The 525,766-nt window shown below is 38.8% G+C and overlaps 4 protein-coding genes and 1 non-coding gene across 21 annotated transcripts; 2 read left to right on the forward strand and 3 right to left on the reverse strand.

The window, feature by feature from the left end:
- Positions 1–11,686: 11,686 nt before the first annotated feature.
- rint1 (RAD50 interactor 1) lies at positions 11,687–63,065 on the reverse strand. The gene is made up of 13 exons (XM_059987167.1): positions 62,694–63,065; positions 54,516–54,757; positions 45,143–45,316; positions 42,805–42,954; positions 41,688–41,844; positions 40,917–41,027; positions 38,872–39,097; positions 36,803–36,940; positions 28,847–29,046; positions 26,719–26,933; positions 21,981–22,161; positions 14,436–14,554; positions 11,687–12,547 (listed from the first exon to the last, which is right to left on the reverse strand). Exons 1-13 carry the CDS (start codon positions 62,901–62,903, stop codon positions 12,334–12,336), a joined length of 2,337 nt encoding a protein of 778 aa, XP_059843150.1. The 5' UTR covers positions 62,904–63,065; the 3' UTR covers positions 11,687–12,333.
- A 2,888-nt stretch (positions 63,066–65,953) lies between these two features.
- Positions 65,954–122,788, reverse strand: pus7 (pseudouridine synthase 7). 5 transcript variants are annotated; one of them, XM_059987170.1, is made up of 17 exons: positions 122,699–122,788; positions 117,175–117,666; positions 116,282–116,369; positions 115,263–115,364; positions 110,686–110,830; positions 98,846–98,957; positions 94,489–94,566; positions 87,573–87,701; positions 83,605–83,730; positions 78,650–78,711; positions 78,388–78,548; positions 77,865–77,991; positions 76,882–76,983; positions 75,065–75,194; positions 67,510–67,601; positions 66,706–66,785; positions 65,954–66,361 (listed from the first exon to the last, which is right to left on the reverse strand). In XM_059987170.1, exons 1-17 carry the CDS (start codon positions 122,704–122,706, stop codon positions 66,341–66,343), a joined length of 2,055 nt encoding a protein of 684 aa, XP_059843153.1. In that variant the 5' UTR covers positions 122,707–122,788; the 3' UTR covers positions 65,954–66,340. The 5 variants fall into 5 exon arrangements, 4 of the variants coding, with proteins under 4 accessions (XP_059843153.1, XP_059843152.1, XP_059843151.1 ...); XM_059987169.1 differs by lacking the exon at positions 66,706–66,785 and having other exon boundaries at positions 65,960–66,361; positions 78,388–78,545; XM_059987168.1 differs by lacking the exon at positions 66,706–66,785 and having other exon boundaries at positions 65,961–66,361.
- Positions 122,789–132,151: 9,363 nt separating this feature from the next.
- Positions 132,152–359,319, forward strand: LOC132403659 (SRSF protein kinase 2-like). Of its 5 annotated transcripts, XM_059987182.1 has the most exons (19): positions 132,152–132,217; positions 132,377–132,437; positions 154,045–154,102; positions 184,982–185,045; positions 224,280–224,419; positions 235,345–235,453; positions 243,808–243,895; positions 259,969–260,056; positions 270,711–270,817; positions 280,999–281,164; positions 289,467–289,492; positions 300,390–300,627; positions 301,062–301,544; positions 318,617–318,717; positions 331,793–331,900; positions 333,558–333,627; positions 339,882–339,974; positions 340,540–340,632; positions 357,539–359,319. In XM_059987182.1, exons 4-19 carry the CDS (start codon positions 185,008–185,010, stop codon positions 357,721–357,723), a joined length of 2,133 nt encoding a protein of 710 aa, XP_059843165.1. In that variant the 5' UTR covers positions 132,152–132,217; positions 132,377–132,437; positions 154,045–154,102; positions 184,982–185,007; the 3' UTR covers positions 357,724–359,319. The 5 variants fall into 5 exon arrangements, with proteins under 5 accessions (XP_059843165.1, XP_059843163.1, XP_059843164.1 ...); XM_059987180.1 differs by lacking the exon at positions 154,045–154,102 and having other exon boundaries at positions 132,155–132,217; XM_059987183.1 differs by lacking the exons at positions 132,152–132,217; positions 132,377–132,437; positions 154,045–154,102 and adding an exon at positions 211,747–211,781 and having other exon boundaries at positions 185,001–185,045.
- LOC132404329 (U6 spliceosomal RNA) lies at positions 278,115–278,221 on the forward strand. The gene has a single exon (XR_009515499.1). It is a non-coding gene; the product is annotated as a U6 spliceosomal RNA (small nuclear RNA).
- A 6,433-nt stretch (positions 359,320–365,752) lies between the features above and the next one.
- kmt2e (lysine (K)-specific methyltransferase 2E) lies at positions 365,753–491,702 on the reverse strand. Of its 9 annotated transcripts, none has more exons than XM_059987174.1 (26): positions 491,384–491,698; positions 464,824–465,002; positions 448,349–448,463; positions 442,556–442,785; positions 437,718–437,798; positions 437,572–437,630; positions 427,006–427,178; positions 421,671–421,709; positions 419,363–419,602; positions 417,782–417,912; positions 412,102–412,219; positions 409,747–409,856; positions 408,611–408,875; positions 408,359–408,457; positions 403,330–403,491; positions 399,468–399,836; positions 398,655–398,900; positions 398,163–398,313; positions 394,194–394,447; positions 392,333–392,389; positions 389,125–389,688; positions 386,119–386,423; positions 375,733–375,821; positions 369,998–370,141; positions 368,530–368,630; positions 365,753–368,367 (listed from the first exon to the last, which is right to left on the reverse strand). In XM_059987174.1, exons 2-26 carry the CDS (start codon positions 464,886–464,888, stop codon positions 366,580–366,582), a joined length of 5,955 nt encoding a protein of 1,984 aa, XP_059843157.1. In that variant the 5' UTR covers positions 464,889–465,002; positions 491,384–491,698; the 3' UTR covers positions 365,753–366,579. The 9 variants fall into 9 exon arrangements, 8 of the variants coding, with proteins under 8 accessions (XP_059843157.1, XP_059843158.1, XP_059843156.1 ...); XM_059987175.1 differs by having other exon boundaries at positions 427,069–427,178; positions 464,818–465,002; XM_059987173.1 differs by having other exon boundaries at positions 368,530–368,627; positions 464,818–465,002.
- Between the last annotated feature and the right edge of the window lie 34,064 nt (positions 491,703–525,766).

The following is a 525,766-nucleotide window of genomic DNA, read 5'->3' on the forward strand; positions in this document are numbered from 1 at the left end:
AATAATTCAAAGCTGCCGATTATGATGACAGTTATTTGAATTCAGTATATATATTCTGCATTAGACTTGTCACCTCAATATTTATCCGCATGGCTTTTTTTTCCACCACAAGTTTCAGTAAAAAGAGATATATAGTCAGAATCTATCTTGGTTAACTGTTCAAAATTAAGAAGTTTACAATAAATTGCATTAATGCACTGCTCAGTAGACCATTTGGCTCCTTCAAATCAGACTTTTGCTCAGGTTTCCTCATCTGTCTCTTCTCCCTGCTGCACTGTTTGTTTGTTTGTTTGTTTTCTTTAGTGAATTTCTACTATTTGCTTGAACAACTAGTGACAGGTTCCATATTTTCATCTATCTCTTGAAATGTTTATCTTAATTCCACATTTGGTTTTTACTTATTATTTTATTGGGCTCTAGCCTTGACTCCGCTCATGGATGGAAATATGAAATCATGTTCCAAGTATTTCATTTAAAAGTGAGCCATTTAATCCTGATTTTAATATAGTTAATTGGCCTGGACTGGAGAGAGCCACTGTGCTCTACCTTGGACTTTGATTATTCCTGTTGCAGCAATGAAGGGTAAATATTGTATAAGGTCATATTTAATTGTCTTTAAGTATATTAAGTTGTTTTTTTCTCAAAAGCAAAGAGCTTTGATTTAATAGTTTTTGAATGTTTATGGATTGTAAATAGTAAGATACAGTCTACGATACCTTTGATAGCCATTTGGTCTTTTGTCAAAGTCCATTGTAAAAAGGCCTGTGCAGCATTGAGTATTGCTGATAATTTTGGATCTGGCTTTCAGAAAGAAGTTCCTTCTAGGGGAGCTACTCCAAGAAAGCACAGGTTTAGGAGGAGTAGTGATCACAAATTCCTTGTAGGAAGGTTTGAGCCCCTAGTTCTCCTCTCCTGACCAGTCCTGCACTCTTAATAGCAGAAACACAAACATGCTCTGCACAACTTTGTGGGCTGAAGGGCCTGTATTGTGCTGTAGGTTTTCTATGTTTCTATGCTGCTATCGTAAAGCTCAGGGACTTAAAAATTTAGGTTTTGCATTCTAGTCTTACTCAGAATCTGGCTAAACACTTGTGCTGACTTTGCTGTTTGTTTTCATTTTTATGTGTTGTCCTGTTTATCTCAAACTGGTTCTGTTCAGACTCAGACTATTTGTGTTTTTTCCAGGGATAACTACTTGATGTTAGGCCTGCCCTTTTGTAGGTTCTTGTTATTGTGCAGACTAGTTCAGCTATGTATTATACAGCAGCAGAACTTAACGTTTTGACATAATATTTGTTGATTCTGAAATTTGAGGTTTTTTTCTTTTTTTAAAAGGAGGAATTGGATTTCAGTTTTATTTCTCAAGTATTCCATTTTCAAGTTAATTTGCTTCATTAATCTCCAAGAAACAGTGTTAGAGCTGGTCCTGGGTAAAGAACTTGGCTATGTTCCAGCAACTCTTAGACCATAACACATAGGAGCAGATTAGGCCATTCAGCCCTTTAAGTTTGTTCCACAGCTCTTACTTGACTAAAATCTACAAATCCTTCCTTGCGTTCAATATAGTGAAATTTCTATTACCTACTTTCCAGAATTTGATAGTAAACTTTCTGATTTATAGTAATAGCTTTGCTTGTAGGGCTGCATTTTTATTGGAAAGTGTTGTCTATGTTATTTTGGCGCAGAGGCTGCTCCAATAATTTCACACAGATTAATCCAGCTGCTCCCTATCAGCCTAGTTGCTACCTCCCTGGTCGTATAGCACGCCAAGGCAAACAGTTTGGAATCCAAGACAGTTAAGTGGAATATTATACAGTCAGTCTTTTGGATTCATAAATATTTTGATTGATTAATGAAAAGTAACAATGTTGATGCAGTTTTAATCTTTGCCAATCTAGCATTAAAATCTAACAGCAGTTAAAGTCACTTCACTGCTGGGCTGTCATGGGGATGGCTGTCCTGCATTTAATTAAGTTTCAGAATTACGTTTATTGTCACTGGCCTAAATTGTGAAATTTGTTCTGTGACAGCAGTACAGTGCAGGCATTAACAAATTATTTCAGCTAGAATAAAAATAGTGTGTAAAAGAGGAATAGCAAGGTAGTGCTCATGGGGTCTTCACCCATTCAGAAATCTGAGGGCAGAGGGGAAGAAGCTGATCCTAAAACATTAAGTGTAGTTCTTCAGGTATGGTCCCTCCACAATGGTAGTAGTGAGAAAAGGTCATGTACAAGATGGTGAAGGATCTTAATGATAGTTGCTGTCTTTTTGAGGCAGCACCTTTAGAAAATGCCCTCCGTGGTAGGGAGGTTTGTGCCTGTGATGGACTGGCTTTTTTACAGCCCTTTTCATTTTGGTTTAGGAATTCATTGCAATGCATTCTTGAGACTATTACTAATAAGTTGTTTGTTTTTACTTCTTGCCTAAGCATTGTACTCTGGTGCTCCTCTTTTCCTACAAGATGTTTTACTTTCGTATATAGACCATATTTATTTTCCAACAGTGTAAGGCATCTGGGCCATGGACAGAATAGCTGTGTCCCTTTTCCTTATCCTATCCCTTTTCCCTAAAACTGCTACAAATATGCAGCTAAGAGTAAAACATGAAAGAGTTCATCTGGACGAGGACTAGCTGGGAAGTGAAAAATCAAAGTAAAGAAGATCAAAGGTCAAGGGCAAATGCTGCATTCATGCTAAAAGAATGAAAGCACAGGAGCAATCTCAACTTTTGTGCAATCATTTCCCCAGCTGCCCATAAACCGACAGATTGCTCACGTCACATACTAGCCAATTTTAGATTGCATTAGCTTCCCACCAGGCACATTAGGTTAAACATACTCAATTAAAATTCACACACCAAGACTATTTTGGATCGTTTAGAATAAAGAAAGTTTTGTCATACATATGGCCCATTAAACTGCAATTTTCCACTACTGCAGTCTCACACATTTCAGAAAACTCCCAAAGGTAAGTCTCCTCCTGATGACCTGTTAAGTGCCACATACCAAATTGATATCTAAGTGTATGAAAAATTAGAGAACTTCATTAATGGTCCAATCAGACAGTAGAACAAAAATTTCAGTAAACTAGCACATAAGGAAAAAGAAAGACAAGATGGTGCTGGTGCAAAACCACAACACTTTGCAGGCAGCTTACAAAACTTATAATTACACTTTGGAACTACTCTCACTGCGATCTGCAGCCTGTAGTTTCCCTTTAAGCAACATACTGTACTTTTCAACCATTTTAACAAACAAACAATTTCATAATCCTCTAAAGGACATGGCAGACTTAACTCTCAAGAATGAAGGTATGGCATGTTTAAACAGAGAAGAGAGAGAGAGAAGGGGAGGACTCCAAGGCAGACTAAAACACTGGGGTATGAAACTTTTTCTATCCAGTATCCTGTTAGCAAATCTATAGTCACTGGAGAACAAGACTGAGAAGGTAAGGGCAAAGTTGTTTCATCAGAGGAAAATGAGGGATTGCCACATTCAGTATTTAGTGGAGAGATGGCTAAATCAAGACCCACCATATTCACTGATGATACCTGAGTCCTGATGAAAGGTCTCGGCCTGAACTGTTAACTGTTAAATCTTTTCCATTGATGCTGCCTGGCCCTCAAGGTAGTGAGTGCTGCAATCAGCAAACAAGAAACAGCCGATTATTTTTTCCTAGGTACACGGTTGTTATATTCCGTTGCTGAGTGTGCGTATGACGTCATTGTGCTGTCAGATCATGTGCCTGTGAAATTAACTCTGAAGCTCTCTGATAATTTTTTGAAAATGTCACAGTGGAGATGGAATCCCGTATTGTTACAGGGTCCAGCTTTTGTTAGTTTTATCAAGGAGCAAATTTCTATATTTTTTAAACTTAATACAACTGAAGGTATGTCAAATTTGGTTATATGGGATACGATGAAATACTTTCTCAGGGTACAAATAATTTCATATTCAGCAGGTTTAAGAAGGAAAACCAAAGCGGAACTTTTAGTGATTACTAATAAAATTAGAGAGATAGATAAAGCGTACTCAGTAAGACCTAGTGAAGATATATATAAGGAAAGGGTTGAACTCCAAAAGCAATATGATCTGCTTTTGACCTTCCCCAATGAGCAGCAAACTTTTAAATCTAAAAGTCAATTTTATATACATAGTGATAAATCAGGTAAACTGCTGGCTGGTCAGTTAAAGACAAATATGGTCAGAAAACAGATTTTGAAAATACATAGATCAGATAGAACTGAAATATTAGACCCTTATGAAATTAGTAAGATATTTATGAATTTCTATTCTGATCTTTATAAATCTGAATTTTCTGATAATACTATTATTATGAATAGAGTTTTGCAAAAATTAAATATTCCTAAAATTTCTATTCAATATATTAATATACTAGATGCACCTATTAAACAAGAGGAAATAGCTAGGGCTATATCCTCTATGCAATTAGGGAATGCTCCAGGACCAGATGGATATACAGTGGAATTTTATAAAACCTTTAATGAAATGCTTACATCACATCTTTGTCAAACTTTCACTGATTCTATATCCCCTGGGAATCTTCCGAAAACTTTTTATGAGGCATCAGTTTCACTGATTCCTAAAAAAGGGAAAGATCTATCTGAATGTGCCTCCTATAGACCAATTTCCCTATTGAACGTGGATTTTAAATTCTCTCTAAGATTTTAGCCAATAGACTTGAGATTATTTTGCCTGCTGTTATCTCAAATGATAAAACTGGATTTATTAAAAATAGGTATTCACATTTTAATATTCAAAGATTGTTAAATATTATTTAATCTCCCTCAGTCAAAGAATCTGAATGTATTGTTTCTCTCGATGCAGAGAAAGCTTTTGACAGAGTGGAATGGCTTTATTTGTTTCAGGTTTTAGAGAGGTTTAATTTTGGTCCGGGATTTATTTCCTGGATCAAACTGATTTATCAAGCCCCGATGGTTGCGGTTATAAGTAACAATCAAAAATCTCCTTATTTTAGATTATATAGAGGAACTCATCAGGGTTGCCCTCTTAGCCCTTTATTATTTAATTTGGTTTTAGAACCACTTGCTATTGCTCTTAGGGATTCTAATTCTGTTCAGGGTATTAAGAGGGGATAAATTACATAAGGTTTTGTTATATGCAGATGATTTATTAGTTTACATTTCAGACCCTAGGAAATCTATTCCCTCTATGATATCCATATTTACTGAATTTAGTATTTCTCTGGATATACATTAAATTTACATAAAAGTGAATTATTTCCTATTAATAATTATTCTGATTACTATGATCAAATACCTTCTAATATTGCTAAAAATTATTTTACTTATCTTGGTATTAAAATTACTAAAAATTTTGAAGATTTATATAAGTATATTTTTCTTCCTCTATATGAATATACAAAACAAATACTTTCCAAATGGTCGCCAATAATGATGTTGTTAATTTATCGAATAAATGCTATAAAAATGGTAATTTTACCAAAATTTCTATATACATTTCAAGCTGTTCCATCCTTTGTCCCAAAAACGTTCTTTGATAGAATAGTTTCTATGATCCTGTCATATATCTGGAATAATAAGAGTTCTAGACTGAGTAAACATTTATTGCAAAAATTGGAAAAAGTTGGAGGATTGGCGTTACCAAACTTTAGATCTTATTATTGGGCAATTAATATTCAGTATATTACTTGTTGGATTTACGATAGAGATAATCAGGACTGTCCTTCATGGTTGGACTTGGAGGAGAGCTCGGTAAGGGGGTTTTCTTTGGCTTCCTTACTCGGAGCTCCTCTTCCTTTTTTGTTTTCTAGGATTGGTAGACAAGATTTTAGTCCCATTGTTAGACATACATTAAAAATTTGGTTTTAGTTTCGTAGATCTTTTGACTTAAATAACTTTGTTCTTTCTCGTAATATCCATGTTAGCTATTTTTTTAAGCCATTAATTCTGGATAAGGCCTTTTTAACATGGAAAACTAAGGGAATAAAAACTTTTTTAGATTTGTTTTTAGAGAATTGTTTAATGTCTTTTTCCCAGCTAGTGGATACATATGATATATCTAACATACAATTTTTTAGATATTTACAGGTTTGAAATTTTCTACAAGATTTGCTACCGAATTATCCATTTGCTCATTACCAAATATGATAGATGTTATTTTTCAGCGTAAACCATTTATAGCCATTATATATAAATGGCTCCTGAATTTATGAACGATGTCTAATGATAAGGTTAAACGTGCTTGGGAACTGGAACTTCAGGAGTCACTTTCAGATAATCAATGGAATAAAATCTATCATTTAGTTAACAATTCATCTATCTGCGCCCATCACTCCTTGATTCAGTTCAAGGTAGTGCACAAGGTGCATATGTCAAAAGATAAACTAGCGCATATTTTTTCTAATATAAATCCACCTGTGATAGGTGTAATGCTGAGGTGGCTACCTTAACTCATATGGTCTTGTATAAAGTTAAATAATTTTTGGAGAGGTGTTTTTAGAACATTATCAAAAGTCATAGGTTTGGTCCTACAACCTAATTCACTTACGGCAATCTTTGGGATCACTCCGAAGGAAGCAGGAAATGTTCTTGTTTCTGCTCAACGTATTATAGCTTTTTCAACTTTATTGGCTAGGAGAGCTATTTTGTTGCATTGGAAAGATTCTAACCCACCTACCGTTTGTTTTTGTGGCTCTCCTCCATTATGTCATGTTTAAGCTTGGAGGAAATTAGAAGTCGGACGTTTGATGCATCTTTTAAATTTGAGCAAACCTGGCGACCTTTTGTTCAGTATTTTCATACGATTTAAATTTTCTTTTACTTTTTTTAGGTAATTTTTTTTCTTCATCTCTGTCATGTTTCAGATTTGACCAGGTTTTTTTTTCCTTTTTTTTTGTAATTATATCCTCAAATGGACTGTCCAGACTTTTTTTTGTATTAGGTTCGTTCAGTGGGTTTTTTTTGCTTCTCAACAATAGAAATTTTGAGTCTTTTTTATGAATTGTTAAGAGGAGTTGTGGTTCTTTTTATATATTAGCTCAATACTACTCTATACATGATTTTGACTTTCTGTCTTTGTACTTTTATTGAAATATGTATTTGATATAACTTCTGATTTGTATTTATTCTTATATTTTTTTAAATCAATAAAAAAAGATTGAAAATGAAGAAACAGCCTACCCCAACAGCTTTCAAATCATTGTTCGAGACTTCAATCAGGCTTGTTGGAAGAAACTTCTGACCAATTATTGTCGACATATCACCTGCAATGAAAAGGGATCCAACATGCATGACCACTGCTATATTAGCATAAGGAATGCCTTCTGTTCAATCCCTAGACCATATTTTCAGAAATCTGATCACTTGGCTGCATACAGAGAGAGATTAAAAGAGCAAGTTTCCAGAAAATTGGGACTGAGAGGGAAATGGATCAGCCATGATGAAATGGCAGAGCAGAGTTGATGGGCCAAATGGCCTAATTCTGCACCTATATCTTATGGTCTAAGTAAGGATAACAAAGAAGTAGTCACAGGAGGTAGATGAACAGCTCCAGGGTTGCTTTGAGTTGGTGGACTGGGCAGAGTTCAAGGATTCATCAGAGGGTATGAATAAAAATACCACAGTTGTCATGAACTTTATAAAAAGTCATAGACAAGTGTTTCCCCACAATCGTCCAGAATCCTCCCCAACCAGATGTCCTGGAAATCCAGGAGATCCACAACCTGCTGAGGGCCAGATGAGTGGCATTCAGGTCCAGGTACGATCTCCAGAAAGCTATCTTACATGCAAAGTGGCAGTTCTGGACCAAACTTGAATAACTGAAGGATACTCAACAGCTGTGTTAGGGCTTGAATGCTATCACCTACTGCAAACTGAAACCAAGCGTCACATAGGAGGTGATACAAATAAAAGAAAATCTGGAGATGCTTAAAATCCAAACAACACACACAAAATGCTGGAGGAGCTCAGCAGGCCAAGCAGCACCTATGAAAAAGAGTAAATGGCCAGTGTTTCAGGCTGAGCGCCTTCATAGTAGATGATCACAAGGTTTCACTCACAGATGATATCAATACCTTTTATGCTTGCTTTAAATATCAAAATATGGAGACAACTTCATGAATTGTCACAGCCCCCAATAGCCCTGTGATTTCAGTCTCTGAGGCCAACATAAGAGCATCCTTCAGGAGGGTGAACCCACAGAAACTATCCAGCCCAGACGGGATATCCAACCAAGTACTAATTAACTGACTGGAGTGCTGATATCTTTAACCTTGCACTTCGGCAGTCTGAGATCCTCACCTACTTCAAGCAGACTTCAATTATACCAGTGCTCGCCTCATTGACTATCGAATAGTAGCACTTATATCCACTGTAATGAAGTGCTTTGAAAGATTGGTGATGAAAACATATCAACTCCTGCCTGACAAGGAACTCAGTTCAACTCTAATTTGCCTACCATCACAAGAAGTCAACAGCAGATGCCATTTCATTGACTCTTCACTCAACCCTGGACATCAAAAATGTATACATCAGGATGCTCTTCAACGACTACAGCTCAGCAATCAATATTATCAGCCCCTCAAAACTAATCAATAATCTTTGAGATATATTGTGCAATTTGATCTTTGATATCATCACTTGCAGACTGCAGTCAGTTTGGATAGGCAACATCTCCTGCACAATCTCCATCAGCACAGGTGCACACAAGGCTGTGAGCTTTGTCCCTTGCTCTACTCGCTTTACACTTATGACTGTAGTGCTAAGCACAGCTCCAATGCCATATTCAATTTTGTTGATGGAATTGCTATTGCTGGCTGAATCAAAGGTGGTGATGCATCAGCATATAAGAGGAAGATTGGAAATCTGACTGAGTGCTGCCACACCAACAACCTCTTACTCAATGTCAGCAAGACCAAGGAGCTGATTATTGATTTCAGGAGGAGGAAACCAAAGGTTCATCAGCCAGTGCACATCAGTGGGTCAGAGGTGCAGAAGGGGATCTGTCCTGGGCCCAGCAACTGTGCAATTATGAAAAAAGGACTACAGCAAGTCCACTTTCTTAGAAGTTTGCAGATTCCATATCTAAAACTTTGATTAACTTCTACAGATGTGTGGTGGAGAGTATATTAACTGGCTGCATCACAGCCTGGTATGAAAACACCAACGCCACTGAATGGAAAATCCTACAGAAGTAGTGGTTACAGCCCAGCCATTCACAGGTAAAGCCCTCCCCACCACTGAGCATATCTCTACAGTGTTGTTGCAAGAAAGCAGCATCCATCATCAAGGATGCCCATCATCCAGGCCATACTCTCTTCTCGTTGCTGCCATCAGCGAAGAGGTAAAGGAGCCTCAAGATTCACATCACCAAGTTCAGGAACAATTACAGGTTTCCCCTGCTAACCGAAGGTAGAGCGTTCCTACGAAACCGTTTGTAAGCCGAAATGTCACAAAGCAAAGAAACAATTACCATTTATTAATATGGGAAAAATTTGTGAGTGTTCTCAGACCCAAAAAATAACCTACAAAATCATGCCAAATAACACATAAAACCTAAAATTACAGTAACATATAGTAAAAGCAGGAATGATATGATAAATACACAGCCTCTATAAAGTAGAGATAATGTATGTACTGTATAGTGTAGTTTCACTTACCAGAATCGGGAAGACAGCAAGCACACTGATGACGGTGTGTGAGTCATTGGAGGTTGGGTGCACGGAACACAATGGGAAGTGTTTTCTTATCAACACCTTTAAGTGCCCTCGGATTTTCTGAATAGTACACTAGTAGAGGCTTAAGGACAGCATCACCAGTGGTGTTAATCATAGGCATTAGGGTAAACCTGGCCTTCGATGCCTTGTGTCCCTTAGCCTGCTTTTCTTCCATCGAAATAAATGTCTTGCTCGGCAATTTTTGCTCGAACTTTTCAGCAGCTTCAGTATCAGCTGAAGCACTCTCTCCAGTAAACGTTAAACCACCCATGACTACCTTTAAATTCCACTTTTGCAACATGTTCATCACCATCGTCCAGTGCTTTCTGCTTCAGCTTATTAAAAAGACTGACTGATTTCTCCTCAAGTATAACTTAATGGAACGCCACGCTTCATACAACCATCAATCCACTCCAGCAATAGACTTTCCATTTTATCCATTATTGGATGCCGACTAAGAGAGACCACTTTGCTATGAGCAGAACCGACAGTTCTGAAATGAACCAATTTCAGAACCAATCGAAATGTTGAATTATGACTAGTTTTATGCTAAGTGTCACACCCTTACGAGCTCTCTTAGGCTTTTCCGATACCTTAGAACTCAACTTGCTAACGGATGCACAAAGTAAATCGACATAAAGCACAGATGCTCACAGGCACGAGTTTAAGCTATGGCAGCTAGAATGCAGTTCCGGGGGAGGAGCTGCCTTTCTCATAACAGTGAGGTATCATAAAGCGAACTTTCGAGAAACAGGGGCTACCTGTATTACCCTTCAACCTTCAGGCTCTTGAATCAGAGGTGATAACTACTCAGCTTCACTTGCCCCATCAATGAACTGTTCCCACAACCTACGGTCTCACTTACAAGGATATTCCACCTCATGTTCTTCATATTGCTTATCTGTTATTTCATTTTACTTTGTTATTATTTGCACATTGGTTGTTTGTCCATTCTGTTGGGTATGGTCTTTCTTTGATTTTATTGTGTTTCTTGTATTTAATATAAATGCCTGCAAGAAATGAATCTCAGCCCTTCCGGTCAAGCTGGTGCCTGTGAACAAATCACCTTCGGTTGACATCCTCACGTTAGATCATAAAACCATATAATTCACTTCTTTTATATCCTCTACATTTGTTTTTTGTCACGGATGTGATTCTGGAACAGTTGGAGCCTGTGATTTGCTGTTTGGAGATCGTCTGTGTACACCAGACCACTGCAGCCTCTTGAGAGAGATTCCGGGAGGCAGAGGCAGTATGTGTGATTATCATGGTGGGCAGGCTGCAAGCTCATGTTCAATTCCATTTGGCTGGTTAAAGTGATGAAGGAGATTGAAACGTCGAGGTGAATGTGGAAGTTTGGAGATTGTTTGGGTACTTTAGCACTCTGCAGTCTCTGAGAAGATTCTGGGAGGCAGAGGCAGCCTGCGTGAACCTTGTGTGGGCAGGCTGTGGGATGGGACATATTTAACTCCATTTTGTTGATTAAAGCTTCTATTGTTCGCCGATTGAAACGACGAGGGAGATTGGAGTATTGAGGCAAGTGCGGAGAGTAAGCACTGGCTGCCTGCCTTTTGATCGCTGAAATCACTCTGCTATACTGCGGTAGAGGGGAAAGCCTGATGCTGAACCCAGAGAGTGTTGCCCAGGTTTTTGGCAATTTGGATGTGGACTTCTTTCAGTCTAGTGGTTTTTTATGTTCTGTGTTTTTTTAGCTGATCTTTCTTGTTTTTTGTGCAGGAGTGGTGTGGGGGGGGGGGGAGACTTGGGGGTCGATGTGCCCGTTCTGATTTTGTTTTTGTGTGTGTGGGGGGGGGGAATTTCCGGTTTGGTGCCTTGTTCCATTTCTGTTCAGGAAGGGAAGATTTAGAAGTTGGTGATCATGTTTCTTTCCTTTCTTGGTTACATAGCTGCCTGGAAAGGAGGAATTTCATTTGTGTACTTTGATAATAAATTCACTTTGAATTAGAAAATCTGACTAAAATAGTTTATAAGTGAGCAATTACAGAATGGCAACACATACAAAATGCTGGAGGAACTCAACAGGCCAGGCAGCAGCTGTGGAAAAAAGTACAGTCAACGTTTCAGGCTGAGACCCTCTGTGTTACTTGAATTTCTAACATCTGCAGATTTTCTCTTGTTAATGATAGAGTGGAATTGGTACATATCTAATTAACCTTCCTCAGCAATAGAAACTTTTATTCATATTATTTATTAATATTAACTTCAATAAGATAATTGTGTATAAACTTTAAAGAAAAAAATATTTTTTCACATGCATTTTGTTATTCTGGAATAAATTCTTTAGCCTTGAATGATTTTGGAATAGTTTTTAAAAATATTCCATCATTTTTATAGATTCTGAAGGGCCAATTTCTCCGAATTCCTAACAACTGTTTAAAATGAACAAATTATGTACACAGGTTAGTCCATCATTTAAATACATTTTCTCCTTTTGTTTTAATACAATTGTTTTACATTTAATGGAATTTCAGACAACAATCTTGGCTGGCATTTGAGTCATTACTTACTTAACAAATTTTCTTCTGTTTACAATGCACAGCCTGCACATTAGCAGAGAAAGGCAGAGTTATTTTACTATTAAGCTTGAAATGTTCACTCATTTGCCTGAACTTGGCCAGTTTGTTCTTAGATTCAAAAGGATCTCAACATCCTGTGGGGCCAATTTATAAACTCCAATTTCATTCAGAGTTGCAATAGCAGTGGGCTGTTCGATGGAACCAGTCATGGAACCAGAAGTAGTCTGGAGGACTTCTCTCAGTAATAGTGCTGAACCAACATTCAGATTCAGGATGATACAAGCTTCTTTCACCCTAGAGGGAAAAAAATAAGTCTTGATCTTTTCAGTACAATTAATATAGATTTTCATTATGATATCACAATTTACAATTAAGGAAAATATCTTCAGGTCACAGCCTTGTTCATGTGTTTATGTTCTATAAATGAAACCAGTAAAGTGAACAATAAAAGATGGTATAAACAATCAATGGAGTCTTCTAATTAACTAAAATTGCAATAGAACTAATGGTGATCAAGAAGTCACAAACTATGAAAGCCAAGAAAAAAGTATAATAAGATTAAATACAGAAACACAAAGTGTACAGAAAATATAAGGCTGACAAAAGAAACACTAAGGAAGGCTTCTAATAGCAAAACAAAAGATAATGCAGTGGAACTCAAAGTGGAAAGATGGAAACCTGACGATTTAAAAAGACTCAGCTGCTTCATTAATTGACAATGTAACTTTTCTATATGTATTAATATTGAAGCACTTGAACAGGTGGTAGAATAGCGATTATTTGATTTAAAAGAGTTTTCCTTCAGTATAAATAGGAGGAACACTGTTACATGTTTTTCAAATATAGAGAAGCAATAGTAGAATAGAACATAAGGAAATAATATCAACTAAAAATTAAAGAAATATCTCGATAAGGGAAGGCTCTATTGATAGATAGAAAGAATGAATGATTGTTCTTACTTTGGAAAGATGTACTTTGCAGCAGTTCCACAATATATAACTAAGACTTATCTTCATCTTAACATTTATTTATTATGAAAACACGATTATAACAAAAAAAGGCAACATTCAGTGATAACATATGTGAATCCATTTGCCACAAGTACGTCCAGTTTCAGGGAAGATAGAAGATCTAGGCCATTCATACGATGGACAATTTGCAGCAACTCTGATAGGAAACAGGCAGGCCACTTGTTAAGTCTTGCCTCAGCTGATGAAGTGGCAAGTAACATTTACACTAAGGGAAGTGCCAGGCACCACCCACTAAAATAACCTACCCATGACATTTAATATCAATATTATCACAGGGAAGTGCCAGGCACCTCCCAGCAAAATAGCCTGCCCTTGACATTTAATATCAATATCATCACAGAGCTGTCTGCCATCAACTTTCTAGGAATCACAGATGTCCAGAAGTTAGATAAACTACATAAAATCCACATAAGTGACTTACCTCCTGCAAAATAAAATGTTGTTTACACAACACTATCTCTGCTTTTTTGTTTCTTTCTCAATATTGCTCTGATGTTGTACTGTTTATTTTGCATACACAGGTTATGTGTAATTTATGTTAACTGTCCTCGTATTGTACTGCTACAAGAAAAATCTAATTTTCACGGCATCCTGTGACAACAATAAACTTGAATTTTGAATTTTAATTAATTGCCACTACCTGCAGGCACAAGATAGGATTATGATAGAATACTCTCTATTTGTTCTGAATAAATGAAACCTCCCAATGCACTCAAATATATCAATAGATATTTGACACCCCATTCACGTTCCAGTGTGTACCACCACCAAAATTCATTGCAGGTACTCTAGCAGCAAGTATTAGTCTCTTCCATCAAGGAGGATGGGGAAAGCATGTGCATAGAAACTTCAACAACTGGGTGTTCCCAATCATCCTGACTTTGAAATATATTGCCATTCAAATGTCTGGAACAGCTGTGTGGGAATACTTTACCAGAAGGAAAACAACAGTTCACGAAGGTGGCTCAAGTTAGATTAAAGAGAAACAATAAATGTCTATCAGTGAAACATAAACAATATTCCCACTGTATCCTCTTCACCTCTTACAGCAAAATCAATGACTTAATTGGAGTGATTTTGACACAAAAATATACCATACAATATTATCAATACTGCTAGGAAATAATGAACTGACACTCAAGTTCACTTACTGTTTGAAGTAGTTTTCTGGTCTCTTGCAGTAGTGAGCAAACAGTGGGAAAAGATTCCGTGTCATGTCAAATTGCAGTTGTGCTGCTCCACCTTCATTGAAGTGATTTGCCAATATAACCTGTGCAATTAAAAATAAAGTAATTACTTTTTTTGTGTCAATGACCAAAGCTGTCCAAAGATTGTGCTGGGAGCAGGTTATGTCACCATGCTGCCAGCAACAACAAAGCTCACTAACCCTAACTGTATAGCTTTGGAATGTGGGAAGAAACTGGAGTATCCAGAGAAAAAGCCACAGGGAGAATGTACAAATTCCTTACAAACAGTGGCAGAAATCATACCCCGATTAGTGATTGCTGACACAGTAAATGAGCGTAACAGTTGGGCTCCTGTGCCGCCCACTGTAAAAATAAACTAATTAAAACAAAAAAATGTCACCGTTGCAACAAATGTCAATAAGGCTCCAGCCATTTGAAGTTTTATGAGGGCAGTTATGTAACTCCCCCATAGAAAATTATGGCTGTACGTTCAGTAAGAGAAGTTACTTAGTTTTCAAAATTTGAAATTGAGATCAAATGGATGAGTAATAGAATTTTTCACCCAGCTCCTGCTGATACAAATTGAAAACAATTCCCTGATAGCATTAAGAATGCTTTGTAATTGAAGACAAGTACTCAACATAATTGAAAATCACACATAATGAGCACAAATTTACCAACTCCAATAAAGGATCAAATTAGAAAATTGAGTGGAAAGATGATGGTGCAATGCTTATTAGGCTTGTAACTTTAAGTACATTAACTTGTAAAATACATTGTGACCGCCATGGCTATGAAGTTAAGAGAAGATTTGTGTCAATTTGGTAAAGTTCTGGAAATACTAATTGAACAATTAGTTCTTTTTCACAAAAGCTTTAGAATATCGAAGCTAAGAGTCAAAGGATAAAAAGTATTGTAAAATCACAGCCTACTAAATTCAGAGTTGCTGTAACATACCACAATTTCAGTATGCTTGTCAGAAAGAACAAGAAGCATAAAAAAAAGACTAATCGCTTTTGTTAGAATATGATAAGGAAACAACATGCATCACAACCATTTGTTTCATCATGTCTGCATTAATCCAAAAAGAGCTATAGTCTTAACTCCACTTACTAAGCACCAGAGGAATAGCTCTGTACATCACAACTCTTTGTACACACAAGTACTTTAAAAAAAATGTAATTAATGCTTGTTTCTACCACCCTTTTAGGTAGTGAATACACAACCCCAACCGTCACTGAGTGAAAGGTTTTTCCTCATCTCCTATCTAGCTCTTCTATCAATTTCTCTGAATCTATCCCAACTTCTTGATTCTTCTCTAAGAAACATAAATTCTATAATTTTCCATGTCCTGTCACATTTTTGCAAATCCCCTCTGCATCTTCTCCAGTGTCATCACATCTTCCCTGTAACATGGTGACCAGAATCATACACAGATTTCAAGCTAGGATCTAACTGGTATTATGAACAGTAATAGCATAACAGCTGCTTTTATATTTTATGTCTTAGACAAAAGGAGCCAGTATCCTATATGTCTTTTTACCTAGTTTATCATCCAGTTCTGTAGCCTTCACATCAAATATTTTTCAGCTTAAAGTAACTTGCTCTTGCCTTTTATCAGAAGTAACCATTTATATCTACCTTTATGTTGGCTTAATATTTCTTCTGTTTGTATAATCTAGCAGACAGAGCAGGTCCCATATGTTACCCAGATAAAGAAATATGATCTACTATCAAAATCAGAATCAGGTTTATTATCACTGGCATGTGACATGAAATTTGTAAACTTACTAGCAACAGTTCAATGCAATACATAATCTAACAGAGAGAAAAAAAGATAATAATAATAATAAACAAGTAAATCAATTACATATACTGAATGGATTTTAAAAAGGTATAAAAACAGAAATACTGTATTATTAAAAAAGAGTGAGCTAGTGTCCAAAGATTCAATGTCCATTTAGGAATCGGATGGCAGAAGGGAAGAAGCTGTTCCTGAATTGCTGAGTATGTATCTTCAGGCTTCTGTACCTCCTAAATGATGGTAACAGTGAGAAAAGGGCATGCCCTGGGTACTTTGTAGGCTCGTGCCCAAGATGGAGCTGACTAGATTTACAACCTTCTGCAGCTCCTTTCAGTCCTGTGCAGTAGCCCCTCCAGACCAGACAGTGATGCAGCCTGTCAGAATGCCATGGTACAACTGTATAAGTTTTTGAGTGTATTTGTTGACATGTCAAATCTCTTCAAATTCTTAATATAGCTGCTCTCTTGTCTTCTTTATAACTACATCAATATGTTGGGACCAGGTTAGATCCTCAGAGATCTTGACACCCAGGAACTTGAAGTAAATCACACTCTCCACTTCTGATCCCTTTATGAGGACTGGTATGTGTTCCTTCATCTTACCCTTCCTGAAGAACACAAATGCCAGGTTGTTGCTACAGCACCACTCCACTAGTTGGCATATCTCACTCCTATATGTTCTCTTTTACCGCCTGAGATTCTACCAACGATGGTTGTAACGTCAGCAGATTTATAGATGGTATTTGAGCGATGGTTAGCCACACAGTCATGTGTATAGAGAGTGGAGCAGTGGACTAAGCACACACCCTGAGGTGCTCCAGTGTTGATCATCAGCAAGGAGGATATTTTATCACCAATCCACACAGATTGTGGTCTTCTGGTTAAGAAATTGAGCATCCAATTGCAGAGGGAGGCACAGAGGCCCAGGTTCTGCAACTTCTCAATCAGGATTGTGAGAATGATGGTATTAAATGCTGAGCTATAGTGAATGAACAGCATCCTGATGTAGGTGTTGTGTTGTCCAGGTGGTCTAAAGCTGTGTGGAGAGCCATTGAGATTGCATCCGCCATTGTGGTGATAGGCTAATTGCAATGGGTCCAGGTCCCTGCTAGTGCAGGAGTTTAGTCTAGTCATGACTAAACCCTCAAAGCATTTCATCACTGTCGATGTGAGTGCTACTGGGCAATAGTCATTAAGGCAGCCCACATTATTATTTTTAGGCGCTGGTATAATTGTTGCCTTTTTGAAGCAAGTGGGAACTTATGCCCATAGCAGTGAGAGGTTGAAAATGTCCTTGAATTCTCCCACTAGTTGGTTGGTACAGGTTTTCAAAGCCTTACCAGGTAGTCCATTGGGACCTTCTGCATTGTGGGGGTTCAATCTCTGTCTTTAAAGACAGTCTAACATCGGCCTCTGAGGTAGAGGTCACAGGGTCATCAGGTGCAGCAGGGATCTTCACAGCTGTAGTTGTGTTCTTCCTTTCAAAGTATGCATAGAAGGCGTTGAGTTCATCTGGTAGTGAAGCATCACTGCCATTCATTCTATTGGGTTTCACTTTGTAGGAAGTATTGTCTTGCAGAGCCTGCCAGAGTTGCCATGCATGTGATGTTGCCTCTAACCTTTTTTCAAAATTGTCTCTTCGCCCTTGAAATAGACCTCCGCAAATCATACCTGGTTTTCTGGTACAGGCCTGGGTTGCCAGACTTGAATGCCACAGATCTAGCCTTCAGCGGACAACATACCTCCTGGTTCATCCACGGCTTTTGGTTTTGGGAATGTACAGTCAGTCTTTGTGGGCACACACTCATCCACACAGGTTTTAATGAAGTCCGTAATAATTGCAGCATACTCATCCAGGTTTAAAGAGGAATCCCTGAATATACTCCAGTCCAATGATTCAAAGCAGTCCTTTAGGTTCCCTAGTGCTTTCCTTGTCCTCTACCTCTGCTTTTGAGAGACTCTATAGATCTATACTGGCAGTGTGTAGTAAACCTGTTGATCTGGATCACTGCATCTGGTATGGAAGGGGTTAACCAGGATTCCATGAAACAAAGGACACATGCAGTCCTAATGTCCTTTTGATTCAACACCCTGGCTCTGAAATGCAATAGTAAAGTGTTTGGTCTCACCCTATCAAAGATATTCCCTTTGCTCTGTAATCCTATCCCACCTTATCTGCAACTGCAAAATAAGTTTGTTTTCTCTATTTCTTGGACCTGAAACACTAACCTATTACCTTTCCACAGATGCAAGCTGATCTGCTGAGTGTTTCTAACTTTTTGAATTTTTTTAAAATTTTGCAAACTTTGAGAATGCTCCAGTCTTCAGATCTTCCCATTTAGCATGTATATTCAGCCTTCCTTTTCTGCAAGGGATTGGTTCCGGGATCCCACACAGGTACCAAAATTCGCAGATGCTCAAGTCCCTTCTTCAAACTGTCTCAATTGGAACCCCAGACCTTATTCAAACTGTCTCAATGTGGTGGACATTAGGACCCAGCGTCAGAGCTCTGAATCCACAGTGTTTCTGTTCACGAAAATAATCACAATCACGATTGAAAATAAAGTGGAAATAATAAAGTGATTGGAGAGAGATGAAACGCCATCGGTCATTGGAAAAGCGTTAGCTAAGTTGGTCAACGGTCGGAACAATTTTAAAGGATAAAGTGAGAAAGGCTCTGACCTGATGAAAGCTACAATTATTACTAAGCAACACAGTGGTTTAATTATTGGGTTTCTGGTTTTTGATCCTCCACATCAACCTGGCACGGTGGAGAGCGCACTCGAGAGCGGTCTGTCACTGGACAAACCAGCGCTGAAACATACGTTCTTAAGTGTTTTATATGCATAGAAAGGTAAATAATATGCTATGTACTAAGACAAACGTTTGACTAACTGATGCTAAATAATACTGGATGTACCTGTTCTGACTTACTTAGTAAGAGAACTTCCAATTTTTTTCAATCCCGATCCACAATAACTCACACACTTCCTCCCGTATACTTTAAATCATCTCGAGATTACTTATAATACCTAATACAATATAAATGCTCTGTAAAATAGTTGTTATAGTGCATTGTTTTGGGAATAATGACAAGAAAAAAGTCTGTACATGCTCGAACAGCAAGTGCTGGAAGAGAACTTCCGGGTTTTCGTGATTCGCAGTTGGTTGAATTCGCGCGTGCGGAATTCGCAGATAAGGAGGGCCGACTGTATTCCCTTTTCTTGTTATGCACTTTGTCACATTTCTCAGGAGTGAATCTATTTGCAATGTAGTTGCTTGAATGACTTGACCATTTACATCTATGTTGAATCTAAAATTTTCCTTCTCTGGCGAATCTCTGGAATTCTTTATCCTAGATGGTGGTGGTAGCCAGATGATTGGGATTATTAATAGAGCCAGTAGACAAATTTTGAAAGATCAGAGACTTCAGAGCTAAGGGTTAACCAACACAGAAGAGGAAACAAGGTCTGGAGATGATCTGTCAGGGCTATATTAAATTGCAGTGGGAGCTTGAAGGACCAATTGACAGACCTCTGACTTCCTGTATGGTTGCAATAAACAAATGGATGAACAATAATTTCCTAAAACTAAATGAAGATAAAATTGAAATACTTTCAGTTAGTTCCAAAGCCAAAAGAGACAAACTTCCTGATAAACTTGGGAACTTGGATCCCTTTGTAAAATCAGAAGTACAAGCCTAGGTGTTACCCATTATTCAGATTTGAATTTTAAATTCCACATAAAGAAAGTGACTAGAGCAGCATTTCCATACTTAAGAAATATTGCGAAGGTATGCTCGTTTCTATTACATAATGAAGCTAATAAACTAATTCATGCATTTATATCAAATAGACAAGATTACTACAATGCACTTTTTACTGGCCTTCTAAAGCAACCTATTAACAAACTTCGGCTCATTCAGAATGTCATTGCTAGACTTTTAACTAAAACCATGATGAGGGAGTTTATCACTCCTGTGATGGCTACTCTGATTGGCTTCTTGTCTCTTTTATAACTGATTTAAAGTTCTCTTACTTGTTTTTAAAGCTCTTAATGGAATATTTCACAGAAACACTTTTGTTTTATAATCCTGCTCAAGGATCCCATTGTAATCCTTATCCCATTGTAAAGCACAATTGAATTAAATTGTCTGTACAAAAAGTACTCTATAAGTTATTATTATTACTCCAGTTTCAATTCTGCTCTTATATTCTGTTCCTGTTAACCCCCACACAGCCAGTCTTTGAGTTGTCTGCAAACATATTTATTGTGTCTCCCACAGTTAAGCCTAAATCATTAATATATATGACAAGAATGGAATAGCTTATCCAGCTAACAACATTACATTCACAATAACCTGCCAACAACTGCCCTCTGCTTTCTGCCATGCAGCTGACCCGGATCCAATCTGTGACTCCCATGGAGAGTATTTCACACATACTGCTCTCATCAAACCTCCTCGTCATTTCCTTAAAGTATTCAAACATCCGTTGACATGATTTTGCTTGAAATCAGCATCACTAATTAATGTGTGCCTCATTTAAAATGAAGGTTAAAGCCCCTGAGAATTGCCTACTTCCACAGTTAAATTGGACACACAAGAGACTGCAGATGTTGGAATACAGAGCAACAATCTGCTGGAGGAAATCAGCAGGTTGAGTTTCATTTCAGTATGTGGGGGAGGAGGGCAGGAGGGGTTTGGAGGAGGAATTATTGACGCTTGCGACAGTACCAAGAGTAGAGATGACCAGTATAAAGAGAGAAGGAGTTGTGAGATGGGACCCCGAGGTGACTGGTTTAATGAGGAAAGTTGAAGGATAACAGGAAGGTTTGTCCCAGGAAGGGAAGTGGAGGGAGGGGGGATGGTAGAGTTGGGAGACAGTAACAGTGGAGGATAGATGGAGACAAAGACAATAAAAACATGAAGTTAATGAAGTAAGATGAAGGTCAGAGACAGCTACTGAAGGTGATAAGCAAGAGTGTAGTGGGTAGGTGGAACTGGAAAGGGAGAAGAGATAAAGATGGGTGGGGTGAGAGATGGGACAAAATGCATGGTCAGAAGAGGATCGGAAGGGGAGAGGGAGTAAAAACACTAGAGGGGAACGTTACCTAATGTTCACATTATTGGATTTTAGGCTACATGGGTACAATATGATGTACTGTTTCTCTAGTTTGCATTGGGCTTCACTAAGGTTTTTCTCAGTTAATGAAAAGAGTTTATTTTTTTATCTTCTGATGATAAGGATAATTAAATAAAAAGGAAAGCTCTGAGGAAAAAGATTTCACTTCCAAGATTAACGCATGAGACAGTATGTTAAAATTCAAGTTTGATTGGATAGGCTGATGAAATGAAAGAGGTTGGATGACGATGAAAACAGGATTATTTACTTGTATGAGAAATATATGGCTACAGCAAACTGTTTGAGCCAAATGACCTGGTTCATTGAGCGAGAGTGACCTTTCAATAGATTGTTCATTGGTAATACTGCACTGAGTGACAGACACTTCCTGGCTCAGAAGCAGTCACTGAAACAATTTACAAAGTGCTTAACTGTTTTTTTTCCTGAAATCTTAAAGCACAGATTAAAATTACTTCCTTCAATTACCTATGATTCGATGTACAAGGCCGATTAACTCAAGCAAGTTTAAATAAGCTGTAATCACAGCATCTCATTTGTCTTTCAAATAAAATGAGCTTCTTACATCTTGGTAGATGAGTAAGTCCAACTTCTCAGCAAGCATTTGCCAAAAAGATTTAAAGAGTGAATAACAGAGATCATGCTCCAACCGTAGTAGTAGATCTCGAAGAGTCAGTAACATTGGGCAGGCTGAACTAGACAAGGACATCACTGCTTGATCCAGCTGAGATGGCAAAAATAACCACCTGTGACACAAACAACTTATTTTAGTGATTCCATAATGCAGATGATATACATAAATGCACACAAAATCAAATAATGTTAAATTCCTATTCCTTCGAGATTATAAACCTAATCCAGTGAAAAACAGTTAATCCTCACAAAATAACACAGATACTTTGCATCTGATCAAACACTGCCAGCAACAGCTTGTAATTTAGTTAAATAAAGCAAAACTAAGTGACTCTAATTGTCCGATCTGACCAGATCTGGGATCACTCAGTTAATACAGCCATGATCAATACTTAGCATTTATTTGAGCTGCAAAACAGTTGTATCAAAAATAGGACCTTGAAAAATGGATTGTATATAACATTTCAAAATAACTGTAATGTATATATGAGTAATCGTGCTTGATTTCATGTGTAAACTAACAAAAAGAATACAAGTATCATCAAATAAGTAGCATCAGTGGTGCAAAGTATACAACACGATGGAAGAGAATTAAGTGATGGGGGGAAATATAATTGGAATTGGATTGGAATTTCACTAGTGATTAGAATTTAACAGATACAAGAAAGGAGAGATTTAAGAGATCTGAGGGGAGAGGGGAGGAGGGAGGCATGGGGAAGGGAAGAGAGAGGCCGGGGAAGAGGAGGGGAGGGAAAAGAGGTGGGGGAGGGGAGGGGGAGGGAGGTAGAAAGGGGAAGACAGACAGAGGCAGAGCAGAAAAAAACAGATAGATGCATGGATTTCATCATACAAGACAGCATATGGCATAGGATTCAGCATTGCTACCTTCCAGCTTGAAGACCTCAAGTGCTGTTGGATGTTTTTATCTGTTCTTGCATCCAAACATTTCCTCAAAGGTAGCATTAGTGCAAACTGGAGATGTTAATAGGGATGTGAAAGGAAAAGCAGAATTAGTGTAGAGGGTACCTGATGGTTGGTGTCAATGCAGTGGGCTGAACAGTCTGTTTCCATGTAGTATGACTATGATTCTAACAGCTTACAAGATACAAAATCTCCAACGCAAGTGCTGTGTAAATAGAAAGCTCAACAGGTAGTCATGGAACATATAATTTTTATGTGTTGGAGACTACAAAAAATACTTTAATTTCTTTAGAAGGAAGTTTAGTGGTAAAATGGCATTTTAGCAGTATAAACATGTTCAATTTGCATAATTCTAGGATAAATTTCTTTTACACACAAAATTATTAGAGCATTGAATATTTTGCCAAAGGAAGTGCTTAAAGTAGCAATGGTCACCTCTCCCCACTCAGTGATAACTTGCATTTATTTAGAATTTTGACATAGCAAAATATCAAAAGAATTTGCAGAGATATTCAGTCAGAGAAAATTTTGGATTCTCGGTCCTTTGAATAAAAGAACAAGGGACAATCAGGTAGCAAAGTGCTGGCCCTCATCATTATTTTAAACATACAATGGACTATTTGGTTTACTCCGGCTCTGTCTTAATTATTTTCTCACTAGTTAGTGTTACCAAAACGTGTTATTTATGGCTGATATATTTATAATACATTTTAATATATTGATACATATATTTTGATATATTTATGATACATTTATAATCTTAATCTTATAATCTTATAATTCAACAAGGCTATTTGGGACACTCTTAAAGAACAAAAATGGATCAAGAAAATAGTTGGGGTTCCCTTTGTTTATTCAGTACACTATGCCAGTAAATTGGGACAGGACACTGTTGCTCAAGAATTTTTAACTATAAAGTTAGTTGTGTGTACTTACATGGCCATTAGATGCTACACCGTGCTTAGAGCGATCAATTTTTAAGCAGCATTATTTGGATGTCTTCGTGTTCAAAAAGCAGTGATTTTTGTCACTGATAGTTGGCGAGAAATAAGCATGAGACAATTCGGAACTGTTTTGCTTTCTGTGGTTTCAAGCATTTAGGCTTGGAGGTGTGAGAAATGGGCAGGAGTGAAATTGAAATGATTTCACTTCTTCGACAATTGGGAACTACTAAAAATTTGGAAGTATCAACAATCATCTTGAATGTTACAATGAAGATTTGGAGGATGCAACTGTCAAAAGCATTGTATGAAGGCAGTCCATTATCTGCACTAGGAGTCTGTGCTGATTTTGTTCACTTATAGTCAATCAAAACAACCTAACAGCATACAATTCCTTCTATTAGGAACTAATACCGTTTTATAGTACTGTAGTGTATTAGTAGTGTTCTAATTTGTTCTGTATTTTATTTAAATACATAATTTGTTACTCAGTTAATACTAGTTAGTGTTTTTATACCTTTTTAATTATTTCCATTAAGTTCAGCTAGTTGGGCAGCCAGTTAATTGAGTCAAAATGTCCCAATTAACAGGAATCCACTGTAATTGCTTCAGAAGAAATGGAATGCACCAATCTGATATCCCCTTTGTATTTCTGAGTCAACACTGAGCTTATATATGGTCTATTCTTGAAGACATAAGCACATTGGAGAGTATTTTTTGTATGCAAAGGAATACCAAAACTACAGATCTTCTGCAATAACTTCAATGTTTGTAATAACCATGAACACATCTGCCACAAAATCCATTCCAATCTATAGAGCTATATTTGCTTTGTAATAGATCATGCAGGTATGACATTGAAAGTAATACTGAGGAACATGATCAAGCCCTAGCAGACGAACAGATTTCATTTTCCTTGATTCATGTAACTTCTGAGGGCTGCAGTATTGCTGTTAATAGCTGAGGTTAGATGTCTAAAAGCATTATTGTTAAAAGTTCTCTGTGTAATGACCTTGTCTGTGATATAAAATAGAACAATCGTTGCAATTTAATAAACTGATTAATGCTATGTCAAGTTTAACCATGCCAAACTTTGAAATCTTTGAAATTATTTCAACAGAGTTCACATTCAGCTATCTGACTGCTGCTCAAACTTAGTGTGCTTGACAGTGGAGACCTACAACTCAGCTTTTCCAGATTCCTTTGAGATTTGTGTTGTGAAAGAACCAGAAAAGCAAATTTACCCCATAAAGTCTTTTGAGCCAAGTACTTAATGGGGCATTTTGTGGAGGAGTAGAATATACAATGACTATTGCTGGACCTTAGTGTACAATTGGTCAATTGTTTATTTTTATTTATTTAGAGATACAGCTCGGTAACAAGCTCTTCTGCACCAACGAGCCCGTACTGCCCAGTTACAACCGTGTGACCAATTAACCTATTAAACCATATGAATTTGGAGTGAGGGATGAAAGTGGAGGGCCTGAAGAAAACTCACACATTCTATGGGGAAGATGTAAGGAGACTCCTTTCAGAGGATGCCAGGATTCAACCCTGAACTCCAACATCCCAAGCAGTAATAGCATTGCACTAACTGCTACACTACTGTGGTGATAATTAATGCACAGACTTATGAAGGGCGCCATGTCCAAAAGCTTTCTTCACCAGCCTGCCTACCTGTGACTCTACTTTCAGGGAACCAAGCAGTTGAATTCCAAGATCCCTCTGTTCTGCAATATTTAGAGCCCTGCTGTTCACTGCGAAAATCCAACTTTGATATGACCTTTCAGAATGCAACATCTCAATTTCTCCGAATTAAAACTCCATTGCTGTCATAGTTTTCTCCATTATTGATGTTACTTTACTTTATTATCACCAAACAATTGATACTAGAACATACAATCATCACAGTGATATTTGATTCTGCGCTTCACGCTCCCTGGAGTACAAATCGAAGTAAATAAAATAAAAATTTAAATTATAAATCATAATTAGAAAATAGAAAAGGGAAAGTAAGGCAGTGCAAAAAAACTGAGCGACAGGTCCGGATATTTGGAAGGTACGGCCCAGATCCGGGTCAGGATCCGTTCAGCAGTCTTATCACAGTTGGAAAGAAGCTGTTCCCAAATCTGGCTACATACTCTTTGTAAATTCCAAGGCTACAAAGTGAATTTCACCAAAGGTTCAGTGAGTGAGTGGCTGCCACTATGTTGCCTCAAGGTCATGATGCATGTAAAACTTGAGTCTCCAAAGTTCATATGTAGTCTTCATTAAGTTAACTAATTTTGGCACACTCCAAACACAGTACTCTGACTTGGAAAGTACACATAAGCATGTAGGACAAAGCCAAAAAATGATACTTGACTAAAACAGTGTACATCTAGGTTCATTCTTGGAAACTAGCAAACCTGGATGAATCCCAAGCAGCCCGTGGAGACAATGTCATCAGAAATAAAGAGATTTATGATACAGAGTACAGTGAAGTTGTGGGTGGGGGAAGGTACGGTGTAGATTTCTACGAATATCAGCTTTACCCTGACCTAAATAAGTTTGTTACGAGCACCAGATGATTTCAAGACATCAGCAAACACATTTTTAACTATTTCATCTACTGGAAGAGAAATGCCCACAAACTCTTGATTTTTATGCGCTTGCTCCTTCACTACAGATGGGAGAGAATTTAACATTTTTGATAAACTCTCTGCTACATATACCAACTTTATCTTATAACATTCAGCATCTTTTCCAAAGTCTCAAGTGACAGTCTTTTCTCTGATACGCTTGAAAATGTATTATAATAGTACTCACCTTTCTTTCTTGTAAGGCTTTACTTTGTCCTTCACTTCCCTGAAGACATGCTCTACTTGTCTTGTCAACATATCATGTCGGAGACGTTCTAGCAAGTCAATCATGTTATCAAAGACAGAACTTTCAAATGATGCTAGCTGGCCAAGCTGCAGCTCAGTCATATTGTTGTTCACTCCACAAGCCTCAAGTGCTGCTTGCTGAAGCTGGAGGAAGAACTAGACAAAAGGAAAAAACATTTCTGAACACGGAGAATAATCTCTGATAGAATTCCACCAAAAATATACAACTTATCCCATCTTAAGCAATTAAAAATTCAAATGTTTCCCAATACTTCTCAATATTTATTGCAATCTATTGGCACTCAATTACTACATAGAAATGAATATGTCTAGTTAAAAAATCATATTAATTGCAATTTTAAATTTTCATGAGGATACAAGAAACTCCAGATGCTAGAATCAGGAGGAAATTCTGTCAGAGCAGCTTAGTGGTATGAGCAGAATCTGCAGGGGGAAAGGACTCAGGTGAAAACCCTGCATGACCTGATGCACAGTGTCAACCCAAACCATCAGTAATTCCTTTCCCACCACAGATACTACTTGGCACACTGAGTTCCACCAACAGTTTACATTCAATTAAAATATCAAATCTTTTGACTGATTGATTAAAAAGACTGTAAGTCGAACAGTCTCTTGATTGCACCAGAAATCTTCCTCCCATACCTCCTCTTACCTCCCCACCAACTGTGTTTAGAGACTACAAATATACATTTAAAATATTGCATTAATAATTAGCACACGATCTATACAGATGCTTAACTAAATGTATAGTTTATTGGGGTTTCCTTCCAAATCAGTATTAAATCAAGATCATTCCTGCCTGTTCTGATATTTGGTGAACTCTCATCAACAATCATCTCTAAAGAGTTAAATGCGGAAGGCATGGTTAAGAAGTTTACTGCTGATTCATGAAAAAGAACTGATCAGGTGGAAATAAAGTGACAGATAATATTCAACTTGTAAAGCTGCAAGTTATATAGAAACCATCATGCCAAGGCAAAAAAAAATTCTGAGGAATGTTGACAACAGAAGAACTTGGAGTTTATGCCCAAAAATGCCATAAGGTATATAGAAAGTTATATGGTAAATGGGATACTTTCTTTCATTGACTACAGCACAGAATATAGCAGCAGGAAGTTAAAACACTAGATAGGTAACAGTAAGTGTCTGAAATTCTAGACACCAAAATAGAAGAAAGATGTGATAACATTATTATCCAGAAAATGGTAACAGATATATTAAAATAATTTACAATAATAAGATGGTTAAATATGTTAAACATTAATAAGTCCAACATAAATTGCAGTATGAACATTGTTTAAAATGCAGCTTAGTTTCAAATGGCAAATGTAAAAGTGTAAAAAAAAGTGATAATGAGTAATTACACATAAAGTCAGTAGGCATGCGTTTCTGTAGATCAGAGAGAGGTGAGGGCAATGCAGATTAAAATATAGAAAATACTTTAAAACATTTAAATAGAGCTTAACTTGAGTAGTTACAGAACTTCCCAGAAATTATTCGTTTGATTTATCAAGACTGCCATGGAAACAGCCACAAGGGATGGAAGAAAAGGACATGTTGGGAATGTTTGAGGGGAGGTCACAGAACCTGGAAGCAGCTGAGGCAGAAGACCAGGAGCTGGTTTGATGATCTTTCCCATAGTGTGGAAGCCTGGCAATGTAGAATTGGCAATAAAAGGATGATTTAGGGACTACTGACCTTATCAGAGACAGCAATAACAAGAGCATAGATTTATGGTAACACTGAAGGATTACAGGTTAATTGATTCAATAATGAACTAGCCAGTCATCCACTATTTACAGAACTGTATGTGTAAGCACCTGCCACATTGAAGGTTAACATAATGACTGAAAGATGAACATGATTAGGAATGATAACAAATTAAGCCTGACACAATATCATAATACTAAATTCAACCGATACCCAATCTATTTTACTCTATTAGCAAACTGAAGAACTATAACTATTATTTTGAAACAAATGTATTCTTTCTTGCTATCAAACACAAATTTTCATAACTATTATTGGAGAGATATGAATGTTCTTACTACATTATCTGCCCAGTCTGCCAATACTGCAGCTATATAGTTGACAGCATTTAGAATAGCACAGTATCGGGATCCGAGTGGCGAACGGGTTTCTTCCTTCATCACTTGAGTCAGACGAATCCTGAAATCATCAATAAGCTCCTTCTGCAGTTCCAAAAACTGAAGTTTTCTGCCATCTGTAGGAAGACCCTTATATCGGTCTGTTAAGATAAAATGTAAAAATGCAGCTATTCAGCAACTGTTTTTTAAAAAATGGAAAGAAGTTATCAACTATCCAAATAACTTCGTTAGGTTCTTTGGATTTAATATATTCATATGCTTTCTAATTTTAATTTAATATACAGATTTATTACCAACATTAATTTAAATTAAAAGGCTTATCCAATGTTACCAAAAGATTCACCCAGCAGAATTTTAAATGACAATGTTGCCTTTTTACAGATTAAGTTAAATATAAAATGCACTTATTGAAAATTAACTAAAAATAAGTTTGTGAAATAAAAAAAACAATTAGTTTGTAACAGTTTCTAAGTAATATAATGAAAACAATTTACTTGACCTCATACTCATCACCCTGCCTAACTAATAGTATTATATGATCAATCACAGCAAGTACTTGAAGAAAGGGCTCCCCTGATCAACATGAATGCTGTGCTGCAGAGCAGAATTATTTCTGTGCTATATATGACAGATCTAACAGGCTAGCACTGGGAAAATAAAGCACCATGAGCTAAAGGTGCAAAATTGTATGACACCATAATCTAAGGTTTCACATCCCAGGGTACCTCTTATATTTTCATTAACATCAAACCAGTAATGCAACTTTCATTTGACTGTGTAGAAAGTCATGTTAGCAGAAATGTCAAGTATTCATTAAAATGAAACTACATCGTGGCTACCTAAAGCTGAAACTCAAACATCACAAACTAGAGTTAAAGGTAGAGAGTCCCAGAACTAAGAACTCAGAAAAGACTTTGTTGTATTAGCATGTTCAATGCAGAAATGTATTGGACAAAGACACAAAAGAAAGAGAAAGGCCAATGCTTCCCCCATGGTTATCCTTGGAGTAACAGCAAGGCAAGCTGAAATTTCCAAGCACCTTCTGCTAAGTGAGCAATCATCCCTCTTTCCATTAACATCACATCAAACAAAGTCAGGAATCAAAAGATTGGGCATGGTACAATTAATGTTTTGAACTGTATATATTTCAATGCAAGAAGTATTGTAGGAAAGGCAGATGAGTTCAGGGCATGGATCAACACATGGAATTAGGATATTGTTGCCATTATCGAGACTTGGTAGCAGGAAGAGCGGGACTAACATCTCAATATTCCAGGATTCCATTATTTTAGATGCAACAGAGCAGGAGGGATTGAAGGGGCCGGGGTGGAGTTACTAATCAGGGAAAATGTCACGGCAGTGCTTGGTCAGGACAAACTGGAGAACTCATCTAGTGAGGCTTTATGGGTGGAACTGAAGAATGAGATAGGTATGACCACATTAATGGGGCTACATTACACACCACCCAACAGTCCGTGTGATTTAGAGGAACAAATTTGTAGAGAGATCGCAGACTGTTGCAAGAAACATAAGGTAGCTTCAACTTTCCACATATTGTCTGGGATTCCCATTCTGTAAAAGTTTGTCAAATGAGTTCAGGGAAGTTTTCTTAATCAGAACACAGAAGTCCCAAAGAGAGAGTATGCAAATCTTGATCTCGTATTAGGGAATGAGACAGGGCAGGTGACAGATGTTGGTGTAGAGAAACACTTTGCATCTAGTGAAAATAATGCCATTAGTTTCAAAGTAAATATGGAAAAAGATAGGTTTGGTCTGTGAGCTGAGATTCTAAATTGGAGAAAGGCTAAGTCCTGACGAAGGGTCTCGGCCCGAAACTTCGACAGCGCTTCTCCCTATAGATGCTGCCTGGCATATGAATAAAAAGGAGAAACCTTTATTCCCTTCTTCCTGTCCCAATTCCTGTACCAGATGCCTGAAATAATGAAGACAAACATGCCATTCACTTTCTTCATCAGCTTGTCACACGTTACCACATTCAGGGGAATTACATACTTTGGCGCTTAGGTCTCACTGTTCCTCCACACTACCTGAGCCCCTGTCATAAACTGTGTATGCTGCATCCCTTTAACTTTCCAAATTGCATCACTCTGAACTTGACTGAATTAAATTCCATCTGCCATTTCTTTGCTCAATTTCCCAGTTAATCCAGATCTTGTTGTAACCTAGATCCCATTGTAATCAAAGACCCTCCGTCTGGTCAACAGTCATCCAGTAACAGAACTTCAACATTCACCTGCACTCTTATAGTTAAGTATTGTTCCCAGAAGCAGTGAGTTGTGAATGCCAGAGGGGAGAAGAGAGAGTAATTGCCAAGATGAAGATAGGCAAAATTGATTGCATATAAATATAAATGGTATTGATCTGATACTCATTAATGAAACATAGTTGTAAAGAATCCCAGAATTCAGGATCAGGTTTATCACCACTGACATATGTTTTGCCATGCAGTGCAATGTAAGACAATTACAAAACTAAATAAATAATGCAAAAGATGAATAATGAGGTCGTTCATAAGTTCATATACAATTCAGAAATCTGATGGTGGAGGGGAAGAAGCTGTTCTTAAAACACTGAATATGGGGTTTTCAAGCTCTTGTAGCTCCTCCCCAAGAGCAGTAAGGCCAAGTGCGCGTGCCCCGATGATGAGGGTCTTTAATGGTAGATGTTGCCTTCTTGAGGCACTCCTCTTGAAGATGCCCTCGATGGTGGGGAGGGGTGTGCCTGTATTGGACCTTCTGAGTTTACAGCCATCTGCAGCCTCTAGTAATCCAACATATTGGAGATTCCATACCAAGCTGCGATGCAACGATTGAGAATGCTCCCCACTGCACATCTATGGAATTTGCTAAGGTCTTTGGTGACATACCAAATTGCCTCAAATTCCCATACTGAGTTTCCAGTACTTAAGAAAGGAATGATTCAGAAAACTACAGAACATTCACCTAACATCAGTAGTAGAGAAAAAATCTAAAAACTATTATTAAGGAAATAGTAAAAGGTTTTCCAGAAATAACAATAGAATTGATCACAGGCAACAGGTATTCATGACTGACATACTGTATCTTAGGGACTTCATAGGAACTACCAGAAGATTATACGGTGGAACAGGCAGATGTGGTGTATTTGAACTTTTGGAAGGTTTTCCATTATGTTTCCAACCGAAGACATTATTAAACAAAATCAAATCAGAGCACATGGTATTGGTGTGACACACTGGCAATAGATTGATTAATGAAAAGAAATCAGCAGGGATAAACAGTTTGTTCTCTGATTGGGAGGCTGGACTTGTGGAATGTTGCAAAAATCAATGTTGGTGCTCCAGTTGTTCATAATCTATAGTCAATGATTAATACATCTTGTAATATATCCAAGATTGCCTTTGAAGCAATGCTGGATGGCAGTGTACGTTGTGCAAATAGAACACAGTAGTAAAGTGAATCATAAATGGAAAACAATGTGGAAATTTGTAAAGGCATCAATTTTAGTGAGAAAAAAAGCAAGAAAACAAAGTGTTCTTTAAAATGGTGAGTGACTGAAGAATGCTGGTGTTCAGCTGAACCTAAAGGGTCTTGATTAATGTTTCCTCTAATGTGTAATGACCAGTGTGAGCAAAAATCTTGTTCTTTGCAAGTTTTTTGCCCAGTGACAACAAGTATGCACTAAAATTTATATTCATTTATTGTATTCATTTTAATAGCGAGCAAAACACTGTCAATAAGAACTTTGATTTTCTCTGGGTTTAATTGTTTTCACTCTGGTTCATCCACAGTCTCACAAAACATACGTAGCTGGACTGTAGTGGGTAATGAAGGATGTTCTCACTGGAGCTTCTGCACACTGTCCATATGTGATCTGCTTGCTAAATGACGCTTTAAAATGAAGAGTTTCCAAATCCCTCTCCACTTCTTCCCACTTGAAAATTCTCCAGCAACTTTTGCATCATGACAGTACACGTAGTTAACACCAGATTCTGTATTGTACATGAGTATTTCTCGTAGCTGCATGCTCCTGACCTCATGAGTTTTCGGTGTAGCAATTTTCTACTGTTTCATTACGCCATTCTGCTTTAAATGAACTAGCAGTTCTTTTGTGCTTCATGCCATTTGTTTTAGAATTTGATATTATGAATCAATAATTTCTTCAATAAAAACAAAAAGCCAGTTCTAAAATCTGCAGACAAATCATCACAAACTCCACACTGTCAACACATCCGCATCAGAAATCGGAAAAAGTTGGAAATAGATTCATATTTAACTATGGATTGTTGGAATAATTAAATATATAGCTGCATTCCACTTGAAAAAATGACTTATAATTTAAGAAATGAATATGATATATTTTTGAAAATTTGGCACCCCTATCTACAAAAGATAGGATTAAATATATAGGTCCATTGAAGATTAAATTATAAGTTATTTGGGGAAAATAAAAACTAAAGTTATTTTGAACTCCATGGAGCATGTGGGGATCCTCTGATATCCAGGCAATCTTTCTATCTTTTTTCTTTTTTTCCTTTTTTTTTCTTTTCTTTTTTTTTCAGATAGGGATCTAAGGGGGGGAGGGTTAAAGGGAGCGGGGAGGGCCAATATTAATTTTTCACTATTCTAATATTCTATTCATTTTATGTAATTCTCTTAAAAATTTAATTAATAAAAAAATTTTTAAAAAGAAACCGGAAAAAGAAATGTGATTGCATATGATCGTGAAATATACTTAATGTGCCAATGAGGTAGAGGGCGACAACTTTGTGAGTAGTTATTTTGTGCAGTAGTTGCAAAAGATAGTGTGTGAGCACATGATCTTTTCCTTAGACGGAACACTGATTTTGATATATGAATTACTCACAGTTAATAGTCAGCTGTAGCAAGAAATTATAAAGGCAAACAGTATTGACCTTATTCAAGATCACTTGGATATAAGAGCAAAGATATCTTACTGGAATCAAACAGTACCCCATACAGGTCAAATCATAGAGGGATCAGAAGTGGAGAGAGTGAGCAGCTTCAAGTTCCTGGGTGTCAAGATCTCTGAGGAACTAGCCTGGTTCCAACATATCGATGTAGTTATAAAGAAGGCAAGATAGCAACTATATTAGGAGTTTGAAGAGATGTGGCATGTCAACAAATAGACTCAAAAATTTATATAGTTGTACTGTGGACAGCATTCTGACAGGCTGCATCACTGTCTGGTATGAAGGGCTACTGCACAGTACTGAAAGAAGCTGCAGAAGGTTGAAAATCTAGTCTGCTCCATCTTGGGTACTAACCTACAAAGTACCCAGGGCATCTTTAGGGAGCGGTGTCTCAGAAAGGCAGCATCCATTATTAAGGATCTCCAGCACCCAGGGCATGCCCTTTTCTCATTGTTACCGTCAGGTAGGAGGTACAGAAGCCTGAAGACAAGTGATTCAGAAACAGCTTCTTCCCCTCCGCCATCTGATGTGTAAATGGACAGTGAACCTTTGGACACTATCTCACTTCCTTTTTAATATGAAGTATTTCTGTTTTTGCATGTTTTTAAAAATCTATTCAATATATGCAATTAATTTACTTATTTATTATTATTATTATTAGTTTATTTATTATTATTCTCTCTGCTAGATTATGTATTGCATTGAACTGCTGCTGCTAAGTTAACATATTTCACGTTACATGCCAGTGATAATAAACCTGACTCTGATTTCCTGATGTGTGGAAGGATTGTTGCAACAGAAGGAGTGCAACCAAAATTCACCAGCTTCATTTCTGAGACGGGTGTAGTTAACCATAATGGCTCTACAGCTCTCTGGAGTTCTTAAGAATCAGAAGTGATCACACCAAAACACACACAATCCAAATGAGTTTTGACTGGGTAGATGCAGAAACATCAGCTGCAGTCTTTAAGACCATGGATCATAGTCTCGAAATAAGGGATCAGAAGGCAGTAAATCTGTGGAATTTTCTACCCGAGAGAGCATGGAGGATCAGTTGTTCAGGATATTCAATACATTCAGATATTTAAAGATTTAAGACATATGAGTTCAATTAGGGAAGTGTCACCAAAGTAAAAGATCAGTCATAATTAAATAGGAATGGGGAGAGTGGAGGGAGTCAAATGACATACTGGTGCTTCTTTTTTTATGTTTTGAGGAAGAAAAATCAGTGAGAATAGTCACCCTTCAGTGCCTGGAACTAACCTCCTTAATCACATGCAAAATTCAAGTGAGCACCACCAGCTATCAACTCCCAGATGAGTACAGCCATACCCTGCAAAAAATTTATAAACCTTCAAAGTCAAGCAGAGTGCTTGACCACTAACTTTAATATACAATCTCTCAGTTCCACAAGGGCAGCAATTTAATAAAAACATCAGACCTCTCTTCAGATTTAAATTTGTCACTGGATCAAAACTTTGGAAATTTCCTTCTAAACACCATCTTGGGCTCAGAATAACAACACAAAGCAGCAAAACGAACATCATTTCATTCTATGATGGACATAAATGTAACCTTGCTTTACTCAGTTTCAGCGCATAACTAAGCATTTTGGTAAAAAAAAATGACCACATTATTCATAGTAACACTGTTACTTAGAAAATCGGATGAAGTTGAAAAATGACCCTCCCAGTTACAAATACGTGACTCACTGAAAGCTGTGATGACTGTAACTAACTTTGTATAAAACAAATCATTAATGATTATTTCAATACTGAAAAGCTATTAGACTTTTGTTATGTGGTAAAATTCATTAAACCACACATTTACCAGACAAACAAATATTACAAACTGTTGGATGATTGCTTTTTAAATAGTTTAACAGACAACTACTTCTTTCAATTTTAGGATGTTGCATCATATTTCAATGAAACTGGAAGTTTGAAGGGAGCATGAAGAACAGAACCAAGTATATTTTAAGGCAGTACAATTCACAGAACATAAGCTAAAGGCACAGTGGGAATTGGGCACCAGTGAGTGGAAGGGGAGGTAGAAATTGAGGCCCTTGCGTGTGGATGGGGGTGTGGGAAATTTGGCGCAAGTGAACACTCATGGACTTGAAGCCCAGAACCCTTTCTAGTGGTCAGGGAGGCGTGAGAACCTCAAGCCTGGCTAGTGAGTGGGGAGCACAACAATGCTGCTGCATATAGATAGGGAGCAAAGTAACTAGGCAGGCAGCAGCAAATGAACGTGGTGCACATAATCTAGAGTTCTGGCTAGTGGATTAGGAGCACAGCAACTAAAGCCCGGCTAGTGGACAGAGAATGCAGCAAATAGAATCTGGTAAATGGCATGCAATGCAGCAAACATTATTTAGTGAACTAGATTCCACGCTGCCAGGATTTTACAATGATCAGTTAGTCAATTATCAGAATTTTGCTATAAAGTGTAAATTCTGTAGTGTACAGGGTATAGTTTAATGGTCTTTGTACTACTGAATGCATAGAGGCAGTGGAGAGTTACACAACACATGTACAAAATTGGCAGAAAAATAAGTGGTATGGGAGAATGGCATTATGGCATTTTCATTTTTTTGGAGAGAAAAAGTGAGGTAAAATGTAATAAATTATTAAAGTACTGTAACTTTTTGAACAACAGAATATTTTAACCTGTGAAGGAGATCCAAAGTCTATCAATAGAAGGGTGTCATCAAAAGATCAAAAGGAGATACAAAAATTTCATTTAAAATTATTAAGAATATGGAACCTGTTTCTACTGGTAGGTGTCAAGGTAAATGATACAAAGGCTCTTAAAGGGACACTAGAAAAGTCTAACAGGAAGAAGGGAATAAAGGTTTCTCCTTTCTATTCATATAAAGCAGCATTGGATGAGACTCAAGTGCAACATCAACACTGGCATAAAATGTTTGATTTTATATAGTATATTCTTTGTAACTTCTTTACCTGTAATCACTAAAAGAAGTGTCATGAATGTTTCAGCACAATCTGGAGCTTTCATCTCATCTACATCCATAATGTCCTTATACTGGGATGTCCATGCAGCTTCTGAAGACAGCACTGAATCCATCTTTTCTAAAGCAACTGAAAGTCAAGATTGATTAATTATAAATTGTGTTCAATCAGCACTGGGTGCCTGTGACACGCAGTTCATTCTAAAAGCAAGCAAAACTTGCAATTTTCCATTTCAGTATGACTTACTACTTTAGACAATCAGAAGAATCAGGTTTATTATGACTGGCATGTGACGTGAAATATGTTAACTTAGCAACAGCAGTTCAATGCAATACATAATCTAGCAGAGGGAAAAAGATAATAAATAAATCAATTACAAATATTGAATAGATCTTTAAAAACATGCAAAAACAGAAATACTGTATATTAAAAAAGAAGTGAGGAAGTATCCAAAGGTTCAATGTCCATTTAGGAATCAGATGGCAGAGGGGAAGAAGCTGTTCCTGAATCACTGAGTGCCTGTCTTCAGGCTTCTATGTCTCATACCTGATGGTAACAATGAGAAAAGGGCATGTCCTGGGTGCTGGAGATCCTTAATAATTGACACTGCCTTTCTGAAACACCACATCCTAAAGATACCCTGGGTACTTTGTAGGCTAGTGCCCAAGATGGAGCTGACTAGATTTACAGCTCCCTGCAGCTTCTTTCGGTCCTTTGCAGTAGCTCCTCCATACCAGTCAGAATGCTGTCCATGGTTCAACCATAGGTGTTGTTGAATATATTTGTTGACATGCCAAATCTCTTCAAACTCCTAATAAAGTATAGCTGCTGCCTTGCCTTCTTTATAACTACATCGATATGTCGGGACCAGGTTAGATCCTTGAGATGCTGCTCACTCTCTCCACTTCTGATCCCTATACGAGGATGGGTATGCACTCCTTTGTCTTACCCTTCCTGAAGTCCACAATCAGTTCTTTTGTCTAACTGACATTGAGTGTCAGGTTATTGCTGCGGCACCACTCCACTAGTTCGCTTATCTCACTCCTGCAGGCCCTCTTGTTAGCACCTGAAATTCTACCAACAAAGGTTGTATCATCAGCAAATTTGTAGATGGTATTTGAGCTATGCCTAGTCACATATGTGTATATAGAGAGTAGAGCAGTGGGCTAAGCACACACCCCTGAGGTGCGCCAGTGTTGATCATCAGCGAGGAAGATATGTTATCACCAATACGCACAGATTATGGTCTTTTGGTTAGGAAGTTGAGGATCCAATTACAGAGGGAGGTTAAGGGGCCGAAGTTCCGCAACTTCTCAATCAGGATTGTGGGAATGATGGTATTAAATGCTGAGCTATAGTCAATGAATAGCATCCTGACGTAGGTGTTTTGTGCTGTGTTGTCCAGGTGGTCTAAAGCCGTGTGGAGAGCCACTGAAATTGTGTCTGCCGCTGACCTATTATAGCGTTAGGCAAATTGCAATGGGTCCTGCTTCTTGCTGAGGCAGGAGTTCAGTCTAGTCATGACCAACCTCTCAAAGCATTTCATCACTGTTGATGTGAGTGCTACTGAGCGATAGTCATTAAGGCAGCTCACATTATTCTTCTTAGGCACCGGTATAATTGGTGCCTTTTTGAAACAAGTGGGAACTTCCACCCGTTGCAGTGAGAGGTTGAAAATGTCCTTGAATACTCCCACTAGCTAGTTGGCACGCGTTTTCAGAGCCTAACCAGGTACTCCATCAGGACCTGAGACACAGGGTCATCAGGTGCAGCAGGGATCTTCACAGCTGTAGTTGTGTTCTCCCTTTCGAAGCTGCATAGAAAGCATTGAGTTCATTTGGTAGTGAAACCTCACTGCCATTCATGCTATTGGGTTTCGCTTTGTAGGAAGTAATGTCTTGCAGACTCATGTACAATGCTTCAAATTTATCTCCCAGTAGTTACAAACAACAATAAATCAATTATATTATCATTCAACTGATCTATCATGCAAAATATAGTAAATGTCCTATGGGAAAAAAGAGAATTACTCTTCTACAACAGTCCATGTTAATGCTTACATTTTCTTTCCACTGTCAACCACTTCTGAAAGCAGGTCTCTTCTGAGAGGATGTGCATACAGCTTGGGAGGCTGCTAAGATAGCCATGGGCACTATGCAGTTCTTTTTCAAATAACAATATTTCATCCACCATGTGACAAAATAGGCTATCATCATAGAGGAGCTTTGGAATATCAGCAGACATCTTCTCCAAAACCAGCATTACAAGACCCCGTGAGAACTCCATCTAAATAACAAGGACAGGTGGAAACAAGTTATTTGAATAAATTAAGACTAAATACTGCCAAGTATTTGGAGGTTAAAGTACACAGTAACCTGATAATACTTTATGTGATTGTAGATTTTTATATACTATTTTTATAGCTGTGTAAATAACATGTATTATTTAAAAAAGCAACACCAATGGAAAATAAAAATAAAGAAAAAAAGTAGCTGATGGTGGAAATCCAAAATAAAAACAGAAAATGCTGGGAATACTCAGCCCACGGTTTGCGGGAAGAGAAATAGAATTTATATTTTAAGCTGAAGATACTTTGTTAGAACTGACAAAGTTTTTTCAACTTAAAACATTTACTCTGTTTCTCTTCCTGCAAGTGTAATGTAATCCAATTCAGTTGTCCTATCTCTTTCAATTTTTATTTCAAAATTTGAATAATGACTTCATTATTCAAAAAATGAATAATTGAAAATCAATTCAAAGGCTGCCATTTGTTCAGGTGATTAAGCATATTATAAATATTACTAATGAAAATGGTTCCTTTAGACTGCAATAGCCATGGGAATAGTGGGGATAAGCTTCCACTACCTATTAAATGCTCCCAATGGTGTCTGTCTCAAATAGCCTCTAACAACCAACTCCACCTCCTGGCCTTCGTATGTAGCTTAGCTACTAAGCCACTAAGTCTGGTGGAACCATTTCTACAGGCAGAAGGGGCAAAAGCAGGTGATTGGTTTCTTAATACGAGTCTCTTCAGGCATATGGGGCTCGTCAGCCCTGGTTGGCAGCTCATCGAGAAGGAAAATGCTCATCCTAAACCTCCGCTTCCTTGTGGCTATACCCACTCATAGCAAAGGCTTTGGGAGTAAACCTAGAGGTAAAGATCGGGAGCTGGAGTCCCTAAGGCAATCCGATGTTGAGTTCAATGTTGACAGGCAACTCCTGTGATGCCACTGGTTCCAAACTGTATCAGCCTCTGCCCTTCCCTTGGATTCACCAGCCGCATTAAGAGAGGGAGCCTGCAACATGGGGAACAACTTGCTCTTTATATCCTACTGCCCTGCTTTACATATCACGTAGACAGCTAGGATATTCATGGTCAACCCCAACTCGTGGAAGACCTCATAATGAAAGTACTCAAATTCAGAATAATTTTTATAAAACTTGTTTCTAAGAATTTAATAACAGAAATATGGTTGGAGCACGTTTATGCAAAGGTTCAAAGGAAATAGAATGCTGGATTGAGAAATAAATTATCCTCACAGAACATTCTCACTAATTTGAAATATCTTGGAAGACAATTTTTAAGGGATAAATGAATAAACTATCTTTTACATAACTCAAACAACTCATTTTCTAACTTTTATCATATACTTCCTTTGTCATTCAACAATAAAATTGTGTAACATCTAGTTTATACACTTAAAAATCAAAATAATTTTTATAAAAAACAATATTAACAGTAATCCGCCACAGTACCTGCCTCTTAGCTCCAATAATGCAGGTTCAATACTGACCTCTGGTGCTCTGTGGTCTTTGTACACTTCCCCTGTGATTGCAGGGGATTTCTGAGTGCCCTCCAAGGACAGGCCCATTCATAAGTTAATTTTTCCAAGTGTGTAGCTGAGTGGTGAAATCTCGGGGAAGTTGATGGGAATGTTGGCAAAATAAAATGGGATCAATGCAGGATTAGTGCAAATGGTTATCTGTGCTCAGCATGGAACTGGTGGACTGAAAGATCTGTTTTGGTGCTTTAAAAATTCATAACTCAAATATAGCTGATGGCTAGAAATCTTAATTCTCTATATAAAACTATATAAAAACTTACCCTGGCATCTAAAGAAGAGCCTGTTTTATCTATAATGGGCTGAATTTTCTGTTCCAAAAACTTGGTATGGTTTCCAATCCACATTAGCACCTGCGTCAGATACCACTCTGGCTGCAGAAATAGAAAGTAACTTGTATTTTACCAGTTCCAACAATATTCCTGATGCTTAAAACACACTTAATATTAAGATTCCAACTTAGCACAACTTTTAGAATGTGGGTTAACACAATTCAAAAGCAAGCAGCATACAGTTCTCAGTAGAAGCTAGGTTAAAAATTCCATAGTCACTGGAATTAACTTTACTGAAAGATACTCAGTTCAAAATAACTAGTTAAAGTACTATAATGACAAATATAAATCAGCACTGTACATTTATATTAATGTAGAAATATTTTTTATGAAATATGTCCAAAAATGATGGTATTTTCTTCTGCATATTGACTCGAGGAAAATGTGAGCTATTGGAATGTTTACTGAAGCAAAGGCAGTGAAAAAGAAATCCAAGCTTTTATTTAAATGAATGAAGTTTACATAGTGACTCGTGAAACAAATATTAGTCAAGTCTTCATTTTGCATTTCATATTTTGCATACTCTTTAATGACACAAAATGAAGCCATTTGGTCCATCAAGTTTATGTCAGTTCTCAGACAATTTCTGCACTTATTTCCCTATAAGCTGTTGAGAAAGGAACAGTTTAAGAGGCATTTCTGGCTATAATAGAATTCATTACATTATTTTATATCAAATATAAGTTTCAAAAAATTTTAAACCTTAGTTAGCATATTTGTTTGTCTGTTGCCAGAAAAATGGTACTTAAATCTCTTCTGTAGTGGTAGTAACATAAGCTGAATAGGAATTGCAATAGGCAGAGACGGTGGAATATCATACTTCTCTGGTAACTGCTTCTGTTTAGTTATTAGTTCATCTCTGCATCAATAAGTTAAGGTTAATTTCAGCCCAAAACAAAAAGGATATTTTAAAAAACTCCTAAAAACGTCAGTGAAAGGCACCGTGTACTTGCAAAAATACAGGTTATTTTTCCAGAAATGCTTATATATAATTACTTCATTAAAGTTAGTTGCATTACAGTTGTTAATAAATAACAATAAAATCTAACAGTTGAATAAAGCAGAAAAATGACTCTTCTTATACTGTAAACTGAAAAATAAAAGGCAACCAATAAAACCCAAAACCTGAGACCAAAGTGCTGTTTGGGCATTATTTATGATTAACTAAACAATCAGATGCTTAGTGTTCGCAACATCTGCATTTTTTTTTGACTTTCAAGAAATTCCAACACAAGCTTTCGGCAACAGCACGATAGGAATGACAAATATTTATCACCATCTCCTGGTCTAAAGTAGTTGCTACATCAGAAAAGCGTAACCTTCAGAAACCATGAAGAGTAAAATCAAAATAAGTATTTCTGGGCTGGTCCTATTAACAATTTCAACTATATGCAATTTTGAAAATTAGCTAAAACATAGGTTAACATTTTTGAACATTTTCAAAATAAGTGTTATTACATTTCCCATGCTTGTTCTGCATATGTAAGCAGCACTCTTAATAAGGCATATTTACATCTTTTCTCCTATTCCACCTTCATAGTAAATAGAATTTGCTGATTTTCAAGTATCTCACATGTGTCTATTCGACTGAGGAGTCAGTTTGAACTGTGAAATATGGAAGCTCATCTGGCACAAGACAAATCTCAAAAGAGCACCCTTGTACTCACATTAGTTTACCTAATTGTGAATTTAAAAGTTAGTTCTTAATGATAACAAAATGTAATAGAACTATTTTTATATTTTTCCAGCAACTTGTGATTTGGAAGTAATTCCATATTTAAGTAAGATAATTTTGTTAGCGTAACTGAAAAAAGGATACGATGTCTGCAGCTTGAGGAGCTGAATGAATAGTGTTTCTAAGTTGTTGTTGAGTTCTGTTGAATTACCCACTGATGCCAGTGCAAGAGTCTGGGACTGCTGGGGTCCAATGAAAGGCCAATGCAGTTGCTTTAGAATTTCATCAAAATCACTATGTGGAAGAAATAGTCAATGAATCTTTTCAAACAGATTTCTCTCTTCCAAAAATTTATATATAATGACGAGTTATATACTGTATAATAAAAACATAACCAAATGCAGCAGTGATCCTGCTCCCAAACTGCAGTAACTTTTGGTGATTTATTTACAAGGACATGTAGGTCTCTTAAGTTTCCTTATAAACAATATAGAAAAAAAACTTTATTACAGTTGAAAATAGCTCGTTTTTGAAGCCTCTGCAGAACTTAGGAGTGAAAGAAGGAATATTACCAAGAATGCATAAAATTTTACAGTATCTTGCACTCTACCACTGTAAATAAATTTCTTATCCATTTCCCAAATAATTTATTTCTGTTGCAGAGTTTAAAAAAGATATATAACAACATGTTTTTTTAAACAGATAGTATAGAAATTATTTTAAAATATGTTGTTCAAAGGAATCTGGAGTACTTGTACATAAAACAATAAAAGTTAACATCCAGGTACAGCAAGCTATTAGGAGAACAAACAGCTATCATAAAGACATCTTACCAAAATTATATAGGACCCTGGTAATACTGCACCTGGAATATTGTGAATATTGTGTAGTCTTCCTACATAAAGAAGGGTATGCTTACAGTACAGGAAATGCAAGGTTTACTAGGTTGATTTCTGTGTCAGGAGTTTGTCCTTTGAGATGACATTAAATAGTATAGTGGCATACACTGAGTTTTGAATGAGAGGTGTTTCTGAGTTTAAGCTCCACAACTTGTGGGATTCAGCACATGACCTTCTCAAAGAATTTAAATAAATACAACACAAATACCAAAAAATATCTATTTTTAATGGGGGAAGACAATAGAAAGAAAGGAAGAAGACAGAGCAGCAATAGAGAAAGTGGGAACAGTAAGAAGACTGATGGGAAAGTGTTTGCATAAAAATGATGCAGGTAAGATCATATGTTTAAGTGATCATTGTGTCTGTCTGCTTGGGATATGCATGAATGCATATTTACATTTATATATCTGCAAGTGTATGCAGAGCCTGTTATCCACTTGTTTTGGACTTCCTTGCTTTTGGATAAAGTGCTTGCACTATTAGCACTGTGCAGCAGCAGGTTTGCAACAGCCAACTCATTTTGTATTAATTATGACACAGATATTTTTATCGAAGCAATTCATCCACAATCCTCTGGGACTACATAAGCAGAAATATTCAAGATATTTGGGTCTTGGAAATTAAGGGGATTAAGAGAAAAGGGAAATTGACAAGGAAGCAATGATCTTACTGAAAGGCTGAGCAGTTTGAGGGCCAAATAGCTTACTCTTTTTTCTTATGTACAATGTCCTGTGTATGTTACTCAAAATGGCTTCTTTGGTTTGTTACGAGCAGGAATGCTTCTTTGTCGGATAAATGCTTCTCTCGCCGTTGTTTCACTTTAGAATGGCTGATATGGTAATTGTATTCATTTGTTAATCAATGGGAAATGTTATTGTGTCTTGTGACGCTGGGAACTTGGGGGAGGGGTTTTTGCGGGTTTTTGGTGTGAGGGGAGTCGGGAGGAAGACGCCGAGGAAGATGCTGAGGAAGGTGGACGTGTGCTGGACTGCTCATAAGACCACCGGGGTGGTCCCAGGTGCGACGGCTTGGCGGTCGGATGGGTCGATTGGTTCGTTGATTGAGCTCCAACGAGTGCACTAAACAGACTGAACTTTGATAAGTTGGCGCCTTTTGTTTTTATATATATATATATATATATATATATATATATATATATATATATATATATATATATATTTTGTATTGCCTAATACTCTTTTAATTTTAGTAAACTCTTTAAAGTGTATTTCATAACGGTATTTGTTGTGGGTTTGATACTGTGGGTGGGTGCGAGGCATAAACTCGATTCTCACAGCACCTGCGTGAACAGGAGGTGGGTTGGTGAGTTGCTGGAACTCCGTTTCCCCTAGACATATACCAGCCTTTTGGGTAAGTGTTACACTTATATTCTACATTAAAAATAGTAGAGAATCTAGAAAATATTAACAATTGATAATTGTAGATATTTAACATTTAGAAGAAAAAATGACCACTTGCTTTTCAGAAACTTCACATCATGTTTTATTCTATTACATCCAACATCAAAATTGATAATTGATTTTATCCCTAGTAACTAATATTTCATTTTTTTCAATACTCACTTAGTCAATCTGTCCTTGAGAATTTTATGCCAAAATTTGACAGTGGATCTTATGAAACTGAGCAGATGAGTGCAAGATGATTCTTGAAGCTTTATGTCTAATTCTGCCATGGAAACTAGAGTGCTGGCAGCATCTGAGACACTATTTGTCATTAGGTGCTGTTGAATGCAATCACTGGAGAAAAAATATAATATTTTAAGAATAGTATTTGCAAGTTAAATACAAAAAAAAGATGCACAGAATAAATTTAATAATGAACTTGAGAAAATTCATGTTCTTGCCAGAAGTATAGTGAAGGATGATTTAAGTCATTGCCTAACTTCAACTCTTTTCAAAACGATGGGATTTAATACTAAGAGATAACCCAACAAACAGAGCCTCTGTTAAATAAAAATGAAATAAATAGTAGTAGCCTCCCTGCTTAACAGACAATGCCTTGCCCTCAGCATCAATCCAGAGAATCCACAACTTCAAACATAGATCCTTCTTTAGGTCCAGAAACCTAAACAATGTGCACTTACTCTGGTGTGTTGCCAACCAAGCCCAGTACAACTGCACAAGACTTATGTCTGTGAGGTGAGTACCTTACATTAAAGATATAGGTAACATTAACTTACCAAGCACGGTAGATTCCACTGAGCCAAAGGTTAATTCTACTGGATTATTAATCAAAAGAAATATGAACACAATAAACGAGGTACTCTAAATTAAGAATATACTTCCGTGAATTGTGAAGAGCAGCTGAGTGATAGAATTAAGACCATAAAATATAGAAGTAGGCCATTCAGCCTATTGAGTCTGCTCTGCCATTCAATCATGGGCTGATCTAATTCTTCCAGTCATTCCCACTCACCTGCCTTCTCTCCATACCCCTGGGTAGTCAAGAACCTATCTATCTCTGCCTTAAATGCACCCTATGACTTGGCCTCCACAGCTGCTCGTGGCAACAAATTCCACAGATTTACCACCCTTTGACTAAAGTGCTTTAAAGGATGAAAGCACAGAAGTAATGCGGAGGATGTTTAGGGACCACTTGTGCTGAGTTCAGGATAGGCTTGTCCCACTGAAACAAGGGAAAAATGGTAGTTAAAGGGAACTGAGGCTGACGAAACACATGAGGCAACTCATCAAGAGGAAAAAGGAAGCATATGTTAGATGTAAGAAGTAGGAAGTAGGAGGGGCTCATGGGAAATACAGGGTAGCCAGGAAGGAGCTTAAGAAAGGACTTAGGAGAGCTCGAAGGGGGCATGAGAAGTAAGAAGGATGGTGCAGGAAGGAAGGGTTCAGGTTTTTGGATAATTGGTCTTTGTTCCAGGGACATTGGGATCTGTTTCGAAGGGATGGTCTACATCTGAACCGGAGGGGTACTAACATTCTTGCAGGAGTATTTGCCAGTGCTGCTCGGGGGGGTTTAAACTAGATGTGCAGGGGGCAGGGATCCAGGTCCAGAGGGTTGGTCAGAAGGTGCATGGGGTTAAATGTGTACAAGGTTTGGGTGATCTTGAGAAGGTCATCAAAATTCAGGGTGCAATTTGCCCGATGGAAGTTCAAGGAGCTGGGTTAGGTACAGTAGACAGTGTTTTAAGCAAAGAGAGGAGGAATGGGCTAAGAATTCTATACTTGAATGCGCGTAGTGTCAGAAATAAGACAGATGAGCTTGAAGCTCAGATGAAAATGGGGAACTACGACATTGTTGGGATAACGGAGACATGGCTGCAAGGGGATCAGGCCTGGGAATTGAGTGTACCAGGGTATACGTGCTATCGTAGAGACAGAAATATGGGAAGAGGGGGTGGGGTGGCCCTGTTGGTGAGGAATGAGATTCAGTCCTTAGCAAGAGGTGACTTGGGAACAGGGGAAGTAGAGTCTGTGTGGATTGAGCTGAGGAACAGTAAGGGTAAAAAGACCCTAATGGGTGTTGTGTACAGGCCCCCAAACAGTAGCGTGGACATTGGGTACAAGTTGATTAGGGAGTTAACATTGGCATGTGCTAAAGGTAATGCAGTCGTTATGGGAGATTTCAACATGCAGGTGGACTGGGAGAATCAGGTAGGTGCTGGACCCCAGGATAGGGAGTTTGTGGAGTGCCAAAGGGATGTATTTTTGGAACAGCTTGTGCTTGAGCCAACCAGGAACGAGGCTATTTTGGACCTGGTGATGTGTAATGAACAGGAATTGATAAGTGATCTTGAAGTAAAGGAGCCATTAGGAAGCAGTGATCATAACATGATAAGTTTTTATCTACAATTTGAGAGGGATAGGGGCAGATCAGAGGTGTCAGTGTTGCAATTAAATAAAGGAGACTTTGGAGCCATGAGGGATGAGCTGGCCAAAGTTAAATGGGCAGATGCCCTGGCAGGAAAGACAGTGGATCAGCAGTGGCAGATATTCTTGGGCATAATACAAAAGATGCAAATGCAGTTCATTCCAATGAGAAGGAAGGATTCAAAGAGGGGGAAGGGGCCACAGTGGTTGGCAAAGGAAGTCAGAGATTGTATAGCATTAAAGAAAAAGAAGTATGACAGGGCTAAGATGAGTGGGAATACAGATGATTGGGAAAGTTTTAAGGAACAGCAGATCTTAACTAAAAAAGCAATACGGAGAGAAAAAATCAGGTATGAGCTCAGTCTAGCCAGGAATATAAAAGGGGATAGCAAAAGCTTTTTTTAGCTATGTGAAGAGAAAGAAGATAGTTAAGAACAATGTTGGCCCCTTGAAGAATGAATTGGGAGAAATTGTTATGGGAAACAGGGAAATGGCAACAGAATTTAATGCATACTTTAGATCTGTCTTCACCAGGGAGGACACAAGCAATCTCCCAGATGTATGGATGGGCCAGGGTCATAAGATATCAGAGGAATTGAGACAGATTGACATTAGGAAAGAAACTGTGATGAGTAGACTGGTAGGACTGAAGGCTAATAAATCCCCGGGTCCAGATGGTCTGCATCCGAGGGTTCTAAAAGAGGTGGCTCAGGAAATTGCGGATGCATTGGTAATCATTTTCCAATGTTCCTTAGATTCAGGATCAGTTCCTGAAGATTGGAGAGTGGCTAATGTTGTCCCACTTTTCAAGAAGGGAGGGAAGGAGAAAACGGAGAACTATCGCCCTGTTAGCCTAACGTCAGTCATGGGGAAGATGCTTGAGTCCATTATTAAGGACGAAATAGTGGCACATCTAGATGGCAGAAATAGGATTAGGCAAATCATGCTTGACTAATCTGTTGGAGTTTTTTGAGGGTGTAACAAGGATGTTAGATGAGGGTAAGCCAGTAGATGTTGTGCACCTAGATTTTCAGAAGGCATTCGATAAGGTGCCACATAGGAGATTGGTGAGTAAAATCAGAGCTCATGGCATTGGGGGCAGGGTTTCAACATGGATAGAAAACTGGTTGGCAGATAGAAAGCAAAGGGTAGCAGTGAATGGGTGTTTCTCGGACTGGCTGGAGGTGACTAGAGGGGTACCACAGGGCTCTGTATTGGGACCACAGCTCTTTACGATTTATGTCAATGATTTAGATGAGGGCATTGAAAACTATATCAGCAAGTTTGCTGACGATACTAAACTGGGTGGCAGTGTGACATGCGAAGAGGACGTTAGGAGAATACAGGGAGACTTGGATAGGCTGAGTGAGTGGGCAGATACTTGGCAGATGTCATTCAATGTGAATAAATATGAAGTTATCCACTTTGGAAACTGGAACAAGAGGGCAGAGTATTATCTGAATGGTGTCGAGTTAGGTAAGGGAGAAATGCAAAGAGACCTAGGAGTCCTAGTTCACCAGTCAATGAAGGTGAATGAGCAAGTGCAACAGGCAGTGAAGAGGGCAAATGGAATGTTGGCCTTTGTTACAAGGGGAATTGAATACAAGAGCAAGGATGTTCTTTTGCATTTGTACAGGGCCCTGGTGAGACCACACCTGGAATATTGTGTACAGTTTTGGTCTCCAGGTTTAAGGAAGGACATTCTGGCAATTGAGGAAGTGCAGCGTAGATTCACTAGGTTGATTCCTGGGATGGCAGGGCTGTCTTACGCATAGAGATTGGAGAGATTGGGCTTGTACACGCTGGAATTGAGGAGATTGAGAGGGGATCTGATTGAAACGTTGAAGATAATTAAAGGATTTGATAGGATTGAGGCAGGAAATATGTTCCAGATGTTGGGAGAGTCCAGTACCAGAGGGCATGGATTGAGAATAAGAGGTCAGTTATTTAAAACAGAGTTGAGGAAGAGCTTCTTCTCCCAGAGAGTTGTGGAGGTGTGGAATGCACTGCCTCGGAAGACGGTGGAGGCCAATTCTCTGGATGCTTTCAAGAAGGAGCTGGATAGATATCTGATGGATAGGGGAATCAAGGGATATGGGGACAAGGCAGGGACTGGGTATTGATAGTGAATGATCAGCCATGATCTCAGAATGGCGGTGCAGACTCGAGGGGCCGAATGATCTACTTCTGCACCTATTGTCTATTGTCTAAGTCCTTGGCATGTAGGATTAAGGAGAATCCCAAGGCGTTCTATGCATATGTGAAGAACAGGTGGATGACAAGAATGAAAATGGGGCTGCTAAAGGATAAAGAAGGCAACATGTGCTTGGAGGCAGAGCAGGTCCTAAGTGTTTACTTTGCTTCAGTATTCACAAGTGAAAAGAACCTTGATCAGGGTGAGGTCGAAATAGAACAGGCCTATGCGCTGGACAATGTGGAGATTAAGGAAGAAGTAGTGTTGGATCTTCTTAAAAACATCCAGACTGATAAGTCCCCAGGGCCAGACATGATATACCCCAGGTTGCTGTGGGAAGTGAGAGAAGAGATCACTGGAGCAGTAGCTATGAATTTTGAATCCTCTTTGGCTGCAGGGGAGGTGCCAGAGGATTGGACAATGGCAAATTAACTTGTTTAAAAAAGTTAATAGGGAGAATCCTGGGAACTATAGAGCAGTGAGTCTTACATCGGTTGACTGCAAACTATTAGAAAGGATTCTTAAGAATAGAATCTACGAGCATTTGGAGAATACAGTCTACTTAAGGATAGTCAACATGGTTTTGTGAAGGGAAGATTGTGCCTCACAAGCCTGATTGAGTTTTTTGAAGAGATAACAAAATAAATTGATGAGGGTAGGGCAGTGGATGTGGTCTACATGGACTTTAGCAAGGCATTTGACAAGGTCCCCCATGAGACTCATCCAGAAAGTCATGAGGCATGGGATCAGTGGAACCTTGGCTGTTTGGATAAAAAGTTGGCTTACAGGAAGAAAGCAGAGGGTAGTAGTGGAATGAAAGTATTCTGCCTGGAGGTCGGTGACTAGTGGAAAGCTGCAAGGATCTGTCCTGGCACCCCTGCTCTTTGTGATTTTTATAAATGACCTGGATGAAGAGTGAGTAATTTTGTGGATGACACAAAGATTGGAGGAGTTGTGGATGGAGCTGTAGGTTGTTGAAGGCTACAAGAGGATATAGACAGGATGCAGAGCTGGGCAGAAAAGTGGCAGATGGGAGTTCAATCCGGGTAAGTGTGAGGTGATGCATTTTGGAAGAACAAACCAGAAGGCTGAGTACAGGGTTAATGGTCGGTTACTTAAGAGTGTGGATGAACAAAGGGACCTTGGGATTCAAATCCATACATCCTTCAAAGTCGCTGCACAGGTTGATAGGATAGTTAAGAAGGCCTACGAGATGCTAGGCTTCATTAATAGGGGGATTGAGTTCAAGAGTACAGAGGTCATGTTGCGACGCTACAAATCTCTGGTGAGACCGCACTTAAGAGTATTGTGTTCAGTTCTGGTCACCTCATTATAGGAAAGATGTGGAAGCTATGGAGAGGGTGCAGAGGAGATTTACCAGGATGTTGCCTGGATTGGAAAACAAGTCTTATGAGGCAAGGTTAGCAGAGCTGGGACTTTTCTCTTTGGAGTATAGAAGGATGAGAGGGGACTTGATAGAAGTGTACAAGATTACGAGAGGCATAGATAGGGTGGATAGTCAGTACCTGTTTGCCAGGGCACCAATAGCAAACACCAGAGGGCATATGTACAAAGTTAAGGGAGGGAAGTTTAGGGGAGACATCAGGGGTCAGTTTTTTTTTTTTACACAGAGGGTTGTGGGTGCCTGGAATGACTTGGCAGGGATGGTGGTGGAGGCTAAAACATTAGGGGTATTTAAGAGCATCTTGGACAAGCACATGGATGAAAGAAAAATAGAGGGTTATGGGGTAGTGTGGGTTTCGTACTTTTTTTAGGAATATATGGGTCAGCACAACATCGAGGGCTGAAGGACCTGTACTGTGCTGTAGTATTCTAGTGTCTAAAGTAATTTCTCCACATCTCAGTTCTAAATGGACATCCTTCAATCCTGAAGTTGTGCTCTCTTATCCTAGAATCCACTGCCATGGGAAATAACTTTGCCATATTTAATCTTCTCAGGCTTTTAACATTTGGAATGTTTCTATGAGATGCCCCTCATTCTCCTGAACTCCAGGGAATACAGTCCAAGAGCTGGCAGATGCTCCTCATATGGTAACCCTTTCATTCCTGGAAACATTCTTGTGAGTTATCTCTGAACCCTCTCCAATGTCAGTATATCCCTACTAAAATAAGGAGCCCAAAACTACACACAATACCCCAAGTGTGGGCTCAGAAGTGCCTTATAGAACCTCAACATTACATTCCTGCTCTTATATTCTACACCTCTAGAAATGAATGCCAACATTGCATTTGCATTTTTCACAACCCACTCAACCTGGAGGTTAACCTTTAGGGTACCTTGCACAAGGATTCCCAAGTCCCTTTACATCTCTGCATTTTGAATTCTCTACCCATCTAAATAATTGTCTTTATTTCTTCCATCGAAGTGCATGACCATACACTTTCCAACATTGTATTTCATTTGCCACTTCTTTGCCCATTCCCCTAAACTATCTAAGTCTCTCTGCAGGCCCTCTGTTTCCTCAACACTACCGGCTACTCCACCTACTTTTGTATCATCAGCAAATTTAGCCACAAATCCATTAATGCCGTAATCCAAATAATTGATATACATCGTAAAAAGCAGTGGTCCCAACACTTACCCCTGTGGAACTCCAGACTAACCAGCCAGAATAGGATCTCTTTATTTCCACTCTCTGTTTTCTGCCAACCAGCCAATGCTCCAAACATGCTAGCAACTTCCCTATAATTCAATAGTTTCCTATCTTGCTAAGCAGCCTCATACGTGCCACCTTGTCAAAGGCCTGAAAATCCAAGTACACCACATCTATTGCATCTCCTTTGTCTATCCTGCTTGTAATTTCCCCAAAGAATTGCAGTAGGTTTGTCAGGCAGGATTTTCAGAAACCATGCTGGTTTTGGCCTATCTTGTCACGTGCCTCCAGGTACTCCGTAATCTCATACCCAACAATCAATTCCAACAACATCCCAACCACTGATGTCAGGCTAACAGGTCTATAGTTTCCTTTCTGCTGCCTCCAACCCTTCTTAAATAGTGGAGTAACATTTGCAATTTTCCAGTCATCCGGTACAATGTAAGAATCTATCGATTCTTGAAAGATCATCGTTAATACCTCAGCAATCTCTCCAGCCACTTTCTTCAGAACCCAAGTGTGCATTTCATCGGGTCCAGGAAATTTATCCACCCTCAGATTATTAAGATTCCTGAGCACCTTCTCAGTTGTAATTTTCACGGCACAAACTTCACTTCCCTGACACTCTTGAATGTCTGGAATACTGCAGACATCTTCCAGTTAGGACTGAAGCAAAATATGCATTCAGTTCCTCTGCCAGCTCTGCATCTCTCATTACAATATCTCTAGTATCATTTTGTACTGGTTCTATATCTACCCTCAACTCTCTTTTACCCTTTATATACTTAAAAAAGCTTTTAGTATCTTCATTGATATTAGTCGCCAGCTTCCTTTCATAATTCATCTTTTCCTTCCAAATAACTTTCTTAGTTTCCTTCTGCAAGTTTTTAAGAATCTTCCCAATCGCTCTGGCTTCCTTGTATGCCCTCTCTTTTGCTTTAACTTTGGCTCTGACTTCACTTGTCAGCCACAGTAGTGTCCTTCTTCCCTTTGAAAATTTCTTCTTATTTGGAACATATCTGTCTTACACTTCCCTCATTTTTCACAGAAGCTCCAGCCATTGCTGCTTTGCAGTCCTTCCTGCAAATGTCCCTTTCCATTCAACTTCAGCCAGTTTCCCTCTCATGCCATTGTAATTTCCTTTATTCCACTGAAATACTGACACATTGGATTTTACAGTATTTTTTCCCTCTCAAATTTCAATGTGAAATTGATCGTTTTCTGATCACTGTTCGCTAATGATTCCTTAACCTTAAGCTCTATTATCACTTCTGGATCATTGCACAACACCCAGTCCAGCACAGCCGATCCCCTAGTGGGCTCAACAACAAGCTGTTCTAAAAAGCCATCCCTTAGACATTCGACAAATCCACTCGGCAATCCTGATCTCCAATGAAGTCTCTGAAGTTTGCACGTGACTGCACAGGTTTCTCCCGACATCCCAAAAGTATGGTAGGCATAATTAGCCTTATAAATTACCTTGTACATAGGTGAGTGATAGAGGGATCAATCGGAATGTGGGGAAAGATGCTTCTGAGAAACTTAGTGGGGAACTGGGATTTCTCTGTGAGTTTGCATAAACTGGATGGGCTATGTCACAAGAAAATATGAAAAGTAATGAAAAGTTTGTTTCGGAATTTGATCAACCAAGAAGTATAACAATAAACTGAACCTTCATCAAACACTGGACTGACTTCAAATGAAATATCCTGTTTAAGTTCTGGTCACCACATTATAGGAGGTGAGAGGGCACATTATAGAGGTCTGGAGAGATGCTAGGACTATTTTCTTTGGAAAGAGAACGCTCAAGGGAGACTTAGTAGAGATATAAAAATGAAGAAAGATCTGAATATTGTGGATATGGTGGAGAAAAAAAATGCAAGGCTTGGGAGAAAAGGCCAGTGGGAGCAACCAGAGTTGTTATACTGGTAGAGTGCTAATACAGGCACTATGAGTTGTTAGGCCTCCTTCTGCACATAATCTGTCATAAGCAAAGAGCCAGACTCCTGGAGAGAACTGAACTAAATACAATAGACAATTAATACTCAGTAACACTGCAGACAGTATTAGTCTTTATGTTAACCTAAAAAGCGAAGCAGAGGTGAGACAAATTGACAATATCACCAAAAGTAGCACTATCAGGTCATCATAGAGTTATTCAAACAGCATCCCTGACATTCACTCTATACATCTACTATTATCTTTTTTTTAATCTCACACTGAATAGGATTTCATAAATATGAATTCTTGTAAATGCAAAGTCAAAGATCCTTTCTCATAGTTTCTGAGGCATATTTACCTTAACTCTTCTATCTGTGAAATCCATTTCAAATACCAGAGGTGCCGCTCAATTTCTTCAATCTGTCCAATCAATACTGTCAATTCTTCCATTAAAGGCTGGGCTGTAAGTAGATGATTGTTGATAGACTCAGCTAAGGCTGCCTTTTTCTCAAGAATGCCACTTAGTAACTTCTTGGAGTTTTCAGCATTCTTGAAAGCATTTTCAATTTTCTTTGGCACTTCAGATGAGACAGTAAGAACCTATATCAATTTTAACACAAAAGTTAAAATTAGATAAATGACATTAGAGATGTGTGCTTTATAAATCTTCACTTCAGCTTAAAAATGCATGGAATTCCAAATATAGTTTTTGGGCTAACCTTGCAAGGATTGGAATTTGCTCACAGGCATATACAAAGGGCAAAATTCCACATCACTGTTTTAAAATCAGAAATTCACCTACATCTTGGGACAAAAGCACCTTCACCCAGAGACTCCATTCTAAATTTCAGGAAGATATCCAGACAAGGAATGATAACAGTGTAGGGTGTGTATTTTCCAGAGACAAAAAAAAATGAAGCGGCTCTCACTCCAAGCCATCTGCACTTAATTTGGGGATGCAGTCCCAGTATGCAACATTTCCGAGAAGAAATTAACTGCATTCCTGAACACTCCTGAGGAGTACTTGTCAAAACACTGAAGTTATTGGAAGATTTTCATGACTGAAACTGCCCGTGTTTCACATCCAATGCTAGAATGTCAATTTATTTTTAATTTCTAGTAGATTGTGCTGGGAAGTAAGTTCTGGCAGCAACACACACAAACTGCTGGAGGAACTCAGCAGGTCAGGTAGCATCTGTAATCTGTGCCAAATTAGATATAGCATGTATCTGGCTTTACCAGCTGCAAAAGCAATTCTGGTGACAGGGCTCAATTCCAGCACCGTTCTTTAAGGAATGTACATCCTTCCTGTGGAATGTGTGGGTTTTCTCCAGGTCTTCTGGTTTCCCCCCACAGTCCAATGATAAATCGGGTAGATTAATCAATCATTGTCAAGGTTAGAGTTAATTGGGTTTGTCAGGGGTGACTGGGGCAGCAAGGCTCGAAGGGCCGACTCCAAGTTGTAAGCTAAATAAAAATATACACAAATTCCTGACTGGAAGGAACCTGAAGAGCCAACCTCAAGAATGAAGTTTTCATTACAGATTTCAATACAAGTGCTGGACTAGGAGCTGTTCACCACTAAGCAGGCCAGACTGAATCGTCAAATGGGGCTTTCATGGCAGGCAGCACACATCTCTATCATTATGTGAAAGAGATGCAAGTCACTATTAAGATTCCCACTTTCAATGTTATACTAATGTTTAATATCTCTGAAGTACTTTTAATGGGACAGTTTTGCTTATGTTTAGATTTACACTGAATGTTTAGGTCTCAGTTCAGAAAGTTCTACTCATTTAATAAGGTAGGAAAAGCCAGGAGGTCCCGAAGAGAGACTTTAGGGAGCTAGGTAGAAAGCTGAAAAGCAGGACCATCAGCATATCTCTAGATTGCTACCTGTGCCATGCACCAACGAGGATAAGAATAGGATGATTTTGGCAGATGAATGCATGGCTGTGAAACTGGTGCAGGCAGCAGGGTTTCAAATTTCTGGGTTATTGGGATCTCTTCTGGGAAAGGTATGACCTGTACTAAAGGGCCAGGTTACAACTAAAACCAAGAGGGACCAATATCCCTGCAGGCAGGTTTGTTAGATCTGCTGGGGAGGCTTTAAACTACTTTGGCAGGGGAATGGAAAATAGAGTGATAGGGCTGAAGACAGAGCTGTTAGTTTATAAGGAGAGTCATATGAGGTGAGGCTTTCAGGAAGAACAGGCAGGTGATAGGTCAAAATTGCAATCAGTGAGAAGAGCTGTAGTGTCAAAGGCAGACAAAATCAAAATGGGTGACAGTTACAGGACTGAAGGCATTATACATGAATGCATGCAGTATACGGAATAAGAGATTATCTTGTAGCACAGTTAGAGATTGACAAGTATGACGTTGAGGGCTTCATGGAATCATGGCTGAAAGAAGAGTACACCTGGGAGCTCAACATCCAAGGATGCACACTGTATCAAAAGGACAGGCAGCTATGTAGAGGGGATGTCGTAGCTCTGATGGCAAAAAATGAATCAAATTCTTAGAGAGTTAACATGGAAGATGTTGAATTCTAGTGCGGAGAGTTGCAAGGGTAAAAAGATCCTAATGAGAGTTATATACAGACCTCCGAACAGTATCCAGGATGTGGGCAACAAATTACAAGAGGAGATACAAAAATCATGCCAAAGGGCAATGTTACAATAGTCGTGGGGGATTTCAAACTGCAGATAGATTGGGAAAATCAGGTTGGTGCTGGATGTCAAGAGAAAGAATTTGTAAAATGCCTATGAGATGACTTTTTAAGAGCAGTTTGTGGTTAAGCCAACTAGGGGAAAGGCTACTCTGGATTGCCTGCTGCGTAATGAGCAGGGTTTGATCAGAGACCTTAAGGTAAAGGAACCCTTAGAAGGCAGTGATCATAAAATGGTAAGACTTCACCCTGCAGTTTGAAAGGGAGAAGTTAAAGTCAGATGTATCAGTATTACAGTGGAGTAAAGAGAATTACAGGGGCATGAGAGAAGAGCTGACCTAAGTTGATTGTAAGGGGATAATAGCAGGGATGACGGTACAGCAGCAATGGTGGGGAGCAATTCAGAAGGCACAGGATAGGCTCATCCCAAAGAAGTTTTCTAACCGTGGCTGACAAGGGAAATCAAAGCCGAGATGAAAGCAAAAAAGAGGGCATATAAGAGAGCATAATTAGTGGGAAATGAGAGGACTGGGAAACTTAAAAACCAACAGAAGGCAACTAAAAAACTCATAAGGAATGAAAAGATGAAATATGAAGGTAAGCTAGCCAATAATATCAAATAGGTTACCAAAAGTTCAAGAGTAAAAGAGAGGTGAGACTGGATATTGGACTGCTGGAAAATGATACTGGAGAGGTAGTAATGGAGGACAAGAAAATTGCAGATGAACTGAATAAGTATTTTGCATCAGTCTTCACTGTGAAAGACACGAGCAGTATGCCAGACATTCAGAAGTGTCAGGGGGGCAGAAGTGAGTGACGTTGCTATTACGAGGGAGAAGGTGCTTGGAAAATTGAAAGGTCTGAAAGTAGATAAGCCACCTGAACCAGAAGGACTACAGCTCAGGGTTCTGAAAGATACAGATGAAGAGACTGTGAAGGCATTACTAAAGACCTTTCAAGAACCAATAGATTCTGGTTGGCTTTGGGAGGACTGAGAAATTGCAAATGTCATTTCAACCTTCAAGAAGGGAGGAAAGGCAGAAGAAAGGAAATTATAGGCCAGTAAGTCTGACCCCTGTGATTGGGAAAATGTTGGAGTCAATTGTTAAGGATGTGGTTTCAGGGTACTTGGAGGCACATTATAAAATAGGCCAGAGTCAGCATGGTTTCTTTAAAGGAAAATCTTGCCCGACAAACTTGTTGGAATTTTTTGAGGAAATAACAAGAACAAACAAAGATGGTTCAGTGAATGTTGTGTACTTGAATTTTCAGAAGGCCTTTGACAAGGCACGGCACACAAGGCTGCTTAACAAGATAACAGCCCATGGTATTACACAGAGAGATATTAGCATGGAGAGAGCATTGGCTGATTGGAGGCAAACAGTGGGAATAAAGGGAGCTTTTTCTAATTGGCTGCTGGTGACTAGTGGTGTTCCACAGGGGCTGGGGTTGCAACTGCTTCCTTTTCCATTGTATGTCAATGACTTGGTTGACATAACATAAAGATAGGTGAAGGGGCAGGTAGAATTGAGGATGCAGTGAAGCTGCAGAAGGACTTAAACAGATTAGAAGAATGGTTAAAGAAGTGACAGATGGAAAACAGTCTCGAGAAATGTATGGTCAGGGACTTTGGTAGAAGGAATAAGATCATGGACTATTTCCTAAACGGGGAGAAAATCAAAAGGGACTTGGGAGTCCTCGGGCAGGATTCCTTAAAGGTGAACTTGCAGGTTGAGTTGGTCATGAGGAAGGCAATTGCATTCATTCTGAAAGGACTAGAGTATAAACACCGGGATGTAATACTGAGGCTTTAAGAGGACTGGCGAGGCTTCACTTGGAGTATTGTGAGCAGTTTTAGGCCCCTGATTTAAGAAAGGATGTGCTGACATTGGAAAGGGTTCAGAGGAGGTTCACAAGAATGATTCTAGGAACGATAGGCAATGTATGAGGAGCAATCAATGGCTCTGGGCCTGTTTTGTTGGAATTTAGAAGAATGGGGGGAATCTCATTAAAACCTATCAAATGTTGAAAGGCCTAGAGAGTGGATGTGAAAAGGATGTTTCCTATAGTGCAGGAGTCTAAGACGAGAGGGTACAACTTCAAAAGAGAAGGATGTCCATTTAGAACGGAGATGAGGAAGAATTTATTTAGCAAGAGGGTGATGAATCTGTGGAACTTGCTACCACAGGCAGTTGGTTGTGGAGGCCAGGTCTTTGAGTGTACTTAAGGCAAGGTTGATAGATTCATGTTAGTCAGTATGTGAAAGGTTATGGGGAGAAGGCAGGAGAATGGGTTTGAGAGGGAAATGATCAGTCATAATGAAATAGCAAAGAATAAATTCTGCTCCCATGACTTACAGTCTTAATTAAGTATTGTTTTACTGAAAATTTCTATCACACACAAATATCTCTCAGGCGCACAAAATGCATCAACAAATGAAAGCTAAATGAATTGAAATACATTATGTCCAGATCACAACCAACTAAATAGGATCAAAGTCAAAGAACACTTATTATTGATACAAAAAAGTATAAATTATACAACCTTCAGATCTGTCTGCTTACAGGCAGCCTCAAAGCAAGAAACCTGAAAGAACCCGACTGAAAAAGAAAATCCAACATCCAATGCACAGAGAAAAACAATAAACCACAAATCATGCAAACAATAGAAACAAGCAACAGCATTCCGAACCAAATTGAATCCATAGACCCCGAATCTTCAAAGCAGCCAGAGTAGGCCAAAAGCCTTGGTCCTAGTACATCATTTAGTGGGCAAATCGCTGTGAAGCTCACAGACACGAAGCTCATAACAGCAGAAGCAGTCCCATGGACTCAGTGCTGCAGAGAAAGGAGCAAACATTGCATGAGAGCAAGCAAAATCAGCCCAACCCTCGCCTCCAGATCGGACACCCTGCCTTTACAGTTAATGTGGGCTGATGTTTAAATCATCCGAACTAGCAGCAATATGCTCTGGGTCTAGATGTACTCATCTAACAAGCAGATTTGACACTATGTATTTAAAACACTATGGTTTAAGTGAGGTATGACAGTGTTAGGACTGGAACAGCATGGGATTCAGAACTAGTTTAGAATCCCATGTCAGTTTCCAAGCCAGAAATAAGTATGAGAAGAGAAATAACAAATAAAAAACTAAGTTTTGTAAACAATATTTGATTTCAATTTCAATAGGTTTCAATAGGTTCATCTGCTGCATGAAAATAAAATCAAACAAAAGCATTAACTCTTCACTCTTTCCACCTTTTGATTTTATGCAGCCTTTTCTGCATATTTCTTTAAAGGAAAGAGCTCTCCGTAAACTGTGGCTACGTCCACACTAGACTGGATCAGTTTGGAAAAAGCCGGTTTCGTGTAAAAACGACAGGCGTCCACAATGCGTATTTAAAAATATCTCTGTCCACATTGAAACGGAGATTTTGGCGAATCTCCTCCAACTGCATATGCGCAGGATGCATCTACCGAAACAAGCGACATGTTTGGCGTCAAATCTCACCATGAAAGTGCATGTTTGTGTAGTTACAGACTAGAAAAACTTAAAATGACAGACAGCTGTGGGCTCTCGCACAGGAGAACTTTAAAGTAAAAAAAAACACTGGAGCCTACGGAGGCAACCGTCAGGGAGTTCATGGACAGATTGACCCGGCTGATGACGAACATTGAAAAACTGACTAACTCTGTTGCATTAATAAAGCACCTTGTTAAATGTATAAAACATGTCTGCATCAGTATTATCTTGTATTTCCATACAATGTTACATTAGGCTGTTACACATCTATTGTCAGAGAAGTACTTGCATAAATAGGTAAACCACCTTCATACGAGCAAGGTCAGAAAACAGGGCAAAGTAAGTATACTTATTTATTCAGTAAGTTATGGGTCAAAGTATTTGGCGAGTACATTTCTAACTCTTCTGGCTTCAGTCTTGTTGCCATCTGTTCTGAAATTGTTAGGTTGCGTTCAAGAAAACAATGAAACAGTGCGCTGCCGTCTGACAGCGTTTTCAGATTTCTCTGATTACCCCATCCACACTGCTCCAGCCAATCTGGTGTTTTCAAAATTACACACTTTGGAGAGCATTTCTGAAAAGCTCCAGTTTCAGGGGACGAAAACACCATTTTAGTGTGGATGGAGGGTAAAAACGAAGAGAAAAAGCTTACTCCAATCTGTCTTGTTTGATTCTGTAAGATGTCTGAAGTGACTCAATGATCAATAATTCTTTTGGTTTTAAACAACTGACAAGATAGGTATCAGATACACTATCTACATCTTAAATTAAAAATTAAAAATGAGGAATTATCATTGAAGGATATATAGTATGTAATTCAATAGCCATTCACGATGAGGAAATTCAAAGCTCCAGTGTATCAATAATGACAAATAACATTTTAAAAAGACAAGAGATTTGGGAGAAATTTCTCACAGCTGCCCAGTCAACAGAGCTAATTCAATGCTGGTGTTGACAATGTAGAGAATCGTCAGATAACCTAGGCGGAGTCCAGCAAAGGAACCAGGAAGCAAAATAAGTTGCTGTGTTGATCTGGGGAGTGGGTTTGGAGTCACTGTGGATATATTAGCCCTAAGATTTCCTCTATGTTTGATTGGCTCACTTTGTCATGTCTTCTTCCATTTATTAAAGTTTTTATACAAATATTTATACAAATACTATCAATAATACTTACTCAACACTCCATTGCAATACTGGAGTGCTGTGCCCCAAATGCTGACTTAGATGAGGCTGACTTACAGCGGTAATAAATATAAATCCTATGTTACTATTATGTACAAGTTAAAGGGTTGCTAACCTGCCCATTATTTATCCTTGAACCTATGTAATCTGGTCTTTATCAAATGTGTATCATATAGGAATGTCATTTATAAATTACAATTCAGAAGTACTTCGGTGCCTGTATATAACATAGCACTTCCTGAAAAGGAAGCTAAGAATCACCACGTAAATATACAGTGTTCCTTTCTAAAGAATCATTCTAGGGTCCTAAAGTGAAAAGCACATATTGAGAGATTTAGTGAAAATTTATTCAAAGCCCATTAATGAAAATCAAATAAACTGCAGAGAGAAACTGAAAATATGGATCTAAAATAGAAAATATTGCAAAAACTCAGGTCAGCATTCATGCAAATTTAAGGTATTGGCTATTTATCTTTCCACAGATGAAGGTGAATTTCCGACCATTTTCTGCTCTCTATTCAATACCAGAATCTGTTTGTTCTGAATAATGTATCTTTCTGATATTAAGCTCAATATATAACGCAAACTCCATACAATGAATACAAAAACGTTTATCAACAAGTTGTTCTTTCCTTCATATGTATAAAATTAGAACTGTGTAATCTTTCTCAAATGAAACCTGTTATTTCTAAGCCTTTCATGACACAACTATGGACAAACTTGGGTACCCTCCCTCTTTCCCTTTCTCCTATGGTTCACTCTCCTCTCGTCAGAATCCTTCCTCTCCAAACATTTTCCTACCCCAGGCTTCACCTAACAGTTTCTAGCTAACCTCCTTCCCCTCTTCCACTTATTTATCCTGGCGTCTTCCCCCTTCTTTCCAGTTTTGAAGAAGGGTCTCGGTCTGAAACGTCGATTCTCTATTCATTTCCATAGATAATGCCTGACCTGCTGATTTCCTCCAGTATTTTGTGTGTGTATTGTTATAGACACACTTAAAGTATTTTTATAACCGTGATTCCATTTAATGGTCTTCATTTGTTAGTTACTAATGGTTTACATTATTCAAAGGGTGTTACTTTATGAATGAACGTTGGGGATGGAGCGCTGAGAAGCTGCAGAACCCCAATGAATCCAGAGGCCGAGGCCTGGGCATCGTACCTGTTCCTCCAGAGTTTTTTTGTACAGCGCTAGTTCCTCTGTTATTTGAGGGAGTCTCTTTAAAGCTTTGGGATCATTTCCCAACTCTTTCTCTACGAACTCGACTACGTATTGCGTTATCTCGCAGTTCTCGTTCGCCACAAGATCGCCCTTCGCGGCCATTGCGCTGACGTTTGTATCACCAAATCCGGGCACCCAGATGGTTACCATGGAGATCGGCGGCAGCTCCGAGCAAAAAAAATGAACGAGACCGAGACTACTGAGTAAAAACAGGAATTAATCGCTCACACCAATGACTTTTTCCTCTACCAACTGTTTTTTTTTGGCAAATCCGCAGAGCAAAAGAAAGACATTTTGTTTTTGCAACGATCCCCAGAAAGAGGTGGGAATGCACACCGCCTCCTGGCGCCTGTAAGAGGTAGCAGCAATTTAAATATGTATTTTGAAAGTATTTTGAAATCTTACGCATATATGCTTGGTTTTGCAATATTATAAACCTAATTCTGACGTCGGGTTGTAATTCGTAATCTTTAACATCTAAATAAATAACATTCTAATATATCTGTAATCACTAACTCGTGCCAATAAATAGAACAATATAAATTTATCAGAACTCCAGAATGCCGAAGTTTCTATGACCCTCCACATTGGATACAAATACTCTAGACTTATTGAGAAAAATCAATCTATTTAATATTACAAATTTCCAAGAAAATTAATAGGCTGATAAAGTAGATGATAATAAGACAAATTATTTTCAGAATTCTTCACTGGCTATAAGGAATAACATAAACATTCATGAATTTGTTTTAAATTCTTCCTCATTTCGGTGGATCCTCTATTAGCAGTTGAATTTTTAATCTCTGGCCACCTGAAAAAGACCTACAGGCTTCTTTTTCTTTCTGTGTTCTGATGTCATATCAAACATATTCTATTTTAGAATGCTTGGTGGCTAATTCATTTCCTTGCTGTTCGATGGGCGACACTGCCATCTTTTCGTCTATGTTACACAAGTGATGTTTTTAATAAGCAGGGAAAGTTTTCAATTTTATTAAAATGATTATTAGATTGTTTGATGGGTAAAGGGAGAAAAACATATTTGCATATTTTCGGTCTTGATTGAATTTGACCAGCATTGCCCACAGAAATGTTACCTTCTGATTACCTGCCCCACCAACCAGGTTATCACTCAGCTTTAGATTCCTAGGATAGCACCTTTACATTCCTAGAGTAGATTATGTCTTTGCATAAGAGCTTTCACCTTTAAGTATTCTTACATACTCTCCCAAATTCTCTTCAAAATGTAATTATCAGTACACTATATACTCGCCTCTGCGCTTCAAATTATGGAAAAGCATATTGAATATTGGGCTTTAGTGACTGGACATTTATTTTCATACAAGCCAACAAAATAGTCTTTTTGTCACAGTAAATATTTGAATCTGTAATTCTTTCTTAGTTAAGATCAGTAATAACTAGGTACAAGCCCATAACAAAAACAAATCATTAATGCAATGTATTAAATGACACATCCAATTTGAAATAGAATCTCAGAGAAGTTCATAACATGGAAGAACATTATGTGGCTGACTGAGTTCATGCTGGTAATGTGCAAAAGCAATTTAGCAGTTCCACTCCTATTCACTCTACCACCTAGTTTTGCATGTTTTTTTAACTTTCAAGTTCAAGTTTAATTGTCATTCAACCATACATGAATGCAGCCAAATGAAACAACATTCCTCTGGGGCCAAGGTACAAAACACAGTACTGACAGTCATACACAGCATAAGGCACATATAAGATAGGAATAAAACACAGTCACACAAAAAATCATAGTCTGACTCCATGAAAGTTGCAGTAGTCTGCAGACTCTTTTGCTGAGTGAACACTGAGGGACAGCAACAACTGCAGCATGGACACCACACCACCCACATTTGATGCCTTCCCTTGTGCTGGTGCAACCAGGGAACACCACAGCTTAAGGCCAAGTCTTTACTATGACCGGGGCCATGCAGCTCCCTTGCTGTTCGCCAATAAACGATTGAATTGGATTTGCAGTATTCCACACCACCAACGCCCAACAGGTCTTGCAATCACAAGAAAAACAACCGAGACAAGCACTCACTGTTAAGACTGCACACCTCCTTCACGCACTGACGCCTCTGTTGCAGGCAGCATCATGGTCCTTATCAAGTCCAGCTCATTCAGTTTCTCCTCCAATGAGAAACTCGCTGATGGGAGTAGACCTGCAGTACTTTAACTTTTTAATGTCTAGTAGGCTCTTGCAATAATATATGCACTTTAAAAAAAGACAGTAACGCCTTTGGTTGACCACATAGAAGCTGCTGTGCCTGAACATGCTGCCATCTTACCAGAGGTACTTATCAGTTTTCTGTTGCAATACAATGTCTGAATTCACATCCACCAGTGGTGCATTCCAGATGTTAACCATTGCATAAAGACAATTCATTTCACTTTGGTTTTTCATGAATTGCCTTCAATTTTGTGGCCAAGAGTGTCACTGTATCAGTAGTTTAAATACCTCAAATCAGATATTTTAACAACTTCCTCTGAGTCCAAGAATATCCAGATCCCCAAAAATCATTACTATTTGAATCAGTACCATTGGCCAAAATAGATAACATAAGCACATTCAACTGATGTTATTTAAAACTATTCACTCCATGCACGATGTAGTGTCTAACGCCACCCAAGTGTACGTGACTGATGCTTTCTAGAAACCGTTTGGCAACAATTAAGTGGTATAGTGTCCCAAATAAACAAAAGGAATCCTAGCTATTTTCTCAATTAACTTTTGTTCTTTAAAGATGTCTCAAATAAGTGGTTGCCCCAATTAACCAATGGCCTAATTAACCGTAATCTACTTCTCTACGCTTCTACTTCTCATTTCTGAATTTTGGAGAAGTTTTGGAATTACCCATTGTGCGAAGAGTCAAGATCACTAACCTTCATCATAGACCTAAAACATACTGGCAATGCACCATCTCACTGCCTACAAATCCATTTCTCAAAACTGACTGTAGTGTATAGGGTCTGGTATTTGTCTCATGGTAAGAACAGAAAGTCTTTCAAATTTTTCATGTAGGTCTCATTTATACAAGCTCTCAGTGGTTAGCTGCAGATAACAATGGAATGAGACCAGATAAATGGCTGCTGGATTATTTCAAAATTCTTCTCGCAGTATGATTAAAAATCCAGACATCATACCTTGAAAATCATTTTAATTTATTATATCTAAAACTGGTTATTTTAATACTGATACAGAAAATACAATCATTAGGAATAAAACTGCAAGAAAACAAGCTGTAATAATACTAAATATTTATTGATCAATGTCATTTTGCACTTAAAAGTCATTAAGTTTTACAAATGTGAAAAATAAAATCAACCCTTGAAGGTTAATAAAACAAATCTAAAAGATTTTCAGTCACATAACAAGCTAAATAAAAGTAGAACCTCCTTATACATTTCAGTGGCTGTTAAAAAAAACATATAGATATATGTTCCAGGTTATCGTAACCAGACTGTGTTTAGCTGAGTTTGATTTTTGATGCTTGTATCCATTTTGAGTACCTCTCGAATTGCCATAGTCGCATAAGTAGAGGGAGGAAGTGAGAAATCCATTTTCAATGCTTTGAATTTACCAGCTGCAATAAGAAATAATTATGATTAAATTTATTGAAAAAAACACACAGAAGTCTCAGTCACTTATGATCTGAAACCACTGAAACATTGATTATTACCCTTTGATTTTTTCCTAGGAGGTAAAAATTTACCTCCCACCCCTCACTGCCCTCAAGAAGATCATGTTAAATTGTCTTCTTGAACTATTGCAGTCTCTCAGGTTATCACTTAACATGTAGGAAGTTGCAGGACTCCAAACCCAGCAACAATGAAAGTAGAGCAATTTAATTTCAAGTCAGAAAATTTGGCATCTAGAGAACAACTTGGATCCAGTCCCTTTCCTTTTTGCCCATATATTTCTCATTACCTGAGTCCATGTTTTTGAAAATACTGTGAAGTGAGAATCTGCAGTGCAGCTTGTTGATGGTAACAAACCAATGTATGCCACTGGTGGAAGAAATACATATTTAGCATGACATACAAAGTGAATTGAATGTTGTCGAAGCTTCATTCATCCAGTTAAGAAGTCAGTGCACCATCACATTTTTTACTTTTACCTTTCATATTTAGAAAGTTTATTTCTATTTCTGTTTGGTTGGAAGAGGGGTGTTGGTTGACAGGTGGGGATTTATTCTTTGCACTAAATTCAGACACTCAATCTGCTCTTCTGTCATGAATTGTTACCAGTGTTTCTTTCTAAATTTGATGGACTGTAAATATAGGATATGAAGATACTTCAATTGAATGATTTCTGTCTTAGACCATCTGGGTATGTCCATTTATAGTTGCACAGCAAAGACAAAAAAAAAAATCCTAGCCATTGGAATACAAAACTGGCCTTTTCGTGTCTGCAGGTTGGAATAAGAAAACAGATCAGAGAACCCACTCTGACTGGAATCAAATATCACCTAAGGGTGTAGATACTGAATGAGTATAGGAATAAGCCCAGTTTAATGTTCTAGATCCAAACTATTTTCTGTCAGTGATTACATAGACTAAAAACAGAGCAACATTCATAGTGCTATAGCTGAGAAAAATGCAAGAACATCAGCAATGAGGAATTAGATGCAATGAGAAAAAGAAGCCTCTTGCCTTTCCATGTTACAGAATACACTGAACATTATTTAAATTCTTATATCAAGATCCATTTCCAAGTCAATGTTCAACATACCTTCGGAAGATTTTGGCAAAGGTACTCCTTCCAGCTTTTCCACATCAGTCTGAACCAAAGGAATTTTTTTATCATCATAGACTAGAATCTCCCTATGAAGTAAAAATTCCCAAAACAATATGTTTCAGTAACCAGAAAATAGGAAAGTCATTTTGCAGCTGGAGGTATTCTATAAATATTAATAAAAAAAACAAAGTCCACTACATATACAGTGGTACAGCTTTGCACTCCATTTCTGTCTCTTTCTTATCTCTTCAGAGAGACAATAAACAAAATCTTGGGAGTTTTGAGGTTCAACAAATGTGGGTTATTTTCTCTGGATGGCAGAGGGTGAGGGGAGATCCAATAAAGATTTATACGATTAGGAGTGGATTGCTAGTATCATATTTCCCCAGGGTTAAAATACATAATTTATGCATTTAAGATGAAATGGAGCGTTGGTTGCCCGAGATGTGTTGCCTGGGGTTGTGGCAGGGGCATATATGATAGAGAATTAAAAGAGGCTCTTGGATAGGCACATGAATGTGGAGAAAGTGGAAGGATATGGACATTGTCAAAGTACGTTTATTATCAAAGAATGTATAAATTATACATCTTGAGATTTGTTTGCTTACAGGCAGCCACAAAGCTAGAAACCCAATTTTTAAAAAAATATGAATAAAAAGACCCAATGCACAAGAGAAAGGGAATGCAAACACATATCATGCAAACAACTGAAGCGAGCAACAACATCCCGAACCAAACTGAGTCCTCAGATCTGGGCCTGGAGTAGGCCCAAAGCCTTGCTTATCAGTTCATCATATTAGAGGGCATGGAGAACAGCAGTCTTCACAGCCGCAGTGCCTTGAAGAGGGGAGTGGCCATTGCAGAGCAAGTGAGATTGGCTCTCGCCTTAGATCCCAACACTCTGTCTTTTCAGTCTATCTGTTTGGTGTTTAAATTGGTCAAACAACAGATCGTACCTCGCACTGAACCTGGGAACCGCTGTAGCAAAAGGCTCTGGTGGCCCAGAGAAAAGATTGAACATTGTGGAGAGCTCTCGCCTTCAATTTGGGCTGGCATTTAAGATGTCTAAGCAGCAGATTATGCCTCTCACTAGGACCCGGCTGCTACGAATGGGCTCAGGACTGAAGTCACACAACCCAGCGAATTGCTCTGGACCCAGATTTCACCTGCCAGCCCAAATCGACTCTAAAGCTCTTCAAACCAGCTTTGCGCCCAGAGCAATCCAACCTTACACCCATACCAGTTGTACAGGCATCAGAACTCCTTTGCCATGACCTCTCCTCACTGTATGCAGTGATAATTTAACACAATTTATCCCAGAAAAGGTGCCTTTAGTTTTGTTTTAGTCAAATTTCTTTCCATTTGAACTTCCAGTGAACTATCGCATGCATTTGGCGGCAAGCATGATCTTAACCAAAAGTCTTAGGTTAATTGAGTAGGCAAAGGGAATTAATTTATTTGGGCATTTACTTACTAATTTAATTAGTACAGCTCAATCATTTCCTGTGCTATACCATTGTATGTCCTATGTCCTAAGATAAAACCTGGGGCCAGTTTAACTAAGGTTCTAAAATGCATCCTTAACCTCTAAAGGTACACTGGCTAAGCTCCATTTGTCAAATTCTAGGCAGCCTGCAACTAATTAACTTGCATCTTGTACTAATATGGACTCTTTAGGCCAAGAGGGACAGAACTGCAACTTCTATTGATGAAGTGCACCTTTTTAGTCTCTTAGTATTAAAATTGCCAAATTTACAGCTTCCTTTTATTATAAACTGATACAAGAATAACCGTCACCTGCTATTATAGATTGGACAACCAAAGCAGTTGGGTGTGCAATGTTCAGAACAGTGGAACAGAGAACAAGCAGCAGCAATGTTGCCCATTGAGGAGGTGGGTGGCCAAAGATCAATTATGTGGCTATTCCCTTTTATCTAGCCGCAACAAACTGAATACACCATTCTCCCATATTACTTCACTGTTACCAACTTTTGAACATTACGATACTTGTTGTATTTCATTTGTTTATAGCAGCAGATGGCTTTCAATCACTGTTAGTGTTATAAAGAGTGACATAGCCTTTGGAAACCAAATGTGCACTGAAAAGTCACGCTTCTATTTATACTTATCATAAGCTCTTTCGTCTCTCTACAGGCACTTCAACACTCCACAGATGCTAACGTTCGCCTATACACTAGGAGCGATTGACAGCCAATTAATCTAGAAATCTGCATGTCTTTGAGACAAGTGAAGAACCATAGGGCACCTGGAGGAAACACAAGTGCAGGGAGAAATGGGCAAATTCCAGACAGCACCAGAGGTATAGATTGAATAAAGTCATTGAAGCTGTGAGGCAGCACCTCTATTAGCTGTTCAATACGCTGCCCAGCTTTTCATCCCCCATCCACAGTCATTTCTAGTAAGCCTCAAGGATCCATAATTAGTAATTAGTTATTTCATAAACATAGACCCAGATTCTCAATATAGACTTCAACACCTAGCTCTAACTTACCATGATTACCCCAGTGTCTCTCAATTAATACTTATCCAATTTACTAGATGAGCAAATACTTCTGCAGACCATATACTGAGAATATTAATGTTCAAGTTCAAGTTTATTGTCATCTGACTGTACATATATATAACCAAATGAAATAACATTCCTCTGGACCACTGGATTTCTGGGTAAGATGGAGGCACACGTGAATGCAGAGGTCTCTCAAAGTCCAATCATGGATGCTTTTTATCTTTGTAAAATATGTTTTGTTTTTAGAATCCAAAGACAATTCTACTCCAAGAACATCAGGAACCACAGGGCTACTCCATCAGTGAGCTGCTCAATGATTGGAGTAGCTGGACTGGTGTCAACTGCGGAGTCGGCCAAGGCTGGGATGGAGGAGAAGGAGCCAGCCAAGGTGTCAAAGGAGCCGGTCGGGATATTGGGAAAGGAGATGGTTGGGATATCGGAGGAGCTGACCTGGCTGTAGACCATGTTGCATCTGAGTTGGCACAGTATAACCGTGGGAGATTGTCTTGGGCATTTCACTTGCAATCACAAGACTGTTGGACAGTGACAATGTAAGCCGCTGCAGGCCTGTTACCCTTGTCTGGTGGAGGGAGAGTCGACATGGGAACTATGTAGCCTTGGCTGGAGTAAGACCGACAAGCAGATTGAAAAGCTTGAGCATACAGACATTAAGAAAGAGTTGGATAAGTTTCCAGGACCGGATGAGATGTACCCCAGGCTACTGTGGGAGGCGAAGGAGGAAACTGCTGAGCCTCTGGCAATGATCTTTATATCATCAATGGGAACAGGAGAGGTTCTAGAGGATTGGAGGGTTGCGAATGTTGTTCCCTTATTCAAGAAAGAGAACAGAGATAGCCCAGGAAATTATAGACCAGTGAGTCTTTCTTCAGTGGTTGGTAAGTTGATGGAGAAGATTCTGAGAGGCAGAATTTTTCTGGATTCAGAATTGGCTTGATTACAGAAGGCAAAGGGTGGTTGTAGACGAGTAATATTCTGCATGGAAGTCGGTCACCAGTGGTGTGGGACCCCTTCTCTTTGTGAATTTTATAAATGACCTGGATTAGGAAGTGGAGGGATGGGTTAATAAATATGCTGATAACACTAAGGTAGGGGGTGTTGTGGATAGTGTGGAGGGCTATCAGAGATTATAGTGGGACATCAATAGGATGCAAAACTGGGCTGAGAAGTGGCAGAATGATTTCAACCCAGGTAAGTGTGAGGTGGTTCATTTTGGTAGGTCAAATATGATGGCAGAATACAGTATTAATGGTAAGACTCTTGGCAGTGAAGGGGATCAGAGGGATCTTGGGATCTGAGTCCATAACACACTCAAAGCTGCAGCGCAGTTTGACTCTGTGGTTAAGAAGGCATATGGTGCATTGGCCTTCATCAAACGTGGGATTGAGTTTAAGAGCCGAGAGGTAATGTTACAGCTACATAGGTCAGACCTCACTTGGAGTACTATGCTCAGTTCTGGTCGCCTCACTACATGAAGGTTGTGGAAGCCATAGAAAGGGTGCAGAGGAGATTTATAAGGATGTTACCTGGATTGGGGAGCATGCCCTATAAGAATAGGTTGAGTGAACTCAGCCTTTTCTCCTTGGAGTGACAGAGGTGACCTGATAGAGCTGTATAAGATGATGAGAGGCATTGATCATGTGGATAGCCAGAGGCTTTTTCCCAGGGCTGAAATGGCTAACACGAGAGGACACAGTTTTAAGGTGGTTGGGAGCAGATACAGAGGAGATGTCAGGAGTAAATTGTTTTTACGCAGAGACTGATGAGTGCGTGGAATGGGCTGCCAGAAATGGTGGTGGAGGCGGATACGATAGGGTCTTTTAACAGATTCCGGGATAGGTACATGGAGCTTAGAAAAATAGAGGGCTATGGATAACCCTAGGTAATTTCTAAAGTACATGTTTGGCACAGCATTGTGGGCCGAAGGGCCTGTATCGTGCTGTAGGTTTTCTATGTTTCTAACCAGGCCAAAAGCCTTGGGCTTGCCTGCTGCTGCAGACCAAGTGAGGGATGCAAAAGCACAACAGCATGGTTGAGCTTGGCTGGGGCCTGGTCTCGCCTGTTGGTGCTGCCCTCCCGTGTTCGACAGGTGGAATGACAGACTGGATTGTATGTGCCTGAACACTGCCAGGACCCTGTACCATCGATTGGGACTTTGTCACTCAAGGCCTTGGACTATATATATGTTTCTTTTTTGAGTGAATATGCTTCTTTGAATTTGTTACTCACTTGTTTTTTGAATATTCGCTTGCTATTTTTGAATTCTTTGCACCTTGGCCCCAAAGGAACACTGTCTCATTCAGTGATTTATGTATGACTTGAATGATAATTAATCTTGATTTGATTTGAAAACATACATCATATACACCAAAATATCACCATAAATAAAAAGCTAATTCAAAATCTTCTAATGGGCAGCACAGGTAAACTGTAAACAGCCTAGTGTCCTAATGACAAGACCTCGGTAGTAGCAGGGTATTCATTAGTCTCACAGCCTGAGGAAAGAAGCTGTAACCCAGTCTGGTAATCCTAGTCTTGATGCTTCTGTATATCCTTGCTAACGGTAGTGGGTCAAAGAGACTGTGGGATGGCAGTAGGGATCCTTAACAATGCTTTGGGCCTCGTCCGCAATACACCTGAAAATATCACAAAAGGGGAGATCCTCTTGGAGGTTTTTACTATCCTCAGTTGGGTCTTGTGGTCTGATGCTTTGCAGTTTCTGTACCACAGACTGATGCAGCAAGACAGGACACTCGATGGTGCTCCTATAGAAAGTTGTTAGAATGGGGATGGGGGCCTCTCATGCCTCAATTTCCACAGAAAGGAACTTTGTGCTCTTCACTTCCTCCACGACAGAGCCATTGATGTGCAATGGAGAGTGGTTGACCTGTGCCTTCCTGTTTAACCAGTGGTATGTATGTAGAGATTAGCAAAATGGATATGTGGTCTGAGTATCTGAGGTGAAGGCGGAAGACACATACCTCAGTATGTAGGCTCCATGAATGTTGGTCTAAACCAGGTGTAATATGTTCTTTCCTCTGGTTTTGAAGTTGACATGCTGACAGAACTTCGGTAGGACCGTTTTTAAGTTGACATGATTGTAGTCACCAGCAACAACGAAGACACCATTGGAGTGAGTGGCTTCAGGGTTGCAGATACTGCTGTAAGGTTCCTGCAACGCTTCCCCAGCACTAGCATGGGGGGTGGGGGAAGAGCAGCAATAATCACAATGGTAGTGAACTTCCTTGGTAAGTAGAAGGTCCTCCACTTTACCATAAACAACTCCATCTGCAGTGAGCAGCAGGCTGTAACTACCAAGGCGTTCACACACTAGTTCTTACTGATGTCTTGCCAGGGGTTGCAGCATTTCTGTACGCCCAAAAGAAGGTTAAGCCTTCTAGCTGGAGTAGTGTCCTGGAGCCACGTTTCACTCAGCACAAGTGTGCAGCAGTTCATCTCCCGCCGGTTCAGATGCAGACGCAGGTAATCCATCTTAGTCTCTTGTGATCAAATGTCAGGGAGTAGAATCGTTGGGAATGCAGGCCTGCAGGGATCCACTTTTGTCTTACTTGAATACCAGCACGTTTACTGCACTTCTGCACTCTCACGCACCGGTACTGTTGACTTCCCTGAGTAGCTGAAGTAGGTAACAGTGCGAGGGCCTATTCTCCGAGTTATTCCATTCTTGTGCTCACCTGCGAGGTGGCATTGGAGATTTTAGTGTTCTTTATGATCAGAAGTGTTTTTTGGTCATAGAAAAGATGGACAGGACAAGAAATTTCACTGTTGATTAGAGCTGGAGTAGCTGATCTGTCCAAGTGCACCACCATTTTTTGACATGAAGATGCTAGTTTTTGTCTCACCTCTCATTGCTGAACAATCAATCTTCTTGGCTCCAGATTGTTTCCAGCCTTGATATGAGATCTGATTCAAAATGAGCTTCAGACTAAGTAGTTACATCATCACCAAGACTGTCCATTTCTAATTCAGCACTAACCAACTTGGCCCTTCCCCCATCTCATGTTAATGCTTCCACTTTTTAATTATCTTCAGATTTGATGACTATAATCTACTTATAGGTCTATTCCACCCAATCCCAGCCCAGCTGTACATTTCAGATTACCCAGAACTCTGCTTCTCATATTGTTAACGCACATCAGACTCTTTTACCCATTTTGCAGCTCAGTATTCAATTTGCTAACAAATGTGAAAATCCTATTTTGCTACATTAAAGCTGCTGTGTAAATAGAAGCATTCTTTCAGTTCACAGTAAATGGAAATGATTAGTTATCACTAATGAACAAAAGTGAACCCAGAAGAATTCTGAAAAGATTTATATATTGTGAAAAACCAGTGTAGTATAGAATTTGACAGATATATAGTTGTTTGAAGACAGTTCTCCAGTGGGGAGGGACTGAAATTTAACCTTCCTTAAGGTGCTTAGTTACATGAATCATGGAGAGCAAACAGAAATGGATTCACCCTAAACCACCTAAAGGTTTAAGACAACGAGAAATTCTAAGAGGCTCGGACATGGAAACAGCTTTAATTTCAAAATGATGGGCATGTTGGCAGTTGGCACTATGATGTTCTGAGATGTAAAGGAAACCATAAAGGTGACATGCAAAGTTAATGGCAGTGTATCTTCTTGACAATTTCTACTTTTGGCATTTTCAATTTAAAAATGTCAGAGAGACATAATCAGAGTATCTGCTGCAATCCATTTGGAGTATTGCATATGGTAGGTATTTCCTATAACTGTCATGATTAATTCCTATAATTCTTTTCCAGCTCACTCTGTTGATTTACTATGAGCAAAGGCACAGGGAATCTGCTGATAAGAAATCCTATTAAGTTTAAATGCACATGACTAAACTTTGTTTAGCAAAGGAAGGAATAACAACATTGTGCATTTCAAACATTATAAATGATTGCAAGATCAGTTATTTGACATTTGGCATTGCTGTAATTTTTTATTAAAATGTATTCAATTTTTATACTCACCAGGTAACATTCTGAGGACGAATAATGATTTTCCTGTATGCTCCTGATAATGAATAATCTCTAATTTTGTGTCTCATATTATTTATATCCAAGCTATCAGCAGCCAGCATTTCTTCATAGGCTTTCCCAACTTCAAATATAAATATACAGACATACATGTAACTTCTGGAAACGCACAAGAGTAGCAACACAATCAACTCCAACATTCTCCAAGTCACATCTCATCCAGCCTCTTAAACCTGAATTGTTACCAGGCAATATTCCTACTTAAATAACATTTTGCAAATATGATTGCTACAATGATTACAGAGTTTCAAAACTTATACTCTCACCAACACACCCTTTAACCAACAATGGGCCGTATGCATGACCACATCAGTATTGTTGCATTCAACTGTTTAATTCTTAGATTAGACTGTTTGTTATTTTCTTTGCAGTTTAACAATTAATTATCTGCTTGTGTTTTATATAGTGCCTGATCTCGCCTGTTGGTGCTGCCCTCCCGTGTTTGAGTGGTGGAATAACAGGCTGGATTGTATGTGTCTGTATAGTGCCAAGAGCCTGTATCATCGATTGTCGAACATTGTCGCTCAGGGCCTTGGACTATATATATGTTTTTTTTTAAAAAGTGAATATGCTTCTTTGAATTTGTTACTCACCTTTTTTGAATATTTGCTTGCCTCTAGTGGCTATATAAAGTATAATTCTGGAAAGCTCTGGAAGCTTCTTTGCACTGCAGCATTGAATATGTGTCTTTTAATTTGTTAATTCTTATCTATAGATTTGAATGGGATGTCTCTAATTTCTGTGGTATAAAAATAGCTGTTCAAGGCTAGGTGCCACCTTTGTGGTCTCTCTCTTTGTCATTATCAGTTCAATTTCTCTTTGTTCTATCAACTCTTAATAAAATGATTGTGAAGCAACAAGTTTTGTGCCTCTTTCTTGATTTCTGAAAGAAACTTGGATTTAAACTCCAGAATCCAACACTATATCCACATCCCAAGAATGGTTCAAAAGGAAATCCATTAAAAAGGAAAATGTTTGATACTGCCAAATGCTGTTCCAGCAGCAAAATCTCTATGTTTGGTCAGGCTACAAAGAATTCACTACCACAATGTGCCTGTCAGGTTATATTTATAATAGATTTCCACTAGTTTTACTCTCCCTCTTTCCCACACACTCACACAGAGGAAAGGCTCCTTCTGTATTAACCTTGGCAATATACATGGTAACAAAAAGCAGCAAATTACAAATAGTAACCGAGCGTGGGTCAATTAAAGTGGGCTAATAGTTGGTAAAGTCCCTGGCTCTATGATTGCAGCAGTAACACCATGAATGTCAGTAAGCTCATGTAAACTTTGGATAGATCTGCTAATCTGCTTCATGTGTCATTTCATCTTCTGTGCCAATTCCCCATGGCCCTCAGTTCTCTGATCTTTCAAAGTTTTATCTATTTCCTCTTCAAATTCCCCCAGTGATCTAGATCTCCCCTAGGGTCGAGGATTTCAGAGAATCACCTCTGTAAGTGGAAAAAAATTTAAAAAACAATAGTAATATAACAAAATGAAATACAGTGACATGAAGATTATTATCTTTCTGCTTTATTTGTTGAGAAAAATTCCCCCTAAATGCTGTAGTCAAAACCAGAAGCTAAGAAAATGAAGGTACAGTATTTACTCTCATTTTGTGGAACGGGCATATCAATCACATTGATTTATCCAATTTATTCAAACTACGCTTTTTGGCAAATCTAAAAGTTGTACTTTATCATTAGGTGGAAACACATACAAAGGAATTAAGTCTTCCAAATAACTTACTTTTGTGTTTTGGATAGAGAACATCAAATCCAGGCAAGGGCAACACCACATCATGTATGGTATAATTCTGTACATCAGATTCCTGAATTGGAACTGCTGTTCCTGAAGATCAATAAAACAAACAGTTTTTATTTCCTACATATTACAGCTTGGTTCTTGGTTCCAGATAATACTAAAAATATAACAATTTGACTTTAAGTGGAAATTAATAAAACTATTGCACAATTTGGAGAAAAGGGCAACAGACCCTTGAAACTATTAAAGAAAGAGATATGAAATCAGTATCAGAAGGTAGCGCTCACATAAGACATGGTATGTGTCAACCTTAACATGACCAGTCTGACTCAGTAGAAGTTTATAAATTGTTTCAATGACTTTCCTTGGGAAAACTTATTTCCTTTTAAAGTCTGGACTGTGTATGTCTTCAGTCCCATACCAATTTGCCTTTATGCAAAGAGCAGTACCTTTGCTAACACTAGATAACATAGCAGCACATCAGATTGTCCTGGTGCCTCATATCTCCTACAACCCAGTTTTGATTCTGATCTCAGGTGCTGTCTCTCTGGAGTTGGCATATTCTACCTGTAACCACATAAATTTCCTCCCAAAGATGTATTAGTAGATTAATTGGTGACTGTAAATTACCTCATGGAGGTGAATGGAAGGAGGATTAGGGGGACATTGATGAACGTGAGACAAAATAGGTTGTGAGAAAATAAATGGGGAAATGGCACTTTGGGAATGTTCTGCATGGTCTTTCTTTATGCCATGAGAGAAATATGAAAAGAACTGTAATTACTGTTATATTTAACAGAACTCTTCATGTACACAAGACTGGAAGTGTTCTACGTGTACAAACAATCACTAACCTTATGGCGCACAGAGCAGCATGACTCTTGGTTTCTAGCTGTGTATATCATGCAGATACAGGTCAGATTCTGGTGGGTTGTATTGGTGCAAATCTAAAGGAATATCCCATTTACCTCCTTTCAGTACCAAATCTCCTGGAATTGCTTTAAGTCCATATTCTTCAATCCGTTTACTCACTATGTTATTCCACACATAGCTCTGATAACTGTGAATGTACATTAATCGATTATTTCTTGGAATCTAAAAAACAAAAAAAAGGGGTTAAACAAGCAGATCTTGAAAATGATTTATAACAAATGTCTTTTAAAAAAAGGACATCCAAGACATTAGTAAATAATAAAGAAAAATCTTCTTCCCTAATTTTGATGTAGATTTGTTTTAAATTGACATCCAAAATTATTTATGAATAGATGTAATCAATAGAAAGAGGATCATAAGCTTTACTAAAATCAAAGAAAAGCTTTTAACTATAGTATAATACATTATACTCTTCCTTAAGATAAACTTAAATTCCATCAAAACTCAACAAAATAACTTTCTGTGAACTGATAAAAGATATTCAAAAAACATGTTTCACATGAGCAAACCATTTAACCATCAGTTAATACTCCATCTAACTACGTAGGTAAAACTTACCATTCCAAATGCAGAGACAATGTTCTTCATTCCATATTTTGCTAGACCTCGGAGCAACTGTCCTTCCACACACCTTTTCACAGGAAGCTTTTTTAATGCAGCTTCAGGGTCCTTAGTTCGAGCCCATTCTTCCCTGCATTTCACCAGATATCCTCTCTCTGCTAAAGGCAAGACAAAAGTAGTATTAAACATTTCCAAACTTTTCCAGGCTAGTGTGTGGACTACTAAAATTTGCATCTGCTTACCAACAAATTATTCCTACCTCCCGGCCGCGGCTTCAAGATCAGATCAATAACTTCAGTCCAATTGTTTTGTAGAATTGCTCTAAATAATAAATTACAATAATCAAAATATATAATAAAAAAGCAGCAACAGACTTTCTACCTGCAAATAGTTGAATCAAAGTAACAGAACAAGTACACTTTTGAATGAACGTACTTACTTTGATGGAATTTGATTATTTTAATGAATTCAAATATATTAGATTTTCCCTCTTTGCACACAACAATGCAGGAGGCCTCAAGTGCAGTGAAACAGTAATAATGATTATGCTGCTTTCAGAGATCTACTGTACAGTTGGAAAACTAATTTAAAAGACTAACACCCACAAGGTCCGGAATTGCCAATAACACATTGAAGAATAGATCTATTTGCAATGTCATAAAAAGTGAAATGATTTTCATTCCTATGAGCAAGTCAAGCTCACTAGTGAAAGCTTAATTCAGGAACTGGATTTCACGAACATACTTAATTTCTTTAAAATCAGCACAACACTCATACTTGGTTGTCCAGTGGGTGTGGTACGAAGGGAATGAGGAATTAATTCATTACTATATAGATTCATGTAAGATTCAGTCAGGATTTTTGATTCCCACAAAGTGGTTGTGTTCTTAAGAAATTAAAGAAACGGGAGATTATGTGTTTCAATATGGCCTTATGAGAAACTACACAAATATCAGAAAATAAACAATAAAAAAATACAAGTGGAAACTTAGGTTAAAAATTTCACTTGCCCATTTAATACTGAATATACTCTGCCCTGCAAATCAATGGAAATGGGGTGACACAGATCTTATGTAGGGCATTTGGCATTTAACTGCTATTTCCATACTTTGAAGGATTGTGAAATATAGTGCAAGGTTTGAATAAAGCAACATTGGTATAAATTAGTGTCAAATTAGATACAGGAAGAATGTATGACGGAGAGCAAGAAAGACAAAAAGACAAAGGGAAAAGTTAAAGATCTTAAAGATTAGCTTTATTTGTCACATGTACATAGAAACATACAGTGAAATGCTTCATTTGCATCTTATCGGCGAGGATTCTGCAGGGCAGCCATAATTGTCACCACGCTTCTGGAGCCAACAAAGCATACCCACAACTTACTAACCCTAACCATACGTGTTTGGAATGCGAAAGGAAACCAGAGCACCCAGAAAAACACATGTGGTCGCAGGAAGTCAAGTGTAAACTCCTTACAGATAGCAACAGGCACCAAACCCTGATGTGATCACTGGTGCTAAAGCAGTTGCGCTAACCAGTGGGTTATCGTGCCACCCCATTGCATTAAAAGATTTGTTAATAAACATTAAAAATAGAAATGTTACTTTTCTTTTAAAATTGTAAACTTTCATTCCCACTGAAAATGACAGGCTGTAATTAACTTTTTACATTTCATTTGATACTTAGACTGAAACTGCAAATTGTAACCTTTTGTGGAAAATTTAATTGGTTTCTGATGGCAAAACCCAAAATCCGTAAGATTACAAACTTGACTAAAATGGTGCCTCCAAGGCATTAAATTTTGGTTTTCCTAGAACAACTGCAAAAATGCCTGTGAATGAAAGCACTCCAGTAGTTTGGATATAAACATCTGCCTGAAATATTAGGTCCACTGTTATTATATTTAGTTTTGAGCCAATGCTAGTCACCACATTCTGGTGTTCAAATTTTGGCTGAAGTTGGATTCTAGCCCAGTGATGCACAAAGTTCAGAATGTACTTTTTTTTCTGTTAGCTTTGACATTATCTCCGTAAATATGCAATAAACGACTGACAGCCTTTTCACTAGTTTGGGCTGGAAAGTGAAATAGATGCATCGTTTTTAAAATGCTCTACGGCATGGCGATGAATTCTCTTCCTGCAAGATGCACGTGCAGCTTGAATTCAAATGAGAGGAAACCATGAGATTTGAAGGGCCCTCCCTTGGTTGGAGTCGATCATGAATGTTGCATCCCAGCTGTACACAAGCCAGGAAAGTACAATATGGAGAACAAACTGTTGCCCATGTAGCAGGCTCCCTCTCTCCATGCAGCTGATGAGTCCAAAGGAATGACAGGGTCAAATACAGTTTGGTACCAGTGTTGTTGCAGGAGATGCCAGTCAACGTAGGACCACATTAGGGACTCCAGTTCCAGTTATTTCTTCAGGGTTTACTCCCCAAGCCTTCACCATGAGTGGATATAGCTGCAAGGTAGTGAAGATTTAAGATCAGCGTTTTCCTTCTCCTAGATGAACTGCAAAAAAATGGCTGACGGGCCCCATCAGCCCAAAGTGACCAGCTTTAAGGCGCCAGTAACCCGTCTTTGCCCCTTTTCCTGTCGAAACAGTTTTGCAAGGTTTAGTAGTTAAACTACATGTGAAGGCCAGGAGCTAGACTTGGTTGTCAGGGGCTATTTGAGATGTACAGCATTGGGAGCATTTAATAGGTAGTGGGAACTTATCTCCACTACTCTCCCCCCACCCACCCCCTGCTCCTGGCTGTAACAATCTTAAGGAATCTTTTTTTTAAAGAAAATGTGCAGATAAAGTAAGAAAAAGAAAAAAATGGTGTGACAAGAAAGGAAAATCTAAAGATAATTCTTGTTATTAGCTCTGTGGCAGCTCTCAAGATGCATCGTCATCATAATCCAAGTCAGAAGTGCCTGACCACTATCGTAGCTTACCTGACTGGGTAGCACTACGAAACAACAAAGGCCATTAGAGAACTGAAGATCTACAAACCAATGAGATCAGCCAAAGCAAAAAACTGACGTGACTAGTATTACGTAACCAAATGTGCACGTAATCATGGTAGTATAAGGATTGTTAAAGAGACCTACACAGAAAGGTACTATAATTTCTATTATTTATGGGGAGAAAGAACCATAGAACATTACAGCACAATACAGGCCCTTCAGCCCTCCATGTTGTGCCAACCCATATAGTCCTTTAAAAAAAATTACTAAACCCACACTACCCCATAACCCTCTATTTTTCTTTCATCCATGTGCCTGTCCAAAAGGCTCTTAAATACCCCTAATGTTTTAGCCTCCACCACCATCCCTGGCAAGTCATTCCAGGCACTCACAACCCTCTGTGTAAAAAAAGAGGTTAAAAGGGAAATTAATCAACCATGATGAAATGGGCTAGATAGGCTAATTCTTCTCCTATGATCTATTCTGGCCTACTTGTTTTATTAACACTATTTGTTTTTGTAAATCTTACTTCACTTTCTCTTTAGTAATACAATTGAAGACCACCTCAATGGAGCTTTCAGAACCCAGGCTACACAATGCAAAAGTGAATGACAATCAAGGTGTGAAAATAGCAGTTATTTATTTATTGAGATATGGCATGGAGTAGGTCCTTTCAGCCTTATTGCCCAGCAACTCCCAATTTAACCCTAGCCGAATCACTGAACAATTTACAATGACCAATTAACCTACCAACCGATTCGTCTTTGCAATGAACACCCTGAGGAAACCCATGTGGTCACGGGGAGAAAGTACAAACTGCCTGCTCACAGGCAGCAGCGGGAATCTTTTTGAAGTACTCAGCAAACTATGACTTGAATTGCCAAATCTATCATGAGTGCAGAGTGTTTCTGAAAAATAACAGCCTGCTTCAAGCACATCATTCTACATCAGGAAATTGGCAGCTGCAATCAGTAACTGTAAGCATGTTATTGTTAAGGCCAAAGGATAGTATAGATAAATTGACAGTTGACAAATATAGTAAGACAGACAGACAGAAACAAGTAAAACCCTGGTTTAATTTGACATTTGTCTTTCTTATAGTGTGGATTTTAACTACATCAAACAACTTTGGACCAAATTCACTTCAATGAAGATTAATAATTTAACTATTTTATTTGTCAGTAATGGTATTACTTAATATGAAATGAAGACAATTAATTTTAATATTTGTAACTACCTTTTTTTAAAATCAAGAACATTGAAAGCTTGTGAGACAAGTTTTAAAATTTACTTAAATAAACAGAATTTGGTCAGAATAAGAGTCAAAAATGTTTTGGTTCTTACACCGAAGTAGTTTGAGGATTAGAAGTAGCTCAGCTATAGCACTCCAACCTCCAAGTTAGAAGTTCAGGTGTTCAATCACATTATGAACACATAATCTCAGCAGACTTTTCAATGCATTGTTGAGCTCTGCTTATCAGATTTACCATTTCCTGGATGAGGACCTATTTAACCACTTTCTTTAAATAACCTTATTTAGAGACACAGCGCAGAACAGGCCCTTCTGGTGCTTTGAGCCGTGCTGCCTAGCAACCCACTGATTTAGCCCTAGCCTAGTTACAGGACAATTTACAATGACCAATTAACCTACTAACTGGTACATCTTTGGACTGCAGGAGGAAACTGGAGCCTTGGAGGAAAACTACATGCACATGGAAAGGAGCATACAACCTTGCTTACAGAGGACATTGGAATTGAACTCTGACGCCCAAATCGTAACTGTGTCATGATAACTGCTATGCTACCATGGCACCCCATGTAGTTTAACTTGGAAAGATCCTCAAAACTACAAGATTTCTGTTGAACTTTTATCCTTCAACCAACATGAGTAAAATCAATCTTTTATCTCATTGTCTCTCTAGAGCTTTGCTGAATACAGGTTATCCACCAATTTATTCACATTGGCTCAATTTCAAAAGTACTCCTTGCTGCGAAGCACCCTTGGATATTAGATGAAAAATTCTTACATTGATGCAAGCTCTTTTAATTTTCTTGGCTGTTTGGTGAGATGCATAAGCTTCAGTTATCAAGAATGTTTTCAATTACAACAAAGACAAGCAATCAATTTGGGGGCCATGTTTAGGATCTACCATTTTTATTTTCTCTGGGAAATGAACCAAGAATAATTAGCTGTTGTTTTTATTTTCAGAGCAATATTTTATTCTGCAGTTTCTACAATTCTTAATGAAGGTACAACTTACTTTCCCACTTGGTAAGTAGGAACTGCTGTTGTTCCAAATCTTTGCATTCCATAGTAGTTAATAAATCCGATATCCCTGAGTGAAGTCATGGCATGCTCTACTTGCAAATCTGATCCAGTGATATTCCTAATAGAATATAAAACCAAACCATAAATACAGCTCCCAACACGTGATTACAAAATTTAACAGGCAAGATTGTCAACATGACTTGTCAATTTAAACACACCCTTGTGGTTTCCCTTTTCCTTTTAACAGTTTATTGAACAATTCACTGCCAAAGATCAGTAGTTTGTGATGCTAAACAGAGCCTCTTCCATTCTTCAATGATAATAAAGATAATGAAAGTTTAGTTTTATGCTTGTATGCTGTCTTTTTTTGCACTCAAATGTGAGATAAGTAACTATTTCTATAACCATCTTATGTGCAGTTAAGATAAGCTTCCAAATTGATAATTTTGTTTGTCTCAAGGACAATAGTATATTCGTTGACTATCAAATGTTAGTGTAGATAGCAATGTCTATCAAATCCTGTTCCAAAATATAGCCTATCTTTAATAAAGAGAAATTGCTGTGTTAAAGCTAATATCCAAACATCTACTTTTAACCAATCACACCATCTGGACCGTAGACTTAGTTTTCCATTGAGATTTAAAATCAAGTTCCCTTCATTTTCTTCTTCTAGGTTTAATGCTCAAAAGAACATAGAGGTTACAAATTCATTCGAGGATAGAATAACAAATAAATAATAAAAGTTGATTACTTGGCCACCTGCATCTGTTCCACTACAAACATGACCATGAATGTATTTTACTCCAACGCCACCTTCTCATACAATCTCACTCAATTATCTTAACATGAGTAAATATATCACACGGTATCACATCAATACTGGATGACTGAGCCTCCGCAAATCATTGGATAGAAATGTTCAAAGATTCACTTTTCTTAGGGTGAAGATAATTCTTCTCATCTCAGTTGCTTTTACTTTGAGCTTGTCATCCTTAGTTCTGGATATCCCAGCTCAGAGAAACATATCCCTTAATCTACCTGGTTAAACCCTATTGGAATTTTGTACATTTCAATGAGATAATTTCTCATTGTTCTGACCTCAAGGGTGAAAGTCTACTCTGACCCCAAGGGTGAAAGGTCTACTCTGGATAGACAATCCATATCGAACAAACCCCCAGTTTAAAGAATCAATCAGGTGAACATACACTACAGATGCAGGCATATCATTATTAAATAGGATGTATTATTAAATAGAGCTGTGCACAATGTCCCCAATGTGGTCTCATCAGTTCCACATATAAATGACACAGGATATTTTTATTCTTAATTCAAATCCACTTGCAATAAAACCAATGCACTATTTATTGACCTAAATGCTTGTTCTACCTGCATGTTAGCTTTAAGAGATTTGTATCAAGATCACCTACATTCCTCTGATCACAGACACCTTCCAATCTTCTACCATTTAAAAATAGTACACTGTTTTCTCTCATCAGCAACCCCCGCATCGGGGGGCAAGGCCTCAGCTCAGTTCACTTCCGGCAGTGAGGAAACGCAAGCACACGGAACAGGCGAGAAATGGTACAGGCAGAAGTACAGATCCGTGAGGAAGAGAAGCAGATGTCAAAGGCAGTGGAACAAGTGTCCCAGGTGCCTGGACAAAATGGGATCTGCCCAAGCACAAGATCTCATGGGCAGAGTTATGGAGACTGGAGCCCTTCTGTATTTCCTTTCTCTTGCGATCCGTGTATGACACCCTTCCTTCGCCAATACATCTGTACACATGGGGGATGAGAGAGGACCCAAATTGTAAGCTCTGTGGTCAAAAGGAGACACTGGCTCATACACTGTCCGGGTGTAAAACAGCTCTAATTCAAGGGCGGTATAGGTGGTGCCATGATAAAGTGCTGCTGGCTCTTACTGACACACTAGAGCGAGAGAGATGCAAGAAGAGGACGGCAGGCACAGATTTGAGGAAGGCCATCACCTTCATCAAAGAGGGAGCCAGGCCTTTCATAACCAAACAACCAAAGCTAAATCTGCTGCTAACGGCCAGGTCCTGGGAGACGAGGGTTGATGTGGGAAGGAGGCTGCAGTTCCCGGAGGCAGTGCACATAAGCCTTTGCCCGGACATTGTATTGTGGTCAACTGAAGACCGGAAATCAAATCTGGTTGAGCTGATGGTGCCATGGGAGGAGGGATGGGATGAAATCCACGAAAGAAAGGCCTTGAAGTACCAGCCCTTAGTGCAGGATGCAAAGACAAGGGATGGCAGGCATAGTTGTTCCCTGTGGAGATCGGCTGCAGAGGTTTCCCAGCCAAATCAGTGTGGTGATTGTTGTCAGCTCTGGGCCTGGACAAAAGGGAAAAAACAACCAGCTCGTAGGATGGGGGAAGAGGCAGAACAAGCTTCTTGTTGGATTTGGAGTAGGTGAGAGGAGGAAAGCTAGAAGCCAGGAGCAGATGGGCAGTGATTTGGCCACCAGTGCCGGCCCGACAACTGGAGAGGGTCATAGTTAAGGGCTGAAACACTCTGTGAAGGTTGGAAACCACCTGATGACATATGCTCCTGGCTGAAGGCTACGGTTACCTCATAAGGTATTTGGAGAATGCACCCTAACAGGTGTATGTAACAAGTGAAAGTGGATGACATTCCATACTTCTACATTACCATCTTCCTACTACGTCCTCGACAGCTCAACAAACCTATCTACATCTGCTCGAACCCTTTATGTATCTAAGCTTTGATTGTTGGCAAACATTAATATATTACACTAAGCTCCCCTCATTCAAATTAATAAGAGATTGTCAATAGTGGATGCCCAAATTGAAACCTTTCCCATTCCCTAGTAGTCACAACCATTCCTTCTGAAAACAAGTATTTTATTCCTATACTGTATGCTATCTGTTACAGATTTTGGAACGTGCTTCCAGTGTCTCAATATTCTGCTTTTTCCAAACCTTCGGATGCAGCTACTGAGGACTTTCAGAAAGCACCAGGTGGCTTTCAGTCTCATTAATTTCTTTACTACAGTTTCACTATTTTTACCGATGCTCATTTATTTCAGCTACGCATTCTCACAAGATTTATGGCTCTTCTGAGAAGATGAGGACAAACTATTTAATTTCTTTGCCGATTCCTTATCCCCAGTACAATTTCTCCTGTTTGACAATGAAGAAACAAATACATGGATAGAGGTCACCAATTTACACCCACCCCTTCAGATTCAGGATGAGACTTGCCAACAAAATTAGACGTCTAGAACATGGAGACACTTGCTATATTGCATCATTTGGACCCTGTCATACACATAACACAGATCTGCGCACAATGTTACAGCAGGTAAAGACGGAAACTTTTAACAGATTAACCTCCACCCTGCACAGTCGTAGAAAGGCAAGGACTTTTAAGAAATAATGCACGTTTGTATTAAGACTAAGTCAATTAATTAATTTAGTGATACAGCATGAAGTAGACCTTTTGGCCCTTTGAGCAATGCTGTCCCCAGCTACCCTCCACAAACCCAATTTAACCCTAACCTAATCACGGGACAATTTACAAATGATGAATTAGTGTGTCTTTGGACTGTGGGAGGAAACTGAAGCACCCAGGGAAAAGCCAAGCATTCCATGGGGAAGATGTAAAGACTCCTTGCAGAGGGTGCTGGGATTGAACTCCAAGCTCTGACACCCACAGCTGTAATAGCCATGCTAACTGCTATGTTACCATGGGACAACTGACTTTATCAAAATTCAAGATTCAAATTCATTTATCACCTGCACATCAAAACATAAAAATGAAATGTACTGTTTGCATTAACAACCAAAACACCTGAGAGGGTGTTGGGGATAGCCTGTAAGTGTTACAACGCTTTCTGGCACCAACATACTATACCCATGATACTATAACTTTAGCGATGTACTTACAACAGATTTCTCTTGTTTCCACAAAAATCTTACCTTAGAACAATTGTAAAATGATTTCCTTGCAATTCTCCCAATTTCAAGGGATATTTTTTGTAACTGAAATTGCCTAGCCTGAAGTTCATTAAACATTTGTTTAGATGAGAAAGTCTCTGCGCTGTGATTCTGTTAAGAAATTTAAAAAAATAGCATCAACATGATACAAATAGAAACAGGTTATAAAATTTCAGATTCTCATTTCAATTGAAATGATATTAATACAATGGCATGCATAAGTTTGGGCACCCCTTGTCAAAATTTCTGTTACTGTGAATAGTTAAGTGAGTAGAAGATGAACTGATCTCCAAAAGTCATAAAGTTAAAGATGAAACATTCTTTTCAACATCTTAAGCAAGATTAGTGTATTATTTTTGTTTTTTTTTATAATTTTAGAGTGAAGAAAAGGAAAGGAGCACCATGCAAAAGTTTGGGCACACCAAGAGATCTGAGCTTTCAGATAACTTTTACCAAGGTCTCAGACATTAATCAGCTTGTTAGGGCTATGGCCTATTCACACTCATCGTTACGAAAGGCCAGGTGATGCAAATTTCAAAGTTTTATAAATACCCTGACTCCTCAAACTTTGTCCCAACAATCAGCAGCCATGGGCTCCTTTAAGCGGCTGCCTAGCACTCTGAAAGTTAAAATAAATGATGCCCACAAAGCAAGCGAAGGCTGTAAGATGATAGCAAAGCATTTTCAGGTAGCTATTTCCTCAGTTCGTAATGTAATTAAGAAATGGCGGTTAACAGGAACAGAGGAGGTTAAGTTGAGGTCTGGAAGACCAAGAAAACTTTCTGAGAGAACTGCTTGTAGGATTGCTAGAAAGGAAAATCAAAACCCCCGTTTGACTGAAAAAGACCTTCAGGAAGATTTAGCAGACTTTGGAGTGGCAGTGCATTGTTCTACTGTGCAGTGACACTTGCACAAATATGACCTTCATGGAAGTGCCATCAGAAGAAATCCTTAACTGCATCCTCACCACAATATTCAGCATCAGAAGTTTGCAAAGGAACACCTAAACAAGCCTGATGCATTTTGGAAACAAGTCCTGTGGACTGATGAAGTTAAAATAGAACTTCTTGGCGGCAATGAACAAAGGTATGTTTGGAGAAAAAAAAGGTGCAGAATTTCATGAAAAGAACACCTCTCCAACTATTAAGCACGGGGGTGGATTGATCATGCTTTGCACTTTCACCCTTAAAGATGAAATTTTGAGGATACAGAATCATTATGTTCCTGTTAGATTGAAAGGAAAGGTTAAAAGTTTGAGAGAGCCATGGCTTTCAAGGGATATTGGAAACTTGGTTTGGAAAAAGAGAGATATCTACAATAAATATAAGCAGCATGGAGTAAATGAGGTGCTCAAGGAATATAAAGAATATAAAAAGTATCTTAAGAAAGAAATTAGAAAAGCTAAAAGATAGGAGGTTGCTTTGGTAAGTAAGGTGAAAATAAATCCGAAGGGATTCTACAGTTATATTAATAGCAAAAGGATAGTGAGGGATAAAATTGGTCCCTTTAAGAATCAGAATGGAGCCAAAAGAGATGGGGGAGATTTTGAACAATTTATTTCCTTCGGAATTCACTAAGGAGAAGGATATTGAATTGTGTAAGGTAAGGGAAACAAGTAGGGAAGTTATGGAAACTATGATGATTAAAGAGGAGGAAGTACTGGCGCTTTTAAGGAATATAAAAGTGGATAAATCTCCGGGTCCTGACAGGATATTCCCTAGGACCTCGAAGGAAGTTAGTGTAGAAATAGCAGGGGCTCTGACAGAAATATTTCAAATGTCAGTAGAAATGGGGATAGTGCCAGAGGATTGGCATATTGCTTATGTTGTTCCATTGTTTAAAAAGGGTTCTAAGAGTAAACCTACCAATTATAGGCCTGTAAGTTTGACGTCAGTGGTGGGTAAATTAATGGAAAGTATTCTTAGAGATGGTATATATAATTATCTGGATAGACAGGGTCTGATTAGGAACAGTCAACATGGATTTGTGCGTGGAAGGTTATATTTGACAAATCTTATTGAATTTTTTGAAGAGGTTACTAGGAAAGTTGATGAGGGTAAAGCAGTGGATGATGTTGTCAATATGGACTTCAGTAAGGCCTTTGACAAGGTTCCACACGGAAGGTTAGTTAGGAAGGTTCAATCATTAGGTATTAATATTGAAGTAGTAAAATGGATTCAACAGTGGCTGGATGGGAGATGCCAGAGAATAGTAGTGGGTAACTGTTTGTCGGGTTGGAGGCTGGTGACTAGTGGTGTGGCTCAGGGATCTGTACTGGGTCCAATGTTGTTTGTCATATACATTAATGATCTGGATGATGGGGTGGTAAATTGGATTAGTAAGTGTGCAGATGATACTAAGATAGGTGGCATTGTGGATAATGAAGTAGGCTTTCAAAGCTTGTAGAGAGATTTAAGCCAGTTAGAAGAGTGGGCTGAAAGATGGCAGATGGAGTTTAATGTTGATAAGTGTGAGGTGCTACATTTTGGTAGGACTAATCAAAATTGGACATACATGGCAAATGGTAGGGCATAGAGGAATGCAGTAGAACAGAGTGATCTAGGAATAATGGTGTATAGTTCCCTGAAGGTGGAATCTCATGTGGATAGGATGGTGAAGAAAGCTTTTGGTATGCTGGCCTTTAGAAATCAGAGCATTGAGTATAGGAGTTGGGATGTAATGTTAAAATTGTAGAAGGCATTGGTAAGGCCAAATTTGGAGTATTGTGTACAGTTCTGGTCACTGAATTATAGGAAAGATGTCAACAAAATAGAGAAAATACAAAGGAGATTTACTAGAATGTTACCAGGGTTTCAGCACCTAAGTTACAGAGAAAGGTTGAACAAATTAGGTCTTTATCCTGTGGAGCGTAGAGGGTCGAGGTGGGACTTGATAGAGGTATTTAAAATTATGAGCAGGATAGATAGAGTTGACATGGATAGGCTTTTTCCATTGAGAGTAAGGGAGATTCAAACAAGAGGACATGAGTTGAGAGTTAGGGGGCAAAAGTTTAGGGGTAACACAACAAACTTCTTTGCTCAGAGAGTGGTAGCTGTGTGGAACGAGTTTCCAGTAGAAGTGGTACAGTCAGGTTCGATATTGTCATTTAAAGTAAAATTTGATAGGTATATGGACAGGAAAGGAATGGAGGGTTATGGGCTGAGTGCAGGTCGGTGGGACTAGGTGAGAGTAAGTGTTTGGCACAGACTAGAAGGGCGGAGATGGCCTGTTTCCGTGCTGTAATTGTTATATGGTTGTGTTGCAGCCAGTGGCACAGGGAACATTTCACTAGTAGAGGGAAGAATTAATTCAATTAAATACCAGCAAATTCTGGAAGCAAACATCATACCATCTGTAAAAAAGCTGAAGATGAAAAGAGGATGGCTTCTACAACAGGATAATGATCCCAAACACACCTCAAAATCCACAATGGACTACCTCAAGAGGCGCAAGCTGAAGGTTATGCCATGGCCCTCACAGACCCCGACCTAAACATCATCGAAAATCTTCAGATAGATCTCAAAAGAGCAGTGCATACAAGACGGCCCAAGAATCTCAAAGAACTAGAAGCCTTTTGCAAGGAAGAATGGGCGAAAATCCCCCAAACAAGAATTGAAAGACTCTTAGCTGGCTACAGAACGCATTTACAAGCTGTGATACTTGCCAAAGGGGGTGTTAGTAAGTACTGACCATACAGGGTGCCCAAACTTTTGCTCTGGGCCCTTTTCCTTTTTTGTTATCTTGAAACTACAAAAGATGGAAATAAAAAAGTAATCTTGCTTAAAATATTAAAGAAATGTGTCATCTTTAACTTCATGCCTTTTGGAAATCAGGTCATCTTTTACTCGCTTAGCTATTCACAGTAACAGAAATTTTGAGCAGGGGTGCCCAAATTTTTGCATGCCACTGTATAGAAAGCACACTTAAAGTAATAACACAAATTTCAATCTCAACAAACTGTTAAAGTTAATAAGCTTTCAGTAAATGAATTGACTTTCCAATGGAAGTCTGAATGAGACATTTGTTTCTTTGGCTATACCAATGTACCTTTAATAATACAAGCTTACTCAGGTATAATTAATGGTTTCTTATTGATTAATGACTGTATGATGCAGTCATAGTGAAAATTCAACCCTCCCCTCTCCAACAGGGATTAAAATAGTGATGTACGATGTTTGTTCTTCATAATAAAAGAAGAAAACTATTTGTGCAAACAGAAGTCCTTAAATTCCTGAAAAGTCCTTGGGGAGCCCAGGAACAGAGCACCAACTCTCTTCCATTTATCAGTCGTTTTCCTGGCAAATCTGTGTATTGAATGCACATAGCTTAGGTGAAACCACTTAAAACAATGGGAAGGAATGCACAAGGCAGGATAATTAGTATTTTAATAATTAAATTAAATGTTTAACTAAGAAGGTTGCTGTAGTCTGGTGGACTGACTTTGACTTTGCTGAGGCCAGGCGACAGCTCTGACAACTCCTCTTACCCCTTGAATACAGGATCCCACCAGGAGCATCATGCCATTGTTATCCGCACCATTACTGACCTGATTAAATCTGAGGATCTCCCATCCACCACCACCGACCTCATAGTTCCCTTACCCCACTCCTCCTGTCTCCACCTCCTACCTAAGATTCATAAACTGGCTTGTCCAGGTAAACACACTGTTTCTACTTGTTCCTGCCACATCAAATTTATAACTGCATACCCTGACTGTGTTTTATCCCCCAGGTTCAGTCTCTTCCTATCTACATCCGTAACACTTCACACGCTCGTGATCTTTTCAATGACTTTAAGTTCCCTGAACCTGATCATCTCATTTTCACTTGAGGTATCCAGTCCTTATACACATTCACCCCCCCCCCACCACCCCACCCCCATCAGGAAGGCCTCAAAGCTGTCCATTTCTTTCTGGACATCAGACTTAACCATTTCTTTTACACCACCACTCTCCTCCATCTGGCAGAACTGGTCCCTGCTCTCATTAATTTCTCTTTTGGTTCCTCCCACTTCCAAACAAAAGGTGTAGCCATGGGCACTCGCATGAGTCCCAGCTATGCTGCCTTCTTGTTGGTTACATGGAACAGTCTATGTTCCAAGCTTACACTGGTATCAGTCGCCAACTTTTCCTACACTAAATCAACAACTGCATTGGTGTTGCTTCCTGTACTCATGCTGAGCTCGTTAAGTTCATTAACTTTGTCTCCAATTTCCATCCTGTGCTTAAATTAACCTGGTCCATTTCCAACCCCTCCCTCCCCTTTCTCTATCTTTGTAGACAGTTTATTGAATGATATATTTTATAAACCCACTGATTCTCACAGCTACCTGGACTATAACTCTTCCCATCCTGTCACTTGTAAAAACGCCATCTCCTTTTCTCAATTCCTCCATCTCCGCTGTATTTGCTCTCAGGATGAGGCTTTTTATTCTAGAACTAATGAGATGTCCTCCTTCTTCAAAGAAAGAGGCTTTCCTTCCTCCACATTCAACGCTACCCTCACCCATCCACCTGCCATACCATCATGGACGAGCTTCTCGTCATCACCTACCACCTCCCGCATCCAGCACAGAATTCTCCGCAAGTTCCCACTATCTCCAATGGGATCCCACCACTATACACATCTCCAGCACCCCCCCATCCCCGAAGTTCTGCTTTCCACAGGGAGCGCTCCCCACCTGACTCCCTTGTTCATTCGTCCCTCCCCATTGATCTCCCTCCACGCATTTATCATTGCAAGTGGAATAAGTGCCACACCTGACCTTACAGCTCCTCCCTACCATTTAGGGCCCCAAGCAGTCCTTCCAAGTGAGGCGACACTTCAGCTGTGAGTCTCTTGGGGTCATCCACTGCATTCGGTGCTTCCGGTATGCATTCCGTCTCTCCTGTATCTCGGTGAGACCTGAGCAGATTGGAAAGCTGCTTTGATGAGCAACTCTGCTCCATCTGCCAGAAAAAAGCGGGATCTCCCGGAGGCCATCCATTTTAATTCCACTTCTCATTCCCATTTTGACATGTCAGTCCATGGCCTCCTCTACTGTTGCAATGAAGCCACACTCAGGTTGGAGGAGCAACACTTTATATTCCGTCTGAGTAGCCTCCAACCTAATGGTATGAGCATCAATTTTGCAAACTTCTGGTAATGGCCCCACTCTCCTCTTCTTCACCATTCCCATTTCCCTCTCTCAGCTATGTCCTTACCTGCCCATCACCTCCCTCTTGTGCTCCTTTCCCTGCCTTTTCTTCCATGGCCTTTTGTCCTCCTTTATCAGATCCCCCTACTCTAGCCCTTTATCTCTTCCACTAATCGACTTCCCAGCTCTTTACCTCCCCTCCCACCTATTACCTACTACATTGTACTTCCTCCCCTTCCTGCACCTTCTTATACCGACTTCTCATCTCAATGTCCAGTCCCGAAAAGTCGACTGTTTACTCTTTTCCACAGTGCTTCCTGGTCTGCTGAGTTCCTCCAGCATTTTGTGTGTATCAATTTAAATGTTTTGTTTTCTTTAACCACTCAACTTATCTTGTCTTCAAATATTTAACAACATGATCAGTTCTAAGTATTTTCAAATGTTTTTAAATGTCACCAAACAGTCACTGATGTTCAAAAACTGCTGATAAGGCTCACCATTAATAAACTGGTTGGAAGTGGCTCTGTGTACATCATTTAAATCAAACTAGTGTCTATAAGTGTAACCATACCATAAAGCCCTGGAAATAAATACCAGTTTGCAAAAAGTTCTGAAGAAAAGGCTACCATTAAGGTTTTGAATAAACATCTCTAAAAACAAGCACATGCCAATTACATTCTACAAGAAATGGTGTTTAAGTGATTGAAAGGTTTATTGTTCTGACATCTTAATGACTATAAGCTCATTATCTGCTAATACTTACTTTACAACTGCAATTTCTTGAACAGTTATAGCCCTTTTATCTTTGGTTCCCATGTATGAAAATATGTTTGGTTTGACTCTGCAGAAATAGTAAAGAAAATGTTTCTACGATAAAATAGGAAAACAAAACTGAAAGGTTACATTTTAGTTTCATAAAAGGTATTCTTTCTCAAATTTCGATCTAAATAAACATAGGTCTATCACAAATCTCCCTACTGTTTTAGGGCAAAGGATATCAACAACTCAGACTTGCTTCAAACCAATTTCTAGCTTTGAACTTGATTTAAATAATAAAAACTGAGAACTAAAGTTTGCAGGACTACTTCACAACTTGCAAACTGATTTCAGAATTTTTCTCTGCAGTTTCAAGCTTGCAATTCTATTCCATATTCTAGGAATTTAAAAAAATTGAGCCACAAAGGTAAGACAGCAAGGGTTTGTTGTGATTTCTATATGCAAGGGCCAAATAGTGATTACTCTACAAATTATTACACTTAGTTTCACTGCAGTACAAATGATTTAAAGATTTATTGGTTCTACCATAGAAAATTGTTAATTAAGAAACTGTTGGCAGATCAGATTATTTTAAATTGATGTAAACAAATTCTGAAGTTGAACACATACTGTGGTACATATGCAGTCATGCCCCTAAAACCCTAAACATCGGTAGCTCTCAGAATTTTATTTTGGACTTAAATCCTAGGAACATATATATATAGGCTGTTTGCTTCATTACATACGGGAGTGTAAGAAATAAGGTGGATGATCTTGTTGCACTATTACAGACAAGTATGATGATGTGGCCATCACTGAATCATGGCTGAAGAATGGCTGTAGTTGGGAGCTAAATGTCCAAGCTTGCAAGTTGTATTGGAGAGATGGGAAGGTAGGCAGAGAGGGTGGAGTGGCTCTGCTGGTAGAGGATGGCATCACATCAATAGAAAGACGTGACATAGGATCTGAAGATGTTGAATCCGTGTGGTTTGAGTTCAGAAACTGTAAGTGTAAAAGGACCCCGAAGGCAGTTATCTACAGGCCTCTCAACAGTAGCTGGGATGTGGACCACAGACTACAACAGGGGATAGAAAAGGTGTGTCTAAAGGGCAATGTTATGACAGTCATGGGAGATTTCCACATGCAGGTTGATTGGGAAAATCAGATTAGAAATTGAACTCAAGAGATTTGAGTTTGTTGAATGCCTACGAGATGGCTTTTTAGATCAGTATGTCGTTGAGCCTACTAGGGGATTAGCTATACTAGATTGGGTGTTATGTAATGAATCGGAGGTGATTAAGGAACTTAAGGTAAAAGAACATTTAGGAACCAGTGATCACAATATGATTGAGTTCAACTTAAAATTTGATAGGGAGAAAGTGATGTAGCAGTATTTCAGTGGAGTAAAGGAAGTTACAATGGTATGAGAGAGGAGTTGGCCAAAGTAAATTGGAAGATGTTGGCAGGAAGGACAGCAGCGGAGCAATGGTGAGTTTCTGGGAAAAATGAGGAAGGTGCAAGATAGATGATTTCCAAAAACAAAGAAATACTCAAATGGCAAAACAGTACAAGGTGGCTAACAAGGAAAGTCAAAGCTAATGTAAAAGCAAAGACAGGGCAAGAACTCATCGGAAGGTAGAGGATTGGGAAGCTTTTAAAGCCCTACAGAGAGCAACTATAGGAATCATTAGAAGATGAAATATGAAAGCAAGCTAGCAAACAATATCAAAGTAAAAGTTTTTTCAAGAATATTTTAAAAAATAAAAGATATAGGACTGCTAGAAAACAAGGCAAGAGAAATATAGTTGGCCCTCCTTATCCACAAGGGATTGGTTCCAGGACCCCCCACGGATATCAAACTTCGCGGATGCTCAAGTCCCTTATTTAACATGTACCAATGCAGTGGTCTTTAGGATCCAGCGGAACCCCAGACTTTATTTAACAGTGTCCGTGCGGAGGACACTAGGACCTGGCGGCGAAGTTCTGAATCCGCAGTGTTTCTGTTCACAAAAATAATCATGATCACGATTGAAAATAAGGTGGAAGTAATAAAGTGATCGGAAAGAGGTGAAATGCCATCGGTCAGTGGAAAAGCGTTAGGCTACAGTCGGTCAACGATCAGAACAATTTTAATGGAGAATGTGAAAGGCCCTGCCGCAATGAAAGCTACAATTATTACTAAGCAACGCAGTGGTTTAATTATTGAAATACGTATGTTTCTTAAGCGTTTTATAAGCATGGAAAGGTTAAGTATGTACTATATACTAAGAAAAACATTTAACTAACTGAGACTAAACAATACCGGATGTACCTGTTCCGACTTCAAATCCGACTTAAAGACAGACTCAGGAATGGAACTCATTCATAAGCCAGGGACTGCCTGTACTTTTAAGTCATTTCTAGATTAGTTATAATACCTAATACAATGTAAATGCTATGTAAATAGTTGTTATACTGTATTGTTTAGGGAATAATGACAAGAAAAAAATAGTCTGTACGTGCTCAAGCAACGAGTGCTGCAGAGAGAACTTCCGGGTTTTCCAGATCCGCAGTTGGTTGAATCCGCGCATACGGAATCCACGGATAAGGAGGGCCGACTGTAATAACAGGGGCCAAGGAGATGGCAGATAAACTAAAAGAGTATTTTGCATCAATCTTCAAAGGTGCTCAAAAAGCTGAAAGATTTAAAAGTACATAAGTCACTCACACCCAGATGAACTGCATCCTAGGATTCTGATAGAGGTAGTGGTCGAGATTGTGGAGGCATTAGTAATGATCTTTCAAAAATCATTGGACTCAGAGGACTGGAAAATTCCATTCCATTCTTTAAGAAAGGAGGAAGGTAGCAGAAAGGAAATTATAGACCCGTTAGCCTGACCTCAGTAGTTGGGAAGATCTTAGAATCAATTGTTAAGGATGAGGTTATGGAGCATTTGGAGACACAAGACAAGATAGGACAAAGTCAGCATGGTTTCCTTGAGGGAAAATCTTGCCTGATGAACCTGCTGGAATTCCTTGAGGAGATTACAAGTAGGATAGATGAAGGGGATGCTGTGGATGTTGTATATTTGGACGTTCAAAAGGCCTTTGACAAGGTGTCTCACATGAGGCTGCTTATCAAGTTAAGTGCTCATGGTATTACAGGAAAATCATTGGCATGGTTAGAGACAAGAGAAAATCTGCAGATGCTGGAAACCCAAGCAACACGCACAAAATGCTAGAAGAACTCAGCAGGCCAGGCAGCATCTATAGAAAAAAGTACGGTCAACGTTTCAGGCCAATACCTCTCGGCAGGACTGGAGAAAAAAAGGCTGAGGAGTAGATTTAAAAGATAGGGGGAGGGGAGAGAGAAACACCAGGTGATAGGTGAAACCTGGAGGGCGAGGAATGAAGTAAAGAGCTGGGAAGTTGATTGGTGAAAGAGACAGAAAGCTATGGAAGAAAGAAAAAGGGGCAGAGGAGCACCAAAGGGAGGTGATGGGAGGGCAAGGAGATGAGGTAAGAAGAGGGAAAAGGAGAAAGAGTGGGGGGGGGGTGGGGGCATTATCCAAAGTTTGAGAAAGCTATATTCATGCCATCAGATTGGAGGTTACCCAAATGGAACATAAGGTGTTCTTCCTGCAACTTACGTTCCTGGAGGATGCCGTGGATGAACGTATCGGAATGGGAATGGGAAGTGGAATTAAAATGGATGGACACTGGGAGATCCTGCTTGTTCTGCCAGACCTGAGTGCAGATGCCCAGCAAAGTGATCTCCCAATCTACGTTTGGTCTCACAGTAAATGACTCACAGGTGAAATGTTGCCTCACCTGGAAGGACTGTTTAGGGCCCTGAATAATACTGAGGGAAGGGGTGTAGGTACAGGTGTAGTACTTGTTCTGCTTGCAAGGGTAAGTGCCAAGAAGGAGATCAGTGGGGAGGGATGAATGGACAAGGGACTTGCATAGGGAGTGATCCCTGCAGAAAGCAGAAAGTGGGAAAGTTGTGGGGGAGGGTAGACAAAGATACGCTTGGTGGTGGAATCCCGTTGGAGGTGGCAGTAGTTCTCTTAGCATGGTTTAGTTTTCTTTTCTCTTCTCCTTAAATATCCCCTTTGTCTCCATTCACCATTACTTTGTCAGCCATTCTTAAATGTCTCCCCTTTCATCCAACTCAACTTTACTCCAACTGTTCTCTCAATCTGTAATCCTGTTTAATCCAAACTTTCTACCTGTTCCACCTCTTCAAACCAATGAAAGTATGCTTAGAATTATTTAATCTATTTTAATTAAGATACTTTAACTAAAAGTAGAACGGCAAAATATTTCATTAATATGTATAAAACACTAAAAAAAGGCATGTTACAACAGACAACTCAACATACCTCAGAAATTTAGACAACACATTAATGGCATCCATTGTATCTTTGTTTTCCTTATACAGCACAAAATGGCAGTAGGTTCCCCTGTTTTTGGGCCACGAATGTTTTCTTGGATCTTTGGTGGGGGGGGGAGGGGAGGGGTGGGTTTAAAAAAAAAGTTGCTCATTAAACCGAGAAACATCACTGGAAAATCATTCATTTTCTTCTCTCCTCAAGTTGTCACACTACAAACACATTAATTAAGTACTTAACACTACACAAGGAATTGTGGAAGAACCTAATAAATTTCCCAAATTTGACTTGCAACCTGAAATTAAAAGCATGCCCTCTTAAGTATCTACAAGATTTAGAGTTCATTAATCATGCTTTATCTGATTTATGACAATTAAAGTCAAATTCTGGAATTCAGAATTCTTGGACATTAACTCAGGAGTGAATTCTCTAAATTATTCTACTTTTTCCTTGAACTTCATTAATTGGCAGCCTCGCGCATATATCATAGCAGTAGAGAATAACTGTTATAAACTGAACTTGGTCAATAGACCAATAGCTCTGATAGCACTGTCAGATGCTGATTCTTTCTTCATAGATGCTTTCCTTTCATTCAAATGTCTTCTCTTAACTTCTTGGTGAAACGACCCAAACATAGTTTGTCTGTACATTAGTTGGTTCTTGTTTGTCCAATTCTTGAGCCTGTACACCAGTCAAAACTTGCAAAATAAATTTTTTTAAATATGAAGAAGTAGTAATAAAATAAAACACTGTAAACAACCAGCAGGTCAGGCAGCATGTGGGGGGAAAAGAAACAGTTAATGCTTCAAGTCTCGGCCCCTGGTCATACCTGAAAATTATCTGTTTCTCAAAGATGCCGCCTGTGTTTCTGTTTTTATTTCAGATTTCCAGAAACTGGGTTCTTTGATTTGCATTAACTGCAGTTGATTTGCATTAACTTTTTTTTAGCAGTAGGGTACTGCTCATTGCAAGAAAGTTTTTATGTTGTTTAGGTACACATTCTGAAGATTCTATCATATTTTACCAGAACAAAAACTATAGTACGTTGCAAAATATTTACCATAATCAGACTCACATTTACTATCATTGAAATGTCATGAAATTTGTAATTTTCATTTTTTATTATGAACAATCTTATCTCACAATAGTCCCTTTTTTTGTACATTTTGCTACAAGAAAGATGCTCCAATATGTGGAAGCTGTTATTTGGTGTACAGTAATGTAACACACACAAAATGCTGGTGGAATGCAGCAAGCCAGGCAGCATTTACAGGAAGAAGCACTGCTGCGTTCCACCAGCATTTTGTGTGTGTTGCTTGAATTTCCAGCATCTGCAGATTTCCTCGTATTTGGTATAATCTAATCAATTTGTACCCTTGCCTGTGTCAGAAGGCCAATGATTCAAATCTATTCCAGGAGTTTAGTTCTGGGATCACAGTATTACAGTGTAGTACTGAGGGAATGGTGCAATGTCTGAGCAACTATTCTTTAAACTCAGATGTTGAACCATAATGCTATTCTTTGTGGTTCAGGTAAATGTAGAAAAAAACCAGACCTTATTAGGATTTAGGTTATGTTGCTCTTTAATCTCCAACCACCAAAAAGAAAACTCGCTTAGTGCTGCTTTATGAGAACTTAATTTTTCAAAAATATTTGACAGTTACCAGAAATAACATGCTTGTGACTTAAATTAATATGATAAAATGTCCTACTTGAGTTAACCAATTAAGTTTCAAAATACAAAGAGCATATATATACACACATGTAACACTTTACAAATGTCCTAAAAACTACAACATAGAATATTAACATTTGCCAAACAGAAATAATTAAAAACTTCGTGCATTTATATTCAGTCCTGCTTTTTTTCTTTCCTAAATCCAATAAGGTTTACTTTGTTTGATGAAATTCACCTGTGACAGATTTTCAATTAGCAATCCAATGGAAATCTGTTAAGAACATTATTGAATGTAAAGTGGTTGAAAATTAAATTTTCCAGTGAATTATCGAACATTCTTTGAAATAATGTCCATTCAAAGAGAAGCATAAAGATGGTTTTGTGTTCCTTAATAATAGATTGTAATTCAACTCGACTGTACAACAAATGTTCATCATTCCAGCTCACCTGTTTTCAATTGAGTGTTGTGTTACCTCCTTCTATGACAAAAAGCAGTTGCACCTTAGCAACTAAATGTTCTATTTACCTAGAGCCATACATTTCTCAGCAACATCAGGTCAAAACGTTATAAGGAATCTGTAATGCACAAACAATCCACCAAAATATGCTACAAGTATAATTGATAGTCATCCACTTGCTCCGTGTATTGATGGTTGTGGAAGAAAGTAATTTTTATATACAAGGGTCAACTACATAAAATAGTATTTCTAACTGTCAACCTCATATCACAATCTTTGGGACACAGTTTGGGACACTGCACAGAATGGCTGAAATTTCTTTTCAGTGGAATGAAAAGCATCTTACCTGCTGCTTTGACCTCTGTCCAACCATTGAAAAGCATAAGAAGTATAAACAGAACATTATTCAATTTGTAGAACAACATCCTAGTGTGGGTGTATTGCAGGTGGCCATGCAGGAATTGTAGCTATGAATGTGCAAAATAATGTCAGAAGAAAGGTCATTCGGCAGACCATTACTGTAATTCAAGCTTTTCCCTATTACCTTAGTGCATTAATCATCCAGAAAGTCACACTACTAAAATCTCAATCCCAGACATTTGCGGAGACCAATGCTTAATTCTATAGTTCAGTTAAATCACACAGTTTTCAAATAAAAATAATTAGTTATGCTTATAAAAAAGACGGATCGTCCAAGTTCAAAAACTTGGCACAATGTGTTTTGTCAAATTGGCCATTTCCTAAGGTATGTGGCTAGTAGAAGATAGGTGATCCTAAGAAAAAATAATAATCTGTTACCATCCTATTATGACTTGTATATTAGCTTTATTTTCCTGGTTCTGATAAATCATTGAATATCAACATTGGTCAACTTATTGGCTCAATGATAACCAACTTGCTTAAAAAGATTTATGCTTCCTTTCTCAGAAAATGAGAAATATTTCTTCTATGAATAGCTTGAAAACTACTTCTCAAAGAATGAGATCCTTTTACTATTTATATCTAGATTTATTAATTAGACTTATTAATTTAAGAGCCATACTCATTGTTTGAAACTTACCAAATGGAAAACTAAAGCTCACATTCTAGATCAAAAGGCTGATGGCTTACTGTCTAAGACAGTGAATGACTGAGCAAATAAAGAACGTTTGGACAAACAGCATGTCCCATTTACAATTAAATCACCAAGCTGTGCACATGTTTGTTTTCCATACTTTTGCCTCCAATTTGGAAATATTGTCCTGCATGTCCTTCACCCAAAACCAAAGGTGTGAGGCCACTGATTAAAGGGAATAGAATGAGTAGTCAAAGCATGAAGTTGATATCATCCTGTGTCCACACAGGCTCAGACCAACTGATAGAACAGTGGATTGCAAGCAGATGCATGAATGACTATCTATTCTGTAACTCAGAATACTGTAGCCAATTACTGATGATGTAACTGAGAACAACATAAAGGGAAAAATAACACAGATTCCACTCAACTATTCACCAACTCAATAACCAACTGCAGGCTGAAAAGTGGGCTGAGGATTGATTCAGCCTATTGTAACCAAATAAAGTAGATTCCAGTTAATTGGGTCAATGGTAAATCAAGGCAGCTGCTTACTTGGGACAACTCTTAAAGAACAAAAACTCATCAAGAAAATAGGCAGGATTCTCTTCATTTATTTGGGATGCTATGCCACTTAATTGAGACAGAAGGCTGTAACTGACCAGTTTCAAACCAGCGTCAGGCATGTGCACCTGTGTGGCCGTTAAGACACCATCCTTAGAGTGAACAGTTTTTAACTAGCATCAGTTATGTGTACTTGTGTTCAAAAGCAGTGAGAGTTGGCAAGAAATAAGCAGTAAGATAACTTGGAACTATTTTGCTGATTGCGGTTTCAAGCTTCCAGGCTTGGAGGTGCCAGAAAAGGCTGGAAGTGAAAATTAAGCAATTTCACTACTTCAGGTAGTTAGAAACTATCAAGATTTGAAGGTGACAATCATCTTGAATGTTACAATGAAAATGAAGATTTGGAGGATAAAATTGTCAAAAGCATTGTATGAAGGCAATCCATTATCTGCACTGAGCCGATTTTGTTCAATTACAATCAGACCAAAGAATGTACTAGCAGATGCTGAATGAATTCCTCCACTGATAATTTAGAAACTAATACACAGTTTTATAGTACTACAGTAGTATTGACAGTGTTTTAACTTGTTCTGTATTTCACTTATATACATAATTTGTTATTCAATAGCAGCTTGTCTTTTTTTATATATTTATTGAACTAGTTCCATGATACTTGGGCTAATTGGAGTAGCTGTTTAACTGGACCAAAATGTACTTGTCCGATGTGCTCCTATTAACTTGAATCCACTGTAATCTGCTGATCTCACATTCAAAGAATGACTACTCGGACAAGTCTTTGCTCCTATGTAAAAGTATTCCCCTACATTTGATACCTTCAGAATAGAAAGGGAAAGAAAATTTACAAAAAACAAATTTTATGGACACATAAACACTCACTTTAAAATAAAAGTACCACAAAAATTGCTGAGTTATGTGATGAACACAAAAAAACTGGTAAGAACAGATTAGGATGTTTTGCTGTCACAACACCACAAGCTTGGATTGTATTATTATTAGCCAACTCTGATCCATAATTACAAGGATGAGTTACTAGAAAATCTTGCTACTGCAAATTTACATACACCATGGTTCAAATGCAGCTTGTTAAGAAAGTAAAATACAATAATTTGCCCAAGTGATTAACACACTAATTACAAGCACCAAGTTTGCTGTATATACTATAGATAGCATCCACTAAACACCTTACAAGCCAATTCAGTGAATGGAAACAGCTTTGTTATCGCCTTTGCATACATTTGAAGTTAATCAGATTCAATTCTGTTGCAGCCAATGAATATCAACCAACAAGGGCCTGTCAGTTCCAAAAATGCTACATTCCAGTTTGACCTCAAGCAATTTTCTGTGAAATGAAATCTACAAAGCAAAAGTACACGACTGCAGTTTCTAATGTACTTTCAAACACTAGGAGTAATAAACACTGTGGATTTTATCAATAATCTTTGTCTTCAAACAATCGCCTTCATGTTGATTTGCAAACTTACAAAAGCTGCCAGTAATCATCAGATTACATTTCAACTTTGCCTTACTCAAGGGCATTATTGCCTCAAAAGTTCTCTTTGTTAAACAGCTCAAACACTGTTCTTGAATGCTCTGTTATGTCACTTAGAATTGTCTTTTTCCTGTCTCACAAAATCTGAAATCTGTGAAATCCGCCAGCAAGCTAATAAAAATATTTCATAAGAATCCTACTTTAATCAATATTTTTGGCTTCACTATTTTTATAACAACATTAATATGTTCACATTCTTATTCTCTCTCTCTCTCACCCAGAAATACAATACAAAGTAAATAAATGTGCAAGAGAAAACTAACTCTGAAAATACAAAAAAAATTTTTTATCACACTGTAAATAAATAAGCAATAAATATAGAGAACATGAGATGAAGAGTCCTTGAATGTGAGTCCATCGGTTGTGGGAATAGTTCAGTGATGGGGCAAGTGAAGTGAAGTTAGCTCTTCTGGTTGAACAGCCAGATGGTTGAGGGATAATAATTGTTCCTGAACCTAGAGGTGTGAGTCCTGAGGCTCCTGTACCTTCTTCCTGATGGCAGCATGGCCTGGAAGGTTGGAGGTCCTTGATGATGGATGCTGCTTTGTTGTGACAGCACTCCGTGTTAATGTACTCAATGGTGGGGAGGGCTTTATCCGTGGTGGACTGGGCCATATTCACTACAAGCAACACTTAAATCTAAATCACAAGGTACAAACAAGATTTGAACTTTGCTTTCCAATGTGCACTATGAGATAAAAAAAACATGAAAACATTCATTTTAAACAGGTAAACCACCCCCCCCCCCGCCCCAACTTCTAATCACTTCTTGCACTACCTAAACAACTCCATCATGGAGTTGCTGGACTGTGAAGGAAGAGGGTTGGGCACGAGGCTAGCAACCCCATTCCATAAAAACCTCATACTACAGAAACGGCAACAGAAGCTCCAAAGTCCTCATCCCTAGGACAGGAGGGATACACCAAGAAGATGGGCTACACCTGGGAAAACTTGAAAGACTGACCTAGGACAGAGGACTCTGGCAACCTGTTGTCAACAGCCTGTAGGAGTGACGGGCTTAAGAAGAAGAAATACTTAAAACAGAAGTGCCCCCACTCCCATCCAAGGAAAAGTAATTTTACCTTTGATGGAGTGCTCTCAAGCTCTACCATATTGATTCCAACAAAGAAACTTTTGCCCTGTGCTGAGAATGAGTTGGACCCATAACAAGTTGCACATAAAACAATTAGAGGTGAGCTCTTTGCCCTGATCCCCATCTTCCAGCCCAGCATTCATCAGATCATTCTCCACAAGAGCACCACCTTCCAAGAAATCCCAGCACCAGACACATCCTCCACTTTCAGTATTTTGCATAGACTATTCCCTTTGTGAGTTCCTTTTCCTACCAACTAAACCAAATGGGCTTATATAAAAAATAACAAAAATAAATATATAGTGCAAAACCAGACTGAATAATGAGGTGGTATTCTTGGCCATTTAGAAATATGATGGTGGAGGAGAAGAAGTGTGGGTTCTTGTACCTCCTCCCCTAAAGTAGTCATGAGAAAGTACAGGAGCATTCTTCATGAAGTAGTTCTAGCCTAAGCCTGATTAATCTTTTGTCATATTTGCAAGCTTTGAAGATTCTTTAAAAGCAGGTGACTTTTATTTCATTAAGAACCTAACAGGATATTTTCAGATTAATTATACAAGGTTCAGCCCATCAATGAGAGATGGATTCTTCTGTTCACCATCACCCAATTTGAAAAAATGTACTTATCAATAAAGTTGATCACTTTTTATTTTAAAAAATTGTGACATATTGTCTATAAAATTTAACTGCTCTTAAAATTAAAATACCAAATTCTTTGTAATTTGGGCAGTTTTACTATTTCAAATATTAGAAGCTGCACACAATTGCCACTATTTCTCAAATATAACATCACAGAATAAGCATAAATATAACACTTGTAAAACGAAAATAAAAGTCAACTCAATTGAAAAGCAATTCTAATTCAAGTACCAAGGAATAAACCCAGCAACATGTTTGAATGCTTCTTTGCAGAATTAAATTAGAAAGCAGCATTTGGTTTTTCAGTTCCCAATAGTTTACCTTTTAAGTAGCTTACCAATAAAATCTTAATTGTACCACCTTTTGATTAAGCTATGTTAATCGCGCATAACTGCCATGAGCTATTATTTTTCAAGATCTTCAGCTGAAGAAGAAAAATAATAGTTTATAGAAAATATGCATTATTAGCTATCTGAATTTTTAACCTAATTCTTCTGCGTATTTCAATTTGTTGCAAGGAAGCCTACTGATGGAAAGATTCAGTTGATATTCGTTTACACCACTATTATAGCTCTTGACCATGCAGACTTTATCATCCACAAAGTGGCTTGTTCACGACAGCATTCAAATCAGTCAATCCTGACTTATACAAGTAATTAAGATAGGACCTCTGTAAAGATATCAAGGAAGCCAAGACACAATATCAGTCCAAAATAAAGTCTCAGATCAACCATTAGCTGCAGAAGAGCTCACATGCTATAACAGACTACAAAATGAAGTTAGACAGCATCACATATCTTCCCAATGAGCTTAATGCATTCTATGTTTTGAACAGAAAGCGACTGGAATGTCACCACCCACCAAGGCAGCCTCTAATGCAACTGAACCCACAGTCAATGTTGTGGGTATAAAAATCTATCATCCAGAGTGAATCCAACAGAAAGCATCTGTCCCAGATGGTACCCCTTGCTGTGTCCTTAGACCCTGTCCAGATCAAATGTGTGTGTGGGGGGGGGGGGGGGGGGTGGTATTTGCAGACATTCTTGAGCTCTCCCTACTGCAGTCTGAGCTTCCCACCTGCTTTAAGAACACCACTATAATTCCAGTATTAAGAAAAGCATGGTAAAATGCCTTGCAACATGAACGGAGGAGCACTTTTAATAACAGACAAAGATAACTGTGTTGCTCCAAAGAGCGATATACAAGATCATTCTTACCGTCGGCCATTAGGCTCTATAATGAGTGAACTTACAGCCAGGGAATTGATGACTCCCTCCTGTTAAGACTGTTTGTAGTATCTTTTTTTTAATTCTTTCTTACTTCTCTTATAGTATTTGTATATCTGTGTACTTGTAATGCTACTGTGGCATTGTAATTTCCTTTGGGATTAATAAAGTATCTATCTGTCTACCTAATGACCACTGCTCAGTGGCTCTAACATCCACTAATGTTTTGTTTATTGATTAATGTACTGTTGTTAATGTATAGTTTATTGTATTAATTAATCTATTGTTTATTGACTACAACTCCACCTTCAATACTATAATTCCAAGCAAACTCTACTCCATATTCCTAGATCTGGCACTTTAACACCTCCCTTTGTAACTCTGCCATAATCACCCTTAATACTGGTGCCCACAAGGCTATGTCCTCAGACCCTAACTCTATTATCTACACACTCATGAAAACATGGCCAGATTCTGCTCTAACTCCATCTTCAAGTTTGCACATAACTATGAGTTAGAGTACAGGAAGGAGATAGAGAACCTAGTAACATGATGTCATGGCAACAACCTCTCTCAGTCTCTGCAAAAGAGCTGACCAGTTACCTCAGGAAGTTGGGTGGTGCGTATACTCCTGTTTACATCAACAGTGCTGAAGTCAAGAGGGTTAAGGGCTTTAAGTTCCCAAGAGCGAACATCACTGACAGCCTGTCCTCATTTAAACACATATATGCCACGGCCAAGAAAGGTCATGAATGTTTCTCCATAAACAGGAGGCTGAAGAAATTTGGCATGTCTCCTTTGGCCCTCAGTAATTTTTTACTGATGAGCCAGAGAAAGCATTCTACCTGGATACATCATGGCTTGATATGCTAACTGTTCTTGCTCACAATTGCAAAGAATTGTGCACACTGCTCAGCACACCACAGAAACCAACCTTGCTTCCAAGGACTCCGTCTACACTTCTTGCTGCCTCGTAGCAGCCAGCATAATCAAGTTCTCATTTACCCCAGATATTCCCTCTTCATTCTTCCATTAGGCATAAGATACAAAAGCCTGAAAGCATGGACCACCTGGCTCAAGGATATTGTCTATCCTACTGTTATAAGATGACTGAATGGTTCCTACTAAGATAATTCTTGACCATGGTCTACCTTGTTATGACCTTGCACCTTACTGTCTGCCTGAACTGCACGTTCTCTGTAACATTTTTTTCTGCGTTCTGTTAAAGCTTTACCTTGTACTACCTCAAAGCACTTGTAATGAATTGATCTGTATGAACAGTATGATGCAAAACAAGTTTTTCACGGCACCTTGGTACATGTGGCAATATTAAAACAATTTACCGCAGCTTTATTTTTGACCTGATTCAGAATTACAGGCTCCCATCTCCCATTTCAAATATTGTACCAAGCTTCATGCTCATTTCCAACATGGCCCTCATACAATAATACAAACTCCAGAGCTTGCCTAAAAATATTAAACTATTTCATGAAAGATTTCAGTAAATAAACTGAAGTAACTACAGCTTGTGATAACTAGTAAGACTTGTTTTCAAAATGTATAATACATACTGCAAGGAATACAGAGTGGAAATTTAACAAAATACAAAACAAGAATCAACATTGTTATACAACATTAGGAATGTAACCCAGCACACTATACTTAGAATGAACATTGGCCAATACACATAATTTATTCCAGATAAAGTTTAAGATATAGAAATTTCCAAAATTTGAACTAGAAGTTTACATGGAAACTAAGTGGGTAAAGAAGTTGTTTGCTAATCTACTATAGGTCATAAGGATGTCAATTAAAAGGAGTCCACATTCTTGATCCTCTTAAACTTCAAAAAACATCTCCGAATGGTGGGAAAGGAATTAAAAGGATAACTTGCCAACTCAATAGCTCTTTTTAATATTTCATATTCTGTACTCATTAATATTTCTGACCAACAGCTTTATAATCTTCTTTTAGGAAGCAGCTTAACACTATTGATACCAAATAACCACTACAGCAACTCTCAGTTAAATGACTACTGCCAGGACAAATGAAAGCATTTTGCTTAATTTTTAATTGAAGCCACTCTGAACAATATTTTTCATATTAAATTCCATGTCCCAGGTGCTGTTCTTGGGTGGCAGGTTATTTACCATAACATACAAGGCAATTATTTGACCAATTAGGTCCATGCCAGTTTCTAACAGAGCAATGCCTTCAATCTCTTTCCCTCTCTTACTTTCCTTATTAACTTGCATCTTACTCTGCCTCACATGATCTTGTCTTTTTGATTACCACTTGGAGTAATAGCTAATGTGAGTGAGGCAGCAGCACTAAAATTTGTGCCACTGTATCACACAGACCTTCTTCAGATAACCTGGCTGTCAATATTCCCAAATATACTTCAAATTTAAAATCCTATGATCAAGTTCAAAGAACTAATTAATTATACAACTTGGTCCAACTCATATTTATGGATTTATCCAGCAACATATTAGGCATTAACTATATGGCCAATTCATCAACATCACTGTATCCCCAGAAAGAAAAAAAATAGCTTCATTCTGCCAATTTCCTAAATGTATTGATCCAATATGGCTTTAGGATCATTTCCACATGTTTAGAAACTTCAAAAGACAAAGTTATGCCGTCAATTCCAATTTTCACAAAAGCACTACTCTGCAACTCCCTTAAAGACAACACAGTTAAATTGCAAGAACTAGCTTGGCAATCAATTACAATTGTAGAATATACACTGGACACAAATTCATAGAAGACAAACGCACAGTTCCACTCTACTGATAGTTCAGTTTTATCTTTCTGTCATATTTATAAGACTAAAAAGGCTAAAGTCAAATTACTTTCAACAAACCATGATAACTGACTCACTTAGATATGCAATTTTGAAACAAAGGTTGTCATTCCAGAGCCTTCATGGTGCATTTTATATTAAATGCCTAACTTATATCTGAATATTGTCTCTTCAGGACTGAAGGAACTACAGCTTGTTTGAGCTGATGCACATGTTCCACAATTTTTTTTTAATTGGAGATTCTATGTGCAAGGCCCTGTCAATACTTAGCACTGGGCTTTTTGCTTAAAAGTAGGAAAAGTAGATTTGCAAATACATCATGTCTTCACCAGGGATATGGTATATTATTTGAAAACATACATGCATTATCATGAGAACAAATACATGCATGTTACATGCAAAAGCAGTTAAGGATATTTAGCAGCTTGGATTCCAGCAAAATTAAGGAACTGCAATGCATTACAAGATGCAGCATAAATATTATCTCAAGATTAAACAAAAGCATTCCATTAATGTTCGAAATATATTGGTGAAAAGCATCCAATAAAATAAAAACTCAGTGACAGAAGTGTAATAGTCCTAGTTAGCAAATCATGTTCACAATACAAAGACAAAATTAATGTTTACGGCAAATATATGTTGGACATCACTTGTTTCAATTACTTCAGATTTCCCAAAAGTGATGTTTCTATTTCTCCTCCAGGCAAATCCATTAAGATCCATCACAGCATAAAACTTACTTGCCAGTGCAGTCTTCCCAGCAACATGGTATGCTACAATGAATTTCTTTCCGTCTCTTTCTTCAGTTTTAGTCTCAAGTCCAGGAAAGAGACTCTTCACAGCTTGATGAATAATTGTTCTTTTTTCTTTAGTATCTTCAACAACCTAATTATAAAGATCTTTGATATTTTAAAGAGTAAGAGAATGTAAAACAATAAAAAAGGCTCCATTGTACCTCCTTATAGTAAAAACAACTTAATCATTTTCTGCACTGGTACTTGGGAATAAGCACATGTGTGTAAGAAGTCACTGAATCATCCACATTGCCACTAGTAGCTGCTCTGTCATTTAATAAGATCATGATAATCTTCTACCTCAATAACAATTCCTGCACTACCTTCTTAAATATCCAAAAATCTATTTGCAACTAATGAAGAAACTTTTTTCTATCCCAAATTGCTGACTATTTATTTTGAAAAGAAGGCCAGGCATGGTAACACCTCTGCCAAACAAACATCATCCCTGCAAATTCACTGTCCGTGTCAAAAATTAATCTGGGGAAACTCTGCTGTACTCCTCTAGGACAAGTGTATTCTACCTCTGAGTTAAGGAAATGAGACCTGTGTATAATATTCCACATGCACTCTCTCCAGAGCCCTATCAAATTGCTCATACACTCAAATCCTTTTGCAATAAAGACCAATATACAATGTACAACTTGCTTTCCTAACCACTTCCTGTTATCTACACATTAACATTCTCAAATTCATAAGGACATCTAGAACCCTCCAGAAGCCAAAGTGGATCATTTCATACTTTTCCATATATTTCATCTGTCATGTCCTCAACCATTTATTTAACCTGTACGTACACTTCCTTGTGCCTCTCTGCATCATCCATCTAAGGCAGAATGGCACCCAGCTTGAATCATAAGCATACTTGAATAGATTAAACTTGGTTCCCTCACTTAAATCATTGATACAGTCTGAAATTGGGACTCCTGTGCCTATCCCTGAGACATCTTACTAATTACATCCTTCTAACCCAAAATATGGCCTATTTATTGTTAGTGTATGTTTTGTGGCCACTAATCAATTATTTATGTACGCCAGTATATATCCCCTCTGTGTCAAAGTCTTGATTAATAACCACATGTGCAGGACCTTTTCTGAGGTCCCCCAAAGATCCAATATACCAGATCAACCAATTAATTCTCGTTTATCTGATCTGACAGTTACTTCCTCACAAAACTCCAAAAGAATTGTCAAATATTATTTCCCTTTTGTAAATCCACCTTGACTCCAACATCGTTATTTTCTCAGCATTTGGTTCTTAACAATAAAATGAAGCATTTTCTCAAATAACGTGATTAACTAGTCTAACTTTACTCCTCATCATTTTTATTCTCCAGTCATGGTGAAGGGTCTCAGCCCAAAACTTGGACTGTACTCTTTCCCACAGATGCTGCACGGCCTGCTGAGTTCCTCCAGCAGTTTGTGTGTGTTGCTTGGATTTCCAGCATCTGCAGATTTTCTCTTGTCTGTTAACTGGTCTAAGTTATGTTGTTCATTTGAATATAATGGGATTACGTTTGCAACTTTTCAAACAGTGGGAACTATTTTAGCATCTAGGAAATTGTGGAAGATGACACCCAGTACATCAATCATTTCCAGTTCAAAATCTTGGGATGCAAGTACCTCAGTCCTAAGAAATTATTGGTTTTCAGTCATATTCACCTCTTCCATTTTTTTAAACTAACAATAATATCTCTTAGCTCCCCAATGTCTCTAGATCACATGGTCTCCACCATTTCCAAGAGGTTGTTATTCGAGGCAAAATATGTTTCAATTTCTCTACCATTCCCTAATATTACTTCTCCAGTCCAGGACAATAAAAAACTGTTTTTATTGTGACTTAAAAGGAATATATATTAGCTGTAAACTGGTTCTTATAAAGTTCTAACATATTTTATTAAAGACAATGGATGAGCTTAACACCTTTAGAATTTCCCAGATTTTAAACAAAGTTATGCAAGCAATTATAAGGTTTTGATTAATATTTGGAAGATAAAGAGAAAATAACACAATAAAATATATTAGATTGCAATAAATGGTAAAACATGAAAAATGAACCAGAGAAAACAAACCTAACAGCAAAGCAGCAACCCTTCCAATGAACATCCATTTGTCTCTTGCTACAATTGAATTCATACTTTGTTCATGCAGACCACACATGAAGAAAGAGCAATTGGTGTTGAATAAACATGGAGAAAATTATTATTTTTGATGGTAATGATGTCAAATATAGCTGTTAGCAACAAGAGAAAACTTACATAATCACACTGTGCCCAAGTCTGAGCGTAGCTGACCAGCAAGTACCATGTTCTCTAATTCTATTGATTGAGTGGCTGATTGATTTAGAGATGAGGCTTTGAACATGCCTTTCCAGCCAAAACGAGCTGCACTGCCTAGCAACCCACCTATTTAACACTAGCCTAATCACAGGACAATTCACATTGACCACTTAACCTACTACCTGGTACATCTTTGGACAGTGGGCGGAAACCAGAGCACCCAGAGGAAACATACACATTCATGGGGAGAATGTACAACTCCTTACAGACAGTGCCGGAATTGAACTCCAAACTCTGATGCCATGAGCTATAATGGTGTCTTGCTAACCACAATGCTATGTTAATCTATTGCTTCTTTTGCCTAATGGGCTATATCACGCCTCATAACAGTCCTTGCTTCCAACGAAGCTACTGCTGTGATCTTACGATACCTCAGGAAATACTGGAATTTCCATGCATGAAACACATGACTGTTCCCTACACAGATGGCCTCATTTGAGCAGAATATCGAGTATAGTAGTTGGAAACCTGTTATATCTGTGTAAAATGTTGGTGGAGCCACATTTGGATTATTGTGTGCAGTGTATAGCAAAAAAGTAGAGACTTGGGAAATGGTACAATACAGTTTCACCAGCATGTTGCCTCGATTGAATTGTGTTAGCTGTTAGGAAGTTGATACGATTGTTTTAATTTCCTGAGTTTTATGGAAGGTTTCATTAAATTGGAAAATAGCAAATGTAACAACTTTACTCAAAAAGGAGAAACATGGAAAGAAACTATTCTTCAGTTAGCCTAATAACTATCATTGGGAAAAAGTCAGAAATCATCATCACACACATTACAACTGGACACCTAAGAAACTCCCAAGATAAAAGTCTGCAGATGGTTTTATGAAAGGGAAATCATATTTACCAATTTATTGGACTTCTATGAATAATTAACACAGTACTGTGATTCTTGTGGATATGCTTTTGTGGTTTCAAGAGGCATCTGATAAGGTGCTGCAAAGGGAACTGATGATACATGTAGGAAGATTAGACCAGTTATAAAAAAACATTGAATTGACCAAGTTTGGAGTTTAGTTTACAGTATTGCTCTCCTTATTTAAGGAAGGGGTGTTCATTGTATTTATCTCCTATTTTAAGGCAAGATGCTTCTGAGTTGGAGGCAGTTACAAAAAGGTTTACTGGACGGTATTTGGAATGAAAACAGAAAATGGTAGAAACATTCAGCAGGCCAGGATAGAGAACCAGAATCAATGCTACAGGCTAAAGACCTTTTATTAGAACAATCTTCACCTGAAACATTTGACACTGTTTCTCTTTCCACAGATGCCATCCTTCCTGCTATGTTTTCTTTTTCTGTATCAGTCTTCCAGCTGCTGTAGGTTTTCATTTTCCAACCTAGAACTAGAGGGTCATCATTTAAAAATAAGTTACCCATTTTAGACAAAAATGAAGTGAAAGTTTCTGAAGGTCACGAGTCTCTAGAACTCATTTTCTCAAAGGCCAACTGAATCAGCATCCTTAAAACGGTTACAGAGAACTACTTAGAGTAAGGAAATAAAAGGTTTTGATTGGTAACTGGAATGGCAAGTTTAAGTTACAACCAGAATAGCTATCAACCTTATTAAATAGTAGAGCAGGCTTGAGAAACCAAGTAGCTACTTAGCTCCACTTAGTTAATCCATATGATCTTTCTGCATTTTGCCTGCTTAGTTTTCCTTCAATTTATCAACTTCTAACAATCCTTGAATATAATCACATTACAGCAACATTTTTTTTGAAAGAACAATTCAAAAAATAGTAATCTCGTGATCTATATTTTTTCAGGTATAAGGATAGAATCAAAACACAGACCAAAAAAATTCGAGTTTACTAATTAATATGCGAGAGGTTTGCTGCCTTCTCTTTCCTATGATTGAGTAGGCTGGATGTGAAGGGTGAACACGTTCCTATCCGTGGGAGAATCCAAGAACACAAAGGTATAAATAAATCCAACCCACAATACTGGACATATTTTCTTCAGGTGATTGAGATGTGAAATAAAATACCACAGGAAATATTTGAAGCAAATGTGTTTTCTTTTGAATGTAAATTAAATAAATAAGAAAAGGACCAGAAAATTATGAAATACTGCAAAATGTCAATGCAAAGTGAGATGTGTAAATTATAGACACAAGCATAAAACAGTTGACTGAATAGCCCGTATTTCCTTTAATTCTGAAATAACGTATGTACATACCTCAATCAACACAGAATCTTCCTTATTTTTAAGAAGCTGAAGATTTTCCAAACGTTCTTTATCTTGAGTTGATAATACTGAAAAAATATCATCTGAAGATTCCTAAAAGATTATTAAAAATGTCACAAAATAATTTATATAACCAAAATTTACCCTACAATCTACAGAAAGAAGAGAACCACTGAAAATTAGGAAATAAAATAGAAATGTCTTTTGCTCAGCATCTAATTTCTTCTAAGATTCCTCATGGTTTCCTGCTTCTGTGGCTAACTGGATCTTGGGGTCCAAGTCCACAGATCCCTCAAAGTTGCTGTGCAAGTTGATAGTAGTTAAGGCGTATGGGGTGTTGCCGTTCATTGGCTGGGTGATTGAGTTCAAGAGCCACTAAGTAATTTTGCAGCTTTATAAAACCCTGGTTAGGTCACACTCAGAGTATTGTGTTCAGTTCTGGTCACCTCATCTTGGAAAGATGTGGAAGCTTTAGTGGGGTACAGAGGTGATTTACCAGGAAGCTGCCTGGATCACAGAACACATCTTACGAGGAAAGCTTAAGCAAGCTACAGCTTTTCTTTTTGGAGCAAAGTGTAAGAGGTGACTAGTCTAAGATTAGAAGACAGATAAACAGAGTGGACAGCCAGTATCTTTTTCCCAGATCAGCAACGACAGAACATCCTTATAAGGTGAGTGGAGGAAAGTTTAGGAGAGATGTCATAAGAAGGTTTATTTTGTACAAAGTGCCTGGGATGATGGTGATAGAGACTGACCTGAGGGACAGTTAAGAGACTCTGTGAAAAGCACATTGAGGAAAGAAAAGAGTTAAGAGCTATGTAGAAAGGAGACATGGAGCAGGTTTATATAGGGTGGCACAACATCATGGGCTGAAGAGCCTGTACTGTGCTGTAGTGATTAGTATTGCAAATTAGCAGTTAAACAAACTTAACAATGCACTCAGTGTCCTCTTGCGCACATTCACTAATCATCACTGTTCAAATCCAATGCCTGGGCTGAAAAGTCCTTACCTCATCATCATCATCAGGTACAGATAAATCATCCAGAACAACTGTCTTTCCTTCCTTGTTTATTTCATGCACAACAAAATCTGAATACCTATAAGATGAAAGTGCAAAGTAGTTAGAAATAAACTTCAATTTTACTGATTTCCTTTGAAGATTCTCTTCATTACAATGAGTTTTTCAGTTAGACAGGAATGCAAACGTTCAGATGCTCACTTAACCAATTGTATGAGATCAATTTTTTTGAGGCTTTAGTGAGTGCACAAAGACACGTTCTGAAGTCAGAAACCAAAAACCATCGTATCATTCTACCATAACATGAATAAAATATAAACATAGATAAAAATTACTTTATATTGACAGTACTTAATTTGAAATAATTCCCCCAAGCAGCATCCACATTGAACTAACAGAAATAGATTAACAATTTTTATACAATGCACTTTAGATATATAATGAAAATTAATTGATAAAAAGTTTATCAATACTGAAAAGCAAAAGGGCATAAACTACATCTTATTCACATCCTGCTAAGTTAACTGTTATCGAGTGAGTTCTCTTTAAAACTACAACTAGTTTGAGAATTATTCTGGAAGCAAATCTTCTACCCCTGAACCACATACAAATATTGTAATGGAGTCATGCAAATAACAAAAGCAACGTTCTACTCAACATTAAAATCAGAATTTAGAAATTAAAAAAATCATGAAAATGTTTATTATATAACTTCAACTAAGTGTGAACAATAACAAGTTAGATGGTGAATGGACATTTAAACAAATTTTAAAAAGTAAAGTGACAGCAATTTTATATAAAATATATGCTGAATTTGCTGTTTTCTCAATTTAATTTCACCATAGTTAAATTTCATCTCTACTTAGTCCTACAGTTAGTTTTACCTTTCCTTCAAAATTCCTGAGAAACCTTCGTGTGTGCTCACAAACTTGATGATTCCAACATCCTGCTCAACTAAGCCATGTTTCATCATATCAGCAAAGCTGTCTCCATCGCCTTCTTCATCCTCTTGAAGTACACCATCATCTGTTTCTTCCACGGCTTCTTTTTCATCATTCTCATCTTTTCTGGATGACAAAGCCTGCAAACCACTTTCAATTCCTTCAGTGTGTTTACATACAACAGACTGATTAAGAGATGCACTAGGTTCTGAAAATTTGGTCCTTTTATGATATTCTTGCTCAGTTTGCTCATCCGCATGATCTGGGCAAGGACGCTTTGTGGAAAGATTAGTTGGTTCCTCCTCTTCCATGTTGCTAAACAATGTAGACAGAAGTTTACCTTTCTCAAAGGTAGTCCATACTTTTCTTGACTGACAGACTTTCAGAGACAAATGACAGAAACCATTTCTAAAAATTTGACAGAAAGAGGAAACCCTAAAGAAATTAAAAATAAAATTAAGAACATATTATATTAAGCAACAAGAATGTGATTATTTTCCCAACTTAAAGTGGGTAAGAGTTATGCCTTTAGAAAATATCCATGAGTCACTTCAAATTGCACAGGGATTAAAAAAAATACACAGGGGAACTTAGCACTTCCTTTCTAGCTTTATTTCTGCTGATACACCTTCCACACTTTAGTAGTAAGAATTGCAGATTTTATGGGCTAATGGATGTTAATCATAATACCCCACACACTTTTATTTCACTTGTTTATTTTTAAATATATTGACAGTGAATTTTCCAGTGATGAAACATATAAATTCTCCAGTTCACAAATCTACCCACATTCCTGACACCTTGTGTTCCAGATTCTAACACTGGTTCTGGCCACATACCCTGTCCACATTCCAGATTCCAACCTTGATCTACACCATGTTTGCACTCCGATGAGTGAGGCAGATTTTGAACTGTCAGGATTTCCATAAAACGAGATGCTGTTAATCAAAGTTTTACAGTATTTCCACCTTATTCCTCAACAGCAGCATTGTATTATCTTATGCAGGAGCTGAAGTCAGCCATTGCTTCCAAACCTGATCCACCTTTCAAAAGATCATGACTGCTTGACAGAGCTTAATCTGGACAAGTGAGAGACTTTGGGAGGTCAACTATAAGGAGAACGTACACAGTAAATGGCAGAACCCCAGGAGAACTGATGTACAAAGGGATCTTAGGGTGCAAATCCAGAATAAAAGTCAAAGTCAAATTTACAGACATGAGCACATATACACATATGCAGGGGTTCTTTTTTTTATATAATTTTTTATATTTTATTGAATTTTCAAATAGGTTACAGAAGGAAAAAAAATTATCAACCCTTCCCCCCTCCCCCTAACATACCCCTGTAGAAAGAGAAAAGAGAGAAGAAAAAAGAAAGAATGCCTGGATATCGGAAGATCCCCACATGCTCCATGGAGTTCATAATAGCTTTAGTATATATATTTCTTTCTTTCCCCAGATAACCAATAATTTTATCTTCGGAGCACCTATATATTTAATCCTATCTTTTGTAAATAAGGGCGCCAAATTTTCAGAAATATTTCATATTTATCTCTTAAATTAGAAGTAATTTTTTCAAGTGGAATGCAGCTAAAAATTTCATTCTTCCAACGATTTATACTTAAGTATGAATCCGATTTCCAAGTAACTGCAATAGCCTTTTTGGCTACTGCCAATGCAATTTTTATGAATTCTTTCTGATATTTATTCAGCTTGGATTTTGGTTTTATCCCTTCAATATCGCCTAGTAAAAATAATGTTGGATTATGTGGAAGTTGTGTTCCAATAAAATTCTTAAATTTGTCCAAAAAGGTTGAATTTTAAAACAAGACCAAGTAGAGTGTAAAAAAGTACCAATTTCTTGATTACATCGGAAACATTGATCAGATAAATTTGGGTTTAATTTATTTATTTATTGTGCTGTAATGTATAATTGATGTAAAAAATTATATTGCACTAATCTTAACCGGACATTTGTTGTATTTGTCATACTGTCAAGACATAGTCTTGACCAACTTGTTTCTTCTATTGTAATATTCAAATCAGTTTCCCATTTTTGTCTTGACTTATGAATTCCTTGTTTAATTGCCTGTTTTTGAATCAAACTATACATACAAGAAGTAATTTTTAAAATTTTTCCTTTTTGAATTAAAGTTTTTATTTCATTAGGTTTCGGCAATAACATTGTTTGACCCAATTTATCTCTTATTTGGAAATAACAAAAAAAGTGTTGCTTGATATTTTGCATTTATTCTTTAATTGATCAAATGACATCAATATACCTACTTCAGAACAATCTCCTATATATCGAATCCCTTTTTGAAAACAATTGTATAAAAGTTGGTTATCCATTGTAAAAGGAATAAGTTTATTTTGAATTAAAGGTCTCTTTGCTAATAAAGATTTCTTTATCTCGTCATCAACATTTATCTTATCCCATAAATCAATCAAATGTTTTAATATAGGAGATTCTTTTTTTCCCCATATCCATTTAGATTCCCATTTATATATAAAATCTTCTGGTATATTTTGTCCTATTTTATCTAATTCTATTCTAATCCATGCCAGTTTATCTTCATCAAAAAAAGATGCAATAAATTTAAGTTGATTTGCTTTATAATAATTCTTAAAGTTTGGAAGTTGTAACCCTCCTAGGTCAAATTTCCATGTCAATTTTTCCAACAATATTCTTGACATCTTACCTTTCCAAAGGAACTTCCTCACACATTTATTTAACTCTTGAAAAAACTTCTGTGGTAATTGTATTGGTAGTGTTTGGAATAAATATTGTAATCTAAAGAATATATTCATTTTTACAGCATTTACTCTGCCTAATAATGTTATTGGTAATGTCATCCATTTATCAAGATCTTCTTGAATTTTTTTCAATAATGGTAAATAATTTTTTATATAAATTCTTTATATCATTATCAACTCTTATACCTAAATATTTTATACCATTTATCGGCCATCTAAATCGAGTTTTTAGTCGACATTGACTATAATCTCCTTTAGTAAGGGGTAGAATTTCACTTTTATCCCAATTTATTTTGTAGCCTGATATTTTCCCATATTCTTCCAATCTAGAAGATAATTTACGCAGCGAGTACAATGGGTTTGTTAAATAAAGCAAAACATCGTCAGCAAGTAAATTAATCTTATATTCTTCCTGGTTAACTCTGAAACCCATAATATCTGGGTCCATTCTAATTAATTCAGCTAATTTCAACATCATTTCAGTTAACAAGGTTGTCCATTATCACCTGCTTTATTTGTGTTGACGATGCACGGGTTCAAAGAATAAGTTACTTACAGCAGCATAATGGGCATAGAACACCAGATGCACAAGAAAAACATAAAATTATACACCATTATACACTTCAAGCTCCCTCAAAGTGGAACACAAATTGATACCGTGATGTAGAAGGCACTTGCCTCAGTTCATCAGGGTGCTGAGTCTAAATGTTGGGAAGGTATGTTGCAGCTAAATAAAATTCTGTCTAGAACACATTTAGAGTATTATATACAGTTCTATTCACTTCATTACAGGAAGGGTATAAAGGAGGTTCATCAGGATGTTCCCTGAAGTAGGAAGTATAAACTATAAGAAGTTGTACAAACTAGGATTGTTTTCTTTGGATCTGGGAGGAGGTTTCAGAGCCTGAAGACCCACACTCAATGATTTAGGAACAGTTTCTTCTCTTCTGCCATTAAATTTCTGAATGGCCCATGAACACAAACTTATTTTTTTGCATTATTTGTGTAATATATAGATTTTTGTGTCTGCACTGTACTATAAGCAACAAACCGCACTTTGTACAAGACAGTGATAATAAATCTTTTTCTGATAGGAATTTTCCCCAGGGTGAAAATATCACATAATAGAGGACAGAGCTCTAAGGTGAGAGAAAAATTTTAAAGAGATTTACATACTTTAAAAAATTATAGCGTGGTAGATGCCAGGAAAGTGCTGCCAGAAGAGATGGTAGAAACAGATACGAGAGTAACATTTAAAAGGCATTTGAGTAGAGAATGGATGGATGATAGGACATGTGTGGGAAAATGAGTGGTTTAAATTAGCATCAACCATGGTTAGCACATAATCTGTGAGCCAAAGTCCTGTTCCTGTGCTACACTGTTCTATGATTGACACATCATTGAATCATACAGCACTTATCTTCTACTTCAGCATTACTTACCTGTCCTATCCCAGACCCTTAATTCCTTTATTATCCAAAAATGTGTTCTCAGTTTTGAATGAAATTGGTAACTAAGCTCCCAATGTTGTACAAGGTATCGATTCCACTGCCTCAAGCATGTTCCCCACCTCTACAAGATTCTTACCTCACCAAATTCTTATTTACTTTAATTCACTGCTACTTCTCTTTCAGGGACATGCTCTTCTTTCATCTCCACAGCTACCTGTTTCCTTAGCAAACGTCTCCAATCTCATCTTATTTCACGTGGATCCGAAATGAGATTCCACCCTCTACATTTCAGATCCACACATGTTCACAGGTATACTCAAACTAGTCATCATTTCCTGTTTGACTTTTCTAGTTGCATTTTGTGATCCAGATTTAATGCTGTATTAATGCCAGCATGTCTTGACCTGTGTGCAGTAGAATAAACTCACCATCTCAAAGACCCAGGATCAATGTTGATCTTGGATGCATGTTATCTCTTATGAATGAGCAGGTTTCAGTTCTGTTTATTTCTCCCACAGCCCCAAAACACTGTTAATAACTACTGTATTTCATTTAAACATACTTTAATTTCATGTATTACACTCAGTCATCATGAATCATTTTTCTATATTTCCGAGAAACTAGATAGATACCTCCTTCTTTGCTATCTTCCACATACTATTAGTGACTCAATTTAACAACCTCAGATAATCAGCTCTCCAATTTCACATCAGACCGGGTCAGTTTTGATATGTCAGATAAGGAATCTTATGTTATTGCAGTTTTAAATCCTAAAAGGACAGATTCCTTAGAAGCAAAATATTCCTTATAGGATGTACTTCCTTTGTATACAAAACTCCACTTTGAAAGGAAATCATTTCCCATTTTCTGCTCTTCTAGACAATTCTTAGACAACCCATCTGTTCTCGTTTCTCAAATCTCCAAAATTAGGACTCTTCCAGTTTCATATTAATAATACTTCTGATATTGCAACATAAGTCAGTGCTTGTAGAGTCCACATATAATTTATAAAGTGTAAAATATGAGAGGAAAGAAGTGGCTTTCACTACACCGCTTAAGCAGTCCTTTTTGACAGTAGATTCAGACCTGCTGTTGCCTGACTGGGAATGAAGGCTGCAAACTGTGCGATTTATAACAAGGCCTCAGCTCATCGCCCGATATCATATTATAAAAATTTTCGAGGATATCTAATCACCAGCAATGAGGTACCCTGTAAGTCAGAGTTGAAAAAGAGTTCCAGTAAATCTCTCATTACTCACCACAACATGCAGCAAACTGCCGACCCACGCACAGGAAGCACGTGCGGCGGCGCCTAAACCGAACAAACGACCCCCAACCCGCCCCCCGCGCTTCCTGGCCACTCATTGGCCATCGCCTAGAGACGTCAGCGGAACATCCGGCCTTGCCCTAACGTCCACCGTGGGTTCCAGCGGGTTGGATTAGGGAGTGCGAGGAGCAGAAAGATTGGGGATTTGGGAGAGAAGGGCGGTGTTGGAGCGAGGGACTGAGCCTGTTGTTGAAATTTGCTGCCAGTTGGGGGCGGTTAGAGAAGACAGAAAGACGGAGGTAGCGAACGTGCGGTGGGACTGCGTGATAGCAGTTGTACAGAGGCAGGCAAATGACAGAAACGAGGAAAAAAATAAAACAGTCGATTGAGGATTGTAATGGGTTATTGTCCAGTGATGAAGGCAGTGTACAGGATTTAAATAAAATAGGGAAGAGTTGAAGATTTTGGATGTTTCTGTTTCTGGTATCAATCTAATTAGATTACCTAAAGATTTGAAAAGAACGCATTTGTTGAAATTGCTTTCACAAATCCTTTTAAGAGATGGGGCACTCTTAGTATTTTGTAAATATAGTAAGCAATGTGAGAAAGCTTTGAGGTTAAAAGCTGTGGGAGGTAGAAAAGTATCACTGCTGTTCCTGAACCATTGAGTGTGTGCTTTTAGGCTTCTGTACCTCTTTCCTGATGGTAACAATGGGAAGAGGGCATGCCCTGGGTGATGGGGGTCTTTAAAGATGTCTTCAATACTACAGAGGCGAGTACCAAAGATGAAGCTGGCTAATTTTTCAACTTTCTGTAGCTTCTTTTGGTCCTGTGCTGTAGCCGCACACCCCCCCCCCCCACCCCCGTACCAGATAGTGATGCAGCCTGTCAGAATGCTCTCCATAGTAACATCTATAGAAGTTTCTGAGTGTTTCAGATAACAAACCAAATGCCAAATCTCTTCAAACTCCTGGTAAATAATGTTCAGACTTCAAAGGAATGTTTTTCTAATCTTGCAATGGAATGCTAAAAGCTTGTTTGCTAATGGTCAAGAATTTAAGAAATTTACTGAAGATTTAGCAAATAAACCTGCTGTTATATGTTCAGGAAGCTTGGTTGAAACCTTGCCTAAGTTAATACAAGGTCATGTTGATACAAGACGCGATTGGAACATGGGTAATGGAGGAGGAGTGGCTACCTTTGAAAAAAATGGGATTGCATAGAGAGTTATGGAAATTGAGGCTGTTCATGAGTCAGTTGTGGTTGGAAATTTGTGAAAGAGTGGAATAAAACTGTTAGGAAAGTTAGGCAGTTTTACACATATTCATCTTCCAAAATAGCTCAAACTACAGTCAGAAAAGTAGTGGGAAGGGTGCAGAAAATTTACTGGAGAATGTGCTGTGATAGCATCGGGGAAAGAAATCCAGGTAAGGGAAGTTTGGGGTTTGGTACAGAAAATGGGCAGAGTTAGAAAACTTGATGCATTTCTGGTTTTGTATGGTGAGCAAAAGGTTGCAGTTACTAACTCTAAAAAAAGCAGGATTATTAACAAATACGTCGGTGTACATAGTTGGTCAAATTTAAGAAAAGAGAAATCTTATAGAGAAACAGTTTTGGGAAGCGATCCTCAAATTGCTGATGAAAAAAGAATAAGACCATATATAGGAGCAGAAGTTGGCCATTTGGCCCATTGAGTCTGCTCTGCCATGCAATTATGGGCTGATCCAATTCTTCCAGTCATCCCCACTCCCCTGCCTTCTCCCCATGCCTTGGCTAATCAAGAACCTATCTATCTCTGCCTTAAATACACCCAATAAATTGACCTCCACAGCTGGTCATGGCAACAAATTCCACAGATTTACCACCCTCTGACTAAAGTAACTTCTCCACATCTCTGTTCTAAATGGATGTCCTTCAATCCTGAAATCAAGCCCTCATGTCTTGGACTCTCATACCATAGGAAATAACTTTGCCATATCTAATCTGTTCAGGACTTTTAACATTCTGAATGTTTCTATGAAATTTTCCCCTCATTCTCCTGAACTCCAGGGAATACAGCCCAAGAGATGCCAGACGTTCCTCATGTGGTATCATTCCTTTTCATTCCTGGAATCATTCTCGTGAATCTTTTCTGAACCCTCTCCAAATTCAATGTATCCTTTCTAAAATAGGCAGCACAAAAATGCACAGAATACTCTTAAGTGTGGTTTCACGAGTGCCTTGTAGAGCCTTAACATCACATCCCTGTTATATTCTATACCTCTGGAAATGAATGCCAATATTGCATTCATCTTCTCCACAGACTCAACCTGGAGGTTAACCTTTAGGGTATCTTACAAAAGGACTCCCAAGTCCCATTGCATCTCTGCATTTTGAATTCTCTCCCCATCAAAATGATTGTATTTATTTCTTCCACCAAGGTGCATGCCCATCACTTTCCAACATTGTATTTCATTTGCCACTTCTTTGCCCATTCCCCTAAACCAGCTAAGTCTCTCTGCAGGCTCTGTGTTTCCTCAACACTACCCGCTCCTCCACCCTTCTTTGTATAAATGGCAAATTTATCCACAAATCCATTAATCCCGTAATCCAAATCATTAACATACATTGTAAAAAGCAGTGGCCCCAACACCGACCCCTGTGGAACTCTACTGGTAACCAGCAGCCGGCCAGAATAGGATCCCTTTATTCCCACTCTCTGTTTTCTGCTGACCAGCCAATGCTCCACCCATGTTAGTAACTCCCCTGTAATTCCATGGGCTCTTATCTTGCTAAGCAGCCTCATGTGCAGCACCTTGTCAAAGGCCTTCTGAAAATCCAAGTACAGTACACCATGTCTACTACATCTCCTTTGTCTACCCTGCTTGTAATTAACTCAAAAAATTGCAGTAGGTTAGTCAGGCAGGATTTTCCTTTCAGGAAACCACACTGGATTTGGCCTATCTTGTCATGTGCCTGCAGGTACTCTGTAATCTCATCACTAACAATCAATTCCAACAACTTCCCAACCACTGATGTCAGGCTAACAGGTCTATAGTTTCCTTTCTGCTGCCTCTCACCCTGCTTAAATAGTGGAGTAACATTTGCAATTTTCCAGTCATCCAGTACAATGCCAGAATCTATTGATTCTTGAAAGATCATTGTTAATGCCTCCACAGTCTTCAGCTACTTCCTTCAGAACCCAAGGATGTATTCCATCAGGTCCAGGAGATTTATCCACCCTCAGACCATTAAGCTTCCTGAGCACTTCTCAGTCATAATTTTCACTGCACATACAGTACTTCACTTCCCTGACACTCTTGAATGTCTGGTATACTGCAGATGTCTTCCACTGTGAAGATTGATGCAAAATACGTATTTGGTTCCTCTGCCATCTCTGCGTCTCTCATTACAATATCTCCAGTGTCATTTTGCACTGATTCTATATCTACCCCCAACTCTCTTTTACCCTTTATATACTTAAAAGCTTTTAGTATCTTCTTTGAAATTAGTTGTCAGCTTCCTTTAATAATTCATCTTTTCCTTCCTAATGACCTTCTTAATCTCCTTCTGCACATTTTTATAAGCTTCCCAGACCTCTATCTTCCCACTAGCTTTGGCTTCCTTGTATGCCTTCTCTTTTGCTTTGACTTTGTCTTCACTTGTCAGCCACAGCAGTGTCCTTCTTCCATTGGAAAATTTCTTCTTATTTGAATATATCTGTCTCACACTTCCTTAATTTTTCACAGAACTCCAGCCATTGCTGCTCTGCTGTCCTTCCTGGTAGTGTCTCTTTCCATTCAACTTTGGCTAGTTCCTCTCTTGTGCTATTGTAATTTCCTTTATTCTACTGAAATATTGACACATTGGAATTTGGTTACTCCTTTTATAATTTCAAATTGAACTCGATCATATTGTGATCACTGTTGCCTAAGGGTTCCTTAACCTTAAGCTCTCTTATCACTTCTGGATCATTGCACAACACCCAATCTAGCACAACCAATTCCCTAGTCGGCTCAACAACAAGCTGTCCTAAAAAGTCATCCCTTAGACATTCTACCAATTCTCTCTCTTGAGGTCTGGTATTGGCCTGGTTTTCGCAATCCACTTCGTGTTAAAATTCCCTATGATTATCATGACCTTACCCTTCTATGCCTTTTCTATCTCCTGCTGTAATTTGTAATCCATATCCTGGCTGCTGTTTGGAGGCCTGAATACAACTGCCATTAGGGTCCTTTTACCCTTACCATTTCTTAACTCAACCCATAGAGATTCTACACCTTCCAATCCTATGTCATCCTTTTCTAATGATTTAATATTATTTCTTATACACAGAGCTACACCACCCCCTCTGCCTACTAACCTATCTTTCTGATACACTATATATCCTTGGGCATTCAGCTCCCAATGGCAGCCATCCTTTAGCCAAGTTTCAGAGATAGCCGCATGTCATACTTGCCAATCTGTAGCTGAATTTCAAGATCATCCATTTTGAATGCAATGTGCATTCAAATATAACATTTCCAGTCTAGTATTTGTTACATTATATTTTAACCTCTATTGCCCAGTAACTCATCTCACTGGCTGCGATTATGCCTCATCTCCTGCCTGTCCTTTCTATCATCTCTGTTGCACTCTATTTTTGATTTATTTCTGTTTTCACCTTCCTCAGTCCCATCACTCCATTTCCCATCCCCCCCCCCCACTGCCAAATTAGTTGAAACCCTCCCGAACAGCTTTATTAAACCTGTCTGCTAGGATATTGCATCCCTTGGGTTCAGGTGTAACACATCCTTTTTGTACAGGTTGTACCTCCCTCAGAAGATGCCCCAGTGATCCAGGAACCCGAGGCCCTATACCAGTCTCTCAGCCATACATTGATTTGCCTGATCATGCTATTCTTGTGCTCGTTAGCACTTGGCGCAGGCAGCAATCCTGAGGTTACTACCATGGAGGTCCTCCTTCTTCAGGAATGTTCCAGTTCCTGCTTGGATGGTCAATTTACATTGTCTGAAATTAAAAGGTGTATTAGTAGTGCTGGTCAGACAACACCAGGGAAAGATGATTTTTGTTTCACAGTTATTGGATTCAAAGTTTATGTTGGTTTTGAAATTCTTAAATACAATATGGGTTGAAGAGTGGCTTCCTGCTTCCAGGAAATTAACGGTAGTTATCACTATATTGAAACCTAGCTTCAATCAGATCCTTTTGGTTATGGACATGTTTCCATAACTTCACATGTATGTAAAATAATGGAACAAGTGGTTATGGCAAGCCTTCATTATTTTGTGGAAAGTAGTGGAAAATTAGCTGTATACCAATCTGGATTTCATAAAGGGGGAATGACCATGGACTTGGTGTTAAGTTTGGAATCTAATATTTATAAGTTAAGTATCATGGTACCAGTTTTCTTTGATGTAGAGAAGGCTTCTGATATGGATACAAGAGTTGCTGCTTAAATTGGGGAAGTCTAATGCTTTTCAGAAAGTCAAATATGCACTTAAATACATTAAGATAATAGTAATATCCTGACAAACTTTTCATGTTAATCGGTGTCTTTCAAAGATCTCAATTTAGCAATTAGATGTTTCATTTGCACCTCACAGGAAATGCATTCAAACAATATATGCTGCACAGTTTCTTGACAAGTGCACTCCCTATAAAAGCCTGTATCATACATATGAATTCTGATCAAGGAACTATTCAACCTGCTATGTCCAATATGCAAATCCATAAGTATAACTTCTTGCCTCCTTTTATATCCCAGAAGAGTTCCCACCATCTCTGAATTTTATATAAATGCTGTCCTTTTTTTTCCTTATCCCAACTTTGTTGCCACTGTGATTAAATAGACTTTTTAATTATGGCTTTCATCTCCCCCTGATGCAAAGACACTATCACATGTACGTCCTTAATTTTAAGTGATTGCTTATCTAGAATGTCTTCCACTTTGTTTCCTTAAACCTCAGTATGGGCAGGGAACCATAAGAAATACACAAGCCGGGATCCTGCAAACTCAACAATCTCAAGAAGATTGCCTGGCCTACAATTTGAAATACAGTACCTGTTTTAATATATATCAAAGCCAAGAACAATCAGAGCACAAACATACATAATCATAAAAATATACAATTCTTAATATTCAACTGAAACTTTGGAACATAAACAGAAACACTCACATGACTTATCACTGGATCTTTTGAAATGATATGCAAAAAGCCATAATATCTGCCTTGCAGAAATTGTTGAACTTCCTGTTTCACTGATCTTCATCATGGTCTTTTTCAAAAGGCTTAAATCAAACACAAGCAAAGAGAGAAATCGAGGAGGAAAAGATACACTGGGACTATATTCCACATTGAACAACCCAAGATTTTGTGTGCTTTTTTTTCCCAACCACCCAAAATGGAATACCTTATGGATGCAGTGCTCCCAACACTTCTACTGCAATATTGCCAACATTGAATGGCCAACTTTATGTCCTCTTACAGTAATCCAATAAACCATTGTTAACTGTAATCTGCATAGATGTGAAGGTATTTCACCTATTCCTACCAGTATGAAACTGGGGATGATTTAATAGCCACATAACAGATTCCCAATGCTTGATCTTGAAGTTTACCTCAGGGCTGTAAGAGCACTGGTGATGCTGACCCATAAACAACACATCCATAATCTAAGAATGATCTGATTAAAGCAGTATACATTTCTTTAAGTGACCTCCTACTTACACCTGAAATGCTTTTTTACATTTCTTTAAAATTTTGTTTACATGCACCTTCCATGTTATCTTCCTTGTGTCTATCCACATACCTAGAAACTTTACCACTGACTCTTGTTTAAGAGATTTACCATATAATTTAAGGAAAATTGTGGGCATAATACTCCTTTTAGAAAAACAATTAACTTGAATCTGCACAGCAGAAAATCTAAACCCTCATCAACATCTCCATTCCTCTACCTCATTAATAGCTGTCTGTATTTTCCTAACAATATAATTTATATTCCTGCCTCTCTTCCACACTGCACCATCATCAGCATATAGGGATTTGGCTATCTCTGAGCCAACATTTAAGAAAATGTAACTAATCATAATATTAAGGAATGGGCTATACACACTCCACAGTGGAGTCCCATTCTCTATCTCATACTCCTTAGAGAATGTTTTTCCACTTGTATTTTCCTATCCTCAGCTGAAGCTGTGGTTGGGGATGAGGTGGTGGTAAAAATGAGGAATGGAAGTGGAGATGAGTGATTGAGGTGGTATGGGGAAGAGGAGGTAAGCATTGAAGGATAGGGATATGGTACAGTGAGGGGTTTTGGGGTGAGGTGATGGTGTAGGGTGTGAGAATTGACATTAATGGGGTGATGAGTTGAGGAATGAGGTGAGAGGGATGGGGCAAGGCATGAGCCTGGGTGTGAGATAACGGGGTTAGAGGGTAAGGGGATGTGTTTTGGGTAGGAGGCAATGAGGATTGAGAGGATGAGAGTGCGATTTGGGTTGAAGGGGACGTGGAGACAAGGAGACAGGCTGACGGTTGTTGGGGAGAGGATGAGGGAATGGAGGTGAGGGGATGGGGCTCGGGGTTGGGGAGATGGGGTTTGAGGTGTGAAGGTACTTGAAGGATTATAGGGGGAGGGGTTGGAGTTGGGATGATGGATGATGACAGGGATTGGTTGAAAGAGATGTTGGGAGTGAAGTAAAGGAGTGTAAGGAGTTGGGGGTGAGGGGTTAGGGTAAAGGTGTAAGGCATTGGGGTGAAGGGGTAGGTTTGGAGTGAGGGGATGCATGAGAGCAAAAGGGGTTAGAGGTGGGAACTGAGGAGAAAGAAGATCTAAAGGGATGGGTGGGAGTGAGGGAGTAGGGCTAAGGCAAGTACAAATGCTGAGGTAGGGCCAGTGGGGTTGGGAATGAAAATGGGGCTTCAGGTTGAGGGATGAGGGGTTTGAGATTGAGTTTAAGGAAGAAATTTGGTTAAGGAAGGGTGTTGGGTGAAGCAGAAAGGTGGGTGGAGTTAGAGGAGAAGGATGTGGGTTGGGAAGGAGGAATAGCGTGTGGGCTTGTGGATGGGGTTGAGAGGAGGATTTGGAGTAGGAGGGGGATGTTGAGAAAGTGGTTTGGGAGGTCAGGTGTAAGAGGGTGGTGGAGAAGGGCAGTTTGGGGATAGGATGGAGGAGAGGAGGGGTGGGATGTAAGAGAGGAGTGAGTTGAGGATGATTTGAGATGAGGAGGGTGTTTGGGGTGGGGTAATTTGGTGGAAGAGGAATTTGAGGAAAAGGAGAACCAAGATGAATGGAATGGTAGAGATGGAGAGGAGTAAAGGTGAGGAAATAATGGAAAGCAAAAAGAGAAATCGAGGGGGAGTGGAGGAATAGGGTGGGAGATGAAAAGCAGGTGGTAAGGATGGCAGAGATGAGGGTAAGCATAAGGTATTATGGGAAGCAGGGAATGTAGAGGAGCAAGGAAGGGTTTTGAGACACTTGGAACAGGAGAAAGATATAAAGAAGAGTTAGCCGTTAAAGTAGGGAGAAAGTGGATGAAGAAGAAAGGGAGGGGTTAGGAGTGTGAGGGACAAAGATAGGATGATGTGGAAGTCAGTAAACACATGTAAAGTTTCTGAATTTTAATCAAATGCAAGTGGTAGCAGATGGAGGCATAATTTGGATAAGAAAGTAATGGATTTTGTCACTCTTCATAAATAACTAGCTCTGGTATTGTGCAGAATAACCACTATAGAGTTGGGGGAGCTGTTTTTTTCTGGAGGAAAAGAAATCCCAGAACAAGGGGGTTAAGACAGTTCTATCTTGCAATGAACATGGAAGATGTCAAAGCCTCTAATAAAGTTAAAATATTTTTAAGAGAAAATAGAATGACTAAGGTCATTGATGGAAATATTCTTGATATACAACTGTTCCAATCTGTATGATTCACACATTTCTTTGTTACATTCAAAGGAAGCTGGAGAAGCACAAAGGGGAGAAGGATCGACAATGATATGTTTATAGCTGGAAGAAACAGTTTGGGAGAGTTGTAAATATTTTGAAAGATCAGTTCTGATATCAGTTTGCAATTACAGGCCTGTGCAGTGCAGATCACAATGCAACTAAATACCAAATTGATTATTAATATGCACACAATAAACACTTGAGCCTAAGTAAATGGATTTCATCTTTCACAAACGGTATGTTAGCAGGAAGTTAAGAAAGCAAGTGAACAAGTTAATCAGCACATCTTCAATGAATGAATTATTTAACGTTTTATTTTTAGTCTTAACATTTGAAGAGAATATATTTGTATTTTTTTAATTTAAAAGCATAATTGGGAATGATCTTTAAGGAAAGTTTAATTGTGAGGAGCCAATCCATCTTTGATATTGGCCTTTTAATTACTGCCTTCCATGTAAGGCAAGTGACGTCGTTTGTATACCGGTCAACCGAGCTCACTTGCGCTCGAGCGCCTGGAAGTTGACGCTTGCGCCTGCGCGCGGCTCAGCGAGGACAATCCCGGCTGGAAAAATGAGTTCCAGGAAAGGTAAAAAAAAAGGAAATAGGTTGTCCGTCTGTCAGTTTAAACACCAGGCAGTCTATTAAACGTACAACTACAAATAATCCGATACAATACAGTTGAGAGAACAGTTTTTTTAGTTTCATGTTTTTTTAAAAAATGTTCTTGTATTTCTTGCCTTGTCAGTCCTAGCCATTCAAGCTCGGAAGAGGAGGCCGAAAGGAAAGAAAGAGAAGGCTCATAAAAAGTGAGTGGATAAGAGAGTGGTGTGTATTTGTCCGATTAATACTACTGCTCCTCCCCCTGCTGTTGCTGGATCTCATATAACGCTGGTTTGGGCTTGGGCAGAAAGAAAGGTTTTTTTAACTGGCTGATGGTGCAAAACAGTGGCATAATCTCTCAAAATTATTTAATGTTTGCTTATGTTTATGCACTATTGCATCCGTTGTATTGTTTAACGTTTTCTTTCATGTTAATGTTCATTTTGAGGGATATTAGCATTTCATTGTTATTTTGTAGAAAGTGTGCTTGGCTTAATTTGATAATAGTACATATAATTTGTTGTTATATTGCTTTAAAATATTTTCTCAAGAATTTGCCAAAAAAATCTCTGTTGAGTTGATGTGTGTATTCTTTGTAGAATGGTATTTTTATTTGATAAGCTAATTGGTTTTCTTGAACAGTTTCGGCATGTGAGGCTTCCATAATATGCATGTAATGTCACTTTGGTAACAGTACTTGATAGGCTTTGCTTTCCCAAAAGCATGATGGCTTCTGTTAATTTTGCATTGTATTGTTTGTTTTGGGTCATATTTGAATAGCTGTTTGTTCTGTACCCGTGAGTCTTTTCTAAACCGAGGAGGGATTTCTTTGTTGTAGTATATGAATGAATTGGACTAATTCTTTGCGAACAGATGAGGTTTTCAATGCTGATGAGTTGCTTATCCTTTCAACTTTTTCGTCCATTCTGTATATTAGGCCAAGAATAATCTACGAAGAGGGTGGACAAAATTGTCCAAACAGAGGTATTAAGTATTACTGGAATTATAGTAAAATGATAGCACATTACTCTCATGAAAGCACAGTAATATATATTGTGTGTTGCTTGATTAGGGTAATACATCCTCATGTCTGGGATGTTTTGTTTTTATTTATCAATGGCAAAAAATAAGAAAACAACCCCAGTGATTGTAAGCTAGAACTGAAATACCAAAGCTCAGTCCTATTCTTGACAGCTGTATGGATAATAACCTCTTTGAAAAGAAGTTGTGGAAAATAATTAGGAAGTGAAACTGGTTGGAGAAAACTGGCACAGTGTTGATGTACTTAGTTGGCTCTTAAAATGTAATTCTATGGTTCTATGATCAATTCTTTAGTCAATTTGATTCACAGTGTTGTGAAGATCTTCATATTAAGTGTATTTTGACATGTATGTACTGATTTGAAATCCAAATGGCAATCCTAATTCTGGAAACATTGCAACTCTGGGATGTTTAATATTTAACTGTAGATTTGAGTAATTTTTTGTTAATTAGTTTAGATCTTGTAAAGAAATGTTTGTCACTAGATCTTGAATGGAGGTGTTCCTTGCTATAATGACTATCATTAATCAAGAAACAATGTATACTGCAGAATGTGGAAAGTGGAGAAATTTCTCAGAGTAGTACTGGATGCACTGTGCATAATGTGAAGCAATATGATATTTTAATTATCTGGAATAACTAAAAAGCAGTTTTCTTTGTGCCAGTTGAGGTAAAATTAATAATCTTGTTTCAAATTCTGAATTTTCTAATTCAATTTAGTCAGTGTGCAATAAAAACAGAATTGGACACTCAGCAGGTAAGGCAGCAACTGTGGAGAAAGACACAATATCTCAGGTCTGGTGCCCTGATGTGTGCTACAACTGGGTAATGATTGCCATACAGCATGTCAAGACCTTCAGTATTTTAAAACTTTGCTTTGTTTTTCCCTATGTTTCAGATTTTCATTAACGTGCTGGACAATTTTTTTTAACAACATTTAGCCAGCACAGTTGTGTTTAGGAACCTTGGTGTGAAGAAGCTGAAGTGTGAAAAGCAGAATATCACTGTCTTGCTAGCATTTCCTTTGTAGTGTTAAGTATTGAGATGAGCCTTTAGTGATATTCTTCTGGAGTCATGGATACACAGACTCCTGATACAATTCAGTATTGCAGTTGGTTTGTGTTTTTGTACATTGAACAATGGCAACAGCTTAAAATGCAAATCTTTGCCTATTAAGAGTTGAGCTTTGCCTCAGTTTTTTTTTGTGTACCAAACTGAGTAAGCTTGAATTTTGGTTTAGATGATATGTACTTTCTAGTAAGTTTTCTGTAATCACCTAAGCAGTTGATGACAAAACAGTGAGTAAATGATTGATAGCAAACAACAGGCCTGAATTAGATGGTAGATCATTAGCGTGGTTTACTGAGCTCAGGACTAGCTTTACTAAACAGCTGATTGTTTTGGGGTATGGTTTAAGTTAAATTTGGACAAAAGACATTGATCTATCCCAGGGGTCGGCAACGTTTACCACTGAAAGAGCCAATATGGACCCATTTCCCACAGAAAAGAAAACACTGGGAGCCACAAAATGAAATAACACTGCATACAACGGGTTTTTTTTTTGCCTTTATGCTATGTATAAACAAACTATAATGTGCTGCATTTATGAAATTGATGAACTCCTGCAGAGAAAACGAAATTACATTTCTGCATGCAACAAAAACATTTTGAACTCCGAAAAAAAAGACGTTGGGTTGAAGGTTACTCCGTAGGTAGCCTACCTTGGATCGAAGAATTAAAAGAAAGCGCGCACTGGCGGGTGTCAGGCATTGGCAGTTGTGATGTATATTAATAGCGATAAAAAACACGTTGTAGCGGTGTGCTACACGCAGCGCTAAAATAAAGACTGCAGTCAAAGGTAACTTTATTCGAACTAAACAGCCTTGCTTTAAAGCCTCCCTCAACCCGTCCCCGTGGGCGCGGATGCTCCAAAAGACACGTACTCACAAACCCCCGTAGGCTATCTCCCTTAGTCGGAACGGTGGCTAATTGTGAGCCGGTTCGGATGTGCCAGGAAACGGTGTCTCCGCAAAGTTTTCAGATTGTACAAGATCACCATAATCTTCAAATTTCAAATTACATTTCAAAAGCTAACAAACCACGGGGAGCCGCATCACAGAGATCAAAGAGCCGCATGTGGCTCTGGAGCCGCAGGTTGCCGACCTCTGATCTATCCCAAAGTTTTAGAGAGGTTTGGTAAGGAAATTGTCAATGCTTTACCCTAATTCAATTGTTCTTTTTTTTGATTAAAACATTGGATATATTACAATACATTAGAAAGGCATCAAAAGGAAAGAAATCAAGGGATTTATTAATAAGTTTTGATGAAAGGTCATCAGTCTGAAGCTTTCCATAGATTTCATCTGATCTGAATGCTTCCATTTACAACTTTGACTCAGGTTTCAAGTGACTGCAGTATTTTGCTTTGGAACTATGGATCCAAAATCTTTTGGGGGAAGATATTGTAATCTATAAGAACTTGAGAAGTATTATTTGACAGTGAGGTAGTGTTGTTTTAGAATGTCTAATATCTAACTTAATTTATTTGTAGTTGTATATGGAGTGGTATGAGAGGATATAGTCTTCACACTTTTTGGAAGGCAGAGAATAGTCTGTAGTGGATAAATATTTATCTGTTTCCTACCAACAATATTGCTATTATTGTGAGTGTAAATGGTGTATAAAAAGAAGTGGGTCATCGTTTTTTTCGCAGAAGGGGAAATAAATTCAAGTAGTATTTAAATTATGAAATGGCAGCCACAAATCAAATGCAGAGACTTATGTAATAACATCTGAACTCTCAGGTCAGGACCAACATGGGATTTTTAAAAAAACCTTAAAGAATATTGGTTTTAAATGGAAGTTTGCTGTGGCTGTATGAAGCATCTGATAAGCCACACTTAAATTGTTCTGAAGAAAACTGGAATTGCATCTGAGTAAGAAAGTCCTGGCTTTTGACAGTGCTATACAAATTATCAAAATGTAATAATGTTGTAAGTGAGGAAACAGATTCGATAGGTCTTAAGGACAAGGATTCTGGACACGCAGCCTTGGTAGTAAAGGATTTTGTTTACAGAAGGCAAACATGGGAAAATGGCAACAGAAGGAACATGCACACACGCACAATTTACAGCAGTCGGATCGGCAGTAAAACACATGGGGACAATTACTAACGAACATAGGAAAATTGTATGGGAACAAGGTACACAGACAAAAACACACCCCCAAGGGAAAAGTCAATACGATACCAGCCCCCCCTTGACTCTGTGCAGGCATGGCTCTTATGCTACTAGGGACAACTATCAGCGCTCCCAATCCTATTCAATGTACAACTCACCAATAGTTTTTCCAGTGTCGCTATGGTTCTTGGCCTGGAATGAAGGGGGGTGGTCCCTTGGGGATTGCGAAAAAGAGAAAGGGTCCAGCACACATAGCACCCTTTATAATGCAGCGGGCTGGAGGGTCCCACCCAGGTAATTTACAGGAAGGCCAGTGGCTTGGTGCCAGCAGAGTTAAGCTGATTACAAAGGCCACTTGCCCGAGGCCAAGTACAAGGCTAATTAAAGAGGCCAATGGTTAGGTGTGCATTGATGGGTGTGAAGGCGGTCAAACCTTGATTGGCAGGTGGCGTGTCTTTCGACCAGGTAATGGGCAGTGCTGTCATGTGACAGTCACGACCCCTCCAATACAAATAAGGACTTCATAAATTGGCATTTAGGAAGAGCTTAATTACATAAGTAGGCGTGTGTTACTTAGAATATTGAATTTTAAGAGATGATTTCTATTGAGGATTTGAAACTTTGACAAGGTGGATAGATGTTTTTTGCTGGTGGAGAGTGAACAGTCATTTGGAAGGTCCACCAACTTGGAATCTGAGAGAGAGTAACCTTTTTTTGTGCAAAAGATAAAGTGAGTACCAAAGTTTCATTAGACTGATTGCAAGAATGGTGGTTTAATGTACAAGGAACAGTTCTTTAGAGCTGAGGAGAAGAGAGGAGATCTTATTAAATTATGAAAGGATCTGGCAGGCTTTGCAGTGTTCAAGTGCACTTGTCATGGTTTTGTCCATGTACTTTATGGCTAATATCCACTTCCATTTTTGGCTGTCTTGGATTATGCACTCCACAGAATTTAATTGAACATATGCCCTTTGTCATCTGCACAGTTCAGCTATTCATTGGATAAAATGCTATTAATGCTGTGTAATCAGCTGAAAGAGGCACTGTTTATCTTAGTAGAAATGTATTTCCCAAAAAGAAATCATTCTTTGAACAATCAAACTGTTACAATATATCAGAAACATGGTAGATACTTAGTAACTTTGTAGCACTTCCATTGTGTGCTTTTGCCTCAATTATAATAGCCTATTCTCTTGGGACTTAACATAGCTACTTTTTCCAAACACAAAATTACAAACTTACGGATTAAAGGAATTATAGAACACTTAAAAGGAGATAAAGACCCAGTTCAGTTCATAGTTAGCACCAAGTCAGAGAAGGCAAATTGATCCAATTCCCTTGGCCTTGCTATATGCACCTCCAAATTCTTTTCATTTGAACACTGCAGTTGCTTTACATGTAGTATTCGCGAAAGTAGCTGGTGGCTGTATAGAAGCTGTGCTCTGGAAAGAACTCTTACTTAACATGTAAGCAAGGAGAAAAATATGCCTGTTTCAGTAACTAATGTGCAATTGAATTTGTTTGAGATCAATACCATCCCATACAAAGGTTTGTACTATCTTCACAAAAGCTGTTGGTCAAAGACTTGCTTTTAATTTAAGTAAGTAGTTGAGCTGTCATATCAGAAGTAAATATGCACAGCATGGTTGGAAGTGAATATTTTGGGCAAACTCTCTTGCTTTTTCAAAAAAAAATCCTTGGAACTACTTGGAAATAGCACAATCCACACTTTCAGAAATACAAAACCTGCTTATTTGTCTTCTCACCGATGAGGCAATTTTCTGAAGGAAAGTTGCTGTGTGGCCTGGGCTTAGCTCAAACACCTTGTGTAAAAATTTGCTGATGACACAACTGTTATCAGATGGTGATGAGGAGGTGTACAGGAATGAGATGGATTGGCTTGTTGAATGGTGTTGCAACGGCTGTGAGCAAGGCCAAGGAATTGATTGTATTGTTCAGTAAGGGGAAGTCAAATGAGCATACACCAGTCCATAATCAAAAGGTCAACAGTAGATAGGTTAATCAGCTTCAATTTCCTGAACTTCAGCATCTCAGAGGATCAATCCTGGGCAATTTATAAAGAAGGCATACACGCTCGTGGCTATACTTCATTTGGAGTTTGAGATTTAGAATGTTACCAAAGACGAGCAAGTTTCTACAGATGTACTGTGGAATGCATTCTGGCCAGTTGCATCACCTCCTGGTATAGAGGTTCCAATGCACAGGATCAAAAGAGGCTGCTGAGGGTTGTATACTTAGTCATCTCCATCGTGAACACTAGCCTCTCCACCATCAAGGACATCTTCAGTATGTAGTGTGTCAAGAAGGATGTGTCCATCATTAAAAACCCTCACCATCCAGGACATGTTTGCTTCTCACATCTCCCATCGGGGGGAGGTACTAGAGTTGGAGACACAAACTCAATGATTTAGGAACAGCTTCTTCCCATTTGCCATCAAATTTCTGAATAATCCATGAAGGTGACCTCACTGTTCTGCTCTCTTTTTGTACAATTTAAAAAATTTCTTATTCTAACTTATGGTTATTTATGATGAATTGCCTTGTACTGCTGCCATGCAACAACATGTTTTGTGACATATGTCAATAATAATAAACCTAATCTGAAGTTTGTTTGTTCTTCTGATCAAATGCTGTTACAGGAAATAAATACTTGTACATGATGTTTTTAAGGTGTTTGTGAAGTTTCTGGATACTTGCTTTTTTTTAGCAGTACTTCAAGAAAATGTTATCTCTTGGTCTTCAATCATTTTATTGGTTCTGGTTTTGTGTTGCATTTTACAGGACACCAAGATTCACCAAAAAAAATAGAAGGTGTTCACATTACAGTTAATTTGTTGGCATAAAAATATTGGGCATATTTTATATATTTAAAATATATTATATATATTTAATATTGGGCTTCTGTCTAAAAAAAATTCAAACTGTTTCGTTATATGGTAGGCCAAACATTTTTTATAAATGAACTTTATTATACCCTGGGGAGCTACAAGAATATTTCAATGATTTGAATCAATTCAGTTCAATTAAAATACCATAAATGTATAAGCTGACCCAGAGTATAAGCCGACCCCTTTAGTAGAGGTTTTTGATTTAACTAGACAAGATCACAAGATCTCACATGCCGGTACTCAGCTTTGCCAGATCTGGAACCTGAAAATTTTGTGAACTGGTACCTGCTAAGAAAACAGGCCTACACATTGTAGAGTGTTATAATGAATTCTTAATAAATAAATCAGGGAGGGAAATTTTGGGTTAAGTTTCCAATGGAAAAGAACCCTCTGAAATGTAACTCATGTGAAACCATTTAGTGCCCATCGTAATCTGGTTAAAACATAACACGGGGTGGCGGGATCAGTATCTATACTCCGTATTGAGTTTGCGATCACCATGTACAAAAGATTAAAACAAATGCGATATGATGCTGGCTTCAAGCTGAAGGTTGTTGATTTTGCTAAAAGGAACAAATAATTCTGCAGCTGCTGAGAAGTTTAGTGTAAACCAGAAACAAGTGAGAGAGTGGAGAAAGACAGAGGACACGCTGAGGGAAATGCCAAAGACAAAATGTGCAAACCGGGGGAAAACAAGCCTGTCAAGTCAAACTTGAGTTTCTAGAACAGGCATGGGCAAACTACGGCCCGGGGGCCATATGCGGCCCGTTAAGCTTTTTAATCCGGCCCGCAGAACTTGATGAAATTTTATTAATAAACCTTGTTAAAGTTTTTTCCCCGCAATTCTGGTGTTTTCCCAATAGATGACGCACTCTATATACATTGACCTTTGTTGAGGTGCAGCGTATTACTCCACATTTGCGCTTTACTCTTTGTTCGGCTCGACCTATTTGTGTGAACAGGCGTTCAGCGTCATGAACATCAACAAAGCCAGCCACAGATCCAAGTTAACTGACCAACACCTCAGATCCATCCTGAGAATCGCCACAACAAAACTAAATCCAGACTTTGATGCGCTGGCTAGAAAGGGAGACCAACAACACTGTTCCCACTGAAATTAAAAATAAGTTTCTTCGTTGTGTTATGTAAAAAATGCATTTGAAAATATTTTTTTCAATAAGCCTTACATGTTATATGTCATTTCTGTTAAGTGATGGACATGAGTAGTGCGCAGGTGCACGTACGTTCTCAAAATAAAAAATGCGCTCCAGATCAAATAACGCGCTCCACATACTGGCGCGCTGTCACTTTTCTGTCCTTGTGCTGGTCGTTGTTGGGTTTTGGCACAGGGGACAATTGAATAAGAAGGAGCAGGACAAGTAGACCTGCATCTCCTACCGTTTTTGAAATAAAGACAGTCAGGAGGAGAGTGATGATGATAAAATCTTGAAGGATAACAGAATTTTCAGTGCTTTAAAATAATAACTGTTACTATTAAAAAAAAGCTGTATTTTATTCATTTAATTTTCAGTGTTTTAAAAGTCATTTCAATAAATAGCTAAATACCATGGGACTTCAAAGACAGATATTTTGTTGTAATGCATTTGTTCATTTTCAATTGAAATTAAAGCACATGTTTTCTACATATCCCATGATATTTTATTTTCTCTTATGAGGTGTATTACCAAAACACTCCGTCCATCAGATGGTTCAAATTTTAGAACCCTTTGTGGCCCACAAGTCAAAAAGTTTGCCCACCCCTGTTCTAGAAAGTATTGGGACCTAGAGGCAAAGGAAAATAAAATTTAAAAGTAATAACAAGAATCCATTAATAGACTGAATGGAACCCACTGCCTGAGTGTTGTTTCTGCCTGGAACATTTGGAGACCCCGCAGCAATCCGGGAGCCACATTGGAATCTGCAGTAAGATGCCGAACTTTAAATAACTTGAGAGACTGTTTCATGGAAAAGAGCACTGCTGTCACTGCACTTGGGTTAGTGCTAACTATGTCACAGGGATCATCACGCTCAGGCACTTCTCAGAAACGGTGCGAGGTTTAAGAAGAGCTTGCGAACCTTCGGGAAGGTTCGCCCGGTTTGAAAACATAACAGTCGGAGACCATAACGGTCCATTAGAGAAACGGAGACTGTGCAGGTTGGAATTTGTCTACAAAGTCTGAGAGGCAGCCAGTTTTTTCACCTAATGACTAGTGACTAAAGACTAAGGACTAATGACTGATGGAACTAATGGAACTATCAAACTGCTGCACTTGCGAAAAATAAAAGGAGGAAAAAGGAAAAGTTGTTTGGTCATTGAGTGGAATCTGGTTAAAAAAACTTTGAGTAGGCAGCTTAAATCCCTTTCAAGTGGGGAAGCTGTTCTTCAAAGAAGAACAAAAACTCGGTGACTTGACAATGCCAGTGGCTAGAACTGGAAGAAGAAGTGAATCACCAGCGATAGTCTGGATACATTGTTACCAGAGAAATTATTCGAGTTCAAGTGTTGAAATGGAACTAAAAACACCGTGAGGTCAGCAAAAATTTCAAAGCTACGCGAAGTTGGTGCACCTGATTTATGAATAGACATGATCTTGTGTTGAGATAAAAAACAAAGATTGCTCTGAAAATTCCAGCGGGGTGTTGTTTATGTTCAAGAACGCTGTTGGATGGACAAAGCAGGTTGCTTAAAGAGGTGTGGCGTCGACGTCCCGAAGGTTTCAGGAAGAAAAAGTCGCTACTTGTCAGGGACATGTTCAAAGCACACTTCTCAGGTGAGACAAAAGCAACATTGAAAGCTGAAAATATGGACATTGCAGTCATCCCTGGTAGTTTGATGTCTGTGCTCCAGCCACTAGATGCGAGTTTAAACAAACCATTCAAAGAATTCATGCATCGACAGTGGAACAAATTTGACTCAAAAATAGCCAATAAATACGACCTGTCTTCCGTGTATTCATTTTTCCGAAGTTGGCACCCTCTGTATAAGCCGACTTCCTAATTTTAGGACCAAAATTTAGGGCCAAATTCTTGGCCTATACACTGGAATTTACAGTAATACCGAATCTGCTTTATTATTTTAATTACTAATTTTTATTGCAATACCAACAAATTACATTCAGTACAATTAATTTGCTGATTACATTTTGACTGTTTAACCTAGCCACCCTTCAACCCTCATCTCCATTCCCCCCTCCACCCCTCATCCCCACACACCTCTCCACCCCTCCGCCCTCTCTTCCCCCACCAACCAACTGAGTAGTAGTGCATACACAGAGCATTACTATTTTAACAGAAGATCTTTTAACTCGGATATCAAATTTGTCCACATTAAGATTGTGTTTGGTTGTGCGTCATTTATTTTTGCTGATGATAGTTCCAGGTAAGAAATGTTCAAAAAGCTGCGAAACCAGTGAGTACTTGAAATATCATTGTGAGGTTTCCAATGCTGGACTACAATCTTCTTAGCTGTAGTCAGGCCTGCCAGCCAGACTTTGCATGTTTTCTTCATAAGGGAAAGGTGGGAGTCATCATTTAGAAGATGTACAGCGGGATCCATTGGTAATTGTACCCCTGTTAGTTCTATAAGAGTACTTCCCCCACAAACCAAAAACCCCTGGACATTCCCATACAACATGTATAAAAGAGTCAACTGTTCCGTGGGGGCAAAATGAGCAATATGGGTCAGGAACCAGTCCCATTTGATGTCTAATTCTCAGTGTTAAGTATGCTTTATGACAAAATTTCAAGTGTATATACCAATAATTTGGGTTTTTCAAAGCACCGGTAGTATTATCCCAAATCGCATCCCAGTCTAAGTCTTGTCCCAATTCAGAAATGTCCCTATCCCAGGCTTTCATTCCTGATGTGGGCATATATTTCTGGGAGTTTAATTTATCATAGATATATGACACTATCTGTCCTAGAGCACTCTGTATCCAAATTAAAATGGGATGGTCCTTTAAATCTGACTCCCAGGGAACCCCGTGGGCTTTACAAGCTGATATTACTCTAAAGTAGAAGAAAAGAAAGTGTTTATCAATATTATATCGAGATACCAGTTCTTGAAAGCTAAGGTTAGTACTTGCCCCATTAATATCTTGAAGAGTAATAATACCTTTATCCTCCGAAGTTCTGTTAGTGAATGGTTTCCCCCCAGATAGAAGATTATTTTTCCATAATGGAGAAGATTTGCACCATATGCTTTTAAATTTTGGGAATTTTTCTGCTGCCCGAAACACTGGTAGTATATGAGTTAAAATTGGACCGTAATATAAATCACATTCTTTGGTAGATATACCTATAAGGAGAAAGTCCTTCAACCTTATTGGTGCCATTAGCTCTTGTTCTATACTTTTCCATGATGAAACTTTATCCTCCTCCAAATCTGCTTTATCATGGTACTGGTGTGATTAGATTTACTTTTAAGAGGTTATTTTACTTAATTTATGCACGATGCATATAATGATATATGGTCAGGTATTAATGTATTATGCAGTGCTCTATCTTAGACATTTGCAATTGAAAAATAGATTTTAATTTTTATGTGTGCATCATCAATTGATCAAAGAATAATTAAAGAAGTTATGTGAATTATTTTACTTAACTAAAGATAGGGTTATTATAGAAGAAGTTGCTTTTAAATGTGCTTTTACAAGATTACAAAAGCTTCAGTGATCTTGAATACATGTGCATTGAAAAAGAGCAACATTTGATTTTAAGGCTTCATAACTAGTGGAACATTAGCTGCAGGAGCAGGAGAAGGCAAGTTAGCTTCTCAAGCTTGCACTGTCATGATCTAATTTTGGGCTCAATTTTTCTTTCCTACACTCAGAAATGCTCGACTTTAGATCAGCAAACACAAAATGTTGGAGGAACTCAGTAAGATAGGCAGCATCTATGGAGAGGGATACACAATCAATGTTTTGGGTCGAGACTCTTCATCAGGACTTCTCTATTCGTCTCCATTGATGCTGCCTAACCTGCTGAGTTCCTCCAGCATTTTGTGTGTTGCTGTGGATTTCCAACATCTGCATAATCCTCTGTGTCCTTGACTTGAGATATAGTGAGTGTATTACCAGGGTTCCTTGAGTGTTGTTGATTGATTGATAAGTAATCTTTCCGAGAGAACTATTTTAAGGGGAAATTTGAGTGTGAATGATTTTTGCCTTTATTAAAAAAAGTGGTACTTACAAAATATGAACAGATTTGAAATGGCATTCTCACATTAAGCTGGAGAATACAGTATGGTGTTTTATAACATTGTCAGATGACATACAGTAGAGTGTATGTAACTAGTGTATTCCTTTCAAATTATGCCTAACCACTTCGTTGAAGAACAGTTCTTTGTAGACTTGAGGGTTTGTTAGTTTGTCTTTCCTAAGACTGAGGTGTTCTTTTAACAAAACTTTGCATGGGAGAACACATACAAGTCCTCACTGAGGGTCAGTGATGGAAAGGGTGAGCATCTTTATGTTCCTGGGTGTCTACATTTCACAGATTGGTTCTGGGCCCTTGACACTGATGCAGTCATAAAGAAGGCACACCATCAATTCTTTGTGAGGTGTTTTGTTTTGTTATGTCAGCAAAGGCCCTTGGAAGTTTCTTTGTTGGGGAGAATTATGATTCGTTACATCACAGCCTGATATGAGGCTCCACAGCACAGGATTGGAAGAAATGCAGAGGGTTGTTGACTCAGCTAGCTCTATTATGGCACAATCCTCCCCACCATCGAGGATGTACCTGAAGAAGGTGACATCATTCATTAAAGACACTCAACATCCGGGTGTGCTCTCTTCTCATAACTACCATCAGGGAAGGAGGTACAGGAGCCTGAAGACCCATACTCAGTGATTCAAGAACAGCTTTTCCCCCCTGTCATTGATTTTTGAGCAGGCCTTGAAAATGACATTATTGTTCCATTGCACTGTTCTGGTGCATCAGCGCAGCAAATTTCACATCATATAAGACAATGATAATAAAGCCTGATCTGATTTTATCCCAATTCATGGAGCATTATATATAAAAAAGGTGTAGGACATTATGATAAAATAAATCCTTTTGATAAAAATGATTTGAAGGTAAATTTAATCTTTATTACATAGCCACAGCGAAAGAATAAAAAATGCTGCCTAAAGATACTGCAATGTAAAATCTTATAACTTATTTAATACTGCATTTTATGATGAAGTGAAATATTTTTTATCCTGGTGTTGGATATTGATTGCAATGCATTTTCTGTTTTTACTCTTGTATTTCAAAACCACAAAGCAGTTTAGAGCAGTGGTATTATTAAACAAAATCTGAGCAAGTTCTGTCTCATTCTCCTACTACTCTGATATTTGCATTGTATAATTATAATGGCTAATCAGGGCAGTCATTTGATCCAGAGGCATCCAGACGTGCAGAGTCCTTTGCAAGTCATAGGACCAAGGCTACTTGTTCCAAGAACTCAGCACTGTTCAAAAATTTTTTAAGTAATGTGTTTTGTATTTTCTGTACAAAATTTTACAGCATAATTTAAGAGGATATGGTAGTGTAAAGGTTAGCATAATGCTATTGTGGCACCAACAACCGGCTGCCTGAAAGGAGTTGTAGGTTCTTCCTGTGATTGTGCAGGTTTTCTTCAGGTACTCTGGTTTCCTCCCATATTCCGAAGATGTACGGGTTGCTAGGTTAATTGGTCACGTGAGTGTAATTAGATGCTGGGCCATAAGAGCCTGTTACTGTGCTGTATCTTTAAGTAAAATTCTTGTTGAGCTATGCCATACATACTCATTCATTGCGAATTAGTTGCTTCCAAAGCTTGGTTATATATTTGTCACTTTGTAGGTTGTAGTCTACATTTTCTATTTTGTCAAAGATTCTGAAAATAGATATCCTAGCTGCTCTCAGCATTTTTTTTCTTCCAAGTAGTACACAGCCAGATTAGACATAATTGAATGCAGTGTACCCTCAGTTGTTCTGGTTGGTGACCATTTGAGTTCTTCTAAGCTTTTACTTCATATTTGTCCAGTTGAAATCTATTTGCCACAGGTTTGCTCCTTTACTTAAACTAAATGCACTTAATTTGATACTACTGTGCACACTGCCTACCTATTCTTTTGTCAATGGCAAACTAACAATGAATAATTGCAATTTCAACATAGATTATTGTAGAACCCCACTTGTTAACAATTTCACTTGTTACCAATTTCAATTCCTGCCTTTTATCCCCCCTCTATTTCTTGCTATTAGACTATTTTCTAGCCAGGTTAATAACTTAATTAAATCTTGAGGTTCAACTTTAGCTAACAATTTTGCAAGGGGAGGGGGAGTGAAATTCATTAAATGCTTTTTGGACATTGATATAAATTAATTTTGTTGACATCTACCCAACTGGTTTTTTTTTAGCTGTCTCCTCAAACATTTGAGTCATGCTTGTCAGGCATTGCCCAACCTCTCAAATCAATACTGATTCTTCCTGATCAACTGAATATTTTTCTTTTAAATACCAGCCAAAACCTGAAACATGGATGTTTCCTTGTTCTTCCTTTTGGCATACATTGCTTTTTTTTAATCCATTGTGAATTTATTTTCCTCTTTAGGATGTAAATGTGTTTGTGAATAATTCCCCCCACTCTAATATTCTTGGGGAAAGTAACTGTTTTTGAGTTTGGTGGCCCCAATGTGGATGCTACATAGACTCCTCCTTGATGGGAGTGGGGCAAACAGTCCATGAACAGGGTGGGTGGGATCCTTCATGGTGTTACTGGCTGTTTCTGACACCTTTATGTATCTCTTCGGTGGATAGGCTGGTACAGGTATCCCCCGCTTTACAAATGCTTGCTTTGCACCACTTCACTTTTACAAAAGACCTACGTTAGTAACCTGTTTTCGCATTACAAAGAGGATTTTCGCTTTTGAGAAAATTTTTCCGGTATAAATTAATGGTTCTTCGCTTTGCGCCATTTTGGCTTAAGAAAGGTTTCATAGGAACACTGTACCTTTGTAAAGGGGGGGACACCTGTATAGGTGACGTGTTGGGCAGTTTTGATTAACCCATGTAGATTCTTGTTTGCTGCAGTGCAGTTTCCATATGATGTGGTGATGCAGCATATGTGGATACTCTCTACTGGGCATCTGTAGAATGACATGAATATAGATGTACGTGGTCCAGCACTCTTCAGTCTCCTCAGAAATTGGAGGTATTAATGAGCTTTCCTGATTGTGTGGAATGTGTTCTGGGGCCATGAGAGGTTGTACGAGATGTTTATTTTCAGGAGTTAGAAACTGCTCACCGTTTCCATTGCTGTGCCACTAATGTTAAGAGTGGTGCAAGTTATCCTGAAATTTGATAACTATCTCTTGTCTTGTTGAGCTATTTGCCTGGCACAAGGTTTATCATTGACCTGTATGGGTCAAATGGTTACTTTGCAATACAGGCAGTTCCCGGGTTACGAACAAGTTCCGTTACTGAGTTTGTCTTTAAGTTGGATTTGTATGTAAGTCAGAACAGGTACATCTGGTATTTAGTGTCAGTTAGTCAAATATTTGTCTTAATATATAGTATATATTTTACCTTTCTATGCATATAAAACACTTAAGAAAGAGACATTAAATGGGACAAGTGGGGGTGGTGCTGACTGAAAAGGAGGGTCAGGGTGAATCATGTTAAGAAAAATTTAAGCCAAGTACAAAGTTACGCACTCAACAAAGTGTTAATGGCAATGTGATCCGACTTAAAATGGTGAATGCCGACAAGTTTTTAATATAATAGGCTTTATGGCAGGCTGTTTGTAAGTATGAGTTGTTTGTAAGTCAGACATTCGTAACTCAAGGACTACCTGTATATTTAACAATACTTTACAAGTCTTTATGATATTTTACATAAGAAATAGGAGCAGGAGTAGGCCATCTGGTCTGTCGAGCCTGCTCTGCCATTCAATAAGATCATGGCTGATCTGACCATGGACTCATCTCCACCTACCTGCCTTTTTCCCCATAACCCTCAATTTCCCCTATAGAAAAATTGCCTTAACATTCCTTTCAAATATGAAGTAAGAACTTGATTTTAGGTCAAAATCTGTCCAACATCATAAATATATTTACTGAGGTAGCCTCCATCACTTTATTGGGCAGAGAATTCCACAGATTCACCACTCTCTGGGAAATCATCTGATTGAAACGTTTAAGATAATTAAAGGATTTGATAGGATTGAGGCAAGAAATATGTTCCAGATGTTGGGAGAGTCCAGTACCAGAGGGCATGGATTGAGAATAAGAGGTCAGTTATTTAAAACAGAGTTGAGGAAGAGCTTCTTCTCCCAGAGAGTTGTGCAGGTGTGGAATGCACTACCTCGGAAGACGGTGGAGGCCAATTCTCTGGATGCTTTCAAGAAGGAGCTAGATAGATATCTGATGGATAGGGGAATCAAGGGATATGGGGACAAGGCAGGGACTGGGTATTGATAGTGAATGATCAGCCATGATCTCAGAATGGCGGTGCAGACTCGAGGGGCCGAATGGTCTACTTCTGCACGTATTGTCTATTGTCTATAAATGCAGTTCCTCATCTCCATCCTAAATCTACTACCCCAAATCTTGAGGCTATGTCCTCTCATTCTAGTCTCACCTATCAGTAGAAATAACTTTCCTGCCTTTGTCTCATCTATCCCTTTCATAATTTTATATGTTTCTATAAAATCTCCTCTCATTCTTCTGAATTCCAGTGAGTACAGTCCAGGCAACTCAATCTCTCATAGTCTAACCCTCTCATCTCTGGAATCAACCTGGTGAATGTTCTCTGCATCACTTCCAAAGCCAGTATATCCTTCCTCAAGTAATCAAACCAGAATTGCATGCAGTACTTCAGGTGCAGCCTCACCAATACCCTGTACAGTTGCAGCATAACCTCTGTGCTCTTAAGTTCAATCAATCCCTCTAGCAGAGAAGGCCAACATTCCATTTGCCTTCTTGATAGCCTGCTGCACTTGCAAACCAACCTTTAGTGATTCATGCACAAACACTCCCAAGTCCCTCTGCACAGCAGTATGCTTCAATTTTAATAATTTATTTAAATAATAATCTGCTCTTTCATTTTTCCTGCCAAAATGGATGACTTCACATTTACCAACATTGTATTCCACCTGCCAGACCCTTGCCCATTCACTTAACCTATCTATATCTCTCTATCTTCTGCACAATTTGCTTTTCCACAAAATTTAGAATCATCAGCAAACTTAGATACACTATACTTGGTCCCCTCTTCCAAATCATTAATGTATGTTGTAAACGGTTGCAGGCCCAGCACTGACCCCTGCGGCACACCGCTCACAGCTGATTGCCAATCAGAGTATTACCCATATATCCCAACTCTCTGATTTCTATCAGTTGACCAATCCTCTATCCATGCTAATACATCACCCCCAACTCTATGCATCCTTATCTTATGGATAGGTCTTTTATGTGGCACCTTATTGAACACCTTCTGGAAATCCAAGTAAATAATATCCATCTGTTCCCCTCTATCCGCTGCACTTATTATATCTTCAAAGAATGCCAATAAATTTGTCAAACAGGACCTGCCTTTGCTGAATCCATTCTGCGTCTACCTGATGGATCCATTTCTTTCCAAATGCCTTGCTGTTTCTTCTTTAATGATGGCTTCAAGCATTTTCCCAACTACAGATGTTAAACTAACTGTCCTATAATTACCTACCTTTTGCCTACATCCTTTTTTGAACAGTGGCATGATATTTGCCACCTTCCAATCCGACAGCACCTGCCTGGAGCCCAGAGTCCAAAGCCCCTACTATAACCTCTGCCATTTCTTTCAGTGCCCTGGGATGCATTCCATCAGGAGCAGGAGAATTGTGTATCTTTAGGCCTACAAGTTTGCTCAGCACTACCTCTTTAGTGATAGCTATTGTATCGAGGTCCTCGCCTCCCATTGCATCCATAACATCTGTCTTTGGCATGTTATATGTGTCCTCCACCATGAAGACCAACACAAAATAGTAATTCAAAGCCCTGGCCATTTCTTGATTACCCAATATCAATTCCCTCTTTCATCCTCCAAGGGACCTACATTCACTTTAGCTATCCTTTTCTGCTTTATATAATTATTAAAAGCTTTTACTAAATGTTTTTTATATTTTGTGCTGGATTATTTTCATAATCTAGCTTCCCTTTCTTTATTGCTCACTTAGTGGTACTTTGTTGCCTTTTAAAGTTTTCCCAATCTTCCAGTCTCCCACTATTCTTTATATGCACGAGCTTTTAGTTTGATGCCTTTTATTTCCTTAGTTATCCAAGGTTGGCTCTCCCCACCCTTAATGTCCTTGCTTTTCCTTTTCCAATATTTTTATTAGTTTCTACATAGAAGAATACAGAGTACAAGAAAGTGTATATAAAAGGTCAAAAAAGATTTAAAAGAACTACCAATTACATTATATCTGTTCATAATAACAATCTCATTACCTCTTATTCATGTAAGTTAATCAATAATTATATTGAACTATACTAAATCATTACAAAAAAAAGAATCTAACCCCTACCAAGACAGTAAGTAGAAAAGAAAGTAAAGTACCTTATATAATAAAAATAATAGCCAACATCTGAGTTTAAACAACAAATTGGTTTTGAAAATAGTTCAGAAAAGGTCCCCACAATGTTTGAAAATCTTGATGAGAGTCAGAAATTGAACAATGCATCTTCTCTAAATCTAAACATGACATAATGTTGCATAACCATTGAGCATGAGTAGGAGGAAAAACATCTTTCCATTTGAACTAAAGCGCCCTCCTAGCTATAAGAGAGCTAAAGGCCAAAAGCCCTTGCTGTTCTGCTTTGACCTGATTTACTTTCATTTGCTTCTGCTAATGAATCGCAGATCAATTTGTCCGCAGCTAATGTGCCGATCCCCATGAAATGCTCCTTTTTTAAACTCTTTCTCTCCAAATCGATTGGTCTGCCGCTAATGCCAAGAGCTTGAGCAAAGTTCTGCAAGTTTTAATTTTTTTTTAAAATCAAGCGTAGAAAGCTTCATATAAATGTTAAATCTCAAATCATTGCCACATGGAGTTGAGAGAAGGCCGCATGATCTTGTAAAGTATTTCCAAATTGTGAAGCAGCACACACAAAATGCTGGTGGAACGCAGCAGGCCAGGCAGCATCTATAGGAAGAAGTACAGTCAATGTTTCGGGCTGAGACCCTTTGTCAGGACTAACTGAAAGAAAAGATAGTAAAAAATCTCTTACTATCTTTTTCAGTTAGTCCTGACGAAGGGTCTCGGCCTGAAACGTCGACTGTACTTCTTCCTATAGATGCTGCCTGGCCTGAAGCATTCCACCAGCATTTTGTGTGTGTTGCTTGAATTTCCAGCATCTGCAGATTTCCTCATGTATGCGTTCCAAATTGTGAAGAGTGTTCTCAACAGTGTAAGTTCCAGGAAGTATGCATCAATCATTTTATGATTGTTGTAAATTTGCAGATAGAATTTATGTGTAGATAAAAGGAGTTTCAACAAAAATACTAATTTTTTTTAAGGATTTATCATTCCTTGATTTACCATAACACTGCACTTGAAACTACAAATCATTTAATGGACTCAGTTTGGTGAATGTCAAAAATTATTGTCTTTGATAACTGCAAAGCCCTAAAGCTTTTCATTGCCGATAGTGGAAAGGCAGGAAAGACAATAACAAATGTGCACAAAAGTTTCCTTAAGTAACTCATTTAAGAAAATCACTCTCAAAGTTTGGATGTTGTTGGCAAATACAGTTTTTGTTGCCCATCAAATTTGACCCTCAACATGCCGCTGGTCAGCTTCCTTGAATTTCTTTAGTTGTCTTGAAGTCACCTTTGGATATTGATGTGATGGAATGCCAATACTTTAAAGTTTTGATGATAATGTGATATAGAGAGGAACTTGTATGTGATGGTGTTCCCTTGCAGTTATTGCCTTTGCCCTTTCAAGTTTTAGAAATTGTAGGTTTGAAAGGCTTTGAGAAAGATACTTTGCAAAGATGCTGCAGTGCATCGTTTTTCTTTTATACTGGTGCTTTAGGATGATCAACAGGGTATCACTCATGGATTGCTTTGTTCCAGGTGGGCATGAGTTGAGTGCTTTAAGACTGGTACAGATAACGGAAGAGTAATCCATACTTTGGAGTCAGAAGATTCCATATACTGTTACCTCTGAACCATCCTCACAGGTACATTGTGGATGTTTCTACACAGTTTAACTTGCTCTCAGGGGATTTAGTGAAGGCAATTTCTTTGAATGGGACTACTTCATTATCTGAGTAGTAGATGGTATACCTTTACAAAACTTGTCACTTTGGCTCTTCTGTTCTTCACTGAATACATTTAAATGTGTGCCATGTGGACAAACAATTTGGTTTTCCATACTGAAACATTAAAAGTGATTTGAATTAAGGTCCATATGCTTATTCTTCCTGTCTTTGAATAGTTTCCTATTAATGTCCAAACTTAATATAGATGTTCCTTAACAACTTTGAAGCTATTTTGGCTGAAGTTTCTTTTTCATTGGAAATTTCTTAATGGGTGTGTTAGATTAATGTAATCTTGGTGCAGCTGTGATTGTGATTCTCCAGCCTTTGGATATATGGTACTTATTAATAGTTATGATTTCAGTATTTTACATTTCTAATGCATATTTTGTAATGTGGATCTCTTTTAATGGAATCATTCGTATGTTAGTTAATTTTTCCATATACACACTAAAGTCAGTTTCAATTTAATTTCCTCATGTCCATTATTGGTTTTATAGCAGTCATTATGGTGGGATATATACTTTATTTTTCAAATGTCATCGAGGTGAAAAATTACTTACAAATACTGCCAATTCCTGAGGATCTCAGTTCTTTGGAAAAACCTTCTCTTGTTATTACGGGACATCTTTTTCATACATAAATGAAACCAATATACTGTTAATTAACATATAGTATTGAGTATAGAAAGAAGGGTTCTTGAGATGTGGTTTTCACTACCTCATAATCTTAGCCGTGAACTACTTTGGATCCCGTTATGGATTTCCTATGAGGTGTTCTTGTATATAATATTCTGGTGAGCATTGCAATTGGCAGTCCTTTAATGTTTTCAATCATTTTTGTTGCCACAATTATTTTATGGATATTTTACATAATGATTAATACCTTCTCCCATATTAGCAGAAAAATCACCTTAATACTCCTTTCAAATATAAAGTAAGAACTTGATTTTAGGTCAAAACTAATATTTTGACTGTGCTTGGTATGTCATGTTGTTCAAAGTTAACTTGCTGCTAGAACATGAACTTCCTTGCCTGAAAAGCAAGTTATGAACATAATGAAAACAGAGTGGTAGAAATACACAACACTTAATTCTGATGAAAAATACTGGACATAAAGCATTAACTCCTCCTTCTCCCACAGATGCTGCCTGACCTGTATGTCTGGTAATTTGTTTTTATTTCAGATTTTGAGCATCTGCATTTTTGTGTTTAAAATATATATTACAAAACTTTTTATATGCATTACAAAATACTTCTGTATTGACAAAAAAACAGAATCAATGAGGTGAGTCTCTGATTTAATTTTAGTAGTAGTTATTTGATATTAATAGTGATTTAGATTGAGTTAAGCTTTTATTACAGGGTCAGAGAAAATTGGTACAGTGTTTTTTTTTCTCCCCCTTTCTTTAGATGTCCCATGACTAGATACCATTTCTCACCAAGAGGCTGGGCTCCTGATGATAAGGAGGTGCGTGAAGGCAGTCTGGGATGTTGTCAATGTCTGCATCTGTTTCTAATCTAGCTTGACTTTGTTCCTATAGAACTATAACAATAGCTTAATAATAGGATATTTTGGCCTTGTATTGACAGCATATGCTCTATTTTGTAAAGTTACTAAAGAAACTGATCTTATTTGACTGGCTAGTAGCTGTAGTATCTTTAAGCTTGCCAAAAAGAAGAAATGATCGGCCTTTTTATTGTCAAATAGTATTATGTGTCAGACTATGAACCTTGCACGCTGCAGTCAGAACAGTTGTAATAAACAGCTAAATTTTACTATTGGGCAATAGGAATAATCCTTATTATGACTCCTCTAGGACAATTTTTACAACCTTTAGTATGATTTTTTTAGTCGATTTGTTTCTAGCCTCAGATCGGTGTTGCTGCTTCATGATTGTTTGCATTTTTAATGCATGTGCTTGACATTTTGGAGACCTGTTTTAGAATTTTTTGCAGCAAATGAAATAGATTTAGAGCAAAAAATTGTTCTGAACTGCTACCATGGCATGTTTTTTTGGCTGGAGAGCATTGTCATTTGCAATAAAATTTGGATAGAGTTGTTCTGTGTAAATATTATTTGCTAAGTAACCTGTGAATTATTGGAACATACTTACTAATGTAAGATTTTGAGATACTTTGCAAAGTAAGTAAAAGTACTTCAGATACTGTTAGTAAATTTTCCGTAGTTGCTTCAGAAGTAAGGCATGTGGGATGTTCTTTGCATGAATAGAGCTTTACTCAAAATAAGTATTTTACTCTGCAAAATTGCTTTTTCAAATAATCTCTGACAATGACCTCCAAACAGCTGCGTATACCGTGTGGGTTTATAGTCCATCGCTGAACAATAAAGGATCAGATTCCTCTATTTTTCAAATATCATCATACAAAAGAACTTTTATTCCCATGGTGCCACATAGAGCTCTTTTCATGTATTATCTTATATAATAGGTCCTGCAGTATTCAGTGTTTTAAATTGAAGCAGTTAAAGTAATTTAATATGTTCCTCAAGCCAAGCACCGGGGATTTTAGAAAAATTGTTTTACTTGTAAACAATATTTGAAGTCACTAGCATCGGCAGTATTTCAAAATGAATGCAAATAGAATGATTATACTTAAAGCTTGTTTGAGAAGAATCTTGGTCAAAAAGATGTCAAGAAAGTAGAAGGACCAATTTACGCAAAACAAGAAAAATAAAACATAGAATACTACAATGTTAGACTGGCCATTCAGTCCACAATGTTGTACCAATCTTGATGCCAATTTATACTGAATGTCCAATGTATCATCCATCTCCCTCCATTTCATATTCATATGCTTATCTAAAAGCCTCTTAAACTCTTCTGGATTGCCTGCTACCAGGCACCTACCAGCTTTATGCATTTGGTTTAAAAAACACTTGTCCCTTACTTCACCTTTAAATTTCTCTCCACTAACCTTAAAAGCATGCCCTCTGGTGTTTGACATTTTTGCTGTGGAGAAAAGATTCTGACTGACTATACCAGGGGTCAGCAACCTTTACCACTGAAAGAGCCACTTGGACCCGTTTCCCACAGAAAAGAAAACACTGGGAGCCGCAAAACCCGTTTGACATTTAAAATGAAATAACACTGCATACAACGTTTTGTTTTGCCTTTATGCTATGTATAAACAAACTATAATGTGTTGCATTTATGAAATTGATGAACTCCTGCAGAGAAAACGAAATTACATTTCTGCATGCAACAAAAACATTTTGAACTCCGAAAAAAAGACTTTGGGTTGAAGGTTACTTTTAAGTAAAATACTCAACGTCTATTTGAGTCCTTCTTGTATTTATGAAAATCGCCAAACTTAAATTTGCCGCCAGCAGCAAACCAAAAATAACGTCAGCCAGCTGTCAACCTGAAAAATAAAAGGACTATTTCACTGAACAATGAAAACATATGAATATACGTAAAATAATAGGCAATTAAAATATTTATCATTCTTGGTCAGGTTGACTCACACCTGCCAATGCAGTCGTATTCAGTAGGGATGGATCGATGCTTAGGGGAGTGACCGGGAAGGATAATGTGTTTTTTTCCTCTCTGAACTCACAGAAGCGTTTCCAAAACGATGTTTGCATTGCGATGATTGCAGAATGTAAATACTCCGAATTTATCATGTCGTGACCTTGTTTGAACTCTCTCAAATTGGGGAAGTGAGACAATGTGCCTTTCTGTAAATCTCTGGCAAGCACTGTCAACTTGCGCTCGAATGCCAAAACATCCTCCAACATGTGCAGGGCTGTACGTCCTTACCCCTGAAGAGCTGTGTTCAGCGTGTTCAGGTGCGCTGTCATGTCTACCATGAAGTGTAGCTTTTCCAGCCACCCTGGCTGTTCCAGCTCAGGAAAGGTGAGCCCTTTGCTGCCCAGGAAAGTTTTCACTTCTTCCAGACACGCGACAAAGCGTTTCAGCACCTCCCCTCTGGACAGCCAGCGATAAAAACACGTTGTAGCGGTGTGCTACACGCAGTCAGTAAACTGCAGTCAAAGATAGCTTTATTCGAACTAAACAGCCTTGCTTTTAAGCCTCCCTCAACCCGCCCCCCATGGGCGCGGATGCTGCAAAAGACATGTACTCACAAACCCCCGTAGGCTATCTCCCTTAGCCTGAACGCTGGCTAATTGTGAGCCGGTTCGGATGTGTCAGGAAATGGGTCGCCACAACGTCTTATTTAGATTGTACAAGATCACCATAATCTTCAAATTTAGAATTACATTTCAAAAACTAACAAACTAACATAAAATACATTTTAATTAAATACTGACCAATTATTTCCCAAAGCAACAGGGAGCCGCAGCACAGACGTAAAAGAGCCACATGTGGCTCCGGAGCCGCGGGTTGCCGACCCCCAGACTATACTAACTGTGCCTCACATTCTTCTGAAAACCACAATAGGCCTTCCTTCAGCTTTCGACAATCTAAGACAGGGGTTCCCAACTCTTTTTATCCCATGGCCCAATACCATTAAGCAAGGCATCACAAGTGAATCTGCAGATGCTGGAAAAAATAAAAAAACACAAAATGCTGGCAGAACTCAGCAGGCCAGACAGCATCTATGGGAGGAGGTAATAACGATGTTTCGGGCCGAGACCCTTCATCAGGAGTGAAGTAACATGGGATGGTCGAGGAGGGATAAGAAGTGGGGGGAGGGATAAAGTAGAGAGCTGGGAAGTGATAGGCTGGAGGGAAATGGGCTAGGGGAAAGGTGGAGAATTATGGGAAATAAAAGAGAAAGAAAGGTAGGGCTGGGGGGAGAGATTATAGTGAGGGAGAAAAGAGAGAGAAAGAGAACCAGATTAAAATAATAGATTGGGATGGGGGTAAGGGTGGGGGGCAGGGGTATCAACGGAGGTCAGTGAGTTGGATGTTCATGCTGGCAGGAAGGAGGCTACCTAGGTGGGGGATAAGGAATTGCTCCATCGACATCCTCTTGACAGTAGAGGAGGCCATGGACAGACACGTCGGAGTGACGGTAGAGGAGGCCATGGACAAGCAAGGGGTCTGTAGACCCTTAGGTTGGGAATCCCTACTCTAGGGAAAACAATACAAGTTTGTCCAATCTTATAACTCATAGCTTCTAATTCAAGCAGCATCTGGTAAAGTTCTTCTGCACCCTCTCCACAGTCTACACATCCTTCTTATAGTGGGATGACCAGACCTGCTTGCAGTTCTGGAGGGGACAGTCTGACTAAAGTGGTACAGCACGACTTCCTTATCTATATACTCCACACTCCTACCAATGAAGGCAAGCATGCTATGTACCACCTTTACCACTTTATCCATTCTGTACCCTCTTTCAGACAATTACGGACCTGGACTGCAGGGTATTAGGACAAAAAATATAGGAGCAGGAGTAAGTCACCTGATCTGACCAGCCTGTTCCGGCATTCAATAAGACCTTGGCTGATCTGGCCCTGGACTCAGCTCCACCTACCAACCTCTTCCTCAGAACCCTCATTTCCTCTGCTATGGAAAAGTCTTTCTTATTGTGCCTTTAATATAATGAGGCAGGCTCTACTGCTTCCCTGAGCAGAGAATTCCACAGATTCACTACTCTCTGAAAAAGCAGTTTCTCTTCATCGCCGTCCTCAGTCTATTCCCCCTAATCTTAAGGCTGTGTCTCCTAGTTTCAGTCTCACTTACTAATAAAATCAACTTTCCTGCCTCTATCTTATTTATCATTCATAATTTTGCATATTTCTATAAGATCCCTTCTTATCCTCCCTGAATTCCGGTGAGTATAATCACTGGCTACTCTTCTCTCCTCATAGGCTAACCTCCCTCCCCCTCCCCATCTCCAGAATCAGTTTGGTGTTCCTCTTCAGAACCACCTCAAGACAGTAAATCTTCCCTCTGTATCTGTGAAATCTACCATTAACTCTATACTTCCTCCTTTCATTTGATTTCCCAAAATGAAGCACCTCACACTTACCCAGATTAAACTTCATCTGCCATTTCCCTGCCTGTATCTGTAACTGGTCTGTATTCGACTATATTCTTTGATAGATTTTTTTTGCATTGTATGCAATTCCATCCATCTTGGTATCATCTACAAACTTGCCAATCTACCCATCTGCATTTGCATTCAAATCATTAATGTATATCGCAAACACCAGAGGTCCCAGCACCGATCCTTGCAGGACACCATTGGTCATGGAGATTAATCAAGAATAACAGCCTTCTGCTCCCGCTGTCTACAATAGGCAAGCCAGTACTGAATCCAAAGTTGCTATTCACCCTAGATCTTTGTACAATAATATGAAAGTATTCAATTTTGAAGTGAACTGAAATGCAAATATAAATTAATTCTTTATGATTTTGAGTGCTGATGTTTAGCAGCATTGTAAGGACAGTACTGTACTACTGTCAGTATACTTGGGGGAGAAAGTAAGCATCAGATTTGGGAGACATTGATTAAATGGATGTTTAATAGATTAAGTTCCAATTGTTTTAGGATTGTATAAAATGTTCATGAAATAACTTGTATGTTAATCAACCAAGGAACTTATTGGAACATGTAATATATTGATTGCTGATTTAGGTTGAAAGCCTGACTGGATTTCAAAATTTTTAGTGTTAGTGATTTTCATTTGCAGAAACATTAAGTTGCTAAAATCATTGAATATGAAAAGTTTTGTTTTCATTTTCTGGGGTAATATGGATTATTTTTATATTTTCAGTAACAAATGAATTGTACTTTAATGATGGCATAACTCTATCCAGTATTGTAATACAATAACTGAAACTTTAAATTTTACCCAATAATTTAGCCTTTTAAAGTTCATTATACGGTTTTATCTTGCATATAAAACATTTGTAATTGCCTTTCAAAGGACTTTATAAGCAGATGAGCTTTATATTAAATGTTACATAACTTACATTGTAGTGATCAGACAAAGACTCAGCTGTCAGTTTTCTATAGACTCGATATTCACATCAGCAGAGAAACAATCATTATTGGTTATTTTACATAAAATTGTAAGTAAGAAAAAAACAATTTGCTTAAGAGTGCATGTTTCTTGGATTATAGTGTTATGGAATGCAAACCATGATTGTTCTGTTACCTGTAGTAATTTTTATATTCCATCAAATCATTGTTATTTTTTGTTTTTATTTTGAGTATATTTTCCTTCTAAGTTTAGCAATGCATAAAATAAATTGAAATATCACGTCAGTACAATAACAAGAAAACATCAGCTTTTCCAGCAGTAACAAGTAAATACAGTATGTTTTCCATGGGGAGAGTGATACAGCTTTTATTATAATTTACAGGGTCTTTTGAAAATAACCATGTTGGGTTGTGTATATAATATGTTAAAACATCTTTTTATTAAAAGAGAGATTCTTTAGTTAAGTATCTGAAATCATCTTTTTGAAAATTACTTTTATTTTTCCTACTTAAGCTGCTGCATCACATTATGTTCAGTTATATAAGAGCATAGTTTAATAGTTTTCATTTATTGCGGTCATTTGCTCCTTCTGTATTTTGTTAAAGTCATGACAGTTTGTTTAAAATTAACTAGAAATAATTTATTTTGCTCTTTTCTTATCCCAAAGTATCTGGCATGATTTAAGGAAGAGAAGAATAAGGCTTCCAGTGTTATTCTTCTTCATGAGTCAAATGTGATAAAACATCCTGATATTTTGATGTAGAAAATTCAATATATAAAAAAAGTCATATGTAATTACTATGTTGCAGAATGTAGCTAAGCATAAGCAGTGAAGCAAGTTATTAGACATTAGTGATTTAAAAAAAAAATTAGTCATTGTTTGATATTCATTAAAATATTAGATAAATTAAATTTAAGTTGTTATTCTTTATCAAAGGACAAAAGTTCAAAGGTCCAATTTAATGTCAGAGAAATGTATACAATATATGTCCTGAAATTCTTTTTCTTCAGAAACATCTACCAAAATGGAGAAGTGCCCCAAAGAATGAATGACAGATAAACATAAGAAACCCAAAGTCCACCCCCAGCTCCCCTCCTGCACATAAACAGCAGTGATCAACAATTCCCCCCTCCCTCACCGGCAAAAAAAACCAAGCATCGGTATCACCACTGAGCACTCAGTGTGAGCAAAGCAATAGCAAAGACACAGATTTACAGTTACTCCAAAGACTGTGTTTCATCTGGCATTCGACATACCACTCTCCCTAATAAGGGAGGAGGAGGTGTCTCCATTTTTTTTTCCCTGGCGAATGGGGAGACATAACAAACAACTCGCTGGTTTACGATGTTAAAAGTCTGTTACATCGCTTTTTACAAGCTCTGCCTGAAGATCGCAAAGATCCCGGGTCTTCGGGCCCATAGTAGATATCCTGACTCCCCCGACAACACAGGTCTCCTGCCATGACACTGACCCTCGATCCGCTCATCTCCAGACTCCCAAGATCTTAGGCTTCCGAATTCGAGCTGATGTCACTAGGCCGAATCCTTGGCGTGCTGAACAATGGCCAGTCCTGAAACCCGGAGAATGGGTCCCATTCCTGCAAAGAACCAAAGTCAGTGTGTAACTCCAGGGTTAATGTTCTTTTGTTCTTCAAAAGAATCCTGAAAGGGAAAAATAAAGACATTAAAGATGGAAAAAGAGCTGTTTCTGAAGATGCAAACAAAGGAGTCGTCATTCAGCACCATCTTAACTTCACTCTGCCTCAAGTTATGCCTGCAAAGTCAGTTCTAGTTGGAAACCTTCTAAAATTTCTTTATTTCATTTTAAAATTTAAATAAAGAAAATCTAAGCTTTTCTTATCCTGTGGATCCCCATGCAAACTTTTGCCCCATTAATCTTCATTCATTTTATGCAGCAAGACTGCAGTATGAAACTCTACTTCATTATCTAGATAACCATTGATTTGTAATGCTCTTTATTTGAATTAGTGATTGTGCAGTTAATTATGTTTATGATAACCAGCATTTTAAAAGTAATATTAGACGTAAGTGGCATTTTCTCTTTTCACAAAATCTCTATGGCAAGATTTTAGCACTATAATCATAGTAGTTTACAGTTGAAAACTGTTCAGAAGTTAACTGTGAAACTAATAATTTGGATTTCATCCTTCATTATTATGGATGTTTTCTAAAAATATTGTTAAAACAGTGTTCTATTATTTTACCTGTCAACTGGCAACTAAATGTTAATTGTAAAAGAAGGTATCTGATATGGCGACAAAATGAGCTTTTATTACATAGCAGCTGTAAAGTGGAAATTGTTCTCTTTCAACAGATTTTTAAATAGTTGCTAGTTCTTGTGATTTTGGGGGGGGGGACATGTTTGAAAGCATATTGGCTGGTTAGATCACTTGTCTTTAATATTCTAAGAATATGGATTGTAGCTGACGTGGACTATTAATGTAGGTAATTGAGCAATCAGAAGAGTTCATTACAAAAAAAAATAGTTAAGGTTATGTCTGATTTTGCTGTTTCTCACTTGCCTTATGAAGGTTCAGAATTTGTCGACTTGGAAGAAGTTCAATGTAAAGATTACTACTTGAGGGTCTTTTGTGTAGTTCTGACAGTGAAATGAACTCTGGTGCAATAGTATGTTTATGTATGCACAAAATCTCTTGAACATCTTAAATGATAACTTTGCAATTTATTTCAGAATTTCTTTTGCTTATAAGCCTCAAGGAAACATTACCTTAAAAGGCTTCATTGGCACTTCCTTAATTCGTGTTTGTTTTGGGTGCATCAGTTACGATTTCTCATAAATTTCTTTATCAGTTATATTACAAATGTCTGCCCCAATCATGGAATGAGGACTTGAACAAAAAAGTATTGCACCATTCACTTTTATATTGAAATAGCCAGACCAGTTTATCAACAGCTACTTGGAACTTGGGTGGTAGATGTAAGCTGAATTCTTTCTGCTGAGGTAGTTGGAGAAGGACCTGTATGCTGTTACAATCTGATTCTGATGCCCATTCTGCACTATTTTAAACTGAGTAAATATCTCATTTGCTTTGGTCTTTGGTTTTACATATCTGATTTGAATGGCAAAATGTGCTTTTGTTTTATCTAATTTTCTGGAACGATATCCCAAGTTGAGGTTGGCATTCTCTGCTCCTGGATCCCAGTACAGGTAACAAATCAATAATTGGAAATGTTTCAAAAATTTTAACTATCGTATCAGCAGCATACAGCAGTATCAGAGCTACTCAGACCCTGATTTTAAAAAATACCAATGATGCGGCAAAGGATATTGGAATAAAGTGGTTAAGGGATGGGTAGTGATCAGATTGAATGTGATTTGAATTACAAGTTGAGTGATGTTAATAGAGTTTAGGGAGAAGTAGGAACAGAATGATTGGGTTTATTTGAGTTATTGATCATTGTGTATTTGTTTGTATTTATGACAAGCAGTGATCCGCCCTAATGGATTCTGTAAAACAGTCACTCTGTGCTCAATCCACAGCGGTCATCTTAGCTCCCAGTTGCAGACTAATTCAGCTCAATTTCCCATTCTCACACTGGCGTGTTCATCTTTGGCCTTCTCTACTGCCAGGATCTCACACTGGCGCATTCTTCTTTGGCCTTCTTGTTATGAATGTACCACAGCTCTGAGGGGCCGAAGGGGCGGGAGCAGCCCTCTCCTTTCGGAGAATCGCAAGATCACTATTAATTCGGGTCTTGGACCCAGGAAATGAGAGACAATGCAACGGTTTTGACCATTGTTCTTAGAGACACCTGTGTGAATTGCACCTCCCTGCTATGTGCCAGCTACCAGGGACGTGGACACCCTCAGGCAATGTGGGGGTGGGGATTGCATCACCCTACTTTGATGGACATCTACAACTCTGCAAGTCAAGATAAAAGGGGACTGCAGGAGGTGGTACCCCAGCGATGCACCAGAAGGACACACCATCGCTCAGCACTCCCGTGCTAGCGGGAAGCCATTCAAAGCCACGTGCGTTCTGTTTCTCCTTGGCCTGGGGAGCGGGTTGCTGATAACACTGAAAAGGACTTCGAACTAACAATGGGGAACCAACGCTCCCCTGATTCAACGGAGTTGCTTCATAAAGACCTGGGCAAGTTTTCCTTTTCTCACCAATCTCTCTAAAACACGTGAAACCCAGCAATTCCCAAAAAGGCTGAAGCCTGCAGACTTCTGAGTGACTTTTATTTTTCCAACGGACAATATATTATCCCCTAGACAACAGTAGAGCTTATTTCTTAATGATGATTGTTACTATACCCGTGCTTTAGATTGAGTATTGATGACGTATTTTATCTGAATGTTTGTAGTAACCTTACTTTTGTGCCCCCTTTATAAATAAAAACGTTTGAAAATAGTGCCATCAGACTTCAACGGACCTCTCTATCTTTGCTGGTAAGTTATCTAGTTACGGGATACGTAACATTCTCTACTGCCAGGATAAGGCCCAACAGAAAAAGGAGGGACAACACCTTTATATTTCACTTGACTAGTCCAAAACCCAATGGATGAATATTGAGTTTTCCAAATTTAGGTTGGCCCACCCTTATTTATTATAGTGCATTAAACACTTGTAGTTGTGATTTATAATAATGCATTATTTAAGTAATTGTGAAGCACTGATCTAAATAGGAGCAGTAGCAAATTGCTCTAAGGAATGCACACCTATATCATTCTAACAGTTTTGAAATTCTTGAATAGTAGAGACTCTAAAATCCTCTTGTTTTAACCATAATGTATCCATGTACTGTACAACATAATTCTGCATTGAGAGATGGCTTTAGGTATATTTGTGATGCATAGGGATTGGTTTCCTTCAGTAATGTATCCATGTACTGTACAACATAATTCTGCATTGAGAGATGGCTTTAGGTATATTTGTGATGCATAGGGATTGGTTTCCTTCAGTAAAGTAACCCTACTCTGGATATAAGTGTCCGAGTTAATAGGATTAATACTTCTGTTTGTTCAAAAACAGATTTGATGCAAAACCCGTGTGAGAAAGGCCCAATGAAAGACACCTGTTGTGATTACTAAATTTAACCACAAGTTCTTAGCCCAAGAATTACATGTCACATTGTCTGTTTATTCCTCTGAAGTTGGAAAACATCAGCTCTAACTTTTCAAGACTGACTAAAATAATTTAGTTGGTGATGTATGAAGTATTTTTCCATGTTTGTCTAAATTCACCATGACTTTCTCTGCTGATATTGTTTTGGGTGTACTTATGTGCTTGGATGGTATGCCTTTAAAGTTCTGTAATGAGGTGGATCACATATTAATTATTTTGACCAAAGGATGAAAAATGGCTCTTAAATGTGGAAGGTTGAAATCTTGCAACAATTTTGATCATCATTGCTGATCACCATACTTTGAATTTGTCTGGCATTACTAAACAGGCTTATTTAATGGAGCAGTATAGTACTTGTGTGGTCCATTGAAAACTTGGTTGATTCATGGCAAAGCTTCCCCAATGTATTTGAGGAATCCATCACTGCAATGAAAGTAATTAATGTCAAGTGACAAGTATTCCTTTAAGTAGCAATTGAAACTAAGTTCTTTAAAGATAATTGCATGTGTCATGAAAAACCGTTAATCAAATTGGTGATCATCTACATTCCAGAATTCCAGCATCTTTTATTTTTGCTTTTCAGGCTTCATTACCAAGATGAAATCTTGTGTGAAACATGAGTTAAAACTACATTTTAGCTTAAAATCTAATTTTTGGCTCCTATTTATTGCATCTAATTTTTTATCTTATCTGTTTATTAAATATGTATGATCTATTTTGGCATGTATATGTGCATGATGGAAATGTAAATGTTGCATCAATGGTAATTTTCCCTTCTGTGAATACTACTCATAACAAACTTACCTCCTCTATCTGTCAAATTTCAATTCCTTCCATGACCTACCAGAAGTTTAATTTGTGTTCACCTTCTTAGTTAACCTTTTGGCAACCTGCTGCATCAGAGCACAGAATTGTACTGGCTTTTTGAAATAGCTAACCGTATAGTTACTCCATCCACATTCTGGTTTTGGAGGTCTTAATATTTTTTTTACTTTTTCAAGTATATCTTCATTTGAGAACTACTGTTGATTGTCTTTTTTGACCATATGAGGCAGTACATTTCAGGTCATAATAGTGTATTGCTTGAGAAAGTTCTTTTATTACAAGTGGAACAGGGCAGATTCATAGATTATCAAGTTACCTTGGCCTGATCATGACTTTCAGAGTTTTGATTGTAGAATTGAGTTCACAGTTCATTGTAGTTGGGACATTTTCCCACATTCATCCTCCTATCTCTCTGCTTTATCATTTCTGATAACCTTTTTTTCCATTGATCTAAGCTGTGTTCGTACTTTGAATCTGACGCACAAGCTTCCTGGATATGTTCAAAATGAGGTAGTTGAGGTAGTTACAAGTTGAGTGATGTTAATAGGGTTTAGGGAGAAGTAGGAACAGAGTGGTTGGGTTTATTTGAGTTATTGATCATTGTGTATTTGATTGTATTTATGACAAGCAGTGATCCACCCTAATGGATTCTGTAAAACAGTCACTCTGTGCTCAATCCACAGTGGTCATCTTAGCTCCCAGTTGCATACTAATTCAGCTCAATTTCCCATTCTCACACTGGCGTGTTCATCTTTGGCCTTCTCTACTGCCAGGATAGCCTAACTCCGTGTCATCATTGTACTGCAGTTTGAGTACCAAAACTAATAGGGTGAGTAAATCTGCTCATGATATTTTCAATGTGGCCTAACCAAAGTTTTATACGACTGCAGCATGACTTCCAGGTACTTGATTCCTCAACTGATAAATTATGATGAGAGATTCTTATATTTTTTTGTTTTGGGAAGGGTCATTGTCTGGTTCATGCCTCTTATGAATGTTACTTGCCACAAATTGTCCTGAGTCTGGATTTATGTCATTTGTAGGTATGAGTTGCTTCTTAATCTGATGAATTGTGAATAAATTGATTATCGTGCACTCATCGACCTTCACTCTCACCAAGACCTATCAAATGAGCGAGAGAACATAGTATAATCAGGAGCAAGCTGTGCACTCTATATGTCTGTGCTGATATTGATTCCAAATAAACTATCCTAATTGCCTTCATGCAATCCTTATCCCTCTGTTCCCTGGGTCTTCATTGCCTGTCTAAATGCCTCTTTTAAAAGGTACCTACCACTTTAATTAAAAAAAAATTCCCCCTTGTATCTCTAAACTTCCTTTGTCTCACCTTAAAGAATGACATTTCTACCGTGAGGAAAAAGGCTGTCTACCCTGTTTATGCCTCTCGAAAAGTTCTAAATTCCTATCAGGTAATCTGTTAGCCTCCAGTGCTCCAGAGAAAGCAATCCAGACATGTCCAACCACTCCTTGTAGTTCATACTTCCTAATCCAAGCAGTATTCTGGTAAGCCTCTTCTGCATTCTCTCTGGAGCCTTAACATCCTTTATAATGAGCAACCAGAACTGCACACAATAGTCCCAATGCAGCCTCACCAAAGTTTCATACCAGTGCAACATCCTGACTGTATGCTGAGTGCTCTAACTGATGAAGGCAACTATGCCTTTTGTTGTCACCTTGTTTAGACGTGCAGCTCTAAATTTTAGGTGGATTTCAAAAATTGCCTATAAGAGAAGGATTTTCCTCTGATTTCATTGATCTGTAAATATCAGAGGAAAAATAAATTTAACTGATTGTTTGTCACCTGGTTTCTTCAATATTTTATATACATAGTCCTAGATTCTGAGTTATTCAAAGCTAGTGATCTTCATAATAATTCCTTAAATTCATTGAATGCCTTTCCAATCCATGCTAATATGCTTCCCTTTTCAAAATCTCTTAAAATTTGGCCTTCTGACAAATTTTAGTCACTTTTCTATTTTTTGTAGTTCTTTTATTTGGTATAATTCCTGTGAAGTTGTTGGGGACTCTTCCATTATAAGTGTTTTATAAATAAAATATAAATGCAGGGGGAACTTGCATGGATATGACAATACATTATTATGATAGAGCTCCTTTTATTTATTTGGACTTCCTGATTCTACTTCCATTGACATTAGCGTCCACACTTTTTCAGATACTTAGAAAACTTTGTAAATCTCATCTGATTTGGCAGGTTAGCTTATTCTCTCCGACAATAACAATGTATAATGAGCCCCGAGAAAAGGGGAGCCACCTTTCAGCAAAGGCAGGTATTGATAATGGCGTTTACAATTATCTTCAGTATATTGGTATATTATTTGATCATCTGAGAAAATGGGTGTTCAAATATCAGTACCTCATGGTGTGCTGCATAGCAGTGATCCCTTCAGATACATTTCTGATACTTGGATTGCTGTAAAACTATAATCTGCTAACACATAGTTAAATACCTTGGTTGTGCATTTGGATCACCAGAACCACCTTCCTGTTCTTCCTTTCCTATAAATCCATTGGCAGAATAAGCGATTATAACGTTAACATTCTCTCCCAAGTAAGGGGTTTGTACCACTGAATCCCAACTTGCACTGTTGACCTTATTGTGAAAACCACATTATTCTCCTGCCTAACATCAACCTCCCCTCCCCCAAAGAACAGGTTATTCTTGGCTCTGTAAAAGCAAGATGGGAAGATGGAGTTGGTGTGGGGGGGGGGGGGGGGGGGAAGAAGTGGAAACAGATGAACCTGAGGCCTGTGGAAATCTTTGGAAGATCCCTATTTTTACAGGTCCTTCAAGGTTTGTGATATTACTATTATATTGAAATTCTTTTTATTAAAGTTACTCCAGCCTATTGGTTGCCCAGCCTATCTTTTTATCTCTGAAAGTGTAAGATGCATATATAATTCATCTTTTGTTAGAATAGCTTGATAGCTTCTATACCTAATACAATTCTTAAGGACCACATTTTTGACTTGACTCTTTCGTAAAACATTGTATCTGGCATGACTGATACTGCACATCAGCTGAGGAACGTACCTCCTGCCAGTTTTGTAACCAGACTTTCTCTATTTCTTCCAATTGCCCATTTCTTCTAGTTGCATTTTTATGATATAATCTTTAAGAGCCCAGTAAACACCGGCAAATGTCCTATGCTTCTAATTTAATCATGACTACATCCATTTGTTTCTAAATAAAATTTACTACCTCTTCTAAAGTGGTGGATTCCTGTTCAAGCATTCTTCCAGAGTACCCATACTCTTTACAATATAAAGTTATGGCATTTTATAGACAGCTGTAGTACATTTGGCTCAAGTCATGCAGTTTTAACCATTAAAGCTATCAGTGTACAGTGCAGTTTCAACCTCCAAAATCCAATGTTATTAGAGAGCCATGGTCTCTTAATCTTGTTCTAAGATGCTAACTACACTGTTCATTAACAATTGACTATTTCACTAAACTTCCTCTCATTCCTTATGATTTGCAAGTACTTACCATCAAAAGATTGGAGTTTGAAAATGTGCAGTTGCAGGTGCTGGATATTGTTTCATTGGAAAAAGCTGCAGAAATTTGTCAACTCAGCTAGTTCCATTTTGGGCACTGACCTCCATAGCATCCAGGGCACCTTCAAAAGGTGATGCCTCAAAAAGGTGGCATGCATCATTAAGGACGCCCATTACTCAGGGCATACCCACCTCATTGCTACCATCAAGGAGAGAATACAAGATGCTAGAGACTTTTCGGAGGCATCTTCTTCCCCTCCACCAACAGATTTCTGAATGGACAATGAGCCCATGAACACCACCTCAGTATTTTTCATACTTCTCTTTTTTGCACTATTTAAATTTTTATATAGTTTATGTAATTAATGGTTTTTATTACTTTGTAATGTATGGCAGCTGGTGATATTAAATCTCATTCTGATAAAGAATGGAGTTTGTTCACTAATACAAGACAATTATGCCAAAAAGACCAGTACAAACCATGTCTGTGCAGAAAATAGATGATCCAAAGGATTGACAAGCTGGATATGCAAAAAGGAATAGAATGTGAAGATTAAAATCAATATGAAAAGCATCTAATGCTGTAGAAATTTAATTTATATATTTGGTTTAATTTTTTAATATTTCTTCTTCTACCCAATATGTTGTTTATTTCCAACAACAAAAAATGTATTACATAACATTGCATCATTTAATCTCACAATTGTCATAAAATGATACTTAACTGTGAGTAATTGATGATGCAAAATAAAATACATAGTTGAAGCATCCATGACACGTAGTCATCACCTGGTAAATTTGTGTAATATTTCAGAAAACAAAGCAGCATTCATTTGGATTTGTGCAAGATCCCCAAGTAATAGCAACTTCGATTGACACAAGATCATAAATGGCTGAAACATTTGAATAACTTTGTCAGAAATGCTTCCTAGAAAAGAAGAAAACTTGTTTCTCTCCAGCTGCTTGAAAAGGAATAAAGCTAATTTCACGGTATATTTATATTTAGCATCAAATAATATAGATTTTATTGCTAAAATAAAACTAGGATTGATCTGGAAACAATCACACTTATTAAAAATGTTATATGAATTTTAATAATTCCTTTTAAAATGTATTAGGAAATGCTCAGATCATCAATGGATATTTGTTTTAACTGTTAGCATTGTTCAGCATTTAGTTTTATAGTGTCTCACTGGTTTTGGAGCTGAAGTTCCAAAAAGACATGAAACACAAGGTGGCAGTGTAAGGATATCTTGGGCCTCCTGTGTTTTGTAGTTTCCGTACCATCTCACGTAATTCTTCATGCCCTATGCCCAGCATTTTGGTTTCCTCTATCTTTCTCTCTCCTTCCACTTCCCCAAACTTTAGTTCTATGCATTTCCCTCCTTTTGATTTCTTAAAATTAAAACTCTCATTACTGCTAGCATGCTTACCAAAACAACTTCTCATTTTGCAATCTGTGAAGTACAAAATGTTTAAGTCGTATTGGTTTGGGCCCTGGTTATTTTAACCTAGTAATCAGAAAGATATATCACCATTTATTGGCAATAATAGTCTGCTGTGGAGAGTTGGCTGGTAAGTAAGTTTTGTCTGACTGATGAATCAGATTCAGTTTCATTTATCTCATTTACATTGAAATGTGTAGTGAGATGTGCAATTTGCATTAACAACCAATGCAACTTAAGGGTGTGCTGGGGCAACCCTCAGGTGTTGTCACACATTGCAGTGCCAACACGGCATGCTCACAATGTTTAACAAAACAACACGAGCAACACCAAAAGCAAATCAAGCCCCTTTCGTTCCCCCTACCCACCCACCCACCCACTCACATGTAGGTAATCCTCCAATCCAAGGACTTCAAGCTTCCAGCCTGCATTGGACTTTGACTGTCCCCAGTGGACTTGCAGACCCAGAGCTTTGGCCATCGAGCCCTTACTCTGGACTTGCTGAATTTGGTCTTCCATCTTTAGTCTGTGATCCCAGGAATCCAAGCCTCAAACTTGCTGTTGACTGGACTCTGAACTCCAGTCCTTGAACCCTGTACTCACTGCCTTGTTGACCTAAGGAGTCACTGGCCCTTGTGCCCCTGCCTGCACAGATCTATGATCCCAGAATTTGCTGACCTGGGAGAACTCATGACCTGGCAGAGGGGGAGCCACCTTGTCCTTGCTGGTCTTCATCACAGCGCTTGCCAGCCTGACAGTACAAGTCTAAGTCACTAGACTTTAAATATGAAAAGCAGAGTGTGACGCAGAGCCTCAAAGACTCCAGCTTTTCCTCCAATTCCACCATATCGCTCTCCCTAAACCCTAACTTGATCCTCAACTCCCTTTGGTCCCCAAAGCCATCCCTGTGAACCAATAAAAAAACTAATTTGGAGCCATGATGTCGATTGAGACCACAGCTAATTGCCTTTTTGACTGGAAGATATTGCCACTCATAAAGCACAGACCATGTTTATGAATATGCCATGGAACTAGAAATGGAAAGCAAGCCATGAAGTTATGTTTATGGCTTCATTTTGTTTTGACCTGGAGTCGAAAGTTGGCTTCCAGCATAAATCATATTTTTAGAAAATGTTGTTATTCATAACCTTTAAATGAATTAGAAAACAACTTTGTGAAAGGGTAAGAAGCTGACACGGAAGAAGCAGCAGAGTACATTGATATCAATAGATATCCACCCAAGAAAGAAGAGATTGTTGCTGCAATTAAGTCACTAAAGAAGAGCAAAGCTCCAGGACATGACAATTTGAATGGTGAGCTGTTCAAAATTGAACCAAAAGTTGCAGCAGCTATCCTGCAAATACTGTTTACTATAATCTGGGAATGGGGGCAAGTACCCAAGGACTGGACAAAGGAAGACATTGTTAGGATCCCTAAGAAAGGAGTACTAAGTGATTGCAGCTACTGGCATGGCATCACATTTTGGTCAGTGCCCAGTAAGATCCTTGCCAAAATCATTGTTCAACAGATTACAGATGCTGTCGATGTGTGCTTGATGAAGGAACAAGCTGGCTTCAGGAAGAACGGGCTGTGTCGATCAGATCTTCACACTGTAACGTTATGTAGCAGTGCACAGAGTGGCAGAGACAACTGTATGTAAAATTTGTGGTGTTTGAAAAAGCTTTTGATAACATCCACAGGGAAAAAGCCTCTTGTGAACTCTCAGATCATACGAGATTGCTTCCAAAATTGTCCAGCACATCCAAAGTTGCTTTGCTAACTTCACTTGTACAACTGGGGACCATAACGTGACCTTTGAAGTGGAGAAATATGTCACAAGACTGTGCAATGTCAGCGATATTGTTTAACCTGGCGAATGATTAGCTTTTGAGGCAAACAATGAAAGATCAGCAGAAGGGCATTAAGTGATTCTGTTCTCTACTTTAGAGGACCTTGACTTTGCAGATGACCTCGCATTATTATCACATTCACTCCAACATGTGCAAGAGAAAACTCAGTGCCTGTGTACCTTTGGTGTGCAGGTTGGACAGAGTCGGCCAGAGAAAGACTGAGACCATGACCCTCAATGTAGAGTCTCTTTTTCCCATCAAGACATATGGCATTGACTTACTCTGCACCAGCTGGTTCACTTACCTGGGCAGCATCATTCAGCGGGATGATGGGACCAAAGGAGATGTGAAGTGCAGACTCAGAAAAGCTAGAAATGTGTTTAGATCAAGGAGCAACCAAGTACATCATTGACACCAAGCTGAAGCTATACCAGAGCTATGTTCTGTCCACACTCTTGTATCGGTCAGAATGCTGAATGTCCCTGCCATGCTGTTGTCATTTCACACCATGAGCCTCTGGAAGATCCATTGTATCTTCCGGCCAAGAAAGATGTCCAACCGTGCCCTACTCCTTCAGTGTCATCAAGAAGGCTTGGCCACAGTCATCACAAGGAAGGGTTGGAGGTGGATTGGGCACATGATGAGAAGAGAAGCAAAATCCATCATCAAGACTGCACTTCACTGGATCCCTGAAGGGTGGATGAAATGCGGGAGACCAAAGACAACTTGGTGCAGGACCATAGAGGCAGAAATGAGGACTCTGAATCACACCTAGGACACAATAGAGAAGGTAGCCAAGGACAGACAGGGATGGAGAAACTTCATTGCTGCCTTAAATGCCAGCAGGTGTTAAGGGCGATAAGTAAGTTTGTAAAAGACATGTAGATAAATGTATCATGGGCTGAATTGGTCTAATCAACACTGGTGCACCTCAGAGATTTGAGCTTAACCTACTGCTGAACTCTACATCCATGACTGTGTGGCTAGGTATAGCTCAAATGTCATCTATAAATTTGCTGATGATTGTTGGGGCATAATCTCAGGTGGAAATGAGAGGGTGTACAGGAGTAAGATTTGCCAGCTAGTTGAGTGGTGTTGCACAATAATCTTGCACTCAACATTAGTAAGACCAAAGAGCTGGTTGTGGACTTCAGAATGACTAAGATGAGTTAACACGAACCAATCCTTATAGAGGGCTCAGAAATGGAGAGAGTGAACAATTTCAAGCTCCTGGATGTCAATATCTCTGAGGATCTAACCTGGTCCCAACATATCAACGCAGTTATAAAGAAGATAAAACAGCACCTATATTTCATTTGGAGTTTGAGGAGATTTGGTTTGTCACCTAAAACACAAACTTGTACAGATGCACTGTGTAGAGCATTATAACAGGCTGCATCGCCGTCTGGGATGGGGCCTACTGCACAGAATTGAAGGAAGCTACAGAAAGTTGTAAAATTAGTCAGCTTCATCATGGGTACTAGCTTCCGTCGTATCCAAGACATCTTCAAGCAGTGGTGCCTCAGAAAGGCAGCATCCATTATTAAGGACTCCCATCACCCAGGACGTACCCTCTTCCATTGTTACCATCAGGAAGGAGGTACAGAAACCTGAAGGCACGCACACAATAATTTAGGAACAGCTTCTTCCCCTCTGCCATCTGATTTCTAAATGGACATTGAACCAATGAACACTAGCTCACTTTTTTATTACTTTTGTTTTAGCACTACTGTTTTTAACTTAACTATTTTATATATACATTCCATGCACCTACCACTCTCTATGTGAGAAAATTTACCCCTGACATCCCCTCAGTACCTATCTCCAAGTACCTTTAAAAATATGCCCCCTTGTTTTAGCCATTTCAATCCTGGGAAAAGATCTTGTAGATAAATGTATCACATGATAACAATAACAAACCTGATCCTGATTCTAATCTCTGATTCCCACGTCAATGACTATTTTGGAGTAATTTGACTATAATTCTATTACATCTATAAGTATTCAGTAACATTTCAGGTCAGGTTCCCAAACTTTTTTGGCTTTAGTACAGTATTTCTTATTATTTTTCTGTATCTTTGTCATCTGACATTGATCCTATATTGAACGGTGAATAAAATTTATATATAAACACGAGATTCTTAAGATGCTGGAGTTCCAGATGTAACGTTCTGTAAAGTTTCACTGCAAAACAAAGAAACTCAATAAAACCTATTAAGGAAACCCCACACAACAAAGACTGTTAAACACCAAATGTATGAAAAAAAGAAAAATCATGCAAACAAAAAGCAAGCAAATAACAGGACATGAACCACAGTTGCCAAAAGTGAGTCCACAGCTACTGAGCCAGTTCAAAGCTGTGATAAGCAAACCACTCGGAGTAATGAGCTGAACATCAAGTTATCCTTCGCCGTTGGCCTTGATGCCTTGATCTTTCTAATCTGGCTTGGTGTTTAAATCAGCCAAACATCAGTTTGTTTTTTGTTCTTCATCAGGACAAGCGATCGTATATACAATAGTTCCACCAGTGAGGGTCTGCTGCCGGTTCGAAAACTTGGGCTTGAAATAATCAAAATTATATCTTTTTAATGTTGTGATGCTTGTTATTTGTGAACTTAATGATCTTGCATTAAGACAGGCTTAAAAGCTGATAAATTTCTTCAACAATTTTCTCACTTAACCTCTTGAATGATGCATTTGGAAGTTGACAGCATAATTAGTCAAATTAGTTTATTATTAATGCTTATACTGACGTATGGAGAAAAAGTTCCCTTGCATGCTGTTCATTCAGATCAATTCATTGCACTGTGCAGTGAGATAGTACAAAGTAAAACGATAACAAAATGCACAAGGTGCACAAGCTGCGGAGAATGTACAGGATAGGTAGACAATAAGGTGCAAGATCATAATGCGATGGATTGTGAGTTCAAGCATTCATCTAATCTTCTTGTAGGTCATGTGACCACAAAAATGATTGGCTTAAATTGTGTCAACTTGAAATTTAATTTTCCAAGTTTGCAAATGTTTGGAGATGTCGTAAATAGTGAGATGGATAGTTGAGGCTTGCAACAAAACTAGCTGGCTTAATGGGTGACAAATGATAGATGGAATTTAACACACAAAAGTGTGGTATGATGTACTTGGGGAGAAAAACTAAAGGAGGACAGTGTTGACTGAGGCAGTTCTAAAGGTGTACAGGAACAGAAGTGCCAAGACTTGTGCATAAATGGGAAGGCCTATTGATACAACATATGGGATCATGGGGCTGAAATATAGTTGTCAAGAACAGTTGTATTAAACCCATATAAAAATGCATGTTAGGTCAGAGCTGGAGTATTGCCTTGGCTTATATACTGTCTTGTATATCAACTTAGGACAGCTAGAATACAACATCCATGGTTGACCCTGACCAATGGAGGCCAAGAAGAAGGAGGTGTAGACTCTAGGTTGAATGATTTTCTGTACTGTATGACCATTCTAACATTTTGTAAATGAGATTGAAAGTCTATCAGTTCCTTTTGGAATTTTACAGTAACTTTTGCATCGGAGGAAGAACTGAGTGCCAAGCAAATTTCTAACAAAAACTAACGTAATGATTTTAGAATGTATTTACCTGAATTTTTTGCCACTCAACCAATGGTCTTTAAAAAAAGAAGTTTACTGCTAAGCTATGTAGCTATGTAAAATTTTTAAATTATATCATTGCAGGTATGATAGTTGAAGAAAATGTTGAGACTTAATGAAGGATAATGCTGAAAAACAGATGTTCGTTTTAGCTTTGTTAGCTAGCAAAATTCATTCTAGTTCAAGTCTTATCGCTGTGTCATGATTTGCTCCTTAGCAAGTTTTCTGTGATACTTTAACAAATCCCTAAATCTCAACAGAAATCTGACGCCATTCAATTTTGGAAAGATGAGTTAAGTTAAGAGTTGCAATGATGTTTGTCTGACCTCTCAATTTATGAATGTGGAAGGAAATTACTCACAAAGTTAAGCAGAATAGTACTTGATGGGCAGCAGAGGATGTTGCTATAAGTTGAAATTAATTTGTTTTTTAAACTGTCATTTTCCTCTGATAGACTGGTTGTCCTCTTAAGTTAAACAACATGTATGCAGTTGTAGCACTGGATTAGGACTTCATTGATATGTTAGTCAAAATTCACATCAGAATATCTTGTGCAAAAAAAAAAGGATAACTTAATATTTTTCACTTTTGATCACAGATATATGTTGTGAAATTTATTGTTTTGTGGTAGCAGTGCTGGATATGAAAGAAATTACAAAAGTAGTGAAAAAGAAGAATAATTTGGTGCCCATGGACCATTCAGAAATAGAATAGCTTAGGGGAAGAATCTGTTCCTAAGTTATTGGATCTTCAGGTTCTTGTCCCCCTCCCTGAAGGTGAGGAGTCAATACTCACTAATGAGAAGAGGCTTTGTCCCAGATAGTGAGGGTCCTTAATAATGGATGGCTCCTTGAGGCACTGTCTCTTGAAAATGTCTTTGATGGTGGGGAGGATTGCGATGGAACTGGCTGAGTCTATAAACTTCTGTAGCCTCTTTTGATCTTGCACATTGAAGCATCCATACCAGACGGTGGTGCAAATAGTAAAAAGACTCTCCACTGTACATCTGTAGAAATTTGGAAGTGTCTTTCATGATGTACCAAGTCTCCTTAATGAGATAGAACTGCGAGTTCACCTTTGTAGTTACATCAATGTGTGGGTCCAGAATAGATCAACTGAAATGTTGAGGCCCAGAAACATGAAGCTGCTTACCTTTTCCATGGCTGACCCCTCAAAGAGTACTGGTGTACGTCATCCTGATTTTCCCTTCCCAAAGTCCACAATATATCTTTTGGTCTTGCTGATGTTGAGAGCGAGGTTATTGTTGCAGCACCACTAAACCAGCCAATCTGTTCACTCATGTATGCCTTCTCTTAGTCAGCTGAGGTTCTACCAACAGTAGTGTCATTGGCAAATTTATCAATGGCATTTGAACTGTGATTACTTATGCAGTATGAGGGTAGAGAGAGTAGAGCAATGGGCAAAGCATAAATCCTTGAGTTGTGCCTGTCTTGAACTAGTGACTCTATTATTGAAGCGCAGCTTGTTTCAGGAAGCTATGGACTTGGACCGCAAGATTCCTCTGTCCATCAATACTGTTAATTGTCCTGTAGAAGTGACTGTCCATTCTACATTTTAGCACCAACTGAACTATATCCTGTGTATCCTTTAGCAATCTTCTAACCATCCTCAACGTCAATCTTAGTATTGTCTCTGAACCTACTAACCCATCCATTCACATTTTCATCCAGAACATTTCTTTCTATCAGCAACAGCAAAGCTCCCAGACATTTCCAAATGGATCCTGAATCCTGGTACCTTTTAATATTCTCGATGAACTTACCAGGATGGACTTTGTCAAATATTTAAAAATGCATGTACAAGGTCCACAGCTCTATCTTCATCAATCACATTTGTTACCTCAGTCAAATTAGTAAGACATGAACTGCTGCTGTCCAAAATGGAATCGTTCTTAATTTGACCATGGTTTTCCAAATGCACATAAATCCTTTCTCTGCGATTGAGTTAAATAGAGCTCTTATAGATAGCGGGGTCAAGGGATATGGGGAGAGGGAAGGAACAGGGTACTGATTGTGTATGATCAGCCATCATCACAGTGAATCACAGACCTACTGTTTATTGCTCTCCAACAGCCTCCCACCGCTGGTAGTTTCACTGGTTTTTGTTTCCAAGGTTATTGCAATTTCTGTTCTTGAACAACATTAGCTGCTTACTAGACCATACCTGTGGCTAAAGATCTTGGTCAAGGTCCCAGCAACCTCATCTCTTGCCTCTCTTAATAATCTAGGTTATATTGTATCACATGAGGCCCTGCGGATTTATACACTTTAATGTTCTTTTAAGAGTTATAACAGCACCACAATGCTTTATGGTATAATCATGCTGCACATTGATCTCACAATGCTCCATCACCTCCACCTATGGATACAGAGTACTCATTTAGGGCCTCGCCCATGCCTTCCACTTCAAAGCACATGGTCCCTCCTTTATTGTTGACTGGGCCTACATTCTCCCAAGTTATCCTCTTGCTGTTGATGTCTGTATAAGAATGACTGATGAAATTAGGGAATTTCATGGTGAGTTATAGAAACAAGTCCAAAAAAGCTGGTGGTGAACTGGTTGTCATCAAAGTATTGTATGTAAGCTCATGTAAGTAGCAAAGGGCCATACAGAAATTTCAGAAGTATGCATGCAGAGAGACCTCTACGCACTCAAAATGATGTTACAACTATTATTTTTGTCAGTTGATAAATAATCTATTGAATTTTTATTTTTCCATGACCATTTTGCATTGCCAGACTGCTAAAGTATTCCTTAAATGAAAGAAACGAACATGCTTCAAAACCTTTAATAAAGCTGCTAGTGCCTCCAAATGAAAAATAAACAAGATCTGCAAAAGATGACGTAATCTCTCCTGGCTCAAGGCAGAGCTTTTGTCTCAGACCCTTCAAATTGCCCTAGTATTATTGCTTGGGACTACACCCTGAACCTTGTCTCTCCATTTAAAAAAAAATCACTAGAACGGAACATTTAAAGGCCCTTTCAGTTTTCTTCCTGTCTAATCTTCCAGTTCCTTTTTAAAATAAAAAAAACCTTTTGCAGTAGTTGTGGTTCATTAATATCTTTGTATATTTCTTTCAGTGTTAGAAGTAAAAGAATAATGTTTTAAATGATATGTGTCGCATTATCTTATTCATCTGGCTTCAGCAGTACAATTGACCTTTGATTAGCAGTCAGTGAATGGCATAATAACACAATAGCCTCTTTCTTAAAATAGACAGATACATCATTCATCAAAACATATAACAGCCATGAATTGCAAGAGCTTTATTGCACAGAATCTAATTTTTCATAGTAATATAAAGATAACCTCAGATTCTGACTACGTATATTATATAATGAAATATAAAATCTTCAATCTATTTGTAAGAAAATACCATTAAATCCAAAGGCAAACAGACCTTGAGATAATTTGCAAATAGAGGGAGGAAAGAAATCTTATTCAAGCAATACCCAATTCAAGCTTGATATTGTTTAAATTCCTACATATTTACAATAACAATGTATTTATTTAGAGTCATAAACACAGTAATTTCGTAAACCTCACAGGAACATTATCAATCAACATTTGATCAAACAACATATGGGGATATTAGATTGGAAGCTTTATTGGGGGGAAGTATAGTGATGTAGAAACTGAGATAGGAAATCTCAGGAGACCCTGACAGCTGAAAGCAAGAGGCTGAGTCACCAATGGAGGAATAATTAAATTCAGGGATGATATAATCATAAGAATTGGTGGAGAGCAGCTATGTCAAAGGATTATAGAGCTGATAAGATTACCCAATATAGGAAAGATGATATTAAAAGGGATACAGAAACAATGATATGTATTTTAAAATAGATATGTTATTTAACCAGAAGTATATGTGGGTCAACAAAATCAGGTGTAAGGGGTGAACAGGTCTCTATGTACTTGCAAATAATGAAAAATTGGAGTGTCTTCAGATTTATGAAGATTGGCTTAGTGGGGCTAACCAAGAAGCTCAACAAAATGAGCGCACACAAAATGCTGGAGGAACTCGGCAGGCAAGAATAAAAAGTCAATGTTTCAAGCTGAGATCCTTCAGGACTCGGGTCTTGAAGAAGAATTCTGGTCTGAAACATTGACTATTTACCCTTCTGCGTAGATGCTAACTGGCCTGCTGAGTTCCTCCAGCATTTTGTGTCTGACCAAGAAGTTGGAAGGTATCAAAGGCAACAGGAAGTAACCCCCATGTAAAGCAGAGCTGAGTAGCTATGCAGGTAAAAATAGACAGTTCTGGCAATGTTGTGGACAGGTGGCTCAAAATGTACCTTAAGATCAAAAAATGACAGCAAAGAGTTCAAACAATGGTTCAATTTTAGGCCACTGCTTGGGATAGGAATGGAGTCCATAGGTAACAAGCAGTTTGCAGTAGACCCCAAGTTAGTAGCTTCCCAAATTTTAATTGCAGGGAGCATTTACTCATTCAGTCCAAGATGCTGGACAGTTTAGGGATTGGACCAGATTTGCTGTAATATCTTGGCCAAAAGGAATGCCAACAGGAATATTGAGAGGGCACTATTTCAAATTTTAAGAAGTCCTTTGATCCTAATATTTGTCAATGAAGAACTGCTGACAGGAATCAATAACCTCATACTTCAGAAATGCCATATTTCTAATCATCTTTGAAATGAGACAATTCAATTGTGGTAACTACAGAGCATCTTTGATATTTGCCGGAGTCCTCAGAAGAGTGTGCCCTGATGATACCATCTTCCAGTGGTTGAAGAATTGATCCTCAACTTGCAATATATTTTTCCATCTGGAGGAGCAGTCAACTTGATCTTCACAAAAAAAAACCTCCAAGAAAAATGCAGGGGAAATGACAAGGCACCATACATGGTTTTTCTCAACCTTATTAAAGTATTTAACTCCATCATTCAGATGGTCTGTGGTATATTTTTCTTGAATTCAGCTACTCACAGAATATAACCTCAGTTGTGTTTTCTCTGTGACAACATGCCCCTACTTCCTATATCTCATAGCCAACACTTGAGAAAGGTGGGCTTAACAGCGAAATTCACCATTATCTTCAATGCAGCAGCATTGCTGTTGGTTGATTACAGAAGATATTTGAAGATTTCAAATTCATGATGTATTGGTCAGCAATGACCCTACTTCCCTTATAATTTTAAGAATTGAATTGAATAAATTGGACAGCACCTTGAGGTACTTGAGAGATCATTGGTCAAGGATTCCTCAGAGTCAGTGGATATGTTGCATATTCTTCAATAATGCTTTGAGCACATTCAGAACCATATGGATGTGAACCTGAAGAGCTGTGAACTGCAGTATTATAGGCCTGTATTACTTGCCTTATGAGCATGGATGGTATAGGCTAGATGGTCTTTAGCTTGAATATAGTAGAAAAGTCATCTGATATTTCTGCATGTTAAAAAAAAGAAAGGTAATAATTAAGTTTAAATCATTCTTGTTCACAACTGGGCAGCCCAATCTTGTTAATTAATCTCAAAACCCAGATCAAGAAAAATCTTGCCAAAATCTAAATTTGTGATTGCTAATTCCAAAGAAGATACATGTTCAAAATATGCAGTAATATGTAGCTAGTGGATCAAGCATCTTTTGAGGAAGAACAGCAGGGTTGATGATTTTCATAGCAACTAAGTATTTTTTCAGGTATTTACCATTACCAGGATTGGCTTAAACACTCAGTTGTTTAAAATTAGTGAAGAGTGTTGAGTCAGACTGTGGTGAAGTGGCTGGTTTTCATCAGCATACATGTAAAAATTGAGGCTGTGGTGTAACCCAGGAACAGCTTACAAATGAGAAATAGGGTGCCAACTAATAGATCCTGAGATGATCAAAGTTAATACCAACAAAGGACTAAGTAGAGCCCTAGAGCACTACGAAACAGAAACAAGCCCTTCAGGTTTGTGCCAGCCTGGTATTCTGCTAGTTATATCTACCCAAACTTCTGTTAGGTGTTTGACTTGAACACACATATATCACTTCTGCTGGCATCTTTTTCCATACTTGCACCACCCTTGGTGAAGAAGATCTCCCTCAGATTACCATTAAAGATTTCACCTTTCACCCTAAGTCTAAGACTTCTTGTTCTTGTCTCGCCCAACCTCAGGAGGAAAAAGCCTGTATGCATTCACCCTTTTTGTGTCCCACATAATTTTGTATACCTCTAGCAGATCTATGCTCATTCTCCTGCGCTCCAGAATAAACTCCTAACCTATTCAACCTTTTCTTATTGCTCAAGTCTTTAAGTCCCCGCAACATCCTTGTGAATATTTTTTCTGCCCTCTTTCAAACTTATTAATAACTTTCCTGTCAGTGAATGACCAGAACAGCACACAATACTTAAATGCCTTATAGAACTTCAACATCTATTGTCTACTACCATTCTTTAGCTTCTCCTGCTAAGCCAGTGTTGATTCCAATTGACTACTTCATTCTGAATTCCAAGAGATCTAACCTTCAGGACCAGCCTGTCATATGGAACTTTGTCAAAGGCTTATCTAAAGTCCATGTAGACAATGTCCACATGTCTTTCCTCCATCAACCTTCTTGATAGTGCCCTCAAAACTCTATAAGATAGGTTAGATGTGACCTGCAATGCACAGAGTCATGGTGATTATTCCTAAATGGGCACTATCTATGCAATACTTAATATATCTTGTTCATTAGAATACCTTCCAATATTTTACCCATGACTGACAACAGGTTTACCAGCCTTCAATTCCCTAGCTTATTCTTAGAGCCTTTCTTGAACAATGGAATGACATTAGCAATCCTTCGACACCTCACCCCACAGCTGTTTTAAAAAACTCTGCCAGGGCCTTTGCAATTTCTTCAATGCTCCCACAAGGTCTAGGAGAACATTTTGACAAGCCCTAGGGATTTATCCAACCTAATTCACTCCAGGATAGCAAGCACTCCCCTTCCACAATCTGGATATGGTTCATGAGATCACCGCTCTTTTGCCTCAGTCTGTAAAATCCGTCTATCTCTTGATGCAAAAAACAAATATCTCCCCCAACTCTTTTGGCTCCATGCATGGACAACCACACTGATCTTGAAGAGGACCAATTTTTCCCTTGCTGTTCTCTTCCTCTTAAGCTAGCTGTAGAAGCCTTTGGGATTTTATGGGCAAGTCAATATGGTTGATTCTGTAGTCAGTTAAAAATGTACCAAGTAAATCGGGATTCACAAAGTTGGGCAATGTTGGAGATATGTTAGAAGAGAATTCATTGTGGTGCTTTGTTAACTGATTATTTATTGCCATCTACAATTTATAGAGAAGATATCATAGTATCATGAACATATTATTAGGTGGCCTAAACTTCAGGGACAACTGAGCATAACTTTCTAAAATCAGCGGATAGGTATGTAGGGCAGTATCTGCATCAGGATTAACATTTGTCAGGGGAAAATCTGCATGGTGTGTATGTCTACACACCATCATACTGCCTCCAGGTTTCTTCTTTCATCTCTAATGAATCTTATTTTCACTAATTTTTAATTTTTAATACTTTTATAAAACTTTTTCCATTCCTCTTCAATTCTTTGCAGTTTATTACAAATTTTATTTATCATCGTTAGTTACAATGTTAGTCCCCTTGTAAAGTATACTTTATTTCCATCATTCTATTGATGAGTAACAATTAACCTGAATGACAATATACAGACTAAATTACCCCATGTAAACATTGCCCATTGCTTTTCCTCTGCTCATTGCAACTTTTTCAGTTGAGGTTTTTAAAAATGATTTTGTTCTTTAGATTACAGAAATTTCCCTTCCTATGCATTCTCTTAATTATCTCTACTTTTCAGTAATTTTGCATCCCCTCCAACCCCATAGACTTAATTTTCAACCATTTTGTTCTTTTCATTGATTATTTTTCTCACTTTATTTCTCAGAAGCAATCATAGCAATTGCTCTTTTCAAAAGTGAATGCTGATGCTGTTAGAAGTCTGAGACAAAGGCAGATTTCAAAAACAGAGCAATATCTGTAAAGAGAGCTATTGAGTCTCCGCAGATAAAATATTTTAGATTTCTAACTAATCTTGTCAACTTGGTTTCATCATCTGTTAAACACTTTAGTTGCCAGCTTATACTAGTATATAATACTTAAAGCAAATATCTTTTACTTGTTCTTTCCTTCTTATTTTGTCAGTGGTCAATCTGCTATATTTCATCTCTGATAAAGATATCTCACATGAAATGTTGACCTGTTTTGAACTGGAAAGGTATCATATAGTGAATGAGTTGCTGTTTGTTTGGATTATTTTTCTTTATTGCAGTTTAACAATATTTCCTGTTTTTTTAAATTTTGATATAACAATGCATGAATTACCTTTGGTCTACATTATTGTACCCAGGTGTACAATTACACTAACCAAGGAAACACAAGTTTAAATAATTGAGCATTTTAGGTATTCTGATCTCAATTTGCTTTTGTAAAATTTTGAACATTTATTATGTCTTGGCTTTTTAATTAGGCAATTCAAATTGCTTTGCAACAGCATTACGTAACTAAGAAGTAAATACGAATAGCTGGCTAAAATTTACTAGCAAAGGCACAGTGTAATATTTGCAGCATCACTGGGAGAGAACTGATATAAAATAGTTTATTTGGTGAGAAAACATTTTAATACACTGTCCATCTGATGCAGCTTTAAAAAAAAGCTCTGCTGATCCATTATTACTCTGTCTGGTGTGACATAAATTGTATGTTGGTACAGCCTGGAAAGCTACCCCTACATTGCAAAAAGTGGTACTGTACTTCCTGTTTTCATAAACGGTCATGTGCACATTTTAGTGAAGCTTGATTCCTCTGGAGCTTTCTCTCCCTCCCTCCCTCCCTCTATTTTTCAGAAGCAGTGAATTACAGTACACGCAGAAGCATTTGAAACCTGTGGCCTCAGTCTGGTTTAGCCAGAATATCTAAATTTTGAAGATAAGGTTTTTGCAAAGAAACCAGAGGTACTTGGCTCTGAACGTTTTCTAATTTTTCCAGAAACCAAGCAGAAGATTGAGCTGCTGATGTCAGTTAACTCTGGGAAGTCGTCCTCTTCAGAAAGGTACAGCAAACATCCATTGCACCCAGAATTGATGATAAAGGCAGACAGTGGGAAATCTGAAGGAGGGCGGGAGGGAAGGAGAAAGGAGCTGCCGATGTTGAAACGTCAGCTAAGAAAGCCTCACTGCATTGGTTAACGTACATTTTTCAGTATCTATTTTTATTCTGGAGGTTTGTTGCTTTTATTGAGGGTATCTGAGGCTAATTCATTTGTGTATTATGCTAGCTAGCTGCATTACTTAAATCAAATAGCAAACATTAATGTGCTGCATATTATTATACTAATGTAAGTTTTTTGTTCCTCCTGCTGTGACATGCACAGAACATGAATGCAGAACATCCCACTTACTATAATGCCTTTTAAGCCTGAGCCAGTTCTGAAAAGGAGTGTCTGTTTCTTGGACATGAAATCACCAACCCACAAATTAGTCAATGAGGCAGACATGCTGCTGCTTAATGGTTCTGTTCTATGAGAACATATTTATCTGATGCAGTAATGTTTCATACCTATGTGAAGATAACTGATTTGTAACGTTTATAAAGCCATACCTTGTTCTTTTTACCAAACAAAAATCAATATTAATTGAAAGAATTAACAAATGGAGGTTGTAAAACGTCAAAGTAATTTACTCAGTTAAGGGCTTTTAAATGGTTGAATTTACCATCTTGCATCAGTAATTAACAGCTTCTGTTAAGAGATTAGGAAAAATAAAATGTTAAGGTGTACATTTGCTTTTCAGTCAGCCATGGTTACTAATTGCATATTTTTGATGAAGCCATGCTCAAGATTTCTGAATGTACAGCTTTATGAGGTTGTAGGGAAGAAAACCTATGGACTGAGTATCAGACAACTACTCTGCTGTGACAAAACTTCGCATTCGTTGCTTTTGGAGAGTACTACAGCAAAATGTTGTATTGAAATGGAATTACAGGTTTAGTAATGGAGAATTAATTATTATTAACTTAAAAGCTTAATTATGTATTTGTGATTAGCAGGGTAATGTACATTTAAATGTAATAGAAGTGGCTGATTTGTAAAACTTACCAATCACCCAGTAAAGAAAAGGAATTCATTGAGGTTTACTACCAGTTAACTTGCTATTTATGACTTAAGAGAGACTTGAGTTGGCTGATCAGTGCTAGAATATGCAGTGCATTTCTTGATTTGCTACTTGGTGGCTTTGAAAATTGCTGTATTAAATTAATTGAACTCTTTAATGCTATTTTCCTCTTTGGATTCAGAGTTTCAAAAAGACAAAAGTATTTCACAATATTTCTCTACTTTATTGTAAACATTTTATAGATGGTGTTTCTCTCTTGCCATTGCTCAAAATAAGTTTGTAATGTTTCATAGCAGTAATGGTGATACAAACAGAATGTACCAGGGAAACCAATACAGAAATTAAATAGGACTTTTACAGCAGGACTATGCTTTATAAGAAAACCTGATGTTACATTGATATGTTTACATCTACATTACCCATTTAGATGCATTTGGCAACTTTCATTTGGAATAAAAACATAACAAACTCAGATTATTTCTCTCTGTAGTAACTCGTGTTGTAACTTTTCTCCCCACTTGGGTGATTAACTCTAAATAAATGGGAACTTCCGTATTTGTATTTAGGTACCATCATAATGCTTTGGAAAATTATGCTAGTCTGATTTTAATGCATATTTCTAACAGACTCTATTTTAATTCCAAATTCCAATACTCTTCTCTATAAGGTACTGAATTAAGCTGTGAAAAATGTTTGACAGGGTTAGCAGGATCCTTGGACGATATTGTTTGCAATTTCCTTCAGAATACTTTTTAATTACTCTTTCTAATCTTCATTTCGTATGTGGCTTCCGACAGTCAGGAGTCAAACTTGTAGGCTGATTCTTTTCTTTCCCTCTTCAGTGTTCCCTTCACATGGGAAGGTTGTGCAGATCAGAATGTTGTCATTCCTTTATTGGCCATGATTATGTTCAAGAAGTTTATATGACAATATTATGTTTGTACTTTGATAAAGGAATATGATGCTTATTAGTTACTTGGTGTAATATTGTCTAGAATGGAATGTATTTTCATCAAACAGCTACAGTGTGCTGAATGACCCAGTGTCTGTACACTCATAAATTCCTTTCATGCTGACAATTAAACCTTGATTCTTCATGGATAGCGGTAGTGTAGATAATCCAATTTATTATCACTGTCTCATACTGGTATTATGTGAAATTTGCTGTTTTGTGGCAACAGTGCATAAACTTAATATATTGTACAAAATAAAGAGCAAAAAAAAAAGGTAGTTTTCATGGGTTCATGTACCACTCAAAAATCTGATAACAGAGGGGAAAACACTGCTCTAAAATCATTGAATGTTGTTCTTCCAGCTGCTTTTCATCCCTGACAGTAGTATTGTGAAGGTCCTTAACGATGGATGTTTTCTTCTTGAGGCACCTTCTCAAGAAGAAATCCTTGATTGTGGGAAAAGTCATTCCCATGATGGAACTGGATGAGTCTGCAACTTACTGTAGCTTCTTGCAATCCTCTGCATTGGAGCCTCCATACCAGGTTGTGATGCAACCAGTCTGAATGCTCTCCACTGTAAATGTTTTGAAATTTGCTAGTCTTTGGTGACATACCAAATCTCTTCAAACTCCCAAAAAAAGAGAATCGCTAATATTGAGTCCTTGGTCTTGTTTATGTTGAGCGGAAGGTTGTTGTTCTGATATCACTCAACCAGCTGATTTATCTCACTCCTGTACACATTCTTGTTGCCATCTGAAATTTTACCAACGGCAGTGGTGTCATCTGTGAATTTATAAATGGCATTTAAGCTGTGCTTAGCCAGACAGTAATGAGTAGAGATAGTAGGGTAGCGAGGTATGCCTGTGTTGATGACCAATGAGAGATGTTGTCAGTGATCTGCACTGAATGTGGTCTTCAGGAAGTCTTCAAGAATTCCATACCAGAAGCCCAGGGTTATAAGCTTGGTGATTAATACTGACATATATTTTGTTGTTGTCTAGGCACGCCAAAGCAGAGTGGCGAGCTGTGGAGATTGTGACCTGTTGTGGTAGTAGGTAAATTGCTCAGGTCCTTGCTCAGTCAGGAGCTTATTCAGTTAAATGAAGGAAAAGAATATGCTGTAAATAGGAAACATTAAGTTAATGTAGAGGAGTATGTCAGTAACCTTGTGTTTCATGCATTTCAAAATTAATTGCTAAACTTGAATGTTACGAGGATATACACTCAGTGGCCATTTTTTTAGGTACAGGTGTGGAACCTGGTGTGATCTTCTGCAGTATCTCATCCATTTCAAGGTTTCATGTGTTGTGCATTCATAGATGCCCTTCTGCACGCCAGTGTTATTTGAGTTACTGTTGCCTTCTTCTCAGCTTGAATGAGTCTGGCCATTCTCCTCTGATTGCTCTAATTAACAAGACATTTTTGCCCATAGAACTGTTGCTCACTGGATGTAGTTTAATTTTTGCACGCCATTCTCTGTAAACTCTAGAGACTTACATGTGGAAATCTCAGGAGACGTGCAGTTTCTGAGATACACAAACCACCCGATCTGACACCAACAATCATATGATAGTTAAAGTCATGTAGAACACATTTCTTCCCTGTTCTGATGTTCAGTCTGAAAAACAAGTGAACCTCTTCAACATGTCTGTATGTTTTTATGCAGAAGTTGCTGCCACATGATTGGCTGGTAAGATACTTGTACTAACGAGATGTACAGGTCTACCAAATAAAGTTGCCACTGAATGCAGAGTCAACAGTTTTGGAGAATTTGCTTAGGAATTTAAACCTACTGTCTATTAGAAAGATGAGACTTCAAAGAGACTGGATTAAGGTTTTTAAGATTTTGTGAGTATTTAACAATGTCAAAATTAAAAATGAAAATATTGGAAGCATCAAGTCAGACAGAATCTATGGGGAAAGAAACTTTAATGTTTCAGATAAGTGTTCCTTTATCAGAACTGCTAAAGAAAAAACAAGTTGTTTCAAGTTCAGACAAGAGACAAGACAGTGTATTGGACAAAGGAAATATCTCTGCTAGGTTGCAGTGAAGGATAAATTGTACAGATTATCTAGTCAAAGGGTTAATCGGGGCATTTGGTCAGGTCAGCAGATGAAATACTCAGCGATTATGCAAAGTATAACAAGATTTACTTGAAATATCCAGAGCTATTTTATGGCAAGAAGTTAACTGACAGTCCACATTCAGATCAAAAGGTATTTGTAAAGAGAGAGAAAATTCCAAATTAACCGGAACAGCTAAGAAAATAAAAACCCAGATACAGTAGACAGTTTGTGGAGCTACATCTATTCAGTGATGCACTAAAAAAAAAGCAGTATTCCATAATGAATGAATCCCCTCTAAAACATGTAGTTGGAAGCTGAGGCTTGGAGAAGCTGTACAAAGATTTTATCATCATGCTTACAGCTTTTTGAACAGAAATAATATAACTTATAAGACCAATATTAGAGCAGAAATTCCATTGTGTACATATGCTGATGAAGGCACTCTCAAGTCTGAACTTAAATTTCGGTTTAGGTGGGTTGGTAATGACATCTGACAACTGAGAAGAGAGGTGTTTATAGATTGTCGGATGCTACTACATCCTTGATTAAAGCCTTTGGGAAATAATTCCTATTGGGAAAACTGAATTTTGAGTTTTGGAGCGCTCCTAGATATGTCTGCTGAAAAACGTTTTGGCTTGCAGTTTTCAATCGGTTATATTTTGAACACAATTTACATAATGAGGTAAATTTTGGAAGCAGTTTGGTACTTGTGATCCCTACTACATATGCACACTTAATAACAAGCAACCAGAATGAATTTCTACCTTTTTATAATTTGAAGACCACAACATGAATAAGCAAAAACACATTTTTAATTATCTGGGAATGTTGCATTTTTTTTAACCTATGCTTTGGAAGTTAGAACTAAGGGTACCTGGAGATATTCAGATATTCATCAGTCTCGTTCCAGGAGACTGTGTGGCCTGTGAGCAGATTTTACTATTTGAAGTCACTAAACCAGATCAATAAAATTAAGATGAATTTTCTCAAATTTAATTTTATTTTAAAGCAGATTATTTGGACAGTGTTTTTATGTTACTGAGTTAGTGCACTGACTATCTATAATAGAAAGCAGTAATTAAATGATGTTGAGGTATGCCATTTATCCTAAATTGCCTATAAATAGCAAAATAAGATTCTATAAAGCTTAATAATTTTGACTTCAACTGACCTAATTTTAAAGTTGTTAGTGCATATTTGAAAATGGTCTGTTACTATTTTAATCTTTGCAGAGATATTTTAGCACAAAGATAAAAGTTGGGAGGATTACCTCAGTTACTAATGAAATGCTCACGGATTTCCACTTGTATCAACTCTCATTTTACCTTGGCAAGCACAACAATATTCTCCCAACAACAAATGAGATGAATGAACACTTAACAAGATATTGCCTTCTGTATAAATCCTTATTCCATCTGTATTCATTTTAAAATGGATTCATGCTTCAAAAGCATTTTATCTGATTTAAATTTTTACTATTATTTGTACTGTTGAAACATACAAGTTCAAACAAGTTCATAATCAAAGTACATTTATGTCACCATATACTACCCTGAAATTCATTTTCTTGTGGGCATTCATAGTAAAGACAAAGAAACAGAATAAACTCAATGAAAAACTACACACAGTAAGACGGAAAAATAACCAATGTGCAAAAAGCAACAAACTACAAATATATAGTAAAAGAAAGAAAAACAAAATAACAATAATAAATAACCAAATAAGCAATAAATATTGAGAACATGTGATGAAGATTCCTTGAAAGCGAGTCCATAGGTAGTGGGAACTGTTCAGTGTTGGGGTGAGTGAAGTTAGCCCCTCTGGTTCAAGAGCCTGATGTTTGAGGGGTAATAACAGTTCCTGAACCTATTAGTGTTGGTCCTGAGGCTCCTGTCCCTCCAGTCTGATGGCAGTAGTGAGAAGAGAGCATGGCCAAGATGGTGAGGTTCTTGATGGATGTTGCTTTTCTGTGACAGTGTTCCTTGTAATGTGCATAGGTAATGAGGGCTTTACCTATGATGGACTGGGCTGTATCCACTACTTTTTGTAGGTTTTTCCATTCAAGGGCATTGAGGTTTTTATACCAGGCTGTGATGCAACTGGTCAGTAGACATTCCACCATGCATCTGTAGGTGGTTTGTCAACATTTTAGATGTTGTGTCAAATCTTCACAAACATGCCATGCTTTCTTTGTAATGGCACTTGCGTGTGGGACCCAGGACACATCCTCTAACGTGATAATGCTGAGGAAGTTGCTGACCCTCTCCAGCTTTGATTCTTTGATGAAGACTGGCTCATGGACTTCTGGTTTCCTGCTCCTTCAGTCAATTATCAGCTCTTTGATTTTGCCGATATTGGGTAAGATTGTTGTTATGGCACCATTCAGCCAGATTTTGAATCTTCTTCCTGTATGCTGATTTTCCAGCACCTTTGATTCAGCCAATAACAGTGTTTTTATCAGCAAACTTAAATATGGCATTGGAATTGTATTTGGCCCGAGTCATGTATAAAACGAGTAGAGAAGGTGGTGGCGGAGGCTAAGCACACAGCCTTGTGGTGCACCTGTACTGATGGGGATTGTGGAGGAGATCTTGTTGCCAAACTGAACTGCTGAACTGACTGAGGTCTGTAAGTGAGGAAGTTGAGGATCTCGTTGCACAAGGAGGTGTTGATGCATAGGTCTTGGAGCTTATTGTTTAGCTTTGAGGGGATGATAATATTTAAATGCAGAGCTGTAAGTCAATGAAGAGCATCCTGATTTATGCATCCTCACTGTTCAGATGTTCCAGGGTCGAATGAAGAACCCCTTGGGCAGGAGTTTCATCACCAACCTCTCAAAACGCTTCATCACAGTGGATGTAAGGTTCAAAGGTTCATTTTATTATGGAAGTATGTATGCAGAACTCAACTCTGAAATGTGTCTCTTTTCCAGATAACCATAGAATCCAGAAAAACATATAAGTAGATAAAAGAAAGACAACCCCCCACATGAAAAGAAAAAGAAACTAAAATTTGCCAACTCCAAACACCCCCAACCCCTCCATTGCACAAAATCTAACAGATGACCCAAACCCCCAGTCTGCTAATCCACAACAAGAAAGGTTGGGCGATAACACTGAAAGAGGCCAATATGAACTAGAGCAACACACACAAAATGCTGGTGGAATGCAGCAGGCCAGGCAGCATCTATAGGGGGAAGCGCAGTTGATGTTTCGGGCCGAGACCCTTCATCAGGACCAACTTCGTCAGGTCCTGACGAAGGGTCTCGGCCCGAAACATTGATGGCACTTCTCCCTATAAATGCTGCCTGGCCTGCTGCGTTCTACCAGCATTTTGTGTGTGTTGCTTGAATTTCCGGCATCTGCAGATTTCCTTGTGTTTGCAATATGAACTGGAGTTATTTTAAACTACAGTCTAATTCATAAATCTCACAATTTTGATAACATCTTCATGAGCATCAGGACACAGCAGCCCCTCCAAGTATTGCTCACTCTCCTCCGTATTTGCCTTGATGTTTCAATCTACCTTGGCACTTTAATTGGCAAGTAATGTAGTTGATCATTGCCCCTTGGAAGATGTTGCCTGAGGAATCTTTGTTTGGTGGCACCATCTTAACCAGAAACTGCTACTGGATGATAGTAATTGAGGCAGGTTACCATGCTCTTCTTGTACAGTGGTAAATATGAAGCCTGCTTGGAGCAGGTGTGTACTTCAGACTGTAAAAGTGAAAGGTTACTGAACAGCACAGTTCTTTAGTTCTAGGCCAGATCCTCCTGAAAGATGCTGTCACATCAGCCTTGGAGACTGAAGTCACAGAGTTGTCCGGAGCTATGGGAGTTTGTGAAGGTTTCTCCATGTTTTGTTGGTCAAAGTGGGCATAGAAAGCATTGAGCTCATCTGGGAGTGAAATCTTATGGTCACATTTGTTGCTTGGTTTTACTTTGTAGGTCATACCTCTGCCACATCGTCAAACAAAAACTAACAGATGACCCAAACCTCCAGTTTGCTAATCCGCAACAAGAAAGATTGGGTGAGAACACTGAAATCAGAGGCCGATATGAACTACAGTTAGTTTAAGCTACAGTCTAATCCATAAAGCCCTGCCACGCCTGATGAGCATCCTTCTATGATTCCATTTTTGTCTGGAACTGCCATTTCACATGTGAAGTGGCTTTCTGGAGGTCATACTGTTAACCTGAAATTATTAACCTGCTCAGTTGAGGAAAAACACCAGAGACACAAAATTACCTCTGAAACGGTTTTTATTCAGAGAGGAGTTCGCAGCCCCACGCACTTCGGGCGTCAGGTAGCCAACTCCCAATTTGTTGGTTTATAAAGGTCATACTTATACCCAAAAGCAGGGTACTACATTTGCAAATATGGTTACTGATTCAAATTCATCAATTGATTGGCTATTGCATAGCTAAGCATGTGAAGTACTTGGAATAAGCATAGACGCAAGCATAATACTTGGAATGGGTATGGACACAAGCAAAACACTCAATAGGTATATAGTTCAAAATACTTTGCCGAACATATTGTCTTGTGGTCGCAAAGTTCCTCTTCTTCCTCAACATGTGGTTGCCACATGCTGTCTGGCATCTTAATTTTAGCTACCTCTTCCCTGTCCTCCTACACTTCCCCAATGACGTATCCTCTCCCTGGTCCTGTCTACATATTTTGCTACGCTTACCCCTCGGCCACCCCTTCTACACGTACCCCTTACCGTCTTCACATTCTCAATACCTGGACCTCTTGTACTTTACTTGGCTGCCAGACGTTAACTCCTCTGAGCTGACCCTCAGCAGATTGCGAATCTGTTGGTTCATCCAGGGCTGCTAGCTGGGGAAGACTCAATATGATTTTGTGGGGATACACTCGTCCACAATTAACTTTATAATGTTTGTGATAATAAACTTGGTTATTTGGTTCAGATCCTCTGAGTTCTGGAACATGGCCCAGTCTGCTGACTCAAATCAGTCCCGTAGTTGCCCCTCTGCCCCCTGCAACCACCTCTTTATTGTCCTTATTTCTGGAGCTGTGTTCTTTAGCCTCTGCCTGTATGGAGGTAGGAGGAGGATAGCTAAGTGATCAGATTTCCCAAAAAGTGGTCTGAACTTGGAAATTTAGGCATTTCATATGGCAGTGTAGCAGTGGTTGAGTGTGTTGAGACCCTTGGTGCTGCAGGTGGTATAATGATAATTAGGCAAAGATTTCTTCAAGCTAGCTTGATTGAAGTCCCTAGCAACAATTTGAAAGGCATTGGGATAGGCTGTTTCTTGTTTATTTATGAGGGCTTGCTTAATGTTGGCCTTTGATGGTATGTGGACTGTGGACAGGGTCACAGAGGAGAACTCTCCCAGTAAGTAGAATGAGTAGAATGGAAGGCACTTAATCATTAGCGGCTCCAGGTTGGAAGAACAAGAATATGACAAGACCACTATATCTGAGGACCGTAAAGGGTTTATATTTTTCATTTGCATATTTCTATGTAAAAGTTTACATTTCATACTCCTAAAAGCAAAATTTCTGCATTTGCTAAAAATCTGAAATATTTATGAATACATGAATACAGTATGACATATTGGAATTTTAACAAATCACAGTATATTTAATTTCCATTTGTTTACATTGCTGACCAATTCATCAGCCTAATATGTTCAGGTTGTTTCTCTATTCAGAGACGATGCTTTATCTGCGAGATATTTAATTTTTTTTGTTCTATTTCAAATTTCTGGGCTTTTCGACAGAACTACTAAGATATCTTCGTATAGATTATTTTGGAAGTTTGTACATGGGACAGAGGTGCACTGATCCTCAATTTTTCTGTTTGATGGTAAATTGATTAATGAGGCTGAAATCAGGAAGTGAAAGGAACTCTGAAAGCGAGTTCACACAAACAAAATTATGCATATAAGATAAAAATAAGCATATTTGTTTGTATATTAGTTTGATTCTTTGACATTATTAATGTGCTGTCTAATTTATTTGTTGAGGGCCTGCCTAATTTGGGAGTAATTTTTAGGTAGGCTATGTTAGGATAGCCTTAATTATTGCAGGTGATTTTTTTTCCCTTTTATTTCCATTGACTGAGACTTGTAGTCAAGCAGCTTGAATCTTTGTTTATGTAATTAGTGAAGCAACCTTCATTTGAAAAAGAGGCTAAGGAAATTAATATAACAGTTTTATTTATAAGTACGTACATTGTAAATATATGGCTTATCGGAATATTGCTGTCTCCCCTCAAAATAGACTTAATGCACTCTACATTAATCTTGTAACAAAATAGATAAAAGATAATAATCTGCAATCCTTCAGGATTTTTATGCAGGTTAATCATTTAACATTTAAGAAGCTTTTCACACAATTTTCTTTCTTCAGCCAGCTCCTGCACTAGACATTTCTTGTGAATTTAGAGCCCTGTTACTTAATATGGTCTGTGTGTAATATGTTTCAAGGAAGTTGTCACACTCCACCAATAGAACAAGATAAATAAGAGTATCTCAAGAGTTGATGAAAACTACATTCATCTTTCAACTGATTTTGACTATCTTGTCATTAGCTATTAATACTAATGCTGTAGTTTGTGTGTATGAGATGCTAGCTGGGCGTTAGGATTTGTTCCTACGTAACTGCAAAATGTAAACTGTTTGGTGATGACTTGTCTTGAGTATTAGACACAAAATTTACCATTAATATTGAGGCACATGGGTTGGAAAGCATTTTATTAACCTTTTAAGACAGTATATGAAAACTTGTCAGTTGAAAATGGCCTTTAAAGGACAAGAGAGGACTATTTGAGGGATTTTGCTGTTAAACTTACGATTTATAAACAGTATGTTGGCCATAGACAATGATGATTGACCATCTATTCAAGGTATAAAGCATATGAAAAGTGGTAGGCAGAGTTTATTTAGGTATTAATATATTCATAATTTCAGCAAGATATAAAAGTATCTGTGAGAAGATGGTAGGTGAGAAGGGAGCAAACATAGACATAGCAGAAAAAGGATTTATAATTACTGCATAGAAATCAATGTGTTTTCTTACAAAAGATAGCTATTCAGATTGCATCCAGGCCAGTCAAAATCCACCACCCAGCAATAGAACTGCACATCTCAGTTTATTAAATACACATCCAAGTAATTTTTAAAGTGAAGAGAGTTTCTGCACATTATACCTTTCTTAGAGGCAGTGTTTCTAGACCCATACTATATATTTATCCTTTCCCATAACTAAGCTAAATCTAACTAAATTAAGACTATTAACAAAAAATTGCTCTTCCAGAAATGCACCTTCTTGTCCACCCGGTTTGCTTCCCTCAAACTAAATCACTCCCACCCATCCCTCATCTCTTTGAGCAGTTACATACATAAGTCATATTTTAGATATTTTTGTGTATGCTTTGCACCCTTCACACTGATTGCATTTCAGTTAATTTGTGGGTAATAGAAATTCTGCAGTTTTTCTGAACTATGGATTTTGTACTTGACAAAGTTACCTACAGATTTGTCCTTCTGTCTTCATTGTACTGTTTGGAAGTTAATAACACACTCCCTGCTGTGTAATTGTCTTTTTATTGTTCTTTACTTCAAGGCAGAAACCTTATTTCAATTTTTACATCTCTTTTACAGCTAGAATTATTTATTAGTTATTATTATCATCACGTTCCTCCCTATCATGTTCGTAAATCATGTAAGCAGTACTTTAGTAAGAAGTAAAACAATGTTGTTCTATGTTACTATCTCTGCCTTTGACTCATCTGCTTTATTCTTTGTCCTTCTTGCAATAAGATGCATTAAGTACAGCCAGATTCCTTTTTCTATTTTGCTTTTGTTTATTCTGCCTTTCAGGCTCTCAAATTTTTTTTTGTCTTCCACTTCCAGAATTCCTTTACTTATGAATCTATACTGAACTTCACATTCTTCTGCCGAGTTGGCTTAAGCCTTTCCCAATAGAACCAGCAAATGTCCCTGCTGGGCTATTGATACCTAATACCATAAGATCTAAGAACAGAATTCGGCCATTTGGCCCATTTTCTGGCCCACCATTCTATCATGGCAGATTTATTATCCCTCTCAATCTCAGTCTCCTGCCTTCTCCCTGTGACCTTTGAGGCCCTGTCTAATCAAAAACCTATCAACCTCCATTTTAAATACACTCAGTGACTTGCCTTCACAGCCGTCTATGGCAATGAATTCCACAGATTCACTACACTCTGGCTTAAGAAATTCCTCTTCATCACTGTTCTAAATAGACTTGTCTCTATTCTGAGGCTGTGCTCTCTGGTCCCAGACTCCCTCAGTCTTGGAAACATCCTCTCCACATCCATTTTGTCTAGGCCTTACAATATCTGAAAGTTTTCAATGACATCATCTCTCATTCTTCTGAACTCCAAGTACAGGCCCAGAACCATCAAAGGCTCCTCATACATTAACCCCTTCATTCACAGAGTCATTCTCATGAACCTGTTTTGGACCCACTCCAATGCCAGCAAATTTTTTCTTAGATAAGTGGTCCAAAACTGCTCAGAGTACTCCAAATGCACAGTCTGACCAGTGACTTATAAAGCCTTAGCATTTTTATCCTTGCATTTATATTCTAGTCCTCTCAAAATGAATGCTAACAGTGCACTTACCTTTCTTGCCACTGACTCAATCTGAAAGTTAACCTTTAGGGAATCCTGCATGAGGGATCCTAAGTCCCTTTGAACCTCTGATTTTTGAATTTTCTTCCCCTTGAGAAAGTAGTCTAAGTCTTTATTCCTTCTACCAAAGTGCATGACCATACAATTTCCTATACTATATTTGCTGGCCACTTATTTGCTGATTCTCCCAATCTAAATACTTGCTCTTGTAACACTACCCGCCCCTTCAGCTATCTTTATATCATCCACAAAGTTGGGCACAAAGCTATCAATTCTGTCATCCAGATCATTAACATATAATGTGAAAAGATCCTGTAACAGGCATACTACGGTACCAGTCATCTTATAAAGATCCTGCCCTCCCCTGAACTGGTCCTATTATTCTAAAAATGTAAAGCTGTTCTTTGTGCACCATCTCTTCCAATAAGTAAAAGTCACTTTTTGTTAAAAATGTAATCCATGATAAGAGGCATAGATAGAGTGGCCAGCCAGCATCTTTTCCCCAGAGCAGAAATGGCTAATGTAAGAGGGCATAATTTTATGGTGATTAGAGGAAAATATAGGAGGAATGTCAGAGGTAGGTTTCTGACACAGAGATTGGCAAGTGAATGAAACACACTACTGGAGGTTGTAGTAGAAACATATATATCAGGGACATTTGACAGATTCCTAGACATGTAGAAGGATGAAAGAAAAATGGGGGTGGGGTGGGGTGCTATGTGGGAGATTGGCCTTAGAGTAGGTTAAATGGTAGAAGGGTCTGCACTGTGCTGCACTGTTCAAAGTTTGAAGTATTCGGCTTCACTGTTCTCCTATTCCTGTAGTCACTTGTGTATGGTATTGAGATTAAGTTTTTGAAGTACTGCTTTATCTCTTTCTTAACTCCTTAACATCAACGTCCTTTTTCTACCAATACTGTTACTGATATGGATTGTGGCCTGCTCTGTTCACTTCCCCGTACAACATATTTTGCTGCTACTCAGTAATATCCTTGGCCCTGCAGCAGGGAAGCAACACAACATCCTAGAATTATGCATGCAACAGAAGAAAGACTTGCTAAATTGTCATCAGGAATGCCTACCGTCCCATCCTTTGACTGCACTTCAGGGAATCTAATCATCGAGCTGTCCTCCTCCTACTTCAATAAAGGCAAAGACAAAAGAGCACGGCACCAGGGATAAGGATGACAAAGAGGTAGTCATGGGAGGCAGAAGAGCGGCTAAGGGACTGCTTCGAGTTGGTGGATTGGGCCATGTTCAAGGACACGAGGGAATCTAAGGCCACATTGTGACAACTTTATAAAGACACATATGGATAAGCTTGTCCTCACAAAAATCTTTTGGTCTTCCCTGAACACAACCCCTGGATGAACCTGGAGATTTGCAAACTGCTGATGCCTAGATCAAGTCGTGTTCAGGGTTAGTGAATCAGTAAAATGCAAGAAATGCAGGTATGACCTCTGGAAGCCCATCTCACTTACAAAGTGGCAATTCTGGACTAAACTGGAATCATAGAAAGATGCTTGACAACTGGGGGAGGGCTATCTCCATCTACAAGGAAAAAACAAGCAACATTAATGGCAAGGCAGCATGCACATAAGATGTCGGAGGAACTCAGCAGGCCAGGCAGTATCCATAGAAAAGAGTAAACATTCAACATTTTGGGCCAAGGTCCTTCATCAGGACTGGAAAGGAAGGGGAAAAATCAGTAAGAAGTTGGGGGGAGGGGCAAGTTCTAGGTAGCAAGTGATAGGTGAAACCGGGAGAAGGGGAGGGGAGGTTGATTGATGAAAGAGTTAAAGAGCTGGAGAGTGGTGAATCTGATTGGACAGTACAGAAGGCCTGCAGAACACCACTGGTCACCAATCTCCATGCAGAATACCAACCATCTACAACCACCCTTTGCCATCCAGAACTGTCTTTTTGATTTTTATAATTGACCTGGATGAAGAAGTAGAAACACCTGCCTCTACTCCTCCTCCTCCTCATCCCTACTAGTCAGGGCCCTGAACAGTCCTTACAGGTGAGTCTGTTGGGGAAATGTATTGTATTGGTGCTCCCAGTTTTGCCTTCTGTATTTCTATGAGGCTTGACATACATTGGGAGATTACTTCTCCAAGCATCTGTGCTCCATGTGCCAGAAAAACCAGATCACCCTGTAGCCATTCATTTCAATTATACTTCCATGCCATTTGTATGTCAGTCCATGGCCTCCTCTACTGCCGTGATAAGGCCACACTCTTGTTGGAGGAGCAATACCTTGTATTCCGTATGGGTCGTTTCCAACCTGATGGCATGAACATTGATTTCTCAAACTTCCCAAATCCTTCACCATTCCCTGTTTGTGTTTCCCTCTTTCACCTTCTCTCCTTACCTGCCCTTCACATCCCTAACTGCCCTTCATCTCCCTCTGGTGTTCCTCCCCCTTCACTTTTGCTCTGTCTGTGCATTCCAGAAAAAAAATTACCCCTTCAATATTGATAACTTATACTAGTTAAAGTAAAATGTTCTTAAAAACAGTCTGGAGTTTTAACAAATTTGTCCACTCTTTCTCTTGGTTGCCTAGCATAGGTTAGTCAACACAATAGATAATAGGAAATTGGTTTACATCAACTTGTCCAATAACTGCAAAATTGTTATTTGATTTCACTTTTATAACAGTAGAAATGTTCCCTACCCCTTCAACGTGTCTGAAATGAATTTCTCTCCCTCAAGATCTACTACTTTAGTTACCAGTTACACTTTTTTCCCCAATTTTAATTCATTGTTTTCTTGTACCCCTACTTTCATTGTTCTATGTTTAAGCTTTCTCCCTGAACCTTGCATTTAATTGCACAGAACATCTGCTGACGTACAAAAGGCTATGGATGTACGTTCATTTGTACCTGTTAACTACCTTGCCTTCAAACATGTTTACTTTGCTGTACCTAGTGAGTTGTTTCCTCCTCCTTCCTGTTCATGACATAGCACAAAATGATTTCATCATTCTCAAAGCGTGTCCTCAACTATCACATTGTAACAGTTGAACTTGAACTACTAAGTTCTCATCTTGCCTGTATTTATTCAAAAGTTTTTGCAACACTCTCCAAACTAACATCAAAAATGAATGCTAAAATTTATCCCTCTTAACATTATCATATCTTGTTATTGGTATCAATTTACCTGTAGGCTCTTTGCAATCAGCTGCCTCCATTTTCATCTTTGAGTCAGGCGATACATATTACCCCATTTTTGCATTTGATCTGTAACAAAGTTCACTTACTTCCGGGTTTCTAATTTTGTTTGGTGGTCTGTTTTACCTGCCTGTCTTTCTTTAGTATTCTGAGTTGCTTTCTTCATCTTGAGGGCTGATCACCAAGGATCTTACAATTGGTGCCCTCCTCACTGGGCTCACTGTGATCCTTTGACATAATCTATGCTTATATCATTAATTTATTGTTCAACTCTAATATAGAATTGCAAATTAAAGATTTGCTTCCTGAGCATTTCTTGACACACTAATCCTCCACTGTATTAACTACCTCAACTAGTCCTCATCAGTGAATGTCACCACTAAACCTTGAAGTATTCACCTTCAAGGTTTCCTTCATCACCTGAATGGTTCAACGAACTTGATTCTTGAGAATGCAGGTATGGACCTTTGAAGATGCAGCTTGGCATTTGTTGGGTCAAACTTCAATCCAGATTAAAATCTCGAGATCTGAGAGTGGGGTTGAAGTAGTTCAGCCTCACTACTTTCTGCCAGCCGAGGTCCTTTTCCTGAGCCCGTGCCATCTGCCTACGTTTGACCTGTCTCTCTCTCTTCTCATTATTACCATTGGGCAGGAGGTGCCAGCCTCTTGGGCCCCATTTTCAGGAGAAGTTGCCTGCAACCATCAGATTTCACTTGCCTCAGAGCTGAATTGACTCTGCAGCTCATTTTCTATGTATTATTTGTTCACTTTTTTTTATTATTTGCATGGTTTGTCGTCTTTTGCACATTGGATGTTTGTTGATCATTGTTTGTGTTCTTTTGTGGATTGTATTGGTTTTGTTGTTTTCCTGTGGATTCCTGCTAGAAAGTGAATCTCTAAATTGTATATTGTGTGTGTGTGTAGTTTGATAATTTTACTGTGACTTTGAACTAAACCTACCAAGTGGTTTTCAAAGGGGATTAAATAATGGTCAAGTTTTCCATTTAACTTACCTGCCATTGTGGCTTCCCTGATGGAAATCAGAACTAATACACTTTCATATTACCTGAATGGTCTTAGGACATCAGAATTTGAAAGCAATGTATGAAGTTGCTTGGTAATTGTATCCAATTTAAGATAAAATCTTGGTTGAATTTAGGAGGATATTATTTTTGCATCATATTAATTGACCTTTTATACTGAGGAAGAAGTTCTTTTTAAAGGGCATTTCAAAATAGACAAGTGTTTTCTTAAATGCTTTAGCTATGAACTAGTTACGATGGAATGAGGAATTGCCAATACAGGTGAGAACTTGTAAAGGGATATAGCTTAAAAACTTACAGTATGTCTCCATTCTTAGTTTGTGGTATGAAACGTTGCATGTATCTTAAACTAGTTTTGATTTTTTTTATATGTTCTGTTTGGTCATGGAAATGCTCACCCAGAAGTGTAGTACACAACTTTATAAATTTTTTCTGCTAAGCATGCCTGTTTTTCTTACTTGTAATGCCATTTGGGTGTGGCACTGCTCCTGATTGAGTCATTATACAGGCTTGAGTACCCCTTATCTGAAATGCTTGGGGCTGGAAGTGTTTTAGATTTTTGGAATTTATGAGGTAGTTTGGGATCACCATAACACACAAATGTACTTAACATTAAAAATTATTACATACCTTTTAATATGATGAGAATATATGTGCAGGGTAATAAAAACAGCACAACAGCACCGGGAGGATACCGGAATCAGCTGTTTTGCAGCAAGAATCAACAGCAGGCTTTCAGTCTCCATCAACGATGCTGTCATTTAATTAAAAGGTTACAGTACATTGTATTTGTAGTTTACTTTTTTAAGGTTTTATTTAGGTTATAAAAACAATCAGAATTGTAGACTTGTTCTGGTTTTTAAGAATTTCATCAGTGACAATCTTCGCAAACTCAACAATGCATTTCTCTGTTGCTTCGTGATCAGCAGATGCTTTATCTTTAAACTTTTAAAAATTGTTAAAAATTTAATGCTGTGCCTTAAATTTCTGCAACCAGCCTGTTGAATATTCACAATTGCCTTCTATTTGCAGTTCGTCATGATAGATCTTTGTTGTTTCTTAACTAACATACCGTAAAGCAGCATATGTTCACTCCAACACTTGACAAATCCATTCTTTTATTATGTGATCAAGATTTATTTTTTCTGTTTTCATTATCTTCTGTTTATTACATATTTGAGATCACTTTTCAGAACTATTTGTGTCGCCTGGGAACCTTCCCAGTACCTTGTGGAGTTTTCCATTTATATCATCATGTCAGCACTTTAAAAAAGTTTGGATTTCAGAGGTTTTCAGAACTTGGAATATCAGATAAGGGGTACTCAACCTTGAATAAGCATTCATGAATACCAGTTGGTAGTTAAATTGCAGATTCTTAATCTGTAAATGAAATTTTATAAAATCTTGAAATATTATAGATATTTTCAATTATACCTTTACCCTTCATTAAATTTTTGTAATTATTTGTTAGCAATAACTATTTGCTTGTGTATTTAGTAAGGTTGGCCAAATGAAGTGCCTTACTTCAGAAGAACGGCACAAACTGCAATAGCCATATTATTTATCTTTTTGACATCATCCATCCTGTGGCTTCCTTCTCCTCAATGTCTGCACCCTCTAGTCATAACCCATTGCATGTTCGGTTGTTTACGTGTTTGAATTGATCCAGTACTGTGTCCTTGAAACAAAGTGAATACATATTATTTGCATTTTCTGCTTACAGCCATCAAAAGACATCATGTAATCACTTTGCCATAAACTCAATTACAGGTGAAAGGAATGTGGTGTAACCAACTGTACATTTGAGTACAGTTGGTCTACTTTAAAGCTTTTTGAGCAATAACCCTTCAGAAACGGATTACTATGCTAAGAGACTGTTAACATGTGACCCTTGAACGATGCACTTTGGCAGTTTTATATTTTTCAAGTTAAGGGTTGAAATTTGATTACACCCCTTTTGTTGCACCATGCTTATTGTGAGAAGGTTTGGATTTAACTGCAGAGTATGTTTGTATCTTTTTGCAATTCAGAGCATGAATATGTGACCAGTAAAAGTCTAGGGAAATATTTTGCTGGTCCCATGAATATATAATAGTGTGCTATGAGAAACCAGCATGATATCTTTGTTATGTGATGCCTCTTAGATTTTTTTGCATAATAGATCAAATATGTTACAATATTCTTTCATCCTTGCTGGCAAAGCTTCGTTGTATAGATAGTGTACTGGTAGAAGTGAAAAATCCAGGAATATTTGTATATTTGACATTGTGAGGCTAAAACCAAATTGGGCTGTTTAGTGTATATTAATTTTTTGTGGAAATTCAAACTGTCCATAACTGACAATTGTGAAAGATCCTCTTCAACATTCACACACAGGCGGGGTTCTTGATGAGTCCAGGATGAGTAGAATCAGCATATCTGTCATTCTCTCTGTTACTTGAATTTATATGTAGCCAAATCTGCATTCATGTATTAAAATAGTAATTCCCATGCTGGAAATGAAGGAAAAAGTATATTCATTTATTTGTATCTTTCTTGAATAATTTTCAATATGGCATTATTAGTTTTTTTATTATTTAAAGCAATTTTAAGTTTTATTTGTCTTATAGAATTTTTTTAAATGAATGATGTGTGAAGATTCATAGGCTTTGCTGTGTGGTGAACCTAAGGCCTTGCTACACCTCACCATGCATTTCTTGGAAATGAGGGTGGTCCGCTCTTCCAGCTGTTTGCATCCAGACTATGTGGTTGCAGTGACAGTGGGTTAAGCAATTTTGGGCTGTTAATTTTATGAGTATAAAGATTATTTAAAAATAATATGCACAGAACTAAGAGACAAGAAGTCAAGCATCTGCTCTTGTAATAAACTGATGTATAAAAGCTTGGCTTTTTCAGAAAGCATTTAATAACATATTGCACTTTAACAGTGGAAAAGCATGAGGCTTAGAAATGGTGTCAGTTTCATTTGTTCACGCTTCTTCAGCTGTAGACGATCAAATGATGCTTGGTGGATTCTTTTATTGTTTAGAAATAGCTTACTGTATTTATGCTTTTTGATTTAGCTGCAGTGGGCACATCCCTGTATGAGATTGAAATGAGTATTTCATCCATTTGTGATCATTTTGTGCCCTTATGTTTGAATTGCCCTGGAATGTACGAGTACCATATATCATACTTGAAAGTTTGTAGCTCTGTGTCAATGTAGTTTTTTTCTAGTCCTTGACATTTTGGCTGATTAGTATTTGGAATAAAAGGGACATAGATAAATTACAGAATATAGCATATATAATATTGAGAAAGTTGTTATGGAAATAACCTCCTACTAATTTAAATCTCTATCAATTATACTAGTGAAGATTGCAGCTATTTTGAAGTTCAAATATCTAATTTTCAGTCTTTAAAATAACATTCCAGGATGAACACATTTTTGCAGCGCTTTTAACAGCAGTAACACAAGGCTTAGATGATGGAAATTTGAATCAAAATAAAACCCCATTTGTTCTTTGTCTTGAAGCTAACCATACACACAATATTTGAAAATAAATCAATTAGCAACATCTGGGTAGCACACATTTGATTAAAAGTGACAACCTGCTAGTTACTGTCCAAGATGCAGTGCTGTTCTTTAAGTTCTATGTGAATGGCATTTCATATTATCTTTGTGGAGGTGAAAGATGACCACCATTCTGTTTATTTTGCTTTCTGTGCCACCTTTCATTGGATCCTTTTTTCTAATTTATCATTTTTGTCTCTAGTCCTGTCCTGCTTTCCTCTTTGTTCTCTTCAGCTAGGAAGTAGCTTGATAATTTGAATTTTGCTAGAATACAAGTATCTTACCAATGCTATGATAACTGGTAAATTGAGACTCACCTGCCTTCAGCATTGTGGATGATGGACTGTGAGGAAGGACCAATATCACCACATTACAGATTAAAGGCAGTGATGGGAAGAGGTGCGCTGTTGTTGTGTTACTTGGTTGGTGATTCTGAACCAATGATCCAGATATTTTTTCAAATTATGCATGTTAGCTAGCTACTTTATATTCAGTTTAAAGAATTGATTTGTGATAATGTACAAGTTTCAGAAATGGAAAATGTAAGATTATTTTAGAACTCTTAATTCGCTCCTGTTAGGAAACTTATCTTTACCTCATCCAACCTACATCTGATGTCAAACCCACAGCAAAGTAGTTGATTCTTTAATTGTGCTTTGAAAAAGTCTTCTGAAATGGGCTTTGTCAGAACAAAGCAATAGATCTAGGCATTGGAATTGGACTGCAAACTGAAGAGTCATTCCCATCTGCACTGGCTACCTCTAGCTAAACAAGGAAAATTATCTCAAAGGCTAGTCAAGCAAAATCCTAATGTAGTCTTAATTATGGAATCATACTTTATGTTTGTACTTTGTGCATCACAATCTTTGTGCAAAATTATCTTCCTTAGAAAACAGAGCAATGAGAAAATGCTCTTCTTCATGACTGCCATTTTCGTGCATATCCATTGACTTGCTTAATATCAAGAAATCTGGCTTCACCTTTTTCTGGCATATTTGCTACATCATAGCAAGGACAGTTGGGTCTGCCTGTTGATGTGGAAAATTGTCTTGCTATCACCTATGCACAAAATCAGCAGCAAATAAGTGATTGCAGATGTCATTGACTGTGCAGCCAAATTGTACTCTGACTATGTCATTGGTATGCAACTTGGACAATGATAACAACATTTGGCTCCAGACATTATGTCAACCTTGGTACAAACTTACCCGAGGTTTATTATTATCAGTATCTTTACTAGATTGCCATGTTACAAGAGGAGGCTAAAGATTGGTTATCCTGCAGCAAATAATTTATGACCTGATTCCTTCCATGTGTTCCACTATCCACAAGGGCTTAAGCCAGAGACTAACAGAATATTCTGCATTTGTCTAGATAAGTGCAGCTCCAATAAAACTAGAAGCTTCACACGATATGGGTCAAAGCAAACCCAACTAAACACCATACCTGCCACTCTGTTTACCTTTAAAGTAAGAAAAATTCAGTGTTTACACCCAAGCAGAGTATTGAGATTTTGTTCTTAAAAACTGCATTTGTCTTCTCTTTAGCAATAGATGTATTGATTTGGATGAAAAGTGTTGATCAAGAGAATTCTGTTGCTGTTCTATCTGGGAAGGAGTGGAAATGGAGGATTTCATTTGAGTGCTCCATTAACTATGGCAGAATGGAAGTCATCCTTCTGGAAGGAGGACATTTCAAATGCCCAAGAGCAGAATGTCTCATCTTGAGAATTAATGTATCAGAGCTGGAGAAATTAAAGGACAGGCAGGTTGATGAAGGAGTGGGAAAGAAAGTTTAAATGATAATGATATTACACCTGTTATGGCTGCAGAGGAAAACAGCAAGGGGATGGAGAGGGATGATGGGAACTCCCTTCTGATTCAGTCGTCACTCCCATCCATTGTTGCTTTCCCTCCCCTGTGAAGCAGAAAAATGGGGAGAAGGGAAGATAGAACTGTCGGTGGGATCACATAGAAGCTAGCCAAAAAGGCAGAGAATAATGTGTTGATTGGGGTTGAAAGGTGTGGACCAAGAGAACTCTAATGTTCTGTCCAGCAAGGAGGGTATTGGGGTGAGAGCAGTTATGCAGGAAATGGAGGGTTTTATTTGAGTGCTGCATTAACTATGGTAGAGTGAAAACCATACTTCTGGAAGGACATTTCAAATGCCCCAGAGCAGAAGGCCTAATCTTGAGAATGAATTCACCAGAGCTGGAAAAATTAAGAAAACGGGTAGCTTCTTTACATGAGCCATGGTGGGAGGAGGTGTAGTCTAGGTAATGAAGAGTTTCTGTTACTTTATAGGAAATATCAGGGGCAAGACCATCTCAGATGAAGATCTAGAAAAGAGAGTGTGAGAGATGATCCAGGTGAATCTGAGGGCAGGATGGAAGTTGGTGGCAAAGGTGATGAAATTGTTATGAGTGCTGAGCAGACTTGATGGAAATGGGGTGCAGAGTTAACCATCTCCCCCCCCCCCCCCCCTTTGAGAACTATGAACTATTACTATTGCTATGCTACAGATAAGAGAGAGAGACACACAGTTGATTTATGTATTCTGGCTCTTCACTGATTATTTACCTTTCACTGCAACGACACTTCTTTGCTCATTAACATTCCTGTGGAGACAGCAGGAGTGGCCTAGTTTGATGGACATAGACATGTGTTGATGGATGGCTGATACCCCGTCCATGGAGATAAAAGTCAGGTGTGGGGAGACACCCTTAGAATTACCAGTGGACACTGACCGAGTGTTGTGCACCCACAAGAAGGTGGGGGCTTTGAGGACCGAATCAGGAGATCGATCAACAAAGCTTACAGTGTGACGGCAGGACCGGTGGGGGCTTGTGTGTGTCCACTCATGCCAGAGTGATGAGTCCACCACAGAAGAACGGTCTAGCCGAGGACGGAGGGGTCATAACCGAAAGACCACAGCGGTATGACGGAATAAGAAGACAATGGAAGGTTTGCCTGCTGCAGCTGTTACATCTCTCTCTCGCTCTCTCTCTCTCCCCAACAAATTACAATACAATAACCGCAACTACCTCAGCACACATGAACTGAACTGAACTCTATATTCTCTCATGACAATTCATTTACCCCTAGACATTGATAGAGCTTGTTTATTATTGTCGATTATTATTTCTACACTTCTATGTTTATTATTGCTAACCTGTTTTATATGTATATTTGCATTTTTGATACTGTATTGTGTAGTTTACTAATAAGCACCTTTAGTTTTCGGTACCACCAGACTCCAACGGATTCTTCTATTTCTGCTGGTCTGTAAACCCAGTTACAGGGTACATAACAAAGGATTCTGCACAAGTACATTTGTAGTCCACAAGGCATAATCCAAGCGCGGTGAATATTCTGGATGGGTGCAAGTCAAAAAATTCTTAAGAAGGTCAATTCAGGATAAAGTAATCTCCATTCTTGGCACCACATCCACCAATTTTAAATATACTGGCAGTGCACAAAGTTTGCAGTGTTTTCCATCTACAAAATACTCAGCCTGGATGTTCTGGTGGTAACTCAAACCTGAACTGTCTTTTACCAAAAAGGACAAGGGCAGTTGGTGCACTGCAGTATCTCCTCCAAGTCTCCCATGACTGTGGTTTGGAAAAACGCTACCAGTCCTTATCATCACTGGGTTTAAGCACTGTGATGTATCTCACCAGAAGGACTGCAGCAGCTAACAATCACTTTCTCAAATCATGATTTTGATAGCAGTGCCTTGGTCCTGGAAAATGAACAAATTAACATGATGGACATGCAAGTGATACCTTTATCCAAACATTTGAGGACTAAGCAAAAAAAAAGATGCTTTGGTTTCTTTGCTGATCAATATACTTGACTATTGTAAATGCATTATTTCTGATGTGGGTGTGTACAAATATCCTGAGCCGCTCTAATGATTGCTTTAATGTATTTGAGTTAATTAATCATAATGCCAGATAATAGTTGTTCAACATACTAGCCAAAAATGTTTATCAGCTGGACTGGGGCTTTTTTTTTTAAGGGTTATTATTGCAGTTTCATGTAAATTTATAAACCAACTAGGCTATATCATTCATGAGGAAATCTGCAGATGCTGGAAATTCAAGCAACACACACAAATTGCTGGTGGAACACAGCAGGCCAGGCAGCATCTATAGGGAGAAGCACTGTCAACGTTTCAGGCCGAGACCCTTCGTCAGGACTAACTGAAAGGAAAGATAGTAAGAGATTTGAAAGTAGGAGGGGTAGGGGAAAATACAAAATGATAGGAGAAGACCCGAGGGGGTGGGGTGCTGAGAGCCAGAAAGGTGATTGGCAAAAGGGATACAGAGCTGGAGAAGGGAAAGGATCATGGGACGGGAGGCCTAAGGAGAAAGAAAGGGGGAGGGGAGCACCAGAGGGAGATGGAGAACAGGGAGAGTGATGGGCAGAAAGACAAAAAAAAGGAGGGGGGAATAATGTAAATATGTCAGGGATGGGGTAAGAAAGGAAGAAGTTAGAGAAGTTAATGTTCATGCCATCAGGTTGGAGGCTACCCAGCCAGTATATAAGGTGTTGTTCCTCCAACCTGAGTGTGGCTTCATCTTGACAGTAGAGGAGGCCATGGATAGACATATCAGAATGGGAATAGGATGAGGAATTCAAATGTGTTGCCACTGGGAGATCGTGCTTTCTCTGGCGGACAGAGCATAGGTGTTCAGTGATATGGTCTCCCAGTCTGCGTTTGGTCTCACCAATATATAAAAGGCCACACTGGGAGCACCGGACGCAGTATACCACACCAGCCGACTCACAGGTGAATTGTTGCCTCACCTGGAAGGACTGTCTGGAGCCCTGAATGGTGGTGAGGGAGGAAGTGTAAGGGCGGGTGTAGCACTTGTTCCGCTTACAAGGATAAGTGCCAGCAGGGATATCAGTGGCAAGGGATGGGGGGGGGGGGGGGGAGACATGAATGGACAAGGGAGTCGTGTAGGGAGCGATCCCTGAAAAAGCAGAAAGGGGTGAAGATGTGCTTGGTAGTAGGATCCCATTTGAGGTGGTGGAAGTTACAGAGAATTATACGTTGGACCTGGAGGCCGGTGGGGTGGTAGGTGAGGACAAGGGGAAACCTATCCCGATTGGGATGGTTGGCAGATGGGGTGAGGGCAGATGTGCGGGAAATAGGAGAGATGCGTTTGAGAGCAGTGTTGATGGTGGAAGAAGGAAAGTCCCTTTGTTTAAAAAAGGAAGACATCTCCTTCGTCCTGGAATAAAAAGCCTCATCCTGAGAGCAGATGCGGCGGAGACGGAGGAATTGTGAGGAGGGGTAGCAATTTTGCAAGAGACAGGGTGGGAAGAGGAATAGTCCAGGTAGCTGTTAGAGTCTGTAGGCTTACAGTAGATATCAGTAGATAAGCTGTCTCCAAAGATGGAGACGGAATGATCAAGAAAAGGCGGGATGTGTCAGAAATGGACCAAGTAAATTTGAGGGCAGGGGTGAAAGTTGGAGGCAAAGTTATTGAAGTCAACAAGCTCAGCATGTGTGCAGGAGGCAGCGCCAATGCAGTAGTCAATGTAGCAAAGGAAAAGAGGGGGACAGATACCCGTATAGGCTTGGAACATGGACTGTTCCAGAAAGCCAACAAAAAGACGGGCATAACTGGGACCCATGCGGGTTGCCCATGGCTACACCTTTGGTTTGAAGGAAGTGGGAGGAACCAAGTTAGAAATTATTGAGAGTAAGAACAAATTCCGCTAAACGGAGGAGAGTGGTGGTAGGGGGAATTGGTTAGGTCTGGAATCCAAAAAGAAGCAGAGAGCTTTGAGACTTTCCTGGTGGGGGATGGAGGTATATAGGGACTGGATGTCCATCGTGAAAATAAGGTGGTGGGGGCCAGGGAACTGAAAATAATTGAAAAAATTTTAAGTGTGAGAAGTGTCACAAACATAGGTGGGAAGGGATTGAACAAGGGGGGAGAAAACAGTGTCAAGGTATGCAGAAAGGAGTTCTGATATGCAGAGCTGTTAAGGTTGGTGATGGTATAGGAGACAGAGGCCTGGTGCTCCTTAGTGGGGTCATGATCAAAGGGTAAATAAGAGGAGGTATCAGAGAGTTGTCGCTGTGCCTCGGATTGCAGATTGACTAGATGTATTGTGTTATCCTATCAAAATATTTTGAGAAAGATTCCAAAACAGAAATAGTACTGCTAAAACTTGTATTTTTTCCAGGAACCTACATCTATCAGAAGGCATATGGCACTGAGGTAATTCACAACATTCATTCAAATATTGATTCTTAGAGATGTATTTCAGGCAACATTTCAATTTGTGATATAAGGCTTATGTAACGTCTCGGCACATGTATTTTCATGTGAATTGCTATTGCTGTATTCATTGAAGTCGACCTGATTGTAGGTTTGCCTACTATTTCAAAGCAATTTGGCAGGAAGACATTTTAAACATTAGATTTCAATCTTGACAATGTAGCTTGTATCAAGCTAGTATAACAAAATATGAATGTTAATATTGCCATTCAAATTATGATTTTAAACCAGATGTACAGAAAACAGGCACGATTTGACTTTATTTTGATTTATGTTTAAGCTAAATATAGGAATATTTTGATTTGTATTTAAGCTAAATGTAGGAAAAGATGGTAAGATGCCTTATCTAAGCAGAAAAGATTCTGAGTGCTTAGACATGGTAAATATTTTCCAAATGTTTTCAGAAATAGGTAGGCAATATTATACATATTTTGTTCAAAAAGCAGATACATATAATCAAGGAAATGGGTGTACTACCAATCTTCAGCGTATACATGTGGCCACAACTGGCTACTAAATATTTGTTAGATATGGATCATCAAGTTTTGTTGCAGCCTTTAATGTCATATCACTGTTTAGAATACAAACTGTGACATCGGAGTTTGACGTGTGCAATGTATCACAAGAGTTTTTATATCAAAGTGATCTTTTGGTCTAAATTTATGTTTTGTAATTCCAAAACATAATAAAAACTAATTGGAAGACAAACGAGAGCTGAAAGATTAGAATCGGGTTTAATAACACTCGCATATGTCATGAAATTTGTTATCTTTATGGCTGTAGTACAATGCGATACATAGTAATAGAGGAAAAACTGTGAATAAACAGCTTACTTAAATAATAGTGTATAAAAAAAAAAGAAAAGAAAGCCTAGTGAGGTAGTATTCATGGCTTCAATGTCCATTCGGGTCTCAGATGGGAGAGAGGAAGAAGCTGTTTCTGAATCATTGAATGTGTGCCTTCAGGCTTCTGTTCCTCCTTCCTGATAGTGGCAATGAGAAGAGGACATATCCTGGGTGATCAGTGTCCTTAATGATAAATGCTGCCTTTTTCAGACACCGCTCCCTGAAGATGTTCTGGATACAATGAGGCTTGTGCGCATGATGGGCTTGATTAAGTCTACAGCTCTCTGCAGCTTATTTTGATCCTGTGCAACAGTAACGCCCACTTCCTCCACCCAACCCCCACCAGACGGTGATACAGTTAATTAGAATGCTCTCCACAGTACATCTGTAGAAATCTGCAAGTGTTTCTGGTGATATACCAAATCTCCTCAAACTCCCAACGAAACATAGCCACTGTCTTGATAGCTGCATTGATATGTAGGGTCCAGGTTAGTTCCTCAGTAATATTGACACCCAGGAAGTTGAAATTGCTCAGTCTTTCCACTTCTGATCCCTCCATGAAGACTGATGTGTGTTCTCTCATCTTACCCTTTCTAAAGTCTACAATCAGTGCTGTGGTCTTGCTGAGGTTGAGTACAAGGCTGTTTCTGTGACGCCACTCAACTAGCTGGTATATCTCACTCCTGTATGCCCTCTCATCACTATCTGAGATTCTGCCAACAATGGTTGTATCATCAGCAAATTTATAGATGGCATTTGAGCTGGGCCTAGACACACAGTCATGGGTGTAGAGAGAGTAGAGCAGTGGACTAAGCACACAACCTTGAGGTTCGCCAGTGTTGACTGGTAGTGAGATGGAGGTGTTATTTCTGATCCGCTCAGATCGTGATCTTCTGGTTAAGAAGTCGAGGACTCAGTTGGTAAGGAAGGTATAGAGGTCAGGGTTTTGGAGCTTTTTGATCAGAGCTGTAGGAAGGATGGTGTTAAACACTGAGCTGTAGTCAATAAACAACTTCCTGACATAGGTATTTGTATTATCCAGGTGATCCAAGGCTGCATGGAGAGCTCGTGAGATTGCATCTCCCGTACACCTATTGTGCACATTGCATTGGATCTAGGTGCTTCCTGTGATAAGAGCTTATTCTAGCTGATGCAAGTCTAACTGCATGTTTTACTTTAAGCGAGGCATGCACATATCATGTGGTTGTGTCATGATTTATGCAATTTACGTAGTTTTACATATATGAATTATTTAAATGAACAAGAATGCTTAATCAAACAGTATATTTACAATATTACTGAAATTAAATGCACAACACTCCTCCCTGCTTAGTTATAAACTCCAACTCAATAGAGAGTATATACTATATAATACAACTACCATATATAGACATCTACAGCATTGTAAATTTTAAATTGTCTCATTCAGCTCTAAAGGTTTAATTGCTGTGGGGAGACTCTTACTCTTGTGGGATAACATCTTTCCTAATGAGGGGGATCACTTTGCTTGGCAGGTGAGACTAGTGGCTGTGAAACAACCTCAGGGATATAAGATGATGAGAGGCATTGATTGTGTGGATAGTCAGAGACTTTTTTCCCAGGACTGAAATGGCTAACACAAGAGGGCACAGTTTTAAGGTGCTTGGAAGCAGGTACAGAGGAGATGTCGGGTAAGTTTTTACACAGAGAGTGGTGAGAGCGTGGAATGGGCCGGCAGCCCATTCCACGCTCTCACCACTCTCTGTGTAAAAATGGGCTGCCGGCCCATTCCAACAGTGGTGGAGGTGGTACAATAGGGTCTTTTAAGAGACTCCTGGATAGGTACATGGAGCTTAGAAAAATAGAGGTCTATGGGTAACCCTAGGGAATTTCTAAAGGAAGTACATGATCGGCACAGCATTGTGGGCTGAAGGACCTGTATGATGCTGTAGGTTTTCTGTGTTTCTGTGTTCTGGAGACTCCTCCATGATGGTTGTAGAAGGTGATGCTGAGTCTGTAAAAAGTAGTTCTGATAGCTCTGGACACGTTTCTCCTTTTTTCAGCTTTTCTCTCTGGATCTACTTTGATTCTTGCTTCTGTCTGAGGCTTTTTTCCTCCCTCCTTTCTCACATTTCCTCTCTTTCAGACCTTTCTCTTTTTCACTCACATTCTTTCTCTTCTCTTACTTGCAACTTGTCTGTCTTTTTCTCATTTTTTTCTTTTTAAGATGTGCGTCTTTATGTTGGGAAGGTGCATTTAGTTCACTGGAGTATTCTGTCATTAATCCTTCTATTGCTCACTTTACGATCTGATCTCTCCTCTTAGTTTCCTCATCCAAAACATTATCTGATGAATCCTCTGGTTTTGTATCTCTATTGACTCCTTTCTTTTTGGCCTTCCATTCATCTAGCTGGCCTTTGGTCTTTGCATCTACTTGTACAAGCAGCTTTTTGTCTCCCACTTAAAGTTCATGCAGTACCTTAATGCTGGATAATTAATTCTTAATTCTGGTTCTTTATACTCACAAAAGATGAATGATTGCAACTTTCCTGAAGCTCCTTGAATTCTCTTCCAGCTTAAAACCAGGTCACACTTCGCAAGTAACTGCCTGATTAACACATCAGAGGTTTTCTCAGATATATTGCCTGCAGAAGAAACCGTTGTAGTCAGACCAGTGCTTTTGTCACTTTCACACTTTCTCTGAGCAGCATGGTCCTTCCTTGGTCCAATATGCTTTCCAACCAGAAGCACAGAGGTTGGCACCAACACCTGTTGCCCATAGTTACAGCAAGGAGACAATTGTGGCATCATCTAGTATCTTAATTTGCTTTTGGTTGGCTCTATTTCAGGAGATGTGGTATGCAAATTGTAGATGGATCTGCAATCAAGTTGCACTTATTTCAGCCGCTCATGCCCATAATGCTGGCTGTCCTGTTTAAATCATATGCAAGCCCAATGTGGGTTGTTGTATTTCACTTTTACGAATGTCATTCCCACAGGAGTTTTCTTTTCTCCAGCGTAAGTTCTTAGTTGGATATCTACAGGCTTCAGTTTAGTATCTTTGAAATGGCATTCAAATTCATTTTGTGGGATAGCTGGAATAGCCAAGCCAGTGTCCAATTACATTTTAAGTGATTTGCCATTTACTTTTGGTGTAAACCGTATTGTCTGCCACTTAGTAGTTTTCACACTGTAAATCTCAAGGCTACTCAGACTGGTGCCGCTGTCATCAGATTTTTCATCAGCAATATGCAGATTAGTGCTCTTTTTGAAACTGCATCTTGACTTTTTATCTTCTCTCCCTTGTGCAGTCCATTTATTTTTGTCTGTATGACTTTGTTCCACTTTTTGCAAGTTTCACCTTTAAACCTGCATTAATCTTGCGTATATGAACCCCTGCAATAATGGTAGCACAATTTGTTCAGCCAGTTTGGTTTCTATTTAGACGTTCCAATTTTGTTCATGCTCACTTTCATTCCTGACTGCAACTCAATTGTGTCTCTGTCTGCTATTTCCTTTGATACAGCAATTTCAACTGCTCTTTTAAATGTAAGTTGTGCATCAATTAGAAGCTGAATTTGAGTGCTTTCTTGTAAGATTCCACAAACTAAACAACCTCTCAGTACATCGTTAAGCCATTAATGAACTGTCAATGCTCAGTCTCTTCAATTCAGCCCTGTACACTGAAATGGACTCCCTTTTGATTCTGCTTATGTAACTCAAAAAGCATTTTGCAATCTACAATGCTTTTGGTTCTAAATGTTCCTGAATTACTTTGCCATTATCAGCAAAGCTCACTGATTTGGTTGGAGCAATTAAACTTCTAAGCAAACTGTATGCTTTTAAATCCAATGCACTGAGCAAAATTGGTACTTGTTTTTCATTGGCTATTCCATTTTCTTTAAAGTACTTTCAATACATCAATCTTTCAGATGTTGCCAGCCATTTCTGCTTTTTTATGATTATGATCACTTGGTACTCACTGTTTATGAACCTGTTTTCTGTCCTTTTTTTTAAAAAGACTTGATTGCCGCTGCACATGCTGCGCATTTTTTTTTACTCAACTGTTTCTTGCTGCACTTTAGTTTTAACTCTATTGTCTTGCTGTATTTCAACAGGTAGATAGCCGTCTTGGGTTTGTTTAAAACCTCCTCACTGTTAAGCTTTGTAACTCCAAAACACAAAAAAAGCTAACTGGAAGAAAAACAAGAGAGCTGGGAATATAAGTGTAACTTCATGTTTTTATTTTATGAGATGCATGTATTATTTGGTAGCATCATGACATATGCAATTCAAATATCTTTACCTATAACCTACAACTGAATTGAATTGACTTTATTACTTACATCCTTCATATACATGAGGAGTAAAAATCTTTACGTTACATCTCCATCTGATTGTGGAATTTATAGTAATTTGTAATAAATAGTATGGACAACAGGTATCAGTGAATTATTTAAACAAATATGAATGCATAAACAATATATTTACAATATTACTCAAATATTACTGAAATATTAAATACACAAAATTCAAGCTCTTCATGGGAAATTTATTATTTCCTATTGTGAGAAACCTGTGTGCAATATTATCTGTGGAAATCTTGTTTTTCTTGATCAGATACAAAGCAATAGGTTAGATTTTACAGTGAACTGCTGATACTTAATTCGCAAGTTTGATACTTTTGTAGCTACCTCTACAAAGCTGATATTAGTGCTATGGTACCCACAGAATGGAATGCAAAATTATAGCAGTTCCCACCACTTAGCTGCTAGAGTAGTTTATACGGTGTGACTGAGAATTCATGTTTTTAAGTTCCAATTCTTGAGCTTGTTTAAGTTTTCTAATTAATATTTCAAAACTTTTAGTGATTTAAAAAAAATTGTGGTAATCTTTAAATGTTTCCAGATCAGAGAAACAATCAAATAGGCTAATTGACTTCCAGCTGGCTAAGGAAAGAGATGTGGCCTTGAAGATGATTTTTTCAACAACTTGGTAGTTAGAACTTGTGTTTCCCTTCAGTTCGTAGTGCAGGTGGCCAGCCACTGTGGTGGGCATCTTAATGGAACACAGAATGTTGATCAAATGAGGGAAGTGCAGACACTTTCTTTCCCCCATAAATCAGCTACAAATTTATATAGTTAGGACTGACTATACAATTTAGCCTGTCTGTCTGCAGTGGCATTAGTTGTGGTTCTCTCTCAATATATTGTAGCTACATGTCTTTCTCTAAACAGTTTGTTATCTGGCTTGAGAATTGTATTTGTTAAAGAGCCAAGACAGTAATATATGCTTACATTTTTGTGCAGAAAAATTGATGAACTGAATGTTCAGTACAATTTTATGAAAAACACTTTGAAACTTGAAAGTAATTATTAAACTGCAAGCAGTGTATACAGTGGATTCCGGTTAACTGGAGCAGCTGCTTATTTTGGACAACTCTTAAATAACTAAATCTAGAAAATAGCTGGGATTCCCTTAATTTATTTGGGACACTATGCCTCTTAATTGGGGCAGGAGGCTGTTGCATAGCAGTCTCTAACTAGCATCAGTCGCATGCACTTGCGTGGCCGTTAGACACTGCTGTGCTTGGTGTGATCAGTTTTTAAATAGCCTCAGTTGTGTGTGCTTGTGTTCTAAAAGTAGTAATTTTTGTCACTGATAGTTGGAAAGAAATAAGCAGTAAGATACTTCGGAACTGTCTTGCTCTCCGCATTTTGGTTGAGAGATGCTGGAAATGGCTGAGAGAGAAAATGAAACTATTTCACTACAAGTTAGAAACTATGAAAAATTTGAAAGTATTGACAATCATCTTGAATGTTGCAATGAAAATAAAGATTTAGAGGATGTAATGTAGTAAATCAGTTCAGTATCTGCACTGATTTTGGTAATTTTCAGTCAATCAAAAGAACATGGCAGATGCTTCCTCTACCGATGACTGAGGAACCGTAGTACTGTAAAGGTATATGTAGTGTTCTAATATTTTGTATTTCATTTAAATACATAAATTGTTACTCAGTTAAACAGTAGTTTGTCTTTTTTTAAAATACATTTTAACTATTTCCATGAAACCTCAGCTAGTTGAGGCAGCTGCTTAATTGGGGGAAAAATGTACTGGTCTTCATGTCTCCCACTTAACTGGAATCCACCATATTTCACTGTTCTTTTGACTGATAGAAAACAAAGGTGTATTTTCAAATTACTTTAAATTGCATAGCATTTTTGTAATTTTGAATGTAGGTATTGACAGACAATGGTGATTTGCTTGTCATTCAAAATGGCTCCAAAAAAGAAAAGTGATTTTGGATGCTGTAGTGAAGTGTGCATTTATTATTGGAATTCCACCAAAGTGGAAATACGTAGCATATAATAAATTGTATTTGACTTTATAAAAAACAAACTTAAAATTCACTTTGTAGCCTGTATCATGTAATTGATTGCTTTGCAAAATTTATTATTTTTATTGCTGCACTGTTGGCAGTGATTTTACTAATGATCATTCCCTGTGCCCTATTCATAAATGCAAAATCTGTTTCTATGGAAACAATTTAGTGTTCTTATTCATGCAGTGTTAAATGTTGAATGGTACTCAGATGTATATTTATCTAAAATATAAATAGAAAGTGCTGGAAGTGCTCATCAGAACAGGCTTCGTATATGGGATGAAAATCAGTTCATTTTCTCTTTTATTTTTATTAGCACAAAAAATTTCATCTCTTTCATGTTCTACAGAGTGGACTTTGATCCCAAAGCACACTGATGCATGGTACAATTTTTTAAGAAGGCTGATACTTTAATTGTGAATGCATTCATTTATTGTTTGCTTACTTTCATAAGAGCTCAAGAAGTCAAGTCTGCATCATATATCACAAACAAGAGAAAATTTGCAGGTGCTGGAAATCCAAGCAATGCACAGAAAATGCTGGAGGAACTCAGCAGGCCAGGCAGCATCTATGGAAAAAAGTACAGTCGACATTTCAGACCTGAGATGTCAACTGTACTTTTTTTTCCGTAGGCGCTGCCTGGCCTGTTGAGTTCCTCCAGCATTTTGTGTGTTTTGTCTGCATCAAATATGTTGTCTTCAACAACAGTTAACAAATTAGGAAATTAAAGAGCTGACAAACCTAACGCATAAAACTCTCTTGTACCGATTTAAATAACTTATAGTCAGCAATTAAACTCAGGTGAATCTGCTTGGTTATTACTTTAGTTCACTTAAATCTGTACTGAGAGATTGTTTTCTCTATACTATTGAAGCATAACTTGTTGATAATTTAAGTATTACAGATACTAAAAAATCTCCAAATGGCATTATAGTATGTTAATAAGCATTGTCATTTTTGTGATTTTTTTAAACCCATTTATGAAAATAATTTTGACATGGGTACTCTGATGCAGTATCCATCTAGTACACTGGAATGTAGTATAATTCCTCGGGAATTTGCTTTGAAATGTATCTGTTTGAAGTTTTTTTCCGTCGTATATTATAACAGATTTAATATATGAGAATCTGCTTCTGTCATCACTAGCATCATTTTGTTTTGAAACTCATTAGTCAATTCATTCTTTGGAATAAAGCAAAAAGTGCTGGCCATACTTAAGGCAACAGACAATATCTGTAGACAGAAATGGAGTTAACATTTCAAGTTATTCAGGAATGTTCTTATGGTTATGCTTATGGACCTGCAGCCCACCTGGGTCATAGAGGCACTGTACTGATGAGTGTTCTTGGTTCTAGGCTGCAGCAAAGCTCTCTCCGGTCTACTCAGTAACGTTGTCTGCCCATTTCTTCCTCTGTGTGCCTGTTTTTTCTTTTCCCCTGTACCATTCCCTGAAGAATGGTCTTTGAGAGTCTGATCTTGTTATGTGGCCATACCATCTCAATTTTCTCTTTTTTACTGTGGACAGTAGCTCTTCATAGTATCTCATGTGCAGGGTGATGGTTCTTCGTATTTCATTGTTTGAGACGTGGTTTGTATAGGAGATGCCTAGAAGTGTTCTGAAGCATCCCATTTCAACTGCCTGGATCTTTTTTTGCAGTTCTGCTGTCAAAGTCCATGATTTGCATGCATACAGGAAAATGGAAAGGACTAATGCATACCGGAGTTTCAACTTGGATCTGAGAGTGTGTTATTGTCTCTCCAGATTGGTTTGGAGTTTAGCCAAAGTTGCCATTGTTTGGGCTGTCCTTGCAATGACTTCAGGCTTTGATCCTTGGTTGATGAAGGCGCCAAGATACTTGAACCATTTGACAGTCTCTAGCTTTGTCCACTGACTGTGATTTTTGTCGTGATTGCCTCCTGACTGTTTCTCAACAGCTTTATTTTCTCTGCGCTGATTTCATCCTCGTTTCTTGCCAGCCCATCAATGTCACCGGCGAATGTGAGGTTGGATATAGTCTGCCTTCTGATGCTGACTGTGCCGATATGGTCTTCCAGGGTATCTGTCATTATTTGCTCCAGGAAAATGTTGAACAATGTGGGTGAAAGGAGGCAGACTTGTCGGACTTCAATTGATGTGTAGAGCTGCTCTCCAAAAGTGCCTTGAACAAGTACCACATTGATGCTAGCATTGGTGTAGAGCTGCTTGATGGTTTGGATCAGCTTCTGGCCCGTGTATCTTTTCATTGTGGCCCAGAGTACATCATGCCACATCCTATTCAATGCCTCCTTGAAGTCTATGAATGCATAGAAAATGTCCTGTTGATGTTGTATAACTCACACAGTACATGGAGGTTGAGTGTCTGTTCTTTTGTACTTCTTCCACTTCTGAATCCAGCCTGCTCTTCAGTGATTATTTCTTCTGCTGTTATTTCAGTCTCTTCAAGATGGCTTTTAATATCACTTCTTGTTTTCATGACTGAGAAGACTTGCGATTCTATAATTCTGACAGTGCTGTAGGTTGCCTTTCTTGAGGAGATTGATGATGAGTGATTTTGTCCAGGGTGTTGGCCATTCCCCAGTCTGACACATTTTGTTGCAGATATTGCTGAAGATGTATATCACTGTCTGTCCTCCATGTTTTATCAGCTCAGCTGGATGTTGTCTATTCCTCCAGCTTTCCCATTCTTCAGTGATCTTATGGCTGCTTCTACTTGGAAAGTCATTGTCGTTTGATGAGTATTGGCTTGCGAGTACACTGGGGTCCCTTTGGGTCTGATGGTTGTAAAGGTCTGAATAATACTTGTTGAGAATGTCTTCATTCTGTGAGACAGTTTCTTTCTTTGTCTTGATGGTACTGAATCATAACACTCTTTGTTTAGTGAGGTACTTCACAATTCGAAATGCTTACCTGCTGTTGTTCTTTTCAGGCTGTTAACTGTCTCTGTACACTGTCTGTCAATCCATTATTCCTTAGCCTTGATGTTTTTCCTGACCTTGTTGATCTCTCTGTATGCTACAGCTCCTGGTGCTGTGTTCTTAGTTTTCTTCAGGTCTCTTCTGGTGTCACACATTTCCAGGATCTCCTCTGTTACCTAGGGTTGGGTTTTCCAAGTATCTCATTGGCTGTTTCTGTTATTACTTCATTGAACTAGGCTGTCAACGTTTCAGCATCTTTGTCAAGCGTCAGCAATGGTGCAAATGTTCCACCACCTGAAGGTTTCTGCAATGGATGGGTCCTTCAGTCTGTCCAAGTTGAATTTCATTCTGATGTCCTTGGGCTTCTTGACTTTCTCCAGCCTGATTCTAAAGATCGCTATCACCAGGTCGTGGTCACTTACAATATCAGCACCTGGGAATGTCCTTGCTGTGGTTCTCTTGATCCCAGACTGAAATCAGTTCTGCACCAGTATGTATTCGATCTGGGTATGATGTATCTGGCTATTGGGTGCATGCCAGGTTCAGCGCTGTGATGCCTTTTATTCGCCAAGAGTGTTCACAAGCACCATGTTGTAGCCGGAGAGCTTAAGTAGGTGTAATCCTCGCTTGTTGATTACAGCATTACAGGAGGGGCTGCAGAGTTCCTTCTAGTCTTTCAGTGCGTCTACACCCACCTTGGCATTCCAGTCCCCTTGGATGATTGGAATGACTTTTTTGTCCACCTTGTCAATGATGCCCTGGAGTTGGATGTAGAATTCCTCCACTTGGTCATCTTCATAGTTGTTGGTGCGTAGTCCTGTATTATTGTGATTCTGAAAGGTGCTGCTTTAAGGTAAATGGAAATAAGTCTGCTGGATACTGGGTAGCACATGTGTACTGAGTTCTTGATGCTGTTATTGACAAGAAATCCTACACCATTGACATGTTTGTTAAATTCTCTGCTGTAGTATAGTATATGGCCTTCCTCAGTGAGATGTTCACTGAGGTTTTTCCACCTGACTTCACAGAATCCCACGATGTGCCAGATTTACCTCACTAGCTCGTATGGGAGCTCCTGCAGTACCCCTGCTTGGGCAAGTGTTCTCACATTCCATGTGGCTAATGAGATGTAGTCTTTCCCATGGTTCTTCAATGGTGAGTTTGCTTGGATTGTCATAAAACCAAAGCATGAGTATATAAGATAGAGATGAGTTAAAAATTGAGCAAGCAGTACTTGTAACTAAATTTTATAAGAAAGTGAACTTCATTCAAATCCGTGTCCTGTTTATTGTATTCAGTAATCTCCTATTACTTACCTTTTTTATTTCCTGTTTTTTATGGGATGGTGAAAAATGCCAAAAAAATTTATGCAAAGTCAATCATTTTACATTATTGAAATCTCAGGAATAACATTGAATTCTACTTTGTAATTTACCAATTGACATGCTGGATTGATTCAGAGCCTGTGGCCATCTTCTGCTACCATCATTCATAGAAATGTACAGCACAGAAAAAGGCCTTTCAGCTCACCGAAGACCTGATGACCTTTTAGCACTGTTCTTACAATAATCCAGTTTTTATTCTCCAAACATTCTCATTCCTTCACCCCAAAGACTTTGTCACACATCTGCACAAAAGACATAATTTACAGTGGCCAGGTAACCTACCAACCTGCATGTCTTTGGGATTATAAGAGGAAAGGCAAACCAAGAGGAAACCCATATGGTTACTGGGAGAATGTGCAGGATAAACCATTGTCACTGAGGATTAGAAACAGCAACTCTGCTTTGCTCCATAAGTTTTTTTAAGAATTCACCTTTTGAGATTTGAGTAATTTACTTAATTAGATTTTAAGTTTGCAGTGCAGATTCATGCAACCAAGTGGCTCTTCTTGAGGCTTCCTGTCACCAAAGTCTTCAAGCAAAGAGCCATTGTAACCAGACCTTATTATCCTTTTTTAATATAAGCAGCTTGGTGGACTTCCAGATGTGGTTTACTGAATCATATGAAAGGAGTGAGTTTGGGATTGCTAAAAATCTGATTTTCTATCAAGCTATTATGTCTATTTCCAATTAGCTAAAAAAATATGGACCATTGTCTGTATATGTGACTCCCCTGCTTTGTATGTTTCAAAGAACAAAATGTTGAACTGTATCAAACTTAATTTTATATGCCAAGTCACTTGAAAAAGATTTTAGAGTTACCAATTTTAAATGAATAGTGGAAGGATTGTAAGGTTTCATGAAGTTCAATTTTTTTGCAAAACTCATCAGAATGTATTGTATTAAAACCTTGATTTTTCCTTCCTTTTCAAGGCCAGAGGCTTATCACAAAGCTGCGGCAGCTGCTCCTCCTCCACCGCCACCTTTACCTGAGCCGTGTCCTCCTGAGCAGGAGGAGGAAATCCTGGGATCTGATGATGAAGAGCAGGAAGACCCTGCCGATTATTGTAAAGGTACTAAGTCTACTACATCTATGGTAATACAATTTGATTAGTGCAGGTAGAAGCCTTTTTTCGATTGTTTAATATCTGTGTTTCATCTTGTGTGGCTACTTTGGGTAATGTGTACAAAAATGTATACAGTTTGGCTAAAAGTTTAGAATAGTAGTGAATAATGTAATTGAAATGCTGCTGAGATTTCATGGTAGTATTTCAAGAGGGGAAGGAATAAAACATTCAAATTTAGCTATTTTGTTTCACATTTTTATCTAAGAAAAGTAAGTGTAGCATCCGTGCCCCCAATTTACCCCCCACCATCTGCAGTTATAACCCAAACGTTCCAGCTACAGAAACCCATTACAACATTAAGTAACTTTGCAGAGAAGCCATTTTGTTGGCCTGAATAGTTAACATCACATTTAATGGTACTGAGAGCCCTACGTTAGTATTTGAAGAAAAAAATAACAACGTTACAAATCTTATTTTAAATGTCAAGGATTTCATGAATTGGTCAATCGAATGCTTTTTTCTTGGTATTTTAAGGTTTTACATTAAAGAAGTTTTTTATATGCTGAAATCAAGATTAATATGTCTGCATGTCTTTAAGGATCTTGCAATGATGGATTTTAAATTTTTAAGCATTTAGAAAGAGTTAACTGAATTGGTAATTGGTTTAAGCTAATTAACCAATCATAAGTTTTCTAGATTGATGGTATTTAATATTGATGTTTGAGGATGGGAAGTTCCCCTGGATATTGAGAGAACCCTTTCTTTTAGTACACATACGGTGTTAAGTCTTTGGTTTAAATCTCATATAAATTCAATTTCTCGTCAATATCAACTACATCACTATAGATCTCAATCTCCCAATCTCAGATCAACAGACCCCTTGCTTAATGGTATTGGTCCATGGCATAAAAATGGTTGGGAACCCCTGCTGTAGGCCAATTACATTGTAGCTTTATTACTTTCTCCCTGTGATTCATTCAGGTTAGAATTAGGATATTAGACTATAAGACATAGGAGCAGAATTAGGCCATTTGGTCTATTGAGTCTACTTCGTCGTTCCATCTTGGCTGATTTATTATCCCGCTCTACTCCCATTCTCCTGCCTTCTACCTGTAACCTTTGATACCTTACTAATCAAGAACCTGTCAACCTCAAATTTAAATATGCACATTGACTTGTCCTCCACAGCCATCTGTGGCAGTGAATTCTGCAAATTCACTAACATCTGGCTAAAAAAAGATTCCTCCTCACCTCTGTTCTAAATGGACGTCCCAATATTTTGAGGCTGTGCCCTCTAATCTGAGACACCTCCAATACAGGAAACCTCCTCTGCATATCTACTCTATCTAGGCCTTTCAATATTTGGTAGGCTTCAATGAGATTCACCCACTGGTTCAGCTGGAGACGCTCATGGAGTGAGTACTGTTTTGGATTCGCTCCATAACCTTTACTTTTTTTAACCTTTGATCATCCTTATTCAGCTTATTTTTACCTATACCGAAAGTTTCTTTATTCATTTTTTTTGGATTTACTGCCAAGAGTTTGTTGTGAACTTTTGAAGATATGCAAACAGAAATGTCTCTCAGATCTAAGGGACGGGATCCCGGACGTAATCCGAACGGTAACGGAAGAAAGCAGGCTCCGACACAACAAACTCAATTAACTTTTGAATTGTTTATGGAGGTTTTGGATAAAAAATTTGCTGAACTACAACAATTTTTTAAAGATATAAAGGCTTTTCAAGAGTACATGGTTAAGACGGATTTAGTAATTAAACAGCAACAAGCTCTTATTGCGTCTCTGCAAGAAGATGCTCAGAAGCGAGATTTGACTATTGGAAAATTGCAACAGGATTTAATTTCGACCATTAAGCTGATGGAAGCCCTTAAAGCCAAGAGTGACGATTTTGAGAATCGGTCCAGAAGGCAGAACTTACGTATACTTGGTCTTCCAGACGGCATAGAAAAAGATGACCCTTTGAAATATTTTGCTCAACTTTTAAAAGAAGCGTTTCCGACGATTTTCCCGAATAACCCCCCTTTATTGGATCGGGCACATAGAATTCGGCGTCGATCACCGAGTGTTACAGACAAACCTTCGGTGGTAATTGTCCAGTTCCATTATGTACATGACAAAGAACAACTTATAAGAGCTTCTCGTCGAGCAGGAATGATTAAATTCAAAGATTTTTGCTTCCGCCTGATCGAAGATTTTAGTTCAGACCTTTTAAAAAGAAGGCTTCTTTTTAAACCGTTGATGGCTGAATATTATGAGAAAAATCTGAAACCTGCGCTTCTATACCCTGCGAAGCTTCAAATATCTCCGTCGAATGCTCCATGACAGGTTTTCATTTCAACTTCAGAAGCGAGAAAATATCTGGAGGAGAACTTCCCTACTGCTACAGACACCAGTCTCTAATAAATGATCGATTCTGATCTTGTAAGATGGTTCTCGATCTCTTAAACCAGAATTAAAATCTGGTTATTGGTGTAGGTTCATCCTACACTTTATACTTAAGTTAAAGTGTGTTTGCGTCATATTGATTGTTTTGCCTTATACACTTTAATCATTTAACTACATATTTGTCTATTAACTTTGTTCCTTCGAAGGTATATTTTTAATTCTTTGAAGGTGAATTTTTCCTTGATTAAGATGGTGGTTTTTTGGAAAAGATTTTTGGCTTTGCTTAAGATGGCATTATGTTTATATTTTTCGCGTTTCTTCCGTACAATGCATCGCTTATCTTAGCTTAAATATTTTTTGTTTTGTCTGGGCCAGAGCCCGATTTATAAGTTTTTTTTTAGTGATTATATTTTTATTCTTTTTACAACTAACTATACTTAGAAATATGGTTTTTATTATAGCGATTTTAATTTTTAAAGTTGGGGTGATTCTTTTATATATATCCTTTTTATATGGAGTGTTCTTCAGCTGACATGGGGGTAGGATTAGTCTTACTTTTTCTCTTTTTAAGTCATATTTTGGCTTTTTCTCTTTTTCTCGGGGGGTGGGGGGTTGGTCTGTTTTTTAATTCTATTTTTTTTGTACCAGTTTGTGTTAGTTTTTTTATTTGGGCTGTTTTTGAACTTCAACTATGTCTGTGTTGTCGTCACTTCCGGGTCTTCTCACTACTTTTGTTCCTCTTCCGGGTGCATGAGTTTATAAGTTGGTTAACCCTTTTTATACCAAAGGGTTGATTATAGAATTATGGCTCAGACCATTAATTTTGTGTCTTGGAATACTAATGGTTTAAATCATCCAATTAAACGAAAGAAGATTTTCAAAGTATTCCAAAGACTTAATGCTCATATCATTTTTGTACAAGAAACTCATGTGAGGAGGGAGGACAAATTTCGTTGTTTTAGATTTTGGCGGGGTCAACAGTATCACGCAAATTCGAATGCTAAAGTAAAAGGAGTTTCAATTTTTATTGACTCCTCTATTTCATTTGTTCAACATGATATTTTTTCGGATCCGAATGGCAGATTTTTGTTAATTACGGGTTTACTTTGTAATAAAAAGGTTGCTTTGGTTAATGTTTATGCTCCAAATGTGGATTGTCCTGACTTTTTTAAGTCTTTATTTACTTCTTTACCCAATCTAAACGAATATAAGTTAATAATGGGTGGTGACTTTAATTGTTGTTTAAATCCTCTGATGGATAAATCTTTATCTATTCAGACTTTACCTAATAAGTCGGCCACTTGTATTAACTCTTTTTTGACTGACAATGGAGTTTTTGATATTTGGAGATTCCGGTATCCTAATGACAAAGAGTTTTCTTTTTTCTCACATGTTTATCACTCTTATTCAAGAATTGATTATTTTTTTGTAGACTCTTGTTTTATTCCATTGGTAATCGGTTGTAACTATGATATTATAGCTATCTCTGATCATGCTCCGTTATTACTTTCTATGAAATTTATGGATACAGCTTCTAATGCTAGACAATGGCGATTTGACTCTACCTTGTTGCAAGACTCTGAGTTTATAAAATTTATGGAGGAGCAGATCGACTTCTTCTTCTCAACTAATTCTACAGATGATATTTCCTGCGGAACACTTCGGGACACTTTTAAAGCTTATATACGTGGACAGATTATTTCTTATTCTGTTGGTTTGAGGAAACGTATCAAGATGGAAACTCTTTTATTGGTTGATAAAATTAAAGAGATTGATAAGAAATATTCGATTGCTCCTAGTAAGGAGCTTTACAAACAAAGGGTTGAACTTCAAATGGAACATAGTTTATTACTTACATCCTCGATTGAAAATCAATTAATGAAAACTAAATCTGATTTTTATATACATAGTGATAAATCTGGTAAACTGTTAGCTAGTCAATTGAAGAATGCTTTGGTTAAACGTCAAATCACTAAGATTGGTCAGCAGAATGGGAATCTGACAGTTAATCATGATGAGATAAATAAGGCATTTCAAGATTTCTATACCTCCCTGTATCAATCTGAATTTCCTCAAGATTATAATACCATGTCTGATTTTCTTGGAAAATTAAATTTTCCAAGGTTATCATCTGATGATCTTTTGATATTGGATACTCCTATTACGGATGTAGAAATTAAAGGGGCTATTTCCTCAATGAATTCTGGGAAAGCACCGGGTCCAGATGGTTATACAGTTGAATTTTTTAAATTTTTTTCCGCTACTCTTTCCCCTTGGTTAGGTAAGGTTTTTGAGGAAGCCATTAGATTAGGGAATTTGCCACAATCTTTTTATAGAGCTTCCATTTCTTTAATATTGAAGAAAGATAAAGACCCTACTAACTGTGCTGCTTATAGACCTATATCTTTATTGAATGTAGACTCCAAGATTTTTCCAAGTTACTGGCATCTAGATTGGAGAAGGTATTACCCAAAATTATTTCAGATGATCAAACTGGCTTTATTAAAAATCGTTATTCTTTTTTTAACATTAGGAGATTGTTGAATATTGTTTATACTCCCTCACATGATACTTCAGAATGCGTGATTTCATTAGATGCGGAGAAAGCATTTGACAGAGTTGAATGGCCTTACTTATTTAATGTGTTGGAGAAGTTTAATTTTAGTCCGATATTTATATCATGGATTAAATTGATTTATCATACTCCAGTAGCCTCAGTGTTTACCAATAATCAAAGATCTCCCTTTTTTCGCCTATTTCAGGGCACTAGACAGGGATGTCCTCTTAGTCCATTACTATTTAACATTGCCTTAGAACCTTTGGCAATTGCCATCAGACAATCACAGGATATTTTGGGTATTAATCGTGGGACAGATATTCATAAGTTATCTTTGTATGCAGATGATTTATTACTATTCATTTCTAACCCGGAGAAATCCATTCCAGCAGTTTTATCATTATTGGCTCAATTTAGTGAGTTTTCTGGGTATAAGTTAAATCTTAATAAAAGTGAATTGTTTCCATTGAATAAACGGGTCCCAATTTATGGAAATTTACCTTTTAAATTAGTTAATGACTTTTTTACTTATTTAGGGATCAAAATCACAAAAAACCATAAAGATTTATTTAGATTTAATTTTTTACCCTTAATTGATCAGATTAAAGGTTTGTTTACTGGGTGGTCACCTCTGTCTTTATCCCTAATAGGTAGGATTAATGCTATTAAGATGGTTATTTTACCTAAGTTTTTATATATTTTTCAAGCGATACCAATTTTTATCCCGAAATCTTTTTTTACTAATGTTGACTCTAAAATTTCTTCATATATATGGCAGAATAAAAATCCCAGGTTAGGTAAAACATATTTACAGAAGACAAAAAAGGAAGGCGGGTTAGCATTACCTAATTTCAGATTTTACTATTGGGCAGTTAATATTAGATATTTGTTATGTTGGTTGAAAGATGGGGGTGGATCTTTTGGCCCTTGTTGGGTGAGTTTAGAAACTAAATCGGTATCAGCTTATGCTCTGGGTTCTATTTTAGGGACTTCTCTCCCTTTTGCTCTTTCTAAATTGCCGAAACGAATTGACAACCCGATAGTTGAACATACTTTGAGTATATGGTTTCAATTTCGGAGATTTTTTGGGTTGACTCAATTCATTTTAAATAGTCCTATTGTATCTAGTTGTTTTTTTCACCCTTCCATTATAGATCAAGCTTATTCGGCTTGGAAAACTAAGGGATTACTAAGATTTTCTGATTTATTTTTAGATATTTGTTTCATGTCTTTTGAGCAATTATCCAACAAATATAACTTGCCTAGATTTCATTTTTTTAGATATTTACAGACTAGACATTTTTTAAGTTCTGTACTCTCTACGTTTCCAAATTTTGTGCCTTCAGATACTTTGGAGAGTTTATTTGAATTAGACCCTTTTCAAAAAGGGCTTATTTCAAAACTTTATAATATAATTATGAAGATACGTTCAGCCTCTTTATAAGACTAAAAAAGATTGGGAAAGGGAGCTTAGTTTTAGTATTTCTAGTGAGAATTGGGATAGAATTCTTCAATTAGTTAATACATCATCGTTATGTGCCAAACATTCACTAATACAATTTAAGGTCGTACATAGGGCCCATATGTCCAAGGATAAATTAGCTCGTTTTTACTCTCATATAAGTCCTATTTGTGATAGATGTCATTCTGAAATTGCGTCTTTAACTCATATGTTTTGGTCGTGTTCATTTTTGGAGAAATATTGGAAAGATATTTTTGATATTATTTCTGCGGTTTTGGATATCGATTTACAACCTCATCCTATTACCGCAATTTTTGGTTTACCAATGTTAGACTCACTGTATTTATCTTCTTCAGCCCGTCGAATGATTGCATTTCTAACTCTGATGGCTAGAAGATCTATATTGTTGAATTGGAAAGAAATTGATCCTCCCACTGTATTTAATTGGTTCTCTCAAACTATGTTATGTTTAAATTTAGAAAAAATTAGAAGTGGTACTTTTGAGACTTCTATTAAATTTGAAAAGTTATGGAGACCATTTATTCAACATTTTCATATGATGTAATATGACCCTGTGCCAAGTTCATTTGATTTCCCAGCTTTTAGCTTATGTATTTTGAGAGGACCGGAAGTGACGGCATTGATGAATACTTATTTTTGTGAGATATTATAACCAGCCCCCCCCTTTTTTTTCCTTCTTTTTTTTTGTTTCTTTTTTTTATTACTTATTAGTTATAGTTATTAGTTTAGCTAGTTTTGCATTATAAATTTTTTTTTGTTTTTTTTTTCTTTCTTTTTTCTGTTTTTTTTATATTATACATTATGAAATATTTAGATTTACTATGTCCATACATATATCTTATGGCTTAGGTCTTGGTAAACTCATATATATTGTAACTATTATGTATGTTTTTTTTCATATGTAATGGAATATGTATGTTGGTAATTTCTTTATCAATATATCATTTGTATTCTGTCCATATTACTAATACTAATAAAAAGATTTAGAAAGAAAAAGAGATTCACCCCCACCCCACCATTCTTCTAAACTTCAGCAGAAAAGGGTCCAGACCATCAAACACTCCTCTTACGCTAACCCTTTCATTCCCCATAATCATTCTCGTGAATCTCCTCTGGACCCTCTCCAATGTGAGCGCACTTACCAACTGCATCTCAGTGTAGTATGGCAATTGTCCAGTATCGGACCGCAAAGCACTCCAGCATGTGGTGAAAACTGCCCAGCAGATTATTGGCACCCAATTGCCCACCATTGAGAACGTATTACCATAAATGCTGCCTGGGCAGGGCAAAAAGCATTATCAAGGATGCATCTCACTCTAAACATGGACTTTTTACTCTCTTTCCATCCAGTAGGCGCTACAGGAGCCCTCTGCTCCCGCACCAGCAGGCACAGGGATAGCTTCTTTGCTGAGGCTGTGACCCTGCTAAACTTCACATCACAGCGCTAAGCAGTATTGCACCCATACTGTACCATCTCCGTACTTTTATATTTGTGTGCTGTAGCACTTACTTTTTATTTGCAGTTATTTTGTAATTACACTATTCTTTGCATTTCTGGTTAGATGCTAACTGCATTTCATTTGGCTTTGTATCTGTACTTGGCACAATGACAATAAAGTTGAATCTAATCTAATCAATATTTGCCTAGTAAAAACTAAAAAGCAGGACTTGCAAGCTTAAGAACTAATTTGTTTTCTAATTTTGTATTTTAGCTGTTTTTATCATTGACCAGAGAACCCAAAAGATCCATGATTATACACAGTATCCATTATCAATAAAACTTGCTTTTATTGAAAAAGTAAATTCTACCATGTGCAGTGTCCCCATAAATGTTATTGAAAACCCTAGGTCCTTTTTGTTTTTTCCGTGAAGAAGTGTTGAAGCCAAAGTGGGCAGACCTCTTATTTCTCTAGAATTACCTTCTCTTGGATTATGATGTTTCTTCCCAGCATCTTTGATTTTTATCTGTGGTCTCCTATATTGCTCCAACTACACCTACTTAGAGCTTAAGGAAAGACACATTATCTTCTGATGAAGCATGTTACAACCCTTGGGACTTAGTTTCTGCCCAAACTTCCTGTAGTTGATCATAGGCTTTTCGACCAGCAGATATGTGTGGATGTAATCTTAGCAGGAAATTGGACCCATTTTATCTCTTTATTTATCCTTTGTAGTAAGTGACTTAAGCTACTCGGTTAAAATATTTCTTTCTGAAAGAAATAACCATGCATTTCTAAAAGTTTTATTCTGCATTTCACTGGCTACAGCCCAAATCAATTCTCAAAAGTTAGAAATAAATTTTATGCCGGAATTAGATTTCATCTGGAGGTTTACAATTTGCTGTATTCTTAATGGAGTGAGCCTAGCATACAAAGTTCACTTCTAGGATTAAAATCTTCTGTCTTCTAAAACCTTATTTAAACAGAATTTGTATGACAAAACGATTATCAAACTTTTAGCTGAAGTAGGCCCTTCAATGCAGTTTCCAAGGAGCTGCTTAATTTTGTTCCCTACCCTTCTTGTTGAGTACTTTCTCAATTATCTTAGTCTGTGCCTAAATAAATAAAATGGTATATGCCATGTATTGAAATGGTAAGGTTCATTAATGTAGTTTGACACTTATCAAGTTATGGTGATGATGTCATCAGTCTGGGACAGAGCAACACATGATGTGAAGGAGCATGGAAGCGAGAATGAGAAATAAAGACATTCAGAGCTAGAAGTGTTGAGACATGATATGCATACTATCTATTTAAGTACTAATGTAGGTTACAAATACACAAAAGTATATAACTCTCTTGCCTAGCCTGAGCCAAAATGTTTGAGTACTTATCACAACACTCTTAACCCTTCCACCATTGCTCTTTAGATTTTCAATTCAAAAATACCAGACATACTTTAATGTTTAAAATATTATACCCCTCAATTCTGTTTTTCTCATTTCTGTGAAATAATTTGACATTGAATTAACCATTTTAACAGTGTAACCCTGTTCAGATGTTACTTGACACCAGTATTAATGAATTTCTAGTTTCAGAGGTCATTTGCAGCACTAGAGGATAGGGCAGTAATGAGGCATTAATTTTTTTTGGAAAACAAATAGTGAATTGATTTTGCCTCTCTAATCTTCTCGGGGAGGAGGAACAAAAAGCTAGATATGAATCTAATCTTGGTGCTTTGGTGGCTATGAATCCAATTTACAAAGTGCAAAATAGCAAAAGCTCAAGGGACAAAATTTACATAGAAACTTGCTAAGGAATTTTCAAATGATTCATTTTACCAGGAGAGAGTCTTTTAGCATCATACATTTTATTTGCTAAGTAGCAATTTATCGGCTACATTAATCCATTAAAATAGTAGTAATAAAAAGAACAAGAAATCATATATTGTAATGCCTAAACTGATTAGATATTTCTTTTAAGGAAGACCTATCTTCAGGTAAAATTGGTTTAATTTCAAGAGAACTTATTAAAAGTGCATCTTCCTCATATTTGAGGATGCTATCTTGATTGTTAAGAATATAGATCATACACAATGGTAGCGTAGTGGTTAGTGCAACACTTACAATTTGCAGGGTATTGGAGTTGATTGCTGACATCATCTGTAAGGCATCTTTATGTCCCCCTCATTCTCCTCAGAGGCTCTAATTTCTTCCCACACTCCAAAGACTTAACCAAGTAGGTTAACTGGTCATTGTGAATTGTCCAGTGAGTAGGTAAGGGTTGAATTGGGGTTGTTGGAGGTTCCTGGAACGGCGAGGCTTAAAGGGCCAGGTGGGCCTACCACACGCTGTATTGCTAAACTAAAAAAAGACATAGGAGCAGAGTAGAATTAGAGTATTTGGCCCATTAAAGTCTGCCCGACCATTCATTCATGGCTGGTTTATTTTCCCTCTCAACCCATTTGCCAGTCTTCTCCCCATGATCTTTGACACCCTTATTAATTAAGATACCTATCAACTGGTTCTTTAAATATATCCAATGAGTTGGGTACATACGGAATGACTACAGCTCGCTGTGGCAATGTATTTCACATGCTCACCACCCTCTGTCTAAAGAAATTCATGTTTCTCTCCTGTTCTATTCTGAAATTGTCCTCAGGTCCAAAGCTCTTCTACTATTAGAAACGATCCTCTAGCCACTCTTTCTAGGCATTTCAACATTGTGTTGGTTTCAATGTGATTTCCTTTTCACTCTTCTAAATGCCAGTGAGTACAAGCCCAGAGCCATCAAATGTGCCTCATGTTAACTCTTTTATACCTGGGATCTTCCTTGTAAGCCTCCTCTGGATGTTTTGCAATACCAGCACATTGTTTCTTAGATAAAGGGGTTAAAACGGCTCATAATACTCCAGATGTGGATTGACCATTGCTTTATAAAACCTCAGAATTCCATCCTTGCTTTTATATTCTAGTCTTCTTGAAATGAATGCTAACTTTACATTTGTCTTCCTTACTGCCAACTCATTTTTTTCCCCCATAATTTTCAGGTGGCTACCATGCTGTGAAAATTGGTGATCTATTCAATGCACGATACCATGTAATTAGAAAGCTGGGATGGGGACATTTCTCAACAGTATGGCTGTGCTGGGACATTCAGTAAGTAAACATTTTTTTGCAAATACTATACAGATAATTTTCATAATTGAACTTAAAATGTTCTCTATTTCAATTCCTTTTTATTTCCCTTTTACAAAAGTGCCATTAGCAACTATGAACAGAACTAATGGAAAATATTATATATTAAGCAGTTCAAGCAGCATTTATGGAGGAAGAAGTGGAGTTAATGTTTCTTATTGATAACCTTCCATCTGGACTAGGGAGAATTTAGAAAACTTGTGTTTTAAGCTGTGCCGAAGGAGAAAGAGTGAGGAGAGTACGAAGACTGCCTTAGGTTAGAGTTGAAGGGAAAATAGGTGACTGCCTCTGACTACAAGAAACTGCTAAGTTGTGGATGCAGCTAAACACATCATGAAAAGCTGTCTTCCCTGCATGGACTCATTGCCATAGTAAAGCAGCCAGAATAATCAAAGATCTCGCCCACATTCTTTTTTCTTACCACCCCTAATGGGCAGAAGACACAAGAGTCTGAAAGCATCTACCACAGACTCAAAAACAGCTTCTTTCCCACTATTTTAATCTATTAAATGTTTCCCTGCTATGATAAGATGGACTTTTGATATCTGAATATTTCTTCTTGTAACCTTGCACCTGTGTGCCTGCACTGCACCTCTGCACTGTAACATTACATTCTGCACTCTGTTATTGCTTTACCTGGTACTACTTCAATGCACTGTTGTAATAAGTTGATCTGTCTGGATGGTATGGTATGCAAGCAAGAGTTTCCATACTTAAGTACATGTGACAATAATAAACTAATCTATTAATTTCAATAGATGTTGACTGAGAAAATATGATAAAGGTTTGTCAATAGCTAATCTGTTTAAAAGGAAAATAATTGAGCAACTGAAAAAAATAAGAAACTGCTAGAACTGAAACGAATTATTTCAGATTTGCAGCAACTAGTGTGTTCTGTATATTGTCCTTTCATCATTCTTTGGTTATTTCACTCCTGTCAAGTAATCATCTATTTACACCTCTTACAGATTGATTAGCTGCCATTACCATCTCCTCTCAGCTGACACCAATCTCTGTCATCCATTTTGTCAACCTAATTAACCTTCCTTTATCTTGGTTCTACTTTACTGAGGCTACATCCACACTAGACCGGATAATTTTGAAAACGCCGGTTTCGTGTAAAAATGATAGGCGTCCACTCTATGTGTTTTTGAAAATATCTCTATCCACACTGAAATGGAGATTTCGGCGAATCTCCTCCTCCTGCACATGCGCAGGACACATCTACTGAAAACAAGTGACATGTTTGGTGTTGAATCTCGCCGTAAAAGTGTGTGTTTGTGTAGTTACAGACTAGAAAAACTTAAAATGATGGACAGCTGTTGGCTCTCGTGCAGGAGAACTTAAAAAAAAAACAAAAAAAAAACAAATACTGGAGTGTACGGCGGCAACCGACAGGGCGTTCACGGACAGATTGACCCGGCTGACGACGAACATTGAAAAGCTGACTAACTCTGTTGCATTAATAAAGCACCTTGTTAAATGTATAAAACATGTCTGCATCAGTGTTGTCTTGTATTTCCATACAATGTTACATTAGGCTGTTACACATCTATTGTCAGAGAAGTACTTGCGTAAATAGGTAAACCACCTTCATACGAGCAAGGACAGAAAACAGGGCAAAGTGAGTACAGTATACTTATTTATTCAGTAAGTTATGGGTCAAAGTATTTGGTGAGTACATTTCTAACTCTTCTGGCTTCAGTCTCTTTGCCGTCTGTTATGAAATTGTTGCGTTCAAGAAAACAATGAAATAGCGCGCTGCTGTCTGCCAGTGTTTTCAAAAGTCTCTGGTTACCCCATCCACACTGATCTGCCCGAGCAGCATTTTCAAAAATACCCATCCTGGAAAGCATTTCTGAAAAGCTCCGGTTTCGGGGGCCGAAAACGCAATTTTAGTGTGGACGAAGGGTGAAAACGAAGAGAAAAAGTTTTGGTTACAGATTTATCCGGCGTAGTGTGGATGTAGCCTGAATGTTCCCCATAATGCTGGACATGTCTGTCCATTTTGCTCCTGATTATTCAGCTGTTGTAGATCCTTGGAGAAAAAATTTAAGAAATTCCTAATCATTTGAAAAGAATCTCTTACTCATCTCTGTCGAATCAAGGTAACTTTCTTCCTGAAATTGTCCCCTTCAAGGAAAACATCCTATCATCTATCCTCCTAACACCTTCCCCCACCCTGCCGAGAATGAGGGTGAAATTTGGGAAGTGATATGTTTTCCAGGTCTCACTGTAAGGCTTTTTGTTGGAGGGCAGTGTATTGCAGCAAGGGGTAGATTGTTGCATGTCTTTGCCATATAAATATTGGGTATTAGGTCCCTCCTTTTGCATGCTTCACCAGAACCAATAACAAAAGTAAGTAAATGTTTTATTATCAAAGTATATATATGCCATCATATACAATTTGGTGCGATTTGTTTTCCTGCCGGTTAACTCAGCAAATCTATAGATTAGTCACGATAACAGGATCAATGAAAGATCAACCAGAATGCAGAAGACAACAAACTGCAGTACTGATCATTTACAAAGGCAAGTATTGTCTGCATTCTGTCTATGACTGCTAACAGTTGGGTAACTTTGGTTCTAGAGTGTAGGTGCCATAGATTAAACAACTTCCCATTAGTTCTGAAGATTAGCTCCACACCCATTAAAAGCAAATCATTCAAGTCTATCAACTGTTTATACAAAAAAACAAAAAAATTCCCAACAAGCTATAAGGTGGCAGCAGAGGAGATTCTGTTATCAGGCAGAAATTGGGAGGAACCTTTAGCATGTAATCATTGATACAGGTGAAAAATTTGCAAGGGCTTTGTAAGATTGGGTGCACTGAGATGGCTAAATCTTTTTGGTCTAACATACTGTTGGATTGGAAGGAAATGAGCATATAAAGGTGATCTGGTATGAAGAATATGATGATGTGTACATAAAATGGAAAAGATTTTAGCTTTGGCAATTTTGAAATCATTATCACATAAGAAAATAAGGTGCATGACATTCGGTCATGTGGTGCCTTGAGCTGATCTACTTCCTTGTCTTTTAATTGGAAAAATCTATATATCACGGCTTTGAACAGACTCAGAAACTGAGCCTCCACAACCTTCTGAGAAAGGTTGAAAAAATCACAAATTCTCCCAGTGACTAGATTCCCCAAATTCCTCCTTGCACTAGTCCTAAATGGCCAACATTGATTTTTCCAACTTTGGGTAGTTTTTACCCTCTCCCATCCTTCTTCATTTCCCCACTCTGGGCTTTTATTTCTTCTCATCTGCTTATCACCTCCTCCTGGTTGCCCCTTTTCCCTTTCTCTCATGATCTACTTCCTCTCCTATCAGATTCCTTCTCTAGCCCTTTGCCTTTTCCACCTCCCAGCTTCTTACTTTGTCCTCCCTTCCCCTCCCACCTGACTTCACTATCACCTTTAGCTTGCCTTCTTTCCCCTCATCCCTCCTTATTATAGCATCTTCCCCTTTCCTTTCCAGTCCTGATGAAGGTTATCAGTCTGAAATGTCGACTGTTTATTCGTTTCCATATATGCTGCCTGACCAGCTGGTACCTCCAGCATTTTGTATGTATTGCTCTGGACTTTCAGCATCTGTAGGATTTCATGTTTATCAATCACTTAATTGTCATAGTTCCAGACTCTGGAGACAGAGAAAACAATTTTGAGTATCTTGTCAAATACTATTATAATCTGTAGTTTGAAACTTAGTGACTTCCTCCAGATAACCCTCTCTCTAGTGGAGAAACATGTCATCCCAGGAATTGACCTGGTGTATCTGTATTGCAGAGGCTCAATATGTGAGAAACTTCCTCGGGGGGTGGGGGGGGGGGGGAGGAAATGGATGGCAATTAAGTGATCAACAATATTAAAAATTTGGGGGAATTAGGAATGAATTTTACATAATGTTCTCAAAGTTTTTCATCGTTGACTTGGAATCAGGCAGAATCTTATGTAGCAGGTCAAAGAAAGCTTGAGGAAAAGGATCTTGAGAGCCTGGCAATGATGTTAGTTAGTTTTGGTCATTTGAAAAGTCCCATTTGAAAACCCCTGTGTGTCAACCCTGTGCCACTCCCAACATCAAGGCAGACTCAAGCAAGTGCTCATGACCCATTGGCACGAGGGATGTTAACATTTTATCCTGTATTTATTCATTTTTTCTGTTTGATCACAATTGTGGATTAAAAAAACTGAAGATCCATGTTTCCTGAATTCTTAGCAATATTGTTGTCAACTTTAGTTTAAGTTTACATTGCTGCCACGGGCACCACACCAGTGTAGTAGTTCACACGACACTGCTACAGCACGGGGCAATGGAGTTTGGAGTTTAGACCCTTCGTCCTCTGTAAGGAGTGTTTGCCCCAAGTGTTCTGGTTTGCTCCCACAGTCCTAAGATGTACTGGTTAGTTTAATTGGTCCCGTGATTAGGTTAGGGTTAAATCAAAGTTGTCGGGGGTTGGTGGATCGATGCTGCTCGAAGGGCTGGAAGTGCTTACTCTATTACTAAATAAATAAATCAATATGCTAAAGTACTACAGTGTCTGACTTGGCTTGAGATAATAGTCCAAAAAGTTAAAAAGTGTTATTTGGAAGTTAGTGTTACGGACTGTTTCCATTGGATTCTTGGACCAGAGGAGCCTTGAATATGAAGGCAAAGGTTTAAGATGAAAGATGAAAAATTTAAGATTCTAACAGCTAAATTTTTATATGTAGGGTGGTCACTATGTAGAATGAGTTGCTTGAGGTGGTGGTGGAGGCAGATACAATTATAACATTAAAAGGATACTTGGATTGGAAGGGCAGAATACACCAAATGGAATTAACGTGGATAGGAATCACAAAGGGCAAGGACAAGATGAGCCAAAAGGGCCATTTCTGTAGTACAGATGTTGTGGTTATTCCCACACTCCACAGTGGCAGGGATCATAACAATCTATTGACATTAAGCTGTAGAGAATTTTGCTTAAGATTGTAATTCTGATCATAGCAATCACATTTAGATCAATGATAGTGTTGTCTGCATGCAAATTAAACAGATATAGTGCATCTTGATATTGAGAGTAATAAGGAGCAAAGAAATAAAATAATACATCTGTATGTAGGTAAGATAGTGGCATGGAAATGGGCTGCATAGGAGGAAATTGGGATATTTGGAGTGGTCAGCAATGTTGAAGGTGATGTGGATGTAATAAACTGAGGCAAAAGCACAATTATAGTTGCACAGAGTAATATCTTGTGACTTCTTGAGCATTTGTGGGTCAGACTGAAGGGTCTCCAATGTGGGAAGATGGAAAAGCTCCAACAGAATTTGACTCCTGGCAGAGCATTTTAATCCATTCTCTGCTATATTGGTGAGTGTTAATGTAGAAAAAGTGACATTTGATGCTATCTTCAGTTAATCCCTGTTGATTTGGTTCATATACATGCTGGGAGCCCTCTAGAACTCCAGATTTTGTTAACCTCACTTCCACCCAGACATCAAAAGTAATTCTTCAGTGAATTACTAATGAGACCTACCATGTAATTGCAGACAAACTACTTTTTCTGTGGGGTAATAATCTGATGTTTAAAAAGTGCATACATTTGAATTGATCGAACAAGTCTTTTCAAATGAAATTATTGAAAATATTGTACATCTCCAAATGTAGAATACCATGTAACTGTTTTGGTAATTGTTTTTCAGAACATATGTTAATCATGTTTCCATAATTCTGGAAGCATGAATATTGCAGTAGCACTGTGCCCTGTTATAGTTTTATGATTCTTGTGGTAAATGTCTGATGACAGTTGACTCTAGGAAAGCTGTAGAGAAAGAAAAAACAAAAATAAGAATAAATTGCCCTTTAATGTTCATGTTGATTTTGAAAGTGAGAAGCAGCGTATCTCACTTGTTGATTTATAGATTAGAAAATTAGCATAATGCTGGAACTGCACCAGATATCCAGGTTAGGTTTCTGCTGTCGTCTGTAAGAAATTTGTATGTTCTCTCCACGACCGTGTGGGTTTCTTTCAGGTGCTCAGGTTTCCTCCTACATTCCAAAGGTGTGTGAGCTAGAAGTCAAGGTTGCAAGGTCATTGGGCCAGAAGGACCTGTTACCATGCTATTATCTCTAAATAAATAAATAAGATTCCAGACAATGGAAAAAGGTAATGCACAGCTATATGAATAAAAATATAATAAAATAATATGTTAATTCAGACATATAACACAACACTGATATTTACTTTTAATTGCAACTCTATATTGTGGAAGAGACGCACTCATGTTAGGTTAGAAATTTTTGTCTGGCTTGAGCACGTGGAAAAGATTTGCAAAAGAACTTGCTACAACAGCTCTTCACATTTAAAGATTAAACAGTGTTTAAAATTTTCTTCTTTTGGAAGTACCCCTGCTGGCTCCACCCGATGCACATCCCTACTCAAATGAATGCACGCACAATAAAAAGTGCATTTGCGCATCCAGTTCTGTCGTGGAGTGAAGTATAGAGTATTCTGTCAGTGGAAGATATTTATGCACATAAAAAGAAGTTGCATTTGATTGGTTCTGAACAGACTTGAAGATTTTGCTCCCACCTACCTACCACTTCTCAATCAATGGTCAAAATGTTTGTTGCAAAGCAGAAAGTTGCTGATACTAGAACTATTTAGTGGCTTGAGAGAAAAACATTGGTGTATCAGGTGAGATGATCTTTCTCCAGGCATATTAATTTTCAATCTCAGGCTTTTATTGCATCATAGGACTGAAATAATATTAGTAATCAGTCTTTCTATCATTCTATCTCAGTGCAGCCAGACTATCCTCCGATAATGTCTGGAATCCATTGTTTAGCTTAGCAGAATGCCTGTGCAGAGCTCCTTCAGCAGTCATTTCTCTTCCAACCTATTAATTCTAATATTTTCTCAAAGATTTTTCTTCCGTAACCTCAGAATTTATTCTTTCTTCCTCTACATTACATTCTGGTCTCTATCGTATCATTTAAAATATGTGTGGGGAACAAGCTAGGAAAATGTGTAGGTTTTTCAACTGTAATGAAAGGACCTTGATAATTGCCAGGTTGTTGGGCTGCTGAGTATGAAATCCAGTGGATTATTACGATAGGGAGGATGGTCTCTTTATTTGAAGAGTAATAACAAGAGGAAAGAGAATATTGCATGGAGGATGGCAAGCGACCAGTGGTTGAGAGTTTGGGAAGTAGAAGCCATTGTTGGTGAAAGGCATTGAGGGGAAGGGCCATGTGAGAGTGGAGTTGAGTTGGGTCCAATAGCAAATAGTGAAGCATTTTTCAGATTGGAGGACCATTCTACAAATTCACAAAAAATGAAGTATGGATATTTGCAGTCATTTTGGGTGCACCAGCCCCCCGCTTAGTGCATGTTTTTTTAATCCTAACAAACTGACCAATGTAAAGTTTGAAGCAGCCTCACAAGGGCATTGTAAAATGTGAATTATTCTTCATCCTGACGGCAAGGCCATTGTGTAAACTGAAAGCATTGCCACTACAACACTAGTGGAATGAGACAAAATAGATTTGTTGTCTTTTCAGGACTTTCAAAAAAAACTCATTCAAGTCTGTGGTACCGAGGGTACGATAGGGTCTTTTAAAGGCTTTTAGATAGGTACATGGAGCTTAGTAAAATAGAGGGCTATGGGTAAGCCTAGTAATTTCTAAGATAGGGACATGTTCGGCACAACTATGTAGTCCGAAGGGCCTGTATTGCACTGTAGGTTTTCTATGTTTCTGTGTTTACCCAGAGTAATCCTAGGTTAATGATAGCTTCCATGAAAATGTTGGTAACATTGTGTCTAAACCTGTTCAGCTTTCTTTTCACCAGCACCTCCTTCAAAGCATTCAATGTTTCTTGTTCATCTTGAACTAGAACCCAGTCATTTTCATTCTCAAAAATACACTTGCTGATCAACACTAACTACTTGTCTAGATCTGTCACTTAAAAAATATTCTTTTCTGGTGTCAAATTACTCACCAGTTCACTTTCTTGGTGATCCATATGTGAGTGTTTCTTGTCTTTTCTCTTTGATTCTTCTAAAATCAGAGAATATCCTTTCATTCCCTTCATTTTCAAAACAATTCTAACGACTGAATATTAAATATTTTCCAAAATAAAATCAACAGAAGTGGGCAGTACTCCACATATTATGCATTAGCTATAAAGAAGACAGACTTAACATTTCAGGTTGATTTTTCATTCTTAGATTGATTTCAGATTTCCAGTCTTTAAATATTTTGCTTTTGGATTCCTGTATTTTTGACAGAATGCTCCATTTTTAAGCTTGATTTTTCATTTGATTTTATAGTGGAAAACGATTTGTTGCCATGAAAGTGGTAAAGAGTGCCCAGCACTACACAGAAACAGCTTTGGATGAAATTAAGCTACTCAAGTGTGTAAGTATGACTTCATTAGTAATATTGAAACAAATAATCTTTTGCATTTGATATAGCTAGCTTACTATTTTATAATTTGGGGACTTCATAAATTGATATTTTGGTACATGTCAACTCTAGTTGCATGTTTTTGTTGACATCAGACCATATGATTTCCCACTGATAGGCCTGCTGACAATCAGAATCTGTGCTGCATGTTTCATGGATTTTTATTTTGAATTACAAAAGCTATTTATTCACATCGCATTGCATGATTTTTTGACCATTAATCAAATGGAAATTGATTTCTATTTTCTTATTTTTTTGCAACTAATACAGAATTGTTCAAGGAAATAACAATCTTTCTCTGGAAAAGAGTATAGTTAACAATCGGGCTGAGACCCTTCATCAGGACTGGAGAAAAAGTGATGAGATGCTGAAGATTCATCTGTTTTTTCTCTCCAGTCCTGATGAAGGGTCTCGGCAGGAGCATTATCTATGCTCTTTTCCATAGATGCTGCTTGGTCTGCTGAGTTCCTCCAGCATTTTGTGTATGAGTTACTTGCTTTCCCAGCATCTGCAGATTTTCTTTTGCTTAACAGTCTTTCTCTGGCTGTTTGAAAGAAACATTGATTAATTACAAGATACTCCAAAGCAAGACTGGCAATCCTCAGTTTACATATTAATTGTGATTTTTGAATTGAATTAGGAACTGATTTATCTTATACGGGGAATTTTGATTTTTTTCTGAAGCAATAGACTTCTAAATCATTGCTCATGTTTTTCTTTTGTCTGGAGTTTGTGCTAATTGTGCATTTGCTAATGGCCTTCTTGCATCATAAGGTCAGAAGCCATAATGCCGTCATAAAGTCAGGGATATTCCCTGAGGTTACCATTATCTAGTTCCAATGGAAACAGCCCATTCCTGCATCCAGAAAGACTCAGGCAGCAATTTGGACATAGGTGTAGAAGTGACCAAAGCGCCAAAAATGACCACCTTCAAGAAGAGAGGGCTTATTTGCCTATCCTCGACATTTACTATTGAGTCCCTCACTATCATTATTCTGTAGTCACCTGGGCCAGCCACATGATCACTGTGACTACAACAACAGTCATAGTCTGGCTAACTTTTGGCAAGTAAATCGCATCATATTACTGAACACTTTGTCGTGAATTACAAGGCACAGGTCAGGAGTATGTCAAATATTTCCTCCTTGAATGCACAGTATTCATGTGAAGCTGAACACCATCTACAAAATGCACTGCAGTATTCCAGCACCTTCCACACCTTCAATTTCTACCATTAGGAAGGACAGCACCAAGTACATGACGATAACACTTTGTGCAGTGTTTCTCTCCAAACTGTACACTATCCAGACTTTGAAAGATACTGAATCAGAATCAGGTTTAATATCACTAGCATCTCATGAAATTTGTTGATTTGTAGCAGCAGTGCATTGCAGTAGATCATTTTTTAATTGAGGGATGACTGCGCAAGCGCATGGACGTCAGCAAGTTAGACCAGCATGAAGAGTTTAAAAGGAGACAGCTTTTTAGAGCGGGTGTTGGAAAAGCAGGTGGCAGAGTAGGAGGGCTTTGGGTCAACAGGGCTTCGGCGATAATGGGTCGAGGTGAGGTAGGTTACCTGTGAAGTTTAGAAACAGGAAGTATGTCTTTGAGGCTGGTGTTCTGTGCTGCATGCCAGATGTGGGAAGTCTGGGAGTCTCTCAGCATCCTGGAAGGCCTCATCTGTGCCAGGTGTGTCGAGCTGCAGCTCCTTAGGGACTGGGTTAGGGAACTGGAACTGGAGCTGGAGCTTGATGACCTTTGTCTGGTCCGGGAAAGTGAGGAGGTGATAGAGAGGAGATATAGGCAAGTAGTCACACTGGGACCTCGGGAGACAGATATGGGTAACAGTCAGGAGAGGGAAGGGCAAGAGTCAGATACCAGAGAGTACCTCTATGGCTGCCCCCTTAACAATAAGTACTCTTGTTTGAGTACTGTTGTGGTGGGGGGGGGGGGGGGCTACTTGGTGGAAGAAGCAGTGGCCACGCCTCTGGCACAGAGCCTGGCCCTGTGGCTCAGAAGCTTAGGGAAGGAAAGAAGGCAGCAGTAATAGGGGACTCTATAGTTAGTGGGTCAGACAGGTGATTCTGTGGACACAGGAAAGAAACACTGATGGTAGTTTGCCTCCCAGTTGCCAGGGTCCATGATGTTTCTGATTGCATCCACGGTATCCTGAAGTGGGAAGGTGACCAGCCAGAGGTCATGGTACATATTGGTACCATTGACATAGGTAGTAAAAGGGAGGAGGTCCTGAAAACAGGCTATAGGGAGTTAGGAAGGAGGTTGAGAAGCAGAACCTCAAAGGTAGTAATCTCGGGATTACTGCCTGTGCTACACCACAGTGAGTATAGGAATAGAGTGAGGTGGAGGATAAACGCGTGGCTGAGGGATTGGAGCCAGGGGGCAGGGATTCAGATTTCTGGATCATTGGGACCTCTTATGGGGCAGGCGTGACCTCTACAAGAAGGACAGGTTGCACTTGAATCCTAGGGGGACCAATACTGTGGCAGGGAGGTTTGCTAAGGCTTTTGGGGAGAGATTGAACTAGAATTGCTGGGGGGTGGGAACCAAACAGAAGAGATGGAGGAGGGGGCAGAGGGGCAGGAATGGTTACATAGAGTGCCAGGCTTTATATATTTCAGAAGAGAAAGGGAGGGAGGCAAAAGGGCTGGGGGCTTGGCACTGCTGATCAGAGATAGTGTCATGGCTGCAGAAAAGAAGGACATAATGGCGGGATTGTCTACTGAGTCTCTGTGGGTGGGTTAGGAACAGGAAGGGGTCAATAATTCTACTGGGTGTTTTTTATAGACCACCCAACAGTAACAGGGCCATCAAGGAGCACTTAGGGAGACAGATTCTGGAAAGCTGTAATAATAACAGGGTTGTCATGGTGGGAGATTTTAATTTCCCAAATATTGATTGGCATCTCCCTAGAGCAAGTGGTTTAGATGGGCTGGCATTTGTTAGGTGTGTTCAGAAAGGTTTCCTGACACAATATGTAGATAAGCCTACAAGAGGAGAGGCTGTACTTGATCTGGTATTGGGAAATGAATCTGGTCAGGTGTCAGATCTCTCAGTGGGAGAGCAGTTTGGAGATAGCAATCACAATTCTATCTCCTTTACCATAGCTTTACAGAGGGGCAGGAACAGACAAGTTAGGAAAGTGTTTAATTGGACTAAGGGGAAATATGAAGCTATCAGGCAGGAACTTGGAAGCATAAATTGGGAACAGATGTTCTCAGGGAAATGTACGGAAATGAGGCAAATGTTCAGGGGATATTTGTGTGGCGTTCTGCACAGGTACATTCCAGTGAGACAGGGAAAGGATGGTAGGGTACAGGAACTGTGGTGTACAAATGCTGTTGAAAATCTAGTCAAGAAGAAAAGAAAAGCTTACGAAAGATTCAAAAAAACTAGGTAATGATCTCTAAACTAGGTAATGATAGAGATCTAGAAGATTATAAGGCTAGCAGGAAGGAGTTTAAGAATGAAATTAGGAGAGCCAGAAAGGGCCATGAGAAAACCTTGGCGAGCAGGATTAAGGAAAATCCCAAGGCAATCTACAGATGAAGAGCAAGAGGATAAGACATGAGAGAATGGGACCAATCAAGTGTGGCAGTGGAAAAGTGTGTATAGAACTAGAGGATATAGTAGAGATACTTAACGAATACTTCAGTTTTCACTACAGAAAAGGATCTTGGCGATTGTAGGGATAGAAACATAGAAAACCTATAGCACAATACAGGCCCTTCAGTCCACAAAGCTGTGCCCAACATGTCCTTACCTTAGAAATTAACTAGGGTTACCGATAGTGCTCTATTTTTCTAAGCTTCATGTACCTTTCCAGGAGTCTCTTAAAAGACCTTATTGTATCCACCAGCATTGCTGGCAGCCCATTCCACGCACTCACCGCTCTCTGCATTAAAAAAAAGAGACATCCCTGACATCTCCTCTGTACCTACTTTCAGGAACCTTAAAACTGTGCCCTCTTGTGCTAGCCATTCCAGCCCTGGGAAAAAAACCTCTGTTTTTAAAAGCCTCTGTTTAAAAAGTTACCGGGGACTTGCAATGTATGACATGTTATAGTGCATTTTCTAGGTTTTCCCATTGTTGTGAAAAAAATCAATCCTTCTCCATGTTGCTCACTGCTTTTCAGTCATATGTTTGAAGAGACCCTCTTCCTTGAGTCACCAGAGGACCAGGGGCCCTACTCTCCTATCTTTCTTTCCCAGGATAGATTTCATTGTAGAACAATTTCTAACATTTCCTTCAGGCACAATATATCACTGCTTTGATAGAGATCAACTTGAAATCTATTCATTCATCTATTGATTTATTCAGTTTTCAGCATGCAGCCATTTATTGCCCATCTCTTTCTCCCCTTGAGACTGATAATAATGGCTGACTTACAGTGGATTAAAAAGCTTGAGCATATAGACATTAAGAAAGAGGATGTGCTGAAGCTTTTGGAAAGCATCAAGTTGGATAAGTCTCCGGGACCAGATGAGAGGTACCCCCAGGTTACTGTGGGAGGTGAGGGGAGGAGATTGCTGATCCTCTGGCAATGATCTTTGTATCATCAATGGGGATGGGAGAGGTTCAGGATGATTGGATGGTTGCAGTATTGTTCCCTTATTCAAGAAAGGGAGTAGAGATAGCCCAGGAAATTATAGACCAGTGAGTCTTTCTTCAGTGGTTGGAAAGTTGATGGAGCAGATCCTGAAAGGCAGGATTTATGAAAATTTGGAGATGTATAATATGATTAGGAATAGTCAGCATGGCTTTGTTAAAGGCAGGTCGTGCTTTGCGAACCTGATTGAATTTTTTGAGGATGTGACTACATTGATGAAGGTAGAGTTGTAGATGTAGTGTATATGGATTTTAGCAAGGCATTTGATAAGGTACCCTATACAATGCTTATTGAGAAAGTAAGGAGGCATGGGATCCAAGGGGACCTTGCTTTGTGGATCCAGAATTGGCTTGCCCACAGAAGGCAAAGAGTGGTCGTAAATGGGTCATATTCTGCATAGAGGTCCGTGACCAGTGATATGCTTCAGTGACACACACAAAATGCTGGTGGAACGCAGCAGGCCAGGCAGCATCTATAGGGAGAAGCGCTGTTGATGTTTCAGGCCGAGATCCTTCATCAGGACTAACTGAAAGGAAAGATAGTAAGACTATCCAGCATCTGCAGATTTCCTCGTATATGCCTCAGTGATCTGTTCTCGGACCCCTTCTCTTCATAATGTTTATAACTGACCTGGATGAGAGAGTGGAGGGATGGGTTAGTAAATTTGCTGATGATACAAAGGTTGGAGGTGTTCTGGATGGTGTGGAGGGCTATCAGAGGTTACAGTGGAACATTATTAGGATTCAATCAGGGCTGAGAACTGACAGATGGAGTTCAACCAAGATGAGTCTGAGATGGTTCATTTTGGTAGGTCAAATATGATGGCAGAATATAGTTTTAATGGTAAGACTCTTGGCAGAGTGGAGGATCAGAGGGATCTTTGAGTCCAAGTTTATAGGACAATGAAAGCTGCTGCGCAGGTTGACTCTGTGGTTAAGAAGGTATACGGTGCATTGGCCTTCATTAACTGTGGGATTGAGTTCAAGAGCCAAGAAGTAATACTCCAGCTTTATAGGATCCTGGTCAGCCCCCACTTGGAGTACTGTGTTCAGTTCTGGTCACCTCACTACAGAAAGGATGTAAGAACTATAGAAAGGGTGCAGTGGAGATTTACAAGTATGATCTCTGGATTGGGGAGCATGGCTTATGAGAATAGATTGAGTGAACTTGGCCTTTTCTCCTTGGAGCGATGGAGGATGAGAGGGTCCCTGATAGAGGTGTGTAAGATGAGAGGCATTGATCGTGTGGATAGTTGGAGGCTTTTTCCAGGGCTGAAATGACTAACACGAGAGGGCACAGTTTTAAGGTGCTTGGAAGTAGTTACAGAGGAGAGGTCGGGGGTAGGTTTTTCACGCAGAGAGTGGTGAGTGCGTAGAATGGGCTGGCGGCAACGCTGGTGGAGGTAGATACAATAAAGTCTTTTAAGAGACTCCTGGAAAGGTACATGGAGCTTAGAAAAATAGAAGGCTGTAGGTAACGCTAGTTAATTTCTGAGTACCTGTTCAGCACGGCATTGTGGTCTGAAGGGCCTGTAATGTGCTGCAGATTTTCTATGTTTCTATAATAATAAAAACTATGAATTACTGTAAGTGTAACCCCCGGGTCGCCTCAGGCTCGCTCAGCTCGTTCTCGTCTAGGGGGAGCAGCCTTCGGCCCCGCCAAACTGGGTAATCAGCTGGTGTGGATGCTGTGTGATGTCCCCGCCTCGCCCAAAAACAGACAGTACACCATATGCGATTAAATGAGTACAATTTCTAAAGGTTACTATAACTAAGTGATTAATAACGATACAGTATATATGAAGAGAAAATTAAAGAAAAGGCGCCAAACTTATCAAAGTCCAAACCACTTCGTGCACAGCCGTTGGAGCTCAATTACTGAAGTCTTCTGGCCACCATTCGCTCCCCTCCGAACTCCTCGACTCGTAGCTCAGGACCCTCCGAACTCCTCGACTCTCCAAACAGCTCAGGACCCTCCGAGTGGTCAACCAAGCACATCTAGCTTCATCCCCCCCCCCCCCCCCCCCATCCTCGGAGAATCTCCTGGCCTCGGACCCCCCTTTGGGGTCCGATCCTCGCCCAGCTTAGAGCATTGCGTCCTCTCTCTCGACCCCCTCGCGCCGATCTGCCCAAAAGCCCGTCAACAAAAGCTTACAGACTCAGAAGAAAGAACATTAATCCCCATTTGGTTTACAAAGGAATACCATTTTCGTTATCAGTAAATTAGCATTCCTGCTAGTTAACAAAAGGAAACCCTTTCCCAACAGTAACAAAGAAAAAAAAAGAAACCCCCTTTACACAAGTATATTTGAAAAAGAAGAGAAAATTAAATTAATGCAAAAAAAGAGAGGAAAAATACTGAGGTAGTGTTTATGGGTACATTTTGCATTCAGAAATTTGATAGTGGAGGAGATGAAACTGTTCCTGAAATGTTGAGTCTTCAGGCTTCTGTAGCAACTCCTTGATAGTAGTAATTAAAAGAGGCTATATTGCCGGCCTTTCATTGCCACTTGATCTAAACACTGGCCCCTTGCCCAGCAGCATTGTGGGAGCACCTTCACCAAAAGAATTAAATAATAATAATAATAATAATAATAATAATAATAAAAATAAAAGTACTTTATTGATCCTGAGTGGGAAATGCTTTTGTTGTAACAGCAACATTTAAAAACACACTTAACGGCATGCAGACTTTATTAATAATGTATGGAATAATAATATACACAATAATACACTAATGTACGATAATAATGTATGAAATAATAAAGCAGAGACTATTGCACTATGATGTGTGTTCTCCTTTTCTTTTTCTTTTTCAATCTTTTTATTGAATTTCATATATAAAGAGAAACATAACATAATATAAATAGGTTATAAGTGCACTAGATTTGAAGTTAAATTTATAATAGGATAACAATATCTTATTAAATATCAGCCAAAAAAAACTTACAATAAACAATCAAACCTATTTTGATTGAACATGAAAAAGAATAAAAATAGTCATCAAAAGAAAAAAAATGTAAAAATGCACGAAAAAATGTATATTAAAAAAAATAAACCTAAACTAACATGGGCAATAATACCAGTTTATATGAGTATGATAGTGTCAAAAACTCCGGAACTCCATACCAGAACAAGAATAAAAAGAGAAAAGGTCTGAAAGAGGCCAAATTAATTCATATGAAAGTGTCGAATGAACGGTCCCCAAGTTTCTTCAAATTTAATTGATGAATCGAAAATAGTACTTCTAATATTTTCTAAACTCAGACAAGAGATAGTTTGAGAAAACCACTGAAATGTGGTAGGAGGGTTTACTTCTTTCCATTTTTGTAATATAGACCTTCTGGCCATTAATGTTACAAAGGCGATCATTCATCTAATTGAAGGGGAAAGTCGACTACCATCCTCATTTGGTATACCAAAAATTGCAGTAATAAAATGAGGTTGTAAATCAATATTCCAAATTGAGGAAATGGTAGCAAATATGTCCTTCCAATAGTTATGTAAAGTGGGACATGACCAAAACATATGGGTCAATGAGGCCACATCTGAATGACATCTGTCACATTGAGGGTTAATAAGAGAATAGAATCGAGCAAGCTTATCTTTAGACATATGAGCTCTATGTACGACCTTAAATTGTATTAAAGCATGTTTAGCACATATAGAAGAAGAATTAACCATTTGTAAAATTTTTTCCCATTTTTCTGTTGATATATTATATTGAAGTTCTTTTTCCCACTCTTGTTTAATTCTACCTGATATTTCTGGTTGTATCTTCATAATCCTATTATAAATAAGAGCCACTAATCCTTTCTGAGAAGGATTCAGGGTAAAAATCATGTCTGAAAAGTCTATCAAAGTTGAATTGGGAAAGGATGGTAAAACTTTATATAAAAAATTTCTAATTTGTAAATATCTAAAAAAATTAGATTTAGGTAAATTAAATTTGTTGGAAAGTTGGTCAAAAGACATCAAACTACCTTCAAAAAAGAGATCACGAAAACATATTATACCTTTCCTTTTCCATATGCTAAAAGCTTGATCTGTTAAAGAAGGTTTAAAAAAAGAAGTTAAGTAAGATAGGGCTATCAAGAACAAAGTTTTTCAGAGTAAAAAACTTACGAAACTGAAACCAAATTCGTATTGTGTGTTTGACAATAGGATTGGATATCTGTTTATTGAGTTTAACTAAATCAACTGGAAGAGAAGAACCAAGAATGGAGAATAAAGAATATCCTTGTGCAACATTACATTCTAAATTTACCCACTGTGGGCACAATGGTGAATCCAAATCTAGTTTCCAATATATTAAGCTTCGAATGTTATTCGCCCAATAATAAAATATAAAGTTAGGTAAAGCTAAACCACCATCTTTTTTAGATTTCTGTAACTGTCTTTTACTTAACCTGGGATTTTTATTTTGCCACACAAATGAGGAAATTTTTGAATCAATGTTATCGAAGAAAGATTTAGGAATAAAAGTTGGTAAGGCTTGAAATAAATATAAAAATTTCGGTAAAATCATCATTTTAATAGCATTAATCCGACCAACTAATGATAAGGATAAAGGAGAGCATCTAGTAGTAAGTTGTTGAATTTGATGAAGCATGGGTAAAAAATTCAATCTGAATAAATCTTTATACTTCTTAGTAATTTTTATACCTAAATAAATAAAGTTATCAGTAACAACTTTAAATGGTGTCCTGTCATTCAATAAAGTTTGCTCATTTAAAGGAAATATTTTACTCTTATCCAAATTTAATTTATAACCAGAAAAACTACCAAATTGAACCAACAAGGTAGGATAGCGGGAATAGACCTATCAGGATCAGAAATATATAACAACAAGTCATCAGCATAAAGTGATAACTTGTATAACTTTTCATTACGAGTAATACCAAAAATATTAGGAGATTCACGAATAGCAATGGCTAAAGGTTCTAATGTGATATTAAATAATAAAGGACTTAAGGGACAACCTTGTCTCGTACCACGAGATAATTGAAAAAAAGAGGATCTATAATTATTTGTAAGAACAGAAGCAACAGGTTTATAATATATTTAATCCATGATATAAAATTAGAACTAAAATTAAAATTTTTCAAGGCATTAAATAAGTATGTCCATTCAACTCTATCAAAAGCTTTTTCAGCATCTAATGAGATTCTGAGGTTGTGGGTGAAGAAGTATAAATTATATTAATCAATTTTCTAACATTAAAAAAGGAATACCGATTCCTAATAAAACCAGTTTGGTCTTCTGAAATAGTCTGTGATAATACTTTTTCTAACCTAATAGCTAAAATTTTTGTAAGAATCTTAGAGTCTACATTTAATAGCGATATAGGGCGATAAGATGCACATAAAGTAGGATCTTTATCTTTTTTAAGAATTAGAGAGATAGTAGCTTCATAAAAAGACTGAGGTAATCTCTTCTTAGTAAATGCATCATTAAAGATTTCACATAACCAAGGGGAAAGCAAAGAAGAAAAAGTTTTTAAAAATTCTATAATATAACCATCAGGACCAGGAGCTTTCCCTGAATTCATTGATGAGATAGCCTCTCCTACTTCGGCCATAGAAATAGGAGCATCAAACACACTTCGATCTTCATCTGACAGTTAAAAAAATTGTTAAAAAAATTATCCATCATGGACAGATCACCATCAAATTCTGATTGATATAAAGATTTATAAAAATCTTGAAAAGTATTATTAATTTCTTTATGATCAGTAGTCAGATTACCGTCTTGTTTACGAATTTTAATAATTTGTCACCTAGTCGAAATAGCTTTTAATTGGTTAGCTAACAATTTACCAGTTCGATCACTATGAATATAAAATTGAGCCCTGGTCTTAATTAATTGATTCTCAATTGAAGAAGATAATAATAAGCTATGTTCCATTTGAAGCTCAACTCTCTTCTTATAAAGTTCTTTGGTAGGAGTAATGGAATAAATCTTATCAATTTCTTTAATTTTATCCACCAATAAAGCTATATCTAAATATCTTTGTTTTCTTTTACCAACGGAATATGAGATAATTTGTCCACGGATAAAAGCCTTGAAAGAGTCCCAAAGTATTCCTCTGTCAATCTCTTCGGTATAGTTTGTTGAAAAAAATAAGTCAATTTGTTGTTTTATGAAGGTAATAAATTCTGGATCTTGAAGCAAAGTAGCGTTGAGTCTCCAAGATCTAGTATTAATGGAAGAGTCCGAAATCTTGATAGATAACTTCAAAGGTGCATGATCCGAAATGGCAGTAGAATCATATTTACAATCAGTAACATCTGTTAATAAACGATGATCAATAAGGAAATAATCAATTCTAGAATAACTATGATATACATGTGAAAAAAATGAAAATTCTTTATCTTTAGGGTTCAAAAACCGCCATATTTCAGTAATTCCCGAATCAACCATAAAAGAATTAATAAGTAAGGCTGATCTATTCGGAAGAGTTCGAATAGGTTTAGATCTATCCATCAAAGGATTCAAACAACAATTAAAATCTCCACCCATTATCAACATATATTCATTTAGATTAGGAAGGGAAATAAATAAACGTTTAAAAAATTCAGGGCAGTCAAAGTTTGGAGCATAAATATTAACTAGAACCACTTTTCGATTAAAAAGTGAACCAGTAATCAACAAAAATCTGCCCTGTGGGTCAGAAATAATTTCATGATGTATAAACGAAATTGAGGGGTCTATAAAAATACACACCCCTAATTTTGGCGGTACAATTCGAGTGAAATTGTTGACCCTTCCAGAACCTAAAAAAGCATTGATTATCCTCCCTCCTAATATGGGTCTCCTGTGCAAAGATAATATTAGCATTCAGTCTATGGAATACTTTAAATTTTTTTTATGTTTAATCGGATGATTTAAACCATTAGTATTCCAAGAGATAAAATTAATAGATTTATCCATCATGCCAATATTGATTGTGTATATCATAAAAGGTTAAAAAGACACATAACCCATAATTCAGGAAGAAGAAAAAAAGATCCAGGAGCAACCAGAGAAAATGACACCTCAACAATATGAATAATTTAAAGTTGGCCCATAAACTAAAAGCAAAAAAATAAAAAGCAAAAGCGTGAAAAAAGATCCCAACCCCCTCCCCCAACCCCTCGAAAAAAAGCCAAGCAGCAGGCGCACAAACTAATACTAATATTATCCCCATTTCGAGATGGCAACTCCATGAAAAGAAAGAAAAGAGATTATAAAACACCCAGATTTAAGTACAGGGTTCCAAAAAAAAGAACATATATCAATCAAAATGAAAAAAAAAGTAATATAATAAAGTAAAAGATCATTAATTAAAAAGATAAACGTTAAAGTTTGAAACAGTGTAATATGCCTTTAAAAAAAAGATTCCATACTCAAATACAAAAAAAATGACGTTTCAAAAGCAAAGACTTATGGGAAGAAGAAACGACATTTTGAAAAAGCCATATTACAAAATATAAATGTAAATTCACCAATCTATTAAAAAAAGTTTAAAAAAAAGGTTATCAAAGTAGAATTAAAAAAGGATTCAATAATCACTACAATATAAAAAAAGGGTCCAAAAATCCAAAACATTCGTCCCATTCTCAAATACAAGCAAACAAATGAATGCTTACGGAAAGCAAAGTCTTATGGGAAGAAGAAACGACATCTTAAAAAAAGAAATCATTATTACAAAATATAAACATGTATATCCAATTCAGAAAAAAAATAAGAAAAAAGACATTATAGTAAAATTAAAAGAGCATCTATAAACCATGATAGTAAAAAAAACCGGGTCTACAGACCAAAGTAAAGAGCTATACCGCAGCTTCATAAGTTAAAGCCCAAAACGAAATGGCATCTTCTCTCCAAAAATTCTTCAACATAACACATAGATCAGCTTATACTGGAAGATCGATGTTCTTCAACGAATTTCTTCGCATCTTCCGGAGTATTAAAAAAGCGCTGAGTGTCGTCACTCAACATAACTCTGAGATTTGCTGGGTATCTTAAAGCTTGTTTAAATCCAATCGAATGAATCTCTGCCATCACTGGTTTAAAAGCGATTCTTGCTTTCATTACTTCAAATGAATAATCTTCAACAATACGAAACGTGTTGCTTCTGTAAGAAATCATACCTTTCTGACGAGCTAGTCGGATTAAAAGTTCTTTCTCCCGAGGATAATGGAGACGAACAATCACAGCTCGTGGCTTGTCTCTCGAGATCGAAAATCTCGAAACTCTGTGGGCACGATCAATAGTAGGTTTAGCTTTCAAAACATCAGCGCCAAAAACTTCCCATAATAAGTTAGAGAAAAATTCAGTTAAGTCACCAAATTCAGCATTTTCGGGAAGCCTGATGATTCGCAAATTCTGTCTGCGAGATCAGTTTTCAAGATCGGTGATTTTAAACTTATAATGCTCTACTGTTTTAGCAGTCGACAGTACCTTCTTCTCCAGTGTTTCGATTGTACGTATTTTTTCACAAATTAACTTATCAAGAGCTGCGAACTTTTCTTCATGTCGTTCAATATGTGCTGCCTGCGATTGTAACTTGGTATCAAACGATCTAACGGCTTCTTCGAGCCCAGACATTTTCGCAGTAAGCTTATTTTACAGACTTGTCATTTTACTTTCCAAACTTGCAAGTTTAGTATCCAGAAGATTAGAAATTGCCTCAATAGATAGAGGCTCTTTAGACGATTTCTTAGGTGCAGACATTTTAAGTTTGGAAAGATTAAATCAAGTATTATTTTAGAAAAGAAATAAATCATAAGTATTAACCCATGAAATAAAGATGAAAAGATTTGATTAAAGGGTGATTATAGTTTAAAAAATGAAGAGCGCCTAAAAGGCAGATGTTTACGTCGCCATCTTGAAACTCCGCCCCGATGTGTGTTCTCCTGTCGCACAGAGATGAACTGCTGTATATGTTTATTGCATTTGGTAGGAAAGAATTTCTGTAACGATCCTTATGACAGTGAAAGCTGTATGAGACTGTTTGGAAAGGTTCTCCACTGCTTATTCAGAAGGTTATGGAATGGGTGTCTGAGATTGTCCAAAGTGAATAGCAGTTTGTTTAGTGACCTCCCCTCCTCCACTAACTCAAGAGTCCGGATTGTAGCCAAGGACGGATCCTGCCTTCGTGAGGAGTTTATTTAGTCTTTTTGCATCACCAGCACCTATGCTGCTCCCCCAACATAAAGCAGCAAAGAAGACTGCACTCGCTACAATAGACTAGTAAAAATTCTCCAGCATTCTGTTGCATTCATTGAAGGATCTCAGCTTCCATAGGAAACAGAGTCTGCTCATCCTCTTGTAAATAGCCATGGTGTTGGTTTTCCAGTTAAGTCTGTTGTCATTCTACAGTCATTCTGTAAGGCTGCTCATTACCTTTCTTCCTTACTTGTCCTTGAATGACTGGCAATAAATGCTGGTCTTGCCATCGACAGCTAGGTCCTATAAGTGGAATTAAAAATGTTGCACTTCCAATTAACTTTGGTTACTGCACATTTAGTGACTGACACAAGGTGAAGGTTGTATGCTTCACTGATTTTGAAAGGTATTCTAAACTTGTTAAACCTAATTACATTTATACAGATTTTCAAAATTATTAAGATGCTAACAACTTTGTTATCTCTCTAGAGCCTACTGGTTCATACTTTCTGTCCAATAAAGTATTTTTTATATATCTTGTTTTGAGATTTTTGGTCTTTGGAGATGATGCTTGTATTTAGTTTGTTACTTCCTCCCCCCACACCCCATCCAGACAAGCTCCTTTGAGACTTTTTATGTTCAAGTTCAAATGTATTGTTATTCAGCCATAGACATGTATAGAGAAAAATGAAATGAAATACTGTGCCACTGGGGCAACATTTCCTCTTTTTTTTTTACAATGATGCAGACCAACTATTGCTCTGAGCAGGAAAACTGCACGGCACTTTCAGTGATTACTTTTGTAATTTGTATCTATGAATATTGAGAAAGAAAGCTGATAAATAACATTTTGATTTTATTTATTAATTTCACATTTCGTAAACTTTTTCTCATCTGTCTTTATTACAAATTCATTGTCCGTAAGCTGTCCAGATTAACTTTGTATCCAGATAAAAGATGCATTATAATCCTCATTAGATCATCCAAATGTTCCAGTTCTAGTTGGTTTATGAATTTACATTAGATTGAATTCATATGACTGAATCCATATTCACAGTCAGCACTAGAAGCTTCAAATGTTCCAACAAAGTGAACAAGAATTGACAGTTACTCACATTTTGTTTCTATACTCCAAAACAAAAACTAATTAAAAGGAAAACAAGGGAGCTGAGAGATGTGTTTTAGTTCATTCTTACTTCAAGTGAGGCACGCACGTATCACGTGGTTGCGTGATGCATGCTATTTACATATTTGTCCAGATAACCTGCAATGCATTATGTGAACAACAGCCAATGTTTAATTTAACAATACAATATACGTACAATATTACTGAAATATCACTGAAATATTAAATACACAACACTCTAAAACAGCCTCTTTTCCAAATTCAAAATTAGTGGCGTTTGCAGCAGCAACATGGTCAAAAGCTTGCTATTCTCCTAACTCATTGTCAGGAAATCCATTATCTAGTGATTACACAGGACTGAAGAATGGTCTCAGCCCGAAACATTGACTGTTTATTCATTTCCATATGTACTGCCTGACTTGCTGAGTTCTTCCAACATTTTATGTGTGTTGCTTTGAATTACCAGCATTTGCAAACTTTCTCGTGTTTATGATTTGAAGCAGCAGTTTATTTGATAGCTTAAAGAATGTTCCTATTAGGAACAATGTAGGTCTTGTTTTGTTGTCAAAACCACATTTTTAAAGTCTTTTTGGACAATTTCACAGTGCTCTGCAATAATGAAATTAAATATGACATCAACTTTTGAGGTTAATGTGTTACTTTTTATATGATGCAGACAAATGTAAATATAGCAACAAATCAAAACAGTAAAAGAGTGATATTACATAGGTAGTGTATTCTTTATGTATCTTTTTCATGTGTAAGGGTTTAAAGTTCCTTTGGTATTTAAGTTTTATTGAAATTAAGAACATAAACTGGCATTGATTTTTGCAATGTATCTGATTCTAATGAGAGTATAGCAGGGTTATAGATATAAAACTAACAGCTATTTCAAACAGTTTTACCTCTAATTGTATTGCATTTGATCTTCTATTTGTTTATGGATGTTTAGATTATTTTGTGAACTTAATACCCTAAGAATTTATGAAGTAAGTTTTTATATTAGAAGAATAATATATATGCAATTTTCCAAGTATAAATTAGTATGTGACTAAATAAATTATATTTTCAATATGTTTAAGTATAACAGGTCGTATTCTGTTTGTTTTTATGTTCTCAGGTACGAGAAAGTGATCCCAGTGATCCAAATAAGGACATGGTGGTGCAATTAATTGATGATTTCAAACTTTCTGGCATGAATGGAATACGTATCCTTTTGTGATTTACATTCTCTGGTTCAAAATATCATAGCATCCTTGTAAAGGTGCTTCAGAAATCTTTTGAGTTAAATATAGCATTACTATATTTGTATATTCTGTTAAATTGCCTTGTATAAACTTGCCTTAAACGTTCTGTTATAATCAAAACAGAACATTAGATAGAATATTTTGAATTGTGTACCATCCTCTCACAAAAAGCCTTTGTCTATGGCTATTGATGGTACATTTGAAGGGTCAATTATAAAATTCTTTTATAGTTTTAAAAAGAAATGTACAGTAAAGAAACACCCTTCAGCCCACAGTGTTTATCTCATCCTGCATGCCCAACTATAGTACTTCCACATGGCTGCATTAGTTCCATTTTCCTTCATATATTTCTCATTCAAATATTGGTCCAGATGATTCTTGAACATTAATATTGTTCATGCTTCCCACCCATCCTCTGCAGCTCAATGCAGATACCAACTGGTCTTTGTATGAAAAAACTACCGCTTGAAATTTTCTCTCTCCTGAAGTCTATGCTTTAGATAATTCTGCCATGGGAAATCTTCACTGGCTGTCTACATTATGTATACCTCTTATAATAGTATATTCCTATTTGGTGTCATCTCTCACCTCCTTCACTCAAGGGAAACAGGCCCTGCCTATCCAATCTCTCTTGATAACTCAAGACCTCCAATCCAGGCAATATCTTGTGAACCTGCACCTTCTCTAGTGTAATCTCATTTTTCCTGCCATGTGGCCTAGCCAACATTTTATACAATTGTAACGTGATGTTTCAATTCTTTTACTCAGTACCTTGACTGATGAAGACAAGTATCTTATCTACCTGTGTTGCCACCTTGGGGGAACTACGTACTTCATCAACAGTCTGCAAAGACTCGCATTTAGTGTGTATGATGTCCCCTGGTTTAACTTCCCAAAATACATCACTTAACACTTATCAGAATTAAATTCCATCTGCCCTTCCCTTGCCCAATATTCTAGTTGATCGACATCTTTTTGTGACCACAGACAATCTTCACTATCTACTGCTGGTGATGCCATCTGTATTTGCTTTTAGATTATTAATATGTATATCAAGGAATAAAGGACCTAGCACAGATCCCTGTGACACATCATTGGTTATAGGCCTACAACATACAAAACAACCCTCTTACCTTGAATCCCATGTGTTTTAACCTTCTGGATCAGCCTACTGTGTGGAACCTTATCAAAGACCTTGCCAAGATCCATGTAGATAGTGTCTACTGCCCTGCCTCATGACTGCAATTAGTTACCTCTTCAAAAAAAAGCTCAGTGGGATTTTGAGGCATGATTTCCCCCACACAAAGCCATGCTGACTGACCCATTCAGTCCTTGCCTTTTCAATGTAAATAAGTTCTGTCCCTCAATCCTTTACAATGATTTCCCCACCATTAATATAAGGCTCCCTTGGTTTATCTCTGTTGCTCTTCTTAATTAAAGGGCACAGCATTAGTTATCCTTCAGTCTCCCAGTACCTCACCTACAGCTGACAAAGATAGAGAATTCTCTGCCAAGGTAGAAGCAGTCTCCTGCATTGTTTCACACAACATCCTAGAGCATACCAGATTGGGCCTTAGGGATTTATCCACCTTTATGCCTTTCAAAACAACCAACACCTCCTCCTTTATGATGTTATATGTTCCAGGTTATCAATGTTCCCTCTCCGCAACTTGATAACTTCAGTTGCCTTCACCACACTAATTACAGACAAGAAATATTCTGCAATACCCATGTTACCATACATAGATTACCACACTGATCTTTAATGAGAATTACTCTCATCCCAGCTACTATTTTACCTTTAGTATATTTATAGAATCTTTTAGGATTCTTCTTTATCTTATCTGTGAGGAGTACCTTATGGGCCATTTTGCCCTTCTAATTCCCCTCTTAATGTATTTCTACATCCCTTGCGCTCCTCCAGTTGATTTCAGCTGCCTATACCTGACATATGTTTTCTTTTTCCTGATCAAACTCTTCATATTCTTCATCAGTCATGGTTACTTAATCTTGCAGGCCTTGCCCTTCACTTGAAAAAGAACAAACTGGCCCTGTCTCTTCCTGTCTTATTTTTCAAACCCACCCACTTGGTAGAAGTCCCTTTACTTGCACACTCAGAAAATATGTGAATTCCTCTCTGATGCTATTGAAATTTGCCTTCCCCAATTTATGATGTGAATTTGAGACGTCCTTTTTTCCTAACTGTCTTGATACTGATAGAATTATGGTCATTGGTCCCAAAGAGTTTTACCTGCTAATGGATCACCCTCTTGGTAAGCTTCATTTTCTAAGATGAGATTGAGTGTAACTCATTCTCTGTTGAGACTATATATATAGTTTCACAAAACATCTGGATGCACTTTAGCTATCTCATCTAAACTTTTAGTGATCCCAGTCAGTATCAGGGAAGTTTAAATCACTGCCGAGTACAAACTACTATTCCTACAATTGTCTTTAATTTTCATATATATTTGCCGCTCAAATTCCTGCTATCTATGTAGGGGGTGGTGGCAACCCCATATTACCTTGCTGAGTATTCCCCCAAGGATATTAGATTGTATTCTGGTTATTTTGGATATTTCAACGTCCTTAAATATTATGTATGTTATATATGAGAACCCTTTTTTTTCTGGCGTCTCTAGAGATGCAACTTGTTAGTCCCTTGCTATAGCTACCTATACCTGATCTAACGGCCACTGGACTCAGTGGTGAGAAAACCACCTTTTTCAAACTCCGTACATCCAGGATCAGTATGACTTGGGTCCCACCAAAACTGGGAAGTTGGGACGTCTCAACCACCCAAACCCCAGTCTGTGTGATCACTGTGTAAATACTGCCCCCATGCAATTAGCTGTCGGCAAGAAATAACAGATCATACACTGCATAAGGAAGGTATACTTACAAATGTCTGCTTTGTCAAACAGTTAGTAGGAAAAAAAATATAAAAAGTGCCCATAACAGTTAACTCAGTCCAAATGCGCACATAAGTTGGAGCTCATCTTGAAATTTTCGTTAAATTGCACGCTGGACCCATGGTCTGCATGAAAGCAGCACCACCTTCGAAATACTGCTCTCGAATTCACCTCAAACAAATGGACTCCCCCTTGTGAGTATTGGACCTTCCTGCTTGAAGCCACTTATCTGCACTAAGCACCTTGTGCGACAGGGATGGCATCCTCAGCCATCTTCCTTCCTATCCTCTTCCAGCTCCCGCCAAAAGGACCCCACATTAGTGTTCTTTAGAATCTGCTCCCAATTCCATCATCCTGATTGGCTGACACAACATTCCAAAATTGAACAACGTAGCCCCTTATCATTAGTTTAAACCCAAACATGCTAAAAGCAGAACAGACTGCTCTTAAGGAACTGTTAAAATGAAATACCTACAGCTTAAAAATCTTAACCAGGGCACACATATACATTAAATTAAACAAGCCAAAAGCTACGCTGTAGTTTAAACAGCAGCACACCACTGTTTCTTCACAAATGGTTGCATTTCACTGTTCTGCCACTGTGCAGTTATTTATGCAGATGTACTGCCTTCATGTAATGCTTTGGATGACTGCATTTTCCATATCTTCATTTCATTGTAACATTCAAGATGATCGTTGAAACTTTCAAATTCTTTGTTCTTAATTTGTCAAGTATTGAAATAATTTCATTTTCAGTCCCGGCCATTTGTGGCATCTCTGAGCCTGAATGCTTGAAACTACCGTGAGCGAAACAGTTCTGAATTGTCATGCTGCTTATTTCTTGCCAACTATCAGTGACAAAAATCACTGCTTTTTTAAACACAAGCACATTTAACTGACACTATTTAAATTGTTTGCTCTGAGCATGGTGTGTAGTGTTTTAACAGCCACACAAGTGCATGTGACTGACACTAGTTAGAAATTGTTTGGCAACAGTCTTCTTGCCCCAATTAAATGACTTCGAATCCTGGCTATATTCTCAACATGTTTTTGTTCTTTAAGAGTGGTCCCAAGTAAGCAGCTGCCCCAATTAACTGATGGCCCACTTAACTGGAATCCATGGTGTTGGAAATATTTAGAAGACTATGGTTTTGAGTTTGTGCTAATGTATGGAATGTATTTGGAAGTGGGGATAATTGTAGAGTTATCAAATGGTACAATATTTTTGAGACTTAAGTTTAATACACAAGTGTATTTAATTTAAAAAAATATTCATGTGTCACACCATAAAGAGAGTTAAAATTATTAAATAAGTGGGGATGTACAGTTCAGACAGAAATGTAGTATCCAGTCTGTGTTTGCTTTGCTTATTTGTCTGAATATAATAGACCTTCATGTTACTGAGGGGTTGCATTCCAAGAAAACTGTACTGTGATTTTATTTTTTTTGTAACTTCAATCCTTTTTCCCCAATCAAACTCATGATCCAACTGGGAATGTGTTCCTGCAGGAAGTCTTTCTTTCAATAGTAAAACTCCCAAGGGTACCCGTGTTTTGGCAAGGGAATTTTGATTGAATTGTAGGGAGAAGAGAAAGGACTGTTTTAATTAGCCAAAAATGGATTTTAATTTGGCTGTAATTTGATCAAATATTAGTAGAAAAGATTGCCTTGTAAACTTTCAAAGCAAATCCTGTAAATGCCATCCCACTGTAAACCAGCAACCTACAATTATTGTTCCTGGTTAATTAGTTAATAATCAACCTTCTGCTATCTACCACCAAGCAATCGTCATGTACCTATCTATACTGATCCTATTTAAGAGCATTCAGACCGAACCTTTTATGCCTTTGCATTTCAAATGCTCTTCTAAATACTACTTTAATGTTGTGAGAGTACCATTTCCACCAACCTTGTAGTGTTTTTCATATTTCAACTATCTTCTGAGTGAAAAAAAACTCCCAAGTACGCCATGTCTCACAGCCCTTACCAAAATCCTATGGCCTCTGGTTATAGACATCTCTGCAGACAAGTTTTTTTTTTAATGTTTTTAGTCTGTATATGTCTTTCCTTATTTTATGTACCTCAGTCAGACTCCCCTTCTCTGTTTCAGTCCAGCCAGCTTCTACACATTCCTGAAGCATTCTATCCCAAAATATCCTGGTGCTTCCTATTGTACCCTATCCAGTGATCAGAACTGAACAGAGTGTATGCAGTGTGGCCTAATTGATGTATAAAAGTTATATAATGATCTTGTTGTATTCAAAGCCCTGGCTAATAAAGGGAAATATTCCTTGTGTCATATTAACTATTGTAACTAGTAGGACTGCTGCCTTCTGGAATACTTGAACATATATCCCAGGCCCCTCTTTTCTACTATTCATTATGTATATCGATGCTTAGTAGAACTACCAAAATGAATCACCTCACACTTTTGCATGATTAAATTCCATCTGCCATTTTCCTCCCTATCCTATCAAGTCATAAATATAATTTTGAAGATGATGATAATCCTAACAGTTAACAGCACCAATTTGTGTATCATTTCAGAACAGTAATTATACTGTTAACCTTCAAATCCAGATTACTGAAGTATACACAAAGGGGTCTCTGCACTGATTTCTTATAGCACTACTAGTCACAGGCTTCAGGTCACAAAAGGCAATCCTTATCCATTATCCTCAGCTTCCAATCAAGAGCCAATTTCAGATCTAGTTTGCCAAATTGGTTTGATCCCATAGGCTTTAACTTTTTGGACCAGTGTCCCATGTGGGCCTTGTCAAAGGCCTTACTGGAGTTCATGTAGACTACAACTCCATTATCCTCACTACACACTTAGTTATCTCCCTTAAAAAGTCAATGAAATTAATCAGGTAGGATCCTTCTCATAATAAAGTCACATTAACTATGCTTGATTCATTCCTACTACTCCAAATACAGCTTAATCTTGATCCTCAGAATTATCACAATTTATTTCTGCTGCCCTTCTTGAATAGAATTCCACATTTATTGACCTCTTGACACCTCACCTGTATCTACAAAATATAGAAATCTGAGAAATTGTAGTTTTTACAGATTTGTTACAGGTATAAACTTTTTACAGGTAATATCTTACCTTGCCTCCAATAGCAGCCTTGCAGACATCTCATAATAAAGGGTAATTGCCTATTTAGAAGTCTTTTCAAGCATATTACAGAGAGATGGAAAAGACTTGTTCATTAAGTGATTTGAGATAAGAATTTTAAATTAAAAATCTTGATGGATTGAGTGCCAGTGCAGATACAGTGCCTATCAAAAGTATTCATCTCCCTTGGAAGTCTTCATGTTTTATTGTTTTATAACATTGAATTTAATTTGGTTTTTTTTAACACTGATCAACAGAAAAAGACACTTCCGTGTCAAAGTGAAATCAGATCTCCACAAAGTGATCTAAATTAATTACAAATATAAAACACAAAATAATTGTTTGCTTAAGTATTCTCCCCCTTCAAGTCAGTATTTAGTAGATGCACCTTTGGCAACAATTAGAGCCTTGAGTCTGCATGGATAGGTCTCTACCAGTTTTGCACATCTGGACACTGCAGTTTCTCCCCCATTCTTTGTTACAAAACTGCTCAAGCTCTGTCAGATTGCGGGGAGATCGTGAGGGAACAGCCATAAATTCTCAGTTGAATTGAGGTCTGGACTCTGACTTGGCTGCTCTAGGAAATTAACTTTGTTGTTTTTAAGCCATTTCTGTGTAGCTTTGGCTTTATGCTTGGGGTCATTGTCTTGCTGCAAAACAAATTTTCTCCCAAGTTGCAGTTCTCTTGCAAACCACATCAGGTTTTCCTCCAGGAGTTCCCTGTATTTTGCTGCATTCATTTTATTCTCTACCTTCACAAGCCTTCCATGTCCTGCTGCAGTGAAGCATCCCCAAAGCATGATGCAGCCACCACCATGCTTCAAGGTAGGGGTGGTGCATTTTTGATGATGTGTGGTGTTTGGCTTGTGCGAAACATAGCATTTGGTATAATAGCCAAAAAGCTCAATTTTGGTACCATTTGACCATAGAAACTTGTTCCAGCTGACTTCAGACTCTCTGACATGCCCTCTGGCAAACTAGCTGAAAATTCATGTGGCAAACACGAGGAAATCTGCAGATGCTGGAAATTCAGGCAACATACACAAAATGCTGGTGGAGTGCAGCAGGCCAGGCAGCATCTATAGGGAGAAGTGCTGTCGATGTTTCGGGCTGAGACCCTTCGTCAGGACTAACTGAAAGTAAAGATAGTAAGAGATTTGAAAGGGGGAGGGGGAGGGGAAATGCGAAATGATAGGAGAAGGCTGGAAGGGGGTGGGGTGAAGCTGAGAGCCAGAAAGGTGGTTAGCAAAAGGGATACAGAGATGGAGAAGGGGAAGGATCATGGGACGGGAAGCCTAGGGAGAAAGAAAGGGGGAGTGGAGCACCAGAGGGAGATGGAGAACAGGCAGAGTGATGGGCAGAGAGAAAGGAAAAAAAAGCGGGGGAAAAAAACAAAAACAAAAAAAACTAAATATATCGGATGGGGTAAGAAGGGGAGGAGGGGCATTAACGGAAGTTAGAGAAGTCAATGTTCATGCCATCAGGTTGGAGGCTACCCAGTTGGTGTATAAGGTGATGTTCCTCCAACCTGAGTGTGGCTTCATCTTGACAGTAGAGGAGGCTATGGATAGACATATCAGAATGGGAATGGGAATGGGACGTGGAATTAAAATGTGTGGCCACTGGGAAATCCTGCTTTCTCTGGCGGACAGAGCGTAGCTGTTCAAGGAAACAGTCTCCCAGTCTGTGTTGGGTCTCACCAATCTATAAAAGGCCACACCGGGAGCACCGGACGCAGTATACCACACCAGCAAACTCACAGGTGAAGTGTCGCCTCACCTGGAAGGACTGTCTAGGGCTCTGAATGGTGGTGAGGGTGGAAGTATAAGGGCAGTTGTAGCACTTGTTCCGTTTACAAGGATAAGTGCCAGGAGGGAGCTCGGTGGGAAGGGATTGGGGGAGGGGGGGGAGACGAGTGGACAAGGGAGTCATGTAGGGAGCAATCCCTGCAGAAAGCAGAAAGGGGGGTGGGAGGGAAGGATGTGCTTGGTAGAGGGATCCCGTTGGAGGTGGTGGAAGTTATGGAGAATTATATGCTGGATCCGGAGGTTGGTGGGATGGTAGATGAGGACAAGGGGGACCCTATCCCGAGTGGGGTGGTGGGCGGATGGGGTGAAGGCAGATGTGCGGGAAATGGGAGAGATGCATTTGAGAGCAGAGTTGATGGTGGAAGAAGAGAAGCCCTTTTGTTTAAAAAAGGAAGACATCTCCTTCGTCCTGAAATGAAAAGCCTCATCCAAAGAGCAGATGAGATGGAGGAATTGTGAGAAGGGGACAGCATTTTTGCCAGAGACAAGTGGGAAGAGGAATAGTCTTGGTAGCTGTGTGAGTCTGTAGATCTCAGTAGATAGGCCATCTCCAGAGATGGAGACAGAAAGATCAAGAAAGGGGAGGGAGGTGTCGGAAATGGACCAGGTAAATTTGAGGGTAGGGTGAAAGTTGGAGGCAAAGTTAATGAAGTCAATGAGCTCAGCATGCGTGCAGGAGGCAGCGCCAATGCAGTCATCAATGTAGCCAAGGAAAAGGGGGGGGACGGATAGCCATATAGGCTTGGAACATGGACTGTTCTACAAAGCCAACAAAAAGGCAGGCATAACTGGGACCCATGTGGGTGCCCATGGCTACACCTTTGGTTTGGAGAAGTGGGAGGAGCCAAAGGAAAAATTATTGAGAGTAAGAACTAATTCCGCTAGACGGAGGAGAGTGGTGGTAGAGGGGAATTGGTTAGGTCTGGAATCCAAAAAGAAGTGGAGAGCTTTGAGACCTTCCTGGTGAGGGATGGAGGTATATAGGGACTGGATGTCCATGGTGAAAATAAGGCAGTGGGTCCAGGGAACTTAAAAAAAACTTAAAATCGGCTGGTGTGGTATACTGCGTCCAGTGCTCCCGGTGTGGCCTTTTATAGATTGGTGAGACCCAACACAGACTGGGAGACCGTTTCCCTGAACACCAACGCTCTGTCCGCCAGAGAAAGCAGGATTTCCCAGTGGCCACATATTTTAATTCCACGTCCCATTCCCATTCTGATATGTCTATCCATGGCCTCCTCTACTGTCAAGTTGAAGCCACACTCAGGTTGGAGGAACAACAACTTATATACCGGCTGGGTAGCCTCCAACCTGGTGGCATGAACATTGACTTCTCTAACTTCCGTTAATGCCCCTCCTCCCCTTCTTACCCCTTCCCTGATATATTTAGTTTTTTTTTGTTTTTGTATTTCCCCCCCTCTTTTTTGTTCTCTCTCTGCCCATCACTCTGCCTGTTCTCCATCTCTCTCTGGTGCTCCCCTCCCCCTTTCTTTCTCCCTAGGCCTCCCATCCTATGATCCTTTCCGTTCTCTATCTCTGTATCCCTTTTGCCAATCACCCTTCTGGCTCTCAGCTCCACCCCACCCCCTCTGGTCTTCTATCATTTTGCATTTCCCCTCACCCTCCTACTTTCAAATCTCTTACTATCTCTCCTTTCAGTTAGTCCAGACGAAGGGTCTCCGCCCAAAATGTCAACAGCGCTTGGATGCTGCTTGGCCTGCTGTGTCCACCAGCATTTTGTGTTTGTTGCCTGAGATTTCATGTGAGTATTTTTTCCAACAGTAGCTTTCTCTTTGCTACTCTTCCATAAAGCCACGACTGGTGAAGCACCCAGGCAACAGTTGTTCTCTGCACAATCTCTCCCATCTCAGTCACTGAAGCTTGTAACTCCTTCAGAGATGTCATAGGTCTTTTTGTGGCCTCCCTCACAAGTTCCCTCTTTTCACAGTTACTCAGTTTTTGAGGACAGCTTGATCTAGGCAAATTTACAGCTGTGACATATTCTTTGCATTTTTTTGTTGATTGACTTAACTGTATTCCAAGGGATATTCAGTGACCTGGAAACTTTCTTGCATCCATCTCTGACTTGTGCTTTTTAACATCCTTTTTGCAGAGGTGCTTGGAGTTTACTTTTATCTTCATGGTATAGTTTTTGCCAGGACAGTGACTCACCCACAATTGAACCTTCCAGATATAGGTGTGCTTTTACTACAGACAATTGAAACACCTTGACTGCAGATGGGTCTCCAATAACAGATCTCCATTTAACTAATTATGTGACTTCTAAAACCAATTGGCTGCACCAGTGATGATTTGGTATGTCATATTAAAGTGGGGGGGGGGGGGGATGGTGAATACCTGTGCGAACAGTTATTTTGTGTTTAATATTTGTAATTAATTTGGATCACTTTGTGGAAATCTGTTTTCACTTTGAACCTTTTTCTGTTGATTGGCATCAAAAAAGCTAAATAAGATCCGTTATGATTCAATGTTTGTAAAATAATAAAGCATTAAATCTTCCAAGGGGAGTGAATACTTTTGATAGGCACTGTATGTACCACAGCGGTAACAGATGATGGGTATTTGGTGGAGAACATGTCTGAACAGTAGAGTTTGTAATTTTTCCAAGATCAATATTTTCATTGTGAGTATTGGTTGCTTCCTCGTATTAATGAGAAATAGGATCAGCAGTAACTATGAAGAATTAGTGTATGGTATAACCAAGCCTAGAAAATAATGAGATCGGAGTATTTCCCTCCTTAACTACATTACAGATGTCTGTATGGTATTTGAAGTGCTGGGTCATCATCTTTTGAAATGGATCATCAAATCCAATTACCAGGGACTTCCTATTCTTTGTGTGAAAAGTATTATTCGACAGGTAGGGCAGCAAAATGTAAACCGGAACAATGGACAGTCATTTCTGTGGTGCACTTGATAATTCAATTTATTCAGCTTTTACAGCTTTATTAGACCAGAATTTATGTTGAACTTTTTTTTTGCAAACACACCTTGAATCTGAGACAGTTCTTTGAAGAGAGAAAAAGAGTAATTTCAATAATTTTTCACAAAAGTTGAATATATTCGGATGCTTTATTATTTAAATGTAGTCATTTTGTTGACGGATCTTACACTGCTGTCTTATTAGTCATTTATATTTTGCTTTGCATTTTATAATTTGCCATAAATCTGAAAGCACATTTTGTACTGTTATAAGTGAAGCACGTCTAATTTTTAAATCAATTTATTTCTACCTCCAAACCATACTTACTGTGCTTTGGCCTATAAATAAGTTTGAAAGTATATGTAATCAAAATGTTTTCTATTTTTAACATTTCATAAAATTTTCTACCCTAATAATTTTGTTGAGATGACAAAGAGCTGCATTTGATGGAATCTTCCATTGTCAGATCACTCCCTGATATTTCAGTTTCATTGGTGCAAAGCCATTTGACTGACCTGTGTCAGCTTCTGATTGTAGTATTGCATTATGGCTCTCCATACAGTAACATTTTTAAATGAATATTGTCTGGTGGCATTAATATCAACCATTATAAAATACTTTGAGTGACTGGTCATGGAGTGCATTAAAGCCTTTATCCCAGCCTTATTGGACCTTTTCCAGTTTGCTTATTGCTTGAATCATGCCACTGAAGATACAGTAGCCTCCGCCCTCCTCTCTGTCCTGTGCCACCTGGAAATGGGTCTCATATGCCAGACTGCTGTTTATAGGCTTTTACAATTTCAGCATTTAACACCATCATACCCCAGAAACTGGTGGGGAAACTGTCCTCGCTGGGCCTCAAAACTTCCCTCTGTAACTGGATTCTGAACTGCTTAACAGAAAGGCCCCAGTCAGCCCATGTGGGCAGCAACATCTCCAGTCCCATTACGCTGAACTCTGCACTCCCCAGGGTTGTGTGATCAGCCCCTGCTGTTCACACTGCTGGTGCATGACTGTGTCGCAGCTTTCAGCTCAAACTGTTCATCGAGCTTGCAGGTGACACAACAATGAGACAGAGTACAGTGAGGAAGTGGAGCAGTTGGCGGACTGGTGTGAGAAGAACAACCTATGTCTGAATGTGGAGAAGACCAAGGAAATGTTTGTGGACTTCAGGAAAGTGCACATGAACCATCTCCCTCTACATATACTTGTCTCCTCTGTAGAGAGAGTTAAGTACATCAGGTTCCTGGGAGTTGACATCATGGATGACCTCACCGAACAAGAAGCCACAACTGTGCCACCACATTCTAAGGAGATTGAGACAAGTGAGTCTACCAACCCCCCCCCCCCCCTCCAAATTTTGGAACACGATTGAGAGTGTCCTGGCAAGCTGCATCTCCATCTGGTATGGGAGCAACTAAACATCAAACATCGGAACTGAAGTTCGTACAGTGAGAGCACTGAGAGGATCATAGGGGTCATGATCCCTACTATCCATCAGAGACATTTATCAGGAGTGCTACATGCACAGAGCCCTTAGTATTATTAAGGATCCCACATAACCATCCAGCATCCTCTTTGACATTGGGCAGGGGAGACTCTGACACATAAAGACATGGACGGTCAGGATGTGGAACAAATTCTTCCCTTTTAGGCTTCTGAACTTGCTGACACATTGTATTTGAAGTGTCACTGGTTAATTTGTTTTGTAACCTACAGTATTTAATTTATTGACTCTGTTTAAGTGTAATTCCTTTGTCAATTTGATTCTTACTTTCTTAAGTTATTGTTTTTCTTAAAAAAAGGATCCAGGGCTTTCCCAGAGTATATGACAAATACATTCTTCTCGGCTTCCAGCTGGGTACATGTATCTTTTTAATCGTTTCAATGACAAACTTTGCCATCTTCATCAGGGATGATGCCTATGCATGTCTAGTCCAGTGGTATTTGAGTATTTGTACACTGTCACCCGTCCCTTCTCATTGGTTAGCTCTCGTCCAATCAGGTTTCCACTGTCCTACCTTGTTTATAATTTAACTTCAGTTCTTACTTAGAGTGAGACCTTTGTCTTTGTTAAAATTCTTTTTCTCTAGTTTTATTTCAATGGCTTCCTTCACCAGTCAGTCCCAAAAGCCATGCCTGTCTTTCCTATATTTCTATGGTTTCTGGAAGGATTACCAGGATTCTGAAGAAATACTGGATTAATGCCATCCACAAACCTATAAGGAAGCTCAAGTCACAGCTTATGTCGGTCAAAGATGACCTGGAACTTAGGATGGCTGGCGTTTAAAGAATTCTTTATGAATGTGGAGTAGCATAAATTGGCCAGACAAGTTGAATGGTGGAAACTCTCATCAAGGAGCACAGGAGCTGCATCCATTTGGGTTACCGGGAGAAATTGGCGATAGTAAAACATTGCATTCCCAGTGGCCATAGTGACTTTTGATGGCACAAAACTACTGTGCTGTTCCAATGAGAGAAGAATTTTATTAAAGACAAAGGTTTTGCTCCATGTAGGATCTGGCAGAGTGGGGAACAGAAACATAGAAGACCTACAGCACAATATAGGCCCTTCGGCCCACAATGCTGTATTGAACATGTACTTTAGAAATTACCTAGGGTTACCCATTAACCCTGTATGTTTCTAAGCTCCAGGTACCTATCCAAGAATCTCTTAAAGACCTTATTGCATCTGCCTCCACCACCATTGCTGACAGCCCATTCCACGCAGTCACCACTCTGTGTAAAAAAAAACAACAATTTACCCCTGACATCTCCTCTGTACCTGCTATCAAACACCTTAACACTGTGTGCTGTCATGTTAGCTATTTCAGCCTTGGAGAAAAAGCCTCTGACTATCCACATGATCAATGCCACTCATCATCTTATACACCTCTATCAGGTCATCTCTCATCCTCTGCTGCTCCAAGTGAGAAAAGGCCAAGTTCACTCAACCTATTCCTACAAGGCATGCCTCCCAATCCAGGCAACATCCTTGTAAATTTCCTCTGCACCCTTTCTATAGTTTCCACATCCTTCCTATAGTGAGGTGACCAGAACTGAGCACAGTACTCCAAGTGGGATCTGACCAGGGTCCTATGTAGCTGTAACATTACCTCTTGGCTCTTGAACTCAGTCCCACAGTTGATAAAAGTCAATGCACCATATGCCGTCTTAACCACAGAGTCAACATGCGCAGCAGCTTTGGTGTCCTATGGACTCGGACCCCAAGATCCCTCTGATCCTCCACACTGCCAATAGTCTTACCAGTAATACTATATTCTGCCATCATATTTGACCTACCAAAATGAACCACTTCACACTTATCTGGGTTGAACTCCATCTGTCACTTCTCAGCCCAGTTTTGCGTCATGTCGATGTCCCGCTAGTCTGTAACCTCTGACAGCCCTCCACACTATCCACAACACCCCCAGCCTTTGTGTCTTCAGCAAATTTACTAACCCATCCCAACACTTCCTCATCCAGGTAATTTATAAAAATCACGAAGAGAAGAGGTCCCAGAACAGAACGCTGAGGCACATCACTGGTGACCGACCTCCATGCAGAATTTGACCTGTCTACAACCACACTATGCCTTCTGTGGGCAAATCAATTCTGAATCCACAAAGCAATGTTCCCTTGGATCCCATGCCTCCTTACTTTCTCAATAAGCCTTGCAATGGGGTACCTTATCAAATGCCTTGCTGGGAATGCCCAACACCCTGGACAAAATAATTCATCATCACTCCTAGAAAGTTGACTTAGAGCAGTGCCAGAATTATTGAACCATAAGTCTTAGCAGCCATGCAAGCAAAGTAATGTTGAAAGTCGTCTTGAATAGTCAGACCACAGGCAGAAGAAATAATCACCGGCTAGATTCAGAAGTGGAAGAAGTACAAAAGAACAGATATTCAACCTCCAAGTACTATATGATAAATACAACTAACATCAACAGGACATCTTCCATGTGTTCATAGACTTCAAGAAGGCATTGTATAGGGCATGATTCACTCTGGGCCACAATGAGATGTAACCTGGGCTAGAAGATGATCCAAACCATCAAGCAGTTCTACACCAAAGCTAGCAGTATGGCATGGTTGGAGAGTACTGCCTCCTTACACCCACACTGTTCAACATTTTCCTGGAGCAAATAATGGCAGATGCTCTCGAAGATCATATTGGCACAATCAGGATTGGAGGACAGATCATAACCAACCTTGGGTTTGTCAATAACATTGATGGGCTGGCAAGAAGTCAGAATTAAATGACCTGCCTTGTGAACTGCCTGGGTGATACATCTACCAGATATGACATGAAGATCAGTGCAGACAAAACCAAGTTGATGAGAAACAGTGAGGAGCCAATCACATCAAAAATCAGGACATCTTCTTGTATGCATGTGAATCATGGACTTCAACAGCAGAACTGCAAAAGAGGATCCAGGTAGTAGAAATGAAATGCTTCAAGAAGGCTCCTTGGCATTTCCTATATAGACCATTTTCAAATGACAAAATACAAAGAAACATCACCCAGCACATGAGACACTGTGAAGATCTACTGTCCACAGTAAAGAAGAGGAAACTGAGATAGTATGGCCTCATAACAAGATCAAGTGGACTCTCTAAGGCCATCCTTTAGGGAACGGTGTAGAGGAAAAGAAAAAGGGACACAGAGGAATAAATGGGCAGACAACATTTCAGAGTGGACCGGTTGGAGGTTTGCCACAATGGTGAGAGATGGTGGCAAATGGTGCAGCATTCCCCTGTATAATGCCCCTATGACCCAGGCAGGCCCTAACTATATGAATCAGTTCACCAAACAGTTTACAAAATGCCAGAGGAACTCAGAAGGCCAGACAGCTGATGGTAGCAGCGAAAATGGTCTCAAAAACTGGCCACCTCCATTCCGACAAGCACATGACAAGAACAAGACTTTTGCTTCATCTGTTTCCACCACCCTTGCCTCATTACCGTTTATGTATTAATAGATTGTAGTTCTTTCTGGCCAACAAGTTTAATCTCTGCTTCACCTGGAATGACTGTTTAGGCCTCTGGATGTTGGTGACAGAAGGGATGTAAGCGGTGTCACAACTTGTATGGTTGCAGGGGGTAGTGCAGGGTTAAGGATAGATGTGCAGGGAGGAATGGGAGAACTAAGGAGCAATGGACAAATTAGTCCTTGCAAAAAGCAGAAAAGGGTTGGAAGAGGAAGATGTGACTGCTGGTGGAATTGTGCAGCAACTGCCAGAAATATGAAGACAGATAGGGTGAAAGGTGAGGTCCAAGGGAACTTTTTCTTTGTTGTGTTGGAGGAGAAGTGACATGAGAACAGAAATGCAGGAGACGGTTTCATCAGCTATAGCTAAAGAGCAGCTACAATGCTGAAAAATGTGGATGTTTCAGAAGTCCTAGAATAGAAAGCCTTGTCTCAAGAACAGATGCAGCAGAAATGGAGAAACTGAAAAAGATGGTATTCTTACAAGAAACAGGGTGGGAGGAGGTGTAGTCCAGGTAGCGATAGGAGTTAGTGGGTTTAAAGTAAGTGTCAATAGATAATGGATAGTATGTATAACAACAATGACAGAAGATACAGCCAATTTCAACTTTGCTTTTTTTTGGAGGTGGATTTTCTGTGATAGATGCACTTGTTGTTTATCTGCAGATTTCTAGTTGCTGTGCAGGCCACACAGCTGGACTCATGGGGACACAGGCTGTGTGATGTAGGCTCATGCATGTGGTCCAGATAAGTGCTGGTGTAGGGTAATGCAATGGGTGATAGATGACTCACTAAAAAAAGTCATAAGGAAGGACAAGGTGAAATACAAAGGTAAGCTGGTCAATGATATTAGAGGATAAAGTTATTCAGAGTAGATATCAGACCGCTGGAAAATGATGCTGGAGAGGAGGTGTTAGAGGACAAGGAAATGGTGGATGAACTGAATAAGTATTTTGCATCAGTCTTCACTGTGGAAGACTAGCAGTATGCTGGAAGTTCGAGTGTGTTAGGGAACAAAAATGAATGAAGTTGCCATTACTAAAGAGAAGGTGCTTGGGAAACTGAAAGGTCTGATGATAGATAAGTCACCTGGACCAGATGGTTGCACCCTGGGGTTCTGAAAGATATGGTTAAAGAGATTGAGGAGGCATTGATAATGATCTTTCAAGAATCAATGCGTTCTGGAATGGTTCAAAGAACTGAAAAATTGCAAATGTCGGTCCATTCTTCAAGAAGGGACAGAGGCAGAAGAAAGGAAATTATAGGCCAGTTAGTTGGACCTCAGTAGTTGGGCTGATATGGATATGGATGTGGTTTTGAGGTACTTGGAGGCACCTGATAAAATAAGCCAAAGTCAGCATGGTTTCTTTAAGGGAAAATCTTGCCTGATAAATCTGTTGGCATTCTTTGAAGAAATAATAAGCAGGAAGAACAAAGGAGAATCACTTGATGTGTTGTACTTGGATTTTCAGAATGCCTTTAACAAGGTGCCACACATGAGGCTACTTTACAAGCCCATGGTTTTACAGGAAAGATACTACCATGAATAGAGCATTGGCTGATTGACAGGAGGCAAAGAGTGGGAATAAAGGGAGCCTTTTCTGGTTGCCTGTCAGTGACTAGTGGTGTTTCACAGGGGTCTGTGTGGGGACAGCATTTTATGTTATAAGTCAATGTGATTTGAATGACGGTATTGTTGGCTTTGTGGCCAAGCTTGCAGACAATATGAAGATTGATGGAGGGGCAGGTAGTGTTGAGGAAGCAGAGTGCCCACATTAGGACTTGGGCGGATTTGGAAAATGGGCAAAGAAATAGCAGATGGATTACATTGTTGGAAAGTGTATGATCATGCTCTTTGGTAGAAGAATAAAAGTATAGACTACTTTCTAAATGGTGAGAAATTCAAAAATATGAGGTGTAGAGGGTCTCGGGAGTCCTCGTGCAGGATTCCCTCAAGGTTAATTTGCACGTTGAGTCAGTGGTGAGGAAGGCAAATGCAATATTAGCATTCACTCTGAGAGGACTAGAATATAAAAGCAAGGATGTAATGTTGAGGCTTTATGAGGCACTTGTGAGGCCCCACTTTGAGTGTTGTGAACAGTTTTGGGCTACTTAATTACAAAAGAATGTGCAGACGTTGGAAAGGGTTCAAAGATGGTTCACAAAAATGATTCTGGGATTGAAAGGCTTATCATTTGATTGCTCTTGCCCTGTACTGACTAATTCAGAAGAATGAAGGGTGCTCGCTTCGGCAGCACATATACTAAAATTGGAACAATACAGAGAAGATTAGCATGGCCCCTACGCGAGGATGACATGCAAATTTGTGAAGCGTTCCATATTTTTTAAAGAAAAAAAAGAATGAAGGGAGGATCTCATTGAAACCTATCAAATATTGAAAGGCTAAGATAGAGTGGATGTGGAAAGTATGTTTCCAATGATGGGGGAATCTAAGACCAGAGGAGACACCCTCAGAATAAAGGGAAGTTCATTTAGAATGGAAATGAAGAGGAATTTCTTTAGCCAGAGAATGGTAAATCTGTGAATTCTTTGTCGCAGGTGGCTATGGAGGCCAAGTCGTCGGGTATATTTAAGGCAGAGTTTGATAGATTCTTGATTAGTCAGGGTGAAGGCAGGAGATTGGCACTGAGAGGGAAATGAGCCAGCCTTGATGATGAAATGGCAGTACAGAATCGATGAGCAAATGGCCTAGTTCTACTCCTATATCTTACGGTCTTATAATAGAAACTGTCCTACATAATTCACAAACTCGAGTTTTGTTTCTTTATTGTGTTGGGGTGGGGAGTTGATATCGTTTATTATCACCTATGGTTTTTCTGTGTTAATGGTTATCTGGAGTAGACAAATATCAGTTGTAATGTACACGCTTACTTTGACAATATATTAAACCTTTGAACACTCATTGAGTCATTTAGTTCACTTTAAGAGATAGTGTCTGACATAATTACATCAGTGCAAGGTGATTGCTTTTGGTTTGTTTGTTTTGGAAGTAAAGGGCTGCGGCTTTTGTTAAGTACATTAAAAAAATGACTCTTGTATGTTTTATTCACAAAATCCTATATTTGTGACCCCAATGCTCTCAGACAATTCCAGGGTTACTCAATAACATTTGGCTGGCTGGTGGCACAGTGGCATCAGCGCTGGACCTCAGAGCAAAGGCTCCCCAGTTTGAATCCAGCCGGCTCCCCGCCCCCCCCGCACGCTTTCTATCTATGCTGTGTTGAGTGTTGAGCCAGCAACTCGGCCTTGTAAAAATAAGAAAGCCTCTTTAAAAAAAAAATGCCCTTAACTCCACTTGGAGTTAAGGGCTTTCTTCTTCTTCAATGACATGTAGACCAATGCAGTCGTTTGAAGGTACCAGAGTTTTCAGAGCTGCACACTGCCATGTGGTTTGCATGGTAAAAGCCCAGTTTGTGCTGTGAGGGATCACCACAGACAATATCGAATTTTACAATATTATAGCATTGCTGATTAGTTCCACTGCAGCTAGGGTGGTGAGTCTGCTAGAAGACCAAGTGGTCAATGGTTGTCTGTCTAGCGTCCGCGATCGCTGCAGACGTGGTTCGGACTTTTCTCAACATCTGGGACACTCGGTTCAACACCCCATCTAATATTTTTTCTGATAGTCTCCAGTTCACCAGACCTCTGGACTGCAATGGTCCAGGACCTCGGGGTTAAATTGCATCACACCACAGTTTATCACCTGCAGTCCAATGGCCTGTCTGAGCAGTTTCACCATTCCTTGAGGGCTGGGTCTCCTTGACAGACAGTTGTGGGCATGATCGTCTCCCGTGGGCTCTGCTGGGGCTCAGAATGGCCTCAAAAGAGGACCTGCACTCCTCCGTAGCTGCTATGGGTATTGGGTGTGGTTTTATTCCTGATGCCATGACTGTCTGGTCAGTGTCTCAGCAGCATTTCACTTTCCTCAGTAAACTCAGTTCTTTTACACCTATTCCTTCCTCACATCATGGCATACAACACTTTTGGATTCCAGTTGACCTGTGTTCTGCCTTGTTGGTCCACCAACATGCACATCACCAAACATTCAAGCCCCCTTAAGTTGACAAGTTCTGTGCTTTGGAATGGGGTGAAAAGAATTTTATTGTGGGTTGGAAGGGTGAACCTGAATGTTTTTCTGTAGATTGCCTGTAGATTGGCCCACCAAGACTTGGATAGTTCCACTACCATACCGTTTGCATCAAAACATGACCATGTGCATGTCAGCATACCCCTGTATGAGCCAGGGAAACCTCATGTTACTCCAACCAAGGCACAAGGGACCCAAGCTGGCCAGCTTATATGAGCTCCAGAAAGACTCTTAATACTGGTTTTGGTGAATTCTGGGGGGGGGGGGGCTATGTGGTTTAATGTAAGTGGTGACAGATAACACGTATTGTTCATAGTAGAAACTGCTCTATATAATTCACAAACACTGTCATTGTTGTGTTCACTTCAAGGGACAGGGTCTGATGAACTAATGTCAATGTAAGGCAACTGCTTTTAGCTTGTCATGGAAGTAAAGGGCTGAGGTTTTTGTTAAAAAAAAATTACTCTTTCTTGTTTTGTTCACAAAATCATACTGGCAAATGGAAATTGGGCAGACTTTTGGGGAGATAGGCTGGATCAAGCTGGAATGAGCTATTTCAAGAATTTAAGGTGAACACTTGCCCAGTGAAATAAAAACTGCATTTGAAATGAGCAGCCTGGACTTTTTCCATTTGTCTTCATTTCACACTGATTATTGCTTGTTTTGACTGCGTTTTGTTTTGGATTAAAACAACTAGGGCAGTGCAAATTTGCAATCATGACTGGCAAAAGAAACTTTGCTCCAAGTCTATTTACTGTATTGTCAATGCAAGTACTGAGCTTTAATTCAGTAAAGTATCAGCATGCCAGAATTAAATTTTGTATTTATGGGGATAAAAGACTCACTTTGTAAATGAAGATATTGGTAGTGTGCACTTCTTGTGAACACATTTGAGGACTGATGAAACTTTTCCTGAAACATGATGGTGAACAGTGTAAAAATATAGATTTGTTTATTCAGTATTTAACAAAAATGAGAAACTACCAATCATATTCTTGGCTTTGTTTGCTAATAGGTCTTGCAGGGTTTGGATTATCTACACAGCAAATGCAAGATTATCCATACAGATATAAAACCAGAAAATATCTTAATGTGTGTAGATGAATCTTATATTCGACGGATGGCTGTGGAAGCAACAGAGTGGCAGAAAGCAGGTGCTCCACCACCTTCTGGCTCAGCAGGTAATTTATGATTCAAAGCAGTTTCACATTGTTGTGGTTAGAAATTGTACACTTCAGTAGTTCGACTAGAAAGTTGTGCATCAAGATTGTTAGTAACATTACAAAAAAAGCAATGAGTTGTTAATTTTTTGCCTTTATACTTTAGCAGCAGCTCACATCACCTCCTTCAGCACTCTTCCCTGCTTCTAAATTGCTGGGTTCTTTTTCAAACCATCAGAGCAGAATGAACAAAAAAGCCAGAATTACGTCATCAGTCATCATCACGAGCTGCATTCCCTGACCACCAATTGCAGTGTTATGCTTGGCATCAGTCTGAATCCTAAACCATCTTATTGTCTCATTGATTCTGTTGTTTCTTGCCTCATAATGATGTCATTTTGAGTGCTTTTGTCTTAGCACGCAATATCTCTGTACTGATAGCTAAGTCAACTCGTGCTGGTAAAGCACTCATTCTTGCCTTTTGATACCACTAACTTTCACTATTACTATGTACGGTGGGCCATTCTTCCTTGTTCTGTTGGCTGCAAATTTGAGGTCATATAAAATTCAGTTGTCCTGGCTCCGAAGTAAACATATCCTCAAAATTCATTCTTATCTTTGTCTTCCATGGTCCTTCCCCTTCTATGATCTGTATTTTCCTTCAGCCTTGCAACCTACTGAATCTCTGCTCAGCAACAGTTCTGGCCTCTTCTGCATTTACTTAAGCATCCATTTAATTTCTGCAGCACTGATATTCAATAGGTTTCAATAGGTACAATTAATGTCAGAGAAATGTATACAATAGACATCCTGACATACTTTTTCTTTGCAAACGTCCACAAAAACGGAGGAGTGCACTTAAATGTTAGAACCCCAAAGCCCCCACCAGCTCTCCCTCCCAAGCATAAGCAGCAGCACAGAAACAATCCCCCCTACCAGCAAAAAAGCATCTTCACCCTTCACCGAGCACTCAAGGGTGCAGCAAAGCATCATTAAAGACACAGACTTGCAGTACCATTCACCTGGTATTCGATATACCACAGACTCTCTCTCCCTAATAAGGGAAAAACAGGTCTCCCCATTTCACAGTGAGAGAGGAGACATAACAAAATAACTTGCTGATTTATGGTGTTAAAAGTCTGTTGCTTTGCGTTTTCTGAGCTCTGTGTCCAAAGAACTTGGCTCTCTGGGCATACAGCCAGCAGCCAGCTCGCTGCTTTCAATCTTCTATGTACTCCCATGACACATATTAGGTTGTGGCACCAGCCTCGAATCTGCCTGCCTCCAGAGCCACGAAAATCCGGCACCCTGAAGGATTCTAGGCTGCGTCCTTGGCATATTGAAAAGTGGCTGGTCGTGAGGCCCTGAGAGCGGGTCCCATTTCTGCAAAGAATCAAAGTCATCTTGTAACTCCAGGTCAGGGTCTACAAAAGAACCCTGAAAAGGAAAGAGAAGATAGAAATAGCTACGCTTTGGCATTTAGACCATATGACATAGGAGCAGAGTTAGGCCACTCAGCCCATCAAGTCTGTTCCACCATTCCATCATGGCTGATATACTGTAGATTCCCACTTAACACCATTCTCTTGCCTTTTTCTTATAACCTTTGATGGCCAAATTAACACGAACCTCTCAACCTCGGCTTTAAGTATACTCAATGACTTGGCCTCCACTGCCATCTGTGCCAATGAATTTCACAGCTCTGGCTAGAAAAAAATTCCTCCTCACCTCTGTTTTGAATAGTGTTCCTCTATTCTGAGGCTGTGCCCTCTGATCCTAGACACGTCTGCTATAAGAAACATGCTCTCCACATTCACTCTTATCTCAGCCTTTCAATACTGATGGGTTTCAATGAGACAACCCCTCCCCCCCCATTCTCTGAAGTCCAGCAAGTATAAACCCAGAACCATCAAATGCTCCTTGTGCATTGACCCTTTCATTCCATGAATCATTCTCGTGAACCTCCTCTGTATCCTATCCAATGGCAGCACATCTGTTCTTAGACAAGCGGCCCAAAACTGCTCTCAATGCTCCTCGCAGTTTAACCCATGCCTTATAAACCCACAGTATCACATCCTTGCTCTTGCATTCTAGTCCTATCGAAATGACTGCTAACATTGCATTTGCCTTCCTTACCAATGATTAAACCTGCGAGTAAATCAGAGGTGCAAAGTGACTCAAATTTCATCTCCTCCCCCCCCCCACCTCACTTTCCTGGGTGCAGAATACCAAACAATATGGCAAAACAGAGATGATGAAGACATTTATACATTTTTATTTAAAATCTGTGAAGCTGTTTGTGTTAACTGTCAAGAGGATATTGGTTAACATGTTTTAATAGTGCTTTATCGCTTGCTAGTGCTAGAGTTTGGTCAAACTTCACCATAGATTCCCCAACATTGCCCACAGGCTCAAAGTAGGTGTTTGTGTGTGCAGTGATAAGTTTTATTTTGTTTCTTATAAGTGCTAAACTGACACAGCTGTCAACCAAAAAACTGATCTGGGATTTTTTGGGTCTTTCAACATCAGACATCTTCACCCAAGTGACTCGGCCAGGATTCGGGCCCTGGCTTGTGTCCCAGCAGCATTGGTCCAGGTGTCATACCACTTAATACTTAGCAATCTGGAGGCTTGCTCAGTAGCCTCTGTGATGGTCCTGATGCCTCTCTTTTTTGCAGCCCCTATAATAGCAAGGAGAGAGAGTACGTTCTGCATAGTGAGCAGCCACCAAAAACTCTGCACCCCATCTCTATAGGCTTGCATCATGCCCTCCACCCTTGTCTCTGACACTGCTCTATCAGCTCCTGGTGTTTCTTTCTTACTCTCAAAAGCCCCATCAGTCCAGTCTTCCAAGGCACTTACTGTTCTACCATGACCATCTGCTTCAAGATTTCTGACAGAATAACCTTGTCAGGCTTCAGTGATGATAATGCGATTAAGTCAGGAAATTTAATTTCTTGCCAAGATCATCTCTCAATTGTCAGACAGACACCATGTGAACAAGCCTGCTGGTGATCTGGACTGAGGCTGTGATTGGTCTCCAGTTTTGACAAAGGCTTTCTGAGTTGCTGGAGGTGCCTACTTCGTTCATGGCCAATGAGATACTTACTGCCACTGCTTTCAGCACCTGGAATAGTGTCAGTTGCACGGTCTTCTCCCAAGGCTTTTGGCCAGTTGCTAATGATGTGTTCCAGGATCCTTCTAACAACACAGAGATGACATGATCATGCCTCGCTTTGGTCTGCAGCAAAAAAGTTTGCTGGACTAGGCAGGATGTCATACACAGCCTGGATCATTAACTTGATGTGCTGGGGTTCTGCCTGCCAGATCTTGGACCTCAAGATGAGAAAAGATTTCCTGCTAGGGAATTGTTTGATGAACAATCCTTTGAATACACCTCCTGCTGCCTGGTGGTCCTAATGAAGTTACTGTATATTTTGTAATTTAGTTTTTTATTGAAGTTCATCAAACAAACATTTCCATAAGATTTATTTCAGACATTGTACATATATATCATATAATCATATATATCACAAAATCTCCACAAAGTATTTATCTGGGGTATACACTTATAGAAAAGAGTGGAAAGAAAAAACAAGCAAAAGGAAAGAACTATGTACAAGTAGGGAGTGATTTTTTTTACAACAGATTCATAGATTTGTGAGAATAAAATCAGGCCTATGAGGCATTATGTAGTTAAACCATTTTTCCAAAATGAATCAAATTGTTCCAGCTTATGATGAACAGATCCTGTTATCTTTCCCATTTTGTAAATGTCTATTGTAATTTCCATCCATGTATTTAAAGTTGGTCTCTCCTGTGATGACCATTTCCTAGTAAGATTCTTTTTACCAGCCACCAACAGTATATTCATTAAATATTTATCTCTTTTCAACCATTCTTGAGGTATATATCCAAAATATATGGTCTTACTCTCCTAGGGTTTTTCACATTTGAAGATGTCTTGTAGGGCATTGTGTATCCCCCTCCAATGGTTTTTGATAACAGGGCAGTCCCAAAAAATATGATAATGATTTGCATTTTGATTTCCACAATTTCTCCAGCAAGCAGGGAGGTTACTATCATAATGGGATTTCTGAGAGGGTGTAATAAAATATCTTATCAAGTTTTTCCATCCAAACTCCCTCCATTTCTGTGAACTGGTACACTTCCATTGATATCTCCATATTGTTGTCCATTCTTCCTCAGATATAATTATCCCTCCTTCCTTCTCCCATTTTGTTTTAATGTATGAAGTCGAATGTATTTTAAGATTTGACAACCCCTTATACATGCTTAAAATGATTCTACTACCATTATCTGAATTATATGCTTTTCTAAAGAGCTCTATCAAGCATGTATTTACCTTGGTTACATTTTTAAGCGTCTTATTAACATATTGTCGCATCTGTAAGTACTGATAAAAATCTTGTTTTTCTAATAAGTATTACTCTTTAAGCATTTCAAAACTGAACAGTGTTCCTTCTTTCATTATGTTGCAAAGAACTGTTATTCCTTTAGCTGTCCAGTCCTTAAATCTAGCATCCATTTTATTTGGTGTAAAATCAGAGTCATATGCACACCATTTAAGAATTGCAATATCTCCCTCTAGATTATATTCTTTTATAGTGTTTTTCCATATTTTAAGAGTCAATTTCACCCATGGGCTATCAATAGTATTTATGTACCTTTGCAGGTTGTTATCAGCCAAAATTGCTTGTATGGGGATGGGAAGTACCCGCTCCTCAATGTTTTTCCATTGAGCGTCATATGATGGTTTGCACCAATATATCACAGCTCTCAACTGTGCTGCAAAATAATAATCTCTAAGAGAAGGCAAGCCCCATCCCCCCTTTTCCTTTGCTAATTGCAAAGTTTTGAGACGAACTCTAGGCCTTTTACCCTGCCAAATATACCTTGATAGCATCTTGTTCCATTCACTGAATTGATTTTGATTAATCTCTATTGGTAGGGTCTGAAAGAGATATAACAGTCAGGGCAGTATATTCATTTTAATAGACTCAATCCTTGAACTGAGACTGAAAAAAGGAATCAGGCTCCATCTTGCCACACCTTCCTTAATTTTTTTATATAGAAGCTGATAATTACATTCTGATAATTTTGCCAAATCTTTTGGCATAATGATGCCCAAATATTTGAAAGAGTCTGTGTGCCATGCCCAGGGGTATCGACTTTCAATTTCTCTTGGTGGGCTATAGTAATATGAAAGTAATTGGGTTTTATCTATGTTGATCTTATATCCTGATAATTGACCATATTGTTCAAAGGATTGCATCAAATTAGGTAAAGAGTATGTTGGTTGCCCTAGATAGATCAAAATGTCATTTGCATAACAAGCCAATTTATGCTGTGTCCCTTTAGTAGTAATTCCCCTGATATCTTCATTTTGTCTGATGTATTGAGCTAATGGTTCCAGATATAGCGCGAAGAGTAGTGGTGACCATGCACAACCCTGTCTCGTGCCCCTTTCTAGGGTAAGACTATTTGATAAATATCCATTGATTTTAATCCTAGCAGTAGGATTGTCATATAGTGTCTGTATAGTTTTAATAATTGTCTTGGAAACCAAATCTGTGTAAAACTCTGTAAAGAAAATTCCAATTAACTGAATCAAATGTTTTTTCAGTGTCCACGCTTATCACTATTGCTTCGATTTTTTTTTTTGTATATGATCCATAATGTGAAGTGTCCTTCGTATATTGTCTTAGTCTGGCGTTGCGTGTAAAACCTGTCTGATCATTATGTATCAGTATGGGTAGAAACTCCTCTAATCGTTTGGCCATGATGGAGGTAAATAAACCTATAATCTACATTAAGAACGGATATTGGTCTAAATGACCTGCATTCCATTTTATCCTTGCCTTCTTTTGGTAAAGCTGAGATTATTGCTTCCTTCCAACTGGGTGGCATTTGTGCCTTTTTTAGAGCCCAGTTCAGTGTGGGGAGTAAAACAGGAATTAACTCGTTTTTAAATTCTTTGTACCACTCTGCTGTATACCCATCTGATCCAGGTGACTTGCTTAATTTAAGCCTACTAATTGCAGCTTTTAATTCAACTTCAGTTATGTTAGCAGTCATCCTTCTATTTTGTTCTTCGCTTAAAATGGGTAACTCTAGAGAATTCAAGAAGTTGTCAATTTGGGTTATGCTTCCTCCTGGAACTTTGGAATATAGCATTTTGTAAAACACTTCAAAAGCCTCTTGAATTTCACTTAGCTTATTTTTTATCATTTTCGTTCTTGGGGTCCCTAATTCTATGAATGTATTTTCAGCTATCTTTTTTTTCAGTTATCTTTTTTCAGTTTCCACGCCAGTATTTTCATAGATTTCGATCCACTTTCATAAATGTCTCTGTTACAGAAACATTAAGTTTTTCCTGATTACTTGCATAGCCAAATTATTTATTTCATTCCTAATTCTTTTAATTTCCCCTTATGTATCCTGTGCCAAATTCAATTTGTGTTTTTTCTCTAGTTCCTTCAGCCTATTTTGTAATTCCTCTAATATTTTATTCCTTATTTTTTTCTTATATGAAGATATCACTATAATTTTCCCTCTTAAGACCGCCTTCAGAGTATCCCATAAAATGGGAGGTGAAACCTCTCCATTATCATTAAATTCTAAGTAGAGACCAATTTCTTTTTTAATTTGTTCCTTAAAGTACAGATCATTGAGTAGACTTGAATTTAGTTTCCAAATAGTATTCTTTGGTTGTAGGTCAAAATCAACAGATAAGTATATAGGTACATGGTCACTTACATCCATTGTCCTAATTCCACAGGTGTTTATTTTGTCTTTATCTTTTCCAAATGTCATGAAATAGTCTATTGTATATACAGGATGTGGAGCAGAATAATGAGTGTAATCCCTTCTATCAGGGAAAAGGTCCCTCCATATATCAATTAAACCAACATCCTCAAAAAGTGTATTAACTTTCTTATGTAAAGATTTTGTTTCAGAGGGTTTTTTATTGGAAGAGTCTTAAGTTTGGTTGTAATTGTAAATTTAAGTCTCCCCCACATATCAGGAGACCTTCTGTTTCCGTTTCCATAATATCAGTAGTTTTCTGAAAGAAACCAATATCACTTCCTGGGGGTGCATATATATTCAATAGAGTAACTGAATTGCCATTGATATTCCCCCTTACCAGAATTTATCTGCCTTCTTTATCTCCCATTTCGAATATTTTTTCAAAATTTAACTTACTTGAGATGAGAATAGCAACTCCTCTCGTATGTCCTGATTTATATGAGGAGAAAAACAGATTAGTTGAAGCCCATTCTCTTTAGTTTTTTATGCTCATTATCACTTAAATGTGTTTCCTGTAAATATACTACATGGGCTTGTTCTTTTTTCATTTTGGATAAAATTCTCTTACATTTGATTGGATTTAATAGCCTATTTACATTAAAAGAAATGAATTTTACCTCGTCCTTAGCCATCTGTATTTATCTGTCAATGTATCATTGAAATTAGAATAAAACTTAATCGATCTACTCCCTGAACAAATAAGAACCAAGAAACTCAAATAATAACAAAAATGGCAACAAATGTGTGATTCCATGGCTGAGGTCTCTAGTAAATGACCCTCCGTTGAGCTAGAGGAAATGTCTAGCTGTGGGGGATAACCCCTCCTATTTGTGAGTTGAGGGCCCCCATTGCAGTATTCATAAAATTCAGTGAACAAATCCATTACACAGAAAAGATTTCCGTGTACTCCTCCTATATCTATCTATATATATATATATATACAAACACACACACACACATACATATATATATATATATATATATGTAATATACATACACACATTACACACATACATATATATGCGCGCACACACACACACACACACACACACACACACACACACACACATATATATATTCTCATTTTGGTGGGGGAAAAGGAGTAAGTGAGCAAATAAAGAATAACAACTAAGTAATATAAAATTCACATTATAATAAGTATTTCTCGAGATAGGTATATCACCGTGTACTTTTGCTTCTGTTTAGCTTCTCAGCATTTTTAAAGTTAGCCAAACCTTATGGCTCTTCTGAAAGGGGTGAGGACTGTCTTTGGGAAACTCCTGGTCTCTTGCTACTGTATATTTTGAGGTTATGAGATCAGGATATATGACCTGAAAAATCACAAACTTGATTAAAAATATATATTTTAAAATGCAAGATTTCTTCTTTTGTCTCCAGTATTATTAATGAGAAAATGTTAAACTATAAAGTAAACAGCATAGTTGATATGTATCATGTTATTTCAATTTGCTGTTCTTTTTTATTTCTGCAGTGAGTACTGCCCCACAGCAGAAACTGGTGAGTAATTTCCTGTTTTTCCCGTCCAAAGGATCTTTACAGTGATGGGAACTCATTAGAATTTACAAAAAAAGTTTGCCTGGTATAAATACAATTGAGAAATTTGTAACTTTCAAATTTATTTCCATTAAAATATTATTATTTTACAGATAGACTTGTTCAAAGTTTTCCCTTTGTGATTTCCTGTTGTGGATCAAGTATTGTACACCTCTTCCAAACTATCTCAATCACTTCTTTCCTACAGAATTGATCACTTCCTTTGTATTGTCCTATCTTTTTTACTCTCATTTCCATCACCCTGGATATTTTTGTTGCTGTCCCTTCACCTTTTTTGCTGTCTTTCCCACTTAAGATCTAATGTTATCTTTCTCCTTTCACTTGCACTCTTCACTTTTTCCCTTCGGTTAGCTACAATCTGTACTTAGCTACTCCATTGTTAAGGGATAAATACTGAGATCAGCTGTTTTCTTCCTCCATGAAAACATACATTTGCCTACTCTAGCTTTTTACTGAAAACCTGATTTACACTTTTGTTATCCCAAACCTTGATGTTTCTAGTGTACTCCTTGCTGAATTCTCTTGTTCCACTCTCCAGAAACTTGAGGCTTTGGTGCTCAAAACCAAATTTACCCATTTTTTACTGTGCTGCCTGACTTCAATTGACTTAAAAATCTACAGTTGACTGAAAATAAAAATAAGATTCTTCTTTATCCTGTTTCCCTTATGTTATACCGCTCATATTCATTTCTCCCTCTTAATAATCTTCAGAATAACTGTAATTGATAGTATTATCCTTCACCAAATCTCTCTGCGTTTTTGTTAATTCCTTTCTCCCTCATGGTCTTTAAAACTACTTTCTTTGATCAAGATTTTGTTTATCTTTCCAATTTTTAAAATTTGATTGGTAATCCTCCAACATGAAAAACATTATTTGTTCATTTGTTCTGTTCCCTCTTTTGTAGGCTATCTTTTTTCTCTTTTCCTTTTGTATATTTTTGAATCTTTTCCTTTTCAATCTGTTTTCTTTTCCCCTCTTCTTATTGCTTTTCCTTGGCTTTTCTTCCAGAAGGCTGAAATCTTTATGATGTCTTTTACTGAGGTGGTCGCATCCAGAGTATAGGCTTCAGCTAGTAGATGTGTGACCACCAGGAGAAGTAAGGGGAGTAAGCAGTCAGTGCAGGGTTCCTGTGTGGCCATTCCCCTCAGCAACAAGTATATTTCTTTGGATACTGCTGTGGGGATGGGAAGCATGATCTAACAGGGCAAAGCAACAGTAGCCAGGTCAGTGGCAATGTAGCTTGTTCTGAGGCTCAGCAGGGAAGGATAAAGTCATGCAGAGTGATAGTGATAGGAGATTTGATAATTAGGGAGATGGACAGAAGGCTCTGTGGCCGCAAAAGAGATGCCAGAATGGTGTATTGCCTCCCAGATGCTAGAATCCAGGATGTCTTGGAATCACTGCAGAAGATTCTCAAGACATAGGGTGAGCAGCCAGAGGTCATGGTGCACATCGGCACCAAAGACATAGGTAGAAAGGAGGAAGAAGTCCTTGCACAGTGAGTTTAGGGAGTTAGGGAAGAAGCTATAGAACAGTACCTCCAAGTTAGTAATCTCTGAAATACTCCCAAGTGGTACGTGCTAGTCAGGGCACGAATAGGATGATTTAGCAGATGAATGCGTGGTTGAAGAAATGGTGCAGAGGGCATGTTTTAGATTTATGGATCGTCGGGATCTCCTCTGGGGAAGGTTTGACCTATACAAAAAGGATTGGTTATGCCTGAACCAGAAGGAGCCCAATATCCTTGTAGGAGGTTTGCTAGAGCTGTTAGGGAAAGTTTAAACTAAGTTTGCAGGGTGATAGAAACCTTTGTGATTGGGCTGAGAATGGGGCAGTTGGATATAAGTTGATGCAGTATGTAGTGAGATATGAGGATGGACATGCAGATGATGGGCAGAATTGCAGTCAGTAGGATGAGGTGAAGTGTGAAATAAGGGTGATGAATTTAAAATGGTGATGAATGCAAGAGTTAGGGTGTTCCATTTGAATGCATATAGTATATGGAATAAAGTAGAGTAGAGCAGTTGGAGATTGGCGGGTATGATGTTGTGGGCATTATTGAGACTTGGCTGAAAGAAGATCATAGTTGGGAGCTTAATATCCAAGGATGTACTCTGTATCGAAAGGATACCCAGGTAGGCAGAGCGGGTAGGGTAGTATGATTGATAAAAAATTAAATCAAATCCTTAGAAAGAGGTGACATAGGATCAGAAGATGTAGAATCCTTGTGGGTAGAGTCAAGAAACTGCAAGAGTAAAAAGATCCTGCTGGGATATAGGCCTCTGAACAGAAGCCAGGAGGAACAAAATAAATTTCAACAGGAAATAAGAAAGATGTGTAATAAGGGCAATATTACAATAGTCATGGGGATTTCAATATGCAAGTAGATTGGAAAAATCAGTTTGGTGCTGGATCCCAAGAGAAGAAATTTGTTGAATGTGTATAAGATGCCTTTGTAGAGCCCAATAGGCCCAATAGGGGAAAGACAATTCTGGATTGGGTGTTGTGTAATGAAACAGATTTTGTTAAGAAACTTAGGTAAATGACCCCTTGGGAGGCAATGATCATAATAAGACAGAATTTGCTGTGCTGTTTGAGAGAGAGAGAGAGAAGATAAAGTCAGATCTATCAGTATTTTAGTAGAGTAAAGGGAATTACAGAGGCATGTGACAGGAGCTAACCAAAGTGTAACCGAAGGTGACACTAGCAGGGATGACATTTGGAGTTTCTGGGGGCAATTCGGAGGGCGCAGGATAGACACATCCCAAGAATGAAGAGACCACAAGACTATAATATATAGGAGCAGTTTGACCCATTGTGTCTGCTTCACTATTTCATCATGGTTGATCCAATTTTCCTCTCTGCCCCAATCTCCTGCTTTCTCCCCATATCCCTTCATGCCCTTACCAATCAAGAATCTGTCAACCTCTACCTTAAATATACATAAAGACTTGGCCTCTACAGCTGCCTATGCCAAAGAATTCCACAGTTTCACCACTCTCTGGCTGAAGAAATTCCTACTTATCTCTGTTCTAGAAGGATGCCTCTCTATTCTGAGGCTGAGTCCTTTGGTCTTAGACTCTCCTACCATAGGAAGCATCCTCTCCACACCTATCAAGACTTCTCACCATTTGATAGGTTTCAATGAGGTCATGCCCTCATTCTTCTGAATTCTAGTGAATGCAGGCCCAACACCATCAAAAGCCTTTCAATTGACAAGCCACTCAATCCTGGAATCATTTTCATGAACCTGCTTTGAACCCTCACCAGTTTCAGCACATCCTTTCTAAGATAAGGGGCCCAAACCTGCTCACAATACTCCAAATGAGGCCTCACCAGTGCTTTATAAAGTCTCACCATTACATCTTTGCTTTTGTATTCTAGACCTTTGAAATGAATGTTCTTTCTTTCTTTTTACAATATTTTTATTCAGAAGAAAAAACAAGATTAACAGAGTGCAACACATAGACACATTTCAACATAAATTGTGTACATTCATATATTGTAATAAAATTGATCAAAATGTTATAGCATATCACATAAAGGTATACCACTTTGTAATCAAAAATTTAAAGATAGGTCATACATCATAAAACAAATTTTTTTTATTAAAAAAAGTCAACCCCCTACCAACTACCAAAGAAAAAAGCTGATGGATGATAATGGATAATTAGAAAAAAAACATATTCGCTTAAGAAGAGAAGATAGAAATATACATAAAAGTCTGTGCACTGTTAAACTTTATAAATTGGAAAAGTAATTTAGGAAAGGTCCCCAGATACCATAAAAAGATTGTTTCGAATTTAAGACTGAGCAGCGGATCTTCTCTAAATTTAAATAAGGCATAATATCACGTAGCCATTGAAGATGTGTAGGAGGGGTAGACTCCTTCCATTTAAGTAAGATTGCTCTCCTTGCTAAAAGAGAGGTAAAAACTAAAACCTGTAGGTTAGGAGTATTTAAAGTTATATCATCATTTGCAATAATACCAAACAAGGCAGTAAGGGGAGATGAATGTTAACTTAGCATTTGCCTTCCTCACCACAGACTCAACCTGCAAATTAACCTTTAAATAATCCTGCACAAGCACTTCCAAGTCCCTTTGCACCTCAGTTTTTTGTATTTTCTCTCCACTTTGAAAAAATAGTCAATCCCTTCAATTCTTTTACCAAAGTGCATGACCATTCACTTCCTGACACTATTCCATCTACCATTTCTTTGCCCATTCTCCTAAACTGTCCTTCTGTACCCTCTTTACTTCCTCAAAGCTACCTGTCCCTCCATCTATCTTCATATCATCTGCAAACTGTAACAAAGGCATCAATTCCATCATCCAAATCATTAGCATGTAATGTCAAAAGAACTGGTCCCAGTGCAGACCCCTGTAGAACACTGCTAGTCACCGGCAGCCTGCCAGAAAAGGCGTCCTTTATCCCCAGTCTTTACCTCCTGCCAACCAGCCACTGTTTTATCCATGCTAGATTCTTTCCTGTAATACCATGGGCTCATTGCTTGTTCAAGGTCTTCTGAAAATCCAAGGACATAACATCAAGCGATTCTCCTTCGTCTACCCTGCTTGTTATTTCTTTAAAGAATTCCAACTGATTTGTCAGGCAAGATTTTCCCTTGAGGAAACTATGCTGACTATGGCCTATTTTATTATGTGCCTTCAAGTATCTTTAATATTCGACTCTTAACATCTTCCCAGCCATGGAGGTCAGACTAACTGGCCTGTAGTTTCCTTTTTTCTGCCCCTCTCCCTTCTTGAATAGAGGAGTGGCATTTTCAATTTTCTCATCTTCTGGAACCATTCCAGAATCTAGGGATTCTTGAAAGATCATTACTAATGCTTCCATGATCTTTTCAGCTGCCCCTATCAGAACTCTGGGGTGTACAGCATCTGGTCCAGTTGACTTATCTACCTTCAGACCTTTCAGTTTCCAAGAACCTCCTGTCTAGTTACGACAAAAGAGGTATTCTAAAGAGAGGATGAGGCAGCCATGTGAAGTCAAATGGGAGGGCATAAAATTTTAGCAAAAATTAGTGGAAAATTAGAGAATCGAGAAGCTTTTAAAAACCCAAAAGAATGCAACTAAAAAAACCATAAGGAGAAAAAAGATGAAATATGAAGGTAAGTTAGCCAAAAATATCAGAAGATATCAAAGTTTTTTCAGATATATAAAGTTAAAAGAGAGGGAGAGTTGATATTGCACCACTGGAAAATGACACTGGAGAGGTAGTAATGGGCCACAAAGAAATGGTGGATGAACTTAATGTTTCTTTGTCAGACTTCCCTGTGGAAGACACTGTCAGTATGCTGGAAGTTCGAGAGTGTCAGCAGGGAGATGTGAATGTATTTGCGATTGCTAAAGAGGAAGGTACTTGGGAAGCTGAAAGGTCTGAAGATAGATAAGTCTACTAGACCAGATGGACTTCACCCCAGGGTTCTGATGGAGGTAGCGGAGGAGATTGTGGAGGCATTAGTAATAATCTTCCAAGAATCTCAAGATTCTGGAATGGTTCTTAAGGATGGGAAAGTTGCAAATGTCACTCCACTCGTTAACAAGGGAGTGAGGCAGAAGAAAAGAAATTATTGGCTAGTTAGCCTGACTTCAGTGGTTGGGAAGATCAACATCTTATTAAGGATGACATTTTGGGGTATTTGGAGGCCAAAGTCACCATACTTTCCTGAAGGGGAAAACCTTGCCTGACAAATCTGTTGGAATTCTTTGAGTAGATAACAGGCAGGATAGACAAAGAAGAGTCAGGGATATTGTGTACTTGGATTTTCAGAAGACCTTTGACAAGATGCCACAAGATAAGAGCCAATGGTAATACAGGAAAGATACTAGCATGGATAGAAGATTGGCTGACTGGCAGGTTCGGTATGGGGACCACTTCTTTTCATGTTATGTTTCAGTGAATGTAAGAGCAAGGATGAGATACCGAGACTTTTTTTATAAACTTTTTTTATTGAATTTTCAAATAATTACAGAAATAAAAGAAAATATATGAAAAAAAATATATATACCCTTTCCCCCCTCCCCTTAACCCAAAAGAAAGAAAGAAAGGAAGAAAGAAAGTGTGCCTGGATATCGGAAGATCCCCACATGCTCCATGGAGTTCGTAATAACTTTAGTATATATATATATTTATTTCTTTCCCCAAATAACCAATTATTTCATCTTTGGAGCACTTATATATTTAATCCTGTCTTTTGTAAATAAGGGTGCCAAATTTTCAAAAATGTTTCATATTTATCTCTTAAATTGTAAATATTTTTTTCAAGTGGAATACAGCCATAAATTTCCTTCTTCCAACGATCTATACTTAAGTATGTATCCGATTTCCAAGTAACTGCAATAGCCTTTTTGGCTACTGCCAATGCAATTTTTATAAAGTCTTTCTGATATTTATTCAATTTGGGTTTCGGTTTTATCCCTTCAATATCGCCTAGTAAAAATAATATTGGATTATGTGGAAGTTGTGTTCCAATAAAACTCTTAAATTTGTCCAAAAAGTTTGAATTTTAGAACAAGACCAAGTAGAATGTAAAAAAGTACCGATTTCTTGGTTACACCTAGACTTTATAAGGCATTGGTTAGACTGCACTTAAGAGTATTGTTAACAGTTCTGAGCAGTATCTAAGCAAAGATGTGCTGGCATTGGAGAGCATTCAGAGCAGTTTCATGAGAATTATTCTGGTAATAAAAGGTTTAACATAGCAGAAGCATTTGATGGCTCTGGGTCTGTACTCACTGTTGTTTAGAAGAATGAGGGGGTATTTCGTTGAAATCGATTGAATATTGAAAGGCCCAGATGGAGTGAATGTGGAGAGGGTGTTTCCTACAGTGGGTGAGTCTAGTACCAGAGAGCATAGCCTCAGAAAATAAAGTTTTACAGTATTCATAATTACAGGAGACTTCAATCATTGTTAACTTGCAGGGCATTTTACCAAAATTTCACCAACATGTCACCAAGACTACTAGGGAGTCGAAGTAACTGCCATCACTGATAATAAATAAAGTGAATGGGTTCTATGGCTTTTCTCTGTTTCGTGGCTGTCTGTGAAGGTGAAGAAGCTCAGGGTTGTATACCGCATACATACTTTGATAATGCATTTAGAATAACTGAGACAAAGGCCTCAGAGGTCCCTTCATTGGTCGGGCTCGACCCTGCGTGCCAGGTAAAACAATATGGCGAACAAGCTGTTGCCTGTGTAGAAGGCTCCCTCTCTTCATGCAGCGGAGCAGCAGAGACTGATACAGTTTGGTATCAGCAGCATTGCAGAAGTTGCTAGTCAATGTTGAACTCAATGTGGAATTACCTTAGCAACTTCAGTGCCAGGTATCTCCATGAAGCCTTCTCCATGAGTGGATATAACCACAAGGCAGTGGAAGTTTGAAATCAGAGCTCTCCTTCTGCATGGGTTGCTATCCACAGCTGATGAGCCTCATCTGCCTGAAGCAACTGATTTTAAGGCACTACTAACCTGCGTTTTGCCCCATCTCCTGTCAGTAGAAACTGTTCTACTGGGCTTAGTAGCTAAGCAACATGTGAAGAAGCTGGACATGGTGTCAGAGACATTTGAGATACACACAGTTGGGAGCATTTAATAGGTAGTGGGATCTTATCTTCACTTCTGCTCCTGCCTTTGACATCCTTAAGGTATCTTTAAAACAATTGAAATAACTGGCCCCAGATCACATGAACTCTTACGACTCAAGCATTCTTCTTATTTTACTTGTGCACAAGGGGAGCAGCATGGGCCCCTGCCATAAACAGTGCCCTGAAGTCAAAACACAAATCTGCTATTTTTATGCAACACACACAAAATGCTGGTGGAACGCAGTCGGCCAGGCAGCATCTATAGTACTGTCGATGTTTCGGGCCGAGGCCCTTCGTCTGGACTAACGGAAAGGAAAGATGGTAAGAGATTTGAAAGTAGGAGGGGGAGGGGAAAATGTGAAATGATAGGAGAAGACCTGAGGGGGTGGGGTGAAGCTGAGAGACAGAAAGATGATTGGCAAAAGGGAAAGGATCATGGGATGGGAGGCCTAGGGAGAAAGAAAGAGGGAGGGGAGCACCAGAGGGAGATGGAGAACAGGCAGAGTGATGGGCAGAAAGAGAGAAAAAAAGAGGGGGAAAAAACTAAATATACCAGGGATGGTGTAAGAAGGGGAGGAGGGGCATTAACAGAAGTTAGAGAAGTCAATGTTCATGCCATCAGGTTGGAGGCTACCCAGCTGGTATATAAGGTGTTGTTCTTCCAATTTGAGTGTGGCTTCATCTTGACAGTAGAGGAGGCCATGGATAGACATATCAGAATGGGAATGGGACGTGGAATTAAAATTAAATTCCCCTTTAAATTGAGGATGTTAAGGACTGGTAAAATGGTGCTTCTCCTGAAAGGCTTTCATTAGTCCTTGCATGTCACCTTAGCTGCAAGGTGAAAATAAAATGCACCATGTTTACACAAACAGAACCAGTTCTTACATAGCCATACCATCCCCTCATGTTGATCCTCTGACCTAATTTCCAAAATGTTAAGCCCAGCATACTGACCTCAGCTGAAAATGGAGAAACCAGTCAAGGGCCATCACTGTATGATCTTATGAGGAAACCTCTAAGCTTCAGAACTGTTTTGAACAGGCAGATGTTCAAGGAAGCCGCCACAAACAGAGAAGACACAGATCTCGAAGAATATGCCTCTTCTTTCATTGGCTGCATGTGCAAGTGCATTGAAGACATTGGTACCTTGAATGATAATCTCAGGGCCCCACCAGAAGTGCTGCTGAACGCAGAGGTGCAGTCCCTACTTCACTGGGACACTAACTTCAAGTATAGTGATGGAACAGCTCTCAGAGTAGCCAGGAAAAACCTTATCTTGGGCATCAAAAGAGCAAAGACCTCTTATGCACAAAATATCTGGAATACCTCTCTGATAACAATGTGGCTGGGAATCGAGGGCTTTACTGACTATGCAAGGAAAAACAGCATCGTCTGTACCAATGACACCTCCCTCCTATGCACATTTCAAGGCATGCAACATAGTGCCAGCCATGAAAGCTACCCCTTCCTTCCAGGTGAACACCCATTGTCTGTAACAGCAGCAGACGTGAAAAGGATTTGCAGGGGGTCAACTCTTGTAAGGCTGCTGGACTAGACAGCACCCCAGATTGAATATTCGGAGTGGGCACAGCTACTCACTGACATCTTCAAATCTTGTGCGCGCACTCTCACCCTCCCCCCTCCCTCTTTCAAAATAATCGATTTCTGGGATATTGTATATAATTTGCGGGCATCAGGGAGCCGCTATCAATATGCAAGTGACTCCCGGAACTTTCGTGAGAGATGGGATGTCTGCAATACTAAGAAAACAGTGGAGTATTAGAATTACTAAATTTTGGATAAGATGTTAAACTGAAAAAATGCCTGCTTCTTCCAATGTTTTCAAAATATCCAATAGTATTATTCAAGAAAAGGTGGGTAAGATGTCCTGGTGACCTTCCACAATATGATTAAATTTAATTATTTGATCATTTGTGGGATCTTGTTTTGCACAAATTGGTTTGCATGTTTCCCTGTATTATATCAGTTAAAGTACCAAAAAATGCATTAATTACATCCTGAAATTCAAAAAGGCACCAGATGTATTAAACTTATTGTATGTTATGACCTGGATGTAATTTTCAGGAGTAATAAAACACTGTGGCATTCACTCGAACTGCAATTTCATAAACAATTAAGTTAACATCATGTGTTCCACTTACTACTGTATTGTCTTTAAATTTCCCTTTGCACTTCAAGAAAATGATAAAGACAGAGAATCAAAGTTCAAAGTACATTTATTATCAAAGTATGTGTAAATTGTACAACCTTGAGATTTGTCTCCTTACAGGCAGCCACAAAACAAGAAACACAAAATAAACCTTATTTAAAAAAAGACCAACGAACACCCAATGCATGGAGAGAGAAAAAAATACAAATCATACAAACAATAAAAGAAAGCAACAGCATTCAGAACGAAAGTGAGTCCGTATTTACAAAGCCTGGAGCAGCTGGACCAGGCCCACAAACTCTGCCTCAGTTCATCACACAGTAGAACAAAATGTTGCGGAGCTTGCAGACACAAAGCTCAGAGCATCTGGAGCAGACCCAGAGCAAACATCATGGAGCAGCGAGCAAGACCGTCCCGACCCTCGCATCTGTTCCTGACATCCTACCTTTTTAATCCACTTGGTTCTGCATTTAAATCATCCAGACATCGGGTAGTTCCTCACTCTTAGACCCAGGCCCTGACACTTGATATGCTCTGGGCCTGGACCCTGCCACCATATTCCGGCCTGTGCCCAACCTTTACAAATCAATCTGGCACTTGGATCAATCAAACCTCACTCTTGGTTCAGTGGGCAGGCTTCAAAATTCCACCACTGCGCACACAACTCAGTCTCAACCACTGTCTTGACCTTGCTGTGACTCCTTCTCGAACATGTCTTATCCTCACTCCAACTTTGCAATGCACCTGCTTGTGACCACCGAGTCAGCCTTGCCTTCACTCTCCTCTTCATTATTTTCAATGATGGTTTACCATAGTTTATTTTAGAAAAAAAATATTATCATCAGATATATAGTCTTGAATTCTTCTAGGCTCAACCTCACTGCATTTAATTTTCTATCTTCAATAGAGTTTACAGAAGGAGGGTGTCAGAAAGTGTTCAAAAATTTTAAGTAAAAACTTTTTTAAAATTTCATATCAAATTTTTATTTTTTAATGTTGCTATTTTTAGTATAATGTTCATTTCCTCTGTTTTAATGTGTAATTTCTGTATGTTTTAGGGAGGAAAGATGTCTAAAAACAAAAAGAAGAAGTTGAAAAAAAAGCAAAAGAGGCAGGCAGAACTTCTGGAGAAACGTATGCAAGAAATAGAAGAGCTGGAGAGAGAAGCAGAAAGGAAGAAGATGGAAGAGATTTTAAGAACAGTTACAACAAATGACCAAGAAGGAGAGAAGGTAGTTGAGCTAAAGGAAACAGTGATAGATCCCGCGGTAGATGTGGAGCGACATAATGAGTGCAGTAAGTGTTCTCAGAAAAGACTTTTCTAAAAAAAACCATGGCATTCCTAAACTTGCAATGTTCTGTATGTATATAAAAGCAACGTTCATATTATTCATTTTTAAACTTCAGTTCATGAATTTGTTTTGATCTCTATTTTTAGAAAAATAGATCTTGGGTTAACTTTGTATGACTCATTTCAAATTTCATAGACGTGAGTTTGAACTTTACATTAGTTAAGTTTATTAAACAGTACTTCTCTCCCACAAAATTGAACATCATTTTATTCATTTTGAAGATAAACTTTTTTTCTGATATATCCACTCGCTTAATTTCTTATCCTTTAATCTTTTTGAGTCAATTTTGTTTGCATTATGTCTTATTTTTATTGGAGTATGCTCCCTAGATCTATTTGTTTGATTTAACATAAACCTTTTATTTTATTAACTTACTAGATGAAGTTGATGATCAGGAAGAAAAAGAAGATACAGAGAAAGAAAATGTGGGAAAAGATGAAGTAGAAAATACAGTTACCAGGACAGATACAAAATGTGATGAAACACTGAAAACAAATGGGCACATTGAAAATGGCCCATTTTTACTTGAGCCATTTTGTGATGAGGAAGAAGATGATGATGAGGAGGATGAGGATGATGATGAATGTCCCAATACAGAAGATAGTCCAGTTGATGGACCGAATACTGAGAATTTAACTTATAATAATCCTTATGGACAGTTTAATGGAGATGTACAAAATGGACAGAATAAGAGTGCAGAGTCTCAATTCTCTGAAATGTCTGAGTCTGTATTTTCCAAGCTTTTAGAATCTGCAGCTTGTGGATCAGATGGATCAACAGTGACAGAGCATGAAGACAGTAGTCCATCGCAAGATAGGAGTAGAACTGTATCTGCATCCAGTACTGGAGATGTGCCAAAATGTGAGTATCCACATTATTTGTCTTTTTACAAAATTAATATAAAGGAGATACACTTATAATGTATTCTTAATGATGTCACCAAATTTATTTAATATTCCAATTAATATGATATTTTTCAGTTTAACATGAAAAATTGATTTAACAGTAATAAACTGAAGAAGCCTTGGATTTGTGGACAGTGGTGGATTGACAATGCTGAGCACTGGCCACATAGAACCATCCATAAAAGTCAAGCAATTACTCAGTAACATTTTCAATCAGTATCAGAAAAATATAACTTGAAGTTCTAGGTAAAAATATTTTTCGTATAATATAATAACAGAATTATGTCTGATTATTGATATCATTTAACAAACAACTTAACCATGGTAATAAGAACACTGGCATATTGAGTTGAAAGAATCCTTATAAATTTCCCATAGAATTGTTTTACAACCTTTGAGTTCTTTTTGAAATGATGCAAAACTTAGATATTAGTTAGATGTTATTCTTTAAGCTCCAATTTATTTGCACCCCATATTGTTGACAATATGAGAAGATAAAGTGGTGAAGGAGACCTTGCAAATGCCTAATCAACACAATATCTCCAGAATCAATTAAAATTAAAGATTAAGCTGCATCCTGAATGATGGCAAATGAAATAGATGAGTTGGAGTCAACTTAGATAGAGGGAGAAATGGAGACAAAGAAGAATTAGATTTATGGTGAAAAACACAATTAAAAGGAAATAATTTGAAAATACATAATTTAAACAAAAACTTTGTTAGAACAATCTACGACCTAAGGAATGAAACTATAAAAGTCAAATTAATCCTGAAATGTACTTGTGAGGTTGAGCAGCTGTTAATCGTGTAATAAGGTCTTGTGACATAAAATACGAACCCAATTTTGGCTAGTCTAATTTATATTTATGAAGCAACTTGACAAATTTCTGAATGTTCAGAAACAAAGTTATGGGAAAATCCAGTTTTTCACAAGATAGGCAGAGTAATGTAGTTCCAACTATTTATGACTATTATTTCTAAATTGCCTTGACATCAGTGAGACACAATCCCTGGCGTGACCTGCTGTCAATGTTACCTAATGACTAGCAACTTTACAGAATACTATGGAAGTATTATAGTCTATAATCTTGGATTAATTTCTTAATTTTCCTGCATTTTATGCCGTGTAATTTGCTTGACTTTGAAACATAGTCCTATTCTCTGTGTGAAATATAGAACTTTTCTTTGATTAGTCCTAAATTGTTATTTGTTTTCTCTTTTTGGGGTGGGAGGAATAAAATGGTCTCCCATGTCATGAGGTTGCCTTGATTAAATCAGCTTGTTAATGTTTCTTAAGCTGATCATGAACATTGAGGTCATTTTATCATTTTCAAAATGATCATGTGAAGGGAGGCATCAGGAGGGAAAAGAAATTTCAACAGCATGGTATTATGTCTTGCTGAGTTTGCTGTTGATTTGGGCTCCTCTATCCTCAGGAAACTGGTTCTATGGCACAGTGGAATGATCTTGTTCTTTTAATTTACCTGTTAATTGCCAGCCAGAAAATATTCTGAAATTTCAAAAGAATGGGAGGAGTTCTCATTGGAATTAAGTATTTGATTAAAACCATTATGTATATGTCAAACATTTTCAACATCTGTAGATCTGAAACTTCAATCTCAAGCATCATTTTGGTGTATTGGCGGAATGAATACTATGTTCCCCCACATTCTAAATACTGATGTTGGGTCCATCAATTTCAATTATTTTTCTCACTGTGGTATGTCAATATCCTCTGCTGGAATGTTGTAAATCTAGCAGTTTTTGCTAACATGGATTAAAATCAGTATGGGTTTCTTGCAAAGAAGTGAGAGCAGGAATTCCTTATTTCCATGTAGAACATCGTTGTCACAGTAATACATGGTAGGCCAGCAAATAATAACATTGTAATGGCACAGGCAATAAACCAAGAAATATCTGATGCAAATAAGAATGGAATGGCAGTTGCCATGGGGGTATTTTAACACATGTAGATTGGTCGATTCTAATTGGTCAAGGCAGTCCCGAGGAGGACATCATACAATGCATTTATGCCTGCTTTCTTTGACAGCATGTAACTAAACCAACAATAGATTTGGTCCTGTGCAGTGAGATGGGTAAAATTAGTGATCTTGTATTTTGGAAACGTCTTAAGAAGATTGATCACGGAATGATTGAATTTCTCATATAAATGGAGGGTGCAATTCAATCTAAAACCAATGTATTGTGCTTAAGCAAGGGGGACAATGGTGCTAAAAGTTGTCAAGTGTAGACTGAGAACACAGGCTATATGATGGGACAGTTGAACAGTGGAATACTGTCAGAGAGATTTCAATGCGCTTAACAAAAGTGTTCTAGTTAAAAGCAAGGACAGTAAATTGGAGGGATGGAAATTGCCTTGGATAAATAAAGAAATAAAGGAAGCCTTGAAAGCAAAAGCTCATGCATACAAAGTTGCCAAGAGTAGTGAGGAATTAGAAGATTGGGAAAACTTCGAAAAACAACAAAGAACCACTTAAAAAAATAAAGAAAAATATAGATTATGAAAGTAAACCAGCATGTAAAATATGAAAAAACAGTATAAGTTTTTTATGATTATATAAAGCAGAAAAGGGTGTCCATTGGATGATGGAAAAATAGGAATTAATATAGAGTAATTTGGAAATGGCTGAGATTTTAAACATCTATTTTGTGTATGTCTTCATGATGGAGAGATGTTATGGATGTGGTGGGAGGTGAGGACTTCAAAACAACCACCATCACTAAAGAGGTAGGCTTAAAGGTAGATAAATCCCTTGGCCCTGATGGAGTGCATCTCAGGGTACTGTGAGAAATGGCAGAAGTTCCAGCAGAGGTGCTTTTATGATCATTTGCCTAAAATTCTCAGAATTATGGCCAGGGGATGTGTAGAGTCTGCAGAGAGGTACATGTAGGTTAAGTGGGTCGGCAAGGGTCTGGCAGATGGAGAACAATGTTGGTAAATGTGAGGTTATCCACTTCAGAAGGAAAAATAGAAGATCATGTTATTTAAATGGTGAAGATCGTGGCATGCCTTTGTGCAGAGGGACTTGGGAGTGCTTTTGTAGGAATCACGAAAGGTTGGTTTGGAGTTGAAACAGGTTATCAAGAAGTTAAGTGGAACAATGGTCTTCATTGCTAGAGGGATTGAATTGAAGAGCAAGGAGGATACATTGCAACTGTAATGGGTGCTGGTGAGGCTGCACCTGTATGGAATACTGCATGCAGTTCTGGTCCCCTTACCTGAGAAAATATAAACTAGCTTTGGAGGCACTGCAGAGGAGGTTCACCAGTTTGCTTCCGGAGATGAGGTGGTTAGCCTATGAGGAGAGACTGAGTCACATAAGACTATGCTCACTGGAATTCAGAAGAATGAGAGGGAATCTTATGGCAACATATAAAATTATGGAAGGGTTAAACAGGGTAGAGGCAAGAAAGTTGCTGCCCTTAGTAAAAGAGAATATAAATAGTTCAAGGTTAATTGTCATTCAACCACGCATGAAAACCGCCAAACAAAACTGTTACTTTGGGGCCAAGGTGAAAACACAGTTTCAACAGTCATACATTCGGCCCTCCTTATCCGCAAGTTCTGCATGCACAAATTCAACCAACCGCGATTCGAGAAAACCCAGAAGTGCTCTTCCAGCACTTGTTGTTTGAGCATGTACAGACTTTTTATTTCTTGTTATTATTCCTTAAACAATGCAGTATAACTACTATTTTACATAGCATTTACATTGTATTAGGTATTATAAGTAATCTAGAGGGGGACATCACGTGATGACATAGGATCGAGACGTGGAAATCAAGCTCTCCTGTAAAAAACCAGTAAAATGATGTTTAAGTGAAGAAAAATTAGTAAATACTTTTTAAAAATTACTTATAAACTACTCAGGATTGTCTGAAGATATGTCTCCTAAACAGAAGCAGAAGAAAACTACTACTTTGAAGACAACACAAGTTGGAAAAGAATCAAGGCCGGCCGCCATGAAAGAGCCTCGGGCTCAAGTGCATTTTACCTCCAGCGATGCAGAACAGGAAACTGTGGCAACATCAACCGTTTCCAAAAAAAAAGAGCAACAGGAATTGCACATGCGTGAAGGAAGGGGCATGCACAAACATGAGCAACCCAAACTACAAATCCCAGCTATGATCGGAACTGAAAGTGAAAGTGAATATGAGGTGGAATCAGATTCTCTGGATAAATCAGATGAAGATGAAGAGACAAACAAAGAAGAGCAATGGGAAGAGGTTGGAGGTGATATTGGAGACATAAAAAAATCTTTGGTGCAAATAATGCATGAATTAAAAGCATTAAAAGTAATAGAAAAGATTAAAAATATGAAGATTATTTGATAAAATGATGAAAAGATGGGACAAAATGGACAAGAAAATTAAAAACTTGTAAGAAATAACGGGAGACACCATTGATAGAGTGAATAAAATGGAAGATAATATTTCTGCCTAGACATCAGAAAGAAAACGGTTGTTGGAAAAAGTGGATGTACTTGAAAATTTTAACAGACAAAATAATATTAAGATTGTTGGACTTAAAGAAGGTATAGAGGGAGAGAATCCAATAAATTTTTTTCAGAAATGGATTCCGGAAATTTTGGAAATCTAAGAAGGGATCCAGTTAATTGAAATTGAAGGGGCTCACAGAGCCTTAAGATCAAGACCTCAAGTTAATCAAAACCCATGATCAATCTTGATAAAATGCTTAAGATATCAAGATAAAGAAAAGATCCTGAAGGCAACTGCCCAATGTGCCAGAAAGCGAAACGGGCCATAGATGAAAGAAGGGAAAACAGTTCTTTTCTATCCTGATATAAGTTATGACCTTTTGAAGAGAAAGAAGGAATTTAACCTAGCAAAAGAAGTTTTTATGGGAAAAGGGTTATAAATTTATATTGCTCCACCTGGCAACCCTGATAATTTTTTTGGATGCTGGAAAAAGAAGATCTTTTACTGATTATCGGGATGCGGAAGAATTTGCACAAGAGCTCCCAAATATTCGCTAACCACAGCCAAAGATTTAAAAGTGAAACGGATTAAAGATGAAGACAGGGACGGTGAATGGAGTTGATGGATGTTTAAGGACAGAAGAATATTTAAATATATTCTTAATTATATGATACAGGGGGAGAAAGGTAAAAATTTGAGAAATATTAATCAAGAGTAGTGAAATTATTTTTTCTTCTCTTATATATACTTTTTATGTTACGGGGGAGCTGGGGGAACTTCGGATTGATTGCTACGGGATTCATGTGTGTAATCATGGCGATTGCCATGACCTGCACAATGGAGGGGGGTAATGTTGCGTTTTTTCTTTACTCACAACATTAGTAGGGGGGTATTTTTTGTTTTTTTTTCATAATAATCTATATTTCTTTAATCTTTCTTTCTTTGCCTGGACAATCGGGGGGGGGGGGGGAGACACATAGCAACACGGAGAATTTTAAAAAGATTCCCCAAGGTACTACGAAAGTTGAAAAGTTAGGTATTACTATAGACTGGAGTAACTCTGTTAAAAATAATGACTAATTTACTGAATTTTTAAAGTTTTAATGTTAATGGGCTTAATGGACCGGTGAAAAGAAAAAGAATTTTAACATACATTGAGAAAATGAAAATAGTTATAGTTTTTAGCTGCATTCCATTTGAAAAAATTACTTATAATTTAAGAGATAAATACGAAATATTTCTGAAAAATTGGCACCCTTATTTACAAAAGAATGAATTAAATATATAGGTGCTCCGAAGATAAAATTATTGGTTATTTGGGGAAAGAAATAAATATATATACTGTAGCGATGTGCTACACACAGAGCTGAAATAACAACACGCTGTTGATAAGTCATTTCGAGATGAGTCCACGGCGCTGGCATTTAAATCCCTAGCGCCCGCCCCCTCTGGCGGAAATGACGTCAGAGATGCATTACCAAAGTCTCCCCCCCGCGCACTGGCTATTTGTGAGCCGGTTCGCCTGCGCAGAAAGTGGATTGCCACATAACCCTCCCCAGAACTAGCGATACACCCCCCCCCCCGCCCCCCCCAATGTCCACAGTCTGGATCAGCCTCTGTTTGGGAGGTGTGCCTTTGCGCCGCGGTGCCTGAACCTCGACCGGCTGCGCCAAGTCCAAATGGGCTGGTTTGAGTCGGTCCACCGCGAAAACCTCCTCTTTCCCCCCAATGTCCAGAACGTATGTGGACCTGTTGTTGTTGATCACCTTGAAATGCCCCTTGTACGGCCGCTGTAGCGGTGCCCGGTGTCCGCCCCTTCGTACAAACGTAAACTTACAGTTCTGCAGGTCTTTGGGTACATGGGTCGGGGTCCGTCCGTGCTGTGAAGTTGGTACGGGGGCCAGGTTGCCGAGCCTTTCGCATAGCCTGTCCTGGACTGCTGCGAGTTCTTCCTCTTGCCCCCTTGGGGCTGGTATAAACTCTCCCGGGATGGCTAGGGGCGTGCCGTACACCAACTCGGCCGATGAAGCATACAGATCCTCTTTGGGCACTGTACGAATTCCAAGCAGGACCCAGGGAAGCTCGTCCACCCAGTTAGGTTCTTTCAGGTGGGCCATGAGAGCCGACTTCAGGTGACGGTGGAAGCGTTCCACCAGTCCATTCGACTGTGGGTGGTAGGCAGTTGTGTGGTGCAGCTGCGTTCCCAACAGGCTGGCCACAGCCGACCACAGGCTGGAGGTGAACTGGGCGCCTCTGTCGGAGGTAATGTGGGTAATGTGGTACCCCGAAGCGTACTACCCAGGTTGAGATCAGTGCTCGGGCGCAGGAATCGGCAGATGTGTCGGTGAGTGGGACCGCCTCTGGCCACTTCGTGAACCGGTCTACCATAGTTAGGAGGTACCGTGCTCCTCGGGACACTGGTAGGGGGCCCATGATATCCACATGAATGTGGTCAAACCTCCGGTGGGTGGGTTCGAACTGCTACGGTGGGGCTTTAGTGTGCTGCTGCACCTTGGTTGTTCGGCACTGCGCGCACGTTCTGGCCCATTCACTGACCTGCTTGCGAAGTCTGTGCCACGCGAACTTGCTGGAGACCAGCCAGACAGTTGTCCTGATAGATGCGTGCGCCAAACCGTGTATGGAGTCGAAAACTGGCCGCCTCCAGGCTGCCGGGACAATGGGGCGAGGTTGGCCGGTAACCACATCTCACAGGAGGGTCGTATCACCTGGGTCTACGAGAAAGTCCTGCAGCTGCAAACCCGAGACTGTGGTCCTGCAGCTGGGCATCTCATCATCTGCCTGCTGCGCCTCCGCCAGTGCTGCATAGTCCACCCCAAGGGACAGAGCCTGGACAGCTGGTCTGGAGAGTGCGTCCGACATGATGTTGTCCTTTCCCGAGACATGCTGGATGTCCGTTGTGTACTTGGAGATGTAGGAAAGATGTCGCTGCTGGTGAGCCGACCAGGGATCGGACACCTTCGTGAACGTGAAGGTCAATGGTTTGTGGTCCGTGAACGCGGCGAACGGCCTGCCTTCTAAGAAGTACCTGAAATGCCGGATTGCCAGATACGATGCCAACAGCTCCAGGTCAAAAGCGTTGTACTTGAGTTCAGGTGGTCGTAGGTGCGTGCTGAAGAATGCCAGGGGTTGCCAGCGCCCTTCGATGAGCTGCTCCAGCACCCCACCGACTGCTGTGTTGGATGCGTTCACTGTGAAGGCGGTCGGAACGTCCGTTCTGGGGTGCACCAGCATCGCGGCATCTGCCTTCCTTGGCTTTAACGAAAGTGGCTGCAGCCTCCTCGTCCCAAGTAATGTCCTTGCCTTTACCCGACATCAGAGTGTACAAAGGGCGCATGATACAGGCTGCTGAGGGGAGGAAACGGTGGTAGAAGTTCACCATACCAATGAACTCTTGCAGGCCTTTGACCGTTTTGGGCCGGGCAAAGAGTCGGATCGCGTCTGCCTTGGCGGGCAGAGGTGTTGCCCCATCTTTGGTAATCCTGTGGCCCAGGAAGTCGATGGTATTTGGCATTTGGCCGGGTTGATTGTGAGGCCGAAATCACTCAGGTGGGAGGCGAGCTGGCGGAGGTGGGACAGATGCTCTTGATGACAACTGCTGGCTATTAGGATGTTGTCCAAATAGATGAACGCAAAGTTCTGGTCGCGTCCCACCGCGTCCATTGGCCGCTGGAAATCTGTGCGGCATTCTTCAGGCCAAATGGCATTCGGAGGAACTCGGACAGGCTGAACGGGGTGATGAATGCTGTTTTGGGGATGTCTTCAGGGTGCATCGGGATTTGATGGTATCCCCGGATGAGGTCTACTTTGGAAAAAATTCTTGCCCCGTGCGGGTTTGCTGCAAAGTCCTGTATGTGCGGCACAGGGTAGCGGTCTGGAGTGGTAGCCTCATTCAGTCTGCAGTAGTTGCCGCATGGTCTCCAACCCCCGGCTGCTTTGGGCACCATGTGCAGGGGGGAGGCCCATGGGCTGTCTGACCTCTGTACGATCCCCAATTCCTCCATCCTCTTGAACTCCTCCTTCACCAGGTGGAACTTTTCCGGGGGGAGCCTTTGTGCGTGGGCATGGAGGGGTGGTCCCCGTGTCTGGGCATAGTTGCCATGAACTGCGGTGCCAGAATCGATGGAAAGTCCGCCAGGATTCCGGTGAATTCATTGTCTGACAGCGTGATGGAGTCCAGGTGTGGGGCCGGCAACTTGGCTTCACCCAGGGAGAATGTCTGGAAAGTCTCGGCATGTACCAGTCTTTTCCCTTGCAAGTCGACCAGCAGGCTGTGAGCTCGCAAGAAGTCCACCCCCAGGAGTGGTTGGGCCACCGCGGCCAGTGTGAAGTCCCACGTGAACCGGCTGGCGCCGAACTGCAGCTGCACTGTGCAGGTGCCGTAGGTCCGTATTGTGCTGCCGTTTGCGGCCCTCAGGGTGGGTCCTGGCTTCCTGTTGTGGGTGTCATACCCCGTCGGGGGCAAGACGCTGATCTCTGCTCCGGTGTCGACCAAGAACCGGCGTCCCAACTGTTTGTCCCAGACGTACAAGAGGCTGTCCTGGTGGCCAGCCACCATAGTCATTAGTGGCAGCTGGCCCTGGCCCTTGCAGGGCGGGTGACAATGGCGTGCTTTCCTGCCCCACTGCTGGTGGTAGAAACACCACTGTTCACTGGCCTCCTCACTCCTGCCTCTGTGTTGTGTGCACCCCCCTGCCGGGCCTGGTTTGGTCTGCTGTTGGGCGTGTGGCCTGGTAATCTGACGGACGGACGCCATGCTCTCCCTCTTAGCTTTCCACAGCACGTCTGCCCAGGCTGCCACCTTCCAGGGGTCACTGAAATCTGCATCGGCCAGCAGCAGATGTATGTCCTCAGGCAGTCGCTTTAGGAACGCTTGCTTGAACATGAGGCAGGGCTTGTGTCCGTCAGCCAGGGACAGCATCTCGTTCATCAATGCTGATGGCAGTCTGTCTCCCAAACCATCCAGGTGAAGCAGGCGGCCACCCCGCTCACGCCGTGAGAGGCCAAAGGTCCCAATGAGCAGCGCCTTGAATGCTTCATATTTGCCTTTTTCCGGGGGTGACTGTATGAAATCCGCAACCTGGCGGCTGTCTCCTGGACAAGGGCGCTCACCACGTGGTAGTAATACATGGAATCAGAGGATATCTGCCGAATCTGGAACTGGGCTTCTGCTTGGCTAAACCACACGCGTGGTCGCAGTGTCCAGAAGGTCGGCAGTTTTAGCAAAACTGCGTGAACAGATGAAGAGTCAGTCATCTTTGGTCCAAATCCCGTCTGGACTGTCGGGATCACCAATGTAGCGATGTGCTACACACAGCACTGAAATAATGACACGCAGTTGGTAAGTCATTTTGAGACTAGTTTATTCAAACTTCGTGGCACTGGCATTTAAATTCCTAGCGCCCGCCCTCTCAGGCAGAAATGACGTCAGAGGTGCATTACCAAAGTCTCCCCCCCGCGTGCTGGCTACTTGTGAGACAGTTTGCCTGCGCAGAAAGTGGGTTGCCACAATACTAAAGCTATTATGAACTCCATGGAGCATGTGGGGATCTTCCGATATCCAGACATTCTTTCTTTCTTTTTTTTTCTCTCTTTACAGGGATATGTTAGGGGGGAGGGGGGAAGGGTTGATAATTCTTTTTTTCCTTCTGTAACCATTTGAAAATTCAATAAAAAATTTTTATTTAAAAAAAAAGTAATCTGGAGATGATTTAAAGTGTATGGGAGGATGTGCGTAGGTTACCGTGGAATGTGATTGAAAAAAATCTTAAGTTCTCTTACTATGTAAGTCGGAACAGGTACATCCAGTATTATTTAGCGTCAGTTAGTCAAACGGTTCTCTTAGTATATACTATATATTTTACCTTTCTATGCATATAAAACACTTAAAAACGTATGTTTCAGCGCTGGGTTTGGGTAGTTCCCAAGTTCGATCCCGTGACAGACAACTTCCCAGTGTGCTGTCTTTCCGTGCCTGGTTGATGTGGAGGATCAAAAACCCAACACCCCAAGTGTTGCCTTTATGGCAGTTATTTAGTTTATAATATTTTCACTTAGTAATTTGTTTGTTAGCATTTTAGTTAAAGTTAGGATTGTTTAAAGTTGTCTGTGAGAGATCGCGGCATGCGATGACGTCACATCCGGTTTCGCTGCGTCCTGTGGGAAAATACTGGTTTGGAGAAACAGGAAGGTGGGGGGTCGAGACACGTGCGAGCACAGCAGCAGCAACGTTTTCTCTCTACGCACCAGAAACATTGTGAAAGCAACGCTTTTTCACTGTAATGTTCTCGCTCGGGTGTAACGGAACGCCGAGCTAAACACCGAGTTAAACCTTTGTCAATAACGACAGGATCACAGTAAGATTAACCGTTTACTGTTCACTCTTCCACATTGACGTATGGTGAAAACTGTTGATAAAACAATACTAGATTTGTACAGCATTTGTTTCCTTCTTGATATTACATTTACATCGTAAATATTTGCAAAAGTAAAACTGCAACTACAGCATTACATTAAAGTGCAGCATACAGTCAGAATCTACCTACACCATTGACTGCTTTAAATACACTTCAACGCAAACTATCCGCAACTCTTTAACTAACAAAAACATAAACATTATTGACCGTCGTCACTTTTAACAGGATCGGCGTTAACATTTTAATTCAACTTATCGATTATATGCACGGTAATTTTCAGGTTTGTCGTCGAACTGGTACAGTGCTGAAATGGCAAGATCTCGTCGTGCTAAATACTGTGCCAGGGGTTCAATTGCAAGAGGTACGCCCTCGGTCATATACCCAACGACATACTTCCCCAGGCCGCAGGCCACTTGCAGTTGAACCCCTGGCACAGTATTTAGCACGACGAGATCTTGCCACTTCAGGACTGTACCAGTTCGACGACAAACCTGAAAATTACTGTGCATGGTACGCCACATTCACCAACTCTATTGACGGAATCCAGCTCAGAGCAACCCAAGAGTTGGATCTTATGGCGAAATGGCTGGGGAAAGAATCATGCAAACAGGTGAGACGCATACGTTTAATGTACATCAACAACCCCGAGCTAGCCTAAAGCAAAACATGGGAGAGACTTCGGGAGTGCTATGCGGCCCCCGAAATTATTGAAGCGGCGCTATACCGACGTCTGGAAAACTTTCCTAAGGTGTCAGCCAAAGATCACATTAAGTTAAGGGAGCTCGGAGATTTACTCATGGAGATTCAAGGTGCCAAAGAAGATGGCTACTCAACTGGGCTAGTATACCTAGATACTCCATTCGGGATTAGACAAATTGTGGACAAACTTCCATTTGGGCTGCAGGACAGGTGGGTGTCTGTTGTCTCAGAGTACACAGAAGACAACAATGGTCGATTTCCTCCCTTTAAGTATTTCACTAGGTTTGTGTGCAGGGAGGCGAAGAAGCGAAATGACCCAAGCCTCATGGGTCAAGGAAGCAGTACAGTTTACACCAAGCCAGATAAATCCTCTTCGAATAATTTCAACATTGATAAACCCGTCTCAGTGCTTAAGACTGAAGCCTTTACAACTAACCAGGACCCTAGCAAGAATTGCCCATTGCATAACAAACCCCACCCCCTCAGAAAATGCAGAACGTTTAGGGAAAAATCCTTTGAAGAGAGGATGGCCCTTCTCAAGGAGAAAAGAATATGTTTTAAATGCTGTTCCTCGACCTCTCACTTTTCTAGAGAGTGTACGATCGCCGTGAAGTGTCCGGAATGTGATAGCACTAATCACAATGGGGCCATGCATCCCGGCCCGTTACTGCAAACCGACAACGCTCCTTCACCCCCACAACAGGACGGTGGGGAGGGAGAGGCTCACTCCAGGACAACTGTCGTCAGCTCGAGCTGTACAGAAGTTTGCGGTCAAGCTCAGTCAAGCCGTTCTTGTTCAAAGATCTGCCTCACTAAGGTGTACCCTAAAGGAGCCAAAGACTAGGCCATCAAAGCCTATGTAATTCTGGACGATCAGAGCAATCGCTCAGTAGTCAGTCCAGAGTTATTTAAATTGTTCAACATTGAGAGTGAGCAGTTCCCATACTACCTTAGAACTTGCTCAGGCAACGCGGAAACTCATGGAAGGAAGGCAGAAGGCTTCCAGCTCGAGTCCCTGGATGGTAAAGTCGTCATCTGTCTCCCTCCACTCTTAGAGTGCAATGAAATTTTGAATAACCGCACTGAGATCCCGATGCCAAGTGCGGTGCTACACCAGCCACATCTCCGCCACATCGCCAAACACATCCCAGAACTGGATCCAAAAGCAGAAATACTCCTGCTATTAGGAAGAGATGTTCTTCGGGTGCACAAGGTTAGGCAGCAGGTCAATGGACCACACGACGCCCCCTTTGCGCAACGATTGGATCTAAGGCTGGGTGGTGATAGGAGAGGTGTGCCCTGGCAATGTATACAAACCGACGGTTAGCACACTCAAGACCAATGTGCTAGAGAGTGGCCGCCACTCAATTTTTCAACCCCGCACAAGCGTCACGTGTATTAAGGAAGCACGACAAGGCTTTAACAAATGTAAAGTAACCGACGAGGCGCTGGGTCAGTCAGTCTTCGTTCAAACTGAGCATGATAATAAACTTGCTCAATCAGCTCAAGATGCCATTTTCTTAAAAATAAAGGACACCAAGGTCTTCGGAGATGAAGCAAGTAATGGGGTTGCCCCATTGCCTTTCAGAGAACCACGCCAGTGCTTGCCAAACAACAAAGAGCAGGTAGTCAAGTGGTTCACGCCCTTGCAAAAAACCCTGAAACTGTGCACACTAATGGCAGAGGTCACAGCCATGACAAATGCACGACCACTCCTACCCGTGTCTTCTGACCCGGAAAACCCCTTCATACTCTCGCCATCAATGCTCCTTACGCAGAAGGCAGGAGCTCCCCCTCCACCAGAGGACTTCTCTGATAAAGATTTGTACTTAAAGCAGTGGAGACAGGTCCAGGCTCTGGCAAATTGGTCCTGGTTTCACTACATTCCCTAGCAGGGACGGACATGTCAGGAAGGTTGAGTTGAAAACTACTGACCAAGGTGATGTGAAAATATACCAAAGGCCTGTTACAGAGGTCATTCTACTTTTACCTAAGGACTGATTAGAGACTAAAGTTTGTATTATGTTCATTGTGACCTTACGAAGGTCAAGCGGGGAGTGTGTTGCCTTTATGGCAGTTATTTAGTTTATAATATTTTCGCTTAGTAATTCGTTTGTTAGCATTCTAGTTAAAGTTAGGATTGTTTAAAGTTGTCTGTGAGAGATCGCGGCATGCGATGATGTCACATCCGGTTTTGCCGCGTCCTGTGGGAAAATACCGGCTTGGAGAAACGGGAAGGTGGGGGTCGAGACATGTGCGAGCGCAGCAGCAGCAACGTTTTCTCTCTATGCACCAGAAACATTGTGAAAGCAACGCTGTGAGTTATGAGATAATCGATATGTTGAATTAAAATGTTAACGCCGATCCTGTTAAAAGTAACGACGGTCGATAATGTTTATGTTTTCGTTAGTTAAAGAGTTGCGGATAGTTTGCGTTGAAGTGTATTTAAAGCAGTCAATGGCGTAGGTAGATTCTGACTGTATGCTACACTTTAATGTAACATAGTAGTTGTAGTTTTACTTTTGCAAGTATTTACGATGTAAATGTAATATCAAGAAGGAAACAAACGCTGTACAAATCTTGTATTGTTTTATTAACAGTTTTCACCATACGTCAATGTGGTTAATCTTACTGTGATCCTGTCGTTATTGACAAAGGTTTAACTCGGTGTTTAGCTCAGCGTTCCGTCACACCCGAGCGAGAACATTACACCCCAAAACCCAATAATTAAACCACTGCGTTGCTTAGTAACAATTGTAGCTTTCATTGGGGCTTGGCCTTTCTCACTTTATTCTTTAAAATTGTTCTGATCGTTGACTGACGTAGCCTAATGCATTTCCAGTGACTGATGGCATTCCTCCTCTTTCCGATTGCTTTATCATTTCAAATTTATTTTCAATCATGATCATGTTTATTTTCGTGAACATAAACGCTGCGGATTCTGAGCTCGGCCGCCAGGTCCTAATGTCCACCACACACTGAGACAGGTTAAGTAAGGTCTGGGGTTCTGCTGGGTCCTAAGGTCCACTGCATTGAGACAGGTTGAATAAGGGACTTGAGCATCTGCGTTTTTCGGTATCCGCAAGGGGTCCTGGAACCAATCCCTCGCAGATAAGGAGGGCCGACTTTAGTAGGGGAATTAAGAGTTATGGGAGAATAGGTCTGGTCAGTGAAACTGAGTCCACAGGCAAATCAGCCATGAGATTATTGAGTGGCAGAACAGGCTCAATGGGTCAGATGGTTACTTCTGCTCCTTGGTTATTTCTTACGTCCTTAGAAGTTTGAGCTCAAGGTTGTGGAAGAGCAATATCTAGACTTCTTCACTTCCAGTCAATTGAGAGCCTGACTGCATTAGAATAAATTTTTATTCATTCATTTTCTTGCTTTTTATTCTTCTTGTTAAGGTGTTGCCAGAAGACTTCATTTAAATTCCTCGTTTGTTTTTGGACAGTTCTTAGAATGGAAACTTTCTCCCTATTAATTGATTATCTCCTGCTAGGAGAAAGGTGGTTTAAAATACACAGTAGTTAATTTTTTTAAAAGCAAGAGTAGTTTTCAATGAAACTGATCTGTAAAAGACTTTGCTTTAGCTTATAATAATCAAAACCCTATGTTCATGATAAATTCCAAACTGTTAAATGAACCTCAAGTTTAAGAATTTCCATGGTTGACAGCCGAGGTTAGAAACATGCTGGCTTTTTTATCCTTTTATCACCAATAGAAGATTGGGAGTTAATTCAATTAATAAAGAAAGAAACTTGCATATTCAAAGTAACATTTATCTACTGTAAATTGATTATCATATAAGGAAGCACCGTCTATGTAGACAAACAGAGGTGTTACTTGAATGTTTTGTCCTAAAAATTGCCACATGCACATTGAGGGATTATTTTGTGATATCTACCCAGTACTTCAGAATCCACAAAGTACGCTGCAGATGCTGTGGTCAAATCAAGATGTACAAACAAGCTGGATGAACTCAGCAGGTTGGGCAACATCTGTTGAAAGGAGCAGTCAACGTTTCGGGCTGAGACCCTTCACCAGGACTGAAGAAGGAGGGGGTAGGGGCCCTATAAAGAAGATGGGGGGAGGGGGAAGGTGCAGGTGAAAAACCAATCAGAGGAAAGATCAAGGGGTAGAGGAGAGGAAGCAGGGAGGGGATAGGCTGGAGAGGTGAAGAAGGAATGTAAGGGGAAAGCACTACGGGTAGTAGAAGAAGGCAGAATCATGAGAGAGGTGATAGTTGTTTGTACGTGTTGACTTCAGAATCCACATGTGTTTCAGTGGCCAAACCTTCAATAGTAAACAAATCTTATAAAACCGACACCCCTTTCCTTTTTATATAATTATTTGGTCTGGCTTAGCTCAAATTTTTATTCAGAGTGGTTTGTGAGTTACCAGTTATTTAAGTTGTCAGACATTTTTTTGTTAGTATCTAGGTTGCATTTATGCCACTTAAGCGTCACTTCTATGACATTTATAGTGATTCTATGGGAACCTTATTTGTGGTGTTGAAATGTAACTTAGGACAAGATTTCAAATTCTGTTAAATGTGGGAAATCTTTTCTTGATAGCTTACTTTTGATTGTAACACTGTTTTAAAGTCAATAATTAATAGTTGACATGTAAATTGATAATTTCCTCTGCAGAAATAAAATTTCACCATGATTCACTTCAGTTATGTTGTTATGATTTATTTTTCACAGACTTATCAATGAAGATTTCTTGTTTTTCAGTCTTCCCATTGCAGCTCCATCTATAGATGACCTGTGGCTTCTGTGAGAAGGAAAGCAGTTGAGGAATTCTTCAATTGAATGGACTGAAACAGACAAATTAAACAACTGATAGAATAGGAATTAAAATAGAAAACAGTAATTTTGTTTAAACCATTGTATAGGAAACGATGGAGATTGAGGGACATTTAAAAATGAGACAAATAGTAGAGGAAGTAAAATAACTGGTTAAAAAAGATATGCAGCATTAATTTTCTTAGTCTTAAAAATGTAGAATATTATTTGTTTTTTAGTCCCAGATCTGTTTCACTAATTGTGATTTATTAAACTACTAAATGCTCATTCATTCCTGATTTGATAGCTGCAAACTTTTTCATCTGTTTGTCTGCATTGATTCCATTTCATAGGTTTCATCATTACCATCTGTGGAAGACACAGAAACGGACAGATTTCCATATAATTCTGTGTCTGGATACCAGAACATAGTTTCTATTTTCCCTGCAGCCACAGCAGATACATAGAGAGTTACTATTAATAGTACTCCAAAATCTGGGATGTTACTTGTTGTTGAAGTTATTGTGCAAACACTGTTTGGAACTTGTTGTTTATGCAGATAATTGTAATTTAAATAATTTGTTTGACTTTTTCTTTGCACAGCAACTTTGATAACTCTAAAGATTCTAATTATTTCTTTTTTGCAGTAAAAATTCGTGCTGCAGATTTGTTGGTAAATCCACTTGATCCAAAAAATGCAGAGAAAATCAGAGTTAAAATTGCTGACCTGGGAAATGCTTGCTGGGTTGTAAGTACAATAATGCATGCTGTCATGTTAATCATTTGTTACGAGACTGTTCACAAGATTCAAATTAGGTTTTATGATCAAGTAATTAAAAATCCTTTCTTTCTTTCTCAATTTTTTAAATTAAGTTTTGAATAGATAAACATAACAATGATAATGATATAAAGATATCGGGATTACATTAATAACGGTTAACATATATAGAAACGGACTCCTAGTAACATGTGTAATCTAAGCCTCCCAATCTCTTAATAACTGAACATGAAAAAGATTTAAAAAAATTTTATACAGAAAAAATGTCCCCCTAAGCTAAATAAAACACCAAAAGAAAACTAAACGAAACAAAAGCTGGGCTGCCATGTTTTATCAGTTAAAATCATTATTTGTCATTAACTCAGCTCCTCTATACATGAACAAAAAGTTATTGAGAAGGATTCAGAAGAGGTCACCTTACATCATATGAAAATGTTGAATGAATGGCCTCTATGTTTCTTCAAATTTAACCGAAGGGTTGATAGTGCCACTTCTAATTTTTTCTAAGTTTAAACATGTTATAGTCTGCGAAAACCATTGAAATGTAGTAGCGGGATTAGAATCTTTCCATTTAAAAGAAAATGGATCTTCTGGCTATTAATGTAACAAATGCAATCAAGCAGCAAGCTGAAGGGGATAATTGACAAGAGTCCATCACTGGTAATCCAACAATTGCAGTAATCAGATGAGGTTGTAAATCAATACACAAAACTACTGAAATAATATCAAAAATATCATAATGGCACGATGGGTGAACCTGGAGTGCGAGTCTGTACAGGGGTTCTCATTGGCTTCTATTTTAGGGGCCTTGTCTCCCTTTGCACTTACTAAACTGAATAAACAAATGACTAATCCAATAGCTAAATATACAGTACGAAAATGGTTTCAATTTCATAAACTTTTTGTATTTTAATAATTTTATCCTATCAAGTCTTATTATATCTGATTTTTTTCTTCCAACCATCCAGAACTGATCAAGCTTTTCTTTTATGGAAAACAAAAGGAATAACATGTTTTTGTGATTTATTCAAGGATAACTGTCTCATGTCTTTTGAACGGTTGTCTAATTAATATAATTTGCCTAGATCACATTTTTTCAGATATTTATAGATTAGAAACTTTTTGAATGTTATTTTACCTACTTTTCCCAATACCACATCAAACTGAAATTACAGAAAAAAATTTAAGTTTAAACCTCTTATCAGAAGAGTTTAATAACAATTATTTATGATCTGATTATGAAAATATATCTAGGTACATCTGATAAAATTAAGAATGAATAGGAAAGAGAACTTCAGGTATCCTTACCTATAGAGAAATGGGAGAAAATTCTCCAACTAGTTAACACTTTTTCAATGTATGCTACACACGCTTTGATACAACTTAAGGTGGTTCATAGGGCCCATATGTCTAAGGATAAGTTAGCTAATTTTTATTGCCATATACATTCTGTCTGTAACAGATGTAGTTCTGAGGTAGCTTCCTTGACACATCAGTTCTGGTCTTGTCCTCCTTTGGAAAAATATTGGAAAGACATTTTTGACATTATTTCAGTAATTAAAAATCCTAAGAAATTATATTTTATGGAAATGTAATTAATTTTATTGTAGTTGTCGTGGTTACTTGAAATGACCAGGAGACGCAGACAATTCTTCGAGAAGTTTAAACCTTTATTTTCATACAAAGGCTGAGGCAATCAATGAACTTGTCACCGAAAGCCCGCCGAGCTGCGGTGTACAGCATTCTTTATAGTAATTTCTTATCTCAGTTACATTCCGGTTTCATCAGCATACCCAATCAATTTATAATTGCATATCATCTATATATTAACTAATCAATCGCTGTTGCCTAGCTCTCGGTGTGTCACCATTATTTTTCACCCGTTCGCATTGGGACCTTATTCATGGCCAAGATTATGTTTTCCAGACAACCTTCCTCACATTACATTCCTGCTCGCAGCATCCTGTCCGCCACCGTTATCTCGTACTAAACAAAGGCTGAGTGTAATACATGGGATACATCTCAGCTAGTAGTGCTGCTAAACAAACAGGTGTTCTGTAAGTGCCATAATATGCAGCTAAGAGAGTACAAAGTATCTAGTGAAAACAACACATAACAAAATGTGTCTAGTAAAATAATACATACTAATATTCAGTACCTAGAAGTGATTACATAGTATAGTAAATAGCTAATACATAGTGATTATATTTCAGGTATATATAGTGGTTATGTCAGATATATTTCTCAGTATAATCCCCCCTTTGAGACCCACAGGGTCTCACACAGCAAGAGAACACTCAGAGGCCGTGCACCAAAGCCAAAATAAAGTCCAGCATTTTAATCCCAAATTTGGGTCAACTACAATTTCCATACTCGGAGCTCAAAATGATCTCTCTCTGTTATCCTAGGCTGCTAAGCCAAAAACCTGTCCCTCCATAGCTGAGACAGGAAAAAAGACACCTGTACAGACTAGTGCCCACATCATTAACACCCTCCAGTCCGCTTGATGCATCGTGCAGACTGTAACAGTACATCATCGGCTTTTCTCCTTGTCTGGGGTCAGATTCAACAATTTCCAGGAGCATCAGGAATTGTTTTGCTGTCGCACGCACTATCAAAGTCTTGAGACATGGAAGAAAACAGCACAGAATAAATGTACAACTTATCAACACAATACCTGCAGTGATTGCCTATTTAGTCAGCCACGCACCCCATCCCTCTAGTCTGCTTTCTAATCAGTCTGCTCATAACTCCTCTGTCCCTGATAGGGCATCTGTGGAAAGGCTCCTCCGAAGACATTCATTATTGGCATGGGGTTTTCTGGCCCTTGACTGACAGAATGACTGGTTCCTCCATCTAATGGTGTAATGGCTGTACTCACACTAGTGATGGCTGGCAGCATCTTTTTGCTTTTTTCTTTGTCCTTTTTCAGTTCTTCGAGCTGCATTTGCAATAGCTTTCGCTGCACCTCTTCTTGCTGCTCAGCCAGCTTTCGTTTGTCTCTCCAATATTTCTCCACCGCGTGGACTATGTGATCACTGAATGCTTGTGGGGTCAGTGATGACAGCCCAACCACTTCCTCCAATTTAGACTTGACCTGCAGAGGCATTGCATCCAAAATGCTCTGTCGGTACAGTGAGTCCAGAAACAAGCTATTTTCCACCTCTTGCTCAGTCTCCAGTCTCCACCTTTTCAACTGGTTTTCTACATAGGCTGCTGGGTTTTCAGTGTCTCCCAGTAGTTCCCCCTTTAAGGCTTTGGGGTCTACTCTGGGTGGATAAAGCTTCCTGAGTGCCTGCCATACCCTCTGTCTCACTGGATCAAAATTGGCCCCATCAGTCCACATTCTGTAAGCCAGCCATTTCCATCAGTTCTTTCAGCTTGGAAGTTCCTATCAACCTTATCAGCAGTGCCTTCAAATCTCCCATAGCCAACAATCGTCCCATTGCTTCCTCCTCAAAGGCTCTAATCCACTTTCCTGCCCCCTCGTGCAGACTAGGCAGAGTATTTTTCAGCCCTTCCAGGTCCTGGGATCCCCAAGGGATATACTGCACTTGTCCTGATCCCTTTACCAGCAGTGGCAGCATTTTCTTCTCCCCGTTCCATGTAATCAAGCTTCCTTCCTCACTTGGTTCTTTATCTATTGCTGGCCCTAGTACTACTGGCTGCCACTCATACCTTCCTGGGGTATACCTTCTTCCTTGCTCCTTCTCTCCTCTAGTCCCCTCTTCCATCTCCAATATCTGCCTCCCCGTCCTCTCTCGAACTTCCTCCAAACTCTCGTCTCCTACCTTCCTCCAAGTTCCTCTGAACTCACTCCATTCTTGCTGTCTAGATGATTCCTGTTCTCTTCTAGTCTGTCTGTATGTACAGTATAACCGATACTCCTCATAATCCCTCTTTTCTCTCTGCTGCTGTAGCCGTTCCACTTCTCTTTCCATCTCCCTTCTTTCCTGTTCTATCTTTATCTTTTCTCCCTCTATCTTGTTCTTCAGCACCTCTCTCACCTTCTCATATTTCCTTCTTTCCTCCTCAGGGTCCCAGACCTCTACTTCCCCCTGCAGGCTTACTGTTCCTGATATTATGGGGCATCATAGGGAGGGGGTCTTTCTATTTCTTTCAGATCCGGGTATAGAGCTGAAGCCGGGCTTCTGTTAGGTTTTTCCTCTCCATCACCCGACTGTTTTCCCTGGTCCCTTTTGTCTTTTTCGTTTATTATCAATATCCTGCCTGTCTTTCTCAATCTCTCTCCCTCCATCCTAAAAAGTTTCAATACTTCCATCTCCTGTGTAAAGGGGGTTTCTTCTTTTTTCTTTGTTACTGTGTATGTAATCAAAAGGGCTTCTTTGTTTTGTTAACTAGCAGGAATGCTTCTTTGTTGTGAGAGGGTGCTGGAAGCTTGTTGGGAAAGGGCTTTTTTGTTTTGTTAAAAGCAGGAATGCTCCTTTGTTGCGAGAGAGTGCTGGAAGCTTGTTTGGGTTAAAATTTACTGATAACGAGAATTGTATTCCTTTGTAAACCAAATGGGGATTAATGTTGTTCTTTCTTCTGAGTCTGTAAGCGGTTGTTGACGGGCTTTTGGGCAGATCAGCGCGAGGGGGTGAGAGAGAGGACGCAATGCTGTAAGCTGGACGAGGAACGGACCCCAAGTGGGGGGGTCCGAGGCCAGGAGGTACTCCGAGGAGGGGGGATGAAGCTAGATGTGCTTGGTTGACCACTCGGAGGGTCCTGAGCTGCGAGTCGAGGAGTTCAGAGGGGATCGAATGGTGGCCAGAAGACTTCAGTAATTGAGCTCCAGCGGTTGTGCACGAAGTGGTTTGGACTTTGATAAGTTTGACGCCTTTTCTTTATTTTTTCTCTTCATATATACTGTATCATTATTAATCACTTAGTTATAATAACTTTTATAAATTGTACTCATTTAATCGCTTATGGTGTACTGTTTGTTTTTGGGCGAGGCGGGGACATCACACAGCATCCACACCAGCTGATTACCCAGTTTGGCGGGGCCGAAGGCTGCTCCCCCTAGACGAGAACGAGCTGAGCGAGCCTGAGGTGACCCAGGGGGTTACATTGTGAGGTGCTCGTCCAGGATTGATTTCTGTGGAAGCTGTGTGATCACCTTCTTTGGATTGTGTCTGCGGTGAAGAGCCGGTGTGCCTTTGTGGGTGTGCGATTGCTGGTTATCACTGTGTGTGTGTTGGGTGGGGTGGCTGCTGTTGGTAGCCTGGAGGTCGTTGTTCGAGTTCCGACTAGTGCTGACGAAATGGTGGTGGGACCATGGGTTGTTCGTACTGTTTGGAGAGTGAGGAGTGACATGTTGGGATGTTTCAGCAGTGGTGAGCTCCGCCCGGTTGTTGGAATAATGTCCAGCCCTAAAGGGGTGGAGGCGTGGGCGGAGCGGACCCCTCAGTTGCTGGGTGAGTGGCAGTGCTTGGCTGAGGGAAAGCGACAGGGACTGTTTGAAAGTTTGAGTAGGCGGGCTGGTGACGTTGTTAGAACTGTCGGGCGCAATTACCTCGAAGTGACAGCTGCCAGTTCTGGGAAAAAGTGGGAAAATGCGTGTGGTTCGACTGGAAGTCAAATGCTGCAGCTGGGGGGCATCATATCCGTGGCAGAAGATTGGTGGAAAGTTTTTAGGGTATCCCTTTTGCCTGGTGGGGGGCAGATAAATTGCTTGTGGTGCCAAGGGGATCTGTCAAGGGGATCAGTTGTTTCGTTGATTCGAGAGGTGTTGGGAAACTTAGAGGAGGCCCAGTGGGGGAACGGCTTGGGGTCTCTGGGGGAGCACGTTCCCAGCAATGTACCAATGAACTCCCAAAAGGAGCAGACCCTATTCCTGAAGGCTTAGAGGGACCAAGCGCACAGATGTTGTTACAGATGGATGGAGGTCAAGTTAAAGCCATCCTCGGCACCGGGCGTCAGTTAAGTTGCTGTACAGTTTGTTTTATAACCGTTATTGGAAGCATTTACCCTTGCCGACAATGAGGACACTGGAGATTCGGGGTACCAGTGCCGGTGATTATCCAGACGACGGTTGTTGGTCAGTAAAAATGGAGTTCTTAGAGGCAAATGTGGAGGAGACTGAGGTTCATGAATCGTTAATGCTGATGTGTCCGGACCCTGTTGAGATGGGGCAGCATTTCTGTTCTAGAGAGAACCAATATCCTGCTGGTGCGCTTGGAGGAGGCGGGTGAACGCTGTTTGGAGGCATTGTCGATGCACCCAGAGTTTCGAGCTGCTTATGCAGAAGTGTGTAGCAGCATTGGGCCGATACCGAATTCAAACAAGAGCCAGTGGTGGTACGGCCTGGGGGAAGTATCTGAGGGTGAGACCCTCTTAGTGGACGCTGCGAAATACCACGAGGGAGGGGAGTTGACTGCTGAGACACCTCGGAGAGAGAGAGGTTGCGGCGACTGGCCTCTGAAGCCGTGGAAGACGTAGGCAGCGTGTGTGAGGGTTATATTGTGCTGAAGAGGCGCACTGTCAGTGACCAGGGCCGAAGAGGCGATGGGCTATCTGAGTGGTGCGATGTGGTTTGAGGTGCTGGATCTGAGGAGTGGATGTTGCCAGATCCCGATGAGTGAGGCCGACAAGGTGAAGACGGCCGTTATAAATTCCCTAGGAGTCTTCTGGTCTGAAAAGATGCCACAGGGCATATCTGGAGCCCTTGCAACCTTCCTGCGGGGCAGGTGGAAGACCATAGGGGATGTGGAGGCGTTTGGAGTTTTGGTGTATGTGGATGATCTCTTGGTATTTGGATTTGCCTCAGGAGAATATGAAGTGAGGTCGTTGCAGGAGCGGCTGAGAACTACCGAGTTAAAGTGTTTTCTGGACACGTGCCAGGGCTGGCAAAGGTCGCAGCTCGTGAGTGACTGTCTCTACAAAATCAAGTTTGAAATGAAGACGGAGAGACTGGAGAAAGTGATCTGGAACCATTCGGAAGACTTACAAGTTGGAGAGAATGAAGAAAGTTGTCTGACTGAGGGCAATAGCAAACTGAGAACCTGGAGAGGGGAGTTTGCGGAGGTGAAGAAATTACAGACAAATCTCAGAAGAGGGAAGCGGAAGCTTGAAGGGAACCTGAAGATGACCATCGACAGTTCAAATGAAGTGCAAAACCTGAAAGTTGATCTGGAAGAAGTCATGAGGAAGAAAAAGCTGGAGAGAAGTGCAGTGAATACTGCACAGGAGGCTGAAGAGACTGCAGGAGCAGTGCAGGCCACGTGTTTCTGTTTGGAGAAGATCAAACAGCAGCTACCGATCGCAGAAATGAGGAAGAATACAGATTCGATGGATGATGTGCTGGATGTGTGGTACATGCTGCCTTTTGCTGACTTTCCCTCGATTGAGGAAGAGACCTTTGGCCCTTCTCCCATTGAGTCAGGTGTAGTGGGGAGGGTTAGCTGTGTGCAGTGTGGGGCAAGAGTGAGAGGTTGAGAGAGGAGTTGGTAGTGGGCCCAAGATATCCCCAGTTGTGTACGAGCCTGAAGGGTTCAGGTGAGGGGGTACGGAGGTCTCAGAAGGGTTAGGGAACTCCCAGATAGTTGGCCTAAGTAGTGCCTGAGGAACAGGGTGTGAGGTTTACTGTGTGGGGAGGAGATGTCACTGTTTGTGCTTGGGTTACAGTGTGTTGGCAGGAAAGATGGCAAATTATTTAATAGTCATGAGGACATGACTTTTATTTGGTGGGGGGAGAGTGTAAAGGGGGTTTCTTCTTTTTCCTTTGTTACTGTGTATGTAATCAAAAGGGCTTCTTTGTTTTGTTAACTAGCAGGAATGTTTCTTTGTTGCGAGAGAGTGCTGGAAGCTTGTTGGGAAAGGGTTTTTTTGTTTTGTTAAAAGCAGGAATGCTTCTTTGTTGCGAGAGAGTGCTGGAAGCTTGTTTGGGTTAAAATTTACTGATAACGAGAATTGTATTCCTTTGTAAACCAAATGGGGATTAATGTTGTTCTTTCTTCTGAGTCTGTAAGCGATTGTTGACGGGCTTTTGGGCAGATCGGCGTGAGGGGGTTGAGAGAGAGGACGCAATGCTGTAAGCTGGGCGAGGAACGGACCCCAAGCGGGGGATCCAAGGCCAGGAGGTACTCCGAGAGGCTGCTCCCCCTAGACGAGAACGAGCTGAGCCTGAGGTGACCCAGGGGGTTACACATGCTCTCTCCTTTCCCCCCTTTTCTTGGACTTATCGTTTGGTTTATGATTTTTAATTAGTGCATCCATCTCTTCACACAAGCTTACATCGAATGTCCCTTCTTTTGGCCATTTCGTGCGCAGGTTTTTGGTTCTTTTTTCGCATTTCTCTGAAATTGCAATAATCTCACCTCTACTTACCGGGAATTTCTTGCACAGTATGTCTACTGCTGTTCCTTTTTTTTCCGCCATGTTATTCTCTTTTTCTCTTAGGTATTATTTCTTTAAAAGTCTCACAGTTCAAATACTTCCCTGATCCTATCTTTACGCCTAGCCCTACAGTTTATTCTACCAGTGTTCAAGCAATTTATCAAATTCTTCTTACCTTCTGTTCCGTTCTGTCCGAGCAGCCCTCAACCTAGGGCAGTACTCACAGAAGTTTCTCTTCACTCACCCTGCCCGTTCAGCCCTTCGTTTTGTGTGAAGCGGTATCCACAGGGATTTTCTCTCTATTATTCCTTACCCTGCCCGTTCAGCCCTTCACTTTGTGTGAAGCGGTATCCACAGTGATTTTCTCTATTATTCCTTACCCTGCCCGTTCAGCCCTTTGCTTTGTGTGAAGTGGTATCTACAGGGATTTTCTCTATTATTCCTTACCCTGCCCATTCAGCCCTTTGCTTTGTGCGAAGCGGTATCCACAGGGATTTTAACCATAAACCATATAACAATCACCGCACGGAAACAGGCCATCTCGGCCCTCCTAGTCTGTGCCGAACTCTTAATCTCACCTAGTCCCACCTACCTGCACTCAGCCCATAACCCTCCACTCCTTTCCTGTCCATATACCTATCCAATTTTACCTTAAATGACACAACTGAACTGGCCTCTACTACTTCTACAGGGAGCTCATTCCACACAGCTATCACTCTCTGAGTAAAGAAATACCCCCTCGTGTTTCCCTTAAACTCTTGCCCCTTAACTCTCAAATCATGTCCTCTCGTTTGAATCTCCCCTACTCTAAATGGAAACAGCCTATTCACGTCAACTTTAACTATCGCTCTCAAAATTTTAAATACCTCGATCAAATCCCCCCTCAACCTTCTACGCTCCAATGAATAGAGACCTAACTTGTTCAACCTTTCTCTGTAACCTAAGTGCTGAAACCCAGGTAACATCCTAGTAAATCATCTCTGCACTCTCTCTAATTTATTGATATCTTTCTTATAATTCGGGGACCAGAACTGTACACAATATTCCAAATTTGGCCTTACCAATGCCTTGTACAATTTTAACATTACATCCCAGCTTCTGTACTCAGTGCTCTGATTTATAAAGGCCAGCGTTCCAAAAGCGTTCTTCACCACCCTATCTACATGAGACTCCACCTTCAGGGAACTATGCACTGTTATTCCTAGATCTCTCTGTTCCACTGCATTCCTCAATGCCCTACCATTTACTCTATATATTCTATTTGGATTATTCCTGCCAAAATGTAGAACTTCACACTTCTCAGCATTAAACTCCATCTGCCAACGTTCAGCCCATTCTTCTAACCGGCATAAATCTCCCTGCAAGCTTTGAAAACCCACCTCATTATCCACAACACCTCCTACCTTAGTATCATCTGCATACTTACTAATCCAATTTACCACCCCATCATCCAGATCATTTATGTATATTACAAACAACATTGGGCCCAGAACAGATCCCTGAGGCATCCTGCTAGTGACCGGCCTCCATCCTGATAAACAATTATCCACCACTACTCTCTGGCATCTCCCATCTAGCCACTGTTGAATCCATTTTATTACTCCAGCATTAATACCTAACGACTGAACCTTCTTAACTAACCTTCCATGTGGAACTTTGTCAAAGGCCTTGCTGAAGTCCATATAGACTACATCCACTGCCTTACCCTCGTCAACATTCCTCGTAACTTCTTCAAAAAATTCAATAAGGTTTGTCAAACATGACCTTCCACGCACAAAGCCAAGCTGGCTACTCCTAATCAGATCCTGTCTATCCAGCTAATTATAAATACTATCTCTAAGAATACTTTCCATTAATTTACCCACCACTGATGTCAAATTGACAGGTCTATAATTGCTAGGCTTACTTCTAGAACCCTTTTTAAACAATGGAACCACATGAGCAATACACCAATCCTCCGGCACAATCCCCGTTTCTAATGACATCTGAAAGATCTCCATCAGAGCTCCTGCTATCTCTACACAAACTTCCCTCAAGGTCCTGTGGAATATCCTGTCAGGACCCGGAGATTTATCCACTTTTAAATTTCTTAAAAGCGCCAGTACTTCCACCTCTTTAATTGTCATAGGTTCCTTAACTTCATTACTTGTTTCCCACACCTTATACAATTCAATATCCTTCTCCTTAGTGAATACCGAAGAGAAGAAATCGTTCAAAATCTCTCCCATCTTCCTCGGCTCCAGACATAGCTGACCACCTTGATTCTCTAAGGGACCAATTTTATCCCTCCCTATCCTCTTGCTTTTAATATAACTGTAGAAACCTTTCGGATTTACTTTCACCTTATTTGCCAACCCAAACTCCTATCTTCTTGTAGCTTTTCTAAACTCTTTCTTAACATTCCTTTTACATTCTTTATATTCCTTGAGCAATTCCTTTACTCCATGCTGCCTATATCTATTGTAGACATTGTTCTCTATTACTTCTTACCCTGCCCGTTCAGCGCTTTGCTTTGTGCGAAGCGGTATCCACAGGGATTTACTCTATTATTCCTTACCCTGCCCATTCAGCCCTTCGCTTTATGCGAAGCGGTATCCACAGGGATTTACCAACACCACGTGGAATTTTCTTTACTCAACTTCTTGTTACCTTATTCGTACTTACCCCCACTGCAGTGTTCTCGATCAATCCTCTGAGCCTCCTGTCAAACCCTCAATTCTGCCAGATTCTTTGGATCGGAGAGACCCTTCGGCAGTTGCTACACACCTCTGAGTCCCCGAGACCCCCAAAACCAACAGAATTTTAATCCAAATTGTCGCAAAAAGCGCTTACCTTTTTCTGAGTGCACCTGTGATTCTGTTAGCTCTGTGAGGGCTCTCGAGGGACCGGGAAGTGGCCTCAACCCACCGAATCCTTTTCGCAGGTCTCTTTCAGATCCTGTTTGTGTCGCCAATTTTGTCGTGGTTACTTGAAATGACCAGGAGACGCAGATAATTCTTCGAGAAGTTTAAACCTCTATTTGCAAACGAAGGCTGAGGCGATCAATGAACTTGTCACTGAAAGCCCGCCGAGCTCCGGTGTACAGCATTCTTTATAGTAATTTCTTATCTCAGTTACACTTCGGTTTCATCAGCATACCCAAATCAATTTATAATTGCATATCATCTATATATTAACTAATCAATTGCTGTTGCCTAGCTCTCGGTGCGTCACCATTATTTTTCACCCATTCACATTGGGACCTTATTCGTGGCCAAGATTATGTTTTCCAGACAACCTCCCTCACATTACATTCCTGCTCGCAGCATCCTGTCCGCCACCGTTATCTCGTACTAAACAAAGGCTGAGTGTAATACATGGGATACATCTCAGCTAGTAGTGCTGCTAAACAAACAGGTGTTCTGTAAGTGCCATAATATGCAGCGAAGAGAGTACAAAGTATCTAGTGAAAACAACACATAACAAAATGTGTCTAGTAAAATAATACATACTAATATTCAGTACCTAGAAGTGATTACATAGTATAGTAAATAGCTAATACATAGTGATTATATTTCAGGTATATATAGTGGTTATGTCAGATATATTTCTCAATATAGTCCTGTCTTTCAGCCAAATTACTTGAGTTTAGAATTGAAGTAGGGCTGGTTAATATACTGAATAATGGTAGTATTAGTTCATTTTTGGAATGTTAGCTCAAGTCCAGTTTAAGCAAGAGAGACTAAACTTGCTTGTTAGGAAGGAGATGCACAAGCTTGAAGACCTGCATTTAATGATTTAAGAACAGCTTTTTCCCCTTTTTCATCAGATTTCTGAATTGCCTGTGAACCTATGAATATTACTTCATTATTTTTATTAGCACAATTTATTTACTTTGTAATTTATAATAATTTTATATCTTTGCATTGTACTGCTGCCGCAAAACAGCAAGTCAGATAAGTCAGTGATAAAAATTCTGATTCTGAGCTCAAGAATAAGTATAAATTGGCATTAACCTGGCCATCCCAATCAGTCTCTAAAGAGAAGATTCCTTCCTGTGTTGGTTGATCATCTGAGATTGGATCAAGCCACTTTGCCAGAAGGAGCACTGAAAGCAGCCACGTGCTACTGGCATTTAGTGCTATAATTACTATCATGTAATATAAGTATCTCCCTATGCTGTATTTGCACAGATCAAAATAAATGGAGAGAAAAGAAGCTATTTTTCAAAGACAGTTGCTTCCAAGAGGTTTTGAAAGGAGTTGAGCAAAGGAAGTTAGTGATATTAATGCTATTTCTGAAACCAATCTCTTCTTATGAATCAAAAAGGATTAGTAAATGAAAATTGTAATTTTGCTAAGATAACTATGCAATTTTGTTTATTCTTTTAGCAAAATGTTAAATTTGAAATAGTGAAATGAGGTTAAACTAATGTTAGGTTTTAAGAGGTCAAACCAAATAGTATGCTTTGTTCTGTTATAAAACTTGTTTTGAAAAGTTGAGATAAAACTCTCAAAAGTCGTCTCCAAAATCTATATGAAGGTGATAGGCTTGATCTCTTTGCAGATTCTTCATTCAGTTTTCATTGTCAATAAATAGTACATTTGCTTTCCAAATTTGAATCCCCTATTTGATTTTTTACGACTGGTTCATTTATCATGAATTTTGTAAGACAGAACAAGCAATCTATGCTTGTGTAGAAAATAACTTTAAAAATTAATTGCAGCACAAGCATTTTACAGAAGATATCCAGACACGACAGTATCGATCAATAGAAGTTCTAATTGGTGCTGGGTACAGCACACCTGCAGATGTATGGAGTACTGCTTGTATGGTAAGCTTATTATTTTGAAATTTAAATAGTTCTTTCAAAATTGCATAATGTATTGCTTCTTCAAAACCACACTTAGGTTAAATTTTGCTACATTCATTTATGTGAACGATGAAACATTTAGATAAATTCTTGGCGCTTAATATTTCAAGATGTGTTTTTCATAACTTGTTAAACTTGCACATGTATTTACTTATCAATCTCATGTACATCAAGACATACAGTGAAATGTGATAGTTGTGTTGACAATAAACATAACCTAAGGATGTGCTGGGGATAGCCTGCAAGTATCACTAGACATTCTAGCACCGACGTACAGTAGCACGTTCAGCAGAACAAAACAAGCAACAGAAGCGAAAAGTTCTTTGGTCCCTGGATTTTGTTGTGAACAGGGAAGTGATAGCACTAGATCCTGACCTCAAGGAAAGCTAGTCAAAAGAAAACAAAAATCTGGCAGTTTTCTGGTGTGGATTTACTGATGTCTACTGATGTTTACTGATTTATCTGATGTCAGTTGATGTTACAGTCTGACATGGAATCATTAATGTTTAGTAGTAACAGTGATGGACATTTGATCTAAAGAGTTTTCAAGGACTGGAGACTATAAGTCATAAGTTTTAAGCTATATTTTGAATACTTAACAGAACAGAAATGATTGAATATTCCATGTGTTATTAAGTTGGAATTAGCCATAAACTTAAAAAATAATTTAATTTTAACATACTTAACTAATAGAATGACAATCCAACATTCAAAATTTGGGGTTAAAGATATTATTAAACAGTGATTGTGGATTAGTATACTCTTAGTCTAAGAGCACTTGCACTTAGTCTAAGAAAAGCACATTTACGGGGAATTTTTAAGAATTTTACAGTAAAAAATGTTTTTTTGAAGTTCTTCCAGTTCATTTTTTCCTGCTTATTACATGAAACAGTATTCTGTATGACAGAGTATGAAAACACTGAAAAAAATATCTACCTCTGACATCTCCCCTAAACTTTCCTCCACTCACCTTAAAAGGTTTTCCTCTGGTATTAGCAAATGCCACCCTGGGGAAAAACGTGCTGGCTGTCCACTCTTTCAATGCTGAAAATTGTCCTATACACCAGTATTAAGTTGCGTCTCATCCTCATTTGTTTCAAAGAAAAAAATCAATACCTCACTCACCTTTTCTTTATGTAATATGTTCCCTAATCCTGGCAGCATCTTGGCAAATCAACTGCAGAATCCATCCTTGTGTATTAGGTTGGTTTAGTATAGTGTTTCCCAACCTTCTTTAGCCCAATGCCTTCCTAAAGCTCTTTTTGCGATAGCAAGCCTGCGTGAGTATGTCGTTGTGAAATTTATTATTCACATCGGTTAACACTGTATTTACATAATAGTGTGGCTGCATTTCAAAATTTGATGTGAAGTTTTTTTGAAAGCCCCAAGGATATATTAAAGGGCAAAATAATTCTGTCTGTTTGATCTTCCTTTAGCTATAATATCACATTGGATTTATTTGGCTACTTGCAGAAGTAAATAATTAGTAAGGTATTCATAAAGTAACTGCAAATATTTTACTAAATACTTTTTAAGTATTTCAAAAGTTGATAAAGTGCATCTTTGAATGAATAGTTACTGATTATACCTGTTATATTTTTACTTTATCCTTCAAAAGGCCTTTGAACTTGCAACTGGAGATTATTTATTTGAACCTCATTCTGGTGAAGATTATTCAAGGGATGAAGGTGAGTCATATGAACATATTAAACTTGAATATTTTAATTTAATTTACTTTGCTCTGAATGTTCCTGGCTTATGATTTCACCACCAAATATAATTTCATTTTCTAATTCTCAACTTCATTTATTTTTCACTTCTATACGTTTTTATTCTTGAATTATTATTTAAAATGTGTTGATTTAATTTGTGACCAGCTACTAAAACTATTACTGCTTGAATGTGTATTTTGGGTTGTTGCTTAAGATTTGTGAATTGATGAACGGTTGTTCCTGTGAATAATTAAATGATGGTCACAGTTTATTCATTGATATACATATATGAATTATTAAAGAGTAGACATTTTACTTGTATTGAACGCAATAATAACAAGGAGGCATTCAGTGTTTGTGTAGGAATGGGTGGAGGGTTTGTGAGCATATAAATCACTAGTTATTCTAACCCAGGAAATGTCACATTGATCTAATGCGGGTTCCCATTGGATATGTTACATTGTCCCTGCATATCAGACAATGTTGCCAGGGAGCTGGCTAACTTGATGCCAATTAGAAAAGAGGGATAAATTTAAATATCAGTTAGCATAACACTTGTAAGAATTTTTTTATTTTAAAAGAAAGATATTACAGAAAAAATATTTGTAAACTATATATCTAAATAGTGTTAATTTCAAACGAGAAGGCCATGCTTGACCAAGCTTATTCAAGAGTAAAGAGACAAAATACGAAAGTAAAGTGATGCTGGTAATTTATATGAACTTTCAGTAGATTCTTGATTGCATCAGCATGTTACAGTGACAGAGAAAAGTAATAGTAAGCTGGCTGCATAGCAGTAATCAATAAGTGATAACAGTTTCTAGAAATGGCAGAACATGGGAAGTGGTGTTTATGGTTTCTAACTCCAAAACATAAAATTAATTGGAAAAAAATACATGAAGAGACTAGGGAAATGTGTACATTTCATTTCTTTAGTTTAACAAGATACATATTTATGCTGTGGTGGCTTGATGATGTATGCCATTCACATACTTTTACATGTAACTTGTAATGAATTATTTAAACAATGCTTAATGAAACAATATATTTACAATATTACTGAAATATTAAATACGTTATAGTGACAGAGGATAAGTAAAAGCAAGCTGGCTGCATAGCAGAAATCGATAAATGTTAACAGTTTCTAAAACAGGCAGAACATAGTAAGTGGTGTTCAGCAAGACTTAGTGCTGGGAAGACTGTTCTTCACTATTTGCATAAATAATATTTGGGACTCAACTCCAACTTCAAGATTTATGGAGAACAATTTAGTTCATTCAAGTACTGTGACCAAGTATATGGCAATTATAACGTTAATAATTAGCTAATAAGTTTCAGAATAGATGTATGAGGTCAGTGAAAGTGACAATGCAGACTTCTTCAAACAACGCTGGTGGCAGAGCCTTTGAACAGTTTTAAAACAGAAGTTAAGTATTTTTATGCACTCAGCTGCCTTAGGAAGTGGAGTGGGGGTGGGGGGGGGGTGGATGGATGGATTTGAAGTCAGATCAATCGTGATCACATGGAATGGCAGTGCAAACCACAGGGCTGAGTGATCTGCTGCTGCTCCAAAGTTGTATGTTTGATTATGTGTTCATTTGTAAAACTACAAAAACAATGCGAGGTCTTAAATTCATTTTCAGAGTTGAAAGGTAATGTTAGATATTATTAAACTCATTCTGTATTAAAAATACTGAACACAATTCTGTCTTCCATTGTAAGAGAGCCAAATTGGTGTGGGAAAGGACACATCCAGGGATGGTGATGTAAGGTTCTGGACATTGCCTTAAAGTTGTGATTCCATACGTGTGATAGTATCAGCCTGTTGCTCGACTAAAACTGGAAAAGTAGTTTTAAAGATTAGACTCAAGATATTACTGGGAGGGTGTTTATTCAGTGTTGTTCTTCTTAATGTTGTTTATTCATTGCTGTTTGATTTAATCCCATTAGATCTCTATCATTTTGATGCTGCATTTTTAAAAGCTTACCAGGACATTTTATAACTTAAACATATGGGGAAAAAAATAATTGAACCAACATTTATTATTCAACCTTAAATTTGCTCTTTGAATTGAGTAGCTTGGTCAAACATTTTTGAGAGCTATTAAAAGTTAGTGACATTGTTCTGGATCTCGGAGAGTCAGACTAGATGAGGAAAGCAGGTCGCCTTCACCAAAGACATGAGTAAATTAGATGAGGTACAATGACAATCTAGTAGTTAGCTGGTCACCAAATATCATACTAGTGCTTTTCAGTACAGTGTCATGGAACTCTTTTTCATGACTTGATCTCTAGAGTAATAGTAACATATTAGCAAATTGTAGCATATTCTAAATCATGGAAGTTTTCAGAGGTTAAATATGAAGATAATGCTGTTAACTGTGGGGAGGACAAAATTAATGACCGTTCATGTCAGGTGCAAGTTTATTGGGGTATCTCTGAGAAAATTCAAGTCATGGAGCACGACAGCACAGAAACACTCCCTTTGGTTCATCTACTCTGTGCCAACCTGTTATTCTGCGTAGTCCCATCTGCACTTACCCAGACTATATTCCTCTGTAGCCCTCCCATCCATGTACTTATCCACACTTCTTTTAAATGTAGAAATTGAACCCACATCCATCACTTCCACTTGGCAGCTCATTTCATACTCTCATCACCCTCTGAGTGAAGTCATTTCAGAATCAGAATCAGACTTTAATCGCCAAGTACCTGTACACATACAAGGAATTTACTTCCGGCAGATGTTGTCTCTCTGCTCATAACAGATGATAAATATAAATTAAAATATAGATTATACATACAAGTAGTGCAATCCAAGTAATAGTTAGCCGACAGTTAACCGGCAGTTAACTGTTCAGCAAAGTGACCGCAGTAGGGAAATAACTTCTCCAGTGCCTATTAGTCTGAAGCACCTACCAGATGGAATTAGTTCAAACAGTCCGTGCGCAGGATGGGAGGAGTCCTTTCTGATGTTCCCCGCCCTCCTCTTCAACCTGGAAGAGTACAGGTCCACAATAGAGGGCAGGGAGGCTCCAATGATGCGCTCGGCAGTCCTCACTGTGCACTGTAGTCTGGTTCTATCCTGCTTGGTGTCGGCTCCAAACCACACAGTGATGGAGGTGCACAGGACAGACTCAATGACTGCAGTATAGAACTGCAGCAGCAATTCCTGAGGCAGACCATATTTCCTCAAGAGCCGCAGGAAGTACATCCGCTGCTGGGCCTTCTTCAGGATGGAGCTGATGTTCTGCTCCCACTTCAGATCTTGAGAGATGGTGGTTCCCAGGAACCTGAAGTTCTCCATGGTGGACACAGGGCTGCCGAGGACTGTGAGGGGGGACATAACGGGGGGATGTCTCCTGAAATCCACTATCATCTCCTTTGTCTTGAGCGTGTTCAGCTCCAGATTGTTCCGACTGCACCAGAGCGCCAGTTGGTCCACCTGCTGTCGATATGCAGACTCATCACTGTTCTGGATAAGTCCGATGATGGTGGTGTCGTCTGCAAACTTCAAAAGCTTCACATAGGGGTTGGAGGAGATGCAGTCATTGGTGTAGAGGGAGAACAGCAGTGGAGAGAGGACACACCCCTGGGGGGCACCGGTGTTGGTGATTCGAGTATCTGAGGTGACCTGACCCATCCTTACCTGCTGATTTTTGTTGGTCAGGAAGCTGTAAATCCAATCGCAGAGGTCAGGTGGCACAGTGAGTTGAGACAATTTGGAGCAGAGGGTATGAGGGACGATGGTGTTAAACGCCGAACTGAAATCCACAAACAGTATCCGAGCATAGGTCCCAGGACGATTCAGATGTTGTAGGATATAGTGCAGTCCCAGGTTGACTGCATCGTCTACAGACCTATTTGCCCGGTTGGCAAACTGCAGGGGGTCCAGCAGGCTGCTGGTGAGGGTCTTCAGGTGTTTCAACACCAAGCGTTCAAAGGATTTCATGACCACAGATGTCAATGCGACAGGTCTGTAGTCATTCAGTCCTGTGATGGTGGGTTTCTTGGGGACTGGGATGATGGTAGAGTGCTTGAAGCAAGTCGGAACCTCACTCAGCTCCAGAGATCTATTAAAGAGCTGAGTGAAGATGGGAGCCAGCTGATCAGCACAGGCTCGTAGACAGGAGGGGGAGACCCCATCTGGGCCTGGAGATTTTCGGGTCTTAAGTTGCTGGAACAGTTGACATACTGCTGATTCTAAGCTGTAATCTAGGGGGGCTGGGCAGAGATGGTGGGGAGGTGATTGCAGTGATTGGGGGATGAGTGCCAGTGAGTGATGGTCAAGGGAAGGCAGGAAGAGAGACCGAAGAGGGGGGGAGGGACAGGGGTAAGATGGGCCCTCTCAAATCTACAGTAAAAGGTATTAAGGTCATCAGCCAAAGCTTTGTTAACCTCAGCAGGAGGAGCAGTGCGTCTCTTGTAGCCAGTGACCTCCTGCAGGCCTCTGCACACCGACAATGAGTCGTTAGCTGAGAAATTATTCCTCAACTTTTTGGAGTAAAGCTGCTTGGCTACTCTGATTTCTCTGGTCAGTGCATTTCTGGCCAGCCTGTACAGGGCCCTATTCCCACTCCTGTGGGTGTCCTCCTTAGCTCGGCGAAGATTAAACATTTGGTTTTTCACCCTTAGCAAATGACCTTCAGTTCTAATCTCATCTAACCTCAGCTGAAAAAGCCTCCTTGCACTTATCCAATCTATACCCTTCATAATTTTGTATATCTCTGTAGGATAATGTAATTGGTGACAGATGACACATATAGTTCATAATAGAAACTGTTCTACATAATTCACAAACTCAATCATTGAGTTGTTACGTTCACTTTAAGAGATGGAGTCTAACGTAATGACATCAGTTTTTGGTCTGTTCGTAATAGAAATAAAGTTCTGCAGCTTTTGGTAGGCACATAAAACAACTCTCACATTGTATTTGCAAAATCCTACACCTCTTTCAAATCATGCCTCATTCTCCTACATCCAGGAAATAAAGTCATAATCTATTTAATCTTTCCCTATAACTCAGATCCACAAGTCCCAGCCACATAAATTTTCTTTGTACACTTTCAATCTTATTTGACCAGAACAGCACACAAGTACTTCAAGTTAGGCTAAACCAACGTCTTGTACAAATTCAACATAACATCACAACTCCTATACTCAGTACTTTGATTTATGAAGGCCAATCTGCCAAAAGCTCTCTTTACAACTCTACTTGTGATGCCACTTTCAAGGAATTGTGGATCTGTATTCCCAGATCCCTCTGTTTTACCGCACTCCTCAGTGCCCTGCCGTTTAAGGTGTAAGTCCTATCCTGGTTTTCCCTTTTGTCCTCCCAAAGTGTGACACCTCATACAAGATGCAATAAATTCCATCTGCCATTTTTGGCCCATTTTTCTATCGGGTCCAGATTCTACTGCAAGATTTGATGGCCTTCCTTGCGGTCTACTACGCGCACAATTTTTGTGTCATCCTCAAATTTACTAATTCAGTTTACCACGTTAACATTCAGATTGTTCATATAGATGACAAACAACATTGTGGTTAGAACATCAAGATACTAATACAAGGAAGTAAATACCATAGCTACAGTCTGTTTTAGAAAAAGTTGGATGCAAATAGGAAATTTAAATGGAAAATTATGCTGTTTATTTTAGATGAAGAAGAGTAGGAGGCTTGGGTGGACTTTTAAAAACGTGCCTTATAGAAATGCTTAACTTTTCCCTTAAAAAATAATCAAAGAAAACCTGTTGTACAGTAGTTTATTTTAAAATGGATTGCATTGCACATCAGACCAAGTTGTTTCAATTGTCATTCTTAAAGCACTCTTTCTATGTTGGCAAAGTAAATTTACGTTTGAGTATTGAAAATACTTCTACCTTAAGCACCATTGTTTGCTTAATTTGGTGGTATTTTATTTAAAATATTGTATTTTTGACTTGATTTCTCTTCAGATGATGTAAATGATCACCTCTGTGTTGCAGCCTTTTCTTTTCCATGCCTATTAGACTCCCTTGTAGTAACTCCATAGACATAATATTTTGTAATTTTTACAGCAAATCTTCATGCTGCATCCAACTCTAACATAAAACCTTGCAGGGATTGCTGCAGACATAGTGGTTAGATCTGTTTTTCAAATTTACTAATTCTAGTTTCTTTTCCTCTCTATGTCCCACCCCTTTTCTTCCCTGCCTTACCCACTCCTGGTTCCCTTTTTCTCTTCCTCATAGACCACATAGCACACATCATAGAGCTGCTAGGCAATATCCCAAGACACTTTGCTCTTTCTGGGAAATATTCTCGGGAATTCTTCAATCGCAGAGGTAGTACCTCTTCTCTTTGAAAGGTCCTGTAACGCAGACAGAAGTGAAGAGAATTTTCCATGGCTACTGAATACAATGTTTATCCAGCCCGCTAACTAAAACAAATGCTTGTTATGAACAGTGGGAGTAGCAAGAATTAATTTCCTTCCATTGAAAACAAATACAATGGAATTTAAAGTTGATTTGTTGCAGGCTGGTTGTTTCCTAATTTATGATCTGCTTTCACCACTGTAGTACGTGCACAGTGGTATGAATGATAGGGGCAGACATGGTGAAATGAGATGAATAGTGATTGGTAATGTTGTCTCATTTTAAAAAATCTTTTGAATTCAAATATTTTATTAAAATATATTACTTATCAGCATTTTCTAGAAATGCTGGTCCAAAAAAAATTAAAACAAAAGTGGGTTCCCTTAAATATTAAAATTTTACACACAAGTTATTATGTGGCTGCTTCAGTGTCAAGGAGAAAACACTCTTGTCTGTACCAGGACTAGTATCACATGATGCATGCATTGTACTGATTAAACTGTTTTTGTTTTGCTGGCAATATTCTTCAATACAGATCACATAGCTTTGATCATTGAACTGCTGGGGAAAATCCCTCGAAAGTTCGCAATGTCTGGAAAGTATTCCAAGGAGTTTTTCACCAAAAAAGGTAACAATAGTTCTGAAGTGCTGACTCAAGTACATTAAATGTTCAGAGGTAATTTGCAAGGAGAGAATATAAAATTGTACTTGTCAATTTTTGGTCACATATGTTAGTTGTGATTAATGACAGAGAAAAGTATTCTACAAGAAGCTGAAGGATACTAATGAGGTTATTGATTCCACATTTCTTAGAGAGTCGCAAAAATTGAATGATTAAAGCAGTGTGCCTTTCACACTTTTTTCAGTTACACTACACAGGCTTTTCTTGTCTAAAAATTAAATCAGATTTAAGAAGTTTCTAGAAGTGGATGTGCCTTATCAGTATATTAGGAACAATATTTACATGCAAGGGTGGTCAGTTTTCCCAATAAATTTTAAATATAGATCAGAGAGGTGATACAAGAACACCTTAAATTTGCTGAAACTTACACTTGGCCTTAATGTTGTTTTGGAAGTTTGTTGTAAAATGTTTGCTGCATTGCTTACTTTTAGTCTATTTAAAAATAAATCATGTAAGATTTTAATGAAGTCTCTTTGGCATATATATTACATGCCTAACTTATAACTATATATTAATCTATGTAGGTATAGATTACATATTTATAAGTAAAGCTTCTTACAATTTTATAAGTAACCAGAATAAGAAAGAACTTGTTAATTGAACTTCAGCAAAGATTATGTTTTGATAACTGTGGTACAGCTCTCTGTTAGTACTGAGCAAGATTCTGCCATATTAAGTACATCTAAAAGATACCTGTTAAAAATCCGAAATAGCCAAAGAATGATGTAAATATTCAGTAGCTGAGGCACAATCTTTGGAGACAGAAATGGATTTAATTCTTTAGACCAGTAGCTTCAAGAGAACAGGAAAAGTGGGAAAAATAAGTTGTTTTAGGCTGCAGAGAGGGTGAAATTGGAAAGGACAGAGTTGTCCAGCTGGATATCCTTTGTTCTTCCTGCATGTTTTGTGTTTTTTTTATCAGTCAGCTCTACTGTGTTCAACATACTTGGTTCTCATAACATTTCTCACTCATTTGTATTATCATGTTCTAACTGCTGCTATTAATTCATTAATCATTACTTACCCTTTGGCTGCATTGGCATTACAATATTCCCTTTATCCTATCTATTGTTCATCCTTCTTTTCTGTAAATTAAAACTAACTTGTTAAACTTCTCTTTCACAGTTGATAAGGGACTTTGATGTGAAATATTAACTCAGTTTCTCTATGTAGATGTTGCCTGACCTGCTGGGTGCAAGTATTTTCTGTTTTCATTTCAGATATCAACATCTGAACATTTTTTATATCTGTTTCACAATTTTTGCACCTCCAGACATAAAACTTAAATAAGGTGCAAAGTATTCGCATAGCTAAAAAAGAAACATTTTTAAGTTCAAAATAAAAATAATAATACTGTTTTTTGAGTAACTTAAGTTGTATGTGAAGCATCCAATGAGAAAGGACATTTATCCCTACATCTTGTTTCTTTCATGTTTCCTGCACATATACAGAATCTCAATTGCTGATTTGTCAGGCTCTCTGGATTTGCCTTCGTTGAGGCAAACCCTTGATTTTGTTTTTCTTTATTAGCAGGAATTTTCTTTGTCTGATGGTAATTGTACAAAATTATTGAAGCTTAGTGTTGTTGGAAAGGGCACTTTAAGGAGCATTGCGATGAAAAGGGCATTGCCCATAAGTTGTAACAAAAAAAAAAGTGTGTGGCAAACGGTAAATGTATGTGTAATTTTAGACCAGACATTTTGAATTGCTTCTTTTTAAAATTGTCTGAGAACCAACACAATGATCTATTCTGTAGAATTAACTAAAAATAATATAACTTGGAGACCCTAGCAGGCAAGTTGCAACAAGAATATTAGTACTCTGTGCCTGGATATAGGTAGGTTGAGTGGGTGAAAACTTAGGAAATGGAATTTAATGTGAGAAAGTGTGAGATCATTCAGACAAGAGGAAACAATTAAGGGAGACCTGAAGACAAAGATTGTAAATGATCAAAGTAGAGGGGAGTCCAGATGTTCTTGTGAAAATTCATAAATAAGCTCAAAGATACACATTGTATTGAAAGGACATGCAGGCAGGCAGAAGGGGTGGGGGTGACTGTTGATTCAAGATGAAATCAAATCCTTACGAAAAAGGGATGAAGGATCAGAAAATACAGAATCCTTGTGGTAGAGTTAAGAAACTGCAAGGGTAAAAATACCCTGATGGAAATGATATACAAGTCTCTAAACAGTAGCCAGGATGCGAGATACAAATTTCAATGAGAGATAGAAAAGAGATTTAAAAAGGGCAATGTTATGATGGTCATGGGGGATTTCAAAATGCAGATATATTGGGTAAATCAGGCTGGTGCTGGATCCCAAGAGAAGGAATTTGCAGAATGCCCACTAGGGAAAAGGCAATTCTGATTAGTATTGTAAAATAAACCAGATTTGATTAAGAAACTTAAAGTACACTCTTAGGAGGTAGTGGTCATTAATACGATAGAATGCAACCTGCAGTTTGAAAGGGAGAAGATAAAATCAAATGTATTGGTATTGCAGTTGAGTAACTACACTATTCTTAGTTGGTGCGGCTGTAACGAAACCCAATTTCCCTCGGGATCAATAAAGTCTGTCTGTAAAGATAACTACAGAGACATAAGAGGAGCAGGCCAAAGTTGATTGGAAGGTACACTAGCAGGGATGATGCTGGAGCAGCAATGGCTGGTGTTTCTGGGTATAATTCGGAAAACACAGGATTGGTTTATCTTGAAGCATCCTAAAGGATGGATAAGACAACTGTGGCTGACAAGGGAAGTCAAAGTCAGCATTAAAGCAAAGGAGAAGGCATACAGCAGAGCAGTAACTTGTGGAAAGTTAGAGGATTGGAAAGCTTTTAAAAATCAATGGAAGGCAACTAAAAGAACAAAGAGAAAAGGTGAGATATGAAGGGAAGCAAGCCAGTAATATAAATGAGGATACTATAAGTATTTTCAGATACATGAAGAGTAAAAGAGGTACAAGAATTGACATTGAGCCGCTGGAAAATGGCACCAGAGGGCTGGTAATGGGAACAAGAAAATGGTGGAGAGACTACAAACAAGAGAGAATCTGCAGATGCTGGAAATCCAAGCAACACTCATAAAATACTGAGGAACTCAGCAGGCCAGGAGCATCTATGGGGAAAAAAATGCAGTTGACATTTCGGGCTGAGACCCTTCTGCAGGATGGATGTAAAAAAGATGAGTAGAGACATAAGAAACATAATAGGAGAAGGAGCAGGAGTAGCCTGCACCGCCATTCAATAGGATCATGGCTGATCTGGCTGTGGACTCATCTCCATATACTTGCCTTTTCCCCATAACCCTTAATTCCCCTAAAATGCGAAAATATATCCATCCTTGTCTTAACTATATTTACTGAGGTAGCCTGGCGGAGAATTCCACAGAATCACCACTCTCTGAGAAAAGCAGCTCCTCCTTAACTCTGTTCTAAATCTACAACCCTGAATCTTGACACTATGCCCCCTAGTTCTAGTCTCACCTACTAGTGGAAACAACTTTCCTGCCTCTATCTTATCTATCCGTTCTGTAATTTTATATGTTTCTATAAGATCTCCTCTCATTTTCCTGAATTCCAGTGAGTGCAGTCCCAGGTGACTCAATCTCTCCTCATCTCTGGAATCAACATGGTGAATCTCCTCTGCACCAGCTCCAAAGCCAGTATATCCTTCCTCAAGTAAGGAGACCAGAACTGCATGCAGTACTCCAGATGCAGCCTCACCAGTACCCTGCACAATTGCAGCATAACTTCCATGTTCTTAAATTCAATCCCTCTAGCAATGAAGGCCAACATTCCATTTGCCTTCTTCTTGATAGCCTGCTGCACCTGCAACCAATCTTTTGTGATTCATGGACAAGCACTCCCAAGTCCTTCTGCACGGTAGCACGCCACAGTGTTTTCCATTTAAATAATAATCTGCTCTTTCATTTTTCCTTCCAAAGTGGATGACTTTGCATATACCAACATTGTACTCCATCTGCCAGACCCATGCCCACTCATTTACCTATCTGTATCTCTCTTCAATCTTTGTATCTTCTGCACAATTTGGTTTTCCACTCAATTTAGAATCATCAGCAAACTTGGGTACACTAAAGTTGGTCCCCTCTTCCAAATGGTTAATGTATATTGTGAATGGTTGCGGGCCCAGCACCAACTCCTGTGGCACACCGCTCACCGCTGATAGTCAGTCAGAGAAACACCCATGTATCCCAACTCTCTGCTTTCTGTTAGTTAACCAATCCTCTATCTATGCTAATACATCACCCCCAAAGGAGACCCTGGATTGACATATCAGAATGGGAAGTGGAATTAAAATGGATGGCTACTGGGAAATCCCGCTTCTTCTGGTGGTCTGAGCACAGGCACTCACTTATAGCGACGCCTGCCTTTTGATTGACTATGTGGAATAGTCCATATTCCAAGCCTACATTGGTGTCCATCCCCCACTATTCCTATGCTTCATCGATGACTGGGTTGATGCTGCTTTCTGCACCCATGCTGAGCTTGTTAACTTCATCAACTTTGCCTCCAACTTCCCTGCCCTCAAATTTACCTGATCCATATTCCGACACCTCCCTCCCCTTTCTCAATCTCATTTAGCTATTGATACCTTTAATAAACATACAGACTCACAGCTACCTGAACTAATACCACTTCTCACCCTGTTACATTTAAAAACTCTCCTTCTCCCAATTCCTCCGTCTCCACCACATCTGCTCGCAGGATGAGGCTTTTCATTCTAGAACAAAGATGTCCTCCTTTTTTCCAAAGAAAGGGGTTTCCCTTTCTCCACCATCAATGCTGCCCTCAACTGCATCTCTTCCATTTCATACATATCTGCTCTTACCCCAACATCCTACCACCCCGGCAGCCTTAGCGTCCAGCACATAATTCTCCAGATCTTCTGCCATGTCCATTGGGATCAATCTCACCACCAAGCACATCTTTCTCCCCCACCCCCCACTTTCTGTTTTTCGCAGAGATTGTTCCTTGCATGACTCCGTTGCCCATTTGTCTCTCCCCACTGATCTCCCTCCTAGCACTTACCCTTGCAAGCAGAACAAGTGCTATATGTGCCCCTACACCTCCTCCCTCACTACCTACCATTCAGGGCCCCCAACTGGTCCTTTCAGGTGAGGTGACACTTCACATGTGAGTCTGTTAGGGTCATATACTGTGTCCAGTGCTCCCGATGTGGCCTGCTGTACATCAGTGAGACCCGACATAGATTGAAAGGCTGCTTCGCTGAGCACCTATGCTCCATCTGCCAAAAGAAGCAGAATCTCCCAGTGGCCACACATTTTAATTCCACTTCCCATTCCCATTAGTGTGTTGGCATGTGGCCAAGTGGTTAAGGCTTTGGGCTAGTGATCTGAAGGTCATTAGTTCGAGCCTCAGCCAAGGCAGTGTGTGTCCTTGAGCAAGGCACTTAACCACACAATGCTCCTGCGCGTTTATAGCCCAGTGGTGGCAGTTGGTGCAGTATGGACAAGACAAGAGAAGACAATCCATGGCCTCCTCTACTGTCGTGATTAAGGCCAAACTCAGCTTGGAAGAACAACACCTTGTATTGCTTCTGAGTAGCCTCTCACCTGATGGCATGAACATTGACTTTTCGAACTTCTGATAATGCCACTCCACCCCCCCCCCCCCCCACTTCACTAGTTGCCATCCCTTTTTCCTCAACTTATCTCTTTGCCTGCCCATCACCTCCCTCTGGTGCTCCTCCCTTTTCTTTCTTCCATGGCCTTCTATCCCCATCTATCGGACTCCCCATTCTCCAACCCTGTATCACTTTTACCAATCAACTTCCCAGCTATTTACTTAATCCCTCCCCCTTCAGGTTTCACTTATAACCTTGTGTTTCTCTCTCCTCTCCCCCACCTTTGAAATCTACACATCCTTTTTTTCTCCAGTTCTGCTGAAGGGTCTTGACCCGAAACGCCGACAATACTTTTTTTCATAGATACTGTTGGGCCTGCTGAGTTCCTCCAGCAATTTGTGTGTGTTGCAGTGGACAAACTGACTAAGTATTTTGCATCTTCATGTGGAAGACACCAGCAGCATGTCAGAAGTTTGAGAGTGTCAGGGGCTAAAAGATAGTATGATCACTATTACTAAGGAGAGGCTGATTGGGAGTTGAAAGATCTGAAGGTATACAAATTTGAATTTATTTAAATATTACGTCTAAAAACTAAATACTACGAGTAAAAATCTTTGCATTATGACTTCATTGCAATGTACAGGTTGGTGAATTTTTAAGTCTTAACAGCTTGCTTTAAGTAACTCGGCATTCCCATCACCAAGGATCTCATGTGGTCTGTACATTCTGACTGTGTTGTGAATAAGGCACAACAACACCTCTTTCACCTTAGCTGGTTGAAGAAGTTTGGTGTGGGCCCCCAAATCCTAAGAACTTTCTATGAGGGCACAATTGAGAGCATCCTCACTAGCTGCATCTCTGTTTAGTATGGGAACTGTACTTCCCTCAATTGCAGGACTCTGCAGAGAATGGTGTGAACAGCCCAGCGTATCTGTAGATGTGAACTTCAGGACATTTACAAAGACAGGTGTGAAAAAAAAGGGCCAAAGGATCATTGGAGACCCGAGTCACCCCAACCACAAACTGTTCCAGCTGCTACCATCTGGGATACAGTACCGCAGCATAAAAGCCAGGACCAACAGGCTCCGGGACAGCTTCTTCCACCAGGCCATCAGACTGATTAATTCATGCTGATACAATTGTATTTCTGTGTTATATTGACTGTCCTGTTGTACATACCATTTATTACAATTTACTATAAATTGCACATTTAGATGGAGACATAACGTAAAGATTTTTATTCATGTGTGTGAAGGATGTAAGTAATAAAGTCAATTCAATTCAAATCAATTGTCAAAAGAAGCTGTCTTGTAGCCTGTTGGTCCTGGCTTTAATGCTGCGGTACCGTTTGCCAACTGAAACAGTTTATAGTTGGGGTGACTGGTGTCCCTGATGATCTTCTAGGCCTTCACAGATGCGCTGGGCTGTCCTTACCACTCTCTGCAGTGCCCAGGGGTCAAGGTTGGTGTAGTTCCTGTACCAGTCGGTGATGCACCTAGTCAGTATGCTCTCAGTGGTGCCCCTGTAGAAGGTCTTGAGGACCTGAGGTGGAAGAGACACTGTTGGTGTTTCTTTTGCCACAGCTGGTGTGTACAGTCCAGGTGAGATGTGTATACTGAGGAACTTCAAACTACTCACCCTCTCAACTGTAGTCCTATTGATGTTGATTGGGGTGAGTTTGTCTCCGTTTCTCCTGTAATCCACTATCATCTTTTTTGTTCTTTGGATACTGTACATTCTGGCTGTGCTATTTTGAGAGGTTGTTATTTTGCGAGCCCATCCTTGCATCTGTCAGAGATCCATTAGGAAGTCTGGGATCCAGCTGCACCAGGCAGGGCACAGGCTGAGGCATCTCAGCTTTCTGTCAAGCTTGGTGGGAATTATGGTGATGATTGCTGAACTGTAGTCCAGGAACAGCATTTTAACATGTGCATCCCTCTTCTCCAGTTAGTGAGGACAGTGTGTAGTGCTGTGGCTATGGTATCATTGGTAGACTAGTTCTGTCGGTACGTGAATTGTAGGGCATCCAATGTGGGTGCTAGCATGCTGCAGATGTATTCCTTGACAAGCCTCTCAAAGCATTTGCTTATTGATGTGCATGCAAGAGGGCACCAATCATTCAGGCATGCTACTTTCTGGAATAATTCCAAAATCTAGTGGATTCTTGAAAGATCACTACTAATGCCTCTTCAATCTCTTGAGCTACCTTGGTTTTCTTAGGTACAGGGACAATGATGGATGATTTGAAACGGGGGCACTATGCACTGGTTGATGGAGAGATTACAAATGTAAAAAAACACATCAGACAGCTGTTCTGCACACACTGGAGCAGATGGACTGTACCCCAGGATTCTGAAGGAGGTAGCTCAAGAGATTGTGAAGGCATTAGTAGTGATCTTTCAAGGATCTACTAGATTCTGGAATTATTCTGGAGGACTGGTAAATTACACGTGTCTCCACTCTTTTAAGAAGGGAGAGAGGCAAAAGACAGAATATTATCTTAATATTAGACTTCAGTGGTTGAGGAGATGATAGAGTCCATTATTGAGGATGAGGTTTTGGGATACTTTGACGCACACAATAAAATAGGTCAAAGTCAGCATTGTTTCCTTAAGAGGAGGTCTTGCCTGGCAAATCTGTTGGAACTCTTTGAGGAAATAACAGGCAGAATAGACAAGGGAGAGACAGTGGATATTTACTTGGATTTTCAGAAGGCCTTTGACAAAGTGCTGCATATAAGGCTACAAAACAAGGTAAGAGCTTATGTTATTACATGGTCAGGAGACTGACTGACTACCAGAAGGCAAAGATTGGGAATAAAGGGGGTCATTTTGGCTGCCAGTGACCAGTGGTGTTTCACAGGGGTTGTGTTGGTCCACTACTTTTCACATTATATGTTAATGACCTGGATGATGGAATTGATGGCCTTGTCAAGTTTGCAGATATACAAATATAAATGGAGGGGCAGGTAGTGTTGAGGAAGCAGGGAGACTACAGGAGGCCTTGGATCATTAGAATGGGCAAGGAAGTGGCACATGGAATACAGTGGCAAGGAAGTGTATGGTCATGTAAATAAATCTGATAAAGGAATAAAGGCATAGGCTATTTTCTAAACTGTAAGAGAATCCAGAAATAGTAAGTACAAGGGGACTAGGGAGTCCTTGTGCAGGATTCCTTAGAGGTTAATGTGCAGGTTGAGACGAAGACAAATGCAATGTTAGTATTGCATTTGTAAGCAAAAACATAATGCTGAGATTTTATAAGGCATTAGTCAGACAACATTTTGAGTGGTTTTAGGCCCCATATCTAAGAAAGGATATGCTGGTATTGGAGAGGATCCAGAGGAGATTGATGAGAATGATCCCTGGATTCAAAAAGTTAACATATGAGGAACAGTTGATGGGTCTGAGCTAAGATGCTGGAGTTTAGGAGAATGAGAGGTGATTTCATTAAAACTATTGAATATTGAAAGGCTTAATGGGTGCAGAGGGTGTTATATAATAGTGGGACTGTCCAGGTCAGAGGGCAGAGATTCAGAATAGAAAGACATCTCTTGAGATCATAGCTGAGGAGGAATTTCTTTAGCTAGAGGATGATGAATCTGAGGAATTCATTGCAACACACACAAAATTAAATACTGGAGGAACTCAGCATCTATGAAAATGAATAAACAGTCGAATGTTTCAAGCCAAGATCCTTCAACAGGACTTCATGAAAAGGGGTAAGACATCAGAAAAATAGGTGGAGATGGGTGGTAATGAGGACAAGCTAGAAGGTGATAGGTGAAGCCAGGTGGGTGGGAAAGGTGAATGGCTGGAGGAGTCTGATAGGAGAGTGGACTATGTGAGAAACAGAAGGAAGGCATCAGAGAGAGGTGACCGGCAGGTGAGAAGAGAAAAAAAAATTACCAGAAAGAGAAATCAATATTCATGCCATCTGATTGGAAGCAACCTGGATAGAATATTAAGTGTTGCTCCTCCACCCTGAGAGTAACCTCATAATGCAGAAGAGGAGGAGACCATGGATCAACATGTTGGAATGAGAATGGGGATTGGAATTAAAATGGCCAGCTAGAAATTCCGTTTTTGGGATGGAGCAGCGGTGCTTGACAAAGCGGTCCCCCATTTTATGCCATTGGGAGCACCAGGTTTAATAGATAGCTCCAACAGATTTGTAGGTGAAGTGTTGCTCCACTTGGAAGGCCTGTTTGGGACCTGAATGGACATGGGGTAAGAGGTGAATGCCCAGGTGTAGCATTGCTCTGGCTTGCAGGTATATGAGAATAGTGGGGAAAGATGAATAGATAAGGGAATAACAGAGGGAGATCCCTGTGGAAAATAGAGAGTGGTGGATGGGTAAGAGGTAAAGATGTGTCTGGTGGTAAGTTCCCACTGAAGATGGCAGAAGTTGTGGAGAATGATGTGTTGGACCAAGAAGGTATGGACAAGGGAAGCACAGGAGCGCCTATAGGACTGCTTTGAATCGGTAGACTGGACTGTATTCAGGAATTCATCTTCGAACCTGGGTGGGTATGCTGCAGTTCTTACTGACTTCATTAAAACCTGTGTGGATGAGTTTGTGCCCACAAAGACTTACTGTACATCCCCAAACCAAAAGCTGTGGATGAACCTGGAGGTATGTCGTCTCTGAAGGCTAGATCTGTGGTGTTCAAGTCTGGCAATCCAGGACTGTACCAGAAAACCAGGTAAGATTTGCGGAGGTCTATTTCAAGGGTGAAGAGACAATTTCAAATGAGTTGGAGGCGACATCAATTGTACAGCAACTCACTAAGGGTCTGCAAGACATTACTTCCTACAAAGCGAAACCCAATAGCAACTGAATGGCAGTGATGCTTCACTACCAGATGAACTCAATACCTTATGCACACTTTGAAAGGGAGAACACAACTACAGCTGTGAAGATCCCTGCTGCACCCGATGACCCTGTGATCTCCATCTCAGAGGCTGATGTTAGGTTGTCTTGAAAGAGAGTGAACCCTCCCAAGGTGGAAGGTCCTGATGGAGTACCTGGTAAGGCTCTGAAAACCTGTGCCAACTAACTAGTGGGAGTATTCAAGGACACTTTGAACCTCTCACTGCAACGGGCAGAATTTCCCACTTGCTTCAAAAAGGCACCAATTATACCAGTGCCTAAGAAGAATAATGTGGGCTGCCTTAATGACTACTGCCCAGTAGCACTCACATCGACAATGATGAAATGCCTTGGGAGGTTGATCATATCTAGACTGAATTCCTGCCTCAGCAAGGACCTGGACCCATTGCAATTTGCCTATTGCCACAATAGGTCAACAGTAGATGCAATCTCAATGGCTCTCCACAGGGCTTTAGACCACCTGTACAACAAACACCTACGTCAGAATGCTGTTCATCGACTATAGCTCAGCATTTATTACCATCATTCCCACAATCCTGATTGAGAAGTTGCAGAACCTGGGACTCTGTAGCTCCCTCTGCAATTGGATCCTCGACTCCCTAACCGGAAGACCCAGTCTGTGGGGATTGGTGATAACATATCCTCCTTGCTGACGATGAACACTGGCACACCTCAGGGGTATGTGTTTAGCCCACTGCTCTACTCTGTCTAGGCATAGCTCAAATACCATCTATAAACTTGTTGCTGATACAACCATTGTTGGTAGAATCTCAGGTGGTGATGAGAGGGTGTATAGGAGTGAGATACGCCAACTAGTGGAGTGGTGTCATAGCAACAACCTGGCACTCAACGTCAGTAAGATGAAAGAGTTGATTGTGGACTTCAGGAATGGTAAGGCAAAGGAACACATACCAATCCTCATAGAGGGATCAGAAGTGGAGAGAGCGAGCAGCTTCAAGTTCCCAGGTGTCAAGATAGGAAACAGAGAAACATAGAAAACCTACAGCATAATACAGGCCCTTCGGCCCACAATGCTGTGCCAAACATGTCCTTACCTTAGAAATAACCAAGGGTTACCCATAGGCCTCTATTTTTCTAAGATCTGAGTATCTAACCTGGTGCCAACATATTGATGCAGTTAAGACAGTTTCTATACTTAATTAGGAGTTGAAGAGATTTTAGCATGTCAACTAATACACTCAAAAACTTCTATAGTTGCACCATTGCGAGCATTCTGACAGGCTGCATCACTGTCAGGTATGGAGGGACTACTGCACAGGACCGAAAGAAGCTGCAGAAGGTTGTAAATCTAGTCTGCTCCATCTCAGGTACTAGCCTACAAAGTACCCAGGACATCTTTAGGTAGCGGTGTTCCAGAAATGCAGCGTCCATTATTAAGGATCTCCAGCACCAAGGGCATACCCTTTTCTCACTGTTACCATCGGGTAGGAGGTACAGAAGCCTGAAGGAATACACTCAATGATTCAGGAACCCTCCGCCATCCGATTCCTAAATGGACATTGAATCTATGGACACTACCTCACTTTTTTTTAAGATACGGTATTTCTGTTATTGCATGTTTTTTAATCTATTAAGTTTTTTCTCTCTGCTAGATTATGTATTGCATTGAACTGCTGCTGCTAAGTTAACAAATTTCACTTCATATGCTGGTGATAATAAACCTGATTCTAATTCCGGATGCAGAGGCTCATGAGTTGATAGGAGAGGACTCTATCCCTTTTAAGATGGGGTGAGCACAGATGTCTGAGAAATGGAGGAGGTGCAGGTGAGGGGAGCATCATTGGTGGAAGAAGAGAAACATTGGTGCAGGCAGAGATAAGAGAAAGTTTGCAGATAAGAGAACAGGTCATTGGTGCAAGGTGGGGTATTCATTACCACAGACAATTGTGGAGGCCTTGTCACTGGGTATACTTAAAGCAGAGGTTGATAGGTTTTTAGAATGGGTGTCAAAGGTTACGGGGAGAAGGCGGGAGAATGGAGTTGAGATGGAAATAAATAAGACCATAACACATAGGAGCAGAATTAGACCATTTGGCCTATCTGCTTCATCATTTCATCATGGCTGATCCAATTTTCCTCTCAACCCCAATCTCCTGTCTTCTCCCCATAAAACAGCTATAATTGAAAGGCAGAGTAGACTTAGTGGGCCAAATGGCTTTATTCTGCTCTGATGTCTTATTGTCCAAGCTTGCAGGTCACTTAAGCAAATGGTGAGGAAGGCAAGTGGCATATTGACTTTAATTGCAAGAGTTGGAATTAAGAAATGGGGAAGTCATCTTGCAATCAGAGATTATTAGTGAGGCAATGTTTGGGTCCCCTTATTTAAGAAGGGGTCTATTGGCATTGAAACCAGTATTCAATAGACTAAATACTGGGATGAAAGGGTTATCCTATTACAAGTCGCCAAAGAAATTTGATCTATTTTTTTGGCAGTTTAGAAGGATAATGGGATATCTTAGTAAAACATATAAAATCATTAGGGTGCATGCAAAGATGTTTCAGCTGGTGGGCAAATCTTGAACAAGAGGGCAAGATTCAAGGGTCATTTAAAATACAAATGACTGGAAATTTGTAGTAGCTGGACATTGTGGAGGCTATATCATTGGAATATTGAAAGAAGTAGTTTGGTAGATTTTTGGAAGATAGGGTAATTGATAGCAATGACGAACTGAGGAGATGAGGTCTGGGACAGATTAACCATGATTATATGGAATAGCAGTACAGACCTAAGATGCTGACTGGTGAACTCCCATGTTCATATGCGATAACCATTTAAAATTAATTGGCAAACGTTCTAAACGTTTAAAGACCCAAATATTGCTGCTGCAGGGAATTGCTTTGTACAATAACCAGGAAAGAAGGCGTGACGATGAATTGATTAAGTTAATCTGAGGTTTAAAAATACCTGACTGAAATTAAACTGGGCCGCTGAAATTAAAAATATATTTATTGCAAAGCTATTTTAATTTCAATATAAATTCTCCAAAAATAGTAGGCAACTAACCTACTGGCAGACAGATTAGGGAACATTTCTTTAAAGATCCAGATTACTTGAGGCATTTACTTTGCTGAATTGCACATAAATTGAATGATTCTGAGCAACAGATCTGAAGATTTCCATGTCATAACTTCCATAATGTCTTGTTATATGTGGCACAACATTCCATCTCTAAATTATAGAAAATACCATGTTCTTAGACTTTTAACTTGATCTGCCTTTACAGATCAAAAGGGAAATAATAGATTTGAGTAACCTGGTTTAAGATTGGATCAACTTATTGTTAACTTGGATTCTTCTACAGAGGGTAGGAGAGGGAAAACTTTCCATTCCTATGAAGAGGGGCTCAAATAAAATAACCTCCTTTCTTGTGTTGTGCTTAGTTGCCTGATGGACATCTTTTTTAAACATAATACAAATTATCTAGGTTTTTATCAGCCCAAAAATATTCTGTGTAATCTTTTGAGAGTGTTAAGAGGTGGTTATGAGGCTGTACAATAAAATTATTTTATACTAAATATCAATAATCCACTGAAATTGTTGGGAGGTGACAAATGGTTGGCGAACTTTGTAAGTAAAGTTAATGTAGACTTTAAAGAAGTATTTGGTACAGAGACTCTTGGGGAAACTTGGTATGAATAAATTTAACAACCCAAGAGGTGGTTTGCTACAGCTTTCATTATGATCTCTAGACACATACCTTGATGATGTCACAGGCTGCTTCCTTTAAGGAGTGGGATTTGACTTGAAAATTCCCAGGGATGAATAGAAAGCCTCTAGTAGAGCAGTTTAGTGTAGATGTGAGTACAGTAAGGGAAGGCTGAACAGATTCAGTTTGTGTTCATCTGGGCTGTTTATATAACTAGACTTTTCTAAATAAGCTTTGACTTATGGGTAAAATTAGTGAGTCTGTAGGTTTTTTTGTGGTGAACCAATTGATATCTCAAACAAGACTTTTGCCTTTAGTAAATGCAATTGAAGCTTTATGAAATTAAGACTTGATAAATGTTTTAGGTATGGAGTTTATAAGGTGTAACTAAATGTACTGAGATAAGGGGAAATGATGCACCATAAAAACTGATAGTAAATGGAGAAAGAAAGCATTGCTGAATCTGGAGTCTGGAGCAACAGACAATCCAATTGAATTGCATGTTTTATATTGTAATGACATGTTACTCAAGTCCCTTTCATTACTCCAGTTGAGAAGGGGTTCCCAACCTGGGGTGCATTGTATAAAAAGGGCTGGGAACACTTGCTGTAGAGGGACTAGGTTTTCTATTAAGGGTACCATAGCTTTTTATATATATTTCCATGGAAACTTCAGTGGTACTGTGTTTTACTCAGTTTTACTTTAAGAAAATTGAATTGGGTTTGAAATTATTATATGGACAGTTGATATTTAAATGAACAGTCTTTCAGATTTCAATAAAATAAAGGCCAAGGCAATTTTGGAGGGTTAATATGTCCAGATCTTATGCCATAAAGGTAAGGTCTTGGGGAGTGTTGAGAAACAGGATTATAGTGCACAATGAATTTACAGATCCTTAAAAATAGCAGTACAAGTAAAAAGATAATATAGAAAGCATAGGGAATACTGAGCTTCATTAGTTGAACAAGAGAATATAAAGAGCATGGAGGTTAACATGGTGTTTAATAAACATTGGTTAGGCCACAGCTAGAGCATTGTGCGGAGCTCTGGTCAGACACAGTGGGAACAACATGATAGTAGTGGGTCTGATGGAAGGGATGCTGAGGAGACTTATATATTGTCTGGTATGAAATTTTTCAATAATGAGACACTGGATAGGCTGGATTTGTTTTGCTCCAGGAGGAAAACAAATCCAGATTTTCAGGAGGGTAAACTTATAAAAAGCATCTGATCAGAGGAGGTACCTGGCCAAGTACTAAAAATCTGTGCTGCTTGCTAACTGGCTGGAGTGTTCATTGATATCCTTAATGTCTCACTTTGGCAGTTTGAGATATCTATCTAATTCAATTTACTTCACTTATGCCACTGCCTAAGAAGAACATGGTAATCTGCATCAATGATTATCATTTTCAGTTGTACTTACATCCACAGTGATGAAGTGTTTTGAGTGGTAGGTTAAGAAATATCTCATGCCCTGCCTGAGAAGTGACTTTGATCTGCTCCAATTTGCCAACCATCACAAGTCAACAGTAGGTAACATCTCACTACCTCTTCATTCAACCCTGGAACATTTGGACAGCAAAGATGTACACATCAGGATGCACTTAGGCAACTACAGCTCATCATTCAGTACTGTCATCCCATCAAAACTAATCAGTAAACTTCAAGACCTCGACCTCATAACTCCTTGTGCAATTGGATCCTCAATTTCCTCAGTTGCAGACCACAATCAGTTCATATTGGCAACATCATCTCTTCCATGATCTCCATCAGTGTAGGTGCACCACAAGGTTGTGTGCTAAACCCCCTGCACTTTACACTTATGACTGATGGCATGGGCTTAACATAATGAATAAGATGATGAGAAGGAATTGGGGTTTCCCCCCCAAATATACAGAAGGTCATTGCAATCTGAATGCATTTTCTGACAAGGTAGAGGAAGCAGATACTCTCAACATTTAAAAAGTATCTTCACACACACTTGAATTGTCAAGGCATAGAAAGTTACAGATCTAATACTGGTAAACTGCATTAGTGTAGAATGGTACCTGTTGGGTAGTATTTACATGATGTTGAAAGGACCTATTTCTGTGCTGTGTGACTGACTCTTGCATTGGAACAAAGGGGATGAATTGGTTTTCAGAAAAAAAAATGTGATTCTGTAAGTGGCTTTAAAAATTGATTTCAGCAGGTTCTCTAAGATTTGGTTTTACATCACTGCATTGCACATCAAAGAGTAAGTAGTCTATGCTCAAGCATTTTAAATGTACTGAGCAGTGACGTGATCCCTAATGCTAATTCAAATAAGTAGTAAGAAGGATGCAAGTATGGAGTGTTTAAAATCCTCAATATTCTGTGGGTTTTAATGCTTGATTTGCAATATAGTATTGTTGAAATTTAATTTATCTTAGGGAAAACCAGCTGAAGAGTTAGGCTGATAGTGTGCTCATTCATTTTATTTCAAAGCCAAAGTTAAGCACCCATAAAGAATTTAATATGTATTTCTTAGTTAAAAGCCAAATGATTTGTGATGTGAAATTCCACCTATATATTAATTATGCTATAGGCATCAGTTTATAGAAACTACTTGCATGTTGTAAGAAAAAGTTAATTTATTTCAGGATTTTTTTTCAGATTTTTAATTAGCTCTTGTTATTTTTACTTAACATTTATTATTTTATACACAGGCGAATTACGGCACATTACAAAACTAAAACCCTGGAGCCTATTTGATGTACTTATTGAGAAATATGGATGGCCTCATGAAGAAGCTGTGCAGTTCACTGACTTCTTGCTGCCTATGCTAGAAATGGTTCCTGAGAAACGAGCTTCTGCAGCAGAATGCCTCAGACACCCCTGGCTTGGCTCTTAGCAGCATTTACAACTTTCTTCAGAGAGCTGATGATGTTTATCATGGACCCAGCAAAGTGGCAAACTCTGAAGCATCAGGGGTGTAATTCCAAGCCTCCAAGATCAGGCCATTTTTCACTCAAGTACAGTTAATGTTTGAACTTCTGCTTTTGTGCATTGTGTTTTTGGGAAGGGTAGTTTTGTCTTTAGCGAAAGGTAGCTGACTCTGCTGAAAACACTTAACATGTCTTGATGCTTTGTTTCTTGTGTCGCCTGTCCATCTCATGTTGAATTTCCTAACTTGAAAGTAATGATTTTTTTTTTCATGCATTTGGATATTTTTTGTACTTATTTATGAAAATTGTTTTAGCTGATGAGTATTAATATTGAATGATAAGGTAGAGGGGAGATGCTACTATATAAGGTAAGGAAGTAGCTGAGATATTGCAAAGAGCTGTACAATTGTATCCAATGGAAAAGAAGCATTATTCTTGTAAAATCTGTAGATTTTCTTGTAAAATATCTTTCCATATAATACAGAAATGGGACTTAACCTATAATATTTTCATGAATGACTTGTGCTGAGAGAATGCATGTTTTGGAGCTTATTTACTTACAAACGAGGCTGTATAATTTTTATGTTGGCTCAGAGTTAAATATTGTGTTGCTGGATACTGTGTGTTTACTAATACCTTGTAAGTAATTTTGCAAACTAACCAGACTTTCAGAAATACATTAGTCCTATTTCAGTCCTCTGAAGGAGGCAAATTGCTTGGTTGCATTGCCCATTTTGTAATCATTGCAATCGTCCTAATTGTCTATCATTATTTATGAATTCCCAAAAAATTATCCTCCACAATTTAATTTCTTACTGTGCTTCAGCATTGTGGGGTATATATCCAAGGAAAAGATTTGTGATCTGTAAAGCTGCAAAAGGAACAAAAATGAAAACATGATTTTTCTATGTGCAGATTTAATATTTTGTCACAAAAGATTATATGTTAAAATGTTTTGCTGTTAGTACAGAAATTATACTAATTGATATTAAAATAAAAGTGAACATGTTAAAACTTGGTTTAAAATAACTTGCTATATAGCAAACCCTACAGATTTGCATAAAAGTTGACTTTGGTCTGTTTACAGCTTTGCTTTCTCAGCATCAGACAGTGGCACAACAAATTGCACTGGTCTTTGTAGTTTTTTCAGGGATTAACAATGTAAATAGATTTTTTTTTTAAATCATTCATGGAAGCATTGAATTCTTGAAATGTTAGTTTAAGTATTTGAGTTGCTGTGTGTAATTAAAATTTTATTAGATAGCAAATGTTGTGGTCAAATTGCAATTCAGGCATGTTCTATCTCATCAGTAGTAAGATTTTCTACTTGTTGGGTCTTCAAGTGTGCACTAACCTCTAAACAGTCAATGATGTGAAAGTAGACTGACTAGTTTTATTCTGATTGTCCACTTTAATTATGGTGCCACTATTTCTACCAGTTGCTGGTTTATCCATCTGCCTTTGCAATAACTAGATTGTGGATAAATAATTCTGGTATTGTAACAATAGCAAATGTTTTGAGGTGCTTGTGACTGTCTAATTAAACTGTTTTGTTTCCACAAGTTGTGTTGCTTATTGGAATGGCAATGGCAAGATAATTTACAATAAATTATTTAGCTGCACATAGAATGCTATATGTATGATTCTGGAATAATATTTAAATTCAAAATGGCTAGAGTCTTTATTGACATTTAAACTAATAATGCCTTCATTTGGTCTGTTCCCAGTACATCACCCAACAGTGGGAAAATATTCAGAAAAGTTCAGTTGTTTTGTAATATTTCATTCCCTTTTCTAATTACAGCCCCATTTTTTTCATTTTTATTCTTGTCATCAACATAGGCTTTTTGGTAGCTCACCTTAGCTTGTAAAATGGTCTTGCTGGGATGCTCATCACTTGTTCTTTGCTTCTGGTTAAGAAGGCAGTCATTGTTTGACTCGCCCATTATGATAGACATCCTCTTGGAAAAAGTAAGCTGGTATTTCTTCAAGTATTCCATGTCTTGCAAAGTTCATTCATATTCCCTATTTAATTAGTTAACTTACTTTGTTCAGCTGATTAATTTCCAAAGTTTAGGGCATAGAGGTTAGGTAAGTATATATACATTGTGCCTTCAGGATAATGTAAATTTGGGATTACCTATTATTCGTTTGCTGGTTACTTTCAGTGTGTCATTTCAGGTTGCAGTGCAGGTTTTTGTGAGTGTACATACCTTATGGTTTTTGCTCCCTTGTTGAAACTTGTGAAATTGTTTTTGTCTTCTTACAACATCAGTATCCTAGTTATGCTTTGTTGGTCCCAGTCAGCCTACAAAGGAGAGGTTAACATCCTGACACAATGGTGCCAAGATAACCTCTCCCTCAATGTCCAAAAAATAAAAGAGCTGATGGTGGATTACAGGAGGAACAGAGACAGGCTTGCCCTGATCAACATCACTGGGCCTGCAGCTGAGAGAGTGAGTAGCTTCAAGTTCCTCAGAAAACATATCACCAATCCTACCTGGACTGTACACACTGACTTTGTGGCCAAAAAAAAAGCATACCCGTGTCTCTTCCACCTCAAGTGACTGAAGAAGTTGGGTATGTGCCCCTAAATCATTAAGATCTTTAAAAGGGGCACCATTGACAGCATACTGTGGCTGACTCACCGCCTGGTATGGGAACTGCACTATCCTTGATCACTGGGCACTATAGGGAGTGGTACAGACAACCCAGCACAGCTATGGAATTGAACATCCATCCACTGAGAGCATTTATAGCAGCAGCTGAAGAAACAAGGTCTGGAAGATCACTGGGGACACCAGTCACCCTGACCATAAACAGTTTCAGCTGCTTTCATCTGGCAAACAGTACCACAGTATTAAAGCCCGGACCAACAGGCTACAGATCAGCTTCTTTCTGCAACCCATTAGACCTTTAAATTTACATGTCCGTACATTTCAATGGCGTCATAACGCAAAGACTCAATGTGCGGGAGGGATGTAAGATTTAAATAAATTCTAGTCATTTGATGATTAAAAACAGCATTTTCCTCAACTTTGAGAAATTGCCCCAATTCATTTCACTTCTGTATATCTAATTGTAACCAGTGTCTCTAGAAATGGTGCCTCTTCACCTCTAGTATTTCATCTTTGCTGTTTCTTTCTTAGCTTTCTGCCTAAACATGGAGTTAGTTCCACTTAAATTCTGATACCACCGTGCAGGGCTTGTGCTAATATTCAATGAGCTATATTTTCCCCAAATTAAGTATTATTCTTACTTTCTTGGTTACTGCCTTAAGTTGAACCAGAATTTGTAGCTTTTGTGATTGTCTAATGCTGTTATTCTCACTACTACCTGTGTGGTAGCAACATTTCTAATCCCGTTCCTTTGAGCACTGGTGCTCCCCAGGGTTGTGTGCTCAGCCTGCTACTGATGCCTGTGATTCAGCTCAAACTGTGCCATCAAACTTGCGGATGAGCCAGTAGTGGTTGGTCTCCATCAACAACGATGCTGAGTTGGAGTACACGGAGGAAGTGGCGTGGCTGGTATACTGGTGTGAGGAGAACAACTTAAGTCTGAATGTGGAGAAGACTAAGGAAATCATTGTGGACTCCGGGAAGGGGCAGATGAATGAACCCCCTCTGCAAATACATAGCTTCTCTGTAGAGACAGTCAGGTTCATCTGGTCCCTCAATATCACATCCCTGAACAAGAAGACACAGCAGTGCTCCTATCTGGTATGGGACCAGCTGAGCATAAGACGAAGAACTGAAAGGATCATTGGAGCCTACCCACCATCTATAAGGAACATTTATCAAGAGTGCTGCGTACACAGGGCTCTATTATCAAGGATCCTGCCCATCCAACATTTTCTTTGACTTTCTATCATCAGGGAGCAAACTCCAGTGCATAAAAACAAGAACAGTCAGGATGGGAAAGTTTCTTCCCTCAGGCCATTTGGGCTTCTGAACTCCCTGCCACCTCATATTTGAAGTATCACCTGACAAACCTTATACACTTTATTTAGTTTTTTTTAAATGCGTAATTCATCTGCAGATTTTTTCCTTACTTTCCAAGTTATTGTGTTTATGTGTATGTTACATGTACTATTGTGTTTTACAACCTGGTTTGGAGAAACATTCCATTTGACGGTATACATGTAAATAATTAAATGACAATAAACTTGACTTGTCTGCAATTTGCCACAAATCCTTTATAACATCTGCACCCAATTCCAATCAAAAAACTGCAGTTGCTAAAAATCTTTTAAATGGCACTCTTTGAAACACCAAGTTAACCACAACTGCAGAGAAACAGAGCTGAAAAGAATGAGATAGTTATTTCATGTACTGTACGTGACAGCGCTACCTTCTTCCCTCTAGAGGTCAGACTGTTAGTGGGTTTTGCTCAATTTAAGGTTTATTATACCTAACTTTATTTCATTAAATTCATTTAACCAAGGAATGGCATTATCAAAATCCCTTTGTATAGTATACATAACTTGGCCTTCGCTTGGTAAGGCTGAAAGAAATTGAGCGAATTCTGTTTTTTTGGAACAACCATTTATAACAGGAGATTCTGTGGATTTTAGGTAGATATCACATTAACATGCTGGTAGATGCCTCATCTCTAACTTTATGCTGCTTGTGTCTATTCTCACAAGTCCTATCACTATTACCCTTTATTGCTTAATCAAGAGCTACAAGATAGCAATTTTAAAATTGGCACATTTTTATGGAGCTTCACTGCTATGCTCCTCTTCTTTCAAGAAACTCCTTTGTAATCCTGGCTGAACTAGGATCTTCTATTTCTGGGGTCTTCAGTATTCCCACATATAATCGCTCTTCAAAATATCTCTTAAAATTACCTTCTTTGATCAAGCATTGTTTTGTATCTGATGATCTGTTTTCAGTGTTCTTTTTAAATTAAACTTATATGAAGCACATAGGGATATTTTGCAAAGCAGTATGAGAGTGAGGGGCCTGGGGATAGATTGGGTGGAATCAAATTGAAAGGGATGATGGGCAAAGGAAACCAGGGGCTGGGACAGAGACTGGAAGGTGATTGGAGGAATTAGATTAATGTGTGTGTGGTGAGGGAACATCAAGGGTATGAATTTTTCCATTTACAACAGCATCTCCTTATGTATCTTACAACTCAAGATACCATTGTTCATGCCATTGAATTGTAAGGCATCAAGGAGATGTCCTTCCAACTTGCATTTGGCCTCCATAGCAATGAAAAAGGCTGAAGTGAAGAGTTAAAATGACATACAACCAGAAATTTGAGGTTTCCATTACAGACAGAACTTGTGTAGTCCACAGAATGTTCATATGTCTGTTTGGTATATTAATGTAGCGGAGGCTAGGTGGGAAGAGGTGCAGATGAACATTTTCTTCAATTGGAGGTGGTGATTTGGTCCCTGAATGGTGCTCGGGGAGGGGGGAGGAAGAGGGAAGAAGAAGCAAGTGTTACATCTCCTTGAAATGCAAGGGAAAAGGTAAGGTGAGTGGCTACAATGGTGGACCAGGGAATTATAGAGATGATTCTTGAAAAAAATCTGAGGTGGGGGGTGAAGAGAAAGTGAAGGCAGGATTACTTGGGAGCTGGTGGAAACAGCAAAGGATTGCATGTTGATTGCACAGGCTGCTGAGGTGGAGAAGAAACAAAACATTATTTTGAGGGAGAGTGAGACCAAACTTATGGGATATGAAAGAAATCAGTGTAAATTCCATTAACTGGTAGAAGAATTGAGAAAAATAAATTGCATCCTCGACCGAGGCAAGGTGGGTGCTAGTATAATCGAAGTAGATAAAGGGAGTCAAGGAAGATGGCAGTATCACATACACCACCAGGATGCTCAGAGTGATACAGAACAGGAAGTGTCAAAAATAAAAGTATATTTGAAGTCACAGTATAGTGGTTCTCCTTCCCCCTCGTTCTACCTATCACCTACCAGCCTTTATTCCCCTACCCTTCCCTCTATACTACCAATCTTTCATCAGTTCCAGTACAGCGTCTTCACCTCAAACATCATCTTACACTATTTGTTTCCACAGATTTTGCTTAACTTGTTTTCCTTCCAGCATCTGTAGTTTGCTTTTCACATCAGATTAAAAAGATTGTTAACCATAAAGTGGGAGGAAATCCTATTAAGAATACTATATAGACATTTATCTCATCGTACAGAGTAGTATTAAAGTAGTAGCAGAAGGCAATCTGTTGTAGGAAAGTTAGACATATTAAAACTTAGTACAATGCTGCTACCAAAAATCAAGATTGAGAATAAAATGAGAGGGGTATAATGGGGAGGGGGTGGCAACTTATTAGAGAGAACTTTGGCAATAGAAAATATTCAAACTTAATGAAGACAAAAATAGAATCCATACAGATTGAGATAAAAAGATGATCAATCACACTGCTGCAAGGCTGCCTTAGAACTTATTTTTTGAGATCTCTTTTCCATCAACATTTCACCCGAATCAGGACTTCTTCCCCCCCCCACCCCCGAAATGGTGAGACAAGTTTAATAATAAAACATAATTAATGAATTTATATTGCACCCAGGCTTAATCATAGAACATGAAACTGTGTAAGTGCCTTAGTAATGGTACCTAAAATTCACAGCTTAAAGTTAGTGTAGAAAATACAATATCCCAGCAGCTCAGACAAGATAATTATACAGAATTAATAAAAGTTTCTGAAGTAAAGAATAACTACTTGAGAATTGAATGGATTTTTTAGTTTGAAGAGCAAGTTCAAAATTAAGGTGTTATTTTCTTTTAAAAACCCAAAAATCATCCATTCTTACCCAGAAAGTATCCTGTGGAAATTAATGCTGACTTCAACAGAATCTACATTGGTAGTGAATACCTTTCACACAGTTGCAAAATGATCTTGAGTGTTTCTCAAGATATTATATCCTTGAGATTAAGTGCCAATATTCAATTCATACTCTGGAAAATACACTGGATATGTTATCCAAATGGTTGTTTTGGCCAAAGAAAATCAAACTAAAATAATCTGGACTTGCACTCTTTGTGCATCTTGCATCATCCCCACGTTTTAATTTTTTTTTGACCTTTGGTAGCTATTCAAGACCATGGATATTTCACAGCATTTTGAACTTGTACTCTCTCCCCCACACACATACCCACATGCCCTAGCAGTAATAAGCAAATGGCTGTAGCTGCCAAGCAATGCTCATTTGACTCACTCCTCAGTCATAATAATCCTCAGTTAATGAACCACATTCTACATATTAATTTGAATAACTTGTTAATTCTTATATTCATGGATGACAGATTTAATGATTCTGCAGTTCAGCTTACAGCTATATCTAATTTAGAACAGCTTGCATATTTTTAATCCTCTGGGGGATCTAAAATATTTTAGCATGGGGGAGAACCCAACAATCCCATGCTGGTTCAATACAAGAGTGCTCTGATCAGTTACATTCTGGTAATGCTGCAATTACACTAAGTTACCTTGAACATACTTCAAAATTACCATCTTCTTTTTACCTTTTATATATTACCTCAATTTACAATGGGATATTTGAAATCTATTTAACCTGCTGATAACAAGCAGCAAATGTTCTGCATTTACTTAAGCTCACAGTGGCAGAATTGCTGTGAAATAAATATGTAAATAAGTAAGTGCACTCACATATATATAGATTCATTTATGCAGGCAGCTATAAAATGGTCATTTTTTAAACTTTTTATCTTGTGTATACAAACCTATGTTATTTACCATTTTTGCTGACAGCACATTACCTTTATTGGAGTTTTGATTTGCCATCTGTTCCCCTATTCATTTGGGTTAATTAACTAAGCAGTGGCAAGATCAAGAATTAACAATGAAATAGTTAAACAAAAGAAAGAATAAATATTAATCCAGTGCCTTTCTGCTATCCTGTAATATTAAGTATGCATATTAATACAAAACTTTAAAGAATGTAGGTTTAAAATGTATGTAACACAAAATCCTAAGTCCACATTTGTCATTTGTAAAAAAATGCAATTTACTGTGATTTATTAACATGGATTAAAATGCCCAGTGCTGCAATGTGACAGTATCTTAAAAAAATTAAAATTCTTATACTAAGCTCACAAAGAACATACACATTTTTGCAAAGGGACTCAAATGTACAACAGTATTCAAAAATGGGACAGAAGCATTGGCGAGTGTTTTTTTTACAAAAGGAAAAAGTAAATACACAATTATTTACATAACATCTGCAGAAGAAATTAGAAATAATCTATACATTAAATTACTTTCCTACAAATAACCAATAAAGTAAAAGAACCACACTGCAATGTTTCAAAACCAATATTGCATTGTCCTGCTATACTTTAATAGTATACAAAAAATTTTACTACAGAAAGAAATTGAACAAAAATAAGTAAATTGCTTGAGTGCCAACACTCCTTCGAAGTGCAGTTATATTTAACATACTTGAATAAAAAAATTTATACAAAACATTCAATAAATGCATTTTTAAATGCAACAATAAAATACTAAATTACAATTTTGAGCCAACCTGTGCACTACAATATCAGATAGGATGGCTGGAATGTCTACTTACAAAATAAAATTTAAAATGCTTTTTTTGTCCCACTGGCTTCACAAACATATATGTACAACTCCAACAGGAGTAAAATGTTCTTAAGAATCAAGAACAGTTATGAAAGACAAACAAGGATGAGCACTGGTTTTAAGTTTATTACAATCTCTAACTTACAAGTCTTAAGAAGTATCTTCAAAAGATACATTACATAAAATATTTACATCTTATTTTACAGAATTATGTTCAAAATGGGTTACACAGCCCCATTTCAGTGCCATCCTGAGCTGTGAAAGTTATTTTGCTGGAAAGATGGTGGTAACTGTGGCCTGGGCACAGAAATTTGTTGGGGTAATGCAGGGATCTGTTTAAGTCCTTGACCTGCATGTGGAAGCGACACCACACTAGGGGATGGAGGATGGAATCCTGGGCTTGCAAGTGCTGCAATATTATTTGCTCCTTGTGACTGGTGGTGTGAGCCTTGTCTTGGCAGTGAATGGTGAGATCCTGACCCTGCAGGTGGAAGTGCAGATCCTAGATGATGTGTAGGATGGTGACCCAAAGTTTGATGGGCCCCTGGTGGATGATGATGTGGTCCTTGAGAAGTTGAATGATGAGGTGTTTGTCCTGGGGTAACATGGTGTCCTGTTCCATGAACTGGAGCTGGTGGTGGTGGCGGTGGTGGTGGTGGCGGTGGAGGAGGAGGAGGTGGTGCGGAATTAAGTGCAAGTTGATGTGGTGTTGCAGTTCCAGAAGCTGGTAAACATTGTAGTCCAGTTGCAGAAGGTGGAGGGTGATGGGGTGTTGGCCCAGGTGGTGGTGGTGGTGGTGGTGGATGATGTCCTGAAGTTTGAGCATGTAGTAGTTGCCCCTGGGTTGGTGGTACTGGATGGACTGTACTGGTTACATGTGGCAACGGTGGTGGGTGCTGGGTCTGTCCTTGAGGTGGAGGATGTGAAAGAGGCAGAAGATGTGATCCTGATCCAGGTGACTGAGACACTGAAGAAGGTGGCTGTGTTGCCGATGTTGAGGAAGTGTGATGTAGACCAGAACTCACAGATGGAGGATATTGTCCTGTAGATGACGCATGATGTACAGAAGCAGCTACTGCTGATTGTGTCCCAGAAGATTGCAATAAAGCAGAACCTGGAGACTGTGCAGGACCTTGGTGTAAAATTGTCACAGGAGAAGACGGAAGTAAACTGGATCCAGGCAAATTTTGGGTAGAACTTGGAGCAGGAGAAAATGCTCCTTGCTGGAGAACATTTGTTCTTGGCTGACTGAAAGTTTGAAAGTTCCCAGAAGATTGCTGGTTTTGATAATAGGTGGGTGGTGGTGGTGGCGGTGGTGGTGGAGGAGGTGGCGGCGGTGGTGGTGGTGGCACACTGCTGTTTGAGTGTTGCTGGCTGAACTGATTCAGACCAGGCTGATGACTTGAAGGTGCTGTAGATGAAGAATAAAATGTTGCATTTGTCTGCTGCTTTTGTGCTAAATTCCCAGGTTGTGATGATTGATAGTACACTTGCCCCACAGTGACAGGGGTTAAAAAGGATCCTCGGTGTGATGTGACCTGTGCAGTTCCCACCTGAGGTGACTGTGAATGAATTGTCCTGTAGGATGATCCCAGGTGCTGCGACTGAGACTTTGGCGAATGCAGAAGCGTATGAGGCTGGGGTTGAGAACTTGATGGAAGGTAGCTGGACATTCCAGGCGTGTGAGAGGCTGGAGATTTAATAGTCTTCTCAGAATGTGATGGAAGCACAGGACACTGAGTCTTCAATGGAAGCTGAGTTGGCTGAACACTAGATGGTTTTACAGAATTCTGGGATTGTAGTGGACATGGATGTTGTGAATGATGTGGATTTCCAGACTGGCTGGCAAAATTATTTTTTGTTACTGGCTGGGAATCATACTGAAAATGGAGCTTCTGTTGTGCCTCAGATTTAGATTGATTTACATTTGAAGTCTCAGTTATATTAATTGTACTCTCAGCTTGGGAAGCCTTTGCCTGCAGCTTTATCTGGGATTGGGAGGAAACTGGAGGCGGTGACGGACAAGGCTGTTGAGTTAAAATAAAAGATTTTAAAAATCAATAAAACTGAACACAGGACACAGAACAAATTGTTCATTGGTGTACTGTCTAATAAGTTCAAGTTTTTATAAAAATATCGATGCATCATACAACACATAATACATAATAAAATAATCAGTAAGAACTTACCCTGTTTAATTTTGTAGGGCTTATATTAGGCTTTTGAGAACTCACTGGAGAAGGACATTCTTTTTCAGAAATTTGGTCTGGGACTTCAGCTTCTGAAACTTCTGTGGAATTAATACAAAAGTTAATTATTGTATAGCAACAAGGCACATGGAAGCAACAAAAGAGCAAAACAAATGTAAAAATTGTTAAGTATTAAAACAGCCATTTTTCTTCCACTATCTTAAATCCAAATGATGTATTAGCTAATGCTGTGCAATAACTGAGGCATGGAGCCCATCTTCAATGTACAGAGTATATCAATGCATAGAACCACAATTTACTACCTTTTATCCTCAACAATAAGAAAAAAAACCTAATGTTTGTTTGTTAAGCATAAAAAATTGGTTTACTTATTTAATACCTCCTACTCTTTAGAGAAATAGAACAAAATAATTTTATTAAAATTGTACTTTTAAGTTGCTGGTGATTTTTGTTAACATCTATTTACAAATAAGACCATGACAAACTACAACAATAAGCAGTTGTCCAGCAAATATATTTCCCTAACTTTTTAAACCCATGCACATTTGTGAGTTGTAACAACTAAATATTTTGACGAGAGCTTTTAAAGGAATACTCTACAATCAGAATATACAATTCCAGGATTTTTTAAAATTTAGAGTAACTTTATAATTGTATTCCTTTAGATTTCTCATCAGTGACCAGAGCTAGACTTTTTGCATCGTCTCCTAGCAACCAGCTAGACTACGGCATGGTTAGTACGTAGTCTCACAATTCAAACATTCTTCGAGAACTGGCTCAGACTGAATAATGGAGATTGCAATGTTAGACAAATATCTAAATGTTTTGATCAATTACCTTTAGAAGACGGATAGAAGTTTCACAGTTCTCTTCTTGGAAGTTATACTTGTGTTCAGACACCTCTTCAAGAGGTAAGACAAAAACCAGGGGAAATGCATGATGTTTAACTTGTACTTGGTGAAGTGAGCAGGCTTGAAGGGCAAATAACTCCTTTCCATCCCATATCTTTCCTGTGTCTTTATAAGGCTTGTAAAGAGCCTTTCTGTGGAGTATTCCTTTAAACATTTACCAGCAGAAATGCACAAACCACTGGACAATATCTGCTTTACAATATTCATACACCTAGCTGCCATACTGAAAATGGAAGTAGTAATATAAATTCCAGAATACAAAAGAAAATCGCAAGTACGATGAACCCACTTTATTTCATATTATACATTTTACTACATGCACTTTTACTAAGTACAAAGATCTAGAAAAAAAATCAATTTACAATTCAGCAATTAAACCAAGTTATTCAATGGTTTACATTCAAATGAATTATTAGTACAAGCATTATGGAGCAATAAAGGGAGTCCAATTTTATTATGACATTAGAAAATATATTTTAAAATAATTACAAATCACATAAATGGTGGAATGATTATGGAATGCCTTCTCTACTGACCTAGGTTAGATTCACTGGAATGAAAAGCTGGGGTCTTCAGTTGGAGACGTGGAATGGGTTTTGTACAATGGGATGAAGGTGGAGTTTGGAGATGAGACTGTGGCCAATGAGTTGATGTTGGGCTATGAGTGGGTGAAATCGTTCCTACAGATGGAAGTCCCAACAAAAAAACATTAGAAGCTATAGACTAAACTCAATTGAATAATTTGAAAAAAAAAACTTTAAAATCTAACTTAAAATAATTATCAAAGTTAAACAAAACCCTTACACAGATGTGGAATTAATTATCATAAATGGTGCCAAGTACTGGACAATACAAATATCTTGAAAAGAACAGGGATAGAAATGTATCTTCAGTTAACTGTAGAGGTGTATCCTCTGTTAACTGTACTAAACAAATAATTTAATAATGTTTGAACTTCATTTTATTGATTTCACCAGAATCTAACTGCTGAAGAACAGAATGCAGCAGCAATGTTACATGCTCAGCTCGAGTGATCGAGGATGATCTTTTACCCCATCAAGTTGCAGGAATATTATGAGCTAATCCAACAACAGAAATTGTATTCACTGCCCCATATGCCCATTTAACTTTGATATTTGTGCAATATGTTTTTAACCAATATAATTTGCATTCTCTTATCAAATGAACTGCAGCTAGAGAACTGTTCTCTTGCCACACCTGTATCAATGCTAGTGTTGTCTCTGGATATATTCTTGACACCCACTTTTGTCATCAATATGCTATCTCTTGATATTAACTAAAAACACATCAATTTTCACTGTTAACATAAAGCTATCTAACCTAACTTCCAATGACTTACCTATATTGTCTACCATATAAATTATGCAATCTTTACTCACATTTTATCTCACTGGCCTTCATTCCTGATCAACATTAACTATTGTGTAATCAACAGCATTACTGTAAAAATGGGTTCCTTGCTTTCAATTCCTTCTATAATCCTAGTTAAGCAACATCGTAATTTCAAAAAAGTAAACTTTTAAAATCGATCTAATTGATGCAGCCTTTCCTATTTTGCTAATCTCTGCAGCCATATATCCTTATTTATCTGAAGACCTACCTGAAATATTTATTATTCATTTTCCTCTGCTGAACTGTTTAGCTCTTCCAGCATCCTGAGTGTGTTGAGTCATATATCCTTCTCAGAATACCATGGGACATAGGTGCAGAATTAGGCCATTCAAGGTAGTTAAGAAGGCCTATGGTGTCTTAACCTTCATTAGCCACAAAGTAATGTTGCAGCTCTTTAAAATCCTGGGGAGATCACACTTGGAATATTGTGTTCAGTTCGGGTCACCTCATTGTAGGACAGTTATGGAAGCTTTAGAGAGGGTGCAGAGGAGATTTACGAGGATACTGCATGGATTAGACAGTATGTCTTATAGGTTGAGTGAACTACAGCTTTTCTCTTTGAATTGAAGGAGGATGAGAGGTGACTTTGATAGAATTGTGCAAGATGATAAGTGGCATAGATCGAGTGGACAGCCAGAGACTTTTTCCCAGGGCAGAAATAGCTAACATAAATTGGCATAATTTTAAGGTGATTGGAGGGAAGTATAGGGGGAATGTCACAGCTAGGTTTTTACACACAGAGTGACTGTCATGTGGATTTCCCTGTAAGGTATATGGATGGTAGAAAAATGAAGGGCTATGTGGGAAGGAAGGGTTAGATTGATCCTGGAGTAGGTTAAAAGGTTGGCACAACATTGTGGGCTGAATGGCCTGTACTGTGTTCATACCTCTTCTCCAATTTTGGCCCCTTCATCATTTAGTTTACTGTTTAGGGTCTGAACTTCAATGCCTACCTTTGGGCTTCTTCACCTCTCTTTCCATATTTGACCCCTGTCCAAACTTTCTGCCTTAATATCAGGCTTGTCAATTATCTGCTCGATGATGTTCCTGCCTTGGGATATTCTAGATGGCAGAGAATTGCAAACTATCGTTTTGTAATGGTATAATAAACCTGCTTTGCAATCAGTATTAAAAAATAAGCATTTTCAATTTCCTCTTTTCTTGTAGCACAATAGTAATGATTTCTCTGGGCAGGCTCTACACGACTGTTTCTGTCATATCATGTAGTTTAGATATAATGAGATAGTCAATTCTTCATACTGCTGAGGGCTTGTATACTGTGTAGAGAGGTCTGAATTTCCTACTGCATTAAAGTACATATTCGACATTTAGAAGAAATTTGAAAATACCTAAATCAAATTCTACCAAAGAACTAAAACCTGTTAAAATAAGTGATTCAGCCTCATTGCTGTAAATTTATAACTTTGTTCCTGACTTGATAAGTACACTTACCACATATTTCCACCTATTGTTCCATGAAGACAGAAGAAATAGAAGCAGGAGCAGATCATTTGACCCCTTGGATCGTGGAAAATCTTATTTCATCACTACTTTCCTGCATTAGTCACATATCCGTCTTTTCCATAATAGCTATAAATCTATTAATTTGCCTTGAACATATTAAATGTCTGGGCCTCCACTGTCACCTAAATTGAAAATTTCAATGATTATTGAAATTTTGTCTCATCTGTACCCTGAGTGATTTAACTTCTGTGACTACTGAATCTAGACATTCCAACAAGTGAGAAGGAACACCTCTCTACCTGACCTGTATTTTCTATCTTTTAATGAGACCAACTCTCATTCCTAAAAGCTCAAGTATATACACCTAGTCTGCTTAGCTTCTCGGTATTCTGTTATATCACTAAATCCTTCCTTAGCTTAGGAGACCAGAACTAGGATGAAGCCACACATGGGTCGTAACTAATCCCAGGAAGATATCTTTAAATTCTTAAAAGACAACATGCTTTTGCTTTCCTAATTGCTTTCTGCACCTGAAAGTTAACTTTTGAGATTTGAGTATAAAGGTATATAGATCTCTTGGAACTCCAACCGCTTTCAAGCTCTCACCATTTAAAAATAAGAATTCCTTTTCCACCTCACATTTTTCCACATTATCCCTGTCCTTGTCTATTCACTTATATTCCCCCAAAGCCTTGCTGCAACTTCCCTACAGCCTAACCTACCACTCAACTATTTATCAAATATTTAATCACTTCACCCAAAGCTGCACACCAGCACTGATCACTATATCATTACTGTCATAGACTTGCAATTCAAAAATGAATGTTGATTCCCATTCTCAATACTCACTAACTAATCCACAATCTATGCCAATATGTTTTAATCTCAATCCCATGCTTACGAATTTTGTTTAACCATCTCTTTATTAAGGTTATGAAGTCTAAATACACCACATTAACAGTTCCATCCTTTTCTATTCTGCTAGTTACAGCCTCTGTCCAAAGCACTTGTTAAATGTGTCTTTCTTTACATAAATCCACGTAATAAAAAAAATTACTACTTCATTTATAATGCTTTCCAGCTGTTTCTTTAGGACAAATGTCAAACCAATTAGTTAATATTTCCGTTTCTCTTCCTCTTTTTAATGAGTTTACATTTACTAACATGTAAATCTGCAGGAACTGTTCTGGATTCTATAAATTTTTGGAAGATGACAACCCAGGAGTATAGGACATCAGCTTTTGGGGATTCATCACCTTTCAGTTCCATTCATTTCTACAATGCTAATTTTTTTTTAACTAATGCAGGACCAAGGCACGAAATAAAGATTGGGAAATAGAGTATAATTCTAGAGCATTCAGAGTCATAGAGATATACAATACAGTAATAGGCCCTTTGGCAAACCAAATCTATGCTATCAAGTACCCATTCACAGTAATCCTATCCTATAATTTATTTCAAGTTCTCCACATTCCCATCAACTCGCCAGAATCTACTATACACCTATACAGGCACTACAAGCTATTTACGGTGGTCTATTGACCTATCAACTAAGGAAGAAACACAGGGCGGAAACTCACACCATCTCGAGGAGAATGTACACACTCTATGGAAACATTCCCAAGGATCAAGAATGAACATGCGAGGCAGCAACTGTATTACTGTGGCTACGTAACATAAAAGCAGGCATGTTCAAAGTAGTTCTGTGTACTCTCTCTTCATTCACAAATGTTGGGAATTGAACCAGAATTAACTTCCTTTACATGGAGAAGATTCTCAGGGATAGGATCTACTCACACTTGGAAAAGCATGGATCTAGTTGGAATAGTCAACATGGTTTTTAAGTGAGCTCCTGTCTTACAAACCTGATTAGAGTTACATTGAGGAGATGAAGGTGATTTATAAGACATGGACATCAGTAAAGCACTGATAATGTCCCTCAACATAGGCTGATCCAAAAGTTTAAAACAAGTAGAGTCCATGGCAATTTGCCAGGGTGGATTCAAAACTGGCTTGGCCATAGAAGGCAGGGAATAATACTGTTATTCTTATTGTGACCAATGGTATTTTACAGGGATCAATGCTGGGAGCTCTGCTGTTTTATATATACATGACATTGACAAAAATGTAGGTGGAATGATTGGTGACACAAAAATTGGCTAGATTATGGACAGTGAGGAATGGATAATGCACAGTAGGATATAGATCATTTGGAAATACAGGCAGAAAAATGATAAATGGGAGCAAAATCCAGACAACTATGAGGTACTATACAGTGGGAGATCAAATGTAACTGGAAAGCATACAGTAAATAGCAAGGCCATTAGGAACAGTGATGTACAGAAGGAACCAGTGGTACAAGACCATAACTCCTTGATAGTGGTAACACAAGTGAATGTGGTGGTAAAGCAGGTGTAAGCCATAACAGCCTTCATCACTAGTGACACTGAGTATTGTCAAGAAGTCATGTTGCAACTGTCTTAAAGTCTGGTTAGGTCACATTTGTACTACTGTGTTCAGTTCTGGCTTCAGACAGGATGCAGAGGAAGTTCACCAATATTAACTTAAGAGGAGGTTGCACAAACATAGATTGTTTTCTTTAGAGTATTGCAGACTGAGGAGTGAATGAAGGAAAAAGAGGAATGTAGTCCACTTGCAGGTACATAGGATTGGTATAAATTGTCATCATGTTCAGCACAGGCATTGTGGTTTGATGTGCTGTACTGTTCCATGTTCTAATTCACAGGATTTTGGAAACTGTAAAGTGCACCCACCATCTCTAAAATTACTTCTTTCAAAACTGTGGGACATGGGTCCTGTTAAATTAAGAGTTTTCAATTCCAATAATTCTTCCAATGCTCTCATTAGCTATTGCTAATTTCTTTCAACTCCTCCTTCAATCAAGACCTGTTGTTTTTCAACATTTCAGGAAGAGGCTCAAAATATTGGTTTAATTTATTTTCCATTTCGTTATTCCTCACTGTACTCTCATCTATCTCAATCTGTAAAGTATGTACAATCGCTTTTCCTATCTTTTTATGTACACATTGAAGCATTTTCTTTTTTATGGCTCTTTCATTTTCTTTACCAGTGCCTTGGTCCATCAGAATTCTGAATTTTTTCCCTTCAAGATTATTATTGTTTTTGGAAACATAATAAAGCTGTAATATTTGATTTTAATCTTTAAATTCTCTATTACCACTCTGCATATCAACAGCTACATCCAGATAATAAACATACTGCTCGTTCAGTGATAGCAAATTGCATGTGGTTGTGATAGATCTTTAACAAGAGAAAGCAGCAACATTTGCTTAGAGAGATACTGCAACAGGATGCTAATCCATCAATTTCTTTGTATATAACATAATAAAATGAAATGGTTCATAATACTTACCAACTTCTTTTTCTTTTCTATGATCACTCAAAAGCAGTGCTCGCTGGTAACTTCTTTCCCTTACTTTTTCAACTGAAGTTGAAGCAATCCTTTAAAGTAAAACGTTGGATGGCATCAATGCATTTGTACCACGCAACATTCCGAAATCTGTTAGAAGTTTTTACTCAGCTGACTAAACAAGATTTGCCACACATTCAGTAATACAAAGTCGATAAGTGATTTCGAATCACTCACAGCATTTGTCAATAGTTACCAGAGAGAGCTATAAAGTATCAAAATTCCTCCCCCAATGCACATCTCAACCAACCCAAGATACTTTAATAGTAGCTGCATTTACCAGAGACATTTAAAAAAAGTTGAAGTATATTAAAATCAATTAAATTAACAAAAAGATAGTATTTTCCAACACATTTTCCTATACTTTTCTTCCACAAACTAGTGCAGTTTCCTTTAAAAAGTACTCATACTTTGTGCATATAGTGGTAAATTCCACAATCTACTCACTTCCTGAATGAACTTTCTCATCTTTTCTACTTTTCATAAAAAGATCTAATTTGTCCAATAATCTTAATTTTAAAGAACTCAGCAGGCCAGGCATCATCTAGGAAAGAGTACAGTTGATGTTTTGGGCCAAAACCCTTCGGCCAGATTAGTCATTTCATGATGGACTGCACTGAGTTCAAAGGTATGTTCAGCGCCTTTGAAATGGTCTTGTACCCTTCCCCAGATCTATGCTTCTCCACTTACATTTCACTGACCTGTCTTAAATGCTCTTTGTCTTCATTTTGGTTTGGTCTGTTGAAAATCTACCATACTGTTGGACCTTACAAAGAGGGGTATTTATTCTTATGAATTTATGGAAAACAGATGATATCCAATTTTCTGCATCAACAAATTCAGTGAATTGGTAAGGCAATGCTGTACATTGCACCTGAGGAAAACTGGCGTAGTAATTACAAAGGGAATGAATACTTTTTCAGCCTCACTATTTTGGTTTTTAATTTTTACTACACTGTTGACAGGTTTTGGAACTTTTCTTTTGATTTGACATGATGCACAATGTTTTGTAGATTAGTTCAAAAAAACCTACTTCAATAGAACCAAAGAACATTACAGCACAGAAACAGGCCTTTTGGCCCTTCTTGGCTGTGCTGAACTATTTTTCTGCCTGGTCCCACTGATCTGTACCTGGGCCATATCCCTCCAAACCCCTCTCATCCATATACCTGTCCAAGTTTTTCTTAAATGTCAAAAGTGAGCTCACATTCACCACTTCATCTGGCAGCTCATTCCACACTCCCACCACTCTCTGCGTGAAGAAGCACCCTAATGTTCCCTTTAAACTTTTCCCCCTTCACCCTTAACCCATGACCTCTGTTTTTTTTTCTCCCCAGCCTCAGTGGAAAAAGCCTGCTTGCATTCACTCTATCTATACCCATCATAATTTTATACACCTCTATCAAATCACCCCTCATTCTCCTATGCTCCAGGGAATAAAGTCCTTACCTATTCAACCTTACTCTGTAACTCAGTTTCTCAAGTTCCGGCAATATCCTTGTAAACCTTCTCTGCACTCTTTCAACCTTATTAATATCCTTCCTGTAATTAGGTGACCAAAACTGCACACAATACTCCAAATTCAGTCTCACCAATGTCTTACACAACCTCACCATTACATTCCAACTCTTATACTCAATATTTTGATTTATAAAGGCCAATATACCAAAAGCTCTCTTTACAAACCTATCTAATTGTGACGCCACTTTTAGGGAATTATATATCTGTACTCCCAGATCCCTCTGTTCTACTGCACTCCTCAGTGCCCTACCATTTTCCTTGTATGTTCTACCTTGGTTTGACCTTCTGAAGTGCAATACCTCACACTTGTCTGTATTAAACTCCATCAGCCATTTTTCTGCCCATTCCTCCAACTGGTCCAAATCCCTCTGCAAGCTTTGAAAACCTTCCTCACTGTCCACTACACCTCCAATATTTGTATCATCAGCAAATTTGCTGATCCAATTTGCCACATTATCATCCAGATCATTGATATAGATGACAAATAATAATGGACCCAGCGCTGATCCCTGTGGCACACCACTAGTCACAGGCCTCCACTCAGAGTAGCAATCCTCCACTACCACTCTCTGGCTTCTTCCAGTGAGCCAATGTCTAATCCAATTTACTACCTCTCCATGTATACCTAGCGACTGAATCTTTCTAACTAACCTCCCATGCGGGACCTTGTCAAAGGCCTTACTGAAGTCCATGTATACAACATCCACTGCCTTCCCTTCATCCACTTACCTGGTAACTTTCTCGAAAAACTCTAATAGATTGGTTAAACATGACCTACCACGCACAAAGCCATGCTGACTGTTTCTAATAAGTCCCTGTCTATCCAAACACTGGTAGATCCTATCTCTTAGTATTCTTTCCAATAATTTACCTACTACCGACATCAAGCTTACTGGCCTATAATTTCCTGGCTTACTTTTTGAGCCTTTTTTAAACAGCAGAACTACATGAGCTATCCTCCAATCCTCCGGCACCTGACCCATGGATATCAACATTTTAAATATTTCTGCCAGGGCCCTGCAATTCCAACACTAGTCTCCCTCAAGGTCCAAGGGAATACCCCGTCAGGTCCTGGGAATTTATCTACTCTGATTTGCCTCAAGACAGCAAGCACCTCCTCCTCTTTAATCTGTATAAGTTCCATGACCTCCCTACTTGTTTGACTTGTTTCCAAAGACTCCATTACAGTTTCCTTAGTAAATACAGATGCAAAAAACCCATTTAATATCTCTCCCATTTCTTTTGGTTCCATACATAGCCGAACACTGATCTTCAAGAGGACCAATTTTATCCCTTACTATCCTTTTGCTCTTAACATACCTGTAGAAGCTCTTAGGATTATCCTTCACCCTGACTGCCAAAGCAACCTCATGTCTTCTTTTAGCCCTCCTGATTTCTTTCTTAAGTATTTTCTTACTCTTTTTATACTCCTCAAGCATCTTATTTCCTCCCTGTTGCCTATACATGTTATACATCTCTCTCTTCTTTATCAGAATTCCAATATCCCTTGAGAACCTATATATTTTAAATTTAGAAAATGAGACAGTAAAATGGGAAAATAGTTGTGGGTACTGAATATTTTTTCAAGCACTGCAAAATCAAAGTGCATCATTCTAAATTTATCAACAATCAGGTGTACAAGATGATGAGAGGCAATGATTGTGTTGGATAGTCAGAGGCTTTTTCCCAGGGCTGAAATGGCTAACACAACAGGGCACAGTTTTAAAATGCTTGGAAATAGGAACAGAGGAGATGTCGGGGTTAAGTTTTTTTTACTCAGAGAGTGGTGAGTGCGTGGAATGGGCTGCTGGCGAAGGTGGTGGAGTTGGATACGATAGGGTCTTTTAAGAGACTCCTGGTTAGGTACATGGAACTTAGTAGAGGGCTATGGGTAACCCTAGGTAATTTCTAAGCTAAGGCCATGTTTGGCACAGCTTTGTGGGCCGAAGGGTCTGTATCGTGCTGTAGGTTTTCTACGTTAATTTACCATTTATCTGCCCAATATTTTCCGCAATATTGCCTCTATTACCTGCAAATTTCAAATCTGAATTAACTGTGAATGGTTGTAGACTAATGGGAGTAAATCAATCAATTTTTGGTCCCCTGGTTGTGGATAACATCTACTCAAACATTCAAATACAGAGTAGAGCTGAACCATAAAGAATGGGGAAGAACAAAGAACAGTACAGGACAATATACCTACAATGCTCTTAATGCCTACAGTTAATTCACATCTGGTTCTAGTCAGCATTGAGAAATATTTAATTATCAGTATTGATAATTAAATAATCATTTGAATCGGGAGGAAGTTACAGCTTGTGATTCAGCTGGGATCTCAGAGAATTCGACCGTTGTAGGTAGGATTTAAGCCTACCTGGTCAATACCTGTGGAGGAGGGGGAACTGCGCAGGCGCGAGTGACGTCAGCGTCGAGCGTGCACTTTAAAAGGCAGCACTTCTTTTCAGAGCAGGCAGCGTCGTCCGTGGAAGCAGAGTCCTGGGCTTTGGCTAATTGGGCTTCGGCGTAAGGGGACTTCGGTAAGCCTGTGTGATTGCTCGCTGAGGGGAAGAAGGTAAGGTCGCTAGGTGCTTTTTAGACATTCTTTCAATCCAGTTCAGTTATGGGGGAGACAGTCAGCGCAGTGGTGTGCTCCGTATGCAGTATGTGGGAAGTCAGGGTCAACACAGTTGTCCCTGATGACCACACCTGCAAAAGGTGCGTCCAGCTGCAGCTCCTATCAGCCCAAGTTAGGGAGTTGGAGTGGGAGCTGGATGAACTACAGATCATTCGGGAGGCAGAGATAGATAGGAGTTATCAGGAGGTAGTCACACCAAAAATCCAAGAAGTAGGCAGATGGGTGACGGTCCAGAGAGGCAGGGGGAGCAGGCAGAGAGAGCAGAGCACCCCTGCGGCCATTCCCATTAACAATAAGTATACCGTACTGGATACTGTTGATGGGGATGACCTACCAGGAATGAGTTGTAGTGGTCCTGCCTCTGGCACAGAGGTTGAACCCTCAACTAGGAAGGGGAGGAGGGAAAAGAGAGCAATAGTTTTAGGGGATTCTATAGTCAGGGGGGCGGATAGGAGATTTTGTGGGGCAGATTGGGAGTCTCGGATGGTATGTTGCCTCCCTGGTGCCAGGGTCCGGGACATCTCAGATCGGGTGCAGGCTATTCTTGAGAACGAGGGCATGAACCCAGATGTAGTGGTCCATGTAGGGACCAACGATGTAGGTAAGGTGAGTGAGGGGGTCCTGCTTAGAGAGTTCAGGGAGTTAGGAGTGAAGCTGAAAGGCAGGACCTCCAGGGTGACAATCTCGGGATTGCTACCTGTGCCACATGCGAGTGAGGCGAAGAATAGAATGATTATGCACATTAATACGAGGCTGAGAGCATGGTGCAGGAAGGAAGGGTTCAGGTTTTTGGATAATTGGTCTTTGTTCCAGGGACGTTGGGATCTGTTTCAAAGGGATGGTCTACATCTGAACTGGAGGGGTACTAACATTCTTGCAGGAATGTTTGCCAGTGCTGCTCAGGGGGGTTTAAACTAGATGTGCAGGGGGCAGGGATCCAGAATACGAGAGAAGATGATATGATGAAGGATAAGGGACAGGTGGGGAATACACGTTTCCCAAATATTAATTGTGTAAAGGAGAAAGGTGAGACAGAACATGTGTTGGAAAAGTTACATGTACAGAGGGTTGGTCAGAAGGAGCATGGGGTTAAACGTGTAGAAGGTTTGGGTGATCTTGAGAAGGTCATCAAAATTCAAGGTGCAATTAGCCCGATGGAAGTTCAAGGAGCTGGGTTAGGTACAATAGACAGTGTTTTAAGCAAAGAGAGGAGGAATGGGCTAAGAATTCTATACTTGAATGCGCGTAGTGTCAGAAATAAGACAGATGAGCTTGAAGCTCAGATGAAAATGGGGAACTACGATATTGTTGGGATAACGGAGACATGGCTGCAAGGGGATGAGGCCTGGGAATTGAGTGTACCAGGGTATACGTGCTATCGTAGAGACAGAAATATGGGAAGAGGGGGTGGGGTGGCCCTGTTGGTGAGGAATGAGATTCAGTCCTTAGCAAGGGGTGACTTAGGAACAGGGGAAGTAGAGTCTGTGTGGATTGAGCTGAGGAACAGTAAGGGTAAAAAGACCCTAATGGATGTTGTGTACAGGCCCCCAAACAGTAGCGTGGATATTGGGTACAAGTTGATTAGGGAGTTAACATTGGCATGTGCTAAAGGTAATGCAGTCGTTATGGGAGATTTCAAGTTGCAGGTGGACTGGGAGAATCAGGTAGGTGCTGGACCCCAGGATAGGGAGTTTGTGGAGTGTCTAAGGGATGTATTTTTGGAACAGCTTGTGCTTGAGCCAACCAGGAACGAGGCTATTTTGGACTTGGTGATGTGTAATGAACAGGAATTGATAAGTGATCTTGAAGTAAAGGAGCCATTAGGAAGTAGTGATCATAACATGATAAGTTTTTATCTACAATTTGAGAGGGATAAGGGCAGATCAGAGGTGTCAGTGTTGCAATTAAATAAAGGAGACTACAGAGCCATGATGGAAGAGCTGGCCAAAGTTAAGTGGGCGGATGCCCTGGCAGGAAAGACAGTGGATCAACAGTGGCAGATATTCTTGGGGATAATACAAAAGATGCAAAAGCAGTTCATTCCAATGAGAAGGAAGGATTCAAAGAGGGGGAAGGGGCCACAGTGGTTGACAAAGGAAGTCAGAGATTGTATAGCATTAAAGAAAAAGAAGTATGACAGGGCTAAGATGAGTGGAAATACAGATGATTGGGAAAGTTTTAAGGAACAGCAGATCTTAACTAAAAAAGCAATACGGACAGAAAAAATCATGTATGAGCTCAGTCTAGCCAGGAATATAAAAGGGGATAGCAAAAGCTTTTTTAGCTATGTGAAGAGAAAGAAGATAGTTAAGAACAATGTTGGCCCCTTGAAGAATGAATTGGGAGAAATTGTTATGGGAAACAGGGAAATGGCAACAGAATTTAATGCGTGCTTTAGATCTGTCTTCACCAGGGAGGACACAAGCAATCTCCCAGATATATGGATGGGCCAGGGTCATAAGATATCAGAGGAATTGAAACAGATTGGCATTAGGAAAGAAACTGTGATGAGTAGACTGATAGGACTGAAGGCTAATAAATCCCCGGGTCCAGATGGTCTGCATCAGAGGGTTCTAAAAGAGGTGGCTCAGGAAATTGCGGATGCATTGGTAATCATTTTCCAATGTTCCTTAGATTCAGGATCAGTTCCTGAAGATTGGAGAGTGGCTAATGTTATCCCACTTTTCAAGAAGGGAAGGAAGGAGAAAACTGAGAACTATCGCCCTGTTAGCCTAACGTCAGTCGTGGGGAAGATGCTTGAGTCCATTATTAAGGACGAAATAGTGGCACATCTTGATGGCAGTAATAGGATTAGGCCGAGCCAGCATGGATTTACCAAGGGCAAATCATGCTTGACTAATCTGTTGGGAGTTTTTTGAGGGTGTAACAAGGATGTTAGATGAGGGTAAGCCAGTGGATGTAGTGTACCTAGATTTTCAGAAGGCATTCGATAAGGTGCCACATAGAAGATTGGTGAGTAAAATCAGAGCTCATGGCATTGGGGGCAGGGTTTCAACATGGATAGGAAACTGGTTGGCAGATAGAAAGCAAAGGATAGCAGTGAATGTGTGTTTCTCGGACTGGCTGGAGGTGACTAGTGGGGTACCACAGGGCTCTGTATTGGGACCATAGCTCTTTACGATTTATGTCAACGATTTAGATGAGGACATTGAAAACTATATCAGCAAGTTTGCTGACGATACTAAACTGGGTGGCAGTGTGACATGCGAAGAGGACGTTAGGAGAATACAGGGAGCCTTGGATAGGCTGGGTGAGTGGGCAGATACTTGGCAGATGTCATTCAATGTGATTAAATGTGAAGTTATCCACTTTGGAAGCAGGAACAAGAGGGCAGAGTATTGTCTGAACGGTGTAGAGTTAGGTAAGGGAGAAATGCAAAGAGACCTAGGAGTCCTAGTTCATCAGTCAATGAAGGTGAATGAGCAAGTGCAACAGGCAGTGAAGAGGGCAAATGGAATGTTGGCCTTTATTACAAGGGGAATTAAGTACAAGAGCAAGGATGTCCTTTTGCATTTGTACAGGGCCCTGGTGAGACCACACCTGGAATATTGTGTACAGTTTTGGTCTCCAGGTTTAAGGAAGGACATTCTGGCAATTGAGGAAGTGCAGCGTAGATTCACTAGGTTGATTCCTGGGATGGCAGGGCTGTCTTATGCAGAGAGATTGGAGAGATTGGGTTGTACACACTGGAATTGAGGAGATTGAGAGGGGATCTGATTGAAATGTTTAAGATAATTAAAGGATTTGATAGGATTGAGGCAGGAAATATGTTCCAGATGTTGGGAGAGTCCAGTACCAGAGGGCATGGATTGAGAATAAGAGGTCAGTTATTTAAAACAGAGTTGAGGAAGAGCTTCTTCTCCCAGAGAGTTGTGGAGGTGTGGAATGCACTGCCTTGGAAGACGGTGTTGGCCAATTCTCTGGATGCTTTCAAGAAGGAGCTAGATAGATATCTGATAGATAGGGGAATCAAGGGATATGGGGACAAGGCAGGGACTGGGTATTGATAGTGAATGATCAGCCATGATCTCAGAATGGCGGTGCAGACTCGAGGGGCCGAATGGTCTACTTCTGCACCTATTGCCTATTGATAAAATTCTAAGCTGAAGTGATCAGAACAATCAATATTAGTATGAACTGAAGACAAATGTAGAATATATTACCGGCAGAAATGGTGGACAAAAGTCACACAGCTTTAGAGGTGAAAAAGAATATGGTGAATCCTGATTAGTGTTAACAGTTCTAGGAATATTATGCAAACTGCTGGGCTATTCAAAAGGATATAAATTCGTCTGTCAGCTATGTTAAATGCACAACATAGTAGCAGATGCACAGTTCCACTCACTTCAGGACCAAATTTCAGTGAGTATAATAAAGCAGGTATTATTATACTGCAAATTCAACAAAAGAGCTGACCAAGGTCAGCTCCTTGGACCTGATCCAAGGTCTTCCAAACAAAAAAAACTTAGTATGATTTAAGGATACATTAGCCTAGATTTTCTAACAACCATTATCTTACTTATTTCACATGTAATAACCAAAATAATAATGCTGGTTTTAAAACCATAACTATTTCCTCTGGATTTAACTTTTGTCAGGCTTTCACTATACTTTTGAGGGATAAAGAACATGACAAAATAATGCAAACTTTTATACTATTGCCTGTACTAAACTATCGTACAATCTGAATGTTTTTATTGGTAATAGTAATACTATTCAATCCACGTTTTCTGTCTATATCAGCAGGCATAAAGGATTCATTAACTAACGGAGACTTGTGAGAACTGGATTGTTATTCAGTAAGTCGTACGGTGCCAGATGAATCAAGTGTTGGGGCTTTTAAATACTTACTAACTATATTAATGCCATGGTTGAAGGAACCAAGAGTACCAGTTCCAAATATGTTGATAATAAGTGGGTTAGCAAGTTGTGATGATGCAAAGAGGCTGCGAAAGGATTTAGATAGGTAAATAACTTAGCAAGAAGTTGAGAGAAGGTGTATAATATGGAAATGAGATTATCCATTTTGGAAGAAAGGAAGAATGAAACTGCAAAATTATTACCTAAAAATATGATTAAAAAAGGATGCAGCATAAAGAAATTTGGACATTCTAATGCATGAAACATAAAAGGCCAGCATATAACTACAGAAAGGTTGAAAGAATGGTAGTCAAAGAGCACAGAGAAGTTCTGATGCAACCTTACAAAGCACTGATGAGGAGCACTTAGTGCATTGTAAGATTTGATCTTCATGTTTAAGGAAGGATATGTTTGCAAATGTTGGGAATACAAAGTACTAAAGGACAGCAATGAAGAGATTCAGAAGGCTTGGCCTACACCACTGGAAATTTAGAATGAGAATTTTTTTTGCTAAGTTACAAAATTCTGAAAGGCTTTGACAGGGAAATGCTGAGAGGATTTTCCACTACTGCAGGAGTTCCCAACCTTTCTTATACCATGAACCTCTGCCCTACTGAGAGTATTTTGAACTGGGTGACATAGCTTCAAAACAAGTGAATCCTCATCTAAGAATGACAGAAGCCGTGTTCCTGTTTATCTTTGTGCTTCTATTGTCTATTTCCTCACCAGCATCCAGCAGCTCCCTGATTCATTATGCATTGACTTAATAATTCTTGTACCTGTTTACACTCTGACCACAGAGCTTAAACATCCCTTCTTTGCCATCACTCCCAGCCCAATGTCCAGTATGCACTGGTGCTTCCCTCGTTTCACCCCAGCTCTGGTGAAAACATTTATATCTGGTATACCTCTTCATTTAGAAATTTCTTTATAAAGCTACAAGTCTTCCTATAAATCAACACGTACAACAAGCTGGAGGAACTCAGCAGGTTGGGCAGCGTACTGTCTTCCTGTATCTTTTTCTAAAAATGTGTTATGTATGTGCCAATAACAGCAAAATTCATTGACAAAGAATCTTCTAAATATGTTGGTATTTCCATTTGAATAGTTGATTAATAGTGTTTAAATATTCATTAAAAGCTCATGCCTTTCTTGAAATCATTCTTTTGTTTTCAAGTTGAAATACTACATGAAGAATCATGTGGAAAATACCCAAAAATACTTCATTGCATATTAATCAATACCACCATGCCCCCATCCACTTTGATGAGTAAAACTATGTGTGAACATACCATCGAACATCTGCCTCATCTATTTTCTTTTCTGTCAAGGGTGGTTGCTTAATTGGAGATTTGTTGCCAGTTTCAATCGGACTGACAGACTCTACTGTAGCAAGCAAAGATGATGGATGACTGGGGATACTTTCCCCCATCTCTCCACTAGCTTTTACATTGCTGCCATTGTCAGTGCTGCTGGCCACACTATTACCACTACTACCAACACAATGTGGTGATGTAGCAACTGGAGAGAAGCTTTCCAGTTTGGAACCACTTTGCCTTGCTTCCCTCTGTCTTTTACGATACTCCAGTAGAGAAACCTGGAAAAAGAAAAGCAATTATCATCAGTTACTGGAAATTAAATTTATGTAATTACTTTTCTTCCCTCATTCTTTCCCACATGTACTGTGTACATTACTCCAGAGATTTTTAAACCAAACACTTAAGTATTTTCAGTTCCTTAAAAATCTCAGCAGTGTAAACCTGCTTTAAAATTCTCATTAATCCATTTCCTTACAATTTAGATGGCAACCATTCAGCTCCTCAGAACAATGCTACCCTCAAAATAATTCCATCACCTACTCATCTGTAATGTATTCTTTCTCACATGCCTATTAATTACCTCCAATCTCCCACCTCTGAAAGAGATCATTTGTAATCGCCGGTACAGCTTTTGGGATGTGGAAGAAAACTTTGAGGAAGGACACATAGTCACATCAAGAATGTTGAAAGTTTACATTTACTTTTTGAGATACACAGTAACAGGCCTGTCAACCCATACATCTTTGGAATGTGGAAGGAAACCGGACCACTCAGAGGAAACCCATGCAGTCGTGGGGAGAACATACAAACTCCTTATAGGCTTTGGTAGGAATTGAACCCTGATCACTGGAACTGTAAAGTGATGTGCTAATCAATACACTACTGTGCTGCACCAAAATGCGTGCAGACGTGGTCAAGAGGTTTCATGGCTCATGCCAAACATCACTATGGGGAAGAACTGTGATTTATTTAGGTTGTGTGCTTAGTTCCCTGCACTATTCACTTTTTTACTTCTGTGAAGCTTAGAACAGATCCAATGCCAAACTTAAATTTCACTGGCTGAATCAAAGATGGTGATGAATCAGCATATTAGAGGGAGAATGAAAGTCTGAGTGGAACCACAATCTCTCAATGTCTCCCAAAGAGACTATTATCAACTTCAGGAGGAAATTGGAGATCCATGAGCAAGTCTTCATTGTGGGGTCAGAGGTGGAGAGGAGCAGCAACTTTAAATTCCTTGCTGTTATAATTTCAAAGGATCTGTCAAGTCCTAAGAAAGCACAGCAGCACCTCTTTCTTGGAAGTTTGGAAGACTTGGCACGGCATCTAAAAGCCTGATGGACTACTGTAGATGTGTGGTGGAGAGTATATATGACTGGTTGCACACATTTTGGTACAGAAACACCAATGCCTATGGAAAAGCCTAAAAGAAAATGAATACATCCCAGTCCACCATGGGTAAAACCCTCCCCATCACTGAACACATCTACATGGACCACTATTGCAAGGAAGCAGCATAAATAATCAAGAACCCCCACCACCTAGGCCATGCTCTATTCTCACTGCTGCCATCAGGAAGAACATACAGAAGCCTCAGGACCCACACCACTCGGGTCAGGAACAGTTATTATACCTCAACCATCAGGCTCTTGAACCAGAGGGGAGAACTTCATTCAACTTAACTTGTCTCATCACTGAACTGTTCCCACAACCTATGGACTCAATTTCAATGACTATGTTCTCATTGTATTGCTTATTTATTATTTTTTTTTCTTTTGTATTGGCACAGTTTCTTGCCTTTTGCACAATGATTGTTGGGTGCAGTCTTTCATTGATTCTATTATTTTTTGGATTTACTGTGTATGCCTGCAAGAAAAAGGATCTCAGTGTTGTATATGGTGACATATATGTACTTTGATAATAAAATTTACTTTAACTTGCAACAAGTCTGCGACACCCTATTGCAGGGGTCGGCAACGTTTACCACTGAAAGAGCCAATATGGACCCATTTCCCACAGAAAAGAAAACACTGGGAGCCACAAAACCCGTTCGACATTTAAAATGAAATAACACTGCATACAACGGTTTTTTTTTGCCTTTATGCTATGTATAAACAAACCATAATGTGTTGCATTTATGAAATTGATGAACTCCTGCAGAGAAAACAAAATTACATTTCTGCATGCAACAAAAACATTTTGAACTCCGAAAAAAAGACGTTGGGTTGAAGGTTACTACATCGTTAGCCTACCTTCGATCAAAAAATTAAAAGAAAGCGCGCACTGGCGGGTGTCAGGCATTGGCAGTGGTGATGTATATTAATAGCGATAAAAAACACGTTGTAGCGGTGTAGTGCTACACGCAGCGCTAAAATAAAGACACTGCAGTCAAAGGTAACTTTATTCGAACTAAACAGCCTTGCTTTAAAGCCTCCCTCAACCCGCCCCCCCCCCCCCCGTGGGCGCGGATGCTCCAAAAGACACGTACTCACAAACCCCCGTAGGCTATCACCCTTAGCCGGAACGGTGGCTAATTGTGAGCCGGTTCAGATGTGCCAGGAAATGGGGTCTCCACAACGTTTTTAGATTGTACAAGATCACCATAATCTTCAAATTTCGAATTACATTTCAAAAACTAACAAACCACGGGGAGCCGCAGCACAGAGATGAAAGAGCCGCGGGTTGCCGACCCCTGCCCTATTGCATCCACTTGACCGAGTAACCTACTAACCAGTATGTGAGAGGAAACTGAAGCACCTGGATGAAACCCAAAGTCATGGGGAGAACCTACAAACTTCTTACGAACAGCAGTGGGGACTGAACCTGGGTTGCTAGCGCAGTAAAGCATTATGCTAATTACTATGTAACCACGTGGTCCCAAGCAGGCATTAAATTTAATCTAGCTATGATACCAAGGATCCAACTGCTATGGCTGTAGTAAGCATTCTGAAAACTTATTTATTTTGATTATTCACTTACCTTTTTCTTCTGTGGTGGATTTTGTGGTGTACAACTTCCTTCGGATATACTGTCCCCATTAATCCCTTTGCCAAAATTGATCATCCCATCCTCGGAGCAGTAATAACCAGTTCCTTCCAGAAATGACAGTCTGGTGTCATCTTGAAGCATTTTCGATTCATTCGCCCTAAAGCCACCACCTATCTCCAACTGATGTGAGGGTGTAAGATCCCGAAGATTGGAATTCAATGGCGAGAAATTTAGGTTCGGTCGTTCTGGGCTCTTCATCCATGAAGAGTACACAGAGCCCATTCCACTGTAAATAGGTTCTGATTGGCTGCTTGCATCAGTCCGATCATGGTGAATAGGGCAATCTAAATCTTTGTGCAGTGTGTGCTGCTCACACAATTCAAATCCTGTATGGAGTTCTGAAACAGATTCCATGCCACTGATACATTGGCTAATTTCTGTTCTGCTTCTTGGGCTAACATCTTCAATAGTTTTCACATCAAGTAGTCCCACTTCTGTTAGGTTGCAGCTCCGTAAAGAATTCAGTGCTAAGAGGGAGGATACTTTCTCAGAAATCTGCAAATTAAACAGAATTAGATTTTCCTCTTTAGGTTAAATGTTTTTTTATAGGAAAGGGTTTATTGTGGTATATCCAACACCTGCATATTACTACATGAGATAAAGAAAGGTTTACTATTTGAAGATGCAAATTTCTGACACCCAGCCAAGAAAGACAAGCTGATATGCACATGCAGCTTCTGGACATTTTTTTTAAAAAACTGGATGCCTAAAGCATGTTTGATACAATGGAGGAAAGGCATTCCATGAAAGGATGAGAAAAGAGGGTTGATGTCAAGCTGCTATGCGTGTGTTGCTTTGAATTTTCTTTTTCTGGAAAAGCTAATCTACAAACTATTGTTTAGTAGCTTTCACTGCTTGTTGTAGCTTCTGGATTATTATCTTCAAGTACTGACCTGTGTTCAATGCTTCTGGGTCAATGTTTATTCACCCTGATTTGGATGAGGAGGCTTCAACCCCTGCAAACTTACATTTCTTAAGGACTTGGGCAAAATAGCTTTTTAAACATGGCAATCTATCACTTACATTTCTGGCTATTATTATTACTGATATTGTTGTTTTATTCCATAATTTAATAAAGTGATTAATTAATCAACCATAACGGTGGGATTTGAATTACCACACTTGAGTCCCGTCATCATTCCAGCCTTCTTAGTTCAGTGGTTTAACCTTTATACTCTCATACCTCCTGGTACTTAAGTTGCTACCATTTTGTAGACTTGATTCTCAAGTTAAGGTTATGGATATCTTTTAATCAAATGGAGCATAGAGAAGGTGAATCATCAGTCTTTTTCCTAGGGTAAAGCATTAAAAAAAAGACATAGACTTAAAGTAAGGTGGAAACATTTAAAGGGACCTGGGGGCGGAATATTTTTCACATAAAAGGTGTTGGCTATGGATAACAAGCTGCCAGGATAAGAGGAATAGCAGGTACAATTGTAATATTTAAAAGACATTTTAACAGATCTGCAGATAGGAAAAGTTTAAATATCAGCCAAATGCAGGCAAATGGGGCGGGGTCAAGCAAGCAATTTGGTTTGCATGCATGAGCTGGGTCAAGACCCTAATTCTATGCATATAACTCTGACTCTATAAGTTAAAAAGCAATAATCAAGGCAATCCCTTGGGATCAAGGATGACTTGCTTCAGTTCTGACTTTGTGGGTTCTGAGAGGATTGATGAAGCTTATGTGGAACTGCAGACCTTCTACAGATGGCACAAAAGAAGCCATATAATGTGAGATGCTGTGCTCCTTCTGCCATGTACAATGGGCTACTGTGCACTTGGTGTATGGATATGAGGTTCTCAATACCATTTTGAATGCTCTTCCATTCAGGAAAGTATGGGTTAAGGATTCCCAAGAGTCAGTGGGGCTATGCACATTTTCATGATGGAGTTCAAGCACATCCTTAATTTTTCTTCCTCTCTCTCATTATCGAAAAGATACTCAAATCAATGTCAATCCCTTTTCGAGGATGACAGCCTCAGTATAAAGACCTCAGTAGGCTCTGCTATGCAAGACCAAGGAAATGTAGAATAGTGTTTTGCATAATGCATAAACGACTCAAAGTAACAAGGACATCCAGCAATGTTGTTGGCTAAATCAAAGGTGACGATGAATCAGCAGATAGAAGAGAGATTGAAAATCTAGCTGAGTGGTGCCACAAAAATAACCTCTCATTCAACGTCAGCAAGAGCAAAGAGGTGATTACTGATTTCAGGAGGAGGAAACTGGAGGTCCACGAGCCAGTCCACATTGGGGGACTCGGAGATGGTGAAGATTAGCAACTTCAAATTCCTCAATGTTATCATTTCAAAGGATCTGTCCCCAGTCCAGCATGCAAGTGCCATTACGAAAAAAGCACAGCAACACTTCTACTTTCTTATACATTTGTGAAGATTACACATATCATCTAAAACTTTTTGACAACCCCCAGCAGCTGTGTAGTGGCGAGTATATTGACTGGTTGCATCACAGCCTGGTATGGAAACACCAATGCCCTTAAACAAAAAAGCTTATAAAAAGTAGTGGATATGGCCCAGTCTATCATGGGTAAAACCTCCCCACCATTGCACACATTTACAGAGAGCACTATTACAGGAAAGCAGCATCCATTATCAAGGATCCCGACCTCCCAGGCCATGGTATCTTCTCACTGCTGGAGGAGGCCTCAAGACCCACAACACCAGATTCAGGAATGGTTAATTACCCTTCAACCATCAGGTTCCTGAAATCAGAGGGGATAACTTCACTCACTTCATTACTGAAATGTTCCCATAACTTATAGGGTCACTTTCAAGGACTCTTCAGTTCATGTTTTGAATATTTATTTCTTATTTATTCTTTTTCTTTTTGTATTTGTACAGTTTGTTGTATTTTGTAGTTTGTTGTATTATTTGTCCTCCTTCTTAGGTGTGGTCTTTCAGTAATTATGTTTCTTGTAGTTACTGTGATCACCCACAAGAAAATGAATCTCAGGGTTGTAGATAGTGACATATACATACTTCGGTAATAAAATTAATTTGAATGTTGTGGGGTGTAATGCTACCTAAAATGTCATGTTGAATGATTTAACATTCATTTCATCATACAAAAAGGTACTATATTTAAAACACAGTAAAATAAATTGCACTATATTACCTCATGAGTGTAAATTCTTCGCTTTACTTCTGGGGAACTTTCAGGTGATGAAATGTTCTTTTGATGTGGGCAAAGGAGAGAGGATCAAGTCAATATAGAGACAAATGGCACTTTAAAACCGAATAAAAGAAGTGCTTTTTAACCATATCAAATTAAAACAATTGTCCTATCCATCAGAATGTGATTTATTGTTCATCACAGTGTTAAAGCTAATAGTACCACCGATAAGCCACCTATTATTGTTTACTTAATTTATTTAACATTTTTATGTACCATTGGGCAAGCATCTAAATACATTTTTGATATAGCTGAATTATCACAGGTAAGAATTACAGATTAATCCTTTCATCAATATGACTTGAGAATTCAGTTTTCATACCTGCTTAAAACCAATGACATACAGTTGTGAGAAAAAGTTTGTGAACCCTTTGCAATTACATGGTTTTCTGCATTAATTATTCATAAAATGTGGACTGATCTTCATCTGAATCACAGTAATAGACACACACAATCTGCCTAAACTAATAACACACAAACAATTGCAATTCTTCTCGTTAATGCTTAGTACACAATTTAAACAATCAGTCTCGAGTTAAGTGTTCCAATCAATGAGATGCGATTGGAGGTTTGGGGTTGTAGAGGCTTCCTGCCATAATAAAAAGACACACGAAGTCAGGTTACTGACAGCCTACTTTTCTCAAGAAAGATCTGTTTATGTACGTCATGCCTTGATTGAAACAACTTTCAGAGCACCTTAGAAGGAGAATTGTAAAGATGCATGAAACTGGAAAAGGCTTCAAAACATTTCTAAAGACCTGAGTGTTCATCAGTCCACAGTAAGAGAAACTGTCTACAAATGGAGGAAATTTAGTACTGTTGCTACTCTCCCTAGGAGAAGGCATCTTGCAAGGATCATACCATGAGCACAACGTGCAATGCTGAAGGAGCTGAAAAAGAATCCAAGCGTAACATCAAAAGACCTGCAGAAATCTCTAGAACTTGCTGAAGTCTCTGTTCATGCTCACTATAAGAAAAACACTAAACAAGGGAAACACTGCTCTCCAAAACAAAAATTGCTGCACGTCTCAAGTTTGCAAAAGACCATCTGGATGTTCCACATGCTTATGCAACAATGTTCTGTGGGCAGATGAGGGAAAAGTTGCACTTTTTGGCAGAAATGCACACCAGTATGCTTGAAGGCAAAGGGGCACTATACACCAACACTAAAACCTCATTCCAACAGGAAACGTTTGGTGAAGGTTATTGCTACTAAAGGAGGTTCTACCCGTTATTAAATACAAGGGTTCACATACTTTTTCCTGCCTGGATTGTGAATGATTAAACAATGTGTTCAATAAAGTCATGTCTTATTAGTTTAGGCAGATTGTGCGCGTCTATTATTGTGACAGATGCAGATCAGAACACATTTTATGAGCAATTAATGCAGAAAAACAGGTAAATTGCAAGGGGTTCAGTGACTTTTTCTTGCAACTGTATCTAACTTCTACAAGTTCAGAAGGTAATCAACCTCAGATGGTGATGTTTCTGTCTTCACAGATGATGAATAGTTTTCAGCATTCACAGTACTTAGCATTATCCATGAGTTGTTATCATCTCTTTCCTCTGCAGAAAGTTGTGTTTATTCTAATAGAATGCATAGGATATAATGGATTTTCTAATCATTATTTCAGAGTAATATAGCTTATGGTAAATCTTCAAAAAAGGTATGAAAGCACAAATAAATAAAATGCAACTCTTCAGCTACAGAAGATACAGGTTATTGTACAGATTATTCCAGGTCTGATCAAACTAAGTTTAAAATTCTGGCACCAGGGTATTTCCTATTTAACACAGAACTTACTTCAAATTGTAGACTATTTCCATGAATGTTGGGCGTTACCGGTGTCACTGGTGAATAAACAGGATTCGGGCCATTTTTACAAGATTCATCTTCTATTTTCCCCTTTGTTGGAGTACTAAACATAGAAGGATCTGAGGCAGTGATATCAATAAATGGGGGAGTTGTCTGTGGAGAAGCAACTGGAGTGATGGGCTCATGTAAACTAGAGTCAGTTAAATGGCGTAATCTTCTTTTCTTTAAAGGAGTAATCAATTCTGAAAGATAAAGGCAATGGATGAGAGCAAAAAAACACTCCCTAAAAAGACCAACTAAGTATGGTGAACAAAAAGTATCAAAAACACAAAAAAACTTTATGTAATTGCTTAACATTAAGAGGTCAGAATAAAAAAAAGGTTAAAATTGACTAAATTTTTAAAATGCTGGGAATAAAGAACTGAAATGCAAAATAAAGCTAAGTAAGAAATATAAAAACAAATTATAAAATCTCATTTTAAAAAATGGTTAAAGTGTGTACTGACTCATTGAAAAGTGAATCCTGGCAATTAATAGTGAAAAACAAGAAGGGCAGATCAACTAAACAAATATTTTGCAACAACTGAGAAACAACTGTAAATCAAAAGGGTGCAATTTGAAAAAAATTACAGTTCATCAGGAAAGCCATACTGAGCAAACTGTCAAGAGCTGTATGCTGACAAGTGTCTGAGACCTGATAGACAACATCTTGGGTTTTAAATTAAGTGGCAGTGGAAAAGCTGATGCATTGATTTTAGATATTGCAAAATTGCTTAGTCAGAGTAAGATTTTATTGGATGGTTTGGAGTGGCAGTTCCCAGAGTCAGCTTTGATCAGAGTGGAGACTTGAGTAAGGAGGGTGATTGGAAAAGTACTGGTGATTGGAAAGGTATCTTTCTTTATGACTTTTAATCAATGAATAAAGCTATGTGCAGCAGTGGAACTAGCTAATTAATAAGGAATATAGAGGATCAATCAAGTGGGTTTTTTTTTTACACTTCTATTACTGAGAAAGTATTAGCAACTATTTTAAAAATGAAGTAACAAGGGAATTAGAAAACAATCAAGGTAATAATGCAACATTACAAAGGTTCTGTGATAGCAACATCAAAGTGACCAATTTATTGCAGTTCTTTGAAGTAGAACCATGAATGAATGGAACTGCATGTGCAGGATTTCCAGAAGACATTTGATAAAGCGTTACATCAAAGTTTAATGCAAATAACAAAAGCTCATGTAGGAGATTAAATTTTGGCACAAAAAGTTAGATCTGGGATCTCAATATTTTAACATTTTATGTCAATGGCTTGCATGAAGGCTCCAACGTATGGTTGCTAAATTTACTAAGGACAGAAATAAATGTAAGAAAGAAAGGTGAAGAGGATGTAACATGGCAAAAAAGTGAATGAGAAAAGCTTTGGCAAATCTGGTATAATGCAGGAAATGTGGAACTGTCCATGTTAGAAGGAAATTGGAAAGAATATCTAAGTGGTGAGATATTGCAGAATTCTGATTTGAAAAGAGATCCAAATGTCTTTGTACATGACTTACAATGGCATGAATATCAATTAGGAATAATAAATGATCATTTATTGCTATAGAAATTGAACACAAAATTATCAAGGATATGCTTCATGCATATAAGCACTGGTGATATCAGCTCTGGAAAATGGTAGGCCATACTGATTTAATTATTTAGGAAAGCATATTAATGAACTAGAAGTAGTTGAGAGACTGATGTGTTGTCTAGCGAGGAAAGTTGAACAGGCTAGACTTGTATTTGCTGGAATTCAGTAGAGTGGGAGACAATAACTAAAATACGTAAGATCCTTCATGGTTGGATATGGAGAGGATGTTTCTTTTTGTGGGAGAACCTGGAATCAAAGGTTTTGGTTTAAAAATTAGAGAGGGTGGGGGAGGGAGGAGGATCACTTATAAAGGAAGTTACGAGCAGTATTTTTCCCTCTAGAAGGATTGCAAATCTTTGCAACTTTTTCCTTGAAGGGTGGTCAAAATAAAGTCTTTCAATATTTATAAGGCAGAGGTAGATAGATATTAAAATGAAACTGGATGAAAAGAATCACATTCATCAAAACCAACACCCTTTGAGATGCTGAACTCTGGAAGCACTGTTTCAAACCATCTAATGGAATCTTTTCCTTAACCTAAGGAATTTTGGAAAATCTGAAATTAATCTATCAACATTCACACTAGCCACTTCATTTAAAACCCCAAGATAAAGTCTTGTCAGAACCCAGAGAAATTTAGATCTCTAATGTAGTACATGCCTCAGTGCAAATGTAAAATAATTACAGTGGATTCCAGTTAATTGGGACACATCAACATTTTGGTCCAATTAAAGTTGCATGGAGATAGTTAAAGGGTATAAAAAAGATAAAACTGCAGCTTAACCAAGTATAAATTATGTATTTAAATAAAATACAGAACAAATTACAACACTAACAATACTATTACAGTACTATAACACTGAGTATTGGTTCCCAATAGTTATCAGTGGAGGAATTCATCCAGTGTATGCCGTCATGTTCTTTTGATTGACTGTAAATGAACAAAATCAATGCAGTCACCTAATGCAGAGAACCGACTGCTGTCATACAGTGCTTTTGACGATTGCATCTTCCAGATCTTCATTTTCATTGTAATATTCAAGATGATTGCTGATACCTTCAAATTGTTCGTAGTTCTAACTTGTTGATGTAATAAAATTGTTTCATTTTCACCTATGGCTATTTTTTGTATCTCCAAGCCTGAATGCTTGAAACTGCAGTGAGTGAAACAGTTCTGCACTGTCTTACTGGATACTTCTTGCCAACTATTGGTGATAAAAATCACTGCTTTTTGAACACAAACATTCATAACTGACTCGATTTCAAAACTTCACTCTAAGCACTGTAATGTTTAATGGCCATGCAAATGTACACGACTGACACTATTCAGAAACTGCTCAGCAACCGTCTCTTGTCCCAGTTAAGTGGGATCCTGTCCCAAATAAACAAAGGGAATCCTGACTATTTTCCCGATTAGCTTTAGTTCCTTAACAGTTGTCCCAAATATGTGGCTGTCTCGATTAACCAATGGCTCAATTAACAGGAATCCACTGTATTAAGAATTAATTGAACCATTATGAAGATTTGAATAGAACGCCATATTAAGCACAAGCTATGAAATAAAGACCAATTTTCCCATGAGCTCCTCAGAACGTAGCAGAAAGTACCACCATTTTTTCAGTGGTTCTGTAAGACACAGGGATGGCCTAATAATAAATTATAAGGCCATAAGACTAAGGAGCAGAATTAGGCTATTGAGTCTGCTCTACCATTCTATCATGGCTGATTTTCCCAATTATTATCCCAATCCTGCCTTCTCCCTGTAACCTTTGATGCTGTTACAAATCAACCTCCACTTTAAATATACCCAATGATTTGGCCTCCACAGCCACCTGTGGCAATTATTCCACAGATTCACCACCCTCTGGCTAAAGAAATTCCTTCTCATCTCTGTTCTAAAGGGTATTCCTCATTTTTGAGCATGTCTTCTCAGTCTAGACTCCCTCACTTTATTTATTCCAAAACATTCTCTCCACGTCCAATCTATCTCGATCTTTCAATATTTGTGATAGGTTTTAATGAGATTCTCCTAAATTCCAGCGAGTACAAGTTATAGTTGTGATGCAGGAAAAAAGCAGAGAGATCAATAAATGGCATGTTTGTGCAGCATTTTGGTCAAATTTATCATAGCCAAACCATCAAGAAACATTGTCAAAAACTAAGCTCACTCTGGGAATGCAAACTTAATCCTACATTATTGATCCCACATCATCTACAAAGATTGCATATTTGTGGTGGGTGAACAAATGAGGAATGATATCCATTACAATTTTGAATCAGATTAATATGTTATGACAATATTATTTGGCTGAGTGTGATGTTACAATACCTGTCAAACAACAATTTCCACTGAGTGTAACAGTGCCTGGGCTGTTAGTTTCGCCACTCATTGCTGGGCTTAGAGAGCCATCACAGGAAGTTGAATCAAAGGCATCAGCAACTGTTGAAGTTTCATCCTCTAAGGCCTGTTTTAACCAACGCTTTACAAACAAATATTCAAATTAGATGCTATTCACATAGAAGCCTACAACTAGAATTCTGATTATGTCAGGTGATTTACTACTGCTCTGGTACCCCTTACATTTATGAAAAAAAATGTTTGTCTTCAAAACTAATCCCCAAAAACTCACATTTAGATTGCAAATTGAGTCGCAATGAATATTTGAGCATTGCTCATTATGAAACTCAATACCTTAGCAGTTCTGAGCAACACATTATGGCAAACAGTAAATTATGATCTACATGTTTTAAATAAACTTATTACGCTAACTCATAAAAACAAATTCACATTACCATCAAAAATCAGATTGATATATTTTACCTTTTTGCAAGATCCAACCTTCGGTTCTAATGTTTCTTTCCGACGTCTCCTCTCTGTCAAAAATGGGGAGCAAAAGCGAATATAGTGTTTTGGCGTTGTATACATATGAGGACTGTGTGCAAGGCCCGGTAATGAATTCAACTGTGTTGCAAGAACTTCGGGGTCTGTTGTTATTCGCAGAGGCCTCTCTAAAGGACTGTCGGTTAGTTTACCAGCCTTCTCATTCAACCATTCAGTGACCAAGTGCTGAAAAACAAAACAAATTTTAAAGCTATTAATTTGTCATAAAATTAAAGCAAATTAATTATAAGGCTTTTTAATATCTAGTTTCCAATTCTCCACAGGAATTTAAAAAATGATTACTGAGAACATCTTATTACCCTTATAATGACAGAATGCCCAATGGGTCTATGCCATCTTCCATTATTTTCATATCCCACTCATTTCCCTGTATCTCCTTAACTCAATCACACTCATTACATCCCTTTGATTCCCTTGGTTATTAACTCACACTAAGCAGCTGTTTAGTGAACTATAATATCAACTTGCTTTTGGGATATGGGGTGGGGGGGGGGGGGGGGAAGAACCAAAGCTGGAGGAAATTCATGTGGTCATGCAGAAAACATCCTAACCTTGTACTTGTACCTCAAACCAGGGCCCCAGAACTATGAGATAATAGCACTAACTGCTGCACTGTTATGTCATGAACCTGTAATCCTATCATCATTAATGAAAACTCTACTTCTATTGATGATGTACTCACATACCATATTAATATAAAATAGAAAAAATTGAGATCATTTTGATGCACACCTTTTTTGTTTTGGGATATTTAGTTGCAATTTTGTTAATAAATGGTGATGGGGTTCCAGCTGTTTCTTCTGCTGTTATTGGAGTTGTTTCCGTTGCTGCTACTGCTGCTGGTTCTACTTCGATTGTTTCTTCTTCCATGTTGACATCACATGACCGAGGGACAGTCTCAGCAAAATTATTTTCAACTTCATTCTGTTGCACATCAACTTCTGGAGAAGATGGAGGAATGTCTGAGCAGGTACTAATGGTTCTATGTCTCCGGCGTTGTTGTCCTATGTGAGTCCTACTGCGAGAGAAACTTTTCCTCTGTTTTGTTCTGTTTATCTTGGCAGGATTTGGCTTACTTATGATTTCTTCTTTCACTGATTCCTACAGGAATAGACAAAAAAATGTAATGATTTAGAATTAGTCATTTATATGCACACCCTGAGAGGAAGAAACACAGTATTTAATGTTTAACATTAAAGCAACATATGAAAACATACATGGCTTATTTTTTTTGTAATTTATTTTTTTATTGAAGTTCATCATCAAAGATCTCCATAAGATGTATTTCAGACATTGTACGTATATATCATAATCATATATGTCACAAATCTCCACATAGTATTTATCTGAGGTATACACTTATAGAAAAGAGTGGACAGAAAAAACAAGCAAAAGGAAAAAACTATGTACAAGTAGGGAGTGATCTTTTTTCACAACATATTCATTGATTTGTGAGAATAAAATCAGGCCTATGAGGCATTATGTAATTAAACCATTTTTCCCAGTATGAATCAAATTGTTCCAGCTTATGATTAACAGATGCTGTTATCTTCTTCATTTTGTAAATGTCCATTGTAATTTTCGTCCATGCATTTAAAGTTGGGCTCTCCTGTGATAACCAATTCCTAGACATTTCCTAGTAAGAGTCTTTTTACCAGCCACAAACAGTATATTCATTAAATATGGCTTATATTTTCTAAGACTTACACAAGATTACACTAGATTATGGATTAATATGATAAATTAGGAACAGACAGATCAATTATTTTTTGCACATTACTAAAAAAATCTACAGCAACTAACCTGCAAAAATGAATCATTTAAATGAAAGCCATTCCATGTTTGATTGGGACTATATTAACCATCACTACATTGTTTCTCTTTTTGTATTTTGAGAGAGATTTCACACAGCTCTTTAAAGGACTGACTCATTATCAGCATTTTAAAGTCAAGCAGAGAAGAGCGAAGAAATCCAATTCAAGTGAACACATTAAAAAAGGAAACAAATCCTGGTTACCAGAAATACCACTGTTCCTTCTTTTATTAACCAAGCTGCAGAATACAATAACTGGATCCTACATGTTTATTGGGTTTCAGTTTGAGTACTGTCCAGAACTCTGGTCATCACATTATAAGGAAAATGATTGTATTAGAAAAAGACATCTAGTAGATTGTTTCCAGTATTGGAAAATTTAGCCAAGATCTGAGGAAAAGACCTATTCCCTTTAGAAGAGGAATCAAATGACAAGATTTAAAGTACTCATGGAAGGATAAGAGGTATTAGTGAAAGGTGCAAGGATATTGTTGGAAAGGGGAATGGAATTTTTCGCAGAGGCTAGCAAGAGTCTGGAATTTACAGCCCATTATGGCAATAAAGGCAGATGCTCTCACCACACATAAAAAATATTAACGACTGTTGAGCTACTGAACTAATGCTGCTTGGAGGGACTAGGTACCTCTTTTTCTACTGGCACAAACAGAAAGAAAATCACTTCTTGTGTCAAAATATTTCAGTCATCCTATAATTTCAATGAATATGCCAATCAGTTAAGTGCTAAAAAGAGAAAGAAACCAGATAGGAAGGGATGACAGTAAGAAAACATTCTTTGAAAGTAACGAAGAAAAGTGAATTCAAACCATAGGTAGGAACCTATCTCCCATTCTATATGATTTGTACATACTTAAAATGGCAAGTCACAGACAAAGACTACAATCTCTGGAATATAGCTATTTGCAACATTGCTGTAACTACATTCACAAATGTATAAAATTTATTCATAGAGCACTACAGCAGTTACAGGCCCCTCGGCACACAAAGTCCATGGCGAACTAGGTCCCATCATTCCACACAACTGGACTTAACCTTCCATACCCCTCCAATCTATGTATCTATTCAAATTTCTATTAAATGTTGAAATTGAACCTGCATCCACTACTTCTGCTGCAGCTCGTTCCATACATCTTATCACCTTCTGAGTAAACAAGTTTCCCCCTGAGATTCCCCTTAAATTCTTCACCTTTCAATATCAACCTATGACCTCAATTCTAGTCTCACTCAATTTTAGTGGAAAAAGCCTGTTTGCACCCTATCTTTACCCCTCATAATTTTGTATACCTCTATCAAATCTCCCCTCATTCTCCAATGCTCCAAGGAATAGTCATAACCTATTCAATAATTTCATGTAACTCAGGCCCTCAAGTACTGACAACATCTTTGTAAATTTTCTCTGGGCTTTTTCACTCTTATTGATATCTTTTCTCTAGGTAACTGACCAAAATTGCACTCAAGATTCCAAATTAGCCCTCATCAATGTTTTCAACAATTTCAATATAACATATCAATTCCTGTACACAATACTTGGATTTATGAAGGCTAAAGCTCTCTTTACCATCCTATTTACCTGTGACACTGCTTCCAAAGAATCATAGATCTGTATTCCTAGACCCCTCTGCTCTACTGCATGACTCAGTGCTCTACTGTTCACTGTGTAAGTCCTACCTTAGTTTGTCCTCTCCAAGAGCAACACCTCACACTTGTCTTCATTAAATTCCATCTGCCTTTTGTCAGCCCATTTTCCCAGCTAGTCTAGATCCTGTTTAAAGCTTTGAAAGCCTTCCTTGCTGTCCACAAGCCCCTAATCTTGGTATCATAGGCAAATTTGCTGATCCAGATCACATTATCATCCAGATCATTGACACAGATGACAACAACAATGGACCCAGCACCAAACCCTGCAGCATACCACTAGTCACAGGCCTCCAGTCAGAAGGCAACCACTCTTTAGCTTCTCCCATGAAGTTAATGTCAAATCCAATTCACTACCTCATTCTGAAAATCAAGCAACTGAACCTTCTTGACCAGCCTCCATTGGGGACTTTGTCAAAGGCCTTGCTAAAAACCACATAGACAACAACCACTGCATTACTCTCCAACAATTTTCCTGGTAAACTCAAAAATTCTTTGAGACTGGCAAGACAAGACCTACCACACACGAAGACATAGACAGGCACTGTCCATCAAAATACTTAGATATACAGTCCCTTACAATAACTTCTGTCTTGATTACTGATAGCCTAGTGAGCAGAGGTGAAAATAAAATTTTAAGTATCTGGTCATGAGAGACAACAACAAAAAAAAACTAAAAATCTAGGAAGAAATACCATACATTAAAAAAACTTGAAACAAGCAATTGAAAAATACAGTCAAAGAATCCAAGAAGTGATATGATAAGCATATAGCATGTGTGTAATAAATGTAGCAAATTAATGAGACTATCAGTGTTTCATATCAAAGTCAAATACTTTTAGTAGTGGAAGAATAACAGGAAAGCATAATAAGGGGAAAAATTCAAAACAAAAGCAGTCATTAATCGTGTTTCTAACTTGTTACAGAAGAGGCTTGCAAAATACTAATTAGCAAGCAACTTAACAGCAACTTTTATAAATGCCCTAGAAGCTACTTAATAAACTAGAATCTAGTGGACTAGATTTCTGAATTTCTGAAAAAGGGATAATGAAGAGCTTGGATAATAACATTAATGGCAAGATAAGAGCAGCTAGTGTAGACTTTAAGGGAACAACAAAAATATCATACCTGTGTGGAATCCGAGATGGCTACTGCTTGTGTTTCTTTAGTCTCTAGTTTAACATCTTTTGCTGTGCTGATTCGCTCTAAAGCCTGTTCTCTTCTTTTCTCCCTCTTCTCCATCTTTGCAAATGCTTGCATGATGGCTTCCATTTTTCGTTCTTCTCTAGTCTATTAAAAAATAGGACAAAATAAAAAGGTGTCAGCCAAACATAGTATACCAAATTATGTTATTATAACATTCTACTGTACACGCAGATTCTTAGATTGCATCTAATAATGTGTTTATGAGCATATTATCTTCATTAGCTCAAACAGAATCAGATTTATTGTCACTGGCATGTGACATGAAATTTGTTAACTTAGCAGCAGCAGTTCAATGCAATACATAATATAGAAGAAAAAATAAATAAAATAAAAATAATAATAAGTAAATCAATTACAGTATATGTATATTGAATAGTTTTTTAAAAAGTGCAAAAAACAGAAATATTGTATATTAAAAAAGTGAGGTAGATTCAATGTCCATTTAGGAATTGATGGCAGAGGGGAAGAAGTTGTTTCTGAATCACTGAGTGTATGCCTTCAGGCTTCTATGCCTCCTACCTGATAGTAACAGTGGGAAAAGGGCATGCCCTGGGTGCTGGAGGTCCTCAATAATGAACGCTGCCTTTCTGAGACACCGCTCCTTGAAGATGTCTTGGGTACTTTGTAGGCTAGTACCCAAGATGGAGCTGACCAGATTTACAACATTAATTAATATTAAAGTGGATAAATAAGTAATGCATTTTTTCATTCAGATTGTCTATAAATTATAAATTGAATCTAGTTCCGTTTATACTTAATCAAGAATCCTGTCTACATACATCATAAATTCATTACGTATACAGTTGGCCCTCCATATCCGCAGATTCAACCAACTGCCAATCGAAAATATTTTTTAAAAAATTCCAGAAAGTTCCAAGAAGCAAAACTTGAAGTTGCCTTGCGCCGAGCACTATGCTGAATCCACGCAAATGAAGTGATGTGTAGACATGGCCTGCTGTAGCCTCCTGCCATTTCACAGATCCTCAGTCTCTCTCTGGCACTCATTGCTTGAGCATTGTTCACCTTGCATCTTGTTTGTTCGCTACTTGTGTTGTGTTTAAGGCTAGTAAGGGATGGCTGACTAGTTACGTAAAGCGCTACAGCCTCAAGAACTTAAAGATCACGGGAGTATCTGCAGTGGCTGAGACCGAGGCAGCATCAGCATTCGCAGAAGAGCTACAATGGTTGCATCTGTACTGAACATGTACAGACATTTTTCTTGTCATTATTCCCTAAACAATACAGTGTAACAACTATTTACATAGCATTTACATTGTATTAGGTATTATAAGTAATCTAGAGATGATTTAAAGTATATGGGAGGATGTGCGTAGGCTATATGCAAATACTACGCCATTTTATATAAGGGACTTGAGCATCCGCGGATTTTGGTATCCGCAGGGGGTCCTGGAACCAATCCCCTCAGGATACCGAGGGACAACTGTACTAGCTTTTCCTAATAACACTTGTCCTTATTCAACTAGATATACTACTAACAAAAATCTAGTTCTAACTCTAATGCTATATGAAAAAGATACACACACAACATGGCCCTAATACTTCTAGGATATAGGCAGGAAAAACAGGTTGAGAAGGATCTGCTGAGTACAGTGGCAGGACCTCTTTATGTATTTTTTTAACTTGATGGTAAGATGGCGGCACACATAGTCACAGCAGCCTCTCTGGATCCAACCAAAAGTGTAATTGTTCATCCTTCACATCTTTTTTTCCAATCGTAAGAAACTACTGGATATCAAGAACATCAAGTACTGCAGGTCAATCCAATCAGCAAATTGCTTGATAGCAATGAAATTGGACATTGCGCACTGTTGTGTTATTGCCTGGACTTGTTGTTTATCATTGTGTGAAGGCAGTGCACCATCCAACAAATGGTGAAGGTGATTGTACTGGATGTTTTTATTGTGATCACAAGATCTTGATTAACACTGGTAATGTAGAATACTGCAAGTCTGGTTCACTGATTCACTGGTGAGATCGATGGTAGAGGAGCTGCGTTGCCTCAGTTGTTGCATGGACAAGGACCTCATGCTACGCTATCACCTGTTCCAGCTGCCGAGGGGAAGACATGGCGTGGGAGATAGCAGAGGTCTCTATGGGTGGACTGGAATCCGTACTGGGTTGGGAACTGGTGTCTCCCATTGGTGCTGCCCTCTCATATTTCTTTGATGGAAGTTAAGCTGGACCAGGACAACATCCTATGCATCATCAATCTACAGGCCATGCCACTCTGGGACTTTGACTATGTATTTTATTGTGACTATGTTTCTCTGCTGTCGCTATGTGTAATGTGATGTGTGCTGTGGTAGAATTTTGTACCTTGACCCCAGAGGTATGCTGTTTCATTTGGCAGTATTCATGCATGTGGTTTATTTGATTCCTGTCCAACACTCAGCAAGTTAAAACAGAAGTAGAGACAATCAATGATTTCAGAAAGAAATTGAATAGGCAATGATGAAAAATAATTTTGCAGGGTTATAGGGATGAATACAATTGAGAAGTAGCCGCCACAGGACTTCTTAATACACCCTCTGGATTTTGTCTCATAGTACTAGTTTAAAATACAGGCAAGGAATTTCTTTGATAATACCTACTAAAATTTCAGCTGATGAAACTTGATGAACAATACTTGAAACAAGGCAGAAAACATACTGTGTGGAGGCTTTCAAGCCTTTCATCAAGAGTGGTTTGGTATTACATGATTGCTTCAAGGTGAGTGAAATAACACAAGAAATAAAGCTCCTTGACCTTGTCCCTATCAACACACCCACTGCAAATACACCCATTAATAATAGTAATGGCAGGATTGACATTATTACAAAATTTGTAGAGATGTAGTTCCACCTTCATAACGAGGTCACCATCAGATTCTCGAGCACTATCATTGTGCTAAATGGGATAAGCTCAGGAAAGATGAGGCAGATCAAAATGATCTACCATGAAGGGCTTTGTAGCAAAGTAGTTGCAAAAGTATGCATAATCCTTAGCCTTTATCCAAACGTACCACACAAGCCAGAATTAAATGAGCAAAAAAACAACATGGTTGTTGATGGCTTCTACCTGACTACGTGGAAACCATCTAACTACCCACATACACGATGAAATCTACAGATGCTGGAAATTCAAACAACACACACAAAATACTGGTGGAACACAGCAGGCCAAGCAGCATCTGTAGGGAGAAGCACTGTTGACGTTTCGGGCTGAGACCCTTTGTCAGGACCCACATTTTTGTTCTGTTACAGCAGCAGTACAGTAGAATCTGGGCAAGTCTGAAGTTTATGAAAATCAAAGTGTAATCTCTCCAGTGGCTGAATCACATCTCTCACAAATGAAGGCGACTGAGGTTGATGAGCATCCATAATCACTACAATAATTTTTGAGGACACAATCCTAGACCCAACAATCTGTACAAGTAGAGATTAATAGGCGTTAACAGAAAATAAACTTGGAGTTATGGGGATAGCACAGCAGAATGGCACTGACTTTGGCTGTTTTATGAGGAAACTTTCATTACAGGATGTGACAGAAATCTACAATATGAAAATATGTCTTCAGCTGATCCATGGTAACCAAAATGTCAACCTATGTGAATCCCCATTTTCCTGAATTTGGTTCCTATTCCTCAAAACCCTTCTAAACAATCTGCCTGTCTGAATTTTTTTCTTTCGAACATTGTAATTGTTCTTTCCTCAACTGCTTTATCCATCACCTCAAACCATTACCCATCAATCCTTTTGTACGGAAAACCTGCCCCTCAGATCTCCTGTGAATCATCTTAAACCTCTGATTTAGATTCCTCTACCACAGGGAAGAAAGCCTGTGACTACCTACCCGATCTCTGCCTCTCAGTTATATAAGTGTCTATATGGATCTTTGCTCCGGGGAAAACAGTTCCAGCCCACCCATTCTCTTTTCAAGCCTTCCAGTCCAGGCAATATTCCTCTCCGGCTTAATTAAATTTTTCCTACAATACGGTAGCCAGAGTGGCACAGAATACTCTAAGCATGCCCCATCCAATAATTCACAGACAATTTCGCAATTTTAATTCCATTATAATTCCTAAATCACCACTTGTATGCAAGTTAACACACCCTTCTAGCTTAGAAATATAATCCATTTTTCCATCAGTGTCACAATGGTAATAGTGAGAATGATGAGTTGGCTGGTCTACCAACCAAGTCAACATTCTGTAAAAGAATGGAAAAACCCTCCCCTTCATGAACTCCCACATTGTGATATACCCTATGTGTCATAAATGAGAACAAATTGATTGCAGGAGAGTATCTTAACACTGGTTAATAGTTAAAAATAACAATTTCTGAATACCAACATTATTTAACCAATTCCAAATTATGTGGTTTTAAAGGAAATTTTACAAATTTTGTGCAACAGTATTAATCATTAGCATTCCATGCCTTAGCAAAATAATTAGATTATCTAAAACTGGAGAAGGAAATATCACATGTAAAAAATGGCCATGGATTACAGGAGGAATTGCTCCATTGATATCTCTGCTCCATATTATTCATAAGAAATGCTGATAAAAAGCTTATAACCTCAATAAGTAATGTACTCTTGCTCTTATTAGTTAATTTCTGAAAGTCACTTGAAAATTATAATTACTGAAGTTACATACAGGTTTGAAGAAGGCCATAATTTAAGATATCACAGGCAGCATAGCAGGGCAAACTGTGCTACTACAAATACACATTAATGCAAGACCAGCAGCAATAGCCAAAAGACATTACATCCTTCAACATTACAATCTGACCAGTGACTCCCATTAGGAGCTAATCGAGCAAAAAGAATCCTACAGCACTAATATGATAATTCTAATGTTTAAAGCAGCAACATTTAGCAATCATTAAAAGCTGTTAATGTGCCTGAAGTCTTGTAATAGCATGAAGCAGCTATTTGCCTGTCAACTTACCATCTTTCTTTTTCTCTCTGCAATCTGCTCCTCAGACTCCATCTCTACTTCATTGCTAACTGGAGGTTTTTCTTCTATATCCTCAATAAAATCTGGCTCCTGCAAGATGGAAATGACTGCTTTACATGATCTGCACTACTCTCTCTACAGATGATGGAGAACTATAATCTTGCTAGATTAGTCACTACTGGGGTATACAGCTGGCCATCAAAACAAGTTTATTTCCTGTATCAAGCACTACTACATTTTTACCTGATTGTTAGTCAAAGACACCCTGAGAGGAGACAGTTTCCTCTGTTTGTTATCTAATCCTTTAGATTTGGTGGCCATTCCTTCAGTATCAGAAGAAATATTTTGATTTTGAGCATCCTTTTCTTTTATGCTGTCCTTTTCTTTCTTTCCTTTTTTCCTTCTTGTTTCATAACCGATGCTGATGTTCTCGGTTGGCTCCAAATTTTGTTTGAGGACTGGACAATCTGGATTCCCTTTCAGACAAGCACAGTCCACTTTGTATTTGCTGTATGGAGGAACAAACAAACATATATAATCTGATGAACATTATGAATAAAGTAATTCAGGCAGTTTTGCATGTAACAAAGGCCAGCCTTAAATAAATACCAATTCATTATATTCAACCATGAAACTGATTACTGGAATGAACCAAGAAGAATATTCACAAATAACATGCAGACTTTCAATGAACATTGATTAAAGTAAATTCAAAGCATTTTGCGAAAATGTGCAGTAGGCTCTCAACATTACTTCCACAAATTTCTCATCTCATTAGTGCTTTTCTGCTTATCTCTTTCCCTCACTTTTTGTTAAACCCCTTTCTCAGTTTTACTTTCACTTGTATCTCTCAACTCCCTCTAACTGTAGACTTTCCCACTTCCTTCACCTGTGCTCCTTGCCCATCAACATTAGTCATGCTCTTAATCATCACTGCCTTTACATACATCACGAGTTATGATCAGCTTTACTTCTTTCTCTTCTCTATATTCCTACTCTGAACTTACTTTTTATTAATTTCAACACCTTTTCTATTGTGCCTTTTGTCTTTTTTTAAAAATTTCTCTTCCCATTGCCTATGCAAATTTTCAATTGAAATAAGAGACATCAGTTCTTGGACAAGAGTTAAAAAAAAATACAGCAATGAAATCATTCAAGTAACTTTTCAATATTACATTAAAATTTTCTTTTGAAGCACAAAGTAACTATTAAAAACAAGTATTTGAAGATCCATATTTGTCTGTATTCTTTTTAAAAATTTAAATGTTACTGGTTTTCAACTTCACTCAAACTTATGGCATTAGATCACACCTAAGCACCAGACACACCCAGACTTACATCTTCATCACAAATACTATTGCCCCCACTCAACTACTTACCAGTTTCCATAATCAAAGTCAAATCCAATAGTAATTTCTGTACCCTTTGGAATGTTTCTCTTGGAGTATATATGAAGATGAATCATACCGTCTTCAATTATATGGCGAACCTACAAATATAAAAAATAAACAGAACATTTTACTGGCCTGAATTTCACAAAAAAAAAGCATCACCAAGATCACCTGGGTACTACTATTAAAAAGAAGAAACAAACAACTACTGGTAACAGCACAAATAAGTATGGAATTCAGAAAATTACTCTCAAAGGTTCCTATGATAACTTTGAGCTCCACATATTACAAAGTTAAACCGTGCTAGAGACTTGATGACATTTAAGTATAAGGAACAACAATAATACTGTTTCGTTACTTATCTGATGATTACATTGAAAACTCACCAGAAGGACTATTCACCCAAGATCTCTAATTTCTGCTAACAGCCTATTTGGCACTAAAGCTTGTGGCTTCATAACAATTCCATTAGATTTAAAAACATAAGCAAAACAAAAAAATTCTGACTCCTCTCTCAAATCTTGTTTTTCTTCCCACGGAAAAGAGTATAATCGACGTTTCGGGCCAAGACCCTACAGCAGGACTGGAGGGAAAAAAAGGTAAGGTGTAGATTTAAAAGTTGCGGGGAGGGGAAGGAGATACAGAAGTGATAGGTGAGAAGGGTGAAGCAGAAAGCTGGGAAGTTGGTGAAAGATAGAGCTGGAGAAGTGGGAATCCAATAGAAGAGGACAGAAGACCAGGGAAGAAGAAAAAGAGCACCAGAGGGAGGCGAGGGGCAGGTCAGGAGTGGTGAGAGAGGGAAAAGAGCATGGAGAATGAAGGGGGGGGGGGCAAGAAATCGATGTACATGCCATCAGATTGAAGGCTACTCAGACGATATACGAGATGTTGTTCCTCCCACCTGAGTGTGGCCTCATTGTGACAGTAGAGGAGGCCATGGACTGACATATCGGAATGAAAATGGGAAGTGGAATTAAAATGGGTGGCCACTGGGAGATCCCGCTTGTTCTGGCGGACTAAGTGTAGGTGCTTGGTGAAGTGGTCTCCCAAACTATGTTCATTCTCATCGATATACAGGAGGCCACACTGGGAGCACCAGATACAGTAGATGACCCCAACAGACTCACAGGTGAAGTGTTACCTCACCTGGAAGGACTATTGGGCCCTGGGTGGTAGTAAGTGAGGAGATGTAGGGACAGGTGTAGTAGCTCTTGTTCTGCTTCTAAGGACAAGTGCTGGCAGGGATAAATGGACAAGGGAGTCGTACAGGAGCAATCAATGAGGAACATCGAAAGTGTGGGGGGGGGGGGGGGAGAGAGATGGACTTGCAAGCAGAACAAGTACTACACCTGCCCCTACACCTCCTCCCTCACTACTATTCAAGACTCCAAACAGTCCTTCCATGTGAGGCAACATGTCACCTGTGAGTCTGTTGGGGTCATATAATGTGTTTGGTGCTCCCAGTGTGGCCTCCTGTATTAATGGTGAGACCCAACATAGATTGGGAGACCACTTCGCCAAGCACCTAGCTCCATCTACTAGAAGAAGCACGATCACCCAGTGGTCACCCATTTTGATTCCACTTCTCATTCCCACTCCAGTATGTCAATCTATGGCCTTTTCTGCTGTTGTGATGAGGCTACAGTCAAGTTGGAGGAACAACACCTTATATTCCACCTGGGTAGCCTTCAACCTGATGGCATGAACACTGATCTCTCGAACTTCCAGTAATCCCCCCCCCCCACCATTCCCAATCCTCTTTTTCCCTCTTTCACCTATCTCCTTCCCTGCCCATCGCCTCCCTCTGGTGCTCCTCCCCCTTTTCTTTCTTCCATGGCCTTCTGTCCTCTCCTATTAGATTCCCTTCTCCTGCCCTGTATCTTTTTTACCAATTAACTTTCAAGTTCTTTACTTCACACCTCCCCCTCCCGATTTCACCCATCACCTCAAGTTTCTCTCTCCCCTCTCTCCACCTTTGAAATCTACTCCATTTCTTTTTTTCTCCAGTCCTGCTGTGTTCCTTCAGCATTATGTGTCTGTATTGCTTGGATTTCTAAAATCTGCAGATTTTCTCTTTTTTCTTCCCATTTTTGTTTTGCATTCTATGGATGATTTGGCATGGATTTAACTATACTGAATGACACCACCCTTCTCTGACCCTATGTGCCTCATTAACCATATTTCAAAATGCTATATATAGATGTTAACCCTCCTCACACACGTTCCAAATTTCCTATAGAAAGTGCTGAGTGAAATGAACTGTTAGCAGTATCTGTTCAATGCTGCAACGCTAATCACAAAATCAAAACCTTAGTTAATGAAACACGTATCAAACACACCCACCTCTGAATTTGGTATACATGATCGCCTAATGAACCTTGCTTCATTTCCAAATGTTCTTGCATCAACACACATTTCCAGTCCTCGAAAGTTTGAATAAAATAATACAAAGGGATAAGGTCTAGACATAAAGAGATAATTGTTCATTTATTTAAACAATAACCTTTTGATTACCACTTCCCTACATTCAGCATCAATCAAGTCAATGGAACCAAATGTTCAGAGATTAGTGTAATCTATCAGAGACTGGTATACACTAACAGACAGCATTGGCAAACAAAAAAATTATCTTCCACCATTTGCTAGAGCAGAGAAAAAAAATCCTTAAAATACTTTGAAAGGAAAATAATTTTGCTGACTCAAAAGATTTTCCCTGGCTAATTCTCATCTACATGTGATACCTTAGTAACATCATTCAAGGATTTCTTTAGCTCTATCTGTACATTGAGAATGAACATCCAAACTTACTTCTTCATTACCTAAACAAAGAAGGAAAACAATGGCCTATCTCATTAGTCATTAGGGAAGGCTGATAGAAAATTGGCTGCACTTACAGTGTAATGTAAAAATACTGAAGTTTTGATGTACCATTACATGATGCCAGTGTACTGCATCTAGAGCACTGTGTTGAGTTCTGGTCTCCATATTTAAGGAAGATATACTTGCATCAGAGGGAGTGTAAGGGAGGTTTCACAGGGTGATTTTGGGATAAATAAATAAAGATTGGGCCCTCAAGCTTAGAAGAGTGCCACGTGCGAGTGAGGCGAAGAATAGAATGATTATGCACATTAATACGAGGCTGAGAGCATGGTGCAGGAAGGAAGGGTTCAGGTTTTTGGATAATTGGTCTTTGTTCCAGGGACATTGGGATCTGTTTCGAAGGGATGGTCTACATCTGAACCGGAGGGGTACTAACATTCTTGCAGGAGTATTTGCCAGTGCTGCTCGGGGGGGTTTAAACTAGATGTGCAGGGAGCAGGGATCCAGATCCAGAGGGTTGGTCAGAAGGTGCATGGGGTTAAATGTGTACAAGGTTTGGGTGATCTTGAGAAGGTCATCAAAATTCAGGGTGCAATTTGCCCGATGGAAGTTCAAGGAGCTGGGTTAGGTACAATAGACAGTGTTTTAAGCAAAGAGAGGAGGAATGGGCTAAGAATTCTATACTTGAATGCGCGTAGTGTCAGAAATAAGACAGATGAGCTTGAAGCTCAGATGAAAATGGGAAACTACGATATTGTTGGGATAACGGAGACATGGCTGCAAGGGGATCAGGCCTGGGAATTGAGTGTACCAGGGTATACGTGCTATCGTAGAGACAGAAATATGGGAAGAGGGGGTGGGGTGGCCCTGTTGGTGAGGAATGAGATTCAGTCCTTAGCAAGAGGTGACTTGGGAACAGGGGAAGTAGAGTCTGTGTGGATTGAGCTGAGGAACAGTAAGGGTAAAAAGACCCTAATGGGTGTTGTGTACAGGCCCCCAAACAGTAGCGTGGATATTGGGTACAAGTTGATTAGGGAGTTAACATTGGCATGTGCTAAAGGTAATGCAGTCGTTATGGGAGATTTCAACAAGCAGGTGGACTGGGAGAATCAGGTAGGTGCTGGACCCCAGGATAGGGAGTTTGTGGAGTGTCTAAGGGATGTATTTTTGGAACAGCTTGTGCTTGAGCCAACCAGGAACGAGGCTATTTTGGACTTGGTGATGTGTAATGAACAGGAATTGATAAGTGATCTTGAAGTAAAGGAGCCATTAGGAAGTAGTGATCATAACATGATAAGTTTTTATCTACAATTTGAGAGGGATAGGGGCAGATCAGAGGTGTCAGTGTTGCAATTAAATAAAGGAGACTACGGAGCCATGAGGGATGAGCTGGCCAAAGTTAAATGGGCGGATGCCCTGGCAGGAAAGACAGTGGATCAGCAATGGCAGATATTCTTGGGCATAATACAAAAGATGCAAATGCAGTTCATTCCAATGAGAAGGAAGGATTCAAAGAGGGGGAAGGGGCCACAGTGGTTGACAAAGGAAGTCAGAGATTGTATAGCATTAAAGAAAAAGAAGTATGACAGGGCTAAGATGAGTGGGAATACAGATGATTGGGAAAGTTTTAAGGAACAGCAGATCTTAACTAAAAAAGCAATAGGGAGAGAAAAAATCAGGTATGAGCTCAGTCTAGCCAGGAATATAAAAGGGGATAGCAAAAGCTTTTTTAGCTATGTGAAGAGAAAGAAGATAGTTAAGAACAATGTTGGCCCCTTGAAGAATGAATTGGGAGAAATTGTTATGGGAAACAGGGAAATGGCAACAGAATTTAATGCGTGCTTTAGATCTGTCTTCACCAGGGAGGACACAAGCAATCTCCCAGATGTATGGATGGGCCAGGGTCATAAGATATCAGAGGAATTGAGACAGATTGACATTAGGAAAGAAACTGTGATGAGTAGACTGGTAGGACTGAAGGCTAATAAATCCCCGGGTCCAAATGGTCTGCATCCGAGGGTTCTAAAAGAGGTGGCTCAGGAAATTGCGGATGCATTGGTAATCATTTTCCAATGTTCCTTAGATTCAGGATCAGTTCCTGAAGATTGGAGAGTGGCTAATGTTGTCCCACTTTTCAAGAAGGGAGGGAAGGAGAAAACGGAGAACTATCGCCCTGTTAGCCTAACGTCAGTCGTGGGGAAGATGCTTGAGTCCATTATTAAGGACGAAATAGTGGCACATCTAGATGGCAGAAACAGGATTAGGCCGAGCCAGCATGGATTTACCAAGGGCAAATCATGCTTGACTAATCTGTTGGAGTTTTTTGAGGGTGTAACAAGGATGTTAGACGAGGGTAAGCCAGTGGATGTTGTGTACCTAGATTTTCAGAAGGCATTCGATAAGGTGCCACATAGGAGATTGGTAAGTAAAATCAGAGCTCATGGCATTGGGGGCAGGGTTTCAACATGGATAGAAAACTGGTTGGCAGATAGAAAGCAAAGGGTAGCAGTGAATGGGTGTTTCTCAGACTGGCTGGAGGTGACTAGTGGGGTACCACAGGGCTCTGTATTGGGACCACAGCTCTTTACGATTTATGTCAATGATTTAGATGAGGGCATTGAAAACTATATCAGCAAGTTTGCTGACGATACTAAACTGGGTGGCAGTGTGACATGCGAAGAGGACGTTAGGAGAATACAGGGAGACTTGGATTGGCTGAGTGAGTGGGCAGATACTTGGCAGATGTCATTCAATGTGAATAAATGTGAAGTTATCCACTTTGGAAGCAGGAACAAGAGGGCAGAGTATTGTCTGAACGGTGTAGAGTTAGGTAAGGGAGAAATGCAAAGAGACCTAGGAGTCCTAGTTCATCAGTCAATGAAGGTGAATGAGCAAGTGCAACAGGCAGTGAAGAGGGCAAATGGAATGTTGGCCTTTGTTACAAGGGGAATTGAATACAAGAGCAAGGATGTTCTTTTGCATTTGTACAGGACCCTGGTGAGACCACACCTGGAATATTGTGTACAGTTTTGGTCTCCAGATTTAAGGAAGGACATTCTGGCAATTGAGGAAGTGCAGCGTAGATTCACTAGGTTGATTCCTGGGATGGCAGGGCTGTCTTACGCAGAGAGATTGGAGAGATTGGGCTTGTACACGCTGGAATTGAGGAGATTGAGAGGGGATCTGATTGAAACGTTGAAGATAATTAAAGGATTTGATAGGATTGAGGCAGGAAATATGTTCCAGATGTTGGGAGAGTCCAGTACCAGAGGGCATGGATTGAGAATAAGAGGTCAGTTATTTAAAACAGAGTTGAGAAAGAGCTTCTTCTCCCAGAGAGTTGTGGAGGTGTGGAATGCACTGCCTCGGAAGACAGTAGAGGCCAATTCTCTGGATGCTTTCAAGAAGAGCTGGATAGATATCTGATGGATAGGGGAATCAAGGGATATGGGGACAAGGCAGGGACTGGGTATTGATAGTGAATGATTAGCCATGATCTCAGAATGGCAGTGCAGACTCGAGGGGCCGAATGGTCTACTTCTGCACCTATTGTCTATAAGAGTGGGAGGTAATCCCGTTGAAAGATATAAGATTCTAAAGATAAGACCATATGACATAGGAGCAGAATTATGCCACTCAGCCCATCAAGTCTGCTCCATCATTCAATCATCGCTGATTTAATAGCTCTCTCAATCCCATCCTTCCGCAACCTTTGGTGCCCTGAGAAACCAAGAACCTATCTATTTCTACTTTCAATATACTCATGGAATTGGCCTCCACAGTTGTTCATGGCAATTCATCACCCTCTGGCTAAAGACATTCCTTCTTATCTCTGTTCTACTCTGAGGCTGTGCCTGCGCTGGCCCTGGACTCACCCACTATGGGAAACATTCTCTTCACATTCATTCTGTCTAGGCCTTTCAATCTTCGACAAGATTCAATGAGATCTCCCCGCCATTCTTCTAAACTCCTGTGAGTACAGGCCCAGAGCCTTCAAACGCTCCTCCTACATTAACCTCTTTAATTCCCAAAATCATTCTTGTGAACATCCTCTGGACCCTCTCCAATGCCAGCACATCTTTTCTGAGATAGCATGCCCAAAACTGCTCACAATACTCCAAACTCTAAGTTCAATGTAAACTATTATCAAAGTACATACAAGCCACCATATACAACTCTGGGGTTCATTTTCTTGTTGGCATTCTCATATTAACCATAACAGAATCAATGAAAGACCACACAATTAGGGCGTTCAACCAGAGAGCAGAAGACAATAACTGTGCAAACAGAAAAAGAAATAATAAAAAAAAACAAACAAACTAGCAAGCATTAAGTGGTCTGACCAATATCTTATAAAGTCTCAACATCACATCTTTACTCTTAGCCCTCTTGGAATGAATACTATCATTGAATTTGCCTTCCTTGTCACCTACTCAAACTGCAAGTTAACCTTTAGGAAATCCTGCACAAGCACTCCTGATTTTTGAATTGTTTCCCTGTTTAGAAAATAAGTCTACACCTTTATTCCCTCTACTGAAGTGCATGACTAGACACATCCCCACACTGCCACTTCTTTGCCCATTCTGCCAATCTTCTGCAGACTCCCAGCTTCCTTAACACTACCTGCCCACCACCCAATTGGGTTCGCAAAAGATGTGAACATACCACAGCTGAGTGAATGATATGTAGAAGTAAATGATTTCAGAATAAGAGCTTGCTCATTAATGGCAGAGTTGAGGAGGATTTTCCTTTTTCAAAGCGTTGCAACTTTTTGGAAATCTCTACAAGACAGTTGTAGGAGTAGATTTATTGAATATATACAAAGCACAGAGTGATAGATATTTGGACTGAATGGAATCAAGTAGTATGGACAGAAGAGAAGTGGCACTAAGCCCAAGATTAGATCAATAATGATCTATAAATAGCAGAGCAAGTTCAACAGACAAATTGGCTTACTCCAGCATCCATTACTTATTTTCAGAATTTCAATTACTACACTGGATATATAAAAAAAGTTCAATATAGAGGCTGCTCAAACAACAATACAAAAGTGTAGGAAAGTGAACATTCAACATTTGAAATGATATGGCCAGACCACTAAAGGTACTTGAAACTGTAAGAATTTCCAATCAAAGTAACCACTTCAATGTTATTAGATGTTTAAAGAGCATCATGGTCAGTGAACACCATTTCGTAAACTTGCCTTTTAAAGAAATGACCATTTGCTTCAAATTGTTCCCGTAGCATGAACTTTCCACGATATTCAATAATGAAAGTATCAGGAAGCAAGTCTTTAGAGGCTTTCAATATTTTTTTGTTTTTCTGCACTTGACTCTGAAGAAAAAAATAACATTTATTAGCTCATATATTGCTTGTGATATATGAAAATAGAACTGAATCAAGTCCACGACACAAAAAAAATCACCCATCACAATTAAGTAATAATATACATAAGCCACCATAATACAGAAAATGTCTAATATTTTCTCCAATTAAAAATATGGAATTTTACATTGGATTTCTTCTCAAATGTTATAAGGCTTTAATATTCTAGTCATTAGTTCCTCAAACTATCATGTCAGAAATTATTTTAATAAAGTGGAAATTAACATTTTGTTAGTTTAAAATAGCAGCTGTTTGGAAGAGCCAAGACAGATATTTTGGTGAGAAACTGCAAACAAGTCCCTTAAGAGATTAACAAGAAATGAGAGGTAGGAGAAATATAGTGGATGTTGACTGAAGAAAAGCTTTGAACAAGAAAACACATGGAAGATGGTGAGAAAATGAATTAGGCAGATTAGAAAACTGGATTGAACTATTAGTTGGACAAAACAGAGTGAGTATTAAAGCAGTATTTAGATGCAGGTAGCAATATTCTAAAGGCTTTATTTTGGGATTACTTCCATTCAGTTATGTAATTATGTCAATTATTTGGAGTTACTCAAAAAGAGAGAAAGGGAAATGTCAAAAGTTGCAGAGAATAACAAATTAGGACATTTTCCTATGGAAAACCAAAGGAAAATGCAAAATCATTACCCTTCCATGCACATTTACTTGGGAAGAGCAACTCTATATTCAATTAAGTATATTTTTAAAAACTTAGCTTGTATGTTTAAGGACTGTCCACTGGACCACATACTGCCATTCTCAGCAACCCAGTCTTGCAATAAGTATCTAAAACAGATGTCCTTATCTACATATGCATGTGATGTATTGCTTAATTACAGGAAACGTACAGTAAATATTTGCCATTTACCAAAATAACACATGGTGGATTGCATGTTTCTAATGAGTATGCACTTCCTGTTTCATACAGTGGAGGTCATTAGGTTCCCAGAAAACAGTCAAGAGCTAATTAAACTGTTTTGTAGAATTATAACAGTCCTATAAAGATGGAAAATACAAGCATAAAATACTAAGCATTGCAGATATTAATCAAATTGAATTAGATGAGAGCACCTCAAAAGTAGCACACTGTCCAGAATTATGGGAGTAAAGAAAATTTGAATCATTCTGGTAAATACAGATTTAAAGGTCTAGAACAAGATAAGAAAGTAACCAGGAATTTAATAACACATGGATACTGGGAATTGAAAGTGAATAGGTGAAAGAAAAACAGAGAAAAGATGAAAGAAATGTGGGCAGAGGGTAAATATTAAAAAAAGGAGACAGAAATCAAAGAGCAGACTGAGCAAAAGAACAAGAGTGAGTAAACAGAGGCAAGGAAAATGCTTTATGAAAACAATCGAAGAACTTTTTTCAATTTGTCAAGTCTATTCCTTACCTCTACTGGAGGCTTAAAGGCTGCAAGATTGGTACTTAGGTCTGATCTACTGACGACCTCCATTTTTTCATGTCCATCACCTATTTCTAATGCTAATCGGTGTGCTTCAAGGATGTTCTGAATATCCTCACTATACTGATTCCCATCTGCTTCTTCATATCGATCCATCCATGTTTTGATTTTGTTCTCCCACACAAAATTAGCATTATCAACAGCATCGGTTTCTGATACTGAATTTTGCTAAGGACAAGAAAGTATTAGCAAAAGTCACTGAGTGTCAATTGAACATTTATCTTCTTCCTCCTTTCCCCATTAGCCAATAACATAATTAGCAATTATCAAGGAGAAAACATCATCCAACGGTGTCATCATGAAGATATAACCATTTGAAATTTGAGAAATGCTTTTTATTTTTTCTAAATACTTAAAAAATTGAGGAAGAGCAGTAAGACACTTGGAACTAATGTACAGAACTATAAAACTAAAAGAGAGCTGAATGGGTGGAGAACAAAACTAAAATTAGCAAATTTGCCGATGACACAAAGCTGGGTGGCAGCGTAAAATGTCAAGAGGATGTTATGACAATGCAGGGTGACTTGGACAAGCTAGGTGAGTGGGTGACTGTATGGCAGATGCAGTTTAATGTGGATAAATGTGAGGTTATCCACTTTGGTGGCAAGAACAGGAAGGCAGATTACTATCTAAATGGAGTCAAGTTAGGAAATGGGGAAGTACAATGAGATCGAGGTGTTCCTGTACATCAGTCAATGAAAGCAAGCATGCAGGTTCAGCAGGCAGTGAAGAAAGCTAATGGCATGCTGGCCTTTATAACAAGAGGAATTGAGTATAGGTAAAAAGGTCCTTCTGCAGCTGTACAGGACCCTGGTGAGACCCCACCTGGAGTATTGTGTGCAGTTTTGGTCTCCAAATTTGAGGAAGGACATTCTTGTTATTGATGGAGTGCAGCGTAGGTTCACAAGGTTAATTCCTGGAATGGCGGGACTGTCATATGTTGAAAGATTGGAGTGACTGGGCTTGTATACACTGGAATTTAGAAGGATGAGAGGGGATCTGATTGAAACATATAAGATAATTAAGGGATTGGACACACTGGAGGCAGGAAGCATGTTCCCGCTGATGGGTGAGTCCAGAACTAGAGGCCACAGATTAAGAATAAGGGGTAGGCCATTTAGAACAGAGATGCGGAAAAACTTTTTCACCCAGAGAGTGGTGGATATGTGGAATGCTCTGCCCCAGAAGGCAGTGGAGGTCAAGTCTCTGGATGCTTTCAAGAGAGAGTTAGATAGAGCTCTTATAGATAGCGGGGTCAAGGGATATGGGGAGAGGGCAGGAACGGGGTACTGACTGTGTATGATCAGCCATGAATGGCGGTGCTGGCTAGAAGGGCCGAATGGCCTACTCCTGCACCTACTGTCTATTGTCTACAAAATTTCAAATTGAAGTAATCAAAAATACACCCTCTAAAAATACAATTGAGGAATGTGGAGCCAATGATCAAGATTTTCAAAAAAAGAGACAGAGCACCATCATGTACATTAGCACTGATGTAACTCAACAGAGTCACTTTTTCCTGTCTACACAAGTTAACTTTCATCAAATTATGAGTATTAGCTATAGTTTGAAATGGTGATTCCAATGTAATACTTGGATCAATTTGAACTAATCAACAATAGTTAGATGTAATGCTGATAGATTGTGAATCTAAAACACTAAATAATTTATAAATAATAAAATTAGTAGTAATCTATCTTTTTAATTTATTTAGATGAATGTTTTTGACTATTTTGGCTGGGAAGATATTCTTCATCAATTATTTCTTTAAATTTGATGATCTACATACCATGACTTGCTTTGTTGGTTGAAATTACTTAATTATAAGATTCTTTATTTTAATACCTCTACATTAAAAATCAAAGAAATAAACAAGGGAAACACAAAACTTACAAGTTGTATTTTTGGCATTACTAGAAACATTATCCAAAAATATGACTGAAGAGAACAAAACATGAAAATCCTACAACTATTGTCTAGCTAGATGACTCAACAATCCATATCAAGGAAATGAGTCAAAATGATAAATACTTTATATTGAAACATCATCTTTCAGCAGTTATGTCAAAGTATCAAGAGTAAAATATCTAGCCCAAATGATAACTGTAAGATTGTGGGCAAAACTACAATTTTATTAAATATACATAACCACATTTATTGTAAAGTATTTCAGGCAGTGCACATACTTTCTATAAATACTCAAGCATAATGTTATTGCAGTTCTGAAATTTCTTACCTTTACCCTTGAAGATTTTCGAGATCCTTCCCGAAAAGGCTGAAAAATTGAAAATACATCTACTTAATTAATTGCAATAATGCCTAAGTGCTTTGAGATCCTTTATCCTTTATTTTTTGAAAATGTCAGGTGCATCTTCTCCAGCGTCAAGGTTGATCCTGAACCACAAGACAATAATGGCAAGGTTCAGGCACCCTGACGATGAGATTTTATGAATTTATAAAGTTCAGGAAGCTTCTCTCCCTGATGAACTGCACAGCTTTCCTACATGCTTTAAAAGGGTGAATAACACTAGACCTGTGCAAATTCCCACATCTAGTTATCCTATGATCTCTGTCTCAGAAGCTAGTGTCAGAATATCTTTCAGGGGGAGGAACTTCTCAAGGTGTCATGCCCTGATGATGTACCTGACAGGGTACTGACAATCTGTGCAAACCAACTAGATGGTCGAAGAACATCTTCAACCTCTCATTGCTGCAGCTGGCGGGTCCTACATGCTTCAAAAGGTACCCAAGAAGATAAGGGTGACTTGTCTCAATGACTACTGCCTCTTAGCACTCACAGCTATTATGTTGAAGTGCTTTAAGAGGTTGGTCATGGCTAGAATTAAATCCTGCCTAACAAGGAACTGGACCCATTGCAGTTTGCCTAACAGCACAAGAGGACTACAGCAGACACAATCTCACTCACTCTCCACTCGGCTTTGGAGCACCTTATGACAGCAAAACATGCATCAGGCTGTTGATTATCAATTACAGCTCTGCATACAACATCATCACCCTCTTAGTACTAATCAAAAAGCTTCAAAATCTGAACCTCTGCGCCCTCATCAGGTGACCAGTCAGTGCAGAACAATAATATCTCCTCAATGACAATCAACAAAGGCACGCCCAAAGGATGTGTGTTTAGTCCACTGCTCTAATCTCTCTACACTCATGACTATGTGGCTAGGCACACCTCAAATTCCATCAATAAATTTGCAGGTGACACCACTGTTGTTGGCAGATGGCAACAAGGAGATATAGAGAAGTGAGAAATCAGCTGGTGAATGGTGTCACAATTATAACCTCACACTCAACATCAACAAGATCTAGGGACAGATTGGGGACTTCAGAAGAGTAAATTAGGAGAACTCAAAGCAGTCCTCACTGCTGGCTCAGTGGTGGGAAGAGTGAGCAGCTTTAATTCCTGGGTGTCGATATCTCAGAGGGTCAATTCTTTACCAATACATTGATGCAATCATGAAGAAGGTACCCCAGTGGCTCTACTTCATTAGTTTAGGAAGATTTTGAATATCACCAAAGACTAGCAGATTTCTATAAATGTATGATAGTTACATCACAGCCTTGTATCCAGGCTCCAGTTGACAAGATCACAAGAGACTGCAGAAGTTTGTAGGCTGAGCCTCTTCCATCAGGGCACAACCCTCCATGTCATCATGGACATCTTGGAAGAGTCAGTGCCTCAGGAAAGTGACATACATCATCAAGGACCCTTCCCATTCAGGATGTGGATTCTTCTCATTACCACCACCGGAGATGTGATACAGGAGCTTGGAAGTTTTAACACTCAATGCTTTAACACAGCTTCATCCCCTCAGCAATCAGGCCCATCCACCAATGAACACTGCCTCATTATTTATATCTTGTATTATTTATTCACATCTTTGAGCTGTGACTGTAGTTGACTTGAGTTCATGGTCGTACAAGGGAGGAATACTGAAGTGGTTTCCCGTTGCCTTCTTCAGTTGCAGTGTCCATACTGGACGGGTAACCCTGGCCACTGATCGGCAGATTCATCTGCCCAGTGTTTTCAGTTTTACAATCATAAATTCCAACTGTAGAATCTGCTTGTAAAACCATCCTCTACCTGCAAACCATGGCTTCACATGACCCTGACTGGGAGGCTAAACAGGTACTACACCTTGCCCAAGGGTGACCAGTAAGGCTATTGGACAGAAGGAGCACCTTACACCTCCTTTTGCTGAGCAATTGCACAGCACCAACACTGACTATTTTAGTTACAACTGGAAAGCTGGAAGTTAAAAGAAGCAGAGGCAGACAGTTAGTGAAAATGATCGATGGATTAACATCATGGTTAGAAACAGGGGAGGCAACAACTACAATTTGGAGGGTCAGGGACCGTGATGGATGGAGACATGATCGCCCATGCCAAATGGCAAGGCACCCGAAGAAATAGTATTATATATTTATTATGTAACTTACAGTAATTTTATGTCTTGCACTGTACTGCTGCAAAACAAATTCCACAATATTGGTCGGTGATAATAACCCGATCTGATCCTGGGGAGGTAATATTCTGGCTATTTCTCATCTATTCAGTTTTTAAAAATTGTTTCATTCACAGGATATGGACATCATTGACAATGCCTGAAATTATTGCCCACTCGTAATTGCGCCTGAAGTGGAGGCAAATAAGCATCAATCATATTGGCAAGTCTAGACTCACTTGCAAGCCAGACTGGGCAAGAAAAACTGGCTCCCTTTCATGAAAAACACAACTGAACCAAGATTGGGTTTACAATAATCTGATGCTATTGTAATACTCTAAGCAAGAATAGCTATTTTTAAATTTTTTGTAATTAAATTTCTCAGTTGCCATATTGGATTTGAGCTTTTCTGGACCAATGATCTGGAAACCCATCTGTTGATCAAGTAAGTTAACATCTATATTACAATAGCTCCACAGACGAAACAAAAGTTAATTGAAGATGCATCTTTGTAGGTCACTCAGAGATAAAAAAAATCAGCTCATATGCAATTTGCACAGCCTCTTGCCATTCTTATTACAAAGATATTGAAATCTATTTGTCAGAATTGGCCATGAGCCACCACTGTTATTCCATCATTATGACCTCCTCTTAGAGAAAAATCAAAAGATCAAACACAAACGTATACACAATGGTGAGCACACTGAGAAATTGCCTTGATATATTCACCTTTCCGTTAGACTGCCTAACAGCAAATTTACCTAGGTGACTTTTTCCTGAGATGCAAACAATCAAATTAAATTTACATAAAAATGACTATGTTTAATTATCTGAACTTCTCTAACTTCACTGATCCATTTGTTACTGAGGTTATAAATTCTACCATTTCTGAGATCAACAGCTGCCAATTATGCCTCTACAAAGTATCCAATTAACTGATAACAGGGAATGCCATTGTAATGCAATTAACTGGATGAGATTTCACATGTGAATTTGAAACCTTAAGCAAGCTGACTGCAAAACACAAGTAATTTTAGTTAATCTACATATGCAAGGTCGGTTAATAACAATTGGCATAAGAAGAGTGACCTTTGTGGAGATAATTTTATGAACAACATATGCAAAGCACTGCAGACTTAAGTTAATGCAGTATGACATTTTCAGCAGCTATTAAATGGGGATAGACAAGCATAGCACTGTTATGAAACACTGATTGGTCTGTGAGTGACTAATGGCATATGTAATTTGTCATTATGACCGAATATGCTTTAAACTAACACTGCATGATTAATGATGACAACAGCTCCATATCTACTGCCAGAAAGACATCAAGAAATTTAGCTTGAATCAGTCCAGGAAATGCCCAAGTCTTGGAGTAATGAAAAACATGGAAATAGTTATAATCACATTGCCCTCCAGGGAAATAAAAATTATTTCTTAAATGCGTAACACAGTCAGTGTTAATGTGAAGAATTTTGAGTGCAGTGCTTTTACAATTGTGCCACAAAATTGACACATCTCCACAAGTGATCTAATGAAATAAAAAATAAATGTAGCATCCTGGGTAGTCTCATGTACAGATCAAATAATTGCAATTGTGTGATAATATTTAAGAAAGGCAATGGAAATAAGAATTAGTAAGCTTATTTCCTTCATTTTCCCTTAATCAGTTTAATACATAGTATACAACAGGAAACAAGTTCAAACAATGGGTATTAAAAATGAGTGTAAAGTTACAAGAAAGTAATCAGCAGGTTCTGATGCAAGTATTCAGAGTGTAATGATTTGTTTTCTACAAAAGATAGAATAGTAACAATACAGGTATAAGACTTGTGTAAAATGGACTTAAAAACATGAAATTAAAGAACATTCATTGTTTAGTTGTATTATTATGTTGCTAACTGTTAAAAATATTACCCAATGAATAACATTTACTGTAGTACATTAGAGTTTGGATATCTGATTTGACATATTCATGGGATATTTTATCATCTGATCTGATCACTCTCTTTGATTATCCAAATAGTATTTTATTGTTATATTTTTTAACTGACAGGTGTATGCAGCGTGCAGCAGTATTTAGTGGATTAATCCTGAATTACTTTTAGGTGGTACCGTTTCTGATCGGTGAGAGCATGCTTCAAAATATTGACACATCTTAACTTCCACCTGAATCACTTCAGAGGCCAAGTGCGACCTTTGATAAACATCTTAACAAAAGCAGGAAACCTGTTGCAATGCAACATTTCCACAGGACCGCAGTGAAGTGAAATTCTGAATTCAAATCCAGTTCTGGCATGGGGCTCACACCCATCGATCACGATCTGACAGGAAATGGCAACAACATTGTACGAAGGACATTGTCATTTCCATTTTGTTAGCCAATCTGATGGGGCAAACAAGGAATCTAGCAGTTCAAACAGTGCGTCATATGTAATACAGAAGCTGTATTGTGATAGTACAAATCAAACAAGTCAACACACAGAGCAATAATTCTGATGAAATTCATTGCCAAACCTTGAATCTAAGTTAAGTCACTTTTTCCAAAGTTACAGGTCAGAATTGTACATGGTGATCAATGAAACAGAGAGCAGATCAAAGATTCCCTGTAAAATGTCAATGTCTTCTGCTAATTTCCATAATTGGTTGGCAGATTGATCAGAAAGTAGCTTCCCTGTGTTTACTCCATAGCTTCTTAATATTTTGAACATTTATTGTACAGACCACAAAAACTTAGATATACAATCCAAGTATATTTCATCTGTCTTAAATGTTGGCATGAATTAAATAATGTCCTTTTACAACTAAGAAACGTCAGTACCTATTTCTAAGTTTAATTTGAAAGTGGCTAAGGGTGGACAGATTTTGAAGTATTTGTCAATAATTTGTTAATAGCTTTTTTAAAAGATTAATTAATAATACTATAACATACCTTATATTGTTTTTAGTCAATGCAATATAATCCATAGACTTAAGATTTATAAGACAAAATTAACTGAATGCTTTAACTTTTCTGCATATTCTGCTTCAAAGCTGGATGGAGCAGCCCTCCAGTTGTTGAACAGAGCAAAATTAGCAGATTATGATTAGACAAATCCTACTTGCCTTTCTTGATTTGGCAGCAAACTGCTCTTTTTCTCCACTTTTCTTTCGCTTTTTCTCAGTTACCTTTGTTACTCGAGTAGCGGTCAATGTGATAGTTGTAGGGATTTGCTGATAGGCTGTGTATAGCTCCACAGGTACTTCATCTCCACTTTCAGTTGCACTGGTGTCTCCATCTATTTAAAAGGAAATAAAATCTGAAACAAACTGGCACTGATACAATATTCCTATTTGAAACAACTTATATCTAATAATTTGCACAAAGAACCAAAGTAAACATATTTTGTATAAAAATGAAGCCTGAATTATCTATTCTTCTATCCTTTGGATTGTTGATTATGAAAAAAATTCAACATAATTCTGAGAATATTTTAAGAACATTTTCAACAAGTTGGATTCCCAACCTGAGCTGCTGATGTAACTACTGCTAAAACAACTAATTAACCAATGATATGTCAACTCAAAACTCCTCCATGTAAGCACACTCTTAAACAGCATTTGTCTAGATTTATGTTGTCAGTGATTTTGTTACAAAAATCTCCATATTGGTAGCTAGATAGGTGCATTCAGGTGCTGTGGATGCCAATTGTCTGTCAAACAGTTACAGTCTGGTCTACACAGAAAGAGAAACCTAAAGGTTCAGCTGATGAGGTTGAGTGCTACAATGCCAAATAAGTAATGAATGAACGAAATTCAAGAGCATTTGCCGCTTTCAATTATCCACCTATATCTATTAATGATGAGGAGTGAGGTTATAAGAGGGGCTGCCATCATAAGCTGGATAATCAAGCTTATACTCATCTTAATCCTCTACATCTCTGACAGTAACACCTGAAAACAAGTAAAAACATTATGGATCTGATATACAGTGATATGTGGGAGCAGGCACATACAAAAAGTCCAAATAAAAGATGACTGTTCTATTCTTCAAAATATAAAATTTAATATGATACCCATTTTCTATGTTCAGATTAGCATGACATCCAAAAAGAAAAAAGTTATTTCATAGAAGACAGAAATAAGCCTTTGGTTCTTTACCTCAATAGCACCCCAGAAGTACAAATGTTATTACTTGCATTATTTTAATTATTAAGTCTAAGGTCTGAATGCATCATGGAATTCTGTCAGGTTATTACTTTAGAAAGCTTTGCTCGTTTGTCTCATAATCATGTTTCACCTCTTAGAATATCAATTAGGAAAAACATAAGAGAATGAAAAAAATAAGATATTCAATAACCTTGTTGATACTATACTAAGAGGTTAGAGAGAGCAAGAAGATAATGTGTAAAATCAGTAAAGTGATATATAATTTTTTTGGTTTAAAAGATGAGTTACTATGAATTAAAATTGATAAGTCATCAGGCCAAGATGGTCTACATTCCAGAATATGGAGGGAAAGAAAGTGATCAAATTGCAGGTGTAATAACCATAATTTTCCAAAATTCATTGGAAATAGAAATTGTAACAAAGGACTGGAGAGTGGTGAATGTTAACTCTGTTCAAAAAAGGGGAAAGGGATAAGCCAGCAACAATGGACCAGTTATCTTCACATCGGTATAGCCGGTAAACTGTTAGAAACCATTATAAAGGATAACATTAATGAACACTTAAAAGGGAATAATTTGTAAAGGGGATATAGTGCTCAACTAATTTAACTGCAGCCTTCGGGACAAAGGGAATTTAATAAATGTTACTCTTGTGACATAAAATCATTACAATCTTTGATATTTTCTACAAAGATTAAGGTCCACGCTGTATAAGAACAAGAGCAGGTGTGTCAGGATATTTCTAAATTCACAAGATTTGGCAAGGAGCATATGCTAGAAATAATACAGTAAAACTTCTTTTTCATAAAAAATGTTATGGAGAAATGGAGAGAAAACAAACTTCACATGTTAGTGCTGGGCACTGAATTCTACATGGCATATGGCATTTTATAAGGCATACTTAATAATAGCAGTACTTTTACATGTACAACAGCACATGAAACAAACCCTAAACGTAATTTTCTGGGAGACTCCAATTTCCATCACTAAGCCCCCCCACCCCCAACAAGGAAAACAAGTTGAGAGACTAGTTTAGTAGTAGAGGAGAAAAAAAGCACGAAGAATGTAAAATGAACAAACGAGGAGAAAAAACTCCACAGGTAGAAAGACGTGGCAGACTACAAATAGGCCTCATAAAAAATACTGTGGATGTTAGAACTTTATGTGAGTACCTACTGGATTAGATATGCAAGTTTCTTGTTATGGGGCTAGGACGAAGTTAACAAAATTATAAACCAACCCCATAAAAATTATATTGCAGCACTTTTCCTCACAGTCAAAAGTGATACTACAGTGAAAATGACACTGATTCAGGCACAAGTTGTCGGGGGGGGGGGGAAAACGGGGGTTGCTTGATAATTTTGTTTTCCTACGATAGTTGACAGAGCTGTCAATCAGTCTCCTGCACTTATTCCCTTGACTTCTCCTCCCAGCCAGAGCAAGGATAAGGTTTATCTTTCCTTACTTTCTACCCTGCAGCCTCAATGGATCAAGTTCTTTCACTTGGTAACAACATCTACCATCACTTGCTGTTACCAAGTGCAGCATGGTTTTGTGCAGGTTACATTTGACAAGTCTTTTGGAGTTTTTCAAAGAGGTAACTAAAGGTATGGTCTGTAAGGCATTTGACAAGGTCCAGCATGGCAGGCTAATCTGGAAGATTATGTCATATGAGATTCAGGGAAGTTAGTGAGGTGGCTTCAGAATTGTCTTGATGATAGGAAGCTTGAGGGTGATGTTTGACAATTGATTCTCTTCCAATTGGAGGTCAGTGGGGTGCTCCAGGGGTCAGTGTGTGACCTCTTTTTTATAGCAATGATTTGGATGTGAATGTATGGGACATGATTAGCAAGTTTGCTGATGATGATAAACAGGGGGCTTGGTGACCGTGAAGCAGGTTACACTAAATTATAAAGCATTCTTGATCGGTTAGAAAGATGGGCTAAGAACGGCAAATAGTTGTCAATTTTCTAAGTGTGGTGTGATGTATCTTGAACATTCCCACTAGAGCAGGATGTACAGTATATAGTTTTTGGCAGGTACTCACAAGAATTCTGAAACAGATGTATCTAAGAACTCATGCACAGCTTGCTGGAAAAAACCACACAAGCTTTCAAGGTTCAAAGTAAATTTGTTATCAAAGTACATATATATCACCATAGAAAACTCTCAAATTAATTTTCTGGTGGGCATATTCAATACATCCATAATAGAATAATATGCATAAAAGAATCAATGAAAGACCAAACCAACTTGGGCGTACAACCAGTGTGCAAACGGCAACAAACTGTGCAAATATAAAAGAAAATAATAATTAATTAATTAACAAGCAAGCAACAAACATTGAGGGCATAAGAGTGAGTCCATAGGTTGTGGGAACGTTTCAATGATTGGGCGAGTGAAGCTGAATGAAGCCATTCCTGCCCCACCTCCACCCCACCCTCGCTGGCTCAAGAGCAAAATGGTTGAGGGGCAACAACTGTTCTGGACTCTAGTGGTGTGAGTCCTAAGGCTCCTGTAGCACCTTCTTGATGGTAACAGCAGAAGACAGCATAACATGGGTGGTGGCAGCCCGAAAATGGAAGCTGCTTTCCTGCAACAGCACTTTGTGTAGATGTGCTCAATGGTGCGGGGGGCCTCACCTGTGATGGACTTGGCTGTATCTACTATTTTTTGTAGAATTTTCCATTCAAGAATATTGGCACTCCACACTAGGCCATGATACAGTCAGTCAATACACCCTCCACCATATAAAAGTCTGTCAAAGTTTTAGATGGCATGCCAAAGAAGTATGGGCACTGCCATGCTCATTTTGTAATTGCACTTATGTGCTGGGCCCAGGACAGGTCCTCCAAAATAATAACACAGATGAATTTGAAGTTGCTGACCCTCTCTACCTCTGATCCACCAATGAGGACTGGCTCATTGACCTCTGGTTTCCTCTTCCTGAAGTCAATAATTAGCTCCTTGAGCTTGCTGACATTGATCAAGAGGTTGTTGCTGTTGCACCACTCAGCCAGATTTTCAATCTCCCTCCTATATGCTGATTTGCCACCACTTTTGATGAGGCCTATGATAGCGGTGTCGGCAGCAAACTTGAATATGGCATTGGAGCTGTGCTTAGCCACACAGTCAAATGACTTGAATGTCACTAACCTGGCTCTCAGCAGACTGCAAATCTCATGGTTCATCCAGGGCTTCTGGTTGCGGAAGACTCTGAATGATTTTATGGAACACACTCATCTGCAACTGTTTAATCAAGTCTATGACAACCATTGTGTATTCATTCAGATCCACAAATGAGTTCTTGAACATGGCCCAGTCCACCAACTTGAAACAATCTCAAAACCGCTCCTTTGACTTCTGTGACCACCTCTTTGTTGTCTTACTATCTGGAGCTTTGCTCTTTAGTCTCTGCCTACAGTCAAGTGATCAGATCCGAAATGTGGTCTAGGCATAGAACGGTAAGCATTCCTTATTTTAGTATAATTGTGGTTTACTGTGTTGGGACCTCTGGTGCTACAAGTTATACGCTGATGGTAATTGGGTAGGGTTTTCTTCAAACAAGCCTGATTGAAATCCATGACTATGATTTCAAATGTGTCGGGATAGAATGTTCCTTATTTGGATACAACATCATGCACTAACTCAAGCACTTGATTATAGTGGACCGCTGGGCAATGTAAACTGCAGTCAGGATCATGCAGGAGAATTCCCTAGGCAAATAGAAGAGATGGCATTTGACTGTTAGACGTTTCAAGGTTGGGGGAAACACGAGTTTAACAAAACTGCCATATCGGAGCACCACCAAGTGTTTATCATGAAACACACACCTCCACACTTTGCCACTTCCGAATCAGCAGCTCGGTTCATCCTTTGTATCGAGAAGCCTTTGGGTCTGCTTGCCACGTCTAGTGTGCTGAGAGTAAGCCATGTATCGTTTACACAGAGAACACACAATCTTTTGTTTCCCTTTGATACAGCAATCTTGCCCTCAGGTCCTCAATTTTGTTCTCCAGTGACTGCACATTCATTTTGGTAGGTCAAGTATGATGGCAGAATTAATGGTAAGACTCTTGGCAGTGTGCAGGATCAGAGGGATGGATCTTGGTGTCTGAGTCCATAGGACACTCAATGCAACTGCGCAGGTTGACTCTGTGGTTAAGAAGGCGTACGGTGTATTGGTCTTCATCAATCGTGGAATTGAATTTAGGAGCCGAGAGGTAATGCTGCAGCTACATAGGACCCTGGTCAGACCCTACTTGGAGTACTGTGCTCAGTTCTGGTCGCCTCACTTCAGGAAGGGCATGGAAACCATAGAAAGGGTGCAGAGGAGATTTACAAGGATGTTGCCTGGATTGGGAAGCATGCCTTAAGAGGACAGGTTGAGCGGACTTGGCCTTTTCTCCTTGGAGTGAAGGAGGATGAAAGGTGACCTGATAGAGGTGTATAAGATGATGAAAGGCATTGATCATGTGGATAGTCAAGAGGCTTTTTCCCAGGGCTGAAGTGGTTGCCACAAGAGGACACAGGTTTAAGGTGCTGGGGAGTAGGTACCCAGGAGATGTCAGGGGTAAGTTTTTTTACTCAGAGAGTGGTGAGTGCGTGGAATGGGCAACCAGTAATGGTGGTGGAGGCAGATACGATAGGGTCTTTTAAGAGGCTTTTAGATAGGTACATGGAGTTTAGTAAAATAGAGGGTTATAGGTAAGCCTAGTAATTTCTGAGGTAGGGACATGTTTGGCATAACTTTGTGGGCTGAAGGGCCTGTATTGTGTTGTAGGTTTTCTATGTTTCTATAAGATGCTGGGTAGAGGGGTCTAATTCATCTGTGCTTCAGCCTGGCTTGGAATCTCTTACTCCTGCCTCACATCTGGCCATGTCGCTGAAGTTTTGCTTGCTCCACGATGCTGTACCTGCTTGCTTGAGAGTTAAGTCAGAGAGTGCTTCAGAAGATTGTGAAATCTGTAGTTCATTAAGTCAATTCAAAAGTACATTGTTTAAAGGAAAATTACATACTGTAGATTGCAGTGAGTAATTCAAAAGTATATTTAGAAGTATTATATGTAGTCCACCATGGTTCACCATGGCCATCTTGCTTCATCAGTGAGTGCATCAAGTTTAAGAGACAGACATTATGTTGCAGTTAAACAAGTCTTGCTGAGACCGCACTTGGAGTATTGTGTACAGGTTTGGTCACCCTGTTATAGGAGGTACAGGAGAGATTTACAAGGATGCTGCCAACACTAGAGCACCTGAGTTATAAGAACCTCAGCTACGTTGGATCTTTATTATCTGGAGCGTAGCAAAATAAGAGGTGACCTGATAGAAGTTTGTAAGATCATGAAGGGTATGAATATGGTAGATGATCGCAGTCATTTCCCCCAAGTTGGGGAGTCCAAAGTTAGACAACACAGATAGAAGATAAAAGCAGAGAGATTTAAGAGACCTGAGAGGTAGTATTCTCTTTTACATAGGGGATAATGAATATCTAGAATAAGGTGCCAGTGTTTGAGACAGGGAAAACTGCAACAGTTACGAGGCTTTTGGGTAGTTATATGGAAGGTTTTGGACAGTTATGGATCAAATACAGGCAACTGGGTCAAGCAGGGAGGATTCTGTGGTTATCATGGACAGCTGGGCCAAGGATGGATTACGAATTTACACCATAAGATCATAATATATAGGAGCAGAATTAAGCCATTTGGCCCAGCAAGTCTGCACCGCCATAGATCCATTTCTCTCTCAGCCCCAATCTCCCACCTTTTTCCGTATCCTGTCATGCTCTGACTGATCAAGAATCTAGCAACCTCTGCCTTAAATGTACCTAATAATTTGGCTTCCACAGCCACCCATGGCAAGGAATTTTCAACAACTTCAACAAGATTTGATCATTAAAGAAAATTTTTCCTTCTGCTATGTGACAGCATTCCAAAATGTCAACTCCCTCCTTGAAACTCTGGTTCACTTTTATCACCCTTCTCATCCAAAAATGAGATCGATTTGTTCTTCCAGGTGAAACTGCAATTCATTTTTATTTCATCTAATTTAATGTATACCAATAGGTACTCATAATTTAATTTGCTCTATACTGAGGTACTTGCATGCAGAACACATCCATTCTGCATACAAGGGTAACCCTGAACTTACACTGTCATTTCAATTCTCTATCCTACTCCCAATTTATACTTGACTTTCTACAATGTTTCAACAAAGGCCAACATAAACTCAAGGAACAGCATTATCCTCCTCGGTGTAGGCATCTTAATAAGTTTAATAACTTCAAATAACCAGCCTTCCCCACTTGTTAGACTTGTCCAGGTTTGATACAAGATCATCTACCTGTATCATTAACTCAAAAGTTTCTTTCTTCACATGTTATCTGATCCCTTGAGTGTTCTCAGCATTCTATTTTATTTCAGAATTTTAACACTATATTCCACAATTCCAAGTACCGTTTGATTTTGCCCCTCATTTATCTTTTTACAGAGAGTAGTAGGTGCCTGGAATGTGCTGCCTGGGCTGGTGGTGGAGGCAAATAAGTTATAAGAACCATTTAGTTATGCACATGAATGTGAGGAACATGGACAGATAAGGACACACTGTAGACATAAGGAATTAGTTTAGTTTAGTTGGCCTTACTTGATTACTAATTTATTTAATTCAGCACAAAATTGTAGGCCAAAGGGCCAGTTCCTATGCTGTACTGTTCTATGTACAATGTTCCTGACAGATTAGCCATAGTAAGACAGGCGGCACCTAAAGTATAGACAATCCTTTGTCTCTGTCCTATCACAGATATTCAATTGCATGCATCAGCAAGGAAGATGAGGCTGAGTACAGGGCTATGGTGGGAAACTTTGCCACATGGTGTGAGCAGAATCATCTGCAGCTTAATGTGAAAAAGACTAAGGAGCTGGTGGTGGACCTGAGGAGGGCTAAGGCACCGTTGATCCCTGTTTCCATCATTGTGGTCATAGTAGAGGATTACAACTACCTGGCAATACGAATGGACAATAAACTGGACTGGTCAAAGAACACTGAGGCTGTCTACAAGAAGTGTCAGAGCCGTCTCTATTTCCTGAGGAGACTGAGGTCCTTTAACATCTGCCAGACGATGCTGAGGATGTTCTACGAGGCTGTGGTGGCCAGTGCTATCATGTTTGCTGTTGTGTGCTGGGGCAGCAGGCTGAGGGTAGCAGACACCAACAGAATTATCAAACTCATTCATAAGGCCGGTGATGTTGTGGGGGTGGAATTGGACTTTCTCGATGGTGATGTCTGAAAAGAGGATGCTGTCCAAGTTGCATGCCATCTTGGACAATGTCTCCCATCCACTCTATAATGTACTGGTAAGGCACAGGAGTACATTCAGCCAGAGACTCATTCCACTGAGAGGTAACACTGAGCATCATAAGAAGTCATTCCTACCTGTGGCCATCAAACTTTACAACTCCTCCCTTGGAGTGTCAGACACTCTGAGCCAATAGGCTGGTCCTGGACTTATTTCCACTTGGCATGATTAACTTATTATTATTTATGGTTTCATATTGCTATATTTCTTCACTATTCTTGGTTGGTGCGGCTGTAACGAAACCCAATTTCCCTCAGGATCTATAAAGTATGTCCATCTGTCTGTTTACACTCTCCATTCTTAAGTCTTCCTACAACTTCAAGAATTCTTTTATCCTCTCATTTTACCAGGTCCGGCGAAGAGTCAGTGACCTAAAATATACATCTATTACTCTCTTTATAGATGTTGTGTAAACTACTAGGTATCACCAGCATTTTCTATATTTATGTCATGATTTACACAAGTTACTTTCCTTGGCATCCTTCAGTTCAAACAAATAATTTGCACATGTGATGAAAAGGTAAATTAATGAAACAGTAAAGACATAAGAAAGTCTGGGACTAGTGGACAATGGCACCAGCTTGCTCATCTCCAACAATGGAGAAATTAAGGATTAGAAAAGAAATCAGAGGTTAATTCAGGATGGTGTATTATAATAGCCAAATTTAATCAAGACTAGAACAAAAATAAAATCATTTATAGAGGGGGGGAAAACCAAAATAGATGAACAAAAACTGAAAGATGGAAGAATTAAAAAAAATTTAAAGACTTGACAATTCCCTAAATGCAGAAATGAGAATGAACTGCTAAAATACACTCAGTGGCCACTTTATTAGATACAGGAGTGGAAGCCAGTGTGATCTTCTGCCAATTTAGCCAATCCACTTCAAGATTTGACATGCTGTACATTCAGAGATGCACATCACTGTTGAAACATGTGGTTATTTATTTGAGTTACCATTAACCTGGCAGCTTGACCCAGTCTCCTCTGACCTCTCTCATTAACATACTGTTTTCACCCACAGAGCTGACACTCACTGGATGTTTTTTTGTTTATTGCAACATTCTCTGTAAACTATAGAGACTGATGTGCATGAAAATCACAGGAGAGTAACAGTTTCTGAAATACTCAAGCCACCCCACCTCACATCAACAATCATTCCACAGTCAGTCACTTATCATCATATTTCTTCCCCATTCTTATGTTTAGTCTGAACAACAAATGAACCTCTTGACCATGTCTGAATGCCTTTATGCATTGACTTGCTGCCATGACTGGCTGATTAGATATCTGTATTAACAAATATATGTAAAGATAGCCACTGAATGTAGTACACATTGCTTGTCTAAGAGAGATATGTTGGTATTTAATTAAGAACGCAATTCAAGTCAATTTGTTAACAAGTATTAAGTTTTAAAATCCATCCATAATTTTCTGCAACAAGTTCAAAAATAATTCATGTCCAAATGTTCCAAGTAGATAAAGAAACAAAAATAACCAGGATGATAAAAGAAATATTAGTGGCAGAGTTACGTAAACTCATTGGAAATACTGAGGTTTCATCACTTGGGTTATACCTCAATCTCTTTCAACTTGCCAGCTGATTTCTGAATGAATCATTACATCTTTCTGGGATGATCTGGCTTAAAGGCATGGCAAAGTCAGCAATAGTACAAGGCCAGCGTGTAAGCAGAGTTCAATCATTTAAACTGATCTAGCCCTTCCAGAATATCGAATCTAACAGCAACTTCCCATCTATAAACACGGAAATTCCACTATACCACATGGGCAGGAATTTCATTAGGAGCTTGAGAAGTATTGGTATGTCACCAAAGACACTCATAAATTTCTAAAGATGTACCACAGAGAGATTTCTAACTGGTTGCATCATCATCTGGTATTCATTTCATTAAATTTTATTTTTTATATATACTTCTTATTGTAATTTATAGTTTTTATTATTAAGTATTACAATGTACTGTTGCCTCAAAACAACAAATTTCATGACAAATGCCAGTGATATTAATCATGATTCTGAAATCTCACTGCATGGTCTTTGAACTTCAGGTGAAAACAATTTGTAGACGGACTGTGTTTTCGTTCCATTGCTGATTCACAACTTTCCATTAATAAAGATCTCTTTTATATTGAAACGGATTCACACCTACCGGACATATTTTCTCTTTTCCTTGTTTGTAACAACATAGCTCTGTCTCTATCCAAACTCCTGAAATAATAATTACAGCATTTCAGTTTACTGAATCAATTAAATCTTTAAAGTATAAAAATCTTTTATATTACCAACTGTACATACCGAGGTTGACAACGATCACATAGGTAGGTTTCTGGTATATGTTGCCGATCAATACCCATACAATCTATATGCTGCCACACGCTACATAAAATAAAAAGTAAAAGGATCAAATCGAGAAAAAAGCTTCAATGAAAAACATAACCTCCAGTTAATTATGGAGGCACTTTATTTCAAGTCTTTATCTTCATCTTTAATAAGTACTGCTGTAATGCAAATCAATTGGTTATTTTTATTTAAAAATTAAGAATATTACGTGAAATAATGACAGTGCAATCTGATAGCATTGTGTAAAGCTGAAAGTAAATTTAAACTAATTCACTGTATTAATTTAAGCTTTAAAATAGAAACTAAAGAGGGTTCTCAGAGTTTCTCATTCTTTGATATATTAATCAAAACTTTTAGGAACATTCATATATAAATTAACAAGAAAATCTCAGCTAAAATCAGAAAAAATGTCAAGATTTGCAACATAATAGAAAATAACAAAGCTTTAACAAAGAAAGTAATTAAATCAAAGTAAAAGTTATGAGGGAAGTGCAGAAAAATGTAAACTTATCTTACCAAAAATAACAGAAATATGGAATTCAAAGAAATACGTTTCTACTTTGCTGTTCATGTATGCTCTGTACTATTTTTTCTATGCTATAAGATTAATTATACCTTTTCGCTGTTAGAACATTGAGTTTAAAATTTATACTTAATCATCTAAATACTTAAGTTGTACTTTTAATGCATGGCAAATATACAAAGTCAGTAACTTGCTTTGAAAGTCTAATTTGTTATCTTTCAAATTTGTTGCCCAACTACCAGCGTAACATTCATTGCCCATTCCCCGAACATACATAACACAAGGTCATCACTGACTGTAAATTCAACTAATCTAACTTCATAAACACATACAAAAAGACCGATCTACACATCCTGTGGTGAGTAATTCATTTCCTGCCACCCAAAGCCTTGCTACTATTTACAAGGCAAGTGGTTGAATGCACTCCAATACCTGTTTGAATGCAGATTCAACAACACCCAACAAGCTGCTCATCTTTCAGGAGAAAGACGACCAACTGAATGGTACTCCATTGGCAATCTTAGACAAACTTCCTCTACTACTTACACACTAAGCTGCAAGGTATATCAGCAAAATAATTTACTTGCCTAGATTACTTGAGCCGCAATTCCTAAACATTCAAGCACCATGAAAGATTAAGAGCTTCAGTAGCACAAGAACAACACTATGTACCTGCTCCCCTCCAAGTCACGCAATATCTCAGTTTAGAAATAAATTGACCATTATTTTGTCATTAACAGATCTAAATCCTGAAATATAGTTAATAAAATGGACTACAGCAGTTAAAGAACACCAATCAACTTTACCTTCTCGGGTACAACAAAAACTGACCTTAGCAGATTACCCAGATCTCAAAAAAAAACACACACAAACTGAAACCAGTAAGATCCTTCTAATGGATTGATATCACTCTTTTCCCAACAATTTTTTTCAAATCTAGGAATTCATCAAAGTATAGGTAAATTGTTGAATATTTCCCATCTAGAATTTCAAATCAAGTAGAAGCTTGAAGACCTGATGTAAAAAATATTCCCTAAACTTTGCACAAGAACTCATTATCATGCTCTAAAGTAGACACTCTGAGAAGAATGAATTGACAGTCTGAGGAAGACCACTTAAAAGAAACATAATTTTAAACATATATACAGTACTGTGCAAAAGTCTTAGGCACATTAAAAAAATCTATAAAGCAAAGATGCTTTCAAAAATGAAATGGAAGTTTCTAAATATAAAAAAAAACTATACAATAAAGAGCAGTAAACAGCAAGAAACTATATCAAATCAGTATTTGGTGTGACCACCCTTTGCCTTAAATACTGCATCAATTCTCTTTGGTACACTGTTGTGCAGTTTTAAGAAAATCAGCTGGTAGGTTGTTCCAAGCATCTTGGAGAACTTGCCACAGCTCTTCTGCAGACTTTGGCTGTCTCGCTTGCTTCTGTCTCTCCAGGTAATCCAATACAGCCTCGATGATGTTGAGATCAGGGCTCTGTGAAGGCCATACCATCTGAAACCAAATAAAAGATCTGGGGTGCCTAAGACTTTTGCACAGTACTGTAAATACACAGGAGCAAACATTCAAATCACATACTTGAATTCATAAACACTACAGCTTTACCAAGTCCTTTCACAGGAGATTAGTGTACAAACTTAAAGCGCACGGTATTGGGGGTATGTATTGATGTGGATAGAGAATTGGTTGGCAGACAGGAAGCAAAGAGTGGGAGCAAATGGGACCTTTCCAGAATGGCAGGCAGTGACTAGTGGGGTACCACAAGGCTCAGTGCTGGGACCCCAGTTGTTTACAATATATATTAATGATTTAGACAAGGGAATTAAATGCAACATCGCCAAGTTTGCGGATGACATGAAGCTCGGCAGAGGTGTTAGCTGGGAGGAGGATGCTGAAAGGATGCAGGGTGACTTGGATAGGTTAGGCGAGTGGGCAAATTCATGGCAGTTGCAATTTAATGTGGGTAAATATGAGGTTATCCACTTTGGTTGCAAGAACAGGAAAACAGATTATTATCTGAATGGTGGCCAATTAGGAAAAGGGGAGGTGCAACGAGACAATGGTATGTTGGCATTCATAGCAAAAAGATTTGAGTACAGGAGCAGGGAGGTTCTACTGCAGTTGTACAAGGCCTTGGTGAGACCGCACCTAGAATACTGTGTGCAGTTTTGGTCCCCTAATCTGAGGAAAGACATTATTGCCATAGAGGGAGTACAGAGAAGGTTCACCAGATTGATTCCTGGGATGGCAGGACTTTCATATGAAGAAAGACCGGATCGACTAGGCTTATACTCACTGGAATTTAGAAGATTGAGGGGGCATCTTATTGAAACATATAAAATTCTAAAGGGATTGGACAGGCTAGATGCAGGAAGATTGTTTCCAATATTGGGGAAGTCCAGAATGAGGGGTCACAGTTTAAGGATAAAGGGGAAGCCTTTTAGGACTGAGATGAGGAAAAACTTCTTCACACACAGAGTGGTGAGTCTGTGGAATTCTCTGCTTCAGGAAACAGTCGAGGCTGGTTCATTGGCTATAGTTAAGAGAAAGTTAGATCCCTTGTGGCTAAAGGGATCAGGGGGTATGGAGAGAATGCAGGTACAGGGTTCTGAGTTGGATGATCAGCCATGATCATACTGAATGGCAGTGCAGGCTCAAAGGGCCAAATGGCCTACTCCTGCACCTATTTTCTATTTACTGATTCATTAATAGTCATGTTTTTGTTCAGGTATTGCTCTGAAATAATTTTGTGCTTCTTTCATCCCTGGAGATTTTGTAAAATCTATTGATTATGCCTTTTATTATTATGTAATGAACATTTTCTGTTAAAACAACTAATGAAATATTTGTAAGTTTAATTATCTGTCTGGAAATGAAATTTGGATGTGGATTGTCCTATAAGTGGTGAAGATTTATAAAAATACAGATACCATATTAATGCTCCAGTAAAAGCTAGGTCTCAGCAGTGTCTGCTTTAAGAATGATATGATATAAAATAATTAACAATTTAAAACCAGATATGGCTCATCTTCCCCTCAATCAGGAGGATGTAGTTTCATACCACTCCAGTGGCATGATCACAGAGATCTAGGTTGACAGTTCAAGTACTGCACTGTCAGATGAAATGCTCTTAAATAAAACCAAAAGATCCCAAAACACAATTTTAAAGACCAAAGGAGGTAGCAACATACATTTGTCCTGGACAAAATTTAGCATTCAAATGCAACGAGAAAAACTGATTTTTTTTTAAACAGTTATTTTCACAACATCATTTGTGTGGTCAAAATTGTTGCTCTTTCCCGAGCCATAATGGCCAACAATGAAGAGACGTCAGCTGAAGATTACAATGCAGATTGAAGTAAATGGGAGTAAACTGGAGTAAATAAAGCTGCAGATTTGACAGAGGTGTACAAGAATATAACATCCTTGGATATGACAGTCAAATAAACATAGATCCCACTAATTGAAGGTACACAGAGTAGATGACATGGACAAGGGATAAAGAGGATTGCCAGGAAGAACTTTTTTTTAAACACAGTGATTGACAATAGCCTGGAATGCATTGTCTCAAAAGGTTGCTGGAAGTAGACAAACTGTGGATTGGCACAAGAGAAATTAATTTACAGAACAGAACAAGAAGTTGGAAGATTGTTAAACAAGATGTGTGTACTAAATGAGCTATGAGAAACAGTCAACATTATTCCAATTAATCTGATCCTTTTTAGCTGCCAATATATCGATTCACTTAGAAATTATGTCAAAGCTACCCAAATCCATACTAGACACATCATTACTAAAACTCTGCTCTATTGTTATGGATTAAAACCATATTGTTATCTGCAAGAGCAGTGACTCCATCTAGATCAAAGCCATAATCAGAATGGCCACCATCAACTGCTGAGTGAACCTCCCAACATTCTCAGTAATTTTTTTCTCCTTTTGCCAATATTTCAATTAAGTGATTATTATTATTCTGGTAGACATTCATATGGCTTTGATGAACGAAGCAAATGATCAAACAACTACTGTCCTTCAGCAGAAGTTGAATGGTAAACAGGAGATTTTCCAATGTACGTAATACAAAATAGATACACTGAGACTAATCATAAAGATCAATTCTCAGATCATAAATCGGACACATTCTTAGTCTTCAGTGACTAAAAAAAGTCCCTTTGAAGGAATCCAAACAATCCTTTCAAACAGAAAACTGTGGAAAGAGGCAGATGAAGGACAAAGTTTCAAATCTTGCTGTCTTACCTGCATTTGTCACAACAGATCATGTATCCATCATCATGGGTGAACCCACAGATACACCTGGTAATATCTGTGCCATAACTTCCATCCTCAGAAGTGCTGATCGTGGTGGCACTGGAGGTCTCATCAAAATTAGCAGTAGTGAATATGCTCACGTCATTTTTTCCTATCACAACTGCTGGAGGAGGGGATGCTGGGGGAGTTGGTGGAGGTCGAGCACCATAATTATGGTCCTGCAAATGAAAATGTTAAATTTCAAGATACCCAATTCTAAATGTTATTTTACTATACTATTTTAATAAATTGTGTAGAAGCAACTTATGTGTCTATCCAGCACCATCAATACTTCTTGGACCCAACGCAGTAACAATAGATCTTATAAAATTTGTGAATTGTTTCAATCAAATTGAGTTAAGTTGAAATTGCAAACAATTGCAAAATAACACATAAAACTGGTAATTTTATTCCATTGCAGTAAAACAGTCATTGGTCTGAAAGTCAACCACTGTCACTTCAACTACTACATAAGCCATTTTGTAAAAAAAAACTTCTATTAGATGCCAAAGCAGCAGATACATCATTGTACTCTGTTCTTCAAAATGGTTAAGATTAGTGTTGACCCACTACATCAAAGTTATATCAAGAACTATCAGGAGAATTATCAAATTGACGTCAACAGAAATTTTGTTATGAAACAAAGCAACCACACCAGAAATATTGTTTAACAGCTTGCCTGTGCATGTTTTAAAAATTACTATAGTATTATCAGCAGTTGACTGGAAAACTCAAATTAAGCTGACTCATTTCCAACAGTGGTGCTAGAAAGTTTGTGAACCTTGTAGAATTTTGCTATTTCTGCATAAATGTGATCAGATCTTCATGCAAGTCTTAAAACTAAATGAAAAGAATCCATTAAATAAATAACACAACCTCTGGGGCAATGCCTTCTACAAAAGCTATTTGCAGTCAGGTGTCCAATCAATGAGTTGAGATTGGAGGTGTGGGTTGTAGAGGTGCCCTGCTTGGCAAAAAAGACACACCAAGTCAGGTTACTCATGAAGAATCAGAATCAGGTTTATTATCACCAGCATGTGACATGAAATTTGTCAACTTAGCAGCAGCAGTTCAATGTAATACATAATCTAGCAGACAGAAAAATAATAATAATAATAAATCAATTATATATATTGAATAGTTTTTTTAAAAACATGCAAAAACAGAAATATTGTATATTTAAAGAAGTGAGTTAATGTCCAAAGATTCAATGTCTATTTAGGAATTGCATGGCAAAGGGGAAGAAGCTGTTCCTGAATCACTAAGCGTGTTCCTTCAGGCTTCTGTACCTCCTATCTGATGGTAACATTGAGAAAAGGGCAAGCCCTGGGTGCTGGAGGTCCTTCATAATGGACACTGTCTTTCTGAGATACCACTCCCTAAAGATGTCCAGGGTACTTTGTAGGCTTGTACCCAAGATGGAGCTAACTAGATTTATAACCTCCTGCAGCTTCTTTCCATCCTGTGCAGCAGCCCCTCTATACCAGACGGTATTGTAGTCTGTCAGAATGATCTCCATGGCATAACTATAGAAGTTTTTGAGTGTATTTGCTGTCATGCCAAACCTCTTCATGCTCCTAACAAAGTACAGCCGCTGTCTTGCCTTCGTTATAACTACGTCGATATGTTGGGACCAAGTTAGATTCTCAGAGATCTTGACACCCAAGAACTTGAAGCTGCTCACTCTCTCCACTCCTGATCCCTCTATGAGGATTGGTATGTGTTCCCTCCTCTTACCCTTCCTGAAGTCCCCAAACAGCTCTTTTGTCTTATTGACGTTGAGTGCCAGGTTGTTGCTGCGCTACCACTCCACTAGTTGGCATATCTCACTCCTGTACGCCCTCTCAGCACCACCTGAGATTCTACCAACAATGGTTGTATTGTCAGCAAATTCATAGATGGTATTTGAGCTATGCCTAGCCACAAAGTCATGTGTATATAGAGAGTAGAGCAGTGGGCTAAGCACACACCCTTGAGGTGCGCCAGTGTGCAATATCAATGAGGAGGATATGTTATCATCAATTCACACAGATTGAGTCCCAGGTTCTGCAACTTCTCAATCAGGACTGTGGGAATGATGGTTAATAAATGCTGAGCTATAGTCGATGAACAGCATTCTGATGTAGGTCTTTGTGTTGTCCAGGTGGTCTAAAGCCGCACAGAAAACCATTGAGATTGCATACACTGTTGACCTATTTTGGCGATAGGCAAATTGCAATGGGTCCAGGTCCTTGCTGAGGCAAGAGTTTATCTAGTCATGACCAACCTCTCAAAGCATTTCATCACTGTCAATGTGAGTGCTACCAGGTGATAGTCATTAAGGCAGCCCACATTATTCTACTTAAGCACTGGTGTAATTGTTGCCTTTTTGAAGCAAGTAGGAACCTCCGCCCAGAGGTTGAAAATGTCCTTGAATACTCCCGCTAGTTGGTTGGCACAGGTTTTCAGAGCCTTACCGGGTACTCCATTGGGACCTTCCACCTTTCGAGGGTTGTCTTTAAAGACAGCCTAACATTGGCCTCTGAGACAGAGATCACAGAGTCATCAGGTGCAGCAGGAATCTTCACAGCTGTAGTTGTGTTCTCCCTTTCAAAGCGTGCATAGAAAGCACTGAGTTCATCTGGTAGTGAAGTTTCTCTGCCATTCATGCTATTGGGTTTCGCTTTGTAGGAAGCAATGTCTTGCAGGCCCTGCCTGTAAGAGTTGCCATACATCTGATGTCGCCTCCAACCTCATTTGAAATAGTCTCTTCACCCTTGAAATAGCCCTCCACAAATCATACCTGGTTTTCTGGTACAGGCCTGGGTTGCCAGACTTGAATGCCACAGATCTAGCCTTCAGCAGACGACGTACCTCCTGGTTCATCCACGGTTTTTGTTTTGGGAATGTAGTCTTTGTGGGCACATACTCATCCACGCAGGTTTTAATGCAGTCAGAAACAACTGTAGCATACTCATCCAGGTTCGAAGATCAGTCCCTGAATACAGTTCAGGGCACCGATTCAAAGCACAGTCCTGTGCTTCCCTTGTCCATACCTTCTTGATCCTCACTGCTCAAGCTGCAGTCTTCAGTCTCTACCTATACTCAGTGAGCAGAAGTACAGCTTGGTGATCAGACTTCCCAAAGTGGAATAGCACGATAAGCATTCTTGATGGTGGTATAGCAATGGTCCAGTGTTGTTCCCTCTGGAATTGCAAGTGATGGTAATTGCTTAGTGATTTTTTCCAGACTGGCCTGGTTAAAATCTCCCAAACCCTACTTGTCTCAAGAAAGATCTGTTCATGTGCACCAGGCCTTGATTAAAACAAACTTTCACAGCACCTTAGAAGAAGAATTGTAGAGATAAATGAAGCTAGAGGCTACAAAAGCATTTCTAAAGACCTGAGTGTTCATCAGTCCACAGTAAGAGAAACTGTCTACAAATGGAGGAAATTCAGTACTGTTGCTACTTTCCCTAGGAGTAGGCATCCTGCAAAGATCACACCAAGAGCACAATGTGTAATGCTGAAGGAATTGAAAAAGAATCCAAGGGTAACATCAAAAGACCTGCAGAAAACTCTAGAACTTGCTGAAGTCTCTGTTCATGTGTTCACTATAAGAAAAACACTAAACAAGGGAAACACTGCTCTCCAAAACAAAAATTGCTGCACGTCTCAAGTTTGCAAAGACCATCTGGATGTTCCACATGCTTATGCAACAATGTGCTGTGGACAGATGAGGCAAAAATTGCACTTCTTAGCAGAAACACACATTGGTATGCTTGGAGGAAAAGGGCACTCACTGCACACTAACACCAAAACCTCATTCCAACTGTGAAGCATGGTAAAAGGGGCATCATGGTTTGGAGCTACTTTGCTGCCTCAGGGCCTGCACAGCTTGCAATCGTTCGAGAAACAATGAATTCAAAATTGTATCAAGACATTTTACAGGAGAATGTCCGGGTAGCAGTCCATCACCTGAAGCTTAATAGAAGTTGGATAATGCAACAAGACAATGATCTGAAAAACAAGAGTAAATCAACAACAAAATTGTTTAAAAAGAAAATTTGTATTTTGGCATGGTCCTGACCATAATCCTTCCTATAGAAATGTTGTGGAAGGACCTGAAGCAAGCAGTTCATGCAAGGGAGCCCACCATCCCAGAGTTGAAGCAGTTTTGTAAGGAGGAATCACCTAAAATTCCTCCAAGCTGATGTGCAGAATAATGTTTGGTTGAAATTACTACCGTACATGGGGGTCACACCAGTTACTGAAATCAAAGGTTCACATACATTTTCCAACAAATACATGTAATATTGGATCATTTTTCTTAATAAATAAATGAACAAATATAATGTTTTTAGTGTCATTTATTTAATTGGGTTCTCTTTATCTAGTTTTACGACATATATGAAGATCTGATCACATTTTAAGTCATATTTATGCAGAAATAGAGAAAATTCTACAAGATTCAGAAACTTTCTAGTACCACTATATATTGTTGAGCAAATAACTTTGATGTTGGGAGTACAGTTGTCCCTTGGTATCCGTGGGGGATTGGTTCCAGGAACCCCAGCGGATACCCAAGTCCCAAAAATAAAACGATGTAGTATTCGCATATAACCTACGCAATCCTCCTGTATATTTTAAATCATCTCTAGATTATTTATAATACCTAATACAATGTAAATGCTATGTAAATAGTTGTTATACTGTATTGTTTAGGGAATAATGACAAGAAAAAAAGTCTGTACATGTTCAGTACAGATGCAACCATAGTAGCTCTTCTGGGAATGCTGATGCCAATTCTCCCATGATCTTTAAGTTCTTGAGGCTGTAGCGCTTTACGTAGCTAGCCAGCCATCTCTTAACTAGCCTTAAACTCCTTCCTCTCACTCACAACACAAGTAGCGAACAAACAAGATGCGAGGCGAACAATGCTCAAACAACCAGTGCTGGAGAGAGACTGAGTATCTGTGAAGTGGCGGCACTGCAAATTCAAGTTTTGGTTTTTGGAACTTCCTGGAATTTTTTTTTGAATATTTTCGATCCGCAGTTGGTTGAATCCGCAGATACGGAGGGCCGACTGTAATAGGGTTCAGTTAAGGGATGTGCAAATGCATATTACAGGATTTTTTTTGAAGCTGAAAGGATTGACAATCGAAGAAAAACTGATGTTAGAGTGCAAAGGCAAATAATTATATTCACAATCACAACTTTTGTCTTTATCTGATTCCCAAGATGTAAACCATGTCACTATATAACAAGATTGCTTCAATTCACTGTTAGTGAGAATGTAAGCCAGCTGGAGTATTTAAAATATCACATTCTGAGGCATGTTTTTAAGGGAAAATTCTACAGTTTATGATAACTTAAAGAAATTAAAATTGATCTTTATTTGCCACGTGTACATACAGTGAAATGTACCATTTGTGTCAAATATATGCAGGGAGTAGCCGGCAAGCATCACCATGCTTCTGACACCAACACTGCATTCCCACAACATACTAACTCTACCACATACACCATGGGTACGTGAGAGAAGTCTGAAGCACCCAGATGAAACCTATGCAGTGTTGCGGAGAATGTACAAGTTCCTTACTGACAGCGATTGAGCCGAGGTCACAGACTACTAGCTCTGGAATAGCATTACACTAATTACTAATTTTAATCCCAAGTTAAAATTGTTGGAAAAATATACTGCTCATCTGAAATTAAAATATCCAACTAGAAATGCAGTTATTCTATAAATTCCAAAACTTACTGCGTAAGGCAAACCAATGTAACTGTGCGAATGATGAGAACTGCTGGTATATAACTGGTGTGGATAACTGTTTGATTTTTCTACCACCACAGGGCTCGCTTCTACAGATTCCGGTCTAAAAAAAAAGAGAAAATACATTGAATTATTAATTATGTTCTGGATTTATTGCAAGACACAAGAATTCATTCAATTCATTCAACTGTAAAAAAAATTACATATACAGTCGGCCCTCCTTATCCACGGGTTCCACATTCATGGATTCAACCAACCGCGGATCGGGAAAATCTAGAAGTTGAGCATTGTTCGCCTCATGTCTCGTTCGTTAGCTACTTGTGTTGTGAGTGAGAGGGAGGAGTTTAAGGCTAGTAAGGGACGGCTGGCTAGCTATGTAAAACACTACGGCCTCAAGAACTTAAAAGATCATGGGAGAATCAAGATCGGCTGATGCTGAGGCAGCATCAGCGTTCCAAGAAGAGCTATGATGGTTGCATCTGTACTGAATATGTACAGCCTTTTTTTTTCTTGTTATTATTCCCTGAACATTGCAGTATAACAACTATTTACATAGCATTTACATTGTATTAGATATTATAAGTAATCTAGTGATGATTTAATGTATACTGGAGGCTGTGCGTAGGCTATATGCAAATACTACGCCATTTTATATAAGGGACTTAAGCATCCACGTTTTTTGGTATCCACGGTGGGTCCCGGAACCAATACCCCATGGATAAGGAGGGCTGACTGTACTTTATGCTATCAGATATAGACATGTAAGCAAGGCTTCCATTAAAATTATGAAATCAAATTGTACTTAATGCTTTTACTTTGCCTTTAATGTAGCTTTGCTGGGACACTAAACACCAAGCTCACCTATGCTACTCCACCAACAGTTCCCAGACCTACAACCTCAACTACCAAGAAGGATAGGAGTATAGGAATATCACCACGTTTACTTCCCCTAATGGAGCAGCATTATTACTTGAAAATATTGTTGACACATAATCATCACTTTGCCTAAGTGATTCCCTATCCAAATACGCTATCAATACTTTCACTAAAAAAATGCAGCAGTTTAGAAGAGTTCATCATAAAAAAAAACTTCTCAAGAAATCTATATACATAAAATACTACCCTATGCAGGGTGATGGTCCCATGAAAATTGGTGCCAACTAAACAAGGTTATTAAAATTACTCTATTATAAAGCAGAAAACATAACAGTGATTAGATACATTTAAGCAAAATGCTAACATGCATCAATACAATAGTTCATGTGAGAAGAAAGCGATGTATGTTATCATATGTGTTCACTGCTCCGAGAGAGCATAAACTGCACTTGTGATTAGAAGTTCGACATCTGTTTAGACTTTTGTTAGTCTCCCTAATTGTTACATAAATACTGTGTCTGAATCAGATATCTTTTTAAAAAGCTTTTGTTTGACAAAGAATGGAACAAATTCACAAGAATTGTTTAAAATCACACTTTATCTCAACAGAAATAGCATCAGCCAGCTAAGTTATCAGAAATAACACATGGTCAAAATTTCTGTTACTGTGAATAGCTAAGCGAGTAAAAGATGACCTGATTTCCAAAACGCATAAAGTTAAAAGATGACACACTTCTTTAATATTTTATGCAAGATTACTTTTTTTTTAAATTTCCATCTTTTATAGTTTCAAAATAACAAAAAAGGAAAAGGGCCTGAAGCAAAAGTTTGGGCACCCTGCATGGCCAGTACTTAGTTACACCCCCTTTGGCAAGTATCACAGCTTGTAAATGTTTTCTGTAGCCAGCTAAAGAGTCTTTCAATTCTTGTTTGGGGGATTCTTGCCTATTCTTCCTTGCAAAAGACTTCTAGTTCTGTGAGATTCTTGGGCCGTCTTGCATGCACTGTGCTGTTTAGGTCAGGGGACCGTGAGGGCCATGGCAAAACCTTCAGCTTGCGCCTCTTGAGGTAGTCCATTGTGTATTCTGAGGTGTGTTTAGGATCATTATCCTGTTGTAGAAGCCATCCTCTTTTCATCTTCAGCTTTTTTTTTACAGACGGTGTGATGTTTGCTTCCAGAATTTGCTGGTGTTTAAATGAATTCATTCTTCCCTCTCCCAGTGAAATGTTCCCTGTACCACTTGCTGCAACACAAGACCAAAGCATGATTGATCCACTCCTGTGCTTAACAGTTGGAGAGGTGTTCTTTTCATGAAATTCTGAACCTTTTTTTCTCCAAACATACCTTTGCTCACTGAGGCCAAAATGTTCTAATTTAACTTCATCAGTCCATAGGACTTGTTTCCAAAATGCATCAGGTTTGTTTAGATGTTCTTTTCCAAACTTCTGATGCTGAATTTTGTGGTGAGGATGCAGGAAATGTTTTCTTCTGATGACTCTTCCATGGAGGTCATTTGTACAGGTGTTGATGCACTGTAGAACAGGGGTTTTGATTTGCCTTTCTAGCAATCCTAAGAGCAGTTCTCTCCAAAAGTTTTCTTGGTTTTCCAGACCTCAACTTGACCTCCACTGTTCCTGTTAACTGCCATTTCTTAATTACATTACGAACTGAGGAAACAGCTACCTGAAAACGCTTTGCTATCTTCTTATAGCCTTCTCCTGCTTTGTGGGCATCATTTATTTTAATTTTCTGAGTGCCAGGCAGCTGCTTAGAGGAGCCCATGGCTGCTGATTGTTGGGACAAGGTTTGAGGAGTCAGGGTATTTATAAAGCTTTGAAATTTCCATCACCTGGCCTTTCCTAACGATGATTATGAACAAGCCATAACCCCAACAAGCTAATTAAGGTCTGAGAACCTGGTAAAAGTTATCTGAGAGCTCAAATCTCTTGGGGTGCCCAAACTTTTGTATGGTGCTCCTTTCCTTCTTTTTGTTCACTATAAAATTGTACAAAACAAAAATAATACACTAATCTTGCTTAAAATGTTGAAAAGAATGTTTCATCTTTAACTTGATGATTTTTGGAGATCAGTTCATCTTCTACTCACTTAACTATTCACAGTAACAGAAATTTTGACAAGGGGTGCCCAAACTTTTGCATGTCACTGTATATTCTGGAGAACAGGCCCTTCAGCCCAACCCATCCATGCTGACCATGGTTCCCACCTAACCTAGTCCCATTTGCCCAAATTTCAAAGTAGATTTATTATCAACGTACATACGTCAGCAAATACTAATCTGAGATTCACTTTTTGTGGGCATTCACATCAGATACAAAAAAACCACAAAAGAATCAATGCAAAAACTACAAAAAAATCAGGACAAACAAGTAATACACAAAAGATGGCAAATTGTTCAAATACAAAAAGCAAAGCAAAATAATAAAACAAAATAATAAAAATAAAAAATTAACATTGAGAACCTAAGTTTTAGAGTACTTGAAAGTGAGCCTATATGTTGTTGAAGCAGTTTAATGAAGTTATCCACTCCGGTTCAGGTGCCTGATGGATGAGGGGTAATAAAGAATTCCTGAACCTGTTGCTATGGGACCTAAAGCCCCTGTACCTGCTTCATGTTGGCAGCAGCAAGAAGAGAACATGGCCTGGATGGTGGGGGTCCCTAATAATGGATGATACTTTCTTGCAACAGCATTGCAAGCAGACGTATCAATGATGGACTAGGCCGTATGCACTATTTTTGTAGGCTTTTCCATTCAAGGGCATTTGGTGTTTCCATACCAGGCTGTGAGGCAACCAGTAGTAAACCCTCCACTATGCCACTATAGATATCTTTTTCCCAGTTTAATGATGACTTTCCTATAAGACAGCCCAAACTGTACACAACACTCCAAGTGCAATCTAAGCAAAATCTTGTACATCTGCAATATAACATATGAACTCCTGAAGTGAATGCCCTGACTGATGAAAACCAGCTTGTCGAACACTTTACAAACTACCGTCTCCCTGTGATGCTGCTTTCAGCAAACCATGTGGTTGTACTGTTAAGTCCCTCTGTTACTCAAATTGTCCAGGGTCTGACAACTTACTGTACAAATCCCACCAAAATACATTCTGCACTAACCAAATAGAAAGCCATTTGCCAATCTTTGATCCACTTATCTAATTGATCAAGATCCCCCTGTATTTTTTGATAACCTTCTTCATAGTCTAGCAAAGCAACATCTTTTGCAGCATGATTTTTGCTTAACATGTTGTAAATACACGATTGACAACAAAATCCTTACACCTAGACTGGTCACAAATAATAAAAATTGATTCTACTTTGACTCTGATGAAGTGACAACATGGTGGTGGTTAAAGAACCTACCCCTCCGATTAGTTTAATATTCAATTCTGTGGCCAATATCTAACTTACTTAATACTAGTTTCTTTTTCTATGCTATGTAATTACTAGATAAATCTAGATATCCTGAATTTGAGAAGATACTTTGCAAGTCATGGTGCAGTTACATAACGCAATGCAGAATACTTAATGATGTATTGCACTCTGCGACTCTGGAAATTAAAAATAATTTTGTAAATGCTTTGTGACATTTTTACTGTGTTTGTACCAATCTGTCATCGATTACCTAGACAGCAAGTAAAATACATGCCCTTCCGTTCCAACACCTTATTAGCAATAGTCTATTTAATCCAGATTTTTTACTTTCATAAATGAACGACAACCATCAGTCAAGCAAAATTCATGAAATGAAAGTGCTTAAGATAAATTTTAATCACTATCAATCAGCTCCTATCTCGTTCTGAATGGACTAAATTCCTGCTGGGGTACCATTCTATAGAAGCCATGACCCTTAGCCATTGTTTTTGTGTGAAGTTTAATGCAGGTATCAAGGTTAATCTTAAGCATATTTCTCATAGGAATCATGTACAGTGGTCAGTAATGGAAACCTAACAAACTTACATGTCCTTAAACCAGAAATACTTAAGGCTGCCGGCGGCAGCGGTGGAGCAAGAAATGATAGGGTCTTTTAAGAGACTCCTGGATGGGTACATGGAGCTTAGAAAAATAGAGGGCTATGGGTAAAGCTTAGGTAGTTCTAAGGTAGAAACATACATGTTTGGCACAGCTTTGTGGGCCAAAGGGCCTGTATTGTGCTGTATGTTTTCTATGTATCCAACATATCTATGTATCCTGACAGAAATCTATCAACTCAGGACAATGTTTAAACTAATATTCCATTTGGTTCAATGTTTTACTATACATTCAAGGAACTTCTGCCAACTGGTTTCTGAGAATCTAATATTCTCATTTGCACCACATAACTAACTAGATCATTGCAAAATACCTCATTAATAGTACAACTTTAATAAGTACATTTTTAGTAGAAATACTATAATTTATCAGTTTCCAAAAGACCTTTTTGACATTTATTTCCATCAAATACATGGGTTGAAACATAAAAAGAAAGCAATTTTCCTCCTTCTATAACTTCTTTAAACAACTGTTAGAAATTAACCTGAACAAAAAGATCTGAATAAACAATCCCAGTAAGAATCATGAAACTGAATTTTACTCCATAGAGTAAATACACGATAAAACATGCCTACAAAACATTACAAGCCAACTACTATATAAGATTTCCTCTTCAATTAAGCTGACTCTATTTGTTGCGTAGCAAATTAATAAGTGCAAGTTAAGCTAATAGAATAAACTCAACAAAATAAATAAAGGATAAATATCTTACTTACTCCAAAGAACATGAAAAAATTAAATTGAGATGTTCCAATTCAACACATTATCAGTAGTAAAGCAATCAACCAACATGGAAGAAAACTATCGTAGCACATGCTTTGCATAAACCCAAATGTCACTGAACACAGTAACCTCGTTATGATCACTGACATGACTGTTCACATCCTTTACGATACTAAATCATTCCGCCCAATGTAAAATTACACAATCTGTCGCATAAAAAGTAGTGCTGTTTTCTTTGATAAGAATATACTAATGCAAGTTTCATAAATGTATAAGGCAAGTTCTCTAATATTAAAGACAAAAGGATATTTAAGAACTCTATTATTTCTTACTACTCATTTTATTATTGAAAGTTAAAAGTTTAGCAGGCACTTTAAATCAGGATGATTTTTGCTTCTATTCAGGTTTGGACTGCTCCACCCTTTTCATTGCCATATCTTAATCAAGACAAATACTGTAAACTGGATCAATTCTCAGATAAACAATATGAAATGACCAAAGTATAATAGCAATGATTCCACTGTAATAACCCTTACCGTTCTGTATTACAGACTGAATTGCAACACACTCTAACGATGTTGCCATTTAAGGTATGTGGTTTAACATGCAGCTCGTTTCTTTCTGTTTGGTACGTGAGCAGTGTGGCTGTAAAGTTATCTGGATCACTAAACTAGGCAAGGGCTCCTTTCACTCTCCCTGAAGTTACAAAGAACTGATCAAAAGCCAGTAGAAACTCAGTTCCAGTTACATGAAAAGTTGCAGATGGTGAAAGAAATAAGAGCACAAAGTCCAGGTTTTATCAGCAGCAATTATAAATTCTTAATCTGTAGTTTAGCAACTATTTAAAATCAACAAACCATGTTAAGCTGAGAAAACAGTTAGGGGTACTTTCTTGCCTCTGGATGGTTCTACTACCTTTACAGCATTAAACACCTTAAAATGCATGGTCAAGAAAACAAGAGATTGAGAAGAGATTGAACACAGGAAGCAAGAAAAACAGGCGGATATGAGAAGAGGAAGCCAAGTGTATTCATAAAGAATGACTAACAAAGAAAAATCATAATTATAAGACAATTTGATCAACTATAGATATTTCAAGTCACAGATTAAGTTCTCCTTTATCTCAAAGCAGCTAAGGGATAAAACGCTATTGATTTGATATGCATCATATTTGTTATAGTAGCTTTTCAGCACCTGCCTAAATCAGATTTCTTTGTCTCTGCTTGTCTGCCAGCCCACAAATGTAATAATCAATACCACAACAACTTTAATATTATGCCTACAAAGATGGGCACCTCTCAAGAACACTTTAAAAACTTATTATACATTCACGAACTTCAAGCATCTAGGAATGATTTCAGTGCAAGGAAAACCAGAATTAACATCTGAAATTGTTGCTGGAACTATTTATTTTCAAGTATGTGAGTTGTAAAAAGTAGTCAACGTTTGGGCCGAAATGCTTCAGCAGGATTGGAGAATAAAAACCGAGTAGTAGTAGGGGTAGAAACATTTATTGTACTTTTTTCTGTAGACGCTGCCTGGCCTGCTGAGTTCCTCCAGCATTTTGTGTGTGTTGCACATATTTAAATAAGTATATTTCCACATAAATTAAAAACCACCTTGAACCTGAAGAACAATCAGTTAAACATAAGTATGTATTTTCACATTCAATCTGATAACTACCAAAAATGAAACCAACTCCGATATGAAGCCAAAACACAAAATATTCTTCAAAAATGACGACATTAATTAAAGCTAAGCAAATCATTCTGTCAAGGATTAAAACTGTATAAAGCCTGAAATGTAAGGTCAAACTCCATCACATCCAGATTGGCAGCTAATTTTGGCAGTCAAGCTGCAATTTAAATATCTTTCCTATTTAATGGCTCAATTCAGGATTATGAGTCAAACAAAAACGGCAGTTTATTAAGACTTAATATTTAACTAGTAAATATAGTGGTTCCAGTTAATTGGGTCATTGACGACTCGAGGCAAGTGCATATTTGGGACAACTCTTTAAAAACAATTATTTGAGAAAATAGATAAGAGTTCCCCCTATTTATTTGGGGCACTATGCCACTTAATTGGTACAAGAGACTGTTGCCAAACAGTTTCTAACTAACATCAATTGCATGCACTTGTATGGCCGGTAGACACTACACTGTGCTTAGAACAAAGAGTTTTAAAATAGCATTAGTTATGAGTGCATATATTTTGTTATCTGTTGGGCTGATGGATGCTGATTCAAAAATCAGTGATTTTTGATCATTTTGTTCTGTATTTTGACTTGAAAAAATCTCAGAGCCTTGCCAAGATGCCAAGAAAAAAATTTGACACTAGCTACAGGACCAAATTAAAAGGCATCCACCTACCACCACTCATCATCACCTGGCAGAGATAACTGATATGCTGAAATCAATTACACACTTGATAAACATGAGGGACATCAGGGAACATCCCAAAGCATGAAGGCAAGGACTCAGATGTTGAAGTGAACTTCAATCAATGGTTTCCCATTGCAACTGATCAAGGTGTTCATGTCAGTGGACCAATGTTTAAAAAATAACAAGTCAGAGAAGCTAGCTAAAAAGCTGATCATGAAGATTTTAAGCAACAGATGGTTGTGTGCCTTGATGAAAACGTTGACATCACATTAAATTCTAGGAAGCACACAGTGTTGATGCTGTAAATTCAGAAACAGGTAAATCTACAAAACTCCCTGAGTTGCTTCAAAAATTTTGCGCAGATGATATCAACGCTGATGAAACAGGCCTTATATTATGCCATGGCAAAAAGTTCCCTTGGCTACAAGCGCACATCATCAGGTTCAAAGAAATCCATTTCAACTAATTGGGGCAGCCACTTAATTGGGTGTAAATGTACTGGTCCCCATGTGTCCCATTAACTGAAATCTTCTGTATATGATTATTTAATTATTAAATATTATCCTTTTTCCAATCCATTTGTAACAAGTTTATTGTATAACTTTTAAAGGATGAGTAGCTTCACCAATTAAAATCCAATTTACATACTATAATTGATACTAAATATTATTTAATTGTTTAATATCATGATAATGCAATTATTTCCCATTTTATACTGAGCATCAATACATTAAATGTCTTGCAAAAATCTCTATTTCCTATTCATGATCTCATAGGTGTCATAATTTAAGTTAGACTTTTAGGTTAACATTTATGATCACAGCCTCTGCAAACCTTCATCTACAATTCTATGGTGGCATTACTTTTTTTATTAACAAAATAAACTTTATTCATAATAAAACATTTATTTACAAGAAAGAATATTTCATGCCTTTCCATTCTTTACATACATGGTCAATGCTTCCCACACCGTCTTAGCACTACTGACACTCACATGGCGCTCTGGAGTTTTATATTAAATACAATAATGATTGAGGGGCTTCCTCCCTCCATCTGGCCTCTTCCTCTCCAGTAGGAAAAGTACTCTGCACTGTGGTCGTTCCCTACCAGGCTCTTGGAGTGGCTGCATCAAGCTTCAGGGCATCCCTCAGCATGTACTCCTGCAGCCTGGAATGTGCCAGTTTGCAGCATTTCTACGTGGACATCTCGATGTGCTGATAGACCAACAAGTCTCAGATAGACTAAAGAGCATCTTTCACTGAGTTGAGGATCTGCTATCAGCATCTGATGTTTATCTCTATGTGCATCCCTGGGAACAGCCCATAGATCAGAGTCTCCTCTGTCACGAAGCTGCTTGGAGTGAAATGTGACTCAGGCCCTTTCATCATTCCCCACAGCTTCTTCACAAAACCAGTCTGCAAAAAGGTGAGAGAGTCTCTTTCCAATTACAGCCATCCAGCAGGCAGCGCATTGTGGTGATGATGCTCCAGGCATGCAGAAAGGATCTGAGTGGGAGGGCTCCTCTCAGCACCAGGCAGGCAAGGTCTTGGTGCCTGTTGATGAGGTATTCTGCCAGAAGGTCTGGACAGTCTGCTCGAGAAACCACCCAATTGTGCGCAGAGTCCTTCTGCTGCAGTGTCTGCAGGACACTCCATGCTGACCACTGCCTGATGGCCTTGTGATCAAAAGTGACAACCAGGAAGAACTTCTCAACGAACGACAGGTAATGTGACACCGTCCAGCTGACAGGGACTGTGTGCAGCAACAGGGTCAGACCCATCCTTCGCAACACTAGGGACAGGTAGAACCTTGGCACACAGTGGTAATTGGTGCCCACATATTTAGGATCATGTACAGCCTGATGCAACCACACACAAAGGTGGTCATCTGGGTGAGAGCACGATTCCAAAAGCCAAGATGTAATGCAAACTTAGTGCCACAAGGTGGTAGTCTGGTGCAGTTTACAATGCTCCACACAGTATCATGTCTCCTTCCATATAAGGAAAACTCATATGGAGACTCAGGTATCAACCCAAAACATATTTCATTTCCCCACACCTCCACCTTCTCCCCCCTCCCCCCCCCCCGCCTTCAAATTTAACCTGCTAAGTTTTTCTTGCAGGTTGTTTATTCCTAAGGAAACATTGATGAATTTTTCCAAATCATTAAGTTCCTCCTCAATAGAATTAACAGAATTAATTTACCTATTACTAGTCCCTTACTATTCAATCCTACCACTTGCTTTTTATTGGATGGCATTCCAAGTCAGCAGGTGCTAACGTTTTCAATTGCTTCCCACCATCTCCATCTGCCCTCTCCTTCTGCATAGTTCACTATCTTTCTCATCACTTGTTCCACTAACTGTAAAATAATTAACAAAAATATTGCTTGACAATTAAGAAAGATTGCTTGCAACACTTGCTCTAGTGTTGCCCCTCGAAACGCGTGTCGATTGCCAAGATAGGCTTTGTTCATATCAAACACTGCTATTTTGCAATGTTAGTTATTCAAACTTAATTGCTTGTCATAAAAAGAAGAGGTTTTAACATGGAAAACAAAAAAGAGAGGCAACAAGAACAAAAGAGAGAAAATGATCTAGAAAATGATCACAGACGAAAATGCAATATAACCACAAGAAACTGTCCTCCAAGGGTTCCCAACCTGGGGTCCACGGATCTCTTACTTAATGGATTAGGTCCATGGCATAAAAAGATATGAATCTTTGCTCTAAGCAAATTCACAGGAGACTTGCTATTAATAATTGTGCATTTACTACCTGCCATACATTTTGTACTATAACTTAAGCTATTTTGTTACAGGTGTCTGGTAAACACCTGCGGCCTGTAACAACTGGAAAAAAAATCAAAATAACATTTAGAAATGAACCATAGCACCTGAATAATTTAGCAGTTTCCTGGTAATTTATTCAATTTAACCAGTAATTTCAGAACCATAATTAATAAGTTAACTTCCATCCATAATCTGATCTTTACCAACTAACTGGAGGAACTCAGTGGGTCAAGAAGCACTGATGGAGTGGGGAGGGGGGGGTTGTTGGCATATGGAGGAATTGTCATAATTTTGGGTCAAGATCCTATTTCAAGAGGGAAGATATCCAGAATAAAGAGAATGGGAAGGGTGACAGGGACCAGTTAGTGATAAGTGGCCTGAGGAAGGGCAGAAGGTAACCAGAGGGGTGATAGGTTGAAACAGACAAGAAAACAAGAAGGGCAGAAAGTATAAGGCAGAGGGCTGCGAGGCAAACGTTCCTACAGGGTTTGGAGCATGTCAAGCTGAGACACAAAGACTACAAGTGATGGAATCTGATAAGATGATAATGTAATGAGTCTCAGTCTAGCCATTAGTTCCTGACCCAAATCTGGGCCGTACCTTCCAAATATCCGGACCTGACTTGCACTTACTTTCCCTTTTGTATTTTCTAATTATGACTTATAATTTAAATTTTTATTATATTTACTTCGATTTGTACTTCAGGAAGCACGAAGTGCAGAATTAAGTATCACTGTGATGAATGTACGCTCTAGTATCAATTGTTTGGTGACAATAAAAGTAAAGTTGTGGCGGAGCTTAAATATAAAAGGTTACAAAATTAAGTTGGTCATCATCATCATAAGACCACAAGATATAGGAGTAGAAGTAGGCCATTTGGTCCATCAAGTCTGCTCCACCATTCAATCATTGACTGGTCCAATTCTTCCAGTCATCCCCACTCTCCTCCCTCCTTCACCCCATACCTTTTAACACTCTGGCAAATCAAGAACCTATCTATCTCTGGCTTAAATACACCCAATGACTTGGCCTCCATAGCCGCTTGTGGCAACAAATTCCACAGATTTACCACCCTCTGACTAAAGTAATTTCTCCGCATCTCAGTTCTAAAAGGACCTCCTTCAATCCTGAAGTCATGCCCTCTTGTCTGAGAATCCCCTACCATGGGAAATAACTTTGCCGTATCTAATCTGTTCAGGCCTTTTAACATTCAGAATGTTTCTATGAGACCCCCCCCTCATTCTCCTGAACTCCAGGGAATATAGCCCAAGAGGTGCCAGACTTTCCTCACACAGTAACCCCTTTGCTCCTGGAATCATTCTCGTGAATCTTCTCTGAACCCTCTCCAATGTCAGTACATCTTCTCTAAAACTACACACAATACCCCAAGTGTGGTCTCTCAAGTGCCTTATAGAACCTCAACATTACATTCCTGCTCTTATATTCTATACCTCTAGAAATGAATGTCAACATTGCATTCACCTTCTTCACAACCAACTCAACCTGCAGGTTAACCTTTAGGGTATCTTGCACAAGGACTCCTAAGTCCCTTTGCATCTCTGCATTTTGAATTCTCTCTCCATCTAAATAATAGTCTGCCCATATATTTCTTCCACCAGTGTGCATGACCATACACTTTCCAACACTGTATTTCATTTGCCACTTCTTTGCCCATTCCCCTAAACTATGAGTCCCTCTGCAGGCTCTGTATCATCGGCAAATTTAGCCACAAATTCATTAATACCATAGTCCAAATCACTGACGTACATCATAAAAAGCAGCAATCCCAACACCGACCCTTGTGGAACTCCATTGGTAACTGGCAGCCAGCCAGAATAGGATCTCTTTATTTCCACTCTCCGTCTTCTGCTGAGCAGCCAATGCAACTTTCTTGTAATTACATGAGCTCTTTATCTTGCAAAGTAGCCTCATGTGTGGCACCTTGTCAAAGGCCTTCTGAAAATCCAAGTACACCACCTCTACTACATCTCCTTTGTCTACTCTGCTAGTAATTTCCTCAAAGAATTGTAGTAGGTTAATATAAGGCAGGACTTTCCTTTCAGGAAACCATGCTGCCTTTGGCCTACCTTGTCATCTGCCTGCAGGTACTCTGTAATCTCATCCCTAACAAATGATTCCAACAACTTCCCAACCAGTGAAGTCAGGCTAACAGGTCTACAATTTCCTTTCTGCTGCCCCCCACCCCTCTTAAACAGCAGAGTAATATTTGCAATTTTCCAGTCATCTGGTACAGTGCCAGAATCCATCAATTCTTGAAAGATCATCGTTAGTTCCTCCATAATCTCTCCAGCTACTTCCTTCAGAACCTGAGGGTGCATTCCATCAGGTCCAGGAGATTTATCCACCCTCAGACTATTAAGCTTCCTGAGCACCTTCTCAGTTGAAATTTTCACTGCACAAACTTCACTTCCCTGACACTCTTGAATGTCCATTATACTGCAGACATCTTCCACTGTGAAGACTGATGCAAAATACACATTGAGTTCCTCTGCCATTTCTGCATCCCTCATTACAATATCTCCAGCATCATTTTTTATTGGTCCTATATCTATGCTCGACTCTCTTTTACCCTTTGTATATTTAAAAAAGCTTGTAGTATGGTCACCAACAGCAGCACATCCCATCCCAATGAGCTTAACACATTCTATGCACATTTTGAACTGAAGGATATGTGTATGATACATTGCTTTCACAAGTTCTGGTAATGCCACCCTCCTCCTTCACCATTTCTCATTTGCCTCTCCCACCTTATCTCCTTACCTGCCCATCATCTGCCTATGGTGCTCCTCCCCCTTTTCTTTCATCCATGGCTTGTTGTCCTCTCCTATCAGATTCCCCCTTCGCCTGCCCTGTATCTCTTTAACCAATCAACTTCCCAGCTTTTTACTTCACCCCTCCCCCCACCTTCTAACTCTGACTCCTCATATTTATTTTCTCCAGTCCTGATGAAGAGTCTTGGTCCAAAATGTCAACGATACTCTTTTCCATAGATGCTGCCTGGCCTGCTGAGTTCCTCCAACATTTGTGCGTGTTGCTTGGATTTCCAGCATCTGCAGATTTTCTCTTGTTTGTGATGGGTATCCACTCTCCCAACCTCCAGTGCACTAATAGTTAACGTCCTAATGGTTTGGTATGGCAGCGGCTCTGCATGTGACCACAGGAAACTACAGACTTGTGGACACAGCTCAGCACATCACAGCAACCAAGCTCCCTAATATGCATTATGTCTGAAACTTCTCACTGCCTTAGTAAAATAATCAGCATTATCAAAAACCCCACCCACTCAGGACATTCTCGCTTCTCTCCTCTTTCACTGGGCAAAAGATACAAAAGTCTGAAAGTACATGCCATCAGATTCAAGAACAGCCTCTATCTCACTGTTATCAGACTCTTGAACTGACATGTTATGATCTTGCACTTTATCATTTACCTGCACTGCACCTTTTGGTGGATTTTACACTTTATTCTATATTGTAATTGTTTTACCTTATTCTAGCTCAAAGCAACTATGAATGTAATGATTTGATCTGTATAAATAGCATTTTAAACAAGCTTTTAACTGTATTTTGATGCATTTGACGATAATAAACCAATATGCATCCGATATTCCATTTCTCAAATGCAAATAAATTATTTCACTGTACAGCAATACCTGATAACATTGTAAAAAACAGCATGATTCCCTAACACTGCCATGACCAACAGCAGTAGTCATGAGTTATTTAGTTAGTGCTGTTTTTAATACAAGTTCTATTGATTGCATTATTATCAATCTGTCTGAATTATCACAAATTCTCTTACTGCAATCCTGAAGATTCTAAGTGGTTCTCACATTGTCATTGTTCAAAACATTGGTTAGACCAAAATAAGAGTACTCTGTACATCTCTAGTCCCCACACTACACAGCAATGTAGAGAATGCAAAGACATTCATCAAGGTCGTTGCCTGGATTGGAGGGCTGAAATAAGGAGAGTCTGGATAGGCTAGGCTTATTCTGACTGGAGGAACATATAGCATAAGTAGTCAGAATCACTTCTCCCAGAGAAAATGTTTAAAATAAGACAGTACAATTTTAAGAGACCTGAGGGATAAATCTTTTTGCATAATGATAATGAAGGCAGACATAATTACATTCAAGAAGTGTTTGAAAAGGTACTTGGATAGAAAATGTGGCGAGGGTTGCTGGCCTAATGTGGGCAAGTTGATATCTGCCACAGGCAGCATGGACAAGGTGGGCCAAATGGACCCCATTTCTGTCTGTACATTTGTATTTGAACAAATATGTATGGAATTACATACACTGGTATTACTCTATTGCTCAAGAATGTCTCCTGAGGTGGTAGCACTCAAAGGCATGCAAAATGTTTACTTGCACTGCATATGGCACACACTATCTTGGACAACCTAAGAACTAAGAGAGATTATAAACGCTGAGAGCAAATATATAAGATGAGTAACTTTTCAACAGATACTCCATTGCATAGCTTCTTGTGTCATACTATTCCTACTTGTAATAGACCTCCAAATATACAGCTGAAAAGTTATGTTTTTAATTAAAACTCTGTATTCACCCTGGTGGAGGGTTGTATAATTTACATTTCTAAATTGGTTTCAATGGGGACTTCCTCAAGTGGAAAATTATGTACACCTGCAAAGCAGTGGATGACAAATTTCAACCATTTCTGACCAAACTACTTTAGCTTTTTGTCCCTCTCCAGTGGGAAGGTTACTTGTTAGCTTATGGTCACTGCATTTTTGCTAGGTTATGACTTTTGGCTAAAGCTCCCATCACTACCCTACACCAAGGAAGTTGGAGCCATATTAAAAAAAAGATCTAGGGGTATCACACATCTTCGAGGGCAAAATGGTAACACCATGGTGTTATGCACTCATTGTTCAGAAGAGACCATGGGTTGGTTTTTAAACAACTATTTAGTCTGAACTCTGGAGGGTCAGGAAGGCTTCCCCAGGGTTCAGCAAGGATTTTTAACACTTCCACATCCCCAAGTTAATTCCAGACTCTCTAGTGGTTAATTTCAATAGACCTGGCAGAGCTTAGAACATTTACAAATATCACACATGGCCCCATTGTTAAGATGTCCTCAATGTCTCCGGACACTTCAAATCACAGACATTATGGCTCTGTCTGAATCATTCCAGATCCCTGTATGGCGTCCATTATTACCAAAAATAATATCGGTTCAAACTTATGAATAAAGTTAAGTACAAGTGCACATCCTCAATATAAATAACAATGAGAACTTATATCAAATCTGATCATTCCCATAATTAATTTATGAAATAAGGCTTCAGCTTTGTTCATTGTGTTACGTTTCCCTAGAGAAAGACAATAAGCAGTCCATACTGGACACATTGACATGTGTTTCTAAATATCAGAAGTGATAATGAAGTAAAGACAATGACCAATTTAAAATTATATCTATGATTGTAAAAGTAAATTTTGTAGAACTTAATATTCCAAAATTCCTTAAGAAATAAACTAAATATAGTTCAGCACATACATATTTGGTAATATTTTAAAATCATTATAGGGAAATGACAATTCTTAAATTTACAATATATAATTGACAACCATAAAATTGCTTACTCTGACCCTGCAGCCATTTCCAAATATAAGGATTCCGTTGTGTCAAACCCAATTGGGATCACTATGCTCATGACGTTCGCTGCTGATACAATCGATTTCTACGGAGTCCTACACATTGGCATCCAAAACACTGGGGCATGCCAGCCACAGTGCTCATTGCAAACATCTAAGTGCATCCACAAAACCTGTAAAATAACCACAGAAGTGTTAAACTTAACAGCATTTCCATTACTTTTAACCAAATTTCAAGCCAAGTAACATCAAGCTCTTAACAAAGTTACTCCAATGCAGTAATTCAGTGTCGGAAATATTCTGATCAGATCTAAGACAGTAACTCTGTCTTCTCACATGAATTACTGAAGAAATTAACTTTATTGTGGTATGTTTCTTACTATACACCCTCAACGGAATTCAAGTGATGGCACTTAAATTTTAAAAAACATGATAAAAGCTATTCAGATGTGTTTTTTTTTATTAAACTGACTGTTTAACAAATTACACACATTTTCCCCAATTTCATATCATAGGAATAACTGCTGAAATGTATTTGTAATCACTGAGACCTTCTCGGGAAGGCTGCTCACGGTAATAGTAATCCCCCATTGCTTTGATCAAGGCAATTTTTTTTCTCTGTACCATTTAGATCTCTTCCCATTATTTGCAGATAGTAATATGGGATCATTAAAAAGTAAAGTAAGTCAGCAATAATTTTGCAACTCCCCTCACAACTATGAAATAGTTCTCCAGCTAGAATTGACAGAAGGTGCACCAATATAATTTCTTATCCAGAGTCTATGAAAAGAAAAAGGTCCAACTTATCATGTTGCTAATTTACTTCTGTAAATTACATTACAGTATACAATTCTATTGGTCACATAAAATTTGGGAAATGTAGATATTATTTAAGTTATTTATTTAGAGATACAGCGCAGAACATCCTTCCAGCCCAAAGAGCCCAACACCCCAGCAACCCACCTATTTAACTGTTGCATAATCACAGGACATTTTACAATTACCTATTAGCTACTAAGCAGTACATCTTTGGAATGTGAGAAGACACTGGAGCACTTGGAGGAAACCCACACGATTCATGGAGAAAATGTACAAATACAGATACTGATGGAATTGCACTCCGAAATCTGAAATGTCCTGAGCTGTAATAGGGTCACGCTAACCACTACACTACCCTGGCACCCATATTTGATTTGATAAAGCGATAACATAAAGGGCAGTTAAATTAGTTTAATGATTCAGAACCTATTCCTGGATAGCCTGGATAGTTTAAGAATATCTCACCTGGAAAAATCTACACAGACTACAGTTGCAGCCAATTTTGTTAGGTATTTGCTGGGATCCATCTTCAAAATAATCAATCTCTCAAAAAAATAATAAGTCATGCCTCACAGCTCGAGACTGGCTTTCACCCTGCCCTTCACTGCTACTTGTAAGCATGTGGATTTTTGTGCACTCTCAACCCTCCCCCCGCACCACCGCTCCAGTACTTCCATTTCCTTCTACATCATGAAGCCACTTAAGTTGCTAGGCTAATTGACAAACTACTACCTATGTAGATGAGTAGTCAGACAACGTACACACTGCTGGTCTGAGACTATCAGAGTTATTTATTGCATCCAGTGCTCCCAGTTGCAGTCCCCTCCACATTGGTAAGATCTGACACAGAATGGGGACCACATCATTGGGCACCTTTGCTGCAACTGTCACAACAGCAGGATTACCCAGTGGCCATCCATTTTAATTCCACCACATTCTTACACAGACATGTCTGTCCACAGCCTCTATTTCCACAACGAAGTCAGGTGCAGATTAGAGGACTAATTCCTCATATTCTATCCTGATAGTCTCCAACTTGACGGCAGGAACTTTGATGTCTGTAACTTCTGGTAACTATTCCTCTCTGTTCCCACCACCACACGTGTTTTCCCTCATTCTGGTGGCTCTCTCACCCCTCTTGTTACCCTCCCATGGCCCTGTGATGTACCATCATTTCCTCTGGTTCTCCTTCCTTTAGTACCTACAAGTACTTGGGGATGCACCTGGACGACAGAGTTGAGTGCAGCACCAACACAGAGACTGCGTACGAGAAGGGCCAGAGTTGCCTCTACTTCCTGAGGAGATTGAGGTTCTTTGGAATATGTAGGCCTCTCCTGCACATGTTCTATCAGTTTCTTGTCGCCAGTGGTATGTTTTGGGCAATGGCATCAACACGGGTGATGCCAACAGGCTTAATAAACTGATTAGAAAGACTGGCTCTGTTATAGCAGTCAAACTGGACACACTGGAGGCTGTAGTAGAACAAAGGACCCTATGGAAAATCCTGGCAATTCTGGATGATGTTTTTCACACTCTGCATGTCATCTTGGCTGAACAGATAAGTAATAGACTAAGACAGCTGTGCTACTCCAAAGAGCACTACATGAGGTCATTCTTACCCTCGGCCATTAGGGTCTACGAGTTAACTTATATCCGGGGAAGTGATGATCTCCTCCTGTTGGATTGTTTGTGGTAACTAATACTTTATTCTACTTCTCTTCTAATATTTGTATCTGTGCACTGTAATGCTACTGTGACACTATAATTTCCTTTGAGGTCAATAAAGTATCTATCCTTTATTCCATGTTCTTCTGCCCTCTCCTATCAGATTCTTTCTTCTTCAGCCCTTTATCTATTCTACCTATCACCTCCGAGATTCACACATCATTCCTTTTCAACACACCACCCCGCACCCACTTAACTTCCCATTCACCTGGACTCATCTAACACTTGCTAGCTTGTGATCTCTTCCCCCCCCCCCACCCATCCCCCTATTATCCTGGCCCTCGTCCATTTCCTTTCAGTCTTGCAAACAGTCTCGATCCAAAATGTATACCGTTCCACTCCCTCCATTGATGATGCCTGACCTTCTGAATTCCTTCAGCATTTTGTATATGTAGCTCAAGATTTCCAGCATTTACAAATTTCCTGTGTCTTCATAAGGCAAATCCATTACATGTAATGAGAAAAAATAGACTATCACTTTTAATTGCACACATTTAAAGATAGTGGTTTGTTTTTTTTTTTACACAGAACACCAGATAACTCCACTGTTGTTTGAAGCGCGAAGAAATTTTATGTTAATCCAAAATGGCAATCTGGACCTGAGTATAGTAGCCAACACAAACAACAGTAACCCCATCATTGCAAAACTGATTTGGTATTGTATTTAAACTGTCACATGCCAGAAAAACAGCATGAAAAGATAATGATAACATTAACCACTGGAAACGTGATAACAATACAGGCAACCCTTGTGCTTCACTCTTCAAGATACAGAAATTCATCTTTACAGAATTCACAAATCTTTACCATTAGATTAACAGATATGAAATAAATTCCACTCTCATGCATTTGCAGGAAGTATATGAATCAAATATTTTCCCTAAATTGCATTATTATGCAATATTTTACATATTATATGGCTTTGCATTACAGATAATTACAATACGAAATGTTTTCTAGATGGCACTTCCCACCACTCATATTGTTAAAATGCTCATGGAAAACGTACCGCCTGTTTTTTCATACTTCAAATATGGCATTCATATAGTTTAGAAAAGTAATAAAGACAATCTTTTGACATTGACTACCTAGAGACCGATTATCAATGATTGGCATTTTCCCAAGCTATACAGTACTGTGTAAGTCTAAGTCACATATACATAGCTAGAGTGCCTAAGACTCTTGCACAGTACAGTATTTGTCAATGTGGAGCAGAGAGCAAGCTGGTAAATCTGGCGAGAGCAAATGATATTGGGAATAGTAAGGGTGGAGTGCTGCAGCAGGGGTGTGGGACAGGTGACAGAGGTGTGCTGGGTTGGGGGATAGTGTAGGTACAGACACATCCAGCCCTCAAGACAACAGGCAAGGTCATTTGATTCCAAACAATTGCTTTATTGATCATTCTAGAATGTCGCTCTGGTGCTTTTGCACAGTACTGTACATCTTCAAAAAAATCCAGGTTCAATTTCTGTTTGCAGACATAGAAATTACATAATCTAAACCATTCAAATGGAGCAATGCCTCAAAGTGGCAGCATCCATAATTTAGACCCCCACCATCCAGGAAATGCTACCTTCTCATTGCTATCAGTGAGGAGGTACAGGAGCCTGAAGGCACATACTCAACAATTCAGGAATAGCTTCTTCCTCTCTGCTAACAGATTTCTGAATGGACTACCTTACTACTTTTTGTTTCTCTTTTTGCACTATTAATCAAAGTTTAATATATATATATATACATACATACATACACACACACACAAGACATGCTGCAATTGACAGTTTTTTTATGTATTACAATTTACTGTTGCCACAAATTTCATGACATACTTCAGTGATATTAAACCTTGATTCTGATTCTAATTCTGAAGGAAATGTAAAAAAAAACAATTGTATAAACCAGGGCTGTGAATATGACCCTAAACTAAGTAGCAGCGGACAAGGTTCAACTGCATGCAAAAGTAAGGATATGGAAAAGGGAAGGAGAGGTTATGGAAGTTTCCAGAACAAAGAACAAACGTAAAGATTTTTACTCCTCATGTATGTGATGGATGTAAGAAATAAAGTCAATTCAATAGAGAGAAAGTTTAGAAATTGTAAGAGTTTAACTTCTGGTAACATGGAGACAAAATTGAAAAGGATGATGAATACAGTTCTGAAGATATTATATGAAATACCTTGTGGAGCAGTCTCAATGGACCAATTGGTCTAATTCTTCTCCGTTATCTTATGAAATAACATAGATGATCTTGTTGTGCAGTTAGAAATGAGCAAATATGACAATGTGGACATCACTAAGTCAAGGCTGAGAAGATCATGGTACGGACCTTAGCAACCATGGATACACATGATATCCAAAGGGTGGCCATTGTTGGTAAAAAAAAAATATTAAATCAAATACTTGGAAAGATGTGACATGTGATCAGAAGATGTAGGATCCCTGTGTGAGAGTTAATAAACTGCAAAGGGAAAAGGACCCCGATGATACAGTACAGTAGCCCAGATATGGGGGTATAAATTACAAAAGGAGATAGAAAAGGTATGTAAAAAGGGAGTATTACTGTGCTGATCTGGATTTCAACATGCAGGTTGAAAATTGGGTTGGTGCTGAATCCCAAGACAAGTAATCTGTAGAATGTCTACGAGATGGCTTTTTTAGACCAACTTGTGGTTGAGCGCAATAAGGAAAAGGCAATTCCAAATTGGGTGTGGTGTAATGAACCAGATTTGATAAGGTAGTTCAGGCAAAGGAACCCATAGGAGGCAGTGACCATAATATGATAGAATTCGCCCCACCCTTTGAGAGGGAGACGCTAAAATAAGATCTATTGATGTTACAGTGGAGTAATGAGGACCACAGAGGCATGAGAGAGGAGATGGCCAAAGTTGACTGGAAGGGTGACAGCAGAGCAGCAATGGCTGGCGGTGCAGGGAGAAATTCGGACGATGCAGGATCAGTTCATCTCAAAGAGGAAGCATTCTAAAGGGTGGATGAGGCAACCCATGGCTGACATGGGAACTCAAAAACAAAAAGCAAAAGAGCTTGAACAATACAACAAAAAAAAAAGCGGGAAGTTGAGGGATTGGGAAATTTTAAAAAAAACAGAAGGCAACTAGAAAAGAAATAAGGAAAGAAAAGATGAAATGCAAAGATAAGCTCACCAATAATTTACAAGAGGATAACAAATGTTTTTCAGCTATATAAAGAGTAAAACATAGGCAGTACTGGATATTGGACTTGGAAAATGACGCTGGAAAGGTAGTAATGGGGGGGGTGGGGAACAAAGAAATAGCAGATAAATTCAATAAGTATTTTGCATTCTGGAAGGTGCCAGCAATATGCCAGAAATTTGAGAGTGTCAGGGGATAGGTGAGCACAGCTGTAGGCCGCATCAAAAGTGGTGATGAACCAGCATACAGGAGGGAGATGGAATCTTTGACTGAGTAGTGTCATAAAAACCTCTCAATCAATATCAGCAAGACCAAGGAACTGATAGTAGACTTCTGGAAAGGGAAATCAGAGGTCTATGAACCAATAATCATCAGAAAATCAGAGGTGGAGAGGGTCAGTAACTTTAAATTCCTAGGTGTTACTATCTCAGAGGAACTGTCCTGAACCCATCAATAAATGTAACTACAAAGAAAGCACAATGACGTCTGTACTTCCTTAGGAGTATGCAGAGATTCAGCATGACATCAAAAATTCTGACAAACTTCTATAGATGTGTAGTGGAATGCATTACATTACATAACATGCATTACAGCCTGGTGTGGGAAGACCAAGGCCTTTGAATGGAAAAGATAAAAAGTAATGGCCCAGTACATTATGGGTAAAGTCCTCCCTACCATTTGGCACATCTACATGAAATAATGTTTTAGGGAAGTAGCACCCATCACCCAGGCTATGCTCTTTTCTCACTGCTTCCATCAGGGTGAAGGTACAAGTGCCTCAGGACTTGCACCACCAGGTTCAGGAACACTTACTACCCCTCAACCTACAAGCTCTTGAACAAAAGAGGATAACTACACTCACCTATTGAGATGTTCCCACAACAAATCTCATTTTAAGGACTCTTATCTTGTTATTTCATGCTCTCGTTATTAATTGCTATTTATTTGTATTTGCATTTTCAGTTTGTTGTCTTCTATGCTCTACTTGATCTTTCATTGATCGTGTTTACAGTTACTATTCTATAGATTTGCTGAGTATGTCTACAGGAGGAGGGATCTCAGGATTGTGTGTGGTGACATACATGTACCGATATTAAAATATACTTTGAACTTTGTAACTAAGGAGAAGTTGCTTGGTCTGAAGATAGGTGAGTCACCAGAAGAGGTAGATGAAGATACTGTGGAGGCATTAGTAGTGATCTTTCAAGATTTCTAGGTTCTGGAATGGATCCAGAGGATTGAAAAATTACAAATATCACTCCACTCTCAAGCTGTGCCAGGTTGGTTAGGGAGCAGTGTGGACAAGATATTATAGGACAATTAACATGACCTCAGTGATTGGCAAGATGTTAGATCCCATTATTAAGGATGAGGTTTTGGGGTACTTGGAGGCACATGATAAAATATGGCTTAGTGGGAATAAAGGGGGCCTTTTCTGTTTGGCTGCCGGTGACTAGTGGTAATCCACATTGTTGATTTTGGGACCGCTTCTTTCATATTAAATGTCAATGACCTGGATGACAGAATTGATAGCTTTGTGGCCAATATATAGATTGTTTGAGGGCCAGGCAGTGCTGAGGAAGCAGGGAGTCTGCAGAAGGACTTGGGACAAATTAGGAAAATACAGAAAGTAACAGATAGAGTACAGTATAGGGAAGCATGTAGTCATGCACTGGTAAAAGGAATAAAGGTATAGACTATTTTTTAAACTAGGAGCAAATTCAGAAATCACAGCTGCACAGGGACTTGGGAGTCCTTGTGCATAATCCCTAGAGGTTACCTTGCAGGTTGAATCAATAGTAAGGAAAGCAACTGCAATGTTAGCATTCATTTCTAGAGGACCAGAATATTAAAGCAATGATGTAATGCTGAGGCTTTATAAGACATTGGTCAGACCACATTTGGAGTATTGACAGCAGTTTTGAACCTTATCTATGAAAGGATGTGCCTACTTTGGAACGTTTGATGATTCTGGGCCTGAATTGAGAGGAGTTTAGAAGAATAAATAAGGGAGGGGATCTCACTGAAATCTAGCAAATATTGAAAGGCCTAAATAAAATGAATGTTGAGAGGATGTTTTCAATAGTGGGGGAGTTTAGGAACTGAGGACACAGCCTCAGAATACAAGGACATTCCTTTAGAACAGAGACAAGGTGGAATTTCTTTAGCCAGAGGGTGGTGAATCTCTGGAATTCATTGCCACAGATGGCTGTGTGAGCCAAATCATTGGGTATATTTACAGAGGTTATTAAGTTCTTGATTAGTAAGGGCATAAAAGGTTACAAGGAGAGTGAGCAGAATAGAGTTGAGTGGAATAAAAATCAGCCATAATAGAATAGCAGAACAGATTCAATATGCCAAATGGCCTAATTGTGCTCCCATGTCTTGTGGTCAAATACAAACTGAACAAGTCAATAAAGAGATACAAAAATAAAACACAAAGCACGAAAGAAGAAAAATGTAAAAAGGAGGAAGCATTAGGGAAAAAAAACACGGTGAGACATGGCTAGCAGAATATAATGTGAAAAAAGTGGAAGAGAAATAAACAGTGATAAAACAATAACCATTTAATTCCTAAATATTGACAATTAGACTTAAGTTATTAACAAAATTAAATGAAACTTTACATGGCTACTTAACAATGCTAAATGAATCTCTGCAGTGTTTAATTCTTTCACAAAACAACAAAAGCCAATACATTTTTCAATAAAATTTGTTACAAAATACAAACAAAAAAAAAATCACTACTAGAAGGTAAGTCTGCCATAAGGTGTGGAAATCCTGGGCTCACTATAGTACAGAAAGCTTATTAAGTAAAATAATATGCAAGATCTTATTTGCGACTGCATTTTCACAAGCAATACGCTTTCCCCTTTAATATTAATTTCTTGGTCTCTTACACGCATGGGCTTTTAACATGAATGTGAATAAACACTAAAGCAGTCTATTTTATGGTCTTCAACCCTGTAACCTAAATTACACGATATTCAATTCCTGCAAGACCACTAACTAAATTCTTTAATGCTTGCCAACTTTTAGACATCAAAAATACTCATCAAAAGCCACCTTTTGTTTGTCAAAAACATAAGTGGATCTTTTGTACACTGTATTGTGAACTAATTCAATTCAAATATAAATGACTAATTGTTAGTAAAAAATGCACTATTTTAGAAAAATATTTCACTCTTAAACATTCTAACTACTGAAAGCAGAACTCTGGCAGCTTGGTCTTCAGGCATCCTAAATTTGTTCAATCTATTTTATTGCAACTTGAACTGACAGATCATTCTCAATCAAGAGTTTAAAGGCAAGTATCACAAGCATGTCCTTATATCCTATATGGTATTTGAAGCCAAACCCAAAATAAATTTGCAACAAGACTGTGATAAACATGTACAGTCACTGTCTTTTAATTCAATACCTTGATGGTGAAGTCAATTTTAGAATTGTTCATAAAAGCTGGATTATGAACACAGGAATTAGGAGCAAAGGTGGAGTAATTGAATCTTTCAATGTGCCCCAACATTCAATTAGATCATGTCTGATCTGATGGTAATATCAATGTCTCCTTCCCAGCTACTTAGGTAATCTTTTACCCCCTTACTCATCAAACATCTATCTACATCTAATGAGGCTCTTCAACTCTATACATGACTATTCCAATAAACCTGGAATAGTCTTTCATTCTAATCTCGATTAACATTAAGTTATTTAAAAACATTGCCAGTCAAGTCTTATCTCATAACCATACCCTAGTTTACATGAACTATTATTTATTAAGGCATCTGAATCAATACAGAACTCTTTAAAACATGAGTACCAACTATTTCAGCAGTAACTGATTTCCCAGAGGTAGGAAGATTTCCAAATAATCAGTTAAACTGGAATTACTCCACTTCTGATATAACCTCAGGGAAGAATCCTTCATCATTCAGTTTCTTTTTTTCAAAAATTTCACTCTTACAGACAATTGTTATTCCCATTAGTGGTGTTCATATAAATGAGTATTACAACCTGGAATTTTGATCAATTTAACTGAGAATTTTTATTTGTAAATCATGTCCTTTTTATTTTACAGTACAGCCCAAAAAAAGCAGAGAAAAATTGTAAAGCATGAAAAACTAAAAATTCAAAAACTGAAATGTCAGCAGTTCAAATGTACTCATCCTACCTTTGCTCAGTACCTAGTTGTTCCACCTCTCACAGCTAATACAGCCAATAGTCGTTTTTGCATAAGTCTCTATTAGCTTTACACAATGGGATAGAGCAAGATTTGCCCATTCTTCCTTGTAAAATTGCTCAACCTGGGGAGCGGCGGTGGACAGGAATCCTGAGGTGTTTGCAGAGATGCTCAATCTAGTCAAAAATCTGACTGGGCCACTAAAGGAAATAATTTTTTTTCCATTTGAAGCCACTCCACAGTAGCTCTGGCAGTACGCTTTGGGTTGTACTGCTGAAAGACAAACTTCCTCTCCAGTTTAAGAAACTAGTAGGATTTTATCCCAAGACCTCTCCGTATTTAGTAGCATTCATCTTCTTATCAATCCTGACTATATTTCCAGTTCCTGCTGCAGAAAAGCATTCCTATAGCTTGATGCTACCTCCACCATACTTTACAGTAAGGATGATGTTACCTGGCTGATGCACAGTACTAGATTTATGCAACACACACTGCTTAGTGTTGAGGCCAAAAAAATTCCACTTTAGCCTCATCTGGCCACAGGACCTCCTTCCACATCTTTACAGTACCTTCTATGTAACACTTTACAAATTCTTTACAGACAAGGATATGCTTTTTTTAGCCCGGGCTTCTTCCTTGCCACTCTTCCAAAAATACCTTTTTTGTGCAAGGCATTTGAAATTGTGCAGCCATGAACTTCATCTCTAATAGAGCTGGACAGCTCACTGAAGAGTGACTGTTGGTGTTACAGCAGCCTCTCTTACAAATGTCATTCTTCTCCAGCAACTAAGTTTAGAGGGGCGGCCTGACCTAGGCAGTGTAACTGTGATTTCATAGCTTTTCCATTTTTTAATGATTTACTGCACTGTGGTGGAGAATACCTTGGAAAGTTTGGTGCCTTTGAGATGGTCTTGTACCCATCCCCAGATCTGTGCTTCTCTATTTATCATTTCCCTGGCTTGTCTTGAATGCTCTCTTGTTTTCATTTTGGTTTGGTCTGTTGAAAATATATCATACAGCTGGACCTTTCAGAAAAAGGGGGTATTTATTCTTACAAAATCATTGAAAACATGATTTTAGATATCAACAGGTTGGATCAGTTGGTAAGGTAATACTGTTTACTGCACCTGAGAAAAGTTAGCATGGTAATCACAAAGGGGATGGATATTTTTCAGCCTCACTATTTTGGTTTTTAATTTTTAGTAAATTGTTGACAGGCTTTGGAATTTTTCTTCTGATTTGACAAGATGCACAATGTTTTATAGATTAGCTCAAAAAAGTACTACTTCAATACATATTAAATTTAGAAAATGAGACAGTAAAATGTGAAAATAGCTGTAGGGGTGAATACTTTTCAAGGCACTGTATACAGACTATTGATATTTACAAAAAAAAATTTTAGTTTCCTAATTCACAAAAAACAGAAATCTGTAAAACTAACATAGAAATCTCAGGATTTGCGTGACTAGGACTCTTTTTTCAGTGTTCATTAAAACATCCTCATATCCTTCCAATACTGAACGTCTGGTCACACAAAATTGAGCTGCTTCATCCTGTTTCATACCAAGATCTTCATTACTAAAGTACTCTAGATCCAGGTGAGGTAATTGAAAACACTCATTTTTACATTTCCTTGTGGCCTGATCTTGGAACCACCATAACTCCGCATTCTTCTGGCAGCTCATGTACCTATTTGCTTCCTTACACATCACTTCACCACAACTTCACCAGCCTACAATGAATACATGGGAATACTTCATTAAATTTGAATACTTCTCCACATTTTTCTTCTCAAGTTTCTTAAAACCAAATTCTTTAATCAAACTTCTCATTTCCCTACGACTCCATCCCAATTCTTTGGCTTCATGTCCATTATTGTTTGATGGCAATTGTTTCAAACCTTTATTCCATGATAAAATATAAAAGTACAGAATTTCAATTAAAAGTGTGTTTACTCAGAGTTGTAAGATGTGGGAGCCCAAAATTACAAGTAACTAAAAGGAATAGCATGGTGCATTTACAAACCCCATTTCCAGAAAAGTTGGGATATTTTCCAAAATGCAAAATAAACAAAAATCTGTGATACATATGTTAATTCACGTGAACCTTTATTTAACTGACAAAAGTACAAAGAAAAGATTTTCAATAGTTTTACTGACAACTTAATTGTATTTTGTAAATATACACAAATTTAGAATTTGATGGCTGCAACACACTCAACAAAAGTTGGGACAGAGACATGTTTACCATTGTGTTACATCACCTTTCCTTTTAATAACACTTTTTAATCTCTTTGGAACTGAGGATACTAATTGTAGTAGATTTGCAATTGGAAATTTTGTCCATTCTTGCTTGATATAAGACTTCAGCTGCTCAACAGTCCGTGGTCTCCATTGTCTGATTCTCCTCTTCATGATGCACCATACATTTTCAATAGGAGATAGATCTGGACTGGCAGCAGGCCAGTCAAACACACGTACTCTGTGTCTACAAAGCCACGCAGTTGTAGCCCATGCAGAATGTGGTCTGCAATTGTCCTGCTGAAATAAGCATGGATGTCCCGGGAAGAGAGGTCGCCTTGATGGCAATATATGTCTCTCTAAAATCCTAATATACGCCTCAGAGTCAATGGTACCTTCACATACATGCAACTCACCCATGCCGTGGGCACTGATACACCCCCATACCATCACAGATGCTGGCTTTTGCACCTTTAGCTGATAACAATGAAGATGGTCATTTTCATCTTTGGCACGGAGAACTCGACGCCCGTTTTTTCCGAAAATTAGCTGAAACGTGGACTCATCTGACCACAACACATGGTTCCACAGTCTTTCAGTCCATCTGAGATGAGCTCGGGCCCAGAGAACTTGCCGGCGTTTCTGCATAGAGTTGATGTATGGCTTCCTCCTTGCGTAATACAGTTTCAAGTTGCATTTCTGGATGCAGCGATGGACTGTGTTAAGTGACAATGATTTTCCAAAGTACTCCCGAGCCCAGGTGGCTATAGTTGTCACAGTAGCATGACGGTTTCTTAGGCAGTGCCGCCTGAGGGTTCGAAGATCACGCACATTCAACAGTGGTTTCCAACCTTGCCCTTTGCACACTGAGATGTCTCTGCATTCTCTGAATCTTTTCATAATATTATGTACTGTAGATGTTGAAAGACCTAAATTCTCTGCAATCTTGCGTTGGGAAATGTTCCTTTTGAACTGACTAACAATTCTCTCACGAATTTTGGCACAAAGGGGTGAGCCACGACCCATCCTTGTTTGCAAAGACTGAGCCTTTGATGGATGCTACTTTTATACCTAGTCATGATACCTCACCTGCTACCAATTAGCCTGCTTAACGTGGAGTCTTAAATATTCTGTGCACTTTTCAATCTTATTTAAACTATGTCTCAACTTTTGTTGAGTGTGTTGCAGCCATCAAATTCTAAATTTGTGTATATTTACAAAATACAATTATGTTGGTCAGTAAAACTACTGAAAATCTTTTCTTTGTGCTTTTGTCAGTTAAATAAAGGTTCACGTGAATTAACATATCACAGATTTTTGTTTTTATTGCATTTTGGAAAATATCCCAACTTTCCTGGAAATGGGGTTTGTAACAGGAAATTATATTAAAAACATGAGAGAAAGGAATAGGAATCTGTTTTCAGGATAAGATGAAATTGGGAGATTTGTGGGGGATATTTACACTGATTGAATACTACTGATATTATTTATAATTGCTGGAATGGGATACATTGGAAAGGATTTGTTAAAAAATCATCTGGAAATTCATTCTGATTTTAAATAAACGATACTACATTCTCCACTTTATAGATAATTTTGCTCATTGTATTAGACATAAATAATTTAAAAATGAAACTTCTTTAAAAACTTTATTTTTAAGTACATAGAAAAGCCAGATAATCAGAAAAGTCAAGTGGGAGAAATTAGTGTGTAATTGATGGATGAATTTCATATAAAACCCCAGCCTCAGATTCAAACAGCTGGGGTACCACTGAGATTGCAAACAAGGACTTACTACACAAGTTGAGTAGATGGCTCTAAAATTATAAAAGGATTGGACAGTGTACATGAAACTAGTAGATGTAACAACGTGTAGTTGGTAGGCGAATACTGCAGATAAAACATTAAATGCAAATGATTTAAAACACAATGCAAAAGAAATTGTTTTATACAGGAAGTTGAAAATGAGGAGCCTGGTGCTTACCTACATTACATATTAGATTGTAGAAGGATATTCAAGAAAGGTATTAGTAAAACAGAGGTATGATGTTTCTCATTAGTGCCCGTGCTGCTAAGTTCAAGTACAGGACTCTACAAAAAAAGAATCAAAATTATTCTTAAAGCACTTTCTTTAATATGATTCTATACAAATTATTGTGGGGAAGGCAATAGTGAAAAACTCCTGAAACAAGCAAATGATTTACAACGTAAGTGGCACTCTAGCCTGATAATTTTAATGATTTTTGCTTCCAGTTGGACCTAGTCACACTGTTCACTGGCCGGTGTATCAACAGGATGTCAACATTGACTGTGTCAAAACAAGCCTTGTGGCTGAAGCAGGGTCTTCAGACTGAGAAACCATTGCAGAATGGTATAACACAGGAGAGGGTACTCCAAAATTTCCAAACCCCATATCTGAACTTTGGTGGAGGTGGTGAAAAATAGAAAAGTTAATCACTATCTACAGATGGCTGTAAGGCTTTCAAAAGATACAGGAACAGCTAATAATGTACATTATTCCCAGCAGTCAAGCCCAGAGAACCTGAAGTTCACAGGCATCTGACATCAGTGCAGACATCTTCAAATGCTATAACTTATTAACCAATGTCCAGTCACTGTTGAATTTATTATACATTTCACCATTAATCAGACATCAGGACTAACCTCTAACATTCAAGACTCATATTAATGGTATGACAGAAGGTGGAACACTTGACTTCCTTCCTCTTTCCCCAAAGTGATGACCATTTCCAATGAAAGTCTAATCACCCATCCTTGACAATGAATGGCATTACCACAACTGATCTACTATCATCACCGACCATTGTACGAGGACATTACTGGAGTCGACAAATACTGTGCTATAAGGGTAGGTCAGAGACAGGGTATCAGTAGAAAGTGGCAGTCCAAATCCTTTACTTACAAGGCACAAATCACAAGCATGATAGAATACTCTCTGCTTGAATGGATGACTGTGATTCCAAATGACAGACAACATGCTCAAAAAGCAGGGCAAAGGAGCCCATATGATTGTCAACCCATTCACACTCTACTTAGCCACTGAATTACCAGTGCACATGACTGCAGTGTATGCACCAAATTTATTTGCCTTGTTACCCCAGTACCAAGAACAATGCCAGCATCTGTAGTTTTCTCTCAAGCTGCACAATTTGTCATAGAAATACAGTGCTGGTCCTTCAGTGCCAGCTATGTCTACATCCCAAAAATGAATTGGAAATTCTCTAATTTTGGAAATAACAGAACATAGAAAAAAAGTTTGTCAGTCACATAAGCATCCACTAATAATGTGATCGTTGCCCCACTCTAACATTACAATGATGTTACAACAGGTGTAAAATACATAAAGATAACCTTGTCAAAGCATATCTCACATATTATTCTCCACTAAGGCTCAAGTAGAATAATTGCTTCTATCTTTGGCAAGTTCACTTAAGTTTTAAAGGAGCTGTTCAATTGAGTGCTGGCTGCTCATTCTCCCAATCAATTTAAAATCTAAGTGAAATGCGTATTCATGCATCAAATGTCAGCAAGCAGTCTTCCAGCACTCAGCAACACTCACTATAAGACTTTTGTGTCTTGAACCAACTACATAACCTATTAAGCACTAGAAGAATAATAGCAGCCAGAAAGAAAAATCAACTAGCAACACATCTGTAAGCAGTTAATCATCCTTCTATCCCTCATTCAATGGGAGAGAGATGGTCTAACCAAATTATCATCAATTCAGCTGTATTGGATTAAGAGAGGGCATAGCCAGATATCAGTGCTCCAAAATATCAGCATTGATGTCAAACTGCAATTGGACAAGAACAGAAGTAGTGACCTGCAGGCTCTTCACATTACTAACAGATGAACTTTCCATATACTTATACTTTTATTAATGTGGCACATGGCATCATTTTATTCCACAGGTGTGTAGGTATCATAAACATCAAATCAATATGAAAGTAACAAAATGCAGCATAACTTGAGAAAATTCCAGAGATCTAATTTACAACACTAAGAAATTTATTTCACAAACTCTTAAACAGCAGTGAAAAGGATAAGTACAGCAAGTTATCAACACAGGGCTGCGTCCTAAGCCCCCTCCTTTACTCTCTGTATACCCATTGATTGAGTCGCCACCCACAGCTCCAATCTGCTAATTAAATTTGCTGACGATATGATATTGATTGGACCTATCTCAAATAACAACAAGGCAGCCTACAGAGAAGAAGTCATCACCGACACAGTGATGTCAAGAAAACAACCTCTCCTTCAATGTTGCAAAAACAAAGGAGCTGGTTGTGGACTACAGGAGGAATGGAGACAGGCTAACCCCTATTGACATCAATGGATCTAGGGTTGAGAGGGTGAACAGCTTGAAGTTCCTTGGCATAACATTTTTTTTTACACTTTTTTTTCGCACGTGGTCTGAACATACCAGCTGTGTGATGAAAAATGCAAAACAGTGCCTCTATCACCTCAGACTGCTGAAGTTTGGCATGAATCCCCAAATTCTAAAGACTTTGTACAGGGACACATCCTGACTGGCTGCATCATTACCTGGTATGGAAACTGTACTTCCCTCAATCACATGACTCTGCAGAGAGTGGTGCGAACTGCCCAGCACATCTATAGATGTGCACTTCCCACTATTCAGGACATTTACAAAGACAGGTGTGTAAAAAGGACCCAAAGGATCATAGGGGACCCCAGTCACCCCAACCACAAACTGTTCTAGCCATTACCATCCGGGAAACAGTACTGCAGCATAAACGCTAGGACCAACAGGCGCTGGGGACAGCTTTCTCCACCGGGCCATCAGATACAATTATATTTCTATGCTATATTGACTGTTCTGTTGTACATACTATTTATTACAAATTACTATAAATTATACATTTAGATGGAGACATAACAAAGATTTTTACCCCTCATGTATGTGACAGATGTGAGAAATAAAGTCAATTCAAATGTACCCTCCCAATTCCATAGATCTTTGCTTTAAATTACCTCAATCTGTCATACTCAAAGTTAAAAATTCATAAAATCACAATCACTTAACACCTTATCTATATAAAAACTGCCACATCGGACCCTTTCCAGTTAGAGCTCAAATCAGTTCACTGATGATGCCATAGTCTCTGCATTCCACTCTTGTCCTATCGCACCTGGAAAATGGTGCTCAATACATTAGAATGCTGTTGATCAACTTCAACACAGCATTTAATACAATCATCCCTCAGAAACCAGTGGATAAACTGTCTTTGTTGCATCCTAACACCTCTTTAAGTGGAACTTGGACTTCTTCACAGCAAGATCAGTCAGTCAGCAACATCTGTAGGTCCATCACTGAGTAATGGCATCCCTCCAAGGCTCCGTGCTCAGCTCACTGCTGTTGCATGATAGCCCTCAAGATCCACTTCAAGTTGAATCATCGTTTGCTCTTAAGACAATAGTGGTTAGCCTCGTGAATGACAACAATGGGACAACATACAGAGATAAAGCAGAGCAGATGGTAGAATGGTACGAGCATAACTTGAGTCTCAACATGAACAAGACCAAAAAGACAACTGTGGTTTTTAGAAAGGTGCCGGCAGACCACCCCTCATTGCATACAAATGGCTCCTCCATGGAAAGAGCTAGGAGCACCAAGTTTCTGGGCGTGCACATAATGGACAATTTCACCTGGTACATGAACACCACCTGTTTAGTCTTGAAAGCATAATAGCATCCCACTTCCTAAGGAGATTGAGGCGAGCAAGGTTCCCTTTCCCTCCCATTCTAACCAATTTTTACAGGAGAACCACTGGAAGTGTCCTAACCAGCTGCATCACCGTCTGGTATGGGAATTGCAAGGCAATCTGACTGCAACTCCCTACAAAGGACTGCAACAGCTGGTGAATCATCGGTGTCTCTCTTCCACCTATCCAAGATATTTATCGGGAACACTGCGTACCCAGGGCCTTTAGTATTGTCAATGATACCTCCAATCTGTCTAACAATCTCTTTCACCTTCTACCATCTAGCAGGAGGTTCCGTAGTATTAGGACAAGGACTGTTAGGATGGGAAACAGCTTCTTCCCCCAGGTCATGAAACTACTGAAATCCTTGCCACCAGGTTTCATCAAGTATGAAGCATCAGCAGAGTTACAGGGTTTACTTTCTAACTTGTGTCAGAAATGCAACTTCTTATTGGTTAATTTATTTGTGGTAATATTACTTTATGTATTGTGCGTGAGATATACATTACCATGTTGTACACCTTGGTCCAGAAGAACATTGTTACACTTGGTGGTATACATGTACATGGCTGAATGACAATAAACTCAAATTTGTACATCTATTATGATAACTCTTAGTTGATGTTCCTTGTATTACACAGGAGAATCCTTCCAATATCCACACACACCCCACAGGTATAACAGAATATACTGAGGAAATTGTAATAGATAATTACTAAAAATGTGAACATTTGAGGTATGAATGCTGGATTTCCATTGCTAGACTCATCCTCTGCATTAAAATTAGAAATGAAAGCCCTGTTTGATCATGGAAAAAGTTATGACATCTTGGGTATGCATCTTTTCACCTAAAAATGTATCTTAAGAAGTGCTTGGCTAATGTCCTGCAATATTCTCCCCTTTACAGAAGATAAGCTGTATTTCCAGAAATTTGATTCTGAAGTTATCAACATCCACATTGTTTCCTGATCAGTCGGTTGATACTGAATATTAAAACTGTGCCTCAGCAACTCAACTATTTTAAATGTTTAACTTCTATATATCAGCCAACTATAATCAAGCACTCGACATACTGCATGATGCTGTCTCCAAACGAGAAACAGTTCATCCCAAAACATATCAAATCATAGTCAGGGACTTTAAACAGGCTTGATTGAAGAAAACACTGCCCAATTTCCATCAGCATATAACCTGTAGCACCAGAGGTCCCAACAAACTGGAACAAAGATAAAGAATGCCGACTGTTCCATGCCTAGACCACATTTTTGTAAATTGGATCACTTAGTGTCCTTCTCCTGCCTACGTACAGGTAGAGCCCAAAGAGCAAACGTCCAGAGATTAGGACCCAACAAAAATCTGGTCACAGGAGGCTTCCAGCTGGTGGACTGGGCTGTGTTCAAGCTTTCACCTGTGGATCTGAATGAATACACTATGGTTGTCACGGACTTTATCAAAACAGTTGTAGATGAGTGTGTCATCACTAAATCATTCAGTATTCAACAACCAGAACCCCTGCACGAACCATAAGATCCTCAATCTGCTGAGGGCCAGACCAGAGGCATTGAGGTCTGGTAACCAAGTAAGTTACAAGAGGTCCAGAGACAATCTCTGGAAAGCCATCTCACAGGCAAAATGGGAGTTCAGGACTAAACTTGAATCCACAAGGATGCCCGACAGTTATGGCAGGGCTTGAATTCTATCACCTTTTACAAAGTTAAATCAACATAAGTGACAACAGGGCTTTGCTTCCAGGTGAGCTCAATGTCTTCTATGCACACTTTGACCATCAAAATATGGAGGAACCTTCATGAACTCCCATCGCCCCTGATTTCAGTCACTGAGACTGATGTACGAGCAGCATTCAGGAGAGTGAACCCAGACGGGGTACCTGGCCAAGTACTAAAATGTGTACTGACTAATTGGCAGGAGTGTTCACTGAGATCTTTAACCTCCCACTTCACCAGCCTGAGGTACCCATCTGCTTCAAGCAGGCTTCAATTATACCAGTGCTTAAGAAGAACGTAGTAACCTGCCTCAATGACTATAGTCCAATAGCACTGAAATCCAGAGTAATGAAGTGTTTGAGAGGTAGTGATGAACTATATCAACACCTGCCTGAGAAACAACCTGGAACTGCTCCAATTTGCCTACCAAATAGGTCCAAAGATGCCATCTCACTGGCTCTTCACTCAACCCTGGAACATCTAGACAGCAAAGATGTATACGTCAGGATGTTTCTTTTAAATCAACAACAGCTCAGCATTCAATACCATATTCCCCTCAAAACTAATCAATAACTTCAAGATCTTGCCCTCAATACCTCCTTGTGCAATTAGATCCTCAATTTTCTCACTTGCAAACCCCATGTGGTTCAGATTGACAAAAGCATCTCCTCCACAATCTCCATCAGCACAGGTGAACCACAGGGATGTGTGCTTAGCCCCCTGCTCTACTCGCTTTACACCTATGACTATGTGGCTAAGATCAGCTCCAACACCATATACAAGTTTGCTGATGACACGATTGTTGTGGGCTATTTCAAATGTGGTGGCAAATCAGCATAAAGGAGGGAGACTGAAAACCTGGCTGAGTGGTGCAACAGCAACAATCTCTTACTCAATGTCACCAAGACCAAGGAGCTGATTATTGACTTCAGGAGGAGAAAACCAGAGGTCCATGAGCCAGTCCTCATTGGTGAATCAGAGGTGGAGAGGGTCAGCAATTTTAAATTCTTTGATATTATTATTTCAGAGAACCTGTCCTGGACCTAGCAAGTAAATGCAATTACAAAGAAAGCACGGAAACTCCTCTCCTTCCTTAGAGGTTTACAAATATTTGGCATGACATCTAAAACTTTAATAAACTTCTGTAGATGTGTAATGGAGTATATATATTGACTGGCTGCAAAACAGCCCGGTATTTGAACACCACTGCCATTTAATGGAAAATCATACAAAAATTAGTGGGCACCGCCCAGTCCATTGTGGGTAAAGCCCTCCCCAACATTGAGCACATCTACACAAAACGTCGTCACAGAATCCATCATCAGGGAACCCCCCCCCCCCCCCCCACCCCACTCAGGATATGCTCTCTTCTCATTGCTGTCATCAAGGATGAATATACAGGAGTCTCAGGCCTCACACCACCAGGTTCAGGAAGTTATTACCTCTCAACCATCAGGTCCTTGAACCAAAGGGGATAACTTTACTCAACTTCACTTCATCATTGAAATGTTCCCAAAAACCAATGGACTCACTTTCAAGGACTCCATCTCATGTTCTCGACATGGATTACTTAATTATTATTATAATTTTTTTCTTTTGGTATTTGCACAGTTTGTGTCTTTTGCACACCAGTTGAACACCCAAGCTGGTGTGGTCTTTCAGTGACTATATTATGGTTATTATTCTATTATGGATTTATTGAATATTTTCCCAGAAGAAAATCAATGTCAGGGTTGCACCCGGTGACATATATGTACTTTGATAATAAATATACTGTGAACTTCTTCATTTACAGTCCAATACAAGAATAACAGACAATTCTGCTCTCTCAAAGTGTGTTGAATATGCCACAACAAATGGTTTGCTATTAGTCTGTTTGCACTTTGAACTTATAACACTTTGGAGACTTAACTGTAAAACCTGTCATGTTTTTCCACAAATGCTTACTTCCATAATATCATAATCTAATCAAAATATTTTAATGGAAGCACAGTAACAGTTCAATTACATTTTATCTCCAACTGAATCTCTCACTGAAATACTGAACACTGATTCAGAAAGTCAAGGGTTAATTCTTTATAAATTGCAATATTTACTAACATATTTGGATATATTCTTCCTTATAATGCTATTACTTGAATGAGTATATAACTGATAAAGAGCCTGTGATAGCAAAACAGCACAGCAATAATTAAAAATGTCGTAGTTTGTAATTTTATACAAAGTAACTCTACGAGGTAGGTCAGCTAAGTGACAAGCTCTGACTTGTGAAACCAATCCTATCCAACATATTTGGAAAATATGATGTTTGCAAACATCCATGGGAAAATAACAGCTTATACAATGAAATTCTAATTCTGGCTATATATCTAAGTATGTAAAAACATAAAAATAATCATTATATAGTCCATCAATAAATTTATATTACTGGTAGTTATGGTCCTCTAAAACATACATTTTCCCCACATTTATGCATGTAAAGCTAAATAATTACTAGGCCAGATAAAATGAGATTATAAAGGAGAAGTTGAAGACAATATTTACGTACAGCACAAAAATGCTGATGGTATTGGTAAATGGAAGCTGAAAGGAAAGTTAGATAATCCAGGGTTGTTTTATTTGCAACAGAGAAGGTGGGGCGGGGGGGTGGGTGGGATGGACAGTGGGTGCAGATGAAGAACAGAGAAGACATAGTTGGAAGTACATAAAATAATGGGACAGAGTGATAGGGTTAATTTTCTTTACCAGAAAGTTCAAAGCCAAGCAAATAGAAAGTAATTGGTAGAAGTATTAGAGGGAAAGGGAAAATTTTTTCCCCATCCAGAATTTATCAGGGATCTAAATTCACTAACAAAGTGGTAAAGCCAGAATGTTCATCACATTCAAACAACATTTGGATGTATAACTGAAGATCTGTCATCCCTAGGATTATGGTTGTTATAGAAGAAAGTTAAATAAGGGTGGATGACTCTTTCAACCAAAGAGTCACCCATCCTTATTGAGTTGAATGGCTTCCTTATCTTTTCTACTGAACTACAGTTGTTCAACTTCATACATTTTTGTCCGGCTCTTATCTGTATAAGAAAAATGCCTGCATAATCCTTGTTGTTCTGACTATGAATCCACATTTAATAATGGAAACTACCATATAAATTTGTTAAATGTATGATATCCTCAGATCAGTGAAAGTTTTGAGGCACATCAGCCTTATATTTCCTGGTTTTTAAACTTATAATGCAACATGCCCCAACCAAATCTATTTACTGCTTCTCCAATCTCTCTAAAGTTTTATTTCTTTAGTACACACGGAAATTGAGGGAAAATTCATTATTTTTTTTCCACACAGAATAACTGATAAACAGAACGGTGCTGGAAAGAGTTGATGGAATCAGACATAATATCTACGTTTAAGAAACTTCTAGACAAATGCTTAAATTGTCAAGGAATAGGAGTTTGCACACCTAATGAAGGGAAATAAGATTAATACAGATGAGCAGTACTGCCAGCATGGACATGGAAGGCCAGAATACATTTCTGTGCTCTGACCTTTGGACTAAGATTGAATGACAGTATTGACATCCTAATATTTGAATGAAAATGCAACTAAATTATCTAATTGAAACTACACTTCATATACCTGAAGACCTGTTCTTGACCAAGTTCTGAAACCACCCCACCCCTCCCATCCCAACTGCTCAAGCCACAAGTGACAAGACAAAAAAAATGCACAATTTTGAAATCACATCTTTTGAAAATAAGATTTTGCAGAGCTTTTTTTAAAAAAAATTAAAGCCCCCAAAATAGTCAAGAAAATAATGGTAAATTCATTGTATTCACCACTATCAGTGTGATTTTAAAAAAGCGATTTGTCGTAAGGAAGAAATAATCTGTCTTTGAGAATTTGCTCTCCTCTAGCATCAGCCTCTCATAAACAGGTTTCACTGATCAACATTTCAAGAAACTCCTGCATTTACACCTTTAAGTGAAAGCTAATGATGCTACTACATAGTGTAAAAGTGCCAGTTAATGAGATTAATGCCCCAGAAATGCTAATCAACCCACCTGTTATCTAATGTTTATCCTTCTTTATATATTTCACTTTTATGTTCTGAATGTCTACTATTGCTTTCATTTGTACTTTGTTAAAGAGAAAAGGTTTTAGTATCGCTCTTCAGCAAATTTAAAGATGTTAATTAGAGCAGAAGAATTGAGAAATGCTAATTAACTTGCAGCAAAGCTGCAAGATCCAATGGTCCATTATATTTTAAGTGGGATTCCAAGTTGACCAGGCACCACTGGCAAAGTACCAAATCATGCACATCAGGAAGAAAAAACATAATCTAGAACTCCCAGCTTGACTGATATCCATTTTCCAATCTGAGAAATGGGTGCCTGGATGTCAGGCAAGAGCTAGATATGATACACCCTCTCCCCTTAAGTCATATCAAATAGGCAATTAAATTGCAAATATGTAATTTAAGTAGAAGGTATGTGCCTCATTTGGGTCTAATTAAATAAAAAATTACAATACATAAATAAAATTCTAATTTCAATTGTAAAGTAATATCAGTTCTGTTCGCTGTTTAATAGGGTACCATTGTACAAACTAAGGACTTTAAAATTTAGTCTCAGGCAGTTTTTTTTAAACATTTCCTGTTCACTGAAGACACTTATGTATTTTTTTAAGGATTTGAGACTTCCTGCTTGTACTCAATTTATCTCTGTCAGCCCTATTTCAAAAGCTATTGCCATCTATACTGATGTGCTACCATGAACTTCACACCAATACCAGATTTAGTTCCATCTGGGGACAGCTGCAGTTCAACAGAGTAGCTATTACTTTATGATCGCCACACAGGTCAAGCTCTCTGCTCTTCATCAGGAAGAAGGTACAAGAGCCTCAGAACTCACACCACTAAGTTCAGGCAGTTATTACCCCTCAACCATCAGGCTCTTGAACCAAAGAGGACAACTTCACTCGCCCCATCTTTGAAATTTTCCCACAATCTATGGACTCACTCTCAAGGATCCTTCATCTCATGTTCTCGATATTTATTGCTTACTTATTGTTTCTTTCTTTTTGTAACTGCAGTTTGTTCACTTTTGCACACTGGTTAATACCCAAGTTTGATTACCCTGTTCCATCTATATAGCATATTGCATATGTACTTCTATACACACACCATTAAAACAGGACATTACAATACTTTAACAAAATATTATACATAGGCATTGTCAACTCTAATCTGTCAAAATAAAACCACCTTAACTTTCCTTACATTTTGGAGCAAAAAAATCATGTTCATGACCATGACACGCAATTATCTGTGGTCCATTACAACTCAATTAAAGCACATATGCACACTCAACATACATACAAGTTATTTTTCAAGTTATTATAATTATTGTATTAGAGTACGTTATTTTAAAAGTGCTGTAGATTCACTTGCCACTTAAGGACCTTTAAGCATTAAACCACTTTAGTTTTTTGTGTTCTCTATTTAATCAAGTATCGAGCATATACCGTTAACAAAATGGGCAAAATTATTAGAAAATAATTACACTAAAATACTGAATCCAGCTTCCGAATGACATTCTGAAAAACATACTTCGAAATGTTAGCAAAATCTCTTTAAAAGATTTCTACAGCTCATAAAGGAATATAGATTGAGTCGAATTTGTAGCAAATCTTTAAGACTTTTTTAAAATCTACTTCCAAAATTACAATAACTCAGGGCAGACGAAACGATCACGGCAAGGGGTGTGGGAAACACAAGTCGATTACATTTACTATAATACTAAATGTCCGCCATTTTTTCTGACAGCGTTAAGGACAAAAGAGTTGCTTCAGACACTTTAAGAAGACAATTTTACCCTAGACATTTCGGGAAAATTAACACATATTGCTTATTTATTATTTACAACCAACCTCAAGAATGAATAATACTGTACTGAAGCAAATAAAATTTATCTACGTACTGGTCGGTTGGCATGTCAAGAATATAATTTTAATAAATCGTGAAGAAAGTTGTGAAGAAATACATTCTTGATTCAGCTTCATTCTTTTAATTGTAAATATAAAAGACTATGAAAATATAATGACATATCACTTCGCGCACCTTGAAAAAGGTGGAATAATCGTTCACTGAGGCCTGCTTAGAATTCTTTGAAGTCTTTACAGAAACTGTGAATTGAAGTGAAATGTATTGTACAAAAGTTTCTTCTTCATCCCAAAACATCAATATAAACAAATCCACCCTCCCCCAATATGTTTTGGTTCCACGTTTGCATTGGTTCACCTTCCCTCTCGATTTCGAAGTACGATATCCGTTACCTGAAGTGTATGTCAAATGTAGTTATTTTACATGATTGTTATTTTAGTAGAATTCTTTATAAAACTAGTTAATAAATAAACAATAGACATTAACATAAGAATCGCAGAAGTGCTAAAAGCAGTACTTTTGCGTGAACGACGCATTATATTTCAAAACCTCGAATATTTCCTATATATCTTCCATAAATAGAGAGATGACAGTGTGTTCTAAACTGAGTACATATAGCAGAGACGTTTCTTTTCATTTTGCGAACTAAAATGGAGTAAAACGGAAATGTTTATTTATGAAAGACTTAGAGAAACCAAAGTTAAAGAAAGCTGGGACTCAAAATATGATGTTGAACCCTAACAGACTGTCGTGATGTACATATCACAGATATGTATCTTATACATATATCTGTACAGATAATTGTATTGCAAAATGTTGTTGTGAACTGTGATCTCCTGAATTAAAAAAACGGTTTCCCTAACCCGCCATATTTCGCGTTGTCAGTCAGTAACCAAACCTACCACCTCGGTTGTCACAGAGGGGGGATTGAATCAATGCATATTCTGTTTAAACTAGACATTTCCTCACAGAACACCTTTGACAGATGCCACGTAACAACATCTTACCTGAAAGGTCCACCGAGCCGATAGAAAGTCTCCGTTAAACTCGTTTTGGCAAACCAAAACAATGCAATATAACGTAAATCTCCAACACAACGTAAATATACAAATAGTCCTATATTTCTAATCACACCGCAGCGTTCACTGCTACTTCAAGCTTAACAGTCTGTCCTTAGCAACGGAAACAAAGGATAGACTGTTACAGGATATCGTAGTCCACAATAATAAAAAAAGAAATTTAGTTTTTGAGAGCGGTCTGTGGAATCTGTTGCTATCTCTGTGTACGATTTACTCCCCTTCTTTGGAAAATGGCGGCTACGGAACGTCGTTCTACGGGGTTTACGGGGCGGTGGTGAAGGGCGTCGAGCCCAGCACGCATGCGCACGAGGAACCGGAGAAGGACTTTGGCATTGGCATTTCGATTTTGGCTGTAGTGGCAGCGCGCTGAAGAAACTTTCCACCATGATTAGCGTAAAATGGTGCTGCTTTGTGGTTCGAGGTGAAGCCGTGTATTAGTGTTAACGTAAAAGCGCGTGCAAACGATTATTTATTTATTTATTTTTGTTTTCGGAGTAATGTTGCTGTGGTTCTGTATTTGATCCTATAAAATGGCGCATTTTTTCCAGTCAAAAAAAGAGACAAACATTGCGTGTTTGATGTGTTTCTGTGAGTTACTTCCTTCTCGACTAGCCCATTGGTTGCGGTGCACCCTCTTCCCCTCAGATTGGCTATTAATGACGTTATCCCCACTGCATGCAGGTGGAGCCTAGCGCAAGATCAATTCCATTAGGATGGTGTTAATGTGTGTGGGCGCCATTATGAGACACAGTTGGGCGTTGTGATGTGAGGGAATCCTGTCGGCTGAATTTGATTAGTAGCTCTCGGGAAAGACTAACCTCCTGAACAAATCTACTTTTAGACCACCATACAACCCAACGAAAAGCTAATATAATGCCAGTAGGTATTCGTGTCTTTAAAGCTGCGTCAAAACAAGATGGCGACAGTTATCTTGTTTATCACAGGTTAACCCTACGCGATTGATAATTCACGTGATCAGGGTAAATTCCTCTGCTGCATAATAAGGTTGGCGTCTTCGTGGTAATTTCCATGACACTTTAAAAATATATATATAAAAAATGTTTTTGAAACATTTGAGATCGGAATGTTGTTCGGCAGTTCTGAAACCTGTGAGATGGTTTCAACGTTCGGGTCTGTCGACAGCAGCACTACTTTTGCTGGACCTAATTTGCCATTCTAAGCAGTGACCCCACCCTATTAATATGTGCAAATTTATGGAGGTTTCCTGTTTCTGTAGTGCAGCTATTTTTAATGTTCGTTTTGAATCGATGCTCTCGAAATAGATGCATTGAAATCTAGGTTTTTGTCTCGAATAGTTTGTTTAGTTCGGCGTTTTCTAGAGCGTTTCGAGTTTTTTTTGTGTGTTCCCGGCAATCTCCGAATTGTGATTCTTTTTTCGAAAGACAGTAATCTTGTGTCGACTAAACAGCAAAATATGTTTATGTAGCTGATTTTTGTATTTTAATTTCTAAGTATTTAAGAGTTCTATTTTGAACCACTAATTCCATGTTTTTGTGTTAAGTAGGCCTATTTAATATGTTGCTTTAATTTGGAAAGGTCATTAACCTTGAAGTGTTAACTCCTTGTTCAAATGCTGCTCTACTGAATGTTTCCAACATTTGCTGTTTTTTTCCTTAGTTGCTTAAATTAGTGTATCATCTCTGAAAAATAATGACAGGCAGATCTTGTTTAAAAACTTTAGTTCATGTAAAGCTAAATTACAGGGTACCTAAACAATTGTTAGTAAACGAGATGAAAGGTAGTAAACTCGGAGGAGGTGAATCCATTTTAGTATTTGGAGTATTTTTGTGACTTGCACTTAACTGAAATGAGAAAATCGGCTAATTTGTAAGTGTTATTATACAGGGATCGGTGGAATTTCAAGTGTAAACTACATAATGTTTTACTAGCTCAGTGGGTTAGATTGCATGTTTTGGAGGTGAATAGGTTAGTCCTGATGCAAAATTCTAATAGAAAACATAATTCATTCCTTTGTATCAGCAGATACTGAGAGACCTGTTCAGAATTGCCAATAGCCATCCTTTTTTTAAAAAGCTTTATATATGTTAATGCTGCATAATTATAAATAGTTGAATGTTTCCTTTAGGTTTGAAGCTCCTGATGTTAATAACTGCTAGCTTTTATTGCCCAATGCCTGTTGTACATTCAAAACTTTTAAGTCCATATGAAAATTCTCCCTCCTCTATGACGTTGTGGGCATCACGGAGTCGTGGTTGAAAGAAAACCATAGTTGGGAGCTTAACATCAAAGGATGTATTTGTATCAGAAGGACAGGCAGGAAAGCATATGTGGTGGTGACTCAGGTAAGGGATAGAATCTGTGGTAAGAGAAACTGCAAGGGTTAAAAAGCCATTATGGGAATCACATATAGGCCTCCAGATAGTAGCCAAGATGGGGGGTTGAGCTTGAAAAGGCATGTAATAAGGGTAATGACACAATTGTAATGGAATTCAATATACAAGGAGATTGGGAAAATCAGTTGGTGTCAGATTGCAAAAGAAGGAATTTATTGAATACCTATGAGAAGACTTTTTGGAGCAGCTTGTGCTTGAGCCTACTCAGGGAAAGGCTGTCTTAGATTGGATGTTGTGTAATAGCCCAGATCTTGGGGAACTTAATGTAAAGAAACCCTTAGCCGGCAGTGATCATAATATGATTGAATTTGTGCTCCCTCTCAAACTGCAGAAGCATAAGTGACTTGCATCAGTGTCACAGTGGAATAAGAGGCTTGAGGGAGGAACTTCCCAGGTGGATTATAGGAGGATACTAGCAGGGATGACGGCAGAGCAGAGATGGCTGAAGTTTCTGGGAATAGTTCACAAAGTGCAGGATAGATACTTCCCACAGAAGAAGTTGATCTCAAATGGCAGGGGTTGGCACAGTAGCTGACAAGGGAAGTTAAGGACAGGGAAAGGGCATGTAATGTAGCAAAATTGAGTGCAAACTTGGAAACTTTTAAAATCCAACAAAAGGCAACTAAAAAAGCTGTAAGAAGGCAAAAGATGAAATGAGGGCGGACTAGCTAGTAATATAAAGCAGGATACTGAAAGTTTTTTTTCCAGTTATATAAAGAGTAAAAGAAAGGTGAGAGTTCATAGAAACTCTAGAAAATAGAGATGCCACTAGGAACCACTGGAAAATGATGCGGGCGAGGTAGTAAGGGCAGAAAGGAAATGGCAGATGAACTTAGTGGGTAATTTGCATCAGTCTTTACTTTTGAAGACATTAGCAGTGTGCTGGAGGTCCGTGAATGTCAGAGCAGAAGTGTTTGCCATTACTATTAAAATGGAAAAAGTGCTATGCAAACTCAAAGGTCTTAATGTGGCGAAGTCACCTGAACCAGATGAACTACATCCCAGAGTCCTGAGAGAGGTTGCTGAAGAGATAACAGGTGTGTTGGTTAGGATATTACAAGTGGCATTTAATTCTGGCATGGTCTCACAGGACTGGAAGATTGCTAATGTTGCTCCACTCTTTAAGAAGGGAGGGGGTTAAAAGAAAGGAAATTATAGTTCTGTCAGCCTAATCTCAATGGTTGGTAAAGTGTTGGAGTCTAATATTAAGGATGAGGTTTCAGGATATTTAGAGACTAGTGATAAGGTAAGTCAAAGTCAGCATGAGTGAATCTGCAGATGCTGGAAATAAATAAAAACACAAAATGTTTCTCCTGATGAAGGGTTTCGGCCTGAAACGTCGTCACTACCTCCTCCCATAGATGCTTTCTGGCCTGCTGAGTTCTGCCAGCATTGTGTTTTTATTTAAGTCAAAGTCAGCATGGTTTCTGCAAAGGAAAATCTTGCCTGACAAATCCTGTTGGAATTCAAGGAAGTAACTTACAGGGTGGATAAAGGAGAGGCAGTGGATGCCATTTACTTAGATTGTCAGAAGGCATTTGATGAGGTGCCACACATAAGAGGTTGTTTTACAGAAAATATACTGGCATGGTTAAAGACAAAAGACAACAAGTGGGTATAAAAGCCTTTTCTGGTTGGCTGCCAGTGATTAATAGTGTTCCTCAGGGAGTCAGTATTGGGACTGCTACTTTTCGTATTGTTTGTTAATGATTTGGATAATGGAATTGATGGCTTTGTGGCAAAGTTTGCAGATGATACAAAGAGGAGTAGGTAGTGCTGAGGCAGCTCTGCGATTACAGCGGGATTTGGGCAAATCGGAAGAATGGGCAGGAAGGTGTTGGGAAATGTATAATAATGCATTTTGGTAAAAGGAACAATGGTGCAGACTATTATCTAATTGGGGAGAAAAGGTGCAGAGAGACTTGAGTCCTTGTTCAAGATTCCCAGAAGGTTAATTTACAGGTTGAGTCTCTTAAATGCTAACATTGTATTTGCCTTTATTTCAAGGGGAATAGAATGTATAAGCAAGGAGATAATGCTGAGGCTTTATAAGACACTAGTTAGGCCGCACTTGGAGTATTGACAACAGATTTGGGCCCCATATCTCAAAGGATGTCATTGGAGAGGGTCTAGAGGAGGTTCACGAGGATGATTCTGGGAATGAAGGTGTTAACATTGGGAGCATTTGGCAGTTTTGGGAATCTCATTGAAACCTTCCAAATGTTGAAAGGACTAGATAGATGGGTGTGGAGAGGCTGTTTCCTATGATGGGGTTATCCAGAACTAGAGGGCACAGCCTCAGAATTGAAGGATGACCTTTTTAGAATGGAGGTAAGGAGGAATTTTTTTTTTATCCAGAGTGGTCAATCTGTGGAATGCTTTGCCACAGACTCGGGTGGAAGCCAGGTCTGTGTATGTAGTTAAGGTGGAGGTTGATGCATTTCTTTTCTGTCAGGGCATCAAAGGATATTGTGAAGGCAGGTGTATGGGATTGGGTGGGATGTGGGTTTGGCTATGATGGAATGGCAGAGCAGACTCTGGGCTGGCTGGCCTAATTCTTTTCCAATGTCTTATTGTCTTGAGGCATTGAGTGCTCCTTGCTTTAGTCTGTATAGCCTAGTCTATCATGAGGACTCCGTGATGTCTTGAATGCCACTTTTGAATTGCCTCAGTAGTTCAATTCAGATTTGGAACTTATTTTTCCCTTTGTGAATTTAAAGGATCCTTGATGTGATCTCTCCAGAAATCTTATCCTGTGAAAAGTTTCGAGTGGGGACTTGTTTCACGAGTCTTGTTAGGCCATTAGAACCAATTGAGCTTCAGCCTCATGCCATGGATGGTTGCCATTGTTCTACTTATTATGTAGTCAACATTTCAGATCTTTCAAAATCTCATCAAATCTGAGAGTGGGGTGAAAAGAATCATGCTCTTGGATTGGTAAAGTTTCAAGAACCTGCAAGATTCATGTTGTTCAAGGCATAGATAGCAATTGTTCAATCTACTAGCCTACCCCTTAAACAATGTATGTGAGGAGCAATTTAATTGTCTTGAAGCTTTGGTAAGCACTTTCCAAAGTACAGAGCACTAGCTGTTTGGGATTACCCACCAATGTCATGTCATTGTTTATCTGTTCTGCCAATGAAAATGGAACATATTTTTGATACTAGAATGGTACGCAACACTGCATTGGAGTTGGGTATTCCTATTCTATCTGTGCCAACACGAGGAAATCTGCAGATGCTGGAAATTCAAACGACACACACAAAATGCTGGTGAAACACAGCAGACCAGGCAGCATCTATAAGGAGAAGCACTGTTGACATTTTGGGCCGATACCCTTCGTCAGGACTAACTGAAAGGAAAGATAGTAAGAGATTTGAAAGTAGTGGGGGGAGGTGGAAATGCGAAATGATAGAAGACTGGAGGGGGTGGGATGAAGCTAAGAGCTGGAAAGTTGATTGGCGAAAATGATACAGAGCTGGAGAAGGGGAAGGATCATGGGACGGGAGGCCTCGGGAGAAAGAAAGGGGGGGGCACCAGAGGGAGATGGAGAACAGGCAGGGTGATGGGCAAAGAGAGAGAGAAAAAAAACAACTAAATATGTCAGGGGTGGGGTAAGAAGGGGAGGAGGGGCATTAACGGAAGTTAGAGAAGTCAATGTTCATGCCATCAGGTTGGAGGCTACCCAGCCAGTATATAAGGTGTTGTTCCTCCAACCTCAGTGTGGATTCATCTTGACAGTAGAGGAGGCATGGGTTGGAGGAACAACACCTTATATACTGGCTGGGTAGCCTCCAACCTGATGGCATGAACATTGACTTCTCTAACTTCTGTTAATGCCCCTCCTCCTCTTCTTACCCCATCCCTGACAAATTTAGTTAGTTTTTTTCCTCTCTCTGCCCATCACCCTGCCTGTTCTCCATCTCCCTCTGGTGCTCCCCCCTCTCTTTCTCCCGAGGCCTCCCGTCCCATGATCCTTCCCCTTCTCCAGCTCTATCATTTTCGCCAATCACCTTTCCAGCTCTTAGCTTCATCCCACCCCCTCCAGTCTTCTATCATTTCACATTTCCCCCTCCCCCAACTACTTTCAAATCTCTTAGTATCTCTCCTTTCAGTTAGTCCTGACAAAGGGTCTCGGCCCAAAACGTCGACAGTGCTTCTCTTTATAGATGCTGCCTGGCCTGCTGTGTTCCACCAGCATTTTGTGTGTGCTATCTGTGTCATTTGCACTTTGCCCCAAGATTGTACTTTCTGATTTGGAGCAGTTGCCAAAAATTCCTGTCTTTTGAATCAAGGAAGGCTGACAGTCAGTGCGGTTTTCTTTTTTGATCTTGTCTATTATCTGTAAGATAGTGTCACATACAGTGTACTGGTTGCATTTTGAGCCCTGGGGTCAATGGGCATTTCTTTTACTGCAAGCTGGAAAACTAGCCTATTTATTCATGGTGTGGCCAACTTGAAGTTGGTGCTGTTCCTTCTGTTTTCTACTGGTAAAGAATATATACCTGCAGTTTTTGAATTGTCCTGCTCATTGCCTCTTGCTGGAGTTCAGAGGTATCGAGATGTGTACTTCATAAAAACAGTTGCATATGAGTGTGTCCCCATGAAGCCATGGATGAGCCAGACATCATCTACTGAGGGCCAAATCAATGGTATTCAGGTCTGTCATCGAAGTAAAATACACAAGGTCCAGGTATGATTCCCAGAAAGGCATCTCACAAGTGATAATTCTGGACCAAACCTAAATCATTGAAGAATTTTTGATAACTGTGACGGGGCTTGAATGCCATCACCTCTACAAAGTGAAACCAAGCAACATGGGTGACAACAAGGCTTTGCTCCCAAATGAGCTTTCCATGCTTACTTTGACCATCAAAGCATCAAAGAACTTTCACGGTTTCCCATAGTCCTTAATGGCCTATGATTTCAGTCTCTGAGAACAACATGAGAGCACTTTTCAAGAAGGTGAACACCCAGAAAACATCCTGCCATAATGGGGTACCTGTACCTGGCCAAGTACTAAAGACACATGCTGATCAACTGGCCAGAGTGTTCACTGACATCTTTTAACTTCTCACTTCAGTAGTCTGAGGTACTTCTGCTTCAAGCAGGTTTCAATTATGCCATTGCCCAGGTAGAACATGAGGATGTTAGGAGAATTCAGGGTGACTTGGATAGGCTGGGTGAGTGGGCAGATACTTGGCAGATGGCGTTTAATGTGAATAAGTGTGAGGTTATCCACTTTGGGAGTAAGAACAGGAAGGCAGATTATTATCTGAACGGTGTAGAGTTAGGTAAGGGAGAAATACAAAGAGATCTAGGAGTCCTTGTTCATCAGTCACTGAAGGTGAATGAGCAAGCGCAGCAGGCAGTGAAGAAGGCTAATGGAATGTTGGCCTTTATTACAATGGGAATTGGGTACAAGAGCAAGGAAATCTTCTTGCATTTGTACAGAGCCCAGGTGAGACCACACCTGGAATATTGTGTACAGTTTTGGTCTCCAGGGTTAAGGAAGGACATCCTGGCTGTAGAGGAAGCGCAGCGTAGATTCACGAGGTTAATTCCTGGGATGTCTGGACTGTCTTACGCAGAGAGGTTAGAGAGACTGGGCTTGTACATGCTGGAATTAAGGAGATTGAGAGGGGATCTGATTGCAACATATAAGATTATTAAGGGATTGGACAAGATAGAGGCAGGAAATATGTTCCAGATGCTGGGAGAGTCCAGTACCAGAGGGCATGGTTTGAGAATAAGGGGTAGGTCATTTAGGACAGAGTTAAGGAAAAATTTCTACTCCCAGAGAGTTGTGGGGGTCTGGAATGCACTGCCTTGGAAGGTAGTGGAGGCCAATTCTCTGGATGCTTTCAAGAAGGAGCTAGATAGGTATCTTATAGATAGGGGAATCAAGAGATATGGGGACAAGGCAGGAACCGGGTATTGATAGTAGATCTCAAAATGGCGGTGCAGGCTCGAAGGGCTGAATGGTCTACTTCTGCACCTATTGTCTATAACGTGATAACCTGACTCAATGACTATCATTCAGAAGTATTTTGCATCCAGTGTGGCCTGCTTTGAGAACTTGGTGATGAAACACATCAACTGCTGCTTGACAAGTTGGATCTACTCCAATTTGTCTACTGTCAGAACAGGTCAATGGAGATGGAATTTCATTGGCTCTTCACTCAAATACGGAACATGTATACATCTTTGCTGTCCACATCTATCAACTCATCAACTACAGCTCAGCATTCAATGTTATCATCCCCTCAAAACTAATCAGTAAGCATCAAGAGCAAGGCCTTAATATCTTGTGCAATTCGATCTCTAATTTCCTAACTTACTAACCCCAGACTGGCAAAAACATAACTTTCACCATCTCCATCAGCACAGGTGCACCACAGGGCTGTGTGCTTTACCCCCTGCTCTACTTTTGCTTATGAATGTGAGGCCAAGCACAACTCCAAGGCCATATTCACATTTGTTGTTGACACCAGAATCATTGGCCGAAACAGCATATAAGAGAGAGATTGAAAATCTGGTTATGGTGCCACAACAATAACCTTTCAATATCAGCAAGACTAAGGAGCTGATTATTGACTTTAGGAGGTGGAAGCCAGAGGTCAGAATCATTATCACTGGCATATTTCGAGAAATTTGTTAAACTTGGCAGCAGCAGTTCAATGCAGTACATAATATAGAAGAACGAATAAATAAATCAATTACAATATACATGTATTGGATAGATTAGAAATCATAATATATAAAATGTGAGGTAGGGTTCAATGAATGCTGTTCCTGAATCATTGAGTTTGTGCCTTCAGGTTTTTGATGATGGTAACAGTGGGAAAAGGGCATTCCCTGGATGCTGGAGCTCCTTAATAATGGACACTGCCTTTCTAGGACGCTACTCCTTGAAAATGTCCTGGGTATTTTGTAGGCTCGTACCTAAGATGGAGCTGACTAAATTTACAACCCTCTGCTGCAGCTTTTGGTCCTGTGCAGTAACCCCTCCATACCAGATAGTGGTGCAGCCTGCCAGAATGCTCTCCATGAACTCCTATAGAAGTTTTTGAGTGCATTGGTTGACATGCCAAATCTCTTCAACTCCTAGTTAAGTATAGTCACTACCTTGCCTTTTTAACTGCATCAATATGTTGGGACCAGTTTAGATCCTCCAATCTTGACATCCGGGAACTTGAAGCTGGACACTCTCCACTTCAGATCCCTCTGAAGATTGTTAGGTGTTCCTTCATCTTGCCCTTTCTGAAGTCCACAAACAGTTCTTTCATCTTACTGGCATTGAGTGCCAGGTTGTTGCTATGACACCACTCCACTAGTTGGCATACCTCACTCCTGTATGCCCTCTCGTTACCACCTGAGATTCTGCCAACAGTGGTGGTGGTATCATCAGATTTATAGATGGTATTTGAGCTATGCCTAACCACACAGTTATGTGTATATAGAAAGTAGAGCAGTGGGCTAAGCACACACCCTGAGGTGCACCGGTGTTGATCATTAGTGAGGAAATGTCACCAATCCCCACAGATTGAGGTCTTCCGGTTAGGAAGTTGAGGATCCAATTGCAGAGGGAGGTACAGAGGCCCAGGTTTGCCAATTTCTCAGTCAGGATTGTAGGTATGATGGTATTAAATGCTGAGCGATAGTTGATGAACAGTATCCTGACGTAGGTGTTTGTATGGTCCATATCATCTAAAGTAGTGGTCACCAGCCTTTTTAAGCTGAAGATCCCTTACCTCGGCCTTAGTGAAAGGCAAGATCGACCCCAGATCGATTAGTTACACGCGTACACACCGGGGCAGAAAAGACTGGAAGTAAAACCCCACAACCCGGAAGTAGAAATAATGTATAAACACCAGGGGTACCCGCCCTTTATTGCACTGCGGACGGGTTTAATATTGACAATATTCTTGCAGACTGGCTGACTGCAGTGGGGGTGGGGGGTTTGTTAAACACGACGGGAATACCGCAATACTCGAAGTAGGTTCCTTATGTCCAGTCTATTCCGCAACTTAGTTTTTGCAGCGCTGGGCACTTAGTTTCTGTCCGGCTTGCTCATGTTTTTTTCTGCTGCAAAAACTCAACGGGTTTGTCTTTAAGTGCAGGGTGCTTGGACTCAGGGTACCGAAGCAGTTTTGAGTGCTTCATTGCCTCATTAGACAGCCCCCTGGGCCCGAACTCCAGCTCCCTGCCCACCAGACACCTTGGCCAGGTGCAACTGTTCCTGTGCCGGGGCCAGGGCCGTCACAGTCTGGTGAGAGCTACCAATCGAGTGAGGAGTGCAACAGGACGCCCCCCCCCCCCCGGGGTAGGAATCTATCAGCCGACAAAAGTTTGGCTGGAGGGATGACTCAGTCGATCGCAGCGAGGTAGCTGCTCTGCTACTTACAAAACCCTGAGCCTGAATTAGGTCGTCTGCAAATATTTAGCACTAGGTTCCCACAAACATTTGGTGTGTTAAACAGGTTCAGCGGCAGCATCAATCTGTCCACGCTCCAGACCAGTAGAAACGGCGCTTCCCGCCAGCCGCCTGAGGCCAACCTGTGATCCCTGGCAAGAGGGTATCACTGCGTTTAGGTGACCGATGACCTCGCATGCGTTCAAGTTCAACAGTAGGTGTGCCAGAATGAGGAAAGGTGCAGCTGATTAATCATTTCCTTGCGTTTGTGGTTGGGGACCACTCTACACTGTGTAGAGCGGGGGAGCTACACGCATGTGCACTGGGCAGAAAGAATGGAACTAAAACCCCACAACCAGGAAACAATCTCACAACAGTATTTGTGTATTTCTTTTTCTTTTTTTGGGATCTACTGGCAAAGTCTCAAAGATCAACTGGTCGATCGCAATTGATGGGTTGGTGACCACTAGGCTAAAATCATGTGAAGAGCCATTCAGATTTCACCTGTAGCTGACCTATTGTGATAGGCAAATTACAATGGGTCCAGGTCCTTGCTAAGGCAGGAGTTCAGTCTAGTCATGACCAACCTCTCAAAGTATTCTGAGCTAGTCCTCATTTGGAGAGAATCAACAACTTTAAATTTCTCTGTTAACACCTCAGGATCTATCCTGGGCCTGCAAGTAAGTGCTGTTACAAAGAGAGGATGGCAGCTCTACTTAAGAGTTTGTGAAAATTGGCATAGCACCTAACGGACAAACTTCTGTAGATGCACTGCAGAGAGTATATTGACTGGTTACATCATTGCCTGGTATGGAAACAGCAAAGCCCTTGAACAGAAACGCTTACGAAAGTAGCGGGTATGGCACATTCCATGGGTACAGTCCACCCCAGCATTGAGCACATTTATACGGAGCACTGTTGCAGGAAATCGGCATCCATCAAGGACCCCACCATTCAGACCATGCTCTTTTTGCCACTGCCATCAGGAGGCAGATACAGGAGCCGCAGGACTCACACCATTAAGTTCAGGAACAGTTGTTACCCCTCAACTTTCAGGCTCTTGAACCAGAGGGGCAACTTCATTTGCCCCATCACTGAACTGTTCCTACAATCGATGTCCCTTTCAGGAACTTGGCTTACGTTCTCTACTGCTTATTATTAATACTTTTTATCTTGTGTTTTGTGCACTCTGTCCTGTTGGGTGTAGGGTTTCTTGGATTTACTATATATGCCCACAAGAAAACTAATCTTGGAGACAAGTACTTTGATCATTTATTTTGAACATTGCTATGGAGAAGTGGAGTGTAGAAAAATAACGAATAGAAAAATGAGTGAAGAGTGGGAATGGATCTTTTGTGCTGATTTAAAGTGGTCATTCTGGTACAGCAAACAGGAAATTAAATGGTATGTATTTGGGCTAGAGTGCAGGGATGAGATCTTGGCAATTTCAGCCTTTTAATGGAGGAGCAATTATTCTTTGATTTTTGTGTAGTTTAGATATAATTGTGGATGAAGGGCTTTTGTCAACAAAGTTCAGTAGATAAAATCTAGTTTGTATTTTGGTAATTAAAGTTTAGTATTTTGGGTACAATCTTGTTGAAATGCACAAGATTCTGAAAGAGTGACTGTTAAGCCATGACCCTGTTGAATGGCAGTAAAGACACAAAGCCCAACCACTTGCATCCAAGAGAATTTTTAAAATCATTATAGATAATCCAACTAGAAGGAGGTTCCATATTGGACCTAGTATTCAAAAATGAACCTAGCCAGGTGATCTTTCAGTGGGAGAGCATTTAGGAAGCAGTGACTATAGCTCCTTAAGATAGCTATGAATAAATATAGATCTTGCCAGAATATTGAATTAGGATGGGCAAATTAGAAGAATATTAGCAACTAAGTAGTAGTAATTGGAAAGAGCTTTTTTCTTTTCCACATCTTGCATGTGGGTGATATTTAAAAAAAATTTCTGCACGGAATACAGGACAATGAGGAAGGGCAGAGTTAGTCAAGTTTATGGTCATGCACAGATGTGATGGAAAACTAACTTGCAGCAGCATCAGACACACAGCCTCGTATACAGCATATACACAAGTGAAAGCAAATAAGCCTAAATTAATCATAAACAAGAAAATATGCAGGTGCTAGAAATCCAAGCAGTGCAAAAGTTGGAGGAACTCAGCAGGCCAGGCAGCATCTATGAAAAAGTCTTGTCCCAAAATGTTGACTCTACTCTTTTTTTTCCCCATAGATGCTACCTGGCCTGCTGAGTACCTCCAGCATTTTGTGTTGCAAGCCTAAATTAAGCAATTTTTACTAGGTATGTGGGGAGGGGCAGGCACATAGAATAAAAGGCTGTTTTAGTGGTCCATGTTGCTAATCTCTGATTCAGGAATGGAATGGTTGAAGGAAGTATTTGTGGTGTTGAACTTGGAGCATCTGTATATCCTGCTTGGTGGTAGTCGTGAAAAGATGCCCTTGTAAGAGAATCTTGTATGTTCAGAAAAGGAAAGTGTTTTGTAAATTCTGATCCTTTGGGTCAAGGTCATAGAGCAATACTGCACTGATAAAGGCCCTTTGGTCCAACAAGTCTATGCTAACCATAGTGCCAACCCTGCTAGTTAAAGCTTCCTGTATTCTGCCCATATCCCTCTAAACCCTGACTCTCCATTTACCTTCTTAAACAATACAATTATACCTGTCCTAGCCACTTTGGCAGTGTATTCAATGTACTCACCACTCTTCTTTAGGAAGTGGCGGGGGGGTGGTGTTGCCCCTTTTCCCACCAAAGTTCCTTGTAAATCTTTCCCCCAACCTTAAACCTATACCCCCTTGTTTTGGATTCCCCTACTGTGGGGAAAGGGCTTGCTCTCCACTTTTATCTATGTATCGCATAACATTAACATCCCTTATATTTAAGGGAGGACTTAGTATGAATAAAGCAGTGGCTGACTGGTAGGAGGCAAAGAATAGAAATGAAGGGAACCTTTTCTATTTGGCTGACGGTGACTAGTGGTGTTCCACAGTGCTCTGTTTAGTGACCAATTCTCTTTACATTATATGTTGATGATTTGAATGATGGAATTGATGGCTTTGTTGCAAAGTTTGCAGATGACCCCAGGATAGGTGGAGAGACTGGTAGTTTTGAGGAAGTAGAGGGGCTACAGAAGGATTTATAATGATTTGGAGAATCAGAAAAGAAATGGCAGATGGAATATGGCATTGGTAGTGTATGGTCATGCACTTTGGTAGAAGAAATGAAAGGGTTGACTATTTTCTAAGTGGAGAAAAAATACAAACTGAGTTGCAAAGGGACTAGGGAGTCCTTGTACATGAATCAGCAAAGGCTGATTTGCAGGTTGAGTCTGTGGTGAAGAAACCAAATGATTGACTAAAATATAAAAGCAAGGGCTTTTATAAACACTGATGAGGCCTCACTTGGAGTATTGTGAGCAGTTTTGGGCCCCTTATCCTAGAAAGGATGTGCTGGAACTGGAGAGGGTTCAAAGCAGGTTCACAAAAATAATTTCAGGTTTGAACAGCTTGCCATATGAAGTGTTTGGCTCTGAGCCTGTACTCACTAAAATTCAGAAAAATGAAGGGTGACCTAATTGAAACGTATTAAATGATAAAAGGCTTTCATAGAGTAATGTGGGAGTGTCTCAAACCATGGAAAACAGCCTCAGAATAGAGGGGCATCATATTAGAACAGAAGTGAGGGATTTCTTTGGACAGTGGTGAATCTGAAATTTTTTGCCACAGTCAGTTGTGGAGGCCAAGTCTGTATGCATATTTAAAGTAGAGGTTGATAGATTCTTAACTGGTCAGGGCATAAAGGGATACAGGGAGGGGGCATGATATTGGGACTGAGAAGGAAAGTGATGAAGTGGCGGAGCAGACTCTGGGCCAAATGGCCTAACTCTGTTCCTATGTCTTGTAGTCATGTGGTCTTAAATAGTTTTACAAAATTGCCCATCATCCTTTTACGTTTTGAGGAATAAAGATCTAACCTCACCAATCTCTCCCTGTAATTTCGGCCCTCTGGACCTAGCAACATCCTCAAATCTTTTCTGTGCTCTTTCCCATTTAACTATGTCTTTCCTACAACAGGGCAACCATATCTCAGTGTGTATGAATACACAGTACTTGAAGTCTGGTTGATCAGTCATTTGTACAACTGCACACAATGTTCTGACTCCCATACCTAATGCCTTGATGGTCAGCATGCAAAACATGTTACAATAGATGGTGAAGGAAGGATGATGTAACCAAGGGAAATTAAAGATGGCATAAACACAAACATGTATGCATATAGCAAAAATTAGTGGGAAGATAAAGAACTGGTAAGATTTTTAAAAACCAACAGAAGATGCCTAAAGCTAGCTAATAATATAAGATGCCAAAAGTTTTTCAGATGAGGTGAGAGTATTGCACCACTGGAAAATGATGCTGGGAGACAGTAATGGCGGATGAACTTAGTTATTATGCATCAGTCTTGTCTGTGGTAGACACTAGCAATGTGCCAGAAATTTGAGAGTGTCGGAACAAATGAGTATAGTTGCCATTACAGGTTGAGTACACTTTATCTCAAATTCCAAAATTTTATAGATACTGACATGACATAACAAAAGGAAAATTCCAGAAGGCTCTGGGAAGGTTCTCAGGCAGTGCACAGGTCTCTATGCAACAGTTCTGAGAAGTGACCTCATATGTAATGAACAGAAAATAATGAAAAATAAAAAAAATATACTAAGCCAAAAAATGAACGTCCCTTATCATTTTGAGAGTCAATTTGTCAGTGTTGGAGTGAACATGGGCTGCTTATCATGAAACAAGTAAAGATCTATCATGAACTGAAAATTGAAGGTAATTGTGAATATTTAGCAGGCTGGTACAGAAATTTAAGAAGGCACTGCATTAAATTTTAAATCCTCTGCTAATCACAAAGCAGCAGAGAAGTTCATTGAGTTTGCTGAGATCTTCACTGATGAAATGTAGCACCAGAACAAATCTATAATACCAGCTGGGTTTTTTCCAATACACCTTGCATAAAACCTTAAAGTAAAATAGTTTTCGGTAACCTTTTAATCAAACCACAGCATCGTAGGTGGAGGCTGAAAGCCTGCTGTTGGTTGGTCAATAGCTGATTCAGGTATTCTCCCAATGCTGTTTTTGTTGCCCTGCACACACATTTTCTTTATGTTGATAGTATATCATTTTTTTCTGTTAAGTATATATGGTGAACAGGTATAAGACAGATTGCTAGAATGATGGTGATCCCAAGCTATCTCGTATTCCAAAATCCAAAACACTCATGCCCCCAAGCATTTTGAATAAGGGGGGCTCAACCTGTATTAAGGAGAGGTACTTAGGAAGATGAAAGGTGAGAAGGTAGATTGGTCACCTGGATCATATTAACTACACACCAGGTTTCTGAGAGGGGTAGCTGAGAGATTGTAGAGGCATTAGTAATCTTTCTAGAGTTACTAGATTCTGGAATGGTTTGTCAAGAATCAATGGATGCTGGAAAAATGCAAATGTCACTCTTTAAAAAGGGAAGGAGGCAGAAGGAAGGAAATTGTAGGCCAGTCAGACTGACATCAGTAGTTGATAAAATTCCATTTATTTGAGGATGAGGTTTCATGATAAAACAGGGCAAAGTCAACATTATGCATTTTTAAAAGGGGAAATATTGCCTGACAAATATTGGAACTATGACTCTCCTTTGTTTATCCTGCTTGTTATTTCTTCCATGGATGTTTACTTGTCTTTCAGAAGGCCTTAGACAAGGTAACACACATGAGGTTGAAGATGGGAGCCCACAATTGGCTGGCTGGTAGGAGACAGTGGGAATAAGGAGGCCCTTTTCTGGTTTACTCCTGGTGGCTATCAGTGTTCTGTAGTGGTCGATCTTGGGACCACCTTTTTTCAGGGTGTATCAATGAGTTGGATGATGGAATTGATGATTTGTGGCCAGGTTTGCATATGATGCAAAAATAGGTGGCAAAGCAGTTAGTGTTGAGGAAGCAGGGAGGATTTGGATTGGGAGAATCTTTAAAGAAGGGAAGTGTATGTCATGCTCTTTGATAGTAGGAATACTATAGATTACTATTCTCTAAACAAGGAGAAAATTTTAAAAATCAGAAATGCAGAGACGTAAGTTCTTGTGCAAGATTCCCTAAAAGTTAACTTTAAGGTTGAGGTGTGGTAAGGAAGGCAAATACAATGGTACTATTAATTTTGAAAGGACTAAGATGTAATGCTGATGCTTTATGAGGCATTGGTCAGACCGCACTTGGAGTTTTGGGCCCCTTGTCTAAAAGGATGGGAATTATCCTAGGAATGAAAGGGTTAATGTGTTGGCTCTGGGCCTGGACTCACTGAATTTAGAATGGAGAGAGATCTCATTGAAACCTATCAAATATTGAAAGGCCTAAATAGAGTGGATGTGGAGAGGACATTTCCTATAGTGGGTGAGTTTAGAACTGGGGGCATAGCCTCAGACTGGAGGAATGTCCATTTAGAACAGATGAGGGGGAATTTCCTCAGCTAGCAGGTAGTGAACCTGGAATTCATTCCCCCAGACAACTGTAGACGCCAAGTCATTGTGACTTGATTAATCACGGTGTCAACAGTAACAGGAAAAGCCTGAGAATGGGGGTTGAGAGGAAAAAAAATCGGCCATGATGGAATGGCTGAGCAGACTCAATGGGCTGAATGACCTTATTCTGCTCCTTTATCTTGCGGTCTTGTATTTTTCAACACTGGTGATGTTTTCAGTGGATTATGCACTTGTACTCCTAGATCCTCTGTTTTAGAACACTCCTTAGTTCCTTGTATTTATAGATGCTGGTTTGACTTTCCAAAGTGAATCATCTCACACTGGTCTGTATTGAAATGCTTTTTTTTGCAACTTCTCTAATTAAATCCCCCTGTAGTCTACAGTAATCTACTATTAATGAATAATTTTGTCATATGGCAACTTGCTGATTGAGTCTTGTGCAATCCCATCCAAATAATTTTAAAAAATAACACTTTTGGCACACCATAGTCATAGGCCTCCATCCTAAGAAGCAGCCTTCAACCATCAACCTTTGCATCTAAATCCTGAGCCAGTTTTGAATTTCCCCCTAACTAGCTCCCTGGATACAATAAGACCTATCCTTCTAAACCAGAACTTCAAGATACTGCATGGTAGGTAGGATCTTGTTGGAAGGGCTTGCTGAAGTCCAAACAGATTTCATCTACTATCCTATCTTCATCTCTTCAAACAGCTCTAAATGATTCATCAAGCTTGACTTCCCATGCACAAAGTCGTACTGACTCCTAATCAGACTGTCCAAATGCCAGTAGATCAGGGCTTCTTAATCTGAAGTCCACAGACCCCTGAATGGTATTGGTCCATGGCATAAATACTGGGATCCCCTGCAGTACATCCTGTCCCTCAGAATTCCTTCAGTACTCTCTCCAACATTGATGTCAGGATGAACAGCCTGTAGTTCCTTGGCTTGTACTTCCTCCATTTGTGAAGCATTAGAAAAGAGCTCTAGGAGAATTGGGAGTCAGGAGGATTCATGAAATGTCATTGGCAAGTAAGACAAAAGATCCCAAGGCATTCTTCTATACCTGCGTCAAGGGCAAAAGGGAGCACAGGACTGAGGCAAAGCCCTCCCCACCAATGAATACATTTACATGGAAGCTCCCACATGAAAGCAGCATCCAGCATCAAAGACTTCCACTATCCAGGCCATGGTCCCTTCTGATTACCACCATTAGGAATGAGGTACAAAAGCCTTGGATACCACTAGATGTATACTAACTTACAACAAACAGGCTCCTGAACCAGTGTGGATAACTTCAATCAGCACTATTCTGAATTAATTGAGCTACAAACTTTCAAGGACTCTACAACTTTTGTCAGTTTTTTCATTTCCAAAGCTTGTCTTTTGCATAGTTGGTTGTTGGTCTGTCTGCATCTATAGTTTTTCTAAGTTCTATTTTCTTGTAAATTCCTGTAAGAAAATGAATCTCAAGGTAATATGTTAACATTGTACTTTATAATTTTACTTTTGTGTTTTGTGCTTGGAGTGGAAGACATGGGCAAGATGCAAATTGTGTACTTCATCTTTACCAAGGAGCAAGATGTGGAGTGTGTTAATATTCCAGGAACATATGACCTTACAAGAAAGGTAGTGTTGGATCTCTTAAAATGTTAAGGTGGATAAGTCTGAGCCTATTGGGATATTGAGAGAAGCAGAAGATGTGAATACTATGATCCAGATAGCTTTACTCAGGTCACCTCTTAACTGATTCAACAGCACATGGACTACATCAGAATTAGGTTTAATATCACAGGCATATGTCATGAAATTTGTTAACTTTATGCCAGCAGTACAATGAAAGTCTTGGTAAATATAAGGGGGGAACTGAATTACATTAAGTATGTACATGTATAAAAATATATGAAATAGTTAAAGTAGTGCAAAACAGTTTAAAAACTGAGATGTTCATGGGTTCAATGTCCATTTCGAAATTAGGTTGTAGAGGGGAAAGAAGCTGTTCGTGAATCATTGAGTGTGTGCCCTCAGGCTTCTGTACCTCCGTCCAAACAGTAACAGAGTGACAAGGGCGTGTCCAGGGTGGTGGGGAACCTTAATTATGGACAGTTTTCCTAAGGCAGCAGTCCTTGAAGATGTCTTTGATACTACAAAGGCTAGTACCCAACTTGATGCTGACTAATTAACAAGTTTTTGCAGCTTGCTTCAATCTTGTGCAGTAGTGCCCCCACTCTTACACCAGACAGTGATGCAGCCAGTCCAAATGCTCTCCATGGTACATTTGTAGAAGTTTGAGTGTTTTAGTTAACTAAATCTCCTCAAACTCCTAATAATATAATATAGCTGCATCAATATGCTATGTCTACTTTATGCCCTTGGAGATATTGACATCCAGGAACTTGAAATTACTCACTCTTCCCACTTCTAATCCCTCTGAGGATTGATTTGAGTTCCCTCAACATACCCTTTCTGAGGTATAATAGTTCTTTGCTTTTATTGACGTTGATTGTAAGGTTGTTGCTGCGACACCTTGCAACTAACTGGTACTCGTTCCTGTACGCACTCTTGTCACCATCTGAAATTCTGCCAGCAATGTTTGTATCATCAGCAAGTGTGTATATGGCATTTGAACTATGCCCTGTCACAGTCATGGGTGTAGAGAGTAGAGCAGTGGGCTGAGCACACATCCCTGTGGTGTACCAGTGTTAGTCACCGATGTGGAGATGTTATTTCCATTCTGCACAGATTGTGGTCTTCCAGTTATGAAGACGATGATCCAGTTGTAGAGGGAGATAATCGGGTCCAGGTTGTATAGCTTTTCAATTAGGACTGTAAGAATAATGGTCTTAAATGCTGAGCTATAGACAATAAACAGCATCCTGACATGGGTATTTGTATTGTCCAGGTGATCCAAGGTTGGGTAGAGAGCCATTGAGATAGTGCCTATTGTGGCGTTGGGCAAATTACATTATTATGTTCTGAATGTTATATTTTTCCTTTTGCAAATTGTTGTTTTGTCTGTCTTGGTGTGAATGTTTTTCATTGATCATACTTTACTGTGAAGGCCTGCAAGGTAGTAAATGGTGACATATGCATACTTTTATAATAAATTTACTTTGAGCTTAGAACTTTGTATATCTTTGTCCTCTACCCAAAAGTGACCTCCTAAAGGCCTGGCTGTTGGCAAATACACTTCTGTTCAAGAGGGAAATGGAGATAATCCTGGAAACTAGAGATTGGCAAGTCTATGGTTGGGAAGCTATTTGAGTGGATTATTGGACAGTATTTGGTTAAGACCTTTCATGGTAGGTTCGTCCAGAAGTTTAAGATACATGGGACAAAACAGTGATAATATGGAGTATGGGGTAATCTTGGGGTCTGAGTCCATACTTCTCAAAGTGGCTGCACTGTTTGATAAGGTGCGAAATGTTATATTTAATACTTTGCTAAAATTTGAATCTTGTATCTATTGGTTGATTAAGCATCGTTCATTTTAAATGATGTGTGTAAAATATATTAAGTGAGGTGTGCAAATACCAGTTGGTGAAATGACGACATGCAATTGAAGATGAAGTTATACCGGTATTTCAGGCACACTGCATATTCCTTTGAATTAGTTTAGCATTTTGAAGTTACAAAACAAAACAGTAAAGACATGGTTTTGCATACCCAGGTGTGCTTTAATCAAGGAATTGAGTTCAGAGATCTGTAAGATATGTTGCAGCTTTATAAAACTCTTGTCAAGGCACATTGGGAGTGTTGCATTTGGTCTGGTTGCCACGTAAGAATGATGTAGATGCTGTGGACAAAGTGCAGGAAGAGGTCTACCAGAATGCTATCTGGATTAGAGGGTATCAGCTATAGGGTGAGGTTGACAGCTGGCATTTTTTTCCCCCAGGGTAAAAATGTCTAACACTAGAGGCCATGTATTTCAGATGAGAGGTGCAGATTTAAAGGAAAAACGTAGGGCAAGTTTCTCATTGCTGCCATCGGGTAGAAAGGTCAAGTGCCTCAGGACTCACATCACCAGGTTCAAAAACAGTTACTACCCCTCAATCATCAGGCTCTTGAACAAAAGGGGATAACTACACTTCATGCTTGTCTTTGGTGCTGATTATCATAAGCATATTCCAGCAAGAAGGGAAACGAAGCCTTGGCTTCCAGTATGAGAGAGAATTTTCAGTCTTTAGCCCAAACATCTTTTCAAACAGGCCTCCAACATATGGTTATATGATTCATGGTTTTTAGGGTTAACATCCTTGATATTAAAAGCACTTATAGTTTCATTTGGAATTCCCTTTATGCTGCTAGGTCAATTCTGTTTTTCAATTCTGTTAATGCAAATTTAATCATTAAAGAATATTTTGATATGATGAAGAACTGAAAAGCTGCGCCATAGTGGGGCAAAGCTTTGGTCCAAGTAACTTTGGAACTATAATTAAAACAAATTGAACATTTATTATGTCAGCTGCACAGGACTTGCTCTGTCGTTAAAATTTCCTCATGAAACATTGAACTACTAGGCCTTCTGTTAATTCTGTTTATAGACTGGAACTCCTGTTGGTAAAGGATTTCCTCCCTGCCAAATGTTAACTGGTAACTGCCTGTTTTTTGTAAATCTTTGAACAGTGTTTATAGAGAACCATCTGCTGGAAAATGTGTGAATTGACATACCCATGTTTAAACTGTGGACATTGTCAAAGTCTCTAATGTGACCCAGTTTTCACAGATGGGGCAATTAAATGTGAGGTACTGAAAACATGGATTCTATTTTGGTTAATTAATATTACTTGTGTTAATGGCCCTACATCTCTATTCTGCTCCCAAGCAACAAACCAAATATTAAGCTTTCCTAATTGCTTGCTGTACCATAACATCAGCCTCTTGCAAATCCTACACTAGAATACCCAGATCCCTTTGCATCTTAGAACTTTACAAACTATTTGCAAAATCTTTGAAAAATCAATCTAAATCCTCTTTGTAGTTTCTGCTCACTCTTTAACTTCTTTCACTTCTGTAGTGTAATCAGGTTTGGCCCCTCCCAGTTTCCAGTATCTTCATCTGTCATTTATGTATATGAATTGTAAGATTTAAAAAAATGCCTGTAGCATGCTACTTGTTGGATCTTGCCATCCAAAGCTACTCAACACTGCTTATAGCTTTCTGTAGGTCAAATTTCTGCACACAGATTTACCTTCTATCCTGAGATTAACAACTGATACAGCAAATATTTTCTGTAAATCTTTGTCCACTGCTTTCTCATTTGCAACACAAAAATATTTTAAAAATTCCAATAAATGGGTCAAATGACTGGTTTCTGATTACTATGAAGTTTTCCTAGTGCCTATCTAAATGTATTCAATAAATATTTCCTTCATATAAGTTAACTGATTTTCCTGCTTTGTTTAATAAGAGAAAAATCTAATGCTTTCTCTGACTAGGGAATATTAAAAGAAACATAAATAAGCTATCCCACTTGCTTTTTTGTAACTTGATCTTTTCTGCAAAAGATCAAGCATCACTTGATCTTTTCTGCCAGAAGTTCAACATTAGCTTGTTTTCACTTGACTGTATATTTTCTATCTCTATCCAGATTTGCATTTACTTTTGGGATGTTACTGAGATGTAAAAATATACCTTATTCATCTTATTTACCAATCTGCAGACTACCTTTTGTCAAATTGCTTACAAATTCTCATTTCAACAATTTTTCTAAATATCAGCTAAAATGATTTTAATTCTAATCTTATTAATCTTTGCGGTACAGCATATAAAATAAAGTACATTGGCATCATCAGCTAACCCAAAACCCACAAGGGAAATGGAAGTCACTATTTTTCAGTCTTGAGGGATTACTAAGAAATTGATCTTTTGATGTGCCATCATCTTTTCAGTTTGCTACCTTTTTGACATTAGACACCGATAGTGGGTTTTTACCAATGCATCTTTCAAATATTTGCAAAAGCATTCATAAATGTTGATAGTTGGCATTTAGCTCACCAGATGGTTTCTTATGCACTTTTTTAAACTTGCCTGGGCTGTGTTCCAGAATTCCTAGTACTAGTCCCACACTCCATTAAAGCTCACCTGGTTCACTAAGAAATGTATTACCATGTAACAGTGTTCCCTCGCATCTTTTGCTACCTGCACACAAGGTTGTCACCCTCTACCTCATTGGCATGATTATGCACAATTACATTTCCTTTTCTGGTTTCTGATGCAGATGGTGTTGACTATGTGATGATTTGTTCACAGATCTTAGAGCTGGCTTATTTATACTGCTTTTATTGAAGAAATTATTGATTCGCTGCCTAATTCTAAAGAAGCAAAGGGCATGAAGTGCAAAAGAACTGCTAGTTCATTTAAAGCAGAATGGCTGAAACAGTAAATTGTACCAAAACCTCATGAAGTCGGGAATGTGCAGCTACGAGAAATAAATTTGAGTACAATACAGAAACTAGGAAATGAGAGAGATAAGACTTGTTATTTTATTTCTTTTAAGCAATAAACAGCAAACTAGACGGTAGTTTATTATCCTTGGAATAACTTCAGGTTTACTTCCGCTTAGAAATTCAGTGCGCGAGTGTTGTCATTGGGCAAAAAATTGCACAGCAAGATTTTTGCGCACACTAGGCATTACAAGTTAGAAGAACATTGCCATGTAACATTTTAGAATTTAATATGTGGGTTATTGACAGAAGTAATTAATAGCCAATACCCCAGCCTCACCACGGTTACTGTATTCTACATTCCAAAATTATTTTGCATGTCTATTTTTGATAAACCCTTTTAATTTTGAGTGGACAAGTCTTTTGCACAGCAAGTGCAGACAATGGAGGGATATAGACATTATGTAAATAGAAAGAATTAGTTTAGTTGTGCATTTGATTACTAACTAGTTTAGCTGAAGGGCTTGTTCTTGTGCTCTACTGTTCTGATACTAAAATTGTTCTTTTTCACGCCTGTGGTGCATTGGGTGGAAACCTTGCCATCCTTTTGGAATTTTTGTCTATTTTTCTTTTGAGGCAGAGTTGCTAGCTTGACTCTTAACCCAGCATGGATGGAAATCATGCAAGGAGCCGGTCAGATTCAAACCTGGGATTATTAGCCTCAAAGTCCAGTGTGGATGCCACTATACCACTAAATATGATACACATGATAATAGTTGGTATAATTGATGGTGAATGAGTATATTAACAATTATAGTGGGGTTTTGATCAGCTGGGTATGTACTAAGATGATACCTGGGAAGCTGAATGGACTGAAGGCAGATAAGTCACCTGGACCAGATGGACTACACCACAGGGTTCTGAAAGGGGTAGCGAGAGGGATTGGTAGTGATCTTTCAAGAATCACCTACCATTTCTTTGTTTACACCCCCCATTACCCCTCTACAGTGTCATTTTCCAGTAGTGTGATAACCTGTCTTGCCGCTTTTTCTACATAAATAATATATATAACTGATAAACTCAGGATGTTTGACATGCATACTAGTCTTTGACTAACTTTCGAGAAGTTGTGAATGAATGTTCCCTGATTTTTTTTAATTCTTCAAATGCTATTTTCCCCCTTCTCTTTCCCCCCCCCCCCCGACTTGGGTAAAATATGCAACACCTTCAAATTTCTTTCATCATTTAAATAAACTATCTTGCATTTGCACAAAAGCTGTTTGTGTGGGGGGGGGAATGGAAATGGATGTAGGGAAGGGCAAGGTCGGGAGGCCTTCAACTTTGCTGGAAGCAAGAATTTATAGTCTTTATGCAGCTCAAAGAAAGAAACGATAAAGTAATATGGCAGTCACGATTTCATCTACACATTACTTTACTTATAACAGAAAACACCGGAAAAACAGACATTCAGCAAAGAACAATGTCTACAGGTCAATATTATAGCAGTTGATATTTCCCACATTTTCAAACAAAAACATGCACAACTTTGAAGGCTTCTAATTTTTAGTTAAATATACTTAATCTAATTGCCCATTTACAAAAGTGATATTTGAAGTTAAATGTGACATTAAATTTGGACTAAAGATCTGCATTATTAGTCTAAATTCTGTAATGAATTGATTACCTGACCTCCAGGATAGTACAGAAAGAAAATGATTTGTGGCTTTGGAATGAACACAACTTTGAATGCTTGTATTACACACATTGGTACTTAAAAATAAAAAAAAAACTTTTTAAATTTTTAAGCAATGGTCTCAAGTGAATTAGATATGCAAAAGTTATTTGGTTGAGCTGAGTACAAGAAGTTGACTAGTGATAGATTAAATGAGTTTTATTTTTGGGGGAGATTAATTCTAAACTACATGAACATTGAAGGCTTGTAATGCATTCTTAAATCTTTCCGCCCAGTTGAAGTATCATTAGTTGCTGTGGTGGCAAGATGGGTTTGAAGACCTCTTAATTATCCATGCTTCAACAAATTTTTATTTTATCTCAACAAAAGAGATCCACAATGTCAAGTCATGTGCTCTCTAGCAGAAAATTAGTTATGGATTCTAGTCTAAGTGAATTTTTTAATGATCAAGATACAGCAGTTTGCCACATCACACCAGGACAACAGCAACATTGTTTTTATAACTGTCACTCAAGGGATACAAGTAAACAGCACATACACAACCTGTCATAATGAACTGTATAATAGGCAAATGTTATGGCATGATCATTGAAAGATTAAGAATCTAACAAGCAGAAGTCTTGATGTTATTTAAAGTTAATGGCCCTGAAGTTTTGTAATGTGTATTTGTTCTGCATTGGGAAAAAATTTTCATATAATTTCCATCACATTTTCTCTGGTTCTGCTTGCCATTACATAGATGTGAACAAGTTTATCTTGTGCCAATTCCCATTAAACAGCTGGAAGCACAGTTAATCAGTCTCTACAATCTGGGTCTACCAATTATCTTATTTGTTATATTTTAATTGTTTTTAATCTATTGTAGGCATCTCTATAAAGTGGTCTATTGTTTATAGTTTGTCTTTTTTTGGATTGCATAATATTTTGAGGGAAGACATGGGCTGCTAACTTTGCTAAGGTGGGAATAAAGAATTTTAATATTCACATGTAATTTGTATTCCAGTCTTCCTACCATTAATGATCTGGTATAGCAACACTTTGTTGTGTGTTGTTGCTTTGATTTATACTTTCCCTTAACTATTGCACTAGTAAGTGTAGCATCATCCTTGATTAGATGAAGTTCTTTAAGGGGCCGAAATATGGCTATAGTATTAAGGCTGGTAATAAAACTTTTTTATTGTAGAAATTTTTAAAATTGTGGTTGTATTGTATTACAAAGCTTACATAGACGGTTCTGAAATACCATTAATAACATGAGTAACTTTTAACACTATAATGTTTTCATTTGAGTAAGTTCTAATATTTGTCAAAATATGTCACATGTCTAAATGTACATTTTTCACAATACATTGAGGTAGGCTGATCTCTAAATTGTTTTTAAGCAAAATCAAGGTTACAGACATGGAGTGACAAACCAAAATATACAACTACATTGTAGAACATACTGGATGTAATGTAAATGCATTTGTGATATTAGAAGCCATTGGGTTACTTACACAAAGAGACAATGAAGTTAATCTTCTGACATTTGTAACAACCATACAAAATCCAATCATTGGAAAAGAGCAAAAACCTAGATTTCAAACCTTCATCTGTTGAACTTGTTGCTGTATGTATACAAAATATTCACAGCAGTGTTCATCTAAGAGAATTGACCTCGAAGTAGGTGTGTTTTCTCTTCTGGAAGAGCGTTTCTCTGCAATATCTAGACTCTAACTCAAAACAAAGTAACTGATCTTTTGTGGCATTCAAGCTGATAGCACATTTGCAAATCCACAGTTCACTCTTGAACTTGTTACAATTTACTCCATTTTTCGTTGGTTTGCAGGAATAGTTGACGGATAGATCTTCAGTAGAGCTTCCTTTTTAATTTGGTGTGGATAAAATAAGCGGTTATCGTTTTAATTGCCTGAAGTTAGCATGGGGAGAAGAAAACAAAGATTGATCATTACATATCAACCGGATGTTCAAGATGTACCTGTAGCAGTTCATTTTAAAGTAGTTAGTAATAATATTGTCTTTAGAAATGCACGATCAAAATACTCTCCTTATCTGCGGGTTCCCCATACGCAGATTCAACCAACAGCGGAACGGGAAAACCCAGAAGTTAAGCATTGTTCACCTCGTGTCTCATTCGTTCACCACTTGTGTTGTGAGCGAGAGGAAGGAGTTTAAGGCTAGCTATGTAAAGTGCTACAGCCTCAGAACTTAAAGATCACAGGAGAATCGGGATCGGCTGATGCCAATTCGGCATCAGCGTTCCCAGAAGAGCTACGATTGTTGCGTTTGTACTGAATGTGTACAGACCTTTTTCTTGTCATTATTCCCTAAACAATACAGTATAATAACTGTATATACATTGTACTAGGTATTATAAGTAATCTAGAGATGACTTAAAGTATATGGGAAGACTACACCCTTTTATATAAGGGACTTGAGCATACACGTTTTTTGGTATCCATGGGAGGTCCCGGAACCAATCACCCGTGGATAAGGAGGGCCGACTGTAATTAGTTTTTTTGGGGGGAGATTGGAGAGAAACAAGGACCCTGTATTCCCATGGTTTTATTTTTGGTTAAAATAGTCATTTTACAATTCATTGTAGAAACTAATTGAGATCAAGCTAGAAGATTTTTTACTTCTAAATTCTGTTACCACTTTATTCCAGCGTGAACAATCAGTAGTGTTGAGCTATAATACTGGATTATATCTTGTTCTTCAGCCTGCTGCCTGGACTCTAGGACACAGATCTTTTCATAGATCCACAAATAGCACTTTTTCCACATTGTATTCCATCAGCCATGTCCTTATTCATTTGACCTGTCTTGATCCCCAGTACTATCTGCACTTCCCTTGTATTGCATGAGACTACACAGCATATCAAAACATCAAAATGCTGTGATCTGAAGTATGGAAATTTGGGGTTTCACTGTAATTGTCAATTGTCTATTCTGATACTGATCATTTGGACCTCATACTTTCAGTGATGCATTTAACCACTGCATCTGGAGGTTTGCTGTTTATTTTGTCAAAATCCTTTTTTTAACAATGTTATGCAGAATCTGCATAACAGTAACTTTTGTGAAGTGTTCAAGGATGGCAGTGGGATAAAGATGTAATTTATACAATGCATACACACTTGTTTAAAATTGAAACACTTAATGCATATTCAATATTGTTCAACATGCAACATATACCACACCTGCCACTAATAAGATCCATCAAATTTTCTAATCAAGGGCAGCTTTCCATGTACTGTGTGTTATTTGACAACATTATTAACCACAAAAGCTGAAACAGATGTTTAAGGATAAAAATTTCAGGCAGCCTTTAAAACTTTAGATTTTTTAAATGGAACACTGAGCAGCTGATCTAGGTGCAGTCATTGACAATACAATATCTATACAACTTGTTTAAGGATGGAGGTTAAATTTTATTTCCATCACTGAGCTGAGTTGTTGTGCTTTTATCTAAGGTCTGTAAATGTCTCTTTCAATATCTGTGCAACCTGAGTTACAGATGTATACAAATGTACTTGTTTGAATCAGTAATAAAAAATATTAACAACTTCACTGTATTCCATGTCTTTTTGAAATTGAGACCAAGGGAAGACCAACAAGTTTCACAACCTGCAATGTCCCAGCTGCTCTCCTAACACTTGATGTAGGTAGTGCTTTAACGTAGAAAATATGGCAGCCAATGTGCATACATCTCCCCTCCATGTCAAGGCATGTACTGATGACAAGATCTTTTAGTGACTTTTTTTTCCTGAAAGTGCATACAAAATCAATTCACTATGTGTCCAAGTGTTTGCTGCAAAGGTGAATAGTTAAATTTCCAATGTAGATAAAGCTGTATCTTTACCTTTACCTCCATCTTTTTAATTTTAAGTGCATTTCATATTCCTTCCTAACTGGATCATTCCTTGCTCAAGTTTTTTTGTTGTGATATGATGTATGATGTTGAACAAAAACTTGGACTTTCTCCACTATCACTGGTCTGTTGCCTGCTTCCAACATTTGTTGTTTTGAGTTGTATCACTTTTAAAAACAAAAGGATAGAACCTAGCCTCTGGGTATGAATTTGAAATTACTACTGGAATTGACTTTGGTCCCTTCCCATGTAAAGGGAAGACTGGAATCTGAATCGAGGACCAATTCACAGGCTAACGTGTGCACATCCCTTCCATTGTTTTGTAGGCAAGACTCTTGATAGCAGAAGGGAAGGTGGAATAATTCTTGAGCCTCATTCTACCAGATTATAAAATTGGGGTGTTTTTTCTTGTTTTAATCTACGCACCACCTTTAGCTGATAAAATGCATTGGATGAAGTCTTGAAAGTAATGGATATAGATTATATTCTGGAATGATATTATTAGTGTCCATTAAGTGATAGCTAGATCATGGAAGATAAATCTACTATGCTTGCTTGTGAGTTGTATGTATAAATATATTTAACCTTGTCCCTTCCAATCAATCTATTGCAATTACATGTGTTCATGATAGTATACTTAACCAGTGTCCTTAACTGTCCCTTTTAATATGATGCTAACAAGGACTTCCTCTATTGTGAGCTACTACAACACCTGGATATTGTAGCCAAGCAGCAAGCATACAAACAATGCAATGTGTAAGCGGGCAATGGTAAGAGAAGTAAAAGTGTATCTAAAAATTGAGTGTTAAATTGCAGAAATGAAAAGCTGAGAAATTTACAACTAATTAGATTGAAACTTCCTTCTGTCAGGCTACTTAACCCTTAGAATAAAAAGGAAGTCATTCCAGTTTTGGAAACTAAATTCCAGAAATGGTATGTGTGAAGAAATTATTTAAGTTGCAGTTTCATCTCTTGAAGTGCCCTTAAAGGTAAAAAGCATTGACCTAAAACACAGACCAGGCCTGACCTACTGCGTACTTCTACTACCATACAGTTTTTCTTTTTGCTTTTTAAAAACAATTGATAGGATTTGTATCTTACATTAAGGAGAACAATTGTGATTTGCTGGAGTTAAATCTGCATTCACGAGATAGGTTCCTTGTGGCAGTAACCAATGCATCACTGACATAACCGATGTCAGTAACTTCATCAGTCATCTTCCTCTCATAATGGAAGAAATGAGGATATATGCACTAATCAAGAAGCAAAATTGAAACAAAATCTATATATGGATTTGTAAGTACACAACATTCACATCCCAAGTACTGGATAATGACCACCACAGCCAGACATGTATTCATTTTCAGTGACAAATTCTTAAGGTCACCAGAAATTTAATTGGCTATGCAATAAGGATTGTGGCTACAAGAGTAGATCAGGAATTAGACTTATTGTGGAAATTGATATGTATAATAAAATACTTAACTGTTTACCTGAATGAGTGCAGTTTTAACAACACTGAAACCTCATTGGGAAAAGCAACCATTGTGACTGCCACCTATTTACAAAACAAAACATACATTCCCTTCCCTACCAGCTCATGCTGGCAGCACTGTATACTGTCTGTAAAAGGAACTGTAGGTACTTGGCAAAATTACTGTATCAAAAGAAATGGTAATGGCCTTGTCTCTGCTGTAAAGTCGGGGTTTGAGACCTTCCAGATAATTTAAAATTAAATCTCAGCTGTTCGTAGGTCAGATACTAATCTGGAATCCAATCTGCATTTCTGAATGCAGTGGATCTCCATCAAAATTTGAATTTTTCTGGTCTAACAAACAACCCTCCCAACACAAACTCATATTCAATGTCCAAGCTTACTCTGTGAACAGTAACACCCAGCACCATATCTCAAGAGGGCCATCTTGGTCTTGGTAAGAATGCAGTATTAATGCATCCAGAATGAGTTATGGACTCCTTAGGGTTAAAGTCAAAGAAGAGATTACAAATTATTTGTATCACCTAGAGTTTAAACATATTTCATGGTTTAATTAAAAATTTACAAGTTATTAAGGATAGTGCAAAACTTGGCTTTCAAGGCTGAAGCTAGGAACCTGTATACAATCTGTTGTCACTTGCAAGACCAGCAAATAATAATTGATGTGCGATGAATTGTTAATTTTGATAAATTATGAAAATATATGGGGAAAAGCTAGGGGATATAAAGGGTTAGGTGACAAATCAGCTATGATCTCACAGATCTCAAAGATTTAGAGGATTACTGGCCACTGCCTCCTCAACATATTTCTCAATGTTCATTGCTTGTGTTTTGACTTTGAATCCTGCAGATCCCAGATCCTCCAGTGGGTCTTGAGAACCCCAAGCTATTGCTGCTACTGTTGTATTTCTAGTACCAAGTTAAAGTGGCTAAAGTGTAATCTGTGGAGAGAGAAACGGAGTCAAGGTTACAAATACTTTTTGTTTCACATTTCAAAAATCAATGGTAGGTGACATTTCTGCATTCTCGGGTCAGTTCACAATTCTTTGCTAAATCTTAGGGATATAAATTATATTCATCAGGAAGGTAAATATCTTGGAAGAGGGTGCATTAGTAAGTCTACAGATGACACAAAAGTTGGTTGTGTTCTGAATAGTGTAGAAGATTGTTGTGATCACACGGGGGACATTGACAGGATACAAAGTCAGTCCTGAGAAATGGCAGATGGAGAATTAAGCTTGGAAAAATGTGATTCAACTTTGGAAGGTTGAATTTGAAGCAGAGTAAAGGACTAACGCATTATTCTTAGCAGTCTGGAGCAACAGAGCAATTTCCGGGTCCATGTCCATAGATCCTTTCAAGCTCCCGCATAAGTTGATAGGGCTGGTAAGGGCATATGGTGAGTTGGCCTTCAGTAATTGAGTTCAACAGCTGTGAGATAATGTTGCAGATCTATAAAATCTGAGTTAGATAATGGTGAAATATTGTATTCAGTTCTGGTTGCCTCTTTATAGGAGGGATAGACTCAGAAATGTCCAGCACAGAAGCAGGCCCTTTTGTGCTTCTAGTCCATGCCAAACCATTTAAACTGCCTAGTTCCATTGACCTGCACGCAGACCGTAGCCTTCAATTCCCCTACCATCTATGTACCTAACCAAACTTTTCTTAAACATTGAAATTGAGCTCACATACACCACTCTCACTACCTTCTGAGTGAAGAAGTTTCCCCTCATATTCCCCTTAAACATTTCACCTTTCATCCTTAACCCATGACCTCTAGTTGCAGTCTCTCCAAACTTAAGTGGAAAAAGCCTGCCTGCCTTTACCCTACCTATACCTCATAATTTTGTATACCTCTATCAAATCTCCCCTCAATCTTTTGCATTCTAAAGATTACAGTCCCAACCTATTCAATCTTTCCCTATAACTCAGGTCCTCTAGTGCCTGCATCATCCTTGTAAATTTTCTCTGTATTCTTTCAATCTTACTTACATTTTTCCTGTAGGTAAGTAACCAAAACTGCACGCAGTAGTCCAAATTAGGCCTCACCAAAGTCTTACAACTTTAACATAACATCCCATCTCCTGTACTCAATACTTTGATTTATGAAGGCCAATGTGCCAAAAGCTTTCTTTACGACCCTATTTACCCATCCAGACACTTCAGTGAATTATGGAAGTGTATTCCCAGAACCCTTTATTCTACTGCATTCCTTAGTGCCCTACTGTTCACAGTGTAAGACCCATCCTATCAAAGTGCCGCACCTCACACTTGTATGCATTCAATTCCAGCTGGTCCAGCTCCCGCTGCAAGCTCTGATAGTCTTCCTCATTCTTCACTACACCCCAATCTTGGTGTCATCCACAAATATGATCCAGTTAACCACATCATCACCCAGATCGTTGATATAGATTACAAACAACAACAGACCCAGCACCAATCCTTGCGGCACTCCACTAGTCCCAGGCTTCCAGTCAAAGGCAACCAACTACTATCCCCCTCTGGCTTCTCCCTCAAAGCCAATGTCTAATCCAATTTATTACTTCATGTTGAATGCCAAGCAACTGAAGCTTCCTAGCTAACGTCCCATGCAGGACCTTGTCAAAAGTCTTGCTAAAGTCCATGTCAACAACATACACTGTCTTTCTTTCAACTTTCTGGTAACCTTGGAAAAACTCTAAGATTGTTAGGCACAACTTCCATGCAAAAAGGTCTATGTGCTAGGGAAATTCTAGGCAGTTTCAAGAGTAGGTTACATGGTTGGCACAACATTGTGGGCTGAAGGGCCTGTAATGTTCTATAACTATAAAGAAGAAAAAACAAACTGTTGGGGAGGGGGGCAGAATATTCTACCTACAGCTTTTTTGTCTTCTCTAATGGATTCCTCTCTTCATTGAAGCCCTGAAGAGCCAAAGCCCCAAATAACCACTCTAATGCTGTCCAATAATGGCCACTCTGCTTGCCCCGCCTTATTTTTATTAGCTCCTGACAATCAATCCTGATTGTGGATTGACTGTTCAGAATGGCCTGTATGGAAGATTTAGAAAGTGCAGAAGAAATTTACCGGGATACTGCCTGGATTAGAGAGCATGTCTTATGATGATAAGATGCATGAGCTACTTTTAAGGAATATTACCACAATTAACAAATAATAAAATATATTCCAGAATACTACCTATCCTAACACTCTTTACTGTCCTTGGAGCAAAGGAGGATGAGTGGTGACTTGATAGATGTGTACAAGATGATAAAAGGCATAGAGTGGATAGGCAGAGATTTGTAATATGAGAGAGCATTCCAGAGGCAAGTTTTTGGGTGGTGATAGAGGCAGATATGAATATTAAGAATAATTAAATATAAGCATATGGATGATAGAAAATGGGGGGTGGGGGCTATGTAAGAGGGATGGGTTAGATTGATCTTAGAATAGGTTCAAAGTTTGGCACAACATTGTGGGCTAGAGCGTATTGTGCTGTAATGTTTTACGTTCTAAACTTAAGTTTCATACAAAGATAC

Source organism: Hypanus sabinus, chromosome 13 (genome assembly GCF_030144855.1).
Source record: "Hypanus sabinus isolate sHypSab1 chromosome 13, sHypSab1.hap1, whole genome shotgun sequence".
NCBI lineage: Eukaryota > Metazoa > Chordata > Chondrichthyes > Myliobatiformes > Dasyatidae > Hypanus > Hypanus sabinus.

Bases quoted from the DNA above. Each gene is read 5' to 3' on its own strand.
- rint1 (XM_059987167.1), bottom strand. From the start codon at position 62,903: ATGGTAACCATCTGGGTGCCCGGATTTGGTGATACAAACGTCAGCGCA. The intron at 45,317-54,515 runs GTAAATATGCCT...TTTTTTCTCCAG, and splicing joins TCACAGATAGAAGAGTTAAG to TGATTGCATTCAACAGCACC. The intron at 41,845-42,804 runs GTATCCTTTTTT...TTATTGATGCAG, and splicing joins CTCCTCAAGCTGCAGACATC to AGATGAACTAATAACTAAAC.
- pus7 (XM_059987168.1), bottom strand. The intron at 87,702-94,488 runs GTAAGTATTAGC...ATTTCTTAACAG, and splicing joins CAAGAAATTGCAGTTGTAAA to AATCACAGCGCAGAGACTTT. The intron at 78,549-78,649 runs GTAGGAATAATT...TCTTGCCTTTAG, and splicing joins CTTGAAGCCGCGGCCGGGAG to CAGAGAGAGGATATCTGGTG.
- LOC132403659 (XM_059987182.1), top strand. From the start codon at position 185,008: ATGTCAGTTAACTCTGGGAAGTCGTCCTCTTCAGAAAG. The intron at 235,454-243,807 runs GTAAGTAAACAT...TTGATTTTATAG, and splicing joins TGGCTGTGCTGGGACATTCA to TGGAAAACGATTTGTTGCCA. The intron at 281,165-289,466 runs GTAATTTATGAT...TTATTTCTGCAG, and splicing joins ACCACCTTCTGGCTCAGCAG to TGAGTACTGCCCCACAGCAG.
- kmt2e (XM_059987172.1), bottom strand. From the start codon at position 464,888: ATGAGCATAGTGATCCCAATTGGGTTTGACACAACGGAATCCTTATAT. The intron at 421,710-427,005 runs GCAAGTAGGATT...TCAATTTTTCAG, and splicing joins TTGCTGCCAAATCAAGAAAG to CCTTTTCGGGAAGGATCTCG. The intron at 398,901-399,467 runs GTGTGCATCAAA...TTTGTTTTTCAG, and splicing joins AATATCCCAAAACAAAAAAG to CACTTGGTCACTGAATGGTT.